General features: G+C 37.0%; 25 protein-coding genes, 7 long non-coding RNA genes, 1 other non-coding gene and 1 pseudogene across 68 annotated transcripts; 20 read left to right on the top strand and 14 right to left on the bottom strand.

The window, feature by feature from the left end:
• The first annotated feature begins 81,983 nt into the window (after positions 1-81,983).
• LOC149501828 (uncharacterized) lies at positions 81,984-84,035 on the top strand. Its single transcript, XR_016324018.1, has 3 exons — positions 81,984-82,097; positions 83,284-83,539; positions 83,635-84,035. It is a non-coding gene; the product is annotated as an uncharacterized LOC149501828 (long non-coding RNA).
• A 505-nt stretch (positions 84,036-84,540) lies between these two features.
• LOC114246071 (juvenile hormone esterase) lies at positions 84,541-94,410 on the top strand. 3 transcript variants are annotated; one of them, XM_089731994.1, is made up of 4 exons: positions 84,541-84,669; positions 90,721-90,851; positions 91,050-92,344; positions 94,099-94,410. In XM_089731994.1, exons 2-4 carry the CDS (start codon positions 90,732-90,734, stop codon positions 94,250-94,252), a joined length of 1,569 nt encoding a protein of 522 aa, XP_089588120.1. In that variant the 5' UTR covers positions 84,541-84,669; positions 90,721-90,731; the 3' UTR covers positions 94,253-94,410. The 3 variants fall into 3 exon arrangements, with proteins under 3 accessions (XP_089588120.1, XP_089588118.1, XP_089588117.1); XM_089731992.1 differs by having other exon boundaries at positions 84,554-84,653; XM_089731991.1 differs by lacking the exon at positions 84,541-84,669 and adding an exon at positions 84,776-84,903.
• Positions 94,411-97,979: 3,569 nt separating this feature from the next.
• Positions 97,980-104,222, bottom strand: U2af38 (U2 small nuclear riboprotein auxiliary factor 38). Its single transcript, XM_028178483.2, has 5 exons — positions 103,896-104,222; positions 103,513-103,667; positions 102,828-102,985; positions 101,009-101,208; positions 97,980-99,812 (listed from the first exon to the last, which is right to left on the bottom strand). The coding sequence occupies exons 1-5, from the start codon at positions 103,937-103,939 to the stop codon at positions 99,686-99,688; spliced, it is 684 nt and encodes a 227-aa protein (XP_028034284.1). The 5' UTR covers positions 103,940-104,222; the 3' UTR covers positions 97,980-99,685.
• Positions 104,223-104,787: 565 nt separating this feature from the next.
• LOC149501827 (uncharacterized) lies at positions 104,788-105,551 on the bottom strand. Its single transcript, XM_089731795.1, has 4 exons — positions 105,288-105,551; positions 105,194-105,221; positions 104,971-105,148; positions 104,788-104,924 (listed from the first exon to the last, which is right to left on the bottom strand). The coding sequence occupies exons 1-4, from the start codon at positions 105,494-105,496 to the stop codon at positions 104,788-104,790; spliced, it is 552 nt and encodes a 183-aa protein (XP_089587921.1). The 5' UTR covers positions 105,497-105,551.
• Positions 105,552-111,103: 5,552 nt separating this feature from the next.
• LOC149501826 (uncharacterized) lies at positions 111,104-113,954 on the top strand. Its single transcript, XR_016324016.1, has 3 exons — positions 111,104-111,253; positions 111,835-113,758; positions 113,940-113,954. It is a non-coding gene; the product is annotated as an uncharacterized LOC149501826 (long non-coding RNA).
• Positions 113,955-114,449: 495 nt separating this feature from the next.
• On the bottom strand, positions 114,450-115,445 carry LOC149501825 (uncharacterized). The gene is made up of 2 exons (XR_016324017.1): positions 114,927-115,445; positions 114,450-114,597 (listed from the first exon to the last, which is right to left on the bottom strand). It is a non-coding gene; the product is annotated as an uncharacterized LOC149501825 (long non-coding RNA).
• Positions 115,446-116,064: 619 nt separating this feature from the next.
• Positions 116,065-117,017, top strand: LOC149501824 (uncharacterized). The gene is made up of 2 exons (XR_016324015.1): positions 116,065-116,325; positions 116,507-117,017. It is a non-coding gene; the product is annotated as an uncharacterized LOC149501824 (long non-coding RNA).
• A 4,060-nt stretch (positions 117,018-121,077) lies between these two features.
• MRP (Multidrug-Resistance like Protein 1) lies at positions 121,078-159,877 on the top strand. Of its 5 annotated transcripts, none has more exons than XM_089731981.1 (23): positions 121,078-121,406; positions 123,015-123,320; positions 127,817-128,083; positions 128,160-128,353; positions 128,450-128,635; positions 129,318-129,572; positions 137,454-137,694; positions 139,331-139,468; positions 143,501-143,647; positions 144,332-144,416; positions 144,602-144,803; positions 144,886-145,058; positions 145,545-145,889; positions 146,297-146,413; positions 146,665-146,771; positions 147,340-147,483; positions 148,144-148,219; positions 151,472-151,695; positions 153,403-153,620; positions 154,166-154,364; positions 155,296-155,394; positions 155,777-155,979; positions 156,102-159,877. In XM_089731981.1, exons 1-23 carry the CDS (start codon positions 121,359-121,361, stop codon positions 156,676-156,678), a joined length of 4,551 nt encoding a protein of 1,516 aa, XP_089588107.1. In that variant the 5' UTR covers positions 121,078-121,358; the 3' UTR covers positions 156,679-159,877. The 5 variants fall into 5 exon arrangements, with proteins under 5 accessions (XP_089588107.1, XP_089588109.1, XP_089588108.1 ...); XM_089731983.1 differs by lacking the exon at positions 151,472-151,695 and adding an exon at positions 152,299-152,519 and having other exon boundaries at positions 121,079-121,406; XM_089731982.1 differs by lacking the exons at positions 143,501-143,647; positions 151,472-151,695 and adding exons at positions 142,519-142,668; positions 152,299-152,519 and having other exon boundaries at positions 121,089-121,406.
• Positions 159,878-161,987: 2,110 nt separating this feature from the next.
• On the top strand, positions 161,988-180,496 carry LOC114246087 (ATP-binding cassette sub-family C member 1). Of its 4 annotated transcripts, XM_028178468.2 has the most exons (23): positions 161,988-162,126; positions 163,405-163,689; positions 163,946-164,209; positions 165,096-165,289; positions 165,365-165,553; positions 166,176-166,430; positions 167,226-167,466; positions 171,274-171,411; positions 171,894-172,040; positions 172,200-172,284; positions 172,360-172,557; positions 173,049-173,225; positions 173,597-173,941; positions 174,246-174,356; positions 175,053-175,156; positions 175,238-175,381; positions 176,292-176,367; positions 176,624-176,844; positions 177,303-177,520; positions 178,787-178,985; positions 179,073-179,171; positions 179,394-179,596; positions 179,735-180,496. In XM_028178468.2, the coding sequence occupies exons 1-23, from the start codon at positions 162,115-162,117 to the stop codon at positions 180,309-180,311; spliced, it is 4,482 nt and encodes a 1,493-aa protein (XP_028034269.2). In that variant the 5' UTR covers positions 161,988-162,114; the 3' UTR covers positions 180,312-180,496. The 4 variants fall into 4 exon arrangements, with proteins under 4 accessions (XP_028034269.2, XP_089588113.1, XP_089588111.1 ...); XM_089731987.1 differs by lacking the exon at positions 161,988-162,126 and having other exon boundaries at positions 163,410-163,550; XM_089731985.1 differs by lacking the exon at positions 161,988-162,126 and having other exon boundaries at positions 163,480-163,607.
• Positions 180,497-181,962: 1,466 nt separating this feature from the next.
• On the top strand, positions 181,963-182,793 carry LOC114246096 (uncharacterized). Its single transcript, XM_028178482.2, has 2 exons — positions 181,963-182,100; positions 182,191-182,793. Exons 1-2 carry the CDS (start codon positions 182,053-182,055, stop codon positions 182,647-182,649), a joined length of 507 nt encoding a protein of 168 aa, XP_028034283.2. The 5' UTR covers positions 181,963-182,052; the 3' UTR covers positions 182,650-182,793.
• Positions 182,794-185,600: 2,807 nt separating this feature from the next.
• Positions 185,601-207,632, bottom strand: Akap200 (A kinase anchor protein 200). 3 transcript variants are annotated; one of them, XM_089731988.1, is made up of 8 exons: positions 207,592-207,632; positions 207,366-207,480; positions 200,564-200,739; positions 199,345-199,536; positions 199,060-199,182; positions 188,833-190,527; positions 188,110-188,181; positions 185,601-187,947 (listed from the first exon to the last, which is right to left on the bottom strand). In XM_089731988.1, the coding sequence occupies exons 3-8, from the start codon at positions 200,732-200,734 to the stop codon at positions 187,915-187,917; spliced, it is 2,286 nt and encodes a 761-aa protein (XP_089588114.1). In that variant the 5' UTR covers positions 200,735-200,739; positions 207,366-207,480; positions 207,592-207,632; the 3' UTR covers positions 185,601-187,914. The 3 variants fall into 3 exon arrangements, with proteins under 3 accessions (XP_089588114.1, XP_089588115.1, XP_028034245.2); XM_089731989.1 differs by lacking the exon at positions 207,592-207,632 and having other exon boundaries at positions 188,833-189,873; positions 190,141-190,527; positions 207,366-207,499; XM_028178444.2 differs by lacking the exon at positions 207,592-207,632 and having other exon boundaries at positions 207,366-207,499.
• On the top strand, positions 205,194-207,037 carry LOC149501823 (uncharacterized). Its single transcript, XR_016324014.1, has 2 exons — positions 205,194-205,329; positions 206,854-207,037. It is a non-coding gene; the product is annotated as an uncharacterized LOC149501823 (long non-coding RNA).
• A 2,163-nt stretch (positions 207,633-209,795) lies between the features above and the next one.
• crp (transcription factor cropped) lies at positions 209,796-217,078 on the top strand. Of its 2 annotated transcripts, none has more exons than XM_089731961.1 (3): positions 209,796-210,135; positions 211,773-211,935; positions 212,401-217,078. In XM_089731961.1, exons 2-3 carry the CDS (start codon positions 211,804-211,806, stop codon positions 213,142-213,144), a joined length of 876 nt encoding a protein of 291 aa, XP_089588087.1. In that variant the 5' UTR covers positions 209,796-210,135; positions 211,773-211,803; the 3' UTR covers positions 213,145-217,078. The 2 variants fall into 2 exon arrangements, with proteins under 2 accessions (XP_089588087.1, XP_028034275.1); XM_028178474.2 differs by having other exon boundaries at positions 209,797-210,211.
• LOC149501822 (uncharacterized) lies at positions 215,040-219,488 on the bottom strand. Its single transcript, XR_016324010.1, has 2 exons — positions 219,124-219,488; positions 215,040-219,043 (listed from the first exon to the last, which is right to left on the bottom strand). It is a non-coding gene; the product is annotated as an uncharacterized LOC149501822 (long non-coding RNA).
• Positions 217,887-230,000, top strand: serpin-13 (serine protease inhibitor 13). 3 transcript variants are annotated; one of them, XM_089731959.1, is made up of 9 exons: positions 217,887-218,265; positions 221,616-221,704; positions 222,047-222,180; positions 222,815-222,892; positions 223,330-223,552; positions 225,545-225,685; positions 225,986-226,074; positions 227,517-227,945; positions 228,757-230,000. In XM_089731959.1, exons 1-9 carry the CDS (start codon positions 218,149-218,151, stop codon positions 228,906-228,908), a joined length of 1,452 nt encoding a protein of 483 aa, XP_089588085.1. In that variant the 5' UTR covers positions 217,887-218,148; the 3' UTR covers positions 228,909-230,000. The 3 variants fall into 3 exon arrangements, with proteins under 3 accessions (XP_089588085.1, XP_028034280.2, XP_089588086.1); XM_028178479.2 differs by lacking the exon at positions 217,887-218,265 and adding an exon at positions 219,447-219,584; XM_089731960.1 differs by lacking the exon at positions 217,887-218,265 and adding an exon at positions 221,410-221,430.
• A 794-nt stretch (positions 230,001-230,794) lies between these two features.
• On the bottom strand, positions 230,795-236,862 carry LOC114246114 (uncharacterized). 5 transcript variants are annotated; one of them, XM_089731964.1, is made up of 4 exons: positions 236,295-236,862; positions 235,615-235,844; positions 232,533-232,658; positions 230,795-231,798 (listed from the first exon to the last, which is right to left on the bottom strand). In XM_089731964.1, exons 2-4 carry the CDS (start codon positions 235,804-235,806, stop codon positions 231,670-231,672), a joined length of 447 nt encoding a protein of 148 aa, XP_089588090.1. In that variant the 5' UTR covers positions 235,807-235,844; positions 236,295-236,862; the 3' UTR covers positions 230,795-231,669. The 5 variants fall into 5 exon arrangements, with proteins under 5 accessions (XP_089588090.1, XP_089588093.1, XP_089588091.1 ...); XM_089731967.1 differs by having other exon boundaries at positions 236,490-236,862; XM_089731965.1 differs by having other exon boundaries at positions 235,615-235,856; positions 236,295-236,423.
• Positions 233,773-235,608, bottom strand: LOC149501821 (uncharacterized). Of its 2 annotated transcripts, XM_089731963.1 has the most exons (4): positions 234,966-235,608; positions 234,836-234,875; positions 234,545-234,741; positions 233,773-233,994 (listed from the first exon to the last, which is right to left on the bottom strand). In XM_089731963.1, the coding sequence occupies exons 1-4, from the start codon at positions 235,075-235,077 to the stop codon at positions 233,900-233,902; spliced, it is 444 nt and encodes a 147-aa protein (XP_089588089.1). In that variant the 5' UTR covers positions 235,078-235,608; the 3' UTR covers positions 233,773-233,899. The 2 variants fall into 2 exon arrangements, with proteins under 2 accessions (XP_089588089.1, XP_089588088.1); XM_089731962.1 differs by having other exon boundaries at positions 233,773-234,696; positions 234,836-235,608.
• Positions 236,863-240,269: 3,407 nt separating the features above from the next.
• On the top strand, positions 240,270-242,825 carry Pcmt (Protein-L-isoaspartate (D-aspartate) O-methyltransferase). The gene is made up of 7 exons (XM_028178494.2): positions 240,270-240,442; positions 240,525-240,661; positions 241,107-241,332; positions 241,413-241,498; positions 241,865-241,942; positions 242,432-242,519; positions 242,645-242,825. The coding sequence occupies exons 1-7, from the start codon at positions 240,322-240,324 to the stop codon at positions 242,656-242,658; spliced, it is 750 nt and encodes a 249-aa protein (XP_028034295.2). The 5' UTR covers positions 240,270-240,321; the 3' UTR covers positions 242,659-242,825.
• mei-9 (DNA repair endonuclease XPF mei-9) lies at positions 242,727-259,763 on the bottom strand. Its single transcript, XM_028178492.2, has 15 exons — positions 259,521-259,763; positions 258,398-258,550; positions 254,696-254,876; positions 251,272-251,384; positions 251,021-251,186; positions 250,607-250,743; positions 248,580-248,734; positions 247,779-248,254; positions 246,571-246,882; positions 245,721-245,817; positions 245,533-245,648; positions 244,565-244,738; positions 244,345-244,485; positions 243,992-244,186; positions 242,727-242,980 (listed from the first exon to the last, which is right to left on the bottom strand). The coding sequence occupies exons 1-15, from the start codon at positions 259,655-259,657 to the stop codon at positions 242,834-242,836; spliced, it is 2,700 nt and encodes an 899-aa protein (XP_028034293.2). The 5' UTR covers positions 259,658-259,763; the 3' UTR covers positions 242,727-242,833.
• Positions 259,764-262,747: 2,984 nt separating this feature from the next.
• On the bottom strand, positions 262,748-264,465 carry LOC149501820 (uncharacterized). The gene is made up of 2 exons (XM_089731990.1): positions 264,212-264,465; positions 262,748-263,882 (listed from the first exon to the last, which is right to left on the bottom strand). The coding sequence occupies exons 1-2, from the start codon at positions 264,233-264,235 to the stop codon at positions 263,280-263,282; spliced, it is 627 nt and encodes a 208-aa protein (XP_089588116.1). The 5' UTR covers positions 264,236-264,465; the 3' UTR covers positions 262,748-263,279.
• Positions 264,466-266,143: 1,678 nt separating this feature from the next.
• On the top strand, positions 266,144-293,128 carry Psf (PTB-associated splicing factor). Of its 4 annotated transcripts, none has more exons than XR_003624813.2 (14): positions 266,149-266,331; positions 266,417-266,585; positions 269,130-269,471; positions 269,993-270,208; positions 270,285-270,506; positions 270,986-271,287; positions 271,377-271,485; positions 271,562-271,716; positions 272,167-272,389; positions 273,284-273,349; positions 289,735-289,778; positions 290,221-290,272; positions 292,114-292,177; positions 292,703-293,128. XR_003624813.2 is itself a non-coding variant. In XM_028178445.2 (11 exons), the coding sequence occupies exons 2-11, from the start codon at positions 266,418-266,420 to the stop codon at positions 277,108-277,110; spliced, it is 1,926 nt and encodes a 641-aa protein (XP_028034246.1). In that variant the 5' UTR covers positions 266,144-266,331; position 266,417; the 3' UTR covers positions 277,111-278,036. The 4 variants fall into 4 exon arrangements, 2 of the variants coding, with proteins under 2 accessions (XP_028034246.1, XP_089588104.1); XR_016324012.1 differs by having other exon boundaries at positions 272,167-272,422; XM_028178445.2 differs by lacking the exons at positions 289,735-289,778; positions 290,221-290,272; positions 292,114-292,177; positions 292,703-293,128 and adding an exon at positions 276,988-278,036 and having other exon boundaries at positions 266,144-266,331.
• Positions 293,121-294,812, bottom strand: LOC114246070 (pancreatic lipase-related protein 2). The gene is made up of 4 exons (XM_028178447.2): positions 294,521-294,812; positions 294,004-294,401; positions 293,730-293,933; positions 293,121-293,450 (listed from the first exon to the last, which is right to left on the bottom strand). The coding sequence occupies exons 1-4, from the start codon at positions 294,688-294,690 to the stop codon at positions 293,233-293,235; spliced, it is 990 nt and encodes a 329-aa protein (XP_028034248.2). The 5' UTR covers positions 294,691-294,812; the 3' UTR covers positions 293,121-293,232.
• Positions 294,813-296,897: 2,085 nt separating this feature from the next.
• tutl (immunoglobulin superfamily member turtle) lies at positions 296,898-366,823 on the bottom strand. 4 transcript variants are annotated; one of them, XM_089731970.1, is made up of 19 exons: positions 366,451-366,823; positions 322,320-322,349; positions 312,316-312,441; positions 312,081-312,211; positions 311,957-311,995; positions 310,728-310,874; positions 309,741-309,876; positions 309,419-309,660; positions 309,070-309,340; positions 308,426-308,686; positions 308,048-308,118; positions 307,514-307,705; positions 306,815-307,036; positions 306,097-306,205; positions 305,868-305,951; positions 305,318-305,503; positions 304,321-304,548; positions 302,816-302,885; positions 296,898-301,927 (listed from the first exon to the last, which is right to left on the bottom strand). In XM_089731970.1, exons 3-19 carry the CDS (start codon positions 312,386-312,388, stop codon positions 300,949-300,951), a joined length of 3,441 nt encoding a protein of 1,146 aa, XP_089588096.1. In that variant the 5' UTR covers positions 312,389-312,441; positions 322,320-322,349; positions 366,451-366,823; the 3' UTR covers positions 296,898-300,948. The 4 variants fall into 4 exon arrangements, with proteins under 4 accessions (XP_089588096.1, XP_089588098.1, XP_089588097.1 ...); XM_089731972.1 differs by lacking the exon at positions 311,957-311,995 and having other exon boundaries at positions 366,451-366,822; XM_089731971.1 differs by lacking the exon at positions 311,957-311,995 and having other exon boundaries at positions 312,069-312,211; positions 366,451-366,820.
• Positions 366,824-371,993: 5,170 nt separating this feature from the next.
• On the top strand, positions 371,994-393,148 carry FIG4 (polyphosphoinositide phosphatase FIG4). 4 transcript variants are annotated; one of them, XM_089731977.1, is made up of 13 exons: positions 371,994-372,299; positions 372,535-372,741; positions 372,820-373,249; positions 374,075-374,395; positions 374,860-375,204; positions 378,232-378,430; positions 380,351-380,484; positions 381,080-381,307; positions 388,269-388,461; positions 388,968-389,122; positions 390,841-391,035; positions 391,759-392,016; positions 392,235-393,148. In XM_089731977.1, exons 3-12 carry the CDS (start codon positions 372,987-372,989, stop codon positions 391,997-391,999), a joined length of 2,274 nt encoding a protein of 757 aa, XP_089588103.1. In that variant the 5' UTR covers positions 371,994-372,299; positions 372,535-372,741; positions 372,820-372,986; the 3' UTR covers positions 392,000-392,016; positions 392,235-393,148. The 4 variants fall into 4 exon arrangements, with proteins under 4 accessions (XP_089588103.1, XP_089588101.1, XP_089588102.1 ...); XM_089731975.1 differs by having other exon boundaries at positions 372,535-372,745; XM_089731976.1 differs by having other exon boundaries at positions 391,759-393,148.
• Positions 375,212-377,083, top strand: LOC149501819 (uncharacterized). Its single transcript, XR_016324011.1, has 2 exons — positions 375,212-375,822; positions 376,269-377,083. It is a non-coding gene; the product is annotated as an uncharacterized LOC149501819 (long non-coding RNA).
• Positions 393,149-396,527: 3,379 nt separating the features above from the next.
• On the top strand, positions 396,528-401,104 carry Synj (synaptojanin). The gene has a single exon (XM_089731958.1). The coding sequence runs from the start codon at positions 396,668-396,670 to the stop codon at positions 399,953-399,955; it is 3,288 nt and encodes a 1,095-aa protein (XP_089588084.1). The 5' UTR covers positions 396,528-396,667; the 3' UTR covers positions 399,956-401,104.
• Positions 401,105-401,113: 9 nt separating this feature from the next.
• LOC114246072 (uncharacterized) lies at positions 401,114-401,949 on the bottom strand. The gene is made up of 3 exons (XM_028178449.2): positions 401,809-401,949; positions 401,554-401,730; positions 401,114-401,330 (listed from the first exon to the last, which is right to left on the bottom strand). The coding sequence occupies exons 1-3, from the start codon at positions 401,881-401,883 to the stop codon at positions 401,190-401,192; spliced, it is 393 nt and encodes a 130-aa protein (XP_028034250.1). The 5' UTR covers positions 401,884-401,949; the 3' UTR covers positions 401,114-401,189.
• Positions 401,950-402,016: 67 nt separating this feature from the next.
• RpL40 (ribosomal protein L40) lies at positions 402,017-404,081 on the top strand. Its single transcript, XM_028178524.2, has 3 exons — positions 402,017-403,262; positions 403,518-403,750; positions 403,835-404,081. The coding sequence occupies exons 2-3, from the start codon at positions 403,525-403,527 to the stop codon at positions 403,996-403,998; spliced, it is 390 nt and encodes a 129-aa protein (XP_028034325.1). The 5' UTR covers positions 402,017-403,262; positions 403,518-403,524; the 3' UTR covers positions 403,999-404,081.
• Positions 404,082-404,378: 297 nt separating this feature from the next.
• frtz (WD repeat-containing and planar cell polarity effector protein fritz) lies at positions 404,379-418,919 on the bottom strand. Of its 5 annotated transcripts, XR_016324009.1 has the most exons (15): positions 418,731-418,919; positions 418,365-418,663; positions 418,109-418,230; positions 417,476-417,642; positions 416,127-416,241; positions 415,234-415,455; positions 414,232-414,365; positions 413,691-413,811; positions 412,922-413,051; positions 411,436-411,574; positions 410,164-410,318; positions 407,653-408,293; positions 406,656-406,713; positions 405,779-405,878; positions 404,907-404,944 (listed from the first exon to the last, which is right to left on the bottom strand). XR_016324009.1 is itself a non-coding variant. In XM_028178520.2 (14 exons), the coding sequence occupies exons 1-13, from the start codon at positions 418,805-418,807 to the stop codon at positions 405,750-405,752; spliced, it is 2,451 nt and encodes an 816-aa protein (XP_028034321.2). In that variant the 5' UTR covers positions 418,808-418,919; the 3' UTR covers positions 404,379-404,944; positions 405,730-405,749. The 5 variants fall into 5 exon arrangements, 4 of the variants coding, with proteins under 4 accessions (XP_028034321.2, XP_028034318.2, XP_089588082.1 ...); XM_028178520.2 differs by lacking the exon at positions 406,656-406,713 and having other exon boundaries at positions 404,379-404,944; positions 405,730-405,878; XM_028178517.2 differs by lacking the exon at positions 406,656-406,713 and having other exon boundaries at positions 404,626-404,944.
• Positions 418,920-432,687: 13,768 nt separating this feature from the next.
• LOC114249014 (uncharacterized) lies at positions 432,688-434,723 on the top strand. Of its 2 annotated transcripts, none has more exons than XM_028182479.2 (2): positions 432,688-433,305; positions 434,289-434,723. In XM_028182479.2, the coding sequence occupies exons 1-2, from the start codon at positions 432,889-432,891 to the stop codon at positions 434,478-434,480; spliced, it is 609 nt and encodes a 202-aa protein (XP_028038280.2). In that variant the 5' UTR covers positions 432,688-432,888; the 3' UTR covers positions 434,481-434,723. The 2 variants fall into 2 exon arrangements, with proteins under 2 accessions (XP_028038280.2, XP_089588081.1); XM_089731955.1 differs by having other exon boundaries at positions 434,196-434,723.
• Positions 434,724-438,334: 3,611 nt separating this feature from the next.
• LOC149501818 (uncharacterized) lies at positions 438,335-438,691 on the bottom strand. Its single transcript, XM_089731792.1, has one exon. It carries the CDS (start codon positions 438,689-438,691, stop codon positions 438,335-438,337), a length of 357 nt encoding a protein of 118 aa, XP_089587918.1.
• Positions 438,692-446,456: 7,765 nt separating this feature from the next.
• Pbanr (pheromone biosynthesis activating neuropeptide receptor) lies at positions 446,457-543,859 on the top strand. 2 transcript variants are annotated; one of them, XM_028176679.2, is made up of 6 exons: positions 446,457-446,758; positions 504,735-505,544; positions 507,175-507,281; positions 508,164-508,271; positions 532,648-532,833; positions 542,358-543,859. In XM_028176679.2, exons 2-6 carry the CDS (start codon positions 504,737-504,739, stop codon positions 542,574-542,576), a joined length of 1,428 nt encoding a protein of 475 aa, XP_028032480.1. In that variant the 5' UTR covers positions 446,457-446,758; positions 504,735-504,736; the 3' UTR covers positions 542,577-543,859. The 2 variants fall into 2 exon arrangements, with proteins under 2 accessions (XP_028032480.1, XP_028032481.1); XM_028176680.2 differs by having other exon boundaries at positions 532,648-532,838.
• Positions 499,736-499,842, top strand: LOC114247431 (U6 spliceosomal RNA). The gene has a single exon (XR_003624880.2). It is a non-coding gene; the product is annotated as a U6 spliceosomal RNA (small nuclear RNA).
• On the top strand, positions 525,512-529,173 carry LOC149501817 (uncharacterized; annotated as a pseudogene). Its single transcript, XR_016323967.1, has 3 exons — positions 525,512-525,560; positions 526,535-526,658; positions 527,342-529,173. The product of XR_016323967.1 is annotated as an uncharacterized LOC149501817 (transcript).
• Positions 543,860-550,067: the final 6,208 nt, after the last annotated feature.

The raw sequence follows: 550,067 nt of genomic DNA, 5'->3' as shown, positions 1-550,067 counted from the left end.
TTGTGAAATAGGTGTAGTGAAATTGGATGCTTTTTTCTTCTTATCCTTAACTAAAATAATGTTTATTTGCAGTTGCAGATGCAGATTGTCAATGCACCTGGATCTTGACTGACTATTTTACTGCATGTAAAGAAATCGTTTTTTTTTCCCTCCTTAAGCTGATGAGCCCTGAGAGGCTATTTCAGCGGAACCTTAAGTAGTAGGTGAGCTCACGGGGCTTAAACCTGACGACGTTGCTAAGACGAACCCTAGCAAGAGCTGTGCTTCGCAGAATCTACCACCGGATCGGAAACGCGACCCACTGAGAAGATCCGGCGAGAAACTCAGTGGGTTAATTCGCTCGTCGAGCCCTTCGTCGCAAGCGACGGGTTCGATAGGGAAGGTGACCGGAAGAAATCGTGACAATAGACAGCGTCGTGAGATCCTTTGCGAATTTGTCTAAGGATGAGCGCAGTGTTTCTAGCTGTTTGGAAGAATTCTGCATCAAGCGAATGATACGATGATAAAATGGAGGTAATGGGATATAATCAAACAAATTGTCAAAGTACAAATATTTCACCGTATACTTAGAGTTCCAAACGATCCATGAGAATGGTATTATCGACCATCTGAACGGCCCATATATATTTTTTTATTATTTAGATGGGTGGACATACTCACAACCCACCTGGTTTTAAGTGGTCATTGGAACCCATAGACATCAAAAACGAAAATGCCGACATCCACCTTGGGACATGAGTTCGAAGTGTCAGTTTTGCAGTATAACGACTGCCCTAACTTTCAAACCGCACGGCAAAAATAGGCAGGAGGTGGTACTTACTCGTGTGGAGTACCACAAGTAGATATGGAGTCAAGGTAAATATAGCTTTTTGTATTAAAATCGTTCTAATGATTTTTCCTGAATACTGTTTTCTTACTAATTGTATCCCAGAATATTTGGGAAGTTATGTACTGGATTTTTTTTATCTTGTCTTGATGATGATATCTTGATATTGATTGAATGGATTAGCGGTAGGCAGCAGCTTGACTCCGCCCCTGGCATTGTTGAAGTCCATGGGCGACGGCAACCATTCAGCGTCAGGTGGGCCGTATGCCCGTCTACCTACAAAGGCAATAAAAAAAACTGACTAACTACTTACTGCCTCTTTCTGCTAAGAAACGGTCATGCGTGCAATTTTTTTTTTTTGCTCAGGAGGAAATCGCCGGACTTCCGCCCTTTTCTGGGGATACTGGGCGGGGTATGTCAGAGTCGAACTGACTAAGACCTCCTGTCGCTCAACAACCAACGTCCAAACCTCGCATGAGACAGAACTCATGACAAGGCAAAGGGGGGAAAGTGAAGCGTTTAGTGCGGAGCACATCTCTACCATCACCCTCCCCCTCGGGACGCCGGACTGGCGGTCGTCGGCGCCACGACCACCAGCCCTCTCGGTCGGCAGACTGTCCGAAGCCCGCCTAGATGGCGCCGGTTAGAGTGGGTTACTCTACGGAATAACCCGCTGGGCCAGAACCAGCGTGGGTCGAGGATAGCCGGCCTTCCATCACCCGGATGCTCTTGCGTAAAACGCGTGCAGAGCAGCTTGCACGTCGTCTTCTTAGGCCCCCCTCGCCCGTCCCCAGACCGACATGTGAGGGGGACCAGAAACACTTAGAGGGCCAGGGCTTGGGCGACTTCCGCCTCCCTGGCCCCCGCTCGACGGCGGCGGGATTGTGCGTCTCTCACGTGCCCCGCCGCCTCCTTCTGCGAGATGGTGCACTCGCAGAAGTCGAGCATCGCCTTCCACGACTCGTCGTCGCCGAGCACCGATGCCACAACACTCGGCAACGACGATGCGTGCCATAACATTCATCGGATTAGGAACACTTTGTTATGTTGAATTCTTGAAAGTTCCCAAATATTTTTCAGTAATCTTATAGGTATTATGAATTACTTATTAGCTCACAGATTATTAGTATTATTAAATTGACTTATTTAAAAACAACAATAAGAAGTGACAGCCTTGATAATTATTTTCATGTTTCCATTATACGGAAACATGGTAATATTATTCATGAGCAAATGGAATATCTTTTAACAGGCTTCTTGACGTTAATGTTAAATTTATCCGTAATGTTTTGATCAGAATGTAGAAATATCGAAATAAAGAAACAAATTTGAAAAATATATTACATTAAATATCAGAAATGAAAAGCAGCCAAAATAAGTTATCAGACGTAAATCTTGAAATTCGCGAAGGAATGGTTCGTTCCTATTATACAATAGAAGTGAGACTACGTGAACTCATTGTGAGTTCAAAGCAACTAAATCTCGACATTAGATTTATATGTTGTTGATTTACTAAACATCGCTTCGATACGACACAATGTAAATGTGGCACTTAACAACACCGGCATAGTCACGTATACTAAGATACTGGTTGCGGGAAAAACGACAAAGGGATGGTTTTAGAACACCAGCAGCCCAATAAAGGTAGACTTGGTATATCAGTTTAATCTTTATTTATTCTTTAATCTATCTTTAATCTATAGACAGTTTAATCTTTATTTGAAACTTGTATAATGCAAGCTTATCATGAAAATACCGTTGGTCTGATGTAGGTTATTGCAAATTTCCAATATTCTGTGATAGCTACCGCTACATGTTTTATCTTATAGGCCATGATGGTGGTTTGAGTAAAACACAAAGCTTATTCAACACATCTAATAAATGTCACACTCAGATAAGCTTAGACAAAAGTGGTATAACCATGAAGACATGAATTGAAGAAGAAATGAAGAAATGAATTCGCTGTAGGAAATAGAAATAGGTTAGTTCCCACTGGTACTTTGGGAAGGAGACGGAAATTAAAGAAATGATACTGCTAATACATATATGTAGTTACATTAATAAAGTAGCAGTAGGTAGAGATGTACCGAGCTTCGTACCGGGATTCCCCCAATGAATTGGAGCATTATTAACGTACGACACTTTGATTACGCTCATAGCTTTGTTGGTTCGGTAATTAAAAACGATAACGGGATCGGGGTTCGGTTTCCCGGTTGAAGTACTTGCTCTTATGTATGTGTTCGCCTAAAAGCCTATAGCGTAAGAGAAAACGTACGCTAGAAGCTTTGAAATGTCGGACGATTATTGTTTATTGATCGCAAACATATTCGCGAAAATGAAAGTGACATTTTCGGGACAACAAGAACGCCGAGGCAAAGAAATATTCGGCTGAATAAATGACGGCCTATTGTGGTTTAATTATTGTCTTTTATTATCAATTAATCATATTAATGGTAAAGAAAAAACAAACTATCTTTTGACGTTCATTATTACCAGAGATTTTTTTAGCAACTTACAAGAACAAGGCACTCGTTACTGTAATTCAATCCAAATTTCTGATACAAAACATTGGATGATCAAATTGAGAGTACTCGCTTGTTTATTTCTGCAGATAAAAAAGATGTCTTATCTCATTAATTTTGCGGTAACGTAGCTGGTAATATTCAGGAACGTCTAATTGAATCCCGGTGTTTTATTGGTTTGCAAGAGTAGACGAATGAATATCAAATTCAAGAGACCCTTTTTTTGCTACTTGTTAGTAAACATTTCTTAAGGACAATGGGTTAACAGTGTAAGATTCGATTCGCGAAGCTTGGATTACGAGCCGCTTTTTTTTCTATCTAATGATCTAGAGGGGTCATACTAGATTCATCGGGCGAATAGGAAAGCTCTAACCTGTGGACGTTACAGTAGCCCTAGCAAAAACAGTGCTTCGATAGATCCAGTGACATAGAGTCGCGCTGTAGGGATAGAAACTGAACAGAACAATATCGCGTTTGTTAGTTACACATCGACCATGCCACTAGCATCATATTACCGAAAACAACTAAAAAGATTGTTTTTGAGATTATGAAAATTATAACATCCGAAGACTAGGTAGGATTACTAAAAATATTATCAGGCTCTTATTATTGTAGATGACTAGAGAGTCTCATGAGTCACCGGTTTTTAGTGATCAAAAGAGCTTCTAGACAAAATGCAGTCACGCAATTTGCAATATCTTGTGTCTCATTCAATGATTTCCTTTATATATCATTTGGTTACCTAACTTCTATCGGTTGCAGCTTATCTAATACCCAGAACCATCTGGCTAATTTTTTTTGAGGCAGGGGCGAACCTCATATATAAGGTTTCCGCGCTTAGAGGTCGCGCGGTGTCCGTGGGTCATGACGATCCGCAGATGTTAGGAGCGGACGGCATACCCAAGTAAGTTTTTAGCCTCTACCCACCAAACGATTTCCCTTGCACTCTCTAACGCGACATCCGATCTCCACCCGAGGTTAGAACCGGGGCAAAGTAGAGCGGCTTCTAATGTCAACTAGTCTAATGTCAAATGTTTTTGGATCAAAGTTTTTTTTTTTTTTTTTTTATTGCTTAGTTGAGTGGACGAGCTCACAGCCCACCTGCTGTTCAGTGGTTACTGGAGCCCATAGACATCTACAACGTAAATGCGCCACCCACCTTGAGATATAAGTTCTAAGGTCTCAATTATAGCTACAACGGCTGCCCCACCCTTCAAACCGAAACGCATTACTGCTTCACGGCAGAAATAGGCAGGGTGGTGGTACGTACCCGTGCGGACTCACAAGAGGTCCTACCACCAGTAATTACGCAAATTATAATTTTTATATCCTTCCGCATCGTTCCTTATGGGACGATGCGGAAGGGTACCCTAACCGGGAAAAAACGTCCGTGACGTAAGATTTTTTCTATTTAGTTTGTTATCAACAGATGTCACTGCACGTATGTAAATTCAATAATTCCTGAATCGCGGTGACGAGCTGTTACATAGTTGATAGATGTTCTCGTATTTCTCTTTCTAAATCATACTTACCTGGCGTAGAGGGATACCGTGATCATGCAGGCGGTTCCCCAAGGGCGAGGCTGCTCGATTGCACTGCGGAGTGGTTGACCCTTCCGATTATTTTTATTTTTATCAATAAAAAAATCATAAATAGAAAATGTATACCCGAATAATTATTTTCTTTATACCTCGAATAGAATTTAAAATTAATATTTTTATAATATGCAACTTCGTTCCTATCCGGTGTCCCACGATACTACACATCTTTTTTTATAAAACCGATTGGACTATAGTTAGTACTACTATAATTTTTTTATCGAATTCAATCGTTGCCACCTCGAATCCTATAAAGCATTCGAAACGTCGGATATTATACATAGAATGTAACGATAAGCGGAAGATTAAACCGTGTTAATCTAGTTTTAATTATGTCAACGACTCACAAAAACCGAAGAAGTTCGTTAAACTTATATTTGATATTTTTAACATAACATTTTATTCACTGTGCTCATTCAAAACGAACAATTATCCCTCCTACGTTTTCGAGGGACGTTCTTCTTGAAATAAGGTTTAAAAAGAGGAAAAGGTAGCTAAAAACTCGACTGTACACCATCAGGTGAGGTGTATACCTATTTACCTTCTAAAGCAAAAAACGAAATGTTAATATAACATTTTCAATTGACTGTTTTATTCCCGAAGAAAAAGCTGAAGGTTTCTTAATTTATAATAATCAAAATTTAAAGTAACGTCGCCCTAATCTCCATTGACGATTCGTCTTAATTGAATTGAGACAAAACTGAAACGGAATATCGTTGGAGCTAATCGGAGAGAGAATTCGCTAAATCAGATTACTATGCGGTGTACAGCTAGACTCCTGTCAGCTGGGACCTATGTCAAAATTAATTAACTTCGTCGGTCTGCACTCACACGTACACTGAATACGTAATAAATCAAATTTGTATAATTGAGAGAACTTACATTGAACTGGAAGATAGTATCAAACTAAACGTGTCGTCCATTAGCGACCCTTTGACATATGTTTTTTTGTGGGACGGCTATAATCTAGATAACATTACATTAAAATAATTTCAGTGATTATCTCTATCTTCTTTCGTTCGTCTTTACTCTGTAGTATCGTAAAGGTTATCAAATTTAGGATTGATGTTACAAAGCTAACAAGTATAGAACGAACGCACAATGAAACCGTGTTCGTTACTGGTCTTATTAAATAAAAATATCCATTGTAAAATTGTTAAGATTATATTAACAATTTCAGTAACATTTAGAGAGGCCGGTTTGGTTTGTGTTTAAATTGGGCCGTTGTAAATTTCGGATAATTAAGTGTTTTGATGTAATTCGTACACAGCCCAACCACAGGAAATGAACCAAACAAAATTAACAGACTCCGCCAACAGACCTCGAGCATTGATAACTTAAATAAAAGGGTCAAAAACTCTTAAACGCAATATACAAAATACATTTCGTCAGTTTGTTGAAATTGAGGGCACAGAATTGTGGCTTCGACATTTCATTAGACGTTTTGCGACAATAAAATTATTCTGTTGAATGCATATTAATGTAAAGATTGCAAGTGTTAGGCATTTTTGTTAATTCAGGAAATGGAAGAGATAAATGTGTTTTCGAGGTGCTGTGTGACCATCTTCTTCTTTTCTGAATGGACATCTTCATTTCTTAAGGTCGTATCTAGTTTGACGACTGCTCTTTTTTCCCCTGTATAATCGTTGTTAGCTGTACGGTTTATAAGGCGTAGTAAAGATGCTAACTGCCCTTTATAAATGAAACAAGTTAGTTCCGATTTTACTCCGTATATTGTCACAAGTGTCTGACGTGTCAGGCGGGCTATGTACGACTGACTTTAACCAGCGATGTACAACCGCATGAACTACTCAAACGGTGTCCCTACATTAAGGTCTAAAGCCTAAAGCCTAAGGCCTAAGGCCTAAGGGGTTATGCCAACTACATATGGAGTGAGCTCAAGAGCTCAACTTAAGGGAATTGTTAACACTGACCCTAACAACAGTAGTGCTTCGCTGAAACTACCACCGGATCGCATTCGCGACCCACGGAGAAGATCCGGCGAGAAACTCACTGGGTTGTGACTATGGGCTAGTTCGCACGTTGAACTCTTTGCCGAGTTCGACGAGGACGGTGATTGGTTCTTGATGAGCCTAAATGTTAATGTGTTTACGGGACGTGTGAGCGAGTGTATGCAATTTTTTTAGAGAGTCACCGAGAAAAAGCCATGTCAATAAAGAATTATACTGACATAAGAGGTAACGATATCGTATTTCTTAATATTTTTTTTGGAAACGTCAATTTAGAGACCTAAAGCTCTTCGTAGTCTAAAACTATTTTGATCTTGATCTTGATCTATCTTAATGATTTTAATCATAGTGTTCAATATTAATAATGAATTTATTAGGTTAGGTTAGTTAGGTTAGTTAGGTTAGGTTAGGTAGTATTCCGTGCCGCCGCCGTCGGGCCGGGGTTCGGAGGAGGGCGTTTGTCCAGCTCCAGCCCCTATGAGGAGGCAGTCTCCTCCCGGTGATGGTCACGGGGCGACCTAAGGGGGTTGAGGCTGCGCCGCACGCTACCGTCACTCTAGCGCGCTGGCACCAGGAGGACGGGACGGCGCGTCGGCGGCTGCGGACTGCGATGCGGTCCGCATTTTTCGTCGTCGCTGTCGTCGCCGAACATACTGTTGAAGAGCAACCCGGTCGGCGGTGTATCGCGTTCCGACCCGGCAGGCTGGTTCTGGCCCAGCGGGGTATCCCGGAACACCAGCGGCACCGCCCGGGCGGCCTGGTAGGGCCGCCGTACCGCGGAGACCGACGTCGTTGGTCGTCGACTATCGCCTCGACGACCCGTCGGTCGGGCGTCCTCGGGGTGGCGCCGCGTGTCTGGTTGTAGTGTTGACCGCGGGAACCCCCCTACTCTGAACGGGTTCTGACCCCGGATGGAGATCGGACGTCGGGTGTAAGAGTGCAGGGGAGTCGTTTAGTGGGTGGGCCCTAAAATCCTTGGGCCCGCGATCTGCTCTCAACACCTGCAGATCGTTGAGTCTCACATACCCCGCGCGCCCCCTAGGCGCGGGGACCTCGTAGGAGGTTCGGCCCCCGGCCCGAAAAAAAAAAAAAAAAAAGGTTAGGTAGTATTAGGTTAGTTATATTAGGTGTATGGTATTGTTATCAAGTACTTAATATTTGACATTTAATTATCTACGCAAAGTCGAGGAAAATGTAAAGTAACATATTTCTGGTATGACTATAATAATATTAAATTTCATAGTGGCATTATACGGTCTCCGTAAACTCGGAGTGTCTGTCTGTCTACAACAGTAGACAGTCTAGTTGTCATGCGGAGATCTCCGAATGGACAAGAACCTCATCAAACTATAGAAACGACCTTCAATGAAATGAGGATCTCGACTTAGAAGAAGTCTACATAATACACTTGTTAAGTGTTTGGGAATACTTAACATAAAAACAGCCATTAGTCACAAACAAATACAAATAAGAAAACGGCTTTTCAGCTTTAGTTCAATCTATTATATCGTTTCGTTACTGAGCACTAAAGACTGCAAAATGAAAAAATCTCTATATTTTACTAGCGGCCCGCTTCGGCTCCGCTCGGGTCTTTACTCTTTAACAAAAATTTCAACGATATTTGACATTGTTTTATTTTTTTAAATAAAAGAACACTTATTGCGGCATAACTATAATAGTTAGACATATGGTGTATTGACATTTTTTGTATATAATAATGTATTCTACAAAGTCTTAGTACATTATTTTATTCTATCATCAATAGTTTTCGCAGGGCACGCGATGTAAAGAATATTTTAGGTATTTTTTTTACACCTTGGGTTACATTATTGGAGTTTTAGTAAGGATCCTTATTTTTTTTCAAAAAAGATTATAGCCTATGTCACTCGGGAATAGTGTAGCTTCCAAACAGTGAAAGAATTTTTCAAATCGGTTCTGTAGTTTCGGAGCCTATTCAATACAAACAAACAAACAAGTCTTTCCTCTTTATAATATTAAGTATAGATAGTATAGAAGTATAGATATACGCGTTAATCCGTACCCCACTTAACCCGTTAAAATTATCAAACACGGTATAAAACATACCGACAAACTCGAACAAGGAAACCCCGAAATTACAAGCTTGCATTTACGAAAAGCTTTCACAGTGAAATTAGATTTTTTATCAAGATTAATAATGTAATTTTTTCTGTGTAATTTTAAGGATTTTTTGTTGGTACTTACATATTCATCACAGGCACCACGAAACTCGGTGTTTGCACGAGTACAGTTAGCTGTTATAAAAATGTTTGTATTTTTGTTTCTTTACTCATAGTGTTATCATAAATAAATGATATGCTTAAATTGAAGTATTATCAAATAGACAATTACATCTACATGGATGTCTGAGACCAAGATGTACTCGCAATTATGCCTTAATGCCGTACCTCAATAAAACAGCCGGTACCAGTTTTTATCTAACGTGTGATATTTTATAACAAACTATTGATACGTGATTACCAAACTCAGGAATCACAGAAGCCACCGAAGCGTCTTGTAAGCCAAAATATATGATCGCAAATGTTGTTTTTTCTCAGATTAATTTCTTTAATATTATTTTTTCTCAATGAAACCTTAGACGCGTTTTAATCCGACTGTCCAGAAGTTTGCGCGTGTTTATACGCACATATGTACGTAAGTTATATAACAAAGGACTTGTTTGAGTTACAGCTACTACATACATAAGAATTAATTTCAACAAAGATACATACAAGGTGAGGATAAAGGTAAGGATAAAGATACATACATATAACGCACCTTTAAATAAAAAGGAGAGTTTTCCCAACCCAAATGTTCATCCAAAAAGCTCCCAAAGTTGCAAGTATAGGAAATTATAGCCCTCGTAGCAAAGTTTTTGAGACAAACTACAAAAAATAAAACCGCATTAAACCCTCTATTAAGGACGTTTTATTTTTCTTGAGTTGTGTAAATGACGATCACAATATACGTTGCAGCTACCCACATTTGCTTTCAACGAACAAAATTTTGATACCATCAAATTGAATATTATTATTTTTTTAGGGATTTTATGACCTGGTAACTAAGACCTTTAAGTCATGTCTTATTTTAATTTATATTCATATTTTTATGAAAAATGATATTATGGAGTGAAATGAAATGAAGATGATTAATTTGAGACATTAATCAACTGGGATGAAATTAAATGAAATGAAATAAGATGATATGGGATGAAATATAATCTCAGTAAAATGGTGATCATTTACTAAGATTTTTTCAGTGGACTTTTTGGAGGATCCCGAGAAGTTACGTCCAGGGGCTTTGTTTCATTTTCCCACATTTGTGCACTTTCACAGATATTAAACAGTTAACAAACCACCATTATTACACATTTAAACCCGAAGAAACACGAAATAGACAAAATAAAACAAATCACACAACTTCACTCCTCGCGTTCCCGCCCAAAAGTCCTCAAATTGAATAGGACTGAAAAATTCATATTACCCACATATTTAGTGAGTGCAATGAATAGGAATCAGTACTTTGTAGCAATAAGGAAACTGTCTCAGGACAATGACAGCCGAGTGGAACAGAACGAACAAAAGCCAACTCCGCGCTCACAATGTACAAGTCTTATCATTTTCCAACGTTTGTAGTACATTTAACTTTAACTAACTAGTTGATGGCTGAACTTATTGTTCTGTACTGAATCGAAAATTACTCTAATAGTGACTTTGGATATTATATTATACTATTCTTATTATATTTCAAAGAGCACTGTTCGTGGATATTACGACGGTACTTTGTTACTGAGGTTAGGGCGTCTTGTGAGGCCGCAAGGGCGGGTACCATTGCCGTGGTGCAGTAATTCGTTTCGGTTTGGGTTGGGATGGGGCAGCCGTTATACTGTAAAAACTGAGACTTAGAACTCATGTCTTAAGATGGGTGGCAACATTGTCGTGGTTCATGTCTATGACCTCCGGTGACGCCTAACACCAGGTAAGCCACGAGTTTGTCTACCCATCGTAGCAATAAAAAATAATAAAAAATGAATTGGTACTACGTCATCAGTGTTGACGTCACTGCCGTCACTGACAGATCACAGGGTGAAACTGTGTACGAAATTCAAATAACCAATATTTTTATTTTTATTTTTTAGGAAAGAAGGGTTACTTTACCCCTAAGACCTTTCACTTTCCCTAGTACAGGTGGGCGAGAAAAGGCTCAGCCAGGAGGGATGGGACTTACTAACCGCTGCTCGAGCGCCTCCAAAGGAGACCTATAGCATGAGCAGCTGTTAATGAATGAATCGCGGAATCAGAATCCCTATCTGTGTCCCTAAGCCTGCTCTTAGTTGTTTGAACTAAAGGCGCCTAGTACTGAGGTTAATTTGGATCTGATGGAACCGTAAGGAAGTGCCTCAGGAGTGGACGGTGACTAGAAAATTATTTTTACCGTAAAAAAATCCACCTTTAAAACTATTTATCGCTATAAAGCGCTGCTTAACCGTGTGATCATGAGTTGTCATCAATTCGCATGGACATCAACAATTGTAAGGTCTTCCTAAGGGCTTGAACTCATTCGTCGCATTTACAAATGTTAACCGTTTTTTTTTGCTTAGATGGGTGTATTAGCTTACAGCCCACCTGATGTTAAGTGGTTACTGGAGCCCATAGATATCTACAACGTAAATGCGCCACACACCTTGGATATAAGTTCTAAGATCTCAGTATAGTTACAACGGCTGCCCTAGCCTTCAGACCGAAACGCATTACTGCTTCACGGCAGAAATAGCCAGGGCGGTGGTACCTACCCGCGCGACTCACAAGAGGTCCTACCACCAGTAAATTATTATTAGTCATTTATTATTTTTATTTTCAAATTACACAACCTTCTATATATATTTTAATTGTTTATTTACTGTTCATTGTACAATAAATAACTTACTGAAGCGTATTCAAGATTCATCATAAAACATTAGCATATACTGTAAAACATGTATAAAATTTAAAACGCTTATTTTGAGATGTGTATTTTGAGTATTATTAAACTACCCACGGAAATAAACAACATTCTCAAGTTTTGGTATGGGAATCAGATCAACAATGTGCGATGGGCTGGGGCTTTGTCTCTTCCGTATAGGTTGGAGTGCGGGGTGAGACAAGGGGGGTTGAGCTCGCCTACGCTCTTCAACCTGTATATGAACGAGCTGATCGGCGAGCTCAGTAGGACCAGGATTGGTTGTTCCATAGACGGGGTGTGCGTAAACAACATCAGCTACGCAGACGATATGGTGCTACTGAGCGCGTCTATCTGTGGCCTAAGGCAACTTGTTTCTTTGTGTGAGGGATACGCCAAGTCACACGGTTTGGTGTACAACTGTAAAAAGTCGGAGATCATGGTCTTTGAGACCAGGGTTGGGACGCATGATAAAATACCTCCCGTAGTACTCAACAGAACGCCATTGACAAGAGTTTATAAATTAAAATATCTCGGCCATGTGTTGACCCCTGATCTCAAAGATGATGAAGATATTGAACGAGAGCGGAGAGCGTTGTCGGTTAGAGCAAACATGATAGCTCGCAGGTTTGCACGGTGTTCACTTAAAGTCAAGGTCACCCTCTTTAGGGCCTACTGTACTAACTTTTACACGTGCAGCTTGTGGGCTGGATATACTCAAAGATCGTACAACGCTCTCCGTGTTCAATATAATAACGCGTTTAGGGTACTGGTGGTGCTGCCCCGCTTTTGTAGCGCATCAGGGATGTTTGCAGACGCGCACATATATTGTTTTTACGCTACCATGCGTAAGAGGTGTGCATCTCTGGTAAGCAGAGTGAGGGCCAGCTCCAACAGTATCCTGAGCATGATCGCAAGCAGGCTGGACTGTGTATACATGGGTCGTTGTGGTGCCATCTCCCATGGGATGTTACGACAGTAATTCATTGTGATGTAAATATAACTACTAACATAGGTCTAAGTCTTATTAACAATTTATATGAGCCATTACTTGCAATAAAAACATTATTATTATTATTATTATTATTATTAAACCTATTTTGTTTTTCGATTTTGTAGGTGTAATGAATTCTCGAAATCCAGCTGACTCGCCAACAAGATACAGAAGTATTTTAAATAAAGAACACGTAAAGAAAGGTTCACATATAAAATCGGGACATCGGCCATGTCCTATTTCAAACGAATGACAGACAATCCTACGTATAACTAAGGAGGTTATTCACGGAGTTTCCTCAAATACTGCCTTTTACTTTTTGTTTACTTATACGGACCCAAAGTGGAAAACATTTCAATCTAGCCAGCCGGACACGGGATTCAGTCTTCCGTGAAAACGAGGAAAACCTACCTGTAACTTTGGGCGTTTTATGAATTTATTTTTATTTAATTTTGTATTATCATTTGCTTAACGCGTTGATGAACTCTATCCACGTTAGTTCTTTGCAAACATAAAATATTGCTACTTTTCTGTTTGTTATTTTCTTTCAATGGCTGTGCGAAATAATTTCGCTTCAGTTGCGTTCCATTTGTGTTGCAACGTATTTAATGTCTTTTTTGCTTTTAAAATAAAACAACAAATCAAAATATTGACGTGAATTCCAAATTAAAGTTATATAATGAATTGTTTAAGTATTAATGGATTATAAGTTAGAATTACTGGTGGTAGAACCTCCTGTGAGTCCGCGCGGGTGGGTACCACCGCCCTGCCTATTTCTGCCGTGAAGCAGTAATGCGTTTCGGTTTGAAGGGTGGGGCAGCCGTTGTAACAATACTGAGACCTTAGAACTTATATCTCAAGGTGGGTGGCGCCTTTACGTTGTGGATGTCTATGGGCTCCAGTAACCACTTAACACCAGGTGGGTGGTGAGCTCGTCCATCCATCTAAGCAATAAAAAAATTAAAAAAAAACCTACCTATGTAAACAAACTTTGATTCTAAGATTTTATTTGCGGTATTTACACGCATAATTTTAAGTAATATTTTGATGACGCGTATGGCACGTCACGTCACCCTAAGCACGTCATTTAGAATCCTCTCGATCCACTAACGGTGCTTTTAGGTACCTCAAGCGCCGGTCACCGTTCGGCGAGTAAATTAACCCATAGACACAACCCACTGAGTTTCTCGCTGGATCTTCTCAGTGGGTCGCGTTTCCGATCCGGTGGTAGATCTGAGAAGCACTGCTCTTGCTGGGCTAGTGTTGGCAACGTCCTCCGGTTAGAGCCCCGTGAGCTCACCCACTCGCCAACGGCGGATCCAGGGGGGTGGTCATGGGGGTCATGACCCCCCCCCTGAGCTAGTTCCAGGACTTGAACTAACTTGGACTAATTGAAGAACATCATGTTTTATTTATTATCTATTGTTATCAAAATTAAATTATAAGTTCTTAACTTGCCCACGACTATGTGACCCCCTCCTGGCGCCAAAGCTGGATCCGCCCTTGCCACTTGCTCGGTTACGCTGGCATAGCCTCTCAAGGCTACAAGCTGAGGTAGGAAAAAAAAAGACCTTCGGCAATATGAGCGAGGAGCCTTGGTTTTCGTGTGCAAGTTTGCCAATACTGGTATGGCATATGGTATGAACCTTCACAGAATACAATAGAGACTACGGCCTCATATCTCAAGATAGGTGTGCTACAATTAGTTTGTGATATATGACTACAGAAAATACAGTAAGCTCAGACCTAGTCCGTACATTTCCTGCACGAGTAAAACTCTACTGCAGTCTGAAACGATTACTATATATCACATGCAATTAGATTCCACCTGCAGGCCACGACATGATCACTCCAGAGCATTCAACTAAAATTTTAACTTGAGTAATCAAAATAAACTTTAATACACTGAATTGGGATCCGTCCGATTGGGAATCCGTCCTCTTGGTGTCATAGCGGTCCATACAAGTCTTTTTATGTAAAAGGTCCCCAATTTCTACCGTAATATATTCCGAGGTACCGGTCTGAATAGTTGTACAGATTAACAATATTAGTATGGATACTATAATATCTATACTGTAAATATATACTCTAAGCCTTTCAAATAATATCATTTTTCATAAAAATATGAATATACATTAAAATAAGACATGACTTAAAGATCTCAGTTACCAGGTCATAAAATCCCTTAAAAAAAGCCTTTCAAATAAATTTCATAATAACAACATCCACGTCGACTTGAACCATTGAACCAAAGTCAATGGACGTTTTACTCAGCTTAGGTACTTCTCGAAAATCCATGTATTTTTATGGCTTTCGAATTACGAAAGCAAAGCATCGCAGGGACCTCCCGGTTGTAAGCAGTTACCGCTACCCAAAGATATCAACAACGCTACGAAAACGATAAAAATAATAAATAATTTTAGTACATTGCGTTTCTATACGCATTTTTAAACATTGCAAACGTGGAGACAAGCTGTAAATACGAGTTAAAATTTAATTTAATTTTGGGTTGATGAGCCTAAAACTCAAATAATTAACTCCCTTAACAAACTCCTTGTGTTAAGGATACTGTGTAAATTTTTGAATTGTTCAGCGTCAGTCAGTTGCTACAAAGTTTTAATGTCTACAGCTACTCCGAATGAAACCATCGAAATAATTTCTAAAATAAGCCTTTCGTTTGGATGGGTACGCTCGTGGGCCGCCTACACTTTGTCGCATGAGGTCATAGTCTCAATTCTGTTAGGCTTTAACTTAGCTCTCGCTATCCGTAGCAATAAATGCTGGATAATTTTGACAAATATAAGACACAGTGAACTAAGTTTATACATTTGTGAACAAGCTGCTTTGACATATTAGTGATTTTATTGTTGCGTAATATACATTTCGCGACTGCGCCCGTAACAAATTGCAATTTTATATTAAAACAACCGGCACTTTTTTTTCGGATAAGGGGCCAGACCTCATACGAGGTACGGGGGATACGGGGACCTCGTATGTGAGCCTATATATGGTAGTCGGGGTGGTCATTTCGCCCTTTATATTTGTGGAAAGTTTCATATCAAATGGATTAACAATTCTCGAGTTTTAGGTGAGCATACAAATACACGTTTATTATCTGTTATATAAATAGCTAATAACGGTTATTCCTTCGGAATATAACCGAAAAGCAGCAATGGAATCGCGACATAAATAGACAGAACTATATCACTGCGCTCACAGCGTGTCCCGTCAGTATTTACGCTAATCTTAAGTTTGGCATCTTGAGAATCATTAAATCAATCAATTCCCTCAACATTTCCGTAAGATTTTGACACACAATATATATTAAACATTCTTCTTCTTAGTAGGTTGCACTCTTGGCAGAGTGGTCGTGGTCATGGTTCGGGTGGTGCGTTGAACAAGATGTCGCCATTCCTCGGTGTCAATGTCGACATTTTTTTATCGCAATATCCTACATATAACACGATAAAAAATTGAAAACATGCGCCTGGTCTTATTGACTTCTTTTAAATTCATATTATCAGTTCATGACTTTCAATCAAAATTTACGTAATATTACTAAATACAATAAGGCCTATGTCCAGCAGTGGGCAGATAAAGGCTGATGATGATGATGATTATGATGACTAAATACAATAATTAAAAAAAAAAACAGTTGTTTTTCTACTTAATAAAATGACCTCTTATTCGGTTTGCGGTCCTAACTACTTGGTAAAAAAATTATGACCACTTGATCATGATTGAATTCCACGTCCGGATCGTACCTTTACTAAAGACATTTGATATTCCTGCTTTATTCTTATATGTATATTTTAGGTATTCATAACATCGGAGTAAATCTAACTTGGATCCTTTTATACCTTAGCGCATTTATGATTTCGTCTCTACGTCGTAACATTTAAAAACTATTCATTATTTTTAAGGTTTATACACTACTGACGCACGTCTATAATGTTACAAAAAGCATTTACATCTTCAAAGCTATAATACCTACACAACAACAAGAGTTTCAATTACACGTGGTGTTGCAACACTCATTAACTCATTTGTTTGACAATATTCTGTCCTGTTAGCCGGTACAAATGTAATAAGACGCGACGATGGGACGGCAGAGTAGTATTTCACGTCTTTAATTACAAGCCAACCGCACTATTACGAGTTCCAGTGTAACTATTCGTAAGAAACTTGGATAATCTTACAATTACATAATTGATCAACCATCCAATTGTTTTAGTTATACTTCGTAATAAAACTGATGAAGATCAATTAGAAATATTGGAAGTTTAATTAGTGAATGTTCGTTGCATATTTGTGAAAAGTGGAGATAATAAGAACTATTGAAAATGTTTAACAATAAAATGGTGATTTTAAGTAAAAATGATAATTAATGTATACAATGAGTAGCGGCCCGCCCCGTAAAACCTTATAGAGAACTTCTCGAAATATCTCTGAAAGAAATAAGCACAGAAAATTACTGTGACTAGGACCTAGTTTCGACGAAATATAATATGCGTAATAACAATTAAAACGACTCTTACAATTCTATCTCGCATTTTACTGTCATTACATTATTTCCGATGTTGAGTACTATTCAATCTACTCCGCCTTGGGTTCTGGAGGCGGAGGCGCTCGCCGCTGAATTTCAGTGACCTTCGTGCCCGGGCGTGGTGCTCCCAGCCCCGGTGTGGTCAGAGCGCGGAAAGGCCCAATCTCGGCGGTTCGTGCTGGAGTCATAGTCCAGGCGACTGGCCGATTCTTTGGCTGGTCGTAGAACCGTCGAGGCGATTCACCCGGTCCTTGGATTGGGTGAATCGTGACAGAGGACGCCTCACTTTCTGGCTCACGCAGGTGCTCACTGGGCATGGTTTCTTCGGTGAGTTCCTGCACCGGATCGGAGCCGTGCCGACGGCAGAGTGCCACCATTGTGGTTGCGACTTGGACACGGCAGAGCACACGCTCGTGGCCTGCCCCGCATGGGAGGGGTGGCGTCGTGACCTCGGCGCAAAAATAGAAAACGACTGGTCATTACCGAGTGCTGTGGCATCGAAGCTCGGCGGCGATGAGTCGTTGAAGGCGACTTCTACAAGTGCACTATCTCGCAGAAAGAGGCGGCGGGGCGCGTGAGAGACGCACAAACACGCTGCCGTCGAGCGGGGACTAGGAAGGTGGATCTCGCCCAAGCCCTGGTCCTCTAACTGCTTCGGGTCCCCCTCACGTGTCAGTCTGGGGACCGGCGAGGGAGGCATAAGAAGACGACGTGCAAGCTGCTCTGCACGCGTTTTACGCAAGAGCACCCGGGTAATGGAAGGCCGGCTATCCTCTACCCACGCTGTTTCTGACTCAGCGAGTTATTCCGTAGGATAACTCATTCTAACCGGCGCCATTTAGGCGGGATCGAATAGCCTGCCGACCGAAAGGGCTGGTGGTCGTAGCGCCGACGACCGTTGGTTCGGTGTCCCGAGGGGGAGGGTGATGGGAGACATGTGCTCCGCACTTAACGTTTCACTTTCCCCACTTTGCCTTTTCATGAGTTCTGTCTCATGCAAGCTTTAGACGTTGGTTGTCGAGCAACAGGAGGTTTTAGTCAGTTCGACTCTGACATACCCCGCCCAGTATCCCCAGAAAAGGGCGGAAGTCCGGCGATTTCCTCCTGACCAAAAAAAAAAAAAAGGTGGGTTCACCTCAAGCAGGCGCCCGGTCGTAAAACTCATACCAAATCTCTATGCAGCATGATAAGAGGACATGCAACAGACGAAAACAGCAAAGTGATAGCTTTTGAAAGTACATAAAGCTTCATAAAGCACAAAGCGTTAAAGTACCTGGTATGATCCGGAGGCTTACTAATTAATTAGTAAATAGTCTATATTATTATAAAAGAAACTTGCAGTTCGCATCTATAAATCCGGTAATTAAAAGCATCTTTCAACAATAACCCGGTGAATTGCGTTACATCCGGAGACGAGCTCACAGCTCGTTGAATGCTGTCAGCCGCATTCAATAAACTTCGCGGCAGGAATAGACAGTGACAAAGACCCTTGTGTACTAACAACATGCATTGCCAACACTATTTAGTTACCCATTAAATGAAATAAACGGGTTTGGTTTTGTAATGTAGCGTTTCTTACAATGTGCAGGCGGATTGTAACGAGTGTGTGATCTAGGTACATATAATAATTAGCCTAATCTGTCCGTGATCTTAACTACAGAATTGAGGGATATTCTTGTCTATATCTATACTAATATTATAAAGAGGAAAGATTTGTTTGTTTGTTTGTTTGTTTCGAATAGGCTCCGAAACTACTGGACCGATTTGAAAAATTATTTTTCCATTAGAAGCCGACATTGTCCCTGATGAACATAGGCTACTTTTTTTTTTTTTTTTTTTTTTTTTTTTTTTTTTTTTTTTTTTTTTTTTTTTTTTTTTTTTTTTTCATGTGTGTTTTAATGTTTCCGAAGCGAAGCGAAGGCGGGTCGCTAGTACAATTATAATTATTAATTGTGGAATCTGTTGAGGTAACAGTGCATCTGGGCAGACGCCGGCTAGATACTTAATAATACTACCTAATGGCCTGTAACTTCAATGGGTTAGCAGTCAAATCTCCCAACTCCTTTTGTACCACCCCTTTTGTTCATGAACATCAGCAACGCCAGAGACATAGACAAGCTAATGATACCAATTAGTACTTATTTCAATTAACTTTTAAAAAATTATCATTTATTAGCATCATTACATATTCAGGGATATGTCGCCGCAACGATTTTTAGAAACTTGATTTTAAGTTTATTCGTTATAAAATCATTGTTTAAATTATTTAATGACGATTTGTTGATTTGTGAAGGCCTACTACGAGGCCGAATTCCTTTAACTACTTCCATTTTCGTTGAAACGGTGGTAGTCACATTTATTGTGATTGCTCAATTCTAGACATGAACTACTTTCGCTAATAGATTATTTTAGTGCTAATATTTTAAAATCAATTGTAATAAAATCAAATAAATTGAAAAAAGTAAAATTCCATCGATTACCTTAATAATTGTTTTTGTAAAAAGATTGTGGGTAACTTAAAGTGTTATGGTGTCGAACAAATGGTATAAAAAGGGAGTGACCTGCGTCACACCGGTTCCGGTCACCGCCCTCGTCGAACCCGTCGCTTGCGACGAAGGGCTCGACGAGCGAATTGACCCATAGACACAGCCCACTGAGTTTCTCGCCGGATCTTCTCAGTGGGTCGCGTTTCCGATCCGGTGGTAGATTCTGCGAAGCACTGCTCTTGCTAGGGTCAGTGTTAGCAACTCTCCGGTTTGAGCCCCGTGAGCTCACCTACAAACGTTAGGGCGAAGCTGAAATAGCCTCTCAAGGCTACTTTTGCTCCAGCTCTCGGAAAGGAAACATTGTACTTAAGTACAATCTATGTCGGTTTGCATTTAAAAATGTTCAACTAGGTAATTCTTGTGTGTTCATAATTTAAAGTTGTGAAATAATTATGACATTTTTCATTAGTAAAATTCCTTTGCATATTTTCCTTCCAAGCCACGATTTACTCGTTTGTATTTCATGTAAATTATATACATTGAAATCACGCTTTCCCTTTTATTTACACCCATAACCTCATTTATTTCGACAGATATTTTGTCTATCTCTCTGCAGAAAAAAAATTATTTTTTAAGATCTATTCTAGATCGGTGTTAAACAATAAAAAAACATGCAAATTTGTGAGTTTACTATCATCATTGAAGCGTTAATGTGCAAACGAGACAACGCACCGGACGTAGTTCGCATATCAATATTCGCTCGTATTTTTAAATATGAATTTTTAATGTAATTTCGATATTTAAAAATATTATTTTCAATATTAATTTCATTAAATTATACAGATAATGAAAAATAAATAGTAAATGTACAATATAAAACATAGGAAACATCCCTATTCTACAAGCCGGATCCCCGACAAACAGCACACACCGCAGGGCGCGGTGATTCTAACTTGGGCTATTAATAAATTATGAATATGAAAAACATTGTTTCTGTAACAAAAAGAAATGTGAGTTTCCACTCTGTAACCACGAATACCGAAAGGGGTTACAAAATATTCTTGGCAACCTATTTTTATGAAGCGCTAGATAACGCCCGCTGCTTCGTTTGTGTGTTTTTAATTTAATGCGGCACTTATATATAAGTTAATGCATTAGTCTATGTAATCTTGTCGCATGTTTCAATGCCATCAAGCATGCATATGCAAATTACAATGTCATTTATGTACCTACTACTTTGAAACGACTTTACTTTGCTAGTACATATTATATTACTATGCCAAACTACCACAAACAGAAAATAGACAGTAAGAAATTTAAATTTCATCAGGTTACCGGATCTTATACTATATATAAATCTATAGTAATATATAAATCTACAGTGGTTTTTACGGATGTTCCGTTATAACTACTGAACCATGCATCCGAATGACTTGAAACTTGGTATCCATGTAGAAAATACATGTACTTAATGGATAGGCTAATATTTATATGAGTGTTAGATTCCCTAATAATAATAACAATAAATAATAATGTTAATTTTAAATGCCCAGCGAAGCGGGCGAGTACGGCTAAAAGCTTATAAAGTTACTATAATTGTAGTGTGTATAGGTGGAGACCTATTTTCAGCAGTGGACGTCTGCAGGATATTAATGTAGATAATAATGGAAACGGTAGGGCGTTTTGTGTATTTTATTTCTACAATTATGTAATTTGTTTCGACAAAATAGTCCTAAAGCTATATAAAACACATTTGAGATATTATGAATAAAAGTCTAATAGTGTGGGTGGGAAGCTATCGCGTTGCAACCTACATGGAATGTGGTAACCGCACAAAAACCAAGTGGTTCGTATGCTATTCAAATCGAAAGAACAATTCGGGTTCGTAAATACTACAAACATATAAATATGAATGCTCGAGAAGGTTCCATGTTACATAAACACATCAACACCTACTCGCTTAAATACTAAATTTTCCACAAGTTACAGTTTCTATATTTCAGAACGCTGTTTGGAGGATGTTGGGTATTCCCTGGACCGCACGCCGCACCAACGTATCCATCCTAGCTCAGTTGAAGATCCGCACTAGACTCTCCACCATTTGCATGCGAAGGATTCTTGAATACTTTGGCCACATCGCAAGGAAAGACAGTGACAACTTGGAGAAATTGATGGTCACTGGAAAGGTCGAGGGCAAGCGACCAAGAGGCAGGAACCCGACCCGTTGGATGGACCAGATTCGTGCAGCCCTGGATACCACAGTGCACGATGCTCTGCACTCAGCTGCAGATAGGAACAGATGGCGGTGCACTATAAAAAACAAACTGTTTCAAGGCCATGACCACGACCCTCAGTAATGAGGAAACCGACGCAAGGAGGAGGAGTTTGGTCTCTAAAATAAATACATGTCCTAGGTATGTCATCAAATTCAACGATTACAGGAACCAAGTAACATCATAATGCGAATGAGGCCCTTCACTTAGACATCTGTGGTCGAAATCAAATTGAATTTATTAACGACCGTTCCAACATCCTTCAAACTGGAATGTTTGAAAAACCCAGCGTTTGGGCGTTTCTTTTCTTTATTGCATAGATTCGTGTTCCAGCTCTTGGCTCACTTATGTTACGTGGTCACCAGAACCAACAGACATCACAAGGTACCTTAAGCAATAAGGTCAAGTCCCAATTCTATAGTATCCAGGCTGACCCCACTTTTTTAACCGAAATCCATGGCTGCTTCACGCCAGAAATAGACAGGGTTTTTTTAATTTTATTGCTTAGATGAGTAAACGAGCTCAAAGCCCACCTGGTGTTAAGTGGTTACTGGAGCCCATAGACATCTATAACGTAAATGCGCCACCCACCTTGAGATATAAGTTCTAAGATCTCAGTATAGTTACAACGGCTGCCCCACCCTTCAAACCGAAACGCATTACTGCTTCACGGCAGAAATAGGCAGGGTGGTGGGTACCTATCCGCGCGGACTTACAAGAGGTCCTACCACCAGTCATTACGCAAATTATAATTTTGCGGGTTTGATTTTTATTACACGATGTTATTCCTTCACCGTGGAAGTAATGGAAGTAATTCGTGAACATGTTCTAAGTACTTATTCCATTCGACAAACTGGTACTTCTTGCGGGATTTGAACACCGGAATAGCCGCATCCCTCGATAGGTATACACCGAGCGTCTTATTCTTAAGCCAACGCAGTAATTTTAAGTTGGGTGACATGATAAAAAGTTGCTCTCGTCTAGTTTATATGAGCCACCTTATAATTTGCAACTTTGTACTTGATGTTGTTCAGTTTTTGCTCGAAAGATATTTGTTCCGACTAAATTCATTTTGTTCAGTTGCAGTTCTGTTTAGTTCGTAAACCTAACCTAAGAACATGAGAGTCTACAGGTTTATAATATAACTAGTCAGGTCATAAGTATTGTCACACAGTAAAAACTTTTCTTTTAGAATGCTGGCCACAAAAAAGTTTATTGAATTCGAATTTCGAATTGTTCATGAAAATAAAAATGTATACTTTTAGAATTTTACTCATTTTTAAATATGGAGTGGACGCTTAAAGAAGACCGTGTTGCAGTTATTGCGTTGCATCGTTACGGTTACGCGCCAATTCAAATTTTTAACATACTGAAAAATTTGAATATAACCAAAAGATTCGTTTATCGTACCATCAAACGATACAATGAAGACTCTAGTGTAGATGACAGGTCAAAAAGTGATCGCCCTCGGTCTGTTAGGACTCAGGCAGTGATAAAAGCTGTGAAGGCGCGAATTCAAAGAAATCCCAAACGTAAGCAGAAATTGTTGGCCCTTCAGATGGGGTTAAGCAAAACCACGGTGAAAAGGGTGTTAAATGAAGACTTAGGGCTTCGGGCATATCGAAGAAAAACAGGACATCGTTTGAATGCTCGTCTAATGGACCTGAGACTGAAGAGATGCCGCGCTTTGTCGAAGCGGTACGCGGGAAAAAAATATCGGGAAATTCTTTTTTCGGATGAAAAAATGTTTACCGTAGAAGAGAGCTACAACAAACAAAATGATAAGGTGTACGCACACAGTAGTGAAGAAGCGAGCAACCGTATTCCGCGTGTCCAACGAGGTCATTTTCCATCCTCGCTCATGGTATGGTTGGGAGTTTCTTATTGGGGCTTAACAGAGGTACATTTTTGTGAGAAAGGTGTAAAAACGAATGCAGCTGTGTATCAAAATACAGTCCTGACGAACCTTGTAGAACCTGTTTCTCATACCATGTTCAATAACAGGCACTGGGTATTCCAACAAGATTCGGCACCAGCTCAAAGAGCGAAGAGTACACATGACTGGCTGGCGGCGCATGAAATCGACTTCATCCGGCACGAAGACTGGCCCTCCTCCAGTCCAGATTTGAATCCGTTAGATTACAAGATATGGCAACACTTGGAGGAAAAAGCGTGCTCAAAGCCTCATCCCAATAAGGAGTCACTCAAGACATCCTTGATTAAGGCAGCCGCCGATATTGATATGGACCTTGTTCGTGCTGCGATAGACGACTGGCCGAGCAGATTGAAGGCCTGTATTCAAAATCACGGAGGTCATTTTGAATAAACTTTAGTGTCATAAGAATCTATGTTTTGTTAAGTTCATTTTGGTATATGAATGGTTACATAATGAATAAATTTGTTTCAATTATTTTACATTAAACATGTGACAGAATTTATGACCTGACTAGGTACTTAGTCTGGCCATAAATACTGTTATAATTAAAATAAACAAAATACTACATTTGAATTTGGAATCTGTCATTTTTATATGATTGCTCATTGAGTTTTCTCATTTTGGCGCCAATACATTGTACAATATTTTGCGATATTAAAATGGAGTGGGGTGATAAAGAGAACCGAATCGCTGTGATTGCATTACACAAAGTAGGTATGGAGCCAAATGCAATTTTTAAAACTCTCCATACGCTTGGTATTAGTAAAATGTTTGTGTACCGGGCTATTAATACGTGCAATGGGACCTCCTCTGTTTGTGACAGAAAAAGATTGGGCCGTTCACGTAGTGTTCGTACCAAAAAGGTGGTCAAAGCAGTAAGGGAAAGAATTCGAAGAAATCCTGTCCGAAAGCAAAATATTTTATCTCGGGAGATAAAGATAGCACCTAGAACCATGTCGCGTATTTTAAAAGATAACTTAGGACTTGCAGCCTATAAGAGATGTACTGGTCATTTCTTAACTGATAATTTAAAAGAGAATAGGGTGGTAAAATCGAAACAACTACTAAAGGGATACGCAAAGGGAGGTCATAGAGAACATTTTGTTTACGGATGAGAATTTTTTTACAATTTAGCAACATTTTAACAAACAAAATGACCGTATTTATGCTCAAAGCTCTAAGGAAGCTTCCCAATTAGTCGACAGAGTGCAACGTGGGCACTATCCGACTTCAGTGATGGTTTGGTGGGGTATTAGCTATGAAGACTTCATCAGAGCTGAAGACTGGCCGTCGTCTAGTCCCGATCTTAATCCGCTGGATTATGATTTATGGCCAGTTTTAGAGAGTACAGCTTGCTCTAAACGCCATGATAATTTGGAGTCCCTAAAACAATCCGTACGATTGGCAGTGAAAAATTTTCCCATGAAAAGAGTGCGTGCTTCTATTGATGGCTGGCCTCAAAGTTTAAAGGACTGTATTGCAGCCAATGGAGACCACTTCAAATAAGCTTTTTATACTTTAAATTATTTTATATTTATCTATTAAACTAACACACTGTAAAATTAATAAATGTTATTTGCAATAGATTTTTCTTTTTCTTCTTTTGTCTCAGTATTTATGGCAAGACTAGGTACATAGGTCTTTTTGAACCCAGTACAGACTTCAGTTCATTCAAAAACTAAATAAAGTTCATTTCTCGATGCACTGTATTGTAATTTAAGCCTTTAAGAGGTAAATAAATAAATAATATTATTATTTTAAAAAAAGTTTTACATTATCACTAAATGAGTTAATTTTTTTTTTTATAATTAGCGTTCGTTCTTAAAAACGGTTTTTCATTTCAGCTTTGACAGCAACGCCCTTAGTTACTGTGTTTGATTGGTACAGCATAGAGTACTTTCGTTTTAAAGCTAATCAATTATTTTCCAGAATCCAATTATGAACACGCAAATCAAATCACGAAAAAATTCGATTATATTCGAATAAAACGTTATCTCTGATAAGCTTTGGAGGATTATTCCAAAATTGACAAACGTCACCTATTTTTGTACGTAATACGGAAAATTTCAGCATTAAACATGAAAGCTTTCCTCAAGTATTTATATAAACATCTTAGAAAGCTTCGCTCTGCTGATAACGGCTCTAATATACCTTTGAACATTATGTATTCACTGTTATTCTTCTATTGTTGATTAAGCTATGTGTGTTTTACGATTTTAAATTAATTAAGTTTGAAAGAATCTATATATTAATACGTGAAGCAAAAACTTTAAAATTGCGCGGACGGAGGAGTTTTTTTTTTTTTTTTTATTGCCTTTGTAGGCAGACGGGCATACGGCCCACCTGATGGTGAGTGGTTACCGTCGCCCATGGACTTCAGCAATGCCAGGGGCAGAGCCAAGCCGCTGCCTACCAAAATGAAATTTTCCACACTTACAGAGAATATAGAGAAGAAGTGCACAATGCTAATATTTTTTTAAAATAATGCATAAAAGATACATTAAATCAATAAAGAAAACATTACACATACTACATACCATGTATTTGACGCACACACGCATGCATACTATTGATTGTCAAACTTTTGTTCTTGACGTCTGTTGTCAAATTGAGAATAGATTAAATATTGTTTGTCTTTTGATAGTGTAATCTTGGCGAAATTTTTGATTATAGAAGTATAAAATACAATCATAATAGTGTACAAACTTACAATTCCAATTAATTGTAGTCGAATTTCGACTACTGCGGGACATATATTTTTTTTAATGACATGATATGTTGACAAATTTCGTAAAACTTTGTTTTTAAAACACGTCATATAAATTAAATCGCACATCTTCTAATAACTAAGTTGAAACCTTATGAATTAGATTTTAGGGTATAAGGCCCTTAAGAAAACAAATGTGGGATGTGGGAGGAATAGAGAGATGCTTTTGCGCGAACTCGTCATTGTTTTTATGGTGTACTTGACTATGCTCAATTTAAGTTGGTACGTTATTCCAAAGGTTTTTTTTTAATGATATTCGCGTTTTCTAATAATATCCACAAAAATATTTAATGCAATCTACAGTTTTTAATACTAAAGGGTATACAGGGTATAATTTGTTATCAATTTTTTTTTAGGATTGAAGGCGAGCAAAGGCTCAGCCAGAAGGGGTGGGTTTTGCTAATAGCTGCCCGAACGCCTCCAAAGGAGACCTAACAACACAAGAGCAGCTGCTTCGCGAATGAGGATTCTCCTCTGCAGAGTCCGCAGTCCGCAGTCCGCTGCCGTGGACTGCACTTTACGGCGAAAGCGGAGTACCCTACTCGGCTGTGAGATGAAAGGTAGTCTATATTCGCGTAGAATTTCGTTAAAATCGATTCATTATTCTAATTATTAATTTTAACCTTAACCTATAACAAAAACAAGAGAAATAAAATCTTATTGACGCGACGAGGAAGACACAGTGGAACATACATTGGCGCGTTGCTCTGGATTCGACGAGCAACGCGCCGCCCTCGTCGCGGTCATAGGAGAGGACCTCTCGCTACCGCGCGTCGTGGCTACGATGCTCGGCAGCGACGCGTCCTGGAAGGCGATGCTCGACTTCTGCGAGTCCACCATCTCGCAGAAGGAGGCGGCGGAGCGAGAGAGGGAGAGCTCTTCCCTTTCCGCACCGATCCGTCGCCGTCGAGCCGTGGGCCGGAGGCGGGAATACGCCCGTACGTCCCGGCCCCTGTAGGTAGCGGCCTCCCCCCGGTGAAGGTCAAGGGGCGACCTGAGGGGGTAGAGGCTGCGCGCCCCGCTACTAGCACTCTAGCGCGCTGCCGAGGAGTAATAGAGCGACCGGTCGACGGTGTATCGCGTCCCGACCCGGCAGGCTGGTTCTGGTCGAGCGGGGTATTCCGGGACACCAGCGGCACCGTCTGGGCGGCCCGACGGGCTGCCGTACCGAGACGGCCGACGTTTCAGAGCCTTCGATTCGCCTCGAAGGCTCCGTCGGCTGGGCGTCCTTGGGGTGAGCCGCGCCGTCAAGTTGTAGTGTTGACCGCGGTAACCCCCCTACCTCATCCGGGCTCTGACCTCGGAGGGGATCGTACGTCGGGTGTAATAGTGCAGGGGAGTCGTTTAGTGGGTGGGCCCTAAAATCCTTGGGCCCGCGGTCTGCTCACAACACCATGCAGACCGTTGAGTCTCACATACGCCGCGCGCCCCTTTTGCGCGGGGACCTCGTAGGAGGTTCGGCACTCTACGCGAAAAAAAAAAATTTGTCTCTTTTCACATGTGCTTTTTATCCAAAGTTATACAAATTCTTGAAAGTTATTTTAAAACTAAAACACACTTATTTGCTTTCCTTGTTTTTCGACTATGACTTTAAAAAATCACACGAAAATCAAGCTTTTTCCACAAGTTTCTTTAGATTTCTTTTGCGGTCGTCTGTATAAATATTATTGTAACATTTTATTTCGGTACGGTCAACTATATTTTCTTCGTTGTTGACTCAAACATCGACACCCACTCTTTGTTCCCTCCCGAGGAGGTCAAGTGTGTCCTTGAGAGCTTACCCCGAAGTCTTCCATCAACTTAACAAACAATATTATTGCACTCACTGCCCCCAGTTTCTGTGAAATCGAGTTATATCTGCTTTGCCTCTCTAGAAAGAACAAACAAACCAATCAGTTACCTTACCATTCGCAATAGCAGTCAGCATTGAAACATGTTGTAATTCATCTGTATCACTTGAAAGCACGTCTCTGTTGTGATAGTAATATCTTATCTATCTATATTATATATCTTTATATATTAAAATGAATTGCTGTTCGTTAGTCTCGCTAAAACTCGAGAACGGCTGGACCGATTTGGCTAATTTTGGTCTTGAATTATTTGTGGAAGTCCAGAGAAGGTTTAAAAGGTAGATAAACATGAAAATGCTTGAAATTCAATAAAAATAACAATTTTTCGGACGGATTCCTTTTGTTTTAAGTTTATTTTATACAAAAGTTTAGGTATTTTATTCATTGATTGAGACACTACGAAGTCTGCCGGGTCAGCTAGTTCTTAAATAGAAATAACACCGGGGACTAATAGAGCTTGTTTGCATGCTCGCACAAATTTTCCTTCCAGTATCATTCACCTGAACAGCTTAGCTATTCGATCCGAGATTATTTTCAATCTCAAACACGTGAATACAACAAAAGGAATAAAGCTTGTACAAAAATATTGTGGGCCCAGAAAATATGAAAGATCGAGTTTCTATATCAAATAAATCTCTCTCTATTCTCTCGTTTTATCAATACGTAACGTTTTTTTTTTCTGTAGAAATTATTATAATAATTCTTCCATCCTCCATTACACAAGAAAACTTTGTGGAGCCTTCTGGTTGTTGGAAACACACCTAATATAGGTACTTTTTTATTTTCTCAACCGAATGCTGAGACAGTGAAATAACAGCAGCCGCTTTCATTGTGCCGAATCCTCAAAATGTATGTATCGGTGGAGCATGGTTGATCGTATGCTAACAATATACTTAGTATTTATTTATTTATTTATTGCTTAGATGGGTGTACGAGCTCACAGCCCTGCTGGTGTTAAGTGGTTACTGGAGCCCATAGACATCTACAACGTAAATGCGCCACCCACCTTGAGATATAAGTTCTAAGGTCTCAAGTATAGTTACAACGGCTGCCCCACCCTTCAAACCGAAACGCATTACTGCTTCACGGCAGAAATAGGCAGGGTGGTGGTACCCATCCGCGCGGACTCACAAGAGGTCCTACCACCAGTAATTACGCAAATTATAATGTTGCGGGTTTTGATTTTTATTGCACGATGTTATTCCTTCACCGTGGAAATCAATCGTAAACATTTGTTGAGTACGTATTTCATTAGAAAAATTGGTACCCGCCTGAGATTCGCTCAACACGAATACATCGGACGTCTTATCCGTTAGGCCACGACGACTTAGTAAAACAGAAATAAACACGATAACGTTCATGTCATATTGATAAAACAATCATAAGACTCGTGTTAGGTGTAGATGTTACCTGACAACAATTAAATATATAGATGATATTTTATTTTTACCATTTACTGTGATAGATGATAAAAGAGCTAAAACGCAGCTGTAAGCCTAACTATCTATAAAAGCTATTAGTTTTACTTCTGATATCATGCGTGAGTATTATTGATGAATGAATACGTAAGTTATTAACGTTCGCATTCATGAAGAAGAAATAACACTGTGTTATAAACCCGCAAAAGTATCATGCTAGGATGGCTTCTGCCGAAAAATAACAAAAGAGGAAAAATTCATTCAAATTACTGAACAATTCACTTTTAGCTAAGAAATACAATAATCTAGTTCCTAAGCTAAGATTTTTTCTCCTTTTATTCGCCGGTAGCCTAAGGGGCTTTTCCAACTACTCACGGATCGGTTGATAAGATCACGGGCTGAACTTCAGTGAATTGCTAACACTAGTCCTATCAAAAGCAGTGCTTCGGTGAATTTGTAGGCAGCGGCTTGGCTCTGCTCCTAACTTTACTCGTGGTGCACCCATCTAAGCAATAAAAAAAATGTAAATAGGCAATGATAAAATAATCCAATCCAATCGATGCCGATCCCATCCATGCCAATCGATGCCCTTTCTTTTATTCAAGAGTTTATAATAATAAAATAATAATAAATAGGTGAAAAAAATATGCACGGTCATTCAGTCCCAAATTAGGATTCCCTGTGCTATGGGTACCTGAAACTGACTGACATACATAGATAATGTATTTATTACATATTTTATACATTGACCTAAATACATATTATATAGATAATAAACACCCAAACAAAGAGTAAACAAGCCTGTTCATCGTACAAATGTTTGCCTGATGCGGGAATCGAACCCACGACCCTCGGCGCAACAGTAAGTTCCACTAATTACTATACCACCGAGACAGTCATAGTTTTATTAATATATATATATTTTTTTTTTTTTCTACTTTACTTTTTAACTGAATATAAAACTTGAGGTCTCAGTGATTATGGTCGAAATTCGATCATTGGGCGGATCCTGTTATTGATAAATCGCTCAAGCGGGAATTTAGCACAACTTTGGAGCATGAATAAACACAGTGTTTAATAAACATGAGAGAAGCCTCTATCGCAAGCGCCTAATGAGTATTCGAACACATTACTGGAAAACAATTATTTACGTACAAAACTAAGAGGGAGTTTAGTTAAAAGATTTTCGAACAAGAGGCATAATTGATTTGAGGCAATGAACAAGAGAATCGAGAATTCACTTTATATTCAGCTGAAGAACATCGTCATTTACATTCATAAAGAAAAGAGTACTACTAATTGACAAAAAATATTTCTTCATAAATTAAAGATTTCAAATCTTTTCATACTTCGCAAACTAATTAAAGCAACAACAAAAATAAAACACTATTATAACTTTAGTAAGCTTTAATTTTGAAATACCTATGACGATGCTTTTCCGCAGCGTGTTCTGTTTATTCATAGACGTGGAAAATAGTGTGTGTACTTACCAGTATCTATACGATAATACATCTAAGTGAATATAATAGTTCTTTCTTATTTATGAAGTTAAAATACTGGCCATTTCAAACGTAATTTAGATATGGCTGACAATAAATTCTAAATTCAAATGAATTTTGTTTTCAAACTTATGTTTATCGATTACTATTTTATTTTCACTAAATTTGTATCTTTTTCATCAATATTGACCCGATAAAAATACGAATAACTATGAATTGCGAGTTCCGTCGTGGTAGCAACGTCGCACCATCACACTCTCAACTTTAATGTTTTTTTTTATTTTTATGAACGTCTACGGAGTGAACATTACAAACGAATACAGGACTCGTTATTGGTTTCAAGGCTTCCGGCATGAAAATGTTGATCTAAAAATGAACAGCGTGGTCGCCCTAAAACTAAAGTCAAGAATGACGAATTAATGGCGATAGTGGGAGCTGGCGATACTCAATCTACCCCTAAATTAGCAGCAGCTTTCAAGGTTAGTATCAAAACAACATTACTCTCACAACAATATTATTCGACTTATCACTCGTCCCCGCTCGACCGTGTAGGGCAGGCACAACAGAGGTCTCTCTGACCTTTTTCTTAAGCTGGGAAACCCGTTTACGGATACCCGTTCGAAGCGGGTAACAAGGTTTTTGTCAGCTTCCGGCGCCGCCAAAGAAGAAGAGGCTTCTTCCAATTCCTGCCAGGAGGCTACACCTTGAGAAACACAAGGCCAGCCCTGCAAAACCGACTATCGACTAAGCCCCATCGAGCTCCACTACTCCGACTCCACGAAACCCACGGTACCGCAGTGCGCGCCGAAAGTCTGCCTTAGTCGGTATCCGTCCTGATAATAAGACGGGATTTCTTCCTCAGGAAGATCCCGGAGGACGTGGTCTCAGGAGACACACCGTGGCCGGCGCACAGGACCCACTTTGTGCCGCCTCATCTGAGCTACAAGACCTAGGATTGCAAGCTTTGCGTCATCCACCGAACTCACCAGACCTTGCGCTGACAGATTTCTACTTTTTCAAAAATTTTAACATTTTATCGACAGGGAACAAATTGAGTACCAGAGAGGCAGTACAAAATTTGCCTTTGAAGAATTTGTTGGATACCATACACTTCGTGACTGCTTCAAGAAAGGTATTGAAAAATTACCACTGCATTGGCAGAGATGAATCAATACCATGGGTGCATATTTTAAAAGAAAAAAAGATAATTTATAAAAAAATGTTTGTTTCTGTATAACTGTTCTAAACGGCAATTTCAAAAATAAGGATCAACGACAAAAACAATTTCGACATAACGCCTAAATTAACTTTGAGGGTTAGTCGGGTATGGGTAGTAGGATTATCAGGATGTCTGTTAAAAGGTTTCGTAAGCAAACAGTTTATTTATAATCATTTGATAATATTTAAAATATGAATGAATGTAGTCATTAGGTGGATTTACTTTTAATAGGAACAAGTTGTTTTTACATTTCATTAGAGTTTTACTTTTAAGCTATTGCATAGCTTTTATCCCGGGCTTAAATAACGCTTTCTTCTGTTTTATGAGGAGCTTGTAGAGATAGAGTGGTGTGCCATAAGCTACATTCGATTACTTTGTATCGACATGTTTACGCTAATATAAGCATACCAGGGTAATCGCCAGGGACAAAACGAAATGAAGAAATAAATATTTCTTAGGTGTTTAATCCACAAAACCTTAAATTTTACTGAATATTTTGAGAAATTATTGTATTTTTGTTCAATTTAAGTAGCTGTAAATTTATTCGAATTTAATATATTTGGGCACCAAACGATATGTTAGCATAATACTTTATTTACCAAATCATTCCGCAAGTTTTTTTTTATTGCCCGTGCAGGCAGACGAGCATACCCATACGAGCCCACCTGATGGTAAGTGGTTACCGTCGCCCATGGACTTCAGCAATGCCAGGGGCAGAGCCAACCGTTATAACTCCGTTACCTTATAGGTACCCCGTATACCGTTTTTAACTCCGCATAATTTCTTACGCCATTAAAAGATCGAGTTCTCATTTTAGTTTTATTTTTTCTGATTCTCTAAACAGCTCTCATTAGGCAATCGTATTATAACGCTTATGCTAAGCAAGCTTATTTCGAATATTATTTCAGCTTGAATCGACCCATCCCCTGCCAAAATTTCAATGAGGGATGTAGTTACGACATCAAATGCACATCGTACCCTTCCCCTATTCTCCCCAGCCTCTTTAACAAAGCATTACGGGGCATTTCTGCCGCTAAATATTTCATTCCGAGAGCCGCTCTTAGTTACTAAAAGTTCTGTTCTCTTTGGTGTTTCAAGGTATTTATCTCGACATAGTCGCGTCATAAAATTACTACAACGTCATGATATTTGAGCAAGGGAAACATCGGAGAATTCATGAAATGTGATACTCATATGAACTCTCTAAGAACTAACAATAATGAAATACTTTAATTTACGAGTATAGCAAAGAAAACCTTGATAACCTAATGTCTTTTCAACATTTTTTCATTGTACAGATGAGTGGACAAGTTCACGTGAAATAAATGGTGGCTTGCATGGGAATTCGAATACCGTATAGAATTTTAGTTTTGCCATTAAAGTTAACACGATTCGCATCCAAATTTTGGAAATATATTTACGAGACAAAAACAAGAAACACCGATTCCATACAGAAAATAAATAAAAAAACGGCACCACCACATCCACAAAAAAAAAAAAAACAATTGTGTTTTAAATTACCCGTTATAACAATTTTTATTCTCTAAACTAGTCTATACTACATAAACGTGTTGAACCTTAATCTCTAACATTTTATGTAAGCTGTAGGTATACAGCCCGGGCAGTCACAACGGTACAGGATGGAAACACAACAAAGGATTTCACCCTTTCCAGCGGTCTCGTACGAATTCGAGGCACACCTTCTTTACAACAAAATTTACTACAAAGACACGTTTTTAAAGATGAAAAACTCTATAGCCATTAATTACATAAGCTTCAATTGGTGAATAAAAATCGGTTGATTTAGCCAACAACTGCGCCGGTTGCAAATGCAATCTATGGCAGAGGTATAATGGTGGTAACAATCCGTGTGGCCTCACAATGGATCCTACAACTACAACATATGCTATGGTTTCATCGTAGAAGTTGTCAATAAAAACATGATGACAAGAAGTTGGATACCTGCTCCAGTACCGAAATATAGCCGCCTCATCGTAGCGTCTATATATTAAACATTAATGCTTTCTAATTAAATATATAACAAATGAATCTAATAATTAATTTCCTTCAACAACCTATCGTGTAAGATAATTATAATCGTCATTAACCAACAAACGTCAACTTCAAGATATAGGCCTCTTCCGCCCGGCTCACCTTGTGGGAAGTCCACCTACACTGCGTATGTAGCCACTCGAGAACTTTTTGATCCTATCTTCATGGCCTCAAAAAATGACACATCATCTCCCCCTTGGATGGCGTAAAAGGTGACTATTACATTCTCCAGCGAATTAACAGCAGCGTTCTCCGAGTATTTCAACAGCTCAATCATCAATCCGCATGTGTAAATCAAGCGTGACAGTTATTGCAAAAACATGACCGACTCTTTTTTCCTGCCTATGCTGATAGCCTTGAGAGGCTATTTCAGCTTCACCCTAACGTGTAGGTGAACTCACGGGACTCAAACCGGAGTGGTGCTAACACTGGCCCTAGCAAGAGCAGAATCTACCACCGGATCGGAAACGCGACCTACTGAGAAAATCCGGCCAGAATCTCAGTGAATCTCAACACCAGAAAGATTCCCTGAAACGGTAAAATCAGAAAATAAGAACCAACCACGACCACAATCATTCATTTTATAGAATACTAGCGGCCCGCTCCGGCTCCGCTCGGGTCGTTACCAAAAATTTCAACGATACTTGACGTTGTTTTATTTCTTTTAAATAAAAGAACAGTTATTGCGGCATAACTATAATAGTTAGACATATGCTGTCGCGACAGTTTTTGTGAATAATAATGTGTTCTACAAAGTCGTAGTACATTATTTTATTCTCTCATCAATAGTTTTCGCAGGGCACGCGATGTAAAGAATATTTTAGATGATTTTTTACACCTTGGGTTACATTATTGGAGTTTTAGTAAGGATCCTTAATTTTTTTCAAAAAAGTTTATAGCCTATGTCACTCGGGAATAGTATAGCTTCCAAACAGTGAAATAATTTTTCAAATCGGTTCAGTACTTACGGAGCCTATTCGAAACAAACAAACAAACAAATCTTTCCTCTTTATAATATTAGTATAGATATAGATATAGATTATTAGTATATTAGTATTAGTATAGATAATATCTACTTTTATTTGCGCGTTGACACTCAGTATCCATCTGTCCGTGTTATTGAGGCCCGGCGAACGACATTCGGCAATAGAGTAATATTGAAGAGCAAACCATTTATGCCTCACCGGACTCGTATGATCCTTAATAACATTTCACTTTAACGGCTCCGTTCTATATAATACGGAAGGCGTGCTACCTTTTGTCGACAGAATTTTCAAGTAGTATTCGCACATTTACCACTAAACTGCAATTTAATATGGGTAATAGGCGGTAGGAGCTCTTGAGACTCCGCCGGGTAGGTACCACACTCCCGCCTATTTCTACCGTGAAGCAGCAATGCGTTTCGGTTTGATGGTTGGGGTAGCCCTTGTAACTATAAGTACTGAGACCTTAGAACTTATATGTCAAGGCGGGTGGCGCATTTATGTTGTAGATGTCTATGGGCTCCAGTAACCATTTAACACCAGGTGGTCTCGTCCACCCATCAAAGCAAAAAAAAAATGAAAAAAAAAAAAAACATTTTTAAGAATTTATAAGTTGGTGTTTAAAAGTTAACAAAATTAATAACCGTTTTTACACTGAGTGCATTTTAAGTTCACATACCTACTTTAAAAATATTAAAAAAAAAACATTGCCCGAATTTATTAAAGTCGTATTTTGAGGACAGTCAGGATAAGAGCGATTAATTTCGCATATCCCATATAATTCCAAACGCAACATCACACCAAATGTAATGGGAGAATCAATTACAAAATTTATTCCGTCACCACAATACTGCCGAAAGACTCCATGTGTTTGTTACATGTAACTTCATTAAACTTTTTAACAAATATCACTGTCAAGCTGCCACAATATAATTTAAAAATGTGCACGTTAATATCACTCCATTACAAGCAAGCATGTGGACCCAAGTGTTCCCACATTTGCCGGTTGTATCTTCGCTCGCGAAATGTAAGCTTCTGATTGATTACCATCTTGTATACGAAGCATACTTACATCGCGCAAATATAGGATAGCATTCCTTCTTCCGCACATAAAACTGTGTGAATTTCCATTAAAACACTCAAATATACGAGTGTAGCGTGTCCCTTTTTCGCTTTTCTTTTATTTATCTCCCTACATTTACGGAAAATACGTATTTAACATTGTCATTATCATCATTAAGTAAGGCCATATTCACACACAAAGGCGTGATTTTCTTGTGGTTTTAATGTACTTGTGGTTTAATGTACTTTTTAAAGCATGCGTTTCGACTTGCACTTAAAAAATTTCTCGATAAAAAACCCTAGCGAGAGTGACACGACATACCTCGTGTTAGGTCGCAATTACACGATCTTAATGGTTAAGCTATTATACATTTGACTGCTATGCACTACTAGCAACCATAAATTAGGTCATTTAGGTACACAAACTTTTCAGATTTTGTTTCATTGCGTGTTGGGTTTTATTAATTACTTAAATATAAATACGAAGGAAACCCACTACGTCTTGTAGTTATATACGGATGTATAGTTACGTCTTTTAGACTCGGTGAATAATGTAATAATTATAAGTAATGAATATTTACTAGACACTTGTAGGTCGTAATAGAAAAGCGTCTGGCTAACCTGTAATCTGTTCATAAAAAAATTGTGCTAATTATTCCTTCAAGGGATTTTTGTGAAAGGGTTCTGCAAGTCACAATAAGTAAAAATATGGAATCTTCAGAATTCACTTTTGTAGTAGCTTAGTTTCAAACGAAATTTGAAATGTTTGGAATTTCAAAATGGCTTAAAATTACACAATTCAAGTACCTACCGTCGAATAATAATTTATTGCTATTTCAGTTGTTTTTTAATTGGGTCCATATTTTATTAAATATTGGTTCAAACTATATGGTAAAATAAAAGTTAAAAAAAAATTTAAAATTTATCACATCACAGAGAAAATACTGCACTTTGCCAAACACCTGTTGTGCATCATTTTATTTAATTTAACTAATAGCCACCGGCCGCGTAGCGTTGTAACTTTCGCAATTCAAACAAAACATGTGAACAAATGGGCCATTACAGAAATACTTTTACTTTATATTATACTAATTTTTCTTCTTCAAAATATCAATCAAAAAACAATAAAGACTAAGACTAAAGATTGATTGAAGATTCTTTTTTGCACAAAAACATTGTACAACGGGCGCACTTAACGCCATGCAGGCATTCTCTTCCAGTTAACCCTCGTTGATAAAAGATTCAAGAAGTGCGTAGCTGTGATAAAGTACATGGCGATAATTTAAAAAAATATATTAGATATGAGTGAAAATAAACACTACGTTATAATTACATTACCAAAATAAATACATAGATACATAGATATACATACAATATACATACATACAAAATACATAGATAAGAAATACATATCAAATAAAATAAGTATCAGTGATTAGGGTTGAATTTCGATCATTAAGTAAATACTAGTTCAGTGTGACCATATGTGGCAGGATCCTGCCATTTTGGCAAGATTGGACTCTTATTTTAGCTTCTGGCAGTTTTTGGCAGTATTGGGAATTGGGATAAAGAAAATAAATTTCCTTATGGCAGCACAATAAAATGTAAAAAATTACAACCCTGAAGATACTTCGTGAGCATGTAGGGGATTTCCCCATACTTCTCGTGCTATATTCGTATCACATTCAATTAAAAACTTTAAAACTTTGCTTAGAAAGTTGATAATCTTGAAACGAGTATTCACGAGTACAACACGAGTTTACGGTTTATATTTCAATTTAATCAGTCATAGAGACATACTTATAGATAGATTCGATTAAGATTTTAAGGTGATAATATCTTGTTAGTGACATTTCTTGGGCGATACTTATTATTATTGGTGGTGGTGATCAGCGTATGTGAAAATATGAAACTCCTGTATTTTTACTTTTCTTGTTTTGGCTTTCACCAAAAAAAAACAATCCAAATGCTGTTTGATTACACTTCCTTTATTTCCACAACTTTAAATAGGTTTTAAAGTACACTAATTGCCTTAATCGATACGCTTTTGTAAAGTACGTCTTGCTTCCGTCCTCGCTAAATCAGTGTGTCGTTCGCCATTTTGCGTGCATCACGCCCCGCCTCTTTGTGCCAGGGCGGAAGTCAACAAAATTTAGGATAGTTATGAAATTAGAATTTAAGTTATAAAATAATCATAAGTCTTAGTCTGTTATTATTTCCTACTTTTAATATTTACATAAATAATGGGCACGAGGATTGATTCTAAATAAATATATTTTAAACATACTTCAACAGAGTTTGCTATTAATATTTTACTATGTTTCTAATTAGGTAATTTGAATAAAATGATCCTAACAGCTCGGCCTTCCTGCAATATCACAAGTCCCTTCGTGATGCTTGTATGTTATACAGGAACAACCACTCTCTTCCTGTCTGCTTGCAATGCCTTACAACATAGTTAAAGTATTACATTATTATGACGAACTCAACTTTTAATCGAGGCGAATCTCATTAGCATTAACGTTACTGGTTACATTGGTATTCTAATCACTTCTACCTAATTCTAATCACTTCTAATCACTGCTGCCTACATCTACGTCAATTACCCGCTTGATCCTTCCTGTCTTCATCATCATTGTCTTTGTCATCCTCGTCATCGTCTTCGCTCGAGTCATCATCGAAGTTTCGATTAAAGCTTGTCCAGGGTTGAATTTTGTCTATGGCGACAACACCTTCGTAACGACGACCGCCCTTACGAGACAACGGAGTGTCTTCGACTAAAAACCTATCGTGTTCCAAGACTTTCAAGATGCGGTAAGGACCCTGATATTTCATTAAAAGTTTCTTTGGATGACCATCGTTGGACACATGCCTTTCTATTCGGATTAGATCTCCTACTTCATACTTTTTACACTGTTTTCTATTTTTATTGAATCGCTCAGAATCTTTTTCTTGTTGAATTTCCATGCGTTTTAAAACATTATCTCTCACGGAGTCTAACTCATCTAGTGGTATTATATTAAGCGTGTCATTTATTATTGTGCTCAAAATTCCTTCCGCTCTATGGTTTATATTAAATCCGAACAGAAGTTCCGATGGCGACTTTTGCGTTGTCTTGTGGATTGTCGTGTTCAGACCTATTTGTATATCGTGAATCCGTTCGTCCCAACATCGTTCATCACGGCCATGATTCGAAGTAGCTAATGCTTCTGTTATGGTTCGGTTAAATCTTTCTATCTGACCATTTGCCCTCGGGGTCGCGACAGCGTTTAATATATGTTTTATTCCACAATCTTTTGTAAAGTCTTTAAACATTTTACTGGTGAAACTAGACCCCCTATCAGTAATGAGGCGCGTTGGGACTCCGAAGAAACTGACGTGGTCTTTCAGGACTTTGATTGTAGTCGCTGATTTCGTGTTTTTGACTGGAGTGATATTTATAAATTTAGTGAAACTATCTATTAATGATAGTATATAGCAGTTCCCCGCTTTGCTCTTGACAAAAGGTCCTAGGTGATCTGCGTGGATTGTGTGGAAGGGCACGCCGATCTTTTCAATGGGATGCAGTTCTCCTTCACGTTTACCCCCTGGTACCTTGTGATGAGCACATTCTAGAGAAGCCGATACGTATTTCTTTACGAAACGCCTCATGCGTCCAAACCAGTAATGTTTCCTTATACGTTCAAGAGTCTTTTCAAAGCCGTAATGGCCGACATCATCGTGGTTTCTCTTGAAGATCTGCCACCGGGCCCCTTTTGGAACGACCCACTTTATCTCATCGCCCACAATACGGTAGATACGCCCATTTTTTAATTTGAAATGTTTAAATACGTTCGCTATATTCTCGGTATCATGATTACATAAAATATTCCTTATTTGTGCAATTTCATCGTCTGCAGATTGTACGGTGGTGATCCAATCTTGTTCGTCCGTTTCAGTGGTTAGTACGTCAAGGACGTGATCCTCATTTGTTAGGGTGTCTATCGGATTACGACTGAGCGCGTCGACGTGGGACATCCTCGATCCGGGTCTATATTCAATAGTGCAATCATATTCTTGGAGTTGGATCCACCACCTCGCTATACGCGGCACCAAGTCCCTTTTTATAAGCGTAGCGCGGATCGCGCTACAGTCGGTAATTATAGTAAAAGGTATGCCGAGAAGGTAGATTCTAAACCGATTTAATGACGCTATAATAGCTAAGGTTTCTAGTTCATAGGAATGGTATCGCTGTTCATCTGGGGTGGTTTTTCGACTAAAATAAGACACTGGCTGCAGGGCGCCTTTCTCGTTACGTTGAAGTAAGATACCAGCTAAGCCTTGTTTACTAGCGTCGGTATGGAGTTCAGTCTCTGCCAGTGGATCATACAGAGCGAGCAAGGGTCGTTTATGCAAGAGCTCCTTGATGTGTGTGAAGGATTTTTCTCTTTGTTCGTTCCATATCCACTCTTGATCCTTCTTAAGAAGTTCAGTTAGAGGCGCAGCTACCAATGCGTAGTTTTTGATAAATCTTCTAAAAAACCCCGATAATCCTAAAAATTGACGTAGTTCATGTTGGTTTTTGGGCTTAGGAAAATTAGACACCGCTTCGGTCTTTCTGCACCCTGGTCGAATACCTTTTGCGCTAACCTCAAATCCAAGAAAGTCAATCTCGTCGAGGAAGAAGCTACATTTGCTCATTTTCAAAGTGAACCCTCCACTTCGCAAAAGTTCCAGTACTTCCGTTAATCTGGTCATTCCTTCTTCAAAATTCTTCGAGGGAATTAATATGTCATCCATATAAACAAGGGCATACTTAATTTTGGCTTCCGCCAGGATAGTATTTATAGTTCTTTGAAATACCGCTGGTGCATTCACCAATCCAAATGGCATCCGATTATATTCAAATTGACCGTCTGGAGTCACGAATGCGGTTTTGTGACGCGAACCTTCTTCTATTGGTATCTGGTAGTAGCCGGATGCTAAATCTAGGGATGTGAACATCGTGTTTCCCGCTAACAAGTCCAATTGGTCCTCGATTCTAGGTAAAGGGTAATGGTTCTTTTTAGTCTTTCTATTCAGAGCGCGATAATCTACACAAAGTCGTTTTTCCCCCGTTTTCTTTTTTACAAGGACAATTGGACTTGCATATGGCGAAGAAGATTCTCTAACAATCCCACTATTTAACATTTCTTGTATCATGTCTCTAACTAATGATCTCTCGGAATGAGACATACGATACGGTCTGTAAACGACTGGTTCAGTGTTCTCCAAATCGATGGTCATTTCAGTTAGTTTTGTAAAACCTAAATCTTGAAGGCTGTATGAGAAGCAGTCTTTATATTTCGTAAGTAAATTTTGAAGGGCTAAACGTTGGTCGGGAGTTAGCTTTGGGTTATAATGTATTGTGTCATCATTGCATCGTGTTGTATCAACAGTTACCTCGCAAGTATGAAGTGCCACTTGTGATCGACAAGCTCTTGTTAGTAGAAAATCCCTTTGGATGTTAAAGTCGAAGTTAGAGAGATTGTGAATTAGCAACGCAGAGCCGTTGTTTGATATTTCGTATTCGCCGGGTAACAGGTAATATTTTTGTCCGTCGCGTTCTCTTACAGAACCATTGACGTAAACGGAGCCTTTCTCCAGTGCCTCGCAGCGAACGGGAACCGCTCGCAATGCATTCGCAGCAATTATCGTGTTGTCGCGTGTTAAGAGATGTAGTTTTTGATCTTTGGATATTCTCTGTAGTATTAACTGATCAGGTGTTTTCGTTATAACTATATTCGGTTTTTCTGTGAATGAATGTCCTATGAGAACAGAGTGCCTTAACACGTAATCTTCTACCACATACATATCAATGTTCTCTGAAATTCCCTGCACCTCTACGTGCGCAGCTATCCTACCTAACGGTCGGGTAAGGTTCGCGCCAATGCCTCTAAGCATCGGCAACTCATTATCTGTAACTATAGTTGTGTTAAGTAGCTTTGCGTCGCTTTCCCTAATTAGTGAACATTGGCTCCCTAGGTCTAAGTGACATTCGAACTGTATGCCATTGACCCTGACATTCATAATGTATTTGTCATTCGTTCTGTTCGAAGCACGTAATTCCGAGACTAGTTTTTCGTTTTTGACAGTAGGCCTATTCATAGTTCCGTTTTCATCATTTTTGTCTTTATAACAGTTAGGTGCCAGGTGTCCTATCCTATCGCATTTTGTACATTTGGACAACGGCTTATCACATTTAAAACTAGGGTGTCCCAGCTGATTACAATTAAAACATTTAATACTCGGATTACTGATATTCTGTCTAGTATTCGTTGTTTTGTTGTTGGCTGAATGTGAATTCCTGTCAGCCCGATTGTTCCTAAAGTTATCATTATTTCCCCTGGATTACCAATTTTTACTGACCTAAAATATTTAAGGACCTGTTCGGGCTCAGAAAATTGTGCTGCCTGCGCCCCCACTTTAACGGCACGATCATCTATGCCGTGAAGTAAGCAGTCGACGGCTTGTTTTCCGTTTATTCTACAGCGGTTTAGAAGGTTGACCTTAGCATAGTAATAGTGTTCCAAAGACTCTCCGTACCTAGCTCTCTTATTCAACATTTCAGTGAGAAGCTCAGCATAGTCTTCTTGGGAAGGAAATGTTTGTATAAGCTTTTTCTTCCATTCGGACCAACTGTATAGCAATGTGGGAAGACCTTGATACCACGACTTAGCGACGCCACTTAATTTTTGCAGAGAATAATGTATGGTTTCCCTTTCATCCCAACCATATATTTCAGAACATTCTTCAACTTTTGTTATCCACGTCAATATAGTTTGTGTCTTAGTCATGGGGTCAAAGTCCGGAATCACATTGCTATTGAAAGACATTTTAGGATTGTCGGTCCTCCTTACGTCTTTGATTATCGACAGAAACTTATCCAACATTTTATTGCTCGAAGAGCTTTTAGAGTACTTAGCACGGTTAGGTTTAGAACAGTCCCTATAAGACCCGCTAGATAGTGATTCGGTTGATGTACTAGTTGTACCTTTATATGTACCTTTACGTCTTATTCGTCGGTTTGGAGACCGCCTCCTTTTACTCTGATTCCGCCATATAAAGTCCTCTTCAGATTCCTTGGACTCCGACCTCCCCTCCAATCGCTGTCTCCGCCGGGACTTCTTCGCACCATACGACTCGGTTCCACGTCTCGGTTCACGCGTTCGCACTACGCCATTAGTAATCCCACGATATATTATGTCATTGTCTCTTAGTCCTTGCAGTCGTTCGTAATCGATTTCAGGCTCTGTACCTCGGGCATTATAGACTTCGTACCCTCGACCTCGAGTATTTCCGGTTTCCAATCCCTGACCTTGGACATCGTCAAATTCCGAATCCTTACCTTGAGCATTACCAAATCCCGACCTTTGACTTCGGGAAAATCCGAATTCTGACCCTTGACCTCGGGCAAATTCAACTTCCAACCCTTGACCTCGGGCAACTCCGAATTCAGACCCTTGACCTCGGGTAACTCCGAATTCCGACCCTTGACCTCGGGTAACTCCGAATTCTGGCCCTTGACCTCGGGCAACTTCTAATTCCGACCCTTGACCTCGGGCAACTTCTAATTCCGACCCTCGACCTCGGGCGGCTTCTAATTCCAACCCTTGACCTCGGGCGACTTCGAACTCCGACCCTTGACCTCGGGCAGCTCTGAATTCCGACCCTTGACCTCGGGTGTCTCCTTCCATATTTCTAGACCTCAACAAAAGAAGAAGAAAAATAGCTTAGTAATCGTTCAAGTAGGAGTACAGTCTATACTTGGTTTATACATACTTTTTTTTTTTGTATTTATATAAGCATAATAGCGGTTTAGATTTTCTCCATAAACGAAGTGCGTGTTGTGCATATTGTGTACTAATTGTGATCAAGAGTTCTGATATTTGGATAGGGATCTACACCCTCGATTTATCACTATTGCTTTTCCATTTAATTTAATAATTTTAGAAACAATTTATGGGTATTTTTGTCTGGAACCCGCCAGTACACATATAATGTATTATTGTTTAAAGTAAATTGTGATATACTATAATGTATTATTTTATTCACATCAAAATAAAGTTTAGCCCAGTAAAGCTATAGCACAAACTGAGTTGCTCTATAAAGAGAAACAACATTTAAAGCTATTGCTTCACCAGTTTTTATGTTTCAATATTCAAAAATGTCTTTAAGATTTGTAACGTTCCTCCTTGTAATGTTTCAATATTCCAATTACCATTTATGTCACCTGTTTAGCATATTGACCTCTTTTAAAAATGTATGTCATAAATCACATAAAGTTTACACCTTTTAAATTATAAAGTTTTAATGTACTACTCCATTACTGGATTAAAATTAGTAATATGAAAGAGATTTGACTCGGTCTTTTTATGGTCTGTGTTTACTTTGTAAATCAAATTAGATATTTATAGACGTCTATATATAGATATATGTAGACATATCGACTAATATACAAGCGGTTTTGTCAGTAATATATTGCTAGTTTCTCAACAAAGGAAATGTAGAGGTGAATACAATAATAATAAAACGAGGTTTAGAGTGTAAGAAAAAATAAGTTATAAAAAAAATAAAAATAAAAAAAATATATATATCAGCAACAGAAACAGGGAAAAAAAAAAACAAAATAAATTACGGAAAACAGTAATCGTCTATTATTCGTAAGCCAAAGAAGCTACTTGTTTGCATAAATTATATATTGTATGTTACATGAGTTACATGGAAAAGAAAGAAAGAAGAAAAAAGAGATATCATATTTCTTCATCTTTACTTACATTTTGTGGACGCTTTAGAAAATTTTATGTATTCTTGGTGATCCCACTTCTGAACTTTTGGCTTTCACCAAAAAAAAACAATCCAAATGCTGTTTGATTACACTTCCTTTATTTCCACAACTTTAAATAGGTTTTAAAGTACACTAATTGCCTTAATCGATACGCTTTTGTAAAGTACGTCTTGCTTCCGTCCTCGCTAAATCAGTGTGTCGTTCGCCATTTTGCGTGCATCACGCCCCGCCTCTTTGTGCCAGGGCGGAAGTCAACAAAATTTAGGATAGTTATGAAATTAGAATTTAAGTTATAAAATAATCATAAGTCTTAGTCTGTTATTATTTCCTACTTTTAATATTTACATAAATAATGGGCACGAGGATTGATTCTAAATAAATATATTTTAAACATACTTCAACAGAGTTTGCTATTAATATTTTACTATGTTTCTAATTAGGTAATTTGAATAAAATGATCCTAACACTTGGTACATTACAACGGTTAATAAAGTTGGCATTAATAAGGCATTTTTTACTACAGACGATGGCAGGATTTGGCAGGTTTTCAATATCAGGATCTATAGTTTAGAGATGGTCACACTGTACTAGTTTCTTTTAATATCAGTTCAAAATCTAGAGGTGGAATCTCTGAGAGAAAAGCAAAAAAGTCACAAACAAATCTGCACATAAATCGATTTTTATATAAACTAAATCTAGCATTATCCTTCTAATTATGAAAAACGACTTCTCATTGAATGCCCATAAAGTGAATAGAGATATTTTTATTTATTTAAAGCCTTTATTCAGACGCAACAAGGATATTAACAAATAATAAACCTAAGTTAACGACTCTGCTGAGTCGATGTTACCTAGTCTGTTTACTCATCATATATTATAATTTCAAATAATTAATTACGTTCAGCTTTTGCGAAGGGCCCGCGGCGCTGTCTGCTCTTTTACATGTCGAAGTTTTTGGAATTTTACATTTTGTAACTCGCTCAGGTGCCAAGGCTTTTTCGGTTTAAGTCTGTGTGAGTTGTAAACTTGTTATTTTTTACACTTTGCTCCTTGCGTTTGGTGTATTATTATTATTATTTTTATGTGTATACGAGTTAAGTTCAAAATGCCATAAGAAAGTGAGGTCTTCAATTCTATTTTGATCATAAAGTTAACTATTCACGTTTGCTGCTCCTATACCACTGTAACACAATGTTGTCGATAAGGAACCGGGTAGCCTGATATATGTATTTGAATCAAACCTTTCTTTTAAATGTTAGAGTAAGTATAACGTTACACATATAATGTCAGAAAAATTGTAATGTCACTACAAATTCTATTACAAATATTTATTTAGATTGATTTTTATTGACAACGGCAACGCCGAAAGGCGTTTTCGTCTTAATGAAGAGAGGCGTTTCTTTTAAGATCAAAATTAAAATCGAATGTAACTTGTATTCAACTCACTTGCCCATCTGCCTGCGTAAGCAAATAAAAAGTTCACATTCGACTGATATGTTATCCGATGAACTCCCGAATTCCTTAACGATTCTCCTTCAATTCACTCCCTTATTGCTACGGATCGTGACAGTTTTTTCAATGCTCACATTCCAACTTAACACGACGCCTTATTCACAGGCCTACCAAGTTGTTTTTGATTCATATTCTATCTCTGTCTCTTACTTATAAACATTATGGTCTTGTCCACTTCTAATCGGCCCTCTTTTGTAAGGCGTTGCTTCATAGAAACCAAAGACCAGGGCTTCGGCGCATAAAACGTCAAATACCAATGGAAAATGTGAGCTGATTATTTTTAAAGTATGATCACAATAATTTCATTCGGCAAAAACCATTACTATCTTGTTATATCATAAACTAGATTTATACTTAGACAGATCACAGAGGTCAAAGCGCCTCACACGTACTATTTACCACAACTATACTAACCTATCCAGGCCTACTATTCCCAAGGAAGGTGGATGTAAAAACTTGCGTCCCAACCGTGTAAATAATTATATAATCCACCATCATGGAAGCCATTATAGCAGGGTTACATGTTCAACTGACTGCACCTTATAAGGAGATAAAGGAAAAAAGAATGTGAAAAAGAGAACGGAACACTTAAAATAACTTTCAAAAGACACCCAATACTTTTCTCATCTAGTAATAACTTATTTAGGGTTTCGTAATTAAATTATGAGCATCCCTTTGGTGGATCCGTGGGCTTAATAAAAGCGTAATAGTTATATTTCGGGGGAGGGCTGGTGCTTGGTTGCGCAATTACAACGATTATAGGGGGACTCGGAGGCCGGCGCCCAATTGTATGGTTATGTGTTTGCTTGATTTATTCCACCGATATGATTGCCACGTCTTACATGTATTTCGGAATATGATGCGCGGGATAATATTCAAGGAAATAACAGTAATTCGATGTTATAAGTCGATATTCTCTTATCACATTCCTTTCAGATTCGATTGGAAGTAAATTACATGTAAAAGAATTCTAAACTAGGTTATAATGTCACGTACAAGTTCACATAGTTAATAATAAACAAGTAAGATTCATAATAAAAACATGATTTATCTTTATTTGTAATTTTGCAACTATGAACGCCGCCAGCAACTTGATACTTGAGAACAGGCTGGTTTTCGCATCTTGACGATCAAGACCTTTTTCTGCGTTTTGGTGGGAATTTCATTCCAGCCACACCAGCTTCTCCAAGAAGTCAACTATAGCTTTGATGCTGCTGACGTTCTCGGGACGTCAAGGTGTTTTTTTATACATATTTTTCAACTCCATCACATTCCGGTTGAAAATAGTGCATGATCTTTATACAATACAAAAAATTGCCGGTAGCAGCTATAGTAATAATATGCTTATTAAAATCATAATTAACCTACTGGTAGCAGGACCTCTTGTGAGTCCACGCGGGTAAGTACCACCACCTTGGCTATTTCTGCCGTGAAACAGTCATGCGTTTCGGTTTAAAGGGTGAGGCAGCCATTGTAACTATACTGAGACCTTAGAACTTATATCTCAAGGTGGAGGGCGCATTTACGTTGTAGATGTCTATGGGCTCCAGTAACCACTTAACACCAGGTGGGCTGTGAGCTCGTCCACCCATCTAAGCAATAAAAAAAAACCTCAAATTCAATCATATTTTAAAAGGATTCCTGCCGTCGAAATACAATGTATTTTTTTTTAATTGACACTCGAAATAAATCAAGGCGGCCTGCAAGCGAGCACACTAACCTCCCTTTGCTTAACTCCGTGCCAAATTGACAAAATTTATGCAACTGCCTCATCGTCTAATGTAGACCTCCCTACGAACAGGCACATCAAATGTCATAATTGGAGAGGGGTTTTGTGTCTGAATAATAGATCACGCTGCATAAAGGGTGTTTCAATTATGACGTGTCATCATTAGAGGTCGTTCTCGTGGCTCTGCAATAGGATAAGTTGAAATATAATTAGCGAACGCCATAATTCATGTTTATAAAAAATGTGTTATTATTGTAGAATATGAATTGCAGCGCATAAAATAAAACGTCCACTGTTCTAAAATCTTCTGTTCTAATAATATAATTAACAATTAACACTTTTATTACGTCTTGCTCATTTTTCAACCGTCTTTTTTTTTATTGCCCTTGTAGGCAGACGAGCATACGGCCCACCTGATGGTGAGTGGTTACCGTCGCCCATGGACTTCAGCAATGCCAGGGGCAGAGCCAAGCCGCTGCCTACCGCTCAATACTCTCCACAAGCCTCGTTTGAAGAAGGACATGTCATAGCGCTCGGGAAACATCGTGGAAGGGAGCTCATTCCATAACCGGATGGTACGTGGCAAAAAAGACGTCTTCGTCATCTTCCAATTATCTGTCATTCTGTCTGTCATTCTCTTTTCCCTTTCTTTCCGTTTTCTCTCACTCACATCTTAACGCTCCGTTTCACACTCTTTTCATACGTTCCGTTCTTACCAATCCTACATTATTATTAACACAGGATTTGTATATTTTTGAGTAGGAAAGTTTCGAAAGTAAGCAAAACTTACAAAACATCTGGAGCGGACAAAAACCTGAAAAGGAACGACTTTCAAAGGTTGCTCTGTCGAAATGAAATTCTGGTGAAGTATTACAAATGTTCCATGTCGTAAATTCTACGTAACAAAAAACAATCTGAATGTACCCACTGAAATCCTCATTTTATGTTTAATATAAAACACACAAGCTTGGTGCTGTTTCTTAAACTAATTCTAACCCACTTTGTACATACATACGTGTGTGTATGCAATTTTTAATTTAATTTAATAAATGTTTATTTTTATTTTATTTTTCCTCAACTACTTTTATGCCATACACGATGTATGCTATTGTTGTACCTTAACCGTGCCACGCACGAAGACTTAGCGTGCATTTAAAATCGAATTTGTTACAATTTATAACTATACAATTAAACTAGCGGCCCGCCCCGGCTTCGCTTGGGTAGTAGAGCATGCGATGTAAAGATTTTTAGGTATTTTTTTTACACATTGGGTTACATTATTGGAGTTTCATTAAGGGTCCCTAATTTTTTTGAAAATATAATAAATATAGCCTATGTCACCCGGGGATAGCGTAGCTTTCCAACGGTGAAAGATTTTTTCAAATCGGTTCAGGAATTTCGGAGCCTATTCAACACAAACAAACAAACAAATCTTTCCTCTTTATAATATTAGTATAGATAAATAATTAAACAGAATCCATAACGAAATATTTCCATTCAAAAATGAATGAAAAGGATGATCACAATTTCGATCAAATTTCAATTTTACATTTTGAAATCACAAAAAGACGCGCTAAGTTTTTTATAACGCAGAAAGCCACAGACAGTTTTTAAACTTATCAGACGAAAACACGACCGCGTTCACACACACAGATATCATACCTATAGAACTATAAAATTAACATTTGCATTAATTCAGTCACTAACTATTTAGCATTCCGTCCGTGAAGCCAAATTGGGATAAGCTTGATGTGAATTTAGTAAGAGTTGAAAATTATACATTAACTTATCTCTGGGCACAACATGAAGAATGTTTGATTAAGTGTGTTGTTTATCAAGGGGATAAGAGAAATAAAATTTATTTTGCTCATCTTTTCACTGAGCGCCCGTGTCTGCGCCCCTCCGTTTTTTTACCCCAATGATTGCTCTGGGGTCTTTTCAACCCATTGTTTATTTTATAGCGAAGACTGCAATTGTTTTTTTAGTGGCAATATCGTGTATGTATTTATGTATGAGATGGAAGAACGCCAATAACGTTAAAATGAATTCGACCGATGCTTTGTAATTCGAAATTGTTGGGCATCAAACAATGAAAGAAAATGAAAACAGCGTTAATTATGAAGATTCTATTGCGTATTGGTTTTTGTAAGTATTTACATTGTTTTTTATTTAATGACTATCTAAATGTGAATGTAGCTACTTGTCTTCAAACATGCGGTCTCAACCTCCATCGTATAGTATTTAGCCTATTTCTGCCGTGAAGCAGTAATGCGTTTCGGTTTGAAGGGTGGGGCAGCCGTTGTAACTATACTGAGACCTTAGAAATTATATCTCAAGGTGGGAGGCGGATTTAAGTTGTAGATGTCTATGGGCTCCAGTGACCACTTAACACCAGGTGGACTGTGAGCTCGTCCACCCATCTAAGCAACAACAAAAATAAACTAGTATAATGGCTGACTCGTCCTTCAAACTGGAGGAAATGACGGCTTCGCAGCAAAAATACGCAGAGTAGTGGTACCTACCCACACGTACTGTCAAAATTTCCTACCACTAGTGTTTTTGACCAGTGGTAGAAGGAAGTTTACAAGCTCACACACGCTGATAACACTATAGGCATCGAAGCCGTCACAGTTTCTGAAGTTACCGAAATGGGTCTGTAACTGCAACCTCTCCCAAGTGGATGATACGGTTATCACTGAATTTCCAAGCTGACATTAAGATTACGAACTCATCCCTTCATCGAAGCCCTTCCTTAATGTATAATTCCATTCCAAAATCATTTATTTAAAATATTTAATATTAGATAGAAACTTTCCTTAAAACGACGAAAGTTAGCAGGGCTGATGATTCTTAATAATTCCGAGATGATTACTTTTCTTTATTTTACGAGTCTTTTTTGCCTTTAAACAACAAAAGTATAAAGATATGCACAACTAGATCTCATTATAACGTATCTCTTATATCTTTTGCACGTGTGAGTGGTGAGGAGTTTTTTTTCTTCATAAAAGCTGAGGCCATCTGCCGCCGTTCAGATTCGGATCTAACTCAGATCAGAAAAATAAAATAAGGATCGGACAGAACAATGTTCTCCTTAGCAAATCTCGTTTAGAAGAAACAAAGTTTGGGAACAAGGACTAATTTTTAAATTCAATAATTCAATAGAGCTGTCTCTAATGTGATATTAAAATTATTAATTCTATCAAAATAAATGTAATAAAAATTCGAATCGAATGAATCAAAGAAGTGTTCACCTAATCAGCTTTCCTTTTTTTCTTCCCGTCCCTTCTCATTTTCTATTGTAGCCCCGCTCATATTTTTGTTAAATTCAATTTGTAAATGAGAATAATTCATCATTAATCCTTTTTTTCCTATAAATTCATTAATAGCCTAAGAAGCTTATTCCAGCTACTAACGGATCAGTATGTGAGCTCTCGGACTCAATCTGAAAGAATTTGCTAACACTGGCCCTAGCAAGAACAATCGTTATTTGTAATAAAACTATTCATCGCAAAAACGTCATTCATTAACGTATCGACTTTTTTCTTGACAATTCCCTTTAGAATCGTAACAATTAATTTTGAATGAATCCGAACACAAAATAAAGAATATTGCATGAAATTTTACGTTATTATTTAGCCCTGTCTTGTCGCAGAGCTCGTCTTGATAAAAATAACCATAAAACAACGCACGACACAAATAATGAATCATAGGCAAATACCTTAATTGACAATAAACGTTTTCAAACTGTTATCAAAAACATGGATATACACTCGCTTGGACGTTGCGAAAATTAATGAAGCAAAGTAATTGGCGTCGTTCCCGCAGAGCGTAAGCGATTGAATCAGCAACGACCAGCCGATCCCCTGAGCACAACGACTATCTACAAAACACCGCAACGTCTAAATTGCCTCTGGCGACGCGTAAAAAGCAATGAAAGCGTTTTCACATGACCAGTTTTCATTTCGCCGCTACCCTAGCCATCCCCAAGGAATTCCGAAACTGTATATGCAGCCCCTTAATAATGCCTGGGGGAAGCGTATGGCCCCGCGTTGCACTCCACCGCCGGGATATTGTTAACATATATAATATTATCGGAACCCTCAACTTTAATATTTTATCTCATCGAACATGTAAGCCTAATAGTATGGAAATGAAAATATTGATGGAGAACCAACCCTTTTTGTGGATAAAATCAACAAAGCAAAATAAATATGTAGCCTCTAGTTTATTTTTTTATTCTAAAATCGTTCTTGAGCACAACACTCGTACATTGTAAAGTTAAGATAGCTATGATAGTAAAGTAAGATATAAAAAATAACCAAAAAATGCAAGCCAGAACTTGTTGTATTTTTCTGTGAATTTTACTTGGAAAATGAGTGATTCTATAACTTTTGTACAATTTTTTTTTTTTTTTTTTTTTTTTTTTTTTTTTTTTTTTTTTTTTTTTTTTTTTTTTTTTTTATTGCTTTCGATCAGTCACTATCAGTTTATCAGAGGAGCGCAGTGTTTTACAATTTCTATACTTTTTTATGTTTTCATCATCCTCTTTTTCTATTATTGAATTAGTAACAATAGCAATCTCACTCACGGCTGTTTTTAGCCTAAAAAGTAAGTCGCTCTGTGCTCTTATCACGTGATGATATTTATCAGTATTTGTCAGAATTCAGATCGAAGAGAATGAGGAATTGCACGCTATCACAGTATAGTCGAGACTTCTATTTAAAGATTCATGGAGTGATGTCAGGGAATGAGGAACCGACCATGTCTCCATCGCCTACTTGCACCAAGTATTATATTTTGCGCCATTTTACTTAATACCACATAAAGTAATAATATAGCTTGATCAAAGTTAATCAAGTTGAAATCGTTCTGGTAAATTTCTACTTTATAATTTAATAAAATAACTTCAATCTCAAATTGACAAAATAGCCGATGCTTAAGATTTTTCCAAATATTTTTTATTGATTTAAACTGTTGTTTGAGAGAATGTTAATTGGAAGTTTTTTTTTTTTTTAATTAAAGATCAATCGATTTACAATGAATTACGGTGCCTAGGATATCGGCGTTTCTGTCCGTGTCGATATTTTTTAGTATTCTATACCACAAGTCGCGTGAAAAGATGAAAAATTAATGAGGTTAAAGTAAGACATCTTGTTGAAGTTCCGAGCAAAACAACATAGACCTATAAACGTTAAGTACTGGACGAGTTAAATAACTGTATAACTACGACTCTCGTATAATTACGGTTGACTAATTACACTAAACACTTGGTACATTACCGTCGTGACCTTGTTCTCTTTGATATGTCTGTGTACGTGCATGGCTGTTAGGAATTTCTTACGTCTATGTCCTCACTTGTTTCAAGCCAGTTCGTTCTATTTGATTGCTACTCACGTAGCGTTGCCACTGAGTGTAACGCACTCTGCCATTGTTCGTCAAAAGGGGCCCACCGATACGTTGGAATTCATTTGCATAGCCGATAGCTGAACGTCAACTTGAGAAATAATTTTGATACATTTTTGTAGGTTTTGTTTTACGGTCGTTGTAGGCAGACGAGCACACCTGATGGTGAGCGGTTATCGTCGCTCATGGATGTCAGCTATTTCAGAGGCACAGGCAAGCCGCAAGATGACTAGGTAACACTTTATTGCGTATTTTTTTAATTGCTTATATGGTTGGACGAGCACACAGCCCACCTGGTGTTAAGTCGTTACTGGAGCCCATAGATATCTACACGTAAATGCCGCCAACCAACTTGAGATATGAGTTCTAAGATCTCAATATAGTTACAACGGCTGTCCCGGCCCTCAAACCGAAACGCATTACTGCTTCACGGCAGAAATAGGCGGGGTGGTGGTACCTACCCTTGCGGACTCACGCGATGAGCAGCGATAACCACTTCTCACCACCACTAAATTGTTTGCGCTGCCTTTTTTATTTTTATTTTATTGCAGAGATGGGTCGACGAGCTCACAGCCCACCTGGTGTTAAGTCATTACTGGAGCCCATAGACATCTACAACGTAAATGCCGCAAACCAACTTGAGATATAAATTCTAAGGTCTCAATATAGTTACAACGGCTGCTCCCCCCTTCAAACAGAAACGCATTACTGCTTAACGGCAGAAATAGGCGGGGCAGTGGTACCTACTCTTGCGGACTCACAAGAGGTCCTACCACTACTAAATTGTTTTACTAACGAATTTTAAAAAGTACCAGATTTTTCATAACTTCGTCCCGTCTGTTCCCGTATAGGTATCGTCGCTCATAAACAACAGCAAACCCAGGAGCATAGCCAGCTCATCACTTAATCCTAAAATATGAATATCAGAAGAATATACACGAGCACGATGAGAGAAATATTTCGTTACGCGAATTAAAATAATAGGTACTTACATCAAAGAAACATTAGCCTACTAAAACCTATTTAATATTAATGAAGCCGTGACTGTTCAGAAAACTATATTTCCGAGTTACGAAGACGGTCTTTCTCAGCGTCTCGGGGGTGGAATCAGCTACATTGGAGGGTGGCTCTTGAGCTTAGGTACGTGGTATACTTTCCATACATAATGTATGCGTGATCCTGGCTGCACAAATTGCTATAACGTGACGAAATGAGTGACTTCTCTGACAGGAATTACGGTCGTGGCTAACACGTAGCTATTAGATATGCGAGTGCTCGTAAGTTCGATTAGAAATGTACCGCAATGATATGAATCTTCAATTATTTTTTTATTATTTTTATTGCCTAGATGTGTGGACGAGCTCACAGCCCACCTGGTGTTAAGTGGTTACTGGAACCCATAGATATCTACAACGTAAATGCGCCACACACCTTGAGATATAAGTTCCAAGGTCTCAGTGTAGTTACAACGGCTGCCCCATCCTTCACACCGAAACGCATTATTGAGTCACGGCGAAAATAGGCAAGATGGTGGTACCTACCCGTGCGGACTCATAAGAGGTCCTACCACCAGTAATTACGCAAATTATAATTTTGCGGGTATGATTTTTAGTACACGATATTATTCCTTCAGCATGGAAGTCAATCGTGAACATTTCTTAAATACGTATTTCATTAGAAAAATTGGTACCCGCCTGCGGGATTCAAACACCGGTGCATCGTTATTACGAATACACCAGACGTCTTATCCTTTAGGCCACGACGACTTCAAAATAATCAATTAAAATAATCTTTTGTTCAATTATTAAGTAGGGCAAGAGTCCCGATTTTGACTAGTGCCCCATTTATGGCCGCATGCAACTTTACAAGTCAATCAATCATGACATCAAAAAATAACATAACATAAAAACATCGGATCTACCATTTGAATAATTGCTTTTTGGTAGTTTAACGACAAAGGGAAGATGTATCACAGAGCGAGCGGTATTGCTCGGTAGACCGACGTCCAAATGCTATTGTTCGGAACTTGTATTTATGCAAGCATATATTAAATTTGGTAAGCGAGATTTAGGCAACCGTCAAATATCTTGTGTTGTATAGTATGATAACTACCGCCACAGCTGTATTACAGATTAAGGTCTATTATTCACCTTTAAACTTGATTTTCCTACAAGCCACTTAAAGATTTATATTAAAAAGGGTCGGCTAAACAGACGTCTGTAATACATTTTAACCCACTACATATTTAATTGTTAATTTTAAAAGCTTGCGTGTACGGTCTATATCTCTGTCGTCAAGATATAAGTTAAAGACTTGCTTATAGCGTATATAATAAATACAAATCCATTATCAAATATTAAAACTAATGGTTTTATTGATTTTTTAAGAGACGACAAGTTAGCCCCCAAGTCAGGCTTAAATGCAATGCCTATTTCGTTCGACAATTTTTGCCAACGTGAAATTCCGTAATTCAAGTAAAATTACATTGAAGTAATTCAACTCCGGTCCCATTTCAGCGCGGCTGCCAATTGTACGCTTTCTTATTGCTCTGCGAGTATTATTATTGTATTAAACGCGAAAAGGCAAGATAATACTTTAAGAGATTTTGCATGTTCGCTAAAAAAATCCTACTTTTACAAAATTAGACGGAATAAGGTTGACATTGATCGGGCCTGTGAAATACAACACGTCACATTATGTCGTCTTTTCATATCGATCACTGTTTACACCGGAAACCAACGCGTGTCAGTTTAACTAACGGATATGAAAAACAAATACAAGCGATGAACGAAAAATGTTTTTTTTTTTAGCCCCCTTAGACGGAGCATACGATCCACCTTATAATGAGTGATCATTTGTTGGTCACGGGCATCAGAAATGCCAGGAGCACACCACTGTCTATTGCATAGTTACAGAATTTTTTGATTCTTGTTCAAAAATCAGGACCCTTTTTTCCATTGCCCTAGTAGGCAGACGATCGTACAGCCCACCTGATAATGAGTGGTTACCGTCGTCAATGGACTTCAGCAAGGCCAGAGGCAGAGCCAAGCCGCTGCCTACCATTCAGTACTTTCCACAAGCCTCGTTTGAAGAAAGACTGTCATAGCTATCGTGAAACACCGTGGAATACCGTCGATACGTAGAAAAAGCTCTATAGCCTCCCAAGTTTGTTCAATTTTTTTTAGAAAAGACATTTGAATGTGTCGAAAGCATAACCCTCCATTAGCCACATTGTCAAAACTGTAACAACAGATTCAAACTCATTCTTACACACACACATTAATTATACTCGTATTTAATAACATTCTGCAGTATTAGTAAGTTTGTGAATACGACAGCAGTCTAAAACTAAAACCGTAAAACTCTTTCTTTTTATTCTTGTTTTTTAAACAGTATCCATAGACCATATATGCACATCTAAATAGCTGCCAGCATTTCAGCATCATTCTGATTCATATATGATTACTAAATGTTAATTCTCACATCGCAGACACGTGAAAGGTAAAGGTATCATGCTATGCATGATACAAGTACTAGCTCATTCAGTACAAGACAATTCAAACTTTAATTTTATGGAGTTTAGTTCGTGGTTTTCTTGAATAATTTTATGTATGAATTTGTTAGAAGTATTCAAAATTATATAATGTATAAACGATTGTTAGAAAAATAATAATTAAAGAGGTTTTGAATCGTTTGGGTCCCTTAGTATATCTATTTTCATAATATCTACTAATCAGGTATTTTGTTCTTGGACTTATAAATGAAATATACTAATAATCAAGAAGTTAACTCACGCAATGTTAATCGGTTTGAAGAAAGGACTGAAAAGAAATTATAATCGACCTAGTCTCGCACCCTAAGCCTGTATTGAATAAGAGCGTTTTACTGTAATGGACCGAGACCGCGATAAATCCTGCCAAGTTGTTCCGCAGGCGCATTTTATTTTTAAAGAATTTTTCATAGTAAGTTTTCATGCTCGTTTTGTATCTAGATCCCAGAGGAATTTCCAATATTCCTTTCATAGCGGGTGGGATTTAGTCTATACTAATATTATAAAGAGGAAAGATTGGTTTGTTTGTTTGTATTGAATAGGCTCCGAAACTACTGAACCGATTTGAAAAATTCTTTCACTGTTTGGAAGCTGCACTATTCCCGAGTGACATAGGCTATAATATTTTGTGAAAAAAATGAAGGATTCTTACTAAAACTCCAATAATGTAACACAAGGAGTAAAAAAATCATCTAAAATATTCTTTACAACATGTGCCGTGCGAAAACTATTGATGATAGTATAAAATAATGTACTACGACTTTGTAGAAAACATTATTATTTTCAAAAAGTGTCGCGACAGCATATGTCTAACTATTATAGTTATGCCGGAATAAGTGTTCTTAAAATAAAACAACGTCAAGTATCGTTGAAATTTTTGTTAACGACGAGCGGAGCCGGAGCGGGCCGCTTGTTTGTTATAAAATTTTTGATCAATTCAATTTCATATCTTGTTACGGTAGGTAGATCGGTTAATCTGTTGTTCGGTCTACTATTTTAATAACGGCACGAGAAGATATTTAATACAATGAAACCCGCCATAAGTACGAAATTAACGGTAGCAGGGTGTATCGTGGGTAAGCCCGTAACAATTAACACTAACTCGTTTATTTTTGCTGCGTACCAGTCATCCGGTTTTTTTTGCTGTATTATTTTAACCATAATACATAATTTCGTTTCAACAGGTAACGAAGTTAACGAAAAGACTATGCTATGGCACTACAGTATTTTAAAATTTCATGGTGGTAGGACTTGTCCGACTGGCTGGCGACCACCCTCCAACTAGAGTCCGCCGCCAAATAGCCTAGCTGTGTTCCGGCGTGTGGGTTGGAGAGCCAGTTTTATTCCTTCCCTTTCCTCTTCCTTGTTCGGGGAGAATCTTGATGATGCCTGGAACATGCGGAGCAGACGTGCGTGCGAGCTCGCGGGACGTGATTGTTTGACGGGGGTATAGGGAGACCCAGTGAAACGGTGTTCGCCGCCGCCCGCCGGTCAGTTGGGGACCTGAACCCGGGTGTCTCTACTAAACTCCGCCCCGGGAAGCTGTCCCGCCAACCGGTGTAAAATCCTGCCGTGCGGTCGTCGTGCCGGAGTCGGAGACCGGAGTGGATTCCGGCGATTGCACGCAGGGTGGACTGGGGGCCCTTCCATGCCCTGCGTCAGACTCTCACGCAACCCGTGGTCGAGCACGTACTGTGTTCCGCGCTTTATTCAGGTATCGTCATGATTTCGCTTCGAACTTCCTACCCCACCCATTCCCACTCTCCAAACAAAACAAAAAAAAATCAAACATGACAGTACAAAAAAGGAAAAGGGTTTTGTCGGCGATGCCCCATTCCACATTTAATGTGGATTTCAGCAATGTAAGGGGCCTACACAGCAACCTCGACGCCGTACACCACCATCTTGAGACGGCGCAGCCTGCCCTCCTTTTTCTGACGGAGACGCAGATATCTGCTCCGGATGATACATCGTACCTTGAATACCCCGGCTACGTATTGGAGCACAACTTCCTGCGTAAAGCCGGGGTGAGTGTATTCGTCCGGGCTGATGTCTGTTGTCGCCGTCTACGAGGCCTCGAACAACGGGACCTGTCCCTCTTGTGGCTGCGCGTAGACCATGGGGGTTGTACCCGAGTCTACGCGTGCCTGTACAGGTCCCAGAGCAGTGATGCAGGTTCAGCTCTGATAGAGCATGTGCAAGAGGGGACTAACCGCGTGCTTGAGCAGTACCCATCTGTGGAGGTGGAGGTTCTTGGAGACTTTAACGCTCACCACCAAGAGTGGTTGGGGTCCAGAACTACTGACCTCCCGGGTCGGGCTGCCTACGATTTCGCTCTGGCCTGCGGCCTCTCCCAGCTGGTGACACAGCCCACCCGTGTCCCAGATATTGAGGGGCACGAGCCTTCTCTGTTGGACCTTCTGCTGACCACCGATCCAGCCGGATACAGTGTGGTGGTCGACGCTCCGCTTGGATCGTCTGATCACTGCCTTATCCATGCTGCCACACCACTCTCTCGTCCTGGTCGTCGAACGACGACCAGGTATCGAAGAGTTTGGCAGTATTCGTCAGCAGATTGGGATGGATTGCGTGAATTTTACGCATCCTACCCATGGGGGCGGTTCTGCTTTTCCTCTGCTGATCCTAACGTCTGTGCGGACCGTCTTAAAGACGTGGTGCTCCAGGGGATGGAATTGTTTATTCCCTCCTCTGAAGTGCCCGTTGGGGGTCGCAGCAGACCCTGGTATAACAATGCCAGCAGGGATGCTGCACACCTCAAGCGGTCCGCATACGTGGCATGGGATAATGCCAGGAGACGTCAGGACCCTAACAGCCTGGCCACGGGACATTCGCCGATACGAATATTCGCGCGGTGCGAACGGCGAAGCGTCTAGCGACTAAAATAAGAGCATAGAAATGTACCTAACAAGCCACGCGCACGGGCGACCGGCGAAGCGACCGGCGAAATGTACCGAGCGAATCGCGCGATGCGGCGGGCGAGCAAAACAAATGCATGAATACGGACGGCGCGAGCCACGGAGTCGAGCGGTAGTCGCGGCGAATAGTACAGTGATTAAATGAGTTTAGTTGTTTTCGCCGCGAAAAATTAAAACCGAAATTTTTATATTTTTTATTTATTTTTTATTTTATATTTTTAAAGTCGTCGTGGCCTAACGGACGTCCGGTGCAATCGTGTTGAGCGATGCACCGGTGTTCGAATATCAGGCGGGTACCAATTTTTGTAATGAAATACGTACTCAACAAATGTTCACGATTGATTTCCACGGTGAAGGAATAACATCGTGTAATAAAAATGAAATCCTCAAAATTATAATTTGCGTAATTACTGGTGGTAGGACCTCTTGTGAGTCCACACGGGTGGGTACTACCACCCTGCCTATTTCTGCCGTGAAGTAGTAATGCGTTTCGGTTTGAAGGGTGAGGCAGCCATTATAACTATACTTGAGACCTTAGAACTTATATCTCAAGGTGGGTGGCGCATTTACGTTGTGGATGTCTATGGGCCAGTAACCACTTAACACAAGGTGCGCTGTGAGCTCGTCCACCCATCTAAGCAATAAAAAAAATATAGCTGAAATACTAGCTAGACCAGCTATTTGGAAGTCTAGCCACCCAAAGTATTTCTCGTACTTCTTGTGGAATTCTCCATCTATAGGTACACTCCGATTCTTATTCAAATCATGTACTTCACAATCTTTTCCAAATAATAGGTCCTGAACCAAAAAACTATTAATTTGTAAGCAATATCGAGATAATTTCGATATAGACATTTCGCTGTCGGACTTCCTTACTAGTCGCGGCGGCGAACGTGAGTACCCGTGGCCTGCAAACGGTGCTGCGCGAATGGTCGCCTCGTCCACCGCTTCGCTGTTCGCACCGCCGATCCCCGTGGCCAGGCCGTAACATCTCAGAGGAAAGGCGGAAATATAACGCCGCTTCCAGGTCCTACAAGAAGGTTATTGCCAAGGCGAAGTCAGAGCACGTTGCTAGAGTTGGCGAGCGACTAAAGAGCTATCCCTCTGGGAGCCGTGCTTTTTGGTCGCTCGCCAAAGCCGCAGAAGGAAACTTTTGCAGGTCTAGTCTCCCACCACTGCGAAAGTCCGATGACAGTCTGGCCCATAGTGCGAAAGAGAAGGCTGACCTTCTGGTCAAACTCTTCGCCTCGAACTCGACCGTGGACGACGGGGGTGCCACGCCACCGAACATCCCCCGGTGTGATAGTTCCCTGCCGGAGATCTGCTTTACACAGTTTGCAGTCAGGCGGGAACTCTGACTCCTGGACGTCCATAAGTCGAGTGGGCCAGACGGCATCCCCGCAGTGGTTCTGAAAACGTGCGCCCCTGAGCTGACGCCTGCGCTAACGCGTCTGTATCGCCTCTCTTATTGCGCTAACAGGGTTCCGTCTTCATGGAAGACCGCCCACGTCCACCCTATCCCCAAGAAGGGTGACCGGTCGGACCCATCGAGCTATAGGCCTATCGCGATAACTTCCTTGCTTTCCAAGGTGATGGAGCGAATAATAAATATACAACTCCTGAAGTATCTTGAAGATCGCCAGCTTTTTTTTTTTTTTTTTTTATTGCTTAGATGTGTGGACGAGCTCACAGCCCACCTGGTGTTAAGTGGTTACTGGAGCCCATAGACATCTACAACGTAAATGCGCCACACACCTTGAGATATAGTTCTAAGGTCTCAGTATAGTCACAACGGCTGCCCCACCCTTCAAACCGAAACGCATTACTGCTTCACGGCAGAAATAAGCAGGGTGGTGGTACCTACCCGCGCGGACTCACAAGAGGTCCTACCACCAGTAATTACGCAAATTATAATTTTGCGGGTTTGATTTTTATTGCACGATGTTATTCCTTCACCGTGGAAGTAAATCGTGAACATTTGTTGAGTACGTATTTCATTAGAAAAATTGGTACCCGCCAGCGAGATTCGAACACCAGTGCATCGCTCGATACGAATGTACCGGACGACTTATCCTTTAGGCCACGACGACTTCGAAAGCTGATCAGTGACCGACAGTACGGTTTCCGTCACGGTCGCTCAGCTGGCGATCTTCTCGTATACCTTACTCACAGGTGGGCTGAAGCCTTGGAGAGCAAGGGCGAGGCTCTTGCTGTGAGCCTTGATATCGCGAAGGCCTTCGACAGGGTCTGGCATAGGGCACTTCTGTCGAAGCTACCATCTTACGGAATCCCCGAGGGTCTCTGCAAGTGGATCGCTAGCTTTTTGGATGGGCGGAGCATCACGGTCGTTGTAGACGGCGATTGCTCTGATACCATGACCATTAACGCTGGCGTTCCACAAGGTTCGGTGCTCTCCCCCACGCTTTTCATCCTGTATATCAATGACATGCTGTCTATTGATGGCATGCATTGCTATGCGGATGACAGCACGGGGGATGCGCGATATATCGGCCATCAGAGTCTCTCTCGGAGCGTGGTGCAGGAGAGACGATCAAAACTTGTGTCTGAAGTGGAGAACTCTCTGGGGCGAGTCTCCAAATGGGGTGAATTGAACTTGATTCAATTCAACCCGTTAAAGACACAAGTTTGCGCGTTCACTGCGAAGAAGGACCCCTTTGTCATGGCGCCGCAATTCCAAGGAGTATCCCTGCAACCTTCCGAGAGTGTTGGGATACTTGGGGTCGAGATTTCGAGCGATGTCCAGTTTCGGAGTCATCTGGAAGGCAAAGCCAAGTTGGCGTCCAAAATGCTGGGAGTCCTCAACAGAGCGAAGCGGTACTTCACGCCTGGACAAAGGCTTTTGCTTTATAAAGCACAAGTCCGGCCTCGCGTGGAGTACTGCTCCCATCTCTGGGCCGGGGCTCCCAAATACCAGCTTCTTCCATTTGACTCCATACAGAGGAGGGTCGTTCGGATTGTCGATAATCCCATTCTCACGGATCATTTGGAGCCTCTGGGTCTGCGGAGGGACTTCGGTTCCCTCTGCATTTTGTACCGTATGTTCCATGGGGAATGCTCTGAGGAATTGTTCGAGATGATACCGGCATCTCGTTTTTACCATCGCACCGCCCGCCACCGGAGTAGAGTTCATCCATACTACCTGGAGCCACTGCGGTCATCCACAGTGCGTTTCCAGAGGTCTTTTTTGCCACGTACCATCCGGCTATGGAATGAGCTTCCCTCCACGGTGTTTCCCGAGCGCTATGACATGTCCTTCTTCAAACGAGGCTTGTGGAGAGTATTAAACGGTAGGCAGCGGCTTGGCTCTGCCCCTGGCATTGCTGAAGTCCATGGGCGACGGTAACCACTCAACATCAGGTGGGCCGTATGCTCGTCTGCATACAAGGGCAATAAAATAAAAAAAAAAAAAAAAAAAAAATGGCAAATGTTGATTAACATTTGTATAAAATATTTATGAATTATGAAATTAAGTCTTCTGTTAAAAAAATATTCGAGTCGTTTCAGCAATAGAGTTGTACTGTTAAAAATAAGACCTTACAACTCATATCTCGAGGTGGGTGGCGGCATTTCTATGAGCTTCGGTTACCATTGAAAACCAGGTGAGCCGTGAGCTCATCCACACAAAAAGAAACACAAAATAAATCGCACTAAATTATTTGTTTCACTGATGTTTCTGATGTCTCTACTTGGATGTCGATAATAACAAAGCTTAACCATTTAGTACTGAAAGTTGTGAGCGAATCGGTGAAAGTGTTTACGGACAACCCAGATAGAAACAAAACAGTCAAAATCTTAATAGCATCTTAAACCGAAACCGAAAAAAAAACATAACACACAAAAGGCTCCGGTTTTTACGAGCTTAATTTTGCATTTTACAAAACGGGTTTGGTACATTTTTCCTCACTTCCGATAGAACAAACAAGATAGTCTGTGTAATTTAATAATATTGAACTATGTAGTGATATTTATCATGAAACACAAGATTTGAAATATTACATTTTTAAATTATAGTAATATAACGAAACCAAAAATAAGGAAATACATTGGTTGACTTCCTTGAGAATTGTACAAAAATTATGATGACGAGCATAGCTTTTATTCCGAAAAAAAAAACCTATTCTTCAATCGTCTACATAGTTCTCGTGATTAGTAGGTCTAGTCTAGTTAATGCGTCTGTATTAGCACATGTCCAGGCTGGTTTTCAGTTATTGAACATTTAGGGTCTGGGTATGTTGTATTTGTTGTTGTTGCCTTATTACCGGCCGGTGTAAATGGAATCTAAATTAACATCTTAGAAAATGAAATATACGAAGAAAACATACCATGAAAATGCATATAAGAGTAAGCACTGAAAAACAAATGATAGAACATATATAATTAACGCCTAACGAACTCTGTTATTAATTGTGTTAATCATTATTATCTATATATTAATATGTGAAGCAAAAACTTTGTATCCCTTTTTACGAAAATTGCGCGAACGGAGGAGTATGAAATTTTCCACACTTAGAGAGAATATAGAGAAAAAGTGCACAATGCTAAATTTTTTTTAAAATAATGCATAAAATATACATTAAATCAATAAAGAGAACATAACACACACTATATACCATGTATTTGACGCACACACGCATGCATACTATCTATTGTCAAACTTTCGTTCTTGACGTCTGTTGTCAAATTGAGAATAGATTAAATATTGTTTGTCTTTGTTAATATTTTTTATAGTGTAGTCTTGGCGATATTTGTGATTATAGAAGTATAAAATACAATCATAATATAATCATAATAGTGTACAAAGAGTGTGTGACCTCTAGTACAAATTATTGGTGGTAATACTTTATTGCAATAATATGTAATAAGACATATATATTGTTCTTTAAGGGGAATGATGTGAGGAATTGCTTGAGATGAGGTGGGTGGCACATTTACGTTGTGGATGTCTATGGGCTCCAGTAACCACTTAACACCAGGTGGACTGTGAGCTCGTCCACCCATCTAAGCAATAGAAAGAAAAAAGATGAACCCATCATCTCCGCCTCCACCGGGGTAGAGTTCATCCCCTTTGCTTATATCTGCAAATATCTTTTTTTACCACGTACCATCCGGCTTTGAAATGAGCTCCCCTCTACGGTGCTTACACAACGCTATGACACGTTCTTTTTCAAACGAGGCTTGTGGAGAGAAAGTACTTAACGGTAGGCAGCGGCTTGGCTCTGCCCCTGGCATTGCTGGCATCCATAAGCGACGATAGCTGCTCACCTCACTCAGGTGGGCTGTAAGCTCACAAATAAAATAAAAATTTGATCGTAAGTACTCTTAAGTTAATACCATATCACTATTTAGAATGAAACGGTAATTACATAAACACGCACAGATTTATGCCGAATTGTTGCCTTCTATGTATAAAAGCATTTATGAAAACTGACCTGACGTAATGATACTAATGTTTTATAATACTGGTAATGTATGTTTTTTTAACATCTTCTGTTTTCCAAACAGATCGCGTTCATACTTTCGGATTGACAACCATTCCTTTTGTCTGTATAAATCAAATAGATATAAACATTTGCAAAAGGAATTTGTCTTTAATTTCAATTGTTTTATTGCCTTCGAAGAACAAATTATCGTATTCTGCAATAGAAACAATATGTGGCGTGAATTTCTGTTTTAATAAACAATTTGCACCGATATTCCACGAATCCGATACCTGCTGGCTTCTAATCACCTTGTTCCTGAATATCTCCAGCTGAGCATGTACAAGCTAATTGTTGACTGTCATAGGAAGATACCTTCAACAATCACTAATTGGGAAATGAGCTTGTGCTTACGAGAACTGTGTCGCATTTGTTAATTATTCTTGGGTGCTTGTTATTATTGTCTCGCATATGTTTCTTGTATCCATAACACAAGAAAAAAAATCGGTTGTCTGTAAAGTCGGTTTACTGACGATAGTTGAACGTGACAACGTCATAAGAAAATACTGATGGAATGGTTTAATTTTTCAATTATCGCAATTATCATTGCGTATCGAATGTGGTGTCAATTATAAACAATTGACACCACATTCACTTTTCACTGAACTTCATACTTGACGAAAACATGTAAATGTATTATTGTATAGCAGCTGTCCACGCGGATGCATTGCTCACTCAAGTAAGAGAGAGACAGATGTCGAACGCTACCGAACGCGGAGGCCGACTGTGCCTCTTTGTCGCTCGTTGCGCTCTCTCGCTTTCACTTCAAGCCTTAAATGGAACGCCTCAGAGCGAGGTAACGCCGCATGAGTCATGTTTTTTCGTGCGTGCAGCCGACTCCATCGAATTATAAGACGTTGTCACGTCAAAAACAACGCTTGGTACCACTGGATGTGGAACATTTATTTTATTTAGTAACATTAGTAAGTTGGCTTTTGTTGAATTACTAAGTTTCATTTATTTTGTTGTTTACGAAAGAAGTTTTGGTGGTAGTACAAAGTTTTTTTTTATTTCATTGCTTTCCCGATTTATAGGTGAATAACTACTGTGAAAGTTTCGTATTTATATTCGATTCTTATTTTTTGCAACACTGCGATTCATTAAGGTGTTTTATATTAAGTACAGTTGTAATAACAAAATGAAAAAATAAAAAAACATAGAAAGTACAATTGAAGTTTCTCGTCGAGATTATAAGTGACCTCATTTAGTCTGAATGCAATATAAAGCCTTGCCTGAAGGGTGTAACTGTTTCACTTTGATTTGTTTTAAATTGCAGCAACAAAATCTTAAATAGATAGCAAGCGAACGATCCTTTTGCGATGAAAACAATGTGATTTATTTTCCAGTCTCGCTTAGTCCTTTAGACGTATTACGTCAGAGATTTAAGATTTGAAATGTAGAAAGTACTTGGACCGTGTGAATTGTGTGTGTTCTCCGATACTTTTATATTAAACTAGCTGACCCGGCAGACTTCGTAGTGCCTCAATCGATAAATAAAAGACCTAAACTTTTGTATAAAATAAACTTAAAACAAACAAAAGGAATCCGTCCGACGGGGGATAGATACATCAAAGGAAAAACAAAATTTTTATTTTTATTTAATTCCGAGCATTTTCATATTTATCTACCTTTTAAACCTTCTCTGGACTTCCACAAATAATTCAAGACCAAAATTAGCCAAATCGGCTCAGCCGTTCTCGAGTTTTAGCGAGACTAAAGAACAGCAATTCATTTTTATATATAGAGATTATTATTGTCGCGGTTTTAGTAAGCACAAACTCTTCTTGTACTATACAATGAAATAAGTAGCTTATATTTGTACAATATTATAAGTAGCATAGAAGAAAAACAACCTTATATTCGGTTCACATTCGAAAGATTAATAGAGGCTTTAACAAATACACGTGTGCCATATAAAATTACAAACACATTGTGGCACTTACAATATGCGGAGAGCTTAACCGCAACGACATAGGATTATAGCATTAATACATTTTACATTCGCGAAATATAAGGTTTACGGAAATCGAGGATTAAATCTATAATATATTTTGCAAATGAGAAAAAAAAAAGGAGCCCAACATGAATATTAATCTTAAGGGTCTTTGACATCAGACTTTCGTACGGCATTAAGGAAAATATTCTAAATCTGAGCAAAAGGAAAATTAAAACAATTATTTATGTTACATTTCCATACCAATGAAGGGAGAGGCATTTTTATTATGTTTTGTTTGTTTTAACGCAACAGAAAACCTTAAGGGAAAACTGTTAGAGCAGTTTAAGAGATAATCGGTAAGGTTTAACTTCTTTGAAAACTCATCGGCAGTAGGCAGCAGATTTAGCGTGCCGCTAGTATTGCCGATGTCCATGAGCGTGACCACTCCTCTTCAGGTATATCGAATGCTTGTTTGTCTTCAAAGAAGCTGTGTAGTACGAACATCTCTCTCTCTCTCTCTCTCTCTCTCTCTCTCTCTCTCTCTCTCTCTCCCTCGCAAACTACACAACACTGTTATGGGGGTGACTACACATGCGACATAGGCCTCGCCACAAAGACCGGTCCTGCGCTGCCTTTTTTATTTTTGTTTTATTGCAGAGATGGGTGGACGAGCTCACAGCCCACCTCGTGTTTAGTGGTTACCTGGAGCCCATAGACATTCACAACGTAAATGCCGCCACCCACCTTGAGATATGAGTTCTAAGTTCTCAGTATAGTTACAACGGCTGCCCCACCCTTCAAACCGAAACGCATTACTGCTTCACGGCAGAAATAGGCAGGATGGTCGTACCTACCTGTATCCAGCGGTTATTAATTAATGCCCACGTTTTCAAAACTGTCCAAAAAGTCATGATGATGATGTAATAGAACAAATTCTCACGAGAACGAAAACGTCACAGGCTTACCTTGAATTGTAAATATCATAAACAGCCCTTAAATGAAAATCGCAATTTCTTTGTCTATAAGCAATTATCGGTCATAATAAGTCGATGTAGGTCGCCGTGATACGTGACTATTACAGTCCTACCCCTCAATAACAATGTAATAATATAATCAAATCTAAATAGTATTTTTATTAAGTACCTAACTGCTGAACATATGTACACTCTTTTTCCTACTTAGACAATTTTCTAACACTAGCCCTAGCAAAAGTAGTGCTTCGCAGAATCTACCACCGGATCGGAATCGCCACCTACCGAGAAGAAAAAAAAAACACAGATGTACAATGAGTTAGATATATTTTTTATTACTTGAGAGCCCCATGGTTTTCTAAATATCGGAGCCCTGTTCATTATGCGTATTGTAGCATAGTAAAACAATATGATCATTATCCACAAACACAATCCGCTGAGTTTCTCGCCGGGCTCCCTAAGTGGGTCGCAATATCGAGGCGATGGTAGATTCAGCGAAGCACTACTCTTGCTAGGGCGGTTGTTAGCAAAATTCTCTCAGGCTGAGCCCCGTGAGCTTGCCCACTAACGAGGGTCATACCAGTACAGCCCCTTGAAGTGACTGGTAGATAGGTAGGCAAGAAAAGTGATCACTTTGCTAATTGACAGGGGAAATCGCATGCCAGACGTCTTTGGTTTTTTTTTCTCCTACCTATGCTGATAATCACAATTCATTTAAAGATAAAAGTACTATTTTGTTCGGTTTTCGCGAGTTGCAGACATAGTACTACATAGCTTATCCTAATCATAGAAGACGAGGAGAGCGTAAGAAAGTAAATAGCTGTTGGTAAAAACTATAAAATATAACTCTTAACAGGATAAAATAAATTACCGAATAGAAAATAGAACACGCGAAATAGTAATAATTTAGTTCATGCATGAATTATGTTAATGTTATGAAATTCGAAAACATATGAGTCGTCTATTATCAAAGGTGGCAGGCAATCTGTGCATTTGTACAAAAAAATGTTATTGATATGTCAATACAGATTGATTTGAATATAATCGTCTCCTTCAAAGAATACGGTTCAAAACCTGCATTAAGCCCAGCGACATTTAAAAATACAAAAAATATTGGTAAATCGTTTTCAGTGTATATTTTATATCAAAATGTACGCGGTCTTAGATCTAAGTTAAGTTTATTTAAAAAATCACTTTTGAATACGAATGCACATTTGATAGCTGTTACCGAGACATTTCTTGTTAGTTCGGTATATGATGGAGAGCTGTTCCCTAGGGGATATACTGTCTATCGACAGGATCGTGCTAACGATGCAGGCGCGGGTGGCGTCTTGCTCGCTGTTCGCGACACTTTCTCCTCACGCCGTATTACTAATATTGATGGTCTCACGGCGGCGCAGGAGGTTTTATTTGTATTAATAACTTATAAAAATATTAAGTTTCTCTGTTGTGTAGTATACTTACCGCCTAATTATAATAATATGGAGTATATACATGTGTTACAAACCATCGAAAATGCTATTTGTAAACTTGCACCGGTGGAAGTAGTTGTTATTGGTGATTTCAATTTAAATTCTGTGTCTACCTATGTACGCGAGCAATTCGAATATTTCTTAAATTTTTGTAAATTAACGCAATTTAATACTATTCCAAATCATCATGGAGGTATCTTGGATTTCGTTTTGAGTGGACTACACAGAGAACGTGTCTGTGTTGTGAGGGGAATCGGTGCTCTCGTGCCGGAGGACTGCTATCATCCGACGCTTGAAGTATCCGTGCGATGGCCTAGCAGGCGGAGCTGTGTCGGCGCCGGCATGCCCTCCCTCCCTCTATCATCCGATCCAGCCTACGTACTGGATAGCGGCTTCCAATGGAATTTTCGTAAAGCTGATATTAATGTACTATATGCATCTTTTGCTGAGATTGATTGGAGTGACATTGTTTCTGAGACAGATGTCAACATCGCTCTTAATACATTTTATAACAAATTATACTCTATAATCGACTACTGTGTGCCGACCAAACGTTGCATAGTAACAAATCAAACCAATAAATACCCAACTTGGTTTACTTCCGAAATAATACAAAACTTAAGATTCAAACATTTTAACCACAAAAGGTACAAAGCTGAGGGAAAAGAAGTAAATTTAGAATTGTTTAAATATTATAGGAGTAGAATAAAATATCTGATCGAGACAGCGTATAAAAAATATTTGTTGAGTATAGAGAGAGACATCGGTGATAATCCAAAAATATTTTGGAAGTTTATTAAAGATAAGCGACAAAGTAGGCATAATTGTAATAAATATTATGATTACTTGGGAAAACCTGTGGAAGGACAATACGCGGCAGATGCATTTGCAACTTACTTCAGTTCAGTTTTCTTAGCCGATGAACCCAAATTAGATCCAACTGAGGCCCAGCATAGTGCAGCAATAACATCACAGTTTTGTTCCAGTGCTCGAGTAGCTTTATTGACTGTAGATAATTCCGACCTGCGCTGTGCTGTGAAGCGCATTAAGCCGTTCTCCGCATCAGGTCCAGATCGTATCCCTTCCTTTTTGGCTAAGGATTGTATAAGTGTGCTTAGTGTACCACTACTACATATTTATAATCTCTCACTCCGAATGTCCACATATCCATCTACGTGGAAGCACACTAGAGTAACTCCGGTCTTCAAGGGTGGTGACCGCACAGATGTGAAAAACTATCGACCCATCGCAGTATTATCAGTATTTGCAAAGATATTTGAGTCCATTATTAATAAACATGTTATTGCGCAGATCCGGAACCAATTGACTGACAGTCAACATGGTTTTCGAGCTGGTAGATCTACGGCAACTAACCATATTAATTTCGTCAACTATGTTGCTGCTGAAATGGATGCAGGGAAACAAGTCGACGCTGTATACTTAGACTTTGAAAAAGCCTTCGACCGTGTCGATAATGACGTATTGTTGATGAAATTTGCTTCATTCGGATTTACCCCAAAACTCCTCAAATTATTTTCTTCTTATCTCTCTGATAGGTCTCAGCATGTTGAGTTAGCGGGTTTCAAATCTAAAACTTATTTTACAAGATCAGGGGTCAGTCAGGGTAGTAACCTTGGTCCCACTCAGTTTTTAATCATGATAAATGATCTATCTTCTATTCTCAGTGAGAGGACCAAGTGTCTTATGTTTGCTGACGATCTTAAGCTGTACGTTGGGGTCGGGTGTGATGCTGAGCGCCATGCTTTGCAACGCGACATTACTCGGGTTGCAGAATGGGGAGAGCGTAACCGCTTGCATTTTAATACTAATAAATGCAAGGTCGTTGCTTACAGCCGGTCACGGTCGCCCGTGTTGTTTCCATACCATTTATCTGGAGTCATTTTGAATCATGTGGCAGTTATACGTGACCTGGGAGTTATTTTCGATTCCAAGCTAACGTTTAAAGATCACATACAAAATATATGTAAAAGGGGTAGTGGTCTGCTCGGGTTCATAATTCGTCAGACGCACGACTTTGTAGGCCATCGTGTGATTGTTATGCTGTACGATGCCTATTTGCGAAGTAGTCTTGAATATAACGCACTCGTGTGGGATCCTCGCGAAGCAGTTCAAAAGCTAATGCTGGAAAAACTACATAAAAAATTTTGCAGGTTCCTATTCAAGAAAATGTATGGATACTATCCGTTCTTGTATCCATCACTTTATGTGACTGGTATGGTCGGATTAGATACTCTTGAGCTCAGACGGAAGATGACTCTTGTGGTGCATTATTATCAGCTATTGCATAACAAAATTGATAACTCCACTGCACTGGAATCAGTGTCGTTATATGTGCCTGATGGCTACATGCGCGGATGTATGTGTGGAGGGATGCGTCGCCAGCGGCAGCTTCTTAGTACTACGCACGCGCGTACGCAGCACACCGCTAACTCCCCGACGCATCGTGCTGTCTCGCTACTCAATGGCTTGCTAGCTTATGCTCCGGAAATGGATATATTCCATGATGGTTTGCAGCGATTTATTTTTGTTGTCAGGAATTACTTAAGCTAATTATTAATACCTTACAAATGTTTTGGTTTATACTGTTAATTTGTAAGTAGACTAATTAAATAAATAAATAAATAAATAAATAAATAAATAAATAAATTAAATAAAGGTTAATACTTAATCTGTTATTTATCTAAGATGTCGTTCAGAAGAGTTTTGTGACTGCCAATGGAATACAAAGTCAATAATTCGTTTTTCTGATTTACCAATAATTGTCCAAAAGTCACATTGCCGGCTTTGATAATAGTCGACTCATATATAATATTTTTGTTGCACAAGAAATGGCTTGTTAATATGCTATTTTGTTTATTACTCGTTCTGACCCGGCCTCGAATTGACGAAACAGTTCGTTTTTTCACATCGTGTGGCCAAAGCTATCGTAACAGTAAATACAATTCTCAAACACGGAAGACTTACACGGTGGACGTAAAACTTAATGCGAAACGGAACGACCTATTTTCGTGGATTAGAATGAATAAAACGGTCTAAAGGTCGCCATAAGAGGAAACAGGGTAACGATATTGTTCGAAAAATTATATTTTTTAAATGTATTTCTAATTTCCATCTTCTTTTTTTTGTGGTTTTGGAAATCTAAATTTTAATGCAAAGGCTTAACTGAGAAGAATAACCGAAAGAAGAAACACAACAAATCCCTCACTACGGCACAATGCAATGGATAAATGGAGATTTAACCCAAGGAGAGTTGAGTCGCGCTGGCGGCGTCCGGTCGTAATACTCATGCTAAGTCCCTAAGTAGCATGATAAGAAGACATGCAACGCCATCCCCACATACTGCAGGATAAAGGTCAGATGAAGAAGAAGTATTGCTCTCTTTGCCTTCAAATCTTCGTGAGTGGAGCAAGAAAGCGACATTTGCAGCTAGAATTGAAAATGCATCTAAATAATATAATCGACATCACCTTTTGGCATTGTTCTATTCGCTGATTCAAAACTGGACCAATTTCATATTATTTTGTTTTATGAGTCATTTATGTAAAACTGATTATCCCTCCGTGTTTTAATTTGATTTTACTTAACTCAAAAAACATATTTAAATGACTCAACAAGGCGAAGCGAGCAGCTCTGCTGCTCGAATTAATTTAAAACTTATTAGTCGCTGTTATATCCGATATTTAGTATTGATCGGTAGGAATGTTTATGAGATTTTTTTTTTTTTTTTTTTTTTATTGCCCTTGTAGGCAGACGGGCATACGGCCCACCTGATGGTGAGTGTTTACCGTCGCCCATGGACTTCAGCAATGCCATGGGGCAGAGCCAAGCCGCTGCCTACCGCTTAATACTCTCCACAAGCCTCGTTTGAAGAAGGACATGTCATAGCGCTCGGGAAACACCGTGGAGGGGAGCTCATTCCATAGCCGGATGGTACGTGGCAAAAAAGACCTCTGGAAACGCACTGTGGATGACCGCAGTGGCTCCAGGTAGTATGGATGAACTCTACTCCGGTGGCGGGAGGTGCGATGGTAAAAACGAGATGCCGGTATCATCTCGAACAATTCCTCAGAGCACTCCCCATGGAACATACGGTACAAAATACAGAGGGAACCGAAGTCCCTTCGCAGACCCAGAGGTTCCAAACGATCCGTGAGACCGGGATTATCGACAATCCGAACGGCCCTCCTCTGTATGGAGTCAAATGGAAGAAGCTGGTATTTGGGAGCCCCGGCCCAGAGATGGGAGCAGTACTCCACGCGAGGCCGGACTTGTGCTTTATAAAGCAAAAGCCTTTGTCCAGGCGTGAAGTACCGCTTCGCTCTGTTGAGGACTCCCAGCATTTTGGACGCCAACTTGGCTTTGCCTTCCAAATGACTCCGAAACTGGACATCGCTCGAAATGTCGACCCCAAGTATCCCAATACTCTCGGAAGGTTGCAGGGATACTCCTTGGAATTGCGGCGCCATGACAAAGGGGTCCTTCTTCGCAGTGAACGCGCAAACTTGTGTCTTTAACGGGTTGAATTGAACCAAGTTCAATTCACTCCATTTGGAGACTCGCCCCAGAGAGTTCTCCACTTCAGACACAAGTTTTGATCGTCTCTCTTGTACCACGCTCCGAGAGAGACTCTGATGGCCGATATATCGCGCATCCCCCGTGCTGTCATCCGCATAGCAATGCATGCCATCAATAGACAGCATGTCATTGATATACAGGATGAAAAGCGTGGGGGAGAGCACCGAACCTTGTGGAACGCCAGCGTTAATGGTCATGGTATCAGAACAGTCACCATCTACAACGACCGTGATGCTCCGCCTATCCAAAAAGCTAGCGATCCACTTGCAGAGACCCTCGGGGATTCCGTAAGATGGTAGCTTCGACAGAAGTGCCCTATGCCAGACCCTGTCGAAGGCCTTCGCGATATCAAGGCTTACAGCAAGAGCCTCGCCCTTGCTCTCCAAGGCTTCAGCCCACCTGTGAGTAAGGTATACAAGAAGATCGCCAGCTGAGCGACCGTGACGGAAACCGTACTGTCGGTCACTGATCAGCTGGCGATCCTCCAGATACTTCAGGAGTTGTATATTAATTATTCGCTCCATCACCTTGGAAAGCAAGGAAGTTATCGCGATAGGCCTATAGCTCGATGGGTCCGACCGGTCACCCTTCTTGGGGATAGGGTGGACGTGGGCAGTCTTCCATGAAGACGGAACCCTGTTAGTGCAATAAGAGAGGCGATACAAACGCGTTAGCGCAGGCGTCAGCTCAGGGGCGCATGTTTTCAGAACCACTGCAGGGATGCCGTCTGGCCCGCTCGACTTATGGACGTCCAGGAGTCGGAGTTCCCGCCTGACTGCACACTGTGTAAAGCAGATCTCCGGCAGGGAACTATCACACCGGAGGATGTTCGGTGGTGTGGCACCCCCGTCGTCCACAGTCGAGTTCGAGGCGAAGAGTTTGACCAGAAGGTCAGCCTTCTCTTTCGCACTATGGGCCAGACTGTCATCGGACTTGCGTAGTGGTGGGAGACTAGACCTGCAAAAGTTACCTTCTGCAGCTTTGGCGAGCGACCAAAAAGCACGGCTCCCATAGGGATAGCTCTTCAGTCGCTCGCCAATTCTAGCAACGTGCTCCGATTTCGCCCTGGCAATAACCTTCTTGTAGGACCTGGAAGCGGCGTTATATTTCCGCCTTACCTCTGAGATGTTAGGATCCCGACGTCTCCTAGCATCATCCCATGCAACGTATGCGGACCGCTTGAGGTGTGCAGCATCCCTGCTGGCATTGTTATACCAGGGTCTGCTGCGACCCCCAACGGGCACTTCAGAGGAGGGGATAAACAATTCCATCCCCTGGAGCACCACGTCTTTAAGACGGTCCGTACAGACGTCAGGATCAGCAGAGGAAAAGCAGAACCACCCCCATGGGTAGGATGCGTAAAACTCACGCAATCCATCCCAATCTGCTGACAAATACTGCCAAACTCTTCGATACCTGGTCGTCGTTCGACGACTAGGACGAGAGAGTGGTGTGGCAGCACGGATAAGGCAGACGATCCAAGTGGAGCGTCGACCACCACACTGTATCCGGCTGGATCGGTGGTCAGCAGAAGATCCAACAGAGAAGGCTCGTGCCCCTCAATATCTGGGACACGGGTGGGCTGTGTCACCAGCTGGGAGAGGCCGTAGGCCAAGGCGAAATCGTAGGCAGCCCGACCCGGGAGGTCAGTGGTTCTGGACCTCAACCACTCTTGGTGGTGAGCGTTAAAGTCTCCAAGAACCACCACCTCCGCAGATGGGTACTGCTCAAGCACGCGGTTAGTTCCCTCTTGCACATGCTCTATCAGAGCTGAACCTGCATCACTGCTGTAGGACCTGTACAGGCACGCGTAGACTCGGGTACGACCCCCGTGATCTACGCGCAGCCACAAGAGGGACAGGTCCCGTTGTTCGAAGCTTCGTAGACGGCGACAACAGACATCAGCCCGGACGAATACACACACCCCGGCTTTACGCAGGAAGTTGTGCTCCAATACGTAGCCGGGGTATTCAAGGTACGAAGTATCATCCGGAGCAGATATCTGCGTCTCCGTCAGAAAAAGGAGGGCAGGCTGCGCCGTCTCAAGATGGTGGTGTACGGCGTCGAGGTTGCTATGTAGACCCCTTACATTGCTGAAATCCACATTAAATGTGGAATGGGGAATCGCCGACAAAACCCTTTTCCTTTTTCGAACTTTCATTATTATTATTTTTTTTTTTTTTTGGAGAGTGGGATTGGGTGGGGTAGGATGTTCGAGGCGTAATCGTGACAATACCTGAATAAAGCGCGGAGCACAGTACGTGCTCGACCACGGGTTGCGTGAGCGACTGACGCAGGGCATGGAAGGGCCCCCAGTCCAGCCTGCGTGCGATCGCCGGGATCCACTCCGGTCTCCGACTCCGGCACGACGACCGCACGACAGGATTTTACACCGGTTGGCGGGACAGCTTCCCAGGGCGGAGTTTAGTAGTGACACCCGGGTTCAGGTCCCCAACTGACCGGCGGGCGGCGGCGTACACCGTTTCACTGGGTCTCCCTATACCCCCGTCAAACAATCACGTCCCGCGAGCTCACACGCACGTCAAGGTTGTTTTGTATTGAATGAATTATTCAGCGCTAACACGTTTCGCTGCCTATTTATTACTTTTATATTTATACCACTCTTGAACATAAAATCTGGTTACTTTAATAAATATAATATTGTTATTATTAATAACAAAAACAATAAATGGACAGTAATGCAAAAATCCTCCTGCTAGATGGAGCGACGACCTGCGCAAGGCAGCTGGCAGTAACTGGATGCGTAGAACCGAAGATCGGGTTCAGTGGCGAGCTTTGGGGGAGGCCTATGTCCAGCAGTGGACTGCCGCAGGCTGATGATGATGATGATGATGATGAATGCAAAAATGTCTTTTTTATGTGTTTAGATTTTTTACTATTACATACGAGTATTATAGAAATCTCTCTACTTTTTCATACCATTAATTCACTTGATAAAGTTAGTAGTTTAGTTGGTTTCCATGTTTTATGGCCCCGAATGTATTAGATATCTTTCAGCCCACAGACGTTGATTTAAGGCAAGGCTTTATATATAACTAGCGACCCGCCCTCGCTTCGCTTCGGAAACATTAAAACACACATGAAACCAAAAAAATAAATAAATAAAAATTAAAAAAAAGTAGCCTATGTTCATCAGGGACAATGTCGGCTTCTAATGGAAAAAGAATTTTTCAAATCGGTCCAGTAGTTTCGGAGCCTATTCGAAACAAACAAACAAACAAATCTTTCCTCTTTATAATATTAGTATATATAATAGCATTTAAATTTGTTAAATCAGGATAGATGCTAGTAAGTGAGTATACTTCAGACGGACCCCTATCCCTAACGATAGGGCTCTTTAACACGTACGGTCTCGTAAACCAATGGCGCTATGACGAACCCTACCATCCAACCATCTATCCTGCGGTGTGGAAAGAAGCGGACGTTATCAGCATACATGAGCCCGATAAACTTAAAAATCACCCCGCTAGCTATCGCCCGATTAGCTTCCGCAAGTAAACTGTACGTCCTTCTGCTCTACAAACGCCTCAAAGATTTAAATATGTCTTTCATATACTTATAGATTAAAACACTTAATTAATTAATAAGCATTATTTAATCTGAGCGCGCACTTAACCGAACACTTAGGAAAAAGACAAGAAGGACGTTGAGTAAAGAGCGAGATAGCTACATATTAGAATGACAGGTGTCGAATGCGTTTAGAAATTGGTTTGATATCTCACGGAGTCCAAGATCATTTTTAAAGTTTGGATTGCGCTCTAAACAATCGTACGTACAAGAGATGCAAAAACACAACATTTCGAATGATTGACACATAGTTCGCCTAACAGTAGTTATTCCATATTACCTCGTTTTTAACTCGCTTTTATTATCTTGGTATGTATGTAACGGAATATATGAACGACTTTATCACAGACTTCAAGTCATCTGATTACAATGATTTTTATAAATTCGCCCTAATATTCTGACCTGTATCAACAGGACAAAAAAAGATGAAATTATTTCTTAATTCGATTTATGAATTTTGTTTAAAGTTTCTTATCTTATGCCTATTCTCTAAATTATTTTGTCGGTGCTGTCTTCCGGAATATCAGTCATAGAATTATAAAGGCTTAATGTTTTCAACCATCAAAGTGTCGTTTATCTTTATAAGCATCTTTAAGGCATACACTTTCTTGAACAAAGGTAGGAGAGGAACTTGTGTTTGAGCACACTTTCCTCTGTAAGTATTTGAGAGTAAAATGTTGGTAGGTACCTACGAACCTGTGGATAAAGTATGTAAGATTTTTTCCCTCGGCGATTTTCACCGATCATAAATGTCGCATGACATATTTGATTCATTTTGATGGTGGTTGTGATAATGTTAATTATTATATAATTAAAATATTCGTTCAATTCAGTTTAATGTGGCAAAAGACTGTCAGTGTCACTAAAATTTGAAACCGCATTTTATAATTTACATTTTTTAAGTGAGAATATCAGTGTTTTCCAAACTACCGGTATTGAGAATTAATCTATTATATAATATATAAAAATGAATTGCTGTTCGTTAGTCTCGCTAAAACTCGAGAACGGCTGGACCGATTTGGCTAATTTTGGTCTTGAATTATTTGTCGAAGTCCAGGGAAGGTTTAAAAAGTAGATAAATATAAAAATGCTCGGAATTAAATAAAAATAATAATTTTGTTTTCCCTTTGATGTGTCCCCCGTCGGACGGATTCCTTTTCTTTGTTTTAAGTTTATTTTACACAAAAACTTAGGTCTTTTATTTATCGACTGAGGCACTACGAAGTCTGCCGGGTCAGCTAGCGTTAAATAAATTAAATATTATACGTTGATTTTTCTTATAATTGATTAAACTACAACAGAATAATAGCAGCCTTCACACTACCATGAAACATTAAACTCGACAATTCCCGCCTACGCGTTGGAGCGGCATGGAATTGTGTGGTGTGGAGTGGAGACATTAATCATCACCAATATAAGCTAATCTCAGCACGGATACTACTACCACAGGTTAAAGCACCGTAAGTAAGCTACTCGCTCGGTGAATCTAATATGACCCCTCGAGATCACTAGAATTGGTAAGGCGAAAAATGATACTACTACATATGTTACCTACCCCGCAAGATAAATGTGGTATCTAATAGAATAGTAAATCTGAATGGCAGTATGAATAATTTCATAAAATGTTCAAATTCCAATGTGAAACATGATCGGATCGTCAGTCTCCTATGCCAGAACGCGCGTTCGCTGCCGGATTTCCCCTTCACTTTAGAAACTGATAACAACAACATTCCTTAACATTTCATATTACTTTTGGTTTTCTTCTCGACGTACAGTTTTGTTTTCATTTGATTGTGTAATAGATTTAACCTCTTCAAGGACATTGACAGAAAAACTGCACTAAGTGTAGTTAGAGTACCCATCTATTTACACCGTGACCGGACGAGCATCTTACCTATAAGGCGATGAACGCTTGAAAATCGTTTGAAATTAACTCGACTACAATTTTTAACACGATTTTATTACCTTGATCTATATCGTATCTTTAACGTAATATTCACGAACTTCATCCGATTAACTAGAATATATGCATACGTATGACGGATCAATGACACTACAATAATTTTACTAGTTTGACCTAATATTCTGGACTATATTTTGATTTTTTTTTTAACTTATTATTTAAGCATATTTTTTGTTTGTTTTATAACTAGATAAATTTACGTATCTACATTTCCGCCAGTTAAAAAACCGCAGTTGTTTTCGCATAAAATACGTAATGGTTTTAAGCTATTGATGAGCCATAACTACCGCGTGACGCTATCTTATCATTTATCATGTTATTCTATGGCTATCTCAGACGAAGATCGAAGAGTTTGACCGAGAGTTCGAGCACTTTAATCTTCTTTACGCTGTTTATCAAACTAAGCTGAGTGACAGAAGATCAAAATGACCAAAAAGATAAATAAAACACCAAACCGCTACAACGCACATTCAATTAGATTAAGCTTATAAATTGAAATGCTCGATCGTCTAAAATGTAACTACGTTAATAATTATTAACACAATTGGTGAACCGCGATTATAATATCGTTTATCGTATGACTGGTAGGCCACGGATTTAATTGCATTTCGGAGTTGAAATGTGCACCAGAATTGTAACAACTTACTAAATTTGTTACATACAGATTTTAATGAGACTTGAGGCTAGTTTTTTTTTTGTTTTGTCTCGGGCTCATGCCTATAATAATAACTATTTAGTAGGTATTAGCTGATCCGGCAGACTTCTTAGTGCCTCAATCGATAAACAAAAGACCTAAACTTTTGTATAAAATAAACTTAAAACAACCAAAAGGAATCCGTCCGACGGGGAACAGATCAAAGGAAAAACAAAATTGTTATTTTTATTCATATTCCGAGCATTTTCATATTTATCTAGCTTTTAAACCTTTTCTGGACCTCCACAAATAAAAATTAACCGAATCGGTCCAGCCGTTCTCGAGTGTTAGTGAGACTAACGAACAGCGTATATAAGATCTGTGTATAGGTATCTTTTTTTTACAGATGAAAAACTTCACCAATAACTGTTGCCGCTCACAGCTGGCGCCCGAACCCGCACCGAGCCGGAGCCCAGTCCAGAGACCAGAGTCCAAAGACCATTGAGGGTCGACGCAGAACATATTACATCCATCCCGCTGTCGTGCGTAACTGTGGGAAAATGAATTAAATACAAAATAGTGAAGTAAGTGGTATGCCGTCAAAGAGCTGGATTTGGGCCTCGCATATGACAATCTATAAAAGCACATTGTAAACGAAAACAGCGATTCTAATAATTAGTCGAAAGACAGGCGGAGTGATGCTAAAAAACCGTTGTGTTCGACTCTCCCCCTGATTTATATGGTAAAAAGCATATCCTAACATTCAAATCGATGTGTGAAACCAAGATTATCGACATTTCCAACACCCCTATTTCTGTCAGGAGTCAAATGGAAATTGGTGTTTGTGAACTAGATATACTTATTTGTTATTAGTATAGTTGTCCAGAATAGTTCCGGGCCGTTAGGTCTGATGGTTACAGAAGCTGATAAACGTCAATACTTGAATGACCTACCTTAAGACATGAGATTGAAGCTCGATTGTATTGTTCATAACGGCTATATTTAATCATTTAAACCAAAATGGTTATTAGTATGTATCCGTGCATACCTACGCGTGCCCTGCCACAAACTAGTTGATAACGTGATGCTTTAAATTCAACATTCAACATTTAAGTCGTTAGTGAAGACGGCTTAGCAAATTTTCATTTAAAATAATTGGTACCTGCAACCTGGATTTCTACTATTTCTCGATTTAAGTTTACAATACCGTTTGAAGCCGTCTTGGCCTAAGGGATAAAACATCCGGTGCATTCTTTCCTAGCAATGCGACTGTGCCGGTCGGTGTTAGAATCCCGCAGGCAGGTGTGAATTTTTCTGATAAAACACGTACTTAACAAATGTCCACCAATGAATTCCACAGTGCAGAAATAACATCGCGTCATAAAAATCAGACCTGCAAAAATTATAATTCGCGTAACTGCTGGTGCTAGGGTATCTTGTGAGTCCGCACGGGTAGGTACCACCACCCTGACTATTTCTGCCGTGAAGCAGTAATGCGTTTCCGTTTGAAGAGTGAGGCCACCGTTGTACTGTAAAAACTGAGATTTAGAACTCAAGTTTCAAGGTGGGTGGCGGCATTTACGTTGTTCATGTCTGTCGGCTCCGGTGACCACTTAACAGGTAGGTAGGTAGGCCGTATTTTTTATTGTTTAGATGGGTCGAAACACAAATACAACGGCTGACTTATCTTTTAAAACCTATCCCATTCGACCACATGAAATTCTACCCACAGCACCTGTCTTTTCATGGGCGTCATTTGCTAACGTAGAAAACAATCGGTGAATGCCTTGATAACTGTCATCTGGATTACATTGCTTCTTGGCCACAATGACGAAGAGATTTGAAGGGAATTGCGCTATAACCAGTATGGCCTATACCAAAATATATCGACGCATCCCCTTCAGGGTAGATAATAATCCTAATCTCATCAACATCGGTAATGATGCCGGAAATGTCAAACGCTCGAGGGCTAATGAAGTGACGCATGGGTAAGCAATCACACTAGTGTCGGGACTACACAATCAGAATTCTAGGTTGATTATATCCTATGAATTGTATATTAAACTAGTTATTCTCCTTAAAGGCATTTTGGCTGTGTGATTTCGATCCATAATAGCATCATCATATCTTCTCTAGGGAGTGGTAAACCGACAAAGGGATTGACCAGAGAATGGTCGTTGTCTACAGGCATACTGTGATCGTCAACCGGCATTTTGTAGTGGTAAAACGTATTGTGAGCCCACTGATAGTTATCACCATCCTGCCTCAAGGTTCAAGGCAGTGAGTAATCGGATCTACTCGAAGCGAAACAGCGAATGGATCACCTGAAGCGAAGCGGAAGAAGTGAATTACGAATTGTAAAGTGTTTGTTAAATGCTCTAAGTTTTTTTTATTGCCCCTGTAAGCAGACGAGCAGACGGCCCACCTGATGGTGAGTGGTTACTGTCGCCCATGGACTTCAGCAATGCCAAGGGGAAGAGCTAAGCCGCTGCTGAATTATAGTAATATATAAGTATCGAATATAGTTTTAATTTGAGCTTCGCTGAAAGTTTTATTTATCCCGAACCCCACCGCGTAACAATACTATTAATCGGACAAACATATTTTATCAAATAAGGTCTTCTGTCTTAATATTAGTATCATATTTTATGTATTCAGTATTTTTATTTTTATTACAATAGCTTTGTATTAAATGCTTCGCCATAATTTAATTTATTTTTGCTTTCTTTACTTTTCGTAATAGTATCATTACCTATCACTCAGTGTCCCTTTACCTCTTATTTTTATGAAAATTTACATTTCAACTTCGCTTTTAATATTGCCAGTTACTAAAATCAAATTTAATAAAGTCCAAATAAAGCCTGTCGAATACACGTCAGAGAGGCGTGCGGCGTCGTAACAGTCGAGCAGGTACAATGTTTTACGATCTTAGTGATAAAATTATCTACTAGTATATCTAACAATATACATGTTTTGATAAAATATAAAGCAGCTGGTTTTTGTTTTCATTCTACTAGAAACCTTTTAGTGAGATATTGTGTATCCGTCAAAAAAAAACTAAACAAAACATGTGAGAAGACTCTTGAATAAATTTGTGATTATGTATGTAGCGCATGGGGTAACTGCATTATGTGTTTTTTGCATATTTTTTTCTATAATATCATTCATCTGTAATATAATTTAGCACGGGTTGTATGTAGCAGATTAATGACTAAGAATAAAATATTTTTTAAGTTTAATTATTAGATTTTTTATCCATCTTAGTTGCATCATCTACTTTCTAGTTTATTGTAATATATTCAAAAAGTAAATAGTAAACATGTACTTTTAATGAAAAAAATATTTGTGCGAGGTAAGTTCTTAAATATTATTGATAAGATAAGTGAATTTTAGCTACGTTCTATAGCTGAATAGTATGTGTGTTAGACACACACTTTCGCCAGATTTCACTTTGTGCCAACAGTAACAGGTTTTATGGCAATCGGTTAAACAAACTAATAGATCCAATAACCCTTGCAAGATCCAATAACCCTTGCATTAGGCGCCTTTAGCTCTAACACTCGGAGCAGGCTTAGGGACTCCAGCGACCGTGCTCGTCGAATTCGGCAAAGAGTTCGACGTGCAACCTAAATTAAACATCAGCCCGCTGAGTTTCCCGCCGGATCTTCTCAGCGGGTCGCGATTCCGATCCGGTAGTAGATTCATTCACAAAGCAGCTGCTCACGAGTTGTTAGGTACCTCCTTTGGAGGCGATCGGATAGCTGTTGACAAATCCCACCCGTCCTGGCTGAACCCTTGCTCGCCCACTTATCCTTGTGAAACTGGAAAGGCCTCCAAGCCACCAGTAATTTCTCAATCATAAAATAAATAAAAACTAGCTAACTTATAAACGTTTCTTTTTTCTATACTTCTATACTAATATTATAAAGAGGAAAGATTTGTTTGTTTGTTTGTATTGAATAGGCTCCGAAACTATTGAACCGATTAGAACATTTTTTTCACTGTTTGGAAGCTACACTATTCCCGAGTGAGATAGGCTATAATCTTTTATTTAAAATATTATGGATCCTTACTGAAACTCCAATAATGTAACCCATGGTGTAAAAAAATTACCTAAAATGTTCTTTACATCGCGTGTCCTGCGAAAACTATTGATGATAAAATAAAATAATGTACTACGACTTTGTGGAACACATTATTACTTACAGTGTCGCGACAGCATATGTCTGACTATTATAGTTATGCCGCAATAAGTGTTCTTTTATTTAAAATACAACAACGTCAAATATTGTTAAAATTTTTGTTAAAGACCCGAGCGGAGCCGGAGTGGGCCGCTTGTATATTATAGTGTAAATAATATATAGTAAATTCTCAGCATATTATGTATTGTCCAGAAACATAAAACCATCCAACCAACCATCCCATCGATTAAGTGCATATTTCATTTTACATGCACAGAAAGGTAGTAATTAGCCGGAGACATCTGTGGTTGGTGCTAGTTGATAGGCGTAAACTTTACGACCGGCCTTAAAACGATAACACAGGTTCTAATCTCTGCGCAAACTTTACAGAGTACTTCCTGAGATAAGTATTTAATTCGTTGTTTCAATTGTTCTGTTACAGTATTAGCTGGTACACTTGGCCACTGACATGTCAAAGGTACGAAACGGCAGAGGTTAATTAGCTTGAATTTGTAATTTTTAACAAAAAATTCGAACAGTGTTTTCAAGAAAACTTAAATTTATACTCCACTAGCCGTACTCGCCCGCTTCGCTGGGCATTTAAAATTAACATTATTATTTACTGTCATTATTATTAGGGAGTCCAACCTATCCATTAAGTACATGTATTTTCTAGATGGATACCAAGTTTCAAGTCAATCGGATGCATGGTTCAGTAGTTATAACGGAAAATCCGTAAAAACCACTGTAGATTTATATATAAGTATAGATTTAGTGTCCAGTTTATGAGTAGAATCTTTAATGTGAATGCACATGTTAAGATTTGACAAAATCCAAATACAAGGAATACAAGTTAGTTCCACGCGAGACCATTGAAATAAATAATAGCGCAACTTTAAAATAGTTGGACTTTAAGTAATACCTAGAGATTCGCTTATCATGAAAATGAAACCCTAATTCAGACCAATGACCAGATCTGTAAGATAAAAGAAAACTTTTTTTGAATACTGGCGTATATCCTTAGAAAAATAGGTACCTAGCCACGAGATATGAGCATTGGCACAGCATCGCTTGATTACACTACGCGTCTCGCCCTTAATAGGTGCGGTGACCACTTATTAACAGACTGGACTGAATGGACTGTGAGCTTGTTCTTCTAGCGATAGGAGTAAAACAATCGTATTCATAATTCTATTTACTAACAATTTAAGTAAAAATGTTATATGGCTAATAAATTGAGGTGAAGTAGAAAGGTCAAGGGACCATTACATGCGTTATCCTTGTACTTATACAAATATTATAACAATAAAACAGAACCTAATATAAAACTGAGGCTGGTCATTGGTCTTTTCGATTATCCGACCGAAAGAAGTAAACCTTTGAAAGCGTCTTTGAAGGTCCGGTGGGTAACCCATATTACGCGTTCCATAAGAGCCAGCGCTTCAGTCCCCGGTGTACTATTGACAAGAACAAGTCTCTCAATCACGTGCTGTGCAATGCACATGTTCAACTAACTCCGAACTACTTCTTACTAAAAAAAACTTCTTACTAAACAGTCACTATATTTTATTTTTATTACCCTTGTAAGCAGACGAGCATACGGCCCAGCTAATGGTGAATAGTTACTGTCATTCTTGGACATCAGCAATTCCAGAGCCACAGCCAAGTCGCGGTCTACCGTTGAGTACTCACTATAAAGCTCGATTGAAAAAAAATGTATTAGCACTCAGGAAACACCGAAGTGGGGAGTTCATTCCAAAACCTGATGGTGCGTTGCAGAAAAGATCTCTGGAAAACCACTGTGAATGAACGCAGTGGTTCTAGGTGGTATGGATAAACTGAAACGATACGGCCGGTCAACACCACGCAATCGAACGTTTGCGCAGTGCAAACACCGAATAAAATCCCTCACCAGTCCTCCAATACTTGCAATGGCGTTAAAGAAAGCTGATAACTATTTTTTTAACTACCTCTTCTAGTAACCTTGATAGGTGAGCTCACGAAGCTCTAATAACCCACTGAGTTTCTCGTCGGATCTTCTCAGTGGGTCGCGATTCCGATCCGGTGGTAGATTCTGTGAAGCACTGCTCTTGCTAGGGCTAGTGTTAGCAAATCCGATCCTGCGGACAGAATGGAAAGCAGTCGACGTCGCCCCAAATACGTCATGTCGGATCCTTCCGATCCACTAACGGTGCTTTTAGGTATCTCAAGCACCGGTCATCGTTCTCGTCGAACCCGTCGCTTACGACGAAGGGCTCGACGAGTAAATTAACCCTCAGACACAGCCCACGAGTTTCTCGCCGGATCTTCAGTGGGTCGCGTTTCCGATCCGGTGGTAGATTCTGCGAAGCACGGCTATTGCTAGGATTCGTGTTAGCAACGTCGTCAGGTTTGAGCCCCGAGAGCTCACCTACTAGTCACGCTGAAATAGCCTCTCAAGGCTATCATCTTAGGTAGAAAAAAAAAACGAGGACGGTGACCGGTGCTTATGGTACCTAGGTGGTTCTAGGTGGTATGGATAAACTGAAACGATACGACCGGTCAACATCGCGCAATCGATCCTCTGCGCAGTGAACACATCGAATAAAATCCCTCACCAGTCCTCCAATACGTGCAAGGGCGTTAAAGAAACCTGACAACTATTCTTTTAACTACCTCTTCTAGTGAAGTGAGCTCACGGAGCTCTAGCCCACTGAATTTCTCGCTGGATCTTCTCAGTGGGTCGCGATTCCGATCCGATGATAGATTCTGTGAAGCACTGCTCTTGCTAGTAAGTGTTGGCAAATTCTCTCAGGTTGAGCCCGTAAGCTCACCTACTCGTCTGGGCATAGCTGGAATAAGGTAGGCAAAAAACCAGAGCTCTAACCTGGGACGATGCTAACACTAGCCCTAGCAAGAGCAGCGCTTCTCAGATGAGAACAACGATTCACTGAAAGGCTTTATATACGAATTGCGCTAACAAAATTATGACTAAACATAATCTTCAGCTGTGAAGGCCGGGACAAGAAATGCAGTAAAAAAGTACTTAACGCAAAATTGTAAACAGCTTGTATTACAAATTAAAGTTAACCTAAGGATTTTAAATATGCTTGAAGGTCAGTGTAGTAATTAGAACTAAAACGCGAGAAGTAGACGTGTGTGTAATATTGTGTAAAACTATAAAAAATAAAGAAACTTATCAGACATTGTCCGAGACTAGGTAAAATTTGTAACGTTATCTATATATAAATTATCGTGACCTTCGTTTTGTATCAACATGACTAAATTGATCGCTTGACTTTTAAATGTGAGTTAAGTTCATTGCATTTCAAATGCAAAGTACCTTAATAGTTTTGTAATAATTATATATTTTTACTTTTTTTTATTGCTTAAATGAGTGGATGAGCTCACAGCCCACCTGGTGTTAAGTGGTCACTGGAGCCCATAGACATCTACAACGTAAACGTCACCCACCTTGAGATATAAGTTCTAAGGTCTCAGTATAGTTACAACGGCTGCCCTACCCTTCAAGCCGAAACGCATTACTGCTTCACGGCAGAAATAGGCGGGGTGGTGGTACCTACCCGTGCGGAGTCATAAGAGGTATCCTTATCCTTTAGGCCACGACGACTTCACTTTATAAGAATTTAAATATTTCTATATTATACTTACGTTTCATTCAATCACTTATTATGTTGTAGAAAAACACTTCAATGTTAGTTATTTTTGCATGCTTGTGTGGCAATATACTACATAATTTATTAATTCTGGAACTAAACGCAGCTATGATTAAGAACAAATGAATAAATTATTTAAAATGAAATAGGAAAATGTAAGCTGCGTTGAAGGTTTAATCTGGTGTTTATAATGTCCACTTTATAATCGGCAACATTTCGAATACATTAAATTTTTGTTTCGGCACTACTGAGGTGTTATTTGTAGATATTTAAGACAATTTGAGTAGCTGGCTTGCAGCAAACGTTTCCATCTAAGCATAGAAATAAAAAGCAATGTTCATTTGCATTTTTCCTTGTTTGTCCTCTGCTTTGCGAGGATTCTCGGTTGGATTTAAAAGAAAGGGTTTGACATAGTACCATCAACTGATGACGCGCGAGTAGGTACTTTGAAGATATCGATGTTTTTCTTACGATTAGCGTTGATCTTATCGGAGTGAGGATCTCGCTAGTTTCTTTATATTATACATAAACATTATTATAATACTAAACTAGATAAAAAACGTCTATCACCCTACATTTATAAAATTTGGTAGCCAATACTTTTAAGAGTGAGACTTTGTTCAGGTGTACATTTTTATTAACGTATTAATGATGTAATAAATAAATATTTACTAACAATCACGCCACGTTAACTGGTCCCGTGATAAGTTCATAAAGAACTTGTGTTACAGGTACCAGATAACGGATATAAATGTAAGATTTTTATTATACACATACATATATTTAATATACATCCATAACCCTGGAAAAGACATTTATATTTATCATACAAATATCTTCCCTTGGCGGGATTCGAACCCGCGACCCCCTTGTGTAGTGACCATGTCACTTACCACTACACCAGACGACCGTTGTAGTAGGTACCTTAACGTCACATTGTTTTATAATTTACTAGCTACTTCGGTTCCGGTCCAAAGAGTAATACAAAAGCTATTGAGTAAATCTTATACCTCAAGGTGTAAAATAGCGCTCACGGTACATTAACAAAAAAAAATCATATTTGAAACGTTTATCCGTTGTTCTTAAAATCTAACAAAACTGTCTCAGAACACATTAGCCAACTTGATCTGAGACCTTGATCAACATTACGTTACAACGAACAAGTATCTTCTGCTAAATTTGGCAGATATTAACAACATGTCATTTACAATTTCACAATGTCAAGACCAAGAAACTACCGTTTGGCAAGTAACCAATTGATCAAAATCCAGTACACCGTTTGTAAAGCGAATCGATAAATATGAAACATATAACTATTATTAATAATTTCAGTTGTTAACAAAATGTCTTTGACTCACGTCGAACAAGGAACACTGGAAGGCGTTGTTTGTGATAATGGAAAATACGTGGCGTTTAAAGGAATACCATATGCTAAACCACCACTCGGAAAATTAAGATTCAAAGTAAGTACCTACCAAATTAAGACATACCGATAGACTCGGTTACTTAAGCATGTTTATATTCCACATGAAAGTTGTTCATTAGTATTCAGTAGCAAACCGATTGCGGTCATAGATGCTTTTTATGTTTTTGTACATTTACTGAATAAAATGTTACAATGGCTACGATGTGATAACATTTCATTTATTTTGTTTTAATAGGCTCCTGAACCACCTGAGCCCTGGGACGGTATCAGAAATGCTAACGAACACGGCCCGATATGTCCACAATACAACGAAAGAATGAACAGAATCGAAGATGGCAGTGAAGATTGTCTCTATCTCAACGTGTATTCTAAAAATCTGAAACCGACCACAGCTCTTCCAGTTATGGTTTGGATACATGGTGGAGGTTTCTATACGGGATCGGGAAACTCTGAATTTTATGGGCCAGATTTTTTCATGGAACATGAGGTAATACTCGTGACACTTAACTACAGACTAGAAGTTCTAGGGTTCTTGTGTCTAGACAATGAAGAAGTTCCAGGAAACGCTGGGCTCAAAGATCAAGTGGCAGCTTTGAAGTGGATTAAACAAAATATCGCTGCATTCGGGGGAGACAAAAACAATATTACACTTTTTGGGTGCAGTGCAGGGTCGGCCTCAACATCTCTGCATTTAGTATCTGATATGAGTAAAGGACTATTCGAAAAAGCCATTTGTCAAAGTGGTGTTTGTTTAAATGAATGGGCATACAATTTATATGCACGCGAAAGAGCCTTCCAGTTGGGTAAACTGTTGGGGAAAGAAACCGAAGACGAAATTGAATTACTAGAATTTTTAAGAAGCATTCCTGCTTCTTCGCTTGTCAACAACGAACTGCCATATCTTCAAATAAATAACATAGATTTAGTAGACAATATAAAGTTCGGACCGGTAATAGAAAAACCAAATCTCAATGTTGAAAAGTTTCTCAACGAATCACCGGTTAACTTGGTTAAAAAAGGACATTTGGCAAATATACCCCTAATTTTGGGATACACCTCAGGGGAAGGAATAGAAATTGTCAGAAACCTTCCCCGTATTGTCAATTACTATTCAATGGTCGGAAGCGTCGTGCCACGGGAATTAAAATTGAAATTGCAGTTGGAAGATATAAAGGAATTGGATGTAAAAATAAGAAAACACTACTGTGGAGGCAAAGAAATTACTCAAGACATGTATCAAGAATTGGTGGATTTAGAAACAGATCGCCTTTTCGTGTATAACATCATTAGGTATGCGAGGTATCACAACCAACATAATTCAAAACCCGTGTTCTTATACAAGTTCACTGCCGAAACCGAACGAAATTATACTAAAAGGAATTACAACATGAATACAGTAAAAGGAGTCTGCCATTCTGATGATTTAATGTATTTTTTCAATGTCACTTGTCTCGACATACCTCTCACACAAGAATCTAAAGACATAATCGACAAATTGGTACGCTTGTGGGTCAATTTTGCAAAAACGGGGTAAGCCTTTCTATTACCTAGTCAGGTCATAAATTCTGTCACATGTTTAATGTAAAATAATTGAAACAAGTTTATTCAGTATGTAACCATTCATATACCAAAATGAACTTAACAAAACATAGATTCTTATGACACTAAAGTTTATTCAAAATGACCTCCGTGATTTTGAATACAGGCCTTCAATCTGCGCGGCCTGTCGTCTATCGCAGCACGAACGAGGTCCATGTCAATATCGGCGGCTGCCTTAATCAAGGATGTCTTGAGCGACTCCAAATTAGGATTAGGCTTTGAACACGCCCTTTCCTCCAAGTGTTGCCATATCTTGTAATCTAACGGATTCAAATCTGGACTGGAGGAGGGCCAGTCTTCGTGCCGGATGAAGTCGATTTCACGCGCCGCCAGCCAGTCTTGTGTGCTCTTCGCTCTATGAGCTGGCGCCGAATCTTGTTGGAATACCCAGTGCCTGTTATTGAACATGGTATGAGAAACAGATTCTACAAGGTTCGTCAGGACTGTATTTTGATACACAACTGCATTCGTTTTTACACCTTTCTCACAAAAATGTACCTCTGTTAAGCCCCAATAAGAAACTCCCAACCATACCACGAGCGAGGATGGAAAATGACCTCGTTGGACACGCGGAATACGGTTGCTCGCTTCTTCACTACTGTGTGCGTACACCTTATCATTTTGTTTGTTGTAGCTCTCTTCTACGGTAAAAATTTTTTCATCCGAAAAAAGAATTTCCCGATATTTTATTCCCGCGTACCGCATCAACAAAGCGTGGCATCTCTTCAGTCTCAGGTCCATTAGACGAGCATTCAAACGATGTCCTGTTTTTTTTCGATATGCCCGAAGCCCTAAGTCTTCATTTAATACCCTTTTCACCGTGGTTCTGCTTAACCCCATCTGAAGGGCCAACAGTTTCTGCTTACGTTTGGGATTTCTTTGAATTCGCGCCTTCACAGCTTTTATCACTACTGGAGTCCTAATAGACCGAGGGCGACCACTTTTTGACCTGTCATCTACACTAGAGTCTTCATTGTATCGTTTGATGGTACGATAAACGAATCTTTTGGTTATATTCAAATTTTTCAGTATGTTAAAAATTTGAATTGGCGCGTAACCGCAACGATGCAACGCAATAACTGCAACACGGTCTTCTTTAAGCGTCCACTCCATATTTAAAGATGAGTAAAATTCTAAAAGTATACATTTTTATTTTCATGAACAATTCGAAATTCGAATTCAATAAACTTTTTTGTGGCCAGCATTCTAAAAGAAAAGTTTTTACTGTGTGACAATACTTATGACCTGACTAGTTATAATATAATAATATATTCTATATAATATAACCTTTATATTTTTATTTTATTCGCCTAGTGGTCAAATCTCTACCATAATCATTTACTCTCCGAGTTTCGGGTTCATTTATTACAGAATTGTTTATTATCGACTTTTTCTTAGGCCCGAAAAAAAACTATTTCCAAATTTATTAAAAACGAATGTTCGTACCTATCGCTACTAAACAAATAAAATTGGTTGAAATACGGAGCATAAAATTGTTTTATCTTTGTTTAATCAGTATTTATGTTTACACAAGAACATCTATTATTTACGGATCACAATTTCCACTCATTACGTAATAAAATAACACAAGCATACAATTTAAAAAGCTTTTAAAGGAACACTTCGGTGGATAAAGAGCGGTCTTTGTTTCGTTCATAACGTTAATTACTTTTTCAATATTTCAGTTGCCCTGTATCTGAGAGAGAAAGTGAACAATGGGGACCGTTCACGAATTCCGAAAAGAACACTTATATTATTGGGAATGATTTTAAATCCGTTCAAGATGAAGATGATGAAAGCATTCGGTTTTGGGATGAAATTTACAACGAAAATATTTGAAATCGATTTTTTTTTGTTTTAATATGTAGAAATTCCTCAATAATTAAATATTATAATTGCACGCGATAGTTGGGTGACGCGATAATCGGGTTCCAAGATTTTTTTCAGGTCTGTGTTACTACATAATTAAAAAGAAATAAAAATTCAAATACATATTCAATGCTTAATTATTTATTATGTAACCATACACAACGTATTCTTAAAAAATAATTTCTTTACTCTAATGGAGGTACTTACTCGCGCAAAAATTACGTTCTTCAGTATTTCAACTCTGAATTAAATAATACAAATCCACGTGCAATCCACTCGTATGATTGCAAGCACAGAACATTTTGCTGATTGTTCACCATCGATTGCAGTTTTGTGCCATTCGACAAAATAGCTCTGACGACATTTACCTGAACAAGAACTGAAAAGTTACGTCAGTAATAATTCAAGATTTACGCATCTCGTAAACAAGATAGTGTTTTTAATTACAGTTTAATATCAGAATCATTTTTTATATTTTACAAAATTACCAACGTTGCGAGTAACGTAGCAATTGCTGTAGTCACAAACAACTCCTCAATAACTCAATTTGCGTAATTACTGGTGGTAGGACCTCTTGTGAGTCCGCGCGGGTGGGTACCACCACCCTGCCTATTTCTGCCGTGAAGCAGTAATGCGTTTCGGTTTGAAGGGTGGGGCAGCCGTTGTAACTATACTTGAGACCTTAGAACTTGTATCTCAAGGTGGGTGGCGCATTTACGTTGTAGATGTCTATGGGCTCCAGTAACCACTTAACACCAGGTGGGCTGTGAGCTCGTCCACCCATCTAAGCAATAAAAAAAAAAAAAAAAAAAAAACTCAGTTTAGTTAAACCTTAAGTCAAATCACATTAACTACCACAAAATACAGATAAATAGACCAGGTCTGCCCATACCAATGATTTTGACCATCCAAAATATAGTGCGACATGGACCAACCGCACATGTTATTCAAATGCCACATTCTCCAAAAAACTTTCAGGTAAACTCTTATAACGTTAGAATAAAAACTGAACCTCACAAGAAATGTATTTTATGAATCTTATTTTAATTTTCTCTTTATTGTGACGCGATTCAAGAACTTCAGTTTTAATTTTACTAATTATGAGTTTACTAGTTTTACTAATTTAGATAGCTGTTAAAATTATTAAAATAATCTCAGCTAAACGAGGTTTCCGTATTAGATTCTAAATTACTTTTCAGTGCAGGGATAATGTAAAATTTTAAACCAGGCATCTAATTACTACGATTATAATATTTTAAACACTAATTTGTTTTCATTAAAAAATCACATTTTAATTAGAAATTTGATTCTTAAAACACCGAAGGGATGCCCTTCTGCTGACGTCAGAAAAGATTAAATAAATATATGATTTTCCAATATATTTTTTTGTAATTAACTAGCGACCCGCCCTCGCTTCGCTTCGGAAACTGTAATTTATTATTGATTTCTCCACTATTTAATGGATTTTATTTTACATATAAACCTTCCTCTTCAATCACTCTATCTAATAAAAAACCGCATCAAAATCCGTTGCGTCGTTTTAAAGATTTAAGCATACATAGGGACAGACAGATATAGGGACAGAGAAAGCGACCTTATTTTATACTATGTAGTGATGATAAGTCTTAAATCACACTAACTATAGATATCTCGATAAACAGGGTGAGTAGATTGATCCCGATGGCGAAACGGCAATGAGTTGCTATTATAAAGACGGAAAGTTTAGTGAGCAACGTAAAAACGTTGGCAAAAAATCAAAAACATACGTGCAGTACATATAAGGTAAAAGTGAATCCGATAGAAGTATTTCTGTCACCTTCTCTCTCAAGCTAAATCCTATAGATGTTTATCTCTTTTAACTTTGGCTTTTAGACTGTCATATCGGGTCTCAATAACGATACTCAAAAAGTTTGCCCTTCAATATTATTACTATAACGCGGCAGTTTTGACTTAAATGAGAACTGCCGCGTCACCCATCCTGTATACAAGCTCTTGACAACATACGGACCGCCAGTAAACCGAGCAAAGACGTCAAAGCAGTACCGTGTGTTTCCGCTCTGTTTCCCGACCAGATTCCTCGGACGCATTATTTTTAAATCAATATGGCTTTCTTTTGCTAGACTAGCATTCCATTGCAGTTTCATCTTCGGGAAACATTACCTTACTCTATATAGACGAAATATTTTGAAATTACTCCGAGCGCGCAGTTCATTTTTTTACCAAATCTACGGTATTCGTCGATAGATGGCGCTGCAGACATTTGATTAACACGAAAAGTATTTAAGAACTGTAATCTATCTCAAAACATTTGTATTTAATACCTATAGCAAAAGGTAGCGAGGATATGTGTATTATTACAACGATGGCGGCAATCAAATTTTATTTATTTATCCCTATCGTATCGTTACAATTATTTACATTTATTTCATTGTCTTATTCAAATCAGTTTTAACTCTCAAAACAAAATTATGGTATGGCCACTACCCACTACACTATTCACCGAATCAAACTATGAGAATGTAACTATGGTTTAACACGTTGACTTCCGTGTAGGTCATCGGTGCCCTACGTGGGGCACTAAAGTAATTATGTCGATTTCTGTCTTCGATCTTCTTACTAAGGCGCTGGAATATCTAGTAGACTCTAGGAAAAACAAATCCGAAGATACTAAGATACATACATTAGAAACAAAAAAGACAAAGCTAGGCAATTCCGGTGCTCACTAACAGTAATCGACCTAATTACTTCAGTGCGCCACTTAAGGCACCAGTGACCTACATGGAAGTCAAAGGGTTAATTATTGTTTACGTTAAATGATAGACATAATAAAATAAATTAGACATATCGCACCTTTAGAATAAAAGGGGCTTAACTAAAAATTTTAAGAAAATGAGTTTTTTTACTTTGAACGATTTATAAGCATGTATTCTATCAGATTATAAAATATATACTTATTATTATAATTAAAAATAAAATTTTAATTTTAGCTCGAAAAGACGAAGTACACTTTCCGTCTCTTTTAAAACAAGCGCATTCATTAATCTTTAAGGTGTGCGCTTTAAAGATAAAAGTATTGAAATCAAAACTGAAAAATTATAGTTTTTTTTTCTACCTATGCTGATAGACTTGAGAGGCTATTTCAGCTTCTCCTTGACGTATAGGTGAGCTTTAGGGGCTCAAACCGGGAGTGTTGCTAACACTGGCCCTAGCAAGAGCAGTGCTTTGCAGAATCTACCACCGGATCGGAAACGCGACCCACTAAGAAGATCAGGCGAGAAAATCAGCTAATTCTTCAATTACATTTTTAGCGTTTACCAAAAAACAAGAATTATGAATCAAGCCATTTCAATTCTAAAGGTGCAATATATGCACACAGCATATCACATACACCATTATTAAGAAGCATTTGGATGGCCCTATTTAACAGTCTTTTGATGTAAGTTGTCAGAATGCCATCAATTTAAATTCAAATTTAATTGTATTCAAAACGTAGTAAGTACAAAACTGTATTGAGATTTGAGGCACCACAAATTTCGCATCGTCGTATTGACTTAAGACGCAGCTCACGCCGACTCCCGTTTCAAAGCCAACAATGGACGGTTCACCCGATTTTGTGATTACATTAACGACAATTTACTCATACTGTACTTATGCGAGCGGTTAAACCGATAACTTTTTTAATTGAAACTTCATTATATATTATTCAAATATGTTTTAATGATAAGTGACCGTGATTTCATCCACACCAATTTTATACCTAACAAACACGTTACACCGGCTTCTTTCAATCATCATTGAAAAGTCCTTACAAATTTGCTCAGTCATTACGAAGGTATGCAAACACAGATTATAAAGTTATTCAAAGTTTCCTTATCAATTCATTAATTAAATAATGTGTTCTAGCTTAAATTATAAGGTTATGAATTATTCTGTCACAAATTATTTTCAATATGTATTAATAGAAATGTGAAATGCTTTGAAAATTACATATTTTTTTACTGAAGCCGCATACAAATTATTGTAATTTGTAAAACTAACAATAAATGTTGACACAAAAAGCATGCTCATGTTATCTGTGTTGATTAAGTCCGTACAAAACAAATGTCAACCTCCATGTCAATGACTATCGACTTCTAAATATCAAGCCCACCTGTGATTTATGCACTGAGACCTAAACATTTACTAAAGCAAATTAGCCGTCTATAAGTTAGCATTAGGTTTTGCTCGACGAACCGTGGTTCCCTTGTATTTCTCGACATCATGAAATACTGTTGGTGGTAAGACTAATTGTGAGCTAAGCACAGTTACCACCATCATGCACTCTTTTGTTGCGAAGCAAATCTTTCTATCGGGTTTAAGCCATGGGAAGCCCATTATACAATACAACACAATAGGTGTTAGTCCGTTAAATCTTATGGTACAACAAGTGTTGAACTCAAGTCTCATGGTAAGTGGTGACCTTTATGTTGATAGCTATGCTCATGCAGAGCCCACTTAACGCCAAGTAAATAATGGAATAACGTTATGGACTTGTAACTGATAATCATGACATGGTGGTAGGACGTCATAAGTCCGCACGGGTAGGTACCACCACCCCGCCTATTTCTGCCGTGAAGCAGTAAGGCGTTTCGGTTGAAGGGTGGGGCAGCGGTTGTACTATACTAAGACTTTGGAACTCATATCTCAAGGTAGGTGACGGCATTTACGTTGTAGATGTCTATGGGCTCCGGTAACCTTTTAACATCAGGTAGGCCGTGGACTCGTCCACCCAACTATGCAATAAAAAGTAAATAAAAAAAAAACATGGATGGTCGTTATATAAATATGTGACAGTTATAATGTCATAATTAATGTGACAGTGAAATCACTCTCCACAAAAGAATTCTCTTAAAATATTAAGGAATATTAATACGTATTGTTTATATTTCTTTATGCACATCAACAGATGAGCTCACAGACTGCTTGATATTAATCAATTAACTCAGTACAGATAGAATGACACGATAGTGAAAAGACACCACTTACTTTATATACAAAAAATAATTTTATAACGATGCGAGATGCGTCTTCCTATGTATTACTAAAATGATAATAATGTATTGAGGCACTATGCGGATGTTTACGGAACGGTCGCACTAACAAACGTGCTCACATATCGTGTAAAATTCGCGGACAGATATGCGGAACATTAATTTATATTTTTTCAAATATCAAATATGCAGACAGTACTACACTCAAATTATACAACAGAAGTGTATCGTTACTTGATGATAAACATCAACGTTAGTTCTCCGCATACCGGTTTGAGACTTAACATGGGAATCATATGTAAATGCTGGTACCGAGCTACCGAGCTTGTAGTGGAGGCTGCGGTGAGTGGTGGTGAGTAGTGGTGAGCAGCGGTCAGTAGCGGCCGGAGCGCGAGGTGCGTGGCGGCTCGCGGCGTCGCTCGCGGGAGCGGGAGCGGCGCCGTCTCTCGCGGGAACGGGACCGGGAACGACGACCGCTCTTGCGACGGGAATACAGGTATCTGTTAACATCAAAACGTCTTTATTTATTAGAATTAAGGTTCATTCTTGACGGATTGATATCTTTTTTTTATTTTTTTTTTATTGCTTAGGTGGGTGGACGAGCTCACAATCCACTTGATGTTAAATGGTTACTGGAGCCCATAGACATCTACAACGTAAATGCGCCACCTACCTTGAGATATAAGTTCTAAGGTCTCAAGTATAATTACAACGGCTGCCCCATCCTTCAAACCGAAACGGAACACTGCTTCACGGCAGAAATGGGCAGGGTGGTGGTAGCCGCGCGGACTCACAAGAGGTCCTACCACCAGTGAAAATGGGTATATGGTATCATCTAATCAATTTCTGAGTTTCTGGTGAATTCATGCATTATGTTGTCAATACGCCATAATGAGAATTTAATAAGGACTTATTTTTTTATTGCACTGGTTGGAATGCTCATTAGCAGTTGCCGAAGCCCAGATACAATTTGAATGCCACCACCCATCTTGAGACATCAGATTAAAATCGGTTTTATAATGATTATCGCACCCTTCAACCTACAACATAGGACTTGTGGCAGCAAGACTGTACTTATAGAAACTTAAATAATACTAATATTAAAACAGTTTATGAATTATCCCATAAACACAAATAGTGTGACTAATACTGTAAATGGCTGCACCTTAAAAGTGAATAAAATTTTCTGTACTTGTTCAATTTTTTTTTTCACAAATAGAAGAATCTACATTCAGCTACAAAGTTAGATTTAATTTTGCAATGGGCAGAAATCTCCACCTGGTGTTAAATGGTTCAGCCATGAGTTTAGACTCTCTCAATTATATCACCTGTCTTACCAAAATGCATTTGCAGCTTTGTGGCAGAAATAGGCCAGACAGTAGTCAGTAGTACCTAACCATTTAGATAGTATGTAATGTATAGTTGTTAAATATAATTTCCTAACCTAAACATCAGCCCCTAATCTAAACATCAGCCTTCTGAGTTTCTCGCCGGATCTTCTCAGCGGGTCGCGATTCGGATCCGGTATTAGAGATTCATTCGCGAAAAAGTTATTCTTGAGTCGTTAGGTCTTCTTTAGAGACTCTCGAGTAGCTGTTAGCAAATCCCACCCCTCCTGGCTGAGCATTTGCTCACCCACATTTTGATTGTGACAAATGTGATCATAAACTCTTATAGATAATTATTTACTACTGACCTTCTTAGTTCTCTTGAAATAGGTTTCAGATGCATGAAGTTGCAAAATCCACTTCGGGTGCATTCTCCCATCTCATACTGACGACAGCATGCTTCGCGAAAATCCGTCACCGGCGAGAGTTCTGCATAGACAGGCCGGCCTCCAAACCAGCGGTTATTTAAATCGTTAACTGCTTTCTCAGCATCCTCCTCTCTACGAAACTGAAACGAAATTTTAATAATGTTCTAACTTCTATTGATACAGGAGTCCAATTATCAATAAGTCATATAAATAAACTAAACTTATACACTATTTTCCATAATAGCTACTTAATTAGGCAACTGGTAATAGAGCAAATTGTGGATATTTTTGCCATAGCTTTAAACAGAGACCAAATTTTAAACCTAGAAGTAAAAGATTCATGGATGTCATTGTTGCTTAAATCATAAGACTATTGTCTACTGGTACACTGGTAAATGACAAAATGCCTAATATTGACTTTAGTAACTATACAAGTATTCAAGTTTCACAGGCAAGTACATTTTTTTCTTGTGAAACACATAATTGACAGGTGACTATGAAAGAATAACGTGAGATTAAGACCCCATGTCCCAAAGAGGGTGACAGCATTCATGTGGTGATATCTATGTAATCACTTAATATTTGGTAGCCAGAGCTTATTTGACTACAAATGTAACAAAACAATTTAAGTAAAGAACTGATTTCATAATTTTAAATTTTAACTATGGTATTATGGAAGCCCAAGGTATATGATCTGACGCTGCCATAAAAAAAACCTATTCGTTGGTAGCCTAAGGGACTATTCCAACTACGCCTGGACCTGTAGGTGAGCTCAGTGGGCTCAACCTGAGTGAATTTGCTAACATTGCTAGGGGCAAAAGCAGTGATTTTCATAATCTACAACTAAATCGAAATCGCGACCCACTGAGAAGATCCGCCGAGAAACACAGTGGGCCGTGTCTACGGGTTAGTTCACGCGTCGAACTCTTCGTCGTAATCCACGAGATAGGCGACGACGGTGACCGGTGCTTCAGGAGCCTAAAAGAACCGAAAGTGGATCTGGGGGATCCGACAAGACAAGCTCTGGACAACGGCGACTTTGCGTTGCCCCTTCACCTGGGTCGGATAAGTAGCCAACGGCTGCCAGGATAAGAGGATTATCATGTCTCACCGCTTTTTCAAAGTAGCACTCTGACACTTCCTTGAGATACTTACGTACCGGTACTAGATTTAGAGCGCCGTGAAGATCTACATTCCTCACATATCAGGGTGCTCTGATGGCTAGTGAACATTTAAAATTTAAATGGGCCAAATGAATTTTTTTAATTAATGTTGGTAACCAATTTTTTTTAAGAAACATGACTAAACTATGATATTTTTAAAAATAGATCAATTATGTTACCATTTGAAAGTTAGGGCCTCTTTAAAAAGATAATCTATATGGGTAATAATTATTTCAATGCTATTGAAGCTTAACTTAAGGAATTACTGCAATTGTTACACTTCCATAAGCATTTTAGCACATTTTACTTAACCTTTTAGCACTTTTACCCATTAAAACTACCGTAAACCTTTCTCTTGAACATTGGTAATACCCTTGCCTAATATATCTTAAACAATCAAAAAGAACCTCAATTGGTTTATGCTTACTTAGCTTAGAACTGAAAACACTAAAAGATGAAAATGAATTATGAAATGAGAAAAACTAAAATTTCAACCTTCATTCTTTTCAAGATTAAGTTACAACTACATTTTGCACTTATATTAATTAGTAGTCCTGTAATTTAAAAATATATATATAGAATTTAAAAATACTTACCTTAATATAAACATTTCCAACTAAATGGTCCCCAAGATTGTCACAAACATTCATTTCTTCTATCTCACCATATTTATCTTCGCATTCAACAAATACATCTTCAAAAAAGTTGTCATAGTGTTCCTGCATCTCTTCATCAGACACATTGGCAACAACCACTGTTTTATAAATAAAATAAATTCATTTGAAAATTCTCTTCATTGTTATTTGATATTGTAAATTGAAGTACAAACAATTTAGCTTTAAAAATACTTTATAAATTCAAACAATGAAGTAATGACACTAATTTTCTGTTTAATATTCAATCATAAATAATCAATAAAATTATAATACTATTACAAAAAAATATATTTACAATGTAAAGTGTAAAGAATCCTGCTCTCCAAAACCAAAATAGGTTTTGACTTAATGAATTATGTGAATACATTTAGAAAGCTAAGATTAAATTTATGTCATTTTAATTAATTCATATTTTATGAACACGTAATGTATAAGGCTGGACTGTACATATTCTTTCAGAAACATGTATTTTCCTTGTCCACTGCTTTTAAATTATGTTATGTTCCTACACTACCCCGTTTTTGTCCCCGTTTATGAATTTAAAAAGAATAACATTTAGAATTTTTAGAAAGAATTCAACGCCATATGAACAATAATTAACTTAGTATGAATGAAAAATACTTACAATGACTGCCATCGGCTGATTTCGCAGAATTTTGTGGATTTACATACAAGTTTTGTAGTAATACAGTCTGAGAAAAGGTTGGCTTGTTATGAATGCGTGAACAGCGATCACCGTGTCGGCACGCTCCAATTTTGAAGTAAAATGAACAGTTTACTCTGAAATTTCACAAGCTATTTATGTAGAATAATATCCTAGTCTCTGTTAAAAAAATAATCAGCAATGGTAATAGCTCTAGTAAAAAAAATAAGTGTATAAAGCTCTTATCAAAGCGGGTTCTAATTTTTACTGACACACACGCAAAACATAACCTCTTGATCCAAAATATTTGGCGCTAATTTACTTCAATGTTTAACAATTTAAATATTTTTGCAAATCGAACTTACTTATCCTTTTCTGTACCAAATATAGCAGCCAAGTACTCTGCCATTGTTATATCGTAGAAACGAACACCGGATCAAACCAATATTGTCAGCAGATGTATCACCAATGTAGGTATTTAAACGTATAATTCAGATAACAATGTGAAAATATCATTTAAAATTTCTAATTATAACTAGTATTTAACTATTTAAGACAATCATGTCAAATGCTACTGGTATATCTAAAATACCGAAGAAAAGTCCATGAAATCTCTGAAATTAAAAATTGGCTTTATTTGCAATGTTGCCATAGACTCCATACACTCTCCGGCAGTAAAATTATTACCTACCAACGCTTAGGTACCGTAAAATGGGGCGATTAGGGATTAATAGGTGATTGAGAAAAAAACCAGGAAAATCTTTCGACGCTCAATATTAGTTTTAAATTCGTTGCAAAATCTTCCATTTTTTTGTAGTTTAATAGTAGAATGTTGAAAGTTCACAAAACAACTCTGAATACGCAAGATAATAGCTGCTAACTTATAAAAAATCGCGTTTCGAATAAACTTCCTGTGGTGGTAATTATTTTAGTGCTAGAAACTTTGCTCTCTTTTGTTTATTTGTTAACTAGCTGTGCCCGCGACTCCGCCCGCGTGGAATAGCGACTTTGGGCAGCAGTCTTAAGACATATATTTTGGTTTATAAGCATCGTCATTTAGGTATTTAGAAAAATCTAATTTAAAGTAATGCTTCTCTATACACGATATGACGTATAGCCATCGGGGATCAAAGCATACAGGTTGCTAGGATTGCTAACATGTGACAGAGCTACATAACCGTGTGACCGAGTTGACTGTGTGAAAAGCAGTTAACACTTATATCTACACCCACAACTTTTAGCGTCTGACCTTGGTCTTTATTTATTATCATCACGAAGCATAGGCTCAATGGAAACGCGATCGGTAGTGAGTTGTGCTTCCCGTTCTTCTAGTGTCTCCCGAGACCAGGCAAGCTTTTGCTGTCCGAACCCTCTGAGAGCCCAGACGGATTTCCCTATCAATTAAGGGATCAGACTTAAGCGATAGTGCATGAGCCTCACAATCGGCAGAGAGACGTGCTTCTCGTTCTTCAAGTGTCTCCTGAGACCAGGTAATTGCTATCCGAGCCCTCTGAAAGCTCAGATGGATTTCCCTATTAGTAAAGGTCTCAGACTCAAGCGATAGTGCATGTACCTCGCGATCGGCAGTAAGACGTGTTTCTCGTTCTTCAAGTGTCTCCTAAAACCGGGAATTTGCTGTTCAAACCCTCTGAGGAGCTCAGGCGGGATTCCCTATCAGTGAAAGTCTCAGACTCACGCGATAGTGTATAAGATTCACGATCGATGGACAAACTTGCGTCACGCTGTTCCCTGTTCACCCTAATTCGAGTGGTCTTTTTTGAGAACAATGTGAACTCAATCGAGATTCTCGCTGAGCCGAAGTTTCTCTAACACGAAACCTCGCCTGACGTTCCTGAGATGTAGTGAGTATTGCCTCATGACCTGCTTCAGATTCTTGTGATCGAACTAATTTCATCCTTTTAGCATTCCTACTGCACTGGGAGAGGTTGGATCTTTTTCGAGGCATTCTTACAATAAGTAGTACCCACTAACACAACGTTGTTTGGTAAACACGTATTTATCATAAAACTAAATTATAAATACTTACAGATTATTACACAGTTTAACTTTATTACAGTTTATTGTTATTAATTATTAATAACTATCAAGTCGTGTCAACCTAATCTTTTAACTATAGAAAACAAACGTGCCTATGGGTTAATTTATTCATCGAGCCCTACGTCGCAAGCGACGGGTTCGTCAAGGGAGCAGCGACGCGGCATCGGCGCGCTTTGTATACCCGCGCGGCTGCACAGACGTAAACAATCTACAAACGCCCAGCTACGTGATTCTTTAAATTGGCATAACTTTTTTTATTTATGAACCGATCGACATGAAACAAACACTAAATGTCAAGTAAAGCGTACTACAATCAATTAGTAACAATTAGTAAAGACCACATTTGAATCGGCAGAGCTGTTTCTGAGATTAGCGTGCGCAAACGCACAGACAAACAGATAAACAGACAAAAATTCTAAAAATCCCTTTTTTTTTATTATATTGGGTTCATAAAGCCCCCTATAACAGTTTTCCTGAGATATGTTCCATGTAGAGTCAGCGACCAGTTACGATTTTATTATATGTATTGATAATGATGATTATGATGATGTATTGAAGATTTAACTATTCTAGGACGTTTCAACCTAATCTTTTAAATATAGAAAAAAAAAGTGCCTATGGGTTAATTTACTCGTCGAGCCCTCGGCTCGGCAAGGAGGTAGCGGCGCGGCATCGGCGCGCTTTGTATACACGGGCGGCTGCACAGACGTAAACAATCTACAGACGCCCAGCTACGTGATTCTTTAAATTGGTATAACTTTTTTATTTATGAACCGATTGATATGAAACAAACACTAAATGTCAAGTAAAGCGTACTACAATCAATTAGTAACAATTAGTAAAAACCACATTTAAATCGGCAGAGCTGTTTCTGAGATTAGCGTGCACAAACGCACAGACAAACAGATAAACAGACAAAAATTCTAAAAATAACATTTTTGGGTTCTATTGCGTTCATAAAGCCCCCTATAATAGTTTTCCTCAGATATCTTCCATGTACAGACAGCAACCAGTTACGATTTTATTATATGTAGTATTGATAAGCGATAAAAATAAAGATATCTAGTAAGAGGGGGCAACTTAGGGTGATCATTTTTTAAATTAATTATAAATTAATAAAAGACGAAGAAACAATTTTTACATTTGAACATTAACGAACAAACGACGAATAAATAATTAAAAATTAAAAAAAATCCGAAAAAAAGGGGCCCAAATTCATTGAGCCGGACGAAGCCAGTCTCCTGATATTAAGTATATAATCTATGGTTTCCTGTAGTCACTATACATTTTGGGACTTTTTGGCGGGAACGCGATGAGTGAAGTTGTGTGATTTGTTTTATTTTGTCTATTTAGTGTTTCTTCGGGTTTAAATGTGTAATAATGGTGGTTTATTAACCGTTTAATATCTGTGAAAGTGCACAAATGTGGGAAAATGAAACAAAACCTCTGGACGTAACTTCTCGGGATCCTCCAAAAAGTCCACTGAAAAAATCTTAGTAAATGACCACCATTTTACTGAGATTAGATTTCATCTCATATCATCTCATTTCATTTAATTTCATCCCAGTTGATTAATGTCTCAAATTAATCATTTTCATTTCATTTCACTCCATATCATTTTTCATAAAAATAAGAATATAAATTAAAATAAGACATGGTCATAAATTCACTTAAAAAAAACTATACACTTTTTTATGGACTTTTTGGCGGGAACGCGAGGAGTGAAGCTGTGTGATTTATTTTATTTTGTCTATTTAGTGTTTCTTCCGGTTTAAATGTGTAATAACGGTAGTTTATTAACTGTTTAATATCTTTTAAAGTGCACAAATGTGGGAAAATGAAACAAAGCCGCTGGACGTAACTTCTCGGGATCCTCCAAAAAGTCCACTGAAAAAATCTCAGTAAATGACCATCATTTTGCTGAGATTATACTTCATCCCATATCATTTCATCTCATGTCATTTCATTTCGTTTTCATTTCACTTCATGCTGTTTCATAATAATCAACTTCATTTCATTTCATAATATCATTTTCATATAAAAAGTTACGTATTATGAAAATTAAAATAAGACTTGACCTAAAGGTTACCAGGTCATAAAATCCCTTAAAAAAACTATACATTTTTCAGCCATGTTTTTTTGGTTTTATTTGTGTATCAATCGTAGCAGTGACTGTTAACGTATTAGTTTAATTTTTCTGTGCAACTCTCATGTTAATTATACTGTTATCGTAAAATTATCATAAATTTTCAGTGCAATAATTATTTATTTACAATCGTATCGTATTTACAATCGATCGCACGCAGAGTGTACTGGGGGCCCTTCCATGCCCTGCGTCAGTCTCTCACGCAACCCGTGGTCGAGCACGTACTATGTTCCGCGGTTCATTCGGGTGTTGCCTCGATCTCACCTCCAACATCCTACCTCTCCTAATCCTACTCTCCAAAAATTAACAATCATGAAGACGAAAAAAAAAAAGAAAAGGGTTTCACAGGCCGTCCCCCATTCCACATTTAATGTGGATTTCAGCAATGTCAGGGGCCTACATAGCAACCTTGACGCCGTACACCACCACCTTGAGACGGCGCAGCCTGCCCTGCTTTTTTTAACGGAGACGCAGATATCTGCTCCGGATGATACCTCATACCTTGAATACCCCGGCTACGTATTGGAGCACAACTTCCTGCGTAAAGCCGGGGTGTGCGTATTCGTCCGGGCTGATGTCTGTTGTCGCCGTCTTCGGGGCCTCGAACAACGGGACCTGTCCCTCTTGTGGCTGCGCGTAGATCACGGGGGCCGTAGCCGAATCTACGCGTGCCTGTACAGGTCCCACAGCAGTGATGCAGGTTCAGCTCTGTTTGAGCATGTGCAAGAGGGGACTAACCGCGTGCTTGAGCAGTACCCATCTGCGGAGGTGGTGGTTCTTGGAGACTAACGCTCACCACCAAGAGTGGTTGGGGTCCAGAACCACTGACCTCCCGGGTCGGACTGCCTACGATTTCGCCTTGGCCTACGGCTTCTCCCAGCTGGTGACACAGCCCACCCGTGTCCCAGATATCGAGGGGCACGAGCCTTCTTTGTTGGACCTTCTGCTGACCACAGATCCGGCCGGATACAGTGTGGTGGTCGACGCTCCGCTTGGATCGTCTGATCACTGCCTTATTCGTGCTGCCGTACCACTCTCTCGTCCTGATCGTCGAACGACGACCAGGTATCGAAGAGTTTGGCGGTATATGTCAGCAGATTGGGATGGATTGCGTGAATTTTACGCATCCTACCCATGGGGGCGGTTCTGCTTTTCCTCTGCTGATCCTGACGTCTGTGCGGACCGTCTTAAAGACGTGGTGCTCCAGGGGATGGAATTGTTTATTCCCTCCTCTGAAGTGCCCGTTGGGGGTCGCAGCAGACCCTGGTATAACAATGCCAGCAAGGATGCTGCACACCTCAAGCGGTCCGCATACGTGGCATGGGATAATGCCAGGAGACGTCGGGATCCTAACATCTCAGGGGAAAGGCGGAAATATAACGCCGCTTCCAGGTCCTACAAGAAGGTAATTGCCAAGGCGAAGTCGGAGCACGTCGCTAGAGTTGGCGAGCGATTGAAGAGCTATCCCTCCGGGAGCCGTGCTTTTTGGTCGCTCGCCAAAGTTGCAGAAGGAAACTTCTGCAGGTCTAGTCTCCCACCACTGCGCAAGTCCGATGACAATCTGGCCCACAGCGCGAAAGAGAAGGCTGACCTTCTGGTCAAACTCTTCGCCTCGAACTCGACTGTGGACGACGGGGGTGCCACACCACCGAACATCCCCCAGTGTGATAGCTCCCTGCCGGATATCTGCTTCACACAGTGTGCAGTCAGGCGGGAGCTCCGACTCCTGGACGTCCATAAGTCGAGTGGGCCAGACGGCATCCCCGCAGTGGTTTTGAAAACGTGCGCCCCTGAGCTGACACCTGCGCTAACGCGTTTGTATCGCCTCTCTTATTGCACTAACAGGGTTCCGTCTTCATGGAAGACCGCCCACGTCCACCCTATCCCCAAGAAGGGTGACCGGTCGGACCCATCGAGCTACAGGCCTATAGCGATAACTTCCTTGCTTTCCAAGGTGATTGAGCGAATTATAAATACACAACTCCTGAAGTATCTTGAAGATCGCCAGCTGATCAGTGACCGACAGTACGGTTTCCGTCACGGTCGCTCAGCTGGCGATCTTCTTGTATACCTTACTCACAGGTGGGCTGAAGCCTTGGAGAGCAAGGGCGAGGCTCTTGCTGTGAGCCTTGATATCGCGAAGGCCTTCGACAGGGTCTGGCATAGGGCATTTCTATCGAAGCTTCCAGCATACGGGATCCCTGAGGGTCTCTGCAAGGGGATCGCTAGCTTTTTGGATGGGCGGAGCATCACGGTCTTTGTAGACGGTGACTGTTCTGATACCATGAACATTAACGCTGGCGTTCCACAAGGTTCGGTGCTCTCCCCCACGCTTTTCATCCTGTATGTCAATGACATGCTGTCTATTGATGGCATGCATTGCTATGCAGATGATAGCACGGGGGATGCGCGATATATCGGCCATCAGAGTCTCTCTCGGAGCGTGGTGCAAGAGAGACGATCAAAACTTGTGTCTGAAGTGGAGAACTCTGGGGCGAGTCTCCGAATGGGGTGAAGTGAACTTGGTTCAATTTAACCCGATAAAGACACAAGTTTGCGCGTTCACTGCGAAGAAGGACCCCTTTGTCATGGCGCCGCAATTCCAAGGAGTATCACTGCAACCTTCCGAGAGTATCGGGGTACTTGGGGTCGATATTTCGAGCGATGTCCAGTTTCGGAGTCATTTGGAAGGCAAAGCCAAGTTGGCGTCCAAAATGCTGGGAGTCATCAACAGAGCGAAGCGGTACTTCACGCCTGGACAAAGACTTTTGCTTTATAAAGCACAAGTCCGGCCTCGCGTGGAGTACTGCTCCCATCTCTGGGCCGGGGCTCCCAAATACCAGCTTCTTCCATTTGACTCCATACAGAGGAGGGCCGTTCGGATTGTCGATAATCCCATTCTCTCGGATCGTTTGGAGCCTCTGGGTCTGCGGAGGGACTTCGGTTCCCTCTGTATTTTGTACCGTATGTTCCATGGGGAGTGCTCTGAGGAATTGTTCGAGATGATACAGCATCTCGTTTTTACCATCGCACCGCCCGCCACCGGAGTAGAGTTTATCCATACTACCTGGAGCCACTGCGGTCATCCACAGTACGTTTCCAGAGATCTTTTTTGCCACGTACCATCCGGCTATGGAATGAGCTCCCCTTCACGGTGTTTCCAGAGCGCTATGACATGTCCTTCTTCAAACGAGGCTTATGGAGAGTATTAAGCGGTAGGCAGCGGCTTGGCTCTGCCCCTGGCATTGCTGAAGTCCATGGGCGACGGTAACCACTCACCATCAGGTGGGCCGTATGCCCGTCTGCCTACAAAAGCAATAAAAAAAAAAAAAAAAAAAATATTAATCTGACAAAGACAGTTTTAACTCTCAAATGAGCTCATGTAAACAAACGCCAACAACGGCCATTACCGTACCTGTATATACTTAAATTGTACTTAAATTTTTTTGGGAATTGTTTTAAATCAAAACGAAAACGTATACGTGGTTAATAAATATACCTATTTTATTATTGTGAAAGGTAAGTCAAATAATAAGCAAATGAAAACAACACAATTAAAGTCACTGTTTTCAATCAAAACACTGATAGAAGGATTTTTTAATTAATAATCATTTATTTAATTTAGTAAATTTAAATAATATTTTTTAACATTCAATAAATATTTATTTGGGTAGAAAGTACATTTATTAATTGTTAATAAGTATTTATTAACAGTTAACAAATATTTATGTCACATATAGTATATTCATTCAAACAAATATTTATAATTAATAAATGTTTTGTTGAGTGAATTTGTTTTGCTTGCAATGTCAAATGATCTGAAGATTGCTTATGAACAAAAATCATCTTTGAAACCATTTATCAATATCATATCATTTATTTATATATATATCATTCATTAACCATTAATAAATGTTTATTAACAATTTGTAAATTATACTTAATAAATTACATAATGACTGTTAATAAATACTTATTAAATCCTATGATGTTAGAAAATCATTTATTAACAGTTAATAAAGCTTATCAAATATAAACAATTTTTGCTATCCGTTTAAATATTTTCACTACATTTATTTATATGTTCTATGTACAATCAGCAATGCCAAAAAAAAGGAAAGGGGCCAATTTGAGCCGTCGAACGATCCATGCTAGAGCCATGCAAGATATAAGAGCACGAAGATCAAGCGAACAAATTCAAGAAAACAATGCAGATTCGCGTGTGAGAATGTCACAGTTACGTAAATCACGATTACAAGAGGCACGAGATGAACGAAATCAACAAAGACAACTAGAACCGTCAAATGGGATAAATAGGGATTCTGGGGTAAATGGGGACAAACCTGCGGAAGATGCTAAAAGTACCTGTAGCACGGAGTCTACCTAATTTTGTTTATTGTAATATTAATCAATGTATAGAAGAAAAACCAAGTTAACTAAGGAAACACTGAATATGAGTTAAGTTGGCCCCAAAAATTCGTCAAATTAAAATTGAAAATAGTGGTTGAAAAGTGTGTTTTAAAACAGCTTAAAGAAATTTTAAAAATAATAATGTTATCGTTGTTTTTTCAATAAGATCACAGTTTATATAAGTTTTTAATTCACCCGGAAATACCACAACAAACAAAGACAAGACAAAATAAAAAAATGTATATTTTTTCCTTTCTTTTTGGGGGAAATTGGGACGTATGTGGGGTAAAATGGAACGAGACTGGAAACATTAGGCACGAAAAAACACCAAATTGGAACGCGAAAAGACAAAACAGGGATGGCTTGTTAGGGTTGTCACTGATATCTTATAATAGATTTTTAGCCTATACAATCAATTGCGTAATGTAAAGAAGGGTAATGTGGTTTATGTAAGTATTCTAGGTAGAATAAAAGTATGTATATATATTTTGGAAAGGTTTAACAACGGTGGGTGATATTGCTCGGTAGACCGACGGTCCAAATGTTGACGGCGATGTATCGGCCCGACGTCACAGCAAACCGGTTTTGGGTGCGTGTGTCCAATGTAGTTGACTGATGCGCATCGACACGGCTGAAATATGTGTCGGAATAAAATGTAATGTGGTGTATGTAAATGCGTACCAGTTGTGCGTAAGTGTATATGTGGGAGTAGCCCACAATACAATTACTTTTCTTTTGGCGACATTTACTTTGTAATATCTGCCCGATCGTATGTCCTACCTACCTATATATCGCAGTACTGCGAGCTGACAACCCTTGCAAATATCCCAATTTAACCCTTACCCGTGTCAATTTGCCCCAGACATAGGGTAAATTGGGACGGCCATTATTTTACCGATTATTTCTTTAAAACGAAAAAATAATGTAACGGTTTATCACCTAGGTACGCTCAAGACTCAACTTATTTCTTTGGTTGAGCAGTGACTATTTAATTGCAACTATTTTAAAATTCAATCTGAAGTTCGATTGTGTCCCTATTTACCCCATTTGGCTGAACCATAGGTTATACACTTAATATATGACTAGGACGAAGAGTAACTCGCAGATAGATAGATATCAAAGATTGTAATTTAAAATATATTCGTTACTTTAATAAAGATTTATTTATTAACCTAAATAAAACATTTATTCTTTATAACGCTTTCGATTATAAATATATCCCCGCATACTTATAGTAGATAGTTATTTTTATTAAAAAAAATGTTTCCTAGAAATAACATACATGGCAAAACAACGTTGGCCGGGTCAGATAGTATAATATAAAAATAAGTTAAAATATTAACTATCCCGTTTTCCAATGGGGTTGGCCGGTTAAAGCTTTTCTCAGATGTCGCCAGCGTAGCTTGTTCCCTTGTCACAGAGAGCCGCCATTTTGTGTGTTTTGCGTTCGTGATATTTCGGCATTTTGTGACTTTGATACGGTTCTTATTACTTTCTAAGTAGTGCTAAACAGTTTTACAACATGTATTTCAACTGGATAGTTAAAGAATTAAAGGAGGAGTTGAGAAAACGTGTTGCATCTTTACGAAGAAAAAAAGTGGATTTTGTCGAAAGGTACAATGTTGATGTTTTATTTTAACTTAGAAAACTTCTCTCAAACTGTTTCCGGTAGCTATAATAATAATAATATTAAATTGTGTACCTTAGGAACTTTATTCCTTGTAGCATGTGCAAAAAGAATTGCTCATATTACACACATTACCTACCAACTAATGTATTATTTTGCTTTTTTCAGATTAGAGCTACATGACCAAAATTTTAATTTTGAAACAAAATGAAAAAAATGCTCTAGCAAAATATGCTAATATATATGATTTGCTAGTGGAACCATGCGGCATTTTCAATAGCCAAGAGCGCCCATATCTTGCTGCATCTCCTGATGGTGTGTTGGGCGAAGAAGCTATAATTGAAGTGAAATGTCCATACGCTAGCAGAAAACATGAAATAAATATAACAATGGTGCCTTACTTAGAACAATGTAACGGGATATTGTCTCAAAAAAAAACCTGCCCATATTATTATCAAATCCAAGGACAGTTATACTGCTCAGGCAAAACATACTGCAACTTGGTCATTTACACCTACAAGGACATCAAAGTGATTTATGTTGAAAAAGACAATAATTTTATAAATAATATGTTAAATAAATTAGATATCTTTTATGAAAATATTTTCAAAGAAGCATTGTATGAAAAACATCTGTATTATAACTATACACACTTGTCGAAATACAAAATCAGGAATATTTTTAATTATTTTTATTGACAATTCCTTCTCTAATATTACATAAGTAACTTCTCTACTTTTTGTTTCTTCAGAAACTGGTTTCATATTCCATGAAAATATAGATGATACAGCACCTTTCTTCAGATATTTATGTTAATGTTTGACACCTACAACACAAAGAATAACATTTAAATATACTATCACAAGGAAACCTGACCATAGTTTCAAAATATTTGTTATTGCAATGGATGCAGCGATTTAGATAGAACTTTCAATAGTAACAGCTGATAATTAAATACAGCTCATGAGGAATGTGTTTCCTCCAGTCTGATTTTGTGTTTGTTAAAAGGTTCCTTACAGCATAAATCTACTTGCAAAATTTGTTAGCAACTAATAGTATGCCTAACTAATTATTATTGGATTTTTTTAATAAGAGAACAAAGATGTGTGCTACACCTAGTCATGCATTATAAATATTTGACAGAAAGAAGCATACCTGTGTATTTACAAATGTTTTCATAGTCAGATTCCACAAAGTGTTTACGACATAACCTCGAACTTTGTGGGAGTACTTTTTTCGCGTCAAATGGCCTTTAACCACAGTCTTCTAATTTTCTTGTCCTTCGGGAATTGATGTACTCCAATTTCTGAGCATACTGGTACAAAACAACGCGTCATTGTGCTTAAAATAATTTTTAATCAAAAATTCCAATACAAATATTGAATGTTATGGGAACAATGCACACCAGCGCCACTTTGACAGTTGCCAACCCCATTAGAGCACAAGAGCGCATTATGCGGCATAATGCTCAACGTTCGTTCCCGATCCTGCGGACAGAATGGAAAGCAGTCGACGTCGCCCAAAACACGTCATTTCGGATCCTCCCGATCCACGAGTAAATTAACTCCCAGACACAGCCAACTGAATTTCTCGCCGGATCTTCTCAGTGGGTCGCGTTTCCGATCCGGTGGTAGATTCTGCAAAGCACGGCTCTTGCTAGGGTTCGTGTTAGCAACGTCATCAGATTTGAGCCCCGTGAGCTCACCTACAAACGTTAGGGTTACGCTGAAATAGGCTCTCAGCGAAGGCTGCGAAGCGTTGCTGTAGTTGAAACATTCAACGTTGAGCATTATGCCGCATAATGCGCTCTTGTGCTGTAATTGGAAAACAGGGCATGATTCCTACGTACAAAAAATTTGTTTAAGGTACCATGACATGGGGTAAATTGGGATTCTGGGGTAAATTGGGACAAACCTGCGGAAGATTCTCAAAGTACTTGTAGCACGGAATCTACCTAATTTTCTTTAAGGTAATATTTATCAATGTATAGAAGAAAAACCAAGTTAACTATGGAAGTACTAGACATGAGTTAAGTTGGTCCCAAAAATTCGTCAAATTAAATTTAAAATAGTGGTTGAAAAGTGCGTTTTAAAACAGCTTAAAGAACTTTTAAAAAAAGTAATATTATCGTTGTTTTTTCAATAAGATCACAGTTTATATAAGTTTTTAATACACCTGGAAATACCACAACAAACGGTAAGTTGCAATATTCTTATTTTAAATACAATATTTCGACAAAATAAAAAATGTATATTATTTCCTTTCTTTTTGGGGAAAATTGGGACGTATGTAGGGTAATGGGGTTGGCCGGTTAAAGCTTTTCTCAGATGTCGTCAGCGTAGCTTGTTCCCTTGTCACAGTGAGCCGCCATTTTGTGTGTTTTGCGTTCGTGATATTTCGGCATTTTGTGACTTTGATACGGTTCTTATTACTTTCTAAGTAGTGCTAAACAATTTTACAACATGTATTCCTACTGGATAGTTAAAGAATTAAAGGAGGAGTTGAGAAAACGTGGTGCATCTTTACGAGGAAAAAAAGTGGATTTTGTCGAAAGGTACAATGTTGATGTTTTATTTTAACTTAGAAAACTTCTCTCAAACTGTTTCCGGTAGCTATTATAATAATAATATTAAATTGTGTACCTTAGGAACTTTATTCCTTGTAGCATGTGCAAAAAGAATTGCTCATATTACACACATTACCTACCAACTAATGTGTTATTTTACTTTTTTCAGATTAGAGCTATATGACCAAAATTTTAATTTTTGAAACAAAATGAAAAAATTGCTCTGGCAAAATATGCTAATATATACGATTTGCTAGTGGAGCCATGTGGCATTTTCATTAGCCAAGAGCGCCCATATCTTGCTGCATCTCCTGATGGTGTGTTGGGCGAAGAAACTATAATTGAAGTGAAATGTCCATACGCTAGCAGAAAACATGAAATAAATATAACAACGGTGCCTTACTTAGAACAATGTAACGGGATATTGTCTCTAAAAAAAACCTGCCCATATTATTATCAAATCCAAGGGCAGTTATACTGCTCAGGCAAAACATACTGCAACTTGGTCATTTACACCTACAAGGACATCAAAGTGATTTATGTTGAAAAAGACAATAATTTTATAAATAATATGTTAAATAAATTAGATATCTTTTATGAAAATATTTTCAAAGAAGCATTGTATGAAAAATATGTGTTATAACTATACACACTTGTCGAAATAAAAAATCAGGAATATTTTTAATTATTTTTATTGACATTTCCTTCTCTAAAATTACATAACATTACACATATGAAATTAATCGTTCTATGTGAACCCTCTGACTAACTAATTTTTGATCTATCTTTAACTGAACACCTGGGATTTGTGATTTACCTTTTAAAAAAGATGGGATATTTATACTAATTCCTTTAGAGGCAAACAGATCCTGTACATTAAAACCTCTGTCTGCCATAATACTATCTCCATATATTTTTATGTTTATAAGAACTAAATGACGCTTTTTGAGCATCAGGTTGACTAGGCTTCTGTATGCCTATTTCAGTCCCATCTATAATCACCCTTGTGGAGGGAAAATGTGTTCTAAAACAATTAGGCATATAATAATTTACTAAGCTGGCTAGGCCGAATGTCAATTAGGCTCTAGATATCACTGACAAAATTGATCCATGTTACAACAATATTAGACACTTCAGTTTTACTTACACCGAAAATTTTACTTAATTCAAAATCTGTTGTGTTTCTTCTAAGCTTAATTAGTAACATTAAAAATTGATCTTCTATTGATATGCCAACCACTCTACTCCAGCAATATTTGCCATTGGCAAAAGTGTGATTAAAACTAATGAAAACTTAGATGCTGTTTCCAACCCGGTGTAGTATTGCACTGTCTCATCGTCTGCAAGTAATAGCTCTGTAGAGAACAATCTTAATATATTGGATGTTTGAGTTCCAATAGTAATATGATGCCTTGTAATTGTTTCATCTATACTAGAGTTATTATTTTCTATTAGAATTTCTTGAGAGACATTTGAATCAAAATGCAAATTGCTGTGTTCTTCAAGGGGTACTATATCTTCACAGTATTGGGAAGTGTTGGGCAGGCTAAAAAGTTGTTTTTTAAGGTTACGGGTTTGTAACCTTTATTCTCTACTTTTTGTTTCTTCAGAAACTGGTTTCATATTCCATGAAAATATAGATGGTACAGCACCTTTCTTCAGATATTTATGTTAATGTTTGACACCTACAACACAAAAAAAAACATTTAAATATACTATCACAAGGAAACCTGACCATAGTTTCAAAATATTTGTTATTACAATGGATGCAGCGATTTAGATAGAACTTTCAATAGTAACAACTGATAATGAACAACAGCTCATGAGGAATGTGTTTCCTCCAGTCTGATTTTGTATTTGTTAAAAGGTTCCTTATAACATAAATCTACTTGCAAAATATGTTAGCAACTAATACTTAGTGTGCCTAACTAATTATTATTGGTTTTTTTTTAATAAGAGAACAAATATGTGTGCTACACCTAGTCATGCATTATAAATATTTGACAGAAAGAAGCATACCTGTGTATTTGCTAATGTTTTCATAGTAAGATTCCACAAAGTGTTTACGACATAACCTCGAACTTTTTGTGTGAGTACTTTTTTCGCGTCAAATGGCCTTTAATCACAGTCTTCCAATTTTCTTGTCCTTCGGGAATTGATGTACTCCAATTTCTGAGCATATTGGCACAAAACAACGCGTCATTGTGTTTAAAATAATTTTTAATCAAAAATTCCAATACAAATATTGAATGTTATGGGAACAATGCACACCAGCGCCACTTTGACAGTTGCCAACCCCATTGGGAACGAGACTGGAAAAATTAGGGACGAGAAAACACAAAATTGGAACGCCAAAAGACAAAATAGGGATGGCTTGTTAGGGTTGTCACTGATATCTTATAATAGATTTTTTAGCCTATACTATCACTTAATTGCGTGATGTAAAGAAGGTTAATGTGTTTATGAGTTAGTTTATATAAGTATTATAGGTAAAAGAAAAGTATATATATAATTACTTTTTTTTCGCGACATTTACCTTGTAATATCTGCCCGGTCGTATATTCTTTGTAGCTATAAAAAAAATTAAAAGTTAAAAGAACTCAAACGAATCAAAACTTTTGTTATTTCTGAATCTATTCACGCGTCGAATCATGATTTTGTTAACATTCACAACGCACACACAAATAAAAACAGGCCTCAGATTTTAAATGTAACATTAATTAAAAATCCGAGATATCCAATTATGAGTGAGTGAATTAATTGAGTTTAGTTATTTAGCTTAGAAAGAATTTCTTTTATTTTTGTTATTATTGGCAGTAATCAGATAAAGCTGTTTTTTTATCTTATTCACCTGATATCTTACTCTTGCTCAAAGATTATTTTGAAAATGTTGATTAAATAAAATTGTATTATTGCATTTCCAGTCCTTTTGTTTTCTATTTTTTATTCTATTTTATGATTTTGTTTCAGAGTTGTGATTTTTAAGGAAATTAAATAATAATTTTCTAAAATATAACATGCACGTACTTTTTTTTTATCATTGTATTGTTGATTATCATTCACGTCACATCGCTTCGGAATAGAAACCAGCTTAATTTACACTATGTTTTGTATTGTGCTTAAATTATGGATTGTATTCATCATTTCGGTCCATATAAATAATTATATGGCACCTACCTATATATCGCAGTACTGCGAGTTGACAACCCTTACAAATATCCCAATTTAACCCTTAACCGTGTCAATTTACCCCGAACGCTGGGTAAATTGGCACGGCCATTATTTTACCGATTATTTCTTTAAAATGAATAATTAAAATAATGTAACGGTTTTTATCACCTAGGTACGTTCAAGACTCAACTTATTTCTTTGGTTGAGCAGTTACTATTTAATCGGAACTATTTTAAAATTCAATCTGAAGGTCGATTTTGTCCCTATTTACCCCATTGTACGGTACGGTACGTTTTAAAGTGATGCTAGCAACACTGACATCGGCAGAAACTGATTGCCATGCTGAAAAAGAGGCAGAATTTTTTTTAAGGGATTTTGTGACCTGGCAACTTTTAAGTCATGTCTTATTTTAATATAAATTCTTATTTTTATAAAAAAAGATAATATGAAATGAAATGAAGATGATCAATTTAAGACATTAATCAACTGAGATGAAATTGAATGAAATGAGCTGTGATGATATGGGGTGAAATATAATCTCAGTAAAATGGTGGTCATTTACTGAGATCATTTCAGTGGACATTTTGGAGGATCCCAAGAAGTTACGTCCAGCGGCTTTGATTTATTTTCCCACATTTATGCACTTTCACAGATATTAGACAGTTAATATACCAACGTTATTAGACATTTAAACCTGAAGGAATACTATATTAAACAAAATAAAACAAGTCACACAACTTCACTCCTCGCGTTCCCGCCAAAAAGTCAGAAGCAGATTAAATTAGGTAGGTACCATAGATTATACACTTGACTCTTATTAGTCCGTACATTAAGTCAGAAATTAAAATTGTTTGGAGTTCAATGTGACAAACGACCATTTCAAAGAATTTGATAAAAATATGTACGATTTCAACAAAAATAAAGATGAAATTGAAAATGAAATAAGAGCTAGTAATATTATTTAAACGGCCGTCTGGTGTAGCGGTAAGTGACATGGTCACTACACAAGGGGGTCGCGGGTTCGAATCCCGCCTAGGGAAGGTATGTTTGTATGATACATATAAATGTATTTTCCAGGGTTATGGATGTATCTTAAATATGTGTATGTGTATAATAAAAATCTTACATTTATTTCCGTTATCTGGTACCTGTAACATAAGTTCTTTACGAAATTATCACGGGACCAATTAACGTGGTGTGATTGTTAGTAAATATTTATTTATTATTATTATTATTATTTAACATGCAGGCACTGGAATATTTGCAACTTTGAGATCTTTGATTTTGACATTTAATTAGATTAAAACTTTGATTATTACACGATTTTTCTTGTTTTTAATGCCCTCCGTACAATGTATTCTATTTATTGCTACCATTAAATTATACAAAATATAATATAAAGATAAAGATGTAGATATGCTGTTTTTTAATTTTATATTTACAGTGTTCTAAAGTTTTTTTTAAGCATGTCTACAGTTTTGCACTATGCTGAGGTTGGCAGCCTTGGCAGGTACCAACCTACCTCCTACTCTTTGCTTTTTACTTTTTAGATTTAGCGGCTGGAGCAGCGGGGCACAGCGGCCATAGATTATACACTTAATATACTTGACAGCGGCTTCGACCACGATCGAGTTGCGCGTGGTGCTTTGTACAAGTTGGTGTTCAAGTTGGTGGTGCTGTAATCTGCTGGAACAAAACTTCAGTGATTAGTGATGAAAACTATACAAATATTGTGATTGTGTACTTTTTGAACATCGACTACAAATTTTAGAATTCAAAATTTCGTGTAGTTTCAATGGTTAACTTTATGGCAACTACAAAATAAATAAATAAAACTGCTAATACTTACGATGTCTTACAACTCCACGCTTGACAGCTTTTGCGGGACACCGTTTTGGGTAAGTAGGTCTAAGTGTAACTCAGGATTTAATGTTAATTACATCAGGTATGGTCATGAACTTCTAGATAATTTTGTACAATTCTTGATGAACGAGTTATAAAAGAGAGCTCTTAGATTATATGCTTTGCTGTGGTACATAATGATCAGGTGAAAGGTTACTCGCAACACTAGCAAAACTTTTCTAGTTTTCGTCAATAATAAAATCTAAAAGGCAACTCAAAAGAGGCTCTTATTTTCGTGTTACAGTTTATTTCGGGTTTATTTTTACCTTTTGCTAAAAAAAAAAAACTAATATATATATGAAATTGGCAAATAAAACTAGAAAGTTATTAATTTTAAATCAAAGATGCACACACATCAGAATATTGGCCATGACTTTATGCCTACATTTTTTATGTAATAATATTATCACCTTCAAAGAACCAGTTCTGTAGATAGCTTGTACAAAATATTAGTGTAGAACATAACTATTTTTAAAGTTAACATTGTGAAATAAACACTTACAGTTCAATCACTACTAATATTTGTCACATCACGAAATACCAGTATTAAAGGGAATGAAATAACAAATTTTAGTGCTTAATTGCATTAAGATAAATAGAAATACATTCGATTTCAAAAATTTGGTCCCTTAATTATCACATTAAAACATTTTGTGGAAACAGATGCAGATTGTTTCATCTAATATATCAAAAAAGTTTCGATGTACATTTTCACTAAAATAATTCCAGTCCGAAATAACTAAACAGCAAATTCAAATTGTAAACTACAAGGAAGAATTTAAGAAAAAGATAAATACCTTGTATAAACACCTCATACCCTCTGTTGTTATGAAATGAAATGTGAGGGCAATATGAAATGTTCAAAATTTTATCCCAAAACATGACTCAATAAACATGACTTAGGTTTATTAATTTTATTATATTTGCTCATACTGTATGATCATTATCTGCTCTACAGTTCTTGATTGATAAACAAAAGGATAGTATTTAATAGGGGTAAATTTATTATATAAATTTTCATGAGTCATAGACAAAATTAAATGCAAGATAAAACAAAGGTAGTAAATTCTCACTTAAAATTAAATAACATTCTTCAGATGCAAGTAAATGGACATAAAAACCTCAATCACCATCTATTATTTAGAAATACTGACTTTACGATGTAAGTTTTCTTGAAAAGTAAAACAAGAACAGAGGTAATGGATATACATGTGAATTCAAATATTTTGAAATGTAAATGTAAAAGTAATAAAACAACAGAGTGCTTTTATACTAGTTTTTCTTTAAAAAAATATATTTATTGTTTATTCAGGAATACTGTTAGTCAATAAAAAAGTTTTATTTTAGTTTAAAAATGTGAAATTGATTACTAGAAAACTTTTTAAATCTTCTAAGCTTGATAAAATCATAATTTATTAAAACAGCAGATGATTATTATGTTATAAGCTAAATGGGGAGAATCATTCTTCATTAGTGAGTAACTAAAAGCATGGTGTTTAATTTGTGTTTATATGTAAACATGAAAGATAAGACAAATTATCTGATTATTAATTGAAGAGATAATTTTCAGCCAGCAATTGAACAATAATCTTTTCAACTTACAGAACAGTACTGCCACCTGGTACACGGATAATCCTGAACTAACACCATGTTTCCAGCAGACTGTCCTCATTTGGACACCCTGTCTCTATCTCTGGGTGTTTGCATTCCTTGACTTATATTACATATTCAATAGTAAGGAACGAAATATACCATGGAACATACTGAACATCACGAAATTGCTAGTAACATGTCTTTTAATAGTTTTGAAATTTGTGGACTTGGGTGTAGCAGTCCATTTATCTTCAAACGGAGAAAAGGAAGTCTACAATGCGAATTATTACAGTCCTGTAATAAAAATATTAACATTCGTAAGTATTGTTATATACATTTTTTACAACTATAAATGCTATTAGAATATTGTGAGGTTAACCATGCTACACAGAATTATCGATTTTAACTTTAATGTATCATTAGTTTGAAAAGTAAAAATAGCATTATTAAAAAGAATGTTTCAATAGTTTTCCCAAAATGGAGCCTTGCTACTATAGTTTTAAATTCAATAAACTTTTCCATTCAACTCTGCAAAGTACCTACATTATAAAAAAATAAAAAAAATCTGATTGATTTAACTCTATAAGTTAAACATTAATCAAAACCTTTACGAAACAGAAAAACCATTTTAAATTGAAACAAATGATCTAAAAATTGCATCCGTTCGTACTGTGACAATTTGCTTGAAGTATTTCTTCAAAAGATAATACAACCATATTTAAAAAATATGAGGATAGTGATTCTACCAATATAATATGTTAGTAGTCTGAGTAAATCATGGATATACATAATAATATATTGAATATCAGAATACTTTAGGAACAATATCTAATAAAACTTTGTAAATGCTAAATAATAATCATAGGCCATTCAAATTGTGATGGCAGTCTTGTCCATTTCTGAAAGACAGCTGTTCAATAAAGCCGGGCAGTCACGTGTCGGACCACGCGTAATGAATCTGTAGCTGTAGGATAAAAATATTCACAGTTAAACTCGCCAACACTAATTGAAATAATAAAGTGATTGAGTAACTTCATCTGATTGTTTTAAGACCCATCCACAAATACCATATTTGTGGCAACATAAACAGTGTCTAAGAAAGCCATTTGTGAAGCCGAAATGATAATAATTTACCGCATTGGCAGGCTCAACACATTGGTATAAAATGCTTTTTTTAAACGAATTATAAATACCTAAGTACTTCGTTATAGCAAGACACCAACTTGCCATAGACAACGAAGGCAGATGCCTACAAAAACTGACTGGACCAGACTGTCCAGTGCGCATATCAGCTGTTTCGAAATGCGTTACATTGCGCGCAGTTAAAAAATATATTATAAATATATATATAATATATTTGGTATACCTTCCTTGCAATATCTATATTCCAACACACTATTCCATTCCACACGTCCTTGTTTGTTCCACTTGTTAATAGGATCGCTTAGCCATCCATAGAATCTCAGATATAATAGATGTAAATTGATAGAATACAGTTCCCGAAGAGAACTAATTCTTTAAATTAAACCTTTTTTTTTTTTTGGTCAGGAGGAAATCGCCGGACTTCCGCCCTTCACTGGGGATGGAGGGCGGGGCATGTCGGAGTCGAACCGACTAAAACCTCCTGTCTCTCAACAACCAACGTCCAAACCTCGCATGAGACAAAACTCATGAAAAGGCAAAGGGGGGAAAGTGAAGCGTTTAGTGCGGAGCACATCTCTCCCATCACCCTCCCCCTCGGGACGCCGGACTGGCAGTCGTCGGCGCCACGACCACCAGCCCTCTCGGTCGGCAGGCTATCCGAAGCCCGCCTAGATGGCGCCGGTTAGAATGGTCTATCCTACGGAATACCCCGCTGGGTCAGAACCAGCGTGGGTTGAGGATAGCCGGCCTTCCATCACCCGGATGCTCATGCATAAAACGCGTGCAGAGCAGCTTGCACGTCGTCTTCTTAGGCCCCCTTCGCCGGTCCCCAGGCCGACATGTGAGGGGACCCGAAACACTCAGAGGGCCAGGGCTTGGGCGATATCCGCCTCCCTGGCCCCCGCTCAACGGCGGCGGGCCTGTGCGTCTCTCACGCGCCCCGCCGCCTCCTTTTGCGAGGTGGTGCACTCGCAGAAGTCGAGCATCGCCTTCCATGACTCGTCGTCACCGAGCATCGATGCCACAACACTCGGCAACGACAAGTCGTTTCCTATTTTTGCGACGAGGACACGGCGCCACCCCTCCCATGCGGGGCAGGCGACGAGCGTGTGCTCCGCCGTGTCCAAGTCGCAACCACAATGGTGGCACTCTGCCGTCGGCTCGGCTCCGATCCGGTGCAGGAACTCACCGAAGCAACCATGCCCAGTGAGCACCTGCGTGAGCCGGAAAGTGAGGCGTCCTCTGTCACGATTCACCCAGTTCACAAGAACCGGGCGAATCGCCTCGACGGTCCTACGACCAGCCGAAGGATCGGCCAGCCGTCTGGACCATGACTCCAGCACGGACCGCCGAGATTGGGCCCTCCGCGCTCTGACCACACTGGGGCTGGGACGCGCCACGCCCCGGACACGAAGGACAGCCCGCCACTGATAGTCAGCAGCGAGCGCCTCCGCCTCCAGGACCCAAGGCGGCGTCCCAGCCAGTACACACGCCGCCTCGAAAGAGATGGTGCGATAACCACGGATGACCCTGACCGCGATGGTACGTTGCGGCCGTTGCAGCAGCTTCGCTACCCCCACGGCCAGGGACTGGCCCCACACGGGCGCCCCGTATAGGGCCATTGATCGCACCACCCCTGTATAGAGACGGCGCGTCACCTGGTCAGGCCCCCCAACATTGGGAAGGAGCCGGCTTTTAAATTAAACCTAAGACAAATTTAATTTTCGAATTTAAGTACAAATATCTACCATCGAGCATAATTAGTGTGACCAAGTTTAGTGAAAATGTAGTTGTGAGTGTTTTCTACAGTAAAGGGAAGATCTTTTACCGAAAGCGTGTTTTTGTCAAAACATTCTCGTTCGGAATTTGTAAAATGAAAGATTTCATTGTTAGCACGAATTATATTTTGTCGGATCACTACTATCTGTCAAATTTTTTCCAAAAGGTTCCATTGTGCTCGATACATACATTACCAATAAATTAAAATATTTGTGACATTACCAAGCTATTAAATTAAAATATAAATTACCATATTCTTCCAACAGACACTTTATATGGCCTACAACACACATAGGTAAACATTGAAACTAGAGCTACTAAAGTTTAACATTGAAAACACTATTATGATTCATAGTTTTTGATAGATTATTTTGTCCGCCATGCCTATATCTATTTTTATGGCTATTCAGCCAAATGACTAGAATACATTTGTACCTTTTTTTAACGCTGGGAAATCCATTTACGGATACCCGGTCGAGGGGGGGTAACGGACCGGGTTATGTCGGACTCCGGCGCCTCCTGAGAGGAAGAAGGAAAGCTACTTGAAATCTCTAAGCTTTGGAACACGCATCAATGAAAGCTGCTAATTATGGAAACAACAAAATCCTTATCATCTGTCTGTCTGTTGTTCCATATTTCATAGGTACACTAAGAGACTAATATAGCATTAGATACATAACATTTATAGGAGATATAGATGCATACGATGAGTTCAGTCAATCTGTGTAATACAATAATAACAATTGAGTGTTTTGGTGCGCTGAATCGCTTTTGTGCATTTGCAACATTGCGGCCATCCACAGTCCGTTTTCAAATAACTTTTTGCCACGTATCATCCGGCTTTAGAATGAATTCTCCTCCGCGGTTTTCCTAGCGCCATGGCATGTACTTTTTAAACGCAATAGTCAGCGGCTTGTTTGTGCCCCTGGCATTGCTTATGTCCTCGAGTACCGGTAATCACTAACCATTAGGTGGGCCGTATTCTTATCTGCATCTAAGTAAATAAATAAAAGCTATTATGACAGTAGAACCGTTCAACCTCATATTCGCGTTTTGAGTTAACGACGATATTCACGTTATAAACACGTCCAATGATTTACATGTGTTATGCAAACAATAATATTACACTCATACTGCTGGGTAACAACGAAAGCAAAAAAAAAATATTGCGTCATATAACCAAATTCAATAATTATACTTATTATACATCGTACATTGCGGTTGTTGTCTCGTTAACTTTGACCGTATGAATTACGGTATACAAAACGGATACTACAGATAAACGACCTTGGCAGTAATAATCAATAAAAAAAAACTACTAAAATACTAAATCTAAACAACGTTGAATTTTCGACATAATTTTTTGTTGTTTCAATAGCGTCATCTTTTTAATAGTTGATTGCATTCCAAGGATGTTTAGTTCGAGTATATTAATGGTTAAGGCTTATGTACTCTAACAGATAAAACGAAGAATTTAAATACATTCTAATATCAGAGATCGGAATCGTACAAGTCAATCCTGTTGCAGAATACTGGTATTTACTGTAGATACGCGTCTCGCGTTTACGCGTCATCTTTATACTCGACTCGGGACGTTCACAACATTCTAGACCTGTTTTCGTTTAACGATTTACTTTACATATTATTCTGCCTATTTCTGCCGTGAAGCAGTAATGCGTTTCGGTTTGAATGGTGGGGCAGCCGTTGTAACTAACTATACTTGAGACCTTAGAACTTATATCTCAAGGTGGGTGGTGCATTTACGTTGTAGATGTCCATGGGCTCCAGTAACCACTTAACACTAGGTGGGCCAAGAGCACCTCCAAGCATTTAAGCTATAAAAAAATTTAAAAAATTGTTGCATCTTGAGAGACCCCATTTGTTTTTCCAGGGCTTATCAGCAACATTGCTATTCTATAACAGAAAGTATGGTATGAGAGCATCTGGAGTGCTCTTTTTCTTCTGGTTACTGCTCGTCGTAGCTGGAATACCCCAGCTAAGATCCGAAATTATCGATCACAAGAATTTAGATGACGACGAAAACGTCAAATACAATTTTATTAGTTACATGGTCTACTATCCTTTGATAGTTCTCATGTTCATACTTAATTGTTTTGCCGATTTGCCACCTAAGGACACGCCTTATAAGTATCAAAAGGTAAATATGGGATTTACATTATTTATAATGTGGTTTTTAAAGGACACGTCAGAATTAACGAATCCTAATTCGACAGAATCAATGTCCGGAGAATGCAGCGGGATTCCCGAGCCGCCTCACGTTTAGCTGGTTCGATCCGCTCGCCCTGACTGGATTCCGCAGGAGTCTTGTTGAGAACGATCTGTGGGCCCTGAACCCACCGGACTCTTCGAAAGAATGCGTTCCGAAATTCGATAAATTTTGGGAAAGATCTCTGAAGAAACGCGAACTGTGAGTGAACTATTAAAACATGTTATACTATAAAATCCGGAATCTATTGTACAAACCAAACAGTTCAATGTGTGTTTGTTTATTTGTAACGTTTAGATCGAACGGTACTAAGGCGACGTACCGAAAAACTTCAGCCAGTGTCAACTTCAAGCCAGAAAATGAAAAGAAGCCAGCCTCGATATTACCAGCACTGTGTCTCGCATTTGGAGGACAGTTTCTTTTTGGTTCTATCTTGAAGTTAATCAACGATATTCTCATGTTTATATCTCCACAGCTCCTTAAGTAAGTACGTCAATTTGATTAAATCGAGCCAGTATCCGCCTACACTAGAAAGTAATATTTATTAGTTATAAAAGGACTTCCAATTCATATTTTCATGATTAGTATGGAAGGAAGTGGGCTTGGAAACATCTCGCTATCTCACTCGCATGATGAACTTTAAAATCGATGACGTCACGAACGACCGTCATGCAACAAAAAATAATGCAGATTATTCATCTGCATTATTTTTTGTTAATTTGACAATAATTGTCCTCAGCACCAAATTTGAAAAGCTCCGATTTTAGTCATTTTGGAATGAATTTCAAAATAAATGTTTGCTGTATTTATATAATGTACTAGCTATACCGGTCCGCTTCGCTGGGCATTTAAAATTAACATTATTATTTTTCACCCTCACAAAGATTCTCATTATTAACGCCCCCGCAACTGGTGTAGGGAGTCCAACACTCATATAAATATTAGCCTATCCATTAAGTACATGTATTTTCTACATAGATTGTATTTTCTACAAGTTTCAAGTCAATCGGAGGTATGGTTAAATAGTTATAACGGGACATCCGTAAAACCACTGTAGATTTATATATTTAGTATAGATAAAATTTGTTGAACATCTAATTCATTATATTGTTGGTTTCTATGAGCTTAAATTAAAGGTATTAATTAGACTAAAATATGATTTTAGATTATTAATAAGTTTCGTTAAGAACGATGAACCGGACTGGAAAGGTTACGCATACGCCGTCGCGCTGCTGCTGTGTGCCATTACTCAAACAATGCTATTGGCGCACTACTTCACTAGGATGTATCTAGTGGGTATGAGGATCAGAACAGCGTTGACGAGCGCCATCTACAGAAAATCCTTACGTTTGTCGAACTCGGCTAGAAAGGAGTCAACCGTTGGAGAAATTGTCAATTTGATGTCTGTCGATGCTCAGAGGTAAGTTTATTAAAGTTTAAAAAAAATCTGAGTTTGTAAGGTAAGCTTACTGTCAACACTACTTACTGTAACTGTATTGTTGTTTATATATATTTTTAATCTTATTTGGTAATTCTAATGCATTTAGTAACAATTATAGGCAATAAAGATTACGATTAAATAAAGGATTTAGTGAGATATGTTTTAAATCCATGATACAATCATCGGTTAATTTAAACTTTTTTTTATTGCCTTTGTAGGCAGACGATCGCACGGCCCACCTGATGGTGAGTGGTTACCGTCGCCCATGGACTTCAGCAATGCCAGGGGCAGAGCCAAGCCGCTGCCTACCGCTATTTACCGCTAAACTGGATAGCCTTTTTTTATTAAAACTAGGCACAAATTTCTGACGGCACTTAGAAGACTGTTAAGACACGGTCGACATTACGGTCAGAGAGAGCATTAATTCATTCATGTTCGTAATATAATAATAATCTTGGAATACGTTTAGTGTATTCCAAACTTCGTAGTGTATGTAGAGTAGGTCTTAGGACAATATATTATTATGTTGTTTGACTTGGAAATGAACGTATGCTTTTACAAAATCCTTAATATTTTATTCATTTATTCTAAATGTTATGTATTTTGTGTACCTGACGTATTTATCGCGCGGATCGTATTCGTCGAATACTTTGTACGATATTACTCATTTTATAATAATAATAATAATAATAATAATAATAAATATTTACTAACAATCACGCCACGTTAACTGGTTCCGTGGTAAGTTCGTAAAGAACTTGTGTTACAGGTACCAGATAACTGAAATAAATATAAGATTTTTATTATACACATACACATATTTAATATACATCCATAACCCTGGGAAAGACATTTTATATTTATCATACAAATATCTTCCCTTGGCGGGATTCGAACCCGCGACCCTTTTGTAGTAACCATGTCACTTACCACTACACCAGACGGCCGTTATATTTCAAACAAGTTTTTTTTATTGCTTAGATGGGTGGACGAGCTCACAGCCCACCTGGTGTTAAGTGGTTACCAGTGGTGGCCCATAGACATCTACAACGTAAATGCGCCACCCACCTTGAGATATAAGTTCTAAGATCTCAGTATAGTTACAATGGCTGTCCCACCCTTCAAACCAAAACGCATTACTGCTTCACGGCAGAAATAGGTAGGGCGGTGGTACCTACCCGCGCGGACTCACAAGAGGTCCTACCATCAGTAAAGTAGCGTTAGTTTTTCGAGAAATTTGTACCAAAAGATTTAACGTAACACTCGGAACGCAATTTGCATATAAAACAGGTACATACATGACATAACTGTATTGAAATACAACTGTGAAAACAATACTAGCAACGAAAAAATTCAATTCCCATCCTTGATACTCGACAACGAATTTAATGAAGATCGATTGGACTCATTGTGACGTCACAATTAACGTGAACCTTCGCTACGGGCGTAAACCGTCAAGCATTGTGTGTATGTAGAAGATACAGAAGTGGTATCATGATAAAACTAAGAAATAAATCCTTTATAAAACATCACAAGAGATAGTGTTATTTAATTATGTTGTTCAATATTTTGCAATGTTTAAACAACTTCTGTGATTAATTTCAATGCTATGTACGTAGAAATATTTTCTAAACCTTTCGATTCTTTTATATACACAATAAAGTTGAAACATTATAACGTGCTTACTGCCACAATAGCTGAATTAATTGTGACGTTTTTTCTTTCTGTGATATGAATTGAGATAAGCTTAGGCTAACATTTAGAATTAGATTGTGTTTAATTGAATTTGTTTGAATAATAAAGAGATACATCATGTTAATTTGTCAACGCGTACACGAACCGGGCGGGCACTCAATATACTCGTATTGTGTTTCAAGATCTGTCATTTACTTTTAGATTCACAACATCCTTCAGCATAAGCATTCTAAACAAATTCATTTTTCAAAATTAGGCTAAAGGCAAATTTATTATGTGGGATGTAATTTTTACTGTTACTATGCCACACGCGTCACTGTTAATGATTAGCCACGTATGACATCATACGTTGTGATGATGTTTGCCTTGAAGAGAATTTTTTTAGAACTATTACATTTTATTTAGTGATTAAAACAAAAAAATCTGTACATATCGCAAGAATACTGATTTAATGAATATATTGAAGGGGAAAGGCTATAAATAGGTTGGTACGCACTTCAATAGAAAAATTGTTAACCGCCTGCGGGATTCGAACACCGATGCATCGCTATATACGAATGCACCGGACGTCTTATCCTTTAGGCCACGACGACTTCTACTTGTAATTACTCTATTGTCATTGATCCTTGATAATTCAAGTCAAGTCAATGAACCAAATCAGGTCAATCAGACGTCTTGTTATTGGTAAATTAGGCTGAAAGAATCCGTTACATATCTATCATAGGTATCATTGATCAAAATAGTATGTTTTTTTTAAAATCACAAACCTCAAAAAGTTTTTAAATAAAAGTAGCTTCGATTTTTGTTTAGTTAGTAGTGGTGGTGGTGCATTATGCGACAGACTCATCCTATTTTTTACATAAAACAAAAAGCGAAATTATATTGTAGACAAGGCAGACGAGACTTAAGTTAAAACTGCTCAAATCGATAATTCTTTAACAAGCCTTTTCATTCTATGATTAGATAGACTATTGATTGTTTTTATCAAAGAATCACAAGTCAGATATGTAACTTCGACAAAAAAAAGGGTGCGTATACTTATGTACGCGCGTAAGAAGTTATACTTTATTTTTATTAAATTTATTTCTTTTTTTTTTAAATATTAAATATTTAACGTTAATAATTTAATAATATTTAGTATGAATTATATTAATAATAATTTTGTCATTTATATTACTAAAAAATGAATGCTAATAACACTTTTTTTTTACGAGTGTACATGCCCGAAATTTCACCTGCGGCTATATTCAGACTCGCCAGGTTACGTAGATCGTATTGTAATGAGCGATTTAGTGGGCAACTTCATTTCTGTTAATTTTGTGTCACGGTGCGCGCGCATCGTGAAATTTCACTCATCAATTTTTCATAACGCGCCTAAAGAAGTATAACTTCAAAAATAAAAAAATGAATGAACTCCATGAATATATTGTCATACATTCAGATACCTTCAAAATACTAAGCTACATTAAATCCATTCGTTCGCCCGTAAAATCCGTGACCCGTAGAATAAACCAATTAACCACTTAAATGGTTCCGAATATAATCACACAAAAAAGTTAATTATTCAAAATTATTTTGGGAACGCTGTTATTAAATAAATAGTTGTTTCTATTATACAGGAACTGACTGTGCTAAATGTTGAAAATTATGTTATTAATGGTTTTATTATTACTGAACTTGCTTAGGTTATATATTCATTGTTAAATGGATATTGAAGATCAAAGGAAACATGAACCATAGCGAGTGTAGGTGGTAACCGTTGTTGAATATTTTTTTAAAACTTAATCGACCTAATCTTAAATAATGCTTCTTTCTTCTTTGTACATATTACACGTACATAATGTACATAATAAAGATATTAATATATCTTAACTTATAACATAAAATATAAAGTATAAGCTCAAAACGTATATTGTATGATTATTAATGTATCCCAGGAAAAAACATCTTCCGGATTTGAAGTAAACAGAAATAGTTTTAAAGATAAAGCCTGTTGTATTTTTTGCGCAACACATACTCTGTTATTAAGATACTCTACTACATATGTTCGTCATCCTTTCGTGATAAAATTTATAAGAAACGTCATCGTGACCTTGAGCAAATCAACCCACAATCTGACATTTACGGTTCTAATAAAGTTGGACTTAAATTCTTTATAGCTCTCATCTTGTATTTTACAGAACACGTATCGTTTTAAATTAAAATATCCAATGTTATTGGGGATCACAATCTTCAAATGTAATTTTAGTTTCCGAAATAATAAGTTCGGTATCTGAAGAAAATCATGAAAACACAACCAGACGGTAACTTTTATTATATATTATTATTATTATATTATTAAGAATGTAAACTCACACGGGTGGTGGTGCGGTATTCACCCTATGTGTTTCTGCCGCAAAGGCATGGCTACTATCCGGTTTAATAGAGTAGGACAACCGTTAACAATATAACACCTGTGCCAAAAAAAAATCAAAGTTACCAGATTAGATTCGATGACCTCCATCCAATGGATCTGGCATGATGATAGTTTGATTGATTGAACTTCTGATACGGGTAAAGGATCCTGACCTCATTTCCGCAACACTTGTTCCAAATAATGTATCTTTTATTTTTTCTAAATTATGATTCCCTCTGTTTTCTATTCTAATTTGAAGCATGCGACCGTTCTTGAAACTACAGGGTGTCCCCAAATTAACGCAAGATTTGAATTTGCTTCCATTTTTTAAGTAAATTTGTAGCAACCCTGAAAAAAGAACAACTTGACAGCTGAGAGTTTAGGGTTAGTAAAAATGGAGCGTAATGTGATACGTGTTTTTATTATTGACCAATAATATTTCAAAACTAATTGAAAGCTATCAAGTAAAATCATCCTAAGCGATGAAGCACATTTTTTACTTAGATTGCTTTGTTAATCGCCAAAATAGCCGTACTTGGGGTTCGTAGGACCCACCCACACGTGATTATACCCGCGACATGTAACTAAGGTGAAGATTTTCTGCTGGATCATGGTATTTCTCAGGACGAAGCTGGTCAAAAAGTAACGGATACTGGTGCTCGAAATAGTGACGTAATAACACATTTTTTTCTGCAAAAATTAGATACTATTGAGGTGTCTAATAAGTGGATTCAACAAAACAAGCCACACAGCCAGTGAAACAATTCAATTACTAAATAAGTTTCCTGGTCGTGTACTCTGTCGTTTCAGAATTAGAATTACCCCCTAGATTGTGTGGTCTAACAACATTAGGTTTCTTCTTATGGGGTTAATTGAAACCAAAGATCTATGTCAAAAAGCCTACAACCACGCATTGATTACAAAAATAAATTAAACGCATCAACGAAATTCAGCCACAATCACACAGAAAGCTTATGAAAAATTTCCACAAAGAGTGCGTATGTGCCAGCAAATCCGTGGAGACAGACCATTTGCCCGATGTATTATCTATACTTATAAATAAAATTGGAGTGTCTGTTTGTAATAATAAAATAACCACTTTCTACTAAATGTGTAAGTACGTAAATACATATACCAAAATAATTTTATTTTTTATTTTTTGTCTGTCTGTCTCTTTGTTCCGGCTAATCTCTGGGGCTGGACCGATTTTGACGGGACTTTCACTGACAGGTAGCTGATTATATACTTTATATATCTACTTTTTTAAGACTAGTTTCGCCCCGCGACGTCACCCGCGGTATGACAATAACCTCGGCTAATGTCGCGGGATTAAGCTAGTTTCATGAATAACCCTATCCAATGTACTTTATAATTCAATGAAAAAATAACAAAAATATTAAAAACTCTGTCTTCTATTTAATTCAAATCTTTCATTAATTTTCGGACGCCCAATGTAAATCAATGCAAAATATAACATTTATGGTATTCAGATAAGTGCAAAAAAAGAAGAAATTTACATAATATATGATCTGAAGTCGAAATTTCTCGATTGAATCCATCCTGATTCTGTTTTAATTGATTTTATTAGCTTAGGTACACACATATCTCCATACCAACTTTCCGCCCGCAGCTTTGCTCGCGTGAACTACACTTTCTCTAATAGTTCTCCAAGAGTGAGCCACGTAACCGTACGAAATATATAATATACTTTTTTTACAAAACTCCGACATAGATTAGCCATTTCGTCTAAAATATTTTAAATTATATACAAAAACCTTTCTCGTTGGTCGATGTTTCTATAATATTCATGAAAACCGTATTAAAATCGCTTGCATAGCTTAGAACAGTGATGGGCAAAAAGTAATCAGATTAATAATTACAAATTACAATTACATTGTAATTGGTAATTGAGATACTTTGTAACAGGTTACTTAAGTAACTGATTACAGCGAGTACTTATTGTAATCAGTTATAAAGTAATTCGATTATAAGTTAATCTAATTACATTAACTGTAACAGATTACTTATGTATTTGAAACAAATTACTTATAATTACTGATAATTGATCACATAACTATTCTGTTATGTTATGTTAGGAAACCTTACAAAAAATGTCCTACTAATAACTTTTTTGACAAACGCAAAAATGAAACACATTTTATATACTTTTTTTTATAATATTTTATCATTTTACGTTTTTTTTTTTTAAATTAATCATTGGCAGATTAAATTAAATTAAATTTAAGTAAATTTAATTACCTAATATTCTTTATATCGCGTGCCCTGCGAAAACTATTAATGATAGAATAAAATTATGTACTACGACTTTGTAGAACACATTATTATTCACAAATGTCGCGACAGCATATGTCTAACTATTATAGTTATGCCGCAATAAGTGTTGTTTTATGTAAAAAAACATTTTTTTTTAAATAAAACAACGTCAAATATCGAAGTCGTCGTGGCCTAAAGGATAAGACGTCCGGTGCATTCGTATCTAGCGATGCACCGGTGTTCGAATCCCGCAGGCTGTTACAAATTTTTCTAATGAAATACGTATTTAACAAATGTTCACGATTGACTTCCACGGTGAAGGAATAACATCGTGTAATAAAAATCAAACCCGCAAAATTATAATTTGCGTAATTACTGGTGGTAAGACCTCTTGTGAGTCCGCACGGGTAGGTACCACCGCCCCGTCTATTTCTACCGTGAAGCAGTAATGCGTTTCGGTTTGAAGTGTGGGGCAGCCGTTGTGACTATACTGAGACCTTAGAATTTATATCTCAAGGTGTGTGGGGCATTTACGTTGTAGATGTCTATGGGCTCCAGTAACCACTTAACACCAGGTGGGCTGTGAGCTCGTCCACACGTTTAAGCAATAAAAAAAAAACGTTGAAATTTTTGTTAAAGACCCGAACGGAGCCGGAGCGGGCCGCTTGTATATATTAATATTGTTAACATCAAATTGAATCCAATGCAAGGTTCGTTGAACTTACAAGCTAGCGCCAATTGTGCGCATTGCTTTACAAGCGAGAGAGCCAATTAAGATAAAGCGTAATGTGAAAACTACATAAAAGTAAAACAAACAAAAAGCAATACCGATATTACATTTACTATTTTCGGACACGCAATTTACATTTTGAAATATTTTTATCACTTATACTTGATTTTGAAAAATAACAAGGGTCAAACCTCCATATACATTTATGTACTCCCAAAAGTATCCAAAAGCTGTACAAAGGCAAAAATAAGATCCAGAAAATGGTTCCATTTCGCGGGTTTCCTTTGATTTGAAATTTTATGAATATAATGGAATTAATAAGGAAATCGCATGAAATCAATTAACTCTGCAGAGCAGTATCATAAAAAGAGTATTTCGTTACATAGATTGATACCTGACTTGTTAATCCGGTCACCGTCCTCGTCGAACCCGTCGCTTGCGACGAAAGGCTCGACGAGCGAATTAACCCATGGACACAGCCCACTGAGTTTCTCGCCGGATCTACTCAGTGTTTCGCGTTTCCGATCCGGTGGTAGATTCTGCGAAGCACTGCTCTTGCTAGGGTCAGTGTTAGCAACACTCCGGTTTGATCCCCGTGAGCTCACCTACAAACGTTAGGGTGAAGCTGAAATAGCCTCTCAAGACTATCAGCATAGGTAGAAAAAAAAAAACTAGTTAATAAAACTTAATGTTGTTCGCATTTAAAATTGATGTGTAAATTAATTATTGAACTATCTATAAATTATTGATTTATTTGTCCGAACAGATTCGTTGAGTTAACGGCATATTTGAACATGATATGGTCGGCGCCTCTGCAGATCGCCCTCGCCCTATATTTCTTGTGGGCTATCTTAGGTCCGTCAGTACTCGCTGGTTTGGCGGTAATGATCATTCTTATACCGGTGAACGGTCTAATAGCGAACAGGGTCAAGACATTACAAATAAAACAGATGAAGTACAAGGATGAGAGGGTTAAACTTATGAACGAAGTGCTCAATGGAATTAAGGTGAGTGAAAAAATAATTATAATCATTATAAATAAGTAAACATTTTAAAGTTGTGCATAAGCACAACTTTAAAATGTTTACTTGTTTAATGTTTATCTTTTCTCAACAACTTCTGGTTATAAAACCAGAAGTTGTTGAGAAAAGATAAAAAAGTAGCCCTGAGAATAAAGTAATCTAAGAGACTTTTTCCTGCATAATGTTATCTGACAAAAACACACGTTCCCTCTGATTTGAAAACATTGGGTAATAAATGATGTATTTGTGTCGAGGTCGTCGCGATATCAATTCTTCTAACATTATCTCATTCGATGCCACCGATAAGTTATCTCCACTAAAATCATTATATCAATAATAAACGATTAAAGACATGTTGCCAAAAAAATAAACTCACCGCATCATAAATTTCTTGTGAAATTATTGTGAAATACAATCAACAAAGATCATTGCACAATTTACGGTAGTTATCGTATCGATCGATTAATAAAAATGAGTCTGTAAATGACACTAGTATCTAGAACGAATTAACCGCTACTTATTAATAAAGCCGTAAATAATTTGATAACATTTAAATCATAACCGTATAAAACATTTATGACATTGATACAAAACATTATTACTGGTTTACTGGATTTACTGGTGGTAGGAGCTCTTGTGAGTCCGCACGGGTGGGTACCACCACCCTGCCTATTTCTGCCTTGAAGCAGTAATGCGTTTCGGTTTGAAGGGTGGGGCAGCCGTTGTAACTATACTTGAGACCTTAGAACTTATATCTCAGGGAGGGTGGCGCATTTACGTTGTGGAAAAAAAAAAACAATTTCAACAACAAAATGTATTCAAATGAAAATTTCATAAAAAAAAATGGTTCATGGTTGGTTATATTTTTAGTGGTTTTACGTTATTATGGGGTTTCCAGAAACGTCCATTTAGGAAGTTTATTCAAACAGCGCATGTCTGATACTTCAAAATCGAACGCATGACCGTTACCCGGTAGAAATATCCATATTGTACGTAATAATATAATATTTGCACGTATACGAGGATTTTATTGACATGAACGTGAAAGTGGCTTGTCGTCACCTCGGCGCCGATTTCATTAAACACGAGATAACGTTATTCCGTACTCACCGGTTTAATGCTATCTGTTATATATAAATTATACTGGCCGGATAATCGACATTGATTATTTTCTGTTTTATACGGGTGTAGGAAGATCGTTCTCGCACGACGAAAATCAATATTTTGCCATTTAAATTTCCATGCAAAAATATCAAAAAAATATTTATAACAAACTTTTATTTTCGTGAACCCGCAATCGAAGCGAAACCGCTGAACTCGAGTCAGACGAGGTCGTTAACCCGGCGATCAGCTGATTTCAAGAACTGAAATTAAAAACAAATTTTACCATTTATTTTAATCTAGTTTTACAATATTGTCTTATATTAAAAATTTGTATTTCACATTCAATACTATGGGATACCAACCTATAAAAACTCGATATGAGATTTAAATTTGATTACCGTTCTATTGATATAGACTGCAAATGTAACAAATCTGCTAAAATATATTAAGTTCAATTTTATTTCAATGAAACAGAAAAAATATTATTACCGATAAGCGACTTAATTATTTAATACAGGTTCTGAAAATGTACGCTTGGGAGCCTAGCTTCGAAGATCAGATCCTGCAAATAAGGAACAAGGAAATGCACGTACTGAAGCAAACAGCTTATCTAAATTCTGCGACCTCTTTCATTTGGTCATGTGCTCCGTTTTTGGTAAGTAGCGAATAGGTTATCTCTCATCATGATTTCTTTAAAGACTGTAAAGATATTGAAGTGTAACGAAATTCCAATTAATATCAAAGTTTTGAACGTATCTATATTGTACAACGATTGTCACGTTCTGAAAATCTGAATGTTTTATTGCGGCGCGACAGAAAATGTGATTGTGGGTGGTATACCACCGGGCGAGCTCACAATACGTCATATGCCGTATAGAACTCTGAGAATGCTGCTGTCTATACTCACAGGAAGTGATAAAGTACCATTGTGATGGACTATCCATATCAAGAATATGTTTTGGGTGTACGTAAAAGGCCGACTCGCGGAAAAAGAAAATACTATATTTACCTGTGGTCACACAGGTAAAGAACAGTCGCTTTGAAGATGTCCGCTTTTTTAGGAGACTCAATTAACACTTATCACATTTCATAACATAAAGAAATATCCTTATCTAATTGGGACCGTAAATTGCAAAATCGTTTATTAACAATTACATTTTGTTCTGATTGATAATAAATAAAGTATTACAAAATAATCTCTGATTACAACACGCAATAAAATGTCAAAACATTGATATTAACAACTTACCGAATTCGATAATTTGATATATTACTCGTATATCAATAAATAATAATAATTCAATTACAAATTAATGTATGATAAACAAAAATCGTTTGTAGTTTCACGCTAATTTAATCAATGAAGGATTTTTTTGCAAAATCTGATTTTGAGATTAAAGAATCTTACATGACAACGGCCTGCTGCATGCATAGCCTTTTGGTTAACTGATACTATTTTGACTACTGTCTTCCATAGTACAAGTTATCTCACCTTATTTTGTGAATCAATACGTCGAGTCAGTTTGTAGGAGCGCGCTTGGGTACCTAGGCAGCGGCTTGGCTCTGCCCCTGGAATTGCTGTGGGCGACGGTAACCACTCACCATCAGGTGGGCCGTATGCTCGTCTGCCTACATGGGTAATAATAAAAAAAAAACCTACACATATATGTGTAATCGCTAATACTAAATCTCAGAATGGCGGTTCGCAATTCCGATCCGGTAGTAGATTGAATCGCGAAGCAGCTGCTCTTTAGTTATTAGGTTTCCTTTGGAGGCAGCTGTTAGCAAATCCCAACCCTTCGAGCTGAGCTATTGCTCGCCCACCTGTCCTGGTGAAACTGGAAAGGTCTTCGGGCGATCATTCCTTGATAAAATAAATAAACAAATCTCGGAATACGCGGAAACTATGAAAACACGAGGGTCGCCTTCTGCAGACAGTGTTTAGCTATGATATTAGCGCATTATCATTTAATTAACTATATGATGTTTCAGGGTGGTAAGTATATAGATAATTTTTTTGTAATTGGATGGTTCGTAACGTATAAAAATAAAAGCTAATAATAATATATAAATAATATAAAAACGAGTAATCAGGCATGTTCTCGTACTGTTTTATAGGGATAATCACCAATCAGTAAATGGTTCGTAAAATACAATCGTTATCGTAATTTAGTCGCAGAACAGTTGCATAAGTTTTTACGTTACTATTTGGCTTTTTCGTGAGTCACATCATTGAAATCGATAAGCAATCAACCTGTCCGAATATTAAGTGCAAATTAATCTCGTACAAATCTTGGCGTTGAATGCAATTTTTGGTATAATTTTATAAATAAAACTAGCGACCCGCCCTCGCTTCGCTTCGGAAACATTAAAACACACATGAAACCAAAATAAATAAATTAAAAAAACATTTAAAAAAGTAGCCTATGTTCATCAGGGACAATGTCGGCTTCTAATGGAAAAAGAATTTTTCAAATCGGTCCAGTAGTTTCGGAGCCTATTCGAAACAAACAAACAAACAAATCTTTCCTCTTTATAATATTAGTATAGATAATATTACCTATAGTATAGTGTTTTCTTGCGGTTCCGTAAGTCGTAACATGTAATTAAAACTACGTCTTCCATCATCATTCTCCTGCCCTTCTCCCAGTCACCTGGGGTCGGCGCAACGCGCAACGCGCAACATGTTTTCTCCTTCCATACTCTTCTATCATATACTATTTCTTCGCTCACTCCCCTCTTACCCATATCGTCTTTCACGCAATCCATTCATTTCTTCTTATATATACCTCTTCCTCTAAAACTACGTCTTCTGTGACCACGAAAACTGTAAACTATTCGAAACATCGCAAATAATATGACGACGGCAAAAATGCGAGATTAAAACATAAAAGTAGTTTTAACAGTATATCGTATTCCCTTCAGTTTTCACAAATCGTGGTCATAATTATGCCTTTTTAATAAGAATCATTGAAAATAATAAAATGTAAATGATAAATGTGAGATTAAACTAAACGTAGTTTTAATTAAAACAATTACGTGCTAATTAATTATAACTTTGAACTTTAATTATTTTCTGAATGGTTTTTTTATTTCTGTTTTTCCTGTTTCATTCTCAATAATAATAATAATAAAAATTAAACTAACAACTATAGGTATACGAACGCCTCCACCACAGTATATCCTATGTTAATATACTTTTATACATCACACTTTTTTTGTTGATAAGCCGGAATTGACAGCCCTAGCTCGAGCACCGACAGTAGGTTGAATGAAAATGAAGTATATATACATAAACTAGCGACCCGCCCTCTCTTCGCTTCGGAAACTGTAGTTTATTATTGATTTCTCCATTATTTAATGGATGTTATTATACATATAATCCTTCCTCTTCAATCACTCTATCTATTAAAAAAAACCGCATCAAAATCCGTTGCGTAGCATACATAGGGATATAGGGACAGAGAAAGCGACTTTGTTTTATACTATGTAGTGATGGGCTTTACTTCTGTACTCTCGGTGTATTGTGTTAATATTTTTATACCGCTTTACCAATTTGACGATCCAATAGGCGGCCGTGGAATTAATAAAATGACATCGCATAATTAATACATGTATCCTTGCAATCGCAAGTGGCATTGCAGTGAAAAAGAAGAGAAAACAAGTAATAAATAATAAAATATTAATAATAATTTTATGTTAAAGGTGACCTTCTTAACGTTCTTCACATATGTGATATCCGATCCTGAGAATAATATCCCGACTGCCGAAAGGATATTTGTTTCGATGTCGCTGTTTTTCACAATGAACGTACCACTAGGTTTTCTGCCTTTCATCATTGTTTCCGCTATAGAGGTAGAGCAACAAGTTGCGTTGTGTACGGTACGGAGTGTAGGAGGCTATGGTTCTATCCCATCCGAACTTCACTAACCGCATTATTGGCCATGCGATAATTAATTAATTAAACATTCCAAAGCTTTGCGTTGTTCACGACGATTATTCATAATATCGATATACAATATCTATTTATCGATTATAATCGATCGATTTTTGTGAGATTTTTTTCTCAGAAATTTGGTACAATTAATCAATAGTAAAATCAACGGATTTACTCCATGAATCCGCACATAAAAAGCTAAACATTTAGTTAACAAGTCTAAAATCTATTTTTATGAAGTACAACTTATTAAAATTTAGCACAGTTCATTGGCATATGTATGATAACTAAACCAATCAAAGACACATAAATAAGATTGTGAAATCTTAAGTATGAATTATATCTTTTGTAACAAGATCCAAACTGAATAAATTACAGTTAACTCACATATTAATGTATCAAGGAATATCAAATTTGTAAGAAATATCAGAATTAGGAAGGTTATTTCTTTAATTCCTTCCCGAAGGATTTGTTTTTTTTTTCACAAATTACCGCGCGTCACTAATTGTTTAGCGTAAACATGAAAATAAATTTAGATATATTTAAAATTCATGATTTTATTTTTGTCACAATATGTACTGAGAAAAAAATCGTAATGTAAATTGTTTAGAAAGCAAACAGATTCCCTTCAAATTTTGACATTGAATGTGGAATAAAATGTGTAACAACACAAGCTGAAACGGGTTTTAGTCCTGGACAGTATGCATGTACCCCTCCAGGTAAGAGCTAATCAATGGTATGGTCTCGTAGGTGTCACTGATGTCGTTCGGATGCTTTGTATTGGTGAACGATAAGGAAACTCTGGACTCTGAGAAGGCTTTCGTTGCATTATCACTTTTCAACATACTGCGTTTCCCACTGTCAATGCTGCCTAACGTTATATCGAATGTAGTACAAGTAAGTTCATATTTCAAAAAAATTCTAAATTTAATCAGGGTGGCTTCTGTTTTGGATTTAAAATTGAATACGTCTAAATAGTACAGTACGTAGTTGTTTTAGTAGGAGTTAGTTTTATATTAAAATTATCATTCAAATGCATCGCTCCTTTGAAATACGATGCACTGTTTTCCCACGCTTCGTATTTATTAATTCATACGAATGATGGAAGCGTATCGTGTTCAAGGCTATTTAGATTTTCTTGACCCTTTAAATAATTGATCGTTACTGATGAGTTTTTTTTAAAATAATACGTCACTTTGAAAACAGAATAACAGAAAACTCGTGACGATAGTGGTACAAATATTTCAACAGTACAGCATCAATGTAGCCGGAACATTTTTGAATTGTAATTAAATCACAATAAAAAGCAAGCCACCTGTTTTTTTTTTCTCTTTTTTTTTCTTTATAGAAACTTCTTAAGAACACTCCAAATAGGTACATAACGAACAAAATCATGTTAATTTTTCCTATTTGATTGCAACTAACAGTAGACGATAACTTTAAAAAAAAAAACAAGCATGCAAATACATTGGTTGAACTGAATAGGTCCGCTTGGTGTAGGGGACGTTTCTATTTATAGCTTCATAAATCTAATCAACAACAACAACAATTCGCTTTGACTTCATCAATGAATATTTTCAGACGTCGGTAGGCATAAAGAGATTGAACAAATTCATGAACTGCGATGAGCTCGACATTAGTTCCGTCGATCACGACAAGAAAGAGCGTAAGTAACGTTTGGCTGTGTTTCCTGAATTTTAAGACATAATAATTCGTTTTTTAAAGTTGACTTTTTTTCTCTGTATGTCTTATCACTCTTTCAAAAGAAAAAAAAAACTTTCTTTCTTTTTAAGTCATAGGCAAAGGGAATGTTTATTTTTTTAAATTATTATATTGAAACATCGTTCGCAGCCAGTCCCATTGTTATCGAAAACGGGAATTTTACCTGGGGCGAAAAAGATGCCGATCCTGTATTGAAGAATATTAATTTGAATGTACCGCGTGGTTCATTGGTGGCTATAGTCGGAGCTGTAGGTTCCGGGAAGAGTTCATTGCTAGCTGCAATGCTTGGCGAGATGAACAAGATATCAGGCAGAGTGAATACACACGGCAAGTGTCATTTTAAAAATCGTTCTTTGTATAAAAACTAAAGGCGGAAGTGGAAATAATATTTGAATTGTATTCCTTACAGGCAGCATAGCGTACGTTCCGCAACAGGCCTGGATCCAAAATGCCACGTTACAAGATAATATACTCTTTGGGAAGCCTCTGCAGCAGCAGTCTTATAATAACGTTATTAATGTGTGCGCCCTCAAACCCGACTTTGACGTGTTGCCTGGAGGAGATCAGACCGAAATCGGCGAGAAAGGTGACTGGATATTAACATTAAATAATTAATATTATCAAATATTCCAAACTATTACTGGTAGTAGGACCTCCTGTGAATCCGCGCGGGTAGGTACCACCACCTCGCCTATTTCTGCCGTAATGTAGTAATGCATTTCGGTTTGAAAGGCGGGGCAGCCGTTGTAACTATACTGAGACCTTAGAACTTAGAATCTCAAGGTGGGTGGCGCATTTACGTCGTAGATGTCTATGGGCTCCAGTAACTATTTAATACCAGGTGGGCTGTGAGCTCGTCCACCCGTCTAAGCAATAAAAAAAAAAGTAAAATGTAATAGTTTATTTTTCTTTTACAAGCTGCATTTCAAATAACGAACAATATAGAAATAATTAATCATTTTAGTCTCCCTGCTACTCAGAGAAAGATAACACTGCGGAATATAATGACGTCATTGTTCACGTTCGCCATTGAAATGTTTTCATTAAAAGGATTTGTATTGATTGTTATCAGGTATAAACTTATCGGGCGGTCAGAAGCAGCGCGTGTCGCTGGCGCGCGCCGTGTACCACGAGGCGGACAACTACCTGCTGGACGACCCGCTGAGCGCCGTGGACTCGCACGTCGGCAAGCACATCTTCGACAAGGTCATCGGGCCCGCCGGCCTGCTCAAGGACAGGACGCGCGTCTGGGTCACGCACAACGTGTCCTACCTCGCGCAGACCGACCTGGTCGTCGTGCTGCGCGACGGACAGGTCTCCGAGGCCGGCTCCTACCAGCACCTGCTCGAGAAGAAGGGCGCCTTCGCTGACTTCCTGCTTCATCATTTGAGCGACATCGAGAAAACTTCGCCTGACGGTTACTATTGCATAAATGAAAATAAGTTAACTAACGGATTCATTATCACTTCTTAATAATGCTATTTTAGTTTTCCACATATTTACACAGTATACACTGCCTTTAAAAAAATACTACACACAGATTATTATAAATTAAGAATTTCTAATTTTCACACTTTTTCTACAGAATGGCTCCTTTTAATGTAAATAAAAAAGATAAGAAACAGTTTAATATGTAGATTTGAACTTCTACGAAATTACTGTATATACGAAATAAAAATAATAATATAACTAATAGGTGTACAATTTTAATTATTATTGTTTCGACTTTCTTTCAACATCCTGTATATCAGTTAGAGATTGTACAGGGTGTTTGGGATACACTCTATAAACAAAGCTGTTTAAGCAAACAACTCCTTGTTACAGAGTTAGATGTTCTCAAGCAAGACCTGGAAACAAAACTCGGTACAGAATTCCAGAACAAACTGCAAAGGGCTCGCTCGCTCTCCGAAAGTACTTCAGAATCGGAACAAACTCCCGCAGGTAAACATAACTTCCATATTTTCTAATGTACTTCACACATCTCTATACTGGTGTTTTTAGCACAATTTCGTTTGCTTATCATGTACATATTTGTTTATGTAACGGAATATTTTAACGTAATTTTCAACAATTTCCAGACGGTGACTAAGAAACACGAGTATATATATATATAAAACTTCTGTAAATCCAAATATTTTTGTTACACTAACAGCATATCATTATAAATATGTGAAATAAAAACTTATCTACAGGTGATAGAGCTGGCAGCGTGAAACAAAAGACTCCTGACGCCCTCACTCAAAGCGATCTCAAAGAAAAGAACAAACTGATTGAAGCCGAGAAAGCGGAAACAGGAAGTGTGAGTTTATAAAACAACAATAAAATAACACAAAATTCAGAAAAGCGCGATAAGAGAGTAATGTATTTTTTTTTATTACGTAAATGGTTGATCGAAGCCCATAAACAATACCACCTAAGTACAGCCTCCCACCTTTAGGAACTAAATTCTAAATCTCAGTTTTACAGCACAAAGATCGCCCTATACTTCAAACTGAAACGCATTACTGCGTCACGGCAAAAATAGGCAGGCTGGGTGGTACGTATCAGTGTGGTATCTTAAGATGCCCTAATACTAGTTACGCAAATTATTAGAAAAATTAGTACCTGCCTGCGGGATTCGAACACCGGCACATTCGCATTGCTCGATACTAATAAACCAGGCATCTTATCTTTTAAGCCACGACGACCTTAACTGTCCGTGTCATTGATCACTTTCCTGTACATTCTGCAGCGCTCCCAGTTCGAAAAGTTTTATAGCTTTATTTTAAATTGGAATAACAGTTATTTTGTAGAAGTCAAAATCTACATATTAAACCGTTTCTAAATGTTTATGTACATTCTTACAATACAACATACGTTTTTTAAAGGTGAAATGGAGTATATATAAGCACTACTTGATGAGCGTCGGTGTTTTCGCGTCCGTCGTGACGATTCTGATGAATCTGATCCTGCAAGTGTTCCAAGTCGGCTCCAACTACTGGCTGGCGGAGTGGTCCAGTGATTCGAAAATCGTAAGTTACGCTCAATTTTTGTCTTTGGGTAATAATTATAATTCCCAAAATCAATCAAACACTCAACAGTCATTTTATATTAAGCAAACCCTTTAAATATTCTGAATTAGAAAAAAATTACATTAATTAAAACTAATAGTAATCTTCATGAAGATTAGATTAAAAAATATTGTACTATAAAAATATGTATCTAAACTATACTTAAAACGGATATTTATGTTCACATAACTAAGCTAAGTTTAGGAAATTAACACTGAAATCAAACATTAATAACTTTGACGCCGAAGGAGAATGTTCTGTATAGTAGTAACAATATAGGTTGAACATTTTTAAAACATAAGTTTGGCTAGTATTGTTATGGGGCCACCCGATGTCACCGTCTAGCTTATTTCTGTCGGGAAACGGTCATGCCTTTCCGCTCGAAGGGTACAGGCTATGCAGTAGGCGACCATCCGGGTGATCGATGGTACCAACTCAATCGTTAGACACCGCTGACTATGCAAAGGCGCGCCTCCTCTGTATACAAGCAGTCACAGCAGAACGGCTGTCGTATTTGTACTATGGGAAGTCATCCAACCATAACACGTGTTGTTCATAATGTAACATTAATTAAATTGTGATTGCTATACTTAATGCACATTGTTCTTATAAATATTCTAGATTGTTAACGGAACAGTGGACAGAGCAAAAAGGGACATGTACCTCGGTGTGTATGGAGCGCTCGGAGCAGGACAGGGTAAGTGCTATATTCTGATCAAACAATACATTACCAATCCAAATACTTTTCCAATTTCAAATACCTTACCAATTCATAAAATCAGTTTGAACCAACGCGGTTAATTATTCTAAATATGTCCGTCCATGCTCGAAGCCTCAAGCATGAAATTGTATCAAATGGACAAAAGGAAATCTGGCTGTAGCCAACACGGTGGAATCTAAATATATAAAACTCTACTTGTTATATGAATAATATGAGCTTATATGTATAATATACTTACTGAGGATACTCATTAAACTACATAAAGCGGTTCAAATAGTGCATTTCATTATAAATAAATTATTATGTAAAAAACTCAAATTAATTTAAAACTTCTAATATAAAATAAGTTATTATTCCTGTATTCTATGTGTCGAAAAAAAAAGGAAAATTAATGAGTTCTATTGGGAATCATATAATAATATAAATTAAATATTATTTTAATAATTTTAGACATATCTGTTCTGTTATATCGGCATCACGGAATTAAATGAATTGTCATTTATTGAAAGACTCGTTCACTATATGTTCATTTTTCTATTTATTAGAGATTTGTTTTTTTTAGTAATATAATTAAAAAAGGACAATATACGTGTTTCCTATATATTTATCGTGAATATTCCTTCGTATGCAACTGCAATACCAAAAAACCATACATTTATAAAGTTTCTAACTTAGTAATTACTCAATGGATTCATAATTATTTTGGAGTTTGGATATCATAACCTTTTGATAAAAACAAAAATTGTATTAACATCCACATTTTAACTCAATTCTGTTGTTCAATCAATCTATAGTAAGCGGCACGTAAGTTGGCAAGGTTTTGGTGTAGTGGGGGTAATGTCGCGCATAGTGCACATTGCAACAAAAAATGGTCACTTTTATTGCCCGCATATAATTTTATTGGAACGAAGTTCCTTATCGCGCGTTGTTAAAGGGGGCTAGACGGAAAAAATTCTTACGAAAAGTTGTCACGACACTTTTTAGATCCGTCATTCTGACCAATCAACGTGTAGGCGCTTATCGCGTGACATTGCTCGTATCCGATTGGTCCGCGTAATGAGTACAGTTTCTCGAGATAGCGTTTCAACAATAGTAATTTAGTTCATAGTATTGTTTTTTTCTTCTTCATAATGCCGTAATTTATTAGTATAACTTAAAAAAAAAATTACAATTCCTTCACTAATTAATCGAAAGGAACTTCGTTCCATCCAGGTGTCCCTTGACACCTCTGAAGTTTTTTTTTATTTTATTTAATTTTTTATTTGCCATAATTTGTTTTTAAGCCTGTGTGTTTAGAAAAAAGTTAAAGAAAAGAGAGGAATTCGTGAAGTGTATTAGGGTTATAAATAAAATACAATTAAAAGTTAAGAAGTTTATTTAAAAAAATATACTTAATATTAAAAATTATGTGTCGCCGTCGTCACTATCATTTTCTAATAGTGCTACCCCTTGGATTAAATTTATGGTAGCACCTGAGCTGGTGGAAGGAGTTGGCTCCTCATCGTCGACATAACGAAGAGTCGCTGTCGTCGCTGGCGTAAATAATAAAACGCTCAGTGACTGAATCGACTATATAGTCATTGGTATTTGGTCTTGGCATTGCAAACAAATTTAAAAGAATAACACTCGTAAAAAAAAACAATATAAACAAAGGGTTCCGACAATTTAGTAGGCGCATGTGTAATCAGGAGCGAACGGAACGTGGACGCGGTGCGGGAGGGGAGGGTCGACTGACTCACCAATCGCGCGCTCGGAACGGTGCTACGTCTTTCCCCGCGTCCCGCTTGACAACCAAAGAGACCTAAAAAACGACTTCTGCGCATCTAACGACTCTTGCCAAGTTACGTGCCGGGGACTATACACTGTGATTTGCTCAATTCTGTGTAAATAAATTGGTAAAATATGAATTAAAATGTTTGATAACGTTAGATATTTTACAGAAAAAAATATTATTAAAATTTAGGAAAACATATTATAAATAAAACAAAACATCTACTTATTTCGGAATTGTTTATACAAAACATTTCAAGATTGAACATACCACAAGTATTATCGTTAGAAGTACAATATATGGGTTGGAATTTTGGTGATATTAATTCAGTGTATTAAATTATGTATAATATTCGACGTTTTCTAACATATAATGTATTATTTAATATTATATAATTTATATTTAATACTTGATTTGTAAATATAAAAAGAACTATAACTTGGTGTCTGTGTATAATAATGAATACATTTTTGCAATGTTTTATTTATGTAAATTGACTATAGCTTCATACTGTTTTTTTTTAATAACATTTTTACTTACCAATAATTGCATGGTTTAAATCCAACAATAATATGCATGGTGTGATTTTTATTAAATTTCAATTAATTGTACTCTATAGATTGGTAGCTAGAAATTACTTTATGCAGATTTCACTTACTTTCATTTGAGAACGATCATTACAGAAATGGTAATTAAGAAAGTGATTTTTGCAATAGTAGGTACATAGTGATCTTTTTATTTTAAACTATCAACAAAGACACGCATGCACCGAAACGCCACTCCTGCGCTCTCTTCTGTTCAATTAATCTATGTGTACAGAAATAATATTTGAAATGGCCAATACCTCTACCGCATCCATAAAAAATTCTATGTATCTATTATAGTAGTTAAGTTTCAAAATGGGTCTCACACCGAGTTCTCACATAATAACACGATTAAATTAAATCGTCACGCGAACTGTTTTCGATATTTGGTACAAAAGTACAAATTTCGTGGGGAGACTACAACGCGGTAGTGGTGCAGGGGTTCCAAACTTATTTTGTCGACTGTCCACTTTGAGAATAAATTACTTTTTAGCGCCCCCTTTTTTACACCTACGTAACTGTAACGATACTTGAGACCTTAGAACTTGTATCTCAGGGTGGGTGGCGCATTTACCTTGCGGATGTCTATGGGCTCGAGTAACCACTTAACACCAGGTGGACTGTGAGCTCGTCCACCCATCTAAGCAATAAAAAAAAAAAAAATACCACTAGCGATAGGTCAGTCGATGTCTAAGAGTGCTCCTAGATGAAATTTCAAATCGCCTCCCAAGCCTCTACACAGCGCCCCCCTTTAGGCCTGCAGCGCCTACAAGGGGGCGTTGTCGCCCACTTTGGGAAAGGCAGCGGTAGAGTGATGTGCGTGGGGTGGGTTGGGGGGGGTATTGGTGAGCATGACGTATGTGTGGCGTCCAGTGCTGTCGGTGTCGGTGTCATCGCTGGCGCTGTACCTGGGCACGCTGGCGGCGGCGCGCGCCCTCCACGCGACTCTGCTGGCCGGCGTGCTGCGGGCGCCTTCCATCGGCTTCTTCGACTGCACGCCCGTCGGCCGCGTGCTCAACCGCTTCAGCAAGGACGTGGACGTGCTCGACAACACGCTGCCCATGACGCTGCGGGGCTGGACGTCATGCTTCTTCTCGGTACGACCAGGACAGAGACTACTCACCCCGAATATTGATGTTTCCGCATAACGCTTTTTTGTATTGTAAGCGTTTAATGCGCTTCCGATTGTTTGCTTTTGTAAAACTACAAATAATTAAATCATCTTAGTCATTTCAAACGAATTAATTTATTCTTCAAATTTGAATTGAACAATTATGATATTTAAATTCAAAGTAAAATAAAAATAGTAATTTTCATTAAATCAAGGGATCAGTTTATAAATATTAATATGCAAATTAAAAATAAGTTCTGTATTTTAGATATTAAGTACATTACATGTTCCTTATATACGCTAAGTTACCCTATCTATAGTACACGCTAACGCTTCTAGGTCACGCTGCGAAGACTTTATGCACACCCTTAGTGAAGTATTGTGCATGTAATTAGCCACAACATTATACTTCATTTAGCTATGTATTCTCACTCACTTGGCTTGCTCTGCACTCTTTGACACTCCGCCTTCACAGAGACCAGTAGACGTAGTGGTTAGTTTGAGAAACGATGTATTCATTATTATCGGGCACAGTGTAGGCACAACGGCGCAGGTCAAGTCATTTAACGTGCCGCGGGTGTTTTTGCAGCAATAGCGTCATTTTTCGCGGATCTAATGCCATACTTGGCGTGCTGGCGAGCTGCGAAGGTCATCCACGAACTGTTACTGGACAATGTGTTAAAGACGCCGTTGCAATTCTTCGAAGTCACGCCTATTGGCAGGATACTGTCTAGATTCGGTAAAGACGTTGACGTTTTGGACACGTCGCTACCGTCGGAGGCTTCAGACGTGATATATTGCACGTTCGAGGTAAACGGACATACGTGTATATCGAAGGGTGGAAGGTTAATCGGTTTAAGCGACATTTCGCTTAATACGCGACATTTATCTTTGTAGTTAAAGGTGCGTTTAATTTGGTATTTGCATCTGAACTTCAATTAACACTAATCATACCAACACTTGCTGGTACCTATTTCTACCATAGCGGGTAGATAACGGTATACAAGTAGTACTCAAAATAAACAAAAAAATATCGTATAATAATTGTTGATTAATTGGTAAGAAAAAGTCATGAAGTCAAATGTGTTAAATGAAGAAAATGATACGTGCATTTTCAATGCAAAAGTTCAAAATGGTTTATTTGACCCGTGCTGAGAATAGCTGAAGAAGTTTTTTTTTTGCTATGACATTTTTTTCCAAATTTTAAACTTTTAAATGACTCGCCTGTAAAGTTGCAAAAATGTTGCTTAAACCAAATAGCCATTCACCTGTCGATGTGTATATTCCTTGTCGTTCCGTTCGTTTAATATGTTTTGCGCGATGTCATTTGTGCTGTCATCATTATCGATTCGTCTGCTCAATCGATTGGATACATATCGAAACATTCGCCATTTCACTTTCATTATCATACCGGAGCCATAGCCTCAGGAGATCACTATCAAAATCTAATAAAACAATCACAACGTACACTAATACTGCTGCACTGTATTTGTTGTTATTCGTTTTGCTTTATTTTCTTTTCAAAGTTTCGAGTTAAATTATTTTAATGGTTCCTTATACGTATCTACATTATTATATATTCAAATGGTTACATTTGTAAACTGATCCCAAACGATTCGACGTTTTTTAATTTTTTTTAGCTAATCGAATAAAATATTATAAAATTAATTTGATTTTTTCGTCACGTATATAGGTACTGGGAACGCTGTTCGTGATAAGCGTGTCGACGCCCTTATTCTTAGTGATCGTGGTCCCGGTGGGTCTGATCTACTACGTGATCCAGAGGTTCTACGTGGCGACGTCCCGGCAACTCAAACGGCTGGAGTCGATATCGCGATCGCCCATCTATTCGCATTTCGGCGAGAGTATCACCGGGGCGTCTACAATACGAGCCTACGATGTAACTGACAGGTAAGAAAAAATAATTACATCTAATATACCGCATATATTTGTGTGAAGCCCGTTCACGATAGTTTTATAAAATCCAATGAATTTATTTATTATTATTCGTTCAAGCCTTGTTCTGACAATGGCGAATAGAACTGAAGATATCAACGAAATCCGTTGAGACCTTCTCGAATGATGCCCATACATATGTACATGTGGCAATTGATTTATATATATGTATATAAGAACGGAACGGAACGGTATGGATGGATGACAGATATTTGGTGCATGACTGAGTGAGAGAGATAGGAGATGTCGTGTTAGGAAGTAAGAAAGACTGCGAATGAATGCGGAACACTTAGTTTTATTTTTTAACTGAGAGGACGGTAGTTGCCGGACGCGGTGTAACTCTGAAGAAGCAAGACGTTTATATTTTAGTTACATAGATTAAGACGTAATAAATAATCAAGTTTGTGTGAAGTGATAACCGTTTCACTGGCCCACTCTTAATATAAAACCCCACATGTATATAGAAAATCAATTACAATCCAATACAATAATAATTTTAGATTTATTGAAGAAAGCGAAAGTCGAGTGGATCACAATCAGTCGTGCTATTACCCGAGCTGCATCGCGAATCGGTGGCTGGCCATCCGTCTGGAAATGATTGGAAACTTCATTATATTCAGCGCAGCTGTGTTCGCGGTGCTCGGTAGAAACTCTATCTATCCTGGTATTGTAGGACTCTCGATCAGCTATGCGCTACAGGTAATGAATTTTCATATGTCCACGGTGATGAATTTATGCCTATGCCCGTGAGGCCTTAGGACGGAATGATTTGAGGGGTGGCAAAATATTTTGAAATACCAAAACCTCAGAGACGAAAAAAAGGAAATACAGTCAATCAGACCTTTGACAATGAGTCCAGATTAATTTAAAAAAATATATTATAATGTTATTTTAAATACAAAAAAACCATTGGATCAAAATTTGTAAATTTTGTTGTAACACTAAGGGCAGCGCGATAAACAGGACCTAGGGCAGAATCAAGCTTAAATCCGTCACTGTATGTCCATAAATAATTTGATAACATTCTTACTTCTTCTTCTACTTTATTTTTTGGCTTCGGCACGGTTTGTGCATTAGCCACTGTCAAGTAATAAGATTTTTATAATTCACCGTTTTAATTATTTACAGTTTTTGAATAATAAAAAACGAAGAAAACTTAAGACCCTTAGAACTTGAGACCCTTAGAACTTATATCTCAAGGTGGGTGGCGCATTTACGTTGTAGATGTCTATGGGCTCCAGTAACCACTTAAGACCAGGTGGGCTGTGAGCCCGTCCACCCATCTAAGCGATAAAAAAAAAAACCTAGTGAAATTAAATGAAATGAGATGAGATGATATGGGATGAAATATAATCTCAGTAAATCCGTGGTCATTTACTGAAATCTTTTCAGCGTACTCCAAAAAGTAATCATCCCGAGAAGTTACGTTCAGCGGCTTTGTTTCATTTTCCCATATTTGTGCACTATCACAGATACTAAGCACCCTGCAGTAAAACACCGTTATTACACATTTAAACCTAAAGAAATACTAAATAGACAAAATAAAACAAATCACACAACTTCACTCCTCGCGTTCCCGCCAAAAAATCCAAAATTCTTACTTATAAACGTATTTACTTTTCCCGAACAGATCACTCAAACACTCAATTGGTTGGTCAGAATGACCTCTGAAGTTGAAACGAATATTGTCGCCGTCGAAAGGATAAAAGAGTACGCGGAAACCGAACAGGTACGTACCGATCTGACAACTATCAAATTTCTAGTTCAGAGAAATTTAGTTATTTGTTTGAAAACAATCGAAGAGCCCGGACGCGCCTTTACCTTGAGAGGATGTTTCGGATGGCGTCAAAACAGAATCCATTTTTGAAATTGAAACTCAACACATTATAATGTGCCAGTGGACCAGCATTACTGTAAAGAGATTTCAGAGCATTCATTTAGTCTAAGACTTAAAGGAGCCTGAGTTTGCAACGATAATGACAAATAGCAATGAGCAAAAATTGCAGATTGCGGCGAGCAATAACTTGTATAAGTCAAACTAATGAACTATAAAGAACATAAAAAATATACTAATAAAAAAATAACGTGTATTAATAAAACTTAACATTTAGGAGGCCGCGTGGAACTTGGAGAAAGGGCCCGGCGCGACGTGGCCCGAGACGGGAGCGCTACAGCTGGAGCAGCTGACGCTGGAGTACCGCCCCGGCGAGCCGGCGCTGCGTGACGTCACGTGCACGGTGGCGCCGCGCGACAAGCTCGGCATCGTGGGACGCACCGGCGCCGGCAAGTCTACTCTCACGCTCGGGCTCTTCAGGTGAGATCTCTCTCTCTCTCTTTCTCTCTCTATTTCTCTCTCTATCTTACTCGACCACACAAGGGCCTGATCGCAGTCTATCTGTGCGATATGCATCTGATCCGTTACGGTACGGTTCTCAGGATCGTGGAGGCAGCTGCCGGACGCATCCTGATCGACGGCGTCGACATCGCGACCCTCGGGCTGCACCAGCTGCGGTCGCGCATCACCATCATCCCGCAGGAGCCGATCCTGTTCTCGGGCACGCTGCGCACCAACCTGGACCCGTTCGAGGCGTATAGCGACGAGGAGATCTGGCGCGCGCTGGAACACGCCCACCTCCGTACCTTCGTGCAGGGGCTGCCGGCCGGGCTGCGGCACGAGGTGGCGGAGGGCGGCGAGAACCTGTCGGTGGGACAGCGCCAGCTCGTGTGCCTGGCGCGCGCGCTGCTGCGCAAGACGCCGCTGCTGGTGCTGGACGAGGCCACCGCGGCCGTCGACCTCGAGACTGACGACCTCATCCAGAAGACGATCCGCTCGGAGTTCGCGTCGTGCACGGTGCTCACTATCGCGCACCGCCTCAACACCATCATGGACTCCACTAAGGTAATGGTGCTCGACCGCGGGCAGCTCGTAGAATATGCGGCCCCTCAACAACTACTTAACGATAAAAACTCCATTTTCTACTCCATGGCTAAAGATGCCGGAATAGTTAACTAAGTGTTTCCACTTCAAGAAAATCTTGATAACTTCTTAAGTGTTATAAGCGTATAAAAAACTACTTATGTCAATTGTACGTTTCGAACAACAGGATAATACTCAGTGACAGCTACGTTTAACTGATGAACATATTTGGTCGAAATCTTATGCTAATAAACCGATCCCGGTAAGTTGTTAAAGTTTTAAACTGAACAGATTATTTGAGATAATGAATTTCCATGGCCATTTACTTAAGGGACAGTTGATTAGCCGACGTCCTGAGGACGGCGTGCCCCGTGCGATACACATTCCGATTAACAGTTTGACGATCCGTCATTCCGATAGAAACAGCTGACTATCGATTCATATGTTTGGTTTTGGCATCGCTAAACACAAAAACGTGAAATGTCACGTAAACCTTGAAAATGTAAAAAAAAACAACTATGTATATTGATTTAGAATACTTTAAAATTTTCACATTTGTATAAAAATACGTCGATTTTGTTGACGGTACCTGTACACTGTTTATTAAGGTACCTCGTAAACCTCGAATTCTTAATAAGTAATCGTAAACTCGAATAAAAATTATGATCTGTTTTTTTAAAATATTGATATAAAGAAAAATTAATCGACATTTTTATAAAAATGTAGAAATTTAAAGAGCTGATACGTTTTTGTCAATTGCAACATTCGACTTAAAAAGTTTTTGTATGTTATTAGTGTTTATTGAACCGACATCACATTGCCATCAACACTGTACTTAATTTAAGATTTTCAAAGACAGGGTTACAATATTTGTTTATAAATATTCATTTGCTAAGTTTTACATTGTATTATGATTTAGTTTATTAATTCTAAGTATTACGATGGTTTTTAAATTTGCGCAACTACTCAAAACATAACATTTTTTTCAAATACCTACCAAACCACTGCCAATTATCATTTTGATCTGTGGAAAATGTCAAACTATTAATGAATAAAAAAAATCTTCAATCGTTAATTCAAACTGGTTATTTATTTCCATTTTTAAATAATAGTCATCGGTCAAATATTTTGTCTGATTTTGTAACATAGCTGTAGATATGTGTTACCTGTATGTTGCAAAATTTTGTAAATAAGCGAGTGCCTGTGATTTTCCACTGCTTTTTTTTAAATGGTCCGTTGCAAATTTTCACCATCTATGTCACAAATACACTACCTACCTTTTCAGCTTTTATCAATCAAAAGGTGTCTTTTATTATTATATTGCGTTTATTCATTAATAGGACCGTAGATTCCATTCCAAGGCGGCTGTCTATATTTCTAGCATGGACAATATCTGTGGCAGCATAATGTATCAATGTAACATTTCACTATTATTTATAATAATCTAATAATAAAGCTAATAAATCTTAAAAACTTGTCTGAGAGAAAATATTTAAAAGAATTAAACCAATAGTTCCCAAAAAATTAGATATTGCCGCATTAAAAATAAAATTATCAGTAGACTTAACCAATGACGAACCGTTATTTTTTAAATTTAATTTTGCACATCATCAAAATAAAAAATCGCACATATTCGAGGGTGCGTCTTGAAAGTGATTTTGAAGTATTTTATTAAATGAAATTCATCGAAATATAATAACGTTTATTATATTACATGTATTATATTTCGATAAATTTAAATCTTAAAAGACGTTCTGAAAACTGTTTAACTAATGTCATAATCACTGGATTTTTTTAAGAACTTTAACATCGCATTTATTCATATTAATTTATCTTTTTTTCTCTACCAACAGTATTTATTGCACTTAATTATGTAATTTTGTCTCTTAGATCTAGGCAAAATAAAACATCTTGTAGGATACACCGCGCGTTAGTAATTATAAATTTTCATGCATAAATATTTTTAAAATTTATAATATTTGTATGTGTTAATACACTGTAGGTATTTGAATAAATATTACTTTGATAGGAGCGATACTAGAACATTGTTGTTGTAACATGTTTATTGTAAAGCCATATTGCACTAAGCGCCTTACTACAAGTTGATTTTGCTCGTAAATATGAAAAAAATATGCAGTGAAAAGGGATCGTGGGCGTTTTATAAGAAGACATCGCAGGAAAAAATTATTTTACCAATGGTACTACGCTCAATGCAAAACTAATAAATCATCGTCATGTTCGGGATCATTGCTTGCACAATGTGAAATGTCTGTCTTCGTTCAAGATAACTTCATTACATATCAAGTTTCTGAATTAGGGTAATTGATCTTTCAGACAGACATGGTTTGATAAATAATTTGGAGTAAATTTTAGCAGTACATAATATGTTTTTGTTGAGTTTTTGCGCAATCGGTCGTTTGATAAGAAACCTCACTTGAAATCCAGCCGTGGCCATTCTAATCTATTGTTTACCATTTTTGTGATTTCGACTTTTGTGTTCCTAATTTAGGATCGAAGTGCGGTATCCTTTATACGTAAAATAAACGAATAAAATTAATAATTCGTTATCAAACTGTTGTCAGTAACATATTTATTAACGTTTTAACTTTATAAATTATCAAATTGTGCTTTGAGAAAATACTTCGAAGTTACCACCACACTGCCTATGTAAAAATCTGTAATAATACAACAGTTGACACTTACTTAAAATACTGGTACTTAAGGGTGAAGAAATATGATTGGTTATTAAATTTTATTGCTCATTTGCTTTAAATAATAACTTAATGAAAATGTCACATCCGAGATTTTTAAACTTTTAGTATATACGTACTTACAAAATAGTTTTAAGTCGATTTATTTAGGTAATGTCGTTTTTGTGAACAAAATCTGCATTTTATTGTTCATAATTTTACAATAGTTGACAAGACCGTGATGTGTTTGTCTGTTATTAATACACAATGTGAATAGTAATGTATCATAAACAAGTTATGTAGGTACTTGGGTAATAATGTTAATGTGCAAAGCTTGTTAAGTAATAGAATTTTAGTATTTAGTTAGGACCACACTATGTGCCTAAATTATTTATGATCTTGATTATTAAAAAGAAGTTAACAATTGAGTGAATTTTGTTCTTAATTAGTAAAAAATATCTAAGTATATGTATCGCGTTCTCTAATTAATGATTTGTTGTGTTTATTGGAATTTTCAATAATTAATTTACGGAATTACTTATTTTAGGTACTTATCTGGTTTTGTTACTTGCCTTTATTTATCATCAATACAATATTAAAAAATACGTTTTGTTTTATTGAACATCCTTATTTATACTCGCGTGAAGTCTTCGTCTTAAGTGTTTTTGTGATAAAAGGATATCTCGTCTTCCCAAAGCTTTTTCAGCTTCCCCATGTTTGGTCGGCTAGCGTGGGCTCTGACAAGAGAGATGTGGTCTTACTGACAACTGTCCGAGCGCCTTAGAGGAAGCCTAGCAGTCCAAAGGCAGCTACTCTGCGCATACAACCACAACCGCATTGGTATTACGCCCCACTGAAAAAAATAATCTTATAAATAGGTAGCGAAATGGATTGCTTTACGACCATTTCACGGAAAATTCCGGTCACCGTTCTCGTCAAACCCGTCGCTTGCGACGAAGGGTTCGGCGAGTAAATTAACCCATAGACGTAGCCCACTGAGTTTCTCGCCAGATGTTCTCAGGGGATCGCGTTTCCGATCAGGTGGTAGATTCTGCGAAGCACTGCTCTTGCTAGGGTTAGTGTTAGCAACGTCGTTAGGTTAGAGCCCCGTGAGCTCACCTACTAGTTCTGTCACTCTAGTATAACCCCTTCGAGGTTACTAGAATATGTAGCAATTTCAAAAGAAAACGAAAATATTTCATTAAATTTGTCTTAAATTGAAGTTTCATCTTAATTAAAATCTTGAAAAACCTTCTAGGTACACCAATTCACATTAATGACATCTGAAACCAACATATGAATTTTTACAACTTAATCTAACTAGTAGGTACCTTTAATAGGCCAATTGGCTACAGGGCGTACTTTGCCTATCGCTGCCGATCGTTCAACTAGTGTAAATACCAAGTAGTAACCCAGTAAATAGTGAACAAAACAAAATTAGGGCTACCTATTTTTAAATACGACGACTACATGTCGCTTCGTAAACATAAGACACACAACGGTTTTTCTGTTATTGACAATGCACCGAGTAACCAATTTTTTGACAAGTTCAGTGAATAACGAGCTTTAACGTTTAGATTAAACACTCATTAAAATACATATAAACGAATATCTACAGCATTTGTGTTTATTTATCTAAAAAAAATGTGAGGCATATTAATTTAAAACAAGTGTCGATACATGTTTTCTCTTAGGTGCCTATATCTTTTCATTATTCATTATAAATTTGTTACTGTACTCACTGTCTAAGATTTTGTGGTCATTTTCTTGTATCTTATACATTGTGTATTCAATCAATAATGAAATATGACAAAGTTATTAAAAGTTAAAATTTTCATAATTACTGTGTAAGTATACCTAATTCGCAACATGCGAGTCCTCGCAATTGAAGAATGAAGCTAGAGATAGTCTGATAGTGTCAATGAGATATCATGCAATCCACCCGGTCATCGTTCTCGTCGAACCCGTCGCTTGCAACGAAAGGCTCGGCGAGTAAATTGACCCACAGTTAGGTATAGCCCACTGAGTTTCTCGCCGGATCTTCTCAGTGGGTCGCGTTTCCGATCCGGTGGTAGATTCAGCGAAGCACTGCTCTTGTTAGGGCTAGTGTTAGCAACGTAGTCAGGTTTGAACCCTTGAGCTCAGCTGCTTGTTAGGGTTACGCTGAAATGGCCTCTCAAGGCCATCAGCTTAGGTAGGAAAAAAAAATGTGATCCACAAGTACCTACGTAATCATTAAAAATGCGGTTAGCCGAAAACTAATGAAATCAGAATTAATTACAAATAAAGGTGAATGAATAGAAACAACGAAAACCAACTAAATAAACTAATTTGTTCTTATTAAGTAAGCTCTCAGATTGATGAATAAACCACTCTAATGAATATTTTAAAGATGATACCACCATCGTTCGGATATGTAGGCAGGCTATTTTAGATCAGAGCGAACTGTTTAAATTATACACCATCTAACTCCATCCAGAGAAAATTCACATTTGATATTGGCATTCTAACGTCAATTCTTGTCGCTAAGAGCTATTTATCAATGTAGAATATTTGAGTTCGAAGTTGTTTGCTTGGTTTAAAGGTGATTCCGCTGTGAACATCAACAATAACAAAATAATACGGCACACACTTAATCCAGTTAATTTAAATGAATAAATTTTTTTTGCGTAAATTCTAAGAAGAATATTTATTGAAATGATTAAGGCAAATTCACGGCAATCGTGAGCATTCAGTTTTATTTTCAGAGTGGCGGTGGTCTGACGTGTTGTGACGTTGCAAAAATTCTCGCATTCAAAGTTACGAAATAATTTCACAACCTTCTCTAAGTGATTGTTGCACTATGAATTCAACGGTACGTATTTATTTCTTATAAAATGATAATGACATTGATTTCTAATTTAAATGCTGCATGGTATCTATTTTTAATGTGGTCATGGTCTTGCAATTGCTTCATGGTCATCGTAATGTTTATTTTCAATTAAAAAGTTCACTCGAGTGTTTTACATTCTCATGACGAACAGTTAAAATATACAATTGGATTTAATTTATTGGGCACTATTTCAAATAAGTATTTTTATTATCTTTGTCCTACGATGTTAGTTCATTTAAATGAAATCCCTCCATATGAAATGATTTAAACATCTTTGTCGATACGTTACAAAGGATCGAAGTTTAGAATAGTATCTAAGATACCTTCTATGTTTTATACCTACCTTTGATATTATCGTTGATCAACGCGTTTCGATATACCTAGTTATTTATTTGTTCTGTGTGGGTCATCTGTTTCTGTAAGATAAGTGATGGAAATCCGTGCACAGTTTTTCACGGTTAGATTTAGTAAATCTTTGAATTTTTGAGTTTTTTTTAAAAGGTAGATAGACAAACGAACTTACTGCCCACTTAGTTTTACGTGATGACCGGAGGCCATAGAAATCCCATAGTGAATACCCTGTTTTGAGACATGAGGTTATTTCAACTCTATTCTATAGCGACTGACCCATTCGAACCGCAACATCAAAAGTGTGCTCAAAGCAGACACTTAGCAAATAGGCAATATGGTGGTATCGAAACGGGTTCAGTACGCATATCCTACCACTATGAAATGCCGGTTAGCGAACACAGCATACTAGTGAAACACTCCAATAAATCGCTAAATCTTCTTTTGCACACCTACGGAAGGAGATGCGGTAGTGCTTTTAGGCTATCATCAACAACCAAACCATTTTTAACCCTTTCTTTGTCAACATACAATCTTTAGGAGGTACCTATGCATGCCAAAGTTTTTTAATCGAAGATATTTTGAGAAGTTCAAAAAATCTGATTAGGTGATACCGACAATAAAATTTTAAAAATAGCCGTTTTCAATAACCGCCTTTAGTGATATATCAAATGTGAAAATTTTAAAATACCTCCTTCACTTTATTTTGTAATTCTTCTTCTTCTCGCCCGTATGCCATATTGTGTGAGATCGGCGCAGCATATCCTCTAATTATGCGGCATAGGAATTTGGTATGAGTTTTACTACCGGCCGGCCTACCTTACGTCATTTATTTATTATTATTATTGAATATTATATGTAAAATTTTATTTTAGTAGTGAATTTAAAAAATATTTTTTGTTCTTATTTCAGAACAATGTTTCCGACGAATGTAACCGTACTAACGAGATGTTACATTTTCAAAGCACCGTGTTAATATGGAGTCCATACGTCTACCTCTGGTTGGCTACAGCATTTGAAGTTTATTACTTCATGACGAGCCGCGAAAAAAACATACCGTGGACAGTATTAAACATTAGCAAGCTGGTTCTGATAACGCTTCTTGTCATTTTAAAGTGTGTGGATTTCGGAATGACCATATACTTTCGGTTGCCGCAAACATTGGCTTTCCACCACATCATGAAAATATTGACGTTTGTAAATGAACCCTTTATGCTTCATTGTAAATTTTGTAATTGTTCATTGTAATTGTATTTGAAACAAATTATAATTAATAATCTCAGCGGCTTAACTTTAATGGAAACCAAATTATGTTCGCAAAAAAACAAAGCTCGACCCGAGTACCCACTTTTTACCGAAAATATATGTCTGTTTAAGAACTCTAACAAAAAAAATATAGTTATATAATATTTTAAAATCTTGTAAAAAAATTTATATCCCTAAAATTTTGTAGACGTTGTCAGCAAGCTTGGTATGGCTTAACAAAAAACATGGAATGCGAGCTTCCGGCGTACTGTTTTTCTTCTGGTTACTGTTAGCTGTCATCGAAGTACCCAGGCTGTGGTGCAAAGCATTGGAATTGAAAATGAACTTCGTAAACGGAATACAATACGGATTTATTAGTCTTGCTATCCATTATGGACTGATAGTGTTATTGTTAATATTGAATTGTTTCGCTGACGCAGCGCCACGTGATTCCGTGTACACGGATTCTCAGGTTTGAACTTTCAACTATTTTCATAAACTAACCATATATTTTTCATAATTAAAAATACTTTTACGGTTTAATCTTACGTTTCTTTGATTATCATTTTCTTATTTCCGTGGTTTCTTAAATATTTAACACTTTACTATAATACTTTACAGCTTTCATGATCACGGACGTCTGATGTGTTTTTCATTTGAGCTAGCACAATATTAAAATGTCAATTAAAACAAAACGCGGGGTTAAACCGTAAAAATAATTTGAATTACACGTAATTACGTATTGTTGTCCTAATCAAAATTTAGTTCTATACTACGAATAAATAATAAGTAGGTATTTATTCGTAGGTTCTATAGATCTATATTTTTTGATACCAGAATATCCGTAGCTTGACTTATTTAGGCGGCGTGTTGTGAAGCTTGGCCACCAACATTATGATGACCACAACAACTCTGTAAAAACGATACCCACTAGGAAGAAGAAGGTAGACTGCTACCAAGGTAGTCAACGGATGGTGAATGATAATCGTAACTCGCAGACATCAGTAATGCCAATATCACAACCAAACCTCTGCCTATGTTCACTGCCCGTACGTTTTGGAAAGTAAATAATCAGATTGATAACGTTATACAGACTGTAAATTAACTGTTCCTTACTAATTAGCTGTCTGGCGTAATTCATGGTTTTTACTGGGTCTCGAAACAGAAGTAGTATTTTTATTGAACTAAAATTAATGTTTTCTATTAAATTATGATAGTAATAGCTTATGAGCGTTTCGAGTTTACCAACAATAGGTATACTTTTGTACTTCAAGCCAAACGCGCTTTATAATTAATATTTTTGAAAGCAGTATATAAAATTTTAACTTTATAAAAAGTAATCTTGTTTTGTTTTAAAGAACCAATGTCCCGAAAGATCTGCTGGTTTTCTAAGTCGTCTAACCTTCAGTTGGTTCGATTCTTTAGTACTAAAAGGATACCGTAAGGAATTTGAAGAAGGCGATGTGTGGGATTTGAATTATCAAGAATCTTCTTCAGAAGTCGTACCAAGATTTAAGAAATACTGGGAACAACCGGCAAATAGACGTGACTCGTGAGTATTTTGATAATTTGTCAACATAAATATTTGTAAATAAAAAGAAATAACTTTTGTTTTATCATATTTTAGATCAACAAAACACATAAAAGCAAAATTTCGAAGAAGATCAACTGATAGATCCATGAAAACTAATACTAAAAATCGAACTGTGTCAATATTACCAGCTCTTTGCTTTGCCTTCGGAGGACAGTTCATGTTTGGGACATTCCTGAAACTGCTGAGTGATATTTCCATTTTTTTATCACCACAACTGCTCAAGTAAGAATTTGGTCACATATTCAGGAGTTTTTATTTGACAGAAACGGAACAGAACAAGAAATTTTACTAGTCACTGAACTATCGATGTGCAAACCAATTAAAATAATAATTAAGTCCAATATAATTTTACTATCAAAAGTCTCACAGTCGAAATTATAATCCTGACTGACGAACTCTGTAAATGTTTCATTAATTATGTTTTATAACATCAGATATCATATAACATAATTTTTACTGGTGGTAGGACCTCTTGTGAGTCCGCACGGGTAGGTACCACCACCCCGCCTATTTCTGCCGTGAAGCAGTAATGCGTTTTGGCTTGAAGGGTGGGGCAGCCGTTGTAACTATACTTGAGACCTTACAACTTATATCTCAAGGTGGGTGGCGCAATTACGTTGTAAATGTCTATGGGCTCCAGTGACCACTTACCACCAGGTGGGCTGTGAGCTCGTCCACCCATCTAAGCAATAAAAAAATAAAAAATAAAAAAGATTCAATGTATTACCTGTAAAACTAAATCACAATTTTAAGGAATTTATTTAAACATTCAACCTGTAACTGTTCATTTAACTATTAGTTTAATGTAAATAATTATACCATTGAACTTTGTTTCGTCTAATAGGCTTCTTATAGGGTTTATAAGTAGCGATGAGCCAACATGGAGGGGCTACTTATATTCTTTCCTGTTCTTTGGTTGTGCCGCTCTTGAAACAACGCTATTGAGTCATTACACTTTGAAAATGAACATTGTCGGAATGAGGATTAGAACAGCATTAACGAACGCTATTTACCAAATGGCTCTTCGCATGAACAATACGACGCGGAAGCAGTCGACAGTTGGTGAAATTATTAATCTGATGTCCGTGGATGCCCAAAGGTAAATATTATTTATTTCTAGTAGTACCTACAGGTAATATGATAATGGTCCTGGTGTTCAACGCTATCAGAACCAAAAACATACAGCTCAATTTTATCCCTAATCGTCGGTAGCCTATGGGGCTATTCCACCTTCGCGTGGATCAGTAGGTGAATTCACGGCCTCAAGCTGAGAGAATTACTAACACTGGCCCTATCAAGAGCATCACTTCGCTGAATCTACTACCGGATTGAAATCGCGACCCACTGAGAAGATCCGGCGAGAAACTTAGTAGGCTGTATCTATGGGAGCTCATTCCGCGATGCATGCACCTTTAGACACGAAATCGAATTTACAATGCTTTATTGTAATGGCTGGCGGACCCTTCAAACTGGAACGCATGACTGGTTCGCGATAGAAATAGGCACATTAGTATTCTCTACCCTTGCACTGAGATAAACATTAAAAAAGCAAATTTAAAAATTTTAAATATTATATCTGTATAAAATATAACACGATGTTAATCTCTCGTGAAGTATATACAATGCGTTCGTGAACAAGTTAGATTTATGCAGATTACTTTTTGTTTATTAAAGATAGCATAGTACATATCAAATACTGTTCAAACTCAGCTCGGCATTTTTGTTTTGATATTAATTCGATTGCCACCAAAATTCACAGGATCACCCGCTAGACCAATCAGAAGATAATTTCAAATTTCTATCGAAATCAATCTGGCCGTTTCGGGAGGCTATAGGGTATTGATACATTGACTTTTATTTAAGAAGATTTGTTGTATAAGATTATTTGTTCCAGATTCGTCAGTTTGACAAGCACATTAAACATGATTTGGTCTGCGCCTTTTCAGATTATGCTTGCTATTTATTTTTTGTGGGGCGTACTAGGTCCTTCTGTGCTCGCCGGATTGGCGGTTATGATTCTTTTAATTCCAATGAACGGTTTCATTGCTCGTATGGAAGAGAAACTGGAAATCAGATTAATGAAATTCAAAGATAACAGAATTAAAATCATGAATGAGGTGTTGAACGGCATTAAGGTACTGTGGTATTTTACCATGTACTTCTTAAATCTGTGTGCTTAGTGTGCGTTTCTTATGGTTCTCGATAGCATAAAAGCTAAGCCAATTTTGTATGCAGTTGGAACAGCGCCCCTAGCGGCAAACGTAGCAACGTAGGCAAACGATCCCATTCCATACAAATATGAGCTAACTTTTACGCTTACTTTTATACTTTAATATATAAAGGAAATATATATTTTATTTACATACGGCAAGAGGTGTATGAGGAGAACCGAAGACCGGGCTCAGTGGTGTGGATTGGGAGAGGCCTATATCCAGCAGTGGACGACTGTGGGCTGACCATGATGATGACGCAAGACTAGCATCCATAAGCACGGGCGTGGGAATACCGCCGGCTCTTCAGTGCTCGCGGACTTGTTGATAACGCTATGGCGGTACTCAAACATTGATTTAAGGTCATCGTGACCAAAATGATAAGACGTCTGGTCTAATCGTATGGAATTCGATGCGACTATGCTGGTGTTCATATAACGTAGGCCGATACCTATAGTAACCGGCAAACTTCTTGAGCAAATGACCTTGACTGCGCAGAACCGAATTTTAGATCACTTTGGTGGTGAGGGTGAGGCGCGACGGCAGGGGAAATCGTATCGAGCGCTTTATTGGTAGATCAGTCGAACCTTGCGTCCCGCACCGCGCCCTCATTCCGCTAGCTCCCAAAAGTACGCTTGCGTACAGTGAATAGTCTATCGTTATTAATCGTTAAGTTATTTGTTATAATTACTTGTGGACTTTGTTGCCATTGCTATTTGTTGAGTGTTTGTTGATTTTTTATAAAACATACACTATGCCGCGACAAACTGGTGTAGTATTCAAAAGAAAGGGTAGAAAAATTGTGTACGACGTATATTGCTTCATTATAAAACAGGGGAAGAATGATATGGAAAAATTAAAACAGACTTCGGAAGTAACAAAACCATCAGTGAGTACTGTTAGGTGCATTATTAAGGAAGCTAAAGGCTCTGGCTTGCTCGCCGTGTTTCGGACTCCGGGTAAGAAAAGATCAGGGAAGAAGAAAGTTACCGGAATGGATAGTTTCGTTAAATCTGTAATAAAAAGATGTAATCATAATAACTACATAACAAGCAGCGAAACTCCGTACCGTAGAAAGGCTTCGAAAATTTTAAAGAAGATATAAATTTTAATGGCTCGAAATGAAGCTTACGACGTATTATGAAAGAGCTAGGCTTCAGATGGAAAAAAAAGAACAGAAAATAATGGGAAGCTGGCAATTGAAAAAAGTAACATTCGATTACTACGAATCGAAATCTTCAAAAAATAATTAATTATAGACAAAAAAGAAAACCGAATCGACCGAGTTGTAAAGTACACCGATGAGCCCTATGTCGACTCATCACGATGATAGCGACTCGGGTGATGAAAACAGTGATGATGATGATGGTCAAGATTATGATAACGAAAAAAAAATTACAAATACCAGCTTCGCTTCAACTGAACCGAGACCTGGCAACAGCTCTAGTTTTGACTTAATAGAAGGAATATCTATTTTACCCCAAGATTAAATTATTACAATTATTAACCTATATGTTTTGTTGATGTTTTAATAAATATATAAATAAATACATATGTTGATTTTACTAATTTAATAGCATTATGACGCAGAGTAAGTAATGTTTTTGCACGTGAGTGTACCATGCGCGAACTTACCCCCACTACGTCAACAAATGCTCAAGAAGTTTGCCGGCTATTATACCATTGTTTTCCAGCGAATTGCGTACTTTACACGTGTTCACCGACAATACTTTCTTGTTAAAAGAAAGAACAGCGTGTAATAGAAATCAAACCTTCAGAAAATTTTGTTTATGTAATTGCTACCAGGGTAGGTGTACTGATAGCTGGTACCTATAGGTACCATCAGCGTATCTATTTCTGTCGTAAAGTAGTCGTTCCGGTTTGAGTAGTGGAGCAGCTGTAATACAGGGTGGCCCATAAGTCCTTTGAAAAGTAAAATTTGAATAAAACGAACAGGGCGCGCGTGAGCGGTGCAGGGGAAGCGGGGGGAGTAACTTCGGTTTCTGGGAATTTAGTCGCGATGGAGCGTTTTACCGGAGCGGACCGTGCGTTTTGTGTGCGCGAGTTTTATAAAAACGACAATTCGGCAACCGTTGCGCGGCGTAAATTTCGAGAACACAAAGGTTTACACAACTTTGACGACACTCCAACTCTTCAAACGATTAAGAACTGGGTTGCTAAGTTCGAGGAGACCGGTTCGACGTTAGATAAACCGCGGTTGGGTCGCCCAAGGACGTCACGTACGGAACAAAACATAGACACAGTGACACAGTCTATTCGCGAAAATCCGACACAGTCAACTCGTAAGCGCGCCAGAGCATTAAACGTATCCAGGACATCGTTACAACGGATTTTGAAGAAAGATTTACATATGCACCCTTACAAAATTCAGTTGGTTCAAGAATTAAAGGAAACTGACGGTATTCAAAGACAAAATTATGCGAATGAAATGTTGAATCGGTTTACTTCCTTCAATAACATAAAGTTCTCTGACGAGGCTCATTTCCATCTTAACGGGCATGTTAGTAAACAAAATTGCCGCTATTGGAGCCCCATCAATCCAAAACTTAAGCATCAGAAGCCCTTACATAGTCCGAAAGTGACTGTTTGGGCCGCTATGTCAGCCCATGGTATCCTAGGGCCTTACTTCTTTGAGGATGGCAGAGGGCGCGCAGTTACTGTTACGTCGGAGCGATATGTGGCTATGATCGAAGAGTTTTTCATACCAGAATTGCAAAACTTTTCAGGCTTTAATGCCAGGACGTGGTTTCAACAGGATGGGGCCACTTCTCACACCTCTAACACTGCTATGCCCGTTATCCGTCAACTTTTTCCTGGCAAAGTTATCTCTAAGAGAGGAGACATTTCCTGGCCTCCACGTAGTCCAGATCTGACCCCGATGGATTTTTTTTGTGGGGCTACCTTAAGGCTAAAGTATACGACACAAACCCGCGGTCAATTGAGGCCCTAAAAGAAAACATCCGCAGAGAAATGACAAGCATTTCAGCAGTGACGTGCCGCGCAGTCATCGACAATTTTAGACGTCGTTTGCAAGAGTGCCGTGATCGCAACGGATTAGATTTAGGAGATGTTATTTTCAAAAAATAATTCCCGTTTTTTAAGCTTTTTATGTAAATAAAAATTTAATTCATAATGTAATTAGTTTTATTTTAATAATTTTTTTTTCATATCAAAGGACTTATGGGCCACCCTGTACTATACAATTGAGACCTCATGGCTCAAGTTGGGTGGTTATTTATGTTGCGATGCCTATGGGCTTTGATAACCACTTAATTGTGACCTACAGGTGCTTAGTGCGAGTTTTTTAACTACTCGATCGTGTAAAAGTTAACTCAAATTTGTATAGAGTTGGAACAGCGCCCCTAGCGGCAAACGTAGGTTACGCGATCGAGAAGTTAAAAACTCACACTGAGCAAGCACACTGGTACTTTGTCATCTCTAGTAGTCCTTAGTCATGGCGGTAGGCAGCGACTTGGCTCTGCCCTTGGCATTGCTGAAGTCCATGGGCGACGGTAACCACTCACCATCAGGTGGGCCCTATGCTCGTCTGCCTACAAAGACAATAAAAAAAGAAAAAAAATATCTATTAAGACAAACTTTACTTGTGTTTCACCATACGTTTTTCCTTCAAGTACTTTACGGAAAATGAATGTCATCGGATTTATTTATTAATATTTTTTAAACACCAAAACAACACTTACATTGCTACAGGTCCTAAAAATGTATGCTTGGGAATTATGTTTTCAAGGACAGATTAACCAAGTGAGAAATAAAGACCTTAATATACTGAAGAAAGTGATTTACTTAGATTCCCTGACGTCATTAACGTGGTCCGCGACACCATTTCTGGTAAGGCTACTACTACACTACATTACAGGGTCAATAAAACCTTTTTTTTTACAGAAATTAAGCAATTTTAAGATTCGTAGGCTCCTTTACTCACCTTTCGAGTGCATCGTCAGACCAATACCTACTATTTCATTTTATTTTCGATTAAGATTTCGTGGAAGCGGTTAACGTACAAACATCTTGCTGATCCACTGAAACTTATGATCTCAATTTCAAAATTAATATATTAACTTGTACTATTTGCGACGTGTTGGATAAAACAATAAATGCTCTACAAAATTTCAATGACTTTATACTTTAAAATTTAAGATTTCATTAATTATTATGTTTATGATTATTTACGTTAATATTTGTAATGAAACTTACAGACCGTTTTTTTTAAATGTTTGTTCGTTATTCTTTCGATGACTTAAGAACAAAAGTACCAACTTATTAAATTATGTACTGTAATATATTGTACAGAAAAATAACATTCTTTTTAGGTTTCACTCACGTCTTTTGGGTGTTTTATTTTAGTAAATGATTCGGAGAGTTTGGATTCAAAGAAAGTATTTGTGGCCTTATCTCTATTCAACATATTACGTTATCCATTAATGATGCTGCCAAACACAATATCAAATATCGTTCAGGTAAGTAGCACCGAAAATCTAAGGGAAGCAATTTCAATTGATAAACGCACCAAAATTCATTGATGTTTAATGTAATGTTTTCTGGACTTGTTTGGTGTGATGTGAAATTGACATGTGAACTTGTGAACAATGAATAATATAATATAAATTTTATTTCAGACTTCCGTTAGCATAAAACGTTTAAATACATTTTTGAATTCAACGGTTTTAGATTTAGAATCAATCGAACATGACCCTCAACATTGTGAGTATTACTGTGAATTAATTAGTCACATTATAAATCCCTATTACTACATACAAACAAACACCTTGTTTTTAGCCTATCCGATAACTGTGGAAAACGGACACTTCTCGTGGGAAGGTCTAGATTCTAGTACCGTGTTGAGAAATATAAATTTGCGTGTGCCCCGAGGTTCTTTGGTGGCAATAGTCGGTGCTGTGGGCGCCGGGAAGAGCTCGTTACTGTCCGCACTTTTGGGCGAGATGACTAAGGTGTCGGGACGTGTCAACGTTCACGGTACGTTTACGTACGTTTTAACGTTCGTCTGTTAATATTAACCAGCCCACTGAGTTTCTCGCCGGATCTTCTCAGTGGGTCGCGTTTCCGATCCGGGGGTAGATTCTGCGAAGCACGGCTCTTGCTAGGGTTCGTGTTAGCAAAAACGTCAAGTTTGAGCCCCGTGAGCTCACCTACTTGTTAGGGTTACGCTGAAATGGCCTCTCAAGGACATCAGTTTAGGTAGGGAAAAAAGTGATCTACAACTACGTAATCATTAAAAAATGTGATTAGCCGAAAATTAATGAAATCAGAATTAATTAAAAATAAAGGTGAATGAATAGAAACAACGAAAGTCAACTGAATAAACTAGTTTGTTCTTATTCAGTAAGATCTCAGACTGATGCCACTCTAATGAATATTTTTAAGATAATACCACCATCGTTCGGATATATAGGCAGGTTATATTAATGCGTTTTCCTCATTAACTTTTATTATAATTTCGTTCCCAGGTACAATAGCATACGTGTCACAAGAGCCATGGATACAGAATGCCACATTGAAAGATAACATTCTCTTCGGGAAGCCGTTTAATAAATACAAATATAAGAATGTACTAAACGCCTGTACTCTTGTGCAAGACTTGGAAATATTTCCCGGAGGAGATCTAACTGAGATAGGTGAAAAAGGTAACGAGAACCAATCATTTAGTGCAATTACAATATAGGTAATTTACGTCTAGACAAAGTATAAGATAATATGTCCCTACATCCTGAAAAATAATATGTATACCTCATTTATTTTCTCAAAATTTAAAATTAGTACCGCTATGATACGGTATGATAGCGTAATCTAAAAAAAAACTAATTTTCTTGTCAAAGCTTCAGTCTCATTTCTCAAGGTGTGGCAGGCAGCATTACTAAATAAAAATATGAAATCTATTGAAATTAAACGATCACAATTTTCTTTTTGTCATGTTGTAAATAAATCGTTACGTTACATCTTTTATGGTTGATTCTGTGTAAATATATTCTTGATTATCTATAATAAACTTGTATAGGTATAAACTTATCGGGCGGTCAGAAGCAGCGCGTGTCGCTGGCGCGCGCCGTGTACCACGAGGCGGACAACTACCTGCTGGACGACCCGCTGAGCGCCGTGGACTCGCACGTCGGCAAGCACATCTTCGACAAGGTCATCGGGCCCGCCGGCCTGCTCAAGGACAGGACGCGCGTCTGGGTCACGCACAACGTGTCCTACCTCGCGCAGACCGACCTGGTCGTCGTGCTGCGCGACGGACAGGTCTCCGAGGCCGGCTCCTACCAGCACCTGCTCGAGAAGAAGGGCGCCTTCGCTGACTTCCTGCTTCATCATCTAAGCGATGCAGAACGGTCATCAGTCGAATGTAAGTTTTGACTACACTATTAAAATTCTATTTTAAAGTAACTTGATACTTATGTCCTCTAATATATAAGTACGAATAGGAATCTAGGTACAAAACTAAGCCTATCATTTAATAAGCCCAATCATCACTAAAATCGATTAATATACCTATAGTTCTAGTATTATCCGAATTAGTTTTTTTTTGTAATGATTACTGCGTAATGTCACAACAATACAGTTTAATTTTTTTTCAAACAATAAAATTTATCTAAACTCTTGATCCTTCGTACCTACATATATTTTTTAAATTCTTATATTAATTTCAGCTGTCAGAAAACAAGACCACGAATACAGATGCTCAAGGACAGAATCCCACCAGAATTTACAAAGAATTCGTTTACATTCCGAGAGCAACTCAGAAGCAGAGGACCGATCAGGTAATATCATTGTTAACTCATAGTTTGTAAGTACAACTCGACCAAGCTAAGTTTTCATGTCGCTGGAATGCGGCGCTCCGCCCGCTTCCCCGCTCACCTTCCCGCGATCGCCCTGTCGCATCAGTACGGTTAGCATCTTTCTCTCCGACACGCGTCATACGAATTTTCGTCTCCCTATCTGTCGAATTTTACATTTTTTAACTGTTCTTGTTAGGTTTTTTGTTGATTTTTAGTTATATTATTGGACTTTTTTTTAAGTTTTTGTTGTATTGTTGTTACTGAACGATCAATGTTCATTTTTTTTACTTTGAGAGGATTTGTGTGGGCAACAAAATGAAAAGAAAGGTGATACACAGTGAAGGGAGAAACATAATCCTGAAAAAGAAACATAAAGGAAAGTTATTACTGAGAAATTGAGATACAAATTTTAAGAAGAAGAGTACAAGAACGCCCGTGTGGTCTTAATACAAAAACCCGATATCGCTATATTCTAATGTATAATATATTGTTAAAAACAATAAATGCAAAGTAAAATCTAACAAACATTTGTTTACATTTTTAAAGTTATAGCGAATCCTTTTTTCAGACCATACCTAAGCGGCAGTATGACGTAATCGATGCGTGGTGCAAACTTAGCTTGGTCGAGTTGTACTATTCGATTTTGTTATGACGAATTTATTTTGTTTTGTATTTCAGGAAAACTAGCTATCAGCTTTAAAAGAAGTATCGAAGAAATTATTCTAAATAAATCCGCCGAGCACGTTAGTTATACTGAAAAAGAAAAATCTGAAAGGGGCAGTGTAAGAAACTCTTCGTGTGATAAAAAAAATCCTGTTTAATTTTCCGAGATAAAATTCTTATTAAGTACCGTGGAATTTTAGGTTTCGTGGATGGTTTACAAGCACTACTTGAAAAACATCGGCGTACTGGCCGCAGCAGCTACTATACTAATGAACGTGGTTCTACAGCTCTTTCATATCGGTTCGAGCTATTGGTTGGCAGAATGGTCCGACAACGAGAACGAAGTACGTGAATTCAATGAATTTACCACAATTTTGTTCGTCCAACATAACGCTAGCACGCTGTGTAAGCAATACTGCCCTAAACACGTCATTACGGATCCTTCCGATGAATTAACGAATCTTTTGGGTACCTCAAGCACGGGGCACCATCCTCGTCGAACCCGTCGCTTACCACGAAGGGCTCGACGAGTAAATTAACCCACAGACACAGCCCACCGAGTTTCTCGCCAGATCTTCTCAGTGGGTCGCGTTTCCGATCCGTTGGTAGATTCTGCGAAGCACGGCTCTTTCTAGTGTTCGTGTTCGCAACGTCGTCAGATTTGAGCCCCGTAAGCTCACCTACTAGTAAAGTTACGCTGAAATAGCTTTTCAAGGCTATCAGCATAGGTAGGGGAAAAAAACACAACCCCTAGTTCCCCTTGTCCCCCTAGATCAGCGGTCGGGGTACCGGGCAAATTACCCCAAATGGGGTAAAATGAAATTTTTGAGGGTAAAAATGAAACTTTTGTGAGTAAAAAGTATATATTGATGTTTTCACATCATTTTTTAGAATCATTGTGATTTCAAACTCGATGAAACGAAATAAAACGAAACGAAAAGATAAGTTCATAGAGACACAAACACATAAATGTATGTATTGATAAATTGAATAAATGATGTTTAAATTAAGTTTTTAGTTATTGTTTTATTTCAAAATTATCATGGGAGCTATAATATGAAAGATGCTAAAAAGAAGCGATTTCGTTTTTTTTTGTTCGTCGCAATGGGGTAATATCAACTTACACAATAATATTTTGGTGTAATAATTAAAAAAGTTCCCCGACCGCTGCTCTAGACCCCTTTTTTTTTTTTTTAAATGGTCTTTGAATTAATTCACATTCGCCTAATCACTGGTTTCGATTATTTTTTTCAGGTTGTTAACAGTACTATGAATTTGAACCAGCGGAACAAGTACCTCGCAGTATACGCTGGCCTCGGTATGGGACAAGGTACGATTAGCTCAAGGTCCTCTCTGACGATTACTTCAATTAATTATTTGTGTCAAGAGCTTTCATTATATTAAATTTTTGTAGGTGTTTAAAAACATGCCATTGTGCGTTCGTTACGTTAAATTTCATAATTTTATGACAACCCTAAATAATGTAATAAAAAATGGGACCACTGACATACGATTAATAAATCATTAATGTTTTGGACAAGTACGTACCGCTTAAATTGAAATATGATTTTAAATTTGCTTTTCAGCGATATCGTCATTTCTAGCCGACTTGATACCATACTTGGCGTGCTGGCGAGCTGCGAAGGTCATCCACGAACTGTTATTGGACAATGTGTTAAAGACGCCGTTGCATTTTTTCGAAGTCACGCCTATTGGCAGAATACTGTCAAGATTCTCCAAAGATATTGAAATTATTGACTCTATGCTACCTTCTCAATTGATCAATGGGGTGTATTGCGTCTTCGAAGTGAGTAAACATACTTAATCAATGAATATATATTATTACTTTTTACTTTATAGGCAGACGAGCATACGGCTTACCTGGTGAGAAGTGGTTATCGCCGCTCATCTCTAGTTATCATGCTAGGGACACAGTCAAACCGCAGCCTACATTTGAGTACTTCGGAAGCCTTGTTTGAAGAAGAACATATCACAATGCTCAGGAAACACCGTGGGTGGAAGTTCATTCGAAAGCCGGATGATATCTGTAAAAGCACCGTGGATGATACCTACTAGATATGAAATCTGAATAAACTCTGCTCAGGTGTCAGGCGGTGCGATAGTAAAATGATTTCACATGATCAATACCAAACAATTCTTCAGAACCCTCCTTCCACCTACATATGTATATATGTATTTGTATATACGTAGAAAGGTACCCTAAATATATTCCGATTGAACTCATCTAAATATATTTATTCACAGCTCATTGGCATTTTATTCGTGATAAGCTTGTCGACGCCATCATTCTTAGCAATAGTTGTACCAGTAGGTCTAGTGTACTATGTAATACAACGGTTCTACGTGGCTACGTCTCGTCAGCTCAAGCGGCTAGAGTCCATAGCTCGCTCGCCGATATTCTCACACTTCGGCGAAACGATCAGTGGAGCAGCCACCATTCGCGCTTTCAACGTAACCGAGAGGTATAATTATTTAAATACCTATAGTTTTTATTACAAAAATCTAATCTAAATATTTAGAATTAACTAAGAATTATTGTAGTTCTTTTTTTTCAATTTGGGTTCTATAAGTGGCCGCATAGAAATCTATCACTAAAAATGAATCATCCGCATATAAATAAAATCTGGTAAATCGAAAAGCAGTGCTTCAATAAAGTATTTAAACCAATTTAAAAATCATAGATATTCGACATTGTGTCTTTAATCTCGTGATATGGCATGGTATATAGTTATCCAATTGCTGATTTTCATTATAAAATGCTATTAGGTGTACCTACTCGCGATTTCAGCTACGTTACATTTATAATTCTAAAATGGATCACGCTATATTTCCATAATTAAAGGCAAGCCTGTCCACTTCAAGTAACCAACAATTTCTTTAGAAAAACCAGTAACTTCGTTGTCGTCTCACCGTTAAATACATTATTAATATGTTTACTTTATGAATGTTGATTCAGATTTGTCTCGTTAATAATAACGCCTTTATGATGATGATCAAAACAATGCTACGAATGTTAACCATAGGAAACATTTTCAACTTTTCTCTCCGGTTTGCCATTTATTGTCACCTACTGCCCTGACAGTGTGGATCTAAAGCCGCAGGCTGGTAAATCAACTCAACACTTGGGTCTGACTAAATTATAATCTGTACATTTAAAAATGAAATGCTGTTCGTTAGTCTTGCTAAAACTATAGAACGGCTGGACCGATTTGGCTAATTTTGGTCATGAATTATTTGTGAAAGTCCAGACAAGGTTTAAAAGGTAGATAAATATGAAAATGCTCGGAATTAAATAAAAATAACAATTTACTTTTTCCTTTGATGTCTCCCCCGTCGGACGGATTTTTTTTGTTTGTTTTAAGTTTTTTATACAAAAGTTTAGGTCTTTTATTTATCGATTGAGGCACTACGAAGTCTGCCGAGTCAACTAGTATTGTATATATATTAAGATACGCGGCATGCAACATCATGCAAAGCAGTAACGCTGTAATCATAACCTTACATTGTTCTGATACCTATTTCTTCTACCCTTCCTAATACCCGTCTTATTAATTCGGTTAATAACCACCACTTGCGCATTAATGGTAAGACACATATCCACTTCGCCCGAGAACACATTGCATGAAAGGGTATGATGTGCGTTACTCCTCTATCATTTCAAAATGAGCAAAATGATGAATGCTTCGCTCACTTCTGTAATCAGTTAAATATTTAAGTTATATTTGCAGGTTTATTGAAGAATCAAATGAAAAGTTAGATCGCAACCTCGCTTATTGCTATGCGATTGTAGTAGGAAAGCGATGGCTTGGTTTCCGATTAGAATTCATTGGAAATTTCATACTATTTTTCGCTGCAATGTTTGCTGTTCTCAGCAGAGATACTATAAGCTCGGGTCTCGTTGGACTTTCCTTAACCTACGCTATGCAGGTAATTTAGCTTTAAAGAAAAACAAGCACAACGTTATTTTAAAATTATTATTCTTTGAATTAATAAAAGATTACGTTTGGACTTTAGGTAACTGCATCGTTGAATTGGCTTGTTCGGCTAGCTTCTGAAATTGAAAGTAATATTGTAGCTGTAGAACGGATAAAAGAATACTCTGAGAAAAATAAGGTAAGATTCTACCGCGACCTCACAGGTAGCAGACATGGCAACATGCAGAACAACCACTTGGCATTACTTTTACCAGAGCTGAGGAAACAATATTGTTTAATTAGAAGGCAATCGATTGATTTGAACCGTAATTGTTTTAATAACCTATTTTAAATGAAATTGCGAGAGATAAATCGGCACTCATGTGAATTTTTGAAATTTCCGAATAACTGCTTTTATTAGGAAGCTGCGTGGAACTTAGGGAAAGGGCCCGGCGCGACGTGGCCCGAGACGGGAGCGCTACAGCTGGAGCAGCTGACGCTGGAGTACCGCCCCGGCGAGCCGGCGCTGCGTGACGTCACGTGCACGGTGGCGCCGCGCGACAAGCTCGGCATCGTGGGACGCACCGGCGCCGGCAAGTCTACTCTCACGCTCGGGCTCTTCAGGTGAGATCTCCCTCACTATCTCTCTCTCTATCTTACTCGACCACACAAGGGTCTGATCGCGGTCTACCTGTGCGATCTGCATCTGATCCCAGTCTACCTGTGCGACCTGCATCTGATCCGTTACGGTACGGTTCTCAGGATCGTGGAGGCAGCCGCCGGACGCATCCTGATCGACGGCGTCGACATCGCGACCCTCGGGCTGCACCAGCTACGGTCGCGCATCACCATCATCCCGCAAGAGCCGATCCTGTTCTCGGGCACGCTGCGCACCAACCTGGACCCGTTCGAGGCGTATAGCGACGAGGAGATCTGGCGCGCGCTGGAACACGCCCACCTCCGTACCTTCGTGCAGGGGCTGCCGGCCGGGCTGCGGCACGAGGTGGCGGAGGGCGGCGAGAACCTCTCGGTGGGACAGCGCCAGCTCGTGTGCCTGGCGCGCGCGCTGCTGCGCAAGACGCCGCTGCTGGTGCTGGACGAGGCCACCGCGGCCGTCGACCTCGAGACTGACGACCTCATCCAGAAGACGATCCGCTCGGAGTTCGCGTCGTGCACGGTGCTCACTATCGCGCACCGCCTCAACACCATCATGGACTCCACCAAAGTGATGGTGCTCGACCGCGGGCAGCTCGTAGAATATGCGGCCCCTCAACAACTACTTAACGATAAAAACTCCATTTTCTACTCCTTAGCAAAAGATGCTGGAATTGTCAGTTGATTTTGGTGAAAAATATTGTACTGTGTATTATTTTGCATGATAATTACGTCGGACGTGACTTTTTTAAAGTAGCATATTAATGCCAGAGCACTGAAAATTAATATAAGACACATATTTCTTTGCAGCGACAAAGATAGTTATAATGAATCCAAACCATTAAATTGTAATTTTATTTTAATTTTTAATGCGAATTTTGATTTAATTACTTTACCTCTAGTGTTCATTAATTTACGGGCTATCCATCACAGGATCGCTTCATTCTGGCAATGTTTCTCATAAATCTTGATTTTCGGTATTTTACCGTATCTACTAGAAACGGCACCTTGTATTTAGCGCATTTTATGACACAGATATATATATCAACAAGCTGTATTCTGAGGGTCTTATATAAAATGAGGCATCGGGGCCTTGTAAGCTTGTTATCACTGTCAAATTCAGAATTGTTCGAATGAAATAAAATGCTCTTCTATCCTTTTAAAAACTTATTTTAAATGGATGATTTTCTGCAAGTCAACACATTTGACAGGTTTTAATTTGAAGAAGTACCTACTCGGGTACTTTAGCGTATTCGATATTAACGTACCTACCTACGTAAGTACCTACCTCTTTTTTTGATTTCGCATAAATCGCATATGTAGGTACTTAGCTTAGACCAGTTGAAACATAGACAAACAGAAGATGCCACAAATATATATTTATATTTTTGGTCTAAGGTCTCAAGTATAATTACAATGGCTGCCCCATCTTTCAGACCGAAACGCATTACTGCTCACGGCAGAAATAGGCAGGGTGATGGTACCTACCCGTGCGGACTCACAAGAGGTCCTACCACCAGTAATTACGCAAATTATAATTTTGCGGTTTTGATTTTTATTACACGATGTTATTCCTTCACCGTGGAAGTCAATCGTGAACATTTGTTGAGTACGTATTTCATTAGAAAAAATTGTACCTGCCTGAGATTTGAACACCGGTGCATCGCTCAACACGAATGCACCGGACGTCTTATCCATTAGGCCACGACGACTTCTATTTCATCCTTTAAATATCATCTCATCTCATTTCATTTAATTTCATCCCAGTTGATTAATGTCTCAAATTAATCATCTTCATTTCATTTCACTCCATGTTATAATTTTTCATAAAAATAAAATTAAAAATTAAGATAAGACTCGACCTACAGGTCTTAGTTACCAGGTCATAAAATCCCTTCAAAAAAGTGTATTAACGGCTTTTTGGCGGGAACGCGAGGAGTGAAGTTGTATGATTTGTTTTATTTTGTCTATTTAGTGTTTGTTCAAGTTTAAATGTGCAATAATGATGGTTTATTAACTGTTTAATATCTGTGAAACTGCACAAATGTGGGATAATGAAACATAGCCGTTGGACGTAACCTCTCAGGATCCTCCAAAAAGTCCACTGAAAAATCTCAGTAAATGACCACCATTTTACTAAAATTATATTTTATCCCATATTTCATTTCATCCCAGTTGATTAATGTCTCAAATTAATCATTTTATTTCATTTCACTCCATATTATAATTTTTCATTAAAATAAGAATATAAATAAAAATAAGACATGCCTTAAAAGTCTTAGTTACCAGGTCAAAAAATACCTAAAAAAAAGATTACAACTATGCTATGATTTGAATAGGTACCGTATGTACTGATTTTCAATCACAATTTAATAAAATCTAGTATAAAATCTAACTGATTGTGTATTATCAAAATATATACTGAAATGGATATTATATTCAGGAAAATAAATTCTATAGAACATTTTGATATAGTAAGTACAAAATTGTCCATTTTAAATGTCTTTGAATTTCTTTATTTAAGTGAAACCAATACATACTAAAAATAAATTCTTCCTTATTAGATATGTAACGAAATAATAAACAACATGTATACTCGAAGCGATGAAAAGATTTCAGAAATTGTTGAAAATAATGTGATTCAAACTGCAAAACAGGAACTCCGGACTATCATTTCAACGAATAAATATGACATTAACATGATTATAGAACACTTGAACACTAAAGATTGGAATCAAGAAAAACTTATCACTTTTTTAGATTTATTGAAAAAAAATTTGTCAGATATTGTACTAATGAGTATTTATCATCACAATTGTTCGTATGGAGAAGTTATTACTAGCTTTGATTGGCTCTTGAAGCTTGTTCTTGGGAGCAGCGAATCTAAAACTAGTCAGTACCCTCTCCTGCAACTCATAACAAGCACTATAAATTTTAATGGAGAAGCAAATACAATTATTTATGATCTTGATAAAGAAATGGTGCTTAGAATGATAAATTCCCTTGAAAGAGTAATAACTTGAATAAAATACTATACATTCTGGTAAAATGAAGAATTAAAATATAATTCATGGCTTTAGAAACAAACTGCTCTAAAGCTGAATTCAGACTGAGTAATCCCATATTTTTTTAAATAGTTCACATTTTATATAATAAGTTTACTCTTTGATCAGTGCCTTAAAGGTGATCTCGCTTTTTGATTATTTCCATTTTTATTTTCGTACACAATTATTTACAATAATGTTGTTGAAAAGACCTCAGTGCAAGACAGATTTCCTGTATCTGTGGATTTGTGCTTGGGGATCTGGAAATAAATTTGAAAAATGTTAAGGCTCCTACGATACTCCTGCATCACTAATGTTAATATAGAGATAATTCCCAAAATTAACATGACTATTAAATACTGCAGTACATAGAAACAAAATATATATTTTTAAGCTAAGTATATACTTTATATATATATTATTATATTTATATGCTCTACACCCCAGCAGAGGGTAATAGGAAAGAATGATGAAGTATATACTTCTCCATCTTGAAATTTCATAAATCAACCTGCTATCAGTCAGTGGCACTGCACAGTGCAATTACATGGTGGCAGCACCCAGCTTTACTGAACCTAGAGTACTGAATTTTAATACCAAGCAAAATATTGATTAAAAATTATTGAAATATAAATATATTGCAAAAACAGTGGCATTTTATTTTCTGTCTGATTCCCTATAGTTTAATTAATACAAACTTAAAGATTATTTTTTATTGCCATTGCACACAGAGGGGATTATGGCCTTCTGTTTTGGAGGGCCTACTGTAGAGTCTGCTCATGGTCTACTACGGTTTACTCAAATTGTGTAAGATATCTAAGAAAAATCCTGAATGGATTTCCACTTGATTTTAACAATATATTTATGCACAGTTAACACGCCTGGTTAGTCACATGCAAATCATGATTGATTTCAAAATCAAAATTTTCAACAATACCAAGAAGAGTACGCTTTTTAATGCATGTAGCATGATTCTGCTACCGAAAGCAAGCTGATTAATGTTATTTCATAATTTGATTGACACATTGATCGCAATATATCCATAATTTCATTAAGATGTAATTCTGTAAAGAGTATGTCATTAAATAAGTTGGGCAATATAATCTCTCAAACAATCTAAGCTGCAATGAACAGCCTCCTTGCGACCTTTCACTAAGTCATAATGTCTCTAGGTATGGTAATGTAGATAAAGCAATCGTTAAACACGGAAGTCACGTTATTGAATCTTTACTACGAAATCTCGGTTTAGTCCACAGAAAAGAAAGATATTTTTTTTGTAAATAATGTTTATTTCTATCAAGCAAAACATGCACCCATGGTGTCAATGCATCTCTGCCAGCGAAGTGGTAATTGTTCAATGCCTTTCTTGAAGAAGTCAGGTGTATGGGAGCCAACTAACTCTTCAAAGACATTCTGTACTGCTTCTCAATTATCTATTTTTTCCTACCTAAGATGAGGTAATGAGGTGTAGGTGAGCTCTCGGGGCTAATGCCAGGAGGCGTTGCTAACACTGGCCCTAGCAAGAGCAGTGCTTCGCAGAATTTACCACTTGATCGGAAACGCGACCCACCGAGATCCGGCGAGAAACTCAATGGGCTTTTTTTCCCTACCAAGTTGTCCAAACCTTGAAAAATGTAGAAGTTTGTTGGCGCAAGGTCTGGTGAGTTCGATGAATGACGCAAAACTTTTAACCTTAGTTCTTGTAATTTTGGACCATCTCTTGTGCCGTATATGGTCGAATGTTCTCGTGTAGGAACAACGGAGGTGAGCTATTAACCAAGCTTGACCAGAGCTCCGCGGGCTTCTTGATAATTGTGTCCAGTTCCTCACAGTATACATTCGCAGTAATGTTGGTGGCATTACCACCAAACAGCGACCATGACTTTTTTGGAGTAAGTTTTCCTTTGGGACATTAAGTACCTAGGTAAACCAAGTCATGTTAAATGACCGCTCCAACTATCAAAAAGAATAAATTTTAATCGCAAGTTCGTTTCTGTATGTTAAGCATTGTTCCATTCGTGTGGAACCCACTTAACAAGTTTTTACCTTGCTAATTGGACCTTTTCCCTGCCTAATCTACCATCGAGTCGAAATTACGACCCACTGATAAGAACCGGCGAGAAACTCAATGCGTTGTGTCTATAGGATAGGTTGCAAGTCGAACTTTTCGACGAGAACGGTTAGCGCTGCTTGGAGAGCCTAAAAGCACCGAGAGTGGATCCGGAGAATCCGACAAATATTTCTTGGCGACGGCGGCTTTGCGTTGCCCAATCGCTTGGCTCGTATATGTAGTTAGAGACGGCCACGATAAGAGGGTCATCGCAACGCGCCACTTTTTCGAAGAAAAATGAAACCAATATATTTTTGATACTAAATCTTAAAGCTGCTGCTAATTTAGGTACCTAGATTGACCATCGTCAGCTTCCACTATCACCATTTGTTGTTATTGATTTAAGTTATCGGCCGACCACGGGGTTCATTGTTTCGATCAAAATTTCCTTGTCGGAAGTCTTCAACCGAATAATGGGTCGTGGGTTAGTTTGTAGGGTTTACTCCGCACACTTCATTAATGTTGTGAGCCGTTTGAGCCGCATCGCTGCCGCGACGGAACTGGTATTCCTTAATTATTCGTATTTCTATCGTGTCCATATGAATGAAATGCATACAAAATGTGGTACCTATGTAAAATGTACAAAAAGTTACCGAACTTGAAACAAATTCCTAAAATCTTTAAAATAAAATTCATTTAAATTTAGAATTTATTGCAGCTATACATAATTTATTTTTCAAATGTCCAGTAGTATTGTAAAACTACAACTTTATAGGTTTAAAGTCCTATTAATGAAAACCAGGAGTGGAAGGTCATCATCATCAATCTGTGACATCTAACAATTACAAAACCATTGGATTTGTTTAAAGGAATAAAATAATTTTATTTCTTTATTTATTTATTTAGAGACATTCACACATCAACATTTATATTTAATAATAATTGGAATAACATAATTACCTATAAAATTAGCAATTATCAAATATCTTACAAAATTCGACATTGCTATAATGAGCAAACAATTCCAAATGCACTATTGAAAACATGAAATGTATTTTAATTTCTTGACCAACCAACTCAACAATACAGAAAACCAGCCTGCAAGGTGACCTCTATAAGTATGTAGTAGTTTCCAATAGGGAAACTTACTAATCAAAGCTGATTTGTGTGCAAAACACTTTCCTAAATAGTACATTAATTTTACGCAAATTCCAAGGATGCTCATTACAATAGAGGCCGCCAGCGCATAAGTTGCCTAACCCACATTTTTTCATATTCGTGCTTATGTTTTGCAACTTATTTTAAACAATTTTTGAAGCAAAACAGGCCTATCCCTAGTTTCGCCTATAGTTAACACATGGCTTTGTAAACATTATTATTGCGCGTATTGTTTTTGCCTACGAAGCAGTGTAAAAGTAAATTCAAACATCATTATCTCCATACCATGGTAGGCTTAGATCACTTTTGCGCTCGGCGGCCTCCATTTAATTTTCTTACTTCACCGAGAACTCGCAATTAAAAGAATCTTGGTTTTGTGAGAGTTCTAACATCAGAGTGAAAACATTTTTTTTTTAAGTCTTGTGTTTATTCTATAATAAAAGATGTTACAAGCGCACGATACAAACACACACTACTTTTATTGGCATTAGGAATGGCGAGTTTTTTTGATATGGAATGTCTCACTCGTGCTAACTGCTATTTTATTTTGGAAATCTCCAACCTCACAGCTGTCTAAAAATTTTTATAAAAATGTATAAAATTACAAAAATGATTTCGAAACAATTTTTTGTAACACTAGACATAAACTACGATACGAAATGACAATTTCCTAAAAATACCGAATCACGTTGTAATAAAATGTCATGATAAAGTGGAAAACGATAGTACAATGTTTAGATATTACGCCACCATTGTTAACTGTTACACACATCTAAAGTTTACCTCTAAGTATTTCTAAATATTAAATGTCTGTATATGCATAAAAAAGTAAAGTATAATTACAAAATTGGCCACTAAATACTCAACATTCATCATAATTGAAAGAATAATAACCGTCAATTTCCAGGTACCATTTTCTCTTGATTTTTATCAGTTTCCCTAATTCTGTTACAATTTGCAGATATTTCATGAATACTTTAATTTAAATTTATTTTATTTGATATTCACAGAACGATCGATGTTAAAACTAATTCTTTACAACTTATTATAAATAGGAGTAGCATATTTAGTAGTAGTGTAAATAACATAATATACTAATGAGATAGGAGAAATTTCTTGTTCAAATCCATTATTACTAGAAATTTACATTTAATTTTATAATTATAATTAGAATACAATTTCTCCATGAATATGTTCAAGCCGTAGGTCTTTTAACATGATGAAAGCATAGGCATAAAACAAAATCATTTTACTTCATTTTGTAACCACAATGATGAGATAACGAATTAATAAATAGGTAATCTCATTTTAATTCCATACGGATTAATGGGCATGAAAATGATATAAATCATATACTAAAAATCTCTGGTCGTCTGCACAGAATACACCCACCCATTTCAATATAGAATTACAGTACAACACTTTTTGTTATTCATACATTACCAAGAAGAACAATTTAAATATAGTGAGATATGCAAAGAAATTGTCTAAAAACGACCCACATTATTTATTGAAAGCTGCCAAATTTATTTATGAGAAACGAAGTTCACCAGGGTATTATTTTATTAGGAACTGAATATCAATTTTTGACCTACAGCGTCAATATTCATCATACATTTTCGGAATCGATAGAAAAGCCACAAAAAACTAAATTATAATCGATTTATAATTTTGTGTGACATTTATTTCATAAGGGACAATGACGAAGTGACCGACGACATCGAAACTAATACCCCTGTAATAATGGCACCAACTTATCGCACCGTATACTGCCTATATAACTTTGTTATTGTAATATAAAACTCGATCCTAGCGAATATAATATAATCTTAATTTTACAGAAGCAAAGCACACTAAACTTATAAATACGCCATATATGTGGTATTCTAAATTGAAATTCATTGTAATTGATATTGTATATAAGGTATGGTCGAACTAAGTTCGATGTTACATCGCAGTACGAAGTTGTAATAAATAAAATATGTTCAGACACGTTGACCCGCGGTTGTGGACTATTATATTTGATCATACGATGTCTAATTGGCCACCGCTACATCCGACGATGTTTCCTAAAAAGAACAAAAGATATGATTTTATAACAATAATTAACTCAAATATTTCATTTTCATTAATGAAGAATAATCCGGGTGGTATTCATGTTTTAATCTATTAGAAACATACCATCTCCCCTTGATATTGTTTAAAAAAAATGAATGTGAATATCAACTTACAGTTTCAGGTTTTAATTCTGGAAAGGGTACGTCGGGAATTAAATCCATCTTGTCCGAGATCGGGAGAGGTTCCTGTAATAATTGTTATTAACTTATTACTTCGAAAACTCACGTTCACGTTAACATTATTTTATTTTTAAACAGTTTTTGATCCACAATCACAGTGAATCACAATAAATTTTTCAATTAAAAGTTTAATCATTTTGCTCTTTTCTACTTTTTTTTAGGCAAAAGAAAAAAATAAATCAATTTGGTACAAAATGAAGCATTTTAGTGTTCAATCAATTAATTATACTTTATACTATCATGGACCATACTACTTCATGAGATACTTACTCAAGCGCTTGTTTTTTTCATCATGGTATCAATTTCACATTTTGAATTTCTTATAATCTAATAACAAAACTTTAGTCCACAACATTTTATATTTTAATGTAACGAAAATGGTTAGCAGTAAAGCAACAAATTTCATGCTGATGTTTTTGTAAAATGAAGCATGTCAAGGAAGGGAATAAGGAAGGGAGTGCAACCACTAGCTGTAGCTTTAGTGACATAACATGTACATCGTTTCAAACATCTCATTCTTCATAGAATTGACGATCCTCACTCGCATGCTGTCAAAGTGCATATAGAACTATAACACAACTGTTAACGGGATTTCTAAATGTTGTTTAATTACTGAACTAATAATCCACTACAAGGTCAAGTTCCGACGGTAGTCACCTGTGGCGTGTGCAGACCGAGTGGCGGCGACGCTTGCTCCTCGCTCGCCTGCTGCTTCGCCGCCAGCTGCGCGTTACCGTTGCACGCGCCGATGTCCATTATATTTTCTACCGTATCTGTACATTCGTCAATGATTTTGTTTCCAGCAGATTCTTCCCTTTCTTTTATGTTGTCGATCTCTTCTGTCCCGTTGGTTTGTTTTGTGTCACATTGCTCAGATATCTTTCCGTCGTCCGTTTTATTCATGTTTTCGTTACTGTTATTTTGTTTAACGTCATCGGGGATATGTTCGTTCTCCGAAATGTCTTCTTTAGTTGTCAAGTTTGATTCTGAATGTAGAGTAATGTCATCAATTTCCGTCAAATTAACTTCGTCACCTGACAAAGAGGGAGGTTCTGGGAACTCTTCAACATCGTCATTCAAATCATCTTTTTTTTCCATGTTTGTTATGTCCATTTTCGTCACCTCTGTGGGTTCTAATAACTCTTCAAATGAAGGTGTTTTAATTTCATCAATGCTACAGAGCTCTTGATTGTCTGGTACTACTTCTGAAATTACACTCTCGTTATTGTCAATATTAATAGTAGGCGATTCTGTTTGATTTTCTGTTTTTAATTGTTCAATGTTCTGTTCACAAGTCAATTTATTAATGTTACCACCATTTTGATCTGTATTTTCACCAATAGCTACCAATTCATTTTGTATTGGCTCTTGGTTGTTTTTATCTCCATCTTCAGGTTTTATCTCTTCCTTTTTAGTAGTCTCAGAAGCATTTTCTAGCATATTTTGCAGTTGTATTTCACCAATTGTGTCATGAGAAATATCATCCTGAATCAGACCTTTTAAGACTATATCTTCATTTTTTATTTCTTTTATTGTGGTTTCTTCAAAGAGTGTTATTTCAGCTTTTGTTTCTACATTGGAATTATCCTTTAAAACTTCAGAAATCTTTTCTTCAGTGTCTGCTAATTCGACCGAAATTTGAGCCACTTCTTCAGTTAGCTTTTCTGGTTTGTGATCAGTGGTTTCTATAATTTCTTCCTTTAATGGGAGAGGGATAGTATTATTGGTTTGTGACTGGCTTAAAACAGCCGTAGGATTTACAGCGTGTGTGTCATTGTGTACAGCCACATTAGTTACGGCAGGCTCTTGTGTTGTGAATGTGGTTTCAGCAGTGTTAGGTAGCGAAGCATCAGTCATTTCTGGTGCCATAGTGGTGGCAGCAAAGGATGCGACCGAGGAGGGAGGAGGATTAGCAGGAAGCGGAGGAGGCGATGGCTCTATCAAAGGTACTTTTTCAACACAAACCTCTTTTATAACAGGGATTTCAGGAACGGACACAACTTCTTTTTCAGCTGCAGATTCTTCAATTTTACTCTCAACAATTTCTACCGTTTTCACATTTACTTCAGGAGTTTCGGTTTTGGATTGTTCCAAAGAGAGCCCATTAACAGGTAATTGTTCGGGTTCAGGCTCAGCCTTGGATTCAGTCTTGTCAGCATCGGGATTAACAACGTGCTCAACCGGCTGATCAGCTGCTAGAGTCTCGACCTGAGGAGTCTCGGGTGTGCTGTGGCCATTTGTGATGGGTTCAGTAACAGGAGTTTCAGGAGTCTTATCCTCATTTGCTTCGCTCGGAGTTTTCACTTCTTCGACAGTTTCATTTTGAGATTGTTCAGCAGTTGCTTCAATAACCTAAAACATGAAATGATGATATAAATATAAAATTTATATTTTACTATTCTATGTTCTAACATGATATCGAACCTTATCATCAGACATTATTTCTGGACAAGGGAAAAACCTGAGCGAGACTGAAGTGAGAACAACGTTTGCAATAGATTTTATAATTAAATTTCGCAACGGTAGAGTGGTGCTTAGTGTGTCTTATACAGTTACCCTTCAATGGTCATACAAACGCAAATATCATATTTCCTGCACAGGGTTGATTCGAAAACATTACATTTACTTTTTTTTTTATTGCTTAGATTGGTGGACGACCTCACAGCCCAACTGGTGTGTAGTGTAGCCCACCTAGTGGTTACTGGAGCCCGTAGACATCTACGACGTAATGTTAAATAAGTTCTAAGGTCTCAAGTATAGTTACAACGGCTGGCCTACCCTTCAAACCGAAACGCATTACTGCTTCACGGCAGAAATAGGCAGGGTGGTGGTACCTAACCCGCGCGGACTAACAAGAGGTCCTACCACCAGTACAAATTGAATGTCCTATGGTTTCTTTCATTGTCCATATATAAAATTTATACAATAAAAATCTTCTATAATTATAATTATTAAGAATTCGACTTTATTCTGTAACTATTTCAAAAATGTTGAAGCTTTTTCTAAGTAAATGATCATTTACTTTATAAAAACAACTTTCAAGAGAATATTAATTGTGTGACCAATCCTCGGAAAATTCACCACATTCACTATCATGGGATAATTTAGACTACACGTCTTATCCAACTGCGACGGGGCAACTGCCGTCGCCCGAAACATGTTTTGTCGGATCCCCCGGATACACTCTCGGTGCCTTTAGGCACCTTCAAGCACCGGTCACCGTCCTCGTCGATTACGACGAACAGTTCGACGAGCGAACTAACTCATAGACACAGCCCACTGAGTTTCTCGCCGGATTTTCTCAGTGGGTCGCGATTCCGATCCGGTGGTGGACTCTGCGAACCACTGCTTCTGCTACGGCTACTGTTAGCAAATTCTCTCAGATTGAGCCCGTGAGCTCACCAACCCGTCCCCGGGCGTACCTGGAATAGCCCCTTAGGCTACCAGCGAACAGGTAGGGAAAAAATATATTATCATAGCGTTTAGATGTTCATAACCTTTAAATTATACTTCAAACAATCATAATTGAACTAAATTTATACGCAATATGACTAAACGCACTATTTTTATTTATTGAACATTGTAATCAAAAAAATCTCGACCTTGCCTTCTCATAAATCTCTCATTATGAAAACTCTTTTTTTTTCAAGGCATGGTTCTGTAATAGAGAGACAAACTCATAACCAAGTTAATGTTACGCAGACGAGTTTTCCTGTGTATTTTGATGTACTATTTGAATTTAACTTGGAATATTTGGCACCGACGCCATGAGAAAATTACAATAATTCCTTAATTCAAAAATTAATACTTATTATTATTACTCTTACGGTATAAATTATCATATTTGATGTTACTAATAGATACAATACCTGTAATTAAACCCCATTAAAACAATTGCAGATGTAAGTTAAAAAATTTGATACGCAATTTATAAATACACAACCGCAGCAGAGTTGTGGCAAAGAATAAAATGATACTCATACTGAAGGTTAACTTTGTTTACCAATACTGTCAACAAAAACATCTTAAATATTACGAATAATCATAATCTAATTCGAACTAAACAGCATGCTATTTATTAATGTATTTACTTTTGAGACGTTAGGGAGAAACGTGGCCGTACGATATAAAATTTTTATATAAACTTAAAGTCGAACTATGCTCAATCAATGACATCCTTTGTTACGTGTGGGTGAAGAATAAGACTAGTACTAAGAATTTATAAATTATTATCTAAATTACTTCTATGTAACATAAACAATTTACATTCAACGTAACCGAATATCTAACCACGGCGGACGTCATTAATGATTCACACTTTATATCGTACAGGCACTACGGATGCCTGACCATGGAAATCATTTTCCGCTCTGAAACTACCATTTAGAACTATTGTACATTTGAATGGTTTGTGGTTTTAACGTGAGTAATCCACGTGGTGGGTATTTTATAATATTTTTAAAATATATTTTATTACAGTAAGATCTCTCTAGCAGTCTAGTCTGTATTTTAGTCCATTTTTGTAAACATAATCCAATCTCACTAAAGATCTAAAGCACTAAATAAACTATTTCAAATTCCATCTCCTTTGAAATGTAGGTAAAGTATCTGTAACTGACACTATCATAAAATATTAATGATCTAGAAAAAAAACTGTATCACAGTAACGTAGTTTTTATTTGAAACTTGCAAGTAAAAAATTTGCGAAAAACAACATTCGCTTGCGCGTCGATCTACGGACCACCGCGGTGAAAGATGCTCCTTTCGTAGTAGTCACTGCAAATACTGGGATTGAGATATGCTTTTTGGAGTATATTTAGGTTTATTCAAATTGTGGACAAATAAAAATATGAATAAGCATGGTACAGCCCGGCCTACGCTCGTATACCGATTAAATATTATATTAAGAATGTATAGTTTTAATGTGGTTTTTAATTTTTTTATTATAATGCCAATCTACCTAGTCAAGTCATAAGTATTGTCACACAGTAAAATCTTTTCTTTTAGAATGCTGGCCATAAAAAAGTTTATTGAATTCGAATTTCGAATTGTTCATGAAAATAAAAATGTATACTTTTAGAATTTTACTCATTTTTAAATATGGAGTGGACGCTTAAAGAATACCGTGTTGCAGTTATTGCATTGCATCGTTGCGGTTACGCGCCAATTCAAATTTTTAACATACTGAAAAATTTGAATATAACCAAAAGATTCGTTTATCGTACCATCAAACGATACAATGAAGACTCTAGTGTAGATGACAGGTCAAGAAGTGGTGGCCCTCGGTCTGTTAGGACTCCAGCAGTGATAAAAGCTGTGAAGGCGCGAATTCAAAGAAATCCCAAACGTAAGCAGAAACTGATGGCCCTTCAGATGGGGTTAAGCAGAACCACGGTGAAAAGAGGGTGTTAAATGAAGACTTAGGGCTTCGGGCATATCGAAGAAAAACAGGACATCGTTTGAATGCTCGTCTAATGGACCTGAGACTGAAGAGATGCCGCGCTTTGTTGAAGCGGTACGCGGGAAAAAAATATCGGGAAATTCTTTTTTCGGATGAAAAAATTTTTACCGTAGAAGAGAGCTACAACAAACAAAATGAGAAGGTGTACGCACACAGTAGTGAAGAAGCGAGCAACCGTATTCCGCGTGTTCAACGAGGTTATTTTCCATCCTCGCTCATGGTATGGTTGGGAGTTTCTTATTGGGGCTTAACAGAGGTACATTTTTGTGAGAAAGGTGTAAAAACGAATGCAGTTGTGTATCAAAATACAGTCCTGACGAACCTTGTGGAACCTGTTTCTCATACCGTGTTCAATAACAGGCACTGGGTATTCCAACAAGATTCGGCGCCAGCTCATAGAGCGAAGAGCACACAAGACTGGCTGGCGGCGCGTGAAATCGACTTCATCCGGCACGAAGACTGGCCCTCCTCCAGGCCAGATTTGAATCCGTTAGATTACAAGATATGGCAACACTTGGAGGAAAAGGCGTGCTCAAAGCCTCATCCCAATTTGGAGTCACTCAAGACATCCTTGATTAAGGCAGCCGCCGATATTGACATGGACCTCGTTCGTGCTGCGGTAGACGACTGGCCGCGCAGATTGAAGGCCTGTATTCAAAATCACGGAGGTCATTTTGAATAAACTTTAGTGTCATAAGAATCTATGTTTTGTTAAGTTCATTTTGGTATATAAATGGTTACATAATGAATAAACTTGTTTCAATTATTTTACATTAAACATGAGACAATTTATGACCAGACTAGGTATATAAATAAAAATGAATTGCTGTTCGTTAGTCTCGCTAAAACTCGAGAACGGCTGGACCGATTTGACTAATTTTGGTCTTGAATTATTTGTGGAGGTCCAGAGAAAGTTTAAAAGATAGATAAATATAAAAATACTCGGATTTAAATAAAAATAACAATTTTGTTTTTCCTTTGATGTGTCCCCCGTAGGACGGATTCCTTTTGTTTGTTTTAAGTTTATTTTATACAAAAGTTTAGGCTTTTATTTATAGATTGAGGCACTACGAAGTCTGCCGGGTCAACTAGTTAAGCATAAAAAGCATTAGGTCAGTTTAACATTACAGGGAGAAAAATGAAACGTTAAGTTTGTCAGTTTCGAAGCACCGATATTATTATGCTTGTGAGCACCTATTGATCACGTGATTGTCTATAGAGTATAATCAGAAGCAACATAAATTACATCCACGATAGCATTCTGCTCTCTGCACATAAGTACATCGGGTCATAATACACATAATGGATGACAATATCGTAAGTTGAACGTCTCGTCTTGAACCATAACAAATAATTGGAGGACTGCAAAATCAGAATATCTACTTGATACATCTTGCAAACAAACACTTCAAATTCATTTATATTTATTAAGTGAATTATGTGAGGCACTGTTTTGGTAGGTCACATTGTAAGCCCGCAGAGATAGGAATTCATCATGCTGCTATTTCCGCCTATCATGCATTCCAGTTTAAATCATACGACAGCCGTTATGTATGTTACAAATGTGACGAACTATTGCCTAAGGGCACCAATATGCATAATGTCACCCGTTTTCTTAAAAACAGAAAAAAAACAAACAAATACAATCTTCTTAGTTGGTTTGTCAAACGACTTTCTTTATTGTCAGTAATTATAGTCAATTTGATCCTTGAATGAACACTACTTAGTATATAATTAGGAAAACTTATCAACATAGACAATGATTGGATTTTTCCCCATGGTTTACAGATACACCTCTGTAATATACCTCTTTCCTTGTTATTCAACAATCTATTCAACAGTCGGAAGTATTATGAAAATAAAGTGTCATAGTTCAAGTAGTCACCGTCATCATTTTTAAAAATAAGCAATTTCACAAAAGTTACGTTTCAAAACGTATGTTACTGAAAAGTGGAAAATGTTTTTCTGATATTCACAAAATCACCTAAATGAAACTTGGCTAAAAAAAAGAAAAGGTTGAAATGTCGGTTTACCAAGTGATATAGACACCCAATTGAATGATTTTTTTTTTTATTGCCTTTGTAGGCAGACGAGCATGCGGCCCACCTGATGGTGAGTGGTTACCGTCGCTCATGGACTTCAGCAATGCCAGGGGCAGAGCCAAGCCGCTGCCTACCGCTGCTATGGCTATGATTTAAATACATGGAGTAGGCACCAATTTTTCTAAGAAAACACTTTAAGCACAATTTAACGAAAGACTACCACACGATTAAAAATTAATATTGTATAATAATATTAAATCGTAAAATTAGTAAAAAGGAAAATGGAAAATCTAATCTTACGTCGTTCTGGTGCAAAGGATTCGGATTGAAGGATGGAATAGCCGTTGTACAACAGAAACAAAACTTTGACCTCATAGTCTTAAGGTATGTTTTTCGGTATTCGCGTTTTATGTCTACGGGCTCTGATCCCTACTTTAACGAACTTAATAACCTTAAACAACAAAAACCGTTTGAAAGGCGACAAGGAACAAGTGGTTGGTGGTGAACTGCAAGGAATAAGTACTTAGCTAACTTCCTACGCGCCACGCGGCTGTGTATCAAAACGACGCGATGCAAAACCCGCACCCACTAAGCCCACGGTCGTGTCGCAAAACCTGCTAAAGTCTAATTTTATTTTGTACAGCGCGTAAACCTGTTTCTAACGTCCCGTCTTTGCAATCGCAATTCTCGGTTGAGGATCATAACATTTTTGTCATTTATTTTTTATAAGTACAGTTTATTGTTGCTTATTTGAATTTCTAATTTCATAGCATTAAACTTAGGAGAGAAGTTCCCTTATTCGAATTAGAAAATTTTATAAAAATAAGCAACAAATGCAAAGAATGTTCAAATTTGAAAATGACACGGAGGAAGATGACCGTTGCAGTGTAGTCAAACATTCTAACACGCAAGTGACAAACCAGTTTATAATACGTAACTTGAACGATACCATCCATGCGGGCTCACGCTGAACCATTGCATATGAAGTTAGGCATATGGTGTCACGTTGCGGTCGTCAATGAACTAATGCGTCGGTAATAGCGTGATATTGTCGTCGACAATGACACTCACGTTCTGTGAGCGCGGATATAGCATCGCTTCGAATTATAATGCGCGCATTGTTCCTCGCACTGCGCCGGTTCGGGTGCAATGCACTGCGTCGCAATCGTTTACTTGTCATAGAAATCGTTGATTTTCTAGCCGGACTAGCTAGCCACAAGGTCACATCGCACACCATTTATTGCAGTACTAATTGAGCAGTAATTCGTTATAAATTACGTTTTACACAACACTTTTAATCTCATAACGTTAAGAACTGATAATTTTTGAACCTTTATTTTCTATATTAGCTAACAAGATAAATATCAACACTTACAAACCAAACTGTCGAACACGTGTGCCAAATTTCGCATCGTTTCTGTCTTTCGGACAACAAGGGCAATGACTTTTGATATTATAAGCGTAAACACACACCCACACACGAATTTTACTACATTGTCTCAAGATGTTCAAAACTTGAATCATGAGCCTGTTACAATTTATAATTTAGTATATTATTTTAGTACTATTCGTCCTATACTATATTTAGTACCAAAATAAAATGGACAAAAAGTTGAAGTTTGTGTTAAGAATGCAATTCTATTAACTATAACGAACATCAACAATAAATGATAATAGGGTATGAACCCGCATCATGCAGTTAATACACGAGGCTGTGTGTGTATCTATTTTTAAACAGTTATCGGATGTGGACGCGCCGTGGTCGGTGTGAAATTTAACTTTGGGTCACGATCCCGCATCGAAATCGCCCTCATTTTAAGAGCGTGTATTATTATTACATTAATCGTCTATTTTAGTTTTATCCAATAAAATATTTATCTTCTATTATGAATAAAATATTTTTGGTTCTTAATATCCACTTACTTTATTATTGAAATAATACTAGTATAATAATTGTAGCAGTTGCTTGAATACATAATATGCGGCAGCATTATTTCGTGAGCTGTTAAGGTATCAGATTACCTCTTTCGCTTAGGTGGTAGAAATCTTGTCTAAATCAGTTAAAAATAGTGGAGATGTATAATTATATTCGTATGGAGAAATATAATATATATATATAAACAAGCTAGAGCTTTTTATAAACCATATTTTATATCCTATCAAGATTTGTTTCAAATAGTTTGGTGTCTCTAGTTTTAAAAACAAACCGTTTCAAATGGCTATTTTTAGACTATGGAGTGCTTTTGTAGCAATATGCTACATTTAGCAATTCTAGTGGAATGAGATCCAATAGACGCTTCATTGAAACAAATGTTGTCCTAAGGCAGCGGTCGGGGAACCGAGGCAAATTACCCCAAATGGGGTAAAATGAAATTTTGGGAGGTAAAATGAAACTTTTGTGAGTAAAAAGTATATGTTGAAGTAAAACTTCTTTAGAATGGTTGTGATTTCAAACTCGACGAAACAAAATGAAACGAAACGAAAAAAAATTTTTTTTTTTTCAAAGTTATCATGAGGTTATATGAATGCTAAAAAGAAGCGATTTCGTTTTTTTTTTGTTCTTCGCCATGGGGTTAATATCAACTTACACAAAAATATTTTGGGGTAATAATTAAAAAAAGTTCCCCGACCGCTGTCCTAAGGCAACCGTTATAGCCACGCGAGCAATCAGTCTTGGCACTTTCTTAAAGGCTGTTTTACGTCTTTCCAGCTTTGGAGACCACACGATGTAGGCATAATTTACCGACAGAATCGTGTTGTAGATTCCAGTGAATATCTTTCAATTTTAACTCTCGTATCTTCCCGTACGCACTCCTGCATAAGCCAAAACACTGCCATGGCCTCGTTTAAGATTCAATTTATATGCTGATTCTTGCTGCTGATAATTTCAAAATCTTACGTCGTTGAAAAAAGGTCCATTTTTGATTGAGCTCTGACAGGTCTCCCTATTCAAAAGAACTACCGTAGTTTTATTAGTATTACCAGAAAGTAAATTGATATTGGAAAATCCTGTAACTTATCTAGTCTTTTGCATCAGATTGTTTAGTGATAAGAAATTCTCCCTTACATCGTGTAATATATTCCACTATTCTATTTCAACGTAAATGAATCAACGAAGCATAACTAGAGGGGAAAAAATCTCGCCTTATGAGCATCTGATCATTGTTTTCGTTCGAACTGCTACGCTCAAAAGGGTCGAGGTCCTACCTTAAGAATTATAGCATTTTATAGATCCGGTTATATAAACTATGATCCCTTGCTGGAGCCTATATTGATCGGATCATATCAGATATTAAATTGTAGGTTATTAAACCGAATAATACGACTCCCACCTAAGCAAATATATCAAATGAAAAATGTTAATGTTTAGTAGTGGCTTACCTCTTCGGGAACCTTTTCCGGTTCACCATTTGTCTTAGTCTCCTCTTCCTTTTGCTTCTTTTCTTGTTTGGGCTTATCTTTCCTGCTGAAGCTGATAGACCTGAGCGACCACTTCTTTTTCACCTGCCCACGACATGCTTTGTGTTAATTACAGCAACTTTAAAACCATGCTGCTTATGGTCAGATAATTAATGAGGTTTAGTAAGTATTCGACACAAAAAAAAATGATTAAGGATTACATTTAAGTCAATTAAACACAATGTTCAATGAATTGTTTAAACATACTTTTTCTTTCTTTGGTTTCTTGCCGTCATCTGGAGTAGTAGTAACTGATTCTCCATTTTCTGCTTTCTGTTCAGATTCGCCGTTGGTTACTGGACCAGCTTCTTTTTCATTGCTATTCTCTATTGCTTCTTTTTCAGTAGTAGCATCTTTTTCATTTTCTGGAGTGCCACTATCCAACTCCTTCTCCTTGGCCTAAGAAAATTTAACATAAATATTTGTTATCATTTATACTTTTTCGATAATTCCGCCATTAGGTTAACGAGGTTTAAATACTACTTAAGTTTGATTAAGAAAACAAAACAGGAAACTGGATACATAAAATAAATCTAAGGCTTGAGGTGATTATGATCGGATTTTGACCATTAGCAAACACTAGTTTACTAAAACGACAAGTATTTACGTTGAAGTTTAAGAAATGAAGTTTCTACTTTCTTCGACTAGTAGTTAATACCAGTTTCTTAGACTAAGAAAACTATCCTTATATGTAGGACTTTGGTATTGCGTTGATGCTGATCAAACCGCTTCAGACAACCCCCACTGCTTTTGAAGTCAATCTAAAGACTACGCCGGTGGTTTAATGCATATAGTAACTTTATGATTATATTTAGGTTTGGAATCCTTAAGATGCTTTAGGCCTCTTAATTTAAAAATTGTTTCACTTTATATGTAAAGCTAACAAACAACTATTTCTAGTTGAATAATGGATGTGACCAAAAACAATTGAAACGCGTTTAACATTCACGAGTAATGTGTATGCACTTTTGAATACTTTTGATCATAAGATATCATCTAGGCGACAAAAATTTAATTTCTTAACCAAATAATCATAAAAAATTAATAGAGACAGTATTAACTTAATGACAGCACGAAAACAGTTAGCACTATTTGGACATCGTCATATTCATCGGCACACAATAGGATTTCCGGTGTCCTGTCGCATGTGCTAAGAATGTGAACAAAGACGAAAAAGTATTGAATTTTTAGTCTGAGTACTACACAAGCAAAAGCCACGAGCAAAAGTATTAATAGTTTTATAAAATACTTTCCTTAAAAATATTTTACTAAAATTTTAACATATCTTCTCTATTCTATTACGTTCTTGATGAATCATTCTCAATGATTTGTGTTCTTGAATATTAAGTGGCTAATTCTATAATATTATAATAATTGGCCATACGAAATCCATATTTTCTAAACATATTTAGCATGCGGTACTTACAGTCTGTTCATGGATATGGGCGTCGCCATTAATTTGTGGTTTAAGTGCATCAACATCGGCTAGCTGCTCGACGCGACCCTCACCACCAGCGCCGGCTGCGGCCACCTCTCCAGCGCTTTCCGCTTCCTTGCCGCTTATGTCGACCGATCTTTTGCTTTGTTTAGCACCCATGCTCGCTAAATAATTAGAAAATAAGAAGCAATAAGAAAAAAAAGGTCACGTGCTCTATTTATTATGTAATTCCGGCATGTTAAATAGAATACATGAGATTCCCGGAATCGGAACCGGAGTAATATCTAATAACCTTAATTTATTTATATGTAAATGAAGTTTAATCTATACGTAAGAATTAATGATCTACATAATAAGTGGCAAAATGTTTTCTTTTTATGTTTCATACGTCAAACGATGTCCAAAATGAAGGAATAACATTTTGCAAGAAATCAGCTGCCAAAATTTAGAAATTATCTTAACAGGTTGCAGAGTTACCACATCACTTCACATGAGATGGGCCGCAAGCTTGTACACAATCAATGCAACAAAAAAATAATCGTATGCGAGACAGCTATTATGTAGTGCCGAGCATTTTTTTTTTTATTGCTTTGATGGATGGACGAGCTCACAGCCCACCTGATGTTAAGTGGTTACTAGAGCCCATAGACATCTACAACGTAAATGCGCCACCCACCTCGAGATATAAGTTCTAAGGTCTCAGTATAGCTACAACGGCTACCCCACCCTTCGAACCGAAACGCATTACTGCTTCACGGCGGAAATAGGCGGGGTGGTGGTACCCACCCGCGCGGACTCACAAGAGCTCCTACCACCAGTAAATTATATTATTTCTTACTTGTACTTTTTGTACTAAGCCATATTTTGTCGCGACTATTGATAAATGTACACTAGTTTGTTGAAACCATGGCCACTTATTGTTCATGTTATTTATTGATGGTACTAAGCCAGAAACATTCCCTACTAACAGCCACCTGCGATCTTGCTAATGCCTCGACAAAGCTGTGGTCAAAATTTAATAAAAGGTCACAATAAAAAATGTTGAATGAATTTTTTAGTGATTTAACCATTTGTCGTATTCTCGGAGTATCGGTTAAGTTAATTACGGGTCAAAAGTTTTCTAACACGATCTCTTGGGATACTTTTAAGTCTATCATTACAAAGAATGGGTTTGACCCTTTCTATTAGCTTACCTTTTATATACTTTCGATAATCTTATTTGTAACAAGAAACTATTACCATATAAAAAGCCTTTTGAGTCCACAGCTCGATTTGAGCGAGCGAGAACAAGCGAATAAACGCAGCAACCAGCTAGTCAGTAAACTCGAAGCAATCAAAAAACAAACACCTCGATTATAAGTCGGGAAGCGAGATTTGATAATAATTGTATACTAATTGCAGTTATTTCGATTGTATAGACCAATGTAAAGATTCCAACTAGATCGGAATCAATCTTGAAACGTGTGTTGCAGCTTTATTAAGAACAATCAATGAGAGTGTACTTAATTTAGGCGTCATGGAATCATATAGCACACGAATCCAAAAATAAAACACGTTAGAAAACATTGACAAATTGTAAGACACTACACAACAATATTATGTTCCTTATTAACCCAGTTTTTGCATTTTTCATGGAAATTAAATTACTTTAAATAATAAAATTGTTTTCTGATAAATGGGCTAGGTCTGATCAACAGTTTTTTATACTATTTAATGTACTTTTTTGTTAGATATTAGATGTTCCTAAATAATATGCATTATTAATAACGCAATTTTTTTATTCCCTAAAATTCATTATGAAAACGTACCGCTCATATTGGCATATTAGTAGTAAGTACCTGAATCCATTTAAACCATAACGTAAACACCACCGTTCATCTTACGATACTCAGTGGTACGGAATCTTAGTTGTATTGGAATAATGGTTATTGCGCCCCTCATAGTATACTAATGTTATGTCTAAGTTCGTAGACGGAAACAACGTTTTCACTAAAACAAAATTATCCATATCTAACAAAAACTACTTCCGCTCATGAATTTTAATATTTAGATGCGTGCGTTTTAATATTTAGATGCGATAGGAACGTGACTTTAATAAAACACACATATTCATGATATCTTCTATTCGTTTCATATAACACGACAATAATCTGAAGTTTATATTTGTTAGACACATTTTTAGAAATACACACCATTAAAAGATCTCTTACTTTTTGTTACTTAAACATAACATTATAATGATTAGATTGTTACATAAAAGTAAAATCAATCGTGTGGCTAAAAATAGGTATTTCGAAATTTAAAAAAAAGTGAATGAGTATTAGAATGCAAAGCACGGCCACTGTGTCACGGGCTTTGGGACACGCCAGAAATAAATAAGTTCGACCGAAATAGTGCGTCGTACATCGAAAAACACCGCGATGCACGTTTTTAGTCACAACACCTCGTGTTGACACACAATGCACAATGCGATGGCCGATGCGCCTTTACAGTGTAAACAAAACTTTCTCAAAAGCAAACATACGTTGTTTCCTGAAATAGCCTGCTCTCTTATGAATACAAAGGCTGCATTAATCGAGCGTACGGTACACATATGAATCACAATAAAACAATTTAAAAACACACCGAGGTATATTGCGCGCTTTTTTTGTTAGTGCGTAATTTAAAAACGTACTCACTCTGGTTAATTACCCATCAAACAACTGCTACACGGTTACAGTCTTACAAGGCGTTATAAATGAAACCAAAAGTACAATCTATGTACATACTTAATTGTTAACATTGGTCATTAGTTTCGAGACGAATTCCTAGCGCATCGTTCTTATCGGCTATTCTCAATACAAACACATTCATAACAGTTACATTAGTCACTCAGAACCACAAACTCTTATCTGCAAGTAAATATTTATTATTGCAGACTGCGTAGAGGTATATTGAAAAATTAAAGAAATAAAGCGTTTCAAACATGCTACAGAGTGGTTTAATTCTTTTGTATTATCAATTTATTCTTATAGTGGGACTCACTGTCGCCAACAATTAAAACGATCATAATAATATATGAAAGCAGGCCGCACCAGTTCACAAGACAAATGATATTCCTGTTAAAAATTTAATAACTTGTGTTTGATGAATTTATTTGTCTAATAACAATAATACCTAAAATTATACATAGTAAGCAAATACGATTTAACAAAGGAAAACATTTTAGGTGCCGTAATTACGTATTAGAAGTCTGTTAACATAAGGTAGAAGTATGCTAGTTACATTATTCAATGGATATAAAGCTTTGTGTAAATCCTAACGCAGCTCGAAGCGTTCATCAGCCGAAATTTTATTTCAAATTGGTTCACGCATTTGGGGTGACTGACCTGCTTTATGCCCCCCCTACGTCAAGTTTATAAGCTAAAGCAGTCAACCCGAACGTATTTTACTGTCGTCAGAGCTACAATGAGAGGCACAATTGAACGAGGTATTCAATTTAAAAGAGGATATAAGGTTCATCGACGGCCTTGGGTTGGGAAGTTTCAAGGTTGACGAGTCAGTGTTGGTGCCCGATAGATAACGCTTTTTTTATGCTACACACGCTGCGTTCACTTTGCATTAAAACTACTCAACGATGTCTAATAACATTGGAAATTATGTTGTATGTATGATAACGTGTTTTTGTAAATTATTTTTATAATAATAACATTAGAAAAAATAGGTTTTACGAACTTTGGAGTTTAATTCTATCTAGACATTGTAAAGACACCTTGAGTGTCAACACTAAAATTATTAAGAGGTGAAATTAATTTGATTTCATTATAGGTTCATTTTTTTTATTATATTTTTTTTATACCGTTATGCAGTCATAAAATGATTTTTAGAACCAATATTTTAGTCATTCTTTTTTTTTGTTTACCATTTATCTAAATAAATAAAATGTCGCTGTTCCAAAAATTGTTTAGATTTTTGTTCACGGTGATAAGCAAGAGAATAAGTCGTTTTAATCGCACACAATATACTATGCGCACTAATTATCTTTTTTTTTAAATAAAACGCTTGAATTGTACTTGAAATTTCTGTGATCGAAATGTGAAAATGCTGTTATTTTATTATTTTTCTCTACCTGATCGTTGGTAGCCTAAGCCCCAGGGGGCTATTCTAATTACGCGCGGACGGTAGATGAGCTCAAGGGGCTCAACCTGAGAGAACTTGCTAATACTAGTGGCTAGTGTTAAGTGTTAGCCCTAGCAAAAGCAGTGCTTCGCTAAATCTATCACCGGATCAAATCGCGACCCGTTCTGTATATGGTCTAAGTTGCACGTCGAACTCTTACAACCGTGCTAGATTAATAATAAAAACAAAATTGATCATTCATAATGTCAATACGGATAGAATTTCTGTTCTAAATAAGCAAATATAACAGGTTTTTTTCTTTTTTGCACGCAATACTGTGACAATACGCCGCGTAACCTAGCCACAATCCGCGGAAAATCGATACATGGCCAACTGTAAGGATTCAAAACCGCATCTGTAACGGAGCACCGATTTCATAAGCAGTTCAACATTCTGTGCTGTTCGTTTTAAACAACTAAACTTGCAAACACATGGATAATAATTATTTAGCGTTGCGATATTCTACGTTACTTTGTATTATTTAACAATGGGGGCGGAGTTGAAATCCGGGATTCCCGGGTTTGCCCTAGTAATTAAAAGGTCGCACCGGGTGGGGTTCGAAAACGAAGATATACGAAAGCGATTTAACCTACTTTGTAAGTTATTTTGGATTTAAATTTACCGGTTTTAGTGTTAAAAACGTTTTAATCTCTACTAGTTTACTTTTGCGTCGACTAGTACATAAAAATCTCCCTATAGAATATATCTATTTAGATATGCTGCTTAATAAGATGGCTCAACCATCCGAAAAATATCTTGATATTCAAAAAGAGACGTCTCGTATGCTTGTACATGCTACTTATTAGACTGAGGGCGCGAGATAATGTGCAACCTAATTTCTAGGTCGTCTGATTATATGTTCACCATTTGGTTGAGTCAATATGGTTCGAATATTTTATCTCTTGCAGTACCCTCGGCTCCTAACATATATTTTTACTGCCTTTTGTTCCACTTCCATTGCCTTCAATCTTCCTTAGTCGCTCCAACCATCGTGTAAGATTGTATTCAAAAAAGCCTGACATGCTTGACAAGCACTGTCAGGGCTACACATTGTACGGATGTCAATGATTCTTAGCAGACCTGAGGTTCTTGTCTACTAAATAATTAGTAGCCCGATTTCTATGTACGACACTTGGGAGGTTCACTTAAGAAAGAAAATATTTTTTAAGTGACCAGATTCATTCTTATTTCCTAGAACGTTTGCCAGTCTTCCAGAATGCTCTCACGCTACTATAGAATTTACTTTACACCCCGGTGCTTCTACAACGTTATACTTGAAATTCTTAAGATGCTAATCTAATAAAAGAATCCTAGGCGGTCTGACCGTGTCCCTGGCATTGCTGATGTCTACGAACAGTGTCAATGGCTTACGTTCAGGTAGGACCCTATGTTGCCGATGGTATCGACATCCTGTATCATTAATACCTTGAAAATTGTAGTATGAACAATGCGTAGAGCATATTATGAGCCCGCATTAGTAGGTACCACCAAACAATCGAACTGCTGTCATAATTCTTGAAACTTGATCCTTATTGACTTCGACATATCTCAAAATTCAATGCGAACAATTCACGTTGTGATGTCCATAAATTCTAATAACCACTTACCAGCAGCAGCTGACGAGCCATGGGCTAGTCTAACATTTAGAACAATAAAAATATTTTTGACCGTTTTCTGGACTGTCACAGAGACAAGCATTTTAGGGTAATAACGTAAAGTATAAATTTAGTATTATCTCATTGTCAAGTATGTGAATATTCTTTTTATTTAGGTAATATTACCAGGAACGCTAAACGTTGTTAGCAAATTCTATTATTATTGATAGAAATGAAAATCTGGCGAATTTCGTAGAGGCATAACGAAGTAATCAATAGCTAAATACCTACCTGACAAAAAGAAATGAATAAAAAGTTAATTTACTTCAAAAGTGCACAAACAACGACATAGAAACGAAATTTTATCTCTTAACTTATTTAGTGTAAGTCGGCACATTAAATTTTCTCCATTTTCGGCTTAGTAGATAGTAAGTTAATGTCGTTTAACAGTTGAGAATAATTATCAATGTTATATTAGGTTTACGTGACTTTACGATACTAACAAACTTAAGTACTTTTATGTAGGTACGTGCAGTGTATGCTGCGCCACATTTTACAGTCTGATTCAATTTCTTACTCAACGGTGATTCATCAGTTCCCCATATCATTCAAAAATACTCGATTTCCGGGAAAAACATATTGTTCAAATTAATTTGCCCTTATCTTCTTTATTGAAACGTGATTGAATAAATATTCTTTAATGAATACCATTAATTTTGTTTCTTTTTATAAGATAATTTAACTATACAGGCCGGACGGACGGTAGTGCATATTGATAATTGTTCACAAAGGTAGGTATTTAGGATTTAATTTGGACTAGAAGTTTTAATAAATAAGATTAATACAAATCCTTTGTTACATTCCAAAATTTCTAGTCCTCGTGCTCACACTTCCAAGCCGGCTTTAGAAAGTTCCCTCAAATTATACTTTTACTGAATAATGATGCTGAAACTGATCAGCCGGCTTGTGCATTTTCAAACTTTATGATGTTTAATTTTATTCATCATGAGTAAAACTAACACTTAATTCATACTTACCGAAAGGTTTTTCAATCCAATCGAAAATAACAAAGGAATTACACTGATATCGGCAAAACGTTCACTTCAAGCACACACAGCCCAACACAATATGGCGGCGGGATCGAGTCCCCACCTAGAAAAATTCAAAATTAAAATCCCTAGTGTACAATGGATTAAAAAGATGGAACTTCGACATCAGAGAGAGACGCAAAATTACGATTACAATTAACTATCCTAGTCTAACCAAAGCTTGGTCGCACTTGTGTCCCAAGTGTTACAAAATCGTGATTGGTCAGTTGAACCCAGACGCTACATGGTAGCCAACACTATTATAACTAAAACCATAGATAAATATCAGACATACCAACATTGACAACATTATATTCATCGATTATGCTATGCCAAGATTATTTAAATTTATTTACAATATTCACAATTCGAAAGATGACAATTTATTGTTGAAGCAATTAATGAATATTGGAAACTTAATGCTATTGTTAAAGCCTATTTTACAAAACTCGTCTTAATTCATTAACAAATATGGCTAATTGTGAGCTCCTAACTTAATGAATTTTTATTAATTAATGTTTAATAACCAAAGACAAGATTAGCTGATGATGACGATATGACAAAAAAAAAACGAATTTTCACGTAAATTAATGTGTGTCGTTTTCTGTAATAAAACCCACACCTTCGCCATGAGGAGCATAACAAGTTATGCTGTAAGGTAGGCTATAAGAGTGTGTAGGTGAGTTCCACCCGGAAAGGATATCCGATCCTCTTAATTTTATCGTGGAATGGTTCATATACGACGGATGCAGAGCAACATCAACCTGTCAGTTTAGAATAGCAAAATTCAACGTCACTCACGGGAATTTCGTAAAATACGACCAATGTGTTGCTGGGTATTAGATCTTATTGTGAGCTCGCACGCGTTTGTATCGCCTTATTTAACTTTTTCTGCCAAGTAGCGCTAAGAGATGTTTCAGATCAAAAAACGTAAAAAAGTTGGAGCTTTCGTCACAATCCCCTCGGCTTCTAAATATGAAGAAGTTGAAAATCCTTTATCGCACGCTGTGCGATGCGGATTCAGACACAGTCTAGGGTAGTTTTCAAATTACAACACAAGAGCGCATTATGCGGCATAATGCTCAACTAAGCTTCAGCATAATTCGGCATTGTACGTCACTGAGTCGCATTATGCTAATTGTATTAGTATATAAAACTAATTGTATTAGTTTTCCAATTACAGCACAAGAGCGCATTATGCGCTCTGTAATTGGAAAACTACCTAGTTCTCTTTTTTCTCCATCCAAACAAGAGCTGAAGGTAAAGGGATTATATCAGACCTACTCTGTCAATGTTAAGATTTTATATGGAAGAATAAGCAGACTCTTTTTATTATCACAAATTATATTTTAATCACACGACACAATCTTAATAAGTAGAGAATGTATCCATGGTAACGAGTCAACATTACTAGTGCGGCGACACGCAGCTAGTTCTATATCTCAACAGTCAACTGCAGATGACCAGGCTGAGTGAATTGCATGGTACCACTGAACAAGCAATGATTGGACGCGTAGAGCCTCGATATATCCTCGATCGTGTAATATCGATTGCTAAAGTTTATATGAAACGTGAAGGATTATACAGCCATTAATTTACACTTTTTATGTTCTTTATCAAATTTAAATTCCTAGGTTACAGAAAAAGAAGGGGAAGGAGACAGAATTGTAAATGTCGCTCCTGGCTGAGACTTGGCTCGCTTACCTGCCCTGGTAAAACTGGAGAGGCCTTCGGGCCACCAGTAACATCTCAAATATAAAAAAAAAAGTAAACAACGAATCGGCGATATTTCATGAACAAAGATTGGTACACAATATCCGAGGTGCAACATTGACAATCTCGAACACACTGAAAACTATAACAAGAGCAATAGATATAATTACTAAGCTCATCTGTTCGTCTTCGCTCTGATTCGCAGTGTCAAAGCAATAAGCTAATTCTAAATCTCTAGTAGTTGTATGAGAGCGAAATTTAAATGCGTATGTGTGGTGAATAAATATATATTTAAGTCAGTAAACGCACGAATGCCTAAAGAGATATATTCTGTAACTCAATATTAGAAAAGAGGCACATTTTTTAAAATAGAGTATTAATACACTTTAGTTTTTTTTTTTTTTAATTTTTTTATTTGTATCTGAAGAAGCACTACCCGAGTCAAACGAACCACACGATGGTATGGCAATAAGGTGTAACTAATTTGCATGATTCAAATTTACTTTGACACATATTAAATTTTCAACATAAAAAATGTAACGTCGATTATATTTATATCTAAAACTCAAAACCTCGGAGATTGTAAAATGTAAAGAGAAATGTCGTAAAGGAATTTAGTCCCCAGGTCTACATTATATTGCCACAGTCTAGTCTATGATTTAGGAAAAAATTAACAAAAGGTAGTCTATGGTCTTCAGTGCATCGACGTATTGTTGCCCTTGACTTGTGTAAAAATTGCTGTTTTTCTGTAATTGATGCATAAAATTTTTAATACCGAATGTTATTATGTTGGTTTGATGTGTGACTAAAGGACTGTACAACGGATTTAGTGTGTTGTTTAGTGATATTGCTTTTAATTTGCGAAGCGTCACCTGACTGAACTCATTGTCATTTCCCGCCATTGTGGCTCGTGTGTAAACTGATGGATATTAGTTATCGCCTTGTGCATCCTCTGAAGTATATGAGGAATAAGTAGAAAACAACGACTAAGGAATGTCATTGCACGGTAATGACGTTTGTTTACTAGAAGTAGAAGATTACAACTTGTACGAAGAAGAAGCATCGGATCACACGTTTGTCAGGTACTGTAAACCGGCGTGGTTGCCTCATTCCCGCTTAATCTTGTACACAATATGCAGTTGTCATTGAAGAACATGATACGAATATGTGAAAATTGCTTATGAATTGTTATTATAAAGCAACGTTGTTTCGGCGTACCATATGATTACGCTCACGCCCCGTGCCGGTTTATAGTCAGCTGTTGAGCCGCCATGTTTGGTCAAATCAAATAGGCGTAGTAGGCGCCTTCACTTGCAATCGCAATAATACGGTACTACCAAACACATGTTCACTATGGAGTAAATGTTACCATTCATTATTTTGTAATTATTGATTCTTGTTATTACAAACACGATTTATTTACAATATCAATTTATTATTAGAATTATGTTGCGATTACACACATTCAATTTTGTTATTAATATAGTTTATTATAAGAATGAAATATTTATACATGAAAATTAAATATTAAATATAAAATTTGACACCACCAAAATTTGTATATATTACCAATAAATGACTCAAGAAATTGCACAGAAATTTAATTGTAGACTAATAAATAAAATCTTAACAAGTTATTAAGTAATACTTTAATGAAATGAAATAAGATGGGGTATTATTTATCATTAAATTAAAAAAATATACTACCAAATATTTGTTCAATCTTCAATGATACATCAAAAAGGAAAACTTTATAAATTAGTAAAATAATACAAAAGGCCTATCTGTATTAAACATAAATAGATATACGTAATCATCATCAGCCCTCAGTCATTCACTGCTGAAAATTTAATATATATTTACATAGAATATATTATATATATTTAAATTAATTAATGTTAGCAATGGTATTGCAGGTGGTTATGTTTGTATTGAAATTGTTAAAACATTTAGACTGTAGTATGCCAAAGAATTATAAAAACATACATAACTTGGTAGGTGAAAACTATTTCATTTTCACTCACATAAAATTACCTAAGCTCTTATGCCAATTAATAATTTTGGTTGAATACACTTTGTTATTATACTTTACCATACATAATCACCTAATATTAGGATAAGGAATTTTTCATGAAGCGAAAACTGTGTAAAGTATAATACTACTTGATCATGCATGCAAAAAATACTCATTTGCAAATATTATCAAAAGTACTTTTAATTAAACTAGATTGATGCAACAAAAAATCTAACTGTCCATTGGTTCAGTCACCTAGTTGATTCTTGTAAATACTTCTTATATTAAGGTACTTCATTATTTTATGGCATTTTTTTTAATTATCCGGAATCAATAGAATTACTGTCAGACATTTTGGGCATTGTTTCCTTAATAAATAATAAACAATTTTTTATTTATGGGTGTTTCTATACATTCACTTTACATGATCTGAACCGAACCATAATATACAATATAAAGTAGTCAAAAAGTTACTGTTAAAAAGTAAACATACTAATGGAAATTTAATTTTTTTATACAAAGTATATAATTAGTCTTTCCACAAACAAAAATTCTAAAAACTATTTAGTTCAATGAGTAATGCTAAAAAAAAAGATTACTGTCATAAAACTCTGCTTAAACATTTACAGTGAGAAACATTCGACATCAGGGAGTAAGACAATGGAGGCAGAAAAAAGGATTAGACGAGAAATTGCCAACAGCAATGAACGCCGACGAATGCAGAGCATCAATGCAGGTTTTCAAGCTTTGCGTACTTTACTTCCACGTCATGAGGGCGAAAAATTAAGCAAAGTGAGTTATTTATTGTATTATATTTATTCATTTTTCTAAAGATTAAATTTACCTAAGATTGTAAATGATCAAGCTGTTTCATTATGCTAAATATTTCTTTAATTTTGTCTTAGTAATAGTGTTCTTGAGATAATTTTCTAAAAACAATAAAATTCAAAACATGAAACATACGTATGTTGTATATATCTACGCTTGAAAGGCAAACGTGACTAAGCAACAATGCGTGAACTTTACAGTAGACTAATTTAAAGTTGAAATACCTGAAAAAAAATCTATTTTAACGAATCTAGCTGTAGGATTGAAATGATTTTAATAGACCTAAAAATATATTTTTTTTGCGCATCAAATATGGTCATTGCCTATCATTTATGTATAAAGCAGATATTGTCACTTAGTCACGTTTGCCTTTCAAGCGTTGATATGGTTTTTTATAAGTTAATAAAGTATTTGATAATTTTTTTACAGGCAGCTATTTTACAACAAACTGCAGAATACATTTACAATCTTGAACAAGAGAAAACAAGACTACTTTCACAGAATTGTCAACTAAAGAGATTACTAAATCAGCATGAAGGAGGTGAAGTTCCATTGAAAAAAAGAAAAGGTGATATACTAACACATGTACCATCAGTCATACCTCCTGATTCTACAGACGATACTTTATCGAATTCACGATCACCCGAACCAGTTGCTGTTATAACAATGTCAAACACATCACAGAAAAAAGATTCTGAGTGTGTAGAATTACGGGCTCAACTTGAACAGGAACGGCGATTACGTCGCTTGCTTGCAGAGCGGTTCAACGCACTAGAAACGCAGGTGTATCCTAAAACAGGTCACGACATCGCGCGACCTTTATCAGGCCCTATCGAACAGACTGAAATCTCAGACTGCAAAGTGGAGAATGAAGAAATTCCCATAAAACCTGTTGAGCCACCCCCACCCACAACTCAATTACTTGAAGCCGCCATCAAGGCTGAGCCCCGAGTGGAAGTCGAGGTACTGCCAGAGGCGAATCAAGACAGTTCTTCGCGGCTCTACCTAGCAAGCACGAGCCGCCAAAACCTCGAGACCATTGTGGAGGCTATCCGACACTTGGAGGGCGACCACCTGTTTCGCGAGGAGACGGCCGAAGCGCCCCTAGCGCTAACCAAGAAGCCGAGTGCGCCCCCGCCACGACCCGGTGTCATCGTCGTCAAGCACTTGTGATCGCCTCGACGAGCGGTTTAGACTTTTAGCTCGTAAAATGCTTATCGCTTAGCGAGCGCACCTGACCCTCCTCGAATGTAGTTTTAAATTTTAGTTATTTAGTTGTATCTTCCAAAGTGACGAATCGATAAGTCTGCGTCTTTGTTTATTTTATGCATTGAAGTCAAATAAAACACGGTAGATTTAGTCCTCCGGGTGAGCATTCTAATGGACGTATGGTCTCAAATATTATTATTTCATACTGTTGTGTTATTTTTACATGTAAAATTATTGTAACTGTGTTAGTGAAATGAGGGGTGACTGAAATATTTGTCGCGAGTTCTAACTCATTGCTTAAAAATATATGGATTGATTGATTAGAAAAATATGTACAAAAAAGCATCATTATAGTGAAGAATATTTTAGCCGAGATACAAGCCGCGTTGGAACTGGCGACGAATGGTAGCAATGCAGTACGCCATGTGCCAAAAGTCGAAAGATGGCTAGGTGTATTGTAAATTTATAATGAATGTGTGGTTTGCATTAGTTACGAATTGTGATATTTTTACTGGAACTTGAAAGACAATGCAAAAAATCAAAAAAATTATGATAAATCTACCATAAACCAATAAAACACTCATATATCTACGCTAAAAAGAGGGATTTTCGAAAATTTCAGCAATATGCAGCAAGTTAGTAAAGTACCACTTAATCTAATAAAAGTATATTAGCTTGAATATTTTAAAATAATTGAAAAACAAGTATTGACTAAGCTTTGTAAATTTTTAAAATGAACATCATTTTATAAGTTAATGAACATTATAAGTGTTGCAAAAACAGCTTACAGCTATGGAATAGAGAGTATAAATGAAGACCCTAACTATTATGCTCTATAGCTTCCTGTAAAAATAATATATGAAATATCTAGTAAATGATTATAATTAGGTTTAAAACAGCAATAATATATTTAATAAAAAGTTGACATTGAGAGATCTGAAATAATGATTGCTTCAAAATGTATTTTATAGGGCAATATAACTTTGAATGACCATATTGTAAGTTTTCTTGATAATATTTAACTGGAACCCCAGTGCATAGCTTGATTCTTATTCGGAATTAGTAAATTTAATAATGGTATTGTTCGTCATTGCATTTTGGGGACAAAAATACCACTGCATTCCATGTTGTTGAATTCTTTAAAGAGGTATTCCCTATATTGCGTAGTTAATCGAATGAGTTAGTGTGTATTTTAATCAATTTAAATTACTAGTGTAATTTACTGCTTAAAAATATAATTACCTACTTAATAATATATATTTATCTACTAGTATTGGAGTTATATATTTTATTTGAAAATTTTATAGTTCAGTGAATAAAAATTTGTGAAATTCAATAACCTTATTCAATTTAAAGAATTTCTAATGTTCAAGTTTCTTTGGTTTTCAATTGTAAATTAGAAGTTGTCATGGTGATGTTTTATTGTGTGGACAAGTCTACCAAGTAAGCTATTGCATATGTAAGTCGATTTGGCAGATAAATTGCTTGATCAACATGATGAAATTGTTAATTTTAATTACATATGTCTTTGACATCGAAATAATATAGCAATCATCAAAAAGATATAAGAGAAGTATAAAGACACAATATAAGAAAGATGAAGATAAACACAATGAAAATTTGAAAGTATTAATTTCTTTCTTGCGTGTATTGTATTCAAGGTAGTAGCGTAATTATATATTTTAACAATTCACAAGATTCACAAGAAAAAAGTGCTGTCTTTTTTTTTTACAAGAAACTTATTTTCATTTTCCGATTGTACTCTAGACAACCTTTGTTGCGATCGAAAGGGATCCGAATAAATGTTAACGTGAACAGTGATTAAGCTAAATTGCATTCAATTGCTGACATTTTTGTTAAGAAATACATATTGTGCTTTTGTTATTTAAATCGTAAGTTTTGTGTGTGTGTATTTTAAGTTAGACTCAGTAACAGAGTGAAACTGATTTAAGTACAGTGTACTTCAGGTAGTCTTATGAGGAGTCATGGATTTTTAAGACTGATCAATTTTCATTATTAAGTTACACTACATAGTTCAAGTAAATAATAATGATAGTATAGTTTGTGTGCGTGTGTGTGTATGTGTGTTGTTTATGTATCTTGATGTTTATATGTACATTTAATATTTTAATGCCTTTTGGTGGACAGAGATCACTAGTCGAGTCATATTTTGTAAAGAATTATTAGTTTGCAGACAGATAAATACTCAGTTTCTAGAGAAATTATCCTTTATTGCTATGAGGACTGAACCATTATTATTCTGCACTTTATGCACTTATAATTTCATATTTCTCTTTATTAATAATTTGAATGAGTTTGTATTAATTTATATTAAAAAATCATTGTGATCTCTCTATACCTTTAGGCAATGAATATACAATGTGTGCTTCAACGAAATGCTCTTCTTCATTATGGACGTAATCCTTGTATTGTGTTTTTTTAATAGACCAATTATGACACCGATTTAACGCCCTGTAATAAACTTTGTGGTTGCAAAAATGCAGGTGAATAAAATATTAACCCTTCCTCTTAAAAGATGTGATTACAGTTGATTCAATGCGATATCTTAATTTTTATTAACGTTTATTTCATTAACGCTCTACCACAGCTGTTTGTTGAACTATATTGATAGAAAGACAGAAGTCAGTCTTGTTTTATTTTAATTTATATAATTATATGTAATTTAACTATATTAATCTTTTGAATTACATATTTTCTTATAAAATGACACTTTTTTTAAACAGATAGAAATGAGACTAATATTTCTTGTGCGTTTGAAATCGGTTTCATAGTTGGTTGCCATTTTTCTCCCGAGAAAGCTCATTACGTCACTCTGTTTCTGAGTCCGTAATTTTAGAAGTTGCCTACCGCCTTTAAATTATGTCATAGGATAATTATTAACTATGTAACATAACAGACTTGGTTATACTATTAGTGTAGTCAGAATAGAAGTAAGAGATTTTAAGTCAAAGAAACAAGTTAAATTGTTTAAAATGTGTTATTATTTATGTCGTAAAGTATTAAAAACGGTTATTTCTTATTAATTAGTTTGTAACGGATAGCAATCGTCTGTATTTTAAAGCTAAATATTTTTCTTGTCGAGCCAAGTCTACATTCATTCTTTCATACAATGATTGATTGATTGATTCTTGTGTAAAAATTGTAATAATTATTAATAAAAACTTATAACTTTATGAAGTAGGTACCAGTTTTCTTCTTTTTTTTGCAATTGATATTATTTTCTACATATTTAACACAGAATCATTCAAACACTCAAATTCAAGCAGAGAATATTTGTATGTGTTTGATACATAATGTTCATTATCTCTTGTTAAATAAAAAAAAAAAGATATTAATATCTTTTTTTTTAGTACTTGGCTCCTTCATGTTATTGTGAATACAATTTCCATTTTCTACACTCTATCGCATTTATAGTTAAGTTGTTTGTTGTATGTACCAATTTCATGTGTGTAACAAGTCGGTATTTCAATGTTGAAAATTACTGGTTTTGCATAAGTTATATGCATTTATAGAATAATATTAATGACATTTTTAATATTAAAAATGTAGTGGAAATTCTTTTTTTTTTTAATAATCTGACCCCAGAGCTAATTTAAATGTCCTATGTTTATGATTCCATCACACAAAGTATCGTTTGTATATAAATGTTGACTTTGTAAATGTCGCTGATTGACGTGTTCCTACATGTATAGTTGTGGCCATAGTACCTACTGGCGTGATTCTTTTAATGATAATTAAGATACGTTATGATAAAGTGTAGAAAATTATGAATAGATGTTTCCATTTTGATATGAAATCGGTAAAATAATATTTCCTCTCATTTTAATTGTATGTACCACATTTGATCTATATCTACCAATATTTATAAAAGATTGAACATTTTGTGTTTTATTTTTTCACACACCAATAATAAATTTCCCGCATTAATAAGTTATAAGATAGCGAAGCGTCCATTACCGAATACTGGGTATTCGTCTCGGGTATTGGGATTATCTTTAGGATTGTAGAGAAGCTTTTCACGTACCTACTATATGGGAATTTCGATTCGCGTTTTTGGAAGTGCAACGGTATCCATGCCCTGTCTGGATTTTTTTGTTTTTTTTATTGCTTAGATGGGTGGACGAGCTCACAGCCCACCCGGTGTTAAGTGGTTACTGGAGTTCATAGACATCTACCACGTAAATGCGCCACCCACCTTGAGATATAAGTTCTAAGGTCTCTGTATAGTTACTGCTCCACCCTTCAAACCGAAACGCATTACTGCTTCACAGCAGAAATAGGCGGGGTGGTGGTACGTATCTGTGCGGACTCACAAGAGGTCCTATTACCAGTAATCACAAACGAAACGCAATATTAATAGTGACACGAAAATATGGGACATTTTTGTCCAAAAAGAGGGACAGGGCGATCAAAACCGAATGAGAGTGAGAAAGCGCGAACGTTGCACAGTGCCATGGAGCAAGAGGAGTGAGAAAGGGAGATCGAGAAAAATACACGCTATTAATGTATTCGTTTAGTAGTCACATATTAAAACTTTAGAAGGCAATATTATATAATAGTTCTGTCGCATAACGTCTTAAACTACAGTAAACGCAGATCTTTTTTATATTTACATTATCATCAGTATGTATGTAGTGTGTAAACAGGGAGTTAAATTTATAAATAAACATTGTAAATCATCCTATACTTAGCAGTTGTTCATATTCAGAGTAAATACCTAATATATTTGTTATCTTTTTGTTAATTTACAATTTTTTATGTTAATTCGGTTGAAGGTTTGGAAATTTTAATATTAGGGGTTAAAGTGATCTAGATTCTACAAACTGTGTGAAAGCATTTTGTACTGCCTCCTGGAAAGAAAACTTTTTATCACGTAGAAAATTGTCCAAATCACGAAAAAAATGGTAGTCCGCTGGAGCAAGGCCTGGCGAATACGGAGGGTGACGAATGGTTTCAAATTGCAGTTCTTGTAGAGTTAAAACTGTTTCAAGTGCTGTACGAGGCCGCGCGTTATCGTGGAGCAATAATGGTGAAGATCGATACACGAGTCGGGGCTGTTACACTGTAAGTTTTGCTATCATTGCACGTCCACATATCTAAGAAAAAGAAAAAAAAAGAGTTCGGCACAGTAGACATCTGCCGTTATTGCTTGACCATATCGGAGAAAGCTATAGTGAATAACACCATGCTGAGACCACCAAACAGTTACCATTACCTTTTCATTGATAAGCTTTCCTTAGGACACTGTTGCGGCGTTTGATCTGGGGTCAGTTGACCATATCGGAGAAAGCTATAGTGAATAACACCATGCTGAGACCACCAAACAGTTACCATTACCTTTTCATTGATAAGCTTTCCTTAGGACACTGTTGCGGCGTTTGATCTGGGGTCAGCCATCGCACTTTTCATCACATGTCACAATTCGACCCAATATTCATTCATTTCTGTATCGATTCAACAAGACAACACAAGTTTCAACAAGCGTTTTTTTCTGCAGATCAGTCAAATCATGAGGCATCCATTTTGATTTGACGCAAATGAGTCAATATTGTTGGTAATACGTTAAACCATGCCACTAATTCCTGAGTAGTTTGTGTCGGATCGGCTTCTCCTCTCTTTCAATTGATGGTTATTCACATGTGTGGGCGGTCTTCCACGTGGTCCGTTCTTCAGATCAAAATTTCCAACATGAAAGCGTTTAAACCAAAATTGCACGGTGCGTTCATTAGCAGTCCCCTCTCCCCTCTCCAAACGCAAAATTGATATTGCGAGCCGTTTTTGCAGTGTTAGTTCCGCGTCGGAACTCTTATTCCAAAGTCACTTGAATTTTCGAAGTACATACCTATAAAAATTGGAATTTTAGATCGTATAAACTGCGGAGAATAGTCAATATCGATTGCAAAATCATTAAATTTTGCCCACTGAGTTTCTCGCCGGATCTTCTCAGTGTGTTGCGTTTCCGATCCGGTGGTAGATTCTGCGATCTTGCTCTTGCTAGGCCCTAGCAGCTAGGGTAGGTAGCTAAAATTAATTCCGTCAAATACCTCACATTAATTGATAGCATATTGTTTCTATTCCACGAAATGGCATTTATTTAAATTTAACGTGTTTTATGTATACTGACTTCCGGTTTAGAGAAAATACGAAAATTGTTTTGAAGCTTCGTCGGTCCGGGTCGAAAAAATAAATGCTTTGTTACGATGTCTGACCTACAAAGTATGAACGATTCATTCCGTTATGTTTCTCTCAAGGTTACAATGCTTTATTAGTACCTACTCGGAGTCGGTTTACTAACTGACTCGTGGAAGCGGTCAGTCGTGTTTTGTTTATTAAATAAGCGCGACCAATATTATTTTGTGCAGATTCAGATTGTACTGCGCTCGGTAAGAAAATTATCATTTCTAGACATATTAACATACCTAGAAATTATCTAAAACCATTGAAATGTCTGCGTGTACTGCATATATTTTTATAATTATGATTTTTAAAATGAGCCTTAGGTAGTATTTTGTGTGAATTACTTTAGCCAAATAAAATGATAATGGAATTGTTATCCTAGAATCAATACATTTTACTGCTGCTAAAGATGTTACGGTAAATCACGTAATAAAATCATTAAAAATCACAATATTAGCTAGCCTGAATAATTTTCGTGTAGGCTTATTGAGTTACTAAAGAAATTATATTTATTTAAAATGACCAAGTTCAACTTAGTAATGGTATTTTGATATTATAATTGTACAATTTTTACAATACGTATTGTAAAATTTAACAATTACTTACCTACAAATTATAATGATTTGCTTTGATTACGCATCACTTTTTTGTCAATAAACAACTACAAATCGAATTAAAATGACCCGGTATTATTTCCCTTTCGCAACAGAAATGTTGCAAATTTGAAATTAATTGATCGGTTAATATTGGTTGGTTGAATAAATGTAAGAAAAAACTTACCGATAGGTTTTTTATGTGATTGATACTTATTTTGTGATACGATCGTACGATATCACTGCTTATTATAAAATAAAGCCCTCTGCCGCGTGTCTGTCTGTTTGTCTCTTTGCGATTAACTCAAAAATTACTACAGGCATTTTGATACGGTTTTCACCAATAGATAGACTGATTTTTTAAGAAGGTATATTATTTATTAATTATTAAGATATATTATTTAAGTGTTAGGTACATATATTGGCTAAAATATAACGATATTTGTCGGAGGTTTCGAAAAAAACTAGGCCGCCTGGGAGGTTTCTTCAGCTACCTAAACCCTTTGAGATAAAATAATGTTATAGTGAGATATTCTACTTTTATTGATCTACAAATAAGTCGGCGGTGGCAAATGTCCATCTTTGAAAGATAACTTACTATGCCCATTACTCGTGTAGGTTTTAAAAAATTAGTCATGTATAATGCGGTAATTGCAAAGCTAATTAGACGGATACAGTATTAATCCTTATCATTTTAAATACGTTAAAGGCCTTAGGAATTTCATGCACATTATTAACCTCTGTTACACTATATATTTAGGTAGGTAATTTAAATGCATATCATTACGGGCGTTTTAATTTGTTTTATGTTCAAAATATATACTTCTAAACTAATCTAAGCCAATATTATAAAGAGGAAAGGTTAGATTTTTGTTTGTTACGTTCTTTTTTATTGTTGTTGTTACTGTCAGGACCAGATTTGTATAAAAGAAAATTCAATAAGAGTATTAATAAATTATAATCCCCGAAGCTAAGCGAAGGCGGGTCGTAGGGTTACTACATATATTAAGTTATTTAGGCTTTACAAATAAATATCTTACAAGCAGAGTATAGTGGCGTTACCTGGTTGATACTGGGAACACAGGACGAAATATTTTACATTAAGATGCTCTGATCTAATTATTTACTCGATCTAATGATTTTTTTTAAACTTAATTTGTATAGTTAATTTTGTCTAGATATAGTGATAAACAGCTTTTCTGTAATACATAATACTTTATTTTAGTAGAATCGATAACCTGCTGACATTGGTAAAGCATTGGAAACGACCTTATCGTATGCGAAACATTAATATGCCTATCTTCATATTGTAATAAATTTCTTTCAATGAACTACTGCTGGTTGCGATATTGTTAAAATTTCATGTACATTCTTTGTAAGGACTTAACTTCAACATCTTTTATAATTTGCAAATAAGGAAAGTGTGTTAGTGGCTTAGTAAGGGAAATAGAGGATCGAGGTACTGAACAGGGCAGAGTTAGACAATGTCCAAAATATAGTGCAATGCAAAGAAAGTTTATTTCCGCCTTAGCACCTTTTGTAGAGGCAGTTCCCTTTTGTCACCTGGCTCTTTTAAATTCTCTGGTAAGGTGGACTGCTTACGGCTCACTGGTCATTACTATCACAATTATATTTTATTTTCAGAAAATGCGACGAAAAATCCAATTCTTTCTGTGCTGTAAACTTATCATCGGAACATGGTGTAACTCTATTGACGAAGTAATTACAAAAGCGTAAGTGGAATTTTAGAAATCACTTGATTAGGTATTTCTCTAGTATATAACATAAAGGTACACCAGGAAAGAAATCTTTTCATAAAATTAGCACAATATTATACCACTGGATTATCGTAACCTATGGAACATGAAATCATTATCACGAAGGAGCTTTGGCTGTGGTTGTTTTGTATTATATGCTCCATTGGTAGTACAATCAGAATTTTTATTTAATTTTGATGGTCCCGTCATCTCTACTTTACCGTGAAATGTAAAGTCCGTCATTTACAGGGTGTTTTATAGGTCATTTTTCTATACCCCAAATTATGTATTAAATACCAATAACGTTTTAAATTACAGAAATTCCTCAGAGGCTCAATTTCAACCAAATTATTTGGCTGACTCAGTCAACAATTTTGGGTACAAATTACTTTTAAAAATGATGGAGCAAAACGAGAATGAAAACATCGCATTGTCTCCGACCGGTATTGCTGGTAAATTTTGTTTTTCCTGAAGTTACGTGTTGAATAATAAGGACTAAAACACGAATACTGTAGAGAATTAGTGTACATCAGATATAAGATATCAATCAAATTTAAGTTAATTTGTCTTATAACTCGTGAACACCTTAAAAACACGTGATTTATGAAAGATCGTTGTTCTAGTACAATTTGTAACTATTATCAAATAGTAGATCTGTATTAAGTATTTAGACAAGACGCATTCTATTTTACAATAATTTTGTTACGTAGACATTTTTCGGAGTTCAGATCCTACTGATAAGCTGTGATTGAAACCCAAATACATGATAAGATGAATAGGCATTGAGGCATGACACTCAAGTCAGAGCAAGAATTCTTCAAACCTTCATTAATTGATTCGCGGCCGAAATAGAAATTATATCCATTTCTTCAGACCAGAATTATCCGGTACTTAGCGCCAGAAATAAACACGATATTATATATCATGCACTGAATTCTGTTTAAGATTTACATTCACGCATTAGTATTTAGTATGACCCTTCCTTTATGCCTCAAATAAATGTTCTTAGTATTGTTGACATGAATCATTATTTCCTATTTTAATAGTAAACAAATATTTGTACTGTTTTCTATGTATTCTTATCAGGATTACTGGCAATGACACTTCTCGGTAGTGTGGGAAGTACATACGACGAGCTCGCCACAAGCCTCGGTTTTTCTCAAGGTAGGCTTTCATTGTTTTGAAGAAATAATTAGATAAATACATTTTTTCTTATAGACACCATTGTTTTAACCTACCTTGCTTATGAGGTTTTATGAAGTCTGTGGTTAATCCTGACCCACGCCGGCCACTATTTCCTGTCCATCTACCTCAGTAGGTACGGTATCACTTGTAAAAAATCAGATCACTGCTAAAGTATTGTACTATTTGTATATTCATACGATAGCTATTTCTTGTAGTTTTTTTTCTTTCTATGAAAGCTCTTTGTCAATTTAAAACAAAAGAGAACCGTTTGCTTTCGCAATGAGGCTACTGACCTATAGTACTTGCCTTGAGAACGAATTTCAACAAACACAACGTTGTTCTTCTGTTTTAAGTGTAGACAAAATTTTAAGTGCAATTTTAGGTTTGAATTTTTTTGTGTATTTTGTTTTTTCCAGACATATTGGCCAATCGAAACCACCACGAGCAGTTTGGTGAGCTGCTTCAACAATTGAATGATAATGAAACGAACTCCAAAACATTATACGCAGATGCCATGTTTGTTGATTCACAAACCCGGATCCGGTCCGTTTTTAAAGATTATTTGACGACCGTGTACCACGGGGAAGCCCGCGGTGTCAACTTCACACAAAAGAACGAAGTCAAACAAATGATAAATGAGTGAGTTTTTGTCATTTTCGTTTATCCTGTCATTGAAACTTTTGTGTTAACTAGGCTTAATTACTTATATCTTTTATATCTTCACAATGGTCTTGTATACTTACTTACTTTAGTTCCGTTTGAAAAACCTTAATAGACATATCCTGACATATCACAAGATTTTACATAACAATCACGTGTCCATTCTTAAGTCATATTTTCTGGTATCTTCGACTGGGCTGAACTTTAATTTCATACCTCAGAATACGCGGTGGCATCCATATGGCCAGAGTCTACGAATTCCGGTAACATGTAGGGAACCGTCGTCTTCTGCTAATATTATTTTTAGGTGATAAAAAGCATTAGTATTTTAATTTCTTTTAAGTTAGTTGACGATGTCGACAGCAGTTTTATTACTCTTCAAAAACAATCGAAAAAAGTTGTGCATATATTGTTATTGGTTCCTATATCAAATCTTTGTGTAACTTTATAAACTCCATCCAGATTTTTGTGAAATGATCCACGTGCAATAAATAACTCCTATAATATCTTTTAACCTGGGTCATGAACGTCAAAAACAAATATTTATACAATTTCATTTATGTCGAACCTTGTCGAACACAATCGCCCAATATCACTGCACCGAGATTGAGATGCATTCGGGAAACAAACTCGAACCCGTAAATACCTTTTCTAGTATTCGTTAACTGGATGAGGTAACGATTATCGAAAAATAATAATAAATTATTGTACATAATATGCCACGTGATTTTAAAACACGGTTTTTTTCGAAAATACCAAGTTCTACGTCAGTGTGAATCAACATGATTAATTATTGGTTAGCTATTTTTAAGTCAAATTGTGGTATTGACTCTGCGAATGTATTTGTATTTTTCTGTAAAAACCACACTGAGCTTGCTTACTTTATTAATGGAAGCCGGATTCATATAAGCACAGAGTAGACATTTTTTTTTATTCCCCCTTGTAGGTAGACGCGAATACGGCCCACCTGATGGTGAGTGGTTACCGTCGCCCGTGGATTTCAGGAATACCAGGGGAAGAGCAAAGCCGCTACCTACCGTTAAGTACTCTCTCCACAAGCTTCGCTTGAAGAAGGATATGTCATAGCGCTCGGGAAACACCGTAGAGGGGAGCTCATTCCAAAGCCGGATGGTACGTGGCTAAAAGATCTCTGGAAACGCACTGTGGATGAACGCAGTTGCTCCTGGTAATATGAATGAACTCTACTCCGGTGGCTACAATATCTCAGAGCATTCCCCTTGGAACATGCGGTACAAAATACAGAGGGGAGGGAGAGAGTACCTAAATAGTTAAAATACTTTTTTCAAATTTCTAAAGTTGAACATAATATGTTTATAATAAATAAAGTATTTTAAATTAGAAACTCAGTGATTTTGACTTCCACTTCCACTATTATAAACTTCCGTGTATTCAGCCGTTTTTTCATAATTATTGACACCATGAAATATACTGGTAGCTGATAACTTATTTTATTAACTTTATTTTATTTTATTAACTTTATTACTGGTGGTAGAACCTCATGTGAGTCCGCACGGGTAGGTACCACCGCCCCGCCTACTTCTGCCGTGAAGCAGTAATGTATTTCGGTTTGAAGGGTGGGGCAGCCGTTGTAACTATACTGAGACTTTAGAACTTATATCTCAAGGAGTGTGGCGCATTTACGTTGTAGTTGTCTATGGGCTCCAGTAACCACTTAACACCAGGTGGGCTGTGAGCTCGTCCACACATATAGGCTATTAAAAAAAAATTACGTCTATAGTCTTAATGATCTGCGGTACACGGTAATTAAGCTTCTCTTGGCTGCATCTCTTCTCAGTTTTTAGTTAAGCGCCATGGCGCCATTTCAGCTGTCAGTCTCCCGCTTGTGTGGAGAAAAATCTGAATCTACGTCATTCTTACGCCTTCTATATAGAGTATTTTTGTTAAGTTTGTTGCGTGATTTAAATAATATTTGAATTGAGTCAATTTCAGGTGGGTCAAAGCGCAAACGCAGGCAAAGATAGAAGATTTTTTAAAACAATCACTACCAGAGGCAACAAAGGTGGTGTTGCTAAGCGCTCTCTACTTCAGCGGACAATGGGCATCACCCTTTATCCCGGAATACACATTTAAGTGAGTTTCGATTTGCCTTGTTAGCCGTGAATTATTTGCTAGTTTTTTGTTTATTATCACAAATTTTCTCATATTATCTGAAAATATCAATGAAATTAATAACATTCCAATTTTTAAAAAAAGATTACATAACCTATGCGATTATCTACCTATAGAACATAGAGTTAAAAATAGCGTAATGAACATTGTCGAGGTAAGATTTTAATTTGATCGATATGTTTTACAACGAATAAAAATAACTAAGTACTATGGCAAATGAATTAATCGAAAAGTTCACTGAATTTTTTCTCTTTTTTCCAGGATGCCGTTCAAGAAACCTGAGGGCGAAGTAATGGCCGACCTTATGCTTAATTTAGGAGACTTTAATTACATTTTCTCTGAAAAAGACGGTAATTCGTTATAATAAAAAAGATTTTGTTTTTAGAGTACTCTAGCTAGAAAGTGAAATGGTCATGGCCTAAAGGATAAGATGCCGGGTGTATGTACTCTCATCGAGCGATGCGATTATACCGGTATTCAAATCACGCAACCATGTACCAATTTTTTTAAATAAAATATGTACCTGACAACATGTTCACGAAAGACTTACCTACAAGGAGGAGGAATAACATCGTGTCCTAAAAATTAAACTCACAAGCATTGTAATTGGCGTTAGCACTATACAATGTGGCAACAAACATGAACCCCTTCTAGGTGAATAGCGGCATTCACGCTGTGATATCTATAGGCTCTCGTAACGACTTTACACCAGATTCCACACGTTTACGCAATAAATAAATAAATCCGAGTGAATTTAAATAGAAACATGATTTATACATTCACTTCTGATCGACTCGTGCCTTCGATTCTCACATCGGGACAACATTCATGCAATGGACAAGTTCGTCGGTTCATTGTCTGGCTTTTTATTTTCTATATATTATATACAGGGTGTTACAAAATTACCCGTAAAGCCGAAAAGAGGTTAAATGAGGCCCTGTAACGAGTCCATTCAAAATATTTAAGAACCGTAGTAACGCTGTATAACATATCCCAAAAAATATTATTATGTTCACTGATGCGCAAACTCTATTTCAGTAAAATTAAAGAGTACGCTACGCAGAATGTACCTACATTTGAAAAAAAACTCGAAACAGTTGTAGAATATCGAATAAAAGATTTGAAATTGACAACATTTTTTTTTTTCCAACTTAACTTTTTTTTAAGCCAGTACTTGAGTATAATGACATCCTTGTATTGAGGTAGCAAACATTTATAAATATATTAAAGTAGACAATTATTCAGTAAAAAAGGTACGTAGGTCTTTCTGTTAAATAATCTTGTTCCCTGACATGACAGCTTCCTAGGATTGACAAAATTTTTGGCTTTGATAATTAATTATACTTTTACGGGCTATTTTGTAACACCTTGTATAATATGTATGTATATAATTCTACTGTACGTGTGTATGTCACTGAACTCCTCTTAAGCGGCTGTACCTTAGAGTATACATAGCTTAAGTATACTCTGAGGGCTGGACCGATTTGAATTTTTTTTTGTGCGTTTGGGTGGCGCCCTGGAAGGTTTAGATTCCCAAATCAGCCCGGCAGATGGCGCTGCAGTCGGTATCTAAGTTATTTATCTATATTGCAACTAAACAGCTGGATAGACTTGAATCAATTTTTGTGTATGCATTCACGGGACGTCTGTCGGATCCGCTAGTATATGTATATATTCAAAAGTATATGAGTATGTATATCAGTCCCCGGTTCTCTTAATACAGGGATTCCTAATATGAGGCCGCGTGACCGCGCGTGACTTGTTCTAGATTATTATCATTATTTTATTTCAGGTTTGCATATGATCGCACTACCGTACAACGACTCTACGACCGTTATGTACGCTCTCAAACCTAGATTGCCAATGAAACTCAGCCTTTTTGATCTGATGAAAAAACTAGACTACAATAAGATTGACGAACTAATTAATAAAATGAACGAAAGAAAGGCTGTTGTGCGATTCCCTAAAATGGACTTGGAGAGCAACGTTAATCTAGACAAAGCACTGAAAGCTGTCGGAATCAAGTCTATGTTCAGTCCCGACGAAGCTAATTTTGCTTTGATGATAGATTCGTCTGATGATAAAAAAGAAAACGAGGTAGTTATTAGATCGAGATTCGGTCACGAGCAGTCAAGAATGTTAAAAGACGCATTGAACAGTTTACCCAATCCGGGAGTGTACGTCGACTCCGTGTTACATAACGTCAAGATTACTGTTAACGGTAAGTCCTATTATCGAGTTTGATTCAAATGTCCGTCGGTCAATATAAACGTTTCCTTATTTTGTTCTTCTATCACCGCCATTCCACTCAGAGGCTGTGGGCGATATTCTAATCGACAAAATTTGTAAATAAGTCTATTCTAGGAACTATAAAACGCATCGAAAATAAATTAGTAGGCGATGTCATTCCATATGTAACTGGCGTATGATAATTTGCACGGTATGCATACAGTTTCTTGTTCAAATTAAAACCATGATTTACTGTACCTACTGAATATTTTTTTATAATTATAAAATCATTTAAAAAGACGCAACGAAAATCTTCTCGAACAATAGTTAACAATACCAATATGTTTTTATATGTATGTATTTGATAAAGGTGATACGGAACCCCGTCACTGTATGCACGACACGAACTTTCCCTATTTCTTTCTTTACCTTTCATATTGTAGTGTGTTTTTAGTTTATAAATTTATTATTATTAGTATTTCATTTAAGACTTGCTCTAAAGCTCTAAACGTTAAGACGTCCGGTGCATTCGCATCGAGCGATGCGACTGTGTTCGAATCCCGCAGGCAAATAGCAAAATTTCAAATGAAATACGTACATAACAAATGTTCATGACTTCCTTCCTCGATGAAGTAATAAATTTTTTCATTTACAATTGAGACAGAAACCTCAAGTCGCAAGGTTTCCGTTTATGGGCTCTAGAAACCACTTAACAAAGACCGGTTGTTCGGGTCTAAACATGTTTAACTTAACTGTTGCATTTTCTATTCCTTGTTTGTTAAATTACAAAACTTCCTTAATAGAATTCGGAACGGAAGCTGTGGCGGCGACGGCCGGGATATTGGCGCGATCAGCTGAACAGTTCTACGCGGACTCCCCGTTCTACATATTCATTCGGAACGAGAAGACCAAACTAGTGACCTTTAGTGCCGTCGTATACGATCCTACGATATAGAAACAGTTCACTACCAACAAACTACTTAATAATAAATGTATTTATTATAGGATAATAATATTTGATACTATAAAATTTTGTCGCTTGGTAAATGAGAAACTTGCGGGTACTTTTCATTATTTAGATCTTCGTTTGAATGTTTTTATTTTATTTTTAAATTACGACCATTGCTCACTCTGTCCATCTTTATTACGATCTTCTGTGACCGGTTATATAAGGTTGATGCTTCTGTCCGCCTTAAAATTCGGTCTTAACATTAGTATTCAAAGTACCGTCGTACTAAATTAAATAAAACCCCAAAATCGTTTTTAAAACAACATACATATACATATTACTATACTTATATTGTCTATTATACTTCTGCCTCCTTTTTTTTTATTGCCCTTGTAGGCAAATGAGCATACGGCCCACCTGATGGTGAGTGGTTACCGTCGCCCATGGACTCCAGCAATGCAATAATCTAAGGATCATAGCTGTACATAATTTTGCGTAGAAAACTTACAAGATTTGGAAATTAAAATTTACTTAGGCATTTTGTGTCGCTTCCTGAGAATATTCTTTTTTGGCAAAACTTAAAAAAATGACAATAGATTGAGATTAACAAATTCGTTTTTGAAAAATATATTATTTTTGTTTTAATATTTTTTTAAATCATGCCGTCTTCTTGAGGCAAAAGTATCGAGAGTTTGAGGTTCCTATTGGATTCACAATCCAGACAGAACTAAATATCATAACCGTTATAATACTGTTAGGAAAACTACCTTTTTTTAGCCATTGCAGCCAACAAAATACTGGTTAGTTACAGTCGCAGCAAAAAAGCCAGTAATTTGTATTAGAATCACAACAAAAAACTTACATCGTACATCGGTATAACAACAAAAACTAAACGGACTATTTTAATTTAAGCTTCGCAGCGTTTACTGCACATAAACATATTTATCATTTTATATTGTTTATTAAGTTAAATTAAAATAATAATTATTACTATGTATTCATTACGCTGCGTAAAGACTTACTATAATAAGATTCATTGATATAAGTAAAACTTGTATTTTAATAGTAATGAAATAAATAAATAAAAACGATACCAAAGATTCCACTTTAACTACTTGGCAATACCTACTTGCGACTTTCGTTCAAATGCTCTGAGGAATTATTTGAAAAAACACTCCATCATCTTCACCCTACTACTTACCTCCGAAAAGGGCAGAGCTCTTCATCAGATATTTTTTTCCAAGTACCACTTGACTGAATGAACTCTCACTTACTACAACTATTGCAAAGTAGATTTTGTAATAGTTTGGTAGTAGCAATATGGGGGTTTAAAAAACTAATACTACCTAGCTATCATTATTTTACTGGTGGTAGGATCTCTTTAGTCCGCACGGATAGGTACCACCATTCTGCTTATTTCTGCCGTGAAGCATTAATGCGTTTCGGTTTGAAGGGTGGGGCAGCCGTTGTAACTATACTTGAGACCTTAGAACTTATATCTCAAGGTGGGTGGCGCATTTACGTTGTAGATGTCTATGGGCTCCAATAACCACTTAACACCAGGTGGGCTGAGCTCGTGCACCCATCTAAGCAATAAAAAAAAAGATTTAAAAAATTAATATTAGCTAGCTATCTTTATTTAATTCGGAATATAAATCCTATTTATTATGTACAGACATTATAATGCTTTCATTTACTTTAAAAGCTCTTTAATAAAAAATGATTGCTATTTTGAGATCACTAAATTATTCAGGCCAGCTGGTGCGATAACTTGCGAAGGGTACCGATAAGAAACTTATGAGGAGAACCAAAGACCGGTGTATATTGGGAGAATCTTATGTCCAGCAGTGGACAATGGTGGACTAATGATATTACAATATATTGAAAAAATATTGATGTTTTTATCATCTATTTTAATGTGATTATATAGGATAGTATATTAAGTCACAAACTATGAAGCTTTAACTTTACACTTTAAGTCTATTAAAATAATTTGATTAATTTATCATCTACTTAAATATAATTTAATATAATATTATATATTTCACCTTTGACGCTTCTTATAACCTTACATGAACAACTACAAAAGTATGTATATGTCAATTATGATACACTCAGAAGAAAAAAATAGAATAATACATAATATATTGAAATTAATAAATGAAATGAAAGTAAATCGAGGGCTACTTTTAGACGATACAAACTTCTTTCGAACAATACAATCACCCAAACAATTTTTATTGCGCGGGCATAATTTTTTTTTTCAAACAAAATAATTACTTCACTCTTGTTACCACCCTGACTGTCTCTGACGCGAAACTGACATGCCTTACTGCTTGAAGGGTAAGACTATCGTTATACTTATACAATTGAGACTTAAACCCAAGGGCTTAAGAAAGGTAGCGCCTTTTATATTGTGATGACTATGTAATACCATCACTTAGACCTCATCACTTAGATATCAATATCACTCATCCCTTAGACCTCATGCCGTTGCATGTAGGCGAGCATACGACCAACCTGGTGGTATGTTGTCGCTGTCATGGACATCAGCAACGACAGGTGCATAGCCAACAGCTAGGGGCTCTCCTCAAACCAGTCTGGCTTTGGTTACAACACTAAAGCATGACTGTCCCCCTGACAACGTGACTGTAGTTCAAAGAAAATTCTTGAATCTTTTTAAATATGAATCTATATGGCTGATCAAGAATCCCTTCAATTACTAATTTTAGAAGAAACAAAATATATTTTAACGTACAATGCCAGGTTAACTGTTACTCTTGATTTTCTGTATTTGTTCATTAAGTGTACGTTTCCATTGATCTTCTGATATGCTCCGAGCCCATTCAGGTATTGAGGTTTGTGGAAGCGAAAAATTTGCCATTGCGGACATTACCTGAAAATTTTAATTCATTTAAAAACATTTTTTGATTAGTATCTTATTACATTGTTAACTAATCAAGTCGTCGTGACCTAAAAGATGACATCCGGTGCATTCGTATCTAGCGATGCAACGGTGTTCGAATCCCGCTGCCAAGTAGGTACCAGCACTCTGCCTATTTCTGCCGTGAAGCAGTAATGCGTTTTATTTATTATTTTATTTTATTATTATATTATTTTATAAAAATAAAGAGACATTTTTATAATTATCTGTTTTGACTGATTAACTAATTCATTAAGCCTATATAGCTGGCTTTTTTTTTCTACCTAGCTGAGAGCCTTGAGAGGCTATTTCAGCGTAACCTTAACTAGTAGGTGAGCTCACGGGGCTCAAACCTGACGACGTTGCTAACACGAACCCTAGCAGGAGCCGTGCTTCGCAGAATCTACCACCGGATCGGAAACGCGACCCATTGAGAAGATCCGGCGAGAAACTCAGTGGGCTGTGTCTGTGGTTAATTTACTCGTCGAGCCCTTCGTCGCAAGCGACGGGTTCGACGAGAACGATAACCGGTGCTTGAGGTACCTAAAAGCACTGTTAGTGGATCGGGAGGATCCGAGATGACGTGTTTGGGGCGACGTCGACTGCTTTCCATTCTGTCCGCAGCATCGGAAATGAAGCAAACCCACTGACGCAAACTAGACATAAGCATATGTCCACAATTGGTAGTAATTTCTAAATAAATATACCTGTTGTGCTCGTTCACTATCCATTTGTATTGGATCATTGTTTCTGGGTGTATTCCATACCTCCCTTGTTAAAACAACTTCCACTGATTCAATAGGTGGGATATTGTTCGGTGGTTGCTCAGTATCCTGTAAATGTTTGTCTAATTTACATCACATTACCAAAATTACCAATTTGGACAGGACCTTTTCTATACATATTATTTGATATCTTGAGTAGTCAAAATTTATCATAGGGGAGATCAAGGGTAATAACTACAAAATGACATCTATTTTAGGTTGTGCCGGGATGATATCATTAAGCGTTCGTTCTTATTCTTGTACCCCCTACTGATCCTCAATTCATGTACATACCCTGTATTGAATAATATGCAAAACCAATTTTGTTAATTTCACTTGAAGTTAAGACTTTGAACTCTAATAAGGCTTGAGAGTATGGTCTGATAACATCATGCACATATGCACTAAGACAGACCATTGATGTCAAAAAACACACTTTCAGTAAACGCCCATAAACCTAAGAATTATATTGGCTAGTCCACAATAAATCATATCGGTTGTTGTAAAACATATTGCTAATGTAAAAAATAACAAAAGTAAGGAGAAAAAGTTTTAGGACAAAGAAATATAATAAAGGTTTCCTTATAGTATAACCGGGATAATAATGAGAGATTACAGTTCTGATTTTATTGAGCTCAATGTCAAAACAGTGAAACAAGAATGACCAAGTGATTGAACCATCTAAGCAGATGTGAATGCAAGCCCCTAATACAAGATCTTAGGGAAAAACAATAGCAAATTAAGATTAAAACATGGGTTAAAAGACATCATGATTTAATTCTGGTTACTGAATTATGTGTGGAGGGTCATCCTATTCCTCTTAGTCATTAATCAGATTTTAACTTATTGATATGTTACTACGACAAAAGAAAAATAAGCGAAATAAGTAGAAAAGTAAGATGAGAGTTATTTTCTTTTATGGTTCATCGATTTTTGGGTTGGGGAGCGAGGGGGTAAGGGCTTACCCTCTGCACGATCCCCATACTGCGGAACCCCAGAGTTATGAAAATATCCACGGTTAATTTTTTAGAGTAAAATAGCATTATTTAGTCAAGAAGAGTCGATGAGAGTCTGAAGTCAGAAGAAGTCGAAGAGAGCTTCCCTCTTCCCCCAATTTGAGGTGCTCTAATTCAGTTTTGAAAATATTTCGGATATTCATATAATGAGAATAAAACACGCGCAATTAATGTATTATGTATGTATTAATGTTTTAAATAATCTAATCTATAAATATATTTTATTGCATTTAATAATTCTTCATAGGCATCCAAGTGGTTCACCATTCTCCTACGCTTCCATGAGTACTCACACTAGTCTGCGAAATCATGTTTATGTTCTTGTTGAAATTGATTCTTTAGACTTTTCCACTGGCTCTCTATATGCTGAGTGTGTGTCCTGTCTAGTGCTACCAATTTATTTGTTCGATCACTATGATTTATCCTTTTATGTATACATATACCCGTGCTGAAAAAGGCTCAGATACGCCCTCTAATAATCAGTGTCAATAATGGAGCCTTCCTCAAATTTTTTTTTATCAATGGCACTGATATGTCTGCCATACCTTTCATTATCAAGACACGCCTCCAGCCGGTGGTAGTCACTGCCGTCTTCTATAATTCCAATTACACAATGTCCTTCTATATGCCTACCACAATTCTATTTTCGTTTTCCAAACTTGGATTCATCAAATCCCAACCCCTTTATTAGGGCCCCCTATCTTCCCTTGGGCCTTTTGACTTTCCAGCTCATATAAGGCCATTGTCTCCCGGCAATACCTGAATCAATCTGCTACTGTTCTTGTTGAAACTGCCGGACCATCTTCATATGCTAATTCTTCCCTCTTTGATGATAAGTCAGTCCCTCATTAAAAGCATCCATGATTAACGTGAGTGCTAACCGTGAGTTTTCAAACCATGTCCCAATAGCACGAGCGACTTGTCTCGGGTGGCACTTACTTTTATGGCATCTAAATTTGCCAAGTTGCCCAGATTCTTTCGTCAATGTCATTCGCAAATGGTGATAGGAGCACATTTTTTGTTTTGGTATGCGTCCTCTCTCTGCAAACTGATTGCATTGGTCATGCGTTCGCAATTTGCTGTAGATCTTTCTCCAGTTCCACATAGACATGAAAGAAAAAAAAAGAAAGTTATTGCTGCACAAAATAAATTTTCTAACCTCAATATTCGTCATTTCCAATCCTTAATAAAAAAAATTGACATATACATATACAATAAATTATAACTTACGATAACTTTTCTGAGTAACAACTAATTTGTGGGCCAAATGATCCAGTAGGTCTGGGAATTGCAAGAACCATGTCCTCATCCTCGTCCTCCAAAGAACTAGCGATAGCTGGCAAGGTAACACTAGAGCCAGCTCCTACACCACTCTGACCGGCAACCGGTGAGGCCGTGACAAATGGCTCATCCGAGTACAACACCTGCACATCAATCGACTTTTCCGACACATGGGCATTCGGAGACGCCATGGTAACAAAAAAGTGATGAGGCTTACAGGAGTACGTGAAACGATCTTAACTGCCAGGGCAACAAACATTGAATGACATAAGGCTGACAGATAAAAAGATGCTATAAAAAAAGCGTCATTTCACGTTCCGTTCCATAGTGTAAACAAAAGTTCGTTATTTTTGCTGTAAAAAAGTCAATATTTAATACAGCAACAATTAACGTGCATATTAATTACACCAAATTTAATATCTGAATATGTTAAAATAATAAAACATATTTAGGTAAAAATGTGACTTAAAATTGAATAAAATACACCTCTACCGTAAATTTAATGTGAAACGTCAACTTTTACGTACCTTGGTGATTTTTCCAATTTTGATCCAATTGAAACTTTAAAAAATTACATGTCGTAAGCCATGAGTTTGCGCAACATGAAATTTTGGGAAAAGCTTTCTATTTATGAGTACTATTTACCAAAAAAATTATGAACTTACAAATCCATGGACCATAAAGGAAAGTTTAGCCAAGATGTGTGTAAGTGAATTTGCAATAGCTACCTGATCATCTTCTTCCAAATCTTGGTCAGAATATGAAATCTCAGGTCCCTGAGGTAATGGTTCGTATCCAACATATTCATTTTCGTCATCACTGTCTTCTACTTGAGGACCATTCATTAAAAGATCATGTCTAGGAGGAGGACTAAGTTCATGAGGGTTGTTTTCTGGAGGATCAGGACCGTCACAAACCATTTTAAGCCAAAATATTAATCTTGAAGCAATTGGCGGCCCTGTGTAAAGTACTATTTTCAATAAATTAAAAACTTGCAGACACTTCTATTTTTCCACTGCTTCATAATTTATTTTGCCACTGTCTAATTTCCACTACAATATTTCAGGGGCAAGTGACAAAATAATTGTATGATACATTAAACTAAAAAAAAATGTGTTCCACTTAATTTAACATTAAGTACGTACTATTTTTATTTTTTATTGCTTTGTTTTGGAGGTCGAGCTGGTACGGCCCACCTCGTGTTAAGTGGTCACCGGAGCCCATATTTAACTCAAATCAAATCAAACCGAAACGCATTACTGCTTGACGGCAGAAATAGGCAGGGTGGTGGTACCTACCTGTGCGGACTCACAAGACTTCCTAACATCAGTAAAACTAACTAAGCGAACAAAGAAACAAACAAGAAGAAAATGGTTTATTAGAGTTATTTATCTGGAAAATAACATACTTTTTTTTCTATACAATATCGTGAAAATTTTGAAAATTATAACGTTGCACAAACACTTTTGTTCTAAAACAATTTATCACAATATATTCATTTATTTATTGGTGTGGTAGTTAAATTTTTTTGTAGTGTACTTTGACTTTGACAGTAGTAGTACTAGTAGTTTTAATTTTCTAACTGGAAAGGCAAAGGTCATACCATACCAACGTGAAATGAATTATTTTATTTTGTCTATTTAGTGTTTCTTCAGGTTTAAATGTGTATTATCGGTGGTTTGTTAACTGTTTAGTATCTGTGAAAATTCACAAATGTGGAAAATTGAAACAAAGCCGCTGGACGTAGCTTCCCGGGATTTTCCAAAAAGTCCACTGAAATAGTCTCAGTAAATAATCACCATTTTACTGAGATTATATTTCATCCCATATCATCTCATCTCATTTAATATAATTTTCATGCCAATTGATTAATCTTTCAAATTATTCATTTTCCCGCATTTGTGCACTTTCGCAGATGTTAAACAGTTAATAAACCACCGTTATTACTATCCGCGCGCGAGCTCCGAGGATTTTTAACACTGAAGTATTTTTAAGGAATGTTGACGTAATGAGCTAGTGTTGTTATTAGTCGATATTGCGCTATCGATACTAACACATCTCAAGCCTCCGTGCGAGTGTAAATTATAAAATAGTTTTAAGAGGGTATTATGTACTTGAAATAAATAAAAAAAGCAATTGATCACGTACGAATTTAATTTAATGAACTGATTTTTATTGAACAAAATGAACGTGAAATCTTATTAATTACTCTCGCAAGCAGATTAATCAGTAGTTGAAGAATTTGATGTACTCTTCTCTTGATGTCACTCTCCTCACATACTTCAATAATAAATGATTCGACAACATACTCCATTAAGCCATCCTTTTGCCAGTAATATTCCTCTAATACTAAGACATGTTTATTATGCTAGTGCTCGTCATTCCTTTTTCATCAAATTAATTAGCTATTTGTGCAAACAAAAAGACTTATAAGTGTAAGACTATTTATATAAGAAATCACACGTAATTAGCACTGCTATCGCAAAATTAAAAACAACGAGTCGGCAAGCGTACTCTCACGTTAATGTCAACACTAGTACTGGGAGAGTGCGGGGTATGAAGCGACGGTCGGGCGCGGTGCACGCCCGCCCGCTTCCTCAGCCCCCGAATCCTCGGAGCTCGCGCGCGGAGTATACACATTTAAACTTGAAGAAACACTAAATAGACATTAAAAATTTTAAAGTCGTCGTGGCCTAAGGGATAAGACGTCCAATCTCGGCGGTCCGTGCTGGAGTCATGGTCCAGACGGCTGGCCGATCCTTCGGCTGGTCGTAGGACCGTCGAGGCGATTCGCCTGGTTCTTGTGAACTGGGTGAATCGTGACAGAGGACGCCTCACTTTCCGGCTCACGCAGGTGCTCACTTGGCATGGTTGCTTCGGTGAGTTCCTGCACCGGATTGGAGCCGAGCCGACGGCAGAGTGCCACCATTGTGGTTGCGGCTTGGACACGGCGGAGCACACGCTCGTCGCCTGCCCCGCATGGGAGGGGTGGCGCCGTGTCCTCGTCGCAAAAATAGGAAACGACTTGTCGTTGCCGAGTGTTGTGGCATCGATGCTCGGTGACGACGAGTCGTGGAAGGCGATGCTCGACTTCTGCGAGTGCACCATCTCGCAGAAGGAGGCGGCGGGGCGCGTGAAAGACGCACAGGCCCGCCGCCGTCGAGCGGGGGCCAGGGAGGCGGATCTCGCCCAAGCCCTGGCCCTCTAAGTGTTTCGTCCCCTCCCTCTTCGGTCTCCCTCACATGTTGGCCTGGGGACCGGCGAAGGGGGCCTAACAAGACGACGTGCAAGCTGCTCTGCACGCGTTTTATGCATGAGCATCCGGGTGATGGAAGGCCGGCTATCCTCAACCCACGCTGGTTCTGACCCAGCGGGGTATTCCGTAGGATAGACCATTCTAACCGGCGCCATCTAGGCGGGCTTCGGATAGCCTGCCGACCGAGAGGGCTGGTGGTCGTGGCGCCGACGACCGCCAGTCCGGCGTCCCGAGGGGGAGGGTGATGGGAGAGATGTGCTCCGCACTAAACGCTTCACTTTCCCCCCTTTGCCTTTTCATGAGTTTTGTCTCATGCGAGGTTTGGACGTTGGTTGTTGAGAGACAGGAAGCTTTAGTTGGTTCGTCGACTCCGACATGCCCCGCCCTCCATCCCCAGTGAAGGGCGGAAGTACGGCGATTTCCTCCTGAAAAAAAAAAAAAAAAAAAAATGCTCTGTAGTGATCATGTCGTGCCTGCAGGTGGAATCTAATTGCATGTGATATATAGTAATCGTTTCAGACTAGAGTAGATAGAGTTTTACTCGTGCAGGGAATGTGCGGACTACGTCTGAAATTAGTGTACTTTCTGTAGTCATACATCACAAATTGATTGTAGCACACCTATCTTGAGATATGAAGCCGAAGTCTCTATTGTATTCTGTGAAGGTTCATCATACCAGTATGGACAAACTTGCACTCGAAAACCAAGGTTCCTCGCTCATATTGCCGAAGGTCTTTTTTTTTCCTACCTCAGCTTGTAGCCTTCGGAGGCTATGCCAGCGTAACCAAGCGAGTGGGTGAGCTCACCGGGCTCTAACCAGAGGACGTTGCCAATAGCTTCTTGTGAGTCCGCGCGGGTGGGTACCACCACCCTGCCTATTTTTGCCGTGAAGCAGTAATGCGTTTCGGTTTGAAGTGTGGGGCAGCTGTTGTAACTATACTGAGACCTTAGAGCTAAATCTCAAGGTGTGTGGCGCATTTACGTTGTAGATGTCTATGGGCTCCAGTAACCACTTAACACCAGGTGGGCTGTGAGCTCGTCCACACATATAAGCAATAAAAAAAAAGACAAAATAAAACAAATCACACAACTTCACTTCTCGCGTTCCCGCCAAAAAGTCTAACTACTAAACTACCACTTTTTTTTTTAAGGGATTTTATGACCTGGTAACTGAGACCTTTAAGTCGCGTCTTATTTTAATTTATATTCATATTTTTATGAAAAATGATATTAAGGAGTGAAATGAAATGAAATGATTAATTTGAGACATTAATCAACTGGGATGAAATTAAATGAAATGAAATGGGATGAAATATAATCTCAGTAAAATGGTGGTCATTTACTAAGATTTTTTCAGTGGACTTTTTGAAGGATCCCGAGAAGTTACGTCCAGCGGCTTTATGTCATTTTCCCACATTTGTGCACTTTCACAGATATTAAAAGTTAATAAACCACCATTATTACACATTTAACCCGAAGAAACACTAAATAGACAAAATAAAACAAATCATACAACTTCACTCGGATTCACTCCTCGCGTTCCCGCCAAAAAGTCTAACTACTAAACTACCACTTTTTTTTAAGAGATTATATGACCTGGTAACTGAGACCTTTAAGTCATGTCGTATTTTAATTTATATTATTCATATTTTTATGAAAAAATTTATGAATTTTATGGAGTGAAATGAAATGAAGATGATTAATTTGAGACACTAATCAACTGGGATGAAATTAAATGAAATGAATTGAAATTATATGGAATGAAATGTAATCTCAGTAAAATGGTGGTCATTTACTAAGATTTTTTCAGGGGACTTTTTGGAGGATTCCGAGAAGTTACGTCCAGCAGCTTTGTTTCATTTTCCCACATTTATGCACTTTCACAGATATTAAACAGTTAATAAACCACCATTATTACACATTTAAATCCGAAGAAACACTACATAGACAAAATAAAACAAATCACACAACTTCACTCCTCGCGTTCCCGCCAAAAAGTCCCTAGACTACCACCATAGCTAATACACCATAGATTTTACACAATATTACATTTACAGATATTACACAGAAATCCGAATATTTAAGTGGCTCAAATATATTAAGTGTATAATCTATGTTTAAGTGTATAATCTATGGAATATTTACTACCACCAACAAAGAAGGAATAATTTGAACATTAATGAAAAATAAATATACATGGATTAAAAACATTTGTTTAGCAGTTATTGTAATAATTCCAATAATAATGGCATGGAGAAGCCACGGAGCAAATAATGTGGACCTAATACGTAATTTAAGAAGTATGCGTATCTCCTTTATTTTTGTTCTTTAGGACTTCAATAAAATTTATCTTACTAAATTAAATGCTCAATTTTCATACAGCTAACGGCATAATAAAATCGGACACCGTCGCAAATGCAATGCTAGCTGTTGATCGGAAAAATTACTGTCCTTCTTCTCCATACCAGGACTCTCCTCAATCTATTGGATTCTCTGCAACAATCAGCGCTCCCCACATGGTACGTTGATGAAACCAATACAAATGGATTACCCACATACTATTTATATACTTTATTAAATATGTTCTTAGTATAATAATATGTGTGTACTAAAATATATAAAAATAAAAAGTTGAACACATCATTTATGCATAAAATATTTTATGGGGTCATAACAGTCCATTACACAAGAATACTCCTAGATGCCGTATTTTATCAGGAGGTTTACTGTGCTGCTTAATTTGGTTGAAGACCCAATATTTGGTCTTCCCTGTAAATGGATAAGCTACAATTGTAATACATTTATGCTCAAATACTATACTGTATTACCAACATGACTATGAAAGTCCTATGATGTACTCCATAGGAATAGACACAAGTGCACATACAGTCTCTTAAATGGAGTATTATAAAAGTATGCTTCATAGTGTTAATTAACTAAAATTCACGAGTATTGTTGTTTTAGCATGCTCATGCATTAGAAAAGTTAAAAAACCAGCTAGTACCAGGAGAAAAAGCTTTAGATGTTGGTTCGGGGTCTGGTTACCTCACTGCCTGTATGGCCATGATGTTAGGAGAAACTGGCCGGGTAGTTGGGATAGAACATATATCAGAACTTGTGAATTTGGCAACCAAAAACATCCAAAATGACAACCCAAGCTTACTCTCATCTGAGAGGATTAAACTTGTAGGTAAGCACAAGGAAGCTATTTACTATTGTTGAAAATCTGATAAAAAACAATTTGATTTTGAAAATATTTTTTTAATTCAGTTGGTGATGGTCGTCTCGGTTATCCATCTGAAGCCCCTTACAGTGCAATTCATGTCGGGGCTGCAGCACCCACACTACCACAAGCTGTAAGTTTATCTAGAAGCATTTCATTTCACACTTTAATAGTATTAATTACGTAGTAGTTTTTTTTATTTTTTTATTGCTTAGATGGATGGACAAGCTCAGAGCCCACATGGTGGAGCCCATAGACACCTACAACGTAAATGCGCCATTCACCTTGAGATATAAGTTCGAAGGTCTCAAGTATAGTTACAATGGCTGCACCACCCTTCAAACCGAAACGCATTGCTGCTTCACGGCAGAAATAGACAGGGTGGTGGTACCTACCCGTGTGGACTGACAAGAGGTCCTACCACCAGTGAAACTGTACCAGTAATAACAGTACAAGTTTATTATTAGATTAATTTAAATTTCACAAATAATATTTTTAGCTAATTGATCAATTGAAACCGGGAGGGAGGCTAATAGTTCCTGTAGGGCCTGAGGGTGGTGAACAACATTTGACTCAGGTAAGATTTCATTTTGGTATAATTATATTAGTTACAATGATATCAAGGCTGTGTGGTGTTGTCCTTGAACAGTGTCACCTAGTCTGTTCCTGTGGATTTCTATTAGGTGATGTGTATGGAACCTGATAACCATTTAAAACTGAGGCATGTTAATCTATCTACTGCATTAAAAAAATCTATTTTATTCTATTGAACACAAAGAATAAATTATTGTAATTATTTTTTTATTGCTATGATGAGTGGACGAGCTCACAGCCCACCTGGTGTTAAGTGGTTACCGGAGCGCATAGACATCCATAACGTAAATGCCGCTACCCACCTTGAGATTGAGTTCTAAGATCTCAGTATAGTTACAACGGCTGCCCCACCCTTTAAACCGAAACGCATTACTGCATCACAGCAAAAATAGGCAGAGTGGTGGTACCTACCCATGCAGGCTTACGAGAGGTCCTACCACCAGTGTTTAAGTGCGTGTCATTTATTCTGCAGGTTGATAAAGCACAGGATGGAACAACAACTGTAAAGAAATTAATGAGTGTGATTTATGTTCCATTAACTGACAAGGAGCACCAATATCGTAAGTGATTGTTCCTAATTATATGTTAACTAATTTGTGAACTCCACTTTTTTCAATTAATTTTTTTTGAATAATCACTTGTAGTGTTGAGTACCATAATGAGGTTTTGCTTAATTTTGTTTTAGGTCCTTGGCGATAAATATTTGTCACATCATAAAATAATATTCTACATGACGATATTCTTACATCATGAAAAAATTATTAGTCTTTATTTAAAAAATGATTTATTATTTTGTAAATTGGTAACATTAATTTATTAATGATTCATAATTAAGTTTTAATAAATTACTATGTAATAACATCTAATATGTACATTATTTTTTACTACGATATAGTTTTCCAGTGAACTTTTTCTTTCCGAATTTCTCTTCTTTGGCATCCATAGGACGAGCTTTGACGTGAAGTATTGAATACAGTGTTTCGGCTTCATTTTTGTTTTCTACGACATCAGATAATTCCTCCTGTGAGACAGATGTGGTTCATATAATGTTTTGGGACTAAATGTGTAAAACTTAGTAAGTTGTGATGGTAAGATATAAATAGACATCACAAAATATACATATATTTTTTACTGGTTGAAGATTAAAGATTTGACATGGTGCGTGCCGCACGAGGCATATATTGAACTTTCAAGAACATAGTCGTATTTTACACTAGTTTACAAAGCGAGTCGATTTTATTGTTATATGCAGAGCATTCCATATTTGAGACAGCGCATACGTATATTGCTTATATAAGAAAGGAATCAATAATTTACAGTAGTATCGTGTACCTACATCAGATTAATAAAATGGCTGTTTACTGAGCCTGAATTAAATTTTATTTGCTATAGTATTATGAAACGCATGATTGATCGGGGGCTTGGCGATTTGGCCCCTTCGTAACTCTGTGACGCCTAGTGTGATTGCGCGTCGATCGCGCTACTTGTCAAACTCGTAAAAGCAATACAAATAACGGAACGGTATTTAAATTTTGAACGAGATGAAAGCATGCGTTTATACGCGAAGTGGAAACCGTCTAGGACAAGTTGTATGAATATTCGAAGAGTCCCAAAACAGTCCATTTGCGTATCGCAACATAATGCTCGAAGCCACGCAATTGTTTCATAGACATTTATTAATTATTTTGAAATAAAATTATACCTTCCTCTCCCCACTTTTTAAATATAAATAAATATACTATATGTATGGAAATTTATAGATATAAATATGGAAAATAATTGAAAATATTTATGTGTGGCGGTAGCCATCACAGAACAAGATATTTGATAGATACCTGAATCTCACTAACTTTCTCAAGATAAGTTTGCATATTATATACAATTTTTGGAAAATTTATCTGTACTGTCTGTGTACCGACAGTAAAAGTTTATATAAATTTAATGTTATGAGTCAATTTGACTAATTCCAGGTAAAATAGATTATTCTTGGTCATCAATCTAATAATAAATAAAACAACTACAAATAACTCACTTTGGTAAGAGTTATCAAGTGGTCCAGTGAGATACCTTTGTTCATAATTCTGTTAATGTTTTTTGATGTAACACCAGGTAGTTTTTGTACGAAATCATGAACCAATATATTGTATCTCTCATAGTTCATATCATCTGCTGTATTTTCACCACTGAGAGCGATAGCTTCTGCAATATTGGGATTATTTCTGCCTTGCTGAAAAAAATAATATACATTGGTGTGCTTCTAAGACATAATATTCTCTTTCTGCTAAGTAATGTAATAATTTAGTTATTTCAAATAATAAAATATCACGGATCCAAATGAATAAAGAATATTTATTTAAATAAACAATTAGGCGTAATTTGACAAACCTTTAATTCATAGAAAAGTTCAGCAGTAGCATACGGACTTGGCGACCATACCAATTTCAGCCTAGGGAAATGTATTGTCAGAAGTTGTAGTTTTTGTTGTATATCCGCTCCAGATATATCTGTTGATACCACGAAATGACCCTGAAGAAGTAAAATGCATTTTTACAACCATTTTGAGATGTTTTGTAACTGATATAAAAATAAGGTTAATACAACATACCTGAAGATTAAAAGGTTTATTTTGATCAAATTCAATAAGCAGGATAGGTCGACTGTAGTTGCGGCACATTTGTGTGCATTGTGTGTACAAGCGACCAGAGTTCAACGATCCAATCAAATCGGATATAGATTTCCTTTCTACGCAAATATCAGGGGTCAGTATGTAATCACCTATCTGAAATATATAAGATTAAATACATTAGAAACTTTTTTTTGCGTGATCACTTTTCTATACTAATATTATAAAGAGGAAAGATTTGTTTGTTTGTTTGTTTCGAATAGGCTCCGAAACTACTGGACCGATTTGAAAAATTATTTTTCCATTAGAAGCCGACATTGTCCCTGATGAACATAGGCTACTTCTTTAAAATTTTTATTTTATTTTATTTTTTGATTTCATGTGTGTTTTAATGTTTCCGAAGCGAAGCGAGCGCGGGTCGCTAGTATGTTTATATTTTAATGTTTTTGACTACACCCACACACACCCTCTTACACTCAACTCATGCTCAGACTCATTACACACAGAGGGTACATTAATACATTCATTTCAATAATTTTTTTAATTGTTATATTTTTAAGCTCGCATATTGTCACTTTTACGCAATCCATTCATTTCAGTTTAATTCTTGTCTATTAACTTTCTATTTTTGTGTATCTGAAGTAAAGCTGTTGTATTCTTTGTACGAGCAACTGCTGCTTGAGATGATTGTGTTTCTCTTCTATGTTAATAATAAATAAATAAGATAAATAAATATATCTCAATGGGCAGATGACGACAGCGACCTATTCGTATATTATCCCTCTATTGCCAATGATGACCGTCATATGAGTTCTAGTGCGACATCGACAGTAATAAAAACCTTATGATATGGGATTATCGGAATCCATAGACTGACTACCGTTTTTGTGCATAGCTAGTTCAAGAAATATATTGAAAATCATTAGCAGTAATTAGAGAAACGTACTCACCGCTATCGTAACTGGTTCGATATTAATGCCTCTCTTGTGCAACAGCGACGGTAAGTCTGATCGAAACTCTCTCATGTCCACTATCACTAGCGGTTTCTCTTTACTTTGATTTTGACCTAAAATACAAAAGGTAACATATATGTAAATTCAATTCGCCACTATTCTACGTATCGTTTTCATTACTTTACCTGCTTTCCTTGAATCGGTGGGTTGCACTTCTTCCTCGTTTGTTAATTGGAAGTATTCATCTGTTTTTCCGTCTTGATATGAAGGAACTACCATGACCTGTATTAAATGCGAAGCATTTTTAATATTATATTTTTTCCTTAGTAAAGTTATGTCGAATGAAGAATCAAAATTACAGCTAGAGCTGCAGGCGCCTAGTAACGGGATTAGTGGATTAGGTGGATTGGCAAGGACATGTCTAGAGCGTCCAAATTCACTGGCTCCTGTGTGAGCCGCAGTCGATGAGTTTTATTTTAATTTTTTTATTGCTTAGATGGGTGGACGAGCTCACACCCATCTGGCGTTAAGTGGTTACCCATATACATCTGCAACTTAAATGCGCCACCCACCTTCAGATATAAGTTCTAAGGTCTCAGTATTCATAACGGCTGCCCCACCCTTCAAACCGAAACGCATTACTGCTTCACGGCCGAAATAGGCAGGGTGGTGGTAGTACCTACCCCCGCGGACTCACAAGAGGTCCTACCACCAGTAATTACGCAAATTATAATTTTGCGGGTTTGATTTTTATTACACGATGTTATTCTTTCATCGAGGAAGTCATTCATGAACTTTTATGTACGTATTTCATTTGGAAATTTGCTATTTGCCTGCCGGATTCGAACACCGGTGCATTGCTCAACACGAATGCGCATGTCATCTTATATCCTTCCTATCCTTTAGGCCACGAGGACTTCAGATCCGCGATGGACACGATGAGGCGGCTATCACGTCTCATCGCCTTTTCAAATTAATACAGTATTGATGATTCTCGTATTAATTATTAAATTGATTATGAAATGAAATTCATACACTTTTCGCCTGAATCAACAATTCAAATGCTTGTTTTTCTCTCTTCAATGCCGCCAGATATGCTTGTTCCTCAACTGTTTGATCGTGTATCAGGAAGTACACTTTGCAGATCGGCTCCTCCGGTTTCTTTCTGCACTCGTACATCTCCAGCTGCCTCACCGCTGCGACGTCGCTGTGATACAGTATAACATATTCCGGTCTCAAAGCTTCCAGAGTGTATTCCAAGGAGAGATTGTTACCGTTTTCTTTGAACGTTTGGATGCAGATTACGGGCGTTTCTACTTCGATTTTCGTAAAATCTAAATTATCCAGCTGGAATAATCAATGGGCACCGTAAATATATCACGTAAAACATTATGACATCATAAAGGTACTGATTGTTTCACTGTCGCTCGTCTGAATCGTTGAATTAATTACCTTAACGCGGGGTGAAAGACTATAAGGGTAATTTTTTTTTTCCTACTCATCAGAACTCAGTGTCTGGGTTAATTCACTCGTCGAGCCCTTCGTCGCAAGCGACGGGTTCGGCGAGGACGGTGACTGAATAAGGGTTAAGCGACATTTCGCTTAATACGAGACGTTTATCTTTGTAATTAAAGATCCGTTTTATTTGGTATTCGCGGCAACAGTTCGACATTTTTAATTGAACTTCAATTAAGTTTAATGCATTCAAATAGATTAAGAAGTTTTTTAAATTGCTTTCCTGCATAATTGCGTAATTGTTGCTTATACGAATTAGACTCTCACCCCTCGATGTGTACATAAGCTTTGAGAAAAAGCGATATTGATTAATTTTTTCTCCTTTTAATATTTGTGTGACTATTTGTTTTTTTTTCTTACTTATGCTGATAGCCTTGAGATGCTATTTCAGCTTCTTGACGTGTAGGTGAGCTCACGGGGCCCTAACCAGGAGTGTAGCTAACACTGGCCCTATCAAGAGCAGTGTGCTTCGCAGAATTTACCACCGGATCGGAAATGCGACCCACTGAGAAGATCCGAAGAGAAAGTCAGTGGGCTGTCTATCGCTAAATAAACAAAGTACACCAATTCGTTAATGAACTCGCGCGCCGCCTGCCTAACTTTGATAGTATTATCACAACAACCTTCAATGTATTGCCGACAGTAATTGTACTAAGTTTCAAGGCGAACGCGCAAATTACGAACAAACAAACAAACACACATTTTCATATAAATAACAAGATTTTTACCTGGGAAATGGGTTCGAATAAACTTTCATTAACTGTTGCATTATCTTTGCTGCAGTGCGCTGAACTTTGTGTTAGCGTCAACAGATAATTAGTTCTCGATTCTTCTGTGTTCAATTCTTCATCTTTCGAGTCATCCAAACGTGTGCCTTCATCGGTAGATTTTCCTTCTTTTGTATCCGACTTTTTGTCTGTCTTATCTTTAGTTTCTACGGGAACTGTGTTTTTTAGGTCTTCGTATTTTGTCGCTACTGCATTTATGGGGATCTCACGTTTGAAAGCTGTGTACAGCAGGTATCTATTTGCCCCCATGGTGAGGAAGTGGTTCAGCTGGCTACAGGTCCGATTGTCTTGGCAGAGAATTAATATTTTAGTGTTGCTCAAGTTACTGTCTTTCTTTTTGTTTACTTCGTCTGGTATTTCTTGGGATAACAAATCGCTTAAGTACTTCCATTTCGGTGAAGGCTCCGGATCGAATTCTGCAATTTATTGAGTTACGTGTTTACTTTAATCTATACTAATATATAAATCTACAGCGGTTTTTACGAATGTTCCGTTATAACTACTGAACCATGCATCCGATTGACTTGAAACTTGGTATCCATGTAGAAAATACATGTACTTAATGGATAGGCTAATATTTCTCCCTACACCAGTTGCGGGGGCGTTAATGATGAGAATCTTTGTGGGGGTGAGAAATAATAATGTTAATTTTAAATGCCCAGCGAAGCGGATGAGTACAGCCAGTCCTTTATAATGGTTGAGAAATGTGATTTTTTAATTTTGATAGTAATATAAGCCTACCGTTCTTTTTATTAAATACACGTGCTTTGGCGTATTTAAACAGCTGCTCCGCAGACTCGAGCAGGATCCAACCAGAATTGATTTGTGCGTATTCAGGAGTTCGGTACTTGCTGACTAACGCGTAAAACGACACCGCGTCATCGTGTATTAGGTTACTGTGATTAAAACATTCACAATTAGTTGATATTACTCAAGATTTTTTCCAACATTATCAAAATATGATATGTTTTTAAGCTATTGCATAGCGGGCCTTGAGCGCGGCTTTCTGTAATCATGAAATTCCGTAACGAAAAAAACCTTACACCCCTCACTCCGCCTACTATGTAGCTCGCGTTCAAGACATTCACACGTTGCGCTTGTGTACTGTTTGTGAATAAGCGCGTGGCGTGACGTCACACTGCATGCGCATCATGAAAAGTCTGCCCATCTCTCTCTCTCGCGGTCTAGCTTATGAGTGTGAAGGGTACAGTTCAGGCTTTGCTTTTATTAATGTTTAATATAGCGTGGTCTTGTTTTATTATTGTTTTAATATTAAATTATCATTGTCTAATTACAATTGCATAAGTTGATAAAAAATGCTATGCAATAGCTTTACCGCGGCAGTTCCCGAGTGCCACACGTTTTTTTTTTTGGTGGAGATTCAGAGCAATATAGCAGTTATGAAGTTCCTGCTACCCTACATTTTCTCGTATTTATCGCATAAATACAGAGTTATTTATATACGATTTACGTCACATAAAAGGATTAGCCATCCACAGTTAATGTTTAGCAAGAGAGAAATTAATCGTAACACGAATGAATCGAAATTCACAAAGACCGAGAGCAAAGATTTCTCTATCGTCAGAACATGCGAGGTCGATAACAAATGATATTTGTATAAATCGCGGATAGCGTGTTTTATCTCACGCTTTCTTAAATATGAAATTATTAATTAGCTTTGTGGTCAGTCGTTGTTCAATTTCCGAACGTCAAAATGTCAGCGAGCGAAGTCCACCATAACACCAACCCTCTTTTTCAAACCCAGTCGCCAAGAGCAACGCATCAAATTTATATTTTTCTTAAATTAAGTTTTTACTTTCTTCTTCTTCCTTTTATCCACCTTACCCCACTAGGTGGGGTCGGCACAGCTAATTTTTCTCTTCTATCAGCCGTCATCTCAACACTCACTCCTCTCCCTCTCATATCGTTATTCACACACTCCATCCATGTCTGCTTCGGTCGATCTAATCCCCCTCTTCCTTTTCACTACAATTTCCATACGTCTCCTAGTCACATGCATCTTCTCTCTAGGCATCACGTGTCCATACCACGCTAACTTATTTTGTCTTTAATTTATCCTTATATAAGGATAAATAATATAAGATAATATAATAATATAAGAGACATAATATAAAATTGATGCGTTCCATTGGCTGTTGGATTTCAAAAAAACGGTTGGTGTCATGGCGGACCTCGTTCGCTGACACTTTGACGTTCAGAAATTGAACAGTCTTCCATATCCGAAACATTCTGCTCCGGCTCTATATTTGAAAAGCATCAGACTTAATAATTCACGAAAGGTAAAAGAAAGTGAGAAATACAAGAGACAAACGAAACTTTAAAACGTGTGTAATTCATTATTTTCGTAGAACTCAAAATTTTCATTGCAGCTGACAACCATAAGTTACATGCGTAGAGTTTTAAAACGGACGAGTCGCTGCGGGATTTGTAGGACTGTCTCGTAAACACGGTGAAATGTGATAGATATTGCTATTTTGAAAACACTGATAAGTATGAGTGTGAATTGGTACTGTTATGGGAGATCAGCGTGCTTAATGCGAATTTTTTAATTTTGCGACTGCGCAAAAATTAATTCGGATTTGTATGGAGTTGGAACAGCTTCCCTTATTTTGCCGCTAGGGCTAACACACATTTACACAGGTAGATTTAAAAAAAATATTTAGTACGTTTGTAGTACTTACTAAGATTTCTTGGATTTTTATGTTGTCACTATAGAAACATGGAACATATTTCGTGTTAACACTTACATAATCATGCTCCTGAGAATTTTTAGGTCTTGTATGTATTCCTTTGTTCTTGTACTAAGTTGATGCCACACACAATCCAGCTGTGATTGCAGGATCTTATGAAATTTCTTTGTTATACAATTCTCGGTTGTGATTTCCTGTAGTTAAATATTAATTTATGATTTATTTTTCAAGCATTTTTTTTCCAAGGTTTTAAATATAATCTCTTTGTTTCGAATATTTTTTTTTTGCTTTTAATTGCTATGTATTTTATATTACTACATTTTTCAAGAATTTCCGGCGTATTTTAAGACTTTCACATTAAGCTCTTTCAGTTAATCAGATTTTTCTTATGAAGATCATTTTCCAATCGTGTTCTCGTGTGTTCAATAAGCAATTCATATTATGTACTTATGGTAAAAAAAAACAACTAACTTTCATATCTAAAGACCTGTTAATGCTCTTCAATTGTTTGACAGTGTAGTTCATAATGTCAAGAAGACATGTCTGAATGTAGCTCATGTTAGTAGTTAATGGAATGTGAAGTTCTTCAGCTTGAGCTTGTCTACTCTTTAAATTTCTAATAATGTTACCATGAAACCTGAAATAATTTAATGGTTGTTGAAGTTGGCAACACCAATGCTGGTATAAGTAATTGAAAGAAAGACAACACATTTTTTGCAAACCTTGGCCACAGGAATAGTTCTGTCACAAAAAGTGCCCTCATGACTTTCTCAACTTGATGGTATCCAAACGTGAACGAGATAGGTGAATTAGAAAATGCTTTAATAAATCCAGTCTGAAAAAAAATCGTAATGTAAGCATTTTTAAAAGATGGCATTTTCGTTAAAATCGATATTATTAGGTACATATTCTATTTGGGTTGAGCCGCGTGTCTGGTTGCAGTGTTGACCGCAATTATCTCCTTACCCCGCTTGGTTTCTGACTTCGGGTGGGATTGGATGCTTGAGCGAGATTGCTGGGGAATCGTTTAGTTGGTAGGGCCCTAAATTCCATCCGCGATCCACAAATGTTGAGAGCGGACCGCAGGCCCAAGGGATAGGCCCAGTCCGGACCACATACCCCGAGAGCCCCCTAGGCGCGGGGGCACCGTAATAGGTTCGTCTCCCAGCCCAAAAATATACATTCTTTTATTATCAAAGGACAATGCCCATTTTCTATGGGCGTTTGGGCCCCTAAAAAAAGTTGTCCTGTCATGATGGTTTTAACTTAATTTGATAGACAAAGAAATATCGTTTCATATTCAGAAAGCGATTTTTATATTCTCACCCAGGTTTAAGAGAAATCTGTTTTTTTCTGCAGCGAAAATTAAGTTGTTAAAATTAAGTTCTTCGAAATCAATAATCGCTCTCATCATTATTTACAGTATTAAATAAGTTAATTGTGGTTAATGTTGCTAGAAATAAGCCCTTACGTACATTTTATTATTATTATATCCTCATAATAATAATAAAATGAAATGAAAATCCGGTAGCCGGCAACGATATTGTTGTTGTTTTTAAATTCACCAATAAGCTGGCAAAGAGCGTAGCCTATACAGCCTAGTCTGTCGAAGTTATATTTTTTTTATGTCAATAAAAAGCCGGTGTATCTCTTTTTATTGCTTTTTGGGAGTTTTGACGTCAACTCGACGAATACCACATTGACTAAGCATGAGTTTACGCAGACCTTTTATACACAATATTACAAATACAAATAATACAAATTACACAATAAACTATTAAAAAAACATTAAAATAAAAATTCAAGTGACGCTTCACTCGGGTTGCTGCCAAAACTCTCTAATCATATATAATAAAAATAGAGTAATGGTAGGCCATTGATATTTTTACTAATGGAATCATTAATATCTAAAAATATTAAATAATTCATGGTTTTACTTAAAACCATGAATTATTTAATATTTTAATTATTGTTACAATATATAAATATTGAATTGAACAAAAATAAACTAAGAAGCCTGTGAATTATAAGCATTTTTTTTTAATTTGTTGTTCAAGTCACAAACAACTCTTTCGTTTGACAGCATATAGGTTTGCTATAAGGCTGTATGGGCTAAGCCCTTTGCCAATTGGCGAATTTAAAAACTATGGCATGGATAGTTTTGGGATGTTATCAAATAAGTAATTAATTTTTTTGGAAAACAATGCCAGGTCGAAAGAAAAAAAAAAAAAAAAACATAAAATAAACTAAACAACGTGAAAAAATAAGGCATAGTTTTTCAAGTACAAATAGTTTTGACATAAAGTTGACCCACTCTTGGGCATTGTCCTTTTTACATCGCTTTTTTCAATTGCTGTCATTACAAAACCATTAAAGCTTGTACAATATGGTATGTAACCGGCAAACATCGTGAGCAAATGACCTTGGCTGCGCAGAACCGAATTTTAGATCACTTTGGTGGTGAGGGTGAGGCGCGACGGCAGGGGAAATCGTATCGAGCGCGTTATTGGTAGATCAGTCGAACCTTGCGTCCCGCACCGCGCCTTCGTTCCGCTTGCTCCCAAAAGTACGCTTGCGTACAGTGAAAAATCTATCGTTATTAATCGTTAAGTTATATTTTGTTATAATTGCTTGTTGACTTTGTTGCCATTGCTATTTGTTGAGTGTTTGTTGATTTTTTATAAAAAATACACTATGCCGCGACAAACTGGTGTAGTATTCAAAAGAAAGGGTAGAAAAATTGTGTACGACGTATATTGCTTCATTATAAAACAGGGCAAGAATGATATTATGGAAAAAGTAAAACAGACTTCGGAAGCAACAAAAACATCAGTGAGTACTGTTAGGTGCATTATTAACGAAGCTAAAGGCTCTGGCTTGCTCATCGTGCTTGGGACTCCGGGTAAGAAAAGATCAGGGAAGAAGAAAGTTACCGGAATGGATAGTTTCGTTCAATCTGTAATAAAAAGATGTAATCATAATAACTACATAACAAGCAGCGAAACTCCGTACCGTAGAAAGGCTTCGAAAATTTTAAAGAAGATATACATTTTAATGGCTCGGAATGAAGTTTACGACGAATTATGAAAGAGCTAGGCTTCAGATGGAAAAAAAAAACAGAAAATAATCGGAAGCTGGTAATTGAAAAAAGTAACATTCGATTACTACGAATCGAATATCTTCAAAAAATAATTAATTATAGACAAAAAAGAAGATCGAACCGACCGAGTCGTAAACTACACCGATGAGCCCTATGTCGACTTATCACGATGATGGCGACTCGGGTGATGAAAACAGTGATGATGATAATGGTCAAGATTATGATAACGAAAAAAAAATTACAAATACCAGCTTCGCTTCAACTGAACGAAGACCTGGCAACAGCTCTAGTTTTGACTTAATAGAAGGAATATCTATTTTACCCCAAGATTAAATTATTACAATTATTAACCTATATTTTTTGTTGATGTTCTAATAAATATATAAATAAATACATATGTTGATTTTAATAATTTAATTGCATTATGACGCAGAGTAAATAATGTTTTTGCACGTGAGTGTACCATGCGCAAACTTACCCCCACTACGTCAACAAATGCTCAAGAAGTTTGCCGGCTATTATACCTAATTGATATTACGTTTACAACAATAATAGATATGTACATCTCTGCTATTTAGACATATAGTTTGTATGCAAAAATTTGAAATATGACATATAAATTAAAAAAAAAAACTGCTAAGATGGGTGGACGAACTCATGGCCCACCTGGGGTGGACTTAAGTGATCACTGGAGCTGATAGCCATAAACAACGTAAATTCGTAAATGCCGATCTAATGTCTCTAGGTGGGTACATTGAGACATGAGTTCTAAGTCTCAGTTGTACAGTACAACGGCTACCCCACCCTTCAAACCAAAACGCATTATTGGTTCACGACAGAAATAAGCATGGTGGTGATACCTACCTATGTAGGCTCACAAGACTCCCTACCACCAGTGTAATAACCAGACTAACCCAACGTTGAACTAAGCTGCTTCGCGACAGAAACAGGCAAGATATTTATATCTTATATCCATATGGGCTGACGATACCTAAATAAGAATAAGCTACGGCTAGGTTTAGAACAATAAATGCTGACCTAAATACCTTATTTTTCTGCCTGTACAATCTCAATGCAAATGCTTCCTGACATGATTCTAAGACTGTGTGTGCTCTTAGAACAACAATGCCTGTGATATGGGATATCGGCACTCTGTTTTTTAATAAATCCACAACCAAAATACGAGTTGATACAAAATGAATTCCGCCCTCTAAATACGACCGCTCTCTGAAATTTGATTGAAATCAAGTACAAAGTGCCTTTTTAAAAAAGCTCTTGACGAACTTTTAGCTTATTTTAATGTTTATGATGACAATAAGAATCATTGATGATTGAGGTGAGAATCATGATTCTGATTGTCATCAAAGAGAGTCAATGATTGAGAATCATTCAGTCGATTTCGGCTATGGCGATCAGTTTTCTTTTCTTTTATTCATGATGTTGGTGTCCTCTAGAATGGCTAGTGAAGCTAATTTCTATATAGAACTAAGAACACGTCAACATGCTATTACGTTCGTTTTCAATTTCAACAAGTCTATGACACACGAAATCGGACACTTTGCTCTTGACAAAAGCTATGCATTTTCTGATCGTCACGCCGACGGACCTTCCCATTACCCGGTTTCATTAAGTCATTTTTTCAGAAGGCGTTTGAGGAATTATTCACAATTCTTAAGCTTCCCTTCCTCGAATACAGAGTACAATAGAGTTCGTTTTCAATGTATAGAACACTGTGCAAATCGGCCAGTAAGTATTTCGACATTTCGTAGAATTTTCTAGAGTTTTGCTTGTCGCACTATCATGGGTATGCTATTCAAGGTGAATGCTGTGAAATACCCTGAAACATGAGATCGAAGTCTGAATTATATTGTTTAAGGGCTGCCCTACCCTTTAAACTAAGTAGAAAGTGGTAAGACCACAATATGACCATACAAAGACAGTAATTACACACATTTAGAATATTTGCCCATTTTACTTTAATTATACTATTACTACATTATTCCTTCATCATGGAAGTTGTCTTAAATGCATGTACTGTATAAAAAAACTTTTTTTTATTGCTTAGATGGGTGGACGAGCTCACAGCCCACCTGGTGTTAAGTGGTTACTGGAGCCCATAGTCATTTACAACGTAAATGCGCCACACACCTTGAGATATCAGTTCTAAGATCTCAGTATAGTTACAACGGCTGCCCTACCCTTCAAACCGAAACGCATTACTGCTTCACGGCAGAAATAGACAAGGCGGTGGTACCTACCCGCGCGGACTCACAAGAGGTCCTACCACCAGTAACCAGTACAACCACTTCCTATTAGACTGCAGGATTTGAACGAACCTACATATTATCTCTTTAATCAACGATGTTTGTAAACTTCAGTAACACTACAGCTTTATACCTAGTCAGGTCATAAATTCTGTCACATGTTTAATGTAAAATAATTGAAACAAGTTTATTCATTATGTAACCATTCATATACCAAAATGAACTTAACAAAACATAGATTCTTATGACACTAAAGTTTATTCAAAATGACCTCCGTGATTTTGAATACAGGCCTTCAATCTGCGCGGCCAGTCGTCTATCGCAGCACGAACGAGGTCCATGTCAATATCGGCGGCTGCCTTAATCAAGGATGTCTTGAGTGACTCCAAATTGGGATGAGGCTTTGAGCACGCCTTTTCCTCCAAGTGTTGCCATATCTTGTAATCTAACGGATTCAAATCTGGACTGGAGGAGGGCCAGTCTTCGTGCCGGATGAAGTCGATTTCACGCGCCGCCAGCCAGTCTTGTGTGCTCTTCGCTCTATGAGCTGGCGCCGAATCTTGTTGGAATACCCAGTGCCTGTTATTGAACATGGTATGAGAAACAGATTCCACAAGGTTCGTCAGGACTGTATTTTGATACACAACTGCATTCGTTTTTACACCTTTCTCACAAAAATGTACCTCTGTTAAGCCCCAATAAGAAACTCCCAACCATACCATGAGCGAGGATGGAAAATAACCTCGTTGGACAGTAGGAATACGGTTGCTCGCTTCTTCACTACTGTGTGCGTACACCTTATCATTTTGTTCGTTGTAGCTCTCTTCTACGGAAAAAATTTTTTCATCCGAAAAAAGAATTTCCCGATATTTTTTTCCCGCGTACCGCTTCAACAAAGCGCGGCATCTCTTCAGTCTCAGGTCCATTAGACGAGCATTCAAACGATGTCTTGTTTTTCTTCGATATGCCCGAACCCCTAAGTCTTCATTTAACACCCTTTTCACCGTGGTTCTGCTTAACCCCATCTGAAGGGCCAACAGTTTCTGCTTACGTTTGGGATTTCTTTGAATTCGCGCCTTCACAGCTTTTATCACTGCTGGAGTCCTAACAGACCGAGGGCGACCACTTCTTGACCTGTCATCTACACTAGTCTTCATTGTATCGTTTGATGGTACCGATAAACGAATCTTTTGGTTATATTAAAATTTTTCAGTATGTTAAAAATTTGAATTGGCGCGTAACCGCAACGATGCAACGCAATAACTGCAACACGGTCTTCTTTAAGCGTCCACTCCATATTTAAAAATGAGTAAAATTCTAAAAGTATACATTTTTATTTTCATGAACAATTCGAAATTCGAATTCAATAAACTTTTTTGTGGCCAGCATTCTAAAAGAAAAGTTTTTACTGTGTGACAATACTTATGACCTGACTAGTTAATTAGATATCTATACTATATAATATTATAAAGAGGAAAGATTTGTTTGTTTGTTTGTTTCGAATAGGCTCCGAAACTACTGGACCGATTTGAAAATTTTTTTTTCCATTAGAAGCCGACATTGTCCCTGATGAACATAGGCTACTTTTTTTATTTTTTTTATTATTTTTATTTTTTTGGTTTCATGTGTGTTTTAATGTTTCCGAAGCGAAGCGAGGGCGGTTCGCTATTCTTGTATAAAAATGTTAGTCCGGTATTTAAAAAAATATATATTATTGCTTAGATGTGTGGACGAGCTCAAAGCCCACCTAATATGAAGTGGTTTTCGGAGCCCATAAACATCTAGAACGTAAATGCCGCCACCCATCTTAAAACATGAGTTGTAAGGTCTCACTTTTAACAATACAATGGCTGCTCCGTCCTTCAAACCGAAACGTATTACTGCTTCACGGCAGAAATAGGCGGGGTGGTGATACCTACCCGTGCGGACTCACAAGACGTCCTACCATCAGTAATTACGCAAATTATAATTTTGTGGGTTTGATTTTTAATACATTGTGTATGTTATTACATATTGTACATGTTATTACTTCACTGTGGAAGTCAATCGTGAACATTTAGTAAGTACATATTTCATAGGAGAATGGTACCCACTGGCGGGATTTGACCACCGATGCATTGCTATAAACAAATGCACTGGACGTCTTATCCCATGACATCAACACAACAGTATGAGGAAGATTATAATGTATGTTTTCAAATGCTGCAACTGCAGAATTCAACCTGCTGTTGATTTATCAGAAGCTTAATTTAATATATAATTTTGGAACTAGTTTTTATGATGTCCAGTGCCTAGTGTCATGCATGTCTTAAGTCAAGAGTTTCATGTTCAAATTGGGTTAGTGCCATTGAATCAAGTTTTCTTTATGTATAAAATCTGTAGATATACATGTGTTCTTTATTGGCAGCTTACTTACGTTGATAACAAAGTGAGAAATTAATTTGTTCACTTGCATTGCAATGCATAGTCATTATTATAACTAACCTTTCATTGCCAAGTGTGGGTACTGGTGTCAACTGAAGTTTTTCAGTAAAATATTTTTCTTCGTTATCATTACTGTTTATAACTAAAACTAGATTACCAGGATCCTTGTGCACCCACAACAAATTAGCCACAATGTTGTTGTAATTATGGCCTCTGAAATAGTTACAATTATATTCATTATAGAATTGATGGATCAAAATGATTATAAAGTGCCGAACTGTAATTCAAAGGTGAGCATACTACTACTTTTGGATGTATGATGGGGATATTTTAGTATTAAACTTTCAGCTGTGGCTGTCATGTATCAACTACCTCTATGTAACCCTATAAGCCGAGTGTGGATAGAATGCTGGATAATATAGGTCTCACAAACATCTGAAGACTTTAGATCTAAGAGCTCTTTTGTTCTAAGAAAAATACCTTGAGAACTCTTTGTGATGATCCCATCATTTACTTTCACAATGTACTCCCAAGATCATGATGCATGGTGAGTGGTGGTATTACTGTCTTCATGTTTATCGTTTCTGGTAACCGCTTAACACTAAGTTAATGTGTAATCATCACTCCTTGCAGTAAAATATTATTAAAGTTATTTCTTGTATTTTAATAAAACACTATTTAAAAGTTGATGATCATAGAACCGAGATCATAGAAGCTAGTAGTTATTACGTGACTTTTTTGAGACAGATAATATTTATGGGGTACAATTTATATTTATACCTTAACATTATTTATGAAGCTTTATAATTCAAATTTCATATAATTTTCTTTCAAAAGTGAAGAATATCCCATTTGAACTTATAACCCCAATAAGCTTTTTTATGGTTTAAATTTTGAAAAACAAAGTAGACACAGTATGTTAGTTAATACCAATAAGAGATTATTTTTGGTGTAAATGTGTACTAACACATTTAAATTCGTACTATTGTTTTGGTTAAAATGTGATAAAATTAGTTGTTCTTTAATTTTTTAAAATCATCTCGACTAAATACCACTTCGTATTTACCCTCCAATTCCTACATATTTTAATATTGTTAACGAGTACGTTTAAGTAAAAACATAATAATACTTGTACATTCGAGAATTTTAATGGAGATTAAATTCAAAAAATAAGAACACCTACTTTGCCATTATTACAAGAGCATCTTTTTCAAACACATCAATGAAGATTTGCTTTTCGAATGACAACATGGGAAACTTATTCTTTAGATTCGAAACAGTGTTTTCTACATTTTCATCTTCCTGAATTTTTGCATTCATATTGGTTAAAGTAGGTAGGCAAATCAAATGAATAATATTTACTTAGGTAATAAGTACATATATACACAATATAGGTATGGTACGGGTACATACCATTGAAGTATATGGGCTCAGTGAACTTAGCCTCCCTTTTTTTGATTTTCGATTTTTTTAAATTTTTAATTATGTTTTCGTCGTTTGTTCGTTAATGCTCGAATGCAAAAAATGTTTGTTCGTCTTTTATTTATTTATAATTAATTAAATAAATGATCACCGTCAAGTTGGCCCCCTTTACTAGATATCTTTATTTTTATCATTCAGATTAATTAATTTTGATCAATTATCGTTTGTTCAACAATTATTGGTGATTGTTCGATCATAAAAACAATTAAATTCTCATTTATTAATTATTTTATATCTAATAAGCCAACGATCACCTTTTTTTTTTTTCGGGTAGAGGGCCGAACCTCCAACGAGGTCCCCGCGCAAAAGGGGCACGCGGGGTATGTGAGACTCAACGATCTGCATGGTGTTTTGAGCAGACCGCGGGCCCAAGGATTTTAGGGCCCACCCACTAAACGACTCCCCTGCACTCTTACACCCGACGTCCGATCCCCTCCGAGGTCAGAACCCGGATGAGGTAGGGGGGCTACCGCGGTCAACACTACAACCAGACGGCGCGGCTCACCCCAAGGACGCCCAGCCGACGGAGCCTTCGAGGCGAATCGAAGGCTCTGCAACGTCGGCCGTCTCGGTACGGCAGCCCGTCGAGCCGCCCAGACGGTGCCGCTGGTGTCCCGGAATACCCCGCTGGACTAGAACCAGCCTACCGGGTCGGGACGCGATACACCGTCGACCGGTCGCTCTATTCACCCCACGACAGCGCGCTAGAGTGCTGGTAGCGCGCCGCGCGGCCTCACCCCCTCAGGTCGCCCCTTGACCTTCACCGGGGGGAGGCCGCTACCTACAGGGGCCGGGACGTACGGGCGTATTCCCGCCTCCGGCCCCCGGCTCGACGGCGACGGATCGGTGCAGAAAGGGAAGAGCTCTCCCTCTCTCGCTCCGCCGCCTCCTTCTGCGAGATGGTGGACTCGCAGAAGTCGAGCATCGCCTTCCAGGACGCGTCGCTGCCGAGCATGGTAGCCACGACGCGCGGCAGCGAGAGGTCCTCTCCTATGACCGCGACGAGGGCGGCGCGTTGCTCCTCGAATCCAGAGCAACGCGCCAGTGTGTGTTCCGCTATGTCATCCTCGTCGCGGTCAGCGCAGTGGTGGCACTGCGCCGTCGGTTCCCTTCCAGCTATCTTGTGCGAGTACCGGTCGAAACATCCGTGGTCGGTAAGCATTTGCGTCAGCCAGAAGGTGAGGCATCCGCGGTCGCGGCCCACCCAGTCCGCGAGAACCGGGCGGATCGCCTCGACGGTACGGAGGCCGGCCGACGGGTCCGCCAAGCGGCGAGACCACGCCTCCAGCACGAAGCCAACGATCACCTCACACCACCTTTTTTTATTTTCGGATTTTTTTAATTTTTAATTATTTGTTCGTCATTTGTTCGTTAATGTTCAAATGTAAAAATTGTTTGTTAGTCTTTTATTTATTTATAATTAATTACATTTTCCATTGGTCTCTTTACAATTATCTAAACAAACTATAAAATAGAACACAATATTGAATTTAACATCCTTAATTTAAAAAGCAAGTTACATTTATTTTTGTGCATAACAAACATGGAATGATCTAAGTTTGTCACAACAATCCATCACATTAACAACGTACATAAATACCGCCGCCTACCTACAATTTTAAGTATATCAGTTTAGCGGGCTCACAGTTTGCCCAATCATTAAATTCGCAAATTATAATTTTTGTGGGATAAATTTTAATCACACGGTGCTGTTCCCTCACCGTGGAAGTCATTCATTAATTCACTTATTTATTACGTATGTATCTCATTAGAAAAAAAAATATATCTATCTGCGGGATTCGACCGCGGGCCCAGGCGCGACGGCTTCAAAAAATTATACTTGAGGTCCTTTGCAACACCTATCAATAAAAAATAGTTTTACCTAAAATGAAGTTATGGCAGAGCTCGTAAGTTTTTTTTAAATTTTGTCTAATGAGGCCGCATTGGAATTGCGGATATTTCCGAAAAGGATCAATGGGGTTGGCCGGTTAAAGCTTTTCTCAGATGTCGCCAGCGTAGCTTGTTCCCTTGTCACAGAGAGCCACCATTTTGTGTGTTTTGCGTTCGTGATATTTCGGCATTTTGTGACTTTGATATGGTTCTTATTACTTTCTAAGTAGTGCTAAACAGTTTTACAACATATATTCCAACTGGATAGTTAAAGAATTAAAGGAGGAGTTGAGAAACGTGGTGCATCTTTACGAGGAAAAAAAGTGGATTTTGTCGAAAGGTACAATGTTGATGTTTTATTTTAACTTAGAAAACTTATCTCAAACTGTTTCCGGTAGCTATTATAATAATAATATTAAATTGTGTACCTTAGGAACTGTATTCCTTGTAGCATGTGCAAAAAGAATTGCTCATATTACACACATTACCTACCAACTAATGTATTATTTAACTTTTTTCAGATTAGAGCTATATGACCAAAATATTAATTTTGAAACAAAATGAATAAATTGCTCTAGCAAAATATGCTAATATATATGATTTGCTAGTGGAGCCATGTGGCATTTTCATTAGCCAAGAGCGCCCATATCTATCTTGCTGCATCTCCTGATGGTGTGTTGGGCAAAGAAACTATAATTGAAGTGAAATGTCCATACGCTAGTAGAAAACATGAAATAAATATAACAACGGTGCCTTACTTAGAACAATGTAACGGGATATTGTGTCTAAAAAAACCTGCCTATATTATTATCAAATCCAAGGGCAGTTATACTGCTCAGGCAAAACATACTGCAACTTGGTCATTTACACCTACAAGGACATCAAAGTGATTTATGTTGAAAAAGACAATAATTTTATAAATAATATGATAAATAAATTAGATATCTTTTATGAAAATATTTTCAAAGCATTGTATGAAAAATATCTGTATTATATCTGTATTGTATACACACACTTGTCGAAATAAAAAATCAGGAATATTTTTAATTATTTTTATTGACAATTCCTTCTCTAAAATTACATAACATTACACATATGAAATTAATCGTTCTATGTGAACCCTCTGACTAGCTAATTTTTGATCTATCTTTAACTGAACACCTGGGATTTGTGATTTACCTTTTAAAAAAGATGGGATATTTATACTAATTCCTTTAGAGGCAAACAGATCCTGTACATTAAAACCTCTGTCTGCCATAATACTATCTCCAGAATCACAAATCTGCAGCAGCTTACTTCGTTCTACTATCTGTCGATCACTTGCAGAACCAGCGTAGCCGTTTGAAACATATGATAATAATCCCCCTGGTGAAGCTCCTACCAAAAATTTCAAGGTATTTTTATGTTTATAAGAACTAAATGACGCTTTTTGAGCATCAGGTTGACTAGGCTTCTGTATGCCAATTTCAGTCCCATCTATAATCACCCTTGTGTAGGTATAATGTGTTCTAAAACAATTAGGCATATAATAATTTACTAAGCTGCGGCTAGGCCAAATGTCAATTAGGCTCTAGATATCACTGACAAAATTTATCCACGTTAAAACAATATTAAAAACTTCAGTTTTAGTTACACCGAAAATTTTACTTAATTCAAAATCTGTTGTGTTTCTTCTAAGCTTAATTAATAACATTAAAAATTGATCTTCTATTGATATGCCGACCACTCTACTCCAGCGATACCTTATATCATTTGACATTGGCAAAAGTGTCATTAAAACTAATGAAAACTTAGATGCTGTTTCCAACCCGGTGTGGTATTGCACTGTCTCATCGTCTGCAAGTAATAGCTCTGTAGAGAACAATCTTAATATATTGGATGTTTGAGTTCCAATAGTAATATGATGCCTTGTAATTGTTTCATCTATACTAGAGTTATTATTTTCTATTAGAATTTCTTGAGAGACATTTGAATTAAAATGCACATTGCTGTGTTCTTCAAGGGGTACTATATCTTCACAGTATTGGGAAGTGTTGGGCAGGCTAAAAAGCTGTTTTTTAAGGTTACGAGTTTGTAACCTTTGTTCTCTACTTTTTGTTTCTTCAGAAACTGGTTTCATATTCCATGAAAATATAGATGGTACAGCACCTTTCTTCAGATATTTATTTGATACCTACAACACAAAGAAAAACATTTAAATATACTATCACAAGGAAACCTGACCATAGTTTCAAAATATTTGTTATTACAATGGATGCAGCGATTTAGATAGAACTTTCAATAGTAACAGCTGATAATGAACAACAGCTCATGAGGAATGTGTTTCCTCCAGTCTGATTTTGTGTTTGTTAAAAGGTTCCTTAAAGCATAAATCTACTTGCAAAATATGTTAGCAACTAATAGTGTGCCTAACTAATTATTATTGGATTTTTTTAATAAGAGAACAAAGATGTGTGCTACACCTAGTCATGCATTATAAATATTTGACAGAAAGAAGCATACCTGTGTATTTACTAATGTTTTCATAGTTAGATTCCACAAAGTGTTTACGACATAACCTCGAACTTTTTGTGGGAATACTTTTTTCGCGTCAAATGGCCTTTAACCACAGTCTTCCAATTTTCTTGTCCTTCGGGAATTGATGTACTCCAATTTCTGAGCATATTGGCACAAAACAACGCGTCATTGTGCTTAAAATAATTTTTAATCAAAAATTCCAATACAAATATTGAATGTTATGGGAACAATGCACACCAGCGCCACTTTGACAGTTGCCAACCCCATTTACATTATAGTCGAAAAAGTCGATTTTTGAGTAATGATCGATTTTTATTGAAAAATTTGAACTTTTATGTGTGGAAAACAAATACGTACGGGACGGTAATTCACGTTACACAAGGATTATCCTATTAGTATGCCTCTAAACTAATATAATATCAATTGAGTCGTCTATTATCAAAGGTGGCAATCTGTGCATTTGGACAAAAAAAAATTATTGATATGTCAATACAGATTGATTTGAATATAATCGTCTCCTTCAAAGAATACGGTTCAAAACCTGCATTAAATAAAGGTTAATAGTTAACCTGTTATTTATCTAAGATGTCGTTCCGAAGAGTTTTGTGACTGCCAATGAAATACAAAGTCAATAATTCGTTTTTCTGATTTACCAATCATTGTCCAAAAGTCAGATTGCCGGCTTTGATAATAGTCGACTCAATTACAGATCATTTTCAGTTGCAAAGAAAACTTTTTTGATTTATTTTTCTTTATTCAAATTCCGAAATCTGAAGCTATCGACTTTGTAAATATTAGGTGAAAAACGTTATTATTAGATTGCCTACGTGCGTTCAATTTACAAAAAATTCTTAAATTTAAACGAGTGTAACAAGAAAGACTTCACAATGACCACTCAACAACAGCAAAACTGTTGGACGGTAGAGGGGACAGTTTTAGAGGTGAGGGGCTATTAAAAAACACTCTGCTTCATGGTTAATATAATTATATTGCTAATACTTTGTATACTATTACATCACTACAATATTTTATTTTTATAAAACCCTAACACCGGTCACTAACATGCGCACGAATACGCAAACCCGCAAGTGTAGGACGACATTTGCAAAATATGCAAAGTTTTCACTACATTCGTGGTTTTCCAAGCTGTGTCGGTTTTTTAATAGACATCAAAGCGCGCGAACCGCGAACCTTCGCGTAGTCTCCCACACATTCGTTTGCCCAGTTGCGCCGACGATTGCGAAGGTAACGGACGTATCGCCATTTTCATAGATCGTGACGTCTACTGTGTAGCGTATCTTCATCAAAAGAAATCCCATAAAAACAGCATGGCTGTTAATGATGTCTGGGAAAGAATTCAAAACTCTTTTTCTCTTCAATGTTCTATTGACGAATTAAAAAGGAGGAGAAATTCGTGAGACATTCGTAAACAAGTGTAGGAGGAAGCGCAAACGGGTTCGCAAATTGAGTATGCGAACCCATTTGCACAGCTGCTAAGTTTGCGAATGAATGTTTGACAGCCCTTCACATGCGCGCAAACATTCGTACAATGTACGAATATTTGCCCACATGTGAATGGCCAGCATAAGATGTTGCACTGTCCGTGTTTAGATGAGAACTCATTGTCCTCACTGAAGAGAAGACAATCATCTGCTTTATACATATAATTAAGCATGCCAATATTCGAAAACTGTTACTTCATATGTGACAAGTGTTGCCTACCATTACTTACATATTCGAACTCCAACAAAAACAATTAAAAAGAGGAATTAATTAAAAATTACCTAAAATAATTATATTTTTATGTTTGATTTTTATGGTTGCGTTTCATCCGAAACAGAAAAGATGAAAGTTTGATCATCGACTGGTTGATATCGATTCCATGGCTTTTATCGATTTTGATAAATCGATATGAGATTGACATTCCTAAGCCGGATACGGATTTAGATACTTGGTCCGACATTTTAAGATATCACGGTTGTCCGCTCTTTCGTACAACTAACGCCAGCGACGCCATAGCTTTTCTTCGTGCGTGGATTAGTTGAACGTGAATAAATATTAACGTAAAAATAACAGTATCAAAACAAGAAAGTCCTTGTACGTAGGTAAGATTGTTTAACTTAGTGTATTTTAAAATTAATTATGCTGCTAATAAATGTACGCGGACAACTAACTTTTACGATGTTGTAGAATGCAAATGCAAGCCATGAATAACTTCGGCAATCAAAGAGGATTTGGTGGACCACCGCAGCCTCAACGGCAAGGAGGTCGTCGTGGTAATAACAGAGGATTTCGTAATTCGAGATTTGAGCATAATAGACCTCAACAGGGACAAGGAGGTCAACGGCCTAGTAATGAGGTGAGTAATAAAATTACCGTTATTTTTATATAAACGCAATAATAAGGAATAGTCTTCTATTTAATAATGATATGTTTGGTTTTTTGACTATTCTTTAAAAGCATCAAGTGTTTTGTGGTTGATTGAAATTTTTATAAAGTAATTCATGCCCGCCATTTTGTAGTTGCCTTGCTAAGAACTCGGCTTCGCTTAGAATAATGTTTGTCGATTTTTAATAAATAAATAAAAATTCTAATAGAAAGTGGCTTTCGATAAAAACTCTTCATTACTGATGTTCTCCATTACCAAATTATATCAAACTAAATTTCACAATTAGTACATCGTTGTGAGTTTGAACGTCATCATTGTATTTCTAGTGGGTAACTATGAAGGTATCTATAGTCGGATTTTTTATTAGACGAAGTAAACTGACGTTTACTGTGTTGTCAGTTTTTGATGAAATAAAAATAGTGTTGTGACAAAGTGAACGATTGAAAAAACTCCTGAATTAATGAAATTGCCTCGATTGTCTAGTGAATAGTTAGTGTGCCGAACTGCCGATATCGGGCACGGGGTTCGAATTTTAGCCGTGCTTTGTACATACCAACGAGTTTTCGACGAAACATTATGTTCCTATGGTATCTACCTGTACTGAATACCGAGTGTTTTAAACATTAAGAAAAACATTGCGAGGAAGCTTGTAAGACTGTCCTATTTCCAATGCATCATATAGTTGAAACTATAGATGTATAAAATATAACAATTATAGGTACATAGGTAATGAAAATAAAAAAACTGATTGTAGTTACATACTACTAGTAACATATTATTATATTGGATCACTTTAATACAATTTTATTGTAAAATATAAATAATATTCTTTTATAGTTTGAAATTAATGATTAACTCTTCACACTCATTGTTCATTTATGTGATTGAACGAGAACTGAACGCATCACTATTACTTTAAATATAGCAACATTATTTTACAAAGTGACATTAGCTACTGTCAGCTGGCTTCGTCTAATTAAAAATCCGACTATATCTACTATTGATGAATAACATCGCTGAATCATCAAACGCCACAAATTGATAATTATATAGTAAGAATTTGACAAGTACGAATTTATGGTATCTACAAAAAGATAAATACCTATTCTAAAAAAGATATCCTAAAAATTTAAATTAAATTTCATTAATGAGTCGAAAGGACTGTACCTAAATAAATATTCAATACAATTATAAATACTTCAAATTTAAAATTGTTTTTTTTAAAACCATTGGCTTTATATAACATTATGCACAAACAATAAAAAATATCATTGGCCTGTCTGAATTTTAATCCCACACTATCAAAGTATAGTAGGTATAATATGAGTGAAGAATTCAGGACTACAATTTGGATTATTCCTTGTTCAGTATTCATTAGCTACTGATTTGTAAGTAAATATTTTTAAATGATAAACAGGCTTTCAATCTTAATTTGACCACATGTCCACTTTGAAATAATATTCTGGGGACACTAGTTTATGGTATTAAAATAACTTATCTTACAATTTTCAAATACATCATCATCATCATTATCATTCTTTTCTATTTCCTTCTGCTGGGGTGTAGGCCTCGAATCAAATCCTTCCATTTATATCGGTCTTGGGCAGTCTGTTCTAGCTCCTCTCACGTCATGCCTAAGACACCTAACTCTTGCTCCACCGAGCGACGCCAAGTTGTTACATTACAAAAATTATACTAAAAACATGATGATAATAAAAACATATAGAATAAATTAGGGATCTGAGAGTTAAGTTTATTTAATGAAAAGTGATGTTTATTTGATTTTTTTTAATATTGGGTTTGCATTTGTTATCTTTAATGCTAACTTTCACTGTATAATTCTGCACATTTTTAAAATAAAGTTTAATACATTGTAACAGCTAAATGACTGATTAATAATTTTTAAGTGTGCACCCAACATGTACTGTAATGTTAATGTCACAATTGAAATTGTATAACAGTTGTACTGCCCTTCAAAAGATACTGAAAAGTTTCCTAGCCCTATCTCCCCTAAATGAAGATTAGCAATCACCATATGCCGGCATTCTCATTATTTTCTGAGCCTTTTTCTATACAGGAAGAGATTGGTGTTTCCATTCTAGGAGTCATAGACACCATTACAGATAAAACATTTGGTAGAATTGTATGCACTTTCACTAGTATAAAGGCAGTTGTAAATTGTATTGACCTTATGACCTATGTATTGGTATGACTTATGTAGGTAGGTAGGTTATGTAGGTTTGTATGTCATTGAATGTTGCATTTATATTTGAAAATAAACTAGTAGGTATTTAAAATAAAAAAGTAATAAAAATAATAATAGAATGAAATATGTTATATGTTATACCTAAATGTGTTATACCTATAAAACTTTATTTTTATTGGCATCTCATTTGATCCGGTTCAAAACATCAATTTACCAAACCATGTTTTTTATTTAAGTTAAATTTTCATTAAAATTTAGATTAAGTGACACAGTCACAGAACAGATAAAACCTGTATCTTTATTTTTAGAAGGCAACATCACAATCGAATCAGCCTGCTGAGAAATCTAATCAACAGCAGCAGCAGCAAAACCAACCTAAACAGCAATCGTCTAGGCCACAGCAAAAAATGGAAACTACAAATGTACCACAATCCACCAATCAACAACAACAGAGCCAACAACAACCACAACAACAGCAACAAATACCACAACAACAGCAGAAACAGATGCAACAGCAACAACAGCAGAAACCTGTTAATGCTCCTGCAAAATCGGAACCTCAAGAAAATACTGACAAACCGAAATTTGAACCAAATAACCAGAACCAACAAATTAATCAACATAACAATCTAAACACGCAGCAACAAAAGGTATTTTTGTTTTAAAAATACATTTTTAGTGTTCATGAATTTATTTTGTTTGAGTGTAGTGTATAAATATAATAATATATGAGTACTGGACTCTGAACTTATGGCAGGCAGCAATCTCAGTTATACTGTAAAAGGACTCCCACCGTTTAAACCTGTATTACTAATTTTTTTAAATATTAGCATACGAACTCAATGATGTATGTTTTGCAGTTACTATGCTCAATAGAAACTATAATGTGAATGCTTACATTCAGTGTTATAAAGTATTCAGGTTGTAAATAGATAAAACACTGATTGATACTCATAATATTCCATAAGACCATTCCCTTGTTTGCATAAAAAATTTTTAGGAAATTGGAGGTCACTACTAAATTAAGGAAATTATCACTACAGATACACAAGCAGGTGAAGGTTGGCTTTGCACTCTCTTAATTTCTGATGAATAATGAACTTATCATGTTAGATTTTCTGGCTATGCATTACTTGTCATTCATTTAATAGAATTTTTATTTTATTATTAGAATATTAATGGAAACTTCGGTGGACCTAATAAACAAGGAGGATCCTGGAACCATGGTGGTGGACCTGGGAACAAACAAGGAAACAAACCCTTTGGTTCTAAGTCTTCTGGTGGTCCACTTGGGTCTGGTGGTCCTGGTCCAGCTCGCAATCAACAGCGTAATAGCAACATGCGGGGACCTCCAGGGCAGGATAACATGAAGCCTGCCCAAAGAGAGGTTTGTTCCTGCCAAAGGAGTATAAGCATATCAAATAAATGAGAAAAAATATATTCAAAGATGTATTTATTTGCAGGAAATTATTTTATCTAATAAACTCAAGGATTTGCAAGGACCACTGTTTGACTTGCCACCAATGGAACAATCAGAAGTGAAGTTTAATGGAAGAAGCAGATTATACATAGGCAATTTAACAAATGATGTGACTGAAGAGGAAATTATGAAGATGTTTAGTCCCTTTGGAGAAGCTTCTGAATTATTCTTGAACAAAGAAAAGAACTTTGGATTCATTAAAATGGTAAAAAAGAACCCCTTTATATATATTTATTTTTTATTGTCTCTGGTTTAATGGGCTGAATATCCACTCAACATGTATTGTGATTGTTGTGTGAGTGATTGAACTATACTAGTGTTCGTGTCCATCTTGCCCATGTACCGTTTTACTAAACCTGTAACAAAAAATATTCATGAACAATCAAGGATAATAATAGAAATGAAATGATAGTAGAAAGGCAAAAAAAAATGTTAGTATGCAATTCTGGTGTTATTTTCTGCACCCACATGGATTGGATTGAATCCAATCTATTCCTGCGAAGTGGTCATCTGTTCTAGTTTGAGGGGTGCGATAGTTTTTAACATGTCCTAAAGTAGGTGACAAGTTTTATGTGGTGATGCTGTTGGCTGAAGTGGTCATGCAAATCCAGTGCGCATTTAAAGTAAAAAAAATGAAGGATAACAATACTTTTTTGTTTATAGTAGTCTAAACTTCTTTTGTAGGATTATAGAGTTAATGCAGAGAGAGCAAAACGTGAATTGGATGGAAAATTGAGGAACAGTAGAACCCTGAGAGTAAGGTTTGCACCACACAATAGTGCAGTGCGTGTAAAAAACCTTCCGCCATTTGTTTCAAATGAGCTATTATATCGTTCATTTGAAATATTTGGAAAAATTGAGAGGGCTTATGTAAAAGTTGATGAAAGAGGAAAAACTCTAGGAGAAGGTGTTGTAGAATTTGCACGCAAACCAAGTGCCTTATCTGCAATTCGTAACTGCACAGAAAAATGTTTCTTCTTGACATCGTGAGTATAGGAAACATTTTTAATAACAACAAAAAACTTAAAGTGCTGATTTAATCAATGATTATTAATTGACCATTGTCTTAACTTAGATCCCTACGGCCAGTCATTGTTGAAAGCTTTGAAGAACCTGATGAATTCGATGGATATCCTGAAAAGAATCTTCCCAAGAAACATCCAGAATTTACGAAAGCTCGTGAGGTATTTACAAGTGTTATTGTATCATATTAAAACTATTTAGTTTAATAAATAAAACTAACAATGATTTTCATTTTAGCTTGGACCACGTTTCTCAGAGTTAAATAGTTTCGAACATGAATATGGAACTAGATGGAAGCAACTGCATGAACTTCATCGTCAGAAAGAAGAGGCGCTGAAGAAAGAGCTTGCTGCTGAAGAGGAAAAACTTGAGGCACAGATGGAGTATGCCAAGTAAGTCCAGTATTTAAAAAAAAAAAACAACTCATTTGGAATATTTATGCTGGGAGATTATGAGATTATTTAGTAAAATGAGCGAAAAGTTCATTAATTTAAGCGATTTATCATACGAGGTTTTTTTTTTATTTGTTTAGATTGGTGGACGAGCTCATAGAGCCCACCTGGTGTTAAGTGGTTACTAGAGCCCATAGACATCTACGACGTAAATGCGCCACCCACTTTGAGATATAAGTTCTAAGATCTCAGTATAGTTACATCAGCTGCCCCACCCTTCAAACCGAAACGCATTACTGCTTCACGGCAGAAACCGACAGCGCGGTGGTACCCACCCGCGCGGACTCACAAGAGGTCCTACCATCCGTAAAGGTTTATACGTCTGTTGTCTATTTGTGACTAACATAGCGATATTTCTGGTGTACCTCCGCTCATGGATGTCGTGTGCAGGTACGAGCACGAGACGGAGCTGCTGCGCGAGCAGCTGCGGCAGCGCGAGCAGGACCGCGAGCGGCAGAAGCGCAGCTGGGAGATGGCGGAGCGCGCGGCCGACGAGCGGCGCGAGGCCGAGCGCCAGCAGCTCATGCGCCACGAGGAGGAGCTGTCGCAGCGCATGCGCCTGCAGGACGACGAGCTGCGCCGCCGCCAGCAGGAGAACACGCTCTTCGTGCAGGTCCGAACTGCGCCACCCTGTGTGCCATTACAAGTCTGTTCAAATTGACGATTTTTTTATATTAGCAAATTTTTTATTTTATACATTTTAATCTTTTTTTTGCCAATATGATTTTTGGTAGTTCATAAATGACTAAGATGTTGTTCAAAAATTAAAACTAGTGGTCCCGCAGTAGTCGAAATTCGACTATAATTAATTGAAATTATAAGTATGAACATTATTAAGGATCTATTGTCAAATAAATATTTCTATAATCACAGATTTCGACTACACTAAGACAAATAAATATAAAGATAAACAATACCTATTAACCTATTCTCAATTTGACCACAGACTTTAAGCAATAACAAATGTTTGACAGTAAACAAGGAGTCTTATGTATGTGTGTTAAATTCATGGTAGTGTGTGTAATGTTTTTTTATTGTTTTCATGTATTATTAATGCATAATTTAAAAAAAATTATAGGTTTCTGCACTCCTTCTCTATATTCTCTATAAGTGTGGGAACTTTCACACTCCTCCGTCCGCGCGATTTTCGTAAAAAAGGGTACAAAGTTTTTGCTTCACGTATTAATATATAGATAATACGTGTTCAGGAATATATATTTAATTCAGATAGTCCAAGTACATATCATAATATAACTAAAATAATGTAAAGATGTTATGTTTTACAATTCGTGAAAATTTTAAATGGTTCAATTAAAACTATAGCAGTCATAGGTAGATCAGGAATATTTATAACTTATTACTCTTTACGTACCGTTTAGGCGTGGCGTGTACATTCAGCCATTCATGTATTTATTTAATTAGCGACAGTCCCGTTTAATGAAGCTCAAATTCATTAGTGATTAGTAAAATATTAAACATTTAATAATTTTTTAATTTGTTTTATCAGGCCCAGAGATTGAACTCTATGCTGGATCGTCAAGAACAAGGAATGTTTGATCAACAGCAGCCAATGGTAAGTGCACTTTTATTTAAAGTATGAGCTGCAGAAGATTAATTTGAAGTTACTTCTGCCTCTCCGATGTTCTCATTCTGGTGATCCATTATCCCACTATTTCAAATATGGTAGCCTATCATACTTAAATCAGGCAAACAGTCCATGGAAAACTGAAGTATGGATGTGTCTATTATTCTGTAGGATACCATTTTTCCTTTTTATTTACAGGTATACTTATTACATTTGAATCGTAATAATGAAAGTCATATAATAAATGTAAATCATGACTAGATGTTAGTCAAAGAATATTCATTGCAGAATATAAACTAGTGACAGGTCTACAAATTGTTGTTGGCTATATGATTTACCTACATTTGGGACAGATGCGTTTACACCTATGATAATTGACTCATTGGTGTTCATTCGATTACTTATTTCACGTACCTATTTGTTCTTCATAGTAGTAAAATGTATTGTTTGGTGATATGCCACAGGCCTATAGCCACATATTTGAATTAAAATCCGACTGCAATAAAAAAAACCACATGAATCCGCAAATCCTACACAATTGAAAAAAATTGTCACTCACGTAGATGTTACAAGGAAACTGTACTAAGTTTAGTACACTGTAGAAACTCTTAACATAAGTTACTTTAATTAATCTAATCATTAAATTGCAAGTAGGAAGTATTTTGTGTTTCATAGATAAAATTATGTTCAGGTGTGTAATCGATACACACTATTCAATTACAAAAGGTGAAAATGGTTAAATAATATTGAAATTTATACAATTCTTGTATATCGACCGAGCGTTATGCACAGACTACGGTAAAAAGATCTGCTAGTAAGGTCATTATTTTTCGATTTAAATACATTCTTAAATGTTAAGGATGCACCAACAAGAGGAGTTCATTTCAGTCTGATGATGCAAAATGATCTTTAGTATGTTCTGAGATCAATGATTTTTGTTTGGAATGATACCACCATGAAGTAGCCTCGTAAATGTGCTCTGATCAAATGGAGTACAATGAAGAAAACAATTGCTATCGTCTCAAACTTTAAAATACTTATTATTGGTGATCATTAATTTGCGGCAAAGAAGAGTCCAGAAACTCTGTTAAAATTATCATACAAAAAAACTATTTATACATAAGGCTAGACCAGATCGACAAAGTCGAATCTACTTTTTGTAGAAATCCCAATAGTTGTGTTGCGGTTTTTCAAGTTGTAGATTATCCAAGTTAAGAGAAGCACTTTAAACAAGGGGAGCTGCGATTTCAATTTAGTTTAAACGATATTATTTTAGCAATAATCTGATAATCTGCATTTTTTAACCCAGGTACATAATGTTAGTAAGTAAAAAAAAATTAGCACTATTTATGTACTTGATACACAATTACTTCAAAGACCGAGTAACATGAAATATCCGAAACGCACGTTTTTGACTCAAAACTCGCATACTTAAGATGACGTGAGCGGCTTGCTCATCGAATTAAAAGACACTACATTTTGTAACAATTTGACATACCTACTTTTAAGGATTTATTTTTGAATTCGTTCTTCGATTCAGTTCTACCAACCGTTACAAACTAAAAATATTCTAATATTAACTTTTAACAGAACAAAAATGCTTTTATCTACGTATTTACTATAAATGAGCGGAATTTGGTTTCCATCTCGTAATTTGCCCTTTTAGGTCTTAGGTGAATACCTTCACGTACCATGAGAAATGAGACAGTCCTAATATAATTGTGGCTCCCCGCCTTTATTTATAACATATCATTTACATCATGTATGCGGTGCTTCACACGCAGTTCATTTTTATTACGATGAGTGACATGAGTTAGGAAACGCTAAGGTATATCTGTAATAAATATGGATTCGCTGGCTTATATTATTATTATGGTATATTTTACGCACCAACGGATCCGTATATCGGCTAGTAATTTATGGAAAAAATGGGGAAGATGCACCGTGTTTTATTCTCTAAATTACAGATTGAACACTAATGAAACCGCGGGGATTTTTTGCATTTTAAACATTTCTTGAAAGCTACAATTTATTGGTGTTTCGCGTTGTAAACACTGCGGACGAAAAGGGCTAGTTTTAACACCGACCAAAAACGACCCCTGTGTAAATATGGGTCCATTTTTAAACGAATTATGTTGATCTATCCGTGAAATCAGTCAATTTTATCTATAGTCAATAGATTGGTGATTATTCGGATGGTTATTGTTCATTGATTGATCGGTACAAAACATCATATCTATTAAAATACAAGGTGTGTCGCAATGGTTCTTAAAAATGAAAAAACAAGTGCTTGTGGTTTCTGAAACGATACCTTAAAAACTATTAAAACTATATATTTTTACTAACGCTTTTTGCACTACACATAATATATTTACTAAAATTCAGCCGACCCGGGGTTGACACAAGTGTTCATAGGGGCCGTTGGTCAGCTGTCGACATTTTTGATTATTTATGAAATATGAACTTTTAAAAAGATGACTATGTATGCTATCCAGCAAATAAAAAGTAGCTTATGGTGAAGTACAGCACCGTTTCTATTTCGACTTCATATTAAGCGGATTCGTTTGTCCAAATCGAGCTGCATATTTGCTGCTAGGAAAACTTCAAATAATAATGAGATGATTGTATAGATACGTCGAACATTATATCTATAACGAACAGCTATAGAACAGAAAAATTAATCATAATAATTTGTGTCTTGATACTAGATGATTATTATATTATAAAATATTATCTTCATAACGATCAACAGGTCGTAAGGTGGTAAAAGAGGAGGTATAAGGAAGGCGGTGAGCTCCGTAGGATTAGATACTACTGTTCTATTTCTGCTGCGCGAGCTCCCGCTGAGAGAAACACCCAGCTTTACGTTGACATTCACGCGATAGTGTGCACGAATTTGTTTCAAGATATTGGTGCTGCTTCTGATTACTACCTTACGTCTACATTTTACTACCCTTACAGTAGGTGTAGTTAATTACGGTGATTATCTTGTGTTCGCAAAAAAATCAGGGTAGTCTTGATAGTTCTCGACATGATAATGAAAATCGCAGTCTAGAATTGTTATTATAAAATATAAACAAATTAAGTTTTTACACTGCACGCAAATGTTCGTCAGCTGCCTTCGCTGTACCATACCGGTTCACAAATTATAAATCTTTCATTTATAAAACCGGGTTTCGGTGACGCCTGATCTATCCATTGACAGTGAAAATTATTAATCTATGTATTTAATTAAGTTCATGTCACACGTTAACAAAATGTACTTCCATATTACCCATAACATATGGATGCTAACCACACAAATTATGTGAGTACATGAATACAATATCGTATACGTTTCCTTGATTTGGCAGGAAAAGTATGTAATGAATTTATTTTATCTATTGAAACATCACAAAGCTCCGACTTGCAATATTAATGAATACTTCCGTTAAACTATTTTAAAACTGCGAAAAGAAGTGTGCTGAAATATTGCCCACTATAAAAAAATTACAAATCTACTTTACCCATTGAAATACCGACTGCAACTGGCGGCTGTATTTATGCAACGGTGCTAAATTTAATCTCATGTAAATAAACTTTTTTGAAATGAAAACTATTGGAAAGTATTATGATTGCTCGTTTAGGATGGAGGCTACAGAGACCAGTACGACATGCAGTGCGGGAGTTATGACGACATGCCGCCAGGCCGCGGTTGGGATGGACCACGCCCATTGGATGATTACCCTAATAAACGTCGTCGTTTCTAAACAAACATAAATACATCACACATTGCGATGACAAAAAGCGCACGTCTTCCAATCAGTGCGCATATTACTTTTGTATCAAGTCTTTTGTTAGTTCAAATAAGGGTGTGTGAGAGAGAGAGTTTTAATATTTGGACGCAAGATAAGGTAGAATAAAATTTTCGCAATTTTCTCGATTTTTAGTTTGTAGGGATTCACTAAATAAGTCTTAGCCGTGAATAAGTTAGCTTAACGTTTAGTGAAATTACAAACCATGCCTACAATAATTGGTTTATGTAAAAGAAAACAAACTTTGTATTGAAATAGTTATAAGTAATTTAAACATTTATTGCGAAGTACCTTTATTTGTCTAACTACAGGCTTGAATATTCTAAATCAAATTGTATTTTAGCCCCTTTTTCATATTTATAAGGAAATTGACACACGTAGTACTGCAATGTATAGGGATTTTAGTTCGCATTTAGTCTGCATTGGATCATGAATGCTTGAACAATTTAGTACATAGATATTTAGAAGTTATAATTTACGTAATCTAAACTGATGTCTATACAATTTGGGATGTGCAGTACATTTATACATTTACTGCTATAGTAGTATCTTTTAAAATAGACTTATCAGAATTGCGTGCTTATTTTTTAAAGTGCGATTCTTTCAGTGTTAATAATCTCTTTATATCAAATACAGCAAACTTGCTGTTTGAAAAGAGATAATGAAATAATTCTTATTAGCGTATGTCTTTTAAAAAATAAGAGTTAAAATAATTTGATATTTAGTGTCCATTTTTATTGATTAAAATTAAGATTATAGCGCGAGATATGAGTGTTTATTAAATTGAGATTTAACTTTTATGGTTTGATCCGGTATATATATATTGTGGAGAACCCACACTTAAATATTGTGCTCTAATAAATAAATTAGTCGGGTAAACAGCGAAGAATTGTTATTTTGAACCTATTTCTTATATTATAACTTTCTTACTTAGAATTAAAAACTAATACAGCCCAGAATATTGAATTTTAGTCTATCAACGATCTCTTACGCTCTAAATTTTAGAAGATAATCGACATTGAGTGTTACCTAAGTATACTCCAAATTAAATATGCTAGGCAATTTTATTAGACACTATAATTGCAAACTTTAAAGTAATCTGTTTATTTAATCAACCCGATAAATAATACGAAAATACTAAACTATGAATAAACATTTAACGGTTTTTGAGACACTTTTTAGCAGAGATCACATGTAAACAATGTAAATGCTTTTGTACCTTGTTCATTAATTTTTTTTGCAAATGTTTGACAAACCTTTGACCCCTATTCATTCAGTTAGTCAATTCTTCAAATATCGACAACGACAAATAGGTAAGTTTCCATGATGAGTGCACGTAGTACCTTTTTTGGTACAGACGATGCTATATGTTAAGAGTTGCACGATCCATTAATAGGGAAGGAACCAAAGCCCATTAAATTACCAATGATCGACAATATTAAAATAAAACAGAAACAAATATGTACACGGATTCTGATTTATGAGATCCGGTCAACGATTATAGTTCATCAACATCAGTTATCCTTCACTTTTTTTTATTGCTTCGACGAATGGACGAGCTCTGGGCCTCGGATCTCGGTTTTTTTTATTTTTTTATTGCTTAGATGGATGGACGAGCTCACAGCCCACCCGGTGTTAAGTGGTTACTGGAGCCCATAGACATCTACAACGCAAATGCGCCACCCACCTCGAGATGTAAGTTCTAAGGTCTCAGTATAGTTACAACGGCTACCCCCACCCTTCGAACCGAAACGCATTACTGCTTCACGGCGGAAATAGGCGGGGTGGTGGTACCTACCCGTGCGGACTCACAAGAGGTCCTACCACCAGGGATTACGCAAATAAATTATAATTTTTGCGGGTTTGATTTTTATTACACGATGTTATTCCTTCACCGTGGAAGTCAATCGTGAACATTTATTATGTACATATTTCATTAGAAAAAATGGTACTTGCTTGCGGGATTCGATCTGCTGGACGTTTTATCATTGAGGCCACGGCGACTGTCGATTGCCTCATTTTGATGCTGGAGCTTAAATCTCCATTGCATTTAAATAACTGCTATCCTATCCCTCAAACCGGAACGCAAGGTTACTTCGCGGTAGAAATAGGCTGAATGGTGTTGGTACCTGCATATGGTTTGTCTAAAGGAAAAGCGTACTCATGGGAAGTATAAAAGTAAGTAAGTATAAAACTGAAAATTTGCTGTAATTAATAGGCTCGCACATCCTTCACTGTCGTCGGCTTGAAACTTAGTTGTTCTTGACACTTCCAGCAAAGTTTCAAGCATAATCTAAATACCAGCAGCTGACGCAGTCTTTATTTCGAATATTTATTCAAAATAAAGCATTTGCGTATTCCATATGTGCCCATAATTATGATTGTTTAAGTGTACATTTTAATAAACCTAAATTTAAATAAAATCAGTTATCACATCGCATTATTTTGAACTAAATTATTTTACTGTAATTTTTTCTATATTATTAATAATTAACCATTAGATGATATTTAATAGTAATTCAAACATCATATGAAATTATTTTACTGTTATTAATTATGAAAGTAGTTAAGTAAAACATTTAGAGAAAGCACCGGAATATAATTGTAAAATGACGCCGTGGCACACTGACGTCTTTCTGAACTACACGCCAATAAAGAGACGAGAAATCACAATAAAACATATATGAGAAAACATGTCAGTCTACCTAACAATATATGGAGTTGGGCTCCTTCGAAATAATTATTATAAACAGGTATATTGTATATATGTACGTATACACCTTTGGCTTAAATAATTTTATGATCACAATTTCAAGATGTAGGAGTTGAAACTACAGCTGCAAGAGGTGAATAGAAAACTACTCAAAACACGTAATGATTGTTCAGGCCAAAATCGTGTCAAAAAAAGTAGGATTGACGTGATTAAAAAAAAGTGGAAATAAAACATTTTTGATAAAACGAATGTCGCAGCAGGATTTTATTTGAATGAAGAGTTAATGACAACAAGAGTAAAGGTACGGCGTGAGAATCAGTCCCATAGTTGAAAATTCAATGAGTTGGATTATGGAAAAATGAACCTTACAAGATAAAGACTTAATAATGATTCTAAATTCACATTGTAGATCTTTCACCTAAAAGAGGAAGGCCAGAAATATATGGCTATATTAATTTGTATCATACGCCACCACTCGACCGTATAAAGGAAGAAAGATGATTTCTTCTATCATCTTCTTCATTCATCAAGACTAATAAAATTCTAAATTAAAATATCGGGTAGTGTAAATATATTTTTTAATTTATACAAATACATTACATTGAAGATGTCGACAGAAGGAACATGACTTGGACCACTTTCGTAATTATGGGTACATACATATTTGAGTTGCTTACATCGCGGCTTTCATTTAGTCTGTATTCACTAGTGTGAATGAAATAAAATAAAAAAACGACAGTCTGGTCGGCAGCCCTGTCATTTGAAAGTGCTAAATAAAATAAATGCACAATTCAAATTTATTCAAAGAGCCATTTTCTTAACGTATGCATTGCTTTAGTAAGACATTATTACGGAAATAATTATATTATATAACAATTAAATACCGAAACAGTTCGCTGAAAAGCCGTAGCCGAGAAGTCGGTGCCGCATGCGGCTCGCGAACCCGGCTTGCCGACCATTAGACTGCGAGACAGAGATACAATCGATATAAAATAGTATATCCGAAAATTCAACAACCTTATTATTAACACTAGTACATAAGCAATGAAAGAAAAAACTAGTACATGAATGAGCAATATACCTAGTTTTTGCAATATATTTTCATTTATCATAATACATGCATTTAATTAATGGGCTAATTTTACTAATTTGGCTAATTGTGACTGGCGATATCTGCCAAGAAGCAGTTATCTATTCAGGCTTGAAAATACTTTCTCTTGCTGTAAATTTGATCGTATTTTTAATCCTGAGCAAATATTCATAAAAGTAGAAAATATTTCAGTTTATTTCTTTGTTTCCTTTTATTTTTATTGTTATAGATAAGCAAATGTCCTCACTACCGACTTCGTGTTAGTAGGAGCTTAGGAGCTCAGGAGCCCATAGACACAACAACCTGAACCCTGCTACGCATTTTAACTGAGGTCGAAGTCTAGGTATATGAGGAACAGGACATATTTTTCAATTACTACGCAATATACCCGAAGCTGTTCGCAACTTCATGCCTGTGAGGGGAAATTCGGGACCATAACAGACGATTAAACTTTAGAATGATAATAAATTCCATCCTGATTTCAGTAACGACGCCTGGCTTCTGTTGACGGGTTAAAATGTTACTGATGCATTTAATATGATAATGTTTAAATTCATTCATTTACACAAAATTTGATATTGGATTATCGTTTCGATTTCATTTACATTTGTTATATTTTTTTCGTTTGTTGTCCGGTTATATTCTATTGTAATAACGATTGTCTTAACGATTGTGGATTTAACTTTTACAAGCCAGCACTGAAGGCTTCGTCAAACAGAACGTGTGATTAGCGCGCGTCAGAGCGCTAAACAGACGGCGCGCCATGACGCCGAGATGTGTTGTACTACTATGGTAACATACCGTCAAACAGAGCCCCAGCGTTATAAGTACACAACACTCTGTCGTGGCGTTAGGACGCTTTGACGTCAGGCGTTGTAATTTTTTACAAATTTTATTTTAGCGTCCGTGTGAATGTGTATTAAAATACTGGATAATGCCCGAAAAATTGATAGAAATTGTTAGAAAATACCCATGTTTACACAATGCCACATCGGAATCACTCTAATTCTTAATACTTTTAATTTTTCACACTGCTATCGAAAGGCACTATGATTTGGCGAATGCGTTGCGTCAAGGAGCGTTAGACTCATCTAGTCAATTGTTGTGACATGAAAAGAGCGCGACGTTAAAACGCGGCGCTAAGTACGCGTTCTGTTTGACGAAGCGTTTAGTCGTCGAAGAAATTCATTTATAAGTTATGTATGCTTTTACTTGAAAACAATTGGTCACGGGATCTGAATCGCAGCATGGCCAATTATTTAAGTTAAGGTTACCGCGGAACCCTCGTACTCTGACCGGGTTCTGAACCCGGGTGGAGATCGGACGTCGGATGAAAGAGTGCAAGGTGGAGTCGTTTGACGCGGTAGGGCCCTAAAAATATTCTTGGGCCGGCAGTCTGCTCTCGACATCTGGAGACCGTCAAGTCCCACATACCGCGCGTGCATCCTAGGCGCAGATACCTCGTAAGGGGTTCGGGTAGAGCTCGAAAAAACAAATTACTCTGTGTTTTCTCCTCAAAACCATGAACGCCCTTGGATCAAGAGCGATCGACATGTCTCTGAAAATCCCGGAGATATCCACGCCCGGTCACCTCCAAGTGCACACTACGACACCGGTACTGCAAATAACCAGTCATTATTTTTTCCTTTATTATTAAATAAAATTGAAATTCCATGAAGCTATCCAGGAAAGTTAACAAAATGACTGGTTCAAAGATGTAAGTTTAAGGTAAGAAATGTGTACGTATGTACATATTTTATAGCAATTTGCGAATCGATAACCAGCTGGTTTATCGTCGGGGCTGCGAACTATTCGTTGCTCGGTACTGATTTTCAGTATCGTGACAATTTATTAATATTATGTGATAAAATCTCAACACTAAAAACAATTTGCGTCTACTTTTTTGAAACATCGGTTTTAAATGCTTACCAAATACTAGATTGGTGTTTAATTTATTGATCTTGTTGTTGATGTTCTTGATGATATCGAGGAACGTCAACATTAAGCAGAGACAATACTTTAAACTTGAAAGGCACTCCAAAAGCTGGGAGCCTATCCTAATGCGTGGTTACCCCAATTCATATCACAGTATACTTGGGTTGTGGGATGGTTATGGTCGATTTTTAAACATTTACGATGCTTCAAGCGACCCTGATTAAAATGATATCATCACGGGACGGCATGATATACTTGAAAATGTTGCCAGTGGAATTTGCTCTGCTAGAGAAAATTCACTGTTAAGGTTTAAAAAAATATAATCCAGCAGGTACATGAAACCATATCATTTGTATCATACATACATCTACTGTCATTAAAAATACACAATTTGCCAAATTTGATGACTATCAAAATTATTCCAAGTGGATTACAATAATAATAGATTGAAAGATTTCATTACTTTCATAAAAAGTTACATACTCCATCAAGTAAAGCTAATTAGAAAGCACAGATTTCAAAATGATTTTACTTTGTCATGAATCGTTAATCCTTGATTAATATGGTGCCGTTTCTATGTAGTATACGATTCTTATTAAATAGGACGGTAGGCAGCGGCTTGGCTCTGCCCCTGGCATTGCTGAAGTCCATGGGCGACGGTAACCACTCACCATCAGGTGGGCCGTATGCTCGTCTGCCTACAAGGGCAATAAAAATAATAATAATAAATAGTTTATGCATGGTCAAATATCCAAACTGCTTCTATTCCACTGTTTTTATACCATATATTTAAAGGTCCGTTGGAGAAATGCGTTAAAATTTTACTGAATAGGTTGTTTTACAGTAAGTATTATTGTGTTATAAAGACGGACCTGGTTTAAAAAAAAAAAGAATTGGTGAATTTAACTTCAAATTCAATCGATCCAGTACTACATTTTTTTAATATTTTCTAAGTAAAATATTCTTTATTATATAATATACTCTATGTTTCGTTATTAATTGAACAATTCTATTTCAGAGTACATTGAGTAGGTAACGCATGAATGTTGGGTTATATAGGTACAAAGCAGTATAAGGAAATATTCAATTTAGTTGGCTCGCATAGTTCCTTCGAAAAATCGTGATACACGGGGTAGTTTTTCAATATGAATTAGTTCTGTGCTTGCTTTTTGATCTAATTTTCAAAGATCTAATGATATATAATATAATAAATTCATTTTTGTCAACACCAGTTTCAAATTTGCTTAATTAAAACCTTTGCTTTTTTTTCCTTCCTAACCTGAAAGCCGTGAGAGACTATGTCAGCGTAACCGGGCGAGTAGGTGAGCTTACGGGGCTCAAACCTGAAGTCGTTGCTAACATGAACCCTAGCAAGAGCGTGCTTCGCAGAATCTACCACTGGACCAGAAACCGACCCACTGAGAAGATCCGTCTAGAAACTCAGTGGGCTAAGCCTTTGCTACTGTGCATCATTTCGGGTTTATTTATGTAATTTATTTATTGTATTTATTTAACACTACACGCTCAATTGAAAATTCACTCCCGTGTAAAATTATAAATTTATATGTTTTGTGATGGTGGACAATGGTTAAAATTATTCTGAACTGAATCAAATTGATTTAATAATAAATTTCTACATCGTAGCATGAAGACCAATAGTAGTAGAATTTACGAGTGAGTGCGTATGGCGAGTTGAGGGGATCCAGACAGCGTAAATCAACGATATGCTTACATCTGGGTATAAACTAGTGTTCGCCCAATGATCCAAATTGGACTGTAATCATTGACATTGTAAGATTTAGATGTATGTATTACTTATTCTTTTATTGTCATTGACAAATTCAAAACAGAACTGACCATTAAAAAAACTGAACGCTGAAGTTCGTCAATAGCTACATAACAAAAAAAGATTATAGGTTCACAAACGGATAAGAAAATGGTACTTAGCTATTTTGTCGTTACCTATTTAAATATTAGTAAAACAAATAAATTGTCTTCGATGGGGAGCGTGAAAATGAAATATATCTTCTTTTTTTCAGTTCATTTTCAGAAGAGAAATAACTTCGGCGTTATGTTCATGAAAACAGCGAACGTGAAATGTAAATTTAATGTAACTATACTAATCCCAAATATTTTAGATCTCACTTTAAGAATATTTATTTTAAAAAAAAGAATGTGAAGTTTAATATACTGTAATTCAGAGCAAAATTCAGAGGAAATGAATTCCGACAAATTTATGAACAGATTTGAAGAAAAAATTGCTTTTCGACCTCAACCTTTTTCCAGAACAGACCGTGAATGGGATTGTAAATAATTACATTACATTTCGTATTTCCCCGTTTCCTGTAAAACTGGGTCAATTTAAATGTGTCATAAAGAATTCATTTAAGAAAGATCAGCTTGATTTACTTAACTTCAAAAGTTGCAGGATTTATAAAATATAAAACATAAATTAAAGATTCTTAATATTGTAAAGTGTCCTTTTATTAAAAAAGTAGGCATATTGTAGCTATCTATAATTATTACATAGTATTTTAAAATTTTGCTTTAGTATTGTTTTGTCTAAGGAGGAAAATGGGAAATACGTTCATAAGATTAGTTAAAAGCAGCGCGATTTTTTAACACCCTAAAACTGTTTCAAAATGAAAGCAAAATATACCTACTGGTATCCTTAGATCACAATATGCACTTATATTCTCACTAATACACTATCAACCTTCATTGATACTAAATTTCATTTACATATCTTGGAAATCACTACACTTCTCACTTTCCTACATCTTTCCTTTATTATATGATGTATTTATTTGTTTTAATCATATAGTATTTACATAGTTCCGTATTTATATAATCCAAAACACCTTTTGATTCATTTTCATCAACAGGCCATTTTAATTTTAACAGGATATTGTCATCGTTGCTGAAATACTTTAATAGCCGTCTACTCATGACACCAGAAGATTTAAGTTATATAGATATTATCTCTATTTCCGATTGGATTGCGTTTGGATGAATCATCTACGGTTTTAAGTCTGCCGCTGGGTTGTAAATAATTCATCGATCTATCGCTGTAGCTTGCTTAGTCGGCATAAAAAATGCAGAGTCTTGATTGTCGGAATAGCTTTTTCATGGCGATTTAAATAGACATGATTTGATAGAAGCCACTGACTGCACTTATAATTATTGTAACCTGACTGCACTTATAATTATTGTAACTTGGGTACTACAGTGCAATAAATAATATCATCTACAAACGTTTGAAATGTAAAATATTAGCAATGATCTAAAACGTTCGATCCTATAAATGATCGATAATAGAATGCATTTACAAGTTGTAAATTACAACAATAGTAATGAAAAAGACTCGCCGAAGGCTGAAAGAATTGTTCATTTAATATTTTAATGAATACATTTCAATTGGCTATTTTTAAGGGTTGTTAAATGTGTTCTTAGATTTTTCTTGTTTGAATAATTGCTGTTGGTATATATCGTGTGAAAAATTTACTTTGGTGTGCCCAACGTAATGTCTACCATTCGTACCAATTAACTATGCACCTCGCATTGACCACGTAATTTTTTTTGTAATAACTGCAAAAAAAGTAAGCTGAAAAAGGGAAAGTAAAAGAAAACAACATACAAGGTATTACAATTTAATTTTCCAAAAAAGTACCTTAAATTTACTGGAGCTCTGAATTTGTTTATCTGCGTTCTCTATTTCTCATGTTTTATATACAAGCTAACTTAAATGTTTATCGGCCTTTTTCACTACTTCAGTACCGTAAAAGTTCCTTATTCGCAGAGTATATGTTCCGTAAACAGGTCGCCAATACAGAAACCGTGAATATGGAAAAGCGCGTTTACGAATGATATACGGACGGAGTTGCGAGGAGGCGTCACGTTCCCGCCAGGTGCAGTTTCTTTATTGCAGGTTGCTTTGTCCAGTCACGTTTTACCATACGTTATCTTTTTTTTTTAACCTAAGAAAACAATATCCGTCTGAAAATTTTCGCCACTGTCGTAATATGTTTGAAACGTTTTGGGTCTATCACAATTTCTTTTACTTCTCACTATTTGGAAATTCTATTTTGGTTTCATTTCAGATTGGTATTTTGTAAAAGGGTATGGCGTGGAAAAGTCTTGTCTTCTAAAAATATGCTGTTTCTGTGATAGAATAAGATAGTGTTTGTTAGGATTTTTGTGTCGAACGTTCTTCTGATTATAAACTCCCAAGCTTAATAAGACCCAGGATCATGAATTTAGACATAAAAAGAAGAATCTCAAAGCGGTTATTTGAAGAAACTTGGTGTCGGGCATCACAGCGTTAAAACGAGCCATGCTTGTTGTCGTCGAACGGCTGTTTTCGTAATTTATCTGAATTTCTGCGGCTTGTTCAGGAGTGGTAAGTTGTTCAAAACGACGTTTTCTTGATATTATTTAGTACTTTACTGACCGAAACTTTATTAATTTTAAGATTAAGTTTTATACACATTTCTTATTACCAAATAATAAAGAAATGTTCTTAAATCCTACCGAATCAAACGAAAATACGTTTACATTATGACGTTGATACGGCTGTTTGAAATAGCGATACAATTGTTAACAAAAATCATAGCTGTGCAATAAATCGTGAATAATTAAAATACCTGCCCAAAAAATTGGTTCAGAACAGTGAAATCTACACAAGAATCTTAACAAGAACTTCTTCGTCTTCTATACCACATTTCAAACCAAATATCGACAACGTGAGAGTTTATAATATACAGATTTAAATTACAGTAAGTTGTGCTGGGACCGTAATCTGGTTGTTTTAAGTTTATTGGTTCATTTTATTGTATTAATTTACTCTCATTAGCATCCTTAACAATAACCATATTATCATGAGAATTCAAATGAAGGCGATAAAGCGGCATTCAAATAGTCTGCGAGGGCTTGTAGTCTTTTTAAACAACATTGCTTGTTTTTTTTGGCGTGATATATAAAAAATAAGTTTAATTTGTCTTACAGATTTCGTTGCTGTCCACTGCCAGCCCAGACAATTTTAAGTGATTTCCTGAAATCATAGACATCAGAAAGTCGAATATGAGGTGGAAGTCTAAATAGTAGAACGGCTGTCCTACCATTTAGACCTGAACGAATGAATCATACGAAGTAGCAATAGATAGGGTTACTTAACTCATTCGTATGGCTGACCATCACGATCCCTGCAGAACTATCTGGGGACAGCTTAGGGGCGCATTTATTGAGGGGAGGATACTGTAATTGCGGATAGCTTAGAATGTAATTAAAGTATACACAGACACGAATTTTTATTGCTTTTGTAGGCAGACCAACGTATGTTCTATCTGATGATGAGTAGTTACTGTCGCTCATAGACGTCAGCAATGCCTGACAGACACAGCCGCTCTCTCCGTCCAAGCCGTTGATACTTTACAGGATCGTCGTTATCTATTCAAACTGGGCACAAACTGCAATATGGGCTAGATTCCGCTAAACTACGAGTGACTTATTGAATATTTACAGTTCGTGTTCGACGTGAAATGTGTTTTTTATGAATAAAAGTTTATAAACCTTCTGTAATGTAATGTTTTCCAAAAACGAGGTTAGGACTGTGATGTATTAAAATGAACTATTTATTTTCTATATGCGTAGAAAACCTTTTTTTATTTTTTATTTCTTAGATGGGTGGATGAGCTCACAGCCCACCTGATGTTAAGTGGTTACTGGAGCCCATAGACATTCACAACGTAAATGCGCCACCCACCTTGAGATATAAGTTCTAAGGTCTCAAGTATAGTTACAACGGCTGCCTAACCCTTCAAACCGAAACGCATTACTGCTTCACGGCAGAAATAGGCCGAGTGGTGGTACCCACCCGCGCGGACTCACAAGAGGTCCTACCACCAGTAATTACGCAAATTATAATTTTGCGGGTTTGATTTTTATTACACGATGTTATTCCTTCACCGTGGAAGTCAATCGTGAACATTTGTTGAGTACGTATTTCATTAGAAAAATTGGTACCCGCCTGAGATTCGAACACCGGTGCATCGCTCAACACAAATGCATCGGACGTCTTATCCGTTACGCCACGACGACTTTAAACTTCAACTAAAAAACTTAATTTAAACTTAATTTACATGCTTAAGATAGCATAGACGTTATCGGTCGTAATCAGTTCAACAATATTTTTATAAATTCGCTGAGTGGAAATAACATATATTCATTTAAAAAAAGTTACGATATTACGTAAATTGTATCGCTATTTCACAATTTAGTTTTTTTCAGAAATGTTTTAAGACCACCTAACCTAAAATTTTGGTATAATAAACTGACAATAAATTAAGCCTGAACTTTTACAACAGACGACGTACTAAATTGCAAGAACTTCGCTAATCCTTGCTACAATTTGACGTTGTGGCTAAAAAAACTGTCTTACACTTTGTTTATAACATTTGCTATAAAGTTAAAATAGTTATTGCACTGAATGTACAATAAAGTTAAAAAACATTTCACACTTACTTGAAAACTATAAGATTTAAATTAGCAAATAGATATTTGCACTATCGTGTCTAAGTTATATAAATAACAAACGAAATTCAGTATTGAATTTCTCTCTTGATGAACATTTTCTTTGTGGTTTGCATTTATTTGATGCAGTCCATAATTTTATTATATTCCATGGGCGCATACGAAAACAGTTTCTATAGAACCTGAAAGATTTTTAGTTATGTGACTTTAACATTGTTTTTGGAAGTTGAATGAATAAATATATTATATTATAGGGAAGAACCAAATATTGAAATTTTAATGATTTGTTAAAATATTTTTATTATGTTTTCAGGTTTCAGTTTACAGTTAGCTAGTGGATCCTAGATTTCTTGTCAGGTAAATATCAACACTAATTTATCTATACCTACTGCATAACTAAGACGGATCTTGATGTATGGATGAAGGGATTTTAAGAAGCGACATACATAATTAAATGTAAATGCAATACAAAATACTGTATCCGGTGCAAATCAGAAAATTAAGTGGAGTATCTTATAATTAGGTGAGAGGCTGGCTGCCTTATATTCACAGCAAAATACGAGACTGAACGTCTGATGGATTCTCACACTATCATTTCACGTCTTATTCAGTCAAGCTCATTAATGCTGCCCTGACCTTACCTCATTAACCTTCTCAGTTAATCGGTTGACCAGTATTTAAAATGACTAGTTTTTGCATATTTTATTCATAACATTTTGCAAGATACATCGTCTCAAATTGTTTAATAAAAAACAATTTGAAATAACTTTTTTAATAGTCTTTTTTTTTTTCGTTTCAGTGGTTTTTGGATTTGGCATTGATTAAGAAAAAAAGTGATTGATCTCGTAAAGGTAAATATATAGTTTTAATTTTTCATGTAAAAATTTACAAATTTAAATACTAGTTAGTATCATTCATTAAAACGAATGAACACTGAGTATATTTTTTTTAATTCAATTAATAGCGAACCATTAATTATAAATTATTACAAGATTCGTGAATTTATGTAATTACTGACGGTTGGGCGCTGTCCTCCAGTCTATTAATTTAAGCTTGAGTTTGAAGATACGTAAACGTTATAATAAATATTTTCTTTACGAATATACCTAGTCAAGTCATAAATTCTGTCACACATTTTATGTAAAATAATTGAAACAAGTTTATTCATTATGTAACCATTCATATACCAAAATGAACTTAACAAAACATAGATTCTTATGACACTAAAGTTTATTCAAAATGACCTCCGTGATTTTGAATACAGGCCTTTAATCTGCGCGGCCAGTCGTCTATCGCAGCACGAACGAGGTCCATGTCAATATCGGCGGCTGCCTTAATCAAGGATGTCTTGAGTGACTCCAAATTGGGATGAGGCTTTGAGCAAGCCTTTTCCTCCAAGTGTTGCCATATCTTGTAATCTAACGGATTCAAATCTGGACTGGAGGAGGGCCAGTCTTCGTGCCGGATGAAGTCGATTTCACGCGCCGCCAGCCAGTCTTGTGTGCTCTTCGCTCTATGAGCTGGCGCCGAATCTTGTTGGAATACCCAGTGCCTGTTATTGAACATGGTATGAGAAACAGGTTCCACAAGGTTCGTCAGGACTGTATTTTGATACACAACTACATTCGTGTTTACACCTTTCTCACAAAAATGTACCTCTGTTAAGCCCCAATAAGAAACTCCCAACCATACCATGAGCGAGGATGGAAAATGACCTCGTTGGACACGCGGGATACGGTTGCTCGCTTCTTCACTACTGTGTGCGTACACCTTATCATTTTGTTTGTTGTAGCTCTCTTCTACGGTAAAAATTTTTTCATCCGAAAAAAGAATTTCCCGATATTTTATTCCCGCGTCCCGCTTCAGCAAAGCGCGGCATCTCTTCAGTCTCAGGTCCATTAGACGAGCATTCAAACGATGTCCTGTTTTTCTTCGATATGCCCGAAGCCCTAAGTCTTCATTTAACACCCTTTTCACCGTGGTTCTGCTTAACCCCATCTGAAGGGCCAACAGTTTCTGCTTACGTTTGGGATTTCTTTGAATTCGCGCCTTCACAGCTTTTATCACTGCTGGAGTCCTAACAGACCGAGGGCGACCACTTCTTAACCTGTCATCTACACTAGAGTCTTCATTGTATCGTTTGATGGTACGATAAACGAATCTTTTGGTTATAATAAAAATTTTCAGTATGTTAAAAATTTGAATTGGCGCGTAACCGCAACGATGCAACGCAATAACTGCAACACGGTCTTCTTTAAGCGTCCACTCCATATTTAAAAATGAGTAAAATTCTAAAAAGTATACATTTTTATTTTCATGAACAATTCGAAATTCGAATTCAATAAACTTTTTTGTGGCCAGCATTCTAAAAGAAAAGTTTTTACTGTGTGACAATACTTATGACCTGACTAGTTATTTAAATATAACATCTTATCTTCTTAGTCGATGAAAACTTAAAATTCGAAACTCACAAAACGTTCGAAATAGTAAAAAAATACAGAGTTTAATAAATAATATCATGATAACAATTTTTGTTTTTAATATACTTTCGGTAAAAGTGTAACGGAAAATTTATCTATTTTCTTTCTCGTCATACGAATACACAGTGAGCAATCTTTGATTAATCGATGCCTTTCTAAATTAAACTACTGGTTAACTAAACACCAATATAACCAGACAAATGATTTTGCAGTATGCAGTGTTTCTGATGTCGGCGGACTAGCCTCAGATGGTGTCGTTAAAACTTCAAAAAATGTGTAAGTAAACGTAACAATCGATAGATTTGCAAAATTATTTTTGTCTACGATCTCTGTTTATAGCTTTTTGTTGAGTTTGTGGCCAACTTGGTGTTAAGAGACTACCGAAGCCTGTGGATAGCGCGACGTGAATGCCTCCTCCCATGATACGAGGTTGGAGTCTCAATTTACGTGATTGATTTTTGTTACACCATAACCCCTTTCATCGTGAAAGTTGTTTATGAATGTTTGGGTACCGATATATTGGTATTTACTTTAAAAAATGGTTCAATATGCACCTCAGTATGGTTCCAGTGCACATCGGGTGTCTTAATTAATCATTGGCCATGGACGCATTTGAGACAAAAGTTTCAAAAAGAAAAGCTTATTCAAGATTGCTACTATGATGATTCCTACTTTTTTGTCTTCTTTTCCCGACTGATTCATAATGAAGCATATAATAATAATATCTGAGTAAATTTAGAAAAATAAATTGAAGATACTAAAATTTTCACAATTATTAATTAGTATTATTTCTTATTTCAGGTAAAAATTATAGTGACCTAAACAAAATTGGCCTTAAAATTATTGTTTAATAATATATAATATTTCACTGTACTCATAGACGTAGTTTTGTATTATATAAAAGACTGGTAAATTCAAATGTCATTGTCATAAAAAATAGTTACAAGTTCATATTAATTACAGTTTATCTACTACCTAGTTTATCTACTTAGTCTCTTGTACATGTTTCTGCGAACTTACTTCGTGATAAATTGTCTGGTTCATGTTATCTTTGCAGGATAAGTAATACTTATTACCATAACGGTATGTAGTGCTAGTGAATTTTAAAACTGTTCAGCAAATTTAAGAGGATTGTATTTGTTGTTTAGGGTATTTCTTGTAGCAAAAATGTAAAATATTTTTGTTAATTTGTTTTATAATAAAATAAATGTATACGATATTTTAGTATTCAATCGTTTTATTTTACTTTTAACAAATTTTAGCTACAACTTCTTTGCAGAGAACGTTATTTGCACTTCTGTTACAAAACCGCTCGGCTAAATCCGTTAAATTTATTTTTCTGCTTTGGCATAAGGTTTTTCATCGTTTGTGTATAGATAGAAGTCGCCGTGACGGGCGGCAGACGCGTCGTGACCCATCACCGTGGGATTCTCTTTGCATTCTCCTTTTTCATAATTTCTCCAACTGTCACACGGGTACGCATTGAAGGAAATTTTAGAAGTTATAGAATCGCCATAGAATTCTGTTGATCTGCCGTGACTGCAACCTTCTGTGGTCAATCAGAAATATTTAGGTGCCACATGATTTAACATTTTTTTAAACTGGAAGGTTATTGATATGCTTACTAATATTTGAGTGGTTACCGAGCCCAAAGAAATTACTCGAAGTGAGGTCGAGGAGTCGAATCATGTAATAAAACTAATCGTGTATTACAATTATCCGTGCAGGCACAATATGCATGGAAATCAAGCTCATCAAAGACTTATGGTTTCGCCAGATGTCTCTTTGACGAAAGCTATCAAATGTCTAATGATATGATGAAACTCACCTATAATAGGTTGTATACCATCGCATCCAGGTTGCTTAGGTCTACCGTCGTTGGGATAAAAGTCGGCGTGACCATGACTCCTCCCGTAGCCGTAAATACCACCGCAGGTGTGTATGATGTCCACGAAATCAGCATCACTCTTTTCCAAGCGAAAATCAGGGCCCAGTTGTGGTATTTCGAAAAGTGGTAGGGCTGGGTCTAAACCTATGCTTAAAACGATAGATTATGGATTAAGTTTCACAGTAAAGAGAGAGTTGGTAAATAAACTTCATACCAGTGATGCGACTGATGTTTCCTTCGTGAAACATTCCTGCATACCCCATGACGTGAGCACCTAAACTATGACCTATGAGGTGGATGCTTTTGCTGTCGACTCGATACGAATTACGAAGAGCCTGCAATAACTTCGCTATTTGTTTGCCAACGTATCTTGTACTGAAAGCAGGCCAAGGATATATTTTGTTCCGAGATATCTCTCTCCAATCTACCGCTATCACGTTGAAGTCGTCCCTCTGTAGTAGTGAGTTTTTGATGTATTGAAGCCATTCCGAGTCACTACTAGATAGCCAGCCATGCGTTAAAAGTTTCAATGATTTAGTGGCATCGAAATATTCGCTACTGATTTGTTCATTATTTTCGGGAAGCACAAGTAATTCTGAAACGTTGTTCCGTCTGTAAATATTGGAATTTCAATTTGAAGGATGTGACAAAATATGAAAGCCAAGCGCTCTTGTATTATAGGTATTTAATCCATTTAGCGTTAATTTAGTAAACTGGAAGTTAGTAGGTACCTTGTGTACAGATGAAAGTATACTTTTCCGAACAGTAGACCTCTACTATCGACTGGCATTACAGAGAAATTTAATGTGTGTGTGTTACCATTGTCATCTAGAAACATTATCCACTCCTCACCATATTCTGGACCGTATTCGTTTTCATAAGGAAGAGGGTTGGCTATCATAATTGACACTACAAAAAAATGGACAACAATTCATTTATATTCTACATGAAACTTGTTTTTGAAAAGAAAACGTGTCTGCTGTCGTACGCCGATCCGATCGATTTATGTAGATCGATCATCAGCCTTATTTTTATTTAACATGGAATAAGATCATTTATCGAAACGACAACCGTAGAAATGTTTTCTAATAAATTAATCAGAGGCTGGTTGTGTGGGGACGTGTACCGGTATCACTGACCTGTTTATATTAACAGTGCATTACCATCATTAGTCCCGAATTAAATCCTAACAAATTGTTAATTTCCCCCCTGTTGTTGTCATTGAAGTAGCTCCCAATTGATAGGTTTTATATAATAATTAGTATCCTTTTTAAAACAACTGTTTCCTATTAGCTACATGTAGGCGCCAAATTCGAGCAGGCGTTCAGACTTCGACTGATGTCTCAAGGCAATGTTATTTATTTTAGTGACTGTTTTTGCACTATACATTATAAACGTGTATTCGATCCTTTGCTCAATTTATGTAGGATATAAATAAGCAGATATTTAGGGCTGGCATTTTTCATGTGGCCCCAGGGCGGCACTGGAGGTAATCCCGGTACTGAGAAAATGTGAACCTGGCCTAGTTTCCCTATTTAATCTAACCTTTGACAGTTCAGCAGGCAGGAGGAACCTTCTCTATTAAATTCCAAAGTAATAGTTAAAATCGATAAACTAAGCATCGTATTAATGAAAATATACCATATTAAAAAAACTTTCCACCTTGTTCAATGTGTTCTAGTAATTTTGATTAAAGATTGAAAATGTTTTCAAAATTCTCTGCTTTTAAATATGTTAATATATTTACCTAAAAAAGTAAAGGCTTTGATAAGTTTGAGACGTCTTGATGTACACATGTTGTCGAGTCAACTGCAGTAAAATAGTGTATGAAAGAACCAATTATCATTTCCATATTGCACGATTCTTAATTATCGTAGGTAATAATTAGCTGTCTTTGTCAAAAATGAAATTTCAGTAGGCAGTTGCTTCCTTTTAAAACGTATAACTATTGGATCTCGAAACTATTAGGGAAAATTTTCAATTAAATATTCTTAAAATTTTATCTATTCATTTGTTAAATTTTCTAGGATTTCTTAAAAAGCTTTCAAACTAGCTCGAGTGTTATGGTAAGTTATATTGTGATTTGTAAAGCTTTACTAAATGAGGTATGAGGTAAAAAAATTATGTTACTGTTTTTGTTTAGTGTAAAATTAGTTTCATTACAGTTTATCATGTCATTAGTGCCATTGAGAGCCAATCTTAGATGGCACTGCCTGAATAACATGCGCTTTGTCACCCTAAGAATATTCATGTTCAGAATAAGATAGTAGGCATCCGCGCCATCTCGTTACTTTTCGTCGACAGTTACTTTTCGAAGTATACCTACTGCTGTGTTGTTGCACCCCATCAAGAGACAAAGGGTTACGGCTATTAGTTTTAATAATTTGTGTGACAGACTGAAGGCTTTATAGTCCATTGGAATGTTACAGTTTAAGGACCGAATAGTTCGAAAAGTTATATAAACATATTTGTAGGCAAAACAATCTGCTACAAATTATGACTTTACAATTTTTTTGTAAGACGCATAGTTTCCGAGATATCGCGAAAAAGGGTTTTCACCTCTTTTTCCAAGATGGCGACCGGGGGACAAGGGTGGCGACTCCACAAACTTGAGGTTAAGCTTCTATTCACTTGTCCCAAAAATAAAATTGAGTCCAAAAAATGCAAACATTTTAATGGACTACTAATCGTTTTTGGAAGGGCGTCACACATTTTTACTGGTGGTAGGACCTCTTGTGAGTCCGCACGGGTAGGTACCACCGTCCTGCCTATTTCTGCCGTGAAGCAGTAATGCGTTTCGATTTGAAGGCTGGGGCAGCCGTTGTAACTATACTGAGACCTTAGAACTTATATCTCAAGGTGTGTGGCGCGTTTAAGTTGTAGATGTCTATGGGTTCCAGTAACCACTTAACACCAGGTGGGCTGTGAGCTCGTCCACACACCTAGGCAATAAAAAAAAAATTTTTTTCGTACAATGTTGTAATAGTTAAAATGGTACCATACCATTGATCGATAATAGTAAATTCGACATTGTGTTAAAACTTGGTCTGAATTATTAAAAAAAGATAACAAATAAAGAGGAGATCATTACAAATAAATAATACCACATTTTTATCGTAGCAACGTTATTGTATTTTCTTTTGAATTGAACCTTTCGTGCTTACACAGTAAACACACGATCTCAACACTTATAAACTAAAAATATTCTATGTGTAAAAATTAGAATAGAGACCACAATCCAAAAACGTTGCTCGAGCAACTTCAGGTTCACAAGGCAAATGTATATTCGATTATTCGAAAGTGCTAATCAAAATGTTGGATATAAACACTTTATTGTTACATATTGTGCTGAGATATTGTGCATAATGCCTTACGTTTTAATATCGAGTGCCTTCTCATCGCAATACATAACTGCCGTCGTGCAAGAATTTTCATTTAATTACTTTGCTTATATTCAAACTGATATACGATTTACATTATTCTAAAATATTGCTATCTTTTCATTTTAGTCCATAATAGTTAATTTGGATATTATCTTATTAGGCTATGTTCGAGTCGCGAATGAACATAATACGTAAGGTGCTATAATAATTTCATTCAAATGAATCATTGAAACAAAATAAAAATGCTCCGACATCGGGTACAATGCTTCGTTAGTAAAGTTACAAAAAAATAATTACTTAATAGGATTAAAATGTTTAATGTAACGTATTATTTAAGTTCGCCGAAAACCATCGACCATTGATTGTGCTTAGTGCGAGTTTTTTAACGTTATCGATAGCGTAAAAGTTAACCCAATTTTGTATGCAGTTAGAACAGCGCCCCTGACGGCAAACGTAGGCAAACGATCCCATTCCATACAAATATGAGCTAACTTTTACGCTATCGAGAACGTTAAAAAACTCGCACTAAGCACACTGATATCTCAGGCCGACCGTATAGACGGAGGACTCCTTTTAAGAATTCGTTGCTGAGCATGCAGTCCTATTACGCATGTACGTAATTTTGAACGCATTAAAACGTTGAGGTTTATTTTGTAACGATAAAGCAAAGACTAGATATCACATGGTTTGAGCTATATTTTATCATCTTCTATGAATTGTATAGTGTAATTATAAATTTGTCAAAATAATTAGTAATTACGATGTACCTTAGACAGCACATTTTAATTGAGTTTAAGTCTTCGACGTTGTAATGCTGTTCGATTCAATATTGTTTGTTACACTTCCGATAAAATTCAGAAATAGAACCTACTCAAACTAGGCACTAAAAGTTGTGCAGCTACGTAATAATAAATGTTGTGTTCAGTGCTCTCCCAGTGTTTGCGATGCAATCGAATCCACTTTAATTTACAATTAAGATTTCTACTAGGTATACCATTTTATGTGTAAGTACATATATCAATGTAGATAAACGAGATAATCATAAACGAGTTTGTAAATGCTCTTCACGATTGATATGCTTGCTGCAGTATTTGACGTAAAATTAAGATTTACTGTACACAGAAAACATTTTCTTAAATTTAAATGAACCTTAAAGTCGGAACAGTTTTTTCTTTGATTCGTACCAAATTATGAAATTAGGCGTATTATCGTGATACGATTGTTTTAACCTTTAATATTTTACAGTTGGTCAGTCAAAAAGTTTGAGCATAATTATAATAATTTATGTTGTATTTAATTACGGTAAATTTTATTGCACATTATTATCGAATCTAATTATTATCTATCCAGTTTAAAAATATCTACCGCAAAAGAAGAATTACTTGCAAATTTTACAAGTAAAATATCCAGTTCGTTGGCTCATAACATTTGAGCTCAGAGAGCTCATTTTCAACCAACTATTTGGCATTAAAAATAAGGGAAACTTCCAGAGGACTTACTTAAAACTGTATTGTGTAAGACAAGGTATTGTAATTTCAGAATTGTTCATAAAATAAAATCCATTTTCAAAACAGTCGAGAACGCAGGCGTACTTATTCCCGCGCGTCACTCCAGTAAGTACATGCACGCGTCAACTACATCTTACCATACCTATCTATCGTTTATGTTAATTACTCAATCTCTTTAAAGCGTACATTTTTAATCTTACTTCTTAAAAGTTCCTTAACATTGATATTCGAATTAAAAGTATTGCCTTCAAAATAATAAGTACAAAAGTGTAACGTGCACTTTAAGGAGTTCTCTAGCACTTTTTTTGATAAATCTACTAACAAACGTAACACTAAACAGTCTTGTGTTTTGACTGGTCAACTATAGTATAGGTGGGATCGCTTCAGGAACCGATAAGAACGTAAATAAGGATTCAGGGAAAAATAACATCGATACATAGAACTTTGTGAGGATTTTAAGAGTGCACGATCATTTAAAAAGCACTTGTACGTATTAATCTCGTGTTCTTATTTATTCGAAAGGTGGAAATTATAAAATGACTAAAAATATAAGTGAAATTAATCAGTACACGTGCTTTAAATCAAATTTATATGATTTTGTAGCTCTACAATACAACAATAATTAAACCAAGTAATAACGTTGAAAAAAACTTAACATTCAATACGAAACTTGTACAGTATAAAACAATTGACTTTAATGATGCAAAGTACACAGGTCATTAACACGCCACGCTAGCAGGAAATGCGGGTACGCATATAAAAAAAGGTAGGCAGCTCGTATGTAGATGCATAATCACATATTATATTATTTCTTATTGAATTCAGTTAGCTAACTGTTGTTCCGGATCATTAAAATTTTCATTATGAAACTATTATCAATTGATTTGTCTTTTGTAGGCTAACGTCAGCGTGCAATGCCTTAAGCGTTTGCAATAAGTTTTTCCATTACAATAATTTATAAAATAAATAAGAATGTAATATAATATCTAAGTTTTTACATATGTACAGTTTTTAAATTATATCTTGAGATGAAAAACTAAAATAAAAATAGTAATAATAATAATATAATAATAAAATTTGTACTTCAAAAATTATAATCCATTATAAAGTAAAAAACAAATCCGATCACATTATCATTCTAAATTATATCTAGGATCTACTTAATGATTATTTTGATTGTATATTTATTTTCGAGCTCTATCAAGTGCGGTCACTCAGGGACGAGGCGCTGTCGTGTCACGATCTGGAGCCCAATCAAAATGTCCCATATCGAATTTGTATATACACACTAAAAGTAATAATAACATTAATATGTTTCGCAAGCGTCCCCCCTCAGTGACCGTCCGCTGTTGAGACTCGTTCATTAAACATTATTCGTAATTTAACGTTAATAACTACAATATAATGTTGGTATGAGCGGTGTCGTGGATGCCTCCCCGCTCATACCTAAAGCGTGTAGGTGCACGCCGCCCGCGCTGCCTGCAGGACTCGCGACCGTACCAACAAACTATACCGGAACCCTATAAATAATCCATGTATATCCCATCCCATCTAACGTAACATCCCAGAGGACAGAGATGAATTATAGTTTCAATTGTTCGTTGTTAAATATTAAGATTATGCGATTCACAATTGATCGATATCAAAATGTTTTTTTTTTTTAATCATAGGCACGTTTCTATAGCACTTCTGTTTATTCAAACAAGGGTAAACCTAAATACCTATACTAAGATTTTAGGCACGGTTTTAGTTTTAATGAGGAGGACGTACGAGTACCTATGTATATGGTCATTTAAAACATACTGGATCACTAAATTGTTTACAGACTTTCAGATGTAAAAAGTTGTACAACATTATAATTGACATTCATTCGTAGATAGAGCATTCAACTATCGGTTAAGGCGAGCAGGCAACGTGGACGTAACGTCACTGCATCCACTTTTAAACATACGTTAAGTATTAAAGTCAAAGTCGATTTACGACTCACCTGTCGGTCCTAAACTATTTAAAAATTATGGCCACTAGGATCGTAGCGACCGTGGTGGGATGCATCAACCTTTAAACTGAGTACGCATGAAATCGTGGCTAATTCACGATTGTCCTACTCTCGGAGCGCGTCGAACGATTTACATCTTGCTGAATGTGTTCGAGGACGAAGCGCCTAACATCCGTATTTGTAAATCAGTGGAAATATTCGTTTCGATTTCTAGCGATTAACATGCGTCAGTTAAAATGTGATACGGTGGGAAGCAGCAGAGCCGGTGGCGATCAGCAGACGGTCTCAGCGGGTGCGGGCGCGGGCGCGGGAGCGGGCGCGACCAGCGAGCCCAGGGGCGACAGTGGCTCCGGTGAGCGCCGACGCAACGCCTGGCGCTTGCGGAACTCCAGGAACTCTTCTTTCATGGCTCGAACACGTGCTTCTACATCGTCCCGCGTTGGTCGAGCACGTGTGCGCTCCGGAGTCGAAGGAGTAGGGGTGCGAGTCGCGCGGTCCCACTCATAGTGCACGTCCACCGAGCCCGCATCCCCTGCCTCACCTGAGCATGGCCGAGGCGGGGGCGCCGGTGGTGGAGGTCGGTACGGCGGTGGTCGCCATTCCGCCAGGCTGCCGGTCCGACTGCTCCGGTTCTGCTGAGTTGAAGACGCGTTTTTGCTTCCAAACCCACTGGACGACGATCGACTCTCGGGAGAAGCTTCGTGTGGAGGTGGAGGCGCGTCTACGACCGTGCGAGGCCTGGCGTGTCTCGATTGCGGCCGGGCCCTCGGCCGCCCAAGTCCACCGATGACGCCACGAATAGGCTCACCGCTTTGCCGAATGGATCGCAGACGGAAAGGCGACGGAGGGGTCGGAAACGATCCGTCAGCTGAGCTCGGAAACGGGACCGAACTGAGGTCGGAAACGTGAAGAGGCGACCAGGGCGTCCAGGCCGCCGCCCAAGGAGGCCAGGGCGGCCACCGCGGCCAGTGCATTGCCAGCGCCGGCGACGAGGCACGAAACATAGGTGGTGCGGCAGAAGGGCGAAGAGGAGCGCGTAGACGCGGCAAGAATCCACCGTCATCGGAGGACGAGGGTGCGAGGGAGGGAGCGACGGAGGGCGCGAGGGAGGGAGCGGGGGACGCAGAGGGCGCCGACACCTGCGCCTGCATCCAGTACGGCACCTCACCTCCGCATCGCGACGCCGGCCATACCCAATTCGCAGTAAACCGCAAACACTGCACTAAACTCGATATTCCGCGTTCACTAAATCTGTAATAAAGTAAAGCACATTTGTAGCTTTTGTTTTCAGGGCTGGCTTTGTAACAAGGAGTACTGTAAGTCGCATTGTTCTTATTACGTTGCGAGGCACGTGTTGTGATCTACTTAACACTGGATGGAACGGGGCTTAACTGTCCATACAGCAATTTTTTTAATAAGAATGTCTGTTTCATTCATGTTTCATTTTAATGACATAATTTTTTACCTTTATCATGCAAGTATGTAACCAGATGGACATTGAACACATAAAAATCATCGGATTAAGTTTCCAATGATTGAAGTAAACATTGCACATGCCGTTATTGTCGTATATATATATATTTTAGGTGACAACGTTTGAGAAGCGACGCTGTTTGTACCGTAACTACCTATTTGTACCTAAACATTCAATCTGAAGTTAGGCAAAAGAAAAAAAAACCTACCTGATTTCCTGCGAAGTCAGCAGCATGTGCAAGATTAATAAGTTTACATTATAATCTATATATATAAATAAAATTGGAGTGTCTGTTTGTAATATTGAAATAGCCTCTTTTTACTACAGGCATATGAATATATATACGGTACATACACCAAAATAACATTTTTTACAATTTTTGTCAGTTTGTCTGTCTGTTTGTTTGTTCCGGCTAATCTGTGGAACGGCTGGACCGATTTTGACGGGACTTTTACTGATAGGTAGCTGATGATGTAAGGAGTAACTTAGGCTACTTTATTTTAGGCTATTTTCACCCCGCTGCTTCACTCGCGGTACGATAATAACCGCGGGTAACATCGCGGGACTCAGCTATCAATAATAAAATTTAATGTTTCCGAAGGCGGGTCGCTAGTAGACAATATAAATAGACGTTTGTTATTTATTTTCTGAATAAAGCGACTTACTTTTTAAAAGGCACTTGAGTGCTGTCAGCTGCGCGGAGGTCTGTGAGTCGCGCCGCTACCATGTTGTATGCTGTAATCGTATAATTTCTGTGCATTAACGCGGTGTAGAGCTCGGTCCGTGGTTTCGCCGGAGAACGCGGCCGCCGCCCGCCACCCGACACCCGATCCTTATACATCCATCACCACCACCCACCATATTGTCAACTCTAAGCCTTCATGCACTCAAAAATATCAATGTAATATGTAAAATGATGATACATGTGATATCCGAAGTGCAGGTGTCCGGTCGTCATGACAAAAAAAAAACACGTGAGTATTACTTTCAAAGTTTCTATATGTAGTTCAGATAAAGTTTTATTGTTGATTTAAAAACCGACGTGCAATGAATATATGTTAGGTTAAAATAATTCGGAAGCAAAACGAATGTAGAAAAAAATGTCTTAATAAATTTGTTTGTATGTTGTCTTTTGTTTTACAATATTGTTTTTCATTTATTTTTCAGTGCATTCATCAATATGACAGTAAAATAGCAGATGAAGTGGTGATGTGAAAATACACAGCATTAAAATGTATTATGAGAACAGAAACTTATCCGTATTTGTTTAAAAAGGATTGTAATTGGGCTATTATATCAATAAATGTTATTAATATTTTAAGGATATTTTCCAAATAAACTTAAACTAAGCAGAAATCTTCAACCAGAACAGCATGCGAGCGCGTTGGAAAATAAAATAAACATGCAAGCTATTTTTCCTAAGCTTTTTACGTCATGACGTTTTGTGCACAATGTTTAAAAAAAACATATATTTATATTTGAAAATATTATTTCATTTGTACACAGAATATATACTTAAATTTAAACATGAACACAAAACGACAATGACCAAGTATATACTACAGGATTATATGAAAAGCTGTTATGCTTTGTCATCGACAATATGGTAAGGTATAGCCTCTGGTAACTACATTGAGGAATTAAGTTGCAATATAGTCAGGACTGTTTCTTGAATTTTATGTTCGCTACGTGCAGCATTTATTTTGATGTGTGTCGTAAATATCTTATTATATCCATGTAGATTTAATCTTGAATTCTTTGATTATAAACAAAAAATTTCTGATATGTACTGAGGATACAAAAAACACTCTACAAGGTTTAAATCTTTAAACAAACAGTTCAAATGTTATTATTATTTATTTATCGAACAAGCTAGTTCTTTTACAGATCGTAACATTTAGTTTTAAGGTTGGGGCATTTTTGATTGAAATATCTTCAAACTTGACAGAAAAAATTTTCAAACATTACTATTGTTTTATCGTTCGATATGTACTGTAGTATCCACATTTACGGCCTCGTCTTCAATTTTAAATGATATTGTATGTAAAATGCATCAATTTATCTAGCTTTTTTTATTTTTTTTATTTACATTTTTTTTTAATTAAAGAAACAGTCCGTGAATGGGAAATGTCCGGGACGGGCGAGCGGCCGCCGCGCGTGTTGGCCTCACCTTTCTCCTGCTTACGCCGTTTACGCTTGTTACATATCTTGACGGCACACACGGACAGTATGATGGCGACGATGAAGAACAGAATCCCACCCACGACACCAGCCGTGATCGCTTTGTGCTTCACGCGCGCCGGCACCGGGAACCTCACTTCGTCCGAACTCTCGTAGCTGGTCGCCGAGTTCGCGAGTACTCGAAAATAATAAGTACGCCCGCCGACTAAGTTCTTAACTGGAATGCGAGACACAACGGGTCAGTGCTTAAAATTACACCCACACTGTGCCTTATTAATGACGATTTTTATCCTCCTTTTGAAACATGTAATTTCATAGTTTTTGTTATTGATTCATGATAATATGCTCATTATTTTCATTAAAACTCAACCTACTTACTTTAAAATACCGCGGGTAAAAATGAATCGCTCCCGAACACGAAGACACGATATTGGTGCCGATTTCGGGTTAGATAAGAAGCAGAGAGTCATTCAAAAAATATATGTTATTATGCGTTTATGTGTGTACGCAATATAATAGATTTACCATAAGCAGCGCGAAGGTTCCACCTTCCTTTAAGATTGCGTGTTTCAATAAATATGAAAGTAATTTTGTTCCTAGCGAAGCGAGACGAGATTGGGGGCGGGTAGCTGGTCGTCACTTTAGAAAAACGTTCTAGGAACCTTTTTTTCCCTACCTAAGCTGATGGTCTAGGAGATCATATCAGCGTTACTGGGCTAGTAGGTGAGCTCACGGGGCTCAAACCTGATGATGTTGCTAACACGAATTCTAGCAAGACCCTGCTTCTGGTTCGCAGAATCTACCATCGGATCGGAAACGCGACCCACTGAGGAGATCCGGCGAGAAACTCAGTGGGCTGTGTCTCTGGGTTAATTGACTCGTCGAGCCCTTCGCCGCAAGCGACGGGTTCGACGAGAACAATGACCGGAGGAAGTCAATGAAGCCGCCGCTCACAACAACATACATGATAATAACAAAGTTCTCACCTAAATAACTGGTCTCTTCAGGTCGTATCTGGCCCCTGTTGAGGGTCTTCCACTGCGCGTCAGTGCGGTACTTGATGGTGTAGTACTGAACAAGCTGCGCACGTTCTAAAGGTCCTTGCCAAGTTATTAAGAATCCATTATGAACCTCTGTCACTGTCAGATTCCGTGGGGGACCTGGTTTCGGGCCTTAAAAAATGAATAAAAAATTGATAACCTTTTCTAATGTTATACAAACAGGTAAAATTTTATCTAGACGAGAAAGCTTATTATAGTTGAATTTCAGTTGGTAGATGATTTGTAGATGTGTACATAATTATTGGAAATTACAGGAAACGGGACTGTTGAAATGTTTAAAAATAACGAAAATTTAAGCAAATACAAATATAACAGCTTTACAACTTTACAGCAACTACGATATTACTGATTAGTTCAGATGCTAGCAATGTTAGTAAGATTAAAGCTTAAAACGTCTCACATAAATAAATAAAAATACTTTAAAAATAAATACGAAGCTACATAGAATTAATGTGTTACGTAAATAGTATTGTACCGGAGCCTTCAGGTGCGTTCTGAAATATCTTTTCGTCGATAGGACCAGCGGCGGTCGTGGGTACCTTTGGCTTGGCACCTACATCTATAAAATACAAGCTTTTGTTAATCCCAAACACCACAAAACAAACACTGTCCGATTAGGTTAATAATATTCATAAATAAATGTTAGTATACCAAAAGTTATATTAACTGCAAATAAATTTGTGCAATTATAATCGTTCACTCACCGAGCGTTCTTATTGTAATTGCTTTACTCATCATTCCTTCGCCTATAGTATTCTTGCTATTTACTTGAAACTCGTATGTTGTCCCAGGTTGTAGACGGTTAATTGTTACCTAAGAAATTTAAAAATAAATTTAATGCTAGAATCCTGGCTCAAACATGAGGCTAAGGCGTTTAGCGTTCGATTTATCGAGTGATCTGAGTTTGTTTCAAATCGTATTGCAAAGTACCAATCTCTTGCGATTGAATGAATGAATGAAAAAATCACTCAGCTCATGTCCACAAATGAAGCACACGAAGATAGAATAACATTTTATTAATTTGGGTAGTTACCATGTAGGCAAGCGTACTATGTATCCATGCTATTTTAGCCTAGAAACATGTTCTGTGATTAGCGATTTAATATGGAGGGTCGTTTGAGGTGGTAGATGGTGGTTACTTTTTTAACAAAACGACCTACGTGGAAGAGACTGACCAGATCCGCACTACCTTCGACACCACAGTTCACGATGCTCTACACTCGGCGGCAGATAGAGGCAAATAGCGTGGAATGGTCCGTAATAAACTCTTGTTGCGAGGAGGTGGTCACGACCCTCAGTATTGAGGAAACCGAAGCAAGAAGAAGAAAAGGAAGAGACCCGCTCACTGCTATTGATACCAGATAATGAAATAAAAAAATAGATTAATTCATTATGTCTTTTTTTGTATCTATGTTAACTTACAGATGTAGCACCAGGGGGCGTCACGGGAACTTTGGTCCACTCAGAAAATCCAGCTTCCCTGTACCATATCGTATAGTCCTGTTTGTAGTCAGGACCTCCGGCGTATCCTGGTTGCCACCGCAAAGTAACTTGGAACTCAGTAGCTGTTCCAGACACATTGTACGGAGCATGGGGTTGCGTGCCTTCTATCACTAACTGCGTGTCCGCTACGATTGTTGCCACCTACAACGACATTGCCAACAAATCGCTTAAATTCTACTACTAAAAAAATTATTACTGGTGGTAGGACCTCTTATGAGTCCGCGCGAGTACCACCACCCTGTCTATTTCTGCCGTGAAGCAGTAATGCATTTCGGTTTGAAGGGTGGGGCAGCCGTTGTAACTATACTTGAGACCTTAGAACTTATATCTCAAGGTGGGTGGCGTATTTACGTTGTCGATGTCTATGGGCTCCAGTAACCACTTTACGCCAGGTGGGTTAGTCCACCCATCTAAGCTGTAAAAAAAATCGTTTTTATTTATTAATATTACTTTGTTAATAGTGGCGAAGTTGAAAATCTATGGAATAAGATAAATTCATATAAAACTTTTAGAGCCGTTGACCATCTAGTAATAATTTTGTTTTTTAATTTTTGTGAAATTTTATGGGCAACTTATGCCTGAAATAAACCCATTTTATTTCATTTCGTTAACACTGACCTCATTGGACGCGACACATTGGTAGATACCAAAGTCTTGTCGGCGCAGTGTATCGATGGTGATGTTTCCGCCCACAGCTCGGACTCTGTTCTTCTGAAGCGGTAGACCGTCACGCCGCCGCCACGTCACGCTCGGTCGCTGTGTGCCTTCAGACTCTTGTGCTTCGCAGTGCATCTCTACAGATTCACCCACCTAAATAAAAAAAAGATATGCAGCGCATAGTAAGAGTGCTGATAGTTAGTATACTGTGGCGATAAAATAGGAACAGCAATTAGGTTCGAAGACACGAAATAATCGTTGTATTGCATACACCATTCTCGTTTTGGTGCCTAAGTATATTAGATGGGCTGTGAGCTAGTGTGTTTATTACATTAACATTTTAAAAACGATTTTCCGCGTTGCGGGACTCGAAAATTATGGTAAATGATTTATAATTATTATAATTGAAAAAAAATTGAACTGATATTTCAGTCAAGGAAATGTTTTGAATGTTCAAATTTAATCGAGTAAATGTACCTTTTTTTATTTACTAACCTTCCTCTGATATAATGGTTCGGGTTCCACTGTGAACACCGGTGGTTTCCGAACTAGAACTTCCATTGGACCTGCGAAATACATAAAGTATCTAACGTTAAAAACATTTCAAGAAGAATTCGTAACATAAACAGCTTTCATTGAATAGGTTTCCTTATCCCTATTCTACCAGTGGTGTAGCGAGCTTAGCACGCGCCCGGGGCACAATACCTTTTTAATTTTAACCTTTTTAATCTATTATAATAAAAATAAAAATTATCCAGCAATTTTTTTGTTTTGCGGACCATTTGGCCCCCCTTTGGGAGCAGCGCCCGGGGCATGATGCTCCCCCTTGTCCCCCCTCGCTACGCCACTGTATTCTATATCTAATTTACTTACCAGAAGAACCTTGGGTTCCTTGAGCGTTATAAGGAGTGCAAGTGTACCGGCCCTGGTGATTTTGGTTAACTCTGGTAAATAACAATGATCCGTTGTTCATTATAACAATGTCCTTCGTTTGATAAGGCTCCAATAATCTCTTGTCTTTTGTCCAAGTAACGTACTGCAGAGGTGGATTGGCTTTTATGTAACATTGAACCACTCCGGCCAAACGGAAGGGCAAATACTGAACTGTGGGTGTAAAGGTTACTTTCGCCGGATCTGAGAACAAATAGCATTGTTTATTTGAAAAATTCTTATTAATATTAATGTGTTTTTGTAGTATAGTTTTATTTTGTGACTAGCTTTTGCCCGCGACTTCTTCTGCGTGGAATAGTTACTTTGGCATACCGCTATATTTTACCCCCCACTTCATTTACGTAGAAAGTGAAAATATTTTGAAACATTCTTTATTAGTGCTCCACTGTATTGGTCTTACCGTGATGTTGTATAGCCTATATATAGCCTTCCTCAATAAATGAGCTATCTAACACTGAAATAATTTTTCAAATCGGACCAGTAGTTCCTGAGATTAGCGCGTTCAAACAAACAAACTCCTCAGCTTTATAATATTATGAGTATAGATTGGAAACTGATGTGCTTACATTCAACATTAAGGTAGGCCGATGCGCTTTGTGGGTCTCCGATGCCATTAGAAACTTCACACAAATACTGTCCGGAGTCGTCAGCAGCTACAGGGTTAATGACAAGAGCTCCGTCTCTGCGTATGGTGACTCTTGTTTCCAAGGCCGCCACCTCGGCCACAGGTGCACCCTCACGAAACCACTTCACAGTCACATTTCCGGGCAGAGCCTTCGCTTCACACGAAAACTGGACTTTCTCTCCTTCCAGTTTAGTTTGATTTGTCGGTGGCATCTGTTGTCAAATAAATACATTAAACATAACAAATCGTTGAAATGCAATTTAAATACTAATATTTGTAATTAAACTTACGGTTATGACAGCTCCACCAGCGATAATGACACGTGCCGTGTGAGATACCTGACCTTCTCCATTCCGCGCTATACACGTGTAATCACCTATGTCTTCGTGTCGAATGTTACTAATTCGCAGTTCGGTTCCATCGTTAAATATACCTACAGTACCGGATGGTTCGACGGGGTTTGCATCTTTATACCATAGTATTTCAGGAGTTGGTGTTCCCTCTGCTTGGCAGTTGAGTATAATCGCATCGCCTATGAATACAATTCGCGTATTGTTAAGTTATTTTTAAATGGAATTGTAATTATTATTGTTGTTAATAATAATAATGTACCTAAATTAACGTATATAATGTCTTCCGGTGTGATGGAGAAGCGAGGTGGCGCGTGCACGTCCAAGTGGAACCATGTACCATTCTTATGCTGGTTTGGTGATCGGTTGAGAAAAACCACTTTACACTCGTACCAACCCTAGAAAAAAAAAACCCAGATGAAGTAGACATTTAAAAAACATTTGATGGGTTTTCTTTTCTTCTTCTTAGTCGAATACTTCATTGCTGAAGGTCGTGTCCCTGAAAGCCCTTCGTGGCTCTTTGTACCATCAGCTTCCATTTGCTTCGGTTTTCGGCTTCTCTCAGGGCGTTCGCAACAGAGAGTCCAGTGAGCGCAGTTATCTGATCCGACCAATGGTTTGGTGGCCGGCCGGCGGGTCTTTTCCCTTCTATGTGGTCGTCGTGGCCTAACGGATAAGACGTCCGGTGCATTCGTGTTGAAGCGATGTACCGGTGTTCGAATCCCGCAGGCGGGTACCAATTTTTCTAATGAAATACGTACTCAACAAATGTTCACGATTGACTTCCACGGTGAAGGAATAACATCGTGTAATAAAAATGAAACCCGCAAAATTATAATTTGCGTAATTACTGGTGGTAGGACCTCTTGTGAGTCCGCACGGGTAGGTACCACCGCCCCGCTTATTTCTGCCGTGAAGCAGTAATGCGTTTCGGTTTGAAGGGTGGGGCAGCCGTTGTGACTATACTGAGACCTTAGAACTATATCTCAAGGTGTGTGGCGCATTTACGTTGTAGATGTCTATGGGCTCCAGTAACCACTTAACATCAGGTGGGTTGTGAGCTCGTCCACACAGCTAAGCAATAAAAAAAAAAAAAAAAAAAACTACCTTGCTCACCACAATAAATCTTTCAAGGTTGTCTGGTGGCCGCCAAGCAATGTGACCAAAGTAACTAAGAACCTTCCTCTTAGCAAATCATCGACAGTCTCGTTTCTATACGGGTTTTCTTTTATGCTCTTGTAATTATTACCTGATCCGATTCTCGAATGTTGGTGAGGTTGAGGCTTGCGGCGCCGTACGGTGAGTCGGTTGCGACGCGGGACACTCTGCCTTCGTAGCCCTCCCCGCTATGCGTCGGATAGCTCTCGTACCAGATGTAGATCGGGATGTCCTGTCCCTACGCACGCCCAAAACAACGATTAATCACCGAGCCGAGATCGGTGCTAATTTTAACGACTACCACTTAACTAAACACCAATCGGTCAGAGCATTGGTCGTTTCGCTACTTCTACCAATAAATTCTAGTTCTGTTCTCGTTCTGGCGTATACCGAGTAACAGAATATACAGTGTACCGCCACAACAGATGTATCTTGTACTAGCTCAAGTTAATAATTATAGAGCACTAGAAAATCTAAAACTGTATCTGCTCCTCGCTGTTACAAGATACTATCATCATTTAATTATTATATTAACTTAATACGCACAAAACATTCATGCACACCGATAACAATATAAACGAAAAGAAAAATAAACGGTTATGGCGTTGTGATTTTAACACTTTACCCTCAGTTAGTACGTAATTATTTATTTTTGGCATATTATTAGAGAGGTAACACATCGTTTTCACTTATTACATTAAATGCTTGCTTTACTTGACAAATTAAAATTTGATATCATGCAAAATTAAATTAAAGCATAAATAAATACTACATCATGCTAATAAAGTATATACGCTTAACACACCTAAAATACGACATACATCTAGCTCGATCTACAAGTTGGCGAGAGAGCGTGGGGGAAGCCCACAGCCACAGGAAGAGAGAAACAGACAGATCCGCCGCCAGTACGCGAGGAGGTGCGCGAGCCCCGTGTCAGCCGTGTAAGCGGTTGTGCTTCCGATGCAATCTCAATAATTTACAAAGTGCGCCAAGAAATTATAAGTAAGACAAAAATCGTATCATCCATGTAAAGTGACAGTGTAAGTGTATGTTCGTCATCTAACGGAGATCTGCTGCTCTCTCGGACTCGTTATGAAGGCCTTTGTAACTGTGGTGTAGAGAGTGGGACCAGTCGCGCAGTCGACGAGCGCGGTACGCACACGAGCCATTACGCAGAAGAGGCAGATAACATAAAATGCGTGCGAGAGGCAGTCGAGGGTCGAGGGCGGCGGGGCTTCGCCCCCGGCCCGCGGTGCCCGCGCGTTACCACTACCGCGGGACAAAACGAGGTGTCGTTGTCGACAACACCACGAGATATACTTTACAGTCAGCAGGCGCGTCGCGGAGACGAGCCATCCTCTATTGAACAGAAATACACACACGGTAGATGAGCAGCGTTGTATTGTAAAGAGTGGAGTGTGGGCCGTCGTACCGTTTCGCCTACCTTCTTCTCCCACTGCAACACGTACGGCACCGGGATATCTTCGGGAAAATCCACCTGACAGTTGAACACGACACTTTCACCGAGGATAGCCGTGATGTGCACGGCATCTTGGTGGTCTTGATGGCAGGTCACTATAACATGTGTTTAATTAATTTTTGGTTTAACATTTTTATAAACGTCATAATTCCTTGGAACATTCTAGATTTGAGTGTTCTTGGTAGATAGTACATATTACCTGGTAGATTGACAAGCAGCAGGAGGAGCAAGCCGGCGGCGATGTGCGGCGGTTGCACGGCGCGCCAGCCCATGCCTGCGCTCCCATGTCACGGCCGCGCACGGCGACTCATTGTTGATGGATCATCTGGAACCATCACAATATTCTTGGATTTTGACGTTATAGTTTTTTTACTTTACGTCTATGTGTTTTGGATCAATATGAAATAAAGACCAGAGCAAGTATAGGAGCAGTTGGTTATCGGGAGCACTTATCCCTCTATCTGTTAAAGCCTTTTTCTCTCAGAAAAGGGGGCATTCCCGGGGGTAAAGTTCATCAGAATAAACCAACTTTAAGCCAAATTCGAGGGTTATAAGATTACAACTAGAACACGGCTAGTATTTAGCTTCAATTATATCAGAGACGTTGTTTTGCAATCATGATTGTGTCCTATTTAATATCCGGCGTTGTCAATTTTTCGAAAATATTTTTTAATTTTCGTTAATTATTCAATCAATTTTTATTTACCATAATTTGTCCATTTTTTGTGAACTTTGTATGCAATGTCCAAGTTATAAGTTATAAGTAATCTCAAGTTCTACGAAAAAGGTGTAACCTCCCTATACTACTTTGTCTTAATCCATTTTCTTTTGCTAGGCCATAATTACGCTGCATCACGAAACGGACATTATAATTACCCGCCCAAAAGTTCCTTGGGCGCTACGTCATAACCGTCAAAAATAGGTTGAAGAAAATAATCCTTTTAAGAAACAAATAGAATAAAATCGTAAATGAAAAATAATAAATGAACAAAGACATGGCAGCTAAGTGCTATTTTCTCTTGTTTGCAACTATTTTTTTAAAATAAATACGAGTTTTGTTTGTAGGTAGTTAATATTGATAGTACTATCACCATAGGTTATCAAAATTGTTACATTAAAATTTTGTTTTTGTAATTTTTAAGACATTTTTGTCAATAATCTCCTGTTCATATCACGTACATAATTTTTATTTAATTTAATAGGATGACGTTCATTGCGTTGGCATTGATGTACTATTATTAAATTCAAACTTGTTAACTGGTTTAAATGATAGACTTTAGACCACAGATTTAGAATGAGATTGGGCCGTGCTAGCATGGTGCGATATGGAGACGATTATTGAAACATTCGTGCCACAATTATGATGTCCATAGTTAGATTGGAGTCCAGTCCAGTGCAGTGCCTCGTAGTAATGTTGGTGCCATTTTGTAAGATGCTACGATAATTTATACCTTTATTTTTAGATGTAATTTGTCGTTTGGAGCATGGTCTAGGTGCTTGTTTGCGTTGTGGTGTTAGGTTTATTGATTAATAAAAATAAAACACTAATTAATAAACAAATGACTGAATTTAAAAATAGAATTTCATATTTTCTTAATAAAAATCATTTGAATTTAGAATTTATTGCTTGTCATACATAAATTACGTTTTAAATAGTATTGTAAAAATGCAACTTTATAGGTACAGACTTATTACATACTAGCGACCCGCCCTGGCTTCGCTTCGGAAACATTACATTTTATTATCGACCATGTTACCCGCGGTTATTGTCGTAACGCGGGCGAAGCCGCGGGGCGAAGCTAGTCTAAAAAAATATCATCAGCTACCTATCAGTGAAAGTCCCGTCAAAATCGGTCCAGCCGTTCCAGAGATTAGCCGGAACAAACAGGCAGACAGACAGACAAAAATTGTAAAAAATGTTATTTTGGTGTATGTACCGTATATATACCGTACCGTATCGAATATTCATATGCATGTAGTAAAAAGAGGCTATTTAAATTATTACAAACAGACCGAAAATAATGGGTGCATTCCAAGAGATCTACACTCAGCATTGGGTGGACATGGGTTGAAGAAGAGAGTGAGAAAATAAGAGAAATAAATTCCCTACTAGAATTAATGTACCGAATTGACAGTTGCAAATGCTAATTATTTACTTTAGTCTCTATCAAAAGGTCCTAATTAGTTTTTTATGAAAAGGTCCTTACAAATTTTCTAATTAACACATAATTAAATTGAAAGTTAAATGAGTGCGTGTCTTCTGTATGAATTATTTAGAAAGTCGGACCCTCAGTGTACGTTATAGACAACAATAACAAGGAAGTTTAAGCTAATTTGAAAGGATGCTTTTATTATGGACCTCACATGTTTACGGTAGAGTTTCAAAGTTGTTCACGTATATGATGTGAGGGATCGTTGAATAAGTTAAAAAGGACAAATACCTAAAAAAGTCATTAATTTAAAGAGAGAGGACAATCGGATGATAGTTAAAAAGTTAGAAGGGGACTAAATTATTACATTTTTACCATAGTAGTGCTGATCAAAGTTTGTTTATTTTTAACATAGCACTGAGTGCACTTGGTCGTTCTTTTTTCTTGTTCTTTTTTTATTTTTTTATTGCTTAGATGGGTGGACAAGCTCACAGCCCACCTGGTGTTAAGTGGTTACTGGAGCCCATAGGCATCTACAACGTAAATGCGCCACCCACCTTGAGATATAAGTTCTAAGATCTCAGTATAGTTACAACGGCTGCCCCACCCTTCAAACCGAAACGCATTATTGTTTCACGGCAGAAGTAAGCAGGGTGGTGGTACCCACCCGCGCGGACTCGCAAGAGGTCCTACCACCAGTAATTACGCAAATTATAATTTTGCGGGTTTCATTTTTATTACACGATGTTATTCCTTCACCGTGGAAGTCAATCGTGAACATTTGTTGAGTACGTATTTCATTAAAAAAATTGGTACCCGCCTGAGATTCGAACACTGGTGCATCGCTCAACACGAATGCACCGGACGTCTTATCCTTTAGGCCACGACGACGACGACTATATTCGTTGTTCGTTGTGATTCAGAGCATTCCAGTCACTGCAGGCTGGGTTTAGCTGGCCGTCACTTGTTCCTAACTTGAGATACCAAGAAGCTCTTTACTGATATCAGACAGTACTAATGAAATAACTCAATGTTTTGAAGAAACTGCTATAAACGAACTGAATTAAGATAGTGTTAGACTAAGTATATTTGTGCATATATATTTTTTTAAATGTTAATATTTATATAATTGTGATTAGTATTTCTAAAAGCACTTACATATTATCTATCTACATTCTGCGTATTATATGCTTTATGCTTTTTTATTAAAATAATATTTTAAACTTAAATCATCTATATCAGATGGTATTCTTGGTAGTGTATTTATATATTGAAGTGTTTCTCTTCAATTTTTTTATTTGCTGATGAACAGACTACCTCGTCGTCGAACTGTTGCTAATGAGTTACTGTCTAAGACATTGTTTCGTCAATGCCACCTTTGATCGACTCATCACGAGGTCAAACTCCCTGTTATAGATTTTGATTGTATATCTTTTCCTTCAAAACGAAACCAATGATTTATCGTACAGGCTTACACCACCTATCCTAAACATATAATGTTTACGTTTCACTTGTCTTAGAAGTACGTCTTCGAATGACCAACTTGCCAAGCTGTATTCAAAATTCAATGTGTCAACATAGTAACAAAAATAAATAGAAAAAAGAAAGCTGTGTGTACTAGTGTTTACATTTAAAAGTTCGAACAATCCGATTCTGTGGTGAAAGTTGAAATTTTTGATAAAGTGCTTAATAGATTTCCTATATACCGAATCGAAAATACATTTATATTAAAAGGATACTTGTACGAGTATAATATATAATTTATGGTCCTATTTAACTTTAACGGAACTTGAGCTTAAAAGCGTGCTCTCCAACTGGCTGTTTCAGGTTCAATTTATGATCGAACATTCATTTTTATTTTATTTTTATTTATTGCTAAGATGGGTGGACGAGCTCACAGCCCACACACTGGTGTTAAGTGGTTACTGGCCATAGACATCTACAAAGTAAATGCGCCGCCCACTTTGAGATATAAGTTCTAAGATCTTGGTATAGTTACATTCATGTTTGCAGTGTTTCTTAAATATAAAAAAATTAAAAAAAAAACATAGTAACGAACACGAGTAGTACAGCCGTTGTTACTCGCAGAGGCGGAAAATGGGTTTTAATAATGCATTATTAAACGGTGACCTAAATGATTTGGGAATTTATGAATTTACCACAGTTACCACGAATAATGATTTCATATCGGATTAATCGTGAAATTTTGATTGGATAGAGCATAATTTTTGTCGCTCTACTCCAAAATTATGTACAATGACACTGTTTAGGACGATAGTGAATCCTAGTCCTGCGAAATTAGTGCTCCATACAAGTTTTTTTTTTTTTTTTATATTTACTTACAATCACGCCACGTTAACTGGTCCCGTGATAAGTTCGTAAAGAACTTGTGTTACAGGTACCAGATAACGGATATAAATGTAAGATTTTTATTATACACATACATATATTTAATATACACCCATAACCCTGGTAAGACATTTATATTTATCATACAAATATCTTCCCTTGGCGGGATTCGAACCCGCGACCCCCTTGTATAGTGACCATGTCACTTACCACTACACCAGACGGCCATTGTCTTTACACGGTGTATACTCGTAACATACATTCGAATCGTTTAACATGAAAAAGTGTCAATTGTTACTTGCCGATGTATCGGAATGCCTATATAATAAGATTATAATTTTATATAATTATAATTAGATTTCACAATTTCTCGTAGGTTTACTACAAATACTAACTAGATTTGTTGTGCACATCATATTATCACCCACAATAGAATTCTATGAAAATGTACAGTTTGGTAGAAATGTGCTTCCAATAATTAATACATATATTCTGAAATGGTATAATATTTGTACCATCATTTCATAAAGAAGAAAAGGTACCTTTTATAATTTTTTAGAAAATATTTAATTTTTTTTAGGATAACATTGAATTTGCTTTCGGAAAGTACAAAAATGTATTATTATTTATGCAACCACCGACCTTACTGTTGCATTGTATGAAATAAAATTCTATCGTTCCTATGCTGGTACGAATTCAGCTAATTCTATAACACATTTATAGTGCGTTGTAATTTTTTTTGTCGTTACCACGGTAAGTAAGGTGCTTCGTCTCGATGTTGCGGTAGCTCCGGCGGGGTCGCACCATGCGGGGTATTGATTACGGTGGTCGTACCTTGACGTCGCGCGCTGGGACAGAGTGCGGAGTGCGATCGTGTGGAGCACGGGGCTAGTGCGGCGTTGCAGTTGGGCGCGGGCGGGTTCCGTCATCTGTGGAGGGCGGTCATGGGCTCGACGGTTCGTATCGGCGAGACGCGCGTGTACAGTGTCGCGCGGCGGGATGGCCACTGCCGCCCGCGCTCGCCGTATCGATCGATGCGCGCGCAGGCCGCCGCCCTCGCTCATGAATGGTCCCCGGTGAAAAGCTCACGTGCTCGCCTAGCCCTGCTCGTCCTGACCTAGCAGGGGACTGTCGCACCTCCTCGATAACTCCACTCCCGACATCATTTTATAGTAATCAGATGATGTTGCAAAAATAGATGTTGTTTTGTGGATATACAATAACTGGTCAATCATCCGGACCCAATGTTACCGTAGGTGTTGCTGATGTGAGTTGTATACACCCAATTATGCACTATAGACAAGGATGCTGTTGTCGTATAATAATATCTACAATGTTATATCTAGGTGTTTTTTTGAAAGGTAATGCTACACTAGTTAAGTTAAAGTTAGATATTATATTAAGGTAGCCTTGTGAAAGTACTTTCTAATTTTGTATCTATTTCGTCAGGTAGAAAACAATATTTTACAAAATTAATTGTCTTTCATGAAAAGCCGAATTCCTCCTAACCCCTCTTAAATGAAATAGCATTAGCAATTTCCAGAAAATAATCTTTTAGTAGGCATTCACCCCTTTTGCAGTCGGTATTAATTAAGCATTAATAGCATTTTTCCGCACAGTGTAAACAAATATTTCTAATAAGGATTTCATAGTCATTAAAAAACAGGTGCTCTTGAAAACTAGATGTGTTTTTTAGATATATAAAGTTTTTTTTTTGTTTTTTGCAATAGACGTACCAATATAGTATCTAAGAAAATGGTACCATTCAAAGATGACCATTTCGAAAAATGCAAATCATATTATGATAGCTGTATAAGATATATATTAAAAATTGACAAAGCAGCTCTTTTTGGCAATTAGGTAGGTATGTATTAAGTTGGTAATAAAAGTAAATATAATTTTACATGAATGGAAATGAATGTTTTTGAGTATTTAGCCCTACGATCTAGAGCTATTGGTCATCGAAGGTTACGCTAGATTGTGTAAACCTTGTAACGTATTCGTGAAAACGACATCACTATGGTCAATAATAATTACTGTGCGTTGTGCGGTGTCATTAACCCTGAATAAACAAAATAAGGGTTACATTGTAATCAAAGTACACCGAAGCTTTGAATCCACTTAAAATTTTTAAATAAGTCTTTTAGGTTTAAATTAGATGGGTTTTTTTAAATCATGTTGTGTCTAAGCCAAAATAAATGTTTAATATCAAGTGTGCTGTGAACCCGAACGCATTGTACTTAATAATAATAATACCGTTTAGACCTGGCCCATGAGACTACCGCATGTAGCATGTTGATTCAATTACCATTGTTCCGATAGTTGTGTCAATGTACGCTTTTATAGCGAAAAGTTTCGATTAACCCTTTTTTTTATCCCTGCCTAATCGCTAGTAGCCTAAAGGGCTATTCAAGCTACACCGGGATGGGTAGGTGAGCTTATGGGTTCAAACTGTGAGTATTTGCTAACACTTGCTAACGAGGCTTATGGAAAGTATTAAACGGTAGGCAGCGGCTTGGCTCTGCCCCTGGCATTGCTGACGTCCATGTGTGACGGTAACAATTCACCATCAGGTGGGCCGTATGCTCGTTTGCTTACACGGACAATAAAAAAAAATACACTGCTGTATGAAGAGCAGTGCTTCTTTGAATTTACCACCGTATCAGAATCGCGACACACTAAGAAGATCTGGCGAGAAACTCAATGGATTACGTCTATAATTTCGACGAGAACGGTAACAGGTGCTTGGAATGCCTAAAAGCCGTGGTTAGGGAGGATCTGATAAGGCATGCTTAGTACGATGGCAGCTTTGCGTTCCCCATCGCCTGTTATGTAATTAGAAACGGCCACGATAACAGAGTAACCGTGTGGTGCCACTTTTTCGAAGAAGCGTTCTGACGTTGTCTTCTAATGCTTACGCACTGATTCTGAAAATCGTCGTGAAGATCTACATTCCTCACATACTGGAGTGATCCGATGGCTATTTTGCACAAACGGGATAGGACGACCTGGAGAGAGTTAATGTGTGTACGGGCCGTGTTAGTGAACACTACACTTTCATAGGTTATAACGGAACGTATGAATGTTTTGAAGAGCGCCACTTTTTCACCAAGTACCTTAATGGCCTGGTGCAGAAACTACTTATTCTAGGTTGACGCGTATCGTGAGGTTTCTCACTTTAGAGCCCTAACCACTGGTAGCTTGTGTCGTAGATACCGTCACTAACGACAATGTATTACTTTGTAAAAAAAATCTAACATCAATAAATTTTTTAATAAACATTTTCAAGTTTAAATAAATAAATAAAAATTATGATCAATAAAATATCGATAAATATATTATAAATAATATCATATAATATAACAGCTATTTCGATAACGTTTATTGACAATGCAGGATGCAGTAAAATAATGCAGCAATCGTAGGTAGTTTGCAAAGTCCACGGAACGGAAGACTTATAGATAATGCGCCAACTTTGCTCAATGCTAGTATAATCTTAGTATAATGATGGTGTTTCATATGTTTTATTACGCACATTATTTCAAACGTAACAATTACTAATATTAAAAGGAAACTTTAAACGTACGATTGAAATTGGTTGTACAAAGATGAAGAAGTTGAAATATGTGTGTTGTACATAATTATGTGTTTGAGAAAGAGTAGGGCAGTGGGAACATAACGCTGTCTTTCTCGCACGCCTTCATGAAAATCGCGTTCCGTCTCATTCGTTTTTAAGCAAATATGTTTCGTTATTTGACAACTACCCCCACACTCGTATATAGGTAAAAAGTTCTTTGGTTCATTCTGAACGGGATTTTAACATCTTTTAATGTTTCTTTCATATTCAATTTCACACACACAGAAAGTATGTAGGTGTCATCTAAAGATTTTGTAGTTTTAATTATTTTTTACATTTTACTATTACTGACCCTTCTTACCTATTGCTTTGTTTGGCAACTCTGCACTATAAACTGCACTAATGTAGAATTAAAATTCAGTTTCGCTTCAAAGCAAACTTCTTCATCGTTACTAGTGTACTTAATTTAATCCTTGGTAGCACGCAACTTCAGGAAAAATGGATTATGCCCAGGAAACTAAAACCCATTAGTACGGTTTTAAAAAATATGGTACACAAATGGGCTTTAAATAAAGAATTAACTAACGAACTCTCTGGGAATGAAGTCATTAATTTGTATTTCAAATACACAAAACTAAATAACAGCTAGAGCAAGTTGTAAAGTTGCACAACAATGGATCTTATTACTTACTCTTTTGTCGCGGCGTGCAAGTTTAAAATTGAGTGTTTCGAGTGGTATCGGCGAAGTTGTGACTGTTGGGACCAAAGCGGATTACCCGCTTCAGACTTCCCCGCTCTAGCCCGAGGACATCGCATCGATAACTCAGTTATTGGAACTCGTCTTAGCCTTTCAAGACGGCTTTGAACATCCCCATTCTCCGTGGCTATCCGCTAATTGGAGTGAATTACACCAGTGCCAGAGGCTTACGTCAAGGAGGTCTCGTTCAACTTTTCAATTATCCGTTTGACAAGTAGGGCAGACTTTTCCAAAGAAAAATTAACAACAACTCGCTTAGTATCTTCGCTATTTTATTCTTTTGATGGTTGATACTTTGCAGTGTTGAGTTGACCGCAAAAGTAATACAAACCATATGGGCACGTATAACAGGCTATGTTAGCCGCTCAACTTTCAGGGTTTAAGTAGGTAGAGTAGCCGTATAATATTCTCGCTTGGTTTTATTTCTCGCCATTCCCACTTGATGTCAGCATGCAACAAAATATAAAGGCACGTAATTGAACGCAAATATTCACAAGACCCTTATCTCTGTGTAATGAAATGAGTGGCGTGTATAAATTGCCTTTTATCCAGAGCTCTGGCGTCTGTTCCACCACTAACAATAGGTAATTGGTAGGAACGAGACCTCATCGTATAAAGTAAATTGTTTGATAGACCGCTACTAGTTTTTGTTATTGCGAAAAAGCTGTAGCCACCGGCGACCTTTGTGTTACGTACTCTCTTAAATTAGTGTGAAAGATTTATTTAAAGGAATAATTAGTTTAGGTGTGACACTATTGGCGTGACTATTTATTTTTTAATACTTGGAATATTAAATTAATGTTTATTGTAGGTGAAGCGCGTATCGTCGTCGAAAGAACCACGGTGATTTATACCCGATGGGCCGTAAGGTCATCCATTCATCAAAGCAATACAAAAAAAATGCGACCCCGGCTTCACAACCATATAGTAGTATAATATTTTCACACCTCATTTTCCTAATTGACATCCCGCTTATTACTTTATTAGGTACTTGTAAGAGCGGGATTTTAAATGGTAGCAACCGCGAATTGAACACAATCTTTTGTAAGTAAGAAACCATGTGTATCTATTGCCTTGATGGTGTGATGTTTGTCTTTAGCTTCCGATAGCCAGCATCATCACCGGCAAAGGTGCTCCCGATCATCTAGTGCATCGGTTACATTTTTATGCTTTGATATTACCGAACAGCTTATCAATAGCATTACCATTCGCTAAGTACTACTTAACGAAATTAAAAATAGAGAGTGACAAAGAAATCGTCATATATGTATGCTGTTTTTTCTTTTCATTTGTTCCTAATAAAGATTATTTGTACATATAATCGGCAACGTTTATAAATGTACTCTAATGAAAATTTTAAGTTAACTCACCGTTTGCAATTAATGTTTTCTTTTCAAAATCTGTAACAAACGAGAAAGACAATTTAACAAAAATTACCTAATTAAGTATGATAGCTTTTTGAATTAATATGAACATATTTATAAAAATATTCGTATTTTAATGAAAAATAATAATTAAACACAAGTAAATGTAAAGAAATAGTAAAGTCAATCGATAGATAAAGAGATGTTTCGGATTGGGTATTGGAAGCGGAGGGAGGGGGCTAATTTCAGGGGACGAAGCGAACCGCACGGCCCGGGTCGCTCCAACTGTGACTGTCACCCGTCGCTCATGATTGATTGGCGTTGCGACCGCCGACCACAGGCCACAGGCACTCTTGCCAACAACGAGACCTCCACTTTATCGAATCGAAAACTAACAATACCGTATTTTAATAGAGCTAAATTCAAATTGTTTTGTGGAACATAACCAGAAAATTTTATTCATACCCTACAATGCAATGTCACAACCCTACAATGTTAAACCTACCCTACAGTGCTACAATTGAGGCCGTCAGCGTAAAAGTGACCTAAGCGTACCATAGTTAGTATGGAGATATGAGGTATGTATTTACTTTTACATGGCTTCGTACCCAAAAACAATTCGCGAAAAAATAATGTTCACAAAGCCATCTGTTATCTATGGGTGAAACTAGGGATAAACCGTTTTTGCATCAAAATTTATTATGTTTTAAATAAATTGCAATATGTAAGCATAAATATGAAAATCTGTGGGCGAATAAGATATATTAAGAAATCTGACAGTGAGAGATTTGACAAAATATAGACGTACAAGCGATTTTTATATTAGCATCTTTAGATGACGATGACACTGAATGAGAGAAATTGAGAATGAATCATATCAGAATACTGGGACGTGGAAACAAAACGATAATAATAGCTATTGAATTATTTAGTTACACCCTAAGATGAACGGTATTTGTTCTCGTCGAAGTCATATTAGTTTGGGGGAGAAGTGTTGATAAAGTTTACAAAACTTTTAGTAGTTAATGAAACTTTCAACTTTGTCATGTATCTGCCAACACAATAAAGGGACAAGTTTATGACGTATAGGACCTAATGAAAAATCATAAAGCATTACAATGAAAAAACAAAAAGCCAAAAACAAATAATGCACCTCTGGAACCTCTGGGTCTGCGGTTCTCTCTGTATTTTATACCGTATGTTCCATGGGGAGTGCTCTGAGGAATTGTTCGAGATGATACCGGCATCTCGTTTTTACCATCGCACCGCCCGCTTTCGGAGTAGAGTTCATCCGTACTACCTGGAGCCACTGCGGTCATCCACAGTGCGTTTCCAGAGATCTTTTTTGCCACGTACCATCCGGCTATGGAATGAGCTCCCCTCCACGGTGCTTCCCGAGCGCTATGACATGTCCTTCTTCAAACGAGGCTTGTAGAGAGTATTAAGCGGTAGGCAGCGGCTTGGCTCTGCCCCTGGCATTGCTGAAGTCCATGGGCAACGGTAACCACTCACCATCAGGTGGGCCGTATGCTCGTCTGCCTACAAGGGCAATAAAAAATAATAATAATAATAATAATGCAGCAAATACTTCTGAATGCAAAAATCACAAAACAACAATTTGAAGAAACAAACAGCTCTTTACAGATGCATAGCTTGATAGCTCATAAATAATTTATAGAATAGAATCGATCTGCCGTCTAAATTCCACTTAAAATGTTGAAGATTCCGTTTCGAAAGACTCGGAATCCTAAGAATGCAATCAAAAACGTCTCAATGGTGATTATGCCGGCGGAAGCGTCACGTGGAAATTGAGAGGCATGCGTTGAAAATCTTACCGGAGTAAAATCAGTTGTTTAGTCTTAACAAAGTAATACAATTAGGAATTTATTTTTCCATAATTTTTTTAAGAAATGTAAGGTCAATTATGTATTGTATTTTGAAATTTTTACATTCAGATTTCACACACAACCACTAAAAATAAACATTGAAACAAAAACTTCAATATTTTTTCTTAAATAAATATTTTTGCTTTAACACTGTTATATGTTAGAAGTTATATAGCATAATGCATACGAAAGTAGCTATGGCTGTCTGTTATATATTCGAACCGACCTTGACGAAATTTCGTTATGAAAATTGTTTGTGCGATGTAAAAGAATATAGGCTATATTTCATCGCATTGTTGAGCACGTGTCTTGGTCCACAGGATATAAAGTATAGCCTACGCAGGTGATGTTGCGAGCCGAAAGCTAGTGTACAATGATCATAAGTCATCGTGGCTTAAAGAATAAAACGCTTGGTTAGTCCTACAGAGCGATGCGGCTATGCCTGTGTTCAAATCCAGCAAGCGATATTTGTGCAAGAAAACACGTAAGGAAAAACGTATTCATTAATATGCGGCATTCATTTGGTGATGTCCACGGGCCCCGATAACTTTAACGTAGCCGTGAACTCGTCCACTGATGGAGTGCAAAAACATTAATGAAAAAATTTAAACGGAGAACTTAAGCATGCCGCCGATACCGTTAACCTCGGATTATAATGTTTATTTCACACAGTACAAGATTTATGTTAGGCTTTTAATTAATAAGAACTAATATTAAAAATAACACAAAATATTTAGAGAAATATACGAAATATATTTGTAAACTTTATTGTATGAAATCTACGGTGTTTATAAGTTAGTTTTATATCTAAGGAAGGGGTTTATTGATGTGATTCTATCATTACCTTTCTATCTTCACACGACTCACCAACGGAGCAATTCTCACTACCTAATACCGCTCGATTCATTTATGTCACGTTCTTACCTAGTAACACACCAAACCGAAAGATCTTTGAAACATTAGAAATTGTATTAAAAAAACCGCAGATGTTTTGGAAATCATTAAAAAAACTGTTTTATTAATATTACTGAATCAATGTTAATCATTCAATGGCGGATAATTTCATGACATGATTATGCATAGCTCTATCTGCATGTAGTGTCCACTGCACAATGTATCAAACAGTATCGATTAGACGGTTAGTTAGTTCTGGTTTCCTGTCAGCCCGAATTTCCGGCGATGTTCGGTGTTCTGTTCAGTTGTTCTATTTCATCTATTGACCTATGACGCAATGCATTATGGCGGACAGAGTCTGGGATAAGTTAAAGATTGTGTTATCCTTATATGCAAAAAAAAAATTAAATTTGTGACATATATTATTTTTTTAACTATATATTTTACTTTTCAACTATAGATACATGGATATGATCTGTGCGATCATTTCTGTAACATGATTTATTTATAGAATTGAACTCCCAACACCTATTTACTAAAATCTTATTTTTTTCTAAAATCATTACCTTATATAGGTACATATTTTATTTAAAAAAATAATACTCTTTCATAACCAAGAGTATTCATAGTCTCATTTAAAATAAGATCTAAGTAAAAAAACACATTGATCGAATGTTTTAAATCAAAAAACGTTTACGAATAATTTGTAAGAGGAAAAATCAACTGGTGAAACATAAATCGTTTCAATTTTATCTCTCCTAAAATGCCACAAATGACACAAATGAATCGAAACTCGGAATACATTTTAAAAAACCCATCATCGTTTATATTGTAAAATGGCAGTTTGAAAAAAAAAACGCAAATTCACCCTCAAATGAACCTATAGGGTGGCGTCCGTGGCGCTGCGTGAAAGGGTACAAACACGTAACGTAATCAACTCGACCGTTTTAATCATCGAGGGGTGTAGTTGTTCGACACAGACGCTGCCTCGTATAATCACCAAATTCGCCTACATTAGGTATGTGTTTAAATATATTACGACCTATGTTTATTCTACATGCAAATAAAGGATTCGTTGACCGGATTGATTTATTTATTTAATAGTGCTTTTGTATGCTACTCGCATTGCACAATACTTTGCGTAGTTTGGAAGACTGCTATCAGTTTTGTTTTATTGTGATTATTCTAGGTAAAAAGAAATAAATCAAATCTACTACTTCTCTAATCAAACTACTTCTCTAAATAAACGTAATTTACTTTTGGTTTTCCGAGAATGGAATGACTTATAATGTTAGTAAAGGAAACCGAATTACTCACGAAATATATATTATAATATTTTGTATGTACATAATATTTAGGTGCTTTATATTGTTTTCTATACTAATATATAAATGTACAGTGGTTTTTACGGATGTTCCGTTATAACTATTGAACCATGCATCCGATTGACTTGAAACTTGGTATCCATGTAGAAAATACATGTACTTAATGGATAGACTAATATTTATATGAGTGTTGGACTTCCTATACCAGCTGCGGGGACGTTAATGATGAGAATCTTTGTGGGGGTGAGAAATATTAATGATAATTTTAAATGCCCAGCGAAGCGGACGGGTGCAGCTAGTCTATTTATGAAAACTTTAGACAATTCAAGTAAAATGACTAATATGTTAATGCAAAATTTCAAAGCTAACCATAGAAATTTTGATTCGACCCACGAACGGTAAGCTGATATACGGTAAAGCACAAAACACAACCGCAAGGCTTCAGAACGGAAACCATTAAGCGACAAATGAGGCCTGTCTGATACCGCAAGTCTACTGTGAGAGCAAACCGAAGGAAATGAGAGGAATCACGTTGCAGCGGACGTCGTCGCCGTAAAAAAGAAAGCATCCCGTCAAATGCTTACAGGCTTTGCGAGGCTCGCTGTTCAAGTAAAGTTCCCGTCGAGGCTGTTGCCAAAGGAAGTCGTTATGCGCAAAAAATCTACAATTCCCTTATCACCTCGCCTGCCCGTTTAATTTGATTTTATTCTTAAAATTTAAATAACAATGTACTTCCGTTTTTTTTTGTCATAGATTATAACGCGAATTTCAGCCTTATATGATAATCTATCTTTATCTTTTATATATAAAAATGAATTGCTGTTCGTTAGTCTCGCTAAAACTCGAGAACGGCTGAACCGATTTGGCTAATTTTGGTCTTGAATTATTTGTGGAAGTCCAGAGAAGGTTTAAAAAGGTAAGATAAATATGAAAATGCTCGGAATTCAATAAAAATAACAACAAATCCTTTTGTTTATACAAAAGTTTAGGTCTTTTTTTATCGATTGAGGCACTACGAAGTCTGCCGGTCAGCTAGTTACATGTAAAAACAGGATAATAGCATACGATATTAAATCATACAGTCCTGAGTTTTGTATGAATATCAATAAGTACGTACATTAAATAATTATTAGTCATGGAACAGAGATATCAGTGTAAAAAAAAAGTACTTGTAGCAAAAGCTTTAATACTAGAGTATAATTAATATTGATTTTACAGTTTCAAAGCGCGTTTATTTTATGGTCATTATATTATTTTCGGTGTTTCGTATACTTTACAGTTTTCGTGGTGACGAACTACGAAGTCATTAAACTGTAAAAGTAATTTTAATTCTGACGCGTGAAAGCCGAAGAAAATACTATAAAGTACGGTAGTTTGTTCATATGGCTTCAGAAGCTGGAACCCGGAAGTATGCTTACAGTTTGTGTTACCGGTTTTGCAACTTAACGTGATGCGTTAAATCTATCCTATACTCGTGAATTGGATTGTGAGATTCCTTTCGATCGAAAATGAATTAAACCTTAAAAGTATTGCCGTAGTTGAGTAAGCAACTGGCCTCCTAGCAAGGTCTGTGCTCACCCATTCGTCCTTGATACTTAAATCGCAGGCGGACCCTCCAGTAATCCCATCCGCATCCCAAAGTAAGCATTATTGTGAGTATACCGAAAACCGAAAAAAACGAAGTCTCAATTGTTTTTTATTATTTATTTATTTTTAGAAAAGACTGTCTCACTCTTCTAACAAAATTGTAAGATTGATTCGCAGCCGAAATAGTACAAGTAGAGAACAGAGTAGATGAATACACAAATATAAAATACACCCAAAACATGACATATACATGTACAATGGGCAGTCTTATCGGTAAGAGCGATCTTTTCCAGACAATCGTCAGGTGGAAAAGAAACCTCTAAGGAAAGAAATTAAGCGCGGTGAACATATTGATAGAAAAATAATATATGTTAAGAGTATAAAATATCAAGATGGTGGATACAATAAACTTTGGTGCCAGTTAAAAGCACCGCCCGGTAATTACGCAATTTTATTCATTATTTTTTAATTTCATTTTTATTGCTTAAATGGGTGGACGAGGTTACGGCCCACGTGAGGTTAAGTGGTTACCGGAGCGCATAAACATCTAAAACGTAAATGCCAACACCCATATTGAGACATGAGTTCTAAGATCTCAGTTTTTACAGTTCAACGGCTGCCCCTGCCTTCAAGCCGAAACGCATTACTGCTTCACGGCAGAAAAAGGCACGTTAGTAGTTCAGGCCCGTGCGGACTCACAAGACGTTCTACCAGCAGTAACTAATTTCATTCATTCCTGCTGAATGTCGTTGATGGAGCATTGTCGAAACGCAAGTTGTCGTGGCCTAAAGGATAAAATGTCCGGTGCGTTGGTATGTAGCGATGCAACGGTGTTCGAATCCTGCTGGCGGGTACCAATTATTCTAATCAAATACGTACTTAAGATATCTTCACGATTGACTTCCACGGTGAAGGAATAGCATCATGTAATAAAAATCAAACCCGCAAAATTATAATTTGCGTAATTACTGGTGGTAGGACCTCTTGTGAGTCCGCACGGGTAGGCACCACCGCCCTGCCTATTTCTACCGTGAAGCAGTAATGCGTTTCGGTTTGAAAGGTGGGGCAGCGTTTGTAACTATACTGAGACCTTAGAACTGGTATCTCAAGGTGGGTGGCACATTTACGTTGTAGATGTCTATGGGCTCCACTAACCACTTAACACCAGGTGGGCTGTGTGCTCGTCCACACATTTAAGCAATAAAAAATAAAATAAAAAAAACATTAAATCAATGCGTGTGAATTTATAAATGTAATGGAGAAAACAGCTGCCCAAGCTTACAATATATCTGTTTACGTGTTCCACATATCCACTTTATTTCCATCGCATTTGATTTCGTTTCGATTATGTACTTTGAAAAATTTCAAAAGAATTCTGTGAAATAAAATGTTACGTTTATTTAAATGAATGTAAACGTTTATTTGGAACTCGTGTATTTGTTATTGAGAAGATCTGGTTTTTGTCTTGTGTATACTGTTTATCTCGACCAAAATTATAGGGAGATGTTGTTAATTTAGCGTAAACACAAACTTCACGTTACGTTTGAACGCTACTATTTATGTTACTATTAAAAACAAACGCTCAATGTTATTAATTTTGTAATAAAATTTGTAGGGTACAGCACTATAACTATATATAGTGGGAACTTAGTGTCGGAACATCGGAAAGAGGTTTCTTATTATTTCTCTTATATTTAAATTGATAATATTAAGTATTTACGCAGTTATTTCTTTTTTGTTATAATTTAGTTGTTGTAGGTACTGAATGCAACAGTCAAGGTACGATCCCGATATTACCAATCGATCCTACTGTTTGTAAGCAAAATAATGCCTTCGACACGAATAAAGTCCGCTAGTTCATAGTTCTTTGCTTAGACATCTGACAAGTGTCAGAAAGGGTCAATCAATAATTTTATTTGTTTCATTTGTTCATAGCCAAAATCACTAAATCAATTCTTCTTTTTAGAAGACTTCGTATAAATGAAAAAAAAGAGGTTCAAAATTGTAGACGTGTTTAATTTGATTAATGTTATTTGTAGGTTATGCTATAGTCTGTTGGTGTTAAAGTCATCAATAGATGGCGCTGCTTCAATTTAAAACTAGCTATTGAGATTCGCATCCTTTATTTTAGTAACTTAGAATGTACCAACAAATAATCGCTTCATGCCGGCTCGGCCCTCGGGTGCCCATGGGCTCCGAAAGTCGAGGTATCTAACCTAACCAACTTCTAGGGCCTCTTTTGCGGGGTGGCGGGTCGACTTTAGAGTCAGGAAAAATTGAAACCCCGTGCAATATACTAAAAAAAAAGTTTGTACTTTGTACCTTTGGTAGTTTTGGTACAGTACCTTGACGCAGTACATGCCATACCAGTTGTATGATGGCATGTACCACGTCAAGGTCATATATAATTAGATAAAACTTTTTGTGTTGAAAACTGGTACTATGATTCTGGAATAAAAATTCGTATTTTGACAAACCTGATTTACTGATGTACAGCTATATGTTGTGTTATCTAGAGTATTGGGCGATACCTCTTGCGTACAGAGTCTCCCGCCGGATCGTCTCAGTAGGTCGCGATTCCGATCCGGTGGCAAATTGTGCGAAGCACTACTCTTGTTAGGATTAGTGTTAGCAAATTCTTGCAGGTTGCGCCCGCGAGCTTACCTACCCGCCCGTGAGAATCTGGAATAGCCCCTTAGGCTATCAGCGAATGGGTAGGGAAAACAAAAAGTGATATCTCTATTTCGGTGTTTAAATTCTAAGCAAACACTTACTTAGCACGTTTGCACGAAGAACCGCAAAATTTATAGTTTTTATAATCTATACTAATATTATAAAGCTGAAGAGTTTGTTTGTTTGAACGCGCTAATCTCAGGAACTTCTGGTGAGATTTGAAGAATTCTTTCAGTGTTAGATAGCCCATTTAACGAGGCTATATAACATCAAGCTGAGACCAATGCAAGCGGAGCACCAATAAAGAATGTTTAAAAATCGGGGTTTTTTCCCCTTTTGAGAGCTTCCACTGCGTGCGCTGCGGAAACGGTTAAAGTTTCGCCAAAATTATGTATGAGAGAATTGTTCCCCTTTAAAAGAAATCTAAAAAAAATACGCGACAGAATATATCTATATGTTAAGGTTGGCTCTCTATAACGTTATTTATGCTAACCAATTTTTTTCTAAAATAAAGCATTATTTGTGAAGGTGTTTTTATAAAGATGATATTCTACGTAAATGAAGAGGCGGGTAAAATTTAGCGTTATGCCAAACTAACTATTCCACGCGGACGAAGTCGCTGGCAAAAGCTTGTTATAATATAATTTTTATAGGTAACTAGCTGGTCCGGCACACTTCGTAGTGCTTCAATCAATAAATAAAAGACCTAAACTTTTGTATAAAATAAACTTAAAACAAACAAAAGGAGTCCGTTCGACGGGGGACACATTAAAGGAAAAACAAAATTGTTATTTTTATTTAATTCCGAGTGTTTTCATATTTATCTACCTTTTGAACCTTCTCTGGACTTCAACAAATAATTCAAGACCAAAATTAGCCAAATCGGTCCAGCCGTTCTCGAGTTTTAGTGAGACTAACGAACAGCAATTCATTTTTATATATATATATATAGATTTACAGTTTTGATGGGTTCACATGATGGTGAGTGATTATCATCGCTCATGGCCATCGCAATGCCAGATGCATGGCCAGGCTTGCTAGCTACTTCTAAAGGCTCTCTTCTCAACCATCGCTTGGAGAAAGACATGACACAGCGCACGGGAAGAACGGAAGAAATCGTTTTGTGTGAAATGAAACCTAAAACTCAAGAAATATTTTTGTAAAAAATTAGACGAAAGCTATATATCAACATTGGAATATTGTATTAACACATATAGTCATCCATGGCCACGAAAACTGTAAAGTATACGAACCGTCGAAAATAATACATAAAATGACATTATCATTAACAGCGCGAGATTAAACGGTAAAAGGACTTTTAATTAAGTGTAAAACTCACGAAAACAGATGAATTTAATATACCTATAACGTGTGACATAATTAAAAATATTTAAATTGTATTAAACAATAGTTCAGATATTACATGGTAGTTCAAACAGTTGTCAACCAATGTTGACAATTCATTGTGGTTTCCCTTCAATTCAGATGTTGACCGTCTTTTAATGTGATTGAAATGTTTGTCGAGCAAAGTGAGGTAAGTGTTATCTTGATAACATTACAAACAACCTGTCAGAAATAACAAATATTTTTAGTGACAAGAACATGCTGTCGACAAAATAAGACCTCTTTTGACATGTATTTATATATCTTGGAATATTGTTTTTTTATTATTATTAAACGTAAAAATTTTGACAGCTCCATAAAGATTAACTGATAGGGACTTTTGGAGTCAAAATGTAGTCAAAATACAGTTATTGATTTTGGCACATTCTGTTGTTACAGACCGGCTGTTTGAGGGCGCGAGTAAGCCTGCCTCCCCGGTAAGCTTGGGCAGAGGGGACGCGGACCGGCGCGGGACGGGGTGAGCAGTAAAACGGCAACCATACCTCCACACGTGAATATTTGATGCTGAATCTCGCCGCGGCTACGGATACAAGGGTATTCAGGTTATCAGTTGCTTCTACGAGATTGACGTACACATTCATTAACTCCGCTGATTAGGGATTAGGCTCCGAAACGAGCTGCCCATGGAATCCCCGGTCGTCAATTCAATTTCATTCGTCCATTCATCGGACTCTTGTTAATTAAGTCGATACGGGCTACTATGAATCGACCATTGAACATCTGCTAACAGTAGTTTTCATTATATTTAAATTAGAAAAGTTTTGAAATAGCTTCGCGCATTGGATGAACTAAAATGTAATACGATCTCAATATTACAAACGTTCCAAAGTGAACGTTAATATAAATAACGTATTGTCTGTGATAGCCCTATGATGGCGAGTGAAACGGTGTTTCAAAAGGTAGCTGGTGAGTGCATATTAATAATGGATGTTGTTGCTCTGGCAACACAACTGGTGGTGCAGTAAATTTTAAAAGGGTATTTACTATATTAACATGAATGGTTTCCGTTCGAATTAGCGTTTACAATTTTCAAATAACTAAGATAAATCCAATGGATTGCTGAAAAAAGAAAGAATAAACACGCTAAAGAGAATACAGAAATCAATGTAATTCGTGGGAAATGGTTTTTTTTTAAATGATGGGTTAATTATTTATTCACGCGTATTCAACAACACAATCATATTTGAACGTATTGGGAAATACTCGCTAACTCAAGCAAAAAAGTCCCCACATAATTTGACTGATTTTAAAATGAACTGGTAATGGTCTGAGGCGACTGGCGGGTAGGTATTGGATCCGAAGGGCATACGACTTTGGACCTATATTCTGCAGAGAGACACAGGTTGAAGATGATAATACGCATCTGCAAATATCAAACTGGAATTAAGCTCACTTAACAAGAAGATCGCGAAAGATCCATTTAATACATTAGCTACAGTGAAATAGATGGTAACTTTTAATACATTTACGCATCTACAATATACGTATGTATAAATCTTTAGAGAGAATTGTGAATAGTGTTAACTGCGGGAGCCGTAGCGGGAATCAAATTATTATCGGTAACTCCTAAGTAATTAGGTGGCTCGGAATCCACTGCTCGTCGCCTTCCGCATTTCCGTAACTGGCGGAGATAGCAATCAAATCTAGACTACGGGTGAATAGGTAACCGATACTACGGTAGATTTCTCATTTATTTTTACTTGGAAGTTTCCACTTGTTAGCGAGGGGAAGTTAAATTACAACTCCCTAGATGATCACTTTTAATGAAGCTCTGAATCCCATTTTGTTGAACGAGTTTTAAGAAATTAAATTATATTCGGAATGAAAACCGGGGAAATTATGAGCCACGGTGATTTGTAGGGCGATGTTGCTTTATTAATATTATTCTTTCGCAGTTAATATAGAAGTAGATCGGGTGTTTTTAATGCAGCTTCATACCAACCAAACGAACATGGATCCTCATTGTCATCACAAAATACATTATCATAATTATTAATGAGAATGTTGAACTTCTTTTATTTGTTAATATTATTTGCCCTAAAAGGTTAGAGACAATGTGGTGTCTGACGAATCACAATACGTTTCTTAGTGTTTCGTAATACGCTGGGTGTGTTAGGTATTCTTATACAACCTTGACCTCGATTCATTTCTCATTATTATGCTAATACAACACCAACGCTTCAAGATAAATGAAATGCTTTAAAAAAAATTTTAACAGGTAGAATACCTTATTTTAATATTAGCGTAACTTGATGTAACCTAATATAATATAAGAACCACCTACCTTGACACATGAGACCGAATTCTTAATGACTGGTCATAGGACGTGCTGAGCCCACACGTATAGTTACTACCACCCTGGCTAGTTCTGCCGTGAAACGGTAATGCGTTTCGGTTTGAAGGATGAAGCATCCGTTCTACTATAAAACTGATACTTAGAACTCATGTCTCAATATGGGTAGCCGTATTTACGTTGTTAACATCTATGTGCTGCGGTAACCACTTAACACCAGGTGGGCCGTGAGCTCGCCCACCGATCTAAGCAGTAATAAAAAATGTATTTTATAACGTCTGTTCCACTGTTCAAACCAAAATGCATGTTTACTTCGCGGCAAAAATGGGTAGGATTCTTGTAACTCTCCGTGCGGATTTACATTACGGCCCCCTATTACCGGTACTTCGCCAATGTATATTTTTGCGGATGTGATTTTTATTCTACGATTTTATTACTTAATCGTGGAAGATGCCCTTGTTTGATTAGAAAAAAAAATACTTTCTGGCGGGATTCGAATCGATAATCGCATCGCTTGATATCAATCAGGTCGCCCGAGGTCTTATCCTTTAAGCCACGATTAATTATTCCACTATTTTCCTAATTAATATCTTAGGCACACAAGTGATGGTGCGTGTTTTTCGTCTCCCACTAGTTGTCAGAATAGCGCCGCTTATTTTTCTGGAGGGACCTAGAATAGTCAGTGTTCTAACGAAACTGATGTGTGAATGACTCAAAATTGGCGACAGAATTCATTTTGATATTGGGTTGCAGTCGCATAACAACAATCAAAGAAAGTTAATGAAGATTGCTAAAAGGAATTACAAGTTTTATAACTCGTTTTAAAGTAAGGCGATGTGTAGCGTAGAATGTACGGGTGTTGTCGTATAAATATGTATATATATATAGTGTAGACCAGTGATTCTCAACCACTGTTCCGCGGCACTTTTGTGTGCCGCCAAATTTCAAAAGTGTGGCGCCAAAGAACAATGGCAATTTTTTACCTGAATGTTTTAAAAGACGTCTTAGATTAAGACATAAACGAAACTTCATCATTTTATTTGCTCGTTTTTTATACGATGTTAGATTTACGTGGCAAAGTCACGAAAAAATGTTAATTTAATAAGCTTTTAATTCGATTTTTGTGTACTTCCGGTTTAATACATTTGTAAAGGATGGCATTTATACTATTGGCACCAAAAAGCAATATTTTATGGTAATGAATACTATTCATAAAGTATTTAAAATGAAAATAATAATATTAATTTATCCTTTGTTACAATTAATACTTAAATAACTAAATATGTAATAGTAATGCCAGCACTGCAGATGACAATGATTTTAACAGTATAACAACTGACATAATGCGCATGACTATGCCCGTCCATAAGGCTCGTGAGTGGAAGAGAGAGCAAAATACTCGCTTCACTGCTCCGATTTTTTATGACCCAAACTGCACGGACAAAATAATTCTACTATAGTAAATTAGCTTTGCAAGCCTTCGTTTGTCGCAATTAAGTGACTAATTCGTTCAAAAGGTTAAAAGTACCTATCTCTGACACACATTTTTACACATTTACAAAGAAGAAAGAACAAACTATATAATATTATGTATATGTAGGTACCTAGGTAGCTCTGCAATTGCTAAGGGTACCTACTCGAGTACTATTAGAGGTGTATCCTTGGTTCATCTATGATAATGAAACTAAAAATGTTATTTAAACATAAAATATCATTTACTTATTTTTTCAATTTGTCCGTGCCTACAAAAATCAGAGACATCTATTTATTGATAGATAACCTCAAATTATAAAGTAAACACGTTGATATCTTTTTTTTGTGACTTTCTAATACCAAAAATATTTCTGATTAAGCTTAAGTTATGTTATTCCTATCGTTTTAGTATTTTTTTGTTTCAAGACGCCTCAAATAGATATCAGGTAAAATGTTGTATAGAAAGCTGCCATTGTTCTTTTGGGAATATATAATAATGTTAATATTATTAATTTATATCATTTTTAAAGAAAAATATTTTAATCATGTATATACCTAGTCAGGTCATAAATTCTGTCACATGTTTAATGTAAAATAATTGAAACAAGTTTATTTATTATTTAACCATTCATATACTAAAATGAACTTAACAAAACATAGATTCTTATGACACTAAAGTTTATTCAAAATGACCTCCGTGATTTTGAATACAGGCCTTCAATCTACGCGGCCAGTCGTCTATCGCAGCACGAACGAGGTCCATGTCAATATCGGCGGCTGCCTTAATCAAGGATGTCTTGAGTGACTCCAAATTGGGATGAGGCTTTGAGCACGCCTTTTTCTCCAAGTGTTGCCATATCTTGTAATCTAACGGATTCAAATCTGGACTGGAGGAGGGCCAGTCTTCGTGCCGGATGAAGTCAATTTCACGCGCCGCCAGCCAGTCTTGTGTGCTCTTCGCTCTATGAGCTGGCGCCGAATCTTGTTGGAATACCCAGTCCCTGTTATTGAACATGGTATGAGAAACAGGTTCCACAAGGTTCGTCAGGACTGTATTTTGATACACAACTGCATTCGTTTTTACACCTTTCTCACAAAAATGTACCTCTGTTAAGCCCCAATAAGAAACTCCCAACCATACCATGAGCGAGGATGGCAAATGACCTCGTTGGACACGCGGAATACGGTTGCTCGCTTCTTCACTACTGTGTGCGTACACCTTATCATTTTGTTTGTTGTAGCTCTCTTCTACGGTAAAAATTTTTTCATCCGAAAAAAGGATTTCCCGATTTTTTTTTCCCGCGTACCGCTTCAACAAAGCGCGGCATCTCTTCAGTCTCAGGTCCATTAGACGAGCATTCAAACGATGTCCTGTTTTTCTTCGATATGCCCGAAGCCCTAAGTCTTCATTTAACACCCTTTTCACCGTGGTTCTGCTTAACCCCATCTGAAGGGCCAACAGTTTCTGCTTACGTTTGGGATTTCTTTGAATTCGCGCCTTCACAGCTTTTATCACTGCTGGAATCCTAACAGACCAAGGGCGACCACTTCTTGACCTGTTATCTACACTAGAGTCTTCATTGTATCGTTTGATGGTACGATAAACGAATCTTTTGGTTATATTCAAATTTTTCAGTATGTTAAAAATTTGAATTGGCGCGTAACCGCAACGATGCAACGCAATAACTGCAACAGGGTCTTCTTTAAGCGTCCACTCCATATTTAAAAATGAGTAAAATTCTAAAAGTATACATTTTTATTTTCATGAACAATTTGAAATTCGAATTCAATAAACTTTTTTGTAGCCAGCATTCTAAAAGAAAAGCTTTTACTGTGTGACAATACTTATGACCTGACTAGTTATATTTAAATCCACAAAAAAAAATTATAGCATATTTTAGTTTATTTCGTATATTAAAAATTTTTGATAAACTATTTATGCAGTGTGTTCTAGTAAGTAAATAATTTTTATCTTTTTTTTTGTGTGCCGCCAAATTTTGAAATCTTTAAATATGTGCCGCAACAAAAAAAATAGGTTGAGAATCACTGGTGTAGACTTAGGCACATGAATGTCAGTGGAGTAACACTACACGCGTGGGAGGTTGCGCCTACGCAACCTACGCGACCATCTACTTTACAGTTCACGTACCCAGCGCCGCGTTGTGTCGCCAAATTAACACGTACTCACTCGTATAACAAGCTGTCCCTTAAACAGATGTTGGTTTAACTGTACTACGTGAACTATTTCCATTGTAAACACTAATGCCATATCATTTTTTTTATTGCTTAGATGGTTGAACGAGCTCGCAGCCCACCTGGTGTTAAGTGGTTACTGGAGCCCATAGACATCTACAACGTAGATGCGCCACCCACCCTGAGATATAAGTTCTAAGGTCTCAATATAGTTACAACGGCTGCCCCGCCCTTCAAACCGAAACGCATTAATGCTTCACGGCAGAAATAGGCAGGGTGCCCGTGCGGCCTCACAAGAGGTCCTGCCACGAGTAAAAAGAATTTGTAGAAATCATAAAAATCAGTACTAACGTAAGATTTATATGAACCCATTACGTATTAACCTACGATTATAATATTTTCTATGATTTTTGTGAGACGTAGAAACAATTAAAACTACTTTTACGGTTTAATATAGCGTTTTTATTGTTAATATTTCCGACGTTTCAAATACTGTAGGTGTTCGACATTTGAGTTAACGGCAGTTAGCACAACTAATAATAAACGCTAGATTAAACAATAAAAGTTGTTTAAATTAAACCTAGAATTATCATAGGTAATGAAAACAACGGGGCTTAGAACAAGAACACTTAGATCCGGATACTGAATATCTTTAACAATAAATACTACGTCCGTAGTCAAAAGTATACGTCCTAATACCGTAATAAGCGTCACTAATCATTAAATCGATGAGGATGAAACAACACGAGGAAAGGTTGGTATATATTAGGTAATAACAACTGCGCCTACTGGCATCAGTATGTGTTTAAAAAAATATTACTTCAAGTTACATGGATGTGTTGACATGTACTTTACTATTTACATAAATGAAATTGCTATTAATTTATTTATAATATAAAATAGATGGAGCACAATACGTGTAGAGTGTTGTTTTCACAAACAAGCGGTGATTCGGATAAAGCCGAACCGGTTAGCAATTCTCCAAGTACTGTTGATTTCTGATTAAAAGCTTCAGTTCTCATTAATGATTTGCCTATTTCATCTGATTATCGTTTGAACAAGATAATAGTAGCGGGGTTTTTTTTTTGGGGATTCGTTTTGAGGCCTCCCTATTTCCAAGATATACGTTAAGTAATTCGATTACGTGAAGGCAATACAATGAATTTGCCCGCGGCGATTCGATTCTGTAGTTACAGTTTTTTTTAACATAAATCGATTACGCATTGTGTAGGTTTAAATGCTTTATTTTAATGATTTTTATAGTTTCTGAGGCTCTGAGGTTACAGTACTTTATTCTAGATAATAAGATTTTTCCCCAATGAGATTGCTTCGCACTAAATTATACTGTTGTATAAACTATTGAAAATATATTCTGGTTAATCTGTGATATCTTGTGGTAATATAAAAATCTGTACCACTGTCAACATTTACAGAAGAAACTGACTATTTCGTATCTGTCCGAAACACGGAAACATCGTATCGTAGTATAGCAAATTCTATTTAATACACTTATCAGTCGAGTTGGACAGCTAAGTCGGAAACTACGCGTCAGACCGGTCCACGGTCAACGACCTTAAGAGAGCTTACGCGCTTCGTACATCGTTAGATATGTATGAAACTAGGTTTTTCAGATGATCTTTGACGGAAACATGTCTGTTATGAAAACAAACATTGATGTGATTTAGAATTTGTTAGTTGTAAATACTTTATTTATGTTAGATTCTCAGTTCCTTATTGTTTGTTTTACATCTTTTTTTAATATCTCTGTCTATACAGCCAATGTTTTTTGTCACTATGGAGGTCAAATATAACAAATAAATTATCCTCTCATGTCATGCCGTGTCTAAGTAAGTATAAAGTGCATCGTAAATTTAAGTAATGTTATGTAGTATTCAAGGTAAATATTTCTTAAAAATCGTAACTATCTCGGTTAATAAGCATCGTTACAATTTGTGAGTGTCGCATATAAACAAATAAATTATCCAAGTGTAGTGTCGGAGCAGCTGCATTGAGAAGGCTCGGCAATGCGGACTCATATATCAGCGAGTAGGCAGCACCTGTTTTATCTGGCGCTGTTTTTGCTGCAAGCGCCAAGAGTCTACATGCCCTTTTAACCGTGTACGCTGCCCAGCATACGTGACCGGATTTACTAAAAACGTGATATTATTAAAGACTAGCTGACCCGGCAGACTTCGTAGTGCCTCAATCGATAAATAAAAGACCTAAGCTTTTGTATAAAATAAATTTAAAACAAACAAAAGGAATCAGTCCGACGGGGGACACATTAAGGGAAAAACAAAATTGTTACTTTTATTTAATTCCGAGCGTTTTCATATTTATCTACCTTTTAAACCTTCTCTGGACTTCTACAAATAATTCAAGACCAAAATTAGCCAAATCGGTCTAGCCGTTCTCGAGTTTTAGCGAGACTAACGAACAGCAATTCATATTTATATATAGAGATTAAAAACAATAGTATTATATAATTCCACCTACTCCGTTATTACTATAAACTAGGAGACTAAAAGATGGACAAAAAAATGTAATGTCACAGCATTATAAGCTATAAAAATATCGCAACATCTCTAATATTAGGCGTAACTTTTTTTATTGTTCAACATAATTCTAATTATATACAGTTTTGATATTCCTTGTTTAGTCTGAAAACGTAAAAATAACGACCTGGCTCTGTAACTAAAAATCTACGGCCTACACAGTGAATATTAATTGATTTGAATTTATTTTGAAATACAAATATGGAAATAAAAAGTAACGCTACGATTTGTACAATGAATAAAAAAGTGAAGCCTAGATATCGGTCACAGATTCCGTCATGAAAGCGCTGAGCCGTAAAATTCGTATTGTAAAGATGTCAATGTCTTGAAACATGACAATCGATATCAGTGGTCAAAACTATTTTAATATGAATTTTATTCATAGTTCAGTGCATTGTTTGGTCAGAGAATACTGGTACGACTTTTAATTCAAACATAGGGAAATCTTCAAAAATTTGTTGTTTTGCAAATTTGAGTCCCCTTAAATTTTACATCAGTGAAAATCAATCTTGAGCATAGTAATGTAGGATATAAATTATAAATTTCGCTTTTAAAGGGCTAGCTTGAATTCTAGCGTGCTATTATAATTATCTAAAATAATATGACCTCTTATTTATGGCGCTCAGGCTCACGTAACAAATAAATTAAAATTTAAATTATTTTTTAAATTTAAGAAAAAAACAGATAAAAAATTTAGCAAAGATCGTCAGCATAATCTTGTTCAATCTTGTGTTACAGATTTGTCCCTATTCAACACGTACTCGCTTTGATAAATTCCTTGGCTTTGAGGAGGGTTATTATAAATACATTTGCGCATATTAAAGCCGGTACGGCTTACTTGTACAAATTAAGTTGCAATCTATCAATGGCTTATTCCAATATTTGACCAAATCATGCTACCTCTTAGAGTTTCTAACCAAGACATAATAGGGAGGACTAAATGGACGATAGTAACTTATTAGCTTGTCTAACAATGTCATGAATACTGATTAACATAAATTGACATAATCAACTGTCAAGTTACCGTTAGAAATTTAAGGCGTCGTATAAAGAAAGCACGTGCAACAATAATGCGAAACATACAAAAAAAAATTAATATTTTATTGTACATATTGCGATTATTAAACCTTTTTTATTATTATCCAAAGTAACGTTAAATTTCAACTTTTTGGATTGTGGATGAACTAATATTTTTCAGACCATTTCCTTAGTAGGTCGTTCGGGTGAAATCCCTACAAGAGACGTTGGGGGTGAGACGATACCAAATTGCCGACATAACGTCAACGATAAAGCACTCTGCCGAGGAACCAATCTCTTTTACGGTTTAATCAGAACTTCTACCTACCTAATATCGTACCAAAGTGAAGCGTGTGCCACATGATCGCAATTTTACGTAATGGTATCGGTGGTTCGCCACCGCGGTTTCTTTATATCTAGTTGATATTATTGCCTCATTAACGTTTTCGTTATTGTTAAATACGTATAATAGACATTGTTTCTGAGGTTTCAAATTATGATATACATATGTTGCCATGTTCGGTGATTATTATTTCCAAATATTTCAATTGCGGTAGCGCCAATCTCGTTGTGATTATTTGTGATGTCTATAGGCTTCTGTAATCATTAAACACCAGGTCGCTTATGTGCTCGTTCTACAATCTATGTTATAAATAAAAAATAAAAACATAAAAAGCATGGAAGGTTTTTTTTTTATTTTGAATAATTTTGCTATTAATATGCAACTTGTTTTTTGTCAAAGCATTTTGTCTTTCTTTATTTTTTTAAAATTAAATAAGTAAAAAACTTAATAACAGCTTATATACCCGTTAAGACGCTAATATAAACCAATAAATAATGTAATTCTAATCGAATCGAATTACCAGTTTCGACCAAATAATAAAATAGGATTCACGTAGAACGCGATCTATCATCGAAGTCATCGACCGAAACATTTATTTACGTAAAAATAACACGGCAATCGTATTCTTGCGGGGTTTATGCGATAAAATAACTGTATCCCGTGGACCTGTTTCTGTCCAGCCTCCATAACTCTTCAGGGACGATTTAATAAAAGTTATATATATTTTGTATCGTGCACACGGGATGTTGTGCGACGTCCGTTTGGTTTACTGAGATAAACATTGTTGATTGCAGTCGCTAGTTGCTTTGCTTGAATTCATTAACGTAGTTACTGATGTTATACATAATTCGGAATTATACAACGGAATGCTAATAGTTAGATGCTGCAGTTAGATAGTGTACCGCCAAATGCGCTTGTTAGTTGTGTTATAGCATACACAATGCTTTTTAAATAAAATTTCGATTCTAAATTAGTTTTGATAATTTAGTTACGAGTTATTTCTCAGAGCTGATGAATCTAAATTATACTTGTGAAATCGCTAACGGGGAATAGGTCGTTTTTCGAGAATCCTATACTTATGAAAGCTCATTTTACGGTTTTTATATCATAGTATCTTTATCGGTTTTCGGTAGCCGCAGACATAATTAAAACAACTTTTACGGTTTAATCGCGAATTTATTATTGTCTTTATATTATTTCCGACGCTTCAGTACAGTTTTCGTGGTCACGGACGACATTAAATGTATTTATTCGTCGACATTTTAATACTGTGCTAACTATTGTCCAAATTTTCTATAAAAAACATTTCTAGACTTTTATGTTTCATTTCACACGTAGCGAAGTTAAGTTTGATTTTACATTTATTATTTTATTGTATATTTTCGACGCATAAACGTTACATCTCTCAAGTTGATGATGACTATGCTAATCAATCAGCCCCTTAGCTGATTGAGATTCAGACGTAAATAGAGTTTTAACAACAATCACAATGTTTGAATGTACATTTTAATCCTCATTGTTTTCATCATTGTTTACCTGCGTATGTGAAGTATGTTATTGCTATATCGACGAAAGAAAAGAAAACATTTAAACACGAATTAGTCGCTAGACCTATGTTCTGGGGTATGTACTTGTCTGTGAAGTTTACGTTTGTTTATTTATACCCGTTAAAAATTCAAAGCCTATCAGTGTTTTAGAATCGAAACTCCTCACTGGCTCGGAAAATTAGTTCCCCGTCTGCTTTGTTTCAACATTTTAACGAGCTTGACTATTTAAATAAACCACAAATTATCATCCAATGACTCGGTTCATTGTGTGCGTGTGTGTCTTAATGTTTTAAATTAAATTTACGTATTTATTAAACATATTAAAATTAATTGATTTGAAATAAATTTAATTTAGAAAGTCGATTATCGATATTTCTCATTTCTTGTGTCAACTCATTGAACTGTAAACGTTATAGAGACGTTACGACATTGATAACTGTACACAAGACTAATGACTAGGCCGAATGCTCGTTTTGTAACCGTTGCATACAGTAAGTGTAGTAAGTAGCATGTACGAAAAACTCAAGTTATCTAACCTCGTTCTCTTTCCGACACTGGATACTAATTTGTCGTAATCTACTCGCTGAGGATGTTAAGAAATATTGAAACTAATCTGTAATTTAACCGGAAACAGATGGTAATGTTTTAATATATATTTAATATATATTAATTTTTGTTTGGCATTTTTAAACGAAATTTACAATAAGTCTATTATTATATTATTTGAATGTTTTTAATTTAAATATTAGTTGATTTATCCGATTGAATTGAAATTGTACAGGGAATGTTTCTAGCGTCCATACTGATTTTATTATAGCGAAGGTAAGTTAATTTGATAAACGTTCACGTTTGTCAGGGTTACAGGAAGGGTCTTAGTGAAAAAAAATGTAGCTAGCACGAATTATAGGTTTGTTTATAGTTTAACATGAGTCCCTTGTAAATGCAACTATATAGTCCTATAAACACAACACAGATCGCATTCGATTTGTTTTTAAAAATGTATGTGTTTTACGTGTGCATTTTTTTCTGGTGGTATGACCTCTTGTGAATCCGCACAGGGTTTGAAGGGTAGGGCAGACGTTGTAACTATACTGAGACCTTAGAACTTATACCTCAAGGTGGGTGGCGCATTTACGGTGTAGATGTCTATGGGCTCCAGTAACCACTTAACACCAGGTGGGCTGTGAGCTCGTCCACCCATATATATATAAGCAATAAATAATATACATACATAACATCGATTAAGATGGCCGCACAAGATACGGTCCGGGATTCACAAGCGAATCAACAAGATATTGAATAATATTATTTTCTGTTCTATTTCAACATTACTTAATTACGTTTCTTCATTTATTAATCGACGAAAGAAATACGTTAGAACAAATCTTTTTTTGGAATGAATTAAAAGGCTATGTCTTCCTTTCGAGAGTCATTAAAGGAGTAAGTAGCCTATATATTTCATTGATTAAACTTCTCGTTTTTCGTGGCTATTAACCTATTTGCGTGACCTAAACTGGGTTCGCGCCAGATTCGCGGCTGCCTCCCGGCTACTGAATATGTAAATTTTACCTCTAAAAATTTAAACATGTGCGAAACTTCCACGAATCCCATTAATACTTAAGACGTAACTACGGTCAAATGGGAAACGTATTCAAATTCAATTCATGCGAGGTAATGGAGTATCCAGCTACTGTCGAAAACAATAACGCAGAAACCTCTACACTCGTTCAAATAAAATAATATCACTTCGAATTTTGTTGATAAGAAAGAAAGAGGTAAGACCTCTTATTTACATCTCATCTGGATATACCCTATTATATGGAGCAACATGTTACAATGCAATCAACATAACTTGACTCTTCATCTGAAGTTTAAGTCCTACAAACATGGAAATTTGCATTAAAAATACTACAAAGAAGTTTGAGCTTTTAAATCAATTTCGCTCGAATTTTTATGATTTAGCCTCATTTTTATGAACAACTAGCCATACTCGCTCGCTTCGCTGGGCATTTAAAGTTAACATTATTATTTATTGTCATTATTATTAGGGAGTCTAACACTCATAAATATTAGCCTATCCATTAAGTACATGTATTTTCTAGATAAATATCAAGTTTCAAGTCAATCGGATGCATGGTTCAGTAGTTATAACGGAACATCCGTAAAACCACTGTAGATTTATATATTAGTATAGATTTAGAGTAAAACTGAGAGGGTAGGATAAAAAGTGCTTGCTGCGATATCATAGATTCCTGGTCCGGGCCAAAGGCGGAACATTTCTCTTTAACGATTATTATAGAGTGTAAAAAAAAGTAACGTCCAACGCGTTTTGGGACAAATCAGTACACGAATACGAGAGAAGGCATCATTAAGAACAAGATATTTGAGCCTTGGCAAACAATCTTGCACATTTACTTTATTAATCTTTATGGGCAGAAAATCTCTCTGCTCAGCTAGTTTGGGTCGTGAGGTCCCTTAGACAGCAATACATAAAAAAATCTATCCTAAATTAGCGAAACTTATTTCCCTTTCCATTTACTAAATATAGCAAGTTATTTTACTCTTTTCTCTCTCTTCTTCAACCTGTATACACCCAATACTGAGCGTATGTAGGCGTCTTCATATGCACTCCATTCTTTTCGGTCTTTGGCATTATTTACTAACATTATTTTTGTAATGCTACCACTGAAATAAAATTTCGAAATGTGTGACATCAATTGTTATAAATATTTCGACTTATACATAATTCGAATTAATTGAATGAAACGTTTTGAGATTATCTTGTGAAAGCGGAACTCTATGCGAGTTTCCCGGGTTCCTCTCTTTTATTATTGCCCCCTCGGGTGCGGTAAGTAATATTTTGTATCCTTGGACCGGTGACGTAGAATGTGGAATTGCCAGTACGACGGAAACGCAAGGTAAGTGGGTCAATAGCTTAGAGTTGTTATTTCTCAATTCACTTACTACATACAATTTTATTAATTTAGAGCTTTCATTTCTGCTTCAATGACTATGTTGGCAGATAGGTAGGTGAATTTGTTATTTAGTATAGCTATCACATGAATGGTTGCCATGGTAACTATCTGGAAATCACATTCCAGCACCTACAGTTACGGTAGGAAGTATGCTTTAGTGTCTAGTAAAACACCGTTATTACTGTCTGTGCCTAGGATATTACGACTTCATTTATTCCCGTGGGTGTCGTAAATGCGACTAGAGGATTCACCAGAGAATGAGCAGCAGCCTTTTCTGGGGATCATAAAAGCTTACAGCTTACAGCGTTCGCCAGCTATCATTTAGTGGTGAAATTGTATTTTTAATAAATTTAAATTGTAAATTTGTGTATGTTTTTGTATAAAAAATGTAAATTTGTAAGCCTGCATTTTTATTGCTTAAATAGGAAAACGAGCTCACGGCCCAACTGGTGTTAAGTGGTTACCGGAGCCCATAGAAACCAAAAACATAAATGTCGCCATCCACCTCGAGAGATGAGCTCCACGTCTCAGTTTTAAAATACAACGGCTTTCAAATCGAAGCACATTGCTTCTTTCTAGGGAAATATGCAGGGTGGTGGTACCTACCCGTATGGACTTACAAGATGCTCTACCACCAGTAAAAGATTGTTAGTTTTCTCACTAATTTAGGTGTTAATAAAACAATTTATTTTTCATTCAGATAAGTCATGTCAGATGGCCGTTGATGTGTCGATGATCTAACTAATCAGTCATTAATAACTAGTTATTAGCAGATACCTTATGCATCACAATATGATACCTCACGTTGAGACATGAGGTCGAACAACAGCTATAGCACTTACTCCGCGAATGCTTATCGCTTCGTCATTAAAAAAAACGACTGTGGTTTACTGATTAAATGCTGTCGATGTTGCTAATTGTTTTAATAAATTTTGAAGGAAAAAATGTTTCGTCATATTATATTGCATATGTGCTTCAATCACACTTTATGTATATACATAAATACATATACAGATATTGTATTTAATAGTTCATGTATTCCGTACAAGCAAATTCAAATATTTGTTTGCATCGAAAGTTTTTACGTAAATATTTCGTGATATTGAGAAATTAAGTAAACGAGAAAGAAATGCAATTTAATTCCTCTTTGTTTTTCGGAATGGATGTTTGAAGGCTGTATCAGAATTAGCCTTCGCGGCGTCTCATGCGATCACGCGATGCACTCACTCGCCTGAGGCCATGAAGTGACTTGGTGAAATTATTGTTACTCCCACTAATTTCGTTCTTCTGTTCTAGGTACAAAAAAAGTTTTATGTAGTTATAAATAGGAATAATTATAAAAAATATCATTATTTTAATAAATGCAATAGTCCGACTTTACTGTAAAATATAGCTTGAGATTACAAACTAATAAAATTTACTCTTAGTTTGTTTCGACTGTAGTCGGATTATTGTTGCTCCCACTAACTTCGTTTTTCTGTTCTAGGTACAAAAAAAGTTTTTTATGGTCATAAATAAGTAGGAATAATTATAAAAGTCATCATTATTTTAATAAATGCAATAGTCCGTCTTTACTGTAAAATGAAGCTTGAGATTACAAAATAATAAAATGTACTCTTAGTTTGTTTCGACTGTACTCGGCGCGGCGCTTCTTTTTTAGAACCGGCGATGGATTCAACAGATTAAACAGGTGCATATCATGAGACGATGACATTTAGGCAGCGGCTTGGCTCTGCCCCTGGCATTGCTGGAGTCCATGGGCGACGGTAACCACTCACCATCAGGTGGGCCGTATGCTCGTCTGCCTACAAGGGCAATAAAAAAAAAAAAATTTTAGTTGTTATTTTTATTCTCAGTCAATCACGGATCATATAGGATCTTAGGGTTTACAAACACTTTGGATTCCTCTGTTTTCTATGGACTATTCTATAGGTGTATTATTTGTACCTGGGGAACTGTTTGAGATGATGATTGACGTTATCGGACCTCACCGATGCTCATTCTCATCACAATCGACTTGACTGTGAGTGATAGTGATCACACTCCATCAGACGGGCTTGTACCCAAATCTGACTTCCAAGACAAAGATACACTTAAAACAGACAAAACACCCAGGAATGGTCAGAGCGTGTTGAACAGTAACAACGTTTTAATAAGCTATAAATGGCGGATAACGACATAACCTATTTGAATATAAGTAAGATTTAAAGCTATTATGCGCTATAAGAGGTTCTTGTAACAAACGAGGCTTAAGTAGAGTCCTCAACGATATTCCACAGCTTAGCTGTACTTTTGGTATTGCTGACTAGCATTAGGGATGGTAACCGCTCAGCTTTAGGTGGACCGTACGCTTGTTCTGTCTCAAAAGTCTTAAGAAACATAAATAAAAATATAGGACAACAGTTGTTTCGTCTTAAAAAAAATCTCAGTGCCACGCTTAATTAACGAACTCATAAGGAAACTTAATAATGAAGCTAATCTAAAAGTAAACGCAAACAGCACGAGAAATGAAATCCATACACGCGAACCATGCTTAATACTTGGACCTAAAAAATTACAATACAATATAAGCACGCACGGTAATTTCAAAAGACGCCTGGGAGTTTGCATTGTTGGAAATCTAGGTATGTATGTTAGCGGTACAATCACTTTAGCTAACTATTTTTGTCCTTCATATAAAGTTAATTATTAAATATACATTACAATAAAGACATGTGTGTAGTTTACAGAGCAGACCCATCAGAGGTATGTATGGATTCGCGCTATTAACTCATATAAGGTACGACAAAGGGAAGATCTTATACCGAGCGGGTGTTTTTGCTCGGTAGACCGACTGTTGTCCTTCGAAACTTGTGTATATGCAAGATTATCTTGAAAATGTCGTTAGCACAATTCAAGTTTTTGTCGGATCTCTTCCCTCGGATACGATAGCTACCGCTATAAAGAAACTAATCATTTTGCGCAAATAAATTTTTTTTAAATGATAATGATTTGTTGCCAAGCAGTCCAGATTTCTGTCCGACTTATTAATAATATAACTTATTAATATCTATCTAAATATTTCCTGTTATTTACGCAGGGATTTCTAATCTTGAATTATTAAGTGAAAATTCTGTCGCCAGAACCCAGAGACCAACATCAAATGTAAATTAAACTGTATAAAAGTCGGGCATCTACAACGCGAGCCATCTGCCTTTACTGAATTAATGCTAAGTATTCAAAGCGAAAGTTTCTTTAATATTATGTGCATAAGCTCAGAAATTATGTGAGTTCAAGACTAATAATGTACCAACTTTAGAACTCCTATTGATTGTCCAATGAAAGTTTAAACTGATAAGTTATGATATTCAAAAGAAATTTTCATTATCTTCAAAAGAAAAATAATTCGTCGTTACAGTTACGATTTATTCATTCATATTCATTAGCAGTCATGTCACAGCTTCCTAGTATATATACATATATCATAAACAGTCCCTGTCTGATTCTCTCTGTTTCTGCGCTTCCTATTTCTCCTAATCCGTACAAGCGATTCTGATAAGATTTTCACTAATAGAAAGAATAATAAGCGAGGAAGGTTTACATATAATTTGTTAGTTTTTTCTTTTTAACAAAACGACAACTATGCCCGTGCTATGTTAATAAAAACTTTTCGTACGCTTGCGTGACATTTGAACTAAATAATGTATTAACAAACTGTGGTAGTTTTCCAATTACAGCACAAGAGCGCATTATGCGGCATAATGCTCAACTAAGCTTCAGCATAATTCGGCATTGTGCGTCACTGAGTCGCATTATGCTCTGTAATTAGAAAACTAATACAGGTAGTTTTAGCATTATGCCGCATAATGCGCTCTTGTGCTGTAATTGGAAAACTACCTGTATTTTGTTCAGTGTTGCCGACACTGGCGACTAAACTGAAATTGTATACGCGCTACACGAGGGTTGAGAAGGTAAATATTAATATCTAAGTAAGGATCCGATTCAAAGTTCGTGTGTTTGAGAGTGGAAGATGAAGAATAGCTCGGCCGTAGTGTTTACTCCAGATTATTGAGAGCAAACAACGCCGAGTCCGGAGCTACGCAAACACCGGTACTACGACGCTACCCCCCTTTTTTGCTGAGCGATATTATTAAGCTGCCACAATGAAATTGTATTCTCTCAGCTTGTTTCGTGAATTGTGTGCCTTATTAAAAACTCTTTTACGAATTTAAACTTTTTAAAACCCTGAATCTCAGAGTTTTGATGGTCTCCGACCAGGTACCAATTCGGTCGGAAATTCTAAGCGATAACTGAATTATTCACGAACGCGAAATTGAACCGTAAAAGCTTTCCTAATCTATACTAAATTGGATCGCTTATGAGCAAAAGTAAATAATTATCCTTGATAATCGTTTCGAACAAATTTTACCGTATTTTCATAAAAATTTGAAGTCATCGTGGCCTAAAGGATAAGTAAGACATCCGGTGCATTCGCATCAAACGATGCAACGGTTTTCAAATCCCGCAAACGTGTACCAATTTTTCTATTGAAGTAGATATTTAGCAAATGTTCACGAGTGACGGTGATGGAATAACATCGTGTAATAAAAATCAAACCCGTAAAAAATATAACAATTATTGTATACTAGTAAGAATAATACTAATAAGAATACAGCATAATAATTACTGGTGGTAGGACGTCTTGTGAGTCCGCACGGGTACGTACCACCGCCCTGCCTATTCCTGCCGTGAAGCAGTAATGCGTTTCGGTTTGAAGGGTAGGGCAGCCGTTGTACTGTAAAGATTAAGACTTTAGAACTCCCGTCTCAAAGTGAGTGGCGGCATTTACGTTGTAGTTGTCTATGGGTTCCGGTAACCACTTAACCCGACTTCGATCAGCCTTCTTTAGAGTCCTTTTCCTGTTTCAATAACTATTATATATTTTGCTTCAGGTAATTTATTATTTTTTAAAATGTTACAGATCTTAATTAGCCCAATCACTATAAATGTAGCTAACCTTTTTTTTTTTTGTGGAAATATGAAACTAACTTACAGTTCAGTAAAAATAAAATTTAAGCTTAATAGATGTACCATTTGTGAGAAGATGAAAAATATCTATGTGAATAAGGCGTAGCAATCACACTTCGTTGTAATAGCCTGTTACATCAATTTCATTGTAGCAGAACAGCAAGTTTAATAATAATTACATTAAACAAGTTACATGTAACCGTCTAAGGCACAACCGCCACTTGCTTACTTGGCCGTTGCTAAATTCGAGTATCATTTTAAAAATGTCAAGGTTATAAAAAGCCGAGCGCCATTGGTACGCTCATGGGAGAGCCGAGAAAAATGTTCGGGCGAGCTTGGTAGCCGCGACAAGTACTGCTTCGGCTGCCGGCCATCGAACCACGCTTGACAGGTTTCGATCCATCGACTGTCCAAGACGACTTATCACCGACACGACATTCGTCTCTTTATGTCCATTTTAATTATGCAAACACCTCATGAGGTCTTTCATTTCATTAACAAAGAGAAAATCATTTGATTAATTGACTTTGTAGATATCAGACGTGTTCGAAACAACGTTATCGCGATATCTGCATCAATAGCGGTGGTCGTGTTTCGTCAATAGACGATGTAATCGAGCTGACAATGCACATGTCGTTCAGACTAAATAGCCAATTGATTATCATCATTTGTCAATCAAATGAGAAAATTTTTAATGTGTAATTTGTACTCTAAATCCTAAACGTTATTTTTCAATTTAGCGCTTTTGTTTATCCGAAAATGTTGTTTCAGGCGTGGAGATACATGTCTCGTGTAGTGTAGAATAACAAGAGGCTGGTGGAGAAGCAACACGCTGAGTAATAATAGTGCACACAAAACAATTGTGAAGCTCCGTTGCGGCTTCTGCGGTTTTCGTCCCACACGAGCACTTTCACCGATCCCCTGCTCATTAGAGATGCCACATGGACTCTTCTGTAAACACTCGTCGCTTACAAATAGCATGAGTTGTTAACACTCGACGTATTTCACCCAGACATGTTTGAGAGCGCCATGTTTTACGAAAACGGATGTTCCAACTTTCCGTTATATAAAAAACATAAAATTACGCTATTCCATTGTACTATTTTTGGAGTTGTAAATAAAAAAATTAAGGTTACTTGTTTTGATATGCGTCTTGGCAATTGCGCTACAATAATTTTTGTTTAAACATATGTAATTCCTAAGTCGGGTATTATAAGACTTCATTGTGTGGCCTGGGGTATCAAATACCGAGGTCAAATGCCGACTGGCCTTAGTTACAAAAGCTTATTTATATGTTTTATTATTATTATATTATATTTTTGCACATAGTGTATAGTGTCTAGAAAATTGAGGAATAACGAGTAATAATAATACATTAAATTGTTTTTCCGTGCCAAATCGAGCAAAGGGAACCACTATGTACATTATAGACAATATAACTATAAGAAAATTTATTCGGCGTGGTAAAATAATGTAGTTCTTACAGGTAAAAGAAGGGAAGCATAGCGAAAAAAAAAAAACTTAAGAACAGCGGTAAGTCGTGTCGGCAATAAATCCTTTGCGTCTCGAAACGGAAAACTAGACTTCAAAGTCAATTGTTTTTCAAAGCTTGCAATAATAAAATCTTATGCTTTGAATTAAAAAATGGTTTTAAGATTATAATTTTATGATTAAAAGGCGTGGGGTGCTTTCAGGATCAAAATAACCCTTCTACTCATATCTGTTTATAAAATATTTGTAACTACTGATACCATGCACCCCACGCTTTTTTTTACAATAAAATATTTTTTTCTTACACTACCTATTTTTAATTCAAATTTATTAAAATTTATTTTCTATTTTTTTATTGGATTTTCTATAAAAACGTATTTTGTTAGTTTTTTTTAAACTATTATTTATATTTCATTTTTTAGTTGAATTTAAATTTTTAATTTTTTTTTAATATTGAATTTTCATCGGTCTTTAATAAGTACATATAACAAATTTCGAGTTAATCCGACGTTTTGAATCATGTTCAAAGATCAAAATCATCAAATCATGTTCAAAGATTCCGTTACATACTAACATCATTGATATAGGGTTTTTTTAAATCAATAACTAACATACATACGTCTGAAGCTAATAAAAGCGTATTAAAAAGAAAAACCTTTAAACTCGTCGAAATGAATACATAGCTCGCAGAAAGTGCTCCATTAGTAACGTAAGTGCAATGCAGTTTTTGTTTCGGCATTATGTTTGTTACTGTCTGTTACGTTTAACCTAATCTAACCAACAAAATCGGTCACTATGCATTCATGAGTACGTGCCATTTCAATTTCTGTCTAGCACTTAACTAAGTTGCACCAACAGAATTTATATTTTGTAGTAAAATTGCAGACTAAAACGTAACGCAACAACGTTAAAAACATCTATACTTCTATACTAATAATATAATATTATAAAGAGGAAAGATTTGTTTGTTTCTTTGTATTGAATAGGCTCCGAAACTACTGACCCAATTTGAAAAATTCTTTCACTGTTTGGAAGCTACACTATTCCCGAGTGACATAGGCTATAATCTTTTTTGAAAAAAAAAATAGGAATCCTTACTAAAACTCCAATAATATAACCCAAAGTGTAAAAACAATACCTAAAATATTCTTTACATCGCGTGCCCTGCGAAAACTATTGATGATAGAATAAATTTGTAGAACACATTATTATTTATAAAAAATGTCGCATCAGCAGATGTTTAACTATTATAGTTATGCCGCAATAAGTCTTTTATTTAAAAAAATAAAACAACGTCGTTGAAATTTTTGTTAAAGACCCGAGCGGAGCCGGAGCGGGCCGCTATATTCAATAAAATCGTTTTCAAAGCCGTAAAGGCATAAATAAATCGAAAACTCAACTTTTTTTTGCTTGAGTTTTTGCAGTGGAAAACCTACTAAAAAGAATATACAGCAACGGATAATTTACGCTATTACATACATTAACAATTCGTATTAAATTGAGGCAAATGACCAAGTACCTACCAGGACTGGGTCAGCGGGGCGTGGCGTCTGAGCTTGGCATGTGCGAATATATTTCCACAATATACTGAAGTAGTAAAGCGCAGTACTACTACAGTAATAAAAGCTGATTTGAGTTATATAATAGACTACAGTTAATGCTGGGATGCAGGTCTGCTGTTTTATTTTAGTGTTTGAGAAGATCCATTTTTTATTCAACCACCCACCCATATGCATGTTTAAACATACCCAATGTAATGCCCAAAAAGATAGTCGCTTTTATGAATCGTATGCGTGTGTGACTGTAGCTGTACAATTTCTAAATATTGGTAACGGAATTATCAAATAAACAATATAGTTTTTCATTCATCTGAATGTTATTCGTTCGACTCGATGTTTGTAAAGTAATGTATTTTTTTTAAATCATCGAAATGCTCAAATTCACGGGAAAATTGCACGAAACAAAAATAAATTCGGCGTGGTGCTTTCGGTCGTTTCGGTATTTTAAATGACGTCACAATCGTCGTTGACGTCGCAGAACGTAAGATAAAATTCAGATGTTGAGTTTCCAACGAGATTATTCTAAATTATAGCACGCTGTTTTCTTAGATCTGAACGATAGAGTACCTTGTGATGCCGACGATATTATGTGAGCCGTGCAGCGGCTTGAGTGCGGATGAAACGTACACTGACCAATTGTTGTATTTAATACAAAAACAGTCTTGCAACAATCAATTTCTTTACATCTATCTCACGTTTTCAAATTATAAAATTACATTGTTATCATTCATATTCTTAAGCCGTATGACTTCCGGCCCATATCATACAGTGTATACAGATAGTACTTTATGATGAAAGTAGGAGAAATTTAGGGGGTGAAAAGACAAGAGAAATGCAGTAGGTTAGGTAGAGCTTGGCTGTTCTCCTGGCACGGCTGATGTCCATGAGCGACGATATTCACCATTAGACACGATTCATGATCGCTTGCTTATACTGGCAACAAAAACAACAAAAGATCTTCTACCGATTGGAACTTTACGGGTTTATCTTTTAAATATAGTAAGCGGCAATTCTGATTTAAAGTTAGAAATATTTCTTCTAGCCTATGTAAAAATTAAATAAAACATGATCGTAATAGCAGATTTTAGTAACTTTTTTTCAATAGAAGGCAATTGAAAAAAAAACCAAGCAAACCAGTTAACACGCAGAATCCACGGTCTCGCTCGTGAAACTCTGAGAATTGTTTGGAACTTCGCCTTACATTGGAGGCTCGTGAAATCTTAATTCCTATTTACTATTTAAAAAATATTAGTTTTGGCGATTAAAAAGCAATACAAAATAATAATTAAAAAAACAAACTGCCTGAGTTTACTTGGCCGGATGTGGCTTTTTTTGAAACCGCTGGAAGATATTATTTCGACATTCAATAAACATGTCACGTGATATCCGTGTTGTAACATGATTTTGGAGCACGAAACTATGTACTTTGGTTTGAAAAGTAACGGAGAGTTATAAGTGGTTTTTTTTTTCGATATTATTTCTACGTGGTTACTTGTAAATATATCTTTTTATAACAGATAAATTATAACAAATCAATATAATACCTTTTACAATTTTCTTACACACACAAATATAAGTAAATAAGAATAAAATGGGATGAAAATACCGTGTTAGATTTTCGTAATCACGTACGATTATGGTCTTAATAGTCGATATCTGAATATTATCTGTCTTAACTACCGTCAAGTAATTTATCACCTATTCGCTGATGTTTAGGTTCTTTTGCACGTAGAGAACTAACAATATTTTGAGGTCTGATAGTTTTTTATTGCTTCATCTTCACGACAAAAAGATACCAGGTGTTGGATAAGCGTCTAAACCTTACTAAATAAATGAATTGTTATGATTTCACATCTGAAAAATTCAAATATATTCTTTAAAAATATATTCTTACGCTTTAGTTTTAATTATATTTTAGGTTAAGAAAATGTATTATTTATAAATGAAAAATACATCATCATCAAGAGAATGAGGTCTGTTCCTGTTGTTTATTAAAATATCTACATTGGCCACTGATTGCCCGACGAATTTGTATTTAGGCCCATTAGTAATTAACATTCCAAATATTGCGTTTTTAAAGAAATCATTAGTGTTGCATGGTCTTCGTGTATAACTATTTTAATTACCATATTCCTCCATAGAATGCGATAAGCCGTGGGAAGTAGATTAGAATCAGAATGAATATTCTTTCCATATAAATGGTATCACTCATTGAATTTAGATACCGTTCAAGTAGAACTGGGGGATTAGTATTTTGGATAGCTGTGCCTGCGATATCGTCTGAGTGATCCTAAGTATTTATGTAGTTGCTTGGAAATGCATTTTCATATTCATACACGTAATAAAACCATAGCGCTATTCAGAAGATTGATAATGCCATACATCTTTCTACAAAATGTTAAATCGCTACTTGTTCGTAGATTAAAGAAATCTGTCAAAGAATGTTTGTACAGTAGAACGTATTACAAAGTAAAATACTGTTTACTACATGATGCATCGAGTGGTAATATATCGATGACTACGTGGCACTCACTGTGTAGGAGTGAGACGCTCGTTCTTGGCTTCTTCAGCTTTTGCAGTGTATTTTATTTTATGTTTATGTAATTTTTCTATTGAAATTTTCAATTCACAATACTGTTGTGCTTGCAAAAGAACATAAATATTAAGAAAAGGACATCCACGCTGAGTTTGTTTCGTCGGCTTTCTTCAGCACTGTGACTCTCCTTGGACTCGATTATGGAGTATATTTTGTGTTTCGATGATATTTAAAAATTTAAATAAATGAATTTGAATTTGAATTGAACCTTTATTCTCATTTCATGGAACGCTGTAAACGCAATTATAAATTTAAATAGCTTTAAATTATTACAACTGCATTGAGTGATGACAGTCATCTTTTGACAAAAACTAGCACTAATAAACAAACAGACAATAATAGTAATAGCAAGGATCAGACGAGCAACACAGAATAAATGCGGTAACACAGAATCTGAACAGCAAAGCGTGAAACGAGAAAAACGATGCAATTCCAAGCGACCAGCGATTGCAAACAAAGATTAGAGTGCAACCCAGTATGCTATTAGTGATATAGAGATTAATATAATTAGATACTAATGGAAATAAAGATAAATATATTCTATGTACGCTTTTGTGGTTTTCATTCATTTCTATTATCTAAGACTTTTATTATCCGAAGGGGCGATAGCAAAGAAATTAACATGTCCTTATGTATGTTTTTATTAATGAATTAATGTAATGTACACTAATTTATTTATTTTATCCCCGATATGTTGCTCATAGGAATATAAATTAAGATAACTTCTTTTTTTTTGATAACTGTCTAAACACAAAATGGAATATATTCAGTTGCTTTTGTGTGATGCGACGTTACGGTAGACCTTAATCATTTTACATAAACAGATTGTGTATGTTATTTCAAACGCATAGAACGTTGAAAGCAAATTCAAAACAGCACGCAAATGGGTATAATGATATACGAGATATAATATAAGCAAGTATTACTGTCTCTTTCGGTCGTCCACAACTTAATGGCCTAAAAGATCATAAAAACATGGCAGTCATAGATATGGAATATGATATACTCCAGGGTGGTATAAAAGTTTTTCTCCACTGTCATTATCTAGAAAACAGGGTAATCCATTTCTAAACGCACCTCACATTTCTTCTATTCGATATTTACATAAATTCGAATTAAAATTTAAATTTACTACACACGGTTCACCCGAACCCTTTTAAAGAGTTTGCGCTAAAATTTTATTGTTTCATTAACTCGTTTTAGAACATCATTTAATTATTCAATTTGAAAAGAACATTTCAATCACGATCACCGAAAAGCGACATTTAATATTTTAAGCTCGACACTGTGGAATAACAAAAGGGTGATCATTAGTCGGGTCGCACTCGCCATAGTTACGCGTCGTGAATTCTAACCCGTGATACCGCGCAGCTTGTGGCTAGACCCTCGAGCAATACTGTCGACTCCCGCTGACGTGACCTACTCGTGTGCTCGTAGGTGTTCCCACTTGCATACAAGAATAAGTTTAGAATAAAAAGGTAACATTTCCCCAACATTTCGTCATCCTCGCGAAACAGAATTCTCTTTTGTAACGCATAAGTTCTATATTATTTTTCTATTGTTAACTTCAACTTACAAAACATAAGGACCAACTTTGAAAGTGCGTAATGGACTTTACGATTACACACAGTAAGGGGAATGAATACCGTACTAAGTAAATACAGTAAGAAAATTATTTTTAATGTATCATATTGTTATTTCTCGTAACGTAATATAGTGTAAAATTGAAAATGTCTAATAATTGAAAATATATTTGAAATTCGATACTCTTTTTCAGAATTTTCCGCTTAGTAGTGAAAAACTTAGAGGTATCTCATATAACTTTAAAAGTACATATCACGCTAACAGTTGACTTAAAAATAATTTAAAGAACTTATCAAAGTGCTACCTAATGCCGTAAGCTTGTGTAAATTCGTTTCTGAACGCTCAACTTTTTTCATCTCGCAACTTTTACTTACACTAGATATATATGGATACACATTGTAAACTGTTTACACATGTATATTATACCCTACCACCACTTTTATCTATTTTATGTATACCTATATAAAGAAAAACTTTTATTATTTAAAACTCTTTAGTTTTTAAAAAGGATTTTATCAGTGTCATTCAGTGACATGGAGTGAAGTCTGTCATGAAGTAAAAAGAGAGTTAAATTTTGTTTAATTTTTAATATTGTTTATTAATTCTGAAATACACAATATCATTACATATATGCGTAGGTAAAAGTGGTGGTAGGGTGTCTTATGAGCCTGCCCTCTGCGTGAAGCAGTAATGCGTTTCGGTTTGAAGGGTGGGGCAGCCGTTGTACTTACTGCTAGGTGGGCCACTGATTTCGTCAACCCATCTAAACAATGAAAAAATAAAAGTAACAAACCGCTTCCGAACCAAAAAAAGAGAGTCAACTACTATCTTATAGTAAACGGAACGCAATATTAATGTACTAAGCTAGGCGTAAATAATTAATATCGTTTTCTGGAGTTCATATTTTGTGAACCCGCAATAGAAGACAAAGACGGACACCCCGGGCTACCCCAAGACCTTAAGCTCCACACGTCAGTTCATTTCTGATCGTGTTACATTGCGTGCAACGCGAAATATTACAAAGCATAGTTTTTAAAAGGTGTTTTATAATGCTCTCGTATCAGGAATCACGAGCAAATCAATCACAGAATCTATTTTCTTGGGACAGGTGCTGACAGTACCCAGAATAATAATAATTAAAAAAATTCACAACCGAAAAAAATGTCTTCAATACTGTTTCACATTGAACGTGATGTGACCCATTTTAAAATATGACCATGCGCGGGGCTTACGTTGTCGTGAGGCACGGGGAAGCTTTACCCACTAGTCTTCGTCAACAGTCACGAGATATCGACTTATTGAGACGGCAAGTAATTTGAGTTGCTTGTATTAACGAAATAAATATTTGTTCGTTTACGTTAAATAATAAGGGACTTTAAATAAGATCCTGTAAAGACTGCAATTCCTAATTTTTCTGAAACATCGTTGTCTATGCGATTCATATAAAATTTCATCATATCGTCGCTGTCAAGCCAAAATATGCTATGTGCAAAAACTCTGTTTTGAATTAACGAGTAAAAACATTTTCGTATAAAATTTTATATGAAAGTGAATTTTTAAGAACTATATCAAATGAAAGCTATAGATAAGTATTGAAGCTATAGACACATGAGTCGTCTATTATCAAAGCCGGCAATGTGACTTTTGGACAATTATTGGTAAATCAGAAAAACGAATTATTGACTTTGTATTCCATTGGCAGTCACAAAACTCTTCTGAACGACATCTTAGATAAATAACAGGTTAAGTATTAACCTTTATTTAATGCAGGTTTTGAACCGAATTCTTTGAAGGATACGATTATATTCAAATAAATCTGTTCTGACATATCAATAACATTTTTTTGTCCAAATGCACAGATTGCCACCTTTGATAATAGACGACTCACATAACAGTTTTTTTTATACGGTAGATAGGGCTGTGAACTATACGAAAAGGTCAAAAAGTAAAAATCTCTAAAATTGCACATTGCAGATTTTGGTTTAACAACGACGATATGCAATTTTAGATAACATCTTAAAACATATATGATAATAACGTAAAAATGCTCTGTCAGACGGAGGAACTCGCCTAATTATAAGGGTCTCGTTTCTACACATTTGGATAGGGAACCATGAAAATGCGCCCAGATTTAACTTTATGAATAAACACTCAACAGAAAACCAGTTTCACTCATAGGTTTATTGTGAACGGAGAGCTCTGCAGCAAGATCTTCCGGTTTATGTGGAAAAATTGAAGACATTTCTAGTTCTAAAGCCAATATTTGTGTTCGTCGAAAAATTCCTACATTACCCGATGCTTTTTGTAAATGGACCATGGAGATTATTTGAAGTTCTCACACAATATTCGGTATGAGTTCGAGCACAAAACAAATATAATGGCCGTATTAATCTAGTAAACAATTAAAAAAAAATCATATTTAGATTTTTACATGTTTGTCTGTACGTTTGTAAACATACAATTTTTCAAATATCATTATTAGTCTTTTAGTGTTTGTGTTTTTGCGGTTGTCCATGATAATTACTATAGTCTACACAGTCGCGTAATCATATATAATAATGTATTTATTACAGTAAACAAAAAAAGTCAGTGGTTTATAGAAAAACATTAAATATAAATGGGAATTAATTGAAAATAGCAGGTGCTACATTTTTAAATTGTTAATATTTAGATGTGTTAAAACGACGCACATTTGTAATACATTAATCAACACAATAATCTTCACCAAAACAAAGAAATATCTGTTCAGAGATAACTGTTAAAAAAAAATACAAGCAAAACCCCAATGTAGTTCTACTCAGAAACCCGGCCCGACACAAATCTTTGTTCAGAAATCACCTTTGTTTAAAGTTGACACGATCTATCTTACCTGTTCGTCTAAGGACATATAATACAATGTTTGAATATCAGCCATCCCATGTTTTATTTAAGTCTGAATGAAGGCAAGGACGCGACTCACAATGAAGGGACGGAATTGTCACAATGGTCTGTACACGACGCGGTAGGTTGATAACTGAAGGGCTCCGCCGCGGTCGGGCCACTCCCTACATAACACCCATTATAAATTTCGGAACGTGTCCGATTAACGACCAAGACGAAATGTAATAAACAATCTTCCCATGTTGACGAAAAGATACCTCACAGATAGATACTTCAACTCGGGACTACGTTTTTTTTATTTTTTTTTATTGCTTAGATGTGTGGACGAGCTTACAGCCCACCTGGTGTTAAGTGGTTACTGGAGCCCATAGACATTTACAACGTAAATGCGCCACACACCTTGAGATATAGTTCTAAGGTCTCAGTATAGTCACAACGGCTTCCCCACCCTTCAAACCGAAACGCATTACTGCTTCACGGCAGAAATAGGCGGGGCGGTGGTACCTACCCGTGCGGACTCACAAGAGGTCTTACCACCAGTAAAAGTTACCAGTAAAAGTACGTTTTATACAAAGTCATAAAAAGTATTAGACACACAGGTGTTCCATATTGCATAACTTGCGAGATGTGTATTCAAGTTTATAAATACCATTATTTAACGGGTTCTCACCACAAAACGCATAAATATGCCATTAGTGGACACATACTCCAGCATTTCCTAATTTCATAATTATTCATATACCGGAATTTTATAAACCACAAATATTATCTTCTGATACCGAAACTGATACCGATCCACTATGTACCGAAACTGATCAAAGATGCGATTGAAATAGTGAAATATATAAACATCAATACGGGTGATGGCTTCAGGTAATGAAACGAATGAAATCCAGTATTGAGTTTATTAAAAATAATGCCTTCTCAAAGTTTTTTGGTAAAACAGCCGATAACGCAAATTACATTATCAGGCCGAATCATCAAGTTTCAGTGGTAACACCCAAAAACGGACCAGTAAAAGGTCAGACAGATTTGTCTGCTCTAACATCCTACCCGCAATCTTCAGTCTAACCCGTGATCATGGCGCTTGGAACTATCGGGTACCGAAATCTCGGGAACTCAGTAAACATGAAATTCGTGGTAAGAATCCGTTAAATAATGATTTAATGTAAGTTTAAAACACTTTTTTTATTGCCTTTGTAGGCAGACGAGCATACGGCCCACCTGATGGTAAGTGGTCACCGTCGCTCATGGACGTCAGCAATGCCAGGGGCAGAGCCAAGCCGCTGCCTACCATAAAGTACTCTCCGCAAGCCTCGTTTGAAGAAGGACATGTCATAGCGCTCGGAAAACACCGTGGAGGGGAGTTCATTCCAAATTCAACATCATTATTATATCTAAATGAAAATAAAACTTCGAAATTATCAAAGCCCATACACGATTCAGACATTACACCTTTCAGATAAAGTAACCTGACTAGCTTTTATTCAACCAATAAAACTTAGATTCCACTCTAATACTGTTAATCATAGTTAATCCCTTAGCTTCGCACAAGCGTTCAATAACGATCGTAATGTGTTGTTCTCGATGAATAATAACTCCCCGTCGTCCCACTTGCATTAATCCCCTTATAATATGTGTGTCAGTGACGTTGAACTACGACCACATCCGTGCAGGTGGTAATGGCTACTAAAAGCATTGAACTAAAATCTACATCATGCGAGTACATATTCTAGTTATTACATTTATTACGAGTTTGTTTTAATATTTGCTGTTTGTCGGTGTTTCATTATTATTTTGTTAAGATAAATAGATGAGCTCAGGGCATTCGTGATGTGTTTATCCGGACCCACAGAGGTCACAGCGCGAATACCAATCAGTTTCGTGTTACTTAATTTATTTGATACAAGCTGCCCCCCTCACCGCATAATATTATTATGTAATTGCTTTGTATCAACATCAAACAGGGCAATAATTACCATGCTTCGATGTAGTGTAGTGGGATTGTAGAAATAAAAAAAACCCGGAGTGCAATTGCATAACTTCACGAAGTCATTAGAGCTGGCAGTCGAATGAAAAAACTTACAATAGTCATTTCGCATTTGTCGTAGACGTCGCTCGGTTGCACCGCACCGTGAGAAATTGAGAGCGAAGTTGAATAGATCCCTCGCAGACTCTACGTCGGCCGAAAGAAAGTGATCTATCTTAATCCGTATACCTGACCGCGGTATTACCAACGATTCGAAATTACGGAACACCGTTACTCTACATTAAACGTATCTTTGTCAGTCTGCTGTAACATAAGCCGGCGCTTACGATTGTCATTCAAGATTTCGAATGAAGACATTGTGATTTTCAATTTGCATAGTACGTAAACAAAAATATGTCCATACGCATTACGCATCTTGATCAACACACACGTTATATTGTGTTACACTCTCTGACTCGGTACTATTCGAATTACACACATTACTTCCTTTTCCTATCCTAAACAAAGGAATTTAAGTACTTTAATTTGGTATGAATGTGTGTAATGTATGTTTGTGTTTTATGTGATGGAATATTTCCATTCAATTATCACCTAATTTTATAATAGGTAGGTACTTTATAATCATGAAGCTAGACGATTGTATGCACCTCTAATGACAATATAATACTACGTAATAGGTGTGTAGGTCCATAATGTGATTATGATCCTGTTCCAATAGACACAGACTAATGAGTTTCTCGCCGGATCTTTTAAGTGGGTCGCGATTCCGATCCATTGGTAGATTCTGCGAAGCACACTGCTCTTGATAAGGCTAATGTTAGAAAATTCTCTTAGGTTGAGCCCGTGAGTTCACCTACCCGGCCGCGCATAACTGGAATAGCCTAAGGCTACCAGCGAATAGGTAGGGGGCAAAACAGCTTTGTAGAGAATCACGGAATCCTTGAATGGCTATTAGAAAACATAATGTTTGCGCCCAATTGTGTTTTATTTTTCAATCTATGTTAAGGAATACACATTTTGAATAAATTATGCGCTAGTCTTTTGTTCGACAAAACTTAACTGTTACCTTCCTCAAATGTTTAACATTACTACATAACGTTGAATACTGTAGACATAATTATGCATTTTTTATGTTTAAAATGATCTAAGATACAGTGCACCGGTATTTAATGACACGAGGAATGTATGAGTGTGCAATTTGCGTTCATTCCATCACCTGACATGGAACCTGAGACGACTTTACGGTAGAGGTACGATGCAACAGACGACAGCCGTATAAAGTTCGCAGTTTTGATTTTCAAATACCTATATACCTATTTATTTATTACGGAATGACATTGATGAAAACAAGCCAATGACAGTAATTCGAGAATCCCATTGATGTTATATTGAATTATCGACTATTTTCAAGTTTTATATATACGTAAAGTATCTATTTGATATATTTGGAATTGTAATATAAAAAGGATTATTTACCGCAGGCGTTTCGGACTCTTGAAATTACAAAAAAAAAAACCTAATTATATAACAACAAAAAAAAATTACATATAATTTCCCTAATGCGTTTATGTTTAATTAGCAATTAAATTGTTAAATATCCAAGGTTTCAATGATTCATTGTCTTCGTGGCCACGTTAAACTCATTTTACCGTTTATTATATTTTTAGTAACTATATAAAAACAGTAGCAATTGCCTCATAAAAATTAGTTATGTACTGTATATCATACAAACCTTATTTACATAATGAGTATGTTTATATCGTATTGTCAAATTTAAATAAATGTTGGTAAGAGATCAAACAATTAGAGATCAACAATGGCATATATTAAAACTATGTTTAATTTAAGTATAATACATTTGGAAAAAAATCGTAAGCAATAGTATCGTATTATTATCTCTGTTAAAATGTTCATATGGCTTACAGTGATAACCATTGACATTAGATTTGACTAAAACTTACTTTTTGTCAATTAATTCTCTGATATTAAAACAACGAGTGGATCAAAGACATTAAAACAATTCCGAAATGCATACATATGAGTTCAGTACTCGTTTGTTAACAGATAAAGTTATTATTAAACTTTATAATCTATACCGGGTACCAATTTTTCTAATGAAATACGTACTCAACAAATGTTCACGATTGACTTCCACGGTGAAGGAATAACATCGTGTAATAAAAATGAAACCCGCAAAATTATAATTTGCGTAATTACTGGTGGTAGGACCTCTTGTGAGTCCGCGCGGGTAGGTACCACCGCCCCGCCTATTTCTGCCGTGAAGCAGTAATGCGTTTCGGTTTGAAGGGTGGGGCAGCCGTTGTGACTATACTGAGACCTTAGAACTATATCTCAAGGTGTGTGGCGCATTTACGTTGTAGATGTCTATGGGCTCCAGTAACCACTTAACATCAGGTGGGCTGTGAGCTCGTTCACACAGCTAAGCAATAAAAAAAAAAAAAAAAAAAACTATAATAATATATAATTTTCCTTTTTTAGAGCAATAATTTAAGGATTAAAATTTTGTTAAAAAAATATAGAATTCAGTAAAACCTTTTATGGAACCGACCATAACATTTGATAGAAATGATGTTCTTAAAAAAAATATAGTAACGAAATATTTAGTCGTGAGATATTATTTTTTCTGATAGGTGAAGAGCTTAGAGAAAATAAATTAAAAAATACTCATATTAAGAGACATTTACAGTTCTACTATTTGATTTCAATGTTTGAATGTAATTTTCTTCATTGTAAAGTTATTGTAGTGTCTAATCTAAATAAAAAAAATGGTCTACGCCCTGGCGTGGAACCCGGCCCTACTAGACAATTAATAATAGGATTAATCCACTAACATAGTACACTTACCTTGATTCGTAGGCCGTTGTCGTTTGATCCCTATTCTTCAATGGGTCCCGGGGTCCGCAGTAGTTAAAATTACCGCATTCCGCTATAGTCGGGCGTGAGACCGGCGTAGCCTCTCTATCTGGACCGGTCGCAATGCTCTCGTGACTACACTTGAAGCGATTTGATCACTTAAACAACTAATGAAACACTATGTAGAATGTGGCTATAGTGCGAGATCATTATTTTATCATTGGTCGAATGCGATCTACGGTAGACTGCTTTCGGTGGACGGGACAGCAGAACGCAGGTGGCGCGGATACGAGGACGCGCACGGGACTGCCTCGCGGGCGACGCCAGCGCCCCCACGCGCCTGCGCTCTCCACTCCTCCCGCTCGCTCGCTTCTGAGCTTTACCGAAAGCCCAAAAGCGAAGCCTCATTTACACACATGAACCCGCACTATAAATGTTCTATGCAGTCCGGCAGGTTATCTCAGCATCAGAATACAAAACGCTTGGCAGCCGAAGAGCGCCCTGGTAATTTGGCGAGATCGTGTCATATATAAGGAGTACAGATTTGACCTAGTTCCAAACTCATGCACGTATACTTGAATACGACTAGAAATCGTGGGAGTGGCGCTTTGACGTAACGATGTTTTAGACTGTAACTGTACGTCTAACTAACATCGTAATATGTGCACAAAACGTAACTAACATAAGACGATCCTTTTACGCATATTATTTTTACAAAAAAACAATTGGCGGTTAGTTCCTACCGATTAAAGTTATAGTCAGCTTATTATCGTTATTTGATAAAAGTATTAGTACTAACAAAAGGATAATATATATTTTATTACAATACGTTATTGAATTATAAAAGGCGTCATTAAATAAGCTTCAAAAAAACCAGAAACTGCAATTTAATCCCAGCATTGAAGGTTAACGCTCTCATTAGCGTGATTTATCTGTACAAAATAAAGACGGTTTTTCATTAGGAAATGCTTAATGAAAATAAAATACGTATACCTAATACAGGTGAGGGTGATAAAAATTTTAAATATAATTGATTTGATTTTGAATTTGATTGTTATTTCTGCCGCGAAACATTCGTTACGTCTGATAGATAGAGTGGCCGTATTACCAAACTTGAGATTTTCGCAACATGTTTTAGATTGAGGAGACGTGAAGTTGTCTGATCAAAAAATAAATAATAGTTTAAAAAAACTAACAAAATACGCTTTTGTAGAAAATTCTACTAAAAAATAATTTTTAATAAATTTGAATTAAAAATAGTATAAGGAAAAAGATTTTATTGTAAAAAAAAGCGTGGGGTGCATGGTATCAGTAGTTATAAATATTTTATGAACAGATATGAGTAGAAGAATTATTTTGTTAATATCCTGAAAAGCACCCCACGCTTTTTTACGCGACCCAGAGCGACGTGCTTCTTTGACATCAAAATTTCCGGATTGAAAACGCTTAAACAAAATTTGTGCTACTCTCACAGACACTGCACTAGGTCCATAAACATCACTATTTTTTTTCGCGGCTTGCGTTGCATTTTTACCTTTTTTGTAGTAAAATTTTATGATGTATCGAATTTATTGATTAGATTCACTTATCTTGACAGTACGAAAAATAAATAAAAATCACACATTTTCCTAATTTCAATTTGGAATTATCTTCTTTAAAATTTAAACTTTTAATGATACCAAAACCAGCCAGATACAAATAGTATAGCCAAAGAGATTTTATTACAAGTTCATACATTCTAAAATGCGAAAATACTTTTTCCCCAACCTATTATTATATTACAGTCTCAGCTTTCTTACGCACTAGAAAAAATAGTGTATTTAATACTCGTAGTCACTATTTATGATGTTAAGACATAAGTCGGTATTTATTCGATGGGTTGAAAAATAAATAATGAAAGGCTAGTTTACGCCGTGGTGTTACCGTAAATTATTAAATATAACAAACAAAAGTGCTTGTCGTACCACGCACAGTGCAGGAGTTACATCGTCAGGTTTGTTATAAAAACCACATTATCAAAAAAATAATTTGGCTCAATTCTATACACACTGTGTATATAGTATATTCTACTCCCTACGCAAGTCATATATATAATTAAAAATACATTTATGGTTTAATCTCGCATTCTTACTGTCGTTATATTCTTTCCGAAGTTTGGAGTCCTTCACCGTTTTCTTTGTTAAGAACGGTATACAACCGAAGAGGTTAAATTAATTTAAATGAAGTTAATTAAATATTTTATATTATAAATAATATATTTTAATGTTTAAATAAATATATTTAACTTAAAAATTACATGTCCAAAATGTTTTATATATTAAAAATTCAAAATTTCTCAACAATAATTGAAAATTTAAAATACATATTTTTCGACTTTAGTAGACCTACGTCTAAATATAACTTTAAGGATTGTGTTTTATAATAATACCAATACTAAGGTCCAATCCATATTTTATTGGCTTGATGAGGGAACGAAACCATAGCCCATCAAAATCATTTTTATATTTTACAGAATTTCTGTAAATTAAATGGTTGTTCTGGAAGAGATCACTCTTAGCGATAAGACCACCTATTGTACAAATGTATCTGCTTTTTGACTATTCTTTGAATGTAAATTGTGTTTTGGTGTGCAATAAAGTGTATTCTCTCTCTCTCTCTCTCCCCCCCATCTATTCTCAAGATGAGTGGCGATATTCACGTTGTGATGTCTATGCGCTCTGGCTGCCACTGAACATCAGGTTGACTATAAACTCGTGCATCCAACAATGCAATAAATAAATAAATGGTTATCGGAGCCATAAAATATATTGTTTCGGGCTTACTGGACATACGGTCCTTCCATCAGTAATTACGCAAATTCAGAAATTATGCGAATTTGATTCTTATTACAGGATGACGGATAGAGCCTACATCGTGTACATAATTCCGGAACAAATGTTAAGTAAGTATTTTATTAGAAAAATCGGAAGAGATTTGAACGACAGCATAGTCACATCGCTCGATAAGAGTACACCAGGCGTCTTATACTTTAGGCCACAACGACTTCAGATGCAGAGTTACACCTAATTACCTTTTTGTTACATCTGACTCTACCGTTTACCTATAGAATACAACTGTAACTATACTTGAGACCTTAGAACTTATATCTCAAGGTTGGTGGCGCATTTACGTCGTAGATGTCTATATGGGCTCCAGTAACCACTTAACACCAGGTAGGCTGTGAGCTCGTCCACTCATCTAAGCAATAAAAAAAATCCTTCTAAATTCAATAATGCTATTGCAAATAGCCTTCGGGTAAAGTAATTGCGATATACCCACGGACAGACGGATAGGCGGTCATCCGGCCTTTGAACATTACGGAATACTAATAATTGACCGTTTTTAGCCATTATGCAAGATATCCTAAAAATATACACCCGAATAAGACATTTCCTTCAAGTTTTAACATATAAATTAGTTTTTCAAGCTTATTAAACTATTGAGTAAGCTAATAATGTCGGAATAATTACTAAATCAAATTTAATTTGCGAGAAACAGTCAAGGATCTTTTTTTAAATTGATATTTTAACGTTATTTTATACAAAGGTCAGTGAGTAAAATAAAAGAACTGAAAATTTAAAATGAACAACTGAAGTGTTAAGGAACATTTTTGCGTGAACTTTGTATTATCATCTATTTGGGAGCAAGTATACGTTTTTTTTAAATTCCTTAGACGAAATAACGAGTTCAAGGACCACATGGTTAAGGGGTTACCGGAAATAGACATCAACAACATACATAAATGCTGCTACACACCTCGAGCCATAAGTTCTAAGTCACGGTTCTATAGTTCAAGGCTGCCCCATCCTTCAAGCCGGAACACATTACTGCTTCGCAGTAGGTATAGGCACAGATGTGATACCTATCACTCCGAGCTTGCAGTAGGCCGTCTCCCTACAAATGAAACAAAATTTACTATTTATTTTGTTAAATCAGTCGAAAGGTTCAATGAAGCAATAATAACCACAATTACTTATTCTGCTTCTTGTTATTATTTCATAAGCGAATCTAATTAGAATTTCTCAAGCTTATAGCACGCTATTGAGTTTCCCAAGTCACTGAGAACCTCTTTAAAAACTATACCCATTCTAAGAGGTAATGTGTAATACTAATTAGAGCCAAAACAAACTCCAATTGTTTTAAATTCATAGAAGGTGCCCGCGCCTACGGACCGCACCGAGGATGAGGTCTTGACGGTTTGCAGATGTTAGGAGCAGATCTCGGGCCCAAGATGTTTTTACCTTAGATTCTCTCACCCAACATCCGATCTACGCCCAAGGTCAGAACCCAGGCAGAGAAAGGATTTCCTGTGGTTGACAGTATAACCAGACTCGTTTCGCCACTGCTTGGATGCTCGACAGACGGAATTATCCGTGGTACGGCAGTCCGTCAGGCCGTCCTGGTGTTCCAGGATATCCCGGAGGGTCAGAGCCAGCCTGCCGCGTTAGAACGCGATGCAGCGCCGACCGGGTTGCTTTTCCAAAGTACGTCAGAGAGATACTGTCGTTAACTAATCGATTGTTAAATTAAAAAAAAATACACATTCAGGTGTGAAGTTTGTCATATATATAGTATATACATACATATGTATATAAAAAAAAATATGTGCCTATTCATTTACAAATAATGCAAATAATTATCTAGAGAAAAGTAGTTAATGGGAGAAAATACTGCAGGGTCTCATGACAAAAGTCTATGACCAGTATGAGCTGCTAGTGATGACATCTCATAGTGAGACATGGTTGCTGACAATGGGCAATTATCAAAAGTTTCAAAGTAATGGAGAGGGCTATGCTGGGCGTTTTCCTACAAAATCTAATTAGGAATGGAAAGATTCGCAGAAGCATTTCCAAGAAACTGGGATAGTCCGAAGGATTGTAAAGTTGAAGTGGCAGTGGGCAGCGCACATTGCTTGTAGAACAGGTGGCCGCTAAAAGTCGCGGGAATCCGCTGGATGCATGCAATGTAGGATCGGCTCTTGTAGCGAGCTTTAGCAGCAGCAGATGCCAGTCGGTTAAAAAAATGGAAACCTATGGTCAGTGTATAATAAGTATAAATTCTAAATAAATCGAACAGTTTCTAAACCATTAGTAGTTGGTAATCCGTCTACCGTCTAATTAGTGTTTCTTCAAGTTTAAATGTGTTTATATGTTTAAATATGTAACGGTGATTTATTAACTGTTTAGTATCTGTGAAAGTACACAAAGGTGGGAAAATAAAATTAAGCTTAACTTAAAAGCGTAACTTCCCGGGATCCTCCGAAAAGTCCATTGAAAAAGTCTCAGTAAATGACCACCATTTACTGAGATTATATTTCATCTCATATCATCTCAACTCATCTTCATTTCATTTCACTCCATATTATCATTTTTCATAAAAATAAAAATATAAATTAAAATAAGACTTCACCTAAAAGTCTTAATTACCAGATCATAAAAACCCTTAAATTTTGTTGTCAATGTCATATTTCGACTTGTCAAATGTTTGTCAATAATGACAATTAAATAAATATTTATGTAGGTATGGTACGGTACGGTACCTAGCTTGAGCAGGTTTGAGATTTATAAAAAAATAATGTGAAATAAATAGTATACTGAGTAACTATTTGACTATAAAATTTATGAATACAATATGACGAAAACCAATGAGAAAAGTATTCGTTAAAATTAACTATGTTGACGATATTGAATAATTTTTGAATAAAGATTTAAGATATTCACGTTAAAATGTCGAAAGAAAGTTTAATGTTTCATCCTATAATTAGCTCAATACAACGAATAGCGCTTTATGAAACAAAAGCTGTGAGTATTACAATTATAAATTCAAAAGTACTTTGTCAAAATATTTGTTTAATAAAATCAAACAAGATCAAAATGTATATCTAAATTTGTCTATTTTTTTGCATATAGTACCACCCCCTATCTTAAGTAGGAAGTCATTTAAAACTGTTTCTATATTTTTGTATTATAATAAATCAATGTAGATAAACCCTCTGAAATAAAAATTAGAAGACTGATGACTAAATAATTTTTCCAGAGATTCTATTTGATTGGATCAAACAACACTGAAACTAGGTTTAGAGTTTTAAAAATTGATAGGACAGATCCAAGAGATTTGACATTAGTAGATGACAAAGTAGAGTATAACAAACAAGAAATTCATCAACTTTTGAACATGATTGGTTTTGGAAACAGAACTGGAAGATCAGCAGGACTCAATAAACTAGTGTCAGCATTTGGGATTGTAGGTAATATAAAAAGTCTTTGTTCTTTAAGGAACTAACTTTGTAAATCAAAACTTGATTTTTATTTATGATTATAGGTTTCATAAGATTCTTAGAGGGCTATTATATTATACTAGTCACAAAACGTCGGAAGATCGCAGCTATTGGTTCACATTCCATTTACAAAATAGAAGATACAGCAACGATATACATTCCGAATGAAAACAATAAGCCCCCTCATCCTGATGAACATCGCTACCTCAAAATGTTCTTAGCTATTGACTTGTCCACCAACTTTTACTACAGCTATAGTTATGATATCACTCACACATTGCAAATGAACATGGCACCACCAAGACAACTAGCTCCGGCGTTATTCCCTAAACCCATCACAGCAGCAGTATATCAATCAAACTTGAACACTGATAAAGCAGGTGACATGGGATGTGAATGTAGAAAAAAAGAAGACGATGAAGACATTTTTGAAACTTGGAAGAAACAAATTCGACAAAGACAAGAAAAGACAGGGTATGTTTGGCACAAATATTACTAAATAGTAATGAACCCTGATACTAAACATCATGTTTTAATATTACATATACATAGTCTGGAAGAATATATTTTCATGCTAATCATCAATATGATTAATTAACAGCCTTTTATAGTCCACTATTGGACATTGGTCTCTAGTGAGGCGCACCATGTGACCTCATCCTGGGGGTCAAATAATTTACCTTAATAATACATGAAAATAAAAATAAATGAAAATTGTAAATGAGTCGTCTATTATCAAAGGTGGCAATCTGTGCATTCGGACAAAAAAATGTTATTGATATGTCAATACAGATTGATTTGAATATAATCGTCTCCTTCAAAGAGTACCGTTCAAAACCTGCATTAAATAAAGGTTAATACTTAACCTGTTATTTATCTAAGATGTCGTTCAGAAGAGATTTGTGACTGCCAATGGAATACAAAGTCAATATTTCGTTTTTCTGAATTACCAATAATTGTCCAAAAGTCACATTGCCGGCTTTGATAATAGTCGACTCAAATGACATCATGCTGGGCCTCTTGTCAAATAATTGACTTTAATAATACATTAAATTCATAATAAATGAACATTGTATAGTGATCACCCTTTTAAAAGTATTAATAATAAAAAGAATAGTAATAAAAAGTAACATAAAAAATTTAAATATAAATTTATTTTTAAACATAAGTATTAATTTTGACAATATGTAATAGCATTTAATTAAATTGTTATCTCTACACCAATAACACAGTGCTCTTATGATTAAAATACAATAATGTATGTAAAATTTTAAATTAAAATAATGTAAAATTTTTCAGAGGAAAAAGTCCAAAGCTAGAATTCGGAGTGCGCAGTGTACCGGAGTGGAGGTTTGTTTGGAACAGTCACCTGCTATCTCCAGTCCACTCACATCTGCATCCAGATTGGATATTGTACATTGTTCATGGATTCATTGAACAAAGTAATCTAAATATATTCGGAAGAGCTGTATATCTCACTCTTATAGCCAGAAGGAGTAATAGATACGCTGGTACTAGATTCCTTAAGAGAGGTGCTAATATGCATGGAGATGTCGCAAATGAAGTGGAGACTGAGCAAATTGTACATGATTCAATGGTATCATCTTTTGCAGCTGGAAGGTAGGTAATTCAAATAAAGTAATTTTCACATTCAACTGGTACCTAAAAATGAGAGTTGTTTAACTTATATTCTTCTTTGTAAAGCAATTACTAGGTGTTTTTTTTAATGTTATCAATTTGGTTTTTTGGCTATAAAAGATTTAATGCTTATGTGACAGCCGTAACCCATGCTATTCAAAATAACAATTGCATTACAATTTTTTTTAAATTGACGAACCATTCTTAAATAAGTAAGCCCAAATGTTTATTAGAATCAAAGTTAACATTGACTACATAAAATATAACAGAACAAAAGAATGTTATCTAAATTGTGGCAAACTTTTTCCTTCAATAATTTTTATTAAAAGTATGTTATACCTAAACAAACAGTATGTTTAATATGTGATATGTGAAAAATGTGTTAAGGATGAATAAAAGATTGAACAAACAAAATAAATAAAAGACTTAAAAATGTTAACTTACAGATTTAGCTCATTTGTACAAATGAGAGGTTCAATACCAAGTTACTGGTCACAAGACATCTCGAAGATGGTACCCAAGCCAGCAATATCGATTGACCTCGGAGATCCGTTTGCAGAAATACCAGGAAAACATTTGAACAATTTAATGCGAAGATATGGGTCTCCAATAATGTTCCTAAATTTAGTTAAGAAAAGGGAAAAGAAAAAACACGAATCTTTATTGACCGATGTGATTAGTAACAGCATCAAATATTTGAATCAGTTCTTACCCCCTGAGCATGCAATACAATATTATCATTTAGACATGGCCAGAGTCAACAAGGGCTCCGAGGCAAAGGTTTTGGACAAGTAAGTTACATTTTCATTTTGGGTACAAAAGTCAATGTGCAATAATTATCGCCGCGCACTGGTTAAATTAACGGCAATTTCTTTTTACTCATGAAACACGTGTCCTGGATTTTTGAAAATGGAGATGAAATGAGTAATATTTCTTATTATCACATAAACAAAGTTTGTTATTACTATATTTACACACATACAAAATATAGTCACATGGGTTTGACTAATGGTATAGTATTAAAATAGGTAGTTGCTTATGTGTTATTGTCTTTGAACGAAATATGATAAAACGTTTTATAGACTAAATGCAGATCCCGCTTCCCCAAGTTAATTTTTAAATCGTTTTCTATAATTCTATAATAGGGTAAAACCCCCAGAAGTCAGCCCCGCACCAGTACTCAGCCTTTATAGGTTTTATTTTGGTATAAATAGTGTTGAAATGGACTTACACCATTGAAATAACGTTTAATCAAATCTATGTTCTCTTGTTGGTTACTGTGCACATCTAAGAACCGATAGCGTGACAGGTTGATCCTCTGTACTCGTTCATTTCCACTGCCGCCAACGAAAGGACAGGATGTGTCACTTTTGCTATTTTTTTCGTAAGGAAACGTGTTCGAGGTTTTGGTAAGTTTTTCTATGAATTTGTTGTAATTGCTGGTAGATTTTTATGTTATGTTGTTGTATAATGTTTTTTCTACGATAACATTGAGCATTAGAGGCATTTTATATGTTTATTTCGTTTCAATTTAGGGGGCCGACTTCTGGGTTACGATTTGTTAAGGTTGATCCAGAAGTCAGCAGCAAGGGGCTGACTACTGGTTTTTTACGATTTTCTTAGAATTCGTCGAAATTAACACAGAGAATAGTCCTTGTTATTTGCTTTGGATTGAATATAACTCTTAGATGACCAAAATATTATTTTACCAGTAGTCAGCCGTGTATAAAAGTAAAATATATGCTGAGGGCTGACTAATGGACTATTAACTCCTATAGTCGGCCGTTAGTTCTATTGTGTAATATTGAACTTTAATGCATTTTAATAAGGATCAAGTTAAAATCTTATATTCTAGAGTTTCATAATGTCGAAACGACCAATCCACCAGTACAAAGAAGAGCAGTTGTCATAGGCTATGGCCGCGATCAGAAACGGGATGAAGATTAGAGAAGCTAGTCGAGTTTTTAGCGTACCACGAGGGACTCTACAAGATCGCCTGCATTTAAGAGTCCCAGAAGCACCTCGTAAAATGGGATCAGACTTAGTACTTACCAAAGACGAAGAAACTGCCTTGAAAGACTGGTGCATTGCTTTGGCAGAATGTGGCTTCCCTTTAAATGTGATGATCCTTTATACCGTCAATAATATTACTTCCCAAGAAAACAGACCTAACCCATTTGTAAATAATAGGCCAGGGAAGAAATGGAACTCATTTCTTAAACGAAATCCGGAGTTAAGAGAATCAAAATCGCTATCGATGTTTTAAACAGAGCAAAGAATAGGGTCGGTACTGAAAGCCTAAATTCTACAGTAAATTCAATTAGCCAGGCCGTCCAAATCGATACCTCAAGTTCTATTGATTCTAAAAATAGCGTCAGAATCAGTTGAAATTCTTCATGTTAGTTTGCCAATTATAGGGGATTGCACATTGGACAATAATTTCATTAATTTAACCGAAAGTAAAGTACCCTTAAATTACTTCAAATTCATAACAGACTTCGAAGTCTTGCAAGAAAGTCATGAAGTCCAGGAAACAGGAGCATCTGAATTTAATACGCAAGAAGATATAAACTGCGTCGAAGCATGTTCATGAACAGAAAAAGAACGAAATATTGATTAAAAAGCAGAAAAGAATGAAAGCTAAAAAAAGACTGAAGAAGAAAGACAAAAGAAGGAAGAAGAATTACAAAAAAGGAAAGCTCAAAAGTTTTTGATGTCCAAAAAAGTATAAGTAAGAAGAAAAGTACGACATGCACAGTAAACAGAATAAGATGCGATTCGTGTGAAGAGGAATTGACTAATGACACAGATATAAACGACTTAAAAAATATTGGTTGTGACAATTGTCTTGCGTGGTATCATTTAAAATGTACTATATTTGCAAGTGAAGACTATGAAAATGTCTATAATAAAGAATTTGTATGTCCAACGTGCAATAATAAGTAAAAGGCTGACTATTGGGTAAGACATGGCTGACTTGTGGAGAAATGAGGCTGACTACCGGTAAAAAGTGCCATATTTTGTTTAATATTGATTTTTTATATAATTCTAACAAAATTTAAAAAAAAATTGTATCTCTTTAGTAAAAATAATAAACAAACTTTCTGTAAAAAAATTTTTTTTCGTTTAAAGTCTTTTATTTTTAAAAATACAGGTGAATCAAGTTAAGAATCCCACTAAAAGGCTGACTACTGGGTGTTTTACCCTATCAATTAAACCCAAAGTGAATATACCAGCTCAGGCTCACTGTTTAGCCACTCCCCAGTGTCATGTAAAATCTCTCTTTTAATATGATAAAATAATAAAGAGGCTAGAGGTAAGGAGTACACACAAGGACGGTACCACCGTAGCAAGTGGTGTAACTAACGCTGTTTTGGTGGGGTTTTTTTGTTTAATGGTTTTAATTTGCCGTTTTCAACTCGAAAGTATTTCAAGTTCTCCTCTTAGATAAGACAATTTTCACCATACCTCTAACTTCCTTAAATGATACGCGATATTCAGTTCTTCTACCTTAAGACAGTTTTAGCTGTAATAGGAATTCTATTTCGTAAATAGACTGCGCCCTATCGCGAAAATCTAAATTAAGGTCTTAGCTTCCGATTTAAGTTCATCGGAACGCGAGTTCGGCTTCAAGCTGAATAATTCAATATTCTATTGAACATTGGGGGAAATTTTAGCAACTAACCAAAATTTAGTAAAAACACCGTTTAAATATAGACATAGTATTCGTGATATTGAACAATTATTGATCGGTATCCAAATAAGGCTTTTTGCGTTGTACCTACAGTTAAAGTTTAGTCGATATTTTCTCTCCACAGATTATCGGCTATAGCCCGTACAGTAGTGCGTAAAACTGGTATATTTTTGAGTTTAAATGGCTACGGAGAAGAGATCGGTGTTGAGGGGCACCAGAGCGGTCGCTTACAAACCGGTCTTGTTCGAGTCAACTGCGTGGATTGCCTCGACAGAACGAACACGGCTCAGTTTGCAATCGGAAAATGCGTACTAGCTTATCAGGTTTGTATTCATAAAATAACTTTTAAATTGAGTGGTTACCGGAGCTCACAGACATCTACAACGTGAATGTCGCCACCTACCTTGAGATATAAGTTCTAAGGTCTCAGTTTTTACAGTACAACGGCGGCCCTACCATTCACACCGAAACGCATTACTGCTTCACGGCAGAAACAGGCAGGGTGGTGGTGGTAACTACCCGTGCGGACTCACAAGTCCTACCACCAGTAATTACGCAAATTATAATTTTACGGGTTTGATATTTATTACACGATGTTATTCCTTCACCGTGGAAGTCAATCGTGAACATTTGTTAAGTACGTATTTCATTAGAAAAATTGGTACCCGCCTGAGATTCGAACACCGATGCATCGCTTGATACGAATGCACCGAACGTCTTATCTTTTAGGCCACGACGACTTCGTATTTGTATATTTTTTATACTTTATTCGGTTTTCGCGTGTAGTAGTCAATTAAAACTACTTTTACGGTTTAATTTCACGTATTTTACTGTCGTCAAATTACTTCTGACGTTTCGAATACTTCATGTGGCGGGTATTTACAAGATATTTGACAGAGTCCTTAATCTCGCTTACATTTTCAAGATAAGCTTGCTTATATACAAGTTCCGAACATCAATATACGGACCGTCGGTCTACCGAGCAGTATCACCCGATCGGTGGAAGACCCTCCTTCTCTCGTTAAATATTACAGTTGTCGTGGTCATATATAATTATTACTGTTAACACTTTTACTGCGGGTCAGGCCCGCATCGGCCCGCCGCGATACTTTCAGCTGGTGGGGATAAAGAAAACCGCGTCCCTGTTACTAGTGCGGACCGATTGTTTCAGGTGTTTGTTCAGAGTTCGACACCGACAACTATATACTATAAATCGTGTCAGAGGCGGATTATCCGTAAGGCAAACTAGGCGCGTGCCTAGGGGCGTGTAGTTACAAGGGGCGCGCGAGCTCAGAATTATTAAATAAATAAAGAAAATAACATATCGACGATTAAGAACTAAATGCTGATCTATAATCTAAATCTATAATAGATTATATTGCACAAGCATCGATATACTCGTATTATGCAATATTGCGGGTTTGTTTGTATTTCATTCGCGCATTAGCGTAAGTACAAGGGCCCTGGTCTACTAAAGTCTAGGGTTTGATGATACAACGTCATCGTAGTTCCAAAAACAACTAGTTAAAATTTATAGTATTATGATGGCCATTTATGGCCGGTACAGGGGCGCCGATAAAGTAATAATAATAATAAATATTTACTAACAATCACGCCACGTTAACTGGTCCCGTGATAAGTTCGTAAAGAACTTGTGTTACAGGTACCAGATAACGGATATAAATGTAAGATTTTTATTATACACATACATATATTTAATATACATCCATAACCCTGGAAAAGACATTTATATTTATCATACAAATATCTTCCCTTGGCGGGATTCGAACCCGCGACCCCCTTGTGTAGTGACCATGTCACTTACCACTACACCAGACGGCCGTTTGGCCGTACCAAAGTGATTGCCTAGATCGTGTCTAGTATGTTTTCGAAAACTTATAGCAGTTTAACTTACCCTAGTGCTGGTGGGTCGAGAAAGACCCGCCACGCACTGGTGGAAATATCGTCGGAGGCGCATTTCGACCCGCCGCCGCACCACATGAAGGTTTATGATTTTACTTTCCGCAGCTAAGGTGTTGTTAATGCATACCAGGGCAAAGCAAAGAATTTTTTTCAGAAATAAAGCAATTTTGAAATAACGAAGGAAATGCCTTGCATAAATAATGTATCATATTATTGCGCAAAGATATTTAAATGAACCATATTTTTAATGAAGCCAAAGAAAATAGTCTGATGAAATTAAAAAAAAATAATACACATATTTCTTTCTTTATTCGTTACAGCTATATGCTTTAGGTTTGATTGGTACACCGGTTATCGAATTCGACTCGGACTGTGCGAGGCTACTTGAAGCTTTATATGAAGACCACGGAGACACACTAGCTCTGCAGTATGGCGGCTCCCAACTTGTACATAGGTAAGTATATCGACGCTTGAAAGGCAAACATGACTAAGCGACAATGCGTGAACTTTACAGTAGACTAATTTAAAGTTGAAATACCTGAAAAAAAATCTATTTTAACGAATCTAGCTGTAGGATTGAAATTATTTTAATATACCTAGAAATATATATTTTTTGCGTATCGAATATGGTTATTGCCTATCATTTATGTACAAAGCAGTTATTGTCGCTTAGTCACGTTTGTCTTTCAAGCGTCGATATGTTTTCGTGGTGTGCTATGTTTTGTTCCCATACGGGTGATTACTGCTGTGCCGGCTGAAGTTAGCTTATCATGCGTGTAGTAAGTACCCGCCTGCGGGATTCGAACACCGGTGCATCGCTAGATACGAATGCACCGGACGACTTATCGAACGACGCCGAATATTATTTGTAACACCGACTACAAGGAAATATTCAATAAGAATACAGATTTTTTTAGAATTAACCACTGTTATGGGAAGTAATGTTTTTTTTTGTCGTACATAAAGCACGTCCGTCACCGAGCGCCGTCATGTTTAGTCTTTAATAACCTACAGCAAATAACTGTTTCGTTTCGTTTTTATTGTCACAGAATAAAAACGTACCGCAAGACAGCTCCGTGGTCCTCGCACGGCAACGACATAATGCAGACCCTTAGCCGGTATTACTCTAACACGTTCTCGGATGCCGAGAAACAGAACACCATGAATTTGTTCCTGGGCCTGTTCATACCGGACCCGACGAAGCATCCCATCTGGGAGTTCCCCACCGATCACTACCTGCATCACCCAGAAGCATCGGTGTACATACCGAGGACTAGGTGCGTAACATATTCCTAACACGATTCTAATAATTTGATCTCTTTTTTTATTGCTTAGATGGGTGGACGAGCTCACAGCCCACCTGGAGTTAAGTGGCTACTGAAGTCCATAGACATCTACCACGTAAATGCGCCAACCACCTAAGGTCTCAGTATAGTTATAACGGCTACCCCACCCTTCAAACCGAAACGCATTACTGCTTCACGGAAAAAATAGGCAGAGTGGTGGTACCTACTCGTGCGGACTCATAAGAGGTCCTATCACCAGTAATTATGCAAATTATAATTTTACGGGTTTGATTTATATTACACCATGTTATTCTTTCACCGTGGAAGTCAGTCGTGAACATTTGTTAAGTACGTATTTCATTAGAGAAATTGGTACCCGCCGGCGGGTTTCGAACTCAGGTGCATCGCTAGATACGAATGCACCGGACGTCTTATCCTTTAGGCCACGACGACTTCAAAACTATTTGTATATAACGAGGGGTTTGGTCCAGAGGAACTTTTAAAAGGAGTGACGTCAGCATTGCTAACGTCACTGCCTTCACTATTCAGCGCACTCATCGCAAACAATAAAACACAACCAGAAACACACTAAACAATTTATTTTACAAGACACCAGAGGGTTCTCAAAGTAATAGTTTTATAATCACAATTATAATAAAACAATAGGTAGGTACTCACAAGATATAATACACCAGCTCACCACGTCTTCACCGCCCGGCGCTCGAACAAAAAGTGTTTTAACATTCGTCTATCGTAGTTTCGTGCGCCAGCGAAATTAAACACTAAAAGATGGCGTCGGGCGGCAAAACGTCAACGCACTATTTAAATTGCAACTTTTCTAAATGATTAATTTTAATTACAAAAATAATTCGTAAACTAATTAAACATTTCGAAAGTAATTATGAACAATTGAATTAATTTTTAAATCTTAATCAAAGTTGAAACATCCGGTCTACAAATGGCGACGAATGTTTCAACTGTTAAACAACTCATAATAATTTAATCAATTCATGTTAGGTTTTATCTAACGCAAAACACATTCCAAAAATCATAACACTAATTAATAACTAAAAACAACCAATTTATTCGACACAATGATTGATTTCATAATCAGAACAATTACATTTGTTAATTATCATGGACTTGCGTCGACACGGCCATTCTGCGAGACGGTGCGTGCTCAGCACCAGTCGCGGTCCCCGTAAAATAAATTTTGGTACACCGCAAATCATTAGGTTCATAACGTTAAGGATATAAAGGAATGTGAGCAAAATCGTAACAGATTGATTACATTTCTGATTTGTTGACATGCAAATGCCCAACGCATACTTGCATGATTATATTTCTCGAACAGGCGTGCTGTGGCGCTGAGCGGTCATGTACGCCGTGGTCCACAGAGGCTCTAGGGGATGTAGGCAGGTCGATGCTAGGGCCTAGGTCTCCAATGACCGTGGTCCCTAGGGGCTCTGAAAGTTATGTAGTCTGTTACCGTAGCTTATTGATGAAGCTCACAGGGATTGCTGCTGTGGCGCTGAGCGGTCTCTTACGCCGTGGTCCACAGGGGCTCTAGGGGATGTAGGCAGGTCGATGCTAGGGCCTAGGTCTCTCCAATGACCGTGGTCCCTAGGGGCTCTGAAAGTTATGTAGCCTGTTACCGTAGTTTATTGATGAAGCTCACAGGGATTGCTGCTGTGGCGCTGAGCGGTCTCGTACGCCGTGGTCCACAGGGGTCCTAAAGGATCAGGGTAGGTCGATGCTGGGGCCTGGTTCTTATGTTTCTGACCGTGGTCCCCAGAGGCTCTGAAAATGACAAAAGAAGATACGTGTCGTACAGAATTTAACATCCTCAATAAATGATGCTGTACTACCTATGTACACTTAAAATGTTACACTAAACTTCTAATCAATGTTACACTAACACTTAAGCGTCCAATAACTGGGTGGTTTGTGATGTAGACGTTGATGGTGGTTCCGGTGTATCGACTACTTGGGATGTGGTCTGTTCTTCGATGTCATCGTTGGCGACCGTCGACACGGTTTCCTGTTCCCCAGGATGTGGAGTCCGGCGTAGCTGATAGTGCGCCACCTTGCGTGGGCGCCCTCCTAAAAGTTCTGGCGGAACGGTGTGCTTACGGCGTGTCAGGAGAGTAAGTAGCGCGCATCCTGTCACTGTGTGGGGTGCAATTAAATGCAAGTTGAAGGGCTTCCAAGGCAGTTTTGCCACTTTTCAGTGTCATAGTTCCTTGTTATAAGTGAATTTTTTCAAGGTACCCATTACTCATTCCACTTTCCCGTTTGCTCGGCTTACTCCTGGCGCTATAGCATGCAAATTAAAAAAAATACCAAAACAGTCGCAATAGGCTTTGAATTCGCAGAGAAACTCTCGGCCACCATCAATCACTACCTGGACTGGGGTCCCGAATAACTGCACGACTCGTTTCAGTGCTGCTTTGACTCTTGTCGTTAGAGTAACTAAGCAGTATGTATTTGGTGAAGGCGTCAATGATAACTATCATATATTCGTCCTGACCTTCAGCGTTTCTCGTACCAAGTTTGCCGGTAACGTCCATGTGGATTACTTAAACGCTGCAGTAGGTTTTTGTATTGGGTGGAGTTGTGCCTGGATTGCATCTGAAGGTTCCTTCGAGGTTCTGCATATAACGCAGCTATCTACAAACAGAGTGTGGAAGGATCAGCGAGTAATTTCTTCAGCACGCCTTCCTCAACAACGTAGCCGGGAGTTGGGTTGTCGGTTGTCATACTGTTTATCAGAAGACGAAGAGTATCGTCACGACTTTGTTCAATTTGCAGCGACTCTGCGTCCTTGGTCATGATGTTGATCGCCATTTCAGTTGTAGGGTTTCACGGCTAGCGTCTCGAGTTCGTATGAATGGTAGCGGCTCTGTGTCAGTGGTACACTAGCTCATGTACGCGACTGGATGCTGGCGTCCTCCAATGGTCTGAATGAATACTGCGCCGTAACAGACTGCTCGCATCTGTGTAAAGCTCAACTGGTGCGTTTTCCTGAAATAATGCAAGGGTAGGCGCAGTAGACAAATGCAGTATGATTTTATTTCTGACCTCATCGTGCCTTTCATTCCATTCCCATTTAGAGTCTTTCTTTGTTAGCTCATAAAGCGGTACCATCACACGCGAGAAACTGGGAATGAAACGACGAAAATATCCAGCGAAGCCATTGAATTGACTTACTTGTTTAGCAGTTCGTGGAATAGGTGCCCTCGTTAAAGCCTCCACTTTCTTTGGGCTAGGACTAACCTGTCAGTTTGTAATTATATTACCCAAGTACTCGATAGAGCGTTTAAAGAAGGCAGTTTTCTCAATATTTATAGAAAACCTGGCATTTTGTAATGCGATAAGTACCCGTTCGATACGAGACAAACCTTCTGTAAATTCACTACATTTTGCTTGTACGTCCTCGACGTAGACTTGACAGACCTGGTCAGGTGAATTTAGAAGGTCAGCTAAAGCCCTATTCATGCACCTCTGGTAAACGGAACATGCATTACTGAGACCACATGGCATGGCTAAGTACTCATACATGCTGTCCGATGCTACGAAGGCAGTCTTTTCAATAGACCCTTCAGAGATGGGGATCTGGTGAAGCCCACTGCTATATCAAAAGTAGAGAAGTAATAACCACCCGCTAATTGGTCTATTTGATCGGAAATTATAGGCAGAGGATAGTGATCCCTCAGTGTTTCTATTCAGCTCGCGATAGTCCACGCACATGCGATCTTTGCCGTTTTTATTTTTGACTAATATCGGACTGGAGAAAGGTGACTTGCTCTTTCGAAAAATATTGTGTTCAAGTAACTCTCTCACAATATCACGAACTTTTTGTCGTTCAATTGGACTCAATCTATATTGCCTACGCTCAACACACTTGTTCGGGTCTTTCAAACGTATTTAGAGTTCACCGGTATTAACACGTGTGTGAGGGTAACCCTGCATAAAAAGGTGTTCAAATTTTGCTACTAACAACTTAAGTTCGTTTATTTGATCCCTATCCATCAATTCACAATCCACATTGTGAAAAGTTTCGCTTTGTAATCGCATGTGAAAAATCGTGGGCTGATGAGTCAATGTCACGCCCTTTGAATTCACTATCACACTTAAATTTGTATTTTCCACAAGATTCATGCCTATCAAAATATCTGAACACACTTCATAATCCGGGACTATGTGGAAATGAAGTTCGACCCTTATATCAACGATCACGCAAATGGTTATCAACCTTGATAATGACACTACTGTAAACTGTCCTAAGCCCTTTAGATAATTAACGTTAAGACATTCGTTCTTTTACCCGGTAATTTTGAAGCAACCGATTCGCGTATTACCAAACATTCCGCCCTCTATCAAAAATCCCGAAAAAATTTTTAACCCCCCATCAACACCGGTATGGAGTTTAATTTAGGTGCACCTACGCAATTAACATTCGAGGAAATTGTTCGTTCACGTTTATAACAAGTTTCATATGTGTGACCTGTTCGTGAACAGAACGTACAGGTCGGCTTATTATCCCATTGAGGAAATCCATTTGAGGAACGGTTTTATCATAATTATGTCGCAGTTGAGGGTTATCAGCCTTATCACGGTAACGGCAATCTCGAGTATCATGACCGGGCTTTCTACACTGTTGACAATAAATATAAACACGGCTTATCCAAGAATCGTTGTCGTTTGACAGGGCCCTGTTGCATATTTTTTTGAACAAGGATAAGGTCGCTTACTGCGATTTATTGAGAAAGCTACAGAAATCAACTCTGGTACGGAAGTAGCCCTGGCGTTCAATAACTCGATTCTCAAACGCTCATCTCCAATGCAACCAATCACAGCCTCAACCGTGTCATCATCCGATAATTTATCCCTAGTGACACGTCTCCATAACATCAAGCCTGTGATAAGAACTATGTCCTTTGAATTATCGTAACTATGTTCCCGAAAACGGACTATATCACGAGAATACCTATTTTGAGGTTCAAAGGTTGTTATCATAAAATCACGCAATTCCTGCCACGTGGAGGTTAAAATAAGCCAGTTGTCAACCCACAACCTTGCACGACCTTTGAGCGAACTACTGACTTTCATTCTGACATCATAATCGTTCAGGTTGCAGGTTTCCATGGCCGTGGTCACATGCTTACACCACTCTCGCACCCCTATATTTGCGTCCGATCATATGACGGTAAAAACACGTCACTGATTTTAACTTTTGTGTCCGGTATTGCTGCCATACGATCGTACATGTGCTTCATCATTTGCAACATTTGCGTCAAAAATTCCACTGGGACCCCGCTAACCGAAGCATCACTATGTTGATTGTTTGTAACAGAATGACGAGCAGATGTGGGTGATAATCCCACTTCTGATAACGAGGGGTTTGGTCCAGAGGAACTTTTAAAAGGAGTGACGTCAGCATTGCTAACGTCACTGCCTTCACTATTCAGCGCACTCATCGCAAACAATAAAACACAACCAGAAACACACTAAACAATTTATTTTACAAGACACCAGAGGGTTCTCAAAGTAATAGTTTTATAATCACAATTATAATAAAACAATAGGTAGGTACTCACAAGATATAATACACCAGCTCACCACGTCTTCACCGCCCGGCGCTCGAACAAAAAGTGTTTTAACATTCGTCTATCGTAGTTTCGTGCGCCAGCGAAATTAAACACTAAAAGATGGCGTCGGGCGGCAAAACGTCAACGCACTATTTAAATTGCAACTTTTCTAAATGATTAATTTTAATTACAAAAATAATTCGTAAACTAATTAAACATTTCGAAAGTAATTATGAACAAATGAATTAATTTTTAAATCTTAATCAAAGTTGAAACATCCGGTCTACAAATGGGGACGAATGTTTCAACTGTTAAACAACTCATAATAATTTAATCAATTCATGTTAGGTTTTATCTAACGCAAAACACATTCCAAAAATCATAACACTAATTAATAACTAAAAACAACCAATTTATTCGACACAATGATTGATTTCATAATCAGAACAATTACATTTGTTAATTATCATGGACTTGCGTCGACATATATATGTAACGGAATCTTTAATCGTTATATTCTGAAACTTCAAAACATTTGAAATTGGAAATTCGATCACCATCAGTAATAAAATAAAATAATATTTATGTAGTTCGACTGGCTTTAACGAGTGTTTTTTTAGACTATATTTAATTTTTTTTTGAGGTCAGACAATTTTATAGATTATAGTTTGTAGTGTTACAGTAAATAACAGTTTGTTAGATTTATCTATGAGACAAGTATACTAGTATACAATCGCTCCTTTGAAGAGTTCCCTATGATTCGTGAATTATCATAATATATTACATTACTAGCTTTTGCCCGCGACTCCATCCGCGTGGAATAGTTACTTTAGCGTAACGCTAAATTTTACCCCCACTTCAGTTGCGTAGAAAGTGAAAATATTTTTGAATTATATAATGTTAAGGAGCTATTTAGACCCCTATTTTGAAACATTATTTCTTGGTGCTCCACTTGTATTGGCCTTGCCGTGATGTTATATAGCCTATAGCCTTCCTCAATAAATGAGCTATCTAACACTGAAAGAATTTTTCTAATCGGACCAGTGGTTCCTGAGATTAGTGAGTTCAAAGAAACAAACTCTTCAGCTTTATAATATTATTATAGATATTGTGATATTTAACATGTGAGATAACGAAACTTGCGAATAAGGAATACGCCTTTTAATATCTGTGCTCATAAAGGCAAAGGCGAAATTATTTTTGTAAATAGTCGTTTTTTTTTCTTCCGTCAGTCAATAACAAAACAAGAGTAGATACATCAATTGAATCCAAATCTTGGGGTTTCAGTTAGATTGACGGGCGAATTTCGATCATCAAGCGGACTCTACATTTCGATTATGTATGTCTGTGAAATTTTACAGATCCTTAACGAAATGGTGGGACGATGACGTTGTTCGTCACCTGCCTCTGCCGTGCAATGAAATGAGGAAGCTTTGCTGCGAAATAATCGGCATCCAGGGGGACGGTAATAGCACGGTGGAAATGGTTGATGCCTACCACGACTATAACAGACCTTTTGAGTATACTGTTTTCATGGAAAGCTTTGAGTTTAAGGTGAGGTAGTGATGTCCTTTCGTTGCATTAGACGCGACCTTTAGAAGATGTCCCCTAAAATATATTTAGGTATTAGAAATACAGCAATGGCAGGACGTAATGTAAGCCCGCCAAAGTAGGTACCACAGCCTTGCCATATTTTATTTTATTTTATTGCATAAATGTGTGGACGAGCTTACAGCCCACCTGGGGTTAATGCGACCACCCACTTTGAGATAAGAGTTCTAAGGTCTCAGTATAGTTACAACGGCTGCCCCACCCTTCAAACCGAAACGCATTGTTGCTTCACGGCAGAAATAGGCGGGGTGGTGGTACTTACCCGTGCGGACTTACAAGAGGTCCTGCCACCGGTTAAAAATGTAACTCAAAACTCACTTCTTGAATACACGAACGTATTTATTCCAAATCGGATTCTTTTCATATGTGTGTTCTTAGATATTCTAAGATTTTAAACATAGTTCTATAAATTATCATTTGATCATTGTGTAAGAGAATAATGTTTTCAGATGATACATACTCTACGTGACTTGGCTCCAACATTCACGGAGAGCTTCAGTCCGTTCGTAGTCCGGGGTCGCGCGATCGGACAGAGCAAGGGACCTACTTCCAAGAACCCGGTCATAAGCGGCAGATCCAGTACCGTCTCGAACAACTCTAGCGAGTATGTAACGTCACGCGACATGCCGAATGTAACGGTAGGCAGCGGCTTGGCTCTGCCCCTGGCATTGCTGAAGTCCATGGGCGACGGTAACCACTCATAATCAGGTGGGCCGTATGCTCGTCTGCCTACACGGGCAATAAAAAAATAAAAAAGAATAACATTTCTCGACTGTAAATCCATAAGGTCCGATGTCGAGGATTTTGAAATATTCAAATTGTAACTCAACCTTTTTGGTGTTGGACTTATTTTCAGATATTTTGCAGAAATTGCTAAAGGATTTTTGAAAGAAAAGTATCTTATAAAAAACTTGAACTTAAAAAGAAATACAAAAATCAATGCTAAATTCATAGCAAAATATTTTTAAATTATTATTTATAAATGTTATTATTAACTTATTATTATTATGCTCCAGCTGACACGCCCGTAAAGGTCGATAGCTAATACCTATATTTAAACTGCGCAATAATCGATGTTCCAACGCTCCCCACTTTATTAATTCGTATAGAGAGTCGATATTATATTGACGGATCGCACTCAAAGGGTTAAACTTCAAAACTTAAAAATCACGATTATCACGTTATTACGCATAACATCGATTTTTCAAAAAATTACATTATTTCTAATACCGAAGGAGATAATAATATCTCCTGTTCATGCCGTGCCATGACACATTACGGTAATTTTCATTAAACTATAATTTATTCATAGATCATATTCATTATTATTATTATTATTATTATCAATATTGTGTATAACTGTGTTTTAATACTGTGTTGATTTATCTTTGTGCCGCTCACGATGTCTGTATTAAATGGAGCTTTATTGTGGCATCTTAATTGTATTGTTTGAAGCGACCTTTTTGGCGAGATAGATACCAGCCCAGCCTCCGCGTACCATGTGGTCATACTTATTAATATCGTATTACGAGGTCACTCGATTAGAATAGACTATGCAGTATTTTTCAAAAATATTATTATAAAAACAAAATAAATGTAAAACATTAAATACAAAAAGTAGAATGGGCTGTCTTATCGCAAAGAATGAATTCTTTTAGACCATGAGATGGACATGAAAGTTTAAGGACAGATCAACTTGTAATTACCGTTTGAAAAAAAAATACAACAATAAAAAAAACACAAAAATAAATAGATAATTCTCTATTTGTATTTAAAAGATTCGAACACAAAAATAAATAGATAATTCTCTATTAAAATTTATCTTTAAAAGATTTTTTTCTATATAGTTCAGATAAGCTAGGGTTGTCAAAAAAAGATTTATTATTACACTTAATGTATTTCATCACTTCTTTGTCTTTATAACACTGGTTATTTTGACGGATTACGTCACGGTGGGCGGCAGTATTAATCTTTCGACACCAGAATTGCCCAGCCACGTCTTCTCGCTACCGTTAATTATTAAAGACGTGTAATACTCACGTGTATTTTTTTATTTTTTTATTTGTTGCTTAGATGGGTGGACGAGCTCATAGCCCACCTGGTGTTAAGTTGTTACTGGAGCCCATAGACATCTACGACGTAAATGCGCCACCCACCTTGAGGTATAAGTTCTAAGGTCTCAACTATAGTTACAACGGCTACCCCACCCCTCGAACCGAAACGCATTACTGCTTCACGGCAGAAATAGGCAGGGTGGTGATACCTACCCGTGCGGACTCACAAGAGGTCCTACCACCAGTAACAAATCTTTTTTGGATACAGCTCGAATAGTGATTCGTCAACTGACGACGACTTAACAAGCTCAACGCCCAGTTCTCGTCTCACTGTAACATCTCCACTGGACGCAGTGGCTAAGTTATTGGAGACCAAAGAACTGGAAGAGACCCCCATGTTTCCGGCAGTCAAGAGAATCAATAGGATACCACTTAAGGAGCCGTCTAAAAGGGATATGATGATGTAAGTTTATTTATTTTCTTATTGCTTAGACGGATGAATGACCTAACTGTCCACCTGGATTTAAGTGGCTACTGAAGTCCATAGACATCAACAACGTTAAAGCCACCACACATAAAGAGTTTTAAGTCTCTGTACAACGGCTGCCCCACTCTTCAAACCGAAACATTCTGCCGCAAAAATAGACATTCTGCCGCAAAGCAGTAATGCGTTTCCAAAGGTGGCAGGATTCGGTGCCTTGCAGGGTCACAAGACGCCCTACCACCAGTAAGTAAAAATTTAAGACCATTTTTTTTATTGTTTACTTGGGTGAACGAACATGGCTCACCTTTTTTTGTTGCTTAATTGGGTGGACGAGCTTACGGTTGTTAAGTCGATGTTAAGTGGTCACCGAAGCCCATAGACATCTACAACGCAAATGCCGCCACCTAAATTGAGGCATGAGTTCTAAGGTCTCAATTTTTACAGTACAACAGCGGCCCCGCCCTTCAAACCGAAACGCATTACTGCTTCACGACAGAAATAGGTAATGTGAGTGGTTTAGCAAAGTTTTTTTATTGCCCTTGTAAGTAGACGAGCATACGGCCCACCTGATGGTGAGTGGTTACTGTCGCCCATGGACTTCAGCAATGCCAGGGGCAGAGCCAAGCCGCTGCCTACCGATTAATAAGCTAATAGTTAGTTAATAATATAGTTAATAAGTTTCTCTTCGTACCGTCGCGGCAGTTACAGGCGTTATGTTAACTTCGAGCGTCGCTCCAACCCTCGGTACAAGTCGGAGCTGCACGTCGTGATGACGGTGAGCAGCGCCTTCACCATCGACAGCACGATCGACGTCATACCGCCGACGGTCACCAGAGCGTCCCGAGAGATATACCAGAACTATATACAGCGGACCGCGGGCCGCGTCACAGCGTCGCCGTCGTCAATGTCATTGTACACGAATTATGTTAATTTCAATATGTAGAATGTTATAAATTCAAGGCTCTTCTATATATATATATACAAATGAATTGCTGTTCGTTAGTCTCGCTAAAACTCGAGAACGGTTGGACTGATTTGGCTAATTTTGGCCTTGAATTATTTGTGAAAGTCCAGAGAAGGCTTACAAAGTAGATAAATATGAAAATGCTCGTCAATATCATTGTACAAATGTACACGAAATATGATAATTTCAATATGTAGAATGTTATAAATTCAAGTCTCGAAGGTCTTTATGATGCAAAAGGAAATCTTTGTCGTCGGGTCGGGGCAGCGCGATTGAACGTTGAACGTACTTATATATCAAAGGCATGTGACGAATGACGTATTTAATTTTGAATTTTTCAGCAAACATAAACTAGTGTCCGTAACTGTTTCGACGAAATGACACAAAGTAAAATATATCGAGGGGTGAAAGCGACATTTCGATTTTTCGGGGGTTCGTTGTAAGCGACCTTTCGATTAATACGCGACATTTATCTTTGTAATTAAAGAGTTTTTTAATTTAGTATTTATGTAATTTAGTATTATTAGTATGAGCAATTCGTTGTTTTTAATTATTATTTTTTTTTTTTTTTTTTTTTTATTGCTTAGATGGATGGACGAGCTCACAGCCCACCTGGTGTTAAGTGGTTACTGGAGCCCATAGACATCTACAACGTAAATGCGCCACCCAACTCGAGATATAAGTTCTAAGGTCTCAGTATAGTTACAACGGCTGCCCCGCCCTTCGAACCGAAACGCATTACTGCTTCACGGCGGAAATAGGCAGGGTGGTGGTACCTACCCGTGCGGACTCACAAGAGGTCCTACCACCAGTGATTACGCAAATTATAATTTTGCGGGTTTGGTTTTTATTACACGAATTAAACTTCAATTAAGTTTACCACATTCAAATTATAGTTGAAGAAGTTTTTTCGTTATGACGTTTTTTTCCAAATTCTAAACCTTAAATGGTTCTGCTGTGAAATTGCGTAAATGTAGCTTAAACCAAATCGCCTTTCACCCGTCGATATGTAGATGTTAAATGATAAACGGAGTTTTTGCGAAAATGTCGCAATCGATTAAAAACCAAAATAGTTTCGGAAAAATGTTATACAAAAATAAAACTTTTACTATCGACAGATAGTTACAATTGTTAGTTTAATTTTTTTCCTAAAAAAATTCCTATTTTTTTATGGCATTTTTACAAAACGGCTCACCTGATGGTTAGTATTCATCGTCGCTCATGGACATCAGCAATGTCGGTAAAGCCGCTGCCTACTGCTCAGGACTCCTAGCACACGGGGGACACTGTGTAGGGCAACTCATTCCCAAGCTGGATGGTACGTGGCAAAAAAAGCTCTGAAATGAAGGTTCTGAATGGAAGACTGCTTCGGTAGCTGGCGGTGTGATGGTAAAAAGTAGATGAAAGGATGATTCGGAAAAAATCCTGACAGCAGACATGGAACATACGGTACAAAACACATTGAGAACCGAAGTCCCTTGGTAGAATCAGCAGACCTATAAAACCCACGAATGACGTATGATTAATGTTTTGGAACAGAACATTAAAATGTACCTACCTGTACGATTTCATTTTTTAATTGATTGATACACCCGTGGACAAGATTAGGGCAACGGAAAAAAGGTTTAATTCTCAATTCTCCTGTGATAAACGTGTAATTACTGGCCGCAAATTTAGTAAATCTTATTTATAAAAGGTTTGTATATATATTTTTTCAGTTATTCATTCTTACTGTGATATTTTTGCAACAATTTAAATTTTTGCTTAGGTTTTAGTTGAACTCTTGCCTTGGCTGATTCGTTTTTCGTGATGAGTATATGATGAAATGAGATAAGATGAATACTTACGAGGTACCAACGCCGAGAGGTTCCCGAGGTATGTGGCATTGTCAAGATGATAGCGGCCACTCACTAAATGACTGCCCCGCACTCTCGCCCAAATGTCCGATCCCCGCCGAGACAGAACCAGAACAGGGTAGGAGTGCTACCGCGGTCAATACTACAATCAGAGACGCGCAGCTCACCCCAAACATGAAGGTAAAGCGACATCGGCCATCTTCCGGAATACTCCGCTGGACCATAATCAACCTGCCAGGTCGGAATCCGGTACACCACCAACCGGTCACTCATGTTCTTGATACCAACAGGGTAGCGCGCTCACCCTATCTTACTTAGGTAATCCAAAGACCATGTAGGTATGTACCTATGGTATAAGTTTAGAATCCAAAAACAATAAAATGTTTCTTTCCCTTAAAATTGTTCTTTTCTTACTTTCGTACTTCTTTTGTTTGGTGGTCGGTATTTGCACATCGAATTTAAAAAGGCAATGAACAATATCCTCAATAAAATGATATTAACACTACTTTCATGGTACGTATTTTCCCTCCTGGCCGAGCCCTTACTCCCGCACCTGTCCTGGTGAAACTGGAACCAGGGCCACCAGTAATCCCTCAATCATAAAAAAGGTACGTATTTTGTATTAGACACATTTTTTCCGTTCTTCTAAATTAGTCCAACAGCATAAAACGAATAAAAGTAATTGACATTTCACCAAAGTATTGATTTATTATTTTGACCTTGTTTACGATTCAAAATTGGCGTATTTGTAAGTAAATACGCCTTAAAAGGCTAAAACTGGCCGCATAAATACGCTTAACCTAATGATATTATTTAAGTGCATTATTTTTGTACGAGTAATTAATGACGCACTATAAAATCACTAGAATGTAGGCAATGAAATAAATTAAAAAAATCTTTAGAAATTCATTTTGGTATCTGTAATCCATTTTGTTAAATTGTGTTTAAAATCTTTAATTAGGTAGGTACCAGATGGTGGGTGTCACTGAATAGTAGATACGTAGTAATCAGAGCGTGGTTTTAAGCGATATAGGTAGGTACTTAAAAATTCGATCATCGACTTTTTGGCGGGAACGCGAGGAGCGAAGTTGTTGAATTATTTTATTTTATCTATTTAGTGTTTCTTTGGATTTAAATGGGTAATAACGGTGGTTTATTTACTGTTTAGTATCTGTGAAAGTGCAAAAATGTGGTAAAATTAAACAAAGCCGTTGGACGTAGCTTCTCGGGATTCTCCAAAAAGTCTCAGTAAATGACCACCATTTTACTGAGATTATATTTCATCCCATATCTCATCTCATTTCATGCCATGTTTCATTTTAATCAATTTCATTTCACTTCCTAATGCCGTATCGTCTCATTGCTTCGACGATGTGGTGTTGTGTTCCAATCGTTACATAAATCAACATTAAATTATTAGAAGAAAAAAAACGCGGGAAACATTGGAATTTGGCGGACGCTGTTTTTGTTTGAATTTGCTTTTCCTTCGTTTTTTATTATTCATAAACTTTACAGCTTAAAGGTTTTAATTAAAACGGGAGAATTATAAAAATCTTATTACTTGACGCTGGCTAGCACACAAACTGTACCAGAGCCAAAAAATAAAGAAGAAGATGAAGAAGTCGATCATCGAAAAGCAGACAAGTAATGTACCTTTGAATGAAATTAAAGTACCGTACTAATAGTACCCATTGAAAAGTAACCTCATACCAAAAAGAGTTTCAAATTTAATTTAGATAGAGTAAACGTTAAATTGATTTCCGCCTGTTATAATATAACACTTGTCTTTAAATAAAGTGAGTGTACCTATATCGTTAGTGTAATACTTTTATTGTTGGGTAGGTCTCGTTAACGTACTAGCCGCAACGTTAATGGCGAAAATGCAAATCAAAACAGTGTTGTCATGAAATTAATGTTCGTTATTATAAGTCGTGCTAAGAGGATGGTAATAATGCATAGATAGATGTAAACATTTCATATATAGTAAGCTTAATATTCCAGAAAACAATGGGCATGGGAATAAGAATATTATATAAATTTTTAAATATACCATGCTAGAAATTTATTTTTTTAACAGTTGTGTATTTTGAATGATATTTTCTCAATTATAAAATGACATCCATTTTTAATCTTATTTTCTTGAAACATGTGGTCCAAGACTCAATTGTACCGTAAATCAATATAGAACGGATTGCTGGTGTGCTGCCATAGTAATAGCGTAGTAGATAAAGGTCGATGGGTTTAACTCAGCAAGCTCAAAAATGTCCCAACACCAGTAGGTAATTACGCAATTCACAAGTTTAACGGATTTGATTTTTATTTTCCAATGCAATTCTTTTCTCGTTGAAATCGTTATGGAACTCGACTTAGATATTTTCTAATAACTGATAAATAACTAACTAACCCGCAAGACTCAGGCATGTTTTGAACTCCTGCTTAGTCGCAGCACTCGATACAAATAAAGCGTCTTATCGATACAAATAAAGCGTTTTAAAGCTATGTACGTTTACATTAAGAAAGCTTCCTGATTTCCTGTTTTAAAAAGCTATTCCAAAAAGCATACGTAAAACTTGAAAAGTGTTAAGCGCTTGTCAATTTTAAGCCGTTTGTCACACCACTAGTAGCATAGATTAAATTGGTTAAGCACTATTTTAAGGTGGATTGATTTGATTGAATTCATTCTGTCCACCAAGTCGAAGATTGGTCTCGGTTATTCTCATAGAAATTTATAATTGTTATTTGACTTATCTTAAAATCTAATGGCGTGATAATCGCCAAATAGAAACTAAACATGGCTATGTCCAAAGGCTTTAAAGTTCTGGAGAAATCATCGCCCCCCAGTCCGTATAGCATAATATTACAACACAGAAACAAAGACACTGCACTTCTTTTCGAATCTCAAGCCGTTGTTTCCTTATCATCGCAAGAAACAGAAACTTTAAGGAAACAATACCATAAAGTTGCAGACGCTTATGGATGTCTTGGAGTACTTCAGCTAAATTCTGGTGAAAGCTGTCTTCTGTATCTTGTGTTAATCACCGGATGCTCTTCTGTTGGTAAAGTGGGGGATTTAGAAGTATTTAAGATAACGCAAACTCAATTTCTGCCACTGTTCTACCAGTCGCAAGGTGATGATAAGGTATCGGAAGTCCGAAAATTAATTAATTCAGGTACATTTTATTTCTCTTGGTATTCTGGCAAAAACAATGATAATCTTTTTGATCTCACTCTGTGTGCCCAAAGAAAAAGTAAAGGAGCCAACCCTGATAATAGGTTCTTTTGGAATAGAACACTGTACATACATCTAATCAGATATGGCATAGATTGTGATGAGTGGCTAACTCGAGCAATGTGTGGATCTGTAGAAATACGCACTATTTATGTTGGGCATCGTCAAGCTAGGGCTGTACTTGTCTCAAGACTTAGTTGTGAAAGGGCTGGAACTAGATTTAATGTGCGAGGTTGTAATGATGATGGAAATGTGGCAAACTTTGTAGAAACTGAACAAGCTGTTTACATTGATGATTCTGTAGCATCTTATATACAAACAAGAGGGTCTGTGCCATTGTTTTGGGAACAACCTGGAATACAAGTTGGCTCACACAAAGTAAAAATGTCAAGAGGCTATGATGCATCAACAAGTGCTTGTGAGAGACATTTTGCCCAGTTAAAGCGTAATTATGGATCTGTAATAGTTGTAAATCTGCTTGGATCTAACATGATTGGGGGTAGTGAAGGTGAGGCAACATTAAGTAATGCTTTCCAGAAACACATTAATGAATCTCCACATTCTGATGTCCTACAAATTGTTTTTGACTATCATCAGGAAGTAAGAGCAACATCCCAAGAGATAGCTCTATCAAAATTTAAACAGAATATTGAGAAATATTATGATGAGATTGGGATTTTTAGTGCAAAAGGGTCAGACATTTATAATATTCAAAAGGGAGTTATAAGGACCAATTGCTTGGATTGCTTAGATAGAACAAATTCTATTCAGACATTTATTGGTTTAGAAATGCTTGCTGTTCAATTAATGCTACTACAATGTCTTGATAAAAAACAAAATGTTAATAGATTTGAAGAAGTTTACAAACAGATGTGGGTGAATAATGGAAATGAAATATCTAAAATTTATGCTGGAACTGGTGCAATTCAAGGAGGCTCCAAACTAATTGATGGAGCTCGGTCTGCTGCCAGGACTATCCAGAACAATTTATTAGACAACTCAAAGCAAGAAGCAATTGATATTTTATTACTTGGTTCAACATTAAACTCTGAACTGGCAGACCGCACAAGAATACTGTTGCCATCTAACATACTACACACTTCTACAGCTATCTTGAGGGAAATGTGTCGTAGAACGAATGAATTCACTCAACCTTCAACTCTTAGAATAACTATTGGCACATACAATGTGAATGGTGGTAAACATTTCAGAAGTCTTGCTTATAAGGATGTTTCATTATCTGACTGGTTATTAGATTGTCCAAATTCATCATTGGTGAGTACAGTTAATTTGAAGGATCATCCTTCTGACATATTTGCAATAGGCTTTGAAGAAATAGTTGATTTAAATGCTAGTAATATTATGGCAGCTAGTACTGATAATGCAAAAGCATGGAGTGAGGAACTGGAAAAAGTGTTAGGCAGAGATGCATCTTATACACTTCTGTCTAGTCATCAACTTGTTGGAGTATGTTTATTCATATTTGTTAGAAAAGATTTAATACCGCATATCAGAGATGTAGCACTTGATTCAGTTAAGACTGGACTTGGAGGGGCTACTGGGAATAAAGGTGCTGTGGGAATAAGAATGGTAATTTATGGAACCTCACTATGTTTTGTTTGTGCACATTTTGCTGCTGGTCAATCACAAGTTACAGAGCGTAATGCTGATTACACAGAAATTACTAGAAAAATTGCATTTCCCATGGGTCGCTCTCTGTACTCCCATGACTATGTATTTTGGTGTGGTGATTTTAATTATCGTATAGATTTAGATAAAGATGAAGTACGCCTTTTGGCTTCACAAAATAATTTGCAAAGGCTTTTGGAGCAAGATCAACTTTTACAGCAAAAGTCACAAGATTTAGTTTTCAAAAACTGCTTTGAAGGAGAAATTACATTTCCTCCAACTTATAAATATGATCTATTTAGTGATGACTATGATACCAGTGAAAAATGCAGAGCACCAGCATGGACTGACCGTGTATTGTGGAGAAGCAGAAAATATACTATTGATCCTGAAACCACATCAGAATTATCAGCAGGGAAACTTCTACACTATGGAAGGGCAGAATTGAAACAAAGTGACCACAGACCTGTAATAGCAATATTAGAAATAGAAGTGTTACAGGTCAGCTATACAAAATGCATGGAAGTTTTTTATGAAGTAGTAAAAGATCTGGGTCCTCCTGATGCTTGTATAATTGTGCAACCATTACAAGACCTTAATACTGATGAGTCTGTATTTGATGATAATGTCATGGCTGCTGTACTCCAAGAGTTAGCTACTTTTGGTGAAGTAACCTTAGTTCGTTTTATAGATGATCACACTTTGAGCATCACTTTCAGAGAGGGTCAAAATGCTTTAGCAGCAGCTCAAAAAGCAACTTTATCAGTTTGTACAGTTCCATTGCAAATTTTCTTGAAATCTCCAAACTGGGTTGATATTGTTCGCACAGAAATAGGTTTGTGTACAAACAACACAATACCTTTATATGGTGAAATTCAATCTGAAAGACCACTGAGATCTGCTCCACCTACTCCTAGAAAGCAACAGCCGAGCAGACCCCCAGCTCCTTCACCAACACCATTGGTTCCATCGAGATTACCAGCAGTGAGTCCTGCACGACCTCCACCCCCAAGACCTGCACCTTTATCTCCTGAAACTAGTAAAGTTGTGGGACAGCCCCCCATTGTTTCCCCGCCCGCCGACAGTGTTCCGCCACCTAGTTGTGCACCTCCTCCCCCACCGGAACCAAGTTCACCGCCGCCACTTGGACCTCCGCCTCCTGTGCCTGCTAGACAAGGTGCTCCGCCACCCTTACCTGCGCGGCCGCGTCCTACGAATTAAACAGACCTGACAAGGGATGTTTTTGACAAAAACAACGCATTAATACTATGTAATACACTGTAGAATTTATAATAGCTACATGATTATAGCTAAATTTATTTAAATGTTGTGGTTCTATGCTGTAGTGTTATTTGTAAAGTTATGTTAAATCTGCAAGTTTTTTTACTAGCAGTTATATATATTATAGTCTAAATGGCGCAAGTCCTTAAGTATTTTCAATGTTAAAAAGGCATGTGCAATATAAAGCAAGCTTTCACTATGTTATGTATTTACAATTTATTAACTTTAAGTTTGGGCTGGTCATTAATTATTGTTGAATCAATAAACTGAAGGGTTTTGCAATAAAATCAAAATTAACACTACCTACTTAATTTCAATATTTAATTAATGTACTTATAAAAGAATAGAAAAATTAGGATGATCCAATAAAAAACTTCGTATGTTTTATTAATTTTCAGGTTTTTAGAATTTCCGAGGTAGATGTTAAATTGTTTCCACATTGTCTCAAGACAAATTTCGATAATTCAGTCTTATTGTTAAAATATGTTATATTACTTCATTTGGCTGTGTTAGGCATTTAATTTACTTAAATTAATGTTTCCTCTTAAGATTAAGAAAATCGAAAATATAACTTACATAATGGCTCATTGTCCTAGCTTAGCCCTTAGAACCAGAAAAGATTAAAATTGTTTTTTGTTATTATTTATAAAAATTACGATTATTAAATTATAAACATCTATTATTATTGATAGATTAGTATTGGAAGAACAGTTAAGCTGATGTCTCAAATAAAAAGTTCAGTTAGTTTGACAATCTGAATTTAAGTTTTCGTTCTAGATAACGCAGATAGTGATGTTCCTTGTTTCTAATTTTATGTTAATTTTTATACTTTTTCATAGTTAATTACTATTTAAAAATGTACCTGAATATGAATTTCTTTGTTACATTTTAAAAATGTATTGAAATCAATTATTAAATGTAACAAAATGCTTCTGAAACTCCACAAACTGTTGTAAAAATAGTTAGCATGTGTTCTGCTTTGTAAGAGGTATATAATGTATATTAGAAATATAATGTTCAGAAAAATGGGGGTTTTAATTTTGATATGTAGGTAAACCTGGACAACGAATAAAAAATCCATAAATAAAAGAGATTAAATGTTTTCATTATCTTTATTTCTAAGTGTTATCACTCCAAACCATCAACTAACATAATTATGCTTCACATTAATGATCTATTGTTTTTTGGGAATAGCATGGGAGTAGATGGTTTGCACTACACCTACCAATCCGAGAGCGCAGAGAAGCAAAGTCAGACGATACAGTATAACGTCAGCAGGTCCACCTTTTAGGAAGACGGGCAAGTCATTGTCTCTCTGAAAAATGTAGAACAAAATATTTTATATCATTGTTACTATAATGTAGTATAAATTTACATTTAGATATAAATTAGCTTGTAAACTTGTAATCGCGACTAACTTAATGTTTATAAAAATTTTAAAACATTTAACGTCGGTATTTAAAGGTAGGTGAAAGTAAGTAATTATTTGACATTTTTTACTGATATGTATTGTCATTGTATTTTTCTTTAGAAATTACCTGGAAGAGCTCTTGTTTTCTACGAATATTTTCGGGAACTGGTGGATAAGGAGTGTTCGTCCCAGGCATCAGATTCCTTTTTCCAGGTGCGGCACAAGCTTCTTCGGTCACAGTCGAGAACTGGTTGGTATTGTACTGGATTACAGGAACCTCCACTCGTTGTAGGGCTATGGGTGCCTGAAGTGTGTACAGAATTTTTAATGATTATCTAAATCTTGATAACCAAATTTTAAATTTAGAATCTTATGTACTTACTACAGGGAATAGTGGAGCCTGTAGGTTTGAAGCTGCAATGAGTCTACCAGTAATTCGGCCTAGTTGATGATACATTTTGCTGTACAATATTTTATTTTATTGGGGTTCCTTTAAATGTCCGCAAAGTCGATCGAGCTATTACGAAACCAAGTTGTAGGTACTTTGGTTCGTACGTACTTCTTATCACACTCGTTCAGAAACAGTGTGTATTTGCTTAATAAAAAAAAATACATTTATGAAGAATAAAATTAGTCACTTGATTTATTTCATTTGAACAATTTTGATTTTTATACCTAAAGTACTGAATTGTTTTTAAACGTAGTTTTTATTAGGAAATTTAGTCGAAGAATGTAACTCTTGAATATTTCTAATATTAAGTAAAATCGAGTTAAAATAATATTAGTCTACAACCAAATAAAACCAATTTACACTCCGCTCGCTATCGTTAAATGTATGAAAAAAATCTTTTTCCTAAACCATACGCGTACAGTTGGTTTATCATACTATATTTTACCCCTATCCCGTCTAAAATTAGCCCTCGTAATTCCATCCCCGCCATCAAAATATTTGGCCAGCCCATACTGCGGGTCTTGAAGAACAAGTTACCTAGGCTTCATACTCGACAGAGAGGTGATATTCCGACCCCACAATAAGACAATCTCGGTACTCGGTCGACTCAACTCCATGATTTGAAAGCGAAGTAAATCTTTGTAATAAGGCGACATGCGCGACCATCGATATATTAACACTAGTACCTTACCTTACCTTAATACTGTTACTATTAGTATATCGATTTGCGCGACACTCCGCAAAACTTGTATAGTATACGTTCCGTCATGACCTATGCAAGTGTAATGTTCGTTCACACGACAAGCACACACATTAATTCTTTCCAGGTCATCTAATCCTGTTTTTGTAAGTTTATCGGTTGGAGCATCGTGATACCTGAGGAATGTGTTGATCTTCATGACGACCTAAATCTAAAACTTCAATTTAAACAGCGGCGCGACACAATAACCCTCCTAACAGTCATAAAGTTACTTATTTTATAGGTACACGGCTAAATGAACATTGTAGTTTTTAGAGATTTTAGAAAGTATATTTATTTATTTAATTATTAGGCTCACAATACACATTACAAGGTAAAAAGATACATCAAAAACACAAGTAAAAAAGCAGGCTACATTTCAATATTAACGGATTTGTAATTGTTTTGGTCTCTATAGTAAAATCTTAAAAATCCATTGTTATTCTATCAGCCTACAGAAGATTATTAGGCAATACAGATTTATTCCATTTTTCTAAGATAAACACATTTTTTTTTAATTTTTTACCTTTTATCTGTTCACCATTTCCCGCAAAAATTTCAGAACGACATGAAACGAACCGCCATCTTTGGTTAACCACTTTGATTTGACGTTTCTTTTTCTTTCCAAGCACGTTTTTCATAGGAGGTGAGTGAATTATGAATTATTTCGATAATAAATTGATATCTTCGCAAAAAAAAATACAAATAACAATTTACTGGAACACTACACCGCATTTTTGGTCTACGAAGTAAATAAAACCTATCATAATTGTTGAGACAGTTCGAAATTTAAAATCCTCGTGGCGTGTCATGTAGACAATCTCAGTTCATTTGTTTTAGATTCATTCACGGTCCAATTAGGAAGTAAAAAGTCATAAATTTTACGTGTGGTTTATTTTAGCAACACAATGCAAATATTCGTCAAAACCCTTACGGGGAAGACCATTACATTGGAGGTGGAAGCTTCCGACACTATCGAAAATGTCAAAGCTAAAATTCAAGACAAGGAAGGTATTCCTCCAGACCAACAACGTCTCATCTTTGCCGGGAAACAATTAGAAGATGGCCGCACTCTTTCAGACTATAACATCCAGAAAGAATCCACACTTCACCTGGTTTTGAGACTTAGAGGAGGTAATATAAATTCTTCTAATGAATTCATCTAACGATAATGTATTTTCAGTTCGTTCATATTCATACAACGAAATTTATTTGTAGGTACAATTGAACCTTCCCTTCGCATTCTCGCCATGAAGTATAACTGTGAGAAAATGATTTGCCGTAAATGCTATGCCCGTCTTCATCCTCGTGCTACCAACTGTCGCAAGACAAAGTGCGGACACACTAACAATCTGAGACCCAAAAAGAAGATCAAGGATTAAATAATATCCAAATGGGAAATTTATTGTAACAATACTATTCTCGTAACATGCAAAAGAAACTTAAAATAAAAGTTTTCATCATATTGTAATTTGTTTCATTTTGTATATTTTCTTTTGTAAACAAATGGGCCTGTTGAACATATTTGTAGCAAATGTTTGGAGCTAGTTTTGAGGAGTGTTTTTTGGTGCTATACAATTAAAGTGTAACTGTGTATTCTAGCAATGCAACTTTTAAAACTTTCAATACCTGGATCACCATTTCTGCTAATGTTTGTGTGAGATTAATTCAGGGTTTGGTAGATAAAATATACTATTGCAAAATTTTCACTTTTTTAAATTGAGTACTTCACTATATTGGAATTCGTAATTAAAAGACAAAATAAATGCGGTAGTATTTCATTGACACTTCTCGTTTTTATTCATGAACATTGTACACAAGTAGATTGTGGAGAGTATTAAGCGGTAGGCAGCGGCTTGGCTCTGCCCCTGGCATTGCTGAAGTCCATGGGCGACGGTAACCACTCACGATCAGGTGGGCCGTATGCTCGTCTGCCTACAAGGGCAATAAAAAATAAATAAAAAAAAAGATTAAAAATACTAAGCCTAAAGATAAATAAAACGAAAATATGATCGACCTGAATATAATTTTTAAATGCATTTTACATATTCGTAATAAAGAACTGATAAACTTCTATAATAATTAATAATTTTAACAAGTTTGTGACTATTTAGTAAAAATAACAATACTTTATTCAAAATTAATGGGTATTATATACTTAGCGAGAAGTTAAAATACTTAAAGATAATGGACGGATGTTTTAATCACTAAAATTGTTTCGTATTTAGTCATAAATATAATTTCTAAATCAAATGCATATTGAGCTATAAGTTCAAACCATTCCAAAGTGAACTACTTTTATTTTAGAGGGTTTCTGCGGGGCCGCTTCTGTAAAAGAATTTAAATACAATTTTAACTATCTTTCATTAATATGTACTACCAAAAAAAAATTGGTATGGGTACAGCGTTATAAGCATAAGGACATCACTGCTGACCTTAGGCCTCCCCAAAGATTTCGCCACAAGGTGTAATCCGGAGGAGAAAAAAAAAGTATACAATTATACATATAACTAAACTACTTTGATAAATCAATTTTCAATAATTTATTTTTGCTTAGGAGTTATAGAGTGTGATGGTTTAATTGCATGCTTTTACAGAAAATTTTCATGCCTGTGAGTACTTTACTTATCTATTTTAGAAACGATTTGAATAGATAATTAGCACAGTACAAACGAGGTAAAAATGTGACTATTTTACATATTTTAATAACTTACGATAGGTGGACGAGGTGGTTTTGATTTTGGTGTTTTAAAAATTACCACTGCTAGACTAGTGCCAAAGTGAATGTTACCGCCCGTCATGACTCATGAGGTCGGTGTCTTTTTGGTAGGCAGCGGCTTGGCTCTGCCTCTGGCAATGCTTAAGTCCATGGGCGAAGGTAACCACGGTGAGCCTTATGCTAGTCTGCCTAAAAGTGCAATATAAAAAAGGCTCAATTCGACCCTTCAAATGACAACATCCTAGTATCTCGTTACTACTAAATATAACACGTCTGCGGCACTAATACAGTTGAGTTTTGCATGACGTTCCACTAGCTCTTACTTCACACTATTTTTTATCTCGTTTGCTATACATGCGATGTGTGTTAAGAGTGAGTGCAGGTATGAACAAACATGTGCGATGGCGGCATGCGTCAGACTTCAACGTAGTCGAGCGGAGTACCGGGCGTCTGCGGAGTGAAGGCGGACAAGTAGTTGTGCGGCGGACACAGCGGCAGGCTGTCGGCCAGCTCGCGGGCCGAGTCCGGGGAGCCCGGCGGGTCCTGGAACATCATGCACAGATCGTCCTCTCGCATTAAAACTGTATAATCTCAAAACTTACTAATTTTACAGGAGAGTGTTTTAAAGGTTTAACAGTGATATTTATAATATTAATCATCTTTGCAACATTTATGTTTTATCTTTTATCAGTTACATTATCTGTATTTTAAAGTAAGATAAAATTATGTATTAATTTTGTTAACAGTAGTCAAAATATAGGTAAACTAAAAAAAAAACTAAACTACGCTCTTTTGACAGTATTTATGAGAAAAATACCGGTGATACCAAATGAATCCGCATATTAACTCAATTTCGAATATTTTTGGAAATTGTACACTTTTAATGCGAAAAGACGAAATGTGGATGTATAAGCCGCGCCAATAAAGAAACGAATCTAAACTGGCGGCGGCGATCATGTGCTCTCACTCTAAACTATCGCTGTTTTTAGTCGCACACGGCGCGTACTGCATGCAAAAAAATATCAGTTCTGACTTTGTTCTCACACTGTCTCGAAGAGCTTTTTTTTCTCTCAAATTCTGTTATTATTTGTTGCATTTGTGCGTTATTTCGTTGTTATTTTTGTTAAATTTGTTATTTTTAAAGTACATTCTCATCTGTTTTTTAATTTTTTTACAATAAACAACTTTTTCTTTCTTTTTATTTGTTGACTCTACCATCTGTCATTGCAGGTACATAGACGCCACTTTCGATTCGTTTTTTTATTCACGCGGCTTATACCTTCGTCATCCACACGGTGAGACGTGACTGGCGCCACCCACCTTGACACTAAGTTGATGTCTGAGGTTATCCCATTCTTCACAACGAAAATCATGATCGCTTTGCAGCATGAAATAAAAGTTACGACACTTGAAAAATCGCATTACATTCCGGTTCAGTTTGGAACTATTGCCTTAACTAACGCAATTTTATGGATAATATAGTGACTTTCACCAAAGAGTCTCAAAGTTATTAGCCAACTAGCGACCCGCCCTCGCTTCGCTTCGGAAACAATAAAACACACACGAAACAAAAAAAAAAAAAAAAAAATTAAAAAAAGTAGCCTATGTTCATCAGGGACAATGTCGGCTTCTAATGGAAAAAGAATTTTTCAAATCGGTCCAGTAGTTTCGGAGCCTATTCGAAACAAACAAACAAACAAATCTTTCCTCTTTATAATATTAGTATAGATTTATGTACACACAGAAAAGAAAACATAGTACAGAGTAATAGGAAAACTATGTACAAAGGCGCTGCTTATTTCTTTAAGAAATCTCTTCCAGCAGACATGCGAGAGGATTATGAGAATAATAATTAAAAGTGATGAGTGTGTGTAGAACAAATAACACATAACTAAAATAACAAATACAACATGACAATTATAGTAATGCACATACACATAGCAAACATTGTTAAACTTGAATACAAAATATTATACGTAACACAGTATATACGAAGTGTATAGAACAATGATCATTCGGCTGATGAGAGATAGAATTTTTTGACCTTATTGTCGTATAATTATTTTTGGCTAATTTCTATACTAATATTATAAAGAGGAAAGATTTGTTTGTTTGTTTGTTTCGAATAGGCTCCGAAACTACTGGACCGATTTGAAAAATTCTTTTTCCGTTAGAAGCCGACATTGTCCCTGATGAACATAGGCTACTTTTTATTTATTTTTTTTTACTTTTATTTTTTGGTTTCATGTGTGTTTTAATGTTTCCGAAGCGAAGCGAGGGCGGGTCGCTAGTAAATAAATAAATATACGACACTCACCGACATAACAGCGATCGTAACGGTGTCCGAAAACTTAACTTTATTTTTTTCAGTACGATTAACTGTTCTCTGTACGGTGTTCGGGTATGCTCTGTCCTCCAATGCGTAGTTCAGACTTGGCTGGTAATTGTTGTTTTGGTAACGGTACAGCGTTTTCGGGGCTTCCTCCTTCAGTTCGGCTTGGTACAGATGTTTGAAATGAGACATCGCGATCCTTTCGTCGTAGGGTCGCGGCACGATGTCTATGACTGAACGCGAAGGCATCACGGTCCCCTCACTGATGGCCGCCAGCGAGTGTTTCGTCGGAGGCCTGTGCGTCGCTAGACCCTCGACGCTGTGCCATTTAGAGCTTTGACTCAGAATCGGTTTCAGTCGATCAGCGCTGGGCGTTTTCAAGTAAATGTCGTCTTGAATGGTTCTGTGCCAAATCGTCGAGTCCCTCTCCAGGTATTGGTGTAAGTTCGGACGGATGCTGTTCGTGGATGAGGGTTCGGGTTGTGATGCGGGGACCGGGAGTAGGGTCGAGTGGTCCGGGAGCGCCACCCGGGGCAGAGGCGGGGGCTTGGTCTCGGACGAAGCGCTCGTGTCGTCTTCAGAATTCGAACACGAGCTGCATGAACACGACTCCGAACATTCCGAATCTGGAACAAAGCGTTGATTCAAGCTTTGATATATGTAAATCTAGTTAAAAACAAAATTGAGCATAATTGTACAGCCTACGACATCTAGAGTGGACTTATTTTCAAAAATTCAATTCAAGGAATAAAAAAAACTTGGAAAATTCAAGATGATTCATTTTAATTATGTAACTGGAGGTAGGTTATTGTAAACCAAATAGGTACCACCCAGGAGCAGGCCTATACTATACAAAGGAGCCTTTGATCTTGTGTCTCAAGGTATGGGGGCGACATTCATATTGTGATCTCTATCTCTTTCTCACTTAACACCAGATGGATCGTGAGCTCATTTTACTGTGCAGAAAATAAATGTTAGGGGGTGAGATTGTGAAATACCACGTCCCGGGCCCTGCCGGGCGGGTTTACTTCGTAACTTATAATAAACACGTCACTGTTTCCGCTGATTGCTGGTTGGTGCAAATGGACCGCTACGTTCTTAAACTAGCAGCATGACCCTTGCAATTCTTTATTTTCCATCATTCATTCTTTCATGCCTTTCATTCTTTCTGAATTACAAATTTAACGTGTGCGAAACCGCGTTACTTCAATAGTCTATAATAAGTTGTAATCAAATACAAGTTGACATATATGTACAATTAGGACAGTTGGAATTACGGACATCCGACTTTATGACATGTCGACTATATGTCGAGGTATATTTCTGCCGTGAAGGTTTGAAGGTTTTTTTTCTGCCTATGCTGATAGCCTTGAGAGGATATTTCAGCTTCGCCCTAACATGTAGGTGAGCTCACGGGGCTCAAACCTGACGTCGTTGCTAACAAGAACCATAACAAGAGCCGTGCTTCGCAGAATCTACCACTGGATCGGAAACGCGATCCACTGTGAAGATCCGGCAACAAACTCAGTGGGCTGTTTGAAGGGTGGGGCAGCCGTTGTAACTATACTTGAGACCTTAGAACTTAAATATCAAGGTGGGTGGCGCATTTACATTACAGATGCCTATGGGCTCCAGTAACCACTCAACACTAGGTGGGCTGTGAGCTCGTCCACCCATCTAAGCAATAAAAAGAAAAGCCTGTTTTTTTAAGGAATTTTATGACCTGGTAAGTATGATTTTTAGGTCAAGTCTTATTTTAATTTTTAATCTTATTTTTATGAAAAATTATAATATGGAGTGAAATGAAATGAAATGAGATGAGATGATATGGTATGAAATATAATCTCAGTAAAATGTCGGTCATTTACTGAGATTTTTTCAGTGGACTTTTTGGAGGATCCCGAGAAGTTACGTCCAGTGGCTTTGTTTCATTTTCCCACATTTGTGCACTCTCATAGTTATTAAGCAGTTAATAAATCACCGTTATTACACATTTAAACCTGAAGAAACACTAAAAATACACAAAATAAAATAATTCAACAACTTCGCTCCTCGCGTTCCCGCCAAAAAGTCGATGATCGAATTTTTTAAGTACCTACCTATACCGCTTAAAATCCCGTTCTTATCACTACGTATCTACTATTCAGTGACACTCATCATCTGATACCTACCTAATTTAAGATTTTAAACACAATTTAACAAAATGGATTATAGATACCAAAATGAATTTCTAAAGATTTTCTAAATTTATTTCATTACCTACATTCTAGTGATTTTATAGTGCGTCATTAATTACTCGTACAAAAATAATGCACTTAAATAATATCATTAGGTTAAGCGTATTTATGCGGCCAGTTTTAGCCTTTTAAGGCGTATTTACTTACAAATACGCCAGTCTTGAATCGTAAACAAGGTCAAAATAATAAATAACCTCCTTGGGTTCCCGCCAAAAAGTCAAAGAAAAGGCTGGGTTGTTCGTGACGCAGTAGTAGGTACCTGTGCAGTGCCGCGGCCGGAGCGCCCGGGCCAGCAGCTCGGCCTCGTGCTGGAGGCGCGGCGCGCGGCGGGCGGCGGCCCAGCGCGCGTCCCGGAATAGGTCCCAGGCCGCCAGCTCCACGCCCAGGGACAAAGCCTTCTCCACGCGGCCCCGTCTGCGCAACGCACATATATATTCGGCCTCAAGATCCACTCAGGGTTCGACTAGACGCAGGACACAGTAGTGTACGATTTTCTCAGAGGTTGTCAATAATGGACGTAGTTTTGCTGAATTTAAACATATTGTTACGCCAGCAAGAGTAACGCCATCTATTGCCGAATAGCCGAACGAATGTTGAAGGATCCAGTAGCACCTAGAACGCTCGAGAAGCACAACGCCATCTATTGTCAGATAGCGGAAACACAATACTAGAGATGTGTGGAATATTCTCGATAATTCTAGGGATGTGGTATCGACTATAAAAGCGTTGCAGGGATGGTACGCAGTCAGTTGGTAATCGGAATTACTCGAAGCGAAACAGCGAACGGATCACCGGAAGCGAAGCCGAAGAAACGAATTGAGAGTTTTAAAGTGTTTGTTGAGTGTTTTAAGTGTTCTAAGTGTTGAATACAGTTTTTAATTTGGAATTCGGTAGAATTTTATTTATCCCGAGCCCCAACGCGTAACAATATCTTTGTAATTAAAGGGGCGTTTTATTTGGTATTAGCATCAACGGTTCGATGTTTTTAATTGAATTTCAATTAAGTTTACTCGATTCAAACAGTTGAATAATGTTTTTTTAGTTATGACATTCTTTCAAATTTTAAACTTTAAGTGGCTCTACTGTAAAATTACAAAAATGTCACTTAAAGTAAATAATATTTCAACCTTCGATATGAAACCGTTCGCAAAAACTAAACTTCACTTCCAGGAAATGACTATTCTTCTTTTTTATTTTTTTTTAAGCTGAGTCGATGAATGGAGATTATTTAACAGTACAGTTATTTATAGACGTAACTTGCTTCTAATGGTAATAATAATAATAAAATCATTTATTGCCTTTCACATAAAATAAAATAAAATAAAATACAAAAAAAGAAAAAAAAAGAGGAAAAGGCAAAAGGTGGCTCAGCTAATGCTGTTCAAGGTCGATAAGTCGAACAGCGCTGATTTTCAGTCACCCCCGTTTCCCTTTGGTTCTTTGCGGGAATGAAGGCTAATTACAGACTTAGAACATTGTATAAACTAGTATAAAAAAATAAGAAAAAAACACGACTATATACCAAATTTACCTGAGTAAATGATGGAAGAACTTCCTGGCGAGGTCGTGCAGGGGCGAGGCGTACCGGCGGGCGGCGTGCGCGTGCGGCACCCGCGGCGCCAGCCACGCGCCCAGCGCCGCCTCCGCCGCGCCCTCGCCCGCCACCGCCTCTGACACACACGCGCGACACTGTTAATCTGTGCTCGCTCTCAAATTGTAATAAGTATTGTAACGCTATCTATCGCCGAATAGTCGAACGAATATCAAAGGATCTAGTAGAGCTTAGAACGCTCGAGAAGTACAACGCCCTCTATTGACAGATAGCGGAAACACAATACTAGAGATGTGTAGAATGTTCTCGATAGTTCTAGGGGTGAGGTATCGGCTATAAAAGCGTTGCAGGGATGGCACGCAGTTAGTCAGTAATCGGAACTACTCGAAGCGAAACAGCGAACGGATCACCTGAAGCGAAGCAGAAGAAGCCAATTGCGAGTTTTAATGTGTTTGTTGAGTGTTTTAAAGTATTTGTGAAGTATTTTAAGTGTTGAATACAGTTTTTAAGTTGTACTTTGGTGAAATTTTATTTATACCGAACCCCAGCGCGTAACAATATTGAATTTTTGGCGCCTATTTCTGTCGTGAAGCAGTAATGCGTTTCGATTTGAAGGGTGGGGCAATTTTATTTTGTAATTATACTGAGACCTTAGGACTTCCACTCAAATCAGGAGGACTGTGAGCTCGTCCATCCATCTAAGCAAAAAAAAAGACGCGAGGAGTGAAGTTGTGTGATTTGTTTCATTTTGTCTATTTAGTGTTTCTTCAGGTTTAATTGTGTAATAACGGTAGTTTATTAACTATTTAGAATCTGTGAAAGTTCAGAAATGTGGGAAAACAAAACAAAGCCGTTGGATGTAGCTCCTCGGGATCGTACAAAAAGTCCACTGAAAGTCTCAGTAAATTACCACAATTTTACTGAGATTATTATATTTCATCCCATATCATCTCATAGCATTTTATTTCACTCCATATTATCATTTTTCATAAAAAAATAATATAAATTAAAATAAGACTTGAATAAAAGATCTTAGTTACCAGGTCATAATATCCCTTAAAAAATGTAATTACTAAATATATGGAATCTATAGTGTGTGTGTTTTAATTTTGGAATTTTAGTCCGACTTCCATGATTACAGAATTTAGTTTCAAGAAATAACAACGACCCCAAACTAATCTATGGTTGGCACACCAAAATATTAACATTTTTTTTTAGAAAACGTGAGTATCGTATCGATGACATAGAATTGTGAACATAAGACAACAACGACATTGCATATTAAGTTCATTTAAAAATTAATGTAAAAACGTTGTCATCATAATTTTCAATTTCTTCTTTATGTACTAGTAGAGAAGTTTTATTTTTTAAAATATTATTAGTTAGATTACTAACATAAGTAGTATCGGTTGAAATTACGAAAGTCGAGGAGAGAGAGAGAGAGAACACCAATCAAATATAATACCTGCCCCGCTCCTGAGAGAAGCGCAGATAAGTTTATTGACGGCCCATAGGCAATCATTTCCTTCATGTTCCCAATCCATCGCCCGCAGCAAAGCTACTGCGCTCGACGTCCGACGAGCCCTTATCCACGCCTGTTACAACCGGTTTAAGCCAGAGTAAGTTTTATAATTAACATAGAAAAAAAGAAAAAATCTCAGACATACAGTATTTAAAATAGCAATAACGTTCTCAGACCAAAGAGAACGAATAACTTGATAGACCTTTTTAATTTGTCGGAGTAATAGTCGAATAAGAAAAAAAACGCGTTGTGATTACGAACGTCACTTGGAAGTGAGCGTGCGAGAGAGATAGCGAGATGTTTCCGCTGCACGGACTCAGAATGATGATTAGGCAATTTGTTAAAGTGCACCCTGACTAAGATTCGAATGTTCGTTTCGCTTGGTAAATTATTTTTATTATTTAAATGAAACACTGTCAACCTAGTACAAAGTGCAGTAAGAACATTTTGTTATCATTGGCACGTCAGCTTTTTAATTAATAAACATCTTGAAGCACATTTGAGTATCTATTTTTTCTGAAAACAACTAACAGAATGAAAGCCTTGGTTTGAATTTATTTACAAATCTTGTCTATTTTAGATAACATAATTTTTATAACAGAAAAAAACCGAGTCGACATCCCTATTTTTTAGAGAGCATGTATTATTGGCGGTAGCCAAAATTATCAACAACTACCGATTCCTAGTACACGTAATACACGAATGGAGTTACCGTTATAAGACGTGGGTGCGTGATGTGAATTAATGCGAGCGGACCGCCAGTGAATGTTGCCAGCAAAATGGGGCCACATTTCGCATTCAGGGTTGCGAGCACCTTCATTCTTTTCGCATCGCTGTAATTAATATTATTTTTTATAATATTAATTAATAGTATTGATATTAAAACACGTAAGTGGAAGACATTCAGTCATCCTGGTGTTAAATTGTGGTCGGTGCCAAAATAACTTCTATTCTGTTTCCTTCTAGGTATAAATTAAAAGTATCGAATGCCATACATAGAAAACGGTTAGCCCGAATTTTAAAACGAAACGTATGATGGTCTCGCATAAAAATTAGTTAATCATTTTTGAGTAAATTATAATAATAAAAAATATAAAGGAGTTGTATATTCATTTATCAAGTTTTAAGGACATATAGGTGATTTCCCCATTGCACCAAATTATTTAAAATATAATAATTACAAGACTATTCTTGAAATTCCGCAAATGAAAATATAAGGCAAAATTATATATATATTTTTTGTAATTATATACCTCAGATCCGCGGCTAAATCTAGAAACTTGATGTGATGATTGAGCAGCGAGAGGGCGCGGTCGAAGCATTGAATCCTTCCATTCTCTTCAATGGCTATCACTAATTCGCCAGCCCATCGCACGTCCGTCGCGATCTGCAAACAATACATTCTCATATTAAATATTGTTTGTCGACAATTTACCGGATATAAGGCAATTAACAGGTACATATATCTATGATAATAAGTTTCAATTAAAATGTAACTTTATAACGTGCACATCCTTATATCGTCTTCTCGTATTAAAACTGTATAATCTCAAAACTTACTAATTTTACCGAAGAGTGTTTAACATGTAATATTTTTAATATTAATCATTTTTTAACTTTTTTTGTCTTTTTTTTTACCAGAAACATTAACAAAAAATATGTATTAATTTTGTTAATAGTAGTCAAAATATAGGTAAACTAAAAAAAAAAAAAAAACTAAACTACGCTCTTTTGACAGTATTTATGAGAAAAATACTGGTGATACCAAACGATTCCGCATATATTAAATCAATTTCGAATATTTTTGGAAATTGTATACTTTTAATGCGAAAAGATGATATCTGTCGTGGGTCTCGGAGGGTGATGCATGCGGGCAGGGCGGGAGTACACGCCGTCGGCGCCCACTTAACTATGCTCTATAACTATTTTATTGCTTAGATGAGTGGACGAGCTCACAGGCCACCTGGTGTTAAGTGGTTACTGGAGCCCATAGAATCTACAACGTAAATGCGCCACGCACCTTGAGATATAAGTTCTAAGGTCTCAGTATAGTTACAACGGCAGCCCCACCCTTCAAACCGAAACGCATTACTGCTTCACGGCTGAAATAAGCAGGAAGGTGGTACCTACCCGTGCGGACTCACAAGAGGTCCTACCACCATAAATAAAATAAATTACAGTATTTAAAAAAAAAACTCTTTAGAAGTTCTTAGTTCTTTCTGCGGAAAATAGGAATTGTGGGAACGTAAACTGACGAAGCCGGCTTTAGTTGAGTGCGTGAGACCCGCGGTGTGGTGCGCCACGTGCACGGAGCCGTCGATGCAGGCTGCGACGAGGCGCGAGTCGCACGGCGCCCTGCGAGCCACCCGCGCCGGCGCCGGCAGTGCCAGCCGCGTCACGTTCTCCGGGGACACTTGCAATTTCGGCGTACGACTCTCCGTCACTTCGTATCTCATCCAGCGCAACGTCACGCAGTTCTGAAAAATTTATAGAAAACAATATTTTTTTAAATGTTAATAAGCATTTTTTGCTACTTGTCATGTTGGAAGAGAGTATTAATAAATAGAAAGTATGGCTGTTAGTTCAGTTTAGACTCCAGATAGAAAGCAGTTATATTTCTGATATACGCTAACAAAATAAATTAAATCTACATACTCTAATTTTCAATTATCAATTGCTTACCAGTTCTTATTTATTTATTTATTTATGTACACACCAAAAAGATGACATAGTACAGAGTAATAGGAAAATTATGTACAAAGGCACTGCTTATTTCTTTAAGAAATCTCTTCCAGCAGACCTGCAAGACCTTCTTATTAAGTTATGCATTAACAATACTGCCCTATTAATGGTTTTTTTATTTTTTTTTATTGCTTAGATGCGTGGACGAGCTCACAGACCACCTAGTGTTAAGTTGTTACTGGAGCCCATACACATTTACAACGTAAATACGCCACCCATCTTCAGATATAAGTTCTAAGATCTCAGTATAGTTACAACGGCTGCCCCACCCTTCAAGCCGAAGCGCATTACTGCTTTACGGCAGAAATAGGTGGGGTGGTGGTACCTACCCGTGCGGACTCACATGAGGTCCTACTACCAGTAATTACGCAAATTATAATTTTGCGGGTTTTTAATTAATATTTACCTTTTGTGATGCAGTTTGGTCCACAATATGTATGATCCGATCGCTTTTATGCGAAAGCTCTGCAACTAATGTTTCATTTTCTAACCGATGGTAAACAAGTAGGTTCATGTGTTGTCTGAAATGAAAATACATTCACTAGTAGAATAGTTATTTAAGCATAAATTTAATCGTAGGACATATTTGAAGAACGATGACGACGAATAGAATAAAAAAAAACAATTACGAAGCATACTCAAGTACAATCATAGACAAGTATATGGAAGATTGGTACATACTTTACAGTGTAATGGCCGAATGGGTTATTGGTAATTTTTAAAACCGCTAATTTAATTAACATTACATTCTGCTTGTGGCTTCAGCCTGAATACCTTTGGACCTCGAAAATTAAGCCAAAAATATGATGGATTATTTTCATATTGCCCACATCATAGTGAAGGGGAAAGTTTATTGGAATATATTTGTATACCACACTGAAATATCTACATATTTATTTGAGATAGTACATGTAAATTTTGAGGACTTGATATTCTCTAAAAGCAGCATATATGTAGCTGACCATGTGAACAGTGCCCAGGTGAGAGCAATGAGTGCTCAGGTGAATTCCTGCCACTTTCAGAGTTTGGCCCTGGGTCATTAACGGTCATTATCAACAATAGCTATTTTTAAGTAAATTGCAATCTGTAAAGTAAGCAAAAATGTTATAAATATTATCACATAAAAACACAGATTAACAGTCTGGTAATTTCATCAAAACCAAGAAGCCTTAACATTATTTTTCTTTTCCGTTTAACTGAATCACAGTAATTAAACCATTGTGTGATCGCCAAGTAATGGGAAAATTGGAACTTAATTCATAATCATTATGCCAGATTAAAACCCATTAATAATTGAACTATTAAACCACAGGAACGCATTACCGGTATTATAGTGCGTTCTACAGTTAAGACAGTGCTATTTATTGATGAAGTTCAGAAATAAAGTTTTGTTACAAAAGTTAAACTAATTTCCCAAAGGAGGAAATTGCCAGAACAAAAAGTTTTCAATCCAGAAAGTGTCAATCCAGAAAGCGGTCTATCTATTGTATATGCCAACCTTCATCCAAATCTGTTTAAAGGTTTATGCATGATCCAGTAACAAATATCCATACATCTTCACAAACTTCATCATCCTACTAATATTATTAATATGATTAATAATATTAGTAGGATGATGTTGGAAACTATTTACATAATTTTCATTATGCTATTTTCACATTTTGTATCTTAACTTTTGAGAGCTGAAGTAAGAGAAAAAATAACTACTTATGAGATTATGGACTTGATTTGAAATTAATATATGACAAGTCTTACCCGTTAATTTGATACAGATGTAAATTTGCATGATCTTCTAGTACAGGACTCCAAGGAGCTGGTTCAGCAGGAGTGACACTCCAGACTAGAGTCCATAATAAATCATTATTTTCACACCAAGAGACATGTCTGTCTGTGCGACGTGAAGCTCCACCAAGTTCAATAGTCTAAAAAATTTTTAACTTTGTTGCTGGCATTATAAGTTGATTACATGAGGGCCCACCTAAATTGTCCATTCAGGATCAGTGTTGAACACTATGTGGTGTTGTAATTTGAACGAGATTAAATAAAATAAATAATTTGTGACAATATACTGATTTTAATATCCTATTTTGTATTACAGTTATTATGGTACCTTAGGGAAAACAAGAAAAGGAACACATTCTCTGAACAGGTGATATTGTTATTGACTTGAAAATGTTATCAGCATGATTCAGGCATCTATCATATCAACATTAAATACCTTGAATATTCAAACTTTAAATAGCAATATTGCATTGCCTGGCTGGTTCCACTTAGAAATGTGAGTGCAAACGCTTTGGGACAAAGTCTCAACTGATTATCTAATCAATTGAATCCTTTGTTAGTATTTAATGTGTATCAATAGACAATCAATATAATATAAGTACTTACTTGTAACAGAGGTTCTTTATCAACTATTTTACATGGCACATTTGATGTCTTCTTTTTAAATGTCACTAATGTTGCTATTCGGTCCACAAATGTGAATAATATGTGGGACTTAGATAAAACAACTGAAACATATTTTTCATTTAGCTGGTTGATAACAACTATATTTATTAGTTTAAGTTTTACAGACGATATAAATGAAATTTTAAAGGAAAAATTATCAGTCAATTTAGATGTTTTAATGAAAATAGTTAATTACCATTTGTTACAGTGTGTCCAGGAAGTTTGCCTACAAAATATCTATCAAATAATATCTGTGAAATGTCTAAAGTATCTTGCTTAACTGTTAGGTAGGCTATGACCCCTGATGAGAATATAATAGTTACAAGTCGCTCATTAGTCCATTCACAAGCTATCACATTTTTATCACGTAATTTGGATTCCAGTTTTTGTATTTGCCGCGGGCGAGGTGACCGCCAATGTCCACCACGCAATTCACAGTAATTCCTTTTACTTGAACCGTATATTGATTCTTCAGCGCGTTTTTTCGTTTCATACCTAAAAGAATATTTCGGTAAATTTGGATTTATTTCTGATTTTCAAATTAATTGCTACTGAAACCTACTTGAAACATTTGAAGTCGCTACTTTTAAGGTGTAATGTTTCAGAGGATGTTATATATTTGATATGGTAATTTATCATTGTAATTTTTAGTTTCTATTCACATTTCTTTTTATTCAAAATATTAAAATCACGGAAGCGATTGTTAAGATTTATAAACAAACCCCAACTTTTTGACATAAGTCAAAAGCGAAAGTTGTCTGTGTCTGTTGTCAACTGTTATTAGTGATGTGTCAGAGATGCCAGGGGTACAGTCAAGCCGCTGCCTATCGCTTAGCTTCGGCTAGGCTCTCTCGAGTTAAATTTCCGTCAACTCTTATTTGGGCTGGGTGTTTTTGAACGAGTGTTTTTTTTGCCTACTTGTTGCTAGTAATCTTGAGGGGTTATGCTAGCTTCACTGGACGTATAAGTGAACTCACGGGGCTCAGTATGGGCATTGGGCTCAGTTCGCTTACATCTACATCTGCCCTAGGAAGAGCAGTAGGCAAAGCAGCGTTTCGGAACTGTCTTTAGATATTCACATATCCATCGATGCACATATCGGATTTTATTTAAGGTCGTCGTGAAGGTCTAAATTCTTCACGTGCCGTGGTGCTCTGACGGCTACTCTGCAAAAATGGCATTGAATGATTTGTAGGGTCTTTAAAAGATGCGTGAGCGAACATTACACTTGCACAAGTCATGACTGGAAGTACCAGGGCCCTGAAACTGCGATACTTTAAGACAAGTATTTTTTCTATGAAAACTAGCGACGTCTCGTAGCGGATGCCCCTAACATAAACTTATTTGTTGTTAAAGTTAAGGCATTTAATTATTGTATAACTAAACACAAGAATAAAAAAAAACACATATGTCTTTATTTTTTATAGACAAATTGATAAGTAATATGTCACTGCCATCTACCGGAGCAATGAGAAACTAATCGAAGCGAAGTTATCTAGTGGCCGACGCCCGTAAACATTTTTGTTGACGTCATACTTGTCAAATCTAAAAATCTAAGTAAAGTCAGTAAAAAAGATAAGTATTTTAAAATAATATTTATTTATAACCCAAATATTCACGTTCGCCAATTCCACTCATCTCGTCGTGACCTAAAGTATAAGACATCCGGTGCATTCGTATCTAGCGAAGCAGCGCGACGCACAGTGGGTCGATACTATGATTTGAGTGACTTAGGGACCAACTTGGTTTTTTAACAAATTTTTTTACGTAGATAGATAGAGCTCGTTAATCTCAATAATAATTGTTTTGGGCAAAAATTACAAAAACTTTATAGTTTGGTCAGAAAAATGTGTTTTGTGATTTTTTTGTATGGAGCGGGTCACATTAAATTAAATTCCTGCTAAGTACCGTGAGGTCCCGCTTTGAAACTTTATTTTTCTTACACCTTGTCTAGTCTACTATCATTTGATGCTATGAACATGTGCATAAAGTTGCAACTCTGCCAAATAAATGGATCGAAAAAAATGAATAAATACATAGAGTAAAAATCTTTATTTTTATTTTCGTAAGTCCTTTTAAGTTAAATTTGATATGGATTAGTAAGTACAAGCACGCAACGATACCCATAATTACATAATACCTAACAAAAATACATTTAGTAGGTCTTAATTAATCAATCTCTCTAAGTATTATATATTTTGTTTCACCATTCGATCTTTAGATCAGAAGACAAAAGAAGATTGTGTAAAATATCCTCATTAGTCGGCAGTCTACTTATCTTTCTAAAATAACAACTCTCTGTATATTTCCGAAAATCTTTATTGCGAGCTTCCGCTGCCTCTTCCGACAGTTTACCTATAGGAATGGCACGAAAGGCAAAGCTTTTTATTATTGTATATCACTACCATGTGCCAACAATTTATGGATACTGGAAGGCATATAATACTAGGGATATAAATAAATATACAATTCTGCAGTATATCTACAAAACTCGGAAAAATTGGAAAGGTCCACGCGCTCTCCAGATGCAACAGTCTGAAGAATCACGTGAAACCTCTCCATTAAATCTTTACGTATTCCTGTTATGCGGGCTGTTCCTTCTGCATTCCTGAAAAATCTTCTGGCAGTATTGCCATCATTGGTTGTTCCTGCTTCTTGCTTGACAACATCTATAAGTAAACCATATTCCTTTTTAAACGCTTAAGGTATAGCGCTCTTTCTGATTGATATTTTTTCTTAGTCATCGCCCCTTGCAACTCCATTTCTTGAAGTCCAAACGAAAAGACGCAAACAAAAAAATGTCATTTAAAAAATAATCTCACAGGAAACTACTAGGATGAAAAAATTGTGAAGTAATAAAATTATATTTACCGATATGAAGTAAGCACTCCATGCGTCTTATCCAGGCATGTAAAGATGGCATTCCATACTGGAATATTCCTTCATTATTTTCTCTTTGATAAGCAAGTGACTCCAAAAAAGTCTGACGGTTTTGCTTTGCAAATATCACAGACAGCAGAAAATGTTTCTGACAAATATAAGGTTAAATAACCTTCCTGCCGTCTATCATCGTCATGTGCAATTGATGCTTAACTTCAACTTGTTTGATTTTTGATGGCTGAAGTCTTTCTATTTCTTCTGTTATGCTAGCTTTTATAATTGCCACTGTTGACTGCGTTTCTTTTATAAATTTAAACATTATTGGACGGCAACAAAAAGTTGATGAGGGTAGGTCGTTTTCCCAAACAATTGTTCCATAAAATTTCTGAAGCCTTATAGGAACTAGACTGGTCAAGAAAATAGATGAATCATCAAACTCTGTTTCAGTCTTTTGTTTATAATTACTTTGACCTGGGGCTCTATCAAAGCCTATTTGCTTATAAGCAGTAGCTCTCTTGCCGAGTCGAAATCCGAAGTAATCACATTTAAAAGCCTATATACCGCCAAGCTTAGTAATGCTTGCATTTTAATAGCAGCTCTTTCTTCATTAATAACTACCTCGTCTTTCCCTGGATAACATTTGGTCTTTTCTTGCTTAATTTTATATTAAGAAGGGTATAAATCGGACCCATTTTCATTTGCTGCTTCTCTTAGATTTATATACTGCCACTTACTTAATTTAAGTGAAACTAATAGTGCCTTATCGGGAGAATATGTACTACTTTTCACTTTACTTGTACTTAAACACTCCTTAACTTTTTCTAGATCTTCGGGGTGATTTGACAAATGGTTCATTATTTCTCCTACATCTTCATTTCCAGTGTTTCTCAAACTAGCAACTGTAGTAGCTTTCATTTAATCCGGGGTTAACGAAAGCGATTGGTAAATTTGTTCAATGTGCCTGGATCCCAATTCTTCAAAAGGTTTTCGAGGTGTAAAAGTAGATGTCGAGGCTTCTGTAGTACATTAGAGCGTGGTACATTTTCAACATCTTCAGTATTAGAAATCTCGAGCCTTTCGTGTACAGTGTTGATATCTTCAGGTATCATGCCTTCGGGCCAGTTTATTGCACATTCGAACTAATCACATTTTTTTCTTATAAACTGTGCTAACATGCGACTACTTCGTTTCCATATTGCACTTATATTTGAACAAAAGTGCGTACAGAATTTTTGGGGCTCAACACTTTTCTCTTTTGTAGTCGTCGTGGCCTAAAGGATAAGACGTCCGGTGCATTCGTTGTTGCGATGCACCGGTGTTCGAATCTCGCAGGCGGGTACCAATTTTTCGAATGAAATACGTACTTAACAAATGTTCACGATTGACTTCCACGGTGAAGGAATAACATCGTGTAATAAAAATCAAACCCGCAAAATTATAATTTGCGTAATCACTGGTGGTAGGACCTATTGTGAGTCCGCACGGGTAGGTACCACCGCCCTGCCTATTTCTGCCGTGAAGCAGTAATGCGTTTCGGTTTGAAGGGTGGGGTAGCCGTTGTAACTATACTGAGACCTTAGAACTTATATCTCAAGGTGGGTGGCGCATTTACGTTGTAGATGTCTATGGGCTCCAGTAACCACTTAACACCAGGTGGGCTGTGAGCTCGTCCACCAATCTAAGCAATAAAAAAAAAAAAAAAAAAAAAAAAAATCTTCGGTCACGTTCATTTGATTTTGTAGGAATTGAAAGTTTTTTATTATCAGACAGCGACTGTAGTTGCTCTCTTAAAATCATAAATAATCCTAAATTGTTAATAAAATTATCCATTATAACGGAAAAAGGAAGATCACGACGACAATCAGAAGATGTTAGTAGTAGTACGAATAAACGAACACTAGTTAGTATATAATAAATATTGTCACTTTATACTTCCAGAGAGACACAAATGTGTACTATATTTTCTACTACCCAGTAATGGCTGCTTAACTAATTATCCTCAGTAACTAATGTTAACTATCCTAATAATTACAGAGATTGATTAATTAGAGACCTACTAAATGTATTTTTGTTAGGTATTATGTAATTATGGGTATTGTTGCGTGCTTGTACTTACTAATCCATATCAAATTTAACTTAAAAGCACTTACGAAAATAAAAATAAAGGTTTTTATTCTATGTATTTATTCATTTTTTTCGATCCATTTATTTGGCAGAGTTGCAACTTTATGCACATGTTCATAGCACCAAATGACAGTAGACTAGACAAGGTGTAAGAAAAATAAAGTTTCAAAGCGGGACCTCACGGTACTTAGCAGGAATTTAATTTAATGTGACCCGCTCCATACAAAAAAATCATAAAACACATTTTTCTGACCAAACTATAAAGTTTTTGTAATTTTTGCCCAAAACAATTATTATTGAGATTAACGAGCTCTATCTATCTACGTGAAGAAAAATCTTAAAAAACAAAGTTGGTCCCTAAGTCACTAAAATCATAGTATCGACCCACTGTGCGACGGTGCTCGAATCCCGCAGGCGGGTACCAAATTTTTCTAATGAAATACGTACTTGACAAATGTTCACGATTGACTTCCACGGTGAAGGAATAACATCGTGTAGTAAAAATCAAACCCGCAAAATTTGCGTTATTACTGGTGATAGGATCTCTTGTGAGTTCGCACGGATAGGTGCCACCACCACCACCCCGCCTATTTCTGCCGTGAAGCAGTAATGCGTTTCGGTTTGAAGGGAGGGGCAGCCGTTGTTGTGCTGTAAAAACTGAGACCTTAGAACTCGTCTCAAGGTAGGTGGGGCAGCCATTGTACTGTAAAGATTAAGGCTTTAGAACTCCCGTGTCAAGGTGAGTGGCGGCATTTACGTTGTAGATGTCTATGGGCTCCAGTAACCACTTTACGCCAGGTGGGTTGTGAGCTCATCCACCCATCTAAGCAATAAAAAAACGGTAATTTTCGTAATCTTTATGCGTTTTATTTTTGTCAAAGTCCGTTTTCTACTACATCTCTGAGAACGCTAATGCTAATGTAACATGAGATTTTTTTGTTTAGACAAATTTAATGTATTTTGTCTCGATTAATACACACACTTCACAATTTTATTTCATTTTCGAAATTATAAATCTTATAAATGATTGTTTCAATCTACTCGCAACTTAAGTATACAATATAAAATACAAATTATATCATTAAAATGGCAGAATTATTGAAGTTAAAACGAAATAATGGCGGACATCTGGCGTTCGTGTCGGCGTTTTCGCCGGAGTCAGCTAGATCTACTTTAATATAATTTTAATTATTCTGAAGCGTATCTTTAAGACTGACCATATTTCTTAATCAAATTCCAAGGTAAAACGTTATGGAATTCGGATGAGTGCTCTAGTTGAATTACCTCGTTTAAGCCTTTTGGGATACCTGATATTATTTAATCGACATAGACTGACATCCAGTTAGTTATGTTTAGATAAATACTCGGAGGTATACCGCCGATCATCTCCCTATGAATATGTATGAGTTAGGGATAGACTTTGCAAGTATTCTTCGCACCGATAAGTGTCAACGTTCTCCCTATTTCTTTTGCCATACGTTAATGCGTGAAAGACAGCACGGTCTTCATATAATATAACTCTGTTGCAAGTTATCACCTAATATAATAAAAATAGGTTTTATCATATTTTGAAGTCTTTCACACTGAAAATGTGCTGCTTTTTTTTATTGCTTTTGTAGGCAGACGGGTATACGGCCCACCGGATGGTGAGTGGTTACAGTCGCCCATGGACTTCAGCAATGCCAGGGGCAGAGCCAAGCAGCTGCCTACCGCTTAAAACCGTGCTAATGGGCTTACTAAATAGTAATATTATGCGCTGTTGTTCAATGCAATATCAATGCATAAAAAATAATTGATCAACTTAACTACAAAAGTAGCACTTAGAGATTTAAAATATTTACAGTAAACGACCCTAGAGGAAACATTTTGTTTCACCGAGGGGGTGTCTTTGGCGATAGAGCATCAGAGCGATGAGCACGGAAAATTAACGGGAGATTTCTTCAAAATGTCGTTGGTGCGATTCTTTTTTTTATTGCATTTGTCGGCAGACGAGCATACGGCCCACCTGATGGTAAGTGGTCGCCGTCGCTCATGGACGTCAGTAATGCCAGGGGCAGAGCCAAGCCGCTGGCTACCGTAAATTCATATACATATTTGACGAGATAATTTTATTCGGGGATTGATAGGTAAATAGCGCTAGAGATTTTGATATAAAGGGTTTTTCAGTAAGAGCGCTCGAACTGAAAAATAAAATGAAAAAACCTGTGTGATATTGCCACAATTTATATTTTATTTTAAAGGGCATTCGATGATATTATGTATGGAATATAATTTCAGCCAAATGGCCGCCGCGACTCCGCTGTAAGTGGTGTATCCTGGTAGACCACATTGTACTGTTGTAACTGTTTTGTCTGCATAGACTATATATTTCATCGCCCCATCTCGAGCGGTGTTAAGTCACACAATATATCAATAATAATAACATTAAGAAAGGTTAAGTTTTTTTATTGAAAAAAAAAAAACAGAGCTCTAATGAAGAGAGAGTCACACAGAGATTCAGTGGATTTTATTTAAACTTTGAATGCATCGCTTTCCTGAAATTAGCTACAGATCGTCCCGATGTTTGAGCTGTGTGAAATCAGATGTTGGATTCATTTGGAAAAAACAAAATCGTGGAATTTTACGTTAATTTTGAAAAGGAAATAGTAATTGCTAGTTAACCAAATAAGTGTTTGGTATAGAGCTACCAGTTAAAAAGGTTTCATAACGGTTTAAAGCCGATGAAAAACAGATTAATTGCAAGATTGCTAGTCTCGTATGTTCAAAATCGAGGTAAATTATCTTCAACACTTTTTTTATTTTTTATTCCTACCTAAGCTGGTAGCCTTGAGAGGCTATTCCAGCGTAACCTTAACTAGTAGGTGAGCTCACGGGGCTCAAACCTGACGACGTTGCTAACACGAACCCTAGCAAAAGCAGTACTTCGCAGAATCTACCACCGGATCGGAAACGCGACCCACTGAGAAGATCCGGCGAGAAACTCAGTTGGCTGTGTCTGAGGGTTCAACACTTAATATTTAAGTCTTCAACTCCATAGTTATTTGTGATCATCGATACCGATGCTACATACTTGACCATGGTCCCGAATCATTTCTACGTTGAAGAAATCAAATCGTGTAAGGCAAGGTAGATATCACTACAGCGCCTGTTTCTGCCGAAAAGTTGGTTTAATTATATTAAATTCACAAAGTTCTTCACTTCACTATTTAATACTATAACAAAATTAGCAAGAGAACAAAAATCAGATAGCCATATAAAAACAAATAAAAAACTTCATCCTGTTTTCGTATAGTAAATAAATCTTTGTTGCATCATATGTTTTTCTCTCTAACAATCACATACCTAATCTATATTTATAATCTAGTGTATACATACTCTATGTCCAGGTCCTTACCAGGCCAGGCGAGTCCAGGCCTCGTTATTGTTGAATAAAACTTTAAATGATTTCGTAGGTATCGTAATAGGTTCGAAGGCAATGTTTTTTACGCACCCATAAACAAAAAATCTTAAAAGCCGACTTCTCACATTGACGCGGGATCGATTACATCGCCCCCGAATGAGCACAAAAGCGACGTGTTTTACAAAAGATTGTATACATGTACCGAATATGAATTTATCCCGAACTGAAAAGTAATGTTTTCTTTTCAAAGGCAAATGAGCTTAGATCTCGGCCCTCTCAGTTAGGTAACTGGTTACAGGGGTTCAAAAACACCACAGTCTATTTTTTTTGTAATTGTTATCCTGCTCTTAAAATTGTAAGGTATGAATATTTTTCACCAGAAAAGGCTAAATCCTTACGCGCGGACTTAAAATACGCCATACTGAGGTGCACCGATTCTCAATTAACTTGTTAGACTAATTAACACTTTTATTAGCTTGGTATGTATACTCGTATATGTATGTATATCTGTTTGTATGTAACGGGATATTTGATCGTCGTTATCATAGACTTCAAGACGTGTTATTAACTTGAAACGTGTGCAACTTATGTATCAAGAATCGATTATAATATAATAATTTAATAGCTTTGCCTAATAACCAGACAGGATGAAAAAAGAAGATTAAATTAATTCTTAGTTTGATTTACTATTTAAGACTGCTTTTTTGGTTTCTAAACTACATATATTTTTTGTTATAATAAACAGGTACCAGATTTAATGAAGTTAGGTAATAAGTGGAGGTGAGGCGTCTTTTAAGGTCATATTATGAGCAATAACCACCATTTGCCTGTCTGTTGCGAAGCGGTTATGAATTTTATTTGGGTCCGAAGGTGTCGTTATTGCCCAAAATTTTGGGACTTTTACTTTATGTCTCAAAATGGGTGGTGTTGTTCATGATGTGTACTTAGGACTTAACCCCTTAGAATTAGGTGGTCCGAGAACTTGCTTGAAGAAATTGTATTTATTATTCTATTAGCACCAAATGGATCTTTATTTGCGTTACTTTTATCATATGGTAGACAAACGAGTTTACGGTCCACCTGGTACAGTGTTTACCTAAGCCCATTCTAATCACGAAATGATAGCTGTCGTGAGACATGAGGTGAACGTCTCAATTATGTTGTAATACGGCAGCCCTAACCCTTCTGAAAGGAACGCACAAGTGGTTCGTGTCGTTGCTTATTAAATCCATCTATACTAATATTATAAAGCTGAAGAGTTTGTTTTTTTGAAAGCGCTAATCTCAGGAACTACTGGTCCGATTTGAAAAATTCTTTCAGTGTTAGATAGCTCATTTATTGAGGAAGGCTATATAACAAGCTAAGACCAATACAAGCGGAGCACTAATAAAGAATGTTTCAAAATCGGGTTTTTTCCCCTTTTAAGAGTTTCCGTTGCGTGCGCTGCAGAAACGGTTAAAGTTTCGCTAAAATAATGTATGACAGAATTGTTCCCCTTTAAAAGATCTAAAAAAAATCTATGTATATGTGTATATGTCAAGTCTATGTTAAGTTAAGTTATCTTAAGTCTATGTTAAGTTTGGCTCACTATAACGTTTTTTATGCTAACCAAATTTGTTCTAAAATAAATCATTATTTGTGAACTAGTCCACGCGGATGAAGTCGCGGATAAAAGCTAGTAAGAAATAATATGTAAAAAAATGATGTCATAATAAATGCTATTTATAAAATACAAGTACAAAGTGAAAGGCGAGATAACACTAGTAATAATTCCGATTTATTGTTTTCTCCGTTCGCGATCGTTTATTGAACTTGTCTGGTTATAATTCTTTTTTATTGCGAGCGGAGTGCGAAAGCTATTTGCATGAGATATACCAATAAAATATGATAACCTAAATGGAATTTATTTAAGTGTATTTGAGCTGTTAAAAGTGCAAGTTATGGTATTTTGTTTAGTTGATAGGTATTTTATTTCATTTCATATTTCGTCCAAAACAGCTTATGCCCTCACTTTATATCCTGATCTTTTAGTAGTGGAAGTAGGACGTGTGGTAAGCACGGAAGAATTGGTACCAGCATTCTGACTGAAAGCCTTTATTGTAGAGCAACTAAGATTTTAACTTAGTATAGAGTGGTATTCTGTTTATAATGTCCATAGGCTTTTCTAACCGGTTAGTTTACAACCGAATCCAACAGTACTTCAGACGGAGACGATCTTGAAAAACTGGTGATTATATTGAAAGTCAAAGAAAAAAAAAATCGCGTGGGCGCAGTCCAATGCCTACGTGGGTCTGATGAGGTCCGCATCACCCTTGATTCCACCGTCTACTATGCTCTTTGAGTAGCCGAAGACAGAAGGAGGTGGCATAGCATCGTGAAAGCAAAACTCATGGATTGAGGTGGTCACGACCCTCAGACATGAGGAGCACGATTGAAGAAGGAGTTTGTGGCAAGCCGTAAGCTTATCAGTCCATCAGGGTAAAAGGGTCACTTTCAAAAGCTGCTAAGCTGCTATCTATTCAGGACTATTTTTATACCTTGTTTGAAGAGCATGCCACAGCTGGAACTGTTTTGGAGAAAAGTCATATCCCAACCAACGCCATATGGTAAAACTAATTAATGTAAACGTAATAAGGATGAATGTAGTGATTTCAGGTAGTAAGAATGATTTCTGCTCTGGTGGGTGGTAGATACGATGGAAAAAATAAGTCAATAGCAATAATGGGGGTTGGGAAATAATTCCTTACGGAAATCCGTGAATTTAGTAGAAAGCACGTTATAGTTATACCTATTTATTCAATGAGTACACCGATTTTAATAAATTCACACATTTTTACATTACAGGATACATCCAAGGGCTATTAAGACGTAATACCAACAAGGTTTTTATATTGGTTTACCTCTGCTAAGAAAATTAACGTTTAAACTGATTTTTATAATGCTATTAACTTCATTATTGCTCATCGTTGTTTATAGCACGTTTACTTGCAATTATCTTAATTTTTTTGCTTTGTGTGTGTGGTAGATTTTTTTTATTGGACTTTTTATATGTAACCTTTTAATTACAAATGTGGATACCGGAGAAACTTCCAACACACGAACATGAACACTCAATTCCGAATACCAAATGTATATCAGAGAAAGAAACGTATTGAGACCGGAAATCGAAACCGGACCCGCGGGTCATGGTCACTATCAAATGGACGAACGAGGGGAATATAATTCTTGGAAAAGAAGATATTTTGAGTTATCACAAATATTAGTTTTCATGTGCGTTTAAAAACCCTTGAAAGTACCAAATACGAAGCTTATCCATTTTTAATTTTATTAATATGTTACTGGGGTTGTATCACCTACCTATTGATAAGCTATCTATTCGTGTAATAGATGAAGTTCAATTCTTTGACACCTCAATGTTTGGGTTCATTTTATATATTACATTTCTCTCTTTTGCTCTGTGACTGATTTTTGTGGGTAAAGATGGAAAAAAGTGTACTGTCACCGAAATGTTTTTATTTGTATTAAAACAAACACTACATCATTACTGTCTTCACACTCTCAAATTTAATCATAACAAAAGTCAATAGAGAAACAGAGGGTAAAATAAACTCAATAATATTCTGTAATTTAATTAAAAAAACTGAATTTTTCAAATTTTTCTTCTTAATAGTTTAAGCGAATCCTGTTAATTAAACAAAATGTAGGATCGTGTGAGAGAAAGAGACGAAAATGGTATTTAAATGTTATAATTTTGACCTATTTAAATTATTTAGATAACACTTACTAAAATTTGTTTTAGAAATACCTTTCATCTAATTTATAAAATAAAGGTGTACGTATTTGTTTGTTCGTATTCCCAAGTGGTGCATCCGATTTAGTTGAGCATTTGTGAAGTTATTGGAACTATAAGGTAAGGTTTTTGTTATGGTAAAATCAAAATATGACAGGTAACGCGTAAGCAGTCAGCAAATGAAACTACTCATTATTCATAGTCAAAACTGAACATATCTGGTTTTCTCATTGTTTATTAATAGCTTATTAAAACGTTCTGTTTCATTCGTATTTAAATTATTGAGAATATTTTTCATTTACAATGTACAAAGCATATCGCTAAAATGGACTTTTGCCTTTAAATAAATCTCAGTATATCAAAAGCCTTTGTAGAAAAGAGCAGTAAGAACCTTCGCAAATTTCTAGTTTCATGCATGATGGAAAAATATGATCTTGTTATACTTTTTTTTCCTCAAATAGACTTTCAATAGTATGTGACCATTCGATGTAACGAAAGGACCGAGTCGGAAGGAACTTGTAATGTCCCCGTGCCGGGAAACTGATCTTTATGGAAATGTTAAGCCATTCGTTTTTCTATTGAATACAGAGAGGGATGAACGGCATGTCTGCTTTTTTTTTTTTCTCGATGGTTATTTCTTATGAATTGAGTTTCTCTTTGATATAACGTTTTTCTTTATGACTATTATTCGCTTCACGCCCCAGCTTGTATAAGCAGTTGGAATGAGCTCAAATAAACAATACGAGGTGAATGCCGCCAACAAACTCTAGATGGAATCGAAGGCCCAAATGTGGAATCATTATGGTTATCTTACTTCCTGCTGCATAAATGGACAATACTGTGATACTGCCACGAGCACGATCACAGGTGGTAGGGTCTGATGTATACCCGAACGTTATACCGCCGCTTCGTACGGTAAAGTAGTCACGCTTACTGATGCTAAGAACTAGGAAGACGTTATACAATGCAATTGAGCAGTAAATAAAGTATAGTGTTCTAGTTCAGAAAGCTGTAAGTTGAAATTGCGTTTAGATTTAAAATTACATACACGTTAGACTTCAATTTGAAATTTATCTATCCCATCACTCCCTCCGCGACGAGCGTTGCCTTTTCGCATCCCTGGAAGTGTTCCGAAGCGTAACGTTTACAGTTTTCAAGAAAATAGGATAAAAAAAAAGAAAAGAGCTTAGTAACGAAATAAATCATGATAAATTTACCACTTCGATAAAGCGGCACGACATGAGAATCCTCTCATCGTGGCCGCCGGAAACTACACAGCCGATCCTGTAGACTAAACGGTAAACAGTCGACCTCGCCCAAAACACATCATTTCGGATCCTCCCGATCCACTAACGGCGCTTTTAGGTACACCTTATTTCTAAGGGACAATTTTACTTCGCTTTCAAATCACCGGATAGAGACATAGATGCTTCAGGAAGTTCCTAGACCGAATCGGAATGGAGTAGATTGAAGCAACTTGGTCCTCAAGGCTTGTCTTCATCATACAAACCCGCACGTAGTGGCTGCAATGCTTGGCAATGACTAGTCTTGATGAGGCGTTGTTGCAGAGGCAGACGGCGTTCTTCTCTTTTAGCTCGTTGTCGTCAAAATAACAATAAAACAAATATAATTATATAGTATTATATACAAATTAACTAGCGTAAAGAAAATCTATACTTACATTAGCATTATAAAGTATCGCTGAAAATGTAATTTCTTTGTTTTATCGGCGATCAATCGACACTCGTACGTACGTAGGTACTTACCTATTTTATTGCTTGACCGAAAGCAATCAAGATGTAATAGTCGCCGCGAAGGTTGAAGCTACTTCGTTATTTTTATTTCAGAATTACTATCCTATTGCTTCATCCTAATGAATCTTAAAGTAAGTATTTCTATATTTGCATGTAAAATGTTCTATAAGAAACACTTATGTGCATTAGGTTTTAATCAATTGTTTGTTGTTTAAATTTATTCTTTATTGTTTTTCAAATTCGCTATTAAAGTTAGAAACTGGTTAAGTAATTTGCAGGTGTATTTAAATAAGCCGAATAAATTAATTTAAATTATATTGTGAGAAATAACTTCTTTATTCACTTTGTTAAAGTTTAGTATAATTTTTTACTTTACGTTTATAGAAAAGATGTTCCTTTGGATTTTTAAGCTTCTAATCAAAGCTAAAGAGGTCATCTATTGCGCATACTTCAAATGGTTGTAGGGTGTTTGCCTAGAATATGATCGCCCAATAATATATCCGACCGTCGGTATCATTAAAGACAACTAAGCAATTCAGCGGAGAATGGGCAGTAGTGTTCTTCGAGTATTAAGGCGAATTTACATTACGAAATTAGTGGCATGAAATTAATTTCGTGACATTAGTTTTACCAACAGTTTCACGTGTAATTTAATACTTTCGTAATGCATGCATTAGTTTCATGCATGCAAATTAGTTTCGTGCCCCGCGCGATTTTTTGGTGAAATTAGTGTCATGAACTAATTTCATAGTGTAGACGCGACGTGAAACTAATGTCGCGAAAGCGCCAGCGCTGTACGGACGTGTGTATTGTTAGTTCGGACGCGCTTCAAGTGTTGAAAATGGCAAACCAACGATGGAGTACAGAAAAAAATATACAATTCATTAATGAATATCATCGACAAGAGCGTCTCTGGGACCCGAAACACCTACAATATAAAAATAGGGATGCCCGAGATGCGGCCTACAAAATAATTATGGAAGCCATGGAGATGCAATGTGTCAAAGAAGTTGTTGGTAAAATACGATCACTTCGAAATACTTACAACAATGAGTTGTTAAAGGCAAAAAAATCTAATACTACGGATATGGCAACCAATGATCTGTATATTTCTAAAATTCCTTGGCTGTGTCATTTGGATTTCTTGAAAAATATTGACAGTTACACGAGAGAAAATACAGAAAATATGGTTAGTATACTTTATTCTACAATATTACAATGGATGTTTCGCTTTTGCCTCCATGCATTTAAAAAAGCATTCTCTCTTGCCATTCTACACGACCATGTCCAACAAAGTAGTATAACCTTGTCTTATGAGGGTTACATTTCTAGAATGATTTCTACCCAGATTACGGAATGTGGAAAAAGCTCCTTGGGTTACCGTCCGCCATGAACCTTCCACTAATTCTCTCGTTTCTGGATTTTCTTCATCAATCCCGGTTCTATGTAAGTCGATGAAATAGTTTTCAGCCAATTATGCAAGACACAACATGTCTTTATTATTTTGTCCACAGTTTCTGGCAATACCGGGATAGGCTTCTCGAATATCCGAAACTTACTAACTAAGACACCAAAAGTATTTTCTATAGTCCTTCGAGCTCTGCTTAATCTGTAGTTGAAATTTTTTTGCTTGTTTGATAAGTCTAATCGACGACTATATGGTGTCATAAGATATTCGGTTAGGGGGAAAGCATGATCTCCCAACAAAACCATTCCTTCAGGAGCATTCAAGGAGCGTTCCTCCAACATTGTTTTTAAATTTGATCTAGCAAAAATTCCCCCATCAGAAGCACGACCATAATGACCCACGTTAATGTATCTAAATTTTAAATTATTGTCACAGACTGCTAGAAGGACTATACTGAAAGTTCTCTTGTAATTATAGTAATCAGTTCTTGAACGCGCTGGACAACGTATTTGGACATGTTTGTCATCTATAGCGCCACCACAGAACGGAAAATTACATTTGTCACTAAAACCATAAACTATCTCGCTCCAAGTTTCTTCTGTGTTTGCCATCTGTAAAGAAAAAAAGTTCATTAAAAATATAATTAATTGTTTCATGCACCAAATACCCAGGCAGCTTCTACTTCAGAATCTGAGAGCCAAGATTTTACCGTACCATCCATACCTACAAAAAATAAAAGAAAAATAAAAGATCCTCTATTGCAGGCAGTAGATGCATTAGAAAAAGTTTCAACGCAGCACTTTTCAAATGATGAATTTGATCTTTTTGGACAAACTATAGCTGAACAGCTACGGCAACTTCCTTTAGAAATTGCTCTGAAAACAGAGGAAATGATTTTATCAACAGTCCGAAAGCAACGAATCAAATTAGCAAAACAACAGACATCAACTCAATAAGTTCGCCTTCCAACTTTATCCTCGGAACCCAATACCTTTGCTTCTACCAGTGGTACCAGTGGTGTAGTAACAGACAATGATGAGGACTACGATGTACTCGCACGGGCTGTAGCAAGCATTCATGATACATCTATGTCGAAGTCCAAATAGAGTTATGATCAATATTAATTTTTAAATATTCTAAGTTGTTGATTGTTTGCAGCTACTTCCAAATAAAAAATAAAAATTATTTGCTTACCTCAATTAAGTTTTTTAATTCTTGGTAGAATGCATCCAAGATCTCAGGCACAAATTTCGATATACTACAAGATGATACCCTGAATTCGTATGATAAAGACTTAAAACTATTTCCAGATGCTAACAAGCGCAGCGTAATTTGAAGTTTAAGTTTTGCTGGTAATGCTTCTCGACATATCGTATCTTGTTTAGATATTTTGTTGGACACTCTTGACAGTAAAAAATTAAAATTATCTTCACTCATTCTAAAATAGTTTTTATAGCTCTCTGGATCTTCATCTGCTAATTCAGAGACTAACTTCATTGCACCTAAATACTTTCTTGTTAACCATCCTCGAATCCACCAACGTCTTTTTTTTCTTGATTGTCTTTTTTTAAGTTTATATATAAGCATTTCTTTAGCTACATTGAATATAGCAAAATATAGCTTTGATGCTGACGGCGCCATGGTTACTGCGATACTGTGGATTTCGCGACATTAATTTTTTTACGAAATTACTTTCGCATATATCGAAACTACTTTCGTGCAACTGAGTTCAAGATGCATGACATTAATTTCGTAATATAAACTCCGCATAAACAGACGTTTACTCATGTTAGGTCCCATTGTAAGTCCGTACGGGTTTGTACTACCATCCTGCCTATTTCTGCTACGAAGCAGTTATGCCTTCTGATGTAATCGATGAGACAGTCGTTACATATTACAATCGGGATTTTGGCCTTGTATCTCAAGGTAGCATTCACGTTGGGTCAATGGGTTCTCACTTGGGTGATGTCTATAAGCTCCCGTCACCATTTTACACCAAGCGGGCCCTGATCAAGTCCACACACGTAAGCAATGAATAATAATTTAGATGTACACATATTATTTTTAATTACAACGATGAGGATGTTTCAGTACAGTTTTGCAATTCAAATAGAAAATGATTTTAAACCCGAACGCTAATTCCAACTAGTACCTAGTCTGCGCGGACGGATTGGCAAGTTTAATTTATTTGCTTATTTGCCTAGACCAACTATAGTGCTCACTACATCTGTACAAAGTTTATAAATCTATTATTTCGTATTTTTAAATATTAAAATAATTCGCACATATTATTATAAATTCTCACATAATTAAAAAACAACCATTTAAGTATTGTAATGGCCGTGAGATTTTATAAGGTTTGAATTTGGATTGTTCGTTCTTTAATTAAGGAATTTAGTTCACAGTTTATGAACATACATAGGTCATTTGCATGAAAATTATTTTAATTATAAATATATGTTGGAAACACTTTCTTCAATTCAATTTTGAATTAAGGTGAGTTTTAATGTACTGATTACGGCAGATTTTTAACTGTTGTCGATAAATTTTATTACAAATACACGTGTATTGTATGGACTAAAGATTAATTATTCAATGACTGTTGATTTCATTGGTGCTAATCATAATCCTATTCACTTTTTTTTTATTGCCCTTGTAGGCAGACGAGCATACGGTCCACCTGATGGTGAATGGTTACCGTCGCCCATGGACTTCAGCAATGCCAGGGGCAGAGCCAAGCCGCTGCCTACCGCTTAATACTCTCCACAAGCCTTGTTTGAAGAAGGACATGTCATAGCGCTCGGGAAACACCGTGAGGGAACTCATTCCATAGCCGGATTCCATATTCCATCATTTAAAACTAGAGTGTAAGATAACTTCATGACATACATAGGGGTGGACTCGGTTTGGGCTCATAAATAACTGGTTTAAAAAAATAATTTTACATATTTACTATATTGATCAGTCGGGGATCTTATCTCCAAACCGTGACAAAGCTCGTTGCGACTAGTGTTTGGAGAAAACGCGTGGAACACAGAGGAGTAACGAATAATATCTGAGGGGTCGTAGTCTCAGGCAACTTTTTGCCTAATAGACTAGGTCATGATAAGATTAATCAAATGATCTCTTTCTAACCTGTGCCTTCTAGAAAGCTTCCTAGACCTATCTTTTCAATTTCGTTTTTGTATAGACCTGAATATCCAGTTTCGGGTTAGATTTAATTGCTTATCAAATTCAACAAGTTTGTGTTAAGAACAAAAACTTGAACCTTGTGATTTTATACAAAAAATTCTGCCCCAAAGTTTATGACGATTTTAGCGCACATACCCTTCGTATTATAAGAAAGTTTTAGTATGTGTGTCACGTTACGCCAATATTCATGTTTATAGGCGTCCATGTCTTTAATAAAATGCCTTTATAGGATATGTTATGATATTTCAGAAAATTCACTTACATAGTTTTCATCTATTGGCAATTCGATACTTACTTTTTAGATAACTTACACGTAAAATTTAAAATTTCGAGTTTCGAGAAAAACAATGAAACTCATAATAATTTAGATTTTATTACATAGAAGAAAGTATTAAATGGTTATGAACGTTAGGAAATTGAGCGACACTATGAGAAGTACTTAAAGAAGTACTATATGTTTACTGGTGGTAGGACCTCTTGTGAGTTCGCGCGGGTGGGTACCACCACCCTGCCTATTTCTGCCGTGAAGCAGTAATGCGTTTCGGTTTGAAGGGTGGGGCAGCCGTCGTTTTTTTTTTTTTTTTTTTTTTTTTTTTTTTTTTTTTTTTTTTTTTTTTTTTTTTTTTTTTTTATTGCTTAGATGGGTGGACGAGCTCACAGCCCACCTGATGTTAAGTGGTTACTGGAGCCCATAGACATCTACAACGTAGACGCGCCACCCACCTTGAGATACAAGTTCTAAAGTCTCAGTATAGTTACAACGGCTACCCCACCCTTCAAACCGAAACGCATTACTGCTTCACGGCAGAAATAAGCAGGGCGGTGGTACCTATCCGCGCGGACTCACAAGAGGTCCTACCACCAGTAATTACGCAAATTATAATTTTGCGGGTTTGATTTTTATTACACGATGTTATTCCTTCACCGTGGAAGTCAATCGTGAACATTTGTTGAGTACATATTTCATTAGAAAAATTGGTACCCGCCTGCGGGATTCGAACACCGTTGCATCGCTTCAACACGAATGCACCGGACGTCTTATCCTTTAGGCCACGACGACTTCTTACTATACTTGAGACCTTAGAACTTGTATCTCAAGGTGGGTGGCGCATTTACGTTGTGGATGTCTATGGGCTCCAGTAACCACTTAACACCAGGTGGGCTGTGAGCTCGTCCACCCATCTAAGCAATAAAAAAAATATACATATATGTATTAAAGAATTTGTGCCCAGAACAACAATTCCAGTTTTACTTTGCGAGTAGAATTAACCTGTACGAGGTAAGTTCATCCTCTTCCTTGCGTCGTATTCCTCACTGCTGAGGGTCGTGACCACCCTTTTGTATAACTTTCGCACGCACGATCTTTCTCTATCTATTCTTGTCTCTGGCGGTGTGGAGGGCGTTGTGAAATGTGGAATCAAGAGCGGTGCAGTTCTAGTCGGACCAACGTATTGGGCTGCGCCTCCGAGGCCTTTTCCCACCCGCCTTACCAGTCACGATGAGCCTCTCGAGATTGCTACCATCCTTCCGTGCAATGTGACTGAAGTATTCAAGGACTCTGCGAAGACACTCGGATGAAAGCCGCGAGGAGATTTTGAGTTCTTGCAAAATTGATACGTTAGTCCGAAACGCTGTCCACGGAATACGGAGCATCTTTCTCCAGTTCCACAGAGAAGACTAGATTCCGTATTTGTTTGGTCTTTACGGGAATGTTGTGATCTCTCCAGATTTTTCCGAGCTGAGTCATGGCACTCTTGGCCATGCTAATTCTTCGGCGCACTTTCTTCTCGCACGAGCCATTGTTACTGATGTTGGAACCCAGGTAGTTAAAGTTGTCCACTATATCTAGGTCCAATGCGCCAGTAAGTTCCAATTTTCCAGACCTATCCACCACCATGACCTTGGTTTTGGACCTGTTTATGAAAAGCCCCATCTCCTTGCTTATCCGCTCCATTAGGTCTAGAAGCGCAACCATTTCCGACTCATTTGCTGCAAGAAGGGTAGTGTCATCGGCGTAACATGTTCGTGATTTTCATGCCACCAACTGTTATGCCTCCCACCCAATTTTATTTATATATTTTTTTTATTGCTAAGATGGGTGGACGAGCTCACAGCCCACCTGGTGTTAAGTGATTACTGGAGCCCATAGAAATCCACAACGTAAATGCACCACCCACCTTGAGATATAAGTTCTAAGGTCTCAAGTATAGTTACAACTAAATTCTCGCAGGTCCGTCTCATTATGTGCTCTTCTTATGCGTTGAAAAGAATGGGCGATAAAATACAACTTTGGCGTACTCCTTTGTGAAATTTAAAAGGTTTTATGGTTGTTCTGTGGACTGCCTGACTTGAGCCATACAAGCTGCGAAGTAATGCGATGAGATGATTTGGTACCCCAAGTTCTTGTAGAACTTTCCATAAACTATTCCACTTTACCATAGCATTATACATAGCATTATGAGGTTCGAAGATGGTGGTATCCAGGCATACGATATCACGATATGTCCTGCCATCGGTAAATGCTTAGCTTACCTGTATTTATTCTACATTGATCGCTACATACCTATATCCCATTACGAAGACCCAAATGTATTGTGAAAGAAATTCTGATCTATTATAGCCAAAATTTGTTAATGTGGCTTGTCTTATGCCAAACTTTTGTTATGGTCGTTAGACCAGGATCTTTATGGAAAATATCTAATTGAAAACGAAGAGGCTCAAATATCAATTGAGGAAATCAAACTCTGAGTCTTGTAAAAAAATATAAAAAGCAAACGAATTAATCGGAAAAAATAAAGGTCGTCGACGCTCTCACACTTGCATTGACCTTGAAAGCTTGTTTGACTGGTTGTATTTTACTTTTACGCAGGTGCTCACTGGTTAGGGCCGCTTGTTTCAGCCGACACCTGCAACGTGTCGCCAGGAGGGAACCGACAGTGCACGAGGAGGACACCACGGAACACACGTTCATGTGTTGCATCGTATGGGCTAAATAGCGCGCCGCCCTCGTCGCGTTCATAGGAGAGGAATTGTCGCTGCGGACCGTCGTTGTTACGATGTTTGGCAGCGACGCGTCCTGTAAAGCAATGCTTGACTTCTGCGAGTTAACCATCTTACAGAAGAAAGCGGCAGAATGAAAGAATTCTTCCCTCTCCACATCGGTCTATTGCTGTTGATCCGGAGGTCGGAGTTGAAGGGTGTCAATGTAGTGCGGTGTACTTCCAGCACTCTAACGCAATGAGTAACATCGTAAGACCGATCGTTGACAGTATATCGCGTTCTATTCTAACTGGCGCGGGCTGGTCCTGACCCAGCGGGGTATCCCGGGATATGAACTAGGTTACATGCGTGCTTACGGGCTTACATGCTGAGACGGTGGACGTTCCATAGCCTTCGAAAGCTCCGCCGGTCGGGTGTGCTTGGGATGAGCCACGCGTTTGGTTGCAGTGTTGACAGGAATTGGATGCTTGGGCGAGAATGCAGGAATCGTTTAGTGGGTAGGGCCCTATATCATCCTTGGGCCCACGGTCTGCTTCCAACATGTGATGACGTCCGGTCTCACATACTCCGCGAGCCCCCCTAGCGCCGGGATTTCGGCCGGGATTCGACCAACGGCCTGAAAAAAAAAACCAACTACCAGAATTATTGGTACTCAGTAGCTGACCTGGCTGCATTTGTGGCTACCGGGCTTTTATTGGCAAATGCATATGCATTGAAAAGGAAGCTGTGCACACAACATATATATGTATATATCCATGTCGAATGGAATTACAGGATTTTCTAATAATTATTGTGTTGTTGAAGCGCCACAGCTGTCTGAAATCTCGATATTTTAAGATTAATCTTGACCATAATAGATGGGGCCGCCTAATCTTTAATCAAGTTTGCTAGTTAGCATGTGTTCTCTTGAAGATTTAATGCACCGATTAGACATAGTACTTAAGCGAATAATGTATAATATTCCATAAACATGATATTCTAATTCGAATTTTTACGTGTCAAATTTAACTGTTACAATGTTACAATCCGTATATGCGAATCTACGCCATAAAGTGATATGAGAAACCTTGGTAGACAAAGTGATAATGGGCCGGTCGCAATCGATTAAGCTGTCGGCGTCGAAATAATTAGCAGCCCAATGATTTATTAAACCAATCCAAAGCCTGTGAGTGTGATGAAAGGTTTAATTGTGCGTAATTATATGCGTGACCACACTTCTTTACTATCCCAATTACAATGAAATCAGCTATATGAGTTTTCTTTTCAATTCTTGTTGATTATTGATAAATTTAATCTGATTATAATACTTACCTCTAGGTGTGTGCCCTAACATTTGTGGTGTCAATGGGCAGTGATCACTTTTCATCAGGTGAGTGGAATGCGTCTCATTACAGAGTTAATAAAATGCAGTAGCTCTGAATATACAAAATATTCTATTAAATTACGCTTGCTATGGTTCTTCACTATTATAAAAATAATCATACTAGATGATAGTGTTATTTTGTTGAAAATAAAATATTTATGCATCATTTTGTACTTCTTTTACAGACTACGTAGCCTCATCTTTTAACGTATCAATTTCTATCCAATATTTTCGGTCCAAGTATGATCCGGGTTTACAATTGGGGACACATCCATCATTCATGGTATTTTGTGCCTTGATATAACGGCATTCACACCTTATCCACATCGTAGATGATGCGATAGAATAATATGCTTTCTATTGATGTTTTAATTTTGTCCGCTAGAGCTATACGATCACGCCAGTTTGTCCAATTAAATATAATACGTTTTTCGGAGGCGTTAGTGTAGTCGTCATTATGTTACAGGGTGTAAGACACCGCATCGTGAACATTAAATATAACGCAAAGGCAGGCGTCTCATGTTCCTTTGAGAATTTACATCAATCTCAGACGTAATTTAAAATTATACCGTATTGTTGGTTTTTTTTTGCCGTTTTACAATTCACAAGGTTCTTTGTTTTTGGTGTCTGTCTTAGGCTGTCGGTGCTCCGAAGGCCTTTCCAGCTTCACCAGGGCAGGCGCGGCGTTGCACATGGCAATAACAAAACCTGGACAAGCTCGGGCTTAGACAGTAGGCGTCGGGTTTGCTAAGATCTGCCCGAGGGCTTCCAATGGTTAACCGCCCAACTCCAGTTACTTCGCTTTGCGAGGAAATATATCGCCGGATCGGAATTGCGATTTAACAGATGAACGTGGTGTAATTCAATGACCGATATATATCATCGTCCAAATATAAGAGAAATTTTTTCGGATAATAGCTCTCCAAAAACAGAGTACAACGTTTTTGGTAAAAGTATAGTTTACTGATCAGGTGAAAGACCTTACTGAAGCCCCACTTAACGAGTGTGTGCGCCGGGCCTCGGTTCGCAAATTGTGGAAAACACCTGTCAAGGCTTTAATGAGCAAGAATTCCACATGACCACGACTGCTCTGCCAAGAGCAACCGATTATGATGATGATAGTTTCGTAGTTTAACTAATAACTAGTGACGAAAATACAACTGAATAATCGGTTTTCTGTTAGTTATCTCAAGTATACGTCTCGTATTTATTAGTTACTGGATCATCTGTTGGTTTATGTAGTTTTTGAGCTGGCTTTCCATATTATAAAACAAAAAAATACACCCCATTCTTCAAACTACGTTTACGATTTAATTTCGGACTTTTTATTGGCATTATATTATTTACTATTTTTCGGATACATTACGGTTTTCGTGCTCACGGATATGGTGATATTAAAAAAATATATATTTACAACTCGTGAAACCGACGAAAAAGCTATATTAGTCTATATTAGGTTATTACATTTGGCCTCGAAGTCCAAGTCTCCTTTAGAAATCTTTAGTAGGTACTTAGTTAAGGGTTTGTCAAAGAAACATTTTGTAATTTTGTGTCGTATTTAATAGTCTGTGTATTCATTTTATTTCGTAATAAGCACTTTAAGAAGGCCAAATAACAATTTTCACGATACAAAGGACAATTTAATTACATTGTTCAAAACTATAATAGAAGTTCAAACTTAGTTCAAATTGCTTTCAAATTTTTTTTGCAATTGCTTCTATCACAATTTTTATATACCTCATTAGTTTGGTGGAGTTATTATAAAAGGCTTTTTTTATTCTATTCATAAAAAAAACATACGAAAGCGAAAATCGTTCTTCGTTAGGTATAACTTTAGATGAATGCATGACTTATCGTATTTACTATGAAATGTAGAAATCGTAGTACTACTGATGTACTGAAACAAAATTATTATTCAGTTCAACCCCGTAAAATACCGCTGATGGCAAAGCGACAGCATATTGACACTACGATGTGCACCAAGTGACATGTTTCAGATTGGACGTTTACGAATCTATGCAAGTTTATTAATTGAAAACTTTTCAGTCATCTCTCGGTATTGCAGTTTCCTGATCCACAGTAACCTAACTCTTTATTTCCTAAGCCCAGACACTACCCATGGTAGGACAAGATGGAAGTTTGTACAGATGGTTACCACCGTCCTACCTATTTTAAACGCGAAGCAATCTTGCGCAACGATTTAAAGGAAAAGTCAACCTTTGCACCAATGCAATTCAAGAAACGACCTTATGAGCTCTGGTAGCCGCTTAAGAACAGTCGGGCCGTGGGCTATTTTACCCAATAAAACGAACCAGTAAGAAAGAACGAAAGTAAATATTAATTAGAGATGTTATATGAGGTATTTAAATCTGTTTTATGCACAGACACAATGGGTAAACTCAATCAGTATTAATCGGCTTATCCCCGATACGACTGTTAATTAATCGTCCATTTAATACTGCCGTTGAATGCGGGCAACGCTGTAAATTTCTAAACTACATTTCAGTACAATTACAAGTGTATGTAATATCAGATTTTATTATGCCTATACCTAATAGTTTTGTATAAGCATAATACCATAAATTACCAATAATTAAATACCATAAATTTTGTGGCTCAGCACCACGCGCACAAAGGAGTTTCGAGTTTTTTGGGCGCATTTCCAGAAGGAAGGGCGCATTCATTTAGAATATGTACATTATTTATGGATAATATTAGATGCCGTACATTGTGAGTGGCTGCCATCGCTTATGAAAATTACCAAAACAACAAAATCGAGAAGTGAAAGGCTTTTGGGTTTTTTTGGATTTTTGCATCTTTGCAGGAGAGCCTTTTATAAGTTTAAATTTTCAGAAGTTCAATTAAAATCATAGAACTGTTGATGCTCATACGAAATAAAAGACACCTTCAATTACAAAGATGAATATCGCGTATTAAGCGGAATGTAAAATGTAAAATAGAAAATATAATAATAATAAATAATAGTAATATAATAATAAGAAAAGTAAAATGTAAACAATAAAAAATTAAAAAATTAAAAGTGAGTATTGAGATGACGGCTGATAGAAGAGAATGGAATAGAAACATTCACTGTGCCGACCTCACCTAGTGGGATAAGGTGGAGAAGAAGAAGAAGCGAAGTTACGCTTAAATCAAATAGCTTTCTCCCCTTAAATTATCATCTCCTCTACAAATTTACTGAATAACAGTCTTAGACATAATTAAAACAACTCGGAACGTCAAAGTTAATATAATGACAATTAAAAACGCGATATTAAAGCGCAAAAGCGGATGTAGTTATGTCTACGACTCGCGCAAGCCGAAGAAAATACCATTACAATCTTAGAAGCATTTAACCGACTCCGAACAGTAATTAACTAGCTATAAGTAAGAGACTAGATTCTATGAGCCCGATAGGATAAACGCCTGCTGTGGCTCAACAAAAATAAAGTTGATCTTGAAATCAAGCTTATATAATAAATAAATAAATATTTACTAACAATCACGAAACGTTAACTGGTCCCGTGATAAGTTCGTAAAGAACTTGTGTTACAGGTACCAGATAACGGAAATAAATGTAAGATTTTTATTATACACATACATATATTTAATATACATCCATAACCCTGGAAAATACATTTACATTTATCATACAAATATATTCCCTTGGCGGGATTCGAACCCGCGACCCCCTTGTGTAGTGACCATGTCACTTACCACTACACCAGACGGTCGTTGTATATGAAGTCGTCGTGGCCCAAAGGATAAGACGCCCGGTGCAATCGTATCAAGCGTTGCAACTGTGTTCGAATCCCGCAGGCAGGTACAAATTTTGTAATGAAATACGTACTTAATAGATGTTCACGATTGACTTCCACGCAGAAGGAATAGCCTCGTGTAATAAAAATCAAACCGCTAAAATTTGAATTTCCTCAATTACTAATGGTGTAACGTTATGTGAGTCAGCACGGGTAGGTACTACCACCCTGCGTATTTCTGCTGTGAAGAAGTAATGCGTTCGGTTTGAAGGGTGGGGTAGCCGTTTTACTCTAAAAGTGAGACTTTAGAACTCATGTCTCAAAGTGGGTGGCGGTATTTACGTTTTTAATGTCTATGGGCTCCGATAATCGCTTAACACCAGGTGTGCCGTGAGCTCGTTTACCCATCGAAGTCATACAAAAAAACACATTTGGCAGATGCAGCCACACGCAGTGACGTGAAATAGAGATAGGTCGCAAGGATTTTACGTCTGCATACTTTGGCAAATAACTCCTTAGCTTTTCAAGCAATCATAAACGAAGTCGCTAATGTATGAGACAAAATCCGACCAAGAGTATTGTCATAAATCCTACAAGCAAGTATGCGGAGAGGCCGTGACCAATATTTCTGACTTTATTATATGCATTTAACAGGTTTTCAAATGACTTCCTTGATGATAGAGAACGGAAAGCTAATTTACATGTTTTTTTATCAAATACTAGTGAAGTATACCTACCATAAACTAGGCAACGGTTTGGCTGTGTCCCTGGCATTGCTGAGGTTCATGAGCGATAGAGATGACTTACCATAAGAGTGCCTGTAAGCTCGTCTGCCAACCAAGGTAATGATAAACAAAAAACAAATCTGTTCATGATCTGCTGTGACTATCACCACTTGCTCTCACCCCCGGGCAGAGGGGTTGCCCCGAGGCCCGTTCCGTGCCTCCGTAAGGGGCTACAACGACCCTGTGATTGCAAATTATCTAAAAAATTACTTTCCGTGCCATCAACCTACCATCTATCGTTGACTAACTTGATCTAACGCTGATCGTACTATGACGGAAACCTTGCCTGGAGTGCTAAGAATAACTGTACCAAGTTTCATCACAATCGATCAATGGCTTAGGAAAGCATAGAGGACAAACATACAAACAATCGTTTTTATTTATAATATAATGTAATTAGATCTCTAAAATTAAATTCGTTAGTATTTTAACATTAGATTCATAGCTGATGACTAGTATAATGGGCTCCATTTGGAAGGACCATTGAGACTTTGAATTCACAGCTCAAGGGTGGAGGCATTCTAAATAGGCTCTGGGAATTGCTTAGCGTTAGGTGACTTTGAGCTCGTCTGTCTTTTGCACGTTAATAACAAAACACAACGAACTATAATTACCGCGATAATTATGTGAATTATTTACCCTTTTTTTTGTGCGCCAACAAATAATTCTAATGAAGATGAATGTTTTTGCATTTTAAATACATTTTAATAAATGTTTAAGTGTATTTTATTTAAAATGCCCGTTTGTAGTTGTGTTTGTAGACATGTGGTTTAGCGGTCACACAAACTCGCTAGTGGCTCTAGTCTCTCACTCAAGTCTCAAGTCTCACTGGGCGTTTTCAGTATTCCACCGACCGTGTCTATGCGAAGTCGCTTACTTCTCATAACCACGGAAACGCGCACCGGATTTCGCGCGTTATCTTTAGAACTATTTACGATTAATTGCTTATTATCCAAAAGTGAAAAATATATATTAAATTTATGTGTGTGAATATAAATTCTTTCTAGACTAGTTAGTTCACATTAAAAAGCTCACGTTCATTAATCGCGAAATGAAAATTTAATTAAGAAATCGTGTGTATTAATTATTATTAATGTATCAAGAAAGTATCAATAACGCGTTTGTTTAAATATTCGGTAAGTACTTTTTTAAATATCAATATATGTAATATATATCCTTAAAAATATAAAATGTCCTGTTGTTAGATTTTGGCTGATAACTTTTCGGAAAATATTTTAATCTTAATGTGGTTTCTTGACTAAACTAAAGTAGCCGTTTTTAAAATACAGTCATAAAAACCATATTTCGCAATATAGGCAAATAAAAAATCGAAATGGCTTATCACCTCGATTAGGTACTCCAATAATTCACGGGTCCATTCATATCGACGAATGGTTTACATAAATTTAAATTCGAAATGAATAAAGTTGATTTTGCAAAGAATTCAATTAAAATTGTATTTCTTCCACATGTTCATTTAATTTACATTCGTGCAGAACCGATTAGAATTACTATGAATCGTTCATCAACAAATGAAAAGATAAGTAAATTATGTATTTACTTATTGTCAGTATGCTGATAATGTTTGAATAATAAAAGGTGTTTAAAAGGAGATTCTTATTGAAACAAAGTAATTACAATGTCATCTCTGAGTATGTTACCCCTGTAAACTTAATTAAAATTTAAAAATATGTTTTATGTTAGAAATATAAATTATGTTTTAATGTATATACCTTGGTGAAAAATTCAATGAAATCAAACAAATTGCGAAGAAACATAGGTGTGTTTTTGTGACAATGAAAACTGTAATGTTTGCGGGGATTTTCGTTGTTCATTACCAACGTTTTAAAATTATTATCTCGGAATGTTTTAATATTATTTCTCAAAACATTAAAATTTGTGTTCAGTATATTTTGAACTTTGTAGTATATGTATAGAATAAATTTATATTAATAATGAATACGGAAAACGATTATAGACCGTATTACAGTGTATTAACGTGGTCGACACAAGTTTCGTTAAGGCTTAAACAAAATTGTAATTTCCGTTTATAATTTTTAAATTATTGAGCCACTTGAACGCCTTTGTCATTAAAAGTGCGTTTCGAAATCTATCTATATAATAATATATAAAAATGAATTGCTGTTCGTTAGTCTCGCTAAAACTCGAGAACGGCTGGACCGATTTGGCTAATTTTGATCTTGAATTATTTGTGGAACTCTAGAGAAGGTTTAAAAGGTAAATAAATATGAAAATACTCGGAATTAAATATAAATAACAATTTTGTTTTCCCTTTGATGTGTCCCCCGTCGGACGGATTCCTTTTGTTTGTTTTAATTTATTTTATACAAAAGTTTAGGTCTTTTATTTCTCGATTGAGGCACTGCGAAGTCTGCCGGGTCAGCTAGTAGTGAATAAATAGTACTCGTAGTAGTGATTATTACTTTATCAATGAGGCTCTATCGTTTGTTCTTTTGAAGGACAGACATCTCGGCTATCCTGATTAGACCATGACTCAAACTATTACGCGCGCTTTTGTCACGGCAGATATTTAAGGGATGGTGATACTCATGTTAGGCTTGGCTGCGACACAGGTGTTGCCGATGTTCATGATCAATGGTGACGACTTGTCATCAGCAGGCGCGTAATTATAAGTGCCAATAATTACGAAAGTTTAATAATTACTTATGCGGGGGCTTATTACGCCGCGTTGTTCCTTCGTCGTGGAAATCACGTGTTTATTTACTTATTACGTAATCACTTAGACGAAATGCCTTCCGCTTAATGATTGATAAGGTTGGCGGACGGATATGCGCTGGAAGGCGCAAAACTTTGTTACTAGAGAACAGGGAGAAGCTGTTTCGCTTGGAGACTAATAAAGACAATGCTCTATTGACAGTGAGCCTACAGTCCTAAAGAAACTTCTAGAGAAGAAGAAACGTAGATTTACGCTAAGCATATAAATATTTTGTGATTAATAATAAATCTGTTCAATATGTCTATGTATCGTAGGTATCTATTATTATTTATTAGGTAGGTAATATTATTATAATGCTATATAAAAATAAATGAGCTGTTCGAGAGATAAAAAAAAACAATCTAAATGTAAGCCTCAGCATTTATTATAGGATTAAAAATTTAACGTATTACGGGCGCTTTTGGTATCTAGTAAAGGATTAATATAATATTGTTATGTAACTTTTGAAGGCGTTTCATCTCGAGACCCTTGTCGCTAAATTAAAGGAAGGCCAATCCCTAGGTCAGACCCAAGTCGGAAGTCACTGACAGTCGAACGACATTATGAAGATTAAACCATAACCTTTTTCATTAAAACATTTGCCGAATTGAGTACCATCGTTTTCAGTATTAATACTTACACTTTCTATGCTCTATTGATCATCAAAACATAATAATTAAAGCAAAGCAAATAGAAAGCGTTAAATAGAAAAAGTGAAATGGACGGTGTTATCGCCAAGAGCGCTCTCTATCGGACGACCACAGGACAAGAATCATTTAAAATATTTAGCGCGCTGATCCTCATCATCATCTTAGGCCTTACAGTCCAGGGTGGGCCTTAGCCTGGTCTAGTATATCTGTCCAGACTGCTCTGTTCAGGGCTTTCTCCTTTCATTTCCTGACACCGATAACTTTGAGATCGTGCTCTACGCCATCTAACCATCGCTGATCTTACCCAATTGAAAATTAAACAATAACAACATAATAATACTGTGCTATACATGAAACTTAATAAATAAATATTATACAAATATAACACTATTTAAAAAAACTATATAATAATAATGGTACGATTATTATCATATAGACACATAATAAACATTTAAATACATACAAAAATATAACATTGTGAATAACTACACATACCATTGATATTATATCTGAAAGCAACACTGTACTATCATAAATAAATAAAAAATAACATAATCAATATTGTTCCTTAATAAGTCGTTTGAAGGAATTCAGTGTTTCAGCATATCGTATATAGGAAGTGCATTACATAAGCGAATGACCTGAACTAGAAAGGAACCAATTACGCATAAGGCTTTAAAGAACGCACTGGCATCATTAATTGAATGTTTCCATCATAGGGATACAATATATATATCAACATAGGGATACAAAATACAATATATGCATCACGGATGAACCCAAATAGTCTTTTGTGATAACAAGCAAAGAAAGGATTAAACGACAGCGTCCCGGCGAAGACTAATCGGTAGTCACGTGAGCTTGAGGGGAAATTGTGACACGTGATCATATTTTATTAAACCATATATGAATCTTCAACGGAAACTTTGAGGATGCTCAACCTGAGCTGTTTTCGTTTGTTTGGACGATATTAAGATTGACATAGGCCGAGTCAAGGATGGGGAGAAGAAGAGATTGGACGAGCGTAGTTTTATGGAGAAAATTACGTAACCGTCTTAAGGATTAAGTGAATTTTGAGGAAGTTGCGTACTTACTGACTTTAATATTTGGATTGGCATTATTTTGTATGATTATACAAAGGTCATTTTATTTATTAATATAATTGTGCAAATCAGGAAATCATAATATATAATATTATTTCCTTTGATGTATCATGTTGAATGAAAACATTTTTAGGTATTTTCGGGTATCAAGTTTTTTAAACTTATTTATCTTTTGAGTTTTTTTTTTTTATATTACAATAAGTGAGAAAACGATCTCATGGTTTGTCTTTGTTTAATGAACCTAGAGATAAGGTCGAAGTCGCATTAATATTAAATAGCTAATATTTTTGCTGGTAGGGCGTAACGAACCTGCATGACTAAGTATCACTATTTTTGCCCTTAAGCAATCGTACAATTTGAAGAGGAAAATAGCCATTTTGCAATTCAATTTAGATTTCAATCCCATATCCCAGGGTCGGGAGTGGCCTTCACGCTGTGATCTCTATGGAATCTGATGTCCACTAAGACAAGACAGCCAGTGAGCATACTTGTCCAATTATAGAACACGCCTTGACTCATTAAGAGATTTATAGGGTCCAAAGAAAATTGTTACTTTGTAAAGCAATTAAGTGTTTCATTGATTCGAATGAGTTCATTTCTCGATACTGCAATAGCCGGTTTCAACAAAGCCTTACCGTAATATATTACGCTTACGTTTATATTACACTCGTACCTCTGAATCTGAACGACTTCACTGTCCCGGTATCAAGTTATTAAATAGCTCGGCATTAATTTCGCATCATCACGATTCATACCCATTCTGTTTCGGCTTCCTGGTTTTGTTTTAATAAAACGAGTTTAGTTAGCTTTACGTAGTGGTGTCAGGTGAGAAGTTTATATACGTGTCAAAGCCAAAAAGCTAACTAACTTAACTTACAGACTCTGCAATACAGCGAAGAGAGTAGGTAAGCCTGTATAATAGATGTCTGTTTATCTTTCATTCTGTTCGCCTCTAAACTTAATCGCGATTGTTGTTACAAAGTAAAATTAACTGCTTAACCGCTAAGCTGCTATCGAACATAGATTAAGTTATAAAAAAAAGTAATTTAATAAATCGAAACACTATTTGTGGCTTTGTTTTGGTAAACATTTTTTACAATGTATAACGCTTAAATGTTTTCACAGTTTTCGTGATCATGGATTTGTTTGTAAACTTGTGATGGGCCTACCGTTTTTACGATAGTATATTGGAATTAATTAAATAAAATGAGTATTAGAATGTACATTAACAAAAAGATTGTATTTGTAGTAAATTTGCTTTTAGATTTCACAGATTAACACCCATATTAAATTAAAATTGTAAATTAGTAACAATTAAATCCGACCTCGAGCTCCCTTCTCCGAAGTGCCAACAACTGTAAAAGTTTATCTCGTAGTTTCGGAATTATTGGCGGTTGACCAGCTGTCCGCCCGCGGCTTCGCCCGCGTAGATCACACAATACATCACGTGGGCTGATACCCAAGCTCAATATGTAGTAAGATTAAACGTAGCTTATATTATTTTATATTATTTCCATAACAAATTTCCATAACAAATTTCTAGCTAGGGGAAAATCCGTTGAGTGATACTGGAGATGATTTCGAAGAAATCAGCTAACAGAAAAGATTTCTAATAATTTCTCGTTTAGGCTATGTTACACTTATTGAATTTAAACCTTTTCTATTTTTATTACTTTTTTAAAATGTACAGGCACCGGAAATGTACAGGTACAATATAACAGGAATAATATGTAAATGAATAACTTTGTATCCGTGATTCAATTTTACAAATTAAACCAATGTTTATTTATTCCTAATTATTCCTTTAATGTTTTTTTATTTATTCCTCAGGGGAATAAATAAACACGTACAACGTTTGTTATTAAAGGAAACCCTAAAATTGCTTTTGTAAATAAAACAATGTGAGTAAAAGGAGGAATTTTATGCAAAATATACAGTCAGAAGTGGCTTTGATTTTGAGATTGCTCTGGTTACGGCTTAAAACCGACTGAGCCGTGTGCTTGTCTCGCCAACTTTTCTAATAATAAAAAGTTAAAAAACTATCTTCTTTGTACGTTTTTCCCCTAATTACCTAAAATGTAACGGCGCAAAAGGTCAATTAGTGTTTAATTAAACATGTACCAAATAAATCCAGAGCATTACTGAACGTCGCCTGAATAGTAAGACGACACCTTGAAACAAATCTAAATTAATTACAGATAAGATTTTCTATTGGAAGCCAATAATGCTCCGCTACCAATTAAATAGAAAGAATGTTATTTTTCGCCGAACTTGTGTATATGAAGTTGTTATATGTATTATGAAGTTATTACAATTATAATAACTTATTAAACTGTAGGAATATTAGGTGCGTAGTTTAATTAGATATGAAAATTAATCGTGAAGCGATTTCCAATTGATGAACGCTTTGGCTACGCGTACGATTGCGATTAGATTATGTATGTAAATATATATAATATAATTTTTTTTCTTTATTAAGGTAAAATCACCAGTGATTGACACTGCACCAATAGTTGACACTTTGACGAAGAAAATAATATATTAAAAAAAACATAGGTAGTGAAAGATTGAGATGATGTCCGATATAATTTGCGTAATTACTGGTGGTAGGACCTCTTGTGAGTCCGCACGGGTAGGTACCACCACCACTCTGCCTATTTCTGCCGTGAAGCAGTAATGCGTTTCGGTTTGAAGGATAGGGCAGCCGTTGTAACTATAATTGAGACCTTAGAACTTATATCTCAAGGTGGGTGGCGCATTTATGTTGTAGATGTCTATGGGCTCCAGTAACCGCTTAACACCAGGTGGGCTGTGAGCTCGTCCACTCATCTAAGCAATAATATATATACATAGTTTAGACATCTAGCGGCATCTTATTCTTAAAACTTATTTTTTTCTATAAAATCCTCACCTTTAGTACGAGAACGTAACAATATGGAATTATTCATAAATGTAGAGAAATTATGCTGTACATCAATTCAGAGGCTGATTGCGAGACCTCATGAGGATTTTGACGGGACATCGTATGTTTCGTAGGACTTTTTAGCTCAGGTAGTTTTAATGCCATATTCTGTGCGAAGCAAGAAGAGACACAAGTATTCTACTATATGCAGCGGAATATACTCACAGCTCGAAGAACAAATTCTTTGCCCCGACGATTTTCGACTATTAGTTTACAGGAAAATGCATCAGTTTATGCTGAATATTGTTGCAACTGGTAGGGTTAATAGTTTCACCTTCCAATCATATCAATATTACTCATTGGTATGTTTAATTTTTCCCACTAATTTAAGGCTGTGAAATCTTTCATTCATTTTATAATTTTAGATACTTCCAATGCTTACAATGCAATGTTAGATATTTCTGTGGTTTTAATTCTTCGTATTCAGATAAAATCTTAAAGCTTCTTATCCATACTGTTACCACCTAGCTTTGAATTTTCTCAATAAAAATACGAGAATTGTGGAAAACCGTTGTTAATTTGTAATTGTAAACATTAATTATGTTTGGTGCTTCAATTCCAATGGCTGTGGCAAATAAGGAAAACGGTATTAAATTTTACCATGATTATTATTCGTTTGATCATTTGTGACTCTTTGATCTCAAATTTATTTCATTTAAGTACATAGGTGTGTATGTAGATGTTATTGTTATTGATCGCTTCTAGAAATGTTTTTTTTTGTTTTTTTTTTATTGCTTAGATAGGTGGACGAACTCACAACTCACCTGGTGTTAAGTGGTTACTGGAGCCCATAGACGTCCACAACGTAAATGCGCCACCCACCTTGAGATATAAGTTCTAAGGTCTCAGTATAGTTACAACGGCTACCCCACCCTTCAAACCGAAACGCATTACTGCTTCACGGCAGAAATAGGCAGGGCGGTGGTACCTACCCGTGCGGACTCACAAGAGGTCCTACCACCAGTGATTACGCAAATTATAATTTTGCGGGTTTGATTTTTATTACACGATGTTATTCCCTTACCGTGGAAGTCAATCGTGAACATTTGTTAAGTACGTATTTCATTAGAAAAATTGGTACCCACCTGCGGGATTCGAACACCGGTGCATCGCAACAACGAATGCACCGGACGTCTTATCCTTTAGGGCACGACGACTTCAAAATGCAATAATATGGTCATAATATGTAATGTAAAAACTGAGACCTTAGAACTCGTATCTCAAGGTAGGTGGCCCCATTTACGCTGTATGTCTATGGGTTCCGTTTACCACTTAACATTAGGTGATTCGTGAAATCGACCACCCACTTAAGTAAGAAAAAATATATAGCTGAACAAAAAATATTTCTAAAAGATACGAAACTAAACAAGTTCACAATTTGAAAAATTGTCAAGAAGCATGTGAATCAATCATTCTTAAGGTTTGAAGTTATTATATGTAGTTAATCATTTCAAGGGAACTTTTTTATATATTGTCGCATAGATAGATTTTGCTTGATTTAATGAATAGTGAATACCCTATTTATCTAGTTACTTATCCACCTGATGGAAGTAGCCTTGTAGTTTCGCCAATGGTCTTTTTTTTTTTTGGTCAGGAGGTAATCGCCGGACTTCCGCCCTTCTCTGGGGATACTGGGCGGGGTATGTCAGAGTCGAACTGACTAAAACCTCTTGTCGTTCAACAACCAACGTCCAAACCTCGCATGAGACAGAACTCATGACAAGGCAAAGTGTGGAGCACATCTCTCCCATCATCCTCCCCCTCGGGACGCCGGACTTTCGGTCATCGGCGCCAAGACCACCAGCCCTCTCAGTCGGCAGACTGTCCGAAGCCCACCTAGATGGCGTCAGTTAGAGTGGGTTACCCTACGGAATACCCCGCTGGGCCAGAACCAGCGTGGGTCGAGGATAGCCAGGCCCCCTTCGCCGGTCCCCAGACCGACATGTGAGGGGGACCCGAAACACTTAGAGGGCCAGGGCTTGGGCGAAATCCGCCTCCCTGGCCCCCGCTCGACGGCAGCGGGATTGTGCGTCTCTCACGTGCCCCGCCGCCTTCTTCTGCGAGATGGTGCACTCGCAGAAGTCGAGCATCGCCTTCCACGACTCGTCGTCACCGAGCATCGATGCCACAACACTCGGCAATGACAAATCGGTTCCTATTTTTGCGACGAGGACACGGCGCCACCCCTCCCATGCGGGGCAGGCGACGAGCTTATGCTCTGCCGTGTCCAAGTCGCAACCACAATGGTGGCACTCTGCCGTCGGCTCGGCTGTGATCCGCTGCAGGAACTCACCGAAACAATCATGCCCAGTGAGCACCTGCGTGAGCCGGAAAGTGAGGTGTCCTCTGTCACGATTCACCCAATCCACAAGGACCGGGCGAATCGCCTCGACGGTCCTACGACCAGCCGAAGGATCAGCCAGCCGTCTGCACCATGACTCCAGCACGGACCGCCGAGATTGGGCCCTCCGCGCTCTGACCACACTGGGGCTGGGAAGCGCCACGCCCCGGGCACGAAGGTCAGCCCGCCACTTATAGTCAGCGGCGAGCCAGTACACACGCCGCCTCAAAAGAGATGGTGCGATAACCACGGAATCGCTAATGGTCTGATAGAATCTTACTTACCATGACTATTGCTATGTGAGCAGCATGAGTGTTAGCTGTAGCATCAGCGTGTATTGACAGGTCAGCAGTAAATAATACAAAACCCAACGTAGTATGGACTCAATTTACTTCCTTGTGATACTTTTGAGAATACTTTATGGGAGCGTTTCATTGTTTAATTTGGTATGGGAATTAGGAAGAAAATCTTATTGGTTATGATAGGTAGATTATGATATTATGAGCAAGTATCACTAATCTCACATTTACAAGTGCTCTGCTCTTTTCAATTCTGCTTTAATTTGCAGCGAAAAACAAACATCACATTTTTATCAGACTAATTTAGCTGGCAACGTGCTCAGTCCCCGTCTTGTACCCTTCACAGTACTATCCACTTACCCTCATGAACACGACGAACACAGAATCTAGACTAATACGTACCTTCAAATTTATAATGAATATGAAAGTTTGTATTAATTTTTACAATGAGTATTATAACGTAACAATTATTGCAATATTTAAAAGCCCGGAGCGAGCAACTCATTCCCACTTTGTGCAATCTTCTAGATAATCATTGACTTTATAGTAAGCTTTATTACACAGATGTTCTTTAATAGTTTTCTTAAACCTATGTATATGTAGGTTCTGAACATCTCGCCTAAATATAGTTTATAATATTGATTAACATATAAAATACTTCTGTGATGGTAAAATAAAATACATAACCCCAACAAAGTCGGCGGGTATATCTGCCAAATTAAATACAATAGAGTATTCGCTGGGTCGTATTTTTACGTGCCAACGGATCTACAAATCGACTGGTAATTTATGAACGACAGTGATAAGAGAGACGCTTATATGGGGAAAATATGTTTTTCATTTTTATTATCTGTGACTTACAAATTTAACGCGGGTGAAACCGCGTAGGTAGGTGGTCTAGGAATTACGTTTAAATAAAATTGAGTTTTTAGCTTAAATTTAGCTAGTATAGAAAGCTGTTGTGTTTGTGATGGATAAAACTTAGTAACGTCTTCTGACATATCGTACTTGTCTAGAGTGATACGTACGATATACTCGCGTAGAAAGGCCTATTACTAAGTTAAATCTTGGGGTAGGTACTTTATATTACGCGCTTTTAATAATAATAAAAGTTATTTTGTAATTAGCCACATGATTTTTTGTCTAATAAAATTCCAGAAAATTCAAAGCGATAATATCGTTCCCGATTGATCAACTTCGAATCTAAATCTGTTTGTGAGGAAAGTGGATCGCGTTGAATCTGTCATTATGGAAGATGGACGTTACTCCACATTTAGATCAAAGATAGGTTAGTTTAGATTCGAATTGAGGAAAACAACTATCAACTGATTAAGTACTGAAGAAACAATATTTGGTCAACAACAACTTTATTTTTCTATTGACTCTATTCTCTTATAGCCCGTGTTTGAGGACTGCCACTGGAATTCGACGACTTGCCCCGAAATTCAAGACTTTACATAATACCTATAGTATCAACAGTTTTTCACGAAAATATGTTCTCAAAGTACATATTAATATTTTTGGTAAAATAGTATCTCATTCCAGATGATTAATTCCAGATTTAGTTCATTAATTTTTTTGTCAATGTATTTTCAGTAATGAAGGAGATGGAAAAAAAAACAGTGTTCATATAATATTAGTACCTTTGATTAACAACAGGTGGGATCGTAGTTTTTCAAAAAAACTGCTAAATATATTACAGCTATAGTGACAAAAATAAAGAAATTCAGTTTGTTATAGCCGATATATTTTCATCATTCAATAGATTTTCTATTGATAACAGGCGTAGCTGATGATTTTCTAAAATTTCAGAATCGTACAAGCACAAGGATTTAACGAAAGGAAAATGTGAAAAAAATATTGTTATTTTTTCATCAAAAAACTCGATCTGTTTGTGTGTAACTGTGATTTGTTCAGCGGCGCTGATTGTTTTTGTGAGAGGCATCCGTGTATAACGTGCGATAGAATTTCACGCCCACCATGTACGATATCGAGTGGCTCCCGCAACATATATTATACCGTAGAAATCCGTAGGCTTCAGATCGAACCCGAAAGGCAGCTTTAATTACAATAGATCGAGTTGTGGTGTTTTCTTCGGTATTCGCGAGTAGACTATAGACATAAAAATAAGACATAAAAGTATAGACAATGAACTCCTCTTCTACCCATCTATACTCTTCTATATACTATATACTATCTATATCTGTTCAAGAGAAGAGTATAGACATAATTAAAATACATATTAAAACTATACTAAAACATCATTAAAACTACTTTCGCGATTTAAGCCGCGCTTATCATTTCAGATGTTTTGAATACATAACAATCTTCGCAGTCACGGACCACGAAGGTGTTTGTTATTGGTCGACATTTTTATTTCTTAAGTGATTATCGGAGCCCATATACGTTAATAATGTAAATGCCGCCAGCATCTTGAGACATGACTTCTAAGTCTCCGTTTTATAATACAACATACGCCTTATCCTTCAAATCGAAACGCAGTACTGGTTCACGGCAGAAATACGCCGGTTGGTGGTACCTATGCGTGCGGGCTCACAATATATCCTACACCAGTAAAAACATTTGTAGTATTGTGCTAAGTACCGTCTAATTATTATTCTTATTATTATTTTATTGCTTAGATGGGTGGACGAGCTCACAGCCCACCTGGTGTTAAGTGGTTACTGGAGCCCATAGACATCCACAACGTAAATGCGCCACCCACCTTGAAATACAAGTTCTAAAGTCTCAAGTATAGTTACAACGGCTGCCCCACCCTTCAAACCGAAACGCATTACTGCTTCACGGCAGAAATAGGCAGGGTGGTGGTACCCACCCGCGCGGACTCACAAGAGGTCCTACCATCAGTAAAGAAGAAAATAATAATGATATTCATGTTTCTTTGCACACAGAAAGGAGACGATTAAATCTTAAAACTGGTTTTAATTAAGACCCACACTTGCTGTACAATTGAAACTTGTTTTCTTTTACTGAGAGCAGGCTTAATTACGCTTTTTATCTTCTAAATATGCAGTTCTCATTCCTCAAATTCGAATATCTCTTTTTGTCTGTCTGACTATATCTTTGTTTATATGAATATCATGCAAAAAATGGTAGACTGTTGTTTTTTGTGTAACTGTTAATGTATGAAGTTCAATTCCATTAGTTTTGAAAACTGATTTTTTTCTCTCTACCATAATAAGGGTTAGAGAAGTTAGCTGCTTTTTTAAAATCACAGTTCTGAATCGTTACAAGGTTTAATTGTCTAATTGGTACAATGTAATCGAAAATTTATTCCTAATTATCATTTAAATTGCAAATAATGGGGCATTTGCGGTCTTGATTTTAACTGCTTTGTTCACAAGTACGATTTAGTTCTGAATCATAATTAATACTTAAAATACATGTGGGATTTGAAGGTTAATGAAGTTTTTTTTTTTGAAGAATAAAACTATTCGCACTTAATTAGATGGGTACAGTAAAAGTTCTAAATCGAGGGGCATATGTTCCGTAAATATGCCGCGAATAGAGATACCGTAAATATGGAAAAGTGCGCTTAGAAAGGATTCGGATTGCATATCTACATATTGGAATTCTTTGAATCAATGTTTATGTACTAATTAGATCCGCGAATAATGAACTCTTTAGCCGTGAACATGGGAACTGGATCGCATGTTTAAGTTCGCGAATAGTTAATATGCGAATAAAGGTAGCGTGAATAAGGAGCTTTTGCTGTAATATTGTTAGAGGCTTATTAAGGCTCTGGAATGTACAAGTAAAGTGCTTTTTCGAGAAGACGGAGAAATATTCTGAGATAATCGTCAATATCATAACATTTTTATTGATATCTAATTGTGGTTATTTGACGTTCAAATGTAGATTTTTAGTTAATTATTATTCTCTGTTTAATTACTTTGGATATCTAATATTCATTTTAATTCAAATTTATAGTGTTTTTTCCTTATTTAAATACAATACAATGGCAAAAAATATATGTATTTTTTTTTTTTTTTTTATTGCTTAGCTGTGTGGACGAGCTCACAGCCCACCTGATGTTAAGTGGTTACTGGAGCCCATAGACATCTACAACGTAAATGCGCCAAACACCTTGAGATATAGTTCTAAGGTCTCAGTATAGTCACAACGGCTGCCCCACCCTTCAAACCGAAACGCATTACTGCTTCACGGCAGAAATAGGCGGGGCGGTGGTACCTACCCGTGCGGACTCACAAGAGGTCCTACCACCAGTAATTACGCAAATTATAATTTTGCGGGTTTCATTTTTATTACACGATGTTATTCCTTCACCGTGGAAGTCAATCGTGAACATTTGTTGAGTACGTATTTCATTAGAAAAATTGGTACCCGCCTGCGGGATTCGAACACCGGTGCATCGCTTCAACACGAATGCACCGGACGTCTTATCCGTTAGGCCACGACGACCACTGTATTTAAAACAGTGTGTAAAAAGATAACGACAAATTATTTTAAAGTAAAGTAATTATTTTAAATAGTACCGTAAAGTCTATAAAAAATCAAATCATTCAAAGTAATCGATAAATCTGATACTATACATAGAATAAAGAAAAACTAATAATATATAATGAAAAATATATTAAGAAATATAAAAATGTCAGATTGACTCGGTGATGTAGTAGTTAGCGCCCCTGACTATTGCGCCAAAAGGTCGTGAGATCGATGCCCACATCGGGCAAACATTGTGCGATAAACAGGTATAAAATTTATGCTCTTCGTCTGGGTGCTTATCATTTATATGTATATTTTTATAGCTACAGATATATATTTAAACGTATATACATATGTATGTATGTCAGTCATTGGTACCCATAACGCATGGAATCTCTAATTTCGGAACGATAATAGGAAATACTTCTTCGTTCATTGTTTATAAAGAAAAGAAGAACGAAGTAGGACGTATAGGATATGTAAGAGGTTTCCATAAATGCATCCCAGTCCGGGCCGGAGCCCAGTCTGAGCTATTGAGACGGTAGGACAGGATTTACGCAAAGCATATTACATCCATCCCGCTGTCCCCCAGAGGCCGGACCGGCGGCCGCCGGCGTCACGACCACCGGTTCCCTTGGGCGACGGGCCGGGAGCTTACATTCATGGCGCCGCGCTACACCTTCCTCCGTAGCAGTCGGGGGAACGCGGGCTACCATCGACCGGTTTCGTACTACGAGCGAGGTTGCCGAGTACGCCGTCCCACGCCTAGGTTCCTCCCTGCACAAAGCGGGTAGCTCTTAGGGGGCCGGGTCATGGATGGGACCCCGGTCCCGATTTCTGCGATTTCTGAGGAGAACTTTGCCTCACTCACCCCGCCGCCTCCTTCTGCGAGACGATGTACTCGCAGAAGTCGAGCATACCTTTCTAGGACTCGTCGCCACCAAGTATCGACGCCACGACGCCAGACAGCGACAAGTTCGGTCCTATCTTTGTGACCAGGACACAGCGCTGCACCTCCCAAGCGGGGCAGAAAGCTAGCATATGCTCCGCCGTTTCCAGGTCGTGTCCACAATGGTGGCACCTCGTTGTCGGCTCAGCTTCTATCCGGTGCAGGTACTTCCCGAAACATCCGTGCGTAGTCAGCACCTACACCAGATGGAAGTGAGGCGTCCTCCGCCACTATTCACCCAGTCAGAGAAAAAGGATAGGGTAATCTTGAGTGAAACGGAAATTGATTATATAACTAACGCTTGAATCATGCCACTTGAATTGCATCTAACTATAGCAATCCAAAGTAACTAGTTTTTATTAATCTGAACGTATTTTTGCACGAATATATCATCTATATTCGTATACTATATCTGATAGTAGGTAGTAAACGTTGCTCACATCAGCCACAGTAAAGCTACAGCACAGTCATGTAAAGCACAATCAAGTCGTTATCTAAAAATATGTATTTCCTTATTTGTTTCATCATTTCGGTATTTTCTGAAAATAAATCCGATGTTTTATGTATCGTTTCTAAATTGAATCGTTTGTTTTTGTAAGGAGATTAGATTGCGCTGTAAGCACCGTCCTGGCTCTGTAGGCTCCACGCTTACATTACAGCATCCAAATTTGAATACATTTTCATGTTAATATCTTGGAAAGATAAAATCTATAAGGACCGCTCAGCGTTCCTTGTGCGCATTACCAGATTGTCACTTCCTTGTATTCTACACTAGCCTTTATTTAATAAATGGTAAGGTGGACAAATAGAAAAATATTTACTACTTTAATTTAATGTTGTCAAGGTATATATTTGCTTAAGAGATTACTGTATGTCGCTGTGTACAAAAAAACTTAATTATGGAAGAAGATTTTCGAAGAAATTCTCGATTTGAAATGAAATACTACAGATCGAATTTCATATTATTATCGAAGTTAAATATGGCGTGTATTTTTTAACAAGCGATTTAAGTCTTTATTGACAAAGTTTCAGAAACAACAATTTTACGTATAAAAGTTTTGTTGTGGTGTCCCGTGCCCGGTCACCGTCCTCGTCGAACCCGTCTCTTGCGACGAAGGGCTCGACGAGCGAATTAACCCACAGACACAGCCCACTGAGTTTCTCGCCGGATCTTCTCAGTGGGTCGCGTTTCCGATCCGGTGGTAGATTCTGCGAAGCACTGCTCTTGCTAGGGTCAGTGTTAGCAACTCTCCGGTTTGAGCCCCGTGAGCTCACCTACACACGCTAGGGTAAGCTGAAATAGCCTCTCAAGGCTATCAGCAAAGGTAGGAAAAAAAAAGGTGTCCCGTGCCTCTAGCTAGGTTATTTTTTGAATAAGTGAAAGTTAAATTGTTAAATCTTCGGCACTCTGTCTCCATCGTTGTGGCGAGATAAAAAAAATACACTGAATCAGTTTTGAAGTCATGTTATAGCTTTTGAATTCCTATTACAGTTTGACAGTTTTTGCGTAATGCACGAATAAAAATGTAAAAAAAGGACAAAAAATATAATTGCTTTTCCGATGACATATTTCGTAATCTTTGACGTTAATTTAAAAACAACATTATAAATTTGATTTAAAAATATAATAAATTAATCAAAGTTTTTTGGTTACTGAAATATGATGGATATAAAATGTTATTCGTGACTAATAAACTGCATACCTTAATGTGTTATAGTATAATGTATGATATCTACATATCGACGCTTGAAAGGCAAACATGACTAAGCGACAATAACTGCTTTGTACATAAATGATAACCATATTCGATGCGCAAAAAAAAATATATTTCTAGGCCTATTAAAATCATTTCAATCCTACAGCTACTGGCTAGATTCTACTTCAGCTATATTCGATAAAATAAATTTTGTTTTCACGTATTTCAACTTTAAATAAAATTAGTCTACTGTAAAGTTCACGCATTGTCGCTTAGTCACGTTTGCCTTTCAAGCGTCGATATATACATAAATACAGATATCTGTATGTATTTATAGATACATTGTAACTTAGACCGATCAATTTATCATGGTCCCGCCTACGAACGTATACTGATAACATAATTACAAGGCACATTCTAAAGTGACAGAAACACGATGCGCCTTTGTATATGACGTCACATATACAAGTATGTAACTATACTGAAATCTTAGAACTCATATCTGAAGGTGGGTGGCGGCATTTACGTTGTAGATGTCTATGAGTTTCGGTAACCACTTAACACCAGGTAGGCTGTGAGCTCGTCCACCCATATATGCAATAAATAAATGAACATTACATATGTGGAGAATGTACTCGCAAAGTTGTAAAATATGCACATCCTTAGGGAAAACTGTAGGGAAAACTATATCTTAGCGTAAAATTTTCTGATAGTAATCCATCCCTCTATAATATAGCGGCTTGGTTTCGCGTTGTAGGAAAACGCGTTGTAGGAATTTTCTCGTATAACTAGCCCCTATACCCACATATTAGGCGTTATGCACAAATGATTCACATTTAACTTTTCTCATTAAAGGGGGCTTAAATCGGAATTAGTGAAAACTGTTTTATGAAAAAATACGTAAGTTTTATTAAAATAAACGTTTTAAAAGAAATATGCGAAAAATCCGCGCGCTATATGGGATAAATAACGTGGTTGGACATGGAATCCCGTGATATGAATTTGCGTTATAAGAGTACCGCATTATAGGGGGAATCTATATATTATTACGTGAAGCAAAAACTTTGTATCCCTTTTTACGAAAATTTCGCGGACGGAGGAGTATGAAATTTTCCACACTTATAGAGAGTATAGAGAAGAAGTACACAACGTTAATATTTTTTTTAAATAATGCATAAAAAATACATGAAATCAACAAAGAAAACATTACCCACACTACCATGTATTTGACACACACACACACACATTTATCTTTGTTTATTGTCAAACTTTTATTATTGCTTATAGTCCGTGGTCAAATTGAGAATACGTTTTTTTTTATTTAATATTATTTGTTTATAGTATAGCCTTGGTGAAATCTGTGATTATAGAAGTACAATAATATTCTTTGACAATAGAAGCATAATAATGTTCAAACTTAAAATTTCAATTAATTATAGTCGAATTTCGACTACTGCGGGACCACTAGTTAATTTTAATGGCTGAGGTTTAGTACTTTTAGCGTTAGTAATTCGTTAGAACTGTCAAATTAATGACTTGTCCTGATTATTAGATTATTTGCGATCATAGCAAGAAATAAAAACTTTATTGTCGAATCAAGGTCAAATACGATTCAATGGGCTATGAGAAAGCGAACCTCAACAATAAAATGTTTGACAACTATATAGAGGTGACTTGATGGTATGCCTATTCCCTTTTTTTTTAAGATCCAGACCTCCAGTGATAACAGACGTTTATTGATGGGCGAATTGACACATACACGCATTTTTTTATTGCTTAGATGAGTGGACGAGTTCACAGCCCACCTGGTGTTAAGTGGTTACTGGAGCCCATAGACATCTACAACGTAAATGTGCCACCCACCTTGAGATATAAGTTTTAAGGTTTCACTATAGTTGCAACGGCTGCCCCACCCTTCAAACCGAAACGCATTACTGCTTTACGGCAGAAATAGGCAGGGTGGTGGTTACCTACCCGTGCGGACTCACAAGAGGCCCCTACACCAGTAATTACGCAAATTATAATTTTGCGAGTTTGATTTTTATTACACGATGTTATTCTATCACCGTTGAAGTCAATCGTGAACATTTGTCGAGTACGTATTTCATTAGAAAAATTGGTAGCCTCGCTTGGGACTCGAACACCGGTGCATCGCTCAACACGAATGCACCGGGCGGGCGTCTTATCCTTTGGACCACGACGACTTCAGACTTTAATTCTCAATGGATGGCAGTATTCGGCGGCTCCGGCAACAATTTAACACCAGATGGACTTAATCTCGCATTTGTCATTGTCTTTATATTATTTCCGACGTTTAGAACATTTCCCCTTGCGAAAAATTTAAAGTAAAGGTCCTAGTAATAAAAGTAAAAAATGTTAAAAATCTACCCTTTATAGTTTGAAAATAAGAGAATTGGAAAAGTACAAGACACATTGTTCATGGTAGTGTTAAAGGCAGCCCTTAAATGTATCAATCGATTATAGTCTACAATTACGTGACGTTCGCTGTATGAAATTTGAAAATTACACGAAAAGCTACGTATCATTATGGTAAGTTGTAATTCATATTTGTCAGTTGTCTAATTGTATTAATTTATGAGCTTCCTGGTTAATCAATGTAGGGTTTTGTGTCAAGCCTGCTAACAGATGACGTGAGTTAATTTTCTAGTGAGATTTTTCTTTCAGAGTTCTTTAAATTATAAACTGGATTACAGTAAATTACTGAAAACTTATTTTTCTTAGTAATCAAATGTAAAAGTTAATACCGATTGAAGATTTCGGATTGTAGATGCGATAAGGCCATCCATTGTACATTTAATTTATTACCTGTCTATTGATTGAAATTCAATTTAATGTTTTATTACGAAATAAAGTATATTGTACTGCAATAGTATTTACAAGTACAGATTAAACGAAAACAAAGTTTAATAATTTAGCTGCTTTTTTGTAAATTTAATGTGGAGGCACATTTAATTTATTAGATATATTTTATATTTCAATAATCCGCAATATTTAAATTTGTTTTTTCTTTTAACTAAGTAAAAGATACTTAATTGAATAAATAATTATTCAAATGTTACCTACATAGTATAAAAACCTTAGCTTTCAAGGTTCGTTTTTTTGTCCTTTACATTTTTGAGTATCTAAGACCCACTATACCCACTAACTACAATCTTTTTGATCGGAGTCATAAGTAGTGGATAATGTAACGACGGGTATAGAAACTGATATAGAAATAAAAGCGAAAGATAATACTTAATTAGGACGGCTAAACTTATTTGTAAATAAATCTTCGGTTCAAAGATATAAAAAAACTAAAACGGTTATAAAAACACTATCCGATGGCACGGAAAACAGATATTGTAATGAAATGATTTATTTAAGTAGGGGCACAAAGTTCAAATTTAAATGTGCATTTAGAATTTACAATGGTCGTCGGTGAAAAATAGCCTTCAATTAATACAATTTCTTACTTCAAATATTTGTAACGGTTAACTTTTAATTAGCAAATATAACGGAACTGAGCTGACATCTAACGGAGGTGAAGTATTCGTTGGAGTCCATGAGCAACTCAGCGGAAATGTTCACCTAGTGTCAATTGTAGCTGTTTCACCATTAAAATCGTAACGTATTAACTGATTCGCGGCCTAAAAGTTCAGAATTGTGGTACTTAATCATGTGGAATTGCAACTTTGGCACCAGTACTAAGGCTAGGAAGTAGAGGAGACTAATTCCTAGGTATGGGAAAGCTTTTTACTATACGACGTTATTTATTCTAGCCGACGTCCGTGCTCTGTGGTGTGGATTGAAAGAGGCCCAGGAGAAGTGGACTACTATAGGCTAATGATGATGATAATATTTATTCATCGTAGAAGTTGCCTGAGACTGCGACTATGGGTGAATGGTAGAGAAGTAGTCGCGTTAGACGGAGGTTGGATTTTGCCTATCCTAGATTTCGGGTGGCAATTCTTGGTATCCCTAATTTAGCCGCCCGCGCCCGGTTATTATTAAGATCACATTAATAAATTATTCAAGTGCTTGTTACAATGAAGTTGAGTGACGGTGATCGCTTGGATAGAATTTCAAGGTTAAAGTTATCAAATTGATTTCTCAAAGTGAAAAGATAAGTATGTACCTTAGAAGTTAATATATCCTGGAGATTTACGGCTGGAGATGTTTTTTCTTAGATTATCAACTATCGCGTTCATAGACAAACAATTATTTTTTAATGTCATTATTAACAATAAATTCAACCAATCAGCGTGGACAGTAGAACAAATCCAAAAATCTTTGTTAAGATTAATTTCATAATATATTTACGTAAATTATATTAGTTTAATAAAATTAATAGTTCGTTAATTAAGTTAATTATTAACTTTGATTGGGTCGTGGGTCATGGGCTAAATTCCATCTCCGGGTAAACATTCTTGTGAGGAAAAGGTTTGATTGCTTTGAGTCTGGGTGTATAATATCTATACATGTATGTATTTAAATATATACACAATATATACACATATGTACACAATATAGGTGTACAAACATGTATCAGGCTCTGGTATTTATAGTAAGTTCTGGTATTTATGGTTTCATCATTTGATTTCTTCTTCCTAGTAGAGTGTCTTTCTCTATTTCTCTATAGAGAAAGATGGAGAAGTCTCTCAAAAGCCGCAACCAAACATTAAGACTTACGTAACCACGACCACTCCGCCAGGAGTGTACGACTTAGAAGAAGTAGAGTATACCTCTTGACAGAGTGGTCGTGGTCATGCATCAGTCGGATCCTGCGATACCGATGCTCTCGCGATGCGACGCCATGTGGCACGGTGTTTCGCAGAGTGAGAGCAATCGTTCGCCGTCAGCCGTTTGATTTAGGCTTCATTTTTTTTAAATTAATATTTAGATGACTATTTTTTGTTGTATAAGTAGCTTAGAAGTAGGTTTGTAATGTTTTTTTGTTATTATAAATTTAGCTAACGTGAAATGTAAAAGCGTTTTGTCAACTTTTTTTAAATTTTTTTTATTGCTTAAATGAGTGGACGAGCTCACAGCCCACCTGGTGTTAAGTGGTTACTGGAGCCCATAGACATCTACAACGTAAATGCGCCACCCACCTCGAGATATAAGTTCTAAGGTCTCAGTATAGTTACATCGGCTACCCCACCCTTGGAACCAAAACGCATTGCTGCTTCACGGCGGAAATAGGCGGGGTGGTGGTACCTACCCGTGCGGACTCATAAGAGGTCCTACCACCAGTTCAATCTGAAACGATTTTGCAAAAAATTCATGATGTTCGCATTTACCAACGGTTTTTAATATCCTAATTTTAAGAGACAATGCGTTGACATTTATCTTACACTTGAGTTCCTCTTATCGCGAATAAGAAAAATCAGCTCAAATAAACAGACCTCAAAATTAAGTTATTTCTTTGTACGAAGAAATGTAAATGTCAATAAATCATTTTAACGACGAATAACATCTTAGTTGCCTGTGTACACGAAAACTGAGAAAATAATGAACTGAAAATATATAAATAGTATTAGTATATAAAATAGTATAATAGTATTAGTATTAATATATATATTACTATAAATAGTAAATTTAAATAGTGTTTAGCGAATATCCGGGTCCGTATATACCGCAACACGTTGGTCCTGTACGTGTTCACCAGTTAAATGCTATGACGTCTTATTAACTTATATATTATATATAAACTTTTCATTGACTTTTTAATATTAACAAATGAGCTCGGAAACCGTGCGAAATTCTTTAAATCGTTTATTTAACGCATTCATTTTAAATAATTTCACTATTTTTATGCAAAACTCGATGATCAATAAACACATAGAAATAATTAGACTATTTTAAAATTTCAAAACATCATTTTATGAATTATTTAACAAAGGTTGTTTCTTTGTAATTAGTATAATAATGATGTACAACGATAATGACGTTATGTTCAAAGTTCATAGAATCACAACAATGCATTTACTTAATATTGAAGCTACTAGGTTTGCCACCATCTATATGAGTTTGTACATACTAGTAATACCGTAATTAACGTAATTAATCAGTTTCGTATTCTCCGAGTAGCTAACTTAAACTGACAAAAAGGCGACAAATTTTAATAATAGTGAGACATGCAATCAATCAGTATCATTGTAGACAGAGAGTCTCCTTTTGAAAAGTGTTATTGTAATATGTCACTTTTTATTAATTTTTTTTTTTTTGATTGCTTGGATGGGTTTGACGAGCTCACAGCCCACCTGGTGTTAAGTGGTTAGTGGAGCCCATAGACATCTACAACGTAAATGCGCCACCCACCTTGAGATATAAGTTCTAAGGTCTCAAGTATAGTTACAATGGCTGCCCCACCCTTCAAACCGAAACGCATTACTGCTTTACGGCAGAAATAGGCAGGGTGGTGGTACCTACCCGCGCGGACTCTCAAGAGGTCCTACCACCAGTAATAAGAGACGTACAGACATACACAGATAGTCTATTACCACTAATGTGTGAAAGAGCTACGTTCAAATGGACGTGTAAGAAGCAACGTGGAGTCCGCGGTCCCAACTTTGCCCTTTGTTTCCCATCATTAGGAAACAAATACTAATTAGGAACAGTAATTTTATCGAAATCCTTCAAAAATATTTTGGGTTCGAGATCTATTGCCGACATTCAAGTTTACTAAAAACATTTAATATACACACGACTTCTTTATAGTTTTTATAATAAAAATGTACTAGATAAGCCCGATCACATTTTGCTTTGACTTTGTTAGAATTTAATATTATAATTGTCTGATGTTTTGATGTTAATAATACTCCTTCAATTGAATCGGATTTGGGTAAAGATTTCATGAGTTTTTTTACGTAGAATCCAAATTGTTTTTATAAAATTAAAGTAACCCGAGTAAATTTTCATAATAGTTCTTCTACAGGGTGGCCCATAAGTCCTTTGATATGAAAAAAAAATTATTAAAATAAAACTAATTACATTATGAATTAAATTTTTATTTACATAAAAAGCTTAAAAAACGGGAATTATTTTTTGAAAATAACATATCCTAAATGTAATCCGTTGCGATCACGGCACTCTTGCAAACGACGTCTAAAATTGTCGATGACTGCGCGGCACGTCACTGCTGAAATGCTTGTCATTTCTCTGCGGATGTTTTCTTTTAGGGCCTCAATTGACCGCGGGTTTGTGTCGTATACTTTAGCCTTAAGGTAGCCCCACAAAAAAAAATCCATCGGGGTCAGATCTGGACTACGTGGAGGCCAGGAAATGTCTCCTCTCTTAGAGATAACTTTGCCAGGAAAAAGTTGACGGATAACGGGCATAGCAGTGTTAGAGGTGTGAGAAGTGGCCCCATCCTGTTGAAACCACGTCCTGGCATTAAAGCCTGAAAAGTTTTGCAATTCTGGTATGAAAAACTCTTCGATCATAGCCACATATCGCTCCGACGTAACAGTAACTGCGCGCCCTCTTCCATCCTCAAAGAAGTAAGGCCCTAGGATACCATGGGCTGACATAGCGGCCCAAACAGTCACTTTCGGACTATGTAAGGGCTTCTGATGCTTAAGTTTTGGATTGATGGGGCTCCAATAGCGGCAATTTTGTTTACTAACATGCCCGTTAAGATGGAAATGAGCCTCGTCAGAGAACATTATGTTATTGAAGGAAGTAAACCGATTCAACATTTCATTCGCATAATTTTGTCTTTGAATACCGTCAGTTTCCTTTAATTCTTGAACCAACTGAATTTTGTAAGGGTGCATATGTAAATCTTTCTTCAAAATCCGTTGTAACGATGTCCTGGATACGTTTAATGCTCTGGCGCGCTTACGAGTTGACTGTGTCGGATTTTCGCGAATAGACTGTGTCACTGTGTCTATGTTTTGTTCCGTACGTGACGTCCTTGGGCGACCCAACCGCGGTTTATCTAACGTCGAACCGGTCTCCTCGAACTTAGCAACCCAGTTCTTAATCGTTTGAAGAGTTGGAGTGTCGTCAAAGTTGTGTAAACCTTTGTGTTCTCGAAATTTACGCCGCGCAACGGTTGCCGAATTGTCGTTTTTATAAAACTCGCGCACACAAAACGCACGGTCCGCTCCGGTAAAACGCTCCATCGCGACTAAATTCCCAGAAACCGAAGTTACTCCCCCCGCTTCCCCTGCACCGCTCACGCGCGCCCTGTTCGTTTTATTCAAATTTTACTTTTCAAAGGACTTATGGGCCACCCTGTATCTATTCGTTAAAGACCCGTCAACCGTTTAGGAGATCAATTGGGTTAACCAGAGAGGCAAAATACTATTACCCTATGATATATTTTCTATTTAATGAAAAACTGGTGTTTTTGTATTGCAAACAAACACATAAATTTGTTTGTTTGTATCGATATTCATATGACATGTAAAGATGATGATGTACTAGAATATTAATTATTTCTGAGTCACCATTACTTAGGTCTTCGCGAGGCGCACGCTTTTTGTGTTCATCATTTTAAATTATAGATCTTAAGAATGCGGTTACGAAAAGAAATTACACGTTGGGGTTACAATGTATAAAAGTAATTTATCAAAAAGATAGACGAGATATTCGCGCGGTAGGGGCTCGTTGTGCTACGGCTTATTTATCCTATAATTTCTGCTTTTTATTTTCTATTGCTCTCTGATGATGCTATTTGGGAAGCGCCAAATTAATGCTATATAAACGAACATTATGCAGACGTACTGAAAAACGTTTGCGAGGGTAGCGTAAGTCAAGTCAAACTGGAGACGCGAGGTCTTGATATACCGATCTGTAGAAGAATGAGACAAGGAGACACACTCTCAACCAAGCTGTTCGTAATGATAATACAACACGTTCTTGACAATTTTAACTGGCAGTCGGATATTCGGTTATTGTCTTATTTTCTGAAACAAGCAAATGATTAGAAATAATGATATGCAGTTGGAATGAAGAAAGCGAAAAGGTGGGCCTCAAAATAAACGGGAACAAAACTAAAATAGTGACTAACAGATACGCTAACGCCATATGTTTAGACGGAAAGCCGCTTTTATACATATATGAGAAATTACATATTCCATGGAAAACAACTATCATTCGATGACAAAAATAAAGAACTAGAGGTTGAGCGACATATCAACATGAGCTGGAAAAATTTTTGTTCACTGAAGGAAATCTTGAAAGAGGAATTCTCCCTTTACCTAAAGAAAATTGTCTTGGATACCTGTGTCTTACCTACTCTTATCTACGAATGCCAAAAATGGACATACAACTCAAAAATAAAAACTATATATAATACTAATAAAATAAACTATACTATACTTTTGATTTCAAGCCAGGTTTAGGTAGTTTGTGCCTTGTGACCAGGTGCAGAGTCCTGCTCGAAAGTCCACGGTATATTTTTAAAAAGTGTATTGTTGAGAAGTTTCACAACATGACCCAAGACTGTATCTTGATACACTTTGGTTGAAGTTTTCACTCCTTTTTCACAGAAATGTAGTTTTGTGACTCCTTGATAAGACACGCCCCACCAAATCATCACTGACGCAGGATAATGACCATGTTGTACCTTTCCGGCTACTTGAACAGCTTCTTTAGAACTGTGAGCGTACACATTATCATTTTGCTTATTGTTGTGTTCTTCAATCGTAAAATTTTTCTTGCTGAAAGTTTTTTAGAAAAGTTTTTATGTGGCCAGATTAATCGTAGTTAGATATATTAATGTAATACATGAACGCATGTAATAATAATTATTATTGTAGATTAGGAATAAACAGGGGCTTTATTATTATTATATTGCCAATGTAAGCAGACTACGTGGTCTAACGCTCAAATATGTATTCAGATTAACGACTGTCCCACCGTAGGAACTGGAACGCACCGCTGTTTTGTGGCATAACCATAAGCATACCTTCCTGTACGGTCTCACAAGACTCCCTACCACTAGTTCATATCTAAATTCCTTTACCCTGGACGACGTAAAGGTATTTAAAAACAAAATTACGAGTTATTAAACAACATAAATGAAATAAGTGATTTTAATTGCATTTTACACACATATTTTTCCGTAGCGGTATACATATTTGCGTAATAATCCGTGCGCGTTTCCCTTTAACGAAAAACACAGATAATGAAAAGGAGTCCCAAGAGTGACTCGGAATCACGTTTTAATTTTTTTCTGTAATCAAATGATGCATTGTTTTATAACTTCTTTATGTAAACATAATTTACTGCCGTCATTGTATATAATTAATAAAATGATTTAGTATTTTACGTAGATAGTTACATGTTTTTCATATAAATATTTCGTGAATTATATACCTTCGTTCACTCGGTACCAATGGGCCAACAGTATGAAGTATGAAATTCTTAAAGCTAAGCACGAGTGTTCTCTGTACGTGGATTGTTATTAGTTCTATAATAACTGTGGAAAGTTTAATCTTAATCAGATAATGTCCCACTTTCGTGATTGGAAGACAATAGCTGAGCACCTTAATAGGAGTTCATCGCGTTTAAAATGAAATACAATTTTATGTTTAACATTTTCTCGATTGTGCGTTCTTGACCTTCTTATTAATATTGGAAATTGGTCTTAGGCACGATTAAGTCCCGTTTTAATTGTTAGCGATGTAAACAAATATTCTCTTTATATTTTAAAGAACATTAAATAACTTAAGCATCTTAGCTTAATCCTTTTTTTTATTTGTACATTGAATTTACTTTGTCTGCCTAAAATACTTACTGAAGAATTAATTGTTGATAATATTAAAAGGTATGCATCTTAATTTCATAACAAGTTTTATATTTATTGTCGTAAAAACGCAGTAAATCACTCAGAAGTGCTTATCAATCTTGACATAAAATACTTGACAATGTTGCGCAGACACAGTAAAATAAATAGAAAGACACAGAAAAGTATTTAGATTTCCATTGACGCAGGTCTTACTTCTTGATAGCTACTGATCAAAGGTTAAAACTACTCAGTGAAGTAGAAGAAGAGGGGAATCGTTTAATGTACTGTGCATCGAATTAAACAAAATAGTAAGGGCCGTACTATTTTAATATGAATATATTTGCCATTCATACTTTTAGCATTTTAAAAATCGTTATAGTTTAAATAATATTGTACTGATAGTAGTAAATTTCAGTTGTTGCTGATTTTCATCGTTCCCAGACAACCATCGGGTGGACGAGAATCATCTAAGGAAAAAAAATAACATCGGTGTTCTTATAGATTGCAAAAAGTATATAATATCAATCTTATAATAATAATATTAATACTTTATGTATAAAAATAGAATAACCAAGCTTATCCGACCCAGATGATGGTGCAACGGAAAGCCGCCGCCGGCCAAAACCTATCTTGTTGGATTTCCCGGTCACCGTCCTTCGAGTGAACTAACCCATCGTCACAGCCCACTGAGTTTCTCGCCGGACCTTCTCAATGGGTCGCGATTCCGATCTGGTTTCTGCGAAGTACTGCTCTAACTAGGACTGGACTAGGACCCTTTTTTTATGATTGAGGGTAAGGAATAACCCCTCAGACTACCAGCAAATATCAATATTACAAGTTACCCACAAATATCACATTTATTTATACATTTATAAAATTACAAATACAAATAGATGCAAATATTTCCAGAAAATATTCAAAATACACAGGAGGATACATTTACTGTACGATATTACTATTTTACTAGGATAATTTCGGTGCGTTGTCTCTAGAGTGCTTTTACGTAACTTAGCTATGTTTGTAATCAGGGTATAAAGCCAGGACGTTGTTATTGTTTAGCATTTCTGAATAATTTAATACCTAAGCGTACGGAATACATTAAAAGTTTATTTCAATTTAATATGTGTAAATATTATAACAACATGTGCTACATACAAATCTCCAAATTTTCACTTAAATACCTTTAAGTCTGTTTTCGTTAGTTGATCCACGAAATTGAAATTCAAAATGCGAAATTGATGTCCGCATATTATATTAATGAATGTTTTTACTATTAGCTTGGGAGTTCATCAATTAATTTACACTTATCAACTTCATAATCTAATGATAGATTTTCTTACCTTACATTGCCGCTTTATTTCCATCATCACGTCAGGTTTCCAATAAAATATAAAAAGGACCTAGGCTGACTAATAACCTAGTATAATTTATTGAACTTTCTGCCTGTGACAGGTCGATGCGAGAACGGCAAAGACAGCCGTGCTTTGGTCAGACGAAATCGGCTGTTTGGTTAGGCGGATTGGCGTTTTTCAATTAACTTTTTTTCTCTCTCCGTGTGTGCGATGGACGGAAAGCATAATTCCCGTCCGGTGAAAACATTTTTAGTAAAAAATATTACTAGAAATCATTCATCAGAGATTTTGGAGCCGTATTGTAAGAATCATGCGTTTAAAAGACACGTCCTATCCAATCCCTAGTCGATTGTTTCTGGAGAAGTTAGTACAGCAGATTTTTTTTTTATTGCTTATATGGATGGACGAGCTCACAGCCCACCTGGTGTTAAGTGGTTACTGGAGTCCATAGACATCTACAACGTAAATGCGCCACCCACCTTGAGATATAAGTTCTAAGGTCTCAGTATAGTTACAACGGCTACCTCACCCTTCGAACCGAAACGCATTACTGCTTCACGGCGGAAATAGGCGGGGTGGTGGTACCTACCCGTGCGGACTCCCAAGAGGTCCTACCACCAGTGATTACGCAAATTATAATTTTGCGGGTTTGATTTTCACCGTGGAAGTCAATCGTGAACATTTGTTGAGTACGTATTTCATTAGAAAAATTGGTACCCGCCTGCGGGATTCGAACACCGGTGCATCGCTACACACGAATGCACCGGACGTCTTATCCTTTAGGCCACGACGACTTCAAAATTATGCTATAATTTTCTTACAATTATTAAACGCAGAAAGTTGAGTGTTAATCGGTCCGTTCGGTAAATACCCGGTACTAAACATGTAATTCATGATTCAAATCGCGCGCATCAGTTCCAAGATAGATTTCAAAATTACACATAGTAAAGAAGCGTTGATAAAAAAAAAAGTGATAAAGTGTTGCTATTAAAATTGAAAAACTTGGACATGCGTGGAGATTCATTTGCATAATACAAATTAAGTTTACAATTAACATATCTGGAACTCACGTATATTCATATAAAACAAATTACTTTACAAATCCGAAAAACTTGATATTAGTAGCAATATTGAAATTTAGAAATTAGTTGATTGGTATATTTTGTAAATATTAACTAAATATTAGAAAAAATACGGATACGGATTGAGTTTAATAGGTTTAAAAACCATCTGCTTTTCAATTCTACAATATAGATCTTCTAACATATAATATTGATTTTGATGCAAAATAGTAGTAAATATATTCAAACAATATTATGATTTATACTCGATCTTGATGGGCTATGTTTAATTTCACTCTTTTCGGTCGATTGTCTTTGAAAATTGCCAGTCTATAAATAATTGAAATACAAACTTTTCTTTTGAAGATTTTTTTTGGCCTGGTAACGAGACTTTTAAAGAAAATCTTATACTTTCTTGTTATAACATGAAAAATGGTTTGAAGCGCAATGAAATGAAGTTGATTAATTTCAGACTTTAATCAATTGGGCTGAAATTAAACGAAACGAGATACGATGAAAGTTTTTGGAAGAACCCGAGAAGTTGCGTCAAGCGGCTTTGGTTCATTTTCCAACATTGGTGCACTTTCACAGATGCTAAATAATTTATAAACACTAGAAGAAACATTAAATTAACAAAATAAAATACACAACATATCTCTCCGCACGTACCACCAAAAAAGTCTGATAAATTAACTGTTACATTCGAGGGGAAAAATATAGATATATATTTATATATATCCATGCGTCGTTTTTGAATTGCAAAACTGATTCTAACTCAGGTAATCGTGGCATGAAGGAGTAATCCTAGCTTACGCTAAACGATCCACGATAGGGATTATGTTAAGTAACTCCCGGCCTATTCATAAATTAGAACTTCTGACGTATTCAAGAGCGCTTTCACAAGAATTATAAATAATAATGATAATAATAATTTATTTCTTTCTCTCTTAAACCTGTATTACTGATCTCCAGGCTCCCTCCTTCTTAAGATAGATTAGGTTAGGTTAAGTCGTGAACAGATGCTACGGACTAGTGTTGAGAGATCATTAGGTGTTATCATTTAAGGTCATTATGCGTGTGTGTGTATTTGTGAGTGTGTGTGAGTATGTGTATATGTGGGCTTGTGCGCGCATGCATGTTGTATTGTGTATGTGGGAGTATCTGCATCTATGCTTGTTTATTACGAGTATTACTATTACATAGGTATAAATAATTAATTGCTTAATTGGGCTCAAAAACAAAAAAGCAGATTACTTCACAGTCTGGAGTAACTTCTCTGTTTGCTCGTAATTTAGGTCGTGAAGCCAATTTGTTAGTGCATGTTTGCATTGGGTCTGTGTCATGGGGTATATATTGATCAGCTTATTGATTTTCTTGTATAGGAAGCTACTTGAGAAGCCATAGAAGCGTTGAGCTAACGATGTAGAAACAAGTAATAATATAATACCACTATATGGTTGTGTGGTGCTTTGACTCATCTCTTCTTGTGGGTGTCGGACTGGACAGCATTTGTCGCTGAGTGTTATAGCAGCATCGATGAAATCGCCAATCGCCATTAATTATCGTAGTGTGATTTGAAGGTAACGTAGGGCATTGTAAAGGAGACATTAAGGTAACATCATTGGCATTCACGTTGTGAAGTCTATAGGCCCCGGTGACTAATAAACACAACAATGTTGAAATTTCTGTAAAAGGTATATTTTTATTTTATTGGTTGAACGAGCTCATAGCCCACCTGGTTCAAAGTGGTTATCGCAGCTTATAGACATCACAATGTGAATGCTGCAATCCATCTTTACGTCTGTAACGGCTGCCTGGTGTAGTGGTAAGTGACATGGTCACTACACAAGGGGGTCGCGGGTTCGAATCCCGCCAAGGGAAGATATTTGTATGATAAATATAAAAAAATGTCTTTTCCAGGGTTATGGATGTATATTAAATATATGTATGTGTATAATAAAAATCTTACATTTATTACCGTTATCTGGTACCTGTAACACAAGTTCTTTACGAACTTAGCACGGGACCAGTTAATGTGGCGTGATCGTTAGTAAATATGTATCTTTAAATATGAGGTCGAAGTTATGGAATTTAACCCAGAATCGAATTTATGAATGAATAAAGTCATCGTGACCTATGTAGAAGCGGTCATAAACGTTTTCACGATCTTATTTAATATAAATAGTTTGTAGAAGATAGATATTATAAAATATGATTTGCACAATGATCAAAATTCGACCATAATTACTGACACCTTAAGATTTAGTTTAATATCATGTATTATGGTTTTTTACGTCTTTATAAAATTTAATAGGAATTTCAAAAGAAACAACCATAATCTTTTAATAATAACACTAAGCCTAAATAGCTACCGGCTTTGTCTGTTAATAAAATGTACATAAATGAAGTAATACGTTTTTATTTTACGTTTTAAAACTAGCTGACCCGGCAGACTTCGTAGTGCCTCAATCGAGAAATAAAAGACAAATTAACTTAAAACAAACAAAGAAAAACAAAATAGTTAGGAAAATAGTTAGTTTGGAAGTCGTCGTGGCCTAAAGGATAAGACGTCCGGTGCATTCGTATGAAGCGATGCACCAGTGTTCGAATCCCGCAGGCGGGTACCAATTTTTCTAATGAAATACGTACTCAACAAATGTTCACGATTGACTTTCACGGTGAAGGAATAACATCGTGTAATAAAAATCATCATTCCGATAGAGGCACCCGTCACGTGCGGACGTGCTCATCGTCCACTCGATCGCCCGGTCTTTGTTCGCCCGGCTTTTGTTAGCCCGGCCATTGTTCGCGCGGCCTGTGTTCGTGATACATCTGCCGACCAAGTGTGTTTCCTAGAAGCCTTTATTTGTTTTGTTTTAGTTATTTTTGTGTTCGTGGAACATTTGCCGACAAAGTGTTTTCCTGCAAGTATTTATTTGTTTTGTTTCTTTTTGTAATTTCTGTTTTGTTGTGCTTTTTCTTTGTCCTGTAGTGATCGCGCCGCATTGCCACCTGTGTTCAATAGAACCGCTAAGGTCCGAGAAGTTGGGGCCTCGCCGCAAGGCGAGTGTTTTCAAGACCCGGGCCCGCCCCACCTGGGTACTCAGCGATCATGGACGCTGTATTCGCGGAATTCCTCCGACTTCGCCACCCACAGCTTGCCTCAGAGTTTCTGGCCTTCAAGGCCAATCACACTGCGAGCCCTCTCGAGGACTCCGCCGCGCTCGCTGCTCCTGCGTCGCCTGTACCTGCGTGCAGAGCTTCTGCATTGAGCACCGCAGCCTCTGTCGTGCCTGCCGCTCCCGTGTCGCCTATACTGGCGAGAAAAGCTGCTGCGTCGTCCGCCGTGACCATCGTTTCAGCTGAGCGATCATCCGCGGCCTCCGTCGCGCCCTCTAAAACACTTGCTCGTAGGTCGCCTGCACCCGCCTCCTCGTGCTCCGACTCTGACTCGGACATGGAGGTCGACCTCGCCCCCTCCTCATCGACGGATGGATTCACCCTGGTACAGAAGGGTAAGAAGCGTGCCGCGGAGTCTCGAGCTCCCGCGGCCGCTAAAATTAGCAAAGCCGTGAACGCGTCGCGCCCCCGCCCTCAGACTCCCGTTGCGCCCCCAGCCCGTGCCACTCCGTCGCAGCGTCCGGTGGCACAAAATAAAACCCAGACCACTCCCCCGGTTATCCTTCAGGAGAAGGCAGCTTGGAATCGAGTTTGCCTGGCCCTTAAGGCCAAAAATATAAATTTCACGAATGCCCGTAACCTCGCGAACGGCATTCAAATTAAGGTTCAAACACCCGACGACCATAGGGCCCTCTCTTCTTACCTCCGTAAGGAACGTATAAGTTTCCATACTTATACGCTCCAGGAGGAGCGCGAACTCCGCGTTGTAATACGCGGAATCCCTAAAGAGTTAGATGTAGAGCTCGTCAAGGCCGATCTGTTAGAACAGGGCTTTCCAGTGAATTCTGTGCACCGTATGCACACCGGTCGCGGTAGGGAGCCATATAATATGGTTCTAGTCACCCTCCAGCCTACCCCCGAGGGTAAGAAAATCTTCAACACACAGACCGTCTGTAGGCTCTCCGGTATCGCCATCGAAGCCCCCCATAAAAAAGGCACTCCTAGCCAGTGCCATAACTGTCAATTGTACGGGCACTCTTCCCGTAACTGTCACGTGCGCCCCCGATGTGTTAAGTGTTTGGGCGATCACGCCACGGCCCTCTGCGCTCGCGACCAAAAAACCGCGACGGAACCGCCTAGCTGCGTCCTGTGTCGAACACAGGGTCACCCCGCGAATTACCGTGGTTGCCCCCGAGCCCCTAAAATAAATCGCCGCGTCGCCCGACAAAACCGCCTCCGAGCTTCCGGCCCAGACATCAAAGCCTCGGCACCCTCTGCGTCGCAGGCTAAGCCAGCGTTCGTTCCGGCGGCGGTGCCCAGTGTCTTGGCCTGGGCAAAACCGCTGCCGTACACGAACACGGCTACAACTCCCTCCTCCGCGATTCGTCCCGCCCCCGCGACTCGTCCCTCTCCCGCGACTTGCCCTCCGACCGCGTCCGAAAATCTCGCTTTAGCGATCGACTTCTTTCAGTCGATCAACTTTGAGCGCGTTAACGCTTTGGGCGATGCCATTCGCGCTGCCTCCACTGCACAACACTTTATCGCCGTTGTGCAGAAATACGCCGACGTATACGCGTCATTAAATACGTACGTCCTCCCCTCACTCCGCCGGTAATCAATGGCGTATATAAGTAGAATAAAGCCCCTATCCGTAACGATAGGATTTTTTAACGCTTACGGTCTCGCAAATCAACGTGATCAGGTTTCTGACTTTTTGCGTGACCATCAAATTGATATCTTTTTAGTGCAGGAGACCCTACTTAAGCCCGCGCGCCGTGACCCTAAAATCGCGAACTATAACATGGTCAGGAACGACAGGCTCTCTGCCCGTGGTGGTGGTACCGTCATTTACTATAGAAGAGCCCTGCATGGCGTCCCGCTCGATCCTCCCGCGCTCGCTAATATCGAAGCATCAGTGTGCCGAATCTCACTGACGGGACACGCGCCGATCGTTATCGCGTCCGTTTATCTTCCACCGGATAAGATCGTTCTAAGCAGTGATATCGAGGCGCTGCTCGGTATGGGGAGCTCTGTCATTCTGGCGGGCGACCTAAATTGTAAACACATCAGGTGGAACTCACACACCACAACCCCGAATGGCAGGCGGCTTGACGCGTTAGTCGATGATCTCGCCTTCGATATCGTCGCTCCGCTAACCCCGACTCACTACCCGCTAAATATCGCGCATCGCCCGGATATACTCGACATAGCGTTATTAAAAAACGTAACTCTGCGCTTACACTCGATCGAAGTAGTTTCAGAGTTAGATTCAGACCACCGTCCCGTCGTTATGAAGCTCGGTCGCGCTCCCGATTCCGTTCCCGTCACGAGGACTGTGGTGGATTGGCACACGCTGGACATCAGCCTGGCTGAATCTGATCCACCATCGCTCCCGTTTAACCCGGACTCTATCCCGTCTCCTCAGCATACCGCTGAAGCCATAGACATCTTAACGTCACACATCACCTCGACATTAGATAGGTCATCGAAACAAGTTGTAGCGGAGGACTTCCTTCACCGCTTCAAATTGTCCGACGATATTAGGGAACTCCTTAGAGCTAAGAACGCCTCGATACGCGCCTACGACAGGTATCCTACCGCGGAAAATCGTATTCGAATGCGTGCCCTACAACGCGACGTAAAGTCTCGCATCGCCGAAGTCCGAGATGCCAGATGGTCTGATTTCTTAGAAGGACTCGCGCCCTCCCAAAGGTCTTACTACCGCTTAGCTCGTACTCTCAAATCGGATACGGTAGTAACTATGCCCCCCCTCGTAGGCCCCTCAGGCCGACTCGCGGCGTTCGATGATGACGAAAAAGCAGAGCTGCTGGCCGATACATTGCAAACCCAGTGCACGCCCAGCACTCAATCCGTGGACCCTGTTCATGTAGAATTAGTAGACAGTGAGGTAGAACGCAGAGCCTCCTTGCCACCATCGGATACGTTACCACCCGTCACCCCGATAGAAGTTAAAGACTTGATCAAAGACCTACGTCCTCGCAAGGCTCCCGGTTCCGACGGTATATCTAACCGCGTTATTAAACTTCTACCCGTCCAACTCATCGTGATGTTGGCATCTATTTACAATGCCGCTATGGCGAACTGTATCTTTCCCGCGGTGTGGAAAGAAGCGGACGTTATCGGCATACATAAACCCGGTAAACCAAAAAATCATCCGACGAGCTACCGCCCGATTAGCCTCCTCATGTCTCTAGGCAAACTGTATGAGCGTCTGCTCTACAAACGCCTCAGAGACTTCGTCTCATCCAAGGGCATTCTCATCGATGAACAATTCGGATTCCGTACAAATCACTCATGCGTTCAACAGGTGCACCGCCTCACGGAGCACATTCTTGTGGGGCTTAATCGACCAAAACCGTTATACACGGGAGCTCTCTTCTTCGACGTTGCAAAAGCGTTCGACAAAGTCTGGCACAGTGGTTTGATTTTCAAACTATTCAACATGGGCGTGCCGGATAGTCTCGTGCTCATCATACGGGACTTCTTGTCGAACCGCTCTTTTCGATATCGAGTCGAGGGAACCCGCTCCTCCCCACGACCTCTCACAGCTGGAGTCCCGCAAGGCTCTGTCCTCTCACCCCTCCTATTTAGCTTATTCGTCAACGATATTCCCCGGTCGCCGCCGAACCATTTAGCTTTATTCGCCGACGACACGACTGTCTACTATTCTAGTAGAAATAAGTCCCTAATCGCGAAGAAGCTTCAGAGCGCAGCCCTAGCCCTAGGACAGTGGTTCCGAAAATGGCGCATAGACATCAACCCAGCGAAAAGTACTGCGGTGCTATTTCAGAGGGGAAGCTCCACACGGATTTCCTCCCGGATTAGGAGGAGGAATCTCACACCCCCGATTACTCTCTTTAGACAACCCATACCCTGGGCCAGGAAGGTCAAGTACCTGGGCGTTACCCTGGATGCATCGATGACATTCCGCCCGCATATAAAATCAGTCCGTGACCGTGCCGCGTTTATTCTCGGTAGACTCTACCCCATGATCTGTAAGCGGAGTAAAATGTCCCTTCGGAACAAGGTGATACTTTACAAAACTTGCATAAGGCCCGTCACGACTTACGCGAGTGTGGTGTTCGCTCACGCGGCCCGCACACACATAGACACCCTCCAATACCTACAATCCCGCTTTTGCAGGTTAGCTGTCGGGGCTCCGTGGTTCGTGAGGAACGTTGACCTACACGACGACCTGGGCCTCGAATCAATTCGGAAATACATGAAGTCAGCGTCGGAATGATACTTCGATAAGGCTATGCGTCATGATAATCGCCTTATCGTTGCCGCCGCTGACTACTCCCCGAATCCTGATCATGCAGGAGCCAGTCACCGTCGACGCCCTAGACACGTCCTTACGGATCCATCAGATCCAATAACCTTTGCATTAGATGCCTTCAGCTCTAATACTAGGGGCAGGCTTAGGGACCCCGGTAACCGTGCTCGTCGAACTTGACAAAGAGGTCGACGTGCAACCTAAGCCATGCATCAGCCCGCTGAGTTTCTCGCCGGATCTTCTCAGCAGGTCGCGATTCCGATCCGGTAGTAGATTCATTCGCGAAACAATTGCTCTTGAGTTGTTAGGTCTCCTTCGGAGGCGCTCGGGCAGTTGTTAGCAAATCCCACCCCTCTTGGCTGAGCCTTTGCTCGCCCACCTGTCCTGGTGAAACTGGAAAGGCCTTCGGGCCACCAGTAAACTTTCAATCATAAAAATAAAAAATAATAAAAATCAAACCCGCAAAATTATAATTTGCGTAATCACTGGTGGTAGAGCCTCTTGGGAGTCCGCACGGGTAGGTACCACCACCCCGCTTATTTCCACCGTGAAGCAGTAATGCGTTTCGGTACGAAGGGTGGGGTAGCCGTTGTAACTATACTGAGACCTTAGAACTTATATCTCGAGGTGGGTGGCACATTTACGTTGTAGATGTCTATTGGCTCCAGTAACCACTTAACACCAGGTGAGCTGTGAGCTCGTCCATCCATCTAAGCAATAAATTAAAAAAAACAGCAATTCATTTATATATAATAATATAGATAGATAGATAGATAGATGTACGTGTTGCTACAGTTCACTGTATAGGTAATCTAGATGCGAGGAAAGCATTTATTGTACTGTCTAAATGAATTCTACGTTTATTAATCGCACCCTCAAAATGAAATTAATACTAGCTTAATATGGAATTACCTAGTTCTAGTGCCACCGTTGAATAAGTAATAAATACTCTATACTATTGATATCTCGGTCAACGGTGATTACGATTACCGATTGAGTAAGTATACAAAGCCTCAGGAATTGTTAAACAAAGGCGACATTAAATCGTAAAAATAAATTTAATGCGAAGAAAAACACTTCGATCTTAAAGTAAAATAAAGTGTTTTATCATCACTACATTTTTTTCCTACCTATTCTAGTAACCTCGCGGGGTTAAACTAGATTCACTGAACTAGTAGGTGAGCTCACGGGGCTCTAACCTGACGACGTCGCTAATACTAGCCCTAGCAAGAGCAGTACTTCGCAGAATTTACCACTGGATCGGAAACGCGACCCTTGAGAAGATCCGGCGAGTAATTCAGTGAGTTACATCACTACGAATTAGTCATATGTCATCTGTAACGTGCAACACTGGCAAAGGCGCAATCGGAATTCCCGAATACACAAGTGTTACTAGATGTCAGTGGACAGCCACTGCCGCACCGATTTTACGTTTAACTTAAAAAAAGTATAGTAATCTTCGAAATATAATTACTATTATTTCTAGTGCTTAGCTTACTTTTCTTCGTTTCTTGTTAATATTATTATAGTATACTATATACTACCAAAATATCATAAGTGTTTATAAAATAGTGTGATTGACTTATTTATTTCTGAGTGTAAATTTCCCTCTAATGTGGTACTAAACAACAAACCACAAATTTGTTTCAAAGGTATTACTAAAGGTTCTTGTGACCTTAATAACTCAATTAGACCCATTCACAGAGGTTAAGTATTCTATGTACCTTTAAGATGTTACCGGTAAAAGAAACTTGTTTTTTGTTTGTTTGTTTTTAAACATATCAAGGTCGACAAGGGCGCAACGACCTCATTTTAAAAACACTTTCTGACTGGCTCGTTTTTTGAACGGTAGAAGACGAAATAAACTGAATTGTGTTGTTAAATAAAAAAATATTGAATTTTATTGAAATTTTGTACATAATATGACCAGATCGCTGTTTGAAATCAATTTTGAAAGGGTCTCACAGAGGATCAGCGTACTAAGATTAGATATTCGTCTAAAAATTTCAAAAAAATAATTGATATAAAGAATATATTATAACATGCATATCCACAAATTACTTTTCCACTACATAGAACCCTCATTTTTCATTGTCTACCGTGAAAGATGTTCTTAAAACGCATTTGTTCCTAACAAACATAATGTCCCTCAATGACGTGGATAAGTGGCACAGCCAAATCGCTGCCTGTCTCACCAAGCTTAAATTTCAAACTTAGATCAGGGGTTCTTATAGTCTGTACATAGATAATGTATGTGTAACATAAGTATTATGCTAGAATATCTAGAAAATCTAGAATATTTGATAGTTTGAAAATCGAAGACTGGCGGTTTTGTTTTTGCAAAAATAAACTATTGTTTATAAGTGGAGCAAGATCAGCATACTATAATGCGAAAAGACTTTTTCCCCAACCTATTGTGTATTCGCGGCATATTCACGGAACGTATACTCCGCGAATAAAGAGCTTTTACTATATTGCAAAACCTATACCACTAATCAATCGTATGGTGGTAATATTCAGATTATATACTACCTAGAGCAAAAAGCGATAGGTGAACGCAGTTTATGATTCAATGCATCCTCCAGTCGCCTTTTTTTACGTAGTGATTAATAATAACTAAAATTCCCAAATATCCTACAATTTAATAATAACAAAGTTACCTAGAGAAGGACTTTTTAATCGTACTTAAAACAGCTTTATGTGGGTTTTCTATGACCACGAAAAATGTAAAGTATTCGAAACATCGGAATAAGATAAAATAACAATAAAAACTCGATATTAAACTGTAAAAGTAGTTTTAATTATATCTGCGAAAACGAAGAAAAATGTTTTTTTTTAACAATGTTATCTGAACAATCTAAATGCAGCATTATTAATAGAGGTTGACATGTCCTTCTTCAAACGAGGCTTGTGGAGAGTATTAAGCGGTAGACAGCGGCTTGGTTCTGCCCCTGGCATTGCTGAAGTCCATGGGCGACGGTAACCACTCACCATCAGGTGGGCCGTATGCTCATCTGCCTACAACGGCAATAAAAAAATAAAAAAAGGTTAAAGTATAAAATTGCCGTTTTATTGTAATAGGTATTTCGAATTGACATAGAATTTTCATGGTTTGAGATTTTTGAGTGAAACTTTTTTCAAATGGTACTTTTATGAGGTTATTTAAAAAAATGTGCAAAATTCGATTATCGAATTTTAGTTTTTTTTTATTCCGCTTAGACAAGAAAGGTGGATACTTCGAAAATTCGAGAGATTTTTGAATAAGAGTTCCGACGCAAAATTAATGCTATGGAAACAGCTCGCAATATCAATGCTGCATCTGGAGAGGGGATTGCTAATGAGCGCACTGTGCGATTTTGGTTTAAACGCTTTCGTGATGGAAAATTTTGATTTGAAGAACGAGCCACGTGGAAGACCGCCCACACATGTGAATAACAATGAATTGAAAGAGGTGGTGGAAGCCGATCCGAGCCAAACTACCCAGGAATTAGCGGCGTGGTTTAACGTTACCAACAATATTGACTCATTTGCGTCAAGTAAATAAAATAAAAAATATGAAATATGTATGCCTCATGATTTGAATGATCTGCAGAAAGAAACGTGTGTTGACACTTGTGTTGTCTTGTTCAATCGATACAGAAATAAAGGAATATTGGATCGAATTGTGACATGTGATGAAAAGTGGGTTCTTTACGATAACCGTAAGCGAAAAATGCAACGACTGACCCCAGGTCAAACACCGCAACAGTGTCTTAAAACAAAGCGTTCCAATAAAAAGGTAATGGTAACTGTTTGGTGGTCCCAGCATGGTTTTATTCACTATAGCTTTCTCCGATCTGGTCAAGCAATAACGGAAGATGTCTACTATGCGGAACTCTGAACAATGATAGCAAAACTTGCAGTGAAACAGCTCCGACCCATGAATTGATCTTCACCATTATTGCTCCACGATAACGCGAGATCTCATACAGCACGAAAAACAGTTTTAATTCTACAGGAACTGCAATTAGAAACCATTCGTCACCCTCCGTATTTGCCAGACCTTGCTCTAAAGGACTACCATTTTTTTCGTGATTTGGATAATTTTCTACGTGATAAAAAGTTTTCTTCCCAGGAGGCAGTACAAAATGCTTTCATACAGTTTGTAGAATCTAGATCACCAGAGTTCTATCGCAAAGGCATAAATGACCTTGCTATTAGATGGCAGCAATGTAACGATATATATATTGATTAAATAAATATTTTAAATGAAAAAGAAAACGCATTTCAATTATTTAGTACAAATCGGTCATTTCATACTTTAACTCAAAATATTTGGAATGCATCATATTTTATATTGTAGAAGTATCAAAAAATAATGGAGGCGTGTGAAACGGTTTTGGTAATAAAACGTACCATGAATGAAAAGAGGGTGTAACGGCATAGTACATTCATATATGTAGGTAAATTCTAGTCGGATATGTGCTGAGATATAAGCAATTGTTGCCAACATTTTACGACGATTGCTTTCGCATTTCTGTAGTAGTGTCAAACAAAACAAATAATACACTTTTATTGTTTTTTGAAAATTCAATTCGTTTTTATATTCAGTTAGATTTTAATTAATTTGCTCGATGATCGATCGAATCGAGTTACCTAAATTTCAATTTGTCACAAAGATTGTTAGTTGTTTTAAGAATATTACTTATATTGTACAAGAGGTAACTCTGAATGAAATAGTTAAAGTGAAGTTTGAGGCTTTCGTTTCTTAGATTGTCCCAAAAGTTGGCTAGATTAACTTAGAAGAATTGCTTAAGTTATCTGGAACACAAAATCTAATGTAAATCAATAGAGAAATAACAAATCAAAACTTCGACAAGACTGTGTAAACAAGTTGACCGTTATGCGTTGAGCGTTATGTGTCTGCCTGAATCAAGAATATTTTTACATATTTTTTATAATATAGAACAATAGTTATAATAATGGCATTTATAACATAGGTCAATAAATGGTTATAGAATGGCATTTATAATGTGGGATAAATTCTGAATTATTATATCTGATTGTGTGTTTAATTTGGAGGGTAGTCAGCAGTTAATACAATTTATTATTAGGTAACGAAACATCGATTTGCTTAACTGTTATATGCATCACTTTGACTTACAAAAACAATGAACGCTTTAAAAAAAAAAGTCAGATTTCTGGAAAACTAGAAATCAATAATCCATGGAAAAGTATTGCTGATATCCAAAATAAAACAATAAAATCTATGTAGTATTTACAACCTTAGGGATATTACAAATGAGAAAACTTCTTTAAGTTTGTTAGACAAAGTTTGATTTTCAATAGTATTACTACAACTACTTCGATTCGCAAAATACAATATAGGTACGAGAAAGATGTCGTCATGCCAAGCGTAGAATTTGGGTTTGATTGTATGCAATTCATTGTAAATGTGAGGTAGTTGGAAAAATATTGGTTTCGAAACTGTGTTTTTTTTTTTATTGCTTAAATGGGTGGACGAGCTAACAGCCCACCTTGTGTTAAGTGGTTACTGGAGCCCATAGACATCTACAACGTAAATGCGTCACCTACTTGAGATATAAGTTCTAAGGTCTCAGTATAGTTACAACGGCTACCCCACCCTTCAAACCGAAACGCATTACTGCTTCACGGCAGAAATAGGCAGGCATATAATTATAATTAAATGCCTTTGGATCTAAGAAACTAACTCTTTATCCTGAGCAATAAATTGAAGGTAGACTTGTAATTTTTGAGTTTTCCTTCTATTCCACCATTTCTATGAATATAGTGACGTCACTACTACGTCTCTCTATTTTAAAAACAGTAGCTGGTAATGCTCTTCTAAATTTTTTTATACTCGTAATATAAATAATATAATTTACCTATTTAGGTAATTTCTAGTAAGGACTTAACGTTTCGGATGTAGTTTTGCAGTTTAATCTATGTTTTATATAAATATTTGAAATTAATTTTTTTTATTAAAATGTGTAGACAAAACACGTTTTGCGTCACATGGCTGGGCTCAAGTCCGGTATAGTATTATTGTTCTCCCCAAACACAAACGAAACATCTACATTAAGTTGTGTTCTTCTTCTTCTCCATCGCTCCCTCATTGCTGAGGATCGTGACTCCGTTTCAGCTTGTCGACTGTCAGCCTCCATCGGTTCCGGTCAGTTGCCTGGTGTAGTGCAGCGCTAAGTGGTCCGCTGGTTTGCTCGGAGATCTGGTCGATCAGACGTTCCAAGTTGTCTACACCTCTGCGGGCAACGTGGCCAAAGTAGCGCATTATGCGTTGCAGACAGGTGGCAGACAGGCGTTGAGCGTTCTCCATTTTAAGCTGATGTAGGACCGAGATGTTCGTGCGGTGGGCTGTCCATGGAATCCTTAATAGGCGGCGCCAGCACCACATTTCAAAAGCATCAACTCTGTTTCGGTCAGCTGCTTTTATGGTCCATGTTAAGTTGTGTTATTGCTTTATAAATATACGTTCAAAATTAGATGTCATGAAATGGTGTTGCTACGTTATTTCAAACAGATGCTACATATTTAATTTCATTTAATTATCCTGACATGTGTATTTCGAAAGTGGAAAAATCTTTTTTTGTTCGGGAATTTTTCGTGTTGTCGTATCAAGATATCGCCATCCACCACGTGTCTTTGTTTTCCGGAGTGAATCGCATTCTCTCTGTATATATTACATATTTTCGGCCTCGACCTGATATCTGACACGGCACATCACCGTTAGGTTAAAAGCATTCCAGCATTTATTTTTATATCAATTTCTCCAACTTTCCCAAAACAATTGTGTATGTTATCGTAAATTGTTTCAGTAATTTTCCGTGAGACTTTCCCGTGGGATCGTCATCCAACTTTCTCCCGATCAGGTTAATCAAGTTCGTTCTTTTTCATTACTGAGCTACGTAAGTCCCGAAACAGAAGTCTTTCAACTTTATTTTATTGAGCTCGTGTTATTCACTAATACATAATAACGTTTTCGCTATATCGACAAATTGCCACTAATATTATTATTATTATACTTTTTCGCATAAAATTTTTTCGATTCATATTTAAAAGTCGTTAACCATATTACAGAAGTTAGCTTTTTAATTTATTGTGTTTACAAATATTCTATATTTATATTGCATGGATTAAACAGATAAAATATATATAATATACATATGCAGTGGAATACTGATGGTTACCTGTGGTTGTCTAGAGGTAGGAAGCATGATTGTGTTATAGATGTTTTAACTTTTATTTCTATTGTATTCATGTGTATTCGTCCAATGATAATTTGTAAAGTGAATGGAAAAAAATATTTCATCCGGCACAAGCTGTGGGTTGGCCGTGACTGATTGCATTTAAAAAATATTAAAAAATCTAGTTTTCAGCTTGTATTTCGAGGACTTTTCGTTTACCGGGACATGAGTTCATAACTTTTAAATAGGAAACTTTGGACCGGACGGAAGGTCATTTGTGTGTGAAAAAGTAACTTAACTGCACATTTCATACATATTAAAATAAAATATATGCAGTGCATAAAGTTATACGATGTGAATTTGAGTAACAGCAAATCAGTCTTTTCGGTGAAATATTAGTATGTAGATTGTTACAATGGTATTTAATTTCACGCAGTTATTCCGACAGTCACAGATAAGACAATCCATTCTCGTATACTCAACTTTGATCTAAATTGTGTTCTGTTGCTCTATGTGCGTCAGAATGATATAATGGGTGTACTTGAAAAGGAAGAATGTTATATATCCGGCTAATAACATTGCACTCCATGGGAGTTGGAGGTGGAGTCGCTCGCTGCCGATTATCGGTGGTGCAGCGACCTTCGTGCTCTGGGTGTGGCGTGTCTCCCCAAAAGTGAGTGACCGTGGCGGAGGACGCCTCACTTTTCGTCTGGTGCAGGTGCTGACCGGGCATGGATGCTTCGGGAAGTACCTGCACCGGATAGGAGCTGAACCGACGATGAGGTGCCACCATTATGGACACGACCTGGACACGACCTGGACACAGCGAACGTATCGCTGTCTGCCCCGCTTCGGAGGTGTAGCACCGTGTCTTGGTCGCAAAAATAGGACTGGACTTGTCGCTGCCGGGCGTCGTGGCGACGAGTCCTGGAAGGCTACGTTCGACTTCTGCGAATGCACCATCTCGCAGAAGGAGGTGGTGGGGCGGGTGAGGCAAAGCTCTCCTCACAACGCAGAAATCCGGCGCGGCCGAGCAGGGGTCGTGACCGGGGTCCCATCCGTCACCCGGCCCCCTAAGAACTTCGAACTCCACCCGCTTTAGACGGGGAGGAACTTAGGAGTGGGGTGGTGTGCTTTGCAAGCTCGCCCGTAATAGGATGCCGGGTGATAGTATAGTATATATAGATAGTAATTTAATATTAAAACAATAAGACCACGCTATATTTATTAACATTAACAAAAGCAAAACATTAACTGTCCCCTTCACACTCATATGCTAAACCGCGCGCGAGAGAGATGGGCAGACTTTTCATGATGCAGTACGACGTCACGCCGCGCGCTTATTTACAAACACTACATAAGCGCAACGTGTTAATGTGTTGAACGTGAACTACATGGTAGGAGGAGTGGGGGGTGTTAGGTTTTATTTTCGTTACGGAATTTCTTGGTTCGGTCGTCGCGCTCAAAGCCCGCGATAAAAGCTATGCAATAGCTTAAAAAAAATAACAACGTTGCACTGAGATGAAAATGAAATGTATCTCTGTTTAAGTCTAATTATAATCTTTTTAACATCAATATTTGCATAGAAATCGGTTGAGTGGTTCTGGCGTGATAGTCTTACGAATAAATTAACAAATATATAAAAAATAAACTTGACATTTTAGTCGAGAACATAGTACTCGGATTAAAAATAGACAGACTTCTCGGAACAGTTTTACAGCAATTATAGATAGATAGACATAATCGTTATTTTGTAGAGCTAATAAATGGTTTTGGATAAAACAAATTCGTACAGATATTTATTATACCTTAAAACTATAGTTCCATCATTTCGTCATGTTAAGTTCAGAAGGCATAAAGAAAAAGTCGTATCCGCAACGATTTCTGGGTGTGTATAAATTGCCTCATTGTGAGAAAGCCGCCTCCATTTGCCACTAATTGAATGAAGGCTTATAGAGCCCGGCGTTTTCGCAAGTGACACTACAGCTCGCCTCATTCTGCGAAATAAATTTAGATGTTCAAATTACATTCCAGATGAAAAATGATTGATCAATTTTAGCTGGGATTAACATCGCGTTATGTACATTTAATGAGATTGAATCCAATTATTCCGTGGAATTATTTCGTTAATCTCGTTAAGACTTAGTATATAAAATCTCTTCATGTTATTACTATAAACATAAATTTTTACCTAAAATTATGTGGTTTATAAAAGTTTAATCATGATCAGAGTTTTTTAAAAATATTAAAATAATTATTTCGCTTTAAAGTTCAAGTACTGTTTCCTAAGTTGTCCATTCGCGTAGTCTTAATTTTTCTATACATTAGAAACATGGTTCCGCTCAAATAAAAAGTATATCGAAATTTAACTAGACAAAAAGGCTCAAACTATCCTAATTCTGTTTGCACTTGAATTCATTACTTGGAAAACGAAGGGAGGAATTCGTAGCGTCCGGGCCAAGAGAAGCAGAATATACCGATCCACCGGTACCTCCGATCATTGACGAGCATTGATGAGCGTTAATTAAAGTCGAACTATAAACAATAAATACTCATAGCAGATAGAAAAATAGTTGAAAACATAACATCATCATAAGCTGAAAACATTTTCATTCATTCAGCAAAGCATATATTTGATAAACCATAATGTAAATCTCGGTGCCGCTGCTAGCTGGAAATTAGTTAGAGCGTTAGCCTTGCCTGTCAGTAATTTAAATTCGCCGTGGCAAAAAGGCCTAAAGCCACCATGCTCGGAATGAAACCCCGCAGGTTGGCACCAATTTTCGGTCTGCACGGTACGTAAAATGTATTCACGATTGACTTCACGAATTTTATGAAGCAACAGTATCGCGTTTTTTTTAATAATCATGTACGAATTACACACGGCGATCTCACTTCGATTTAGGGTTCCCTTCATTATGGGAACCAGAAATCATTGTGGGAACCAGGGACCAAAGTACATATTATATACTGTTAAATGTGTACTTATAGAGCGATCATAGGGCAACATAAGACGCGTCAAATCTGCCCCCCACTAAGGCCGAATCACCGTTAACGATCAAGACCTACGAAACGACTAAAAAGAAGATTAAAAATATATACAAATACTAAATATAGATACGAAGAAAAAAACCTGTTCGTCATAAATATATTTACCAGAAATGATCCCACGACCTGCGGTCCAGTAGCCGACCAGCCTTGATCACTGTCAGACAAAATTACCTGTCTTATTCAACAGGTCAATAATGAAAACTAAACATAAAATGTGGTATTGTGAACCCGCATTGGTAGAGATCATCCACCATCACCATCATCTTGGTCGTTTCTGACGCGAACAATTATTCGAAACACATATAAGATCTAAAATCTACGACGCACGTTATATGATTTGTTTACTTCGTCACGCGTTTTCTTAATCTATGAAATAGTTTTACTTGAGCTCCGGTCACATATCATTAGGCTATTTCAGCGTGAAAATTCTTACATGATATTGAATTTTCGTATCCCGCTGCGTTCTTTTGAGCGTTTTACGGCCTGATAATATTAAAACACGGTTTTACTTTATCGTAACGTATCGTAACTTATTGTGCTTTGTCGAAGCTTTTCAAGGCCGTATGTTAATGTAACACTTAGTCAAGCCAAGTTCGTAGAGATCGGGTTTTGTAACTTAGGTAAATCTTTTGTACGTGGCTTAGGTATTAAAACTGGTTACTGATCTCTGAATTACATGATGTGAAAAGCTTTCACGAGTCGCACAGCTTTTCACTTCAATTCTTCTGATCAAATACGTACTTAATAAAAGTTCACGAATGATTTTCACATGTGAAGGAATAACATCGTGTAATAAAAATCAAAATATAATCATTATTATTTACCTTACTACCGGATCTTACTCATGGAGCGGGCTTTAAACCAAAGCTTCAAGTTCGAATGCGATTAAACCAAAAAGGAACAGAGTGCATTCGTTAGTGGAATCTTCTCCTAACGCAGAGTGAATAGTGCGGATGAGCACACATCCCACTTGATTTTAAGTGGTTCCTGTACAACAAAGGCCAAAGGCTTGTGGCAAAAAATATCTCTGGAAATGTATGGTGGATTAAGGCAGTAATTTTAGCTAGCATGGATGAATTTTGCTCCAGTGGAGGGCGATGTGATGGTAAAAAGGAGATGATTCATTCAAAGAATTCTTCAGAGCACTCTCATAAAACATATGGAAAAAAAAACAAAAAAAAACGAAGTCCCTTCCTGGACCCAGAAGTTTCAAATGATCTATAAAAAATTTCCTACCTTTTGAGTTTTCGAGATAGCCCGTTTCAATAATAAAGAATGTTATTTTTGTACATGTGATGTGATGTTATGTTATGTTAGATGAGTAACACTGATCCTCTGTCACCACGAAAAGTAATTAAAAGTGCCTCTATATTTTTATTTTACTATCCTTTATATTAAAACAGCAATTTCAAAGTGTTGTAAAGCGTAGCCGGATCAAACAAGTAAAACCTAAAAGTTGGAGCACTGGTTCGCAATAATTCTATGGAAATTACATTTTCTATCTAACACACGAGGTGGAAACTGCTTCAATATTGATGATCTAGTTTAAAATTTCGCGCTACAGACATTAATCTGTTAGCGAAAAGCGAATATCTACATCTATATTTCACACAACTTAATCACGGGCTAATTGACAATGCGATTATATAATAATAAATCAAACCGAGGTCACTCAGCCCCAAATTAGGGTTTCCTGTGCTGAAGACACTGACATACATACTTATATACGTCTAAATATATACGATTATAGATATATTTTTTTTTATTGCTTAGATGGATGGACGAGCTCACAGCCCACCTGGTGTTAAGTGGTTACTGGAGCCCATATACATCTACAACATAAATGCGCCACCCACCTCGAGATATACGTTCTAAGGTCTCAGTATAGTTACAATGGCTACCCCACCCTTCGAACCGAAACGCATTACTGCTTCACGGCGGAAATAGGCGTGGTGGTGATACCTACCCATATAATAGCCCCAAAGAACAAACAAACCGGTTTATCACACGAATGCTTGCCCGATGTGGGAATCGAAACCACGATCCTCGGCGGAATAGTCAGGAGCGCTAACTATTGCACCACCGACATAAAATCACATTCGCAATATTATTATGTATTATTTTATTTTATCTATACTAATATTATAAAGAGGAAAGATTTGTTTGTTTGTTTGTTTCGAATAGGCTCCGAAACTACTGGACCGATTTGAAAAATTCTTTTTCCATTAGAAGCCGACATTGTCCCTGATGAACATAGGCTACTTTTTAAAAAAAAAAAAATATTTTATTTTTTTGGTTTCATGTGTGTTTTAATGTTTCCGAAGCGAAGCGAGGGCGGGTCGCTAGTAGTTAATATAGTTAGTTATAGTTACTGTTAGTTAATATTATTTTACTGGTGGTAGGACCTCTTGTGAGTCCGCGCGGGTGGGTACCACCACCCTGCCTATTTCTGCCGTGAAGCAGTAATGCGTTTCGGTTTGAAGGGTGGGGCAGCCGTTGTAACTATACTTGAGACCTTAGAACTTATATCTCAAGGTGGGTGGTGCATTTACGTTCTAGATGTCTATGGGCTCCAGTAACCACTTAACACCAGGTGGGCTGTGAGCTGGTCCACCCACCTAAGCAATAAAAATAAATAAATTGTAGGCAGCGGCTTGGCTCTGCCCTTGGCATTGCTGAAGTCCATGGGCGACGGTAACCACTCACCATCAGGTGGGCCGTATGCTCGTCTGCCTACAAAGGCAATAAAAAAAAAAAGTTTAGTAAAATTATTTTTTAGCGTAATTTAAACTGCTGAAATGAACGGATAAACTAGTTTATTTTCGTGGTCAGATGTCGTTAACGTAGGAAACTCAACTCATTACGTTGTTATAAAAGCAATTTACTGTATTTTAATTAAAGCTTGTTGAATGTGTTTGGGAATTTTCATTCATACGTAGGCGGGCGACCTGCCGTGTCCAAAGTTTTAAGCAGTTACCGAAGCTATGTCGAAGCTATATATGAAGCTAAGCAAATTCGTATCGCAAAAATTCTGCCACTATAAATATTCCTAATATCTCTGTTTGTTTCTGCATAATTTTGATGGAGACGTTTAAATAAGACGATTAGTGATGAGCTAATGTTCACAGTAGGTTTAATTTCTGCTTTCACTTTCATAGTCAATGTTACTTCCATATTTGATTAGTTATTTGATTATTTGTATATTACACATTTGACTGCATTGGCGGGCTTAATGTCTAAGGCATTCTGTAGCAGTCAAACAAAGGTAATTTAGAGAAATGAATGGTATGTAAGTGCCTTGATAAATAATAGGGGTTAAAGTATGAAATTTGCCCTTCTATTGTAATAGGTACTTTGAATTGACATAGAACCTTCATGGTTTGAGACTTTTGAGTGAAACTTTTTTCAAATGTTATCTATGGGGTTCTTCTTTTAAAAATTTGCAACATTCGACTATCGACTTTCAGTTGTTTTTTTTATTCAGATTAGACAACAAAAATGGATACTTCGAAAATTCGAGTGATTTTTGAATACGAGTTCCAATGCGGAACTAACGCTGCAACAGCGAAACACAGCTCGCAATATCAATGTTGCGTTTGGAGAGGGGACTGCTAATAAATGCACCGTGCATTTTGGCTTAAACGCATTCGTGATGGAAATTTTTATTTGAAGAACAAGCCACGTGGAAGACACGTGTGAATAACAATGAATTGAAAGAGATGGTGGAAGCCGATCCGCGTCAAAAAATTCAGGAATTAGCGGCATGGTTTAACGTTACCTTACCAACAGTATTGACTCATTTGCTATTACAATTGCTATGCAATGTTGACCTCTAACAGTATTCGCTGAACCGTTAACATGAAAACGCACCGTTCCGGTAATCAGTAATCTTCGAAAAATATTGTCGATAGTGTCAAAAAATTGTCAGATATTGTCAATAATTCAATAGCGGTACGTTCCTCCTGTGAAATTTATGCACGCGTAAGGTACAGCCAGGCCTTTTTGGTCAGATGGAAATAGATTTCCGCCTATACAAGTTAGAGCAGCTTTTGAAGTCGTCGTGGCCTAAAGGATAAGACGTCCGGTGCATTCGTATCGAGCGATGCACTGGTGTTCGAATCTCGCTGGCGGGTACCAATTTTTCTAATGAAATACGTACTCAACAAATGTTCACGATTGACTTCCACGGTGAAGGAATAACATCGTGCAATAAAAATTAAACCCGCAAAATTATCATTTGCGTAATTACTGGTGGTAGGACCTCTTGTGAGTCCGCACGGGTAGGTACCACCGCCCCGCTTATTTCTGCCGTGAAGCAGTAATGCGTTTCGGTTTGAAGGGTGGTGCAGCCGTTGTGACTATACTGAGACCTTAGAACTATATCTCAAGGTGTGTGGCGCATTTACGTTGTAGATGTCTATGGGCTCCAGTAACCACTTAACACCAGGTGGGCTGTGAGCTCGTCCACACGTCTAAGTAATAAAAAAAAAAAAAAAAACTTAAACCTGTGTGATTCAACAGCCGGCGTCTGAATCTTAGATAAGGTAGAACATAACTTTAGTCACGCTTCCATGTTGGATGTATCGTAAATGGAACGTGGAATGGTTACAGTGTCGTGATGACAGGGCCTCTCGCTTGGAGAGCTATCCTGTACTCTCTTAGTTGATACTGGATGAGTATCAACCTCATCCCTCCTCCTCTCGTCCCCTAACCGCTCGCTCATTTCTGAGCATCAATTTCTTTTGCAAAAAGTGTCGGGAAACTTACATGTAGCTTTTTAAGTCTCTTTACCGATTCTCAATTCTTACATATCTGAAAAACTTAGGGGTTCTGGAGGTCTGTAGTGAAAATAAACAATAAGCGGGAAAATATAGAAATTAAACACACAATGATATTCTATTTGATGCAGTAAAACATTCACATTAAGCAAGCTTGAGATTATAAAAGAACTATATCAAGAATCACATTCAGCCTAAATGTTGTTAACGTTTATTTCAATGATATTAACATTCTGCGAGATTTAATTGAAGTTTTAGCTTTCGATTCACGTATTCGATGAAGATCGCGGGGGAACGGTTCTGTTCTGCATTTGATAAGTCCATTATCGAATTGCTCGATGACTTTTTTACTCTCTCCTCATCTTGTTTTATGTTAAATTTATTTTAGTTTTCAAGTCAGTTTTAAAATGTTAATGTAGTTCGTTAGTATTAGTGAAGTATTTTTTTTGATAATATTCAAAATTTGATAACATTTAAACCTAGAAACATAATGTGCTAGCGATAATCAAGTAACTGTTGTATATTTACGAATGACATTTACGATGAAGGTATAGCATCGTGTACTAAAAATCAAATCCGAAAAAAATATAATTTGCGTAATTAGTGGTGGTAGGACGTCTTATGAGTCCGAGCAGGTAGGTACGATCACCCTACCTATTTCTATCGTTAATTAGTAATGCGTTTCAGTTTGGTTCGGCAGTTGTTATACTGTAAAACTGAGACTTCAAAGTCATGTCTCAAGGTGGGTTTCACGTTTTGATGTCTATAGGCTCCGGTAATCATTTTCTTCGGTTTTCGAAATTCATATGTACATAATTGAAACTACCCTTACGGTTTAAATTTTTTTTTTATAATAACATTTTTTTTTAATTATGTGTTAAATCCGATGATGTGTGGTACAGTTGGTAACAGCATTTTGGAAAAGATTTTTGTGGGTACTGAGTAGTTTTAAGAATACGAATGTTTTTCTACAATTATCAATAATTTCAGCGGAGCCATTCATGAAAACTATAAATAATTTAAATGTAAAATAAAATTACATTAACATAAAAAGTGTTATAATAGCGTGCCATTGTCTTGTTTCTAGATTAAATATTAGCATTTTTATTCGATATCGACACAGGTGTAGACTACGGAAAATTCAATGAAATGAAATGAAAAAAATGTACAAGTAATGTTCGAAATAAATAAAAATAGTAAGAACATTTTTAAATTATATATGAACGAGTAAATCAGAAACTTTAAATTCAGGCGTTGAGGGTGGTTGTCAAAGTGCAGTCACAAAGTGTGTTTGTTATCGCCCATCGTACTTGCTTCGGCAGTACATATACTAAAATTGGAACGATACAGAGAAGATTAGCATGGCCCCTGCGCAAGGATGACACGCAAAATCGTGAAGCGTTCCACATTTTTGCTCTGCTGGTCGGGGACCTCAACGCGAAGCACGTCGCGTGGGGCTCCCGACTTAACTCAGCAGTGGGCAGGCGGCTGTTAGAAGATGCCGATAGGGGCGACTACTCTGTGGTCGGCCCCGACGAACCCACACACATCCCGACCGCCGCGCGCTATCAGCCCGATGTGCTGGATGTGTGTGTGTACAAGGGGCTACGGTGCCCCGTAACGATCGAGGCACTGTACGACCTGGGTACCCCACATCTCCCTGTCCTGGTGACACTGGGAATGGGGCTCACCCGGGTTGCGACCTCGCCCCTACGACCGAAGGTCGACTGGGAGCTCTTCAAGAGACGACTAGTCGACCTTCCCGTGATTCAGGACCCCATCACCCCTGATGGGGTCGACGATGCGGCAATCCGCCTTGTTGACTCCATCAGGGGAGCGATCGACCAGGCGACGACTCTTGTGCCCAGCGGCGGGCCCAGAGGTATACTCCCGGCCCATCTGAAGGCGATTATTCGCCGGAAGAGGGGCTTGAGGAGGCTCTGGGCGACAACTCGTTGTCCCAGGATAAAGCGCGAGCTTAATGAGCTGGAAGCGGAGCTGGCGACAAAGATTAGCACCTTCTGGGGCTATGCCTGGTAGGAGAGGATCGAGGAGGCCCGCGAGGACCCCTCCTCAGTATCCCTCCACCGGCTTTGTCGCCAGCTCTCAAATCGGCCTGCCCCGACTTGTCCACTCGTGGACGAGAGGGGCAACCGATGCTTCTCGGCTCAGGCCCGCGCCGATATCCTGGCCGAAATGCTGGAGCGGCAGTTCGCTCCAAATGACTCTGCACCCTCAGAGGCCGCATTCCACCAATCGGTGGAAGAGAGCGTAGCAAGCCTACTCTCCTCCCCGGTGCCACCGTTGGGAGATGGTGATCTCATCACTCCCAGCGAATTGCGCCTCATCATCACGCGGATGAAGAGGCGCAAGGCGCCGGGCGAGGACGGTATTCCCTCCCTCGCTTTTTTCCACTTCCCTGAGACGGTCGTGTCATATATGACACGGCTGTTCAACTCCATTCTGTCCACAGGACACTTCCCGGGAATTTGGAAATTGGGCAAGGTTATCGCCTTGCCCAAACCCGGCAAGGACAGGAGAAATCCCTCCAGTTACCGTCCGATCACGCTGCTGTCGCACGTGGGCAAGTTGTTCGAGCGGCTGCTGCTGAGGAGGATGTCGCCGCACATCCTTCTCAGACCCGAGCAATTCGGGTTTCGTAGCGGTCACTCGACAACGCTGCAATTGGTCCGCGTCATGCATCACTTGGCGGATCGGTCCAACGCGCGCCAGTACACGGCCGCAGTCTTTCTCGACATCGAGAAGGCCTTCGACCGTGTCTGGCATGCGGGACTGATCCACAAGCTGTTGCAGAACACGGACCTCCAGCACGCCTACGTGCGACTGCTGGGGTCGTACCTGGAGGGAAGATCCTTCCTTGTCGCGGTCGAGGGCGCCAAGTCGTCGGTGCGCCCAGTCACGGCCGGAGTTCCGCAGGGGAGCGTCCTGGCACCATTCCTCTACGCTCTCTATACCAACGATATTCCCACGCTCGAGGGCAACCTCGAAGCGTGGGAAGCCGACGTGAAGTTGGCGCTGTTTGCCGACGACAGCGCCTACTTCGCGTCATCCAACTTCCCCTCTGCGGCCATTTCGAGGATGCAGAGGTTATTGGACTTACTGCCCCAGTGGCTGGACCGATGGAGGGTCACGGTCAACGTGGGGAAGACCGCGGCTATCCTCTTCGGTCCGGTCCGCACAAGAGTCGTCCCGGGACAGCTCAGTCTCCGTGGCGCTAATGTCGAGTTTAGATCCAGCGTCCGGTACTTGGGGGTCGATATCGACCGGAGTTTGAGGATGACCGCCCACGCCAATAAGGCGTTGGCGGCCGCTCGCTACGCGAGATTCCTCCTCCGGCCGGTGTTGGCCTCCAGGTTGCCGGTCAGGACTAAGCTCGGCATTTATAAGACGTATGTCTGTTCCCGTATCACGTACGCAGCTGCGGCCTGGTATCACCTCATCCCGCAGGTCACGCGGGTGAAGTTACAGGCCCAGCAGAATCTGGCTCTTCGCACGATAGTCGGAGCAGGGCGTTACGTCAGTAATGCCGTAATCGCCCGGGATCTGGATGTGGAGTCGCTCGAGGAGTTCATCCGGAGGCTAGCTCGTAATCTTTACGAGCGGGCTGACGGTGGACCCCACGAGCATCTCCACAACTTAGCTCCCTTGCACGCTAGACCACCTGATGGTCTGGCGCTACCAAGGGAGCTACTGGAACCCCCGGCTATGGTGAGATAGTCGGCTTAATCGGAGTGATATGGGAGTGCTCATAATGAGTGCCCCCATGGGACTGAGCTGTCCACACTCGTCATTTCCCCCCACATCGTTGGGGTGCCCCCTTATGGGGACCCATTTCCCACCCCCGTTGGGTGGACCACTCCCCCGTCTGGGGAGTGTCTAAATCGGTCCCTCCCCGCGATGGTCTTCCCCTTTTGGGGAGCCCGGAGCGGGTGAGCGCCTTACTAGTGCCGCGGCTCCCCCTCTGATTTGTAGAGGTGGGGCCGCGGCATGGGGCCGGTGGCGGGCCCCACGGTGCTGACTGTTGTTCCCGGCTTTGTAGATATTGTAAATAGTTAGTAGTTTATAGTTAGTATAGTAGTCTAGTTTTAGTTAGTCATAGTTAGTAGATAGGGAAAAATATATATATATATATATATATATATATATATATATATATATATATATATATATATATATAAAAAAAAACCAAGCAGAGGACAGCAGCCGGCGCCGGGGTGACTCCTCCGCGGGCATCACTCCGCCCAAGAGAACCAAGCCCATCGTATTATGTATAAGTATATATGTTTTGTGGATGTAGTGCAGCCGTGCACGCTGCGAACAGCGTACCTTCCCCAAGTCCTCCCCGCATCTACTTCACCCCTGCCCTATGTGGTAGGGAGTTTCAGCCCGGGTAGTGGGGTTTGCCCCGAGGCCCGTTCCGTGCCCCCGAAAGGGGGTACGACGACCCCTTCTTCTTCTTCTTCTTCTTATCGCCCATCGACAAGATGAGCCGACGATTTGACAAGGGTTGAAGAATCATGTTTGATGTATCAGTATAGTGGTCACTCTTGAAATCGTCTTCAGCAGATGGACATCCTGCAGCGAAAGCTACAGCGAGCTTCTCACTAAAAAGGATTTACAATCCGTTAAGTTTTGGTCCGTTAAGTCTAATGCTAATGGTCTAATATATAGGTTCAATGTGTGCGCTCAGCTATTTGTTATTCAGAAAGTTCTAGACTCGCTAGCGAAAAACGTTAACGTCTTTACTGGTGGTAGGACCTCTTGTGAGTCCGCGCGGGTGGGTACCACCACCCTGCCTATTTCTGCCGTGAAGCAGTAATGTGTTTCGGTTTGAAGGGTGGGGCAGCCGTTGTAACTATACCTGAGACCTTAGAACTTATATCTCAAGGTGGGTGGCGCATTTACGTTGTGGATGTCAATGGGCTCCAGTAACCACTTAACACCAGGTGGGCTGTGAGCTCGTCCATCCATCTAAGCAATAAAAAAAAAAAAGTCTTATAGTGTCAATGCATATATTTCTATGTGTACTAATAGTTGTAAGAAGCAATTAAGAATATATTAATCAACATAATCCATTAGTAGTTATTTAAATTTGTTAACGAAAAAGCGATACTTGATATGTGTCAATGCATAAATTTTTCTAAACTCATATATTTATATTTGTAAGAAGCAATTAAAAATATATTAACCAACATAGTTCATTGATTAGTTATTTAAACTTGTTAGCGGAAAAGCGATAACTTATCAGCGGCAGCATTCTTATCAATGTATCAATTTCTACATAAACTAATATTTGTAAGAGACAATTAAGAAAATATGAACTAACAAACTTCATGTTATTAAAATGTAACACAAGTTATTAAAATGTAAATTTCACTGAACTTTTGATTTAATCCGATATTGATGATAATATAATGTAATATTCGCATTAATTTAACCCAGCTAGCACTATGATTTTTACATACGTCAGAAATGAAAACACAAGATTATTTTGAAAAACAGGCCAATAAATAAACGACCATGAACTTTTATTCGAGACTATTTGAATTACAAAATACAACCTTTTGTAGGTAACTATTGGAATTTAAAACTATTTCGGTCTGTATAGATAATGTTTGTAGCATCCACATTATTTAAGGATAGTCATAATAAATACAGTAAAAAACCTGTTTGTAACGAAAAGCTTGCAACAGTTTTCGTAAAATTTAATAAAATAAAATAATTTGGTAATATTGATGTTGTTTGCATAAAATTATATGAGATATTAATATGTGTATTTTTCGAGCTGTTTCTGCGGCGTTAGTTCCGTGTCGGAACTCGTATTCAAAAATCACTCGAATTTTCGAAATATCCATCTTTCTTGTGTAAGCTGAATAAAAAAATACAACTAAAAGTCGATAATCGAATGTTGCACATTTTTTAAAAGAAGAATTTCTTAGTTGCTATTTGAAAAAAGTTCCACTCAAAAATCTTGAACCATGAAGGTTCTATGTCAATTCGAAGTACCTATTACAATAAAACGGGAATTTCATACTTTAACTCCTATTATTAAAAATTTCGATTCCGTTCCAAAAAAGTTACACGAATAATTTAGAACGTTAAAGTTGTCGAAAAAAAATATAATTTATTTACAGCGGGCGTTGATGGATATGTTAATCTTCTTTTAACTTTAATTATTTATTGACGACGCTCTCGAGAAAAAGTTTTTAATTACATGTATCCTTGATTTTACGAAAAGAACAATAATATTATTTTAAAATAATATTTTTTTCCATTGTTCACAGAAATGATGGCAGATGAAACCGTCAACATGGAAATGCTCGAGAACAATTTGCTGAATGTCACGAACGTGACAGACCAATCTTCAGCGTACAGTGAATCCTATCCATTACATCTGCTAGTGCCATTAAGTGTTACGTACGCTGTCATATTCATAGTCGGGATCTTAGGGAATACAAGCACATGCGTGGTCATAGCGCGTAACCGCTCCATGCACACCGCCACTAACTTCTACCTCTTCAGTCTTGCTATCTCCGATATAATACTCCTTGTGTGCGGTCTGCCCTTAGAATTGTATCGCTTGTGGAATCCGTTTACGTACCCCCTCGGTGAGGCGCAATGCATCACGATAGGTCTGGCGTCTGAAACGTCTGCGAACGCAACCGTATTGACTATTACGGCATTCACTATGGAACGCTACATTGCTATATGTAGACCGTTCATGTCGCATACCATGTCGAAGCTTTCACGGGCTGTGCGATTTATTATTGCTATATGGGTGTTCGCGCTGTGTACGGCGGTACCTCAAGCGATGCAATTCGGTATAGTGTCTTACGTTGAAAACGGACAGAGCATGAGTGCTTGTACTGTGAAAGGACCGGGTGTGCACCAAGTGTTTGTCATTTCGAGTTTCGTTTTCTTCGTTGTACCTATGTCTGTTATATCGGTGTTGTACGCGTTGATAGGGCTCAAGTTACGTACGTCTCGTATTTTGCATCCCGTTAAGAAGCTGTCATTAGATAGCAATGAGAGGCCTGGCGCGCACACACCGTACAGAAACGGAAGCTCACAGAGGAGGGTCATCAGAATGCTCGGTGAGTTTACTGAAACGGTCGAAACGGTGAAATTTCGGTTCCCCTCTGTATTTTGTACCGTATGTTCCACGGGGAGTGCTCTGAGGAATTATTTGAGATGATCCCCTCATCTCCTTTTTATCATCGCATCTCCCGCCATCGGAGCAGAGTTCATCCATATCATCTGGAACCGCTGCGTTCATCGACAGTGCGTTTCCAGAGGTCTTTTTTGCCACGTACCATCCGGCTATCGAATGAGCCTCCACGGTGTTTCCTGAGCGCTATGACATGTCCTTCTTTAAAAGAGGCTTGTGGAGAGTATTAAGCGGTAGGCAGTGGCTTGGCTCTGCCCCTGGCATTGCTGAAGTCCATGGGCGACGGTACCCACTCACCTTCAGGTGGGCCGTATGTTCGTTTGCCTACAAGGGCAATAAAAAAAAAATACGACGTCTCGTTCCGCATCGAGGCCAATATAATCTGTGATAATTTTTAATACGTTTATTTCTGAGTAGTAATATTTGCCTAATTCACACATTGACTATTCTATTCTAAGTCTGTGTTTAACAGATTGACTGCCATGTAGGTCACCGCTATCCCACGCAGCGCACTAAAGTAATTATGTCTATTTCTCTCTTCGATCTTCTTACTAAGGCGCCGGAATATCTAATAGACTCTGGGAAAGACGAATCCGAATGTACTGAGAATGAATCTATTTCTAAGAGACCTAAAATACTAAAACATACATTAACAAACAAAAGAAGGCAAAGTTAGGCCATCAAGGCGCTTAGTAACAGAAATCGACATAATCACTTCAGTGCGCCGCTTAGGGTACCGGTGACCTACAGTGATTCAATGCGTTAAATACATATAGAGAGTCTGTATTGTGTAGGGTGATAATGACAAAAGACACGTCAGATTGAAACCTGTTTATTGTGTGATCACTCAACACAGACGAAACTAAGCCCGCTACAATTCTATTCTATTTTTTTATTGACCTTGTTGGCAGACGTGCGTAGTGAGTGGTTACCGTCGCTTATGGACGTCAACAAAGACAGGGGTACAGCCAAGCCGCTGCCTGCTAAAGTATCTAATAAGTACCTGTTAAGTAGGTATGCATCTATACTAATATTATGAAGCCGAAGAGTTTGTTTGAACGCGCTAATCTCAGGAACTACTGGTTCGATTTGAAAAATTATTTCAGTATTAGATAACCCATTTATTGAGGAAGGCTATAGGCTATATAACATCACGGTAAAGCCAAGTGGAGCACCAATAAAGAATGTTTCCAAATAGGGGTTTAAATAGCTCCTTAACATTCTATAATTCAAAAATATTATCACTTTCTACGTAAATGAAGTGTGAGTAACATTTAACGTTATGCCAACGTAACTATTCCCCGCGGACGGAGTCGCGGGCAAAAACTAGTTATTAAATAAATAATTAGCTGCACAACAAAAAAAATGCAACTAATACTTTTCGGCATAATGTACGCTCCGGAACGATTTTTTGTTTGTGCAATAAAGTATTTCATCTCTATTAATGTCAGATTAAAAAAATATTGTCTCTTAAAAACCGAACTTCGAACTTGAAAATTTGATACTAACGAAGACGCCATGTATCAAGATATTCACGTGAATTACTTTCGATTCAGTTGCTGTGGCGCTGTCGTTTTTCATCTGTTGGGCTCCATTTCACGTGCAGAGGCTTCTCGCGATTTATGGGAAGAGTTTGGAACATCCGTCTGATACATTTTATCTGGTACGAATCTAATTCACGTATTACAGTGACGTGTATTTAAGGATATTAAGGCAGAAAAGTTGAAGCAGTTGGGCGTTCGAGTTTGAGGGACATGACGAGATTTCAATGTAGATAACAGAAACTCCAATCTCAGTTTTCAAGGTTTGTGGTATCTATGGGCTAAGTAGGTAACCTCTTAATATTACATTGGTAGTAAGCACGTCTGGCCATCTACGTTAAAACACGATGTCTTACAGCCTTTGAACTTTTCTTTGTATCTCAGTCAGTCTCAAACAGACTTCATTGTACAGTTGGTAAGAAATAATGTTTATATAATGTTAAATACGAATTAATATTTAACTTTGTCATACTCTGTCTGTTTACATGAGTTGCTTAAGTACAAATTTAAGTCGTCGTAGCCTAAAGGATAAGACGCTCGCTGCCTTCGTTTCGATGCGACTGTGCCGGTGTTCGAATCCCGCAGCCCAATTTTTCTTTTTCATCAATTCTTCTAACAAAATAAGTATGTGCGTAACGTAGTTCACGAATAACTTCCACGGTGAAGGGATAACATTGTGTAATAAAAATCAAACCGCCCAAAATTATAATTTGTGTAATTACTGATGGTAGGACGTCTTCGAGTAAGCCGCCTCGTCACCACGTCGCCTATTTCTGTAGCGAAGTACTATAGAACTGAGACTTAGAAGTCATGTCTCAAAGTGGGCGATGGCATTTGCCTTTGGTATTGAGGTTTGTTGATGTCTATGAGCTCCGGTAACCACTTAGCACTAGGTTGCCGGGAGTACGTTCACCCGATTAAGCAATAAAGAAAACTACGCTCAAACATCTTTTTTTGTGTATGTACATATTTGAGTAGATACTAAAATATATATTTTTTCGCAGGTGTACATAGTGTTGACCTTTTTATCTGGAGTCCTGTATTTCCTTTCGACGGCTATTAATCCATTTCTCTACAACATAATGTCGAACAAATTCAGGAACGCCTTCAAGGTAAGATTAAACTACTACGAAACTCTTAAAGGTGAAGGTAGATAATTTAAAGTTTACGCAATCATGGCACAACAAAAACCATTGACTGAATTTGATGAAAATCTATTTATTTTTAATCGTGTTCATCAATATCTTGGCAAAGGGAGTACATTTTTAAGTTGAAAAAAATAAATAATAGTATAAACAAAACAAAGAAACACGCTTTATATAAAATTCAACAAAAAAATAGTAAATAAATTTTAATAAATTTAAATTGAAAATCGTGTAAAAAATATACATATATTTTATTGTAAAAAAAGCGTGTATTTTTTAGTTGAATTTTATATAAAGTGTGTTTTTTTTTGTTTAATTAAACTGTAATTTATTTTTCATTTTGCAAATTGAATAATGGAATAATCTTATCAAATTAGTGTATTGTCATCGGTCCTCGATAAATCTACAAAGTTTGAATGAAATCTGGCCGTTTAATGTGGGTCAAAATCGCGTCTAAAGGACTCAGTTACAAACACACATACAAGTGAACCTAATATAAAGCGTGTAAAAAAAAGGGAAAAACGCAATTTTTAATTCAGCTCAAAATCGACATCGACATTTTAATATGTAGCTTAACGAAAAACATACGCAACGGCCCGCTGAGTTTCTCGCCGGATCTTCTCAGCGGGTCGCGATTCCGATCCGGTAGTAGATTCATTCGCGAAACAATTGCTCTTGAGTTGTTAGGTCTCCTTCGGAGGCGCTCGGGCAGTTGTTAGCAAATCCCACCCCTCTTGGCTGAGCCTTTGCTCGCCCACCTGTCCTGGTGAAACTGGAAAGGCCTTCGGGCCACCAGTAAACATTCAATCATAAAAAAAAAAAAAAAAAAAAACATACGCAACAAGTATTGAGAGTTTGAAGTTCTACATAATTTGTTTATGTTGTGATAAATAAGATATCGTAGGCATTTGGCTGTCTGCCCGCGAATAATAACACGAAAACGATTTGTTGGTGCGTTTATAGACTTTATTAATAGAAATTATCGCTGAAACATGATTAGGGATTGGCCGTTAAAAGACTAAGACATTTTAATGGTTTGTGTCAAGTCATAAAACTAAATAGCGAGCTTCATTGTACACTGCAGTTGAACGTGCCGAGGGATTTTGTCAGTTCAAAATTAAAGGTGCAATATTTTAGTGTAGTGTACTTATGTGTTTTATTGTATTCCTTGAAAAAACCTATCAATCGTATATATCATTATTTACATAATCTATGCGCTTTATTTTGCACTTTATTAACTGCAATGTTTTATTAAAGCCCTAAAAAGCAAGATTAGTTCGATTTAGCGAATAACACAATAATGTAGTATAATAAACAGTCCAATGATACATATTATCTAATTTACCCCCCGTCCGGTATTCAATAGACGCGATGATTGCATCCTCTATTTTATTATAAAACTAGCTGACCCGGCAGACTTCGTAGTGCCTCAATAAATAAATAAAAGACCTAAGCTTTTGTCTATACTAATATTATAAAGAGGAAAGATTTGTTTGTTTGTTTGTTTCGAATAGGCTCCGAAACTACTGGACCGATTTGAAAAAATCTTTTTCCATTAGAAGCCGACATTGTCCCAGATGAACATAGGCTACTTTTTAAAAAAAAAAAAAAAAAATATTTTTTTGGTTTCATGTGTGTTTTAATGTTTCCGAAGCGAAGCGAGGGCGGGTCGCTAGTATAAAATAAACTTAAAACAAACAAAAGGAATCCGTCCGACGGGGGACACATAAAAGGAAAAACAAAATTGTTATTTTTATTTCATTCTGAGCATTTTCATATTTATCTACCTTTTAAACCTTCTCTGAACTTCCACCAATAATTCAAGACCAAAATTAGCCACATGGGCTCAGCCGTTCTCGAGTTTTAGCGAGACTAACGAACAGCAATTCATTTTTATATATTATAGAGATATCTCATCCTTCAAACCAGAATGCACCACTGTTTCGCGGCAGAAATGGGCAGCGTGGTGGTATATCCGTACGGGGTCCATTCGTAAAAGGCTCATCAAAAGACCGGTTCAACGAATTTCATTTGATAAGTGTGTATAGTATTACAATCTTTAATTAAATCTGTTTGTTGCATGTTTACAAAGCGATACTTTACATGAAAAAGATATCCTACACTCTCGAAAATAATTATCTATTTCTAAGGCAAACGGGTAAATTACACATCGTTTGCCTCAAGTTAAATATTTATTTATCACGATAATTATCTTGATTAACGATTAGTAGTTAACCAATGAGTTGAAAAAATGTTAGTTGATGATAAGACAAGTTTGTAAGTAACTTTGGATGTTAAATGTTCATTCTTAATGTATTTTTTTTTTGTTCGTTTTACTGAATCAATCTAACAGTTTTCGCTGAATAATGTGAGCATAAATTCCTTAGTTTGCTTTAGTAATTACCATAAAACATTCTAAATTGTATGTTACTAAAGTTTTCTTTTTAGTCAGTGATATAAGGCTCTATAGGCAAATGTACATTTGGCTTATCTTAAAAAAAAATTCGAACTAGGGACGTCCTTTATACTTTCTAGTATAAGAAGTTATAAATAAATAAATAAAAAAATACGAATAACTAAAAAGTTACAATCCCAGTACTGTGATGTAATACTACCACTTTGTTTCTTTAGGGTCTAAGCAAATATTTTTTCACTTTCAATTTACCTATTTAAACAATAATTTCAATCGGTTCAATTTCAATAAAAGAAAATGAAATTGTTATAATAGGTAGGTATTTATAGGCTCTGTACGCAAACAAATGAAATTTTTGTTCCATTTATGCTTTTTTAAATAGTAAAAAAATCACAACTGTCTGTTGCAATGAAATCTCTATTTAATTTGAGAATTTTCAATCGCGTCAAACCGAAGATTAAAAAAATTTGTAGGTTCGTAATTAATATTATTTACTCGATTTTTTTTATCGAATGGAAACCATGAAAGTTCGAAATTTATAACCATAGTTATAATCATTATCCAAATTTATAACCATTATCACCATAGTAAAGTAATTTTGTATTTCGATTATTGTGTAGACTTTGACTCTTACTAAGCTTACCTTTTGTTTTTTTCTTTCGGTTCTTCTGAGATTTCGTCTTTCTTGCAGAAGTAAGATTTCTATCAACTACTCACTTCCCATAAATTGAAACAAGTGAAATATTTAAATGTCAGATATAATGAATCTAATTGCTTCGAGAACTCCGAATCCTAGCTCGAAGCTTTTCCTTCCTGAAAATTAAGGTCGCTCTTGTACTATAGAAACAGAAATAGTAAGAATATCTGTTCTCAATATTATGAAAGGCTTGAGGAAAGGCGACTGTCTGGGAAGTTCTTTAAATGGTAATTGATGTAACGTGTAAATAGCTACATGTATTACGGTGGTAAATGTTTTATGTGATATGAAGTGAAGCGAATGAATTGCTTGATGTTATCAGCCTGTCGAGTCTTCAATAGCGTTTTCAAGCACCGAATGAGATGCGAGCATATTACAAAATTAATTATAGTTCTGGTGTGACGTCACAGCAGTGAAATAAGCAAAGCTAAGTGTACCTAATTGCTGATTAATTTAACATTGCGGGCTACGCGGACACGACAGTTGAATGTGCGATAATATTTTCTTAAAAGAAAAACGGAGTTTTGGCACATTGGCACATGGTAGACAGCGCTTTGGCTTTGCCCCTGGAATTGTTGAAGTCCATGGGCGACGGTAACGGCTCACCATTAGGTGGGCCGACAGCTCGTCTGCCCACAAGGGCAATAAAAAAAAGGTTGATTTTGAAATTGCCTGCGCTTTCAAGGAGGATTCATTCGATTCTAAGAAGCGAAGTCACAAGCGTATTTAAAAAAAAATTCAAAACTTTGTTGCATTAACATAATGGTCCGGTAATTGTTTATGGAAAACCTTACATTTCTTTTTTGGATTAAAAAATCAATCTAGTCAAGGATACGAAAGAAAAAAAGGTGTGTAATATACATACTAATAAATAGGCTGGTCACCGTCCTCGTCGAACCCGTCGCTTGCGATGAAGGGCTCGACGAGCGAATTAACCCATAGACACAGCCCACTGAGTTTCTCGCCGGATTTTCTCAGTGGGTTGGGTTTCCGATCCGGTGGTAGATTCTGGGAAGCACTGCTCTTGCTAGGGTCAGTGTTGGCAACACTCCGGTTTGAGCCCCGTGAGCTCACCTACACACGTCAGGGCGAAGCTGAAATAGCCTCTCAAGGCTATCAGCATAGGTAGGAATAAATAAAAAATGATAGTAAATAAATACCGGGAACAAGTCACGCACGGTTAACCGGCACCAAATCAGGATTCCCTGTGTTACGGGAACCAGTGACGGTTATACGTATATATATATATATATATACCTAAATACGTTTAAATATATGTCGACAATAAATACCCAGACAAAGAACAAACAAAACTGTTCATCACATAATAAATATTGTCAGGTTTGGGAATCGAACTCACACTCTCGACACAATAGTCAGGGGCATTAACTAGTGCACTACCGAGTCATTCAACTGACACTGAATTAAATTTGAAGTTTATAGTACTTGTGCATTCCCGATCCTGCGGACAGAATGGAAAGCAGTCGACGTCGCCCAAAACACGTCATCTCGGATCCTCCCGATCCACTAACGGTGCTTCTAGGTATTTCAAGCACCGGTCACCGTTCTCGTCGAACCCGTCGCTTGCGACGAAGGGCTCGACGAGTAAATTAACTCCCAGACACAGCCCATTGAGTTTCTCGCCGGATCTTCTCAGTGGGTCGCGTTTCCGATCCGGTGGTAGATTCTGCGAAGCACGGCTCTTGCTAGGGTTCGTGTTAGCAACGTCATCAGGTTGAGCCCCGTGAGCTCACCTACAAACGTTGTGAATATTTTGAATAGAGGAGTTTGTACATACTACCGAAGCAAAACTTTATTAGAATCTAATGTAGTGTGAAGTAGTTTCACTACATTATAATATTATACCAAGAGTATTATTACGCTAAATTAGTTTACGAGTGAAATGAAGTGAATGAAATGAAAGAAAAATAAATTATTATCTCGTATTAGCTATATAGTGTTTTCTCAGTTGCGATATGTGTTTATGTACTTACAATTTCAACTACACGCGTGAAATATTAAAATTTGACATAGAAATTAACATTTATAATGAATTCGAGAACAAGAACGACATAAATTATAATTATCTATACCTAGTCTTGCCATAAATACTGAGACAAAGGAAAAAAAAAATCTATTGCAAATAACTTTTACAGTGTGTTAGTTTAATACATAAATATAAAACAATTTAAAGTATAAAAAGCTTATTCGAAGTGGTCTCCATTGGCTGCAATACAGTCCTTTAAACGTTGAGGCCAGTTATCAATAGAAGCACGCACTCTTTCCATGGGAAAATTTTTCACTGCCAATCGTACGGATTGTTTTAGGGACTCCAAATTATCATGGCGTTTAGAGCAAGCCGTACTCTCTAAAACTGACCATAAATCATAATCCAGCGGATTAAGATCGGGACTAGACGACGGTCAGTCTTCAGCTCTGAAGAAGTCCGAAACGTTCGTTTTCAACCAAGACTGCGTAGACCGAGCTTTATGACCTGGCGCCGAGTTTGGTGAAAGGACCATTCTTGATTATTGAACATGGTGTTGTTAAGGGGCTTCACTACCTTCTCAAGAATGGTATCTTGATACACTTGTAACGATGTTTTGATACCTTTTTCACAAAAGTATGGCTCAGTCACTCCTTCATAGCTAATACCCTACCAAACCATCACTGAAGTCGGATAGTGCCCACGTTGCACACTGTCGACTAATTGGGAAGTTTCCTTAGAGCTTTGAGCATAAATACGGTCATTTTGTTTGTTAAAATGTTGCTCAATTGTAAAAAATTTTTCATCCGTAAACAAAAATTTTCTATGACCTCCCTTTGCGTACCGCTTCAGTAGTTGTTTCAGTAGATTCCAAATTCAAATATAATATTTTGTTTATTTTTAATTGTAACAGTATTTAATTTTATGGCCAGACTATAAGTACCTATATATTAATACGTGAAGCAAAAACTTTGTATCCCTTTTTACGAAAATTGCGCGGACGGAGGAATATGAAATTTTCCACACTTATAGAGAACATAGAGAAGAAGTGCACAATGCTAATATTTCTTTAAAATAATGCAAAAAAGATACATTAAATCAATAAAGAAAGCATTACACACACTACCATGTATTTGACGCACACACGCATGCATACAAACTATTTATTTATTGTAAAACTTTTGTTCTTGACGTCTGTGGTCAAATTGAGAATAGATTAAATATTGTTTGTCTTTATTAATATTTTTCTATAGTGTAATCTTGGCGAAATTTGTGATTTACGAAATAGTCTTTGAAAAAAGAATCATAATAGTGTACAAGCTTACAATTTAAATTAATTATAGCCGAATTTCGACTACTGCCGGACCACTAGTTTAATATTAAACGGCGAAAATAAAACTTCAATTACTGTGGTTTGACAGCTAATAATTTATTTCTTTGAAATCGTTTCGAGTGCTTTTGGTAAGTAAATAAAAAAAACATATTGTATATTGTAAATTAATCGTATCATATTAAATATTACCTAATACGGCAACAATGAAATGAAAAATAAAATCCGAACGTTTAATGGCATTGTTGGGATGTTAATTAAATTTCATATTTCGAACGAATTCATTTCTCCGATGAAAAGCCGATGTAATTTCTAATTAAAATCTTTAAGAATGGTATATTAAGTTCTGTACACATTCAATTGTTTGTGATTGTGTTTTGTTGCATAAATGTATTATCGCACAGTACTAAGATTAGGTAAGTAATAGGTAGATTAGGTTAGGTAGTTACGGGTAGGTATACCTTTTCTGCCTAATTCTGCTTCGAAACAATCATGTTTTCCGACTTGGAGGGTGGGACAGCAATCTCTCAACAATCAACAATCAACAATCTCAATTAACTCCGATATCATGCATCAAGGCGCGTGGTGGCATGCAAGTAGCACGTATGCACGATTTCTATGGTCTAGAATCATTTTACACAAGGTGGGCTCATCTGTCCATCTAAAGCAAAAACATGTGCAAAAACAAATCATTATTTATACAATATAGTGGGAAAAAACTAAATCTTTAGAATTTTTCACAACGGCGGTGCGCTGGTTCTTTATTATTAGAGATACCTGCGGATATCGCGAAAAGGTGAACAAAAAAAGGGCCAGGCCGAGGCTGGTTAACATTATAATGAGTCGTAGACTTACCTGCCAACCCATCGCTGGCTTCTTGCAGGCTGCAGAATCCAAGAAACGTCACTGGTGGATGACGCGTAATGGCGGCGATTGGCCTGACGGCTTGACAGCATTCCTCTAAATTATTTGTGTTCACAGAACGGGTATAACACTCGCATAATGACGAGGATGATTGTCCGTGGGAGTTGGCAAGAGAAAAGTAACAAGAAACCAAAAATTATTGAGATGAAAAACAAGCGGCGTGTAAAATGCGCGCGGCGCGGTCAGCGATATTCTTCATTTTTTTCTTTTTTTTTTTTATAACTGGTCATGCAATAGGTTTTACTCTCATCAAAAAAAGAACCACAATACCTATTAATTCATTTAACAATGTTGCGTTAATACTTGATAATACTTATGAAATTATCCACGTTTATTTTTAATGTTGTGTAAATTGAAGTTAATTGAGGATTACGAATAGTTTTAAATTTCTATTATCTCTATTATACCATTTCATTATTTTATAAATATATTTCTCGATCTTTTCAGACCAACTGGTATATCAACTTATGCTTTTTATTTATTCGTATTATACTGTTCTGATATTCTGAACATTAAAACCAAATTTATATTTGAATTTATGCTGAGATGATAACAATTAAAATAAAATATACCGTATTACTAGGCGTTAATTTTTTTTATATGTAAATACACTTTGTTTCGAATTGTTCAGCTGCGGTCGTCGCTTGTCGTATGCAGCTTAAACAGAAGTTAGAGTTGTAATTGTAAATAATGTAATGAACTTAACTGTTGCGTTAAAATGTTGTTTTCATAGACCATTAGTGTGTAAAAACGCGAGATGAATCCTGTTTTTGTGTTTTAACATGATTATGAGATTTGAGTAGGAAAATAAGGTGACAAGACAATGAATGATTGAATGAATGATTGTAATATTGAATGATTGACTGATTGATTGAATGATAGAATGAATGCATGCATGAATGAATGAGGGGAAATAATGGATGATTAATTAATTAATTAATTAATTATTGAAAGAATGAATGATTGAATGAGAATTAGTAATCCTTGGTCTCGACACAGGTGACATTCCAAGAAAGACATAATTTTCATTAAAAAGCCATATTTATGTCGTGTATGTACTTTATTAAACCATTCCAAATGGTAAATTCAAGTATATCATCTTTCATGACAGAATGAACCATTAATTAGAAGAAATCACAATTTATATTTTCTCAATTTTTTTAAAATTGCCGTTGTGGGCAGACGAGAATACGGTCCACCAGATTGGAAATAGGCACCGTCGCTTGTGGACGCTAGCGATGTCAGGGGCACAGCCGAGTCGTTGCCTATGAACTTAAATTATGTAAATACATATTAAGTATTTAAAAAAACCACAACGCATTTTGAACATTCATTTAATAAAGAAACCCGTGTTAATTTTACTATATTTGATTTGGATGTTGAACGATAAGTTCCTTGTAAAATATTCCTAATGCAATCAATGCTGAAATAAAAATATTCATACTTCAATTGGAGATTACAAAGATAAGATCAACTGAGTTATGGAAATTTTACATAACAATCATACATTAAAAACAACTCAAAGAGGTTCGAGGTTCTTCATAAATGGCAACATTCGTCTACTTTATCAGCCGTCCAATTAGAAGATTGAAAGGGCTTTTGGGGAAAATAATAGGAAATTTATAGCGAAAAAGATAAGGTAATCTGTGCCATCGACGTGCGTCGTGGTCATAAAAACGTAGGCTTTGTATTATATTGTTTCCATTATTATTTTTTGTAACATTCGTTATTGTCTTAAGTTGAAAATCAGAGCAATTCTTAAATTTATATTGTTTAGCGCCGATCAGGTTCTTCTCTATTCTTGATTGGGTGTACAAGTTTGCATAATTATATGAACCAATATTATTATTTATATAATGAACTACATAATTATACACTTAATTTAGTTTGAGAGTAAACGAAGTTTTTCTATATTGTGTATTATACTCTACGAGATTATAATTCAGGGCGATGAAAAAATAAGTTTTGACATACACACTTCGACAGTAAATGGCAAAAGTAGTAGTGAAATCATGTTTTTTATTACTATTACTCGTAAGTGTAGTGGAATTGTATTTGATTTAAATAGTGGTGATTTAAATGATTTCAAGAATTTTTCAAGCAATCTGTTATTATTAATCCTTCCGGTCTGCCTTATTTTTATTTATTCTAGGTCTTATTTATCATCGCTTTCCAAGGTGAAGGCATCATTAGTGGCATAAAGAAAATGGCCAAAAAGAAAATATAGGAAATGACATGAGTTTCCTTTCGTTAATGTTGCAGGTTCATTTAATAAATAATTTCTATATTTTCTACGAACTGAGTACAATACATTTGAAAACACTTTTGATTGTTACACACCGCATTAATAATATAAGCTATAATACTATACCATACTATATACTATAATACACCAACTACTAATATATACTAACTATAGATAAAGACTATGAGTCTCAATAGTGTTCGAGTCATGACTACCTTCATGCTTTATGTTGAAATTAGGAAAGTGTTTGGATAGTCTAAGATCCCGCTGCAGGATTGGTGCGTTCATCGATTTTTTGCTTAAAACCAAATTTTTGTATTTATTTATAATTAGGAGAATATATATTTACTAGGGTGCCTGTCAAAATTTGGTCGCCATTATTTTTAATAAATTTTTCTTTAATTGATTTTTGGTAAAAAATTTCGTTTATTTATTTTTAAATAAAATAACGTCTACATCACGGTAATTTATATGAAGATTCTGAAAAATCACGGTTGCCGTGGAGCACCTTGCCGCACCTCTTCGCAGCCAGGTGTAAACAGGTTATAAACGTATAAATTTATGTCAAATTGAAGCTATTTTTTTTCTATTAATTATCATATATGGTTGCTTAATTAAATCTGGCCGCAAATAAGGGTTACTGGCTCTTAAAGATGATAAATATTTAAGGTAGAGTGAAAGAGAGTTAACGCGTAACATCATTTGTCAGACGAGGATAGCGGTTACCAGCTGTGCGACGCTTTTAAGCCATTGCGCATGCGTCGATTAATAGTGTTCTCAACCACCGGGGAGTAATAAAGAAGACTTATAATAAATACTCCAAAAAATATGTTTTTTTTTTCAAAATGACAAATTTAAAAATTGCAACAAAAAATTAATATTGATTTAATATATGTATTTAATATTAATTTAAAAAATAAAAAAATTAAACCAAGGTGACTTAAGTAAAAGAAAATTATTGCGAAAGTACTGTTTGAAAATTTTATTAGATTTTATTTAAGTATTTAATCATCTGTTACATATTAATTAAACATTTAAGCAAATTCCGTAACTCTTATTTAAAAATCTAAATCATCGGAGCTTTCAGTTATATTATCATCGCTATCCTCGTCTAACAAATGATGTTACGCGTAAGAGCCAGTAACCCTTATTTGCAGTCAGATTTAATTAAGCAACCATATATGATAATTAATAGAAAAAAATTAGCTTCAATTTGACATATAATTAATAAATATACGTTATAAACGTATAAATTTATCGAAATCATACCTGTTTACACCTGGCTGCAAAGAGGTGCGGCAAGGTGCGCCACGGCAACCGTGATATTTTAGAATCTTCATATAAATTACCGTGCTGTAGACGTTATTAAATAAACAATTTTTTTACCAAAAATCAATTAAAAATAATTTAATTAAAAATAATCGCGGCCAAATTTTGATAGGCACTCTAGTAAATATATATTCTCCTAATTATAAATAAACATAAAAATTTGGTTTTAAGCAAAAAATCGATGAATGCACCCTGTGACTCTAATCAACAGTCATCCCTGTGACTCTAATCAACAGTCATCCCTGTGACTCTAATCAACAGTCATCCCTGTGACTCTAATCAACAGTCATCCCTGTGACTCTAATCAACAGTCATCCCTGTGACTCTAATCAACAGTCATCCCTGTGACTCTAATCAACAGTCATCCCTGTGACTCTAATCAACAGTCATCCCTGTGACTCTAATCAACAGTCATCCCTGTGACTCTAATCAACAGTCATCCCTGTGACTCTAATCAACAGTCATCCCTGTGACTCTAATCAGCAGTCATCCCTGTGACTCTAATCAGCAGTCATCCCTGTGACTCTAATCAGCAGTCATCCCTGTGACTCTAATCAGCAGTCATCCCTGTGACTCTAATCAGCAGTCATCCCTGTGACTCTAATCAGCAGTCATCCCTGTGACTAATCAGCAGTCATCCCTGTGACTCTAATCAGCAGTCATCCCTGTGACTCTAATCAGCAGTCATCCCTGTGACTCTAATCAGCAGTCATCCCTGTGACTCTAATCAGCAGTCATCCCTGTGACTCTAATCAGCAGTCATCCCTGTGACTCTAATCAGCAGTCATCCCTGTGACTCTAATCAGCAGTCATCCCTGTGACTCTAATCAGCAGTCATCCCTGTGACTCTAATCAGCAGTCATCCCTGTGACTCTAATCAGCAGTCATCCCTGTGACTCTAATCAGCAGTCATCCCTGTGACTCTAATCAGCAGTCATCCCTGTGACTAATCAGCAGTCATCCCTGTGACTCTAATCAGCAGTCATCCCTGTGACTCTAATCAGCAGTCATCCCTGTGACTCTAATCAACAGTCATCCCTGTGACTCTAATCAACAGTCATCCCTGTGACTCTAATCAACAGTCATCCCTGTGACTCTAATCAACAGTCATCCCTGTGACTCTAATCAACAGTCATCCCTGTGACTCTAATCAACAGTCATCCCTGTGACTCTAATCAACAGTCATCCCTGTGACTCTAATCAACAGTCATCCCTGTGACTCTAATCAACAGTCATCCCTGTGACTCTAATCAACAGACCTTTTATGAGAACCATCGCATATAGATTTCTCGACAAGAGAACATTCGGCACCAAAATCCAAATAAAAATAATACGACTCACCAGATTGTTCTCATTTACCAAAAATACTCGATATTACACAGCTACCGGCATGTCGCTCCGCTCGGCCGGTGAATAGTTGACCCATCGAGCGCCGACAGACGGCGTTTGCGTCCCATATCTCGTACTGGCTGTAGCAATCACGTGTTGATTGCGACACGGTCTTCCTGGCTGTACACGTCCTCGTGTGATGGTTAACCTACTATCAAAAACATCCACGAGAACACTTGTTCCGCTCGATCACTCCTGACTACACTTTACGACTTTTTAAAGTCATCAAAGCTTTAAACTGTTTTAATACCATTTTAACCAAATCAAACAATAGGGTATACAAAGTTCACTATTCAGCAGCCAGAGCACGTACCACAGTCGTTCATCAAACTTCAAATTTACTCTGTACAAATCAGGCATAGCTTACAGGAACTCAGATCAAAGAAAACTTCCGAGTAAAAATATCTAACGCCACGGCTCTCCAGCCGACCAGCAATCGCAATTGCCCTCATGATGCGCATCCACAGCGTGGATCGCCCGTGTTCATCACCCGCTGACTACACACGATGGTCTTTATAGACCCCGACCTCCGCCAGAGCCAAACGCGCACCGCGCACCCACGGACTACTTGAGTTGCCTCAAGAGACACCGATTTCTACAGAGCTACGACTACGTAATAGCTACTGGTACGGTCGAACACAATACGGCCGATAGACTATCCTTACTCGAGTTTTCACCACAATTTAAGCTTGCTCTTCATCATCATCATTTACATCAACCTCGACTGGTATGTGTCATGCTGGCATTTTTCTTAGCCTATCGTGTGGGTATTTGTAAGTACGTTTTGAATTTAAAGCTTTCAATGTGTAACGGTCACCATCCAATACTTCAACTACTTTAAACGGCCCTTTAAACTTCGGATAATTTCGTTTGATTACGCTCTTCGTTTTAATGTGTGGACGAGCTCACAGCCCACCTTGTGTTAAGCGGTTACTGGAACCCATAGACGTCCACAGCGTAAACGCACCACACACCTTGAGATAGAAGTTCTAAGGTCTCAGTATAGTTACAACCGCTGCCCCACCCTTCAAACCGAAATACACCACTGCTTCACGGCAGAAATAGGCAGGGTGATGGTACCCGTGCGGTCGATGGCACTATACGGAGCACCCGTCTGGTGCCACGTCCTTACCCACGAGAACGTCGCCGGGCTGCGGCGCCGGCAGCGCGCGATCGCAGTCAGAGTTATTCAAGAATACCTCAGTCTCCTACGAGGCGGCGCGCCCTAGCGCAAGTGCAGCCGGAGCGCGGGGGCTCCAATCTCGGCAGTCCGTGCTAAAGGCGTGGTCTCGTCGTTTGGCGGACCCGTCGGCCGGCCTCCGTACCGTTGAGGCGATCTGCCCGGTTCTCGCAGACTGGGTAGGCCGCGACCGCGGAAGACTCACCTCCGGCTACCTGTGCAGACTCACAAGACATTTTACCACCACGCAAACTTTTTACCACAGCAAATCTTACCAGCCACCACGCAAACTACAATTTTGCGGATTCCACCTCTCCTACACGATGTTACTCCCACACTGCGGAAGCCAACCGCAAACACTTGTCAAGCACGCACAAGCACGCACTTCACCAGAAAAACTTGCATCCGCCAGCGGGACACGAACACCGCCGCATCGCCAGACACGAACGCACCGGACGTCTTATCTTACAGGTCACGACGACTTCAGATGTGTCAATAATAATTTTTCTTCCCCACGGAAACTTGCTTGCTTTCTTGTTTGCTTGCTTGCTGGAGCCCGAAGTCATCGAACGTGTAGTGTTATTGGTATTGAATCTAGTAGATTCTAAAGTTTCAGCGACAATTCACCGTCTCATGTCTTGGTTTACTGCACTAGTGCCATGTAACTCTAGCAGTAGTCATTAGCTTAAAAACGATTCGTGTCGGAACTACCCACTCGTCATGACAGATCCATTATTGCGATCAAAGTTTCACTTGAGACTTGCATTTGCCTTAATTTCTTGCAATAGCTTGTTACGTGTCGTATTTCCGCTAGTAAATGCCATGTGATAAGTCGAGAGTCAACTGGGCAACATGAGCCAGAACGTAAGATGTGACGATTTCTTCGTGGCTCAGATCTTCCATCGAGGTAGCAGACGTTATGACACGACTTACGTATGCTGCATTCACGCTCTTGTGGCGTACCACTAGTAGTATTCTGATCTGCATCATGTTTTTTTTGCTGTACTTCGAACATGTTCAAACACGTCACGCCAGTGAGAGTAGAGTCCTGATCTCACTTCTGATGTCGGCGGCGGCGGCGGGGATGGCTGAGCGGTAGGTTCCGTCATCACTGGTATTCGATTGAACTCAGTTTAGGCAATAAAACTTTTCAATCATAATTATTGAAACTCAACACACACAACTTTCACAATGACAGGATAAACCGACAGTTTCGTTGCACATACCGATAGACCGACTGACTGACTGTCAGAGACTCGCTGCTGAGACGGACGGAATCACTGTCTGACACGAATGCCACGACTCTGTCCACGTACCGCCATTTTATACTGTGGCGTTACGGAGTCTACCCTTCATTTTGTGATATTTATCAAAACAACATTTCATCATTTAAAATAATAATCAAAACCACCGTCTTAATATTACTAAAAGTCGTCAACCACGACACGGCCATTCTGTCACTTTGACGTTTGTGTATCGTTGATATTCCGAACTATTGACCCGGATGCGACATATATAATCTGAATCTCGAAAACGGCTCCAACGCTTTTTATAAAATTTAGTATACAGGAGATTTCGGGGGCGATAAATCGATCTAGCTACGATTTATTTTCAGAAAATGTTGTTTTATTCGTGTTTTCAATAATCAACTCTTCCCGACATCTATTGGCGAATAATAATACTATTTTTCTTAATTAAGGGCAACTAACCACTTTAAAGACACAACAAGATGGCGTTATAAAAAAAACGAGCAAAGCTCGGTCATCATCTAGTCATAATAAAACTGGCATTGAGCCGTACACAAAATTAATAAATATTTCGATATATAACTCGATAAAGCCATTCGTGACGACAATTCAGTGTAGCGGCGGAATTAGGCCTATGATGTCTGGGTCTAGGGCGGGGGAGTATTTATAGAACGGCAAAAATTATAGGTACCTAAACTTGAAACATTTCCTCTCGATCGCTTTAAAGTCGTAATTAATAAAGTTTTCCAACAGCTTTGAGAGATCGGATTTCACTATTTTTACACTCACTATAAAGGCGGTAGGTAAATCACTACGAATTTCGGTCGACATCGTGGTCAAATCAATTACATTACCTATCTACCTACCTACATACAGTACGTACATATTGATAAATTTCAAGGTAGGTAGTCGAAATTCGAATATAATTAATTGGAATTGTAAGTTTGTACACTGTTATGATTGTATTTTATACTTCTATAATCACAAATTTCGCCAAGGCTACATTATAAAAAAATATTATTAAAGACAAACAATATTTAATCTATTCTCAATGTTACCACAGACGTCAAGAGCAAAAGTTTGACAATAAAGAGTATGCATGCGTGTGTGCGTCAAATACATGGTATGTAGTGTGTGTAATGTTTTCTTTATTGATTTAATGTATCTTTTATGCATTATTCATTATGCATGTGGAAAGTTTCATACTCCTCCGTCCGCGCAATTTTCAGAAAAAGGGATACAAAGTTTTTACTTCACGTATTAATATATAGATTAGAAGCTTAGATGATATGTTTGAGTTTATTACGTACATTATTGGCTTATTACAATATTACGTCGAAGCTGTCGAACTACCATCAAACTTAGCCATCTAGCTTTATTTATCTACATACTGAAGCACCTCCATATTGGATTTCTGATTGCGATTTACGTGCGTAGTGCAAGCGGATCTTCCTTTGTAGACGGCCCAATGCGGATATTAGTTACAACTCGCAATAACCGCTATATTGAACAAAGGAATCTAAGTTAATAAAGCTTAGTATTTGTTTGTCACAATGCATTTAAAGGAATATTTTTTTATCACAAGTTTTTTTCTTTTTTTTTATATATATAACGAGGCAAATATTTTTTTTGGTAAAGCAATAAAATATTGTTGCATTTTATTTTTTACGAAATTGAGAGAATGTATTTATTTTAAAAAAGGTAATGAAACACTACAAAATAGACTCTAATTATGGTTATAAATAAAAGTTAATTTTTTCTTCTTAATATGCTAAAAGTTACGAATACAAAATTACTGCCAAGTTTATTATGGTTTTGTTATAAAATCTACACCTACTTTTTATATTCATGAAGATTATATTTTAGAAAAATTTAACCAGAATCAATTACTCTAAGTATGGAAGCTAAAAATAATCTAATCTCAGAACATTCCGTAAACTAAGTTACAAGGCTGAATCCATTTTTCCTGGGCTTCATTTTTAACTTCCCAAATTATCAATTTCAGTTGATTTTTTCGTCTCCATACAACACAAGTAGAACAAAATCACTAGTATTCACAAAAGTACGCGTGTACATCTCAAATTGTAGCTAATCTAATGTCAATTATAAAATCGTTGGACGATATAAAACGACCGCCACGGAACATAAATTTTATGTCGTCATAAAGGTGGGACGAACCAGAGGGTGTTTTTATGGGAGCCATCAAATACGACGACATAGCCAGACCGTATCAATATTTGAAGTCGAGGGCAACTTTCAAATAACTTTGGTGTAACGTGAAAGAAATCAAAGCTTATGAAATGTTCCATTTTCTGTGTAAACAGAAATTAAACTTTATTATACTATTACGAGTAATATCACTATTGTTACGTGCTTAATTGAAGCGTGCTCCCGGATGTTAACAGCTCTACGAAAGAGATAGGATGCGATGGTGTTTTTTTTTGTTTTCGGAGGCGGGTCTACCTGATGGTGAGAGCGCCGCTGCTTATGAATTTCAAGAATTCCAGAGATACAGGTACGCCGTAATGCACTATCGCTGAGGACTTATTAAACTTCGTTTGAAGAAGCAAATACCGTAGCGCTCGGTAAACTTCGAAAAGGAGGATTCCAAAGGATGATATGTGGCAAAAATTATCGCTGTAAATGCAGTGTGGGTGAATGCAGTGATTTTAGAAAGTAGGGGTGCGCTCTACCTCCGTGGTGCGATGCCAATTTTATTCATTTTATTAATTTGGTGCAAATGGACATTGGTCCATTGGACCAATGATATTGTTCTGAGATAGCTGAGCGAATGTTATAGCAGTCTCCATTTTATATAAATCTGTGTAATGATGGAAAAATTAATGAAAATGTTGGTTACTATTTTCGGTAAACTTTGGAATCGAACTTGCTTCTAACTCTCGTGTGTTTTTAACGAAAACCAATAAACCAAATAATCTGTGGTATTTTTCGTGCTTAGTTAAAATAAAACACAATTGTTCTGATTACTTGGTTGTTACATTTAGATTTACTTATTAGAAAAAGGGACGTGACGAGACTAGACACGAACAGATGCTCAAAAGAAATTAATTCTAAATATTTACTTACTCGGAGGATCCGAGCTTAAAACAAACTTAACAAGGTAGTGTTGTTTGTTAAGTTGGAGTTAATTGTTTACGTTTTTATGTTTAAAAGGATTTCAGATGTCATTTTAAGAAAAGAAGAAAACTGTAAATTGAATTTGCGTTATAGTTAGGCACTTAAAAAGGGGTTACCCTCTTTTGTTTCCAAAAATGTGACGTCATCAGCGCTGGTGCACTTTCTCTAACAAGGTTGATCGTTTTGTCAAGCAAGAACATTCTTAACTCATCTAATTTACATTGATGCATTACATTATTAGCTCGGTCAACTTAATTTCATATAGAACTAAGGAAATAGTTTTACGATACTTGAACAAAATACGAGTCTTCGAAAGCCCAAAAATTAAAAATACTCTCGTGCATTTTATAGAAAAACATGAATGCAAATTGAAGAGTTTACCTTGCTCGCCACAACAATGCTGGTCCACCGCTTTGATGAGTATTGTAATTTTGGCCGTAATGAATCCGTCTCTCAAAAACCAAGTCGATCAACTGTCTAACGAAGTTAGAGTAATCGGCATTTAAGTGTTCGCTTTCGATCAAGCTTTCAAATTTTCCAAAGTCATCATCACGTTTAGTACAATTAGGATTAGAAGGATTAACATTGACTAATAAAAACCGGTTCCGGTTGCTTAATGGTGAACACGTATCGAGTGATTGTCTTATAAAATAATAACAAAACAGTGCAATTAAGTGACATACGAGTACAAACAAGTGTTTATTTCACCTGAACATTCACAAAAAGTTCAAATATATAGAAGTAGTAGCGCGAAATCAGTTTCTTCGTCGTCAAATTTGATCGAAGTGTACACAACTAAACAAGGAAGATCATCAACAAGTAAATTAGATCAGCCATATTTATTACAATAGTGCCAACCTATACACCGAATCATAGACTCAGAAGAACAGCCGAATGACAGCGAAATATTCAATAGTGTGGCAAGCATCAAAATTATAAATTCTACCATTTGCTGTTACCATTTGCACAAACCCAAATTACCCTAGAAAATTGATAAAAATATGGAAATATTATGGTCAAAATTAGAAGATAAGCTAAATCAACAAACTCTAATAATAACTAATACAGTCACAATAAATGTTACGGAGGTGTTAAATGAAAAATTGGAATCGCTTACTGAAGAAAATAACAACCTCAAATTAAAAATTTCTGAATTAGAACAAAAGCGTATTTGGATAAAGATAAACGAAAGAATAATTTAGTCTTTTTCGGTGTCGAAGAAAATGGAAAAAGAGAAATAGATCTTGTAGAATACATAAAGAAGATTATCGTAGAAGCAGGCACCCCTCTGGACTGTCAAGAAGTAAGTAATATTTATAGAATCGGTGCGTCATCCACTAAAAGCCGCCCGATAATAGTGACCTTTACGACTACATGGAAAAAGAATCTTATACTAAAAAACAAACCTAACCTTCCACAAGGCATCTACGTGAAAGAAGATTATTCAAAAAGCGTCCTTGAAACGAGGAAACAACTACAACCGAAAGTAGAAGAAGAGCGTAAAAAGGGAAACATCGCATATTTGAAGCACGATAAATTGGTAGTAAAGAAACCATACGAGGTCGGCCGAGAAAAAAGGAAAAGAGATCAGTCTGATTCACCAAATTAGTCATCACTAAAGAAGTCGAACACAAACAAAATTCCAGGAAGAAACCCGCCTAATACCGGTTCTAAAGAAATAATCAAACCTAACATTTTAAATTATATAGCACGAGGAAGGTCATCTTCTTTATCTGAGATCCCAAAAAACCAGGAACTAACATAGGCACCCGGAACCAAACAAAAAGAAAAATAAGCTCCTTATATAAATCAACATTGAAGATAAACCCCCCAAGCCGGCTAGTCACCGTGGGGGAAGATGACTACTACCCTCCAAATAATCTGCCCAACTCAACACAAAAACTATTCAAAGAATCCCGCCATCGGACTAGCACCTTACACATCGTTACATATAATACACTTTCACTACGATCAGACGAAAAATTGACAGAACTTGTGTTCGCATTAGATAATATAAACTGGTCTATCGTTGGTTTAAGTGAAGTGAGACGTATAGGAGAAAACATAGAAGACTTCGGTGAATTTACTTTTTACCACAACGGTTACACACCGGGCCAATACGGTGTAGGTTTCTTAGTGAAAAAAGAATTAAAAGAGTGTATAGATGAATTCATAGGCATATCAGAGCGAATCATTCTATTAAATTTAAAGTTACCACCTTTAGACGAGATGTGGTCCATAGTACAAATCTACTCCCCGACAGAGCAAGCGACCAGCACAGAAATCGACTCTTTCTATTTGCAGCTAACAGAAACAATAAAAACTTATTCAAGCAGCAACCTCATAGTGATGGGAGACTTTAATGCGCGAACAGGACACAGAGTAGAGGGTGAAGATATAGTGCTGGGGCCATACAGTACAGGAAAGAGGACACGAAACGGCGAGAAATTGATTCATTTAGCTTACGAGAATAATCTGAAAATATTGAACAGCTATTATAAAAATCGACCAAGGAATAGGTGGACGTGGACATCTCCAGACGGTCGTTACAAAAATGAGATAGATTACATTCTCTCGAATCGAAGTACAGCTTTTCAAGATTGTCGAGTTATAAATAATTTAAACTTTAACAGTAACCATAGACCTGTCAGAGCCAAGCTGAAACTAAACACCTCTAAGAAAAGACCTTTTAAAGCAAATCTAACAAACAAAACCACAAGCCTGAATGTCAGTGGACTTAAAGAAAAGCTAATAAACTTCATAGAAAACACAAAAGACCTACACATACAAGACACATACAACAAACTGCAAGAAATTATAAATGGAAAGGCCCCAGGAAAAGCTTCGGATACTAGAAAGAATAAAATATCATGGTTATCAGATAAAACAAAGCAGCTACTAGAAGATCGAGCTAACCTTTTCTCAACATCTAATAAAACAAAAGATATAAGAAAGAAAATAACAGTAATTAGCAAACAAATAAACACCAATATGAGGAAAGAAAGACAAAAATTTAGGTTAGAAAAACTAGAAAAATGTATCCTGAAAACAGGCGGAGTAAGGAAAGCATTAAAAGAACTATCAGGAAAACGAAACTGGATACCCAAAATGAAAGACAGAAACGATAGAAACACGACCAGAAGATCAGAAATAATTACAACAGCAACAGACTTCTTTAAAAAATTATACTCAAGCCAAATTACTACACCAAAAATAGATTTATCTGTACAGGAAGAAGTACCACTAATAATGATGGCAGAGGTACAAAAAGCGATATCAACACAAAAGAAAGATAAAGCTTCTGGTTCTGATGGCATCACTAACGAATTCCTTATGGAAAACAAAGACACCATGGCACCGATATTAGTACACATATTCAATGAAATCCTAAAGAGCGAGCATATTCCGCATCAGTGGAGTACGTCGACAATAATATTACTACACAAGAAAGGGAACAAAAATGACATCAACAACTACAGGCCAATCAGCCTGATGTCTAATATTTATAAAGTTTTTGCTAAAGTGATCCTAGGTCGAATAAGTAAAAAGCTCGATGAAAACCAGCCTAGAGAACAAGATTCCGGAGTGGGTATTCAACATTAGACCACATACACGTAGTCAAGCAACTTTTCGAGAAAGGCAAGGAATTTAATGTGAGCTTCTACTGCTGTTTCGTGGATTATTGCAAAGCTTTTGATTCGCTTGAACATCAAATGATTTGGCAAGCTCTTAAGATCCAGGGAATTGAAAATAAATATATCAGAATCATAAGCAATGTATACAACAGTAGCACAGCTAAAATAAAAACAGAAAGAGAAGGTGAAGAAATAAAAATTCAAAGAGGAGTCCGCCAAGGAGATCCTTTGTCACCGAAGTTGTTTACTGCGGTTTTGGAGAACGTTTTTCGTCAACTAAACTGGGAAACAAGAGGGCTATCAATAGATGGAGACAACTTAACCCATTTAAGATTTGCAGATGATTTAATAATCTTTTCACCAACAAAAAATGAACTTCAAGCAATGCTTGGAGAATTAGACGAGGAAAGTCGGAAGGTAGGACTGATTATGAACACTCAGAAGACTAAAGCTATGACTAACGATATAAAATACCCCATAACTATTAACAGCAACACTATTGAATATGTTGATGAATACGTTTACTTAGGCCAAATAATATCGCCGTCAGACCTCACTTCAAAAGAAATAGAAAGACGAATAGCCAATGCATGGAAAAGGTACTGGAATCTAAAAGAAGTGATGAAAAACAATGAAACAAGCATGACCATTAAAAGGAAACTCTTCAACACCTGCATCCTCCCTGTCCTTACATACGGATGTCAAACATGGGCCCTAACAATGGCACATGCTCGAAAATTAGAAGTTTGTCAAAACGCTATAGAGAGGAGCATGACGGGGAAAAGATTATCAGACAAAATAAGAACATCAACAATTAAAAAACAAACTCAATTAAAGGATGTCTCAGTTACAATAAGGAAACTTAAATGGAAGTGGACGGGGCATACTATAAGAGGACAGGAAAAATGGTGTAAAACTATAATGTACTGGTATCCGAGAGACAGAAAAAGAAACCGAGGTAGACCATTTAGGAGATGGGTGGACGACATTAAGGCAGTTGCGGGAAGCACATGGACCAGAACAGCTGAAAATAGAAGCATATGGAGGCAGTTGGAGGAGGCCTATGTCTATAATAGACAAACAGACAATAACTAATAATAACATAGGCAAAAAAAAAAAAATTGCAAAAAAAAAAAAATTTTTATTAATATTAATACCACTTGTATATGTAAAAAAAAAAATATGTATTTGTCTGAATAAAGGCTTTATTATTATTATTATTATTATTATAATAAAAACCGGAAGCATGTAATTTATAAATTTTCCAATTTTTTATTTTGTCCTCTACTTATGCTGATAGCCTTGTGAGGCTATTTCAGCTTATCCTTGACGTGTAGGTGAGCTCTAATCGTGAGTGTTGCTAGCACTGGCCCTAGCAGTGCTTCGCAGAATCTACCACCGGATTGGAAACGCGGCCCACTGAGAAGATCCGGCGAGACACTCAGTGGGCTGTGTCTATGGGGATTTTCCAAAATCATTGGAGCGCTGTTTCTGTTGTGTACCAATTACCACGATTTCCGTTTCGGTTCCCGATTAGTCTTTGTTTATTAGTTTCTTTGTCTTCGAGTTCTGGCTGTACGTGTTTTTGTGTCGCAAGTTTCCGGAACACAGAAGAAAATCCTAGTTTGACGCCGTTGATTCTGGACCAGTTGTTAGTTTCTTTGTGATTTAGATGTGGGCCTCGTGCATTTGAGTGGATTTATCGGTGACCAATCCTTTAAGATGATATAGGCCTTTTAGGTGATCATAGTAATTTGCACTGTGTAAAAGTCACAATACCCAAAAGCTAGAAAAGTTTCGAGATAAGTACATAAAAATTTCTTCACATTCAATTCATTGTATGTTCATGGGTATATATTGTATTTTTTTCAAGTTAAAATCTGTGCCGCGAGAGATGAGTGCATAATAATATGTTCGTATGAAAATCCCCGATCCTCAATGGTACTGTCAGCCCACAATAAAAAGGAAAGTGTATAGCCATAATCTAGATACGCGTTTAGATAATTTGGCTATTTGGGATGCCGTTGTGGAAATGTCGGCGACAAGTGGCTCGCCCTACTCTCCGCTTATCGATTTAGGGATTTACGAGTTCTGTTGAACTTTAAACCGCATTAATGGAAATTCTCTTACCTCGGTCAGATTTAATGAAATGAGATTGTAGCTTTCAACATTGCTTTAGGCTATTTGTATGAAACACGGATAATTACAGGATCTCGTGAGAATTCAATTCAAAGTTATAACAATTTGCATTAGGCAGTTTTTCTTATTAATTATAACAAGTAGCTAGAGTTCATTGTAACATGAATATAATTTGTGCGGTTTAAATTTGCTTTTATTGTGTTCATTTTAAAATCATAAGGTTCTGGGTAGTAGTGGTTCCTACAATTCTATGAAATTTAACCGAATTCAAATACTTGCTACTAAATCCAAGTCTAGTACGCGATGGTTTTGCTATTGAAAATAATACATTTAATTTCTCAGAGCTTAGCTGGTTTAATCTTATCGTGAAGACGAAACCTCAAAACAAACTTCCAGACCACAACATACTATTAATTATGTTTGCATGTAAAGAGAGGTTAAATATTAGGCAGCGATTAATATAATATTTAATAATTTAAGAATAAAACATTTGTCGCCTGTGAATGATCATGACTACCGTAAATTGTTCGAAAAGTCGGAATTTAAGGGTTAAAATAGTTTTAATTATGTCCACGAACGGAGAAAATTGAAGGAAGCATAAATTTTATCAGATTTGATTTTTAAACAAAAATCACCCTTTTTTACTAGTGTAAGATGTAAATTATAATAATATAAGGACCTTGTTAACAGATGACATTAGCGGCTTGGTGTGGAAGGCGAGGTGGGCCTCGCATGGGTCGGTCATACAGTGCACTGCTGGCTTCGCAACGGCAGAGGGCTGCCAATGGCTTGACAGATCCAGTTCGAGGGCCTCGAAGACTTCGGCGACTCTCGACCGCTACTACGCACCTTTGCGATGCGCCTCCTAGAGCGCAGGTGAGGTTAGACCCATTGTGCATTAGCGGGTTATCTTGGGCTATGGTTTAACATTGGTTTGGTATTTTGACTTAAGATATTAACTAACAGGTTTTATGTGTGTATGCTTTAATTTTTATAACTAGAGAAAGCAATCTTGAAAACCGATAGTACAGGAGGAGACACCAAGACTTCTAATAAACTAATTATGGCTGCCGACCTTAAGGTATGATTTTTTATTGGTTTTCCGGGTGAGTATTCGGCCCATCTCACGGTAACTGGTTACTATGGCTCATGGACATCAACAATGCCAGGCGCACAGCCAAGTCAATTCTTACTGCTGAGAACTCTCCTCAAACCTCGTTTTAAGTAGGAACCACCGTGGAGTAAAGCGCTCGGGAAACACAGTTCATTCCAAAGCCGAATGGTACATGGAAAACTTTAATCTCTTGTGGAAACGCATGATGAAAAAAGTGTCAGAACGGAACGAAATGAAGAGCCAAAATACTGCGTGGTAAAAATAGTCAAGTCAAGCCCTGTCAGGATGATACAACAGGCCCTACCTGGAGATTCCATTTGAAGTAGCTCGTAATAGACTTATTTGAGGCGTAATAAAAAATTGCAAAATTTCAACTACCATATAAAGCATATTCTTTCTAAATATTTCAGCCGCTTTCAGAACTCATCAAACATTTAATTTTGTATGTTTAAAACAAGCACTGAATATATTTCAGTATAGTCATTTGAAAGCAAACGCAGTTGGTGTAAATAACTAGAGCTTACAATCTGAGGAGTCTGAAATAAATTGTTGCGCGTTTCCAAGCAACGTTGAGATTAGCGTTGGATAGATACATTTAGCAGCTCTAGCAATTACATTTGCAAATTGATTTGTAATGAAATTCTAACTTATTTAATGCAATCTTTGCAATATTTACAAACCTTGATATTGTGGGGAGCTATGAAGACTTGGTTAGCTTCCTATTTCTCGTACTAATTTTGAGTCTTACGTGGTGTTACACAGGAGTCAGTTCTTGGCTCTCCGCGGTGGATCATTGGGTATAATAGGGTGCTTAGGAGACTATTCTTCCCGAGCCTCTGCATATTTTGATACGTAGCTGCCACGCCGGTCGTAGTCCGTCAAATCTGTTTGCCTATTTTGCCATTGCTGGAGTAGCACTCGTTTTTGATACGATTAGAAGACTGGTTGTGCCGCGTGGCTAATCCCAGGTCCTGTAGTGTCATTTTGCTTTGGCTTTTGAGAGCGCGGACCTAAGGACGTTGCTCCACAAAAGACTTGCAAAAGAGTAATCGGGTAACAGAAGACCGCACTCTCCGAGCCACGTTGGTTCTAGCTCAGCGGGATATTTCTAGGTGGTCAAATGAGAAGACAGGTGGTAGATAGACACTGATGACTGCTGGGTTCGGCGTCCCACGAGGATAGGGTGATAGGAGAGACTTTTTGCGTATAACGCGTTACCTTGCTCTCTCCTATCTGGATTGAATTCTGTATCATGCGAGATTTGAGCGTGGGTTGTTGACTGACAGGTGGTTTTAGTTGGCTCAGCTCTGACATGTCTCGCATACCGTCCGAAATTCCAACTTCATCCTGAACAAAAAAAAAAACACCTTAATCCGAACACCAGACTCAGTTCCATTTTTAGAAATATCCCTCTCATGTTAAAACACTGGTGGCAAAAGAATTGAATTCGTCAGCGTAACGCAGTTTTGCAAATTAATATCTACCAGTCGTAGCGCCGTCTGTTTAATATTCCGTACCAGTACGAATAGGCATTTGGTATGTACATTTGAACATATGTACAATTCAAGTAAAGCGGCGATACGATACATTCTTGATGTACACCCACGTTAGTACGCCTCTTTCCTTTATTTTCATACGTTTTGCTATATACATATACGAAATAGCTTTAATTATGAGAACGGCGTGCTTACGTGCCCTCAATGCGCAAGAAGTTTTGCCGCGAAGATAGGCTATATAAGCCATCTTCGAGGGCACGAGCGCCAAATCGATGGATAGGAGTCAAAGTGGTCGCCATGGCCGAAATCGGTCGGATGAATCATACGAAATAGCGAAACCCACCCCAGTATGAAGTGCAATTAATTGAATACATTCTTTAAATAATATACGAGTGTTATGCTAAATAAAGTAAATTTTATGAAATTTAAAAATATCAGACTTACCAAACGGCGTACGAAGAATACAAATTACAGAATGTATACGTGCCTATAGTAGCACGTATGTTTTGATACAATTACATTTTACATTGACTATTTGTAGCATTCTTTTATAAATACTTTGAGTTTTTCTTCAATAATTAGTGATAGTTGAATGTAAACGGGTTCACTAGTACCTATGAATAGTTGAATCCAGTTTCCTTCTCTGCTTGTCAATTGCTCTTTGTCGAATTTAGATTCAGTGATTATGGTCGGATTGAGACCATTTCGCGAACACTAGTAATAATAAAATGAACAAGCTATATTGAAAATCAAATAGTTATCAAACATGAACCTGAAAACTATTTACTTGGGATTTAATGTTACGATCTGTTTACTACACGTGTTTTGCGGTTTATGTCGGGGATTTTGTAATGTTATATTTAACTTGCCCGTTTATTAATATCTAAATAGTTGGTACGTGTAAGCTATTTATGATTACTTTCATGTAATACATGATGTACACGCTGTTTGTACAAATAAATATACATTGTATTATCTTTTTCTTTTCAACTAAAATTTTTTTGTGTGAAAAAAAAAACTTGTATAAACATATCGTAGTAGTCAATTTTTTTTTATTGCTTAGATGGGTGGACGAACTCACAACCCACCTGGTGTTAAGTGGTTACTGGAGCCCATAGACATCTTCAATGTAAATGCGCCACTCACCTTGAGATATAAGTTCTAAGGTCTCAAGACACGTCCACCCATCTAAACAATAAAAAAAAAAACAACGGCTGCCCCACCCTTCAAACCGAAACGCATTACTGCTTCACGACGGAAATAGGCGGGGTGGTGGTACCCACCCGTGCGGACTTGACGTAATCCTTACTCGCCACGGTAATGATGGGATTTTAGTTTAATTGCTTTTGACCTTCTTTTTTTAACGCTGGGGTCCTTTCACGGGTACTTGTTTGACCGAGAATTGCCTACTTCAAAACTAAGCCCGGAGGAAGTCCAGTTTACGATAAATAAAGATGAATTAAAAGAAAGCTGCAAAGCGCATTAGCTTACATCTTACGTCGATTTACCGAGAGCGACGAAGTAATGGGAATTAATTGTGCTGGTATTCGAGTCAAGTTCAACTATGCGAATTAAGTGCAGGCATGCGACAGCAGAGACCTAGTATCAAATTAGCACGAATCATTTTCGGATCAAATACCTCAGGAATAGGAACCTGGCAGAATGGTGTAAATTAACTTAATCAAATTGGACGATCCGTTCGTGAACAATATTTTCACCCACGAAGACTATATCGAGCGGGGAAAGGCTGTTTAATTTAAGCGAAATTTACACTAGACACAGCCCACTGAGTTTCTCGCCGGATCTTCTCAGTGGGTCGCGTTTCCGATCCGATGGTAGATTCTGCGAAGCACTGCTCTTGCTAGGGTCAATGTTAGCAACTCTCCGGTTTGAGCCCCGTGAGCTCACCTACAAACGTTAGGGTGAAGCTGAAATAGCCTCTCAAGGCTATCAGCATAGGTAGGAAAAAAAAAGCTTTGTAAACAAACCGGTGTCGATAAGTACATGTGACTAATGGTGAGGCAAAAATTAGAACTATTAAAGTTGAAAAGACGCACGTCACTATCAGTTTCATGTAATTGAAATTATTTTAAAATTCATTCATTTCAAATAAGAAAAATCTAATATGTATATAAAAATAATCTAATTTAACTTTTTAATTATTAGTATTATAAATGTAATGTTTCTTAACAAGGTTTTTGAATTCTGAATCTATCACTGAAAACATCACAAGAAATTATAGAGCCAATATTCTTTCCAGGAAGTAATATAAAGATAACAAACTATTGTAATCTATATTTTTTCTTAAATACTTAATAGCGTGAATACAGGCAGTAAAATTGTATTACTTTACGATCTCTCATTACGAGGCCACGTGACTAAAATCACAATACACACTTCATAATATGTATTATTTTAACACAATGGATAAAATTATAAAGTAAAATATAATTTCGACGGGAACGTTTCTCACGTGTGAATTCCAACGCTTGACTTAAATTTTTGTTTGAGCCTGCGAAGTTTTGATTTGCTTAGGTGCGCCGTGCTAAAAGAGGCGCTGTAGTGGATAGCAGCTCGATAAAGTAATATTTTAGTTTTTAATTGAATATGCAATTTCGAAAAGGGCACATGTCGCATATTTTGTCAAATACGTTTTTTCATATACATGTAGTTTTGAGGCTTACCTACACCCATTCTATAATAATTCCAGTAATTTCCAATTGCTACTTAACACTAATATATATACATATATCAAAAGTTAATATTTTAAATTTTACACTGCTTTAGAAAATAATCAGTTTTTTTAATTTCCTGAACATTTTACATTTTCAGACATGTGCCCTTTTCGAAATTGTATCTTCAATTATTTTTTTATTGCTAAGTTGAGTGGAGATCTGAAGACCTACCTGATATTAAGTGGTTACCAGAGGCCATAGATACTATAAATGTAAATGCCGTCAGCTACCTTGAGACATGAGATTTATGTCTCAGGTTTTACAGTACAACGGCAGCCCCACCCTTCAGACCGAAACGCATTACTGTTTCACTGCAGAAATAGGGAGAGGGTAGTGGTGGTACCCACCAGTGCCGGCTCACATGACGCCCTTCTACTAGTAGTTACAATCAAACTTACAAATTATAATAATAATCAAACTTACAAATTATAATATTTGTAAATTTGATTTTTACTACATGATTTTTTTAAGGATTTACGTATTTCATTTCCAAAATTGGTACGGGATTCGATCGAGCATCGGCACAATCTCATTGATTGATACGAATGCACTGGTCTTCTTATTCTTTAGGCCACGATGACTTATGGTTCAATAAACTTATGACTACCTGTAGGTTGAAATTTTACCTAGTTCTAATAGGTTCGGATGGTCAAAAAGCCCGATCACGCTCTTCGGCCAACCTATACCCTGGGCCAGGAAGGTCAAGTACCCGGGAGTCACCCTGGATCATCCATGACGTTCCGCTCGCATATAAAATCAGTCCACGACTGTGCCGCGCTTATTCTCGGCAGACTCTACCCCATAATTTGCAACCGGACTAAAATATCCCTTTCAAGTCGAACTCGGGAAACAGTTCGACGTGCAACCTAACTATTAGCCCGCTGAGTTTCTCGTCGGATCTTCTTAGCGGGTCGCGATTCCGATTCGGTGAATGAGTGAATCTACTATCACTCGCGAAGCAGCTGCTCTTCAGTTGTTAGGTCTCCTTTGGAGGCGCTCGGGCAGCTGTTAGCAAATCCCACCCCTCTTGGCTGAACCTTTGCTCACCCACCTGCCCTGGTGAAACTGGGAAGGCCCCGGGCCACCAGTAATCCCTCAATCACAAAAAAAAAAAAAATAGCTAGTTTTAACTACATTTATGACCAAGCAGAGCTTGGGTCAGAGCTTAGCTAAGGTCTATCTAAACTGAAGTAGTCATGATTGTTCATGATCACCTCCCCAAATAGGAATTTTCAGTGACCTAGTTATAAAGCCATGCATCTGTTTGTCTGGTGCTGTCAAACATTACGTATTAAGATTATTTGATTAAGTTCAGTTTTGTATATGTCGGCGCAAATATGACTATTTACCTACTGATCATCAACTAATTACTCTGTGATAAGAAATTGATGTTAAACAGTTCCTTTATTGCGCCGACATATATATTTAACATTTAGTGTCAACTATTTCACTATTTTCGTGGTTCAATATATTAAACTTGTTAAAACATATCTAGAAATATGTTGGTAATTTTGTAACGCTAGAAAATTGATTTTTTTTTTTTTTAATTTACGCCCTCTAGCGTATGCGTGGCGCAGTGTGGGGAAATAATATAATTATGAAACACTGCTTAGTGCTCTTACTCGACACAGCATGGCGTGTTTGTGCTATCTTGTCTGTGGTTCGAGGGGAGATTGTCACAGCACTATAGGCGGAACATTCGAGAACCGTAAGATATTCGTATAAAAGGACAAGTCACTTTGTCCGAAGCCTCGCCCTCCGAATACCACTTCGAGCACCCCACTCCCCAATAGGCGCGTAAACACCTCCGCCGTTAGCCCCATCACTCTCTTTGACCAGCCCATACCGTGGGCCCCGAAGGTCAAATACCTAGGCGTCACCCTCGACAGAGGGATGACATTCCGTCCCCACGTAAAAACGGTACGCGATCGCGCCGCGTTTATACTAGGACGACTCTACCCAATGCTTTGTAGACGAAGCAAACTGTCCCTCCGTAACAAGGTAACCCTCTACAAAACTTGCATACGCCCCGTCATGACGTATGCAAGCGTAGTGTTCGCTCACGCGGCCCGCACCAACTTGAAACCCCTTCAGGTTATACAATCCCGATTCTGCAGGATAGCCGTCGGAGCACCATGGTTCCAGAGGAACGTGGACCTCCACGATGATCTGGAGCTCGACCCCGTCAGTAAGTATCTACAGTCGGCATCGCTGCGCCACTTTGAGAAGGCGGCACGACATGAGAACCCTTTTGTCGTGGCCGCCGGAAACTACATACCCGATCCTGTAGACCGTTTGGTAAACCGTCGACGTCGCCCAAAGCACGTCATCACGGATCCTCCTGATCCATTAACGGTGCTTTTAGGCAATACAAGCACCGGTCACCGTCCTCGCCGAACCCGTCGCTTGCGACGAAGGGCTCGACGAGCGAATTAACCCACAGACACAGCCCACTGAGTTTCTCGCCGGATCTTCTCAGTGGGTCGCGCTTCCGATCCGGTGGTAGACTCTGCGAAGCACTGCTCTTGCTAGGGCGGTGTTAGCAATTCTCCGGTTTGAGCCCCGCGAGCTCACCTACACAAGCTAGGGTACGCTGAAATAGCCTCTCAAGGCTATCAGCATAGGTAGGAAAAAAAAAAAAAAAAATCCGAAGCCTTTTTCAATCAACATCTCTCGAGCTGCAGTGCAAGTTTTATTACGTATTTACCAAAGTCAATTTAACAGTTCCTTTGTGTATTTTTATTCAACCAGGGTAAGTGTTTCATAATTTATTCTCCACACTGAAAAAAAAAACGTTTCGCTTTACTTGTTATTGTCTGAAAACATTTCACCTTATTTCTTACTTTGTGACCCGTGACAACATTTATTTCATTTCTTTTGAACCGCAAAACACAGAAAGCCACTTCATAAATCGAATAAAAATAGAACTTTATATTTTGAAAAATGGACTATTATATTTCTTAACTTAAAACCGATTTAAAAAGGAGATCTGACGTTCTAAACCAATTTAATATTTTTTAATATCATGGGGCAAACGAGATGTGGCATCGGGGCGAACCCCACTACCCGGGCGGAAGTTCCCTGTCACACAGGGCAGGGGTGGAATAATGCTGGGTGGAATTTGAGGGGGGGCTGTTCGCAGTGTGCTCGGCACACTCACATTGACATGATAATAATATATACATAAACATAAGACCTGAGCGGGGAGGGACCGACTTTACAGACACTCCTCAGAGTGGGGAGCGGTCCACCCACGGGAGTTGTTAAAAATGCGCCCCATAGGGGGGCACTCCAACAATGTCGGGGAATGACGAGTATGAACAGCTCAGTCCCATGGAGGCACTCATTATGAGCACTCCCATATCACTCCGATTAAGCCGACTATCTTGTCATAGCTGGGGGTTCCAGTAGCTCCTTTGGTAGCACTCGACCATCAGGTGGCTTGGCGTGCAAGGGAGCTATATTGCGGTGGTGCTCGTGAGGTCCACCATCAGCTCGCTCGTAAAGGTTACAAGCTAGTCTCCGGATGAACTTCTGGAGCGACTCCACACCTAGACCTCCACAGCTAGTAACGCCCTGCTCCTGTTATCACGCGAAGAGCCAGATTTTGTTGGGCCTGTAACCTCTCCCGCATACCTTACGGGATGAGGTGATACCAGGCCGCAGCTGCGTACGTGTTACAGGAACGGATATACGTTTTGTAAATGCCGAGCTTAGTCCTGACCGGCAGCCTGGAGGCCAACACTGGGCGGAGGAGAAATCTCGCATGGCGAGCGATGGCTCAAACTCTGGTCAATATTAAACCCCAGGTACCGGACGCTGGATCCAAACTCGACATTGAGGCCATGGAGACTGAGCTATCCCGGGACGACTCTTGTACGCACCGGACCGAAGAGGATTGCCGCAGTCTTTCCCACGTTGACCGCGATCCTCTATCGGTCCAGCCACTGGGGCAGTTCGTCCAACACCCTCTGCATCCTCGAGATGGCTGCAGAGGGAAAGTTAAATGACGCCGACTTTACGTCGGCTTCCCACGCTCGGAGGTTGCTCTCGAGTGTGGGAATGTCGTTAGTGTAGATAGCGTAGAGGATTGGTGTCAGGACGCTTCCCTGGGGAACCCCGGCCATGACTGGGCGCACTGACGACCTCTTGACGGAGTGGTCGTGATCTTATTGTAGTGCTGAAGGTGGTAGATTTGACGCATCTCACGATTCCCTGCCACGTCTCCCAGCTCGAGGCCATCCGAGTGTAATTTATTGGACTTTATTTTGATTTTAAGTTGGAGTTTGATTTTGCTTCATTAGTGCATTCAGATTTCATTTGTCCATTCAAACATAATCAGTGGTTTCATCCGGTCTTGTTCCAAAAGCGGCTAGAATAATTTTTATGAAAAAAAAAAAAAAAAAAAAAAAAAAAAACGTAGCCACGTGCTTGCTCTTGGAAGTCATCACGGCTATAAAACAACGATAAGATGCCCCATGTGTTCGTATCGATCGCCCGCCTAACATAAAATGTTCATGAACAACTCAAGCAAAGTTTTCTTATCATAAAATAAATCCAAAGAGTGTGTAAAGATAAATATTGATAGCAGTGCGTAAACTTGAGACTCCTCCATTGTGTACCACTACTATACTTAGTTAACTTAACTAGCTATGTCAATTTTGATAATTAATTTGTAGGAATTAATCGCTTAAGCAGTGACTGCGAATCGCGGTTTGTCGGGACTATTAAATTAATTCAAGAAACACGGCTCTAGGAGAGTACTTTTTCACCAAGTAACTAAATAGTATACTAAACTTGCCCATCTACACTCTGAGGTTGAAATTTCAATAGAAAAAGAAGCATTCTTAATGGTCTCTCTTTGTATTCAAGGCACAATTCATAACGTCGATCATTCGTGTCGTGTTTTAAGAGGTAATAGAAAACGTGACGTTTACCATTACTACAGTCCAATTCATCCAGTGATCGCGAAATTCGAAAGAGGCCGTTTAATGATCTATATTTTTTAGGCATATAAAAACCTTTTCTCTGAAGTATGTCGTATTTTAATTACAGTGCTACCAAAATCGCGATCTCTCCATAGTGAACGAGTCACCTAGCGCTAGCAGCCACTGGAGCCGAGTTTGGCGTCTACGAAACGAGCCGTCCGACTCCATCGGATCTCCACGAAGTATCTCCAACTCCAGCCTGCGGGAAGTAGACGACGAACTGACCGGAGAGGAGTTGGCCACTTACATGTATCATGTGAATTGTAATATAGAAGGACTTACCTGAGACACAAGTGTTTAAGTTTGGTGAATAATCCAGACGCTTGGAGAAAGGATCGCGCGTACAGACGATCGAGCTTTGGAGTAAAAGTTGTTGTCGTTTGTTGTAGTGTCGATTTCCAGTTGCCGTAGAACGTATTGATAAACGTATAAAGACTGTAACTTGTTAACTGATTCAGCTGTTGTGGGTTTCATTAAGATGATAATACGTAAGTTGTACAGATTTATGTGATAGTACATGATTGCTTTAGATGCTCCATGTGAAAACTACTATCGATCACAAAAACCTCTGCTCTTTGCTATATGTTTATGAGTAAATATAGTGCAATAGAGGAGCTTAGATAGGCACTAAGATTTGTTAAATTAGCTTTCGTCAGTCGAACTTTGTAATGAATTAAAGACTTACGATTGTGCGGAAAAATACCTGATTGAAAAAAGGTTTTTTTTCTTAAATAATATTAAAAATTTTAAAATTTGTTAAGTAAATATGAATTAAAAATTTATTAATGTTAGAATAATAATATTTTAAACAAATAATTATCGTAATTCCTCATTAGATTTACGAGGAAATGTTCAGATAGTGTAAATCTCAAAAAACAGGATTATGATAAGCTACTCTTTAAAATAACTGTCACGTTCAAGAAATTATTCAAATTAGAATTTATCGTTCAGAGCTTAAGGAAGCCTTTAGGAAAGTAAGTATCCAGTGTTTTACCGAATCTGACGGTTCCCTTCTAACACTACTGAAAATTAAGACAGTTGACAGTACAGATTGTCTCAGGTATAATTTAATTGATTTTAGCACGTTTGAGTAAACCTATTTGTGTTCATGAAAGACAATTTAACACAATAAAAAATCAGTTGACGCGCGGACTCATCGGCCTTATGCGACGAGGGGCTACTGTTATCGCTATAGTTTGCTGTTTCGCAAAATATGCCATCTTACAAGAACGAATAAATTGATGCTTAGTTATAGCAATATTAATAGTGTTTTTTATTTATTCACGTTAAGGTAAAACAGTTTCACTTATACCGTGTATGACATTTAATTTTGAACAGTTGGCAAATATTATAGCCGTCAAAACCGTCTGTAAATAGTTCTCGGTCAGTGTTAGTCATACCTGAAAACATATTATAAGACATTGTGAGTATTAAAAATTGTTAATTGATGTGTGTTTTAAAATAACGACTTAGATAGGTATATAATTGTAAAAAAAAAACAAGGGAAAATTTTGTGATCGCGTGATTATACGATCTAAGTTTATGATTATATTAAATTGATGTCAACCATGTTGAGTTTTATTTATTAACAGTGTGTGTTCAATATACCTTTTCGGATCCAAGGATTTCTTCTCAAATTAAAGTTAAAGTTTTATTCAGTATTTTATCGTCCCACGTAGAGGAGTTGCGGAGAAACCATTTATAACGCAATCCTTCGCGCATATTTCGCATTTACTCCATGATATGTCGGACCAGTGGCCATAGCCTACACAATAAACATCTCTCAGTCTGCAGACTGTTCGGTAGCCTAGACTCCTAGACGTTGCTACATTTATCCCCAACATACTTTGCGGAGATTTTTATTTATTTTTATTGCTTTGGTGTGTGGACGACCTCACAGCCCACCTGTTGTTAAGTGGTTACTGGAGCCCGTAGACATCTACAACGTAAATGCGCCACCCACCTTGAGGTATAAGTTCTAAGGTCTCAATATAGTTACCACGGCTTCTCCACGCATTACTGCTTCACGGCAGAAATAAGCAGAGTGGTGGTACCTACCCGCGCGGACTTACAAGAGGTCCTGCCACCAGTAAGTAAGAACTGAATATAACAATGGAAAATCGTAAAACAATAATAAATCTGTAAGCCTGCTTAGGTTAATCTAGTTCTAGGGGCTCTAGTTCGACAATGCACGACCCGATTACACAACAAACGATGCTCAGATTAGAAGAGCAACTGCTGGGACTCATCCATCATCCAGCGTCAGCAGTCTTTACGCTCACAGACTTCCACATTTTTGCAGAATGCGGACTTTTTTGAGAGCAACCAAATTCAAAAACCCTACAGGCAGTAAAAATTCATCAACGCAATGGGTGAATTTACTTTGGTAAATTGAAGTAAATGAAAATTGAAGTATTTTGTCCAAAAAGGCAATTGTGAAGGTATTGTCAAGTCAATAATCTAACATCGTCAATATTGAGAGTACGTAGTACTTATCCCTCAAGGGTATCGTTCGGAATCTTCAAACACAGTCCCGTTCGAGGGAACTACGCAACGCGTATCGTACATAACCATAATAGCACTCTTCTGACGTTGACTGACGCTACTTACTCATACGTACAAGACCTTTTATTGGTTTGAGAAATTGTTTTGTTGGCACTTTCGACGGAATTAAGTCGCACGAACACGACAAATTTCGAAGAGGAGGAATTTATGAATGTAAGTTCGGAGAGTATAATTAGCTCATAATGTAAGAGAAACTTGACAGAGAAGCCCTAGAATACAACTTATTTAGATTATACTTGTAGATTATACTTTTTTATAAAAAATAACCCATAAAAATAATGTCCAATATCTGAGTTACAACTGATCAATAATTTGAATTCAACTAACTTTATCAACGTATTCCGTGGAGCGTGGTGAAGCATTTGGTTATTTTACGACATAAAATAGAGTAATGATCCTTTATATTTACTTGCACTCTGCTTTAAAGCTGCAGGAAACAAAATTTTGATGAGTTGTCTCATGTATGGCTATATTATTTTAGGTTGAATTGTTAAAAAGAGTCTGACAAATGAATTTTAGCAAGCAAATCATATGGTTTAAGCAATAAGTAAATTAAATTCCTAAAGGCGAGAGATGGTGAGGTTTCCAAAAAGTGAACGCAGTAAAATTTATGTTTACATTATGTATTTCATGTACATATATACGAGAGGTAGATATCATAGAAGCTTAAGAATTAAAGAGAGAAGTCATTTGTCATAGTAAAATTATTATTTACTGTACGATTCTATTTTACCAAAATAATTTTGCCTTATATGCCTTGGAAAATGCTTTAAACGTGATGTTAAAATTACCAAAGTTCTAAAACCCAGTTATCGTTTATTTACTTTTTTGAGTCTGCTGAAATATTATCAAAAGAAAAACAGTAAAGTAAAGTGGAAGCATGTATTAGTTTGCTTCAAGAAAACAACAACAAGCTATTTCAAACTAATATCCTTTGACATCTATTTCTACGATATTATATTTTAGCTATTGTCCTAGTTAATAATTCAAACACGAATCTCGAACTTCATCCATGATATTATTTTTATTCAATAAACAAACAAAGTAAGGGTGAATATATGTAGTACATTTCGTATGAATAAAATGAAACATCACGGGGAAAGGCCACGAAAACAAAGCTACAGCACTCCGACAGTGATGTTTGTTTTCCTCATTTTCCCCTTTCGCAACTCTTTTATATTCTTCATAGCGGTGGGGTTTCAAAATCTGAATGTATGTTTATTCAGAATCAACCATCAAGATTTTATCAGAAAACTTTAAAATACTAGACTAGACAAAATATACTAATCGTACTATTACTCGTAATACGCATCGTTAGGGCTTGATTTTTTACTTTAGCTGAGCATGGGGTAAATTTTTGATGGAAAGTGATAATTGACACTCGTGGATAATGGAAACAAGTCTCATAATGTACATAAGTATCGTAACTCTAGTAAATAAGTTATCAGTCAACTAAAGTATATTTCGAAATTGACACTTTTTTAAATGAAAATGAAAAAAATATGAATAGCATTTCTTATTAAACATCAAATACTGAGAAGAAACCCGTAGTTAAAAGCATTGAATTCGAGTTTATAGACCAAAGAATTTTGCCTTTATTTGATTCACGATTAATTTGTTTGATTGCTATGATTACAATAAATTTACAAAAAGGAAATTTGTATTTTGAACGAAAGATTGCTTTTCTATTACTTGTTATGATGAATTTGGTCGAGTCATAATCATCATCCTTATTTTAATATTTCATACAATATGAAATTTTTAATTACATTTAATTAAAAAAAAAAATCGAAATTTCGAAAGTACATGTAGGTAATAATAACTTATTTGACGGTGTAAATAAAACAATAGGCTAAATTGTACTTACATATATCAAACTCGTGCCATTTTGATTATACAGATACTTTGTTATTACAACGACGAGAAAAGTTGTCGCCTTTTATGAACAAAAAGTAAATTCCAAATTAGTTTTCTAACTCTAAGCAAGGTCGAGAAAAAGCACTCTATTATTTTTTCATAGGTCAAAATATAGAAACGAATTCAGAGCCCACTATTTCATGTTAAATGGTTAAAAGGACTTGTGGGTGTAGTAATTAAAGGTTTTAAATATTAAAATCTCTTATTCTGCAATTACGAACGCATATTTGCTTTGTAATAACATATTCAGTAGTATAATCAAACTACATTATTTCATAAATACGAATAGATACACATATGTGACAAAATAATAAACCAGATTTTATTTTGTTAATATTGTTAGTAAATATATTATTTATTTTATGGGTTAACATTTGAAATATTTAATTGATCCCTTAAGAATTATAAGCCCGGTGTACTAGGATTAAGCTATGCCACTATTTTGGAGTTCAAACTACCTATTAATTAATATATCATTTTTATTAGAATAGTGCATACTTAACTATTTTTAAAGAGCAAATTTGTATTCTCCGGGTTTATACTTCCTTCCTCCTATTTATCCTACGAAGAAGTTATGCGGTTCATTTTGGGGGTATGTACATTCGGGTCACAGTTCAATTGAGATTTAGGCCTCTTAAGGAAAGTGAGGGCATTCACGTTGTGATGACCATGGGCTTCAGTAGTACCACTTAACACCAGCCGTGAGTTCATCACTTGTCTACGCAATAAAATTAAGTGTTAGTTACACAAGAATGAAGGCTAGTCGCTGAGTTCTTTACATTTGTTATATTTGGTCCGGTTCTAAAAACCCAGTTACCTCAAAAAAAAGTCTACAAAGTTACTTCATGATATAAATCCTTTATAAACTGACGTCACGATACTCTAAAAATATTTCTATTCGACAAGTAAATTATTCAACCGTAATTTACGATCTATTTCGCACTCTGTAACTCAATGTAAGTTGCTTGTAAAAGTCTAGATTTTTTCGACAACATTCTCGACGTTATTGCGTGACAACGGAGACACCGATTGTGGAGATAAATAATAAAATAGGTTTTTCGCTAAAAATGGATTATCGTAAACCCATTCACGCCATATATTTTTGAGAATAGCTTTCCTAAAGCAAAGGGACTTACGTCGAGATTCCTATCGACAGTTATTACGTGACAGATTCGGTTTTTGTAAGGTTACTGGGTCAAGGAAAAGGGGGGTAAAGTGTAAAAATATGTTTGTTGAAACTTTTTTTCCCGTAAACCTACCCATTACAAAAGTTTTATAAATAATATAATCCATAAAAACCAAATGACATGATGTCTATCTATATTTATTCAAAGTGAATCACGAGAATAGATTGTGTGCATACGAAAAGCAATAAAAATCGATACGACTTTGAGTGCGATATTATGTAGATCACGAATGTGTGTAATTGAAATGAGTTTGGTGATGGATGGTGCTTTAACAATTTTCGTAGTATCGATTTAAGGAAAATCAGAGGGGTTGATTGATAATATCGTCTTCATAACATTGAGTAGAATTGGGGATTTTAGTTGCACCAACGATGATAGAAACCTTGAAGACACGTGTATCGGGGGCATAAAAAATAGATGACATAGGGTTGAAGAAAACGAAGTTTTTCTATTGCCTCACTGTGTCCGTTTCATTATTATAGAATGAGGCACGAATTTTAATGAATGAAGTCTATACGATCAGGCACACCTTAAATTCATATTGTATTTAAGCCAAGAAACTTAAAGACATCATAATGATATCCAATTAGGGGTCTACGACCTCAATTTAGGTATTTCTTCCCCATTATACGCCCACTGTAGTAATGTTACACAATTTCTATGTTTACATTAATTCCTACCATAATTTGGCATAATCAGTTAGGGATATTGATCCCAGTTCCGAGTTACCGATCGTCAGGTATTTGGTTGGTGGTATAATATGAGAGAAACATGTATTATTGAAAGGAAAACATGTAATTTACGATCATAATTAAGAAAGTTACTCAAGAGTTGAATATGGCGACGGATTGGTTAGTGAAAAACAATTTTAATTAATGATCAATGAGCGAATTATTATTGAAAAGAAAAGACGTAATTTACGAACAGAAATAAGAAAGTCACTCAAGAGTTGAAAAGGCCACGCGTGACTACTTTCAAAATTATATCGCGACTTAATAAACGGATTTAGTTTCTGCTTTTGCTGTCGAAGAGCAAACTATCCATAGTACCACAAATGCGCTATAAGCACTGCTGACAGTTTCCCTTGTCTTATCATTAAGGCCAAGACTAACGATTTGTTCATTTAAGTGGTCACATATCCGTGTTTATTAGCGTAACCGAATTTGGACATAGATAGATTGCCAGTTCGGCTCCAGGTGATTCCCTCTGCCCTCGCATTAATGATCTACGTATTCGTTCGACCGTTATGGACGCTCTCCAGGGATGTGTCAAGGAATAAACTGAATTCTATTGGGTATATCTATTTAGTTATTGTAGAATATGTGATTTATATTCGATTCATAGTAGATTTTTTATGAAACTACAATGTCTTCGGAGTTTAACATTTTAGGAAGGGTTGGAAGAGCTGTTCTCTGTAAAATATTTTAACTTTTACTGGACATTATAGTAGAGTAGGTAAATGTTCACACACGGTATCATTAATAGATAGGAAGTTTATTTGTTATCGACAGGTAAACGTAAGACCAAAAAAATAATCTCTGGTTAAAACAATTTTTGAAATACAAAGCAATAATTTTTTTAATAATTTGGCTAGAAGTATGAATTTGTCACTGTGGATTTAAAACATTTAACCATCGAATTATTTATAACGATACGATATCGAACAGCAATATGATACAATTAAAATAAATACTTATCTGCTTTTTTAAACGACTTCCTATTCAATATTTCCAGTCTCAGCGTTTGTAAATCAATCGGTCTTAATGTTTTATAAAAATAGTTTAAAAGAAAAGTTTTCTTTTGTTGTATTTGCTGCTAAGTAAGCTAGGCAATCAATATTATTTTGTAAATTAAAGTTGATGAATAATTTTTTTATGTAGCGAAAAAAAGTTATTTCATTTTAGTACCTCCATTTCCAAATATTTTCCGTTCGTCTTTACAAACTATATCTGGGTCTCACTGTTATAAAAAAATAATCCGCTTACAGCACGTAGACCTGACGAGAAATCAAAGCGTATTTTTCAAATATACACGTTTTTACTATAAAGCCTATTGATAATGTTCTTCGGAGATACCGTTTACGTTGGGTAAAGTTTTTATCTATAGTA

The sequence above is a fragment of the Bombyx mandarina genome, chromosome 12, assembly GCF_030267445.1.
Source record: "Bombyx mandarina strain Sakado chromosome 12, ASM3026744v2".
NCBI lineage: Eukaryota > Metazoa > Arthropoda > Insecta > Lepidoptera > Bombycidae > Bombyx > Bombyx mandarina.
Note: the sequence above shows the minus strand (reverse complement) of the source record. Positions and strands in the feature narration are given on the sequence as shown.

Bases quoted from the DNA above. Each gene is read 5' to 3' on its own strand.
- LOC114246087 (XM_028178468.2), top strand. The intron at 167,467-171,273 runs GTACTGTGGTAT...ACATTGCTACAG, and splicing joins AGGTGTTGAACGGCATTAAG to GTCCTAAAAATGTATGCTTG. The intron at 173,226-173,596 runs GTAACGAGAACC...AAACTTGTATAG, and splicing joins AACTGAGATAGGTGAAAAAG to GTATAAACTTATCGGGCGGT.
- LOC149501821 (XM_089731962.1), bottom strand. From the start codon at position 235,077: ATGGCGTCTCCGAATGCCCATGTGTCGGAAAAGTCGATTGATGTGCAG. The intron at 234,697-234,835 runs GTAAGTTATAAT...GTGGAACTGGAG, and splicing joins TGTTACTCAGAAAAGTTATC to AAAGATCTACAGCAAATTGC.
- LOC114249014 (XM_089731955.1), top strand. From the start codon at position 432,889: ATGTCGCGAAAGCGCCAGCGCTGTACGGACGTGTGTATTGTTAGTTCG. The intron at 433,306-434,195 runs GTTAGTATACTT...CCAAATACCCAG, and splicing joins GAGAAAATACAGAAAATATG to GCAGCTTCTACTTCAGAATC.
- LOC149501820 (XM_089731990.1), bottom strand. From the start codon at position 264,235: ATGAAAACATTAGTAAATACACAG. The intron at 263,883-264,211 runs GTATGCTTCTTT...TTTGTGTTGTAG, and splicing joins AAACATTAGTAAATACACAG to GTATCAAATAAATATCTGAA.
- Pbanr (XM_028176679.2), top strand. From the start codon at position 504,737: ATGATGGCAGATGAAACCGTCAACATGGAAATGCTCGAGAACAATTTG. The intron at 507,282-508,163 runs GTACGAATCTAA...ATTTTTTCGCAG, and splicing joins CGTCTGATACATTTTATCTG to GTGTACATAGTGTTGACCTT. The intron at 532,834-542,357 runs GTGAGGTTAGAC...TTTTAATTACAG, and splicing joins ATGCGCCTCCTAGAGCGCAG to TGCTACCAAAATCGCGATCT.
- MRP (XM_089731979.1), top strand. From the start codon at position 121,359: ATGTCTTACAACTCCACGCTTGACAGCTTTTGCGGGACACCGTTTTGG. The intron at 129,573-137,453 runs GTAAGTTTATTA...TTGTCCGAACAG, and splicing joins ATGTCTGTCGATGCTCAGAG to ATTCGTTGAGTTAACGGCAT. The intron at 144,417-144,601 runs GTAAGTAACGTT...CATCGTTCGCAG, and splicing joins CGATCACGACAAGAAAGAGC to CCAGTCCCATTGTTATCGAA.
- FIG4 (XM_089731975.1), top strand. From the start codon at position 372,225: ATGTCGAAAGAAAGTTTAATGTTTCATCCTATAATTAGCTCAATACAA. The intron at 373,250-374,074 runs GTATGTTTGGCA...AAAATTTTTCAG, and splicing joins CAAAGACAAGAAAAGACAGG to AGGAAAAAGTCCAAAGCTAG. The intron at 389,123-390,840 runs GTATGTAACGTC...TTTTGGATACAG, and splicing joins GTCTCGAACAACTCTAGCGA to CTCGAATAGTGATTCGTCAA.
- LOC149501827 (XM_089731795.1), bottom strand. From the start codon at position 105,496: ATGCCTCGAAAAAGATCCAACCTCTCCCAGTGCAGTAGGAATGCTAAA. The intron at 105,149-105,193 runs GCCTGAGCTCCT...TCCCGGTTTTAG, and splicing joins TTTCACTGATAGGGAATCCC to GAGACACTTGAAGAACGAGA. The intron at 104,925-104,970 runs GTGAGGCTCATG...CTTAATTGATAG, and splicing joins AGCACGTCTCTCTGCCGATT to GGAAATCCGTCTGGGCTCTC.
- RpL40 (XM_028178524.2), top strand. From the start codon at position 403,525: ATGCAAATATTCGTCAAAACCCTTACGGGGAAGACCATTACATTGGAG. The intron at 403,751-403,834 runs GTAATATAAATT...ATTTATTTGTAG, and splicing joins GGTTTTGAGACTTAGAGGAG to GTACAATTGAACCTTCCCTT.
- LOC149501818 (XM_089731792.1), bottom strand. From the start codon at position 438,691: ATGGTTGCGCTTCTAGACCTAATGGAGCGGATAAGCAAGGAGATGGGG.
- Pcmt (XM_028178494.2), top strand. From the start codon at position 240,322: ATGAAAAATAAATATACATGGATTAAAAACATTTGTTTAGCAGTTATT. The intron at 240,443-240,524 runs GTATGCGTATCT...ATTTTCATACAG, and splicing joins CCTAATACGTAATTTAAGAA to CTAACGGCATAATAAAATCG. The intron at 240,662-241,106 runs GTACGTTGATGA...TTGTTGTTTTAG, and splicing joins CAATCAGCGCTCCCCACATG to CATGCTCATGCATTAGAAAA.
- LOC114246114 (XM_089731964.1), bottom strand. From the start codon at position 235,806: ATGGTTTGTGACGGTCCTGATCCTCCAGAAAACAACCCTCATGAACTT. The intron at 232,659-235,614 runs GTAGCTATTGCA...AAACATTTACAG, and splicing joins ATTTGGAAGAAGATGATCAG to GATACTGAGCAACCACCGAA. The intron at 231,799-232,532 runs GTATATTTATTT...TAAAATTTTCAG, and splicing joins ATAGTGAACGAGCACAACAG to GTAATGTCCGCAATGGCAAA.
- crp (XM_028178474.2), top strand. From the start codon at position 210,123: ATGTCATTGCACGGTAATGACGTTTGTTTACTAGAAGTAGAAGATTAC. The intron at 210,212-211,772 runs GTACTGTAAACC...AAACATTTACAG, and splicing joins TCGGATCACACGTTTGTCAG to TGAGAAACATTCGACATCAG. The intron at 211,936-212,400 runs GTGAGTTATTTA...ATTTTTTTACAG, and splicing joins AGGGCGAAAAATTAAGCAAA to GCAGCTATTTTACAACAAAC.
- Synj (XM_089731958.1), top strand. From the start codon at position 396,668: ATGGCTATGTCCAAAGGCTTTAAAGTTCTGGAGAAATCATCGCCCCCC.
- U2af38 (XM_028178483.2), bottom strand. From the start codon at position 103,939: ATGGCAGAGTACTTGGCTGCTATATTTGGTACAGAAAAGGATAA. The intron at 103,668-103,895 runs GTAAGTTCGATT...GTGAAATTTCAG, and splicing joins TTTGGTACAGAAAAGGATAA to AGTAAACTGTTCATTTTACT. The intron at 99,813-101,008 runs GTCAGTAGTAAA...TGATGTTAACAG, and splicing joins ATTTCAAGAGAACTAAGAAG to ATACCTGTATTCCCGTCGCA.
- LOC114246071 (XM_089731991.1), top strand. From the start codon at position 84,882: ATGAAAAAAATATTTGTGCGAG. The intron at 90,852-91,049 runs GTAAGTACCTAC...TTGTTTTAATAG, and splicing joins TCGGAAAATTAAGATTCAAA to GCTCCTGAACCACCTGAGCC. The intron at 92,345-94,098 runs GTAAGCCTTTCT...TCAATATTTCAG, and splicing joins GTCAATTTTGCAAAAACGGG to TTGCCCTGTATCTGAGAGAG.
- LOC114246072 (XM_028178449.2), bottom strand. From the start codon at position 401,883: ATGTATCATCAACTAGGCCGAATTACTGGTAGACTCATTGCAGCTTCA. The intron at 401,731-401,808 runs GTAAGTACATAA...TACACACTTCAG, and splicing joins AGGCTCCACTATTCCCTGTA to GCACCCATAGCCCTACAACG. The intron at 401,331-401,553 runs GTAATTTCTAAA...TACATTTTTCAG, and splicing joins GAAAACAAGAGCTCTTCCAG to AGAGACAATGACTTGCCCGT.
- Psf (XM_089731978.1), top strand. From the start codon at position 266,418: ATGCAAATGCAAGCCATGAATAACTTCGGCAATCAAAGAGGATTTGGT. The intron at 271,486-271,561 runs GTATTTACAAGT...TTTTCATTTTAG, and splicing joins AATTTACGAAAGCTCGTGAG to CTTGGACCACGTTTCTCAGA. The intron at 273,350-276,987 runs GTAAGTGCACTT...TTGCTCGTTTAG, and splicing joins TTGATCAACAGCAGCCAATG to GATGGAGGCTACAGAGACCA.
- LOC114246070 (XM_028178447.2), bottom strand. From the start codon at position 294,690: ATGATAGCCAACCCTCTTCCTTATGAAAACGAATACGGTCCAGAATAT. The intron at 293,934-294,003 runs GTATGAAGTTTA...TTTTAAGCATAG, and splicing joins AAACATCAGTCGCATCACTG to GTTTAGACCCAGCCCTACCA. The intron at 293,451-293,729 runs GTGAGTTTCATC...GATTGACCACAG, and splicing joins TGGTATACAACCTATTATAG to AAGGTTGCAGTCACGGCAGA.
- LOC114246096 (XM_028178482.2), top strand. From the start codon at position 182,053: ATGGATATTATATTCAGGAAAATAAATTCTATAGAACATTTTGATATA. The intron at 182,101-182,190 runs GTAAGTACAAAA...CTTCCTTATTAG, and splicing joins CTATAGAACATTTTGATATA to ATATGTAACGAAATAATAAA.
- mei-9 (XM_028178492.2), bottom strand. From the start codon at position 259,657: ATGAATGCAAAAATTCAGGAAGATGAAAATGTAGAAAACACTGTTTCG. The intron at 251,385-254,695 runs GTATTTAGGTCA...ATTTTTTTTCAG, and splicing joins TGTACAGGCAGAAAAATAAG to ACTGGATTTATTAAAGCATT. The intron at 251,187-251,271 runs GTTTGCAAAAAA...AAATTATTTCAG, and splicing joins GAACTATTCCTGTGGCCAAG to GTTTCATGGTAACATTATTA.
- tutl (XM_089731970.1), bottom strand. From the start codon at position 312,388: ATGGGCTGGCGCGCCGTGCAACCGCCGCACATCGCCGCCGGCTTGCTC. The intron at 308,687-309,069 runs GTAAGCACATCA...ATTTGTTCTCAG, and splicing joins GGCCTACCTTAATGTTGAAT to ATCCGGCGAAAGTAACCTTT. The intron at 307,037-307,513 runs GTCAGTGTTAAC...ATGTCGTTGTAG, and splicing joins AATGTGTCGCGTCCAATGAG to GTGGCAACAATCGTAGCGGA.
- frtz (XM_028178517.2), bottom strand. From the start codon at position 418,807: ATGATAAATTACCATATCAAATATATAACATCCTCTGAAACATTACAC. The intron at 411,575-412,921 runs GTATTATATTTG...CGTGTGTGTCAG, and splicing joins TTCTCTCAGGAGCGGGGCAG to AGGCGGTGGCGGGCGAGGGC. The intron at 410,319-411,435 runs GTAAATTTGGTA...TGCGTTGCGCAG, and splicing joins TTCTTCCATCATTTACTCAG to ACGGGGCCGCGTGGAGAAGG.
- serpin-13 (XM_089731959.1), top strand. From the start codon at position 218,149: ATGGTTTCAAATTGCAGTTCTTGTAGAGTTAAAACTGTTTCAAGTGCT. The intron at 222,893-223,329 runs GTAGGCTTTCAT...TGTTTTTTCCAG, and splicing joins AAGCCTCGGTTTTTCTCAAG to ACATATTGGCCAATCGAAAC. The intron at 223,553-225,544 runs GTGAGTTTTTGT...AGTCAATTTCAG, and splicing joins GTCAAACAAATGATAAATGA to GTGGGTCAAAGCGCAAACGC.
- Akap200 (XM_089731988.1), bottom strand. From the start codon at position 200,734: ATGGGTGCTAAACAAAGCAAAAGATCGGTCGACATAAGCGGCAAGGAA. The intron at 199,537-200,563 runs GTAAGTACCGCA...AAATTTTCTTAG, and splicing joins CCCATATCCATGAACAGACT to GCCAAGGAGAAGGAGTTGGA. The intron at 190,528-199,059 runs GTAAGCCACTAC...TTCATGTTTTAG, and splicing joins CGGAAAAGGTTCCCGAAGAG to GTTATTGAAGCAACTGCTGA.